At 45.8% G+C, this 576,716-nt stretch overlaps 2 protein-coding genes and 1 pseudogene across 4 annotated transcripts; all 3 read left to right on the top strand.

Annotated features, from left to right (window-relative positions):
* Positions 1-141,623: 141,623 nt before the first annotated feature.
* LOC125131651 (fatty acid-binding protein, heart-like) lies at positions 141,624-142,436 on the top strand (annotated as a pseudogene).
* Positions 142,437-192,801: 50,365 nt separating this feature from the next.
* ABTB3 (ankyrin repeat and BTB domain containing 3) lies at positions 192,802-508,908 on the top strand. Of its 3 annotated transcripts, XM_047786461.1 has the most exons (17): positions 192,802-194,491; positions 385,296-385,445; positions 399,893-400,097; positions 438,893-439,045; positions 462,853-463,018; positions 465,440-465,529; positions 467,446-467,547; positions 469,411-469,504; positions 469,615-469,750; positions 470,475-470,695; positions 472,152-472,330; positions 484,424-484,529; positions 488,832-488,934; positions 491,574-491,655; positions 498,639-498,707; positions 499,964-500,077; positions 506,714-508,908. In XM_047786461.1, the coding sequence occupies exons 1-17, from the start codon at positions 193,345-193,347 to the stop codon at positions 506,921-506,923; spliced, it is 3,327 nt and encodes a 1,108-aa protein (XP_047642417.1). In that variant the 5' UTR covers positions 192,802-193,344; the 3' UTR covers positions 506,924-508,908. The 3 variants fall into 3 exon arrangements, with proteins under 3 accessions (XP_047642417.1, XP_047642419.1, XP_047642418.1); XM_047786463.1 differs by lacking the exons at positions 499,964-500,077; positions 506,714-508,908 and adding an exon at positions 492,093-492,152 and having other exon boundaries at positions 498,639-498,702; XM_047786462.1 differs by lacking the exons at positions 469,615-469,750; positions 470,475-470,695.
* A 24,218-nt stretch (positions 508,909-533,126) lies between these two features.
* PWP1 (PWP1 homolog, endonuclein) lies at positions 533,127-560,928 on the top strand. The gene is made up of 15 exons (XM_047786460.1): positions 533,127-533,370; positions 537,348-537,406; positions 537,536-537,720; positions 539,236-539,321; positions 539,420-539,516; positions 543,075-543,185; positions 544,787-544,917; positions 545,545-545,606; positions 553,663-553,759; positions 554,615-554,676; positions 555,864-555,975; positions 557,775-557,865; positions 557,956-558,077; positions 559,453-559,558; positions 560,581-560,928. Exons 1-15 carry the CDS (start codon positions 533,299-533,301, stop codon positions 560,688-560,690), a joined length of 1,503 nt encoding a protein of 500 aa, XP_047642416.1. The 5' UTR covers positions 533,127-533,298; the 3' UTR covers positions 560,691-560,928.
* The last annotated feature ends 15,788 nt before the right edge of the window (positions 560,929-576,716 follow it).

Genomic DNA, 576,716 nt, shown 5'->3' with positions numbered 1-576,716 from the left:
AGACGTGGAGAGAACAAGGCAGGAAATGGTAGAAAAAACGGCTAGGAGTATGACAAGATAATAAAGCAGGCCAGCAAAGGCCACATTTAAAGAATGAATTTTCTGATGGAAAAGTGTTATCATTGATTATCAGTGGCTCTCAGGTATGCCTGCAAAGAAGTGCTAGGGAACAAAAAAATCTACATCCAGGGTTTCCCCTTGGGATATCAGGATGCCAGAAATAATCATCCCATGAAGTACTGAGATGAGACCCTGCCAATTCCTCCACTACCACCGTCACCTCATGGGGGGTGGAGGTAGGACAGAGATAATAGCAAAGGGAGGACACACTTTGGAAATGGGGAGGTCAGGAGTTACTGCATAGAAGCCTCGGACACAGGCCCTTGTTACTGTGATGCCTCTCTTCCCAAGGATGCATTTCTGGATATCCAGCCAGCTCCTTTCTGTCCCATCACACACACATGGCCACGATCTTCCCTTCCTAGCCAGGCTCTCTCCCTTTCCCCATTCCTGCTTTAACCAGAATGCAGTCTCAAAGTGTTCCTAGGACTTATTCCTTCTTTGAAGCAAATCTATGTCATTGTTACCAAACTCTGGTTTGGCTATTCACTGCTCAAACGCCAATAATCAAGGGGCGAGCATTGATAGGAAAGGTGCTTTATTCAGAAAAGCCTGCAATCTCAGGAGAAGATGGACTCATGTCCACAGACCAACTGTAAAGATTTGCTCGGCCGTGACAATTTGCAAAGGAAAAAAGGAGAAAAAAAAAAATCTCAGTTAATCATTAAGGTAGGAGGTCAGACACCTTGTCATTTTTCTATTACAAGCAGACCTACAGAATTCTCTGGGTCTTCCTTTGGATGTTGTCTTGCCCACGTGGTCTGCTTACAGATTTGCTAAGGAGAAGCTGGGTTAGACAGTCATTCTTAAATTACTTCGTTCTTCATTCTTACTCTTTTTAATTCAGGAAAAGAATCAACAGGTTAGGCAAGGCATTGCATACATTCAGGAAAGCAGAAATCAGGAGTTAGGTTAAATGTTGCCCAATGATCTCATCTTTATGATGAAGGTCTGAGGCAAAAAAGAGAGGAACAAATAGAAAAGAGGCAAAAGTGCAAATTACATCATCCGTAAGACTTAGAGAATGAACAGATAGTAGATGCAATTTGAAAATAATGCTCAGTTCAATCAAGCGCTGAAAAGACTAGTTACAGCATGAAGAATGGGGTGGGTTCCCCACTCAAAGAATTAGATAATGGTGTAATTTACACTCAGAAGGCGGGTTCAGCAAAAACAACCATTTCCCTTGGAAACATTTGGACTTAAAAGTCCCCAGTTGGAATAAGTGAATAATTTTTAAAAAGGCAAGTGCCATCTATTTTCGGTACTAGGAAAATAAGCCTGGAATTCAGATCCTGCCTTGGGCCAAAAATCTCTGGCAAGAAATCAATGTAACTTGCGTGGGATAGGAACATCAACTAATTTTGAGATGCTGTGACTATTCCCTTAGTTGTAGTGTGTACATGTATTTTAGCCTTGGGAAGATTTTGAATTAAATATAGAAAAGCAAGAGACCAAATCCACAGTATTAACACTTGTGTATTAAATTTAGGAACAACGATCTGTGTATATTTGGTACTCACAGTATTTATAATGTTTGAAATAATTGGGTGTAGGAAAATAGCTGAGAGATTAGCTTTCTGATTCCAACTTGAAATGTGTAATGGGGTAATTGGCTTTAGATTTGTAATTTATTGCTGAAAGGTGTAAGAGGATTTTATGGTTTGCATGCAGTCTGGTATTGGAATGTGTAAGAGATTTGTTATATTTATAAATTTAATTTAGTCTGTAAGTATTGAGAATGTTTTGCTTGTCAGGCTAGGTGATAAATGTGCTTAAAAAAAGAAAATTGAATATGTTAAACTTATTAATGCAGTTTAAAACATTTAAGGAAAAGTTAATTAAACTAAGCTTGTAAACACCTGGTTGAAGGGAGTTTCGTTTGTTCCACTTGAGAATATTAATCAGAGCCCTCTCATTAAAATGTATTACACTTATTAACAGAATAATAAGATTTGTATTTTGAATTTAAAGGCTTGAGGAAAACTAGGCTTTAAATTTTATCATTAAAAAATTGAATGTAAGTTAAAAAATCATCTATTCTGTACATATCACCAAACTTCCACCTCTCCTCCTCCATGGACCTCAAGCTAAAAGAGCAGTCTCTTCAATTTTTTTTTTCCCTAAGAGCTTTTACTATTCAAAAGATTGATGAAAGAAAAAAAAAAAAAAAAAAAGAGGGCTGTGATGAAGTCCCAAGAGTTCAGGAGAAGAAAATTGGGAGCGTGGAGCGGAAAGGAGAGCCTCTGAGACCAAGAGGCCAATTAAGCTGGATCAGCTTTTCCTGCAGGGCTGTGTATGTATAAAAAACACATGTGTATTATAGCCTTCTATGCCCAGGGCTCCCTTCCATACGTGACAGTATTGTTTCCTATGGTTTTCAGTTCAAGTGTAATTGATTTCAATTACAATATGACTGAAATAGGCTTGGGGAACTAGCCTGGAAAGGAACTAATTGACAAAATTGTTTTGATCGAAATGGAATTTGATAACATTTTAGAACTTTTATTTATTTATTTTTTGAGCGGGGGCTGCACCTGAGGCATATGGAGTCTCCCAGGCTAGGGGTCGAATTGGATCTGTAGGCGTCAGCCTATGCCACAGCCACAGCAACATGGGATCTGAGCCATGTCTGCGACCTACACCACAGGCCCCGGCAATGCCGGATCCTTAACCCACCCAGCGAGGTCAGGAATTGAACCCGCATCCTCATGGATGCTAGTTGGTTTCTTTTAACTACTGAGCCATGACGGGAACTCCCATTTTTGAACTTTTAAAACAAGAAACATTTGTAAGTTTGGTGTCAAATGTTGACTCTCACAAATGAGAGAAAAATGCAAGACTATCCAGGGGGAGTATTGTGAATTAGCTGCAAATGACTCCCTGAAAGTTAATGATGTATCCTCTTGTATATGGCCCACTTTAGAGTCTGTGAGAGTGAGTGGATGTTAGCATTGCTGCTCTCATTAGAGTTTTTAAAGGAGTATAACTAATTTAAGGCTTATTAACGAGTGTGGTGAGATAATATTGGGAAGTATTAACTAAAGTGTTCTCCTCAACTCCTACAGAAAAAAAAAAATCCTTTGAATTTCTTCATATTTACCATGAGTTTCAGCCTCTTCACATACCCTGGACCACTTCAGTTGCCCCAAAGAGAAGGAGGCCTAGCAGGACTAATGGAACATAGCTTTCAAATACTTGGGGTTTAGGTAAAGCAAAACAAAAAAGTAGACAAAAACCGAACAAACCAAAAACCCAAACAGGGTTTCAGATAGAAGGTTAATCAATTTGAATAATTTTTGCTAAGCCTTTTGTGACACTTGCTCCCACCCCTAATTATGCAAAGATCCCATGGGCAGAAGGGGAGAGGGTACATGTGGAAGGGAAAGTTGCATAAGAAACTAGAGTTATTAACCTCTGCTAGGATTTCTGAGATCAGCTAAAAACATGCTGGGGGAGGTAGAGTTGAGCCTCTACCTCCCCCAGCTGGACTGTCTAATACAGTAATCACTACTACTTGGAGCTCTTGAGCCCTGAAAACTTGCTTAATCGAAACTGTGTGTAGAAAGAGTTCCCTTTGTGGCTCATCAGGTTAAGAACCTGACTAGTATTCATGAGGATGCAGGTTCGATCCCTGGCCTCATTCAGTGGGTTAAGCAGCTGGCATTGCGGTGAGCTGTGGTGAAGGTCCCAGACTCAGCTTGGATCCAGCGTTGCCTTGGCTGTGGTGTGGACCGGCAGGTGTAGCGCCAATTTGACCCCTAGCCTGGGAACTTCCATATGCCATGGGTGTGGCCCTAAAAAAAGCCAAAAAAAAAAAAGACAAAGAAAGAAAGAAACTTTGTGTGTAAGCATAAAACACACCACATTTTGATGTTTTAGTACAAAAAGGAATGTAAAATATCTCACTAATCACTTTTATATTGATTGCATGTTGAAATGATAATATCAGATATATCAAATGAAATACAGTATATTACTAGGTTTAATTTCACCTTCAGTCAGGTGATCAAGGTCAACCTCAATGGTCGTAAACTACGTTGAGCATATGTACCTTTGATATGATGGAAATGGCACTTTGCCTCTGTGATCTTCCTCACAAATACCCATGGCCCCAATTTAATCACGAGAAAACATGAGACAAATTCCAGTGGAAGGACATCCTATAATATACCTGACAAATAATCCTCAAAGCTTTCAAGGTCATCAAACACAAGAAAAATCTGTGAAACTATCACAGCTAACAGGAGCTCAAGAAGACATGGCAACTAAATGCAAAGTTATAACCTGGATTGAATTCTGAAACAATAAAAGGACGTTAGGCAAAAACGAAGGAAATCTCGACAAATTTTGGACTTAGTTGACAATCATGTATCATCATTGATTCATTAACTGTAATGAATATGCTCACTTAGTGTAAGGTGCTAATAATAGGGGAAACTGGGTGTGTTTGTGGAGGCACATGAGAACTATTTTCCATCTGCTCATTTTTTTTCTATAAATCTAAAACTGTTCTAAAAATATCTATAAGTTGGAGTTTCCATTATGGGCTCATTGTGACAACAACCCGACATTGTCTTGTGAGGATGTGGGTTCCATCCGTGGCCTGACTCTGTGGGTTAAGGATCCAGCGTAGCCACAAGCTGCAGCATAGGTCACAGATGCAGCTTGGATCCAACGTTGCCATGGTTGGGGCGAGGATAGCAGCTGAAGGTCCAATTTGATCCTTAGCCCAGGAATTTCCATACGCTACAGGTGCAGCCCTAAAAAGAAAAAAATGCATATATACCTGTGTGTTAAAAAAACATTCCAGGAAATTCCTGTCGTAGCTCAGTGGAAACGAATCTGACTAGTATCCATGAGGATGTGAGTTCGATCCCTGGCTTTGCTCAGTGGGTTAATGATCTGGTGTTTCCGAGAGCTGTGGTGTTGGTCGCAGAATTCCGCACTGTGGTGGCAAAGGCTGGCAGCTGTAGCTCCAATTCGACCCCTACCCTGGGAACTTCCATATGCCATGGGTGTGGCCCTAAAAAGCAGGGGGGGAGGGGATTGTCAGGAGGCTGGTAATACATAGAAGGCAGGATTGGGTTGAAATTAGGCCAGGACACATGAAGAGACTTGAGGTGGGCACTAAAGTCCTATTTCTTAATCTCGTCAGTCATTACACAGATGCCCACCTTATTAAGCTATACATTTGTTCTGAGGTTTTCAGTATCTATGGCCTCACTTTTTCTTACAGTATAAAAGCCCAAACCAAATAAACTAACAGTGAATTTCACCTGTTCCTTTTTACCTGTTTTTAAAAATATGGCTACTAAAAATTTTTTAAATTACATGAGACAGGAGGGAAGGAGGCTGGGTTCAACCTTTTAGAAGTATGACATAGCCATTGAGGATAGGACATTAAACTGGGTGGAACCAACTAGATCCAAGATGGTGGAAGGATCAACTTCCAAGGGACCTTGGGCTTCATTCTAATACCTTATCATGCTAAGTGACACACCCACAGGGGCCAAGACATTTCCCAGGCTGACCATAAAAGCCAAAAAGTTGGCAGTGGCCCCATTCCTGGAGATCTCCCCCCTTGTCCAAAATAGAACAATCCTCCCACGTCTTAGCCTATGAAAACTAACCACTCCCACACCTACAGAGTGTGTATCTCTCTAAACACACCTGCTTTCACTTTACTATGACTCGCTCTTGGCTCTTGAATTCTTTCCTGCGTGAAGTCAAGGACTCCCATTTGATGGCATATTCCAGGGACTCACTTGAGAGACTTGGAACATGACCATCCCCTCATGCCCCATTTCTCCTGCGACACGTGTGGCTCACATTATATTTTTATTGGAGAGCTCTCCCTTCAAAGTTTCCAGTGTCAGAATATTTTTGCATTTTTGCCTTTGTCTGGCCCTTTCGTGCAAGATGCTTGCCAGGCTCTAAAAAGGCTGAGAGAAGGAACCTCACTGAAATTACTGTGAGTAGTCATGTGATGTGTTGTGTGTGTGTGTGCCTGCTTGCTAATGCATATCGTTTCTGTTAATCCAAACCTGGACTTGCCTCTTGGTGGGTGTCCTTGAGCCAAAAGACACAACCAAGCCAAATTGTGGGGGAAGGAAGGATTTATTACTTGATGCAAGTAAGGAGAACACCAGGCATCTTTCCCAAAGCTGTGTCTCCCCAAACAGCAAAACGGAGGCGGTTTTAAGCTAGAGTATATGCATATTCATGAAGGGGTTCCTGCAGAGGCTTGTGCATGGAATTGGGACAAAGATCAACAGAGTCCTAGCTTTGGTTGATTGAAGTCTGGAAGGAGGACATCACCATTCATTCCTCCACCTGGGTGGGGGCATTAATTTCTGCAGAACTCAAAGATCAGATTGTTATGTATATTCTTTGAGGAGGAACTAGGATTCTGTTGTATTGCTGAACTACTGTTTCTTGACTGCTTTTCCTTTGTTCCCACATTCTTTCAATTCCCTCAAGATTACCTAATTACTGAGACCTGTTCAAGGGCAGAATTAGTGGCCAGTTGTTTTTTTTTTTTTTTTTAGATTTTTTTTGTTGTTGTTTTGGGGGCCCCCACCTGCAGCATAAGGAAGTTCCCAGGCTAGCGGTTGAATCTGAGCTACAACTGCTGACCTACACCACAGCCACAGCAACGCTGGATCGGAGCCGCGTCTGCGACCTACACAACAGCTCATGGCAAAGCCGGATCCTTAACCCACTAAGCGAGGCCAGGGATCGAACCCACAGCCTCATGGTTGCTAGGTGGGTTCATTGACTACTGAGCCACAGCAGGAACTCCAGTGGCCAGGTTTATATCACAAAATGTCTTAGGCCAAAAATGGCTTCTCTTATGTCAAGAAAGTCATGCCTGTTTCTCTTTCTCTGGGGACCCCCTGTTTAGTGGTAAGGGTACAATTTTTTGAGGCAACTCCACACAAACGAAAGCTCTATGCACTATCTGAAGATGCTTTCTGTTTTCTGAAGCAGATGTAGAATTATTGCTGTCATTTCCTTATTTTGTTCCTTTTTTATTTTGGTCACACCTGCAGCTTGTGGAAGTTGCTGGGTGAGATATCAAACCCATTTCACAGCATCTCAGCAGTGACAACATCAGGTCCTTAACCCATCTGAGTCACAGAGGAACTCCTCCATATTTTATTCTTAATATTTCTGCACATACTTGCTGCTTTACACCATCACTTGAGAAAACAAAATTGTTCTTAAGTCTTGGGTCCAGAAATGTAGCAATGGACCAAATTAATAGACTTCCAAGGTAACACAATCCCCTGCATTTCCATCTGCAATTTGGCTCTTGTGTCATGCACACACATTTTAGCATCTTCCCTGACTTACTTAAAAATAAGAAACACTTGGGAGTTCCCATCATGGTTCAGTGGAAACAAATCTGACCAGCATCCAAGAGGACACAGATTTGATCCCTGGCCTTGCTCAGTGGGTTAAGGATCTGGCGTTGTCATGAGCTGTGGTATAGGTTACAGATGTGGCTCAGATCTGGCATTGCTGTGGCTGTGGTGTAGGCTGATAGCTACAGCTCCGATTCGACCCCTAGCCTGGGAACCTCCATATGGCTCAGGTGCGGCCCTAAAAAGACAAAAAAACAAAAACAAAAACAAAAACAAAAAAAACAAAAAAACAAAAACAAAAACCCCACGATTTTTTAAGGAACATTGCTTTGGCAATTTCTTTGGCAGTTTCTGGCATGTGAACCACTTTCTCTGCAGGCAACGATTGGTGGTTTGTAAGCCCTGCTATATTGGTATTTTAATCAGCAAAGCACTGCATTAAAGACTTTCTTTGGTTCAAGCAGCCTTTTAAGAATGTAATAGCTGCTATTTCATCTCGTTTGAACATCTTGCCTTGTATAAGACAAGGCAGTTCCGAAATCCTTTGTCTGCCTTGTGGTTTGTCTTTGCTTGAAGAAAAATGATGAAAGTGGCCTGTTATCTTTCTGTTTACAGTCAGTAATTCTGCTTCATTAAGCTGCATGCTAATTACTTTCAGAAAACTCAACTGAAAATTCATGGCCTAAATGGACTTAGTTAAAAAACTAAGAGCCAAATGCAGTTTTAGAGATAATTTGATTGAACGTTATAAATCTTAGAACACTAAACAGTTCTACAAAGATCAGAATCTTGATATAAATGAATCTCTATTATTCTGCTTTGTTTTATTCAAATTTTTATAAGGTTTGTTGATTCAAAAATGAGGACAGTCTTTCTAAAATTTCCCAGTTAATGCTGTCTATGTTAAATGTTTCTTAATTTTTTTTGTACAACACAAAAAGCTTTCACAATCCTCCTTAATTTTACCAACATTTTACTCTTGCAAACTAAACATAGATATTTAGACTTCAAACCTGAATGGTAGAAATTAAAAATCCAAAGCACGCAATTTTCTTTTCTCTGAGTTACATTAAATGCTTACCTGTATTTGAAAGTACTTATTTGGATATTAATAATGATTCTGGGTGATATGTCTATTCTATTATTGACACTGTTAATCTTAGTAGGTTTAATGGTAACTCTGCTGCCGTCACTTGCAAATTCATATGCAAGTTCAGGAAGGCCAGAAATGATATTAAAGTTGGCATTCTGAGTAGCAGAAGGCTTTTGACCTCCCAAAGATCAAAGCCAATGCCAAAAACAGTTTTCACCGAATAATGTGGCTGAAGTCAAGCTTTGCTACAACCCTTATTCCTAGGAAACAGTGATTGAAAAGATGTAAAGGAATTTAGGCAGGAAGCAAAGTGTAGCTATCATAGGCAGCTACAGTAGATAAAAATAATTTTTTGCTTAAATTAACAGGGAATATAGGGAGTTCCTGCTGTGGCGCAGGTGGTTAAGAATCTGACTATAGTGGTTCAGGTCACTGAAGAGATGCAGATTCAATCCCTGGCCTTGCTCTGTGGGTTAAGGATCCAGCATTGCTGCAGCTGCAGCATAGGTCACATCTGTGGCTCAGATTCAATCCCTGGCCCAGGAACTTCCATATACCATGCATACAGCCATAAAATACAATATAAAATGAACAGGGAGTATTGAATTAGGCCAGGAATAGAATCTGACGATCAGGGCTAGAAGACATTCTTGTCAATTAAGGGGAATCTTAGATTAGACCTGCCCTTTAAGAAAAGTCCGCTAAATATCACACCTGTGGTCCATTGTTTCCAGATGCAGTTCAGATGTCTACTGGATTGATGGGCCCTGCTGGTTAGAAGTTATCCTACAACTTGCCCCCACACCATCAGTGATCTCAGTTATTTCCAGAAGATGCCTAAATGTGGGACTCACATCTTCCTTCTTAGTATCTTGTGTCTGTGGACATTGTTGAAGCAACTGCTTGGGAGAAGAGCCACCACTCAGCCTGGGAGTGCCCAGGACTCTGCCAAGAGCATGGCTTCTGCATATGCTCAGATTCTAATCCCTAGGATGCCTGAACAGTGTTTGCCAACGGTTTGGGCAGTAGTAGTCGTGGTTTTGTTGCCAAAACTCAGCCTCTGTCCACTGCTGCTGAATAGAAATGTGAAGACCAAAAGGAAAAAAAGAAAAAAGAAAAAGAAAAAGAAATGTGGAGACAGAGTTTTGGGTGAAGGAGAAAAAGAGAGCTTCATTGCTTTGCCAGGCAAAGAGGGCCATAGCAGGCTAATGCCTCAAAGACTGTGCTCTCCTGGGAAGGGATTAGGAGGTGGTTTTATAGTTTGGGGAATGGAAAATAGGGCTGCAGATAAGGATCTGAGTACAGGCAAGCTTGCTTAGTCTTTCAAAGCCAGTGTTTAGTGGCCCCAGGACTGATTCTGGTGGCCCTCCTTCCTGGAATGAAGAATGCTTCATCAAGTAGTTCTTCCATATGTTGGGGGTTTTAGTTTTGCAGAAAGGCTCAAAGATACTGTTATGCGTGTTACTTGAGGAGGAACCAGGACCCAGCTCCAAAGCTTCAGTATTGTCTCTTGACTGCTCTTCCCTGGTATCTCCATCCCCTCCCTTCCCTGATGAGCAGCTGCCCTTTGGAACTTAGGGAAGGTCATGGAGGCTGAGGCTCATTTCCTAAAAACAAGAAACGGAGGACACAGAAAGGCTTGTGTGCCCAGGAGCCCCACAGGGCACTAGCTTGGTTACAAGTTTCTTCCTTTCTTTCTTCCTTCCTTCCTTCTTTCTTTTCTTTTCTTAGAGCCATATTTGTAGCATTTAGAGGTTCCCATGCCCAGTGTCAAACTGGAGCTGCAGCTGCCGGCCTACACCATAGCCACAGCAATGCCAGATCTGAGCCATGTCTGTGACCTACACCATAGCTCACCGCAACACTAGATCCTTAACCCACTGAGTGAGGCCAGGGACCGAACCCACATCCTCATGGATACTAGTCTGATTCATTTCTGCTCAGCCACAGTGGGAACTCCAGTTACAGTTTCTTCCAAAAGTAGTTTTCCTTATGCTGAAAGCCCCTCAAATTCCCCTTGAATAGCCCCATCTGTCTGTAAATTTTAAACTTTCAGTCTCCTTAGAGTAGTCACTATTCTATGATCTTTCATTTCCCTGTTTCTTTCCCGTTACTCAGCTCTACTCATAAAAACATCCCTCCATCTTCTTCCAGTTCAAACTTTAAAAAACACCTTCAAATGTGGACAGAGATAAATCAATGCTGGTGTGTATGGAGGTTAGGGGAGTGAGAATAGGATATTGTTTCTAGCCATTCCTAAATTTGGAGGTTGTTCTGGTTTTCTATGGCTGCATCACAAGTTGCCACAAGTTGAGTGGTTTAAAACAACCCCCATATTATTATCTCACAGTTCTGTAAGTCAGAAGTCCAGGTGGGCTCCACTGGTCTCTCTCCCTTAGGGTTTCATACATTTTCTCTTCTGTTTCTAGCTGGAGAACACTTTGTGTGTTGAGATGAGAGCTACCCATTAATCCCTTTTGGGGAAATGATATCCCATCATAATCACAGGTTTCATCCCTACTCAAAAGGGATGAGATGATGTAAGAGTGAAGGTCATGGGGGGGCATTCTTGGAAGGGTGCCTGCCACATAGGTACATCTGATTTATCATTTTGATCAGAATCAAATTAACAGATTCTTAGCCATCCCTCCCCTTCTCTGAGATTCTGGTTTAGCAGAGATGAGCAGAACTTAGGAATCTGTATGTTTCCCAGGTTCCTGAAGTGATTCTGAGGCAGTTTTTTGGGGGGAGGCGGGGGGAGATGTTGGGATATCAGTAGGTAGCCCAAAAAGGTCTGCTACAACTATACCATCCTTTATCCTTACAATAGCTCTTTCAGATAAGTCTTATTTGCCTTCCATTTTAGAGGAGAGGAAACTGAGATACAAAAAGTCTCAGTAGGGAGTTCCTGTTGTGGTGCAGTGGTTAATAAATCCGACTAGGAACCGTGAGGTTTCAGGTTCCATGCCTGGCCTTGCTCAGTGGGTTAAGGATCCGGCATTGCTGTGAGCTGTGGTGTAGGTCACAGATGTGGCTCGGATCCCATGTTGTTGTGGCTCTGGCATAGGCTGGTGGCTACAGCTCCGATTAGACCCCTAGCCTGGGAACCTTCATATGCCACAGGAGCGGCCCTAGACAAAGGCAAAAAAACAAAACAAAACAAAAAGAGTCTCAGTAACTTGCCCAGGATCTCAGAGTAAGGGAAGAGTTTGGGAAGTATGGATTACAAAACTGCATAGTTCATCATTCTTTTAGAGATGGATCAATACCTATAGTCTTTTTGTTTGTCTTAAATGTGTTTATCTTTTTATTAAATAATAATTATTTATAATTATTAGTCTTTAATGAAAATATACATGATAAGGAAAGTTTTCATTTTTCACACTAGCCAATCATGATTTTGAAAGAGTATTCTCTCAAATCTTGGAATTTGAGATGATTACAACAGTTAATTAGAATGTAAGTAGGTCCACTAAGAAGTAGGATTAAGACACCAAGGAGAATAAACCGCCAGTTATACAAGGTGAATGGAAATGACTGAGATTAATGTTACTTTGAAGTAGACCATAGCTCCTGAGAAAGTTAAAGGCACTGAAAGTCTAGATAATACACATTTACAAAAAGAAATACTGATTGGGACTCACATGTAAGCAGAAAAACGCACAGTGATGTTTGTGTTAAACTCTTTTAACTTCTTTTTTTGTCTTTTCTAGGGACGCTCCTGCGGCACATGGAGGCTCCCAGGCTAGGGGTCCAATGGGAGCAGTAGCCGCTGGCCTACTCCAGAGCCACAGCAACACGGGATCCGAGCCGTGTCTGCAGCCTACACCACAGCTCACGGCAATGCTGGATCCTTAACCCACTGAGCAAGGGCAGGAATTGAACCCGCAACCTCATGGTTCCTAGTTGGATTCGTTAACCACTGCGCCACGACGGGAACTCCTAAACTCTTAACTTTTAAGCAAAGTGAAACAAGGTTTGGACAAATGTCAACCAGAAGTGATATCCAATATTGATTACTAGTATTTTAAATAAAAGTTGAATAGATGCTATAACTAATGAAGTTGTATGCTTTTTATCAGAAAATAGATAGAGCACCTGAATGAATCTATCCCAGAATATGTTTTAGGAGATTTTATTTACCAAGAGCATCACACAGGACATGCACTACCTTATCTTCTTGTTGTAGATCAAAGCAGGCTACTTATGTGAGAGACATCTGCATTGTGAAAATTCTTAGTATTTTTTTTTTGTCTTGTCTTTTTGCCTTTTCTAGGGCTACTCCTGCGGCATATGGAGGTTCCCAGGCTAGGGGTCTAATCAGAGCTATAGCTGCTGGCCTGCGCCAGAGCCACAGCAATACCAGATCCGAGCCGTGTCTGTGACCTACATCACAGCTCACAGCAATGCCGGATCCTTAACCCATTGAGCAAGGCCAGGGATCGAACCTGAAACCTCATGGTTCCTAGTTGGATTCGTTAACCACTGAGCCACGTTGGGAACTCCGAAAATTCTTAGCCTTTTATCTTCATCTGACTTTACTTGAATGTACTTGAGAAAGGCATTTTTTTTTTCAAAGCACTGTCTGTCATAACATCTCTTTGTCACCCTGATCTTTATAAAGCAAATACTATGTAAGGCAAGAAAACTGTGATACCTGAATGATTATCTTAGAGATAGAAGCATGAATAACTGAAAACTATGTTAGCTGCCAGGGATATAGAGTGTCTTAGTTCATTCAGGCTGCTGTAACAAAACACTATAAACTATGTGGCTTAAACAACAAATACTTGTTTCTCATAGGTCCACAGGCTGGGGAAGTCTATGATCAAGGACCAGGCAGTTTAGATGTCTGCTAAAATTGGGTGAGTTTAACCATTTTTTTCTTTTAGCTAATATTCATTGAGCTCTTGGTATCAGGTGTTATGTTGTTTACGTAATTATCACATTTAATTCTCTTAGCAACCCTGTGAGGCCGATACTCTTGTCATCTTCTTTTCTCAGAGAGGAAACTGAGGCACACAGGAGTTAGGACCTTAGCCTAGGGTCAGATCAGCACACACACACTCTTGTCTCTCCAGTTCGGCAAGAGGCAGAGCACCATTCCTTCTCTGCATTCAACCAATTCATACACACCACCTTCTGAATGCTTAATAGTGACTGGGCCTCTCAAATACCAAGCAGGACCCAGAGCCAAGGGCTGCGAAAGGATGGACTTCAGGAACTGCAGCCATGGGAACATAGAAGACGGGTGGGGAGTCAGGTGGATGTGGTGGAGGAGAGAACTAGAGGACCTGAGGTCTAAGGGGAAATCTTGGGGACACACAAACACACACAAAAAGGAAAAATCAATTACTTCTCCAAACAAACTGGGGCGTTTAAAAATAGTGGGAGTTCCTGTTGTGGCTCAGTGGGTTATGAACCTGACGAGTATCCATAAGGATGAGGGTTGGATCCCTGGCCTTGGTCAGTGGGTTAAGGATCTGGCATTGCCGCAATCTGTGATATAGGTCGCAGATGTGGCTCAGATGCTTGCATTGCTATGGTTGTGGTTGTGGCACCAGCCTGCCGCTGCTGCTCCAATTCTACCCCTAGCCGGGGAACATCCACAGGTTGCAGATGCAGCCCTAAAAAGAAAAAAATATATATATCAATTAGTCCAAGTTCTCTTTTGGCACCAGTGGTTTAAGAATCCTGCATTGGCTTGGGTCGCTGTTGTGGCATGGGTTTGATCCCTGGCCAGGAACTTCCAAATGCTGAGAGCACAGTCAAAAAAAAAAAAAAAAAAATTGTGATTTAAGAATGAATCACAATATTCTAGAACTAAAAATGACCTAATGTAATCTAGACACCCCCAACACTTTTACAAGAGAGAACAAGCCCAAAGATGTTAAAGAATATACATACACCACACACCCTGGGCTCCTTGGCAGGAAGCTCCCATTCTCCCAGCCCAATCCTCTGGTCACTGCCCCATGGGTAAATGCCAGGAGATGTTCCTTTTACCACCCCGAACTGCCAGGGATCTTGGCAGTGGATCTTGTCCTTAACCACAGTAACCAAATTATTCCCATCCCTTGATAACGTCTGTTAGTCTCCCGTAGAATTTTTTTTTCCCTGGTGGTTTGCAATGAGTATGCTTTATTTGGCTTTTAGTTAATAGCTCCAGATATTTTTAGAAAGTACTACCATAAATGATAGTAATTGTCTTTAATGAGTGCATAGAGGATTTATAAATTAGTCCTACATGTTTAGAATCTGGAAAGTATATTCCTGTGTAAATCACGTTAAACGTGGTAATTCATTTCTACCATCAAAGTCCTTAACCCATAATGTAGCTGAAATTCACTGACAAGCCCCCCCTTGCCTTTTTATGTTTGCTTCAGAAATCCTTTTCTTTTTCAAGGTGTTCAACACCATATTTGTTTTCTAAAAGTTTTATGGTTTTACTTTCTACATGTAAGCCTTTTTTTCCATCTGGAATTTGTTTTTGTGTATGGTATGAGATAGGGTCCAATTACTTTTTATCCATATGGATAGCCTCCATTTCTCACTGCCTTGTAATTCCAGCTGTGTTAGATAATCTCTAGAGATGGCTATGATCAGTTCTTTCCCCCCCTGGTATGTATACCTTTCTGTCCATCAAGAGGCAAGGTAAATTTTCCTTTTCCTTAAATCTGGACTGATCTAGCTACTGGCTTTAACAAATAGCGAGAGGTTATCTCGAAGAGAACTGAACCCCAGTACCACGGCCCCAGCCATATGAGAACAGTCTTTTTGGACTTTCCAGCCCAGCATAGCCACCAGCCTGAATGAAGTTGCAAGGGTGTATGGGGGTGAGACCAACATAAGAACTGGCCAAATCAATCCTTAGAACTGTAGGAAATTATAAGATGATTGCTGTTTTAAGACATGAAGTTTTGGGGTAGTTGGTGACACAGCAATAGATGATTGCTCTATAACAAATCCAGTTTCCATACACACTTGAGTCTTTCAGTATTGTTTATTCTTGGCTCATCTTTACTATCTTTACTCTGAATTCTTTTTCAGGTAGACTGCCTACATCCATTTCACTTAGTTGTTCTTCTGGTGTTTTAATCTTGTTCCTTTGTCTGGAACACATTTCTCTGCTGTCTCATTTTGTCTAACTTTCTGTATTTGTGGTCTCCAGTCTGAAGGCTGTAGGATTGTAGTTCCTCTTGCTTCTAGTGACTGTCCCATGGTGGGTGAGGATGGTCCAATGGCTTCTTCAGGCTTTCTGGTGGGAGGGACGGTTGCCTGCTCACTGGTGGCTGGACCTGCGTCTTGTCCTGCTGGTGAGCAGAGCTGTGTCAAGGGGTGTGCATAGGCTGTGGGCTCAGGATGACCTCAGGCAACCTGTCTGCTGATGGGTTGGGCTGTATTCTCAGTCTGTTGGTTTTTTGGCTTGAGGCATCCCAACACTGGAACGAGCCTGCAGGCTGTTGGATGGGAGGTCTCGGTGCCAAAATGGTGACCTCTGGGAGAGCTCACACTGGTGAATATTCCCTAGGGCCTCTGCCACCAGTGTCCTTGCCCCCACAGAGAGTCACAGCCAGCCCCTGCCTCCCCAGGAAACCCTCCAGGACCCACAGGTAGGCCTGGCTCAGGTATTTATGGAGTCACTGCTTTGTCCTGGGTCCCAGTGCACATGAAAACTTGTGTGTGCCCTCCAAGAGTAGAGTCTCTGTTTCCCCCAGGCCTGTAGAGTTTCTGCTGGCCTTCAAAGCCAAATGCTCTGGGGGCTCCTCCTTCTGATGACAGACCCCCAGGCTGGGGAGCCTGATATGGGGCTCAGGACTCCCCTCTGCAATATAATTATTTTCCAGTTTGTAAGTTGCCCACCCAACAGGTATGGAATTTGATTGTACGGAGAAAGCGCTCCCCCTACTGTGGCTTCTTCTTCTTTGTCTTTGGATATATAATATCTTTTTTGGTAGCTTCCAGTCTTTGTTGATGGTTGTCCAGTGGTTAGTTGTGATTTTGCTGTTTTTGTGAGAGGATGTGAGCTCTAGTCCTTCTACTCCGCTGTCTCATCTCCTCCCCCCACTCCAGCCTTCTTTATTCTGCTTCATGGGTCAGTTGGTCTCAGTTACTATATAACAGGACAAGTATTTCTACTTTGTTCTTCTTTGTCACATTTTCTATAATAGAATTAGTTTATTCATTTTCATACACACACACACTCTTATCTATTACATAATTTTCTCCACTTATGCGGTCTTAGTAAAAGGTTAACTGAGGCATATTAAAATTTTCAAGGATTTATTTGAGCAAAGATCCATTTGAAGGGAGCAGCATTAAACCAGAAGTAGTGAGAAGCACTCTGTTAACAGGAGCTAGGGAAAATACTTTTATAGAAAAGAGGTGGAAGCAAAGCAAGCCAATTATTTAATTGGCTGTAGCTTAAGTGGTTGCATTATGGCAGAAATCCTAGTAGGCTGTTTGTGATTGGTTGTCCTTAAGTTTCAATTTCCTAATCTTGAGGCATTACAGGTTTAGGTTTTGCTTTGCTTACATAGGCTACTAAGGCATTAAAGTCACTTTTGTCTAATGTGCCCCTTGTTTACATCTTCCTTAATTTAATATTTCATGTTAGAGTTATATTTTCTTCATAGAGGTTTTACATGTCTTTTATTAGAATTTATTTCTAAGTAATTTTGTTGTTACTGTTATATGTCCTCTTTGTTACTGATGCATATAAATGCAATTTGCTATGGTATACGGATTTTGTAACCAGAGACTTTGCTAACTCTCTTATTAATTTTTAAACTTTATGTTTGAATTCTTTGGAGTTTTGCAGCAATTCTATTAGCCAGAAGCAAGAATAGTTTTGTTTCTTTTTTTTAAACCCTTATCTATTTTATTTCTTATTCTTATCTTACTTCAGTAGTTAGGACCTCTACTAAAATGGTAAATAGGGGTCTGCTTCCTGATCTTAAAATAATATTTTTATTTTTACATTTCACCATTAAGCATGACCTTTGCTATAGCTTTTTTTTTTTTTTTTTTTATTGCCACACCCGTGGCATATGGAAGTTCCTAGCTCAGGGATGATTGAATCTGAGCAATGACAGACTTACACCACAGTCATGGCAACGCCAGATCCTTAACCCACTGCACTACAGCGAGAACTCCTTGCTGCAGTTTTTCTAGATAAATTTTGACAGATTAAAAAAATTTTATTCTATTCCTTCTCTTTTGTTGCAAAGAATTTTTTCCAAAACAAGATTTAATGTTTAGTTCTATTAAATTATTTTTCTGCAGCTGTGGAGGTGATCATATGGTTTTTCTCCCTTAATTTGTTGCTGTCATATATTAAAACATTTTCAAAAGGTGAACCAATCTTGAATTTCTGGAATAAAATCCAGGTTTGTGAAGTTATTTTTTTATCTATTGTTATTACATTTTGTCTATTGTTAGAATCAGTTTGCTGAATGTTGTTTAGGATTTTTGCATTTGTGATTATTACTGGAATTGACCTATAATTTTTTCCGTCTTATGTTGCTCTTGTCTGTCTTTGATTTATGTTCTGCTTATTGACATTGAACATTATAAAATGATTGGAATTTTTTTTCTCTTTTTCTATATCCTAGAAGAATTTTTTTAAGACTGGATTTACTTGTTCCTTAAATAGTCGTTAAGATCTCCCCATGAAGGCGTTCCCATTGTGGTGCAGCAGAAATGAATCTGCGTAGGAACCATGAGGTTGCGGGTTCCATCCCTGGCCTCACTCAGTGGGTTAAGGATTCAGCGTTGTTGTGGCATAGGCTTGCAGCAATAGCTCCGATGAGACCCCTAGCCTGGGAACCTCCATGTGCCACGAGTGTGGTCCTAAAAAAGACATTAAAAAAAAACAAAACTTCCCATGAAACTATTTGGGCTTGGTATATTTTGTGAAAACATTTTTGATTAATTATTCAACTTTAAAGGTATTGTTAAGGTTTTTAATTTCATATGGAGTCAGTTTTGTTATGTTATATATTTATAGCTACTTAGCATTTAAGTTTTTCATGATATCTTCCTATCTCTTTAACAGTTAATTATATCCCTTTTATGACTGTAATAGTATTTATTTGTGCTTTCCCTTTTTTTCTTAATTGAGCTTTCCAAGGATTTGTCTATTTTATTATTCCTTAAAAAAATACTTTTAGTTTTGTTGATCCTCTCTGTTTTGTGTTTATTAATTTCTGATTTCATATATATATATATATTTCTTTCTACTTTCTTTGGGCTTATTTTTTCTTTTTCTAACTTCTAAAGTTGGATGTTTATCTAATTACTTTTGGCCTTTATTCTTTTAAAGTACGTATTTAGGGTACTATAAATGTTCAGTTTTCACTATGATTTCTTTGTTCCATGAGCTATTTATGTTTTTTAGTTTCCAAATATGGGATTTTTTTATTTAAACAAATCTATACCTAAATTAATTCTATTATAGTCAGAAAATATGGATCCTAGTTCTTTTGAATTTGTTGAGACTATTTCATGATTAGTACTCAAGTCATTTTCATAAATTATTTTACGGGGCTTGTAAAGAATGCATACTTTCCTGTTCTTGGGTTCAATATGCTACATATAGAGATTACATTAAGCTTATTCACGGTTATTCAAATCATCTCTCTCTTCACTGGTTTCCTTGTCTGCTTGATGGTAGACTTCTTTATATGTTTATGTTTAATTTCTTGTCTGCTCCTGGAAGTTGTACCTATTCTATGTTTGCCTTTGTTTGAAACCCACTGGGTGCCTGAAACTTGGTGATTTCGTCTGCTCTTGCTAGGTTATACAAAATAAGCACCAACTCTCAGTGGTTTACAACTACAAAGGTTTACTTCTTATTTGTCTTACTGATTATTTGCTGGTCAGCTCTGCCACATCTTCATTCTGGGACCTAGGTTGGAGGAGGAGGCCATTCCTGGGACATGCTACTTTGTATCACAGGGAAAGAGTGAGTAACTACTGGAAAGCTCTTATTAAAGCCTCTGCTTGGAGGATGCATACAACACTTTCAAGCACATTGCATTAGGCAAACAAGCCATGTGGCTTTATATGAGGGGGGGGGGGGTGGAGAAATATAATCATATCACAGGAAGAGAGGAGGCAATGATGGGGAACAATAATATAATGCACACCATTTGCCTTTTTGTTCTCTTTGAATGGTCTCTGCATAGAATTTCTAAACAAGATCTTTTGGTAACTCATTCAAAGCTGCCCCTGCCTGGCCCCAATTATATGTTACATCCAGTTCAAAATAGTTAAGCTGGATGACTTGTTTATGCTTTGGTTATACATGCTCTTATACTCTCTGCACGTAGTTTTGTCTCACCTGAACTATTATACAGAAAATGTTTAAGAACCTGCTGAAAACAATGAAAAATGCACATTAAATACATATATCCAGCTTGCTTACCATTTAAGGGATTAAAAAAAAAAAATCCCTGAATTTCATGCATGGGCTAAACTATCCCTGCTAATTTTGCAGGTGCCTGTTAACATATCTATATTTTCCACCAGACTATACCGTGAGGTCAGGAAGCATCTGTTTTGTTCGCTATTGTGTCCCAGTGACTAACACTACATTTGGCATATAACAGACTTCAAAAAAAAAAAAAAGTGTGACTGTGATATATGTATGATTGGCCAACAGGAACTTGCTGATAGCATAGGGAACTCTACCCAATATTCTGTGATGGTCTGTATAGGAAAAGAATCTGAAAAAGAATGGATTATGTGTATATGTATAACTGAATCACTTTGTTGTACAGCAGAAATGATCACAGCATTGTAAATCAACTCTACTTCTGTAAAACTTTGAAAAATGAAAAAAAAATGTGTGAAATGAACAAACAAACTAAACTGGAATTAGCATACCAGGCTAGGGTCCCAAATCAAATGAACAAGGTCAAGTCAGTGAAGATAAGCTGTAGTCATCAGAAGCCTATGATAAAGTAGAGATAATCTTTATATAAATCAGCAAAGTCTTTGAAGATTGTTTGCTTCTTTTGTGTAAAGCTAATTGAATAACAAAAAGCCTGAACAGATTAGAACTAGCTTCTAGGTTGTACAAGTGAACTGGTTTTTATTTTTGGTTTTGCGTTTTTGCCCTCTTTCTTTCAAGGGGTCACAGGCAGAACTTGTTAGGCTGGTAATGATGATTTTTTGGTTTTTGTTTGTTTGTTTGTTTGTTTTTTTTGCCTGAACCCATGGCATGTGGAAGTTTCCAGGCTAGGGATCAAACCCAAGTCATAGCAGTAACCTGAGCCACAGCAGTGACAACATTGAGTCCTCAACTGCTAAGGCCAGGGAAGGCCTATTTTTTTTTTTTTTTTGTCTTTTTTGGGTCATACCCTCAGCATATTGAGGTTCCCAGGCTGGGGGTTGAATCAGAGCTGCAGCTGCCGGCCTACGCCACAACCATGGCAACTTGGGATCTGAGCCATGTCTGTGACCTACACCACAGCTCAAGGCAACACCAGATCCTTAATCCACTGAGCAAGGCCAGGGATTGAACCCGCATCCTCACTAGTCAGGTTCATTAACCACTGAGCCACAACAGGAACTCCTTTTTTTCTCTCTCTCTTTCTTTCTTTTCTTTTCTTTTTTTTTTTTTAATGATTGTTTCTATTTCATGTCATACCCCTTGGAGAATAGCCCCAGGTGAGAGTCTCATAAAGGTAGACAGTCTGGATGAATGAATGAGTGCTAGCAGCAGGAGAGAGTAGGCCATGTCAAGAGCTTTTTAAGGACCAGCCTCCCCCATATACCCCAAACCACCAGCAAAGATCATGCCTGATCTCTGTGGTGACCGTGCTGTCTGCTTTTAGTTAGTTTTCATAGCACAGTGTTTTTCCATATATGGCATGTTTCTTATATGTAAGGTACGTTTTCTCTATTATCGCCCATGATCAAGGACAGCTATGATGTACTTATTTATTTATTCATGTAATAAAGACTGTACCTCCATACTGTTTCCATGTGGTTGCACCTGAAACTGACAGCACTAACAGCCTAAACCCAACCTAAACCCAGATTGGGACTTGAACCCACGGTTTTAAATTAGAATCACTCATCCTGTGTCTGGACTCACTGAGGTTCAGGTTCTTCATGTCTCCTTGCAGAAGGAATTCAGCAAGAGACAAAGGGATAGGCAAGAGATAGATTTATTAAGATAGGACACTTGTGAGAGATACAAGAGGGCAGGCATGGAAGCAGTTTTATCATCCAAGGGGAGTGGGGGTCGTAAAAGACCACCCCTTCCTTCCTGGAGTAGTAGCTCTCCTTGGTATCTGGTAAGGTGTGTATTCAAATCAGCAGAAGGGTGGTCCTCAAGCTCCTGCCCTTGGTCTGAGTATGAAGGCAGGCCTCATCCCACCCCCCACCCAACGACCTGAGGCAATTCTCTCATCTCCACTAGCCAAGCAAGTCTGCCTTATTCTTTTTTTTTTCCTTTTTAAAAAATTACTCAGTGAATTTTATTACATTTATAGTTGTGCAACAATCATCACAACCAAATTGTATCACATTTCCATCCCAAACCCTTAGGGCATCCCCCCACCCTCCAACCTGTCTCCTTTGAAACCATGGTATTTCAAAGTCCATGATTCAGTAACTGTTCTGCAAAGAAGTTCATTGTGTCCTTTTTTGAGATTCCACATGTAAATGATATAGCATTTGATGTTGGTGTCTCATTGACGGACTTCACTTAGCATGATAATTTCTAGATCCATCCATATTGCTGCAAATGCCATTATTTCTTTCCTTTCAATGGCTGACTAATGTTCTGTCATATATACGTACCACATCTTCTTGATCCAGTCCTCTGTCAATGGACATTTAGGTTGTTTCCATGTCTTGGCTATTGCATATAGTGCTGCAATGAACACTGGAGTACATGTATCTTCTCAAGTCATGGTTTTTCCTGGATAGATGCCCATAAGTGGGATTGCTGGATCAAAAGATAATTCTATTTTTAGTTTTCTAAGGAATCTCCATACTGTTTCCATGTGGTTGCACCAATTTACATTCCCACTAACAGTGTACTAGGGTTCCTTTTTCTCCACACCCTCTTCAGCCCTTATTGTTTGTAGACTTTTGGATGATGGCCATTCTGGCTGGTGTAAGGTGGTACCTCATAGTGGTTTTGATTTGCATTTCTCTAATAATTAGTGATGTTGAACATCTTTTCATGCATTTTTTTGGGACATCCATATGCCTTCTTTGGAGAATTGTCTGTTTAGATCTTGCGCCCATTTTTTGATGGGGTTGTTCATTTTTTTTTTGATATTGAGCTGCAGAAGGTGTTTATAAATTTTGGAGATTAATCCCTTGTCAGTTGCTTCACATACAAATCTTTTATCCCACTCTGTGGGTTGTCTTTTCATTTTGTTTAGGGTTTTCTTTGCTGTGCAGAAATTTTTAAGTTTAATTAAGTCCCATTTGTTTATTTTTGTTCTTATTGTCATAACTCTAAGAGGTGGATCTGAGAAGATGTTGCTGTTCTTTATGTCGGAGAGTGTTTGGCCTATGTTTCCCTCTAAGAGTTTTATAGTGTCTGGTCTTATATCTAGGTCTTTGATCCATTTTGAGTTTACTTTTGTGTATGGTGTTAGGAAGTGATCTAATTTCATTCTTTTCCATGTGGCTGTCCAGTTTTCCTAGCACCGCTTATTGAACAGGCTGTCTTTTCTCCATTGAATATTCTTGCCTCCTTTGTCAGATTAGTTGGCTGTAGGTGTGTGGGTTTAATTCTGGGCTTTATATCCTGTTCCACTGATCTATATTTCTATCTTTGTGCCAGTACCATATGGTTTCGATAACTGTAGCTTTATAGCATAGTCTGAAGCCAGGGAGCCTGATTCCTCCAGCTCCATTTTTATTTTTCAGGATGTCTTTGGCTATTCTGGGTCTTTTGTGCTTCCAAATAAACTTTAAAAAATTTTGTTCCAGTTCGGTGAAAAATGTCCTTGGTAATTTGAGAGGGATTGCAATGAATCTGTAGATTGCCTAGGGTAGTATAGTCATATTGATAACATTGACTCTTCCAATCCAAGAGCATGGTATGTCTTTCCATCTGTGTCATCTTTGATTTCTTTCATCAGCATCTTACTGTTTTCAGAGTACAGGTCTTTTGTCTCTTTAGGTATGTTTATTCCTAAGCATTTTATTCTTTTCGATGCGATAGTAAATGGGATTGTTTCCCTAATTTCTCTTTCTGATCTTTCATTGTTAGTATATAGGACAGCAGTCGATTTCTGTGTATTAATTTTGTATCCTGCAACTTTGCCAAACTCGATGAACTCTAAGAGTTTTCTGGTAGAGTCTTTAGGATTCTCTAGGTATAGTATCATGTCATCTGCAGATAATGATAGTTTTACTTCTTCCTTTCCAGTTTGGATTCCTTTTATCTCTTTTACTTCTCTGATTGCTGTGGCTAAGACTTCCAAAACCATGCTGAATAATAGTGGTGAGTGTGGACATCCTTGTTTTGTTCCTGATCTCAGTGGGAATTCTTTCAGCCTTTCACCATTGAGAATGATGTTAGCTGTGGATTTGTCATAAATGGCCTTTATTATGTTGAGGTAAGTTCCCTCTATGCCCACTTTCTGAAGAGTTTTTATCAGAAATGGGTGTTGGATTTTGTCAAAGGCTTTCTCTGCATCTATTGAGAGGATCATATGTATTTTATTATTCAGTTTCTTAATGTGGTGTATCACAGATTTGTGGATATTGAAGAATCCTTGCATCCCTGGGATAAATCCCACTTGATCATGATGTACATCCTTTTAATGTATTGTTGGATGCGGTTTGCTAGTATTTTGTTGAGGATTTTTGCATCTATGTTGATCAGTGAAACTGGCCTGTAGTTTTCTTTTTTTGTGGTATCTTTGTCTGGTTTTGGTATCAGGGTGATGGTGGCCTCATAGAATGAGTTTGGGAGTATCCCTTCCTCTGCAATTTTTTGAAATAGTTTCAGAAGTATAGGTGTTAGCTCTTCTCTAAATGTTTGATAGAATTCACCGTGAAGCTGTCTGGTCCTGGACTTTTGTTTGTTGGAAGTTTTTAAATCACAGTTTCAATGTCAGTATTTGTGATTGGTCCCTTCATCTTTTCTATTTCATCTTGGTTTAGTCTTGGAAGATTGTACTTTTCTAAGAATTTGTCCATTTCTTCTAGGTTTTCCATTTTATTGGTGTACAGTTGCATATAATAATCTCTTATGATCCTTTGTATTTCTGTGATGTCCGTTGTAACTTCTCCTTTTTCATTTCTAATTTTATTGATTTGGGTCTTCTCTCTTTTTTGCTTGAGAAGTCTGGCTAAGGGTTTATCAGTTTTGTTGATCTTTTCAAAGAACCAACTTTTCGTTTCATTGATCTTTTCTATGATTTTCTTGGTTTCTATATCATTGATTTCTGCTCTGATCTTTATGATTTCTTTCCTCCTACTAACTTTAGGTTTTGTTTGTTCTTCTCTCTCTAGCTACTTTAGATGTAAAGTTAGGTTGTTTACTTGATCTTTTTCTTGTTTCCTGAGGTGTGCTTGTATTGCTATAAACTTTCCTCTTAGAACGACTTTTGCTGCATCCCATAGGTTTTGGTTGTCCTATCTTTGCTGTCATTTGCTTCAAGGTATTTTTTAATTTCCTCTTTGATTTCTTCAGTGATCCATTGGTTGTTTAGCAGCATGTTGTTTAGTCTCCAGTGTTTGTGTTTTTTCAGTTTTTTTCTTGTTGATTTCTAGTCGTATAATGTCGGACAAGATGCTTGATGTGATTTCAATTTTCTTAAAATTACTGAGGTTGGATTTGTAGCTCAGGATGTGATCAATCTTAGAGAATATTCTGTGTGTACTTGTGAAGAATGTGTATTCTGTTGCTTTTGGATGGAATGTCCTGTAAATATCTATTAAGTCCATCTGGTACCATGCTTCATTCAGGGCCTGTGTTTCCTTATAGATTTTTCTGTCTGGATGATCTGTCCATTGTTGAAAATGGGGTGTTAAAGTCTCCCACTATTATTGTCTTATTGTCAGTTTCTCCTTTTAAGGCTGTTAGCAGTTGCCTTATATATTGTGGTGAACCTATTTTGGGTGCATAGATATTTAAATTTGTTATATCTTCTTCTTCTTGGATTGATCCTTTGATCATTATGTAGTGTCCTTCCTTGTCTCTTAAAATATTCTTCATTTTAATGTCTATTGTGTATGATATGAGTTTTGCTACTCCAGCTTTCTTTTGATTCTGGTTTGCATGGAATATTTTTTCCCATCCTCTCACTTTTAATTTGTTTGTGTCCCTAGAAGTGAAGTGGGTCTCTTGAAGATACATATATATGGGTCTTTTTTTTGTATCCATTCAGCCAGTCTATGTCTTTTGGTTGGGACATTTAGTCCATTAACATTTAAGGTAATTATTATTATTTTTTAAACTTTTAATTTATTTTTCTTTCTTTTTTTTTTGTCTTTTTGCCATTTCTTGGGCTGCTCCCGCAGCATATGGAGGTTCCCAGGCTAGGGGTCAAATCGGAGCTGTAGCCGCCAGCCTACACCAGAGCCACAGCAACACGGGATCTGAGCCACATCTGCGACCTACACCACAGCTCATGGCAATGCCAGATCATTAACCCACTGAGCAAGGGCAGGGCTCAAACCCGCAACCTCATGGTTCCTAGTCGGATTCGTTAACTACTGCACCACGACGGGAACTCCCTTAATTTATTTTTCATTTCAGCCTCCTTTGCTTCTGAGTATACTTCTCAGTGTTTTCTTTTTTCTTTTTTTGTCTTTTTTTAGGGCTTCACCCATGGCATATGGAGGTACCCAGGCTAGGGGTTGAATCAGACCTGTTGCTGCCAGCCTATACCACAGCCACAGCAACATGGGATCTGAGCCGTGTCTGCAACCTACACCACAGCTCACAGCAATGCCAGATCCTTAACCCACTGAGCAAGGCCAGGGATTGAACCCACAACCTCATGGTTCCTAGTCGGATCTGTTTCTGCTGCGCCACGACGGGAACTCCATTTAAGGTAATTATTGATATGTATGTTCTTATTACCATTTTATTGACTGTTTTGGATTTGTTTTTGTTGCTCTTTTTTCTTCCCTTCTTCTCTTGTTCTTTCCTCTTGTCGTTTGAAGACTATCATTAGTGTTTTATTTGAGTTGATTTTTCTTATTTGTGTGAGTATCGATTGTAGATTTTTGGTTTGCATTTGCCCTGAAGTTTTATATAGGTCTCTCCTTTCTCTCTCTCTCACACACACACATAAGATTGTTTTAAGTTGTTGGTCTCTTAATTGCTAGTGCATCTCCAGTATCCTGCATTTGTACCCTCCTCATCTCATGACTTCTGATTTTGGTAGCTTAATTGGGCATGGATGATTTCGTATCTTTATATATGCTTTTACTGGGGAGCCTTGTCATTTGCAGTATTTTTGTTTCTGGCTGTGGCCTTTTCTTTTCTGCCTAGAGAAATTCTTTAAGGATTTATTGCGAAATTCTCTTAGCTTTTGCTTATCTGTAAAGCTTTTGATTTCTCCTTCGAATCTGAATGAGAGCCTTGCTGGGTAAAGTAATCTTGGTTGGAGGTTTTGTCCTTTCGTCATGTTAAGTATATCATGCCACTCCCTTCTGGCCTGCAGGGTTTCTGCTGAAAAATCTGCCGATAACCTTATTGGGGTTCCATTGTATGTTATTTGTTTCTCTTCCCTAGCTGCTTTCAATATTCTCTCTTTGTTTTTAATTTTGGCCAGTTTGATTAATATCTGTTTTGGGGTGTTCCTCCTTGGATTTATTTTATATGGTATTTGTTGTGCTTCCTGGATTTAAGTGAGTGGTTCCCTTCCCATGTTAAGGAAGTTTTCAGCTATTATCTCTTCAAATATTTTTTTTCTGTCACTTTTTCTCTCTCTCTCTCTTCTCCTTCTGGCACCCCTATAATGCAGATGTTGGTGTATTTAATGTCCCAGAGTTCTCTGAGACTCTTTTCATTTCTTTTCAATCTTTTTTTCTCTTTTCTGTTCTGCATCAGTGATTTCCACTAATATGTCCTCCACCTCACTTATTCATTCTTCTGCCTCCTGTATTCTACTATTGGTTGCTTCTAATGAATTTTTTATTTCATTTATTGTATTTTGCATCTCTGCTTGCTTAAGTTTTAAATCTTGTATTTCTTTGCTCAGTGTTTCCTGTAAATTATCCATCTTTGCCTCCAGTTTATTTCCAATGTCTTGCATCATCTTCAGCATCAATAGTCTAAAGTAGTTTTCCTGGAGGCTGATAATCTCCAGATCACTTAGCTGATTTTCTGGGGTCTTTTCTTTCTCCCTTATCTTTGTTATAGTTCTCTCTCTTTTCCTTTTTTTTTTTTTTTTTTTTTTTTTTAAGGGCTGCACCTACGGCATGGCATATGAAGATTCCCGGGCTAGGGGGTCTTATCAGAGCTACAGCTGCTGGCCTATGCCACAGCCACAGCAATGCCAGATCTGAGCTGTGTCTGTGACCTACACCACCGCTCATGTCAATGCTGGATCCTTAACCCACTGAGCGAGGCCAGGGATCAAACTTGCAACCTCATGGTTCCTAGTCGGATTTGTTTCTGCTGTGCCATGATGGGAACTCCTGTCTTTTCATTTTTATAGGTTTTTGGTGTGGTGTCCTTTTCATAGACAATAGAGTGTAGCCTCTCTTACTTCTGGTGTCTGACCCCTTTGTGGCTAAAGTTGCTGCAGGGCCTTGCTGTAGGCTTTCTGATGGGAGGGACTGGTGCCTGCCCACTGGTAGGTGGGTTGGTTCCTATCCCTCTGGTGGGTGGGGCTTTGTCTCTGGGTGAGATTAGAGGTGGCTGTATTCCTGTGGGGTCTTTAGGCAGCCTGTTTACTGATGGGTGGGGCTCTGATTCCACCTGGATTATTGTTTGGTCTGGGGCTTCTCTGGGCTGATGTGTGGGGCCAGATTTTCCCAAAATGGCCACCTCCAGAGAATTGCACACTGATGAATATTCCCAAGAGCTTTGCCTCGAATATCGCTTCCCCATAAGGAGCCACAGTCATCCCCTGTTTTCCCAGGAGCTCCTCCAAGAACTGCAGTCAGGTCCAACCCAGATTCCTATGGAGCATTGCTTTGCCCTGGGACCCAGTGCCCGTGAAAGTCTGTGGTCCCTTTCAAGGATGGGGTCTCCATTTCCCCCAGTCCCGTGGAGCTCCTGCACACAAGCCTCACTGGCCTTCAATGCCAGATGCTCTAGAGGCTCTTTCTCCAAATGCCAATTCCCAGGTGTGGGAAATTTACCTGGGGCTCAGAACTCTGATTCTTGTAGGTGAGTCTCTGTGATACAGTTATTTCCCATTCTGTGGGCTTCCCACCCGGGAGGTATGGGGTTGCTTATATCATGTAATCACCCCTCCTACCTCTTGTTGTGGCCTCCTCTTTGTCTCCTGGAGTAGGATATCTTTTTGAAAGTTTCTAGTCCATTTGGTTGAAGGTCGTTCAGCATTTGTTGTAGTTTTGTTGTTTTTATGAGAGAAGTTGAGCTCCAGTCCTTCTATTCCTCCATCTTAATCCTGTCCATGCCTGCCTTTTTCTGCTGGCTTTTTTGAGCAATTTAATAATTTGTAGTGATCTCCCAAAGTCCCCTAGATTTCCCTATCTATGACTCTTTATTGGGACTTCTATAACTATCTATGCCTACTCCATCCCTATCATACCTACTCGTGCCCTGTCCTGAGACTATAGTGGTAAGTAAAACAGACATAGTCCCTGCCCTCCTGAAGAATTCTCCTGGGGAGGACAGTTGATTTAATGTGTGCATTTCAAAAGCTATGATTTGAGTTGTGCTGGTTGAAGTACATGTTACTAGGAGGATGAGTTTAAGAAAATGGTCCCAAAGTAGCCCAAAGAACAAGGGAAATTCTTCCAGGAAAGCAAGGTTTCTAGTGAGTTCTGAAAGATATCTGAGCTAAGTAGACCAAGATCTGTAGAGAGAGCCTGTAATTTATCTTAAGTTTTTGTTCTTGTAATGAGAAGAGAAAAGAGAGAAGGTCTTGTTCAACTAATGGACTCTGGGCTATGCTCAGGAAAGTAACAGTTTTTAATTCATGGAGCTATTATCGGGATTAAATGGGTTAACTCATGTAAGTGTCTGGCATAAAGTAAGCATTCAATGTATGTCAGCCCTTGTTATTTATTGGAATATTTAGCAATATCCATTGCACCTCAATTATTTTTCAGATGTAAAAAGTCTCTGTAAATCAGAACTCTGTGTATCAACTAACCCAATGGACTTCAATCTAATTTTTTTTTACAATTAGTTTTTTAAAAATTTTCATTTTATTTTTTGCTTTTTAGGGCTGCACTCATGGAATATGGAGGTTCCCAGGCTAGAGATCAAATCGGAACTGTAGCTGCCAGCCTATGCCACAACCACAGCAATGCAGGATCCGAGCTGTGTCTGTGACATACACCATAGCTTACAGCAATGCTGGATCCTTAACCCACTGAGCAAGGCCAGGGATTGAACCTGTGTCCTCATGGATGCTAGTCAGGTTTGTTGACCACTGAGCCACATTGGGAACTCCCAATCTGCTAAAGTTTGTTTCTGAAGCACAGCCGCTTTGTGGCTTTTATTGTTGTTTATGTGTCTTGTGTAGACAGCACCGGAAAACCTGGTTCAATTTCACATGATGGTGTGAGATGTACAACTCCAAGCCATGTAATGTACTTATAAGTTGTAGAATGTAATTTTCTCTAATCTCATGAGAAATTCCGTAGATAACATGACTGCATTGATAGAAATAGCGTCTTTGAATCTTAAGATAGCAAATCATAGACATTTCAAAGTTATTGATTCAGAACTCTTTGTAGTGTCCTATAGTCAATCAGTTGTAATTGCTTTTCATCTCACTTGACAATATAATCCCATCAGTCTCAGAGCTGCACAGCATCTTAAGTCACATAATTTTCCTTGATTTTTTTTTTTTTTAGGACTTCACCCTCAGCATATGAAAGTTCCCAGTCTAGGGGTTGAAATGGAGCTGTAGCTGCCAGCCTACATCACAGCCACAGCAGTGCCAGATCTGAGCCATGTCTTTGACCTATACCACAGCTCATGACAGTGCCGAATCCTAAACCCATCGAGCAAGGCCAGGGATCAAACCTGGGTCCTCATGGACACTAGTCAGGTTTGTTTCTGCTGAGCTGCGATGGGAACTCCTCCTTGACTGATGAGGATCTTTGTGGCTAAATTTTGGAGAGTGCTTTGACGTCTCTTTCCAATAAAGAGATGCTAAAAAGATATTCAGGGCATAACTGAATGGTCTAAAAACAAACAAACAAAAAAACCTCTGAGAAGAAGTAGGCACCTCTTATTTTTTATTTATTTTAAAATTTTTTTTTCTTTTTAGGTCCGCATCCGAGGCATGTGGAAGTTCCCAGGCTAGGGGTCTAATCGGAGCTACAGCTGCCGGCCTACGCCACAGGCACAGCAACACCGGATCCTTAATCCACTGAGCAAGGCCAGGGATTGAACCCAAAACCTCATGATTCCTAGTCAGATTCATTTCTGCTGTGCCATGACGGGAACTCCCTTTTATTTTCTTAATTTTTTTTTTTTTTTTGAAAAGAAGTGGACACCTTTTAAATTACCAATTGTCTCTTTTTTGAAATTATACTCTACTCCAGAAAATCGGTCAAATGCCCTCCTGGATTTTGAGTTTTAGTTTTCTAACTTGAGCACTACCCAATTCTTGTCAATCTTTTTGATTTTCAAAGTATGTCAGAACTTTTTTTTTTGGCCAGAACTTTCTTTATATCTGTTAGAAAATAAAGTCATAGATTTTATACCATTTTTATTTACATCTACATACAGACATAATAGAAACTTTTTTTCCTCTTTCTAATGTTAGTTTTGTAATGAAAACATATGATGTTGGTTTTCTAAGTGGACCTAGATAATAGTTCTCAGTCCTAAGCAATTCCATTTGAACATAATTCACTTATTTTAAAACACAACAAAGCTAATCAAAAAATTTGCCTGGTAAAATAAATATTAGATTTTATTGGAAAATTCCCCAGTTCCAGTATGCTTTGCTGGTCAAAGGCTAGTATGTGATATCTACAACTTGCCTTTATATGCTTCTTAAGGGTCTTAGCCTTGGATTGATTTATTGTTGAGACCAAGTTAAATTTTCTGGAAAAGAGAATTCCACTGCTCAGCAGGCTGGCTGCTTTCAGACTGGCTGCATTAACTCTACCTATCCCCAGCCTAGCCAAAGAATCAATAAAAGCTGGTGGAATAAGACAGCTCATAAATTTGATTTCTATAATCAAAATCACTTCCATTCTGGGCTGACCTCACATTGGCAGTCTGGTTTGATTACAAGGTCATTTTCCCATGTGTTGTACTCAGCCATTTGAAAGGTACAATGTGTTGGTTCAAATCTGATCCTGGGGGAATATTTGCTCATTTTACAAGCAGCTCCTCTATTTGACATAATTCAATCCAATGGGCAATTGCCCCTCAGGGAACCTGACCCGCTAAACCTGGGGATTGTCCCCGGTCTCCGCCAGGTCTCCAGGTGCCCAGAGGAAGGCTCTGCTCATTCAGACCAGTGGAGCTCAGGCTCTGCTCCATCCTCCCCCCTCCTCATTTCTACTCAAACCTTCAAGAACAATCAACAAGGAGGTCTTTGTGCTCCAAAATGTTCTCATATATATGATAGCTCTTATGTGGGGAAAAAGGCTCAACCTCAAGATTTGATTAAACCATTTCTTCTTAGCCTCAGAATAGTCATTTTTATAATAATAACATTATTTCCATTACTCAGAACCTTAAAAGCACTTTAACAGCAACAGATCTCATTGATTTTAATTTCAGAGCTGAAAAAGACCAGGTGCACTAGCAATTTTATCTCATAAAAATCTCAAAGAGAACCAACAGGACTGGCCCTGAGTCAAATGAGTGGTTCTTATTGGAGCTGAGATGAAAACCCGATTTCCAACCCAATTCCCTTCCCACTGCCTCATTCTGCCTTTCTAGTCCGTTGTCAGTACTGGCTAAGGGATCATTATTAACACTAATGATCACTACCAGTTATGGAGTCCTTTTCAGTTGCCTGATGGTGGGTATCACACTCAGTCTTGACATCAGCCTGATGACTATTAGGTCCTCTAATTTTTCCATTTTATCGCTGAGAAAATTGGGTCTCAGAGAGGCTAAGTAACACAGCATTTTATTCTTTCTTTCTTTTTTGGGCCTCACCCACAGCTTGTGAAAGTTCCCAGGCAGGGATTGAACCTGAACCACAGAATCAACTCTAGCCGCTGCAGTGACAACTATGGATCCTTAACCTGCTGCACCACAAAAGAACTCCTTTCCCAGCATTTTAAATGACAGTGAGTGAGTAAAGGACAGGAGATTTAATGAGTTCTTTCTGATCTGAGAACCCAAGCTTTGAATTACTTAGCACTATGGCTGGAGTTCTCAGAACCTTCTTTTCTTAGGAAAAGATCTAAAACTGTCTTTTAAAAGCTCTTGGCTGCAAACGCTTAAGTTATCTCACCTGATATGAACAGCATTATGATCAGGCCCCAGCCTAGGAACTCATTGTAATGCTCTCTCCCTTCCCAGCCCACAAGTCAGAATATAGTCCTTTTAAAATAGGTTCACTTTGTTGGAAGGTCACTAACCGCCTTAAGTCTATCTTACACTAAATTCTGTTCCTTGGAGGATGGGCTGGTAACAAAACCACAACAGACTCCACGTAATGATTTCAAGCACCCTAGAGTTGTAGTTGCTAAAGACAACATTTAAAAAGCCAGGGATGGCTGGGCAGAGGCTTCTTGCCTGGGAAAGACAAGAGTGTGAGACCCATCTGGGCCGCCCACCAGATCCAGGCAAGCATAGCACGTCATAAATAACCTCTTACACATGCCTCGCTGCCAGCTCAAAATGGGTCTTGAATGTATTTGGTTTGTTTTTCAAGAAAGTGTGAGCTAAAGGCTGTCATTTAAAATTGCCGGAACTACGTCACAAGAACAGGTGGGCCCAGATTGAAAACAAAATAAATGAGAGGCTGAATTTACCAAAGCAAACATTATGGAGTGATTATTTTGCTATAGAACCAGATTACCCCTGGGACTCTTTAAAGCAGGGATCTCCCTTACTGCAATTAAAATGAAAATTTCTCTATTCAAATTCGGTTAACTCCTGACCTTCCAAAAAAATGCTTGTTTTATTAAGCAAAAGATCTCTTGTACAGAAGAGTACATTAAGTTTTGACTCTTTCTTAGAAATATGAAAAAGGTCTGCGAAAGGAAAGGTCATTTTCCCTTCTAAATATTAAAACTGTTATATAAGCCCCCATACTAGAGAACTTTTGTAAATATTACTTGAAATTCTTTCCTGAAACGTATTTATTAAAGCCCAAGATTAGAAAAAGAAAAACCTTTTTTGAGATATTTTATTGGCTGCTGAAAAATCTCTTAATCAGTAGGTGGCGCTCTAAGAATGAGATTGCTGTATTGTGGGGCCAATGAATTCAGCCTAGAAAGCAAAATTCCACCCTTTCTGGGGCACCTTTCTGATGGAGACAGCTTTGTCCTGCCCCCCTGAGGTGGCCCCTCTTCCCGGGTTCTCCAGCTCTGCACCTGCTCTTTTTCACAAAAGGACTCCCACAGTGTACCCTTCTTAGAACCATACACTATGAAGGCTAGAAAGGACCTCTTATGCAATGGCTTAGCTTGCAGCCTTTTGGTCCTGGGATCACAGGATTTGTAAAATTTGGAGGAACCTTAGAAATCATCTTCAACCCTCTCATTTTTTGATGAGACCTGAAATGAAGGACTGATCATCCAAGGTCACCTAGCCAGTTCTTAGATGAGCTAGGACAAGAGTCCTAGTGGGCTTGCGTATGTCCAGTGCTTATCAGTGAACATTATTGGGACAGGATGGAGAATGAAAAGATACCAGCCTCTACTCTACATTCATGACGGCCATTCTAGCCAGACCTATTGCAGATGTCTAGTACTGAGTCTTCAAGTTAATTTTCTCAGGTATCTTATTTCTGCTAACCAAACCACAATTTCCCTATCACCCAGAATCCAAACCCTAGGGTCCCTATTGACTAGTCCCTTTAGCATGGATTCAACTTGGGCTTGGAAACATTCTGAGCTCAGGGTATAGATGTGAACAAAACAGACAAAATCCCTGCTCTCATGAAAGAAACAGAAAATAAAGAGAATAAATTCATCAATTATGTATTGCTTTTATGTATTATATATTATATATCTGCATGTAGTGATGAGTGCTAAAGAAGAGGAGAAAAAAGCAGGAAAGAAGGATCTAAGGTGTTAGAAAGAGAATGGGAGTTGGTTCAGGGGAAGCCTCACTGAGGAAGTCACTTTTGAGCTAAGAGTGAAGAAAAGGATGGAGTTAGTTGTAAAGCTGTGTAAAGGAAGAGCATTCTAGACAAAGGGAACAGAGGGTGGGAAGGGTCCAAGTCAAGAGCAGCATTAGAATTTTAGAAAGAGTAGAAACCAATAGATTATACATTTTTACCAAGTATAGATTTTTTTTGTCAATGTAACTCACTCCCTCATTAATTCCTATTGTTATCTCTTTCAGCTAGGTTCCTAAGCCTGAATTCTTGCCATTTTTATCTAATTGGTCTCTTTGCCCTGAGTCTCTTTCTCAGGCTGCCAGGTCTTTATCTAAATGTGCTGTGGCATACTGGATTAGTTCCTAGAAAAGATACAGGACCTTAATGAAAAAAACTGAAATCCAAATAATACCTGGAGTTTTGTTACTAGTAATATTGCAATGTTTGTTTCTTAGTTGTAGCAAATGTAAAATGTTAACAACAGGGAGAACTGAGTGAAGGGGTATAGAAAGACTTTGTACTATCTTTGTAATTTTTCTTTCTTTTTTTTGTCTTTTTGCTATTTCTTAGGCGGCTCCCGTGGCATATGGAAGTTCCCAGGCTAGGGGTCTAATTGGAGCTGTAGCCGCTGGCCTATGCCAGAGCCACAGCAACGCGGGATCCGAGCCGCGTCTGCAACCTACACCACAGCTTACACCTTTGCAATTTTTCTATAGATTTATTTAAAGTTATTCCAGCATAAGCTTATTTTTAAAATTTATTTTATTTTATTTTTTGCAGCAGTATCTGTGGCTTATGAATGTTCTAGGGATGGGGGTTGAACTGGAGCTGCAGCTGCAACCTATGCCATAGCCGTGGCAACACCACTGGATCAGAGCCACATCTGCTGCCTACTCTGTGGCTTACAGCAATGTCAGATCCTTAACCTACTGAGCAATAGGGATTGAACCTGCATCCTCACAGAGACAATGTTGGGTGTGTAACCTGCAGAGCCGCAATAGGAACTCCAACATAAGCTTATTTTAAGAAGTTAAGATATTTGCTGCATACCCCTAGACAAACATATTCATAACAAAATAAGGGAGGAATACTCATGAAAATTATAGTCCTTGTTTCTATAACTGATCATGTGGTCATAGCTGTGTTTATAACAACCTCATCCCACTACCTATTCTGTATTCCTTTTGCTTTTAGCAAGCACCTCAGCTGGTCATGATTCTTTAACTGAGGGAGGGGCTCAAACCTTCATTTCTGAAGGATCTGGCCCATTACTAGTTCTACCTGGATTTTGTTGTAGTTTTCTATTGACCTTAGTCACAAGGTGTGGTATTACTAAGTGACACCATCAGGGGCTCCCTGTATTCCAGATATATTCTTTCTCCCCTCCATTGTGGAGTAGCAGCCCAAGTCCCCTTGATCATCAAGATCCATCACCCCAGCCAGCACAGTAACTCCCTTCCTTGTCTGTTGATTGAGAGGCGTGAAGAGTCAGAAGTGGCCAGGCAGCCCTTTTAACTTCCAGTTCAGTGGGATCATTGTATCTCCTGATGCAAGCATTCCTCCCTCTGCAACTAAAAAACTCTAGGCTAGCTGAGCATAAAATTGTGAGAGCAGAAAGAAAAAATTTTGCTAGTGTGTCACTAGGAGGTCACAGTTCAGAGGTAACTCCTTGATGCCTGTACCTGTGAATCCTGGCTATAGAAGCATCAGTATCATATACTGGACTTTGATCCAGAGTATATACAGACTTCTGGAGAACCTTGCCCCATCCCTGCATGGTATTGCCACCTAGCTCATGCTCTGTGTGTTCAAACACTCTATCCAACCAACACTCTATCAAACCAGTTGCTTTAATGGTGGGGAACATGGTAAGACCAGAAGATTCCATGAGCCTGGACTCACTGCCATGCTTCTTTTGCTGTGAAGTGAGTTCCATGACAGTGGGTAAATAACTCTGTAAGCCCACAAATGATAGTTTTGGCAGAAGCACTGCATGCACAGAAGGCAAATTCATATCCAGAGCTAAGTGTCTATTCCAGTAAGAACAAAACTCTGTCCCTTCCATGATGGTGTAGAGTGTGATCTGTCTGCCACCAGGTAGCTGGCTGATCATCCTGAGGAATGGTGACACATTGAGGACTTAGTGTTGGTCTCTGCTGCTGGCATATGGGTACCCCACCAGGTTAGTTTTGCTGAGTGGAAGTCCATGTTGCTGAGCCCATGCATAACTTCCATCCCCCAAATCATGGCCACTTTGTTCATTAGCCATTGGTCAATGATGGGGTAGCTGGGGAAAGACACTGGTATCCACACAGTGGGTCATCCTATCCTTTTGATTATTAAAATTATCACCTGGGCACAAATATCTTCATGCTTTTTACCCATTCAGAGAGATCTATTCACATACCTTTTCCCTAAATTTCTTTGTCACCAATTTTCTAATCATGTTCCTTCCAAGTTCCTCCCAAATCATTGGTTATATAATCACACCCCTGGAAATTTCTTCTTCCAAGCAAAGTGAACAACGAATACCCACTGAATGGATTTCCGTTTACCACTGTCCTTCAGGAATGTCCCAGAAAGGAGCTGCAGTGCTACAGCTGTCTACTTTTGGAGTACCTGTGTATCATGTAGAGCCATCTGTAAACCAGGCCTGAGCCCTCGCTTCTCTGTCAACTGATTGTAGGGAACTCCCCATGGGACTGTAGGTTCAGGCTGGGTGAGAGAAGAGAGTGGTATAGCCAGTGTGAGGACCAGGAGCATTTGACCTCTTCATGTTACTTAATTGTGCCTTCTGGGCCTGCTTGGGGCTCATCAGGTATTTATCACCTCCATCTATGATGGAGTGCTGCTGTGAATGTGCAACTTTATGGCTTGTTGGGTCAGATAACACCTAGTTCATGATGGACAGTTCAGGTCATGTGACAACTTGGTGGACCATGGTGAAGCATCCAGTCTCTACTAAGGCCAGCAAAGAGCTGTTTCTCAAAAGGAGAGTAGGTTTCTACAGATGGTGGCAGGGCTTTGCTCCAAAATCCTGAGTCTGTACTATACTTCACCTATAGGGGCTGCCAAAGGCTCCTAAAAGCATCTCTCTCTGCTACTGATGCTGCAAGTACCATCAGATCTGTATGAACCAAGTGGTAGAGTCTTTTCTGCAAGACCTTCTCTTGTTCTGTGCTCTGCTCAAAACTAGCAGCTTTTGCTCTATGGTGTCTTACTAAGGCATTTCTTTCCTCTTTAAAAATGTTTTCTTTCCCTCTCTCTTTTTCCACGTGAGCTTTAGAGGTTTGGAGAAGTTAGTTTAAATTTGAATGAATGAATGAATAGTGAGTTTCCTTAGAAGGAACTTGGAACTAGTCCATTCAGCTCCAAAATCTATACCCTAGATCGAGATACAGTATACACATTGGTAAACTGCCCCTCCCCACTTAGTATATATGATGAGCATTTTCCTCATAAGTATTGTTTCCCGTAACATTAAAAACCTAAAAGCATATGCTTCTCATAACACAAAACTTCCTCTGAAACCTATTTTTTGTGACTGTCAGTTCTATGACCTTTTGGTTATTAAAGACAGCATATAGTTTAACATCTTTCTGCATGTATTCTTATTTGGCTTTCTAATTGTTTACTTAGAATATTCGTGGAATTAAACTGCTAAGTTAATGGTATGAACATTTCTAAAGCTCTTTATCTTCTATGCCAGATTTCATTCCATAGTGTTCTTAAATTCTTTTGTCTTAGACACCTGTTGCCATAGAGATTATATGATCTTTAAGGTCAGACATCATTTCTAAATTCCTAAGTCCTTTTGCAGCACAGGGCATAGCTCTGCATATATATGAAGAATGTAGTAACTAGTTGATTTGATTGGAATGGTTGGAATTGAGTAACTTGGAAGAGATTATCTTGTGTGGAGAAATTGAGACCCAGGTGGATAGTAGTTGGATGGGAAATGGGAACTTTTTACTTCAACCAGCTTTATCTGTGTAATTAAGGGGAAAATGGGCAGAAACACAGATATGTGTCAAAATGAAAAGACTGAATGGGAGAAATATTTGCAAATGGTGTGACCAATAAGGGGTTAATATCCAAAATATATAAACAGCTCCTACAGCTTAACATCATAAAAACAAGCAACTTGATTAAAATATGGGCAGAACACCTGAGCAGACATTTTTCCTAAGAGGGACATGTAGATGGTTAACAGGCACTTGAAAAGATGCTCAACATTGCTCATCATTAGGGAAATGAAAATCAAAACCACAGTAAGATTTCACCTCACACCTGTCAGAATGGCTGGCATCAAAAAGGACACAAATAGCAAATGTTGGCAAGGATGTGGAGAAAAGAGAACCCTCTTAACTGTTGGTTTGAATGTAAATTGGTGCCACCACTATGGAGAACAGTAGGGAGGGTTCTCAAAAAAACTAAAAATAGAACTGTTATATGACCCAGCAATTCTACTCCAGGGTACATATCTGAAAAAAACCAAAAACACTAATTTGAAAAGAAACATACATCTCAATATTCAAAGCAGTGTTATTTATGATTGTCAAAATATGGAAGCAACTTAAATATCCATCGACAAATAATGGATAAAGAAGATGTGGTGTACACACACACACACACACACAATGGAATGCTACTCAGCCACAAAAAGAATGAAATTTTGCTATCGCAACAACATGGGTGAACTTGGAGGGCATTTATTACACTAAGTGGAATAAGTCAGACAGAGAAAGACGAATACCATTCCATATAACTTACATGTGCAATGTGAAAAATTCAGCAAGCGAGTGAATATATCAAAAAAGAAGCAGATATAGAGAACAAACTAGTGGTTATCAATGGGGAGAGGGAAGGTGGGAGGGGCATTAAGAAGTAGGGGCAGAGGATTAAGAAGTGCCAACTATGATGTATAAATTAAGCTACAAGGATGTATTGTATAACATAGGGAATAGACCCAGTATTTTATAATAACTGTACATGGAATACAACCTTTAAAAATTGTGACTCACGGAGTTCCCGTCGTGGCTCAGTGGTTAACGAATCCGACCAGGAACCACGAGGTTGCGGGTTCGATCCCTGGCCTTGCTCAGTGGGTTAAGGATCCAGCATTGCCGCAAGCTGTAGTGTAGGTCGCAGACGCGGCTTGGATCCTGTGTTGCTGTGGCTGTGGCGTAGGCCAGAGGCTATAGCTCTGATTCGACCCCTAGCCTGGGAACCTCCATATGCCACAGGAGTGGCCCTAGAAAAGGTAAAAAGACAAAAAAAAAATTGTGACTCACTATTGTACACCTGTTAACATATGATATTGTAAATCAACTATAATTTTAAAAAATTATAAAAATCTAAACAGATGTATGTCAACTGTTAACAACAATTGTCTGGAAGCCATGACAGACACTATTGTATTGGCTGCCCGTAGTTCCGCCCCCAACTCCCATTCATGATCCTTGACCCATCTCCGACCCTGTACTCCACCACCTTCCAGGCAGGTGTGGCCACATGGCACAGATCTGTCCAATGAGACAAAAGCAAAGTCTGTAGGGCAGGACTCTTAGAGAAGATTTTGTGTTCTTGAATTTAAAAGGGCCAGATTTAGCCGGCATGCCATTTCAATTTCTTTCCCCTTCTTCCTGTCCGGAACACTTCATGACATCTGAGGATGCAGCAGCTTTCTTGAGGTCATGAGAGGCCAAGTATGAGGACAAACTCCAGCTACTTAAGCCTGGCAGGGCATGAGTATTAACAACTGTAATAACACATATTGCTTACTTCACCATGCCAGCAGTTTGCATGTATTAAACTATTAATCCTTTCAATAGGCCTGGGAGGCGAAGGCTATTATTGTTTTGGAAAGGCAATTTTTTAAGAGAAGTTTTAAGTTAACAGCAAAATTGGGGGGGAAGTTACAAAGATTCCCCCACCTGTCCCTACGTATGCATAGCCTCCCTCATTATCAACATACCCCACCAAAGTGGTACATTTGTTACACTTGATGAATCTACCTTGACACATCATAATCACCCCAAATCTATAGTTTACATTAGGGTTCACTCTTGTGTTGTACCTTCTATGAGTTTGGGCAAATGTATAATGACATGTATCCATCACTATAGTGTCATACAGAGTAATTGCACTGCCCTAAACATCCTCTCTGCTCTTAATCATCCCTCCCTTTAGCCCCTGGCAACCACTGATCTTTTCACTATCTCCAGAGTCTTGCCTTATCCAGAATGTCCTATAGTTGGAATCATACAGTGTGTAGCCTTCTCAGATTGGCTTCTTCCATTTAGTGATACACATCCCAGATTCCCTCATGTGTTTTCATGGTTTTATAACTCATTTCTTTTTAGCAATGAAAACTATTCCATTGTCTGGATGTACCACATCTAGTCACTTGTGATGAAACACGATGGAGGATAATGTGAGAAAAAGAATATATGTGTGTGTGTGTACACACACACACACACACACACACACACATTGGGTCACTTTGCTGTACAGCAGAAATTGACAGAACATTCTAAATCAACTATAATAAAAAAAATGAAGCCCTTAAAAAATAGAAGTATCAGAGTTTATTAATCCATTCATCTATGGAAAAACGTCTTGGTTGCTTCCAAGTTTTGACAATTATGAATAAAGCTGCTACGAACATCTATGTGCAGATTTTTGTGTGGACATAAACCTTCACCTCCTTTGGGAAGATACCAAAGAGCATGATTGGTGGATTATATGGTAAGAATATGTTTACTTTTGTCAGCGACTGCCACAATGTCTTCCCAAGTGTCTTTACCATTTTGCATTCCCAATGGAATAAAGGAAAGTTCTTGTCATTCGACTGCTTTGTCAGCCTTTGATATTGTCAGTATTCTGGATTTGGGCCATTCTAAAAGCGTGAAGTGGTGCCTTCTGGTTTTGGTTCGTATTTCCCTGATGGTGTATGATGTGGTGCATCTTTTAATATGCTTATTTTCAATCCGTATATCTTCTTTGGAAAGTTGTCTGTTAAGGTCTTTGGTCTGGTTTTTTTGTTTTTTATTGGGTTGTATGTGTTCTCATTGTTGTGTTTTGAGAGTTCTTTGTATATTTTGAATAATGGTTCTTTATCAGATGCATCTATTGCAAATATTTTCTCCCAGTTTGTGGCTTGTTTTCCCATTCCTTTGGCATTGCTTTTTGTAGAGCTGAGGTGTTTAATTTTAATGAAGTCCAGTTTATCAGTTATTTCTTCTATGGATGCTGTCTTTCATATTGTATATAAAAGCCATCTTCATATCCAAGGTCACTAGGTTTTCTCCTGTGTTATTTTCTAGGAATTTTATAGTTTTGCATCTTACACTTTGGTCTGAGGTCCATTTGAGTTAATTTTTGTGACGGGTATAATGTCTGTATGTAGATTCACTTTTTCACATGTGGATGTCCAGTTGTTCCAGCATCATTTGCTAAGAAGATTATTTTTGCTCCACTGTATTGCCTTTGCTCCTTTGTCAAAGATCAGTTGACTATATTTATGGGGGGGGAGGGGCTATTATTTGTCATCACCACTTTATAGACAAGAAATACAGAAAAACTAGAAACAGAGTAACTTTGCCAATGTTACACAGCTAATAAGTAGCAGAGCAAGGGTTTAATAATGAGTTAATAAGAGCTAATAAGTAACAGTCTGATGCCAGGATCCATGTTCTTTTTTTTTTTTGTCTTTTTGTCTTTTTGCCATTTCTTGGGCTGCTCCCGCCGCATATGGTGGTTCCCAGGCTAGGGGTCGAATCGGAGTTGTAGATGCCGGCCTACACCGCAGCCATAGCAACGCAGGATCCAAGCCGCGTCTGCAACCTACACCACAGCTCACGGCACCGCCGGCTCCTTAACCCACTGAGCAAGGCCAGGGATTGAACTTGCAACCTCATGGTTCCTAGTTGGATTCATTAACCACTGAGCCACGACGGGAACTCCAGGATCCTTGTTCTTAACCACTGTGCCACATTCCCTGTCTAGATAAACAGACCCAGTTTGGGCCCTCGTGTCATGTTTGAGCATTTGCCCCTTCTTTGGATATTTCTATTTCTATGTATGAAAAAGAAATGGCTCTTTACTTGTGTTTATCATGTGTGAAAAATCAATCTTGATTAGTTTAAGCCTCTATTACTTAGGGTTTCTGTTGTATGTAGCAGAATACAGTCCTGCTATCCCAGCCATCAGTAGCTAATAACCTATGTGACTTGACAGTACATCATCCCCCCCTCCCCCCGACAGCCCAATCCCTAGTTAGAATGTCAGCACAATGAGAGCAGGTACCACAGCAATTGTGTGTATGATTGTGCTTTAGTACGGTGCCTGGTACATATTAGATGCTCAACAAATATGTCTGAGTAATAAAATAAGTCAATAAATGATTGAGGGCTAAAACTGCAGTAAATCGAATCTTCTATGCTTGCTTTACTTAGCATCATGCTAATTTGCATTCATTGTGTATAGGCTAGCCAAGAGAGAAGGTGATACTTCTATACCTCATGGTTATGTCAGTTTAAAGTGGCATTAAAAAAATACTATGAATAAATCATCAAGTCCATGACCTATTGAGAGGTAAGTGTATTTTTTTTTTTGGTGTCTGGTTCCCTGGCAGTTTTTCTGTTCCCTTTTCAGCTTCATCTTTAGCCATCAGTTTCTTACTTCCTTTTAATTCCATATTACCTCTAGCATCAATGTATCCTTTTGATTTGTGTATCTCATATGTGCTCTTTTCTTCTTCCTTGTCTCTCCTTATTTCCCTGGACAGGCTGCACAGTTCCTCTCCATCTCTGATAGAGTGATTTCTCTAAGGCATAGAGAACTGTTTGCTACCCTCTAATGTACCCTGCTTGTGCCATCCTCACCACTCAATATTTCCTGGTGTGATTTATCCAGCTATCAGACCATTGCCCAAAATTGGCTTTGCGGAAAGGCTTAATACGTTTGTCTCACCCCTTCAGGGACTGTTCCTGATTATCTTCCAGAGAAGCTCAGGTCTCCATTTTGCTGATTATTCACTTGAGCCAGATCGGCCATAAGAGCCATTTTGTTTAATATCAAATTGCGCTATTAATTCCCAGAGTAACGTGCAATATGTGGAAGGAGTCAGAATGCCTCTGTCGGCAGGAAGGGATTCTGCTTCTCCCTTGCAACAGCTCGCTTTTTCTCCCTGTGATGCAGTGGAGGGAGCTTTGGAAGACAGGTGAGCTGGAGCTGAGGCTCATCTCATGCAGATGTTGGTCTTGAGTAAGTCGGTGATCCTCTCGAAGCCTCAGTTTCCTCCCAAGTCTCTAAGCTATCTTCCAGCCCTGTGATTTATGATTTTATAGATAAGAAATGGCAAAATAACATTAAGAAACCCATATTACAAAGGGCAGCCTTAATTAAATGGTGGGGGGGGAGCTCAGAATTTCCCCATAACATTTATTATAAAATTAAGCATGTTATGCCTCACAGGTGGCATTCAGAAAAATAGACCATAAGATTCAAATAACAGGTAACATCAGAGTCCAGGATACAAGGTTAGATTCATGGCAGGAATCAAGAACAAAGGGGTCAGGTCCAACCCAGTGACTCCTGTGAGACACAAGAAAGAGCTTCAAAAAGTGAAATGTGTTTTGTCTTTCCTAATTTTGCTGTTAATGTTCTTTATTTCCTGACCCCTACTATCCATTCTCCTTTCTCTCCCCACACCAAGTATGTATTTTATATTTTTTATCTTTATTATGTTTGTTATGTAAAAAAATTTTTTTTGTAGGAAATTTATGAAATAAGAAAGCATGTATTGTTTCCTTGTTCATCCACAGTGATCCTATTCAGGTATGTTCAGCCTGCTGCATTACAGCAATCTAATCCTTGGCTGGCTAAAATTGATGGAGTCCTAGGTCAACAGGTGAATGAACTCCTGACACTCCCCACCTCAAGGTTGCTTCCAGGCAGTGATGCCAATGGGTGGAGCAGGTGCAACATGACTAATATGCAACCGCACCATTTATTATCTACATGGACCCCATCTGAGTCAGTGGGAGAACTGATATCGTTCAGAACCCAGACACTCTATAAGTACACTGGTTCAATTTAAGACGTTTATGCATAACTCACACATGTTCCCTCTACTGTGCAAACCTCTCCCAGAGCCCTTCCCTTCCCTTTTCCCAAGGTGGAGTCAGTTACACCAAGTGTTGGCTTTTTGACTTCACTTGCATGGAGTTGCCTCATTATGAAATAAAAATCCTGTGATTGTAGTGAGGCTGTTGTGATAGCTAATTTTATGTCTCAAAAATATTATTATGTTTTAAAATGTGCCCAGATATTTAGTCAAATATCATTCTGGTTTTTTTTTTTTGGATTGGATTTAACATTTAAATCGGTGAACTTTGAGTAAAGCAGATACCCCTCCATAATGTGGGTGGGCCTCATCCAATCAGTTGCAGGCCTCAATGGAACAAAGACTGACCTCCCTCTTTCAGCCACCACATGGCCTTCAGTCTTGAACTGCAACTCTTCCCTGAGTCTCTAGCCTGCTGGCCTGCCCCATCAGATTTTGGACTTACCAAGTCTCCATAATCATGTTAGTCAATTTCTTAATATCAATCTCCCTCTATATGTACACATCCTGTTGATTCTGTTTCTCTGGAGAACTCTGACTAATGCAGATTTCCATAGCTAGTCCTGCATGTAGAAAGCCCTTAGGCAGACAGAAACAAAAACTCCTGTCCTAGAAGTGCAGGTGCAGATAATGGGAGATTACCCCAGTGCGGAATTTCAAGTTTTGGAGCCAGGACCTTAAGCTTAGATGACCTGACTGGCTGAGAAGCAGAGTTATTGCCTTATATGATAATATTAGTTGTTTCTGGCCACTGCCATGGGGTGTAGAAATCATTGAGCCTGTGATTCTGTGCTCCTCTCACCTGGTGTGGGTAAGTTTAGGTGTACTTCTCCGACATAAGAGAGAAAGGGGACCAAGTTCACTCTCTTGCACCTTTGTCCTGTTTATACAATTCGTGCTACTTCAGGAGTAATTCTGAAAAGGAATTTCGAACTGAGTCTCAGGTGTCATTCTATGTCTAGAACACAGACCAAATATTATGGTGCAAGTACATGCAGTCATGCTAAATCCTGCAACTGTTAGTCTAACTGGACCTGCTGCTCCTTTTGGTCAAACTCCAGGTGCTCTTGACTGCCTTACCTTCTAGTTCATATGAATGGAAAATTTCTGCCGTTTCCAGTTTCCACCTCCTTATTTTACCTATTTTTCCATCAGGTCTCTGCATTTTATACCAATTGCCTTAAGTTCAGGGTCCCTTTGTACACTTTATTCTTGAATCCTTTCCCTTCTCTAATATGATTGGTTCTTCCTCTGACCAATGCTGCTTATTCAATAAAGAAAAACAGAAAAATCACCTGTAATTCTGATATCTAGGGATAGCTCCTATTAATATATAGGCCTGGATAACAAGGTGCATGGTAGTGCCCATTTACTTATATTGGAAGATTGTTGGAAGAGCAAGTTTCAGAGACGGATGTCAGGGTATAGGGGAAATTAAGAATCCAGTTTTGGACACGTTTGAGATGGCTATTAGATATCTGATTGCAGAAGGTAGGATAAGTGGTTTGATATAGGCATCTGGAGTTCAAGGGCAAAACTCAAGTTGGAGCTAGAATTGGAAAGCTATCAGTACATAGATGAAAAGTAAAGCCATAGGCAGGAGAGGTCACCAAGGAAGTAGAAAAATAAAAGAGTAGAGATTTGAGGATTGAGTTCTGGGGCTCTGCAATGTGGGGAAGTGGGGAGAAGGGTGAGGAACAAGCAAAAAAGACTGCCTTACCTTCACAAAGAGTGAACAGGAAGGTATGAGAACAAGAAAAAGTCAAGTTTCAAAAGCCATTGAGGGAGTTCCTGTTGTGGCTCGGCAGTAACGAACCCGACTAGTATCCGTGGGGATGTGGGTTCGATCCCTGGCCTCCTTCAGTGGGTTAAGGATACGGCATTGCAGTGGCTGTGGTGTAGGCTGGCAGCTGGCAGCTCCGATTCGACCCCTAGCTTGGGAACTTCCATGTGCCCTAAAAAAAAAAATAAGAAAGAAAGAAAAAAAGCAGAAAAAAAAGATTCTCAGCAAGCTTGAATCCAGGTGAAAATTAGCATCGACCACCATGTGCTCTAATAGTCCACTGAAGGCTTTTGAACATGGCCGAAGTGAATGATGCCACCCCCGCCCTGCAGCTCTGTCCCCTCCCAGCAGTGCTGCATCGGAATGTTTCCATACCCAGCCTCAGAGATCTGTCTCCTCTGACAAACCTCCAGCTTGAATTGTTGGAGAGCCCAGGCAGGGCAACTTCAATCCATCCACCTCAGCGTCTCAGCAAAGAAACCAAGCAGATGCTTGGGGAGCTCATCTCAATGCACCAGAAAGTAAACTCTAGCCTCTGCTTGGGATTTCTTTTGTGTCCTTCATTCACCTCACTGACTTTTCCTGTCAGCCAAGAGAACATGCTGGAGGCCGTGGAAAAGCAGCAGCTGATGGTGGCAAGAGTGCAGGTCATCTCAGCTCAGCCCCTTCTCCTTCTGAGGGGCTTGTTTGGATGTCAGTATGATCCATGGGGCCTGATTCCATTCCAGGCACCTCTAGCCCAGCAGCCCCTGATCCCCTAACCAGTGAACATTGTTCCCAGGCTATCCACTGCAGTGAGTGAATCCCTTAGGAGTGAAAAATGGGCCTTTATTCCACAAAGGGGAGAGGAGGAGGAGAAATAAAATTTCATCTTTAAAATTTCCTCTTCAAGTCTGATGTCTGTGAGACCTTTACAAGCTGAGAATAATGCAGAGACTGCCATCCTTCCTCTCACCTCTAAACTGCCAGAACTTGGGTTCTATGGCTTCCCTCCAGAGTGTATTTTGATTCCTTTATTATTAATGACTCTCCTGGCTGTCGTTAATACCTCCGTGAGTAGATTTATATAGTGTTTGCTTCTAATAGCAAAGAGAGCATTGGACAACTAAGATGCACTGCATGTTGTCATTTATTTTCTAGCTTTTTTAAGATTAAAAACTAATAAACTCCTCAATATTAATTAGTCCTGGAGTGAGACAAATTTGGGTTCAAATTCCAGGTCTCCCACTTTCTAACCGCATAGATCAGAGGTGAATTCCTTGATCTCTCTTGGCCTCAGTGTCCTCATTTACAAAGGGGAGGCATGAGTTGTATTCACCATATGAGGCTGTTAAAAGTTAATACACCTAAAGTGCTTGGCACATGATAAATAGTGCCAAGTATGTACTGGTGGCGAAAGACTATAACGAAATAAATAACATTCGGTCAGGTGGTGTCATGTTCCATAAACAAAATTAAAGGGACTCAAAGAGTATTGGAGGGAGGTTGCTATTTCAGATAGGGTGGTTAAAGAAGGCCCCTTTAATGAACTGACTTTTGAGCAGAGACCTGAAAATAATGAGAGGTGGGGAGGCATAGGGATATGTAGGGAAATGACATGTCAGGGAGGTTGGAGTGATTGCAAAGTCTTTGGAACAAGAGCATACTGGCAAGAGCCACAAAGAGGCCTGTATGGAAGTAGAAGAGTGAGCAAGGGGAACAGTGGCTGAAGATGAGTTTGAAGAAGTAGAAGGGAAACTAGATCTTTTAGGATCTTCTAAGGCCATGGGAAGGATTTGGACTAATTCAGGTAAAATGGGAAGTCATTGGCGAGACTCAAGATAAAAAAGAACAAAATATGATGACGTTTTGAAAGGACTTCTCCAATGCAGTGTGTGGTATCCACACCATAGTGGGTGAGCAGGGAGGCAAAGATGCTGTATGGAGGACCATGGAGTAATCCAGGCAATAGATAATGGTGGCTTGGACAGGATGGTTGCCATGGGGATGGTGAGAAGTGGTCAGATTCTGGGTATAATCGCAAAGTAGAGCTAATAGTGTGTTAGAACATGACAAGGTAATACAAGAAAAAAAATGTATATATATGTATGACTGAGTCAGTGTGCAGGAGAAATTGACAGAACATTGTAAATCAACTGTAATAAAAAAAATTTAAAAGTAGAGCTAACAGGATTTGCTGAGAAACTGGATGTGGGAGAGGAAGAGAGGCATGACTCCAAATTTGCAGTGTATCAGTCAAATGGAAGTAATATAGCACGACTAAAACCATAATTATGAAGACTGGAAATATGAACAAATATTATGATACAATGTTAAGTGAAAAGAGTAGAATTCGAAATAGTTTGTTTTGGGGCGGTCCCATTGTGACTCAGCAGTATTGAATCTGACTAGTGTCCATGAGGACGCAGGTTCGATCCCTGAGTTTGCTCACTCAGTAGCTTAAGTATCTGGTGTTGCTGTGAGCTGTGGTGTAGGTCACTGATGTGGCTCGGATCCTGCATTGCTGTGGTTGTGGCATAGGCCAGCAGTTCTAGCTCTGGTTCCACCCCTAGCCTGGGAACTTGCATATGTCTCAGGTGCAGCCCTGAAAAGACAAAACAAACAAACAAAAACAGTATGTTTTTGATGATTCCAAGTCGGTACCTTGCCAGTGAGTGGTCATATGCCAAAATAATAATACGTCTATGATTAAGAAATTTTCAAAACTTATAAGCCCTAAATCCAAAGGCAAAAGGTTAGTGTGCCCTTTTCAGGATTTGACCATCATGTAACTTCACAATTAGCTCTTTTGATTTCATTGCATAAGAAATGGAATCACAGAATTTAGACATGGACAGGGCTTTAAAGATCACCTGGTACATCTATCTCCTCTTACAGAACTAAAGGCCCTAAATGTTAAAAGGGTCACATCGCTAATTATGAGCAGAGCCCAACCTAAAGCACAGCCTACTAATTCCTCACCCCCTAGTCCATGTAAATCCCTGCACCCAATTTTATTTTCTGCTTTGAAAATTATTCTGGAAATATGTTTCTTATAGTTCACTCAAACCTTTTCTCTTGGTGATTTACTCAAAATCGCTATACTCACATAGACTTGTTTGCATGCAAAGTACACCCTATTTTCAAAGTCGGGAAGATGTGAAATGTCTCTTTCTCTGCAAAGCTTTGCACAACATGTGAATCCTAATATTAGACCTTCAAATGTGGGAACTTGGTAAATCCCACATGTGCATAACAAACGCTTACTCCACATTTTCCCAGGGTCTCTGCTTTATTCAGCAGGGCAAGTTATTAAGAACTCTGTAGTGTTGGGTGAGAGAGAGTTACCTGTCATCATAAATTTGAGTCTGGAAGTAAGTCAAGTCAAAAACTGGGAAAACCCCACAAAACCCATTGAGATTTTACATTTATTACATTCCCATCAATGTCACCTTCCTGGTTCTAAGGTTTGGGGGTGAATATTACAGAGGAATTAGAAAGAAAACCACCAATAATAAGACGGGTTACATATCTTTTAGAGGGATTCGGATAGTGCAGAGAGAACATCATGATTCCTGAAAGGAAGGCAGAGCCAAATACTCATATCACTAGATTGGTGATATTGAGGTAGTACTAGGTAGTAGAAAGAGCTCGGGGTTGGAACTCAGCATACCTAAGCTCCCGCCCCTGTTCTCTCACTAGGATGAACTAGCTTACCCCTTCAACCTTGAGTGTCTAGTGCTGACATTCAATCTGCAAGTATTTATTGTTTCAACTGTGTCACAGACTGCAGCAGACACTGTGAGTAGCCGACTCAATATTCATCCCTCCTTCTTACTTGATCATAGAACCCTGGTTTAGGGAGTGGTGGTGGTGGTAACATGCTCGGTTAATCTCTTTCCCAACCTCCCTTGTAGGTAGGGGGTGATCGTGTGACACAGTTTTGGCCAATGACATAGAAGCAGAAGATGGCTCAAGATGCGCACGGAGGTCAGGGGTTCCTGGGAGGCAGAAAAGACTTGGTTGCTTCCTACAAGGAGTTCGGAATCTTGTTCTGTTTATTACCAAGTTCTATGACAGAGGAAGGCTACCTCACTCAGCTTGCGAGGGAGAGGAGAAAACTGAGAAAACTTATTGGAGGAAGTGATACTTAAACTGGGTCAGGAAATATCTCTGGGCTTCTATTTTCTCATTTATAAAACAAGAGGAATGAACTAGATCCACTCTGTCTTGAGTTTTAAAAAAAATACAGTGATTTAAAAAAACCCTGCTTATAAACAGAGAGGAAATTTAAAACAATAAAAAGCCATATTCTATTGGGAATAATAGACAGGGCATTTTGGATATATTTGGGGGAGGGAGGGTGCAGATGAGAAATTCAACAATTTCAATGTGAAACTACAGCCCAGGGCAAAGAATGAGCTTTATTATGAACCATGGCCCAAAGATGTACAAAAGTTATTTCTATTAATTTGTTTTTGGACTCATTTTTTAAAATCATTCTTCCTTGGGCAAAACTCCAATTGCAAAAATTCCAAACAGTGAAAAGAACGACTTTCCTGTTCACAGAAGCAAGGGAGAGGGGGAGGAAGTGAACCTGACCCCTTGAGAAAAAAGGAGGGGAGAATTAACTTGACAGCATCAGGATCAGAGACAATGAACTTTAAAGGCAATTGCAACTTGACTCCCTGTTATTGGAGATGAGAACTAATTTTGTTTCCAGCTTTCCTGTGAACAAAATGTTTCCATACCCCTTATCTTATTTGATCCTCATAAGAACCTGACAGTGAGGCATTGTTAATATCCTTGTTTGACAGAGAAGAGAGCTGCTGGGATCTACCCAAGGTCAGGCAGCATAAGGAAGTGGTAGAACTTGGACTCAGACACTCCCGACACTGTCTTCTTTGTGTGATTCTAGACCTGCATCAAAAAGAAATCATTTGGATGTCCTTTAGCAGGGAAAAAAAAAATCAGTGCATATATTTCCTACACCAAATGGTCAAACAGAAAAATCTTCGTGAGGCAGTAAATAGACAATTTTCTACTTCAGTCTCATAATCCAGCTATTACAATTTGAAGCCAAGCATGGGGAATTTGAAAGTGGGATTACAGGAGGTAACTACAGAGTAAAGTGCCTTAGAGGCTGAGTGCTATATGAAAGAACCAACCACTCTTACCAAAATAAAACTTTACCTGTCACTTTCCAAATGTGGATATTCCTAGTCACATGACTCGCCTGAATGATTTTCACGTAAGTGGTGACTTAGGGATTAAGGTTTTTTCCTCTTGTGAGACCACATCTTTGCACAGGATCTCCAATGTCACTGTGTGAAGGGGAGTCAGCCCAAGGCCACACCACATACCTAACAGTCTTGGCCATGCAGCAACACACATCACCTCTGCTTTCATTTCATTGGCCAGAACTAGTCACTTGACTGCCATCTAGAAGAACATGAGGCTGGATCATGTAGCTCCTGTCTGGGTGGCTGCTCCCCAGTCCCAAGGCTGCATAAATGGAAGGAAAACATGGATCTTTGCTGTCAGATATCTCCGCTGTAGGGTTCAAGATAATCCAGCATGTGGTTCTTCTCACCCTAATAAAACCTAGAGAGGCCCCAAAACATTGTTCCATTGCAGCAATCTAGAAAGAAGACATTTTGTACCAGGAATATTGGCTGAATTAGAGGAGGGTTGTACCATCCACATTGGCTCAGATAAAGCAGCTAAGCAAAGCAAAAGTAGCTAGAGCCAGAGAAATGCTGAGAAGACTCTGTGCTTTAAAGATGAGTTGGTGGCTACTATTTGGTACCCGCTTCATGTAGCAGTTTTAGAAGCACAGTGTCATTGAGACCGCGGGCCAACTTCCTCCTATGGCTCTCCTAGATTCACTTGTATCATTTTTTGCTCTGTTCTCTGCCCGAGGAGCTCCCCTGTATGTTCTACATTAAAGGGTTCCATTGCCCTCCAGATCCTAGATGGATTTGACCAATGGAAGTCCTTGCAAGGGACTGAGGGGAGAGAGGGTAAAGGGCAGGGACTTATGCCCTCCCCTCCCCCTTCATTCCTGCAAGGTCCCTGTACTAAAGGTTATAGTCCTCTCTCAAGGCTCCTTGCTCTACACTCTCTTTTATTCCAGGTTCTGGTCGTCTCTCTCTCTTTCCTCAGGTCCTTTCAGTCTTGGAGGTGGTAAAAACTCTGTTGCTAGCCTAGGATTTCTGCAGCCTATCTTGTGGCTCCCCCTGGATCCCACTCACGTTTTCGTTCCTTGTTCCTTTGTAAACATATTATTCCAATTTTATTTTACCATTTGTTTTCATTTGTTGTTGTATCTTTTTTAAAATTTGTTAACATTGTGGCTTCAGCCCCAAACAGTAGGTCTATTCTCTCTTTACACTACAAGAATCCTTTTGTTGTTGTTCTTCTTCTTAGCATTTTAAAATAAGGGATTAGAGATTCGGGGCTTTAGCCTCCCAGACCTTGTTCTTAGCGGGCTTTGCTAGTTTTGTACATTCAGCCTTGATTCTGTGTCCCTCGTTCCTCTTCTAGTACATGCCCTTTGAAAATCTGAGCTCATCAGCACGCTCTTCACCCAATCACATGTCCCTCGTCATTGCTCCCTGGATCTTCTAAAAGAAGAAATTGCTAACAAGGCAAGTGGAAGATTCATCAAATAACTTTGCTTTTTGCAGAATGAGAGTTCTATCAGATATCAGAAAAGCTGAATTAGGACAAACCCAGTATGGGAGGTAAAAATTTGTTTTGAGATTTCCTGTGTTACTAGAGAAATCCAGAAACACTAGATACTGGATTTCATCTGTTCTTTGCCCAATTCTTTGTCTCCCTGTACATTGGATTATTCCCCCCAGTTTTACCTGTTTCTATCCCAGCTCCAAGCTGAGTCATCTCCCTCCCCCAATTCGCCCAAATCTCCAAGGAAGATTTTGTTTGATTTCCAGTTCCTACATCTAGCCTATGCTTCTTTGATCCTGCCTAGCTGAGAAGCAACTTTATTTTAGCCTTGACTGTTATTGAACCCACTTGTCCTTTTCATTTTTCTCTTCCTTGTATTTTCATAAGTGAGTGGCAGTATAGTATAGTGGTAAACAACAGGATTTTTCAGTCAGAAGTTAAGCTTGAGTCCTGGTTCTGCTGCTTTCTGAGTGACCTTGGGGAGGTTACTTAACCCAATTCTCAGTTTCCTCATTTATAACATGGAGATAATAAAGATTCCTAGTTTAGAGAACTATCAAGAGGATTAAATGAGAAAAGGAATGTATAATGTATGGTACATAGCAAGCATTCAATAAATCTTGGTCTTTTTTTTTTTCATTATAACACTCTGTATGTCACTCAAATACAGGGTTGTAAATTTGATCTGTTGTTCAAAGTGGGACCTGAAGTCTTTATATCCCTTCCAGAAGCCCCCAGAAGTGTTCTTGTTCATTGCCTACCAATGTCCACCAATTAGTTCTGGTTATTGCTCTAAATTGAGAATAGTTATTTCATATATATTATACAAAATCATATTCAACCAACATATATGGATTACTTTATAAATATCAGATATTTTGCTCATAAATTTTCTACCAAAAAGGTTAATGGCACTACAGAGTCAGAGACAAGCAATGAGGAGCTTTTTTCTATGTGGTACTATAGATAATCTTCAACCTTTTATTCCTTATTCTAGTCTGACACTAAACTCATTTCTAACCATCTGATCCACAGACAATCTTTTCTGAAAATATGGTATTTTAAAAGTCAACCATAGGAGTTTCCATCGTGGTGCAACAGAAACAAATTCGACTAAGAACCATGAGGTTGCAGGTTTGATCCCCAGCCTCGCCCAGGGGGTTAAGGATCCAGCATTGCTGTGAGTTGTGGTGTAGGTCATAGACATGGCTCAGATCTGGCATTGCTGTAGCTGTGGTGTAGGCTGGCAACTGTAGTTCCGATTAGACCCCTAGCCTGGGAACTTCCATATGCCACGGATGCAGCCCTAAAAAAACAAAAGACACAGACACGAAATCAACCACAGACACATGAAATTTAGCTGGGGAGGGATAATTTTAAAGTCACTTGTTTTTAGAACTCTTTTACTTATCAAAAGACAGCACTTTGGTTGAATATAATTCAGAATTCTTTTTTAATGGTCATTTGTTTCTTGATAAAGCTCTGCATTTGTTTCAGATTATATTTACCCTCGCATTCTGTACCTGCAGACTTGTACCAGCTCTTTTCCCATCTCCATATACTGAAGTTTACCCGCCTTTCCCCTTTTAAACTTCACCCATCGCTTCATATATTCCAAGACAGTTGCCTTCCCTGCCTCCTCTTTTGAAATATTGTTTAATAATCTGATGATTTTTGACCTGGAAAGACCTCTGGAAGTTACCTACTTTGTTGGGGATGTTCTTGGCTACAAGTAACAAGATATGCAAATAAGGTGGTTCAAACTATAAGGGTGTACATTTTTCAAGTAACACTTTGAAAGATACTTCCCAGATTGGAAATAGGTCATCCCAGGGTTGTTTCAAAGGCTCAAAAATGTCACTGGGGAGCCTAGATCCTCTGATCTTTCTGTGCTGGATCTTCAGTGTGCATGCAGTCTCTCCTTTCAAGGTCCTGGGCAAGTCGCAGAAGTTCCAAGTATCACAGTCTCACAGCTCAGCATCCCAAGAAGAGGGGAATGGAATGGGGCCAAAAAATCCTTCTCATGCAGCCTTATCTTTTATCAGGGAGGACTCTTCTTGAAGATCTCTAGCAGATTTTACTTTAATCACATTGGCCATACCTGATTCGCTAGCTTCCCTTTAGACTAATTAGTGCCATTGTTGGCTTTAACAATCACAATTAATCCCCTGAGGATGGGAAGATTGACATCAACAAACAACTGCAGTTCTTTCCTTCAAGTAGGAGGTAAACTGATGGATAGGCCTGTATCTCCTCCCACCACTATTTATAGATGAGGACTCTGAGGCTCACTAAGGTGAAGGGCTTTGCTAACAACCACATACCTAGAAAATGTCAAAGCCAAACCAAACCCTAGGTTTTTATGTTCTGGAATTAACGTCTCCATCCTATGCTCTTGAAAGTAACCCCTTAACTGTAAAAAGTTCTGGGGAAGAAATGGAAGTCAGTGAGGAAAAAAGTCAAGGGGAATTTCTGTTTGTATTCTAAGTCTGAGACTTACAGGGTGATAGATAAACTTGCCATGTCCAAGTGTGGGAGGTTATTTCATTCATTCGCTCAACAAGTATTTACTGCCCTCCTATACTTACGTTAGGAACGGCGTTAGGTGCTGGGAATACAGTTCATTTGGTTCATTTTCATAATTGCCTCCTCAAACAGTAAATGGAAATATAGGGGTAAAATAGTAGAAATCAATGTAATTGAGGACAGAGATGACCTATGCATTTCTCCAGCCTGATTATTTCCTCTTCCTAGTCACATAGGAAGACTACATTTCCCAGCATCCCTTGCAACTAGGTTGGACCATATGACTGGCATGTGACCAATGGGATGTGAGCAGAAGTAGTGTGTGCCATTTCCAGGCTTGGCTGTAAAACCCACTCTACTCTTGACAGGGGTCTCAAGGTTAAACCAAGGCCATCTCTGCTAGTCATTTCACCAGTAGTTTGGATCGTCAAATAATATCTTCTCCTTTTCTTCCCTTCTTCATATGGTTTAGAAAACTAGTAGGTTTAGGGGTGGTCTTGAACTTTCATAGCTTTTTAATTTAACTTTTTTCCATGGATTCCTTTTAACTAATACCTTTGTCTTGTTTTACTTCAGCTTCCTTAAAATGAGGAAAGGTTTTCCTTTTCTAAATATCTGAAACAGGAGTTCCTGTCATGGCTCAGGGGAATCCAAACTGACTAGTATCGATGAGGATGCAGGTTTGATCCCTGGCCTCACTCAGTAGGTAAAGGATCCAGCATTGCCATGAGCTGTGGTATAGGTCTCAGATGTGGCTTGGATCTGGCATTGCTGTGGCTGTGGCTGTGGCATGGGCTGGCGGCTACAGCTCCAATTCAAACCCTAGCCTGGGAACCTCCATCTGCCAAGGTGCAGCTCTAAAGAAAAAAAAGACACCCCCCCCAAAAAAAAATCTGAAACAGAACTAAACTTCCATCCAGAGAGTTAGGCCAAGGAGTAATGACCTTCTTATTGGAAATTCAAGCCAGTCAAAGATAGTGGAGAATGGGGTTGAGGCTTGTATTAGGGATTAGACCTTAGTTTTTGCTTAAATCCCTTCTAGTCTTGAGATTCAATGTTTTCGAACATTCACCCTGTTTCTCTCTCCTAACATCAAAAATCCAATGTGGGAGGGGAAGAATGCAGTAACAGGTAACAAGATAAATCTAAGCTTTTTAAAGTTCTAAGAGCCTCACATTTAAAATGGCAGTAGCAAACCCAACTTCATTGAGATGTTGGAAAGATTAATGAGATAAAAGATAAGATGGTCTTACAATAGAGCCTAGCATATAATAAGAGCTTAAAAATGATGTTATTTAGGGGGAGTTCCTGTCGTGGTGCAGTGGTTAATGAATCCGACTAGGAACCAGGAGGTTGTAGGTTCAATCCCTGGCCTTGCTCAGTGGGTTAAGGATCCAGCATTGCTGTGAGCTGTGGTGTAATCTGCAGACATGGCTCAGATCTGGCATTTTGCTGTGGCTCTGGTGTAGGCTGGCAGCTACAGCTCCGATTAGACCCCTGGCCTGGGAACCTCCATATGCCACAGAAAGCACCCCTAGAAAAGGCAAAAAGACAAAAAAAATGATGTTATTTAAATTATTATGTTGTTGAAAGACACCAGAACACAGAGGTTAAGAACCTGGACTTGTCTGTATTCCAGTCCCTTCTTAGTCATTTCCTTTTTGTGTCACTGTGTGTTGCACGTGGCCCCAGTCTCATATAGCACATTGTTCCCATCTGCAAAATGATAATAATAATATAATCTGTTCCACAAAGTTGTGGTGAGGATTGCGTGAAGCACCCCAAAACGTTAAGTTTTAAGTTCTTTTTGCCAATTACATCTCTTTCTTAAATGAGACAGCATGGCACCAATAACCGTAATGACTCTATATAGGCCAAGCAATATTGGCCCTTTCAAGTTCTCTCTGTTTGAAAATGGGAGGATCTCTTTTCTGGTTTTGTACATGAAGTTTATTCTTGCTATATCTTATAAGTCTCTTCTCAGTTCTGGTATTAACAGTAGGTTCATAATCAATTCTGTATTAAAGCTATATGCCTACCCTTCTTGATTACATATACATACACATCTTTTCTCATTTGTTAATATGAAATGTTTGGTATTGTGACTATTTCATAAGTTCTAGTATCTAAAAGTGTTAAATCACTTCTAAAATCCATCTAATACTTGTGTGAATAAAAATCACATTCTCATAATCATTGAGGAAGATGTAAATTGTCAGCCTTTCAAAACAGGGTACCATGAAGTGCTTTGAGTTTTCGCTTCAACTGAAGTTTTAACTTCTGAGTTAATGATTCAGTGGTAGCTATTGGCTACATATAAGCAAGCCCTGGAGATCGAATAACAGCCTTAATCAATACGTCATTAAAATGCATGAGAACATTGAAAGTAACCAATGATAACCAGTGACCTATGTAGTGTATGGAAAGGTTATCTGACTTCTAAGCCATTTATAGCTGATTTGAACATAAAAAGAAGATAACCTACAATAGCTTTTGAATCTTCTGAATAGACAATAGAAATCAATTCCATAGGTCTTTGTAATCTGTTCTAGTAACCCACAATGTCACATGTTCAAGATAGCCTGCCATATGTTTCATTAAAGGTAATCTATATCTGGAGGAGATTAAAACCAGGGACAGAGAAAAGCAATAGTTTAACTCTCACTCTACTTCCTCAGTTTAACAGGGAGCCAAGTTCAAGAGGACACATGAACAACAAAGTCAATGAAGGAACCCATTGGAAGTCAGTTATTTGTGAGCCCTTGTGTTGTTCTTATCTACCCAATTCAGGAGGATGGGAGACCAGTATTGATTGTTGTAGCACAAGGAGTTATGGTACCCTGGAGAATTGTACAGGGTTGTGGCTTTGACATCAAACTAGATCTGGATTTGAGTCTCGGCTTCATTATTTCCCAGTCGTATGGCTTTGGGCTCATTGCTTCACCTTTAGAGTGTCACGTTTTCCTCATCTGTAAAATGTGGATAACAGAGGAAGTATGAGAATTATAGAGCACTTTGCAATGTATCTGACGCATAGTGCAAGATAAATATATCTGTCATCATCATTATGTTTAATTTTTCATTAGCTAAGTTACTTTGGCTCCCTGGGTCTCAGTTAATCTCATAAGTCAAAAAGGGTATGACTGTTTGTACTCATCTGAGGGAATAAGGTTGTGTTAGATGACCTCTAAGGCCATGTCCTGTGATTCTTGGAAGAATCTATATATTCGTCTCTATCTATCTGTCTCTATCTAGCTACCTACCTATCTATCTATCTAATCTATCTGTCTGCCCGTCTCTATCTATCCATCCATCCATCCATCCATCCATGCATCTACTTGTCTTGAGAAGAGCTAAGGATTAAGGCTGACTACATAATGAATCAGGAAATGAGCAAAGGCAGCCCTATGATAGAGTCATTTTGACACCTCTCTTTTTTCTCACACCTCATGGTCAATGTATTATTCATTAAACAAATACATAAAAATATGTATTGAGTACCAGTTGTATGGCAGGCACTATTTTAGGAAACGGGCGATAAAGTGACGAAAAGTCAGACAAAACAAAAACTCAAAGTTTGGAAGTCATTTCCTACTGCCAGAAATGGACAAGAAACAAACAAGTAAGTGAATGCCATGGCATCAAGGCCTGGGGGCTGTGTCTTCAAAATGTATCTTAAACCTGACTCTGCTGACTGCCTTTTCTGATACCACTGTACAGACCACCATCATTTCTGGCCTGGGTTACTGAACCAGCCTCCTCACAGGCTGCTCTGAGTCCGCTCCAGCTTCCCTAACGTCAAGTCCCCACCCAGCAACATATGTGGATATGACATGTCATCACTTCTTTACTGAAAATCCGCAAATGGCTTCCTAGCCCACTTGAAACAAAAGCCAAAGTCTTTCTATGACAGCCATTGGCAGTCTCTTCAATGTCTTCTGACTGCTCACCTGCTTCTCTCCACTCCAACCACACTGTTCTTTCTTGAACCTGCCAAGCCTGCTGCTGACTTGGGACCTTTCTGCTTCCTGCCTCCTCTGCTGGGCTTCACTCTCTGTATCTTTCTCCTTCACCTCACATGGGTCTCAGCTCTTCAGAGGTCTTCTTGACTACTCTATTGAAAACAAATTCTCCAGTCCATCTCCCTTTAGCCCCTTATCCTGCTCTGTTTATCTTTATGGCACTCATGATCTCACAGCATTCTCTCGTTACTGGTTTGCTTGCTAACTGATGTTTCCCTGCAGTGGAATGTAAGCTCCAAGGTCAGGACTTTGGTTCACTGCTGCACCTCTAGCCTCCCAGCACTGTTTCTGGTTCACTGTGGGCCACAAGCCCAAGCAAAGAGTGCAGGTTCTGGAGCTGGATGGCCCAATTTGAAACTCAGCTCCCTCAGTCATGATATCTTAGGCAAGTCCCTCAACTGCTCCTCGTCCATACAGTGGAGATAATAATACCCATGTAGATATAAGATTATTATCATGAGGCTTAAATTGGTTAACATTTGTAAAGGGCTTGGGGTTCCCGTCATGGCACAGTGGTTAACGAATCCGACTAGGAACCCTGAGGTTGCAGGTTCGATCCCTGGCCTTGCTCAGTGGGTTAAGGATCCAGCATTGCCATGAGCTATGGTGTAGTTCACAGATACGGCTCAGATCTGGCGTTGCGTGTGTGTGTGTGTGTGTGTGTGTGTGTGTGTGTGTGTGTACACTGTCTCTAGAAAGTTCTTCCTTAAGATGGTTCTTTTGGTACTGGAAGGCTTTTTAAAATTTCCTTTTAATCTTATCTATCTATTTAAGAGTATTTATTCTGAGAGGTCTGTTTATCCCATAATGATGAGCCTTTAAGCTTATTCATTTTTGCATTTCCACCAGCTAGCAGAGCCTGGCAGGTAATAAGCATTCAGTAAACATCTACTGAACTGACCTCTATTAAAATATGAATAATCCTGGGAAGGGTTTTCTAGGCAGAGTACAGCCTCAGCTATTCCTGCCCCTCCCCTGTCTCTCAATCCGCCTCCCTCATGCCTCATCAATGCCACACTGTTCAAGAGTTTTCCAGGATGTGGATTTTTAAAACTAAAGATTATAAATAATAGTCACGGAAAATCGGCTCTGCTCTATGAAGTCCTATGAAAGGACTTTAGATCAGCGGGTGGGTGGCCAAACCAGAAGCAGGCTCTTATTTATAAGTTAGGTGAACTGTTAAGTACGTACACACGGTGTGTACACACAGTGTATATACACACATACCTTTTTATATACGGAGAGAAACAAAGCGAAAGATTTTTTTCGCATTTCTCCTGCCTTAACCACAGAATGTTGTTTCCGTTTGCTGGAGTGCGTGATTATCCACTCTGTAGAAAATTGCTATTTTGGTTTTTGCTAAAGAGCGGTTTGTTCTACAGTAGAAAAGTACAAAAAGACTAAATTTCCAAAAGGAGTATTTTTGTCATATAGCAGAGCACCAGGATGTGGAAGAGGGAGTGCTGGCTTGGGGGTCAGGAATTCTGCATGTACACCCACCTCTGCCTGGACAGACTTGCGTTGAGGGCAAGTCCCGTTTCTGAGTTTCAGAGTCTTGCCTGGGAGTACCGCTCATCTCTAAAAGAAATGTCAGGGAAATAACCCTTACCTTCCATTCTCTACTCTGTAATCCGACCTATGGTAATGCTCGGGAGTTGAGTGTAGGTTTGAAATCAGAGCTAAGACTCAGTCTGACTGCTTCATGCTGAAGATTCAGCCTCTGTGAGCCCCTGTGTCCTCCTCCATGAAACTGGTAATAACCTCACCCACTTTCACTTTTTTTTTTTTTGGTCTTTCTAGGGCCGCACCCGTGGCACATGGAGGGTCCCAGGCTAGGGGTCTCATCGGAGCTGTTGCCACCGGCCTACGCCAGAGCCACAGCAACTTGGGATCCGAGCCATGTCTGCAACCTACACCACAGTTCATGGCAACGCCGGATCCTTAACCCACTGAGCGAGGCCAGGGATGGAACCCACAACTTCATGGTTCCTAGTCAGATTTGTTTCCACTGCGCCACGATGGGAACTCCCTGCACCCACTCTCTAATGTTGCTGTGAGTATCAATACGGGCTGCGTGAGAACACTTGGCTCAGTGTTTGACACATGGTGTTATATCCCTGACCAGCATTAACTCTAGGAATAGCAGCAATAACAATAATTATCGAAAGAACAAACTATCAAAAACTATCCGAATAGCAGAATAATCATCGAAAGAGCAATAATTATCAAAACTATGTGCCAGAAAAGAGATGGGAAGCACAAAGCAGAAGACACAGTCCCTGACCTTGAGGAGACAAGATGTATAAAACATGAAAACAATAAAAGCTAATGTGAACTGAGCACCAGGAAGAGGTAGAGAGAGGGGATATCAGGATTCAGAGGAGGTGAGAGTCCCTCGGACTCACAGGGTCCACAGAAGCTCCCCAGAGGTGGTGGGAGAGGAGCTGGGTCTTATCATATCTAGGTTCCCGGAAGGAAGATGGTGAGATTTCCAGGAGAGGCTTTCAGAGGTCCGGACACAAACTATTTTGACAGAGCAGAGGGTTTTTAATAAAATATAAGTGGGTCAAAGGCCTGTCTGTTTTTGTTTTTGTTTTTTTTTCTCTCCCCCAAGGGAATGCAAATAAATAGTCATTGTTTTCTTTCTACTCAAGATTTTAAACCTGAAATTTACTTCGGTAGAAGGCTGGCTGTGTGCTGGGGATTGTGTCTGTGCGGTTTGAGCGCTGAGATGTCTGTAGTCTCCCAGGGCATGTGTGTAACTTAAGGACAGAGCCTGGACAAATGGGGCAGGGGCCAGGGGACAATGAATGCGCACACAAGAGCCATGCCTGTTATCCAGCTGGGCAGAGCCTCCAGGTACACAGAGGATTTGGCTGGAATGAGAAGGGGAGTCCTGCTACGTCACTTTTATGGGCTTGCACTGCTTTCTGTGGTTTGGATTCCCTGTGGTGGCCACCCAGGAGTCCATATATCCAGAATGATTCTGTTGAAGAGGCCATGAGTTTGTGTGTTGAGCCTCACAGTTGACTGAGATTTGGAAACAGTGTAAGTTGTTAAACACAGGCACACAAGACCAGCTAGTTAGCTCTCACTGTAGTCTAAAGATTAGTTGTTGAGTAGGCTCGTCACTTGAGAGCAGAGACTGCCCAGGATCCAGGCCAGGTGACAAGTGTATAGTGTTTATACTCACCAGGTCCAGACGCATCCGAATCTCAGAGGATCACATTATAATTGCAGAATTTACAAGGCACATTTCCAAGGACAACGCTGAATGGTGATCCTTGACTCCCTCAGCAAGATTAAGGATATAAAAAAGGGCCAGCGTGTGGGAGGGAAGGTTTGATGAGAAGGCTCCTTGGGGACATACTGAGCAAGTCCTCTCTACCTCCCCAGGAAGGGAAGGGAAGGGAGTTCAAACTGCTTCATCCCAAGTTTAGTGCAATCATGGCCATAATCAATTTTTACAACTTTTTCATCACCCCCCAAAAAACCCCCTACCCACTGGCAGTCACTCCCCAAGCACCTCAATCCTAGGCAACTGCTAATTACCTTTCTCTTTCTATAGATTTGCTTATTCTGGGCATTTCATATGCATGGAATCCTATGTTACATGATATTTTATGACTGGCTTCTTCACATAGCATAATGGTTTCAAATTCATCCATGCTGTATCACAAATCAGTACTTCATTGCTTTTTCTTGCCCACCCAATAATATTCCATCATGTGACTGAACCACATTTTGTTTATGCATTTATCAGGTGATGGACATTTGGGTGGTTTCCACTTTCCAGCTATTATGAATCATGCTGCTGTGAACATTGGTATATGAGTTTGTGTTTGGACATAAGTTTTCTTGGGTGGATATGGTCTCTTGGCTGTATATATATATCTAGGAGAGAAATTGCTGGATCATAGGATAACTCTATGCTTTAACCTTTGGAGGAACTACCAGATGGGACACAGGTATAAAACTGTGTTTTTGTTATGCCACAAGTGGTGCTTGTTCAACATACTGACTGCAGATGAATTCATCCCCCACCTCACTTCAGCCACCTTCTGTGGTCAGGACAAGAATAGTGAGAGAGAGAGAAAGAGAGAAACAGACAGGCAGACAGACAGACACACACACACATACATAGAGGGAAATAGGCAAACAGGAGGTTAAAGACAAGGCATAGAGACACCAGATAAGACCACAGGAGTGGTCAGAACTGGGTAAGAAGTAGCTTGGATCTAGAGGTCTGTGAAGCAATTGAGCTAAGAATGTGTTCTTGCAATGGACTTATTTGGCATTTAAGGTGCGTGTGCCTTCTATGTAGCTATTTGGACCAGGGGCTATCTTCAGGTGAGGCTATGATTGGGCACATACTGTTTTACCTAATCATCACAACCATGTGCCATGGCTGTCATTGTCCCTTTTTACAAATGAGAAAACTCAGGCTCGGGTAAATAACTTGGTGGGAGTCCTACAATTGTAAGTGGCAATCTGAGATCAGAATCCAGTCTGCCCAACTCTGGCCAATGTTCGTAACCACTACATGCCTCTCAGTTAGCCTGCACTTCTTAGGCTTACCTTGTCAGCTCCTGAATGACTCGTTGTCCATGCCTCCAAAAACCCTTCTATGTAGTGGGGTGCACTGGTAAAACGGCTGTCAAAAAAATAGTAGTATGGCGCCAATTTCCATGGTGTAAATATACCCATCACAGCAGATTTCAGGCTACCATCACACTTTAGCAACTAGCACACAAAATTCCTGAATATTTAACGATTAGCTTTCATGAACCAGTTTTAGCAACAGTTCTGTTTCTTTTTCTGTAGAGTTGTATGGACCTTTGCTCTTAGTCTTTTGAGTCTGATAACCAAAGTTCTAGGATGATATGCACCCTTGAGTGTTCTGGTTAATTGAAGGGTTTAACCTGTAATACCAACACAACGAACCATTTTTTGGGGGAAGACATGTTTGCAGAACCTGATGTTTCATGACTCAGAAATAGAAGCAAAGTCATATTAAAGAAATGTACTAAATTTGTATGCATCTTCCTGTTTTACCTCTAAGTGATAGTTAACATACTTTTAGGCTTATTCCAGAAATGTCAGTTATAAGCCAGTGACCATATGATAGAAACTAAAATTGAGAAAACCCAGACTTTCTTTGACACGATATTTCTCTAACTGGCATCTACGTGTTCTACCAGAATTTAAAAACATAGTACATATTAAAAAAAAAACTTTGTCATTTATAAAGACAAAGGTAAAATTTCTCTTTGTGCCTAATTCACAGCCATTTAGCAAAAAGGCTTTAGTTTTTTATGGGAACAAATTCCTTGGTGGGGAAGGGGATAACATTTTTTTTTTCATTTAAGATGGGTGTGTAGAATCTGATCATCTTAAAAAAAAAAAAACCTCCATATTGTTTCCAGATTTTTTTTTTACAGACTCTTTTCAGATTTATTCAGCTTCTTTTGTTTTCACACAAACAAGCAACTGGTGACAACCCTCAGCTCTCACGTTATGCAGCAGATCAGAGAGATCAGGATAAATTGGCAATCAGTAATCTTCCAACAAATTTCACGTGGTTCACCAGAGCAAGAGCTGCAGGAATAGTATTTCCTAGCTGCTAATGACCAACTTCATTATCACACTGCCCCAAGCTAACATTTCGCCTTTGGCTTATAATGGGAGTCATTAGATTCTAGAAAATTCCCTGTTTGTCCTGTTTCTAAATTTGATTTCCCCAGAATCAGAGAGAATACAAGTTCTTCTGAGCTTTGTGTATAACAAGCGAACGTGTGGATGAAACAAGAACCTGCATCACCTCGGAGCTGCCAGAGCTCGGCCCCTGATCCAGGTGGAAGAGCCAAGCTCCAGATGGACACTGCAGCTCAGACTCTCTAGTGTAGCACACGTGGAGTTTTTCATAGGAAATTCACTAAATAACTCTCACGTTGCTTCTCTTCTCTCCTTTCCACTGTTCACTTCCCCCTGTAATGAAAGAGCTTAAGCTCAGCACTTTGCTCTTGGGGGGGGGGGGCAAAAGTGTTTGACAATTTCATTCTCTTGTGACCCTTTGATCAAAAAGAAAAGTCTCTTCTCTCCTTCACTTGCTTAGTCCAAAGAGTGCTTCTCATCAAGGCTATTGTATTTCACTGAAGACGCAGCTTTCCAAAAACAAGATGCCCTGAAATGGTAGTTCAAAGATGCATTCTTTAAAATAAAAAGGCAAAAGTGGCACTTTAAAGAGAACCCAGTCATGTTGTAAGTGGATCTGGTCGTGTATTCAACAAAATGACTGTGGCACAGTCAAACAGCAGATAGCTAATGCCGTAGACATAAAATCATCCAATGAATCAAAATGAGGGGCAAGTCTTCCCCAAGTAGTCATTCTTTTGTTTAATGTGTATGCTCCTTCTTCCTAATTAACCCAGTCGTGGAAGGTTTAAGTGGAAATGTTCAGTAGCAATTTAAAAATATTGATGGAATGCCTTGTAAGTACAAAGCAGTTACTATCCACTTTGGAGACACAATTCAGCCTGCTCACAATCTACAATACACAGAACTCTGTGATAGGCGATAAGGGGTGTATGTAGGTACTCCCTGTCCTCAGAGAGTTTGTGATTTAGAGTAGAAGAGGAGTAAGTGTAGAAATAACCAGAATACAAACAATTACCCATGCCGTGTATGTTCCCTGAAATCCTCTGATGGGCCAGGCACCTTGCTAAGATGGTTGAGACACAGCGGTGAGCCGAGGAGAACTGGTACCTCTCTCTTCAGGGAAAATGCAAGTGTTAAAAATTCCTTCCTTTCTTCAACAAATGTTTATGAGCATGTACTATATGCAAGCTACTCTTCTCAGAGCTGAAGATATAGCCATGAACAAAACAACCTGAACCTGAACCTGAACCTGAACCTCCCACTCCCAGAAAAGTGACAGAAGGTGCTATGTTACATAGGGTGATTGGGGAAATCCTCTCTGGGAAGACCTTTGAGCAGGGACATGGTCGCATTAGAGTAGAAGCCCGAGCAGATCTCTTGGGTAGAAGGAATCACAGGTGTAAGGACCTTGAAGTGAGAAGGAGTTTTGTGTGCTGGCGGAAGAAAAAAGAAGCCAGTGTGCCTGGAGGAGGTAGAGCCAGGAGGGAGCGGGGCGGGGGGCGGGGTTGAAGAGATAGCTGAGGTCAGATTGTGTGAGGCCTTGAAGGACTTTAGAGGTTGTTCTGAGGGTGATGGGAAGCCAGTGGAGGGTCTTGAGTGGGGGAATGCTCTAATATGGTTATTATTTTTGAATCATTCTAGCTATTATGTAGGGACTAGATGCTGTGCATGGGAAGGCAAGGGAAGAGGGCAGGAGGGAACCATCCCTCCTGCATGTAAGACAGAATTCCTCCCACCTGACTGCCTTCAAACTGGGTCTTAAGCTTTTCCTACCTTGGGACTTGAAGTATTGGCTCTTCCTGGGTCTTTAAGCCAGCCGGCCTTGGGACTAGAACTGTGTCATGGACTCTCCTGAGCCACCAGCTTGCAGACTCCTGCAGATCCTGGCACCTGTCAGCTTCCATCCCATGAGCCTTTTTGTTCTACTCGAGAACATCTAATGGGATGAAACCTACCCACATCCTGGAAGACAATCTGCTGTACACAGTCTATCCATTTAAATGTTGAACTCATCCTAAAATACCCTACAGAGTATGTGTAAATGCCAGCTCCATTCCTTCCCCCTCCCCCAAGCTAAGCAGGACCAAGGATGCCTCAGCCTCCCCAGGTCCTCAGCTCCTTCAGCCCCTTGCTCAGCCTCTGTCCTCCCCCAACCCCGCCCCAACTTCCACAGTGGAATCATTTAAGCATCAACCCATTAGAGTAATGTTTGACCAACTATCTGGATACTTCATGGCCCAGTCAAGTGACACATAAAATTAACCATCACACTGTCATTGGGGTATACCCCACCTCTTTTTCCGCCCCATCAGTCACTTTCTATACACTCTGCACCGAATGTATGCCCAGGAGTGGGATTGCTGGATCATATGGTAACTCTACTTTTAGTTTTTTAAGGAACCGCTATACTTTTTAATTTATTTTTATTTTTTTTATTACTCAAATGAATTTATCACATCTGTAGTTGCGCCATACTTTTTTCTATAGAGAGTGCACCACTTTTCCAGAAGTTACTTTTTTGTGTGTGTCTGGCTTCTTTAGTTCAAGTTATTTTCATGTAATTCATTTATTGAGTATAAAATTATTTTACCCATTCTCATTGCTGAGTAGATTTCTACCATATGAATATGTCATAATTTACCCATTCTACTGTTAATGAACCTTTCTGGTTTGGGGCTGTTCTAAACAATGCTACTATAAATGTGCTAATACATACCTTTTGATGCTCACACACTTGCATTTCTGGTGGGTAAATACTAAGAAATTAAATTACTGGGACTTAGGGAATGCATATATTTAGTTTTTTGTTGTTGTTGTTGTTGTTGCTATTTCTTGGGCCGCTCCCGCGGCATGTGGAGGTTCCCAGGCTAGGGGTCTAATCAGAGCTGTAGCCACCGGCCTACGCCAGAGCCACAGCAACGCGGGATCCGAGCCGCGTCTGCAACCTACACCACAGCTCACGGCAACGCCGGATCGTTAACCCACTGAGCAAGGGCAGGGACCGAACCCTCAATCTCATGGTTCCTAGTTGGATTCGTTGACCACTGCGCCACGACGGGAACTCCATATATTTAGTTTTAATAGTAAAATGGTGTACGAATTTACACTCCCACAGAGAGTGTATGAGTGTACCCATTTCCCTGTAGTAGTGTCTCTATATCATTTCCAGCACTTGGGGTTGAAAAACTATTTTTTAAGGTGGTACCTGTGGTTGAATCGGAGCTACACCTGAGGGCTTACTGCTGAGTGAATGCGAACTCTGAAAACCTTAGCCATTATGTTGCGTGTGGTACGATGATCAGCTTTTAATAGCACTGCAATGGGGCAGTGGAAAGCAATTGCCCGAACGGGTCTGGTCCATTACCTTTGAGTTCCTCAAAATGTGATGTGCTTCCCCACGAAGGCATAAAACAAGAGGTGAGAAGAGGGAAGAGAACTTCTATTTATACTTATTAAAAAAAAACAGCTTTATTATGAGCTATAATTCACATATAATTCATTCATTTAATGTACACAATTTAGTGGTCTTTAGTATATTCACAGATATGTGTAACCTTCATCATAGTCAATTATAGAAGATTTCATCACCTCAAAAAAGAAATCCCATACCCTTTAGCTATCACCTGGTGTCCCAACCAGCCCTAAGCAACTGCTAACCTACCTTCTGTCTCTATAAATTTTCCTAATCTGAACATTTCTATGAATGAAATCAGATCCTCTTTGGTCTTTTGTGACTGGCTTCTTTCACTTAGCATAATGTTTTCAAGGTTCATTCATGTCACGACATGCACCAGTAGTTCCTTCCTTTTTATGACTGAATAATATTCCATTGTATGAACACACCACATTTCATATATCCATTCATTCATTGATGGACTATCCATATTTTAATCATTTAAAATGTTGTTTTCTGTGTGTTATAATATGACACAGTATACTAGTATATAATTTAAAATTTTTTAAACTTTTTACTTTTTTAAACATATTTTATTTTTTGGCCACACCCATGGCATGTGGAATTTCTCAGGCCAGGGAGTAAACCTGCGACAGCAACCCAAGGTGATGCAGTGACAATGCTAGATCCTTATCCCCCTGTGCCACAGAGGAACTTTGTATATAATTTAATATATTTATGAATGAGTAAATGTACACACACATTCAAACACTGGGGAGACAACCTCAAAGAGGCTTTACTGATAGGGATTCACAATCAATAGTGTTTTAAGATCATTGCTTTAGAATCAATGTCCTCTTTCGCTTGGGGTTAAAAGTAGGCATCTCCTCTCCTCCAAGAGTTTGTTGGTTTGTTTCAGATAATCATGGTGGAAAAGGGAACAACCTGGAGTGGTCCAGCTAAATTTAAACTTAGAAAAATAAAAGAGATATAACCACATTTCTACCTCCAATGTTAAGAAGAAGTTGCTTCTAAAATTATTCTCTCTTTAGTAGCCTCTAACAGTAGAGGCTGTGCTTCTCTCAATTCCACATCTTCTCTAAGAGTCTGCCATTCAAGTCCAGCCTGGCTCTTGTGTCTGGAACATTCTTTCTGCTGTTGATGGCAATGCTGCATCTGGTAAAGCTCAAGGAGAGCACCACCTCCTACAGCAAGGATCTCAGTCAGAGCTCTTTGGTTGCAAATAACAGAACCTCACTCATCCTGGCACAGGGGTTCTCCAGGGAGGTGCACTTTTGCCACTCCTCCCAGCCCCTAGGGACTTTTGACATTGCCCAGAGACATTTCTGATCATTGTAACTAGAGAGTACTATTGATATCTGGTGGCTAGAGGCCAAGAATGCTGCTAAACATCCTACAGAGCACATGGTAATCCCCAACAGCCAAGAATTATCCAGCCCCAAATACCAATGGTGCCAGTCTCTTGTGCAATATTGCCATCATCCCTTCCTACTCCCACTCCCACCCCCCATCTTTAACATAGCTATCCAGGTAGTAGCCTGTCTTTGTATCTCTCTGGCAGTGAGTTTTATTCTCCTCTGTTTACAGTCTGGCAGTCTGTTTATCTAAGTTCCAGGGCTAGGGGTTGAATCGGGGTACAGCTGCCAGCCTATGCCACAGCCACAGCAACACCAGATCCAAGCTGCACCTGCGACCTTCACCACAGCTCAAGGCAACACCGGATCCTTAACCCACTGAGCAAGGCCAGGGATGGAACACACATCCTCACAGAAACTATGTTGGGTTCTTAACCCACTGGCCACAACGGGAGCTCCCACCCACAGATCTTAAATGCTCAATTCCCAAGTTTTTGTTTGTTTGTTTTTTTGCTAGGTCTGTGGCATGTGGGAGTTCCTGGGCCAGGGAGTTAACCTATACCACAGCTGTAACTAGAGCCACAGCAGTGACAACTCTGGATCCTTAACCCACTGAGCCATGAGGGAACTCCCTACATCCCCAAGTTCTTAGTTCAGAACTAAGACTAACAAGCATCAGTAAAGCCTAAGGAGCATCTCTGAGCCACAATTCCAAAGGGAAGAGACCACATTCACCCAGTTTAGGAGAGTTGTCCATCTCTCATCCCATCTGTTATGACGGGATGGCAGGATGGCTGTGCCACACCTTTACGGGGTCCAATTGCTGTGGATCAGAAAGGGCAATTCTCAGAGAAATGAGAGCCTTGGTTGAAGGTACCATGGTAACCATATAGTAACACCTGTCACACTTTTTGGAAATCTTTTCCTATGCTCTTCTGCCTCCTCTACTAGATGATAAGCCCCCAGGGCACATTTATAGCTCCAGTGCTAAGCACACCACCTGGCACCCTCTGGGCACCCAGGAAAGGCTCCTTGAATGAAGGGGCATTCGCTCATTTGCCTTCATACACAAATGATCATGGAAGCCCCTGTTTAAAAACCTCTCAAAACACTGCAAAATAAAGCTCAGTAAGTAAAACAACAACAACACTGAGGGTCTTGAGGCATATCCTTTGAAAAGAGAGAAAAACAAACCTGAAAAGTGCTTGCCTAGAAACTTACTGAGCATGGAATAATTTTTCTTCTAAGGCAATCACTGTCAGTCATGGGCAGGACAACTGTTACATATAAATACTGGTGTCAAACCTCATTATGGCAGATGATTTAAAACTTCACTCAGTATTTCCTTCCACATTTCTAAAACCAGAACTTCTCTACATAAAAAAACAAAAACAAAAAACCCACAGACCCTGCAGCCTCAGAGACAGCCTCTGTGACAGCTCTCCCCCCCCCACCCCCCCCCGCCCGCCCCCGCCCCAACCAAACTTCTCAGCTCAGGTTTTACTCTCTGAAACCTGCTTGTGCAAAAGTCCCATATGGTGAGGTCAGAGTGATCATTGACATTAAACAATGAAACAATATTAAGTATTAAGTCTCTGTTATGGGCTGACTTATGTGGCCCCCAAATTCATAGAGTGGAGCCCAAAATTTCAGCACCTCAGAATGTGACTGCCTTTGAAGATAAGATCCTCAAAGGAGGTGATTAAGTTAAAGTAAGGCTGTTAGGATGCGGCTTAATCCCATCTGGCCAGTGTCCTTAGAAGAAGAGGAGATTAGGACGCATGGTGACACGAGGGATGCATGTACCAAAGGAAGACCGTGTGGTCACAGAGGGAAGGTGGTCACTGCAAACCAAGAAGAACCTCAGAAGATACCAACCCTGTCAGCCCCTTGATCTTTGACCTCCAGTCTCCAGAACTCTGTGTAAATACATTTCTACTGTTTAAGCCACCCTGTTCTATGGGGTTTTGTTATGGCAGCCCTAGCAAGCTAATTCAATCTCTCTCTCTAATGGCTCCTCATCCTTTCAAGCATGAGGCCTTTTTATTTCATTATTTGCTTATTATATAAATTTACTTCATTGAACCGGCAAAGAAAAAGCACAGAAAATTTAACTCCATAAAAAATTTATCAGACATACCCAGAAAGAAAGCCTGAACACACCAGCCTAATCCAGGATGACCTCATCCTAACTTGGTTATAGGTACAAGGACCTTATGTCCAAATAAGGTCTTACTCACAGGTACCAGGGGGTGAGGATTCAAACATATTTTTTTTTTGCGGGGGGGGACCCAGTTCTACCCACAATAAATGGTTAAGCTTGAGGGGAATTGACTAGTAAATGCAAGAAGCACAAGTGCCACCATAACATTGTAAATCAACTATACTTTGATAAAACTTTAAAAAATTGAAAACAAAACAAAAAGACAGTTATAGAAAGAAAGAAAGGAAAGAGAAAGAAAAGGAAGAAAGAGAGAAAGGAAAGAAGCATGTGTGCTGATGATGTTCTTTTTCTTGATCCAAGTGCTGGTTATACTGTGGTTTCAGTTGATGAAAATTCATTCAGCTATTTTTCTATGATATGTGCCCTTTTCTCTACGGCTGTTATGCTTCCATAAAAAATTTTCAAGTCACTTTTGTTTAGAATTCACACTTGTTTATGCTTTCGATTTATGTTTCTCTGAAATAGTAGGGAAAAGCAAATCTATCAGTGTCTTGAAATAAAGCAAAAGAAGACTGTAATTGGATATATCACCTTGGGCTTGGATTCCTCCCCTGTGTCAAGAGAATATGTCAGTAAAAGCCACAATGTGGTCAATATTTTAAAACTGATATTTTCATTCTCTGCAGTAGCATCTATACATACTTGAAAAATCTTTGTACATAAATGTCTCAGGTATTCTTATGTCTGTGTACAGATTAGGCTTGCCTGCCAAATGGATTCATAGGCATTTTGTATGGAGTTCATGGCAACTCTGCAGTCACAGGTTGGGGATCACTTGTCGAAAGCCCTGCAGAAACTAGTGTACAGCAGTGAAGAGCATGACTTTAGAGCCAGACTGTCTGGGTTAGAATCTCAGATTGTTATTTTTTTGGTATATGAAATTGGTGTGTGCCTCATTTTTTCCACATGTAAAATGGAGTGATAATAAGGGTCTAACTCATAAGATTGTTGTCTGACGTTGAGTTAATACATGTTAATACACAGAAATTGGATCAGATTATATATGGGTCTCAGCTATTATTATTATCAAGGTTTGCAAGGCAGAGTGAGGGTCCAAGGCTGGTAGCTGCCCTGCTCCTGATTGGAGTAGATATTAGGGGTACAGATTACTTTGGGGGAGTCTTATCTTTTGGCTATTGTGAATAATGCTTCCGTGAACATGAGTGTACAAATATCTGCTCCAGTCCCTGCTTTCATTTCTTTTGGGTATATACCCAGAAGTGGAATTGCTAATCAAATGGTAATTCTATTTTTAATGTTTTGATTATTTGATTTGTATTGATTTTTGAACTATCATACTATTTTCCACAACACCTGCGCTATTCTATATTCCTACCAGCAATGCCCTAAGGCTCTAATTTCTCATCCTTGCTAACACTCGTTTTCTGTTTTATTTGTTTGTTTGTTTTTCTTTTTTGGGGTCACACTTGCGGCATATGGAAGTTCTCAGGCTGGGGATCGAATCAGAGCTGCCGGCCTACACCACAGCCACGGCAATGCAGGATCCGAGTCACATCTGCAAACTACACCACAGCTCATGGCAACACCAGATCCTTAACCCACTGAGCAAGGCCAGCGATCAAACCCGCATCCTCATGGATCCTAGTCAGGTTCATTACCACTGAGCCATGACAAGAACTCCTTGTTTTGTTTTTGATAATAGCTATGATGGTTAATTTTATGTGTTAACCCACTGGGCCACAGTGCCCAGAAGGTTGGTCAAACTTTATTCTGGGTGTTTCTGTGGGGATGCTTTTAGATGAGATTAATGTTTAAACTTGTGGACTTTTTTTTTTTAATTGTTATTTCCCCAGTACAATTTTTTTTCCTACTGTACAGGGTGGTGACCCAGTTACACATACATGTACACATTCTATTTTCCCACATTATCCTGCTCCATCATAAGTGACTAGACATAGTTCCCAGGGCTACACAGCAGGATCTCATTGCTAATCCATTCCAAAGGCAACAGTCTGCATCTATTAACCCCAAGCTCCCAATCTATCCCACTCCCTCCCCCTCCCCCTTGGCAACCACAAGTCTATTCACCAAGTCCATGATTTTCTTTTCTGTGGAAAAGTTCATTTGTGCCATATGTTAGATTCCAGATATAAGTGATATCATATGGTATTTGTCTTTCTCTTTCTGACTTATTTCACTCAGTATGAGAGTCTCTAGTTCCATCCATGTTGCTGCAAATGGCATTATTTTGTTCTTTTTTATGGCTGAGTAGTATTCCACTGTGTATACATACCACATCTTCCTAATTCAATCATCTGTCGATGGACATTTGACTTTTTTTTAACATTATTTTTATTTTTTTAATTTATTTTTTAAATTTTTTATTTTTGTCTTTTTGCCATTTCTTGGGCCGCTTCCGTGGCATATGGAGGTTCCCAGGCTAGGGGTTGAATTGGGGCTACTGCTGCTGGCCTATGCCAGAGCCACAGCAACAACAGATCCGAGCTGCATCTGCAACCTACACCACAACTCACGGAAACGCCGGATCCTTAACCCACTGAGCAAGGCCAGGGATCGAACCTGCAACCTCATGGCTCCTAGTTGGATTCGTTAACCACTGAGCCATGACGGGAACTCCTACATTTTTTTTATTATCTTTATCTTAAATCAACCTATTGGAATACAGCATTTCACATTCTGTACAGACCCAAAGTTTATTTACTGAATACATGAAATCTCTAAAACAATAATTTGACTGTTATTCAGAAGCTGAATATTTTTTTCCTATTTTAGAGCAAAATATAACCTCAATTGTTTCAGTAGTATAAAATAATAAAATCATTGATGTATCTCTCTTTAATGAAGCATTTATATGTTTCACAATATTCTGAATGTTTTGACTTTAAAAATTTAGTAGTTTAGAAATTACTATGAGGGAGTTCCCTTCATGGGAGTTAATGAACCTGACTAGGATCCATGAGGATGAAGGTTCGATCCCTGGCTTTGCTCAGTGGCTTAAGGATCGGGCATTGCCATGAGCTGTGGTGTGGGTTGCAGATGCAGCTCGGACCTGGCATCACTGTGGCTGTGGCATAGGCCAGCAGCAGTAGCCCCAATTCAACCTCTAGCCTGGGCATTTCCATAGGCTGTGGGTGCAGCCTTAAAAAAAAAAAAAGCAAAAAAATAATTTTAGAAGGTCGATGGACTTTGAATAAAGCAGACTCCCCTTCATAATGTAACTGAGCTTCACCCAATCAGTTGAAGGCTAGATTGGAACAAAAAGACCTACAAGCAGTAGGGATTCTCCAGCAGCTGGCTTTTGGACTGGAACAGGAACACTGGCTCTTCACAGACTTTGAACTGGAATCATCAGCATCAGCTCTCCTGGTACTCCAGCCTCTCGGCCCACCCGGCAGATTTTGAATTTAGCAGCCCTTTAATCATGTGACTCAATTCCCTACCGGAGGATAGGATATACATATTTATACTATCCTATAGGTTCTGTTTTTCTGGAGAAGCCTAACACAATAGGCATCTTAATGGGTGTGAAGGTCTCATTAGTATTTGAATATGTATTGTAAGTAGATGCATAGTACATACACACTGTATGTAAAACTTTTCTTGAGACTTCCCATGAGCCAAGCACTGCCCTCAGCACTTTACATATCTTAACTTATGTGATGTGCGCAACAGCCCTCTGAAGTAGGCATTGTTACGACCTCTAATCTATAGGTGAAAGAAGGCAGGCACATGGAGATTAAATAACACTGGTCTAAGGTCATGCAGCTGGTATGTGGTTGAACTCAGCAGTCTAGTTCCAGAATCCATACATTTGCCAAATGATGCTCAGACACCTTCTGTTCTAGTAGCTACAGTTAATTCTAATCACCCCTGTGACTTCTTGTGCACTGGCTTTCTCTTTCCATCCCCTGTCCCTCTATCTAAAAATCCTTCTGTACTTCTGCTTCTCCAGATTAGTCAAGGCTGGGTACTGCAATATTCCCTATTGTGGTTTGTGGTGTTAAGGGGAAGAATGATGGTTTCTGGTCCCGACAAAACCCTGAAAATATGCCCTTGCAAAAAAAAAAAAAAAAAAGAGGAACTGCTAAATCTTTTACATTGGAAGGGGAAAAATTAAGTCATTTAAAAAGGTAAATCATTCCCATAATGTATTTCAGCCCAATAATTAAAGTGTACTCACGTATTAATTATACTTCAAGACTCTCCTTGCCCTGCTTTTCGGGGCTCTCCTTTTCCTGGGGTTAAGTGAGGACAAGCTTTTTGAGTTAGCACTGAATTCCATTTCAAGAAAAGCCTCACAGGGCTGGTTAGGCGAAGATTCCCATCCAAAAGAATTGCCCAGCCAAGCAATTAAGTCACTTTCAGAAGTTGCTAACTTCCAGCTGACCTTTGTGGAAGCTTGAGCCACAGCTATAACTCACAGGTTTGATTTTTTTTTTTTTTAAGATCAAACTCCTCCTCCAGGAAAAAAAATATATGCATCCAACACTTGAAACTTGGAAACAGTACTAAGCCAGATCCCTCTCTTTAGAATTGCTGCAAATGTTTTCACATCCAGTTGACCTTACAGTGTCCCATCTTTCAAAAACCAAAGCCTGAATAATTTCATCAAAGCTGTTTGCTTTGACCTTGGTGGGATTCCCAGGATAATTGTCTTCTGCAGTGTGTCTTGGAAATGTGGACTCTCTAAGGCTGCAAAGCTTTAGCTACTGCTAGAAAGAGGCTTAGCAGGGCATGTCATACCTCAAACGGTAGCAGAGACTTTTTCGTTCTTTTTGTGGCTGCACCTGCAGCACGCAAAAGTTCCAGAGCCAGGGACTGAAACCCATGCCACAGCAGTGACCTGAGCCATGGTGGTAGCAATGCCAGGTCCTCAGCCCACTGAACCACCAGGGAACTCCAATCAGAGTTTTTTAAATCAGAGATGGATCCAAAGATGATCAAATCATACTTGTTAAGTTTATAGATGAGGAAATGGAAGCTCAGAAGGATCATGAGAAGACACCAAAGGATTTTAAACCTGGAGGACCAAGAGGGCTCTTCTGTTGAACTCATAAACTCTGTGGGTGAGACAAAGGAAAGAATCAGAGATACTCCTGTAGGTTGGAACAATGGGACTATACTAGCATGGTAAAATACAATAAACAGTAATAATGAAGCTCTGCTTCCAGCTGCAGAACCAGCAAGTTTTTCTAATAATTCAAGGATGTGGGACAGGCAGGGTTTGGCTGACTGCAATTTCTGTATGAGTCTGCAGAGACAGTGACCAGCCAGATGTTTAAACACTTAATTAAATTCTAATAATGGCACAATTATGTTGTGGTAGTATATGAATAAATCCTAGAAGGACACATAAAATTGTTCATGGTAGTTATCTTTGGGCGGTAGAACCAGGAAGAAGAGAGGGCTGTAGTTTTACTTTAGACATATTGTGTTACTTGAGTTATTTTATGAACATTTTATTAATTTTGTAGTAAGTGAATCTTAAACATTTTTTAAAAATAGGGATTAACAAATAACTGAAGCGGAGTTCCCGTCGTGGCTCAGTGGTTAACGAATCCGACTAGGAACCATGAGGTTGTGGGTTTGATCCCTGACCTTGCTCAGTGGGTTAAGGATCCGGCGTTGCCGTGAGCTGTGGTGTAGGTTGCAGACACAGCTTGGATCCCGAGTTGCTGTGGCTCTGGCGTAGGTCGGCATCTATAGCTCCGATTAGACCCCTAGCCTGGGAACCTCCATATGCCGCAGGAAGCGGCCCTAGAAAAGGCAAAAAGACAAAAAAAAATACTGAAGCAGAAGGAGAGTGTCCAGACAAAGGGCAGGGATGTGCTAGATAGATTGTATGGGATGGCTAGACTTGGACATCGAAGGGACATCAATAAGTTAAAATACTATATTCAGGAGGAATGAGGTCACAGTGGTAGAGGCAGCTGTGAATCAGGTCCCAAAGGGAATTATTGAGCAAATTTAGCTGACTTCAAATTTTCCAAAACTCAGCATGTAAAACAGAGACTTACTGTCTACCTCACTTTGAAGCGCTAGTACATTTGTTCAATCATTCATAAAATAACATAAACAAGGTGTGTCTTCCTTAAAAAGGCAATTCTCCAAGCAAAGAATTAGATTGCTTTAAGAACAATGAGCTGCTTATTCCGAAACATATTCAAGGAATCCTTGGCTGATCAATTCTCAGAGACACCTGCATTTTAAGAACGAAGGATTAGGAAAAGTCTAATGATTTTTATCAATTTATGCTGGTACCATGCTTAAAAATACTGCAAAGATGGAATTCCCATTGTGGCTCAGCAGGAACAAACCCTACTAGTATCTATGAGGGTGCAGATTTGATCCCTGGCCTCGCTCAGTGGGTTAAGGATGTGGCATCGCCATGCGCTCTGTGTTACTGTGGCTTTGGGGTAGGCTGTCAGCTGTAGCTCTGATTAGATGCCTAGCCTAGGAACTTCCATATGCTGCGGGTGTGGGCCTGACAAAGAAAATACTGCAAAGGCTCCACCGCAATGTAAAGGAAGGACAAATTTCTCCCTGTGATGTGCAAGGCCCTTCAGGATGCTGCCCTGACCACTGTTTTCAGTGCCACCTCCATTAGGCACCTACTTCCCAGCCTCCCTGGTCCATTTGTCAAAGTACCTTCTCACCTCTGTCTTTTCTTTTCTAGAATGCCCTTTCTGCTTCCTCGACTTAATGAAAGGCAACTCGTTTTTCAATTTGGGTCACCAAATACCACCTTGCTTCGAAATCTTCCCTCTCTCGTACGTATTACTTTTGGGGCGGCGGGGGGGCTCTGCCACCCACAGGCATACGGAGGTTCCCAGGCTAGGGGTCGAATCCAAGCTGTAGCTGCTGGCCTATGCCACAGTCATAGCAACATGGGATCCGAGCTGGCTCTGCGACATACACCACAGCTCAGGGCGACACCAGATCCTTAAGCCACTGAGGGAGGCCAGGGATGGATCCCACGTCCTCATGGATGCTAGTCAGGCTGGTTAACTGCTAAGCCACGATGGGAACCCCCTAGGTTTCAAAGCCGACGGTCACTGGTGGGAATTCGTAGTCATTCCCAGTAATTTACAGTCAGGGTCCTCTTTACTTGGTCAGTGCCCACACGATATCAGAGGTTAAAAATGTAAAAACATGACCCTACTGTCATGGTAATACTTCTAATATTGTGTTACGGTTAATTTTCTAGGCTCCTGTATCTCTGTTAGATCATGAGCTCCTTGAGGTTAAGATCATATTCAGTCAAATCCAGATCCTCGAGGCTTAATAGAAGGCCTGCTGCTTCCCAGCTATCTGGAAATCTGAGTTGAATGGATTAGTGGATTTTATATATCTCTGGTTGTAATGCTCACCGGCCAGTTAAAATTTGCAACTTCCAAAAGCAGTTACCCCCTTCATGCTTAAAGACTTTAGGGGAAATTGGTATGCTATACAAAGACAGTATTTCTCACTACTTCAGAGGTCTTTGGGAACGTTCTGAGAATACACCTAGCTGATGTAGTTAAACCTTCAAACAGGCAGACATACCAGTGATTACCATTCTTAGAAGGGGTAGAATGAGCCCTACAATGGAGTTCCCACTGTGGCTCAGCAGAAACGAATTTGACTAGTATCCATGAGGATGCAGGTTCGATCCCTGTCCTCAATCAGTGAGTTTAGGATCTGGCGTTGCTGTGAGCTGTGGTGTAGGTCACAGATGCAGCTTGGATCCTACGTTGCTGTGGTTGTGGTGTAGGCCAGTGGCTACAGCTCTGATTCAACCCCTAGCCTGGGAACCTCCAAGTGCAATGGATGTGGCCCTAAAAAGACCAAAAAAAAAAAAGGGGGGGGGGAAATGAGCCCTCCAATGAAATGTACTGTAAAGGATAATCCAAATTGAGTGCAACAGATCAGACTTTGAATTATGTTAAGTGCTAGCCATGCAAGGTTGAGTAAGTTATTCCTGTATCTAAGCCTCAGTTTCCTCATCTATAAGAAGAGGATAAAGATGGTTGTTAGAAGGAGGATTTCATAGGATCCTGCATACAAAGCACTAAACTCAGTGTTGGCATTAAAAGTACATACCTTTTACAGAGTGCCCTGGTTTGGCAGCTATAGAAACAACCTTGGATTCACAAACAGAAGCTACCTGTTATAACTTCCTCTGGCTTCATATAATACATATTTCTAGTGCCTGGTTCCCAAAAGGCATGGTAAGATGTTGAATACACTCAAACATGGATTTCAGTGTTTGTGGCATTTGGATTCCAAAAGGAATATGCTTTCATATTTGCTATGTTTTAAAGTTACACTTTTTGCCTTAAATTCAGCAGCAAATGGGCTTGACCCATTTGTATTAAGGCCCTTACAGGAGCAGAGCATTGTGGCTTGCACTTAAATCCAAATTAAGATCTAAATCTGAAGAAAATCACCTTTTAAAAGAACCAAACTCCATGAGGAGAGAAAGTAGGCCAAACACCTATTGGACAAACTGTTAGAAGGGATCCACCATTTCTTTTAACTTTTGCGACTTGTCACTGGCACTAAAATAAATGCCACATGTGCCAATACCTATTATTTCCCCACTTCCAAAAAAGGTCAGCATTCAAACAATACAGAAGATCCTGAACTCATAATAATGATCCTTCTCAAGGAAAGTTTAAGTTCTGGTTCTGCATATTTCTGGCTATGTGATTTTGTCATGTCAACACTTCGGAAGCTCATTTCCTGTTTTCCAACCTCTAAAATGAGGATAATAACGTAGCTTTGCCAGTCCCTTAACCTGTGACTCAGTTTTCTTTCCAACCTATACAACAGGGCTAATAATACCTACCTCAAGGTTTGTTGTGAAGACTAAATGAAATATATATATGTAAATAAATATACATGTATAATATTTATGCTATATACCATATTATATACTTAGTAATTAATATACATTTATGCTATACATAGCATAAATATACACTAGTGTTTATAATATGCACTGGAATATTGGATTATAGCTATCCTTGTGGATGTGAAGTGGTATCTCACTGTAGGTTTTTATTTTATTTTTTGTTTTTTTGCCATTTCTTGGGCCGATCCCGCAGCATATGGAGGTTCCCAGGCTAGGGGTCAAATCGGAGCTGTAGCCGCCGGCCTATGCCAGAGCCACAGCAACGCGGGATCCAAGCCGCGTCTGTGACCTGCGCCACAGCTCACAGCAACGCTGGATCCTTAACCCCCTGAACAAGGCCAGGAATCGAACCCACAACCTCATGGTTCCTAGTCGGATTCGTTAACCACTGAGCCACGATGGGAACTCCATCACTATAGGTTTTTTTTTTTTTTTTTTGTCTTTTGCCTTTTTTGTTATTGTTGTTGTTGTTGTTGTTGCTATTTCTTGGGCTGCTCCCGTGGCATATGGAGGTTCCCAGGCTAGGGGTTGAATCGAAGCTGTAGCCACCGGCCTACGCCAGAGCCACAGCAACGCGGGATCCGAGCCGCGTCTGCAACCTACACCACAGCTCAGGGCAACGCCAGATCGTTAACCCACTGAGCAAGGGCAGGGACCGAACCCACCACCTCATGGTTCCTAGTCGGATTCGTTAACCACTGTGCCACGATGGGAACTCCTGGTTTTTCTTTTTTAGGTCTGTACACAGGAGTAGAATTGCTGGGTCATATAGCAGTTCTATTTTTAGTTTTTTTGAGAACTCTCCATACTGTTTTCCACAGTGGCTGCACCAACTTACATTCCCACCAACAGTGTAGGAGGGTTCCTTTTTCTCCATATCCCCGTCAACATTTGCTGTTTGTGTTCTTTTTGATGATCGCCATTCTGACAGGTGTGAGGTGAAATCTCACTGTGATTTTTTTTTCACAGCATATTATGTTTTATTATTAGATTTCTTCTAGTCTTTCCAAAGAAAGTTTTTTATTATAGCTGATTTCCAATGTTCTGCTAATTTCTGCTGTACACCAAAGTGACCCAGTTATATATATACATGCATTATTTTTTTCACACTAGCCTCCATCCTGTTCCATCACAAGTGATTGGATATAGTTGTGGTTTTGATTTGTGTTTCCCTGATGATTGGAGATGTTGAGCCTCGTTTCCTGTGTATCTTGGCCATCTGCTTTTCTTTGTAGAAATGTTAGCCATCTGCATCTCTTTGGAGAAATGTCTATTCAGGTCTTCTGCCCGTTTTTTGATCGGGTTGTTTGTTTTGATGTTGAGTTATAGGAGCCGTTTATGTATTTTTGGATATTAACCCCTTGTTGGTTGTGTCATTGGCAAATATTTTCTCCCATTTCATAAGTTGTCTTTTTGTTTTGTTGATGGTTTCCTTTGCTGTGCAAAAGTTTTTAAGTTTGATTAGGTCCCATTTGTTTATTTTTGCTTTTGCCTTGGGAGACTGATTTTTAAAAGTTTGCTATGATTTGTGTCAGAGAATGTTTTGCCCATATTCTTTTGGTATCATCTTGTATTTAGGGCTTTAAATGATTTTGAGTTCATTTTGTTTATGGTGTGAGGGAGTGTTCTGATTATCATTGATTTACATGCAGCTGTCCAGCCTTCTCAATACCACTTGTTGAAAAGAGTGTCTTTTGTCCAATTTATATTCTTACCTCCTTTGTTGCAGATTAATTAAGCATAGCTGAGTGAGTTTATTTCTGTACTCTCTATTCTTTTCCATTGATATGTATGTTTCTGTGCTAGTACTTCATATAGTTTTAATTTGTATTTTAATAATCTTTTGATGTGCACATTAACCATTTGTATGTCTCCTTTGGTGAAATGCCTATTCAAATAGTTGGCTAATTTTCAAATTGGAGTTTTGTTGTTTTAGAGTTGTAAGAGTATTTTATATATTCTGAATATAAGTCCTTTAACAGATAAGCAATTTGTAAATATTTTATGTCAGCCTATAGCTTACCTTTTTGCTGTCTTAGGTGTTTTGCTCTTGTTGAGGCCCCTGTGAATTGAGTTGTTTTCTTAATTCCATTTTCAAGTTGCTTGCTGCCAGCATAAAGACATGCAATTGATTTTTTTTTTTTGTATATTGATCTTATTTCTTGTGATCTTGCTAAAAATCATGCATTATTTCTAGCAGGATTACTTTTTAAAAAGTTTAAATATTCCTTAGGATTTTCTATGTATAGGACCTTACTTTTTTTTTTTTTTTAAATTGGGGTGAAGTTCTCATAACATAAAAATTAACCGTTTAGAAGTTTACAGTTTGGCTGCATTTAGTGCATTCACATTGTAAGGTAGTCGCTACCCCTCTGTACGTTCAAAACATGATGCCCTCAAAGAAAACTCGAGACCCATTAAGCAGTCACTCCCCATTTCATCCTCCAACCGTCAGGCCCTGGCAACCATCTGCTTTCTGTCTCTATGGATTTGCCTATTCTGGATAGTTCACATAAACGGAATCATGCAGTATGGGATTCTTTGTGTCTGAGTTTTTTCAACTCAGGGTATTTTCTAAGTTGAGCTGCACTGTAGTATGACTCAGTACCTCATTGCTTTTGAAGGCTGCATAATAGACCACTGCATGTATGTATCACATTTTGTTTATCCATTCATCCGTTTGCCGGCCTGAGGGGATCCCCATCATTGGGCAATTGCCAATAGTCCTGCGATGAGCATTTGTGACAAGCATCTCTTTGAGTCTCTGTTTTCATTTATTTTGGGTCTACACCTAAGAGTGGAATTGATGTATTACGTGGTAATTCTATGTTTAACTTCTTGAGGAACTGCTTTCCACAGCATGTGCACTATATTACATCCTCACTAGCCATGTACGGGGCTCCAAAGTTCCACATCCTCACTAAAACTGGTTATTTTCCTTTCTTTTAAAATGATAACCATCCTCATGGGTGTAAACCAGTACCTCATTGTGGTTCCGATTTGTATTTCCCTAATGAAATCATGTTTTGTCACTCTATATTTTTAGTTGGTTTCTTAGTGATTGCTTTAGGAATTATGTGTCTTAATGTATCCCATTTTACTTGAAGTTAGGCCTGACTTTATTTGAGTAAAATGTAACAAATTTGCTCCAACATATCCCCCTTTTATGCTATTATTGTCATAGACATTACATCTATATGTATTGTAAACCAGATACTGCAATGTTATGATTACTGCTTTACGCAGTTTATGCCTTTTAAAGACATTAAGGGAAGATAAGAGACAAAATATGTTTATGCCATTTTTACATTTACCCATATATTTACCATTCGCCTCTTTCTGTCCATTCAGATTATCATCTGGTGTCATTTTCTTTTAGTCTGATGGATTTCCTTTAGCATTTAGTTTAAGGCAAGTCTCCTAGCCACATACTTCCTCAAACTTTGTTTCTCTGCTAATATTATTTTGCCTTCATCTTTGAAGACTGCTCTGTTGGATATAGAATTCTTTTTTGACAGCTTGTTCTTTCAGCATTTTGAATGTGCTATTTCATCCCTCATTGCCCTCTGTTGTTTCTGATGAGAAGTCAGCTAATAGTCATGCTACTCTTTTCCTGTATGTTATTTTCCTCTTGTTGCTTTTAAGATTTTTATCTGTTTTTTGGCCTTTAGTAGTTTGACTATTAGGCGTCTAGGTGAGGGTCTCTTTGTGCTTATCCTACTCAGGGTTTTACAACTTCGCAGATCTATAGATTAATGCACAAAGGCGCTGAATTAGCCAGAGATGTGTGGCAATTTTTTTTTTTTTTTGTCTTTTTAGGGCCGCACCTGCAGCATATGGATGGTCTCAAGCTAGGGTGGAATCAGAGCTGCGGCTGCCAGCCGACACCAGAGCCACAGCAATGCAGGATCCAAGCTGCATCTGTGACCTACAACGCAGCTCACAGCAATGCTGGATGCTTAACCCACTGAACAAGGCCAGGGATAGAACCTGCATCCTCATGGATACTAGTTGGGTTTGTTTCTGCTGAGCCACAGCAGCAACTCCCACTGTGCGGAGAACTTATCTAGCTCTTGTGACTCATTTCCAGGATTTCCCTGTTAAATTTCTGGTTGCCCATTCTGCCACTCACCCCAACCAGCAATTCAACTTCAAACTAACACAACCATGAGCTTTCCCTATTTGTTACCTACCAAGTTTGTTACTTTTCCTGACAATGTGCTGGGCACAGTTTTCTCTTCCTCTACTCCAAATCAAGCCCCCTCCAGCAGTAAAGCTACTGATATTTATAGACTAACCTGCTCTGGTAGCACTACCGTGCTGGGAGCTAGGTGGAAGGATTGGAGCAATTCCAGGCAAGAATGCCATAGACTTCTTCTGTCTTACCTGAAATTCAGCAGTTTTTCAGGAATAAATAATTTTCTATTTCCTTTGGTCAGTTTCCAGAGGTTTGAGATGATACTTTTTGAAGAATTTTGTTCAGTTTTATTTTTTTATTTTCATTTTTGCAGGGGGGAGGAGAATTTACTTTTTTCTCTCTGTCCTAGCCAGAAGTTCTGCCTGCACATACATTTTTAATGCTTTCGATGCAGAAAGATAAATTGCCCTCTAGAAAGATTATACCAATTTGTGCTTCTATCAGTAGTATATGAGAATGCCAATTTTCTCATAATTTTTCCAGGATTGGATAATAGCTTTAAATAAATCTACCATAATTTATAGGTGAAATCTTACCACTATGAGTTTGATTTAAATTCCTCTAATTGATATTACTTCAAGGAGCTTCACAATAAGAAAAGCTGATATTATGCATGTCAAGATTCTCTGGATGTAAAAATTTTCTATAGAAATGCAAGGCATATATTACTATCTTGCAATACTTAATGTCTGACCACAAAACAAAATAGTTCTTACAAATCCCAGAACACAAAGATTTCTGGGATAAGCCCAGAAAGATCCCTGCTATATATATGGAGAACTCAGGGTTTAATGCATATATCATACTCATCCTTGGAGAACATTAGTGGTGATGTTCCAGAAAACCAAGTTAGAATAATTTCTTAGTAAATGCAGGAACTGGGGGAAGTAGAACAAACCACAATTCCACCTGACAGCTTGGTGCTTGCAGACCAGTTCAGATGTGGGTTTAACATTTGAGACTGTCAAGACGATGGTTCTATGACAGTGCCTTACAACTTTTCAGGAATGGCGTATGAAATACTGGAAGAATTTCCTCTGAAGAGAACACGGGAATAAAGAAAATCCACAGAAAGTCAATAAAACCTAGGGGATGAGGGCATGAGCTTCTTTTTCTCTTTATAACATAACACATATTCATTGTAGAAAACAGAAAATTCAGCTACAGAAAAGAACACAACTTCTACTCATTGTCCCATCACCCAACAAAAACCACTGTTGTAAATTTGTGTATATCTTTGGGTTTTTTGTTTGTTTGTTTTCATCTTTTTGCCATTTCTTGGGCCGCTCCCCCGGCATATGGAGGTTCCCAGGCTAGGGGTCGAATCGGAGCTGGAGCCGCCAGCCTTCGCCAGAGCCACAGCAATGTGGGATCCGAGCCGCGTCTTCGACCTACACCACAGCTCATGGCAATGCCAGATCCTTAACCCACTGAGCAGGGCCAGGGATTGAACCCACAACCTCATGGTTCCTAGTCGGATTCGTTAACCACTGTGCCATGACAGGAACTCCTATCCTTGGTTTTACATATGGAAAAGAGAAAGAAGAGGTATTTTGTAATCCATGGGAGCTTTTTAAAACTCTGCACTTCTCCTTAGCCCTTCAGTTGAGAAAGGAGGCTGCCAAGAAGTCAGAACAATGGAAGCTAAGCAAAGATACAGAATCAATTTCTGAAGACCACGAGGGAAGAAGCTGATGAAGACTCTATGTATAGTTAGATAATGGGACGTTTCATCCCTGGAAAGATAATATTAATAACTGCTGGAGGAGGGGAGAACTGTGGAGCAAAGAATCTTGAGGGTGAGCAGTGCTGCTCAAACCACCTGTGGCAATAGATCAGTTTTAAATTTCCAATCCAGGAGTTCCCGTCGTGGCGCAGTGGTTAACGAATCCGACTAGGAACCATGAGGTTGCGGGTTCTGTCCCTGGCCCTGCTCAGTGGGTTAACGATCCGGCGTTGCCGTGAGCTGTGGTGTAGGTTGCAGACGTGGCTCGGATCCCGCGTTGCTGTGGCTCTGGTGTAGACCGGTGGCTACAGATCCGATTAGACCCCTGGCCTGGGAACCTCCATATGCCACGGGAATGGCCCAAAGAAATAGCAAAAAGACAAAAAATAAAATAAAAAAAATAAATTTCCAATCCATCCTAGGGTGCTGCTTTCATGAATTATTAAAAAAAGGGTTATGCATTGAGATGTCACAACAATTTCAAATTGCTATAAGTTACTCTACATATCTGCAGTTATTGCATTCTAATAATAAACAGTTTGAAGGCCAGCACAGGTCTATAGATGCCACACTGGGGAGGACTGAGTAGAGAGATCACTTGGAGCTAATGTGGGTTCACTGAGAATAATTCCATTTGGCTCCTATACCCTTGCTTCCCTCCTGTTGCCTTTTTTCTTATTAAAAATATTACCTCCTCTTGCTATGAATATTAGTAATACTTCCTAAATGGAATCTGATATCAATTCTCTGTAAGCCACAGTATTCTAATAGTAAAGCTGGAATGGAAGGTGGTAAGCTTCTAATCACTGCAAAATCACAATCAGATAGTTGGACTGACCAACTGTTAAGATATTGAAGAGGAAACAACCTTATCGAAGTACATGTCTTAGATTCTTATAATCTCAAATTCTTTTCACTCATTCACTTATTTATCCATCCATCCATCCATCCATCCAGTCTTTCTTTGGTCCAAGAAAAACATTAAGAATCTTATAGGAATTCACAAAATACCAAAAAAGCATAAATTAGAAGAGGTGTATAAGAGGCAAAAAAAAAAAAAAAAAAAAAGCCCGGTTAGAGATATTAAATGAAGTCAGAGGCTAGGCAAATATAAAAGCGATGTCTTAACAGCCTTTTTGTTGTTAGATGTAAACCCACACATCTGGCTCCCAGTTTCCAGCTGTCAAGGCCAAGAGGGAGATTTGATTGGCTATTCAATTTGCAGTGCCATTAAGTGCATTTTTTTCTGACCCTAGGACCAGAAAGAAATGTCTCCTGATCCCAGCCCCACAAAAGTCCCCTCCTTTCTATTACGGTATTTCCTTTTCCAGTTCCCAGTTCCCTTATGGGCTTTTAATCACTTTGCTAACTGCCTACTCGCTCATACTGGGCAGCACTTGGGACTACTCATAGCTCAGAAGCGGAGAGCTATTGCCCCACAAATGAAAATAATAAAAACGCCTTTCCTCCTAAGAGATCCAACACCTGAGTCCTCCTTGAATTGGCCCTTATAGTGATGTCTTTTGAGTGATAACCATAACTACCATTTATTGAGCACCCAGACACTTGACTGTCTTGACTTTTAGTCTTCACGATAATCCCAAAGAAGAGCATTTTCCTGTTTATAGATGGAGAAACAGACTTGGGGGAAAAGTATCATTTCAAGGTCACAGAGCTGGTAAGCCACAGAGCCAGGGTTCAAATCCAGTCCTGTTGACTCCATAGGCTGCCTTCATTCAATACAATCCCACTACTGTTTCTTTTTCCTGATGATAGTTTTAATTGCTTCCTAACTTCTTAGAGCTTTACTTAAGGAACTTCTTGTTGGCTAGGCTAAAGTTAATCTCCCATAACAGAGACCTCAATTGAAGATAACACCAAAACAACATAGGAGTGTTTTTTTCCTCTCTGAAGTATAGACTTGAGTGGTCCACGCCATTAGGAAAGCTCTGACACTGATCACGTGGCTTCCCAGGGTGCTCTAGTCATCACCATCGATCAGCCAGTGGGAAAGGGGAGAAAGAGTCAATTGAGGACAAGCAAATTTAAGGAAATGATGTAGAAACTGCACATGACACTGCTGCTTGTATAACACTGCTGAATGGACCATTAGTTCATATTCTTCAAGAGCCACATGGACTCTGAAAAATTTTGGTTCTGGCTGGCTGGTCTACTGCCCGGCTAAAATGTGATGTATTTATTTGGATAGGCGTGGGGTCCTATAGCCTAAAAGAAAGAGGCGGGGTGGGGGGGAGTTCCCACTATGGCTCAGCAGTAACAAACCTGACTAGTATCCATGAGGACATGGGTTCCATCCCCGCCCTCACTCAGTGAGTTAAATATCTGGCATTGCCATGAGCTGCACCATAGGTCACAGATGTGGCTCGGATCCCACATTGCTGTGGCTGTGGCATAGGCTGGCAGCTGCAGCTCCAGTTTGACCCCTAGCCTGGAAACTTCCATATGCCACAGGTTTGGCCCTAAAAAGAAAAATAAAGAAAGAGAGGGAAACTGCCTCCAGGGAATGGTTACCAGCTCCATCACAGTCCCCCTAGGAACAGTTTTTGTCTTTCTGATTCTGAGTTTTCCTGTGAAGCAATATTCACCCACCACCACCCGAAAGCCTTTTGCTCTTTGCTTTATATCTGGCTGAGAAAGAGATGTTGTCTTTTGTTTTTGTTTTTTGTTTGTTATTTTTTGATAACTAAACTGATGTATTAGTTAATGAAATAATACATAATGTCTCTTTTTTTTGTTTTTTGTTTTTTTACAAGTTTTCTTCCTTTTTATTCTTTCTCTCTGCCCCCTAAAGCAAAGCCATTATTCACATAGAAATTTGGAGCTAGGAAAGATTTTCTGATTTTCTAGATGGAGAAACTGGAATTCAAAGTGGGTGACTTGTTTAAGGTCACTCAGATTGTTAGTAACAGAGGTGGAACTTGAACCTATTTTGATTCCATCCCACCACATGAATATAGTCCTTCTCCACCTAAGTCTCTCTCTTTGCCCTTTTTCTTTTTTTTTTTTTTTTTTTTTGGTGGAGGACAAGGGCAAGAAAATTAATGATATATCTGGACCATTTGAGGTTTTCCTTAGAAAATCATTAAAATCGAGGCTCATCAGAACACAGACAAATCCTTCCATTTAGATAAAGCACTGTCGTGCTCATTGGAAAATTGGTAGAAGCACTCCAAAATAACTCCTAGGCATTTCCCAGCTTCCTAACAAATCCTCCTGACACCCCTGAAGATATCCCTCCGATCCAGGCTTGCAGTCTTGTCTCTGTTAGTTGACCTGCAAAAGGTTACTTGAAGCATCAGAAATTCCTACTCCTGTTAGCACTCTGAGGATCCAATATCACATTGCTTTTTCTCCTTTTCTTTCTACTCTTCTTGGCTCAAATTCAAAGCCACTTGAAGGGCTGGAGGAATTCCATGGGGTCTAGGATCTGGACGAACTAGTCCCTCAACAGCATTGCAATCAGATGGGCAACCATCAAGAGGGACACTCAGCCTGGTTTTCAGAGCCTGAGTGAGAGGCTTGCAGAATGTGATAGACACTCCCTTCTAGGAGTGTGTGCATGTGTGAGCACGTGGTATGCGTGTGTGAGAAGATGTGGGTGTGGGGTATACAAGAGGTGTGGGTGAAGCTGTGACATGAGTTTGTGTGTTATATGGAGGAGAGAAAGAGAGGAGGAAAAGTAAAAAAAAGGTATTGTTCACAACAGCCAAGACATGGAGACAATCTAAATGTCCATTGACAGATGAATGGATCAAGAAGATGGGGTATGTATATACAATGGAATACTACTCCATCATAAAAAAGAATGAAATAATGCCATTTGCAGCAACAAGGATGCAACTAAAGATTCTCCTACTAAGTGAAGTAAGTCAGAAAGATAAATACCATATTATATCACTTATATGTGGAATCTAAAATATGGCACAAAGGAACCTGTCTACAAAACAGAAACAGACTCACGGACATGGAGAACAGACTTGTGATTGCCAAGGGGGTGGGGGAGGGAGTGGGATGACTGGGAGTTTGGGAGTAGATGCAAACTATTACATTTAGAATGGTTAAGCAATGAGGTCCTATTGTATAGCACAGGGAGCTGTATCCAATCTCTTGTGATAGAACATGATGGAAGATAGTATGAGAAAAAGAATGCGGAGTTCCTGTCGTGGCGCAGTGGTTAACGAATCTGACTAGGAACCATGACGTTTCAGGTTCCATCCCTGGCCTTGCTCAGTGGGTTAAGGATCCAGCATTGCCGTGAGCTGTGGTGTAGGTCACAGACGCGGCTTGGATCCCGCATTGCTGTGGCTCTGGCGAAGGCTGGCTGCTCCAGCTCCGATTAGATCCCTAGCCTGGGAACCTCCATACACCATGGGAGCGGCCCTAGAAAAGGCAAAAAGACAAAAAAAAAAAGAATGTATTTATATATATGTATGACTGAGTCACTATGCTGTACAGCAGGAATTGACTCAACACTGTAACTCAACTTAATAAAAAAAATTTTTTTTAAAGGGAAGAAAAAAGAGGAAGAATTCTAGAATGTGTGTCAGTAGAAGTAGAACTTAGTGGAGTTCTTGTTGTGGCTCAGTGCTAATGAACCTGACTAGTATCCATGAGGATGCAGGTTCAATCCCTGGCCTCACTCAGTGGGTTAAATGTCCAGCATTGCTGTGAGCTGTGGTGTAGGTTGTAGATGCTGCTCGGATCCCACGTTGCTCTGGCTGTGGTGTAAGTGGGAGACTGCTGCTCTGACTTGACCCCCAGCCTGGGAACCTCCATATGCCACGGGTGCAGCCCTAAAAAGACCCAAAAAAAAGGAAAAGGGTGAAAACAGGGGAAGTGAGAGAGAGAGAGCAGGTTAAATGTGTGAGGGAGGAGGAGGAATAAAACACAGGTGGAAGCGCTCTTGATGGGGAGAGGCTCAGTTTAAGAGCAAATACTCTTTGGTGAGGTGGCTGCCAGCCTGTCTGTCCATGTATCAGTCAGTTGCTGGCAGTGTTGGATAGGCTGTAGGAATTTCAGATGTCCAGGGTCGTGGTCTGACCAATGAGGAACCTATAAGGAGCTGGGGAGCTACAGAAAAAGACCCAAGAGCCCCAACCTAAGGGGTAAGTGAGAAACAGTAACAGCCGGCAGGGAGGATTTTATTATGTTAGTCTTCTGGTGAGGGTGAGGGGTGGGGAGGGAAGAGGACTCTAGTCCACTGAGTTCAATAAGAGGGGACTGTTGAATAAATTATAATCATCTGCCATATAACGTACCACCAGGAATAATGATGCAGGTGTATATTGATCACTGTAGCAGGAGATGCATGATTTATTTCTGATGTAGAGAAAAATTAGCAGGTTGTGAAACAGTACATACAATGTGATGCAATTTTATTTAAAATTACATATTTAGATATGTGAAAAAATATCTGGAAAGATATACGTAGAATCGTTAACAGTGGTTAGTTTTGGTTGGAGGGATCTTGATTTCCTTAGTTCATTTCTTTTATTTTTTTTCCCAGTAAACAATCAGGAAAACAGGGAAGAGAGAATATGTATAAGAAAGAATGAGGCTGTGGATGGGATAAGAGCAAGTACACATTTTTCAGTTCTGTCTTGGAGGGTGCAAAAGGCCCCACTAACCAGGACCACCCATGGCTGACTAGTGGCCAACCAGTGACTACACTGTTGTGGCTGCCATCTCCTTCCTCCTTTGCTTCTGCCCCCGCCGCCCACCTACCACGCCCCTCACCCCCGAGTCTGCTTCTCCTCCTTCCCCATCAGCTTAGGGCATTGTGGGACGGTGTGGCTAATCTTTGGGAAGGTGTCTTCCCAACCCTATGCTGAATTGGACAAAACTGGGCCGTGCCCTGGACCCCAGGGGGAGGAGAACGGAGGAGCAATGGAGGCTCCCTGCAGGGCTTCCCCCCAAAAAATAGCTTTTTTTTTTTCAGTCTTTTTAGGGCCGCACCCAAGGCATATGGAAGTTCCCAGACTAGAGGTCAAATCGGAGCTGCAGCTGCCGGCCTAAGCCAGAGCCACAGCAATGCCAGATCTAAGCTGCATCTGCGACCTACACCGCAGCTCACTGGCAATGCTGTGATCCTTAACCACTGAGCTGGGCCAGGGATCAAACCCAAAACCTCATGGTTCCTAGTCGGATTGGTTTCCGCTGCTCCAAGACAGGAATTCCAAAGATAGCTTTTCTTGCTTTGTCAGGTAAAGGAGGCCACAGGGGGCTAATGCTTTAAAGACGGTGCCTTCCTTTGGGGAAGAATTGCAGGGAGTTTTTCAGCCTAAAAGCAGAAAAACAGTTTCAGATATTGATCAGGATTGGGGCAAACGTATATTCTTTCCCACGTTGCTCTGGCTGTGGTGTAAGTGGGAGACTGCTGCTCTGACTTGACCCCCAGCCTGGGAACCTCCATATGCCACGGGTGCAGCCCTAAAAAGACCCAAAAAAAAGGAAAAGGGTGAAAACAGGGGAAGTGAGAGAGAGAGAGCAGGTTAAATGTGTGAGGGAGGAGGAGGAATAAAACACAGGTGGAAGCGCTCTTGATGGGGAGAGGCTCAGTTTAAGAGCAAATACTCTTTGGTGAGGTGGCTGCCAGCCTGTCTGTCCATGTATCAGTCAGTTGCTGGCAGTGTTGGATAGGCTGTAGGAATTTCAGATGTCCAGGGTCGTGGTCTGACCAATGAGGAACCTATAAGGAGCTGGGGAGCTACAGAAAAAGACCCAAGAGCCCCAACCTAAGGGGTAAGTGAGAAACAGTAACAGCTGGGGGAATCAGTCCTCGAAGCTGGTGTCAGGAGATCGCAATGTGATCCTGACGGTGCTCTTTTGGGTTATTGCCTAGAATAATAGTACTTACGAAAAGGACATATTGATCAGAGATTAGAACAAGCTAAGAAAATTCCTGAAAAATATCATGTGGTAATAATCTTTAACCCACAGGCAACTGTGCTCAGGTTGCCTAATCTTCAGTGTACAGGTGATTGTGTTCAGGGTTCAATGAAATGAGGGAGAAGCACAAGAAATGGCTCTAAGCAGTTCAATTTTATTTATTTATTTATTTTTATTTTATTTTATTTTATTTTTGTCTCTTTGTCTTTTAGGGCTGCACAGGCGGCCTATGGAGGTTCCCAGGCTAGGGATCGAATCAGAGCTGTAGCCACCAGCCTACGCCACAGCCACAGCAACTTGGGATCCAGGCCACATCTGCAACCTACTCCACAGTTCATGGCAACACCAGATCCTCAACCCACTGAGGGAGGGCGGGGATTGAACCTGTGTCCTCAGGGATGCTAGTCGGGTTTACTAACCGCTGAGCCATGATGGGAACTCCAAGCTGTTCAATTTTAAAACATTCATTTCTAAAAGAAGCATAAGGAATATAACTTTTTTCTTAGGTGTATAAGATGCTTATGTCATTATGTGCATCCTTTGAGAGGGAACCGGACCCTGCCCCAAAGCGGGACTATTGTTTCTTGACTGTTCCTCCCTTGTCTCTGCATCCCCTTTCTTCCCTGATCAGCAACTTGGAACTCAGGGAAGGCCATGGAGGCCCTGAAAACCAAAAATGGGGCACGCAGGCTTTTGTGCCAGGAGAGCTCTGCTTGGTTACAATGAAACACCTAAGTTGTAAGATCTTGCAGAGAAAAACTAGGGAGCATATTCTTGACAGCTGACTAGCTTGAATAATTCTTTTAAAGTTTGGGTCTGGGGTTGACACCTACTGCTGAGACCATCTGACAGGTGGGCAGAGGTACCTCAAAAATTATTGGTTAGGGGGGAGTGGAATAGATTGGGAATTTGGGGTTAATAGATGCAAACTATTGCCTTTGGAATGGATAAGCAATGAGATCCTGCTGTATAGCCCTGGGAACTATATCCAGTCACTTATGATGGAGCACGATGGAGGATAATGTGAGAAAAAGAATGTATACATGTATGTGTGACTGGGTCACTTTGCTGTATAGTAGAAAATTGACGGAACACTGTAAACTGGCTATAATGGAAAAAATAAAAATCATTACAAAATAAAAAACAATAAAAATACGTTCTGGCTGACCAGAACCCACTGAAGGTAAAAAAAAAATTATCAATTAGGGGACCAGCTGGGGGCAAAAATGGAGACCGTGATAATCCCCTTTGGGGCTAAACAATCTCAGAAGGTGGACTTAATATGGACTGTTCACGTTCGTCTTGTTCAAGCACATCACTGGTCTTGTTTCTCCTTGCAAGTGAGTTTTCAAAACTATGCCTATCGAACAGAAAAACAAACCCTACTTAAAACACAATTGCAGACAGCTGCTTTTGCTCACTAGAAGTGATATATTTTCTCTCTAGAGGAGGTGATTTTTTTTTTTTTTTAGCAAAATCCAATTTAATAAGGAGCTCAAGCAAGCACCCCTCCCGGTGTCCCCTCCTGCCCCAACTAGGGATTGTTGAGAAAGTGACAAGAAAGCAGAGAGAGCTAAACTGTCCCATAGGAAATGAATAGAAACTTTGGGGCATGGAGGGCGTTTAAAAGTAAGTGAATTGGTGGTAGGTAGAAGCTATGGAGAAACGTGTCTAGAAAGGTCCCAGTGTCTAAGGTGGCTTAAGGACAACTAAAACGAGGTAGGATTTTTAAAATATCCGGTAGTTTTGGTTTTGAATCAGTTCTAAGATTCTGAGCCCCCTCAGTCACCCTGTTATAAAGATCCTTGCTCAGGCGACAGAGGGAAAAACCAATGGTTTAGAAACTGGGCTCTGGGTCAGGCTGCCCAGTTTGAGACCCAGCTATGCCTCTTGGTGGCTCTGTAACTTTGAATAAATTCCCTGACTTCGAGAAGCCTCTGTTTCTTCACCTGGAAAATGAAAGTAATGGTATTTGTGAGGATTCAATGAGATCAGCTGTATAAAGCTTTTAGAACAACACTGGGCCCATAGGAAATGCTTCATAAATGTCATCGACAGTGATGGTGACGGTGACAATGATGAAGACAATGATAACACAGTAGCTGCAGCTTGTTATGCAGTCTCATTGGCAAGTATTTAATATCAGCTGGAGACCCCATAGAAGACCTAGATGAACACTGGACTTCACATGAATTAGTGAAGTGGTTTTCAAAATGTCGTGCCTGGACTAGCGGCATCAGCTTCCCCTAGGAACTGGTTAGAAATGCAGGTTCTAAGCCCTCCCTCTGATCTATTGAATCAGAATCTCTGAGTGTGGGTCTAGTAATCAATATTTGAACAAGTCTTCCAGATGATTCCGGTGCGTGCTTTGAATTTGAGAACTGTTGAATTTGCGAACGCTGCTTGAAAGGAAGCACGTTGCTGGTAGGTTACATTTTTTTTCACACTTGTTCAAACATGGGTAGTGTGTAAGCATGGTAATTTCATGGCGTGTGATATACATAAATATTTGGAGTCCAAATTTACCCAGGTGTAAAAACTAGTACTTTGGTTTTTCTAAAACTGCTCTCCTCTTGCTCTGGAGTCCCCATTCTTCTGGGGAAAGGCTTTTTCAGTTTCGCTCATCAATTCACTCCATCATTTCCAAGTTCAAACTCCTGTTGGGGATGTTTTCTCCCCTCCCATCCCCCCTTCCTAGGATGGCATCTAGGGCAAGAGGATGCTGAGGAAGCCTTAGGGCAGCAGGGAGTGGTCCTTGGGTGTCCTCCCACGTGGGTGTTGCTCATCCCTCTGGACTCATGGATGTGGCTTTGCTTGAGGGCTCTGGGCTCTGACTGTTCCCCCCTGATCTTTTGGTGCCTCATGCGGGTACCTGCTGCTGAAAGCTGTGATTCCCTGTCACAGCTTCCCCTACTGCAGCCTTCTCATCCCAATGCTACTGCCTAGACCTCCTTGGATCCTGGCGACCTGGACAGCAGACAAAAGAACCCAGACTGCTTCAAATGAGGGAGGAGGGGGAGTTCCTTTGTGGTGCAGCAGAAACAAATCTGACTAGTATTCATGAGCATGCAGGTTCGATCTCTGGCCTCACTCAATGGGTCAGGGATCCGGCATTATCGTGAGCTGTGGTGTAGTTTGCAGAGGAGGCTTGGATCTGGCGTTGCTGTTGCTGTGGCATAGGCCAGCAGCTATAGCTCCGATTTGACCACTAGCTTGGGAACTTCCATATGTGAGGATGCAGCCCTTAAAAAAAACAAAACAAAACAAAAAACCAAAAACAAACAAAAAACCCAGGGAGGAGGCAAAGGGAGAAATGGAGAAATGCTGTCATTAAGAAAGAACAAAAGACCCATTTATCCCATAGCCATTCACCCTCCCTCCCATCCTCTTTCTTCTTTCTTTCTTCCAAAAAAATTATATATATATATATTTTTTTTATTGAAGTATAGTTGATTTGCAATGCTGTGTTAGTGATTCAGTCATATGTGTGTATGTGAGTGTGTGTATTCTTTTTCAGATGCTTTAATGAAAAGCCAAAAGATATCTATTTTGGAAAATGAGATTTAATAAAAGCAGATAACATTCGGGGAGGCCCTGGTTGCTATAATTGCTTAAATATTCAATTCAAGATTCTCCCCAAGAACTCAAGGTCTAGGTTATATGACAAGACACATCAGGAATTAAATTTTCTTTTTGCTTTAAATGAAACAAAAATTAAAGTCTTGGTAAATTTGGGTTTAATATAAAACCAGACCTTTTCAAATTATTGTAGGACACTCTCTCTTCTCTGCCTTTTAGAATATATACTGTAGTAAAATTTTCATTTATTTAGCACTTCTAATAAGCAGTGAAGACATTTAATATTTCATTTTTCTTAAGTCTTGCTTCTGTTCTACATGAACTGTAAGCTGCTCAAGGACAATGAATGTAATAATGAGCTGTTAATAATTTGAGAGGTTACTCTTTGCCAGGTATGTTAGGCGGGGTGGACTAGGTTATGCTGCAAAACAAAGGACCTCAAATTTCAGTGGCTTAATACAACCAAGGTTCTCGCTCATTGTGCATGTCCAGTGGGGTTACCAGGCAGCTTCTGCTCCACATAGACTCTCTGGATCCAGGCTGACAAAGAGATCAGTGCTCCTACTGTCTTCCCTGCAGAGCAAACGGAATGTGAGAGATTATGCTACTGCATGTCTTAAAACTTCTGCCCAGGAGTTCCTGTTGTGGTTCAGTGGAAATGAATCTGACTAGTATCCGTGAGGATGCAGGTTCAATCCCTGTCCTTATTCAGTGGGTTGAGGATCTGGCATTCCTGTGAGCTGCGGTGTAGGTCGCAGACGTGGCTCAGATCTGGCTTTGCTATGGCTGTAGTGTAGGCCAGCTGCTATAGTGCCAATTTGACCCCTAGCCTGGGAACCTCCATATACTGCGGGTGTGGCCTTAAAAAGACAAAAAACAAAAACAAAAAACAAACAAACAAAAAACCCCAAAAAGGCAAAAAACTTCTGCCCAGAGGTGACAAATCAGTTTTGCTCACACTCCATTGGCCAAAGCAAGTCACACAGTCACACCTAACTTTAAATTGGGATGTTGCAAATCTACCATGTGCCTGGAAGGAGGAAAGAGAAAAATATTTGGGAAAATGCCCTAATGATTATACCAGACATTGTGTTAAACTTTTGACTCATGTCTCCATCTTTATAACTCCATGATGGAGGAACCATATTAGTCCCATATTTTTTTTTCACTTTATGGTAAATAACTTTTATTATAATATATTTGAATATTATGCAGGATTTATATTTTAATTGTGGATTTAATTTGCATTTATAAACATAAAATCTTAATTATTTTAAAAGTTTCATTGAAGTATAGTTAATTTACAAGGTTGTGACAATTTCTGCTGTACAACAAAGTGACCCAGTCATATATACACACATATCCATTCTCTCAGATTCTTAAAGAGCTTAATTATGATAACTAAACTAAATTTGTTTTTTCATTTTTATTTATTTTTTAAAGTATAGTTGATTTATAGTGTCGTGCCAATTTCTGCTGTATAGCATAGCGATCCAGTCATACACATATATATACATTCTTTTTCTTATACTTTCTTCCATCATGTTCTGTCCCAAGAGACTGTGTATAGTTCCATGTGCTATAAAGTAGGTCCTCATACCTTGTTCATTCTAAATGTAATAGTTTGCATCTACCAACTCCAAACTTCCCATCCATCCCACTCCCTCCCCCTTGGCAATCACAAGTCTGTTCTCTGTGACTCTGAGTCTGTTTCTGTTTTGTAGGCAGGTTCATTTATGCCATATTTTAGATTGCACATGTAAGTGATATCATGTGGTATTTGTCCTTTTCTTTCTGACTTCACTTTGTATGAGAATCTCTAGTTGCATCCATGTTGCTGCAAATGGCGTTCTTTCTTTCTTTTTTAGGGCTGAGTTGTATTCCATTGTATATAGATACTCCATCTTCTCAATCCATTCTTCTGTTGATGGACATTTAGGTTGTCTCCATGTCTTGGCTATTGTGAATAGTGCTGCAGTGAACACAGGGGTGCATATATCTTTTTGGATTATAGTTTTGTCTGGATATATGCCCAGGGGTGGGGTTGCTGGATCATATGGTAGTTCTGTATTTAGTTTTCTAAGGAACCTCTATACTTAAATTTGACTTTTTAAATTGAAGTATAGTTAATTTACAATGTTTCAGGTATACAGCCAAATGATCCAGTTATACATACATACATATACATATACATATTTTTTTCAGTCCAGTATAGGTAGTTCCATTTTTTATAGGATGAGACACCAAGCTTTCATTATTTATAAATGATGGAATGGGATTTGAGACAGGAACTGTTGGCTTCCAATATTTGTGTGTATAACCAAAATGCTATTCTGCTTCTTCAAGAATAGAGGGGTTCCTGTCCTGGCTCAGTGGAAATGAATATGACTAGCATACATGAGGACATGGGTTTGATCCCTGGCCTCACTCAGTGGATTACGTCTCCAGCATTGCCGTGAACTGTGGTGTAGGTTGCAGACGCAGCTTGGATCCCGAGTTGCTGTGGCTGTGGCCTACAGCTCTGATTCAACCCCTAGCCTGAGAACTTCCATATGCTGTGGGTGTGGCCCTATAAAAGACAAAAAAAAAAAAAAAAGAGGTAACTTTTACTGAGATCAAAGATAATGGAGGCACAAAGGCTAAGCATTTTCTACACTTTATCTCATTTAATCCTCACAACACCTTGTGAAGTGCATTCCATCATTGGTCTTTGCTAAGGGAAACCAAAGCTGAGAGAAGTTAAGATCTCCCAAGGAACTCTCACCCTCGTCTAACTCCAAAGACTATTCCCTTAATCAACACGACACTGTAATGTTTCTCAGGGTGAATGTTCTTCATTAGAAACACGAGGGCGCATATTCCAGTGCTGACTCCGGGACCCCATACTGACCTACTGTGTCAACCTTCTGGGGAGGGGTTTGGGAAAGACAGCTCTGATGCTAACGAGAGAGTCTGGTGTCTACAGTCCTCTTGTCACTCTCATGCATGGTTGTCCCACTGCCCTGGCACAGTGCTCTGCTTCTGGTGGCAGCTAAGCATGTCAAAAACAAACAACACCCCCATCCCACCACCAGACCCAAAAGAGAGGATTATCCTTGGCCACCTTGTCAGCACTTACAGAAGGTGAAGAAATAAATGCATTCAGCACCCGTTTCCTAAGCAAAATCCCTGCCATCAACACTTTTTAAGACTTAAGGCAATAAAGGGGGGGGGGGGGAGAAAAGTATTTCTCATTGAAATTAACTCTGCAGTTGAAGTCATAATTACAGAACTCATTACTGACCTAAAGCAAAATCCAAAGACATTAAGATTCTGTGAGTGTAGATGGTGGGTCCTTTTCTCCCTCCATATCCCATGTGAGCAGCTAGATTCTGATGCTCTGAACACAGAAAGGGCAGGTCCACTGTATACAGCAGTGCAGGCTGGGCACTGTGCAACCAGGATGCCATTCATGTAGCCTGTGATGGATCTGCTGGGAGGAGCGGTCACAGACATGGTCAAGGGACCTGATTTCTGAGCCAGCCTCAGGCTTACACCTCTTTAGCTGGTGTGGTTTGAGCACAACTCAGTTCTTCTGGATCTCTAGAATGTCATGATTTTGTGAGATGCGTTACATGGTGATTTTACTGATTATCACATTTATCGAGTACTTTATATGCTCCAAGCCCTATGCCAGTACTTTAAGTCATGTAAATTTCAAAATAACCCTATGAAGTAGGTACTACTCTTATCTCCTTTTCACTGATGAGGAAATAGGCACAGAGAGGTTAAATGATTTGTGTAAGGCCATCCAGCTGCCACACCATAGGGACAGGATTCAAATACAGGCAGTCTCCCGGAGTTCCATTTGTGGCTCAGTGGTTAATGAACCCAACTAGCATCCATGAAAATGCGGGTTCGATCCCTGGCCTCCTTCAGTGGATTAAGGATCCGGCATTGCCGTTAGCTGTGGTGTAGGCTCAGATCCTGCGTTGCTGTGGCTGTGGGGTAGACCGGCAGCTGTAGCTCTGATTTGACCCTCAGCCTGGGAACCTCCATGTGCCTCGGGTGCAGCCCTGAAAAGCTAAAAACAAAAAAACAAAAAAACAAATACAGGCAGTCTGGCTCCCTAGCTGAATTCTGGATAATGCTTCTATGCTATCAACTCTATTGTAGGGTACCTGAAGGCAGCAGAATAAAACTGGACATCAAGAATGAACTGATCCAGGAGTTCCTGTCGTGGCATAGTGGTTAACGAATCCGACTAGGAACCATGAGGTTGCGGGTTCGATCTCTGACCTTGCTCAGTGGGTTAAGGATCCGGCGTTGCCATGAGCTGTGGTGTAGGTTGCAGACGCAGCTTGGATCCCGCATTGCTGTGGCTCTGGTGTAGGCTGGTGGCTACAGCTCCGATTGGACCCCTAGCCTGGGAACTTCCATATGCCGCAGGAGCGGCCCTAGAAAAAAAGCAAAAAGACAAAAAAAAAAAGAATGAACCGATCCAATGTACTCAGGCTGGCCAGACCACAGGCAGTGGTAGAGCTCAGCTCTGGTGATTTACTTTCAAAGAGGCCTCGACTGATGGGAGGCATTTCAGAGAATGCTGGTTAGTATAGTGAGGGAGCTGGAGTTCTGTCATCAGTGATAAACTCACCATTACTCTGTATGAAATGCTTTCCCTGGATGGTTTTATTTAAGCCTTTATAACATCCCTATAGAGTATGTCCTAAAATTATCTCCATTTGATAGGAAGAGAAACTGAGGCACAGAGAGGTTAAATAATCTGCTCCTATGCAGCTACTGAGTACTGGGGCCAGAGCACACACTATGGCAGTAATTTAAATCAGTGCTATGCATCAGTCGGGGGGAGGGGGCGGGATCCTGTTAAAATGCAGATTCTGAGTCAGTAGATCTGGAGTGAGTCCAAGCTTCTGAATTTCCCACAGTTCCCTGGTGCCGCTGCTGCTCACCAGACAACATTTCACGGAGCAAGGCTTTCAACCACTTGGCTTGAATGCCCCTTCCCCCACCCTGAGTGAGAGGAAGTGTGAGCAATCGAGAGCGTTTAGCCTTCGGGCAGCTCAGTGGGTAGAGTTGAATGTCATGGCTGTCCTTGAGTATTTAAAGGACCTCTGTGTGAAAAGCAAATCAGACTTGGCTCCGTCCCCAAGGGACAGAATGACACTGAGACGTGCCTGACCTTGCCCCTGAGCTTCAGACTTCCAAAATCTAACTGCCTTCAGGACCAGCCTCCCGGGTGTTCTTCAGGCAACTCAAACGTCCAGGTACCCCCAGTGACTTTTTCCTAATTCTCCACCTCAGTCACCCACACCAGTCACTTGAACCCCTTGGACTACACGCAGTCACCCCAACATCCAATCAGCCATCCAGACTGGCCCATTTTACCTTCTATGTCTACTTTTTTAATTTGAAGATGTGAAATTTAATTGACATCTAACACTCTATTCCTTTTCCGTGGACAACAGAAGGACTGCATAGATGAGTGTATCACAAAATAATTACCACAGCTTTAGTGAACATCACTATATAGCTATACATTTTTTTTTCTCATGATGAATATTTTTAAGAATCTACTCTCTTAGCAACTTTTAAATCTAAGGTAAAGCATTGTTAACTACTATCACCATCCTGGACATGGCCTCCTAGGACTTATTTGTCTTAAAATTGGATGTTTGCACCTTTGACCCCCTTCGCCTATTTTGCCCACCCCCCCCCCCCAGCCCTGCCTCTGGAAGCTACCAGTCTGTGCTGTGTATCTGTGAGCTCGAGGTTTTCTAAAATTCCGCATATACAAGATACCATGCAGTGTGTGTCTTTCTCTGACTTATTCACTTAGCACAATGCCCTCAAATTTTCCTATCTTCCATTGCTTTAAACATCCTCCCTCGGTGTCTTTGCTTCTATCGACTGTGTTATTTCAGTCTCTTAGCCTTTTTTTTAAAACCTGGACTACTGTTACAGCTGCCACACTAGCCTCCTGGCCTCCAGGCTGATCTCCTTTCTCTACACTTTGCCAGAATAATCTCTCTGCGGTCCACACCTCACCACAGATCTTGGTTTAACATCCCCCCACGGCCCCTCACTGTCCTTAGGATAAAACCCCAGCTCCTTAGGATGGCCTGGCTTCATCGCTGCAGACTCTTCTGCACGTATTTCCTTCCATGTCTTATCTCATACAGGCACCTCTAGTAATACCCAGGGCTTCGTATTTTCCTCAACACCCCCCCCCCAACTTTCCAGCTTCCAGACCTCAGCCCTGCTAGTCCCACCACCTGGAAAGACCTTCACCTGGCAACCCTTACCAATCCAAGCCTCACATTGTAATTCTCCCTTAGAAAGTCCTTCCTGCCTCTTTCCCGGGGTCCCAAGGATATTCATTTGAACCTTTAGTCTAACTACAGTATTTTTATTATTATTATTTTTTTAACCTTTTAAAGGTTAAACAGAAAAAAATTCACTTGTTTTCTATGGGGTCTTTAATGTAGTAGGCCCTAATGTATAAAACAATCTGGGAATATATCTGTCTCTCTCTCCCTTTCTGGGGAATACATAAACCAACCTTATTGTATACTTAAGTATACATCATACACAAATATTTGTTGACATAAGGTTGCTTGTATAAAAAGACCTGGATTTATCTCTGACTCTCCATTCACCCACCTCGAACCCAAGTCCTGTTGGTTCCACCTTTAAAACACATGCAGAATCCCACCCCTTCTAACCCATTTGCTGCCTGGACGACTCGAGCAACCTGCACGATGGTCTCCCCTCCCTCTGTCTCCCTCGCTCTTCTGTTCTCCCCATCAAAGGGAGGATGCTTTGAAAACATCAGTCAGCTCATGCCACTCCTCTGCCCAAACGGCTCTGGAGGATGCCCATGACTTAGAATGAAATCCGCAGTTCGCAGCCCCGCCCCAGAGGTCTCCATGCTCTGCCTTCATGGTCTCCTCTGACCTCTTTCTCCTGCCCTTCTCCCCCATGTTCACTGCGGTCCAGGCCTTCCTGCCGTGACTCAGATATGTCCAGCGGACTTCTGCTTCAGAACCCACCCTTGCTGCCCCTCCATCTGGAATGTTCTTCCCTCAGGTGTTTCTAAGGTGCCCTCTCTCACTTCAGTCAGGCCTCCAAGGTCACCTCCCCAGGTGCACGCCTTTCGCAAATTTGTACTTTCCTCATTCTCAATAGTACTATCTGTCTCTCTCTCTTTCTCTTTCTCGCTCTTTTCTCTATGTAAAAATATATATATATATATAACAGTATATATACATTGCACCAAATTTTGGTGTGCTTTCTCATGCACCAATAGATAGCTAATATATAAGTACACAAAACAGGAGTTCCCATTGTGGCACAGCGGAAATGAATCCAACTAGTATCCATGAGGATGTGGGTTTGATCCCTCACCTCGCTCAGTGGGTTAAGGATCTGGCATGGCCGTGAGATGTGGTGCAGGTTGCAGACACGGCTCGGATCCCATGTTGCTGTGGCTCTGGTGTAGGCCAGCAGCTGCAGCTCTGATTTGACCCCCAAGCCTGGGAACATCCATATGCCACAGGTGTGGCCCTAAAAAGACAAAAATAATAAACGTAAGTATACAAAACATGTAACTATATATAAAATAACAGCTTAAAACAGTTTTTTTAAAAAACAAGAAAAAGGAGTTCCTGGTGGCTCAGTGGGTTAAAAGATCTGGTGTTCTCACTGCTGTGGCTCAGGTTCAATCCCAGGCCCCAGAACTTCTGCATACCGTGGAATGCAGCAGAAAATATTTTAAAAGGTTTATAACTTGAGGGAAGTCTTATGTAATAATAATTTTATATGCATTATAACTATATCTATAGCCAATTGCACATCTCTCCCACTGCAATCTAATCTCTTTGGACATAAGGACTTTGTCTTGGTCTCTGTTGTAATCTCATGACCTAGAAAAATATGTGGCACAGAGCAGGTCCTCGACAAAGACTTAAGGAATATTTATTTCACAAGTAAGACCAATGAGTGGAAGTTCTAGGGAGAATGTTTCAGTCCATTAGATGGGAAGACTTTGTGTCATCAGAGCCTAAAGGTGGGAAGGACTGGGTCTAGATGGAATAAAGCCCCTGTCCTGGAGACATTTAATTCACAGAAAAGCTGGCTAACAGCTGTCTCATGGTCATGCGTGCAGAAGATTTACAGCAGTGTAGGGCTGAATGAGACAGCCTCCAGTACTCCTCAGGGCTTAGGTTGTTTTTGGTTTCATGCACCTGCAAGTGATCTTCAGGAAAGCCTGGTGGGAACCCTCGAACTTGACTGAAGGAGTCTGGAAGCCAAAACCAACCAACCAACCAACCAAACCAAACAAAAATAAAACCCAACCAGTTAAGTGTTTTTCAAAATAAAATTTATTTTTTCAGTTTTTCAAGGAAACGGGTGATCATTCAATAAATTTAGAAAGAAAGGGAAGAGGAGTTCCCATTGTGGCGCAGCAGAAACGAATCTGACTAGTATCCATGAGGATGCAGGTTCGATCCCTGGCCTCACTCATTGGGTTGAGGATCCAGTGTTACCGTGAGCTGTGGTGTAGGTGGAAGATGCAGTTTGGATTCCATGTTGCTGTGGCTGTGGTATAGGCTGGCAGCTGAAGCTCCAATTCCGCCCCTAGTCTGGGAACCTCCATATGCCACAGGTGTGGCCCTAAAAAGCAAAAAAAAGAAAAAAAGGGAAGGAAGAAAACATACACATAATCCCACTGAGATGATAACTGTTATTATTTTGGGGTATCTTTTTTCTGGCCTTGCCCATGGCATGCGGAAGCTCCTGGGCCAGGTATTGAAGCTGTACCACAGCAGTTACTTGAGCCACAGCAGCAACAACTCTAGATCATTAATCCACTTCTTTTTCTTGGTTTGTGTGTGTGTGTATATGTGTGTGTTTAGGGCCACACCTGTAGCATATGGAGGTTCTCAAGCTAGGGGTGGAATCGGAGCTGCAGCCACTGTCCTACACCACGGGCACAGCAACATGGGATCCGAGCCACATCTAAGACCTACACCACAGCTGACAGCAACACCGGATCGTTGAGCAAGGCCAGGGATTGAACCTACATCCTTGTGGATTCTAGTCAGATTCGTTTCTGCTGAGCCACAATGGGAACGCTTTGTTTTTTTTAACTGTTTTTTTTTTTTTTCAGCTGTTCCTTTCTATAGAGTTGTATATTTTGTATACTTACATATTTATTATCTATTGCTGTGTAAGGAATCACATCAAAACTTGGTGCCATAAAACAGCTATGATCATTTATTATCTGTGGGTCAGGAATTCAGGAGCAGCTCAGCTGGGACTTCTGGCTGGAGTCATTCATGTGGTTGCAGTTGATCTGGAGTTGGGCAAGGCTTTGGTCAGTGGCTTCTCTACTCATGAATCCAGTGCCTGGACTGGAGGACTCAAGCAGCTGGGATTCCTCAGGCACCTTCCTCTCTCTCTTTGTGGTCTGACCACATAATCTTTCCCGCGTGGACATCAGGGACAAGGAGGACAGCTATATGGCAGCTCAGGGTTCCAAAGCCACTTGTCTCAGGAGAGAGAACCAGGCGGGAGTCTTTAATGAGCTAGCTTTGGAAATCAACAGCAGCATTTCTGTCCCTTGGTAGAGGCAGTTACAAAGCCCCACCAGGGGAGGACGGATAATGTTACATTGTGAGAAAAGTATCATCTTTTCATCCATCCATCATCATCTATCTATCCACTCATTCTCTCTCTCCCTCTCTCTCTTTCCTTTCCCTAGCTTTGGAAAATCCAATGCCTATAAGTTCCAATCGTAAAATGTTTCCTATATTTTAAAAAATGTATTATAAGTCTCCCCTCAGTTTATGAACTTTTTAAACATTTTAATTGCCAATAATATTTTGCTTTAATTAATTTTGTCTGGCTTTGGACTTATGTTTGGTTTCTAGTTTTTCCCAACTATAAATAATGGTGTAATAATCATTTATTAATGATAAAGCTTTTCCTTCTTTATCTCAACAACTGGGGATATGGAACTGTTCTATAAAATTCCTGGTTTAAAGAGTATGAACATAAAAAAAAATGTTCCCCTCTTCTAAATAGAATAGAAATGTTTCTTTTAATAGTCTCACTGCATACCACCAAATTGTTTTCCAAAAGTGTTGTACCTATCAATTTATATTCATGCCACAATGCATACAAGTGTCTGTTTCACCTAACCTTAGAAATTGCCATTAAAATAAAATTGTTGCTAATTCAATAGGCCAAAAGGTATGTTTGTTTGCATTTCTTGAATTATTACTAGGAAGATTGAACGTGTTTGTCTCTGTTTGATAGCCTGCAACATTCAAACATTCTCTTAAAAAAAAGACATTTTATAATTGGAAACATAAAGCATTCAGAGAAGCAGAGAGAATAGTGTAATAAACCTCCATGTACCCGTCATCCAGCTTTATGACATTCAACCCATGGATGGGTGGATTTCATCTATAACCTGCTTACTCTGCCTCCCACATGAGATTATTTTTAAGGAAGTCCCAGGAATCATATTATTTTCCTTATAAATATTTCAGAATGTATCTCTCAAAGGTAAACATTCTTACAAAAATGTAACCAGAAAACCTTATGACACCTAAAGTATTTTTAATGTGACATATCAAAATATTCTTTAATATTAAATATCCAGTTAATGTTTTGAGTTTTGCTGCTTGTCTCATAATGGAATTATGGACATCATGGAATAATGGAATGGCTTTTTAAAAATGGAATTTGCTTGATCTGTAGCATAAGCCTCTTTTAAATTTATAGATTTCTCCCCCTCCCTTTTTTTTTCATTTTTGCAATTTATTTTTTTAGGAAGATAGGTCACTTGTCCTACAGAATTTCTCATACCCTGGATTTTGCTAATTGCATCGCTCTGCTGTTCAACATGTTCCTCGGTCCCATGTTCTTTCTGTGAATGGGTAGTTAGATTGAGAGAACTGGATTGGTTTAGGTTTGAGTTTTGGCAAAGAGTAATTTACTGATGACATTGCACGTGTTCCTTAGGAGCCATGATATCTGGTTCTCTCTTGTGATGGTAGCTGCTGTTGACGGCCAGTGCCTAGAACCACTGTTTCCTAAAGGGCTTTGCAAAATAGTTATTTTTAAACAAATTCTTTCATCCTTTCTTGACTAAATGGAATGCATCCATAAGGAGGAACTTTTCCTCATCAACTATTTGGTTACCCTGAGATATGTAGGAAAGGTAGGTTTTTTTTTTTTTTTTAAGATTTAAAAAAAATATATTATAGTTGATTTACAATGTCCTGTCAACTTCTGCTGTACAGCAAAGTGACCCAGTTTGCATATATGTACATTCTTTTTCTCACATTATCCTCTATCATGTTCCATCACAAGTGATTGGATATAGTTCCCCGTGTTATACAGCAGGACCTCATTGCTTATCCACTCCAAATGCAACAGTTTACATCTACTAACTCCAAACTCCCCATCCATCCCATGCCCCCCACCCCCCGTCCGCTCCCCCTTGGCAAGCACAAGTCTGTTCTCCATGTCCATGAGTTTGTTTCTGGAAAGGCAGTTTAAATGTGTGATTCTTTCCCCTTTAGTTACCAAATTTCAGAATGACGAGTTGGTGTATTAGTTCGCTAGGGCTACCACAATAAGTACCACAGACTGGGTGATTTAAAAAACAGGAAATAAACTTTCTCACACTTCAGGAGGCTGGAACTCTGAGATCAGGGTGTTGGCAGGATTGGTTTCTTCGAAGCCTCTCTCTTTGGCTTGTAGGTGGCTGTCTTCTTGTATCTTCATGTGGTCATCCCTCTGTGTGTCTAGTCCTAATCTCTTCTTCTTATAAAGTCATGAGTCATTACTGGATCAAGATTCACTTTCGATAACCTTATTTAACCTTAATTACCTCTTTAAATGACCTGTCTCCAAATACCATCATATTCTGAGATACTGGGGGCTAGGACTTCACCTTAAAGGACACAATTTAGCCCATAACATTTGATTCCCTATCATTCTCCAAAGGTGACCAATGAGAGTCACCCCCTCCCCCTTGGTATCATTATGAATTCATGGATTTTAGCATGTTTGATATGTTTTAATTCATTGTAGGGATTGTTCTAATTGGCACTTAAATTGTCTCTTTGACCAGTGAAAGACACTTAAAGTTGACTCCTGAGTCTTTCAGACATAGCACACAAAAAACCTATCTTTTATTTATTTATTTATTTATTTATTTATTTATTTATTTATTTATTTATTTATTTATGTCTTTTTGCCTTTTCTAGGGCCGCTCCCGAGGCATATGGAGATTCCCAGGCTAGGGGTCTAATCAGAACCGTAGCCACTGGCCTACACCAGAGCCACAGCAACACCAGATCTTAACCCACAGAGCAAGGCCAGTGATCAAACCTGCAACCTCATGGTTTCTAGTTGGATTCATTAACCACTGCACCATGACAGGAACTCCACAACTATCATCTTTTTATAGCTCTTTTTTTCTTTTTATGGCTGCACCTGTGGCACTGGGAAGTTTCTGGGCCAGGGGTCAAATCAGAGCTGTAGCTGCAGGCCTACACCACAGCTGCAGCAACACCAGAGCCAAACAACATCTATGACCTAAGGTGCAGCTTGCAGCAACATAGGATCCTTAACCCACTGAACAAGGCCAGGGATCAAACCCTCATCCTCATGGACAACTATGTCATGTTCTTAACCCACTAAGCCACAAGGGGAATTCTGCACAACTGTCCATGATAGATTTCTTATTTTTTGGCATAACAAAATGTTCCAGGCTCATCTATATATTTCTTACTTCAGACATAGAATCAGCTGTTTGTCCAAGTAGCCTTGATCCTTTTCATAGGAAATGGCAATCAGGGCTCACAACCGAGGTGTAAGCGATGCTCAATACTACTGGGTGGGTTGTGCAATATTCATGTTTTTAAAGTAAAAGCCAAAAGAGTGATGGAAAGGGATGAGATTATGCAGTAACCACAAAACACAAACTTCTAGCAGGATGGGAGACAGTCCTTTCCTTACAGCCGATCTGCTTCTCCAATTCATACTTGCATTGCTGCAAGGTCATTTAGCTTGACAGTGACCTTGATCCCTAAGGGCAGGACACCTGCCATGTGTTGGAGACGGGAAGGTGAATAAGGCATGGTTCCTCCTTCTGTTTTCAATCTGGTGGATGCACCCACATGCCATTATTTTCTCTGGGTTGCTTCAATAAGATTCAATTACTTCCATAATAGGTCTAACATCGATTGGGCACTTCAAAACCTGGTTCTGTGAGTTGCTAACAGGTTTCAATGAATTAATCCATAAAAAACACTCAGCCCAATGCCCGGCTTATGGTAAGAGCTCAATAATGTCAGCATTTGCTGGTTAACTGCCTGTTTGTGCTGAGCTTACCCTCTGCCCCTCTCTTGCTCTGCTCTGCTCTGTATTTCAAGGAATGACATTTTCTGGGTTCTTTGACCCTTGGGCTCCCAGAGAGGTTCAGCCATGGGAGGCTTTGTGAAAAATTGGAAGACAGGATTTGGGGAGAGGTCAAAGTATTTCTCCCCCTTCTTTTTGTATCCTATGGCATCATCTCCATGGTTCCAGCTCAGACTCTGCTGTGACTTCAGCCCCTGCGGGACAGCCTCTGACTATCCCCAGCCCTAACAGTGTCCCACTATTTCTCATCTCTGAGTTGCTTTATGGACATCTGTTTGGTGTCTCTGCTCTATTGTCTCCTGTATCACTTACTTCCTGTGTTAAATGCCTGCTGATTGAAAGACCTAGAATGGTTTGTATTTCCTGGCTGGAAGAGTTAGCATCTCATGGTAATACTGGTATCTCATTTAACTGTACAATCCCTCTATGAGGTGAATGCTGTTAGTTTTCTCAGGGTATTGGTGAGGAAACTGAGGCAGAGGAAGGTTAAGTCACTCGTCTCTGATCACATACTCAGTAAGTGGTGGAGCCAATATATGAACCCAGGAGACTCTGTCTCCAGTCCATTTTTTTTAAATTGCTCAAATGAATTGATCACATCTGTAGTTGTATAATGAGCATAACAATCCAATTTCCACAGGATTTCCATCCCACAGCCCAAGCACATCTCCCCACCCCCCAAACTGTCTCCTCCAGAGACCATAAGTTTTTCAATGTCTGTGAGTTAGCATCTGTTCTGCACAGAAGTTCAGTCTGTCCTTTTTTTCAGATTCCACATGTCAGTGAAAGCATTTGATGTTGGTGTCTCATTGTATGGCTGGCTTCACTTAGCATGATAATTTCTAGGTCAATCCATGTTGCTAAAAATGCCATTATTCCTAGTTTCTTTTAATGGCTGAGTCATATTCCACTGTGTATATGTACCACATCTTCTTGATCTACTCCTCTGTTGATGGGCATTTAGGTTGTTGCCATGTCTTGTCTATTGCAAATAGTGCTGTAATGAACATCGGAGTACATGTGTCTTTCCGAGTCATGGTTTTCTCTGGATAGATGCCCCTGAGTGGGATTGCTGGATCAAATGATAGTTCTATTTTTAGTTTTCTGAGGCATCTCCATACTGTTTTCCATGGTGGTGGCACCAATTTACAATCCCACCAACGGTGTACTAGTGTTCCTTTTTCTCCACACCCTCTCCAGCCCTTATTGTTTGTAGACTTTTGGATGATGGCCATTCTGGCTGGTGTAAGGTGGTACCTCAGAGTGGTTTTGATGTGCATTTCTCTAATAATGAGTGATGTTGAATATCTTTTCATGTGTTTTCAGTCCAGTTCTTAATGTGCATGATTAGGTAAGACCACCATCTATTCCCTCACTGTGCCTTAGGAAACCTTATATTTTATGGCCAGTTCCTAAGCTGAGGAGGGGCAAGTCTTGATATCTTGGGGTTATTTCTCTTCTGAGAGTTTTTCCAGGCCATTTGTTCATGTAGCTCTTCTCCCTGGGAACTCACAAATGAATAAAATGTGATTCATTTTCTGCATTATTCTGGTTTAGTGATTTATTGATAATTGAGAAGGCTTTGCTGTCTAATGTAATGGACAGTTGATTAAGCACAGGGCTCATGGTCATGTCTATAAAACCTGGAGCATCAGCCCTTGCAAGAAATTTAACTCCACGTGATAGGTGATTCCCTCGTGTGCCTAAAATCAACCAACAATATCTTTTTCTAAAAAGCCATCTGTAATAGTCCCAGGAATGCCCGTGTTATACCAGAGACACTCAAAATTTAGAACAGCTGCCTTTGAATGGGATAAAAAGTGAGAGAAAGCTTTACAAAGTGGAAAATTACTATTGTTCCCTAGAGCCCAGTATGAGAAATGGACCATCAGATTAATCTCACATGCGAAATAAAAAGTATTAAAAATCCCTATCATCCCAGAAAGGCATTAAACGTGGACATTGATGAAAGATTACTTTGGTTCAGAGAACCAAGGTTTTTTCCTTGCAACTGATATCATTGTTATTCCTAAGAAGCTATTTTACCACTTTAATCATGAGTTCACTCTCAGATTTTGCCAGTTAGGCGGGGACTAACTTTGAGGCAAGCTGATCACTCAGGACTTTTGCCTGTGTCACCTTGGCGAGTCTGGTTGAGCCAGTTATGGAACAGGGTTTCTGGGTTTGTGGATTCTGCCTTCCTAGGCTCCAGCCATGAAAATCATTTCTATCCAGCATCTTGGATGATTCAAGGATTGGTGACATCCTCCCCAGTTTGATGTTCCACTGTAAACAATACTGGATGAGGTTCTTTAATGAGGACTTTTGAAACAGGATCCAGTTTCGACAGGATGCTTCAGAGGGTCAGAAGGAAGATACCACACCCCCTACATCACACACCCCTGCTCCCACCCCACGAAACTAGTGAATCCTTTCTTTCCAGTCTTTTTCCATTTCTCAATTCAAAGCATCTTCCATCCACAATCACACAGAAGCTGATAGGGCTCAAGGCCACATCTAGATAGTGAGTTTACAGAAACTCTTCTTCGGTTTTCATTTCTTAGCATGTTTTTCCTGTCTGTGATTCATGATGGCAAGACTGTGGCCAATTAATTTTCACTTTATCCAGAGAGAACTCACCTGATATGTCTGTCAGTTCCTTTTCTGCGGTAATTCCAAAGGACTCAGGGAAAACCAGTTCAAGCCCAAGATGAGTCTCCTTAAATCCCAAACTCACCCAACTAGAATCATGGGGCTGGGCGTGGTGAGCAAGCCCCTGCTTGAATGTGGTCTTAGAGGCAGGCTTACTGTGCTGACCTTTCAGATTCTTTGCCACCTTATCAATAATGCAAACAGCAGCCCTCACGGCTTAGAGCAGGCACCGAGCAGATAACTCCTAAGGATCAGGATACATCCCAACTGCTGATCCAGAGGATAAATATGGAGAAGGGGGTGGCCGGCACGTATCCAAAGAGCAGGCTGCAGCCAGCACCTTGACCAAGGGCCTAGGCCACCCCGACAGTAGCTAATTAGTGAAGAACAGGAAGAAGTTATCAGCTTATTTGCACATGTCACGGAATGCAACAAGATCAATTTTTAGGCAGAAAACTTCCCCAAATTGGGATCATCACACTCAGAAGAAAAGTCTCCAGGCTTCCCTCTTCCAGTCCCATCACCCCCAGTGAGCAGAGTTCTTGAAGCCATTATGGGGTTAAGACTTTGTTGTAATAGTCAGTGATTGCTAATAACTGGAAGTCTCTTCCTTTCGTGAGATTGAATCAGAATGAACTAGAATCTTCTAGTCCTAATCCCAAACACCCAGGAGGTGGATTCGGACTGGCTCAGTGTGAGTCATGTATTCATGGTTGGTCCGATCCACTTTGGGTAGGGTAACAGAGGCCTCAGGGAACACACACAGCTGCCTGGGGCCCATCTCTGTTAGGCGAGGTGGCAAACTAGGATCCCTGTGAGCTCAGCAGAACGTGTAAATAATCTATACTGCAGTTGTCTTGCAAAGAAAGGCCTGGGTAGCAATTCCTCTTCTTAGGCTAGAACGCCACTGCTCTAACACTATACCGTCCTATTTTAAATAAATTCTCTGCTTCTGATTTAATCGTACCTTCAGAATTCAGGACAGCTACGTGTAGATAGACACAGTGCTAAGGATCCCAGATCCCAGTTTTTGAATTTTGCAACATGGCTGCCCATTTTTCTAGGCTCAACAGTCGCCAGATCTAGCCACATGAGAGCTACATTAGATGAACTGCCAAACAGTAAGGCTCAGGTACCAAAATACGCCAGGCATTTTCAATCTCTCATCCTTTGTTCTCACTGTCTTCTCAGCCTGGAAGAGACTTAAATAACCCAGCTGTTAAAATCCTATTCATTATCCCTTAAGGCACAATTCAAATGCCAATGCCTCTCTGAAGTCTCCCTTGATCCTTCCAAGTTTAGAGTTGCCAGATTTAGCAAATAAAAAGACTCGGTGAAATTTGAGTTTCAGATCCACAACGAATAATATACAATAAAGTATTTCTCAAATTTTGCACAGGACGTACCGACGCTAAACTTTCATTTCAAAAGAAATTTATCTGAAAGTCAAATTGAACTGAGGATCCTATATTTTTATCTGGTAACATCATTTCCAGTTGGATTTTGGTACACTCTCTTCTCACTCCCAACATTTAGCCTATACTCTTTCTTCACATTTATTTTATTCTGCTTTGGGTTACATGGGTTGTTCTTGTTTCCCTCTTTCTCACTAAATTGTAAGATATTTGATAGTCTTCCTTGTTTTTAAAGACTTTTTTAAAAGAGCAATTTTAGGAGTCCTCTGGTGGCTCAGCGGATTAAGGATCTGGCATCGTCACTGCTGTAGCTCTCTGGGGACAGCTGTGTTGTGTGTTCATTCACTAGCCTGGGAACTTCCACATGCCTCGGGTGTGGCCAAACAAGAAAATAAATAAGGAAATAAATAAATAAAGACACAAAGCTAACATAAAAAATAAAAAGAGCAATTTTAGGTTTGCAATAAGGAGTTCTCATTGTGGCTCCTCAGGTAAAGAACACGACTAGCATCCATGAGGATGCAGGTTCGACCCCTGGCCTTGCTCAGTGGGTTACCCTGTGGTGTAGGTCGAAGGTGCAGCTCAGATCTGGTCTTGCTGTGGCTGTGGTGTAGGCCGGCGGGCTACAGATCCAATTCGACCCCTAGCCTGGGAAATTCCATATGCCACAAGTGTAGCCTTAAAAAAAAAAAAAGAAGATTTACAATAAAATCAAGAGGAAGGTACAGAGATTTCCCCCTATGCCCTTATTTCCCCCTCTCCCCTCATCCCCTCATGCATAATTTCTGCAGTATCATCACTCACCAGAATGGTACTTTTTTTTTTTTTAAACCAAGATGAACCCGCATTGACACATCATAAACACCCAAAGTCCATAGTTTTCCTTAGGGTTCACTATTGGTGTTGTACATCCTATGACTTGGGACAAAAGTATGGTAACAATTATCCATCATCGTAACATCATACGGAGTGTTTTCAGTGATGTTATAATTACTGATGCTATATTTATTTGCAAAATCAATGATCACTCTCTTGGGGAGCAGGACATGAAGCATTTCCTCATCTTTTGGCCCTAGAAGTCAGGATTAATTATTGCAGCTGATGGAACCACTGGACTGCAGAAATTTCTAGACACAAAGCGTATGTGGCAGATGGCAATCTTAGTGCACACCTAAGCTATTTCATACTAAAACTGTGTCAACTGCCCTCCTAATGCGAGAGTTTCAACTTCAGGTACCAGTAGGGCTTCCTCTCCCCCACAGGGGCCCATAGGTCACCAAAGAATCTAAGGGAAGGGCCAGGCCATTCATTCATAGTGATACCATGATATCCTTGAATTCTTCTGCTACCTAGTAATATAACAAGACAGCATCCTCAGATTCTCGTCTGCTGTTTAGGGCACTGCTCAATGGACTCAAGGCTATTTGTTGTGGCAACAATGAACCCCAGAAACTAACTTTTTTCTTGTTTGTGCTACATGCTGATTTCAGGGCAGCTTGTCCTAAAAATCCTCTGTGCTATGCATATTTATCACCATCCTCCCAGAACTACTGATCATTTTTATTGTTTCCATAGTTTCACCTTCTCTAGAATGTCATATAGTTGGAATCACGTGGTATGTGGCCTTCTCTGACTGACTCTTTTACTTAGTTGTTAGTATGCATTTAAATTTCTTCCATGTCTTTTCATGGCTTAATAGATGATTTTTTAGTGCTGAGTAATAGTTCATTGTCTGGGAATACCATGGTTTATTTATCCATTTACACACTGAAGGGCATTTGGGTTGCTCCCAAGTTTTGGCCACATCTTCTGCAAGGGAAGCTGGGAGGGGGGTGTAGTGTTTAGATGGATGTCCACATATCAGCTAAAGCTCAAGGGTGTTTTACTGGAGGGAAGAAATGGAGAATGGATTTGGGGCACATCCAACAGTCTCTGTAATAATCATCAGAGTAAAGGAGGCAGAGTAGTTATTAGAGCATGAAAATATGAATTCAGAAAGATGAGAATATAAAGAAAGCCACAGGTAAATGGCTTAGTCAAAGGCTGTGCTGGGTTTTTACATCACCCTGACCTCCCTGGGATCTACTGTGGAGGTGGGTGTAGTAGACATTTGCCATTCTTTATGGCCACCCAATCCCTTGAACATTCGTCCTAAGCTTGAGAAATTCTCTCCTTAATGAATCACCCACTTCCCATCCTGGATAGATGCCAGAAACTTGCCTTTCCAGCCTCCTTAGTAGCCAGGGTACAGTCAAATGGGATGCATCTGCTCTAAATAGTAAACTGGAAACTAGTGAAGGAGAAAAGCAATTTCTGGGTAGGACCCATTCTGATGAAGCTGCTGGCAAACACCTCCATTTACAGGTGGCAATAGGGGCAGAGGTTCCAGGAGTAGCACCTAGTACCCAGCATTGGTGGTGTAAACTGAAGGGGCTGTGCCATGGGTGGCAAAAGTGGGAGTTTGGTAGACTGACTAGCTGTCTCCGCTTTTCATTGTCTCCCTATAGTTGAATCTGTGCCTTTGGACATGGGACTTGAAGTGCCTCCCGTGTCAATAGACAAAGTCTGCATTCCAGACCCATTCACCTAAAGCTTGGCTGTATGACTTACTTTGAGCCATGGGAAGCAGATGGGAGGGACAGTGTCCATTCATGGCTGAGGGTTTCAGAAGCATGATGCGTTTCCATTAGGCCACTGGAGCCTCCACCCTCAAAACAAAGCATGCTCCATGTAGCCATTGTCCCTTCAGCCTGGATCTTAGAAAGAAGATACCTGATACAGACTTCAATCTGATCCCAAATCTGGACCCAAACCCCAACTAAGCTTGGCTCAGTCAGTCAAGATGAACCAAACTATGATTGACCCATGAAGATAAAATAAAATGCTTGTTGTTGCGATGGGAGAAGAATGTGTTCTATGGTATTATCACAGAAGAAAAATGACTGCTACAGTATTCCTACTGGAGTGCCCCCAAGGTCTATTTGGACAAGGCTATTTTTCAGCAATTATATTCCAGAAAAGCTCTAGAGGTTATTTGCCATGTTCTACTATTCTGACTAGTTGGAGCCTATGTCAGACAATTGTCAAATATTTGACAACCATCCCTAAATTTGGCTGTCCCTGGCTATGTGGTTACTGAGCCTGGTTCTTCAACCTTTCTGGAGATTCTGTGATGTACTGAATATCCTTGAATAGATTAACTTTTCTGTATAATAAAAGGAATATGTATGTTTTGATTTGCCACTTAAAACCTTGATTAAAAGAGATGAGAGTGCCAAGGTCAAAGCCGTTGAGAAGGCCTCTCACCTCCTTCAGTGACCTCAACACCTCTTCAAATACGCTTCATGAAAGCATTTCAGCACTTTCTACCTTTGGATTTGGGCTAAACATGTCAACAACCTAAGAACTCTGATTCCACATTTTACAAATTTGGCATCAGTACTTAAGGCTCTTCTCTTTGGGGCCTCTGGGGAAGACTTCTTTTTCAGTCCAGTGGAAAAAAAGACTTGGCCATGACCCAAGAGACCCAGCTCCAATCCCAGTTGTGCCAGCAATCTGTGTGACCTTGAGAAAGTGACTTTACTTCTTTGGGTTTTAGTTTCCTGGATGCAGAATCCCAGGACACCAACATCTGCTTTCCTTTTTCTGATGGTAGCCAGGGAAAAAGTAGATGATGGGAACATGTCATGGAAAGTCACAAGATCTAAATATATGCAACGTGTATAGCATCCATCTCTGTCTAATATGTAATCTGGCATTAGTTATGCACCAATATATATATATATAAGCCTACATAAATAACAGTCTGGAAGAAAATGTGCATATACGCTAGCTGTGGTTTTCTTGGGGCTCTGAGATTATGAGTAATTTAAATATTCTTTTTAAAATGCTCTTGAGTTTTCCACATATTCTCTAATGAGCATTTATTACTTTTGTAATGAGGAGGTCAGTTTTTAAAAGAAAAGGAAGGCACTCATATGCTATGTAATGTTGGGCATTTATTATACGTTCTCTAGAAAACGTTTTGGCTCAAAGTGGCTTCTTTTCAAGTAGAAGTAAACATAAAGAGAGGCAGGGGATGTGGAAAGAGGGAACAAGAAATGGTAGCCAGGACTTCCCCCACTGCAGTCAGGGGGGCTGGCCCCTTGCAGGAAGGGGGACCAGGAAGGGAATAAGGATCCCCCTTGTAAGCCCAGGGCCTCCCATCCCCCTGTAATGTGGCAGTTCCAGTCATGGGATCACCAGTTAAGCCATGACCACTAAATGCACAGGAAGTGGAGGAGAAACCTGAGCCCCTAGCATTAGGCTATAGGTGACTGTGGTTCCTCTCCCCCAGCCCAGAGCGATAAAGGATCTGGTTACACACATCCTCAGGAAATCCTCAGGAAATAATCTGGGCACATGACCCTGCTGAAGAGGGGCCAGAAACTTTCTTTGAGTCCTAAGTTTTCTGAGATGCCTGCAGCAACCATCTCCCCAAAAAGTCTCCCGTTGTAAATGCCATGGAAATGAAGGGAGTTGAGGCCACAGCCAGAGTGGGCAGAGGCTGCTGAGTTTGGTTGCTACTCTCCCCTTACATTTTCATTCCAATAATTCTGTCCTACAGGAAAAAAGTGAGAGAAGAAAAATCAGTTATGATCGCACTGCCTCTAAGGCCTGCAGACGGCATTCTCTCCTCTCCTTCAACTCATGTTTCCTGAAAAGTAGCCAGATTCATTCCACAAACTTTTACGGAGCACGTCGTGTATCCCAGGCACAGGACAAACCTAGGGGTACAGGTGTGTGCTAAGATTACAGTGTAGTGAGGAAGATAAACAAACACATAGGTTTCAATACCGACTGGTGGGTTCTCTAAGAAAGATAGTTAATGATGTTAATTGCTAATATTTGTTGAGGGTTCACTATATACCAGGGATGTCCTAGGTACTTTACATGGGTCATCTTATTTAAGCTTCACAAAGATACACACAGTAGGTACTATCTTTTTTTTTTCTTTTTCTTTTTTTGCTTTTTAGGGCCGCACTTGTGGCATATGGAAGTTCCCAGGTTAGGGGTTGAATCCGAGCTGCCGCTGCTGGCCCTAGCCACAGCCAGAGCAATGCGGGATCTGAGCAGCATCTGCAACCCAAAGTACAGCTTGTGGCAACGCCAGATCCTTAACCTACTGAGCAGGGCTAGGGATCGAACCCATGTCCTCATGGATACTAGTCAATTTTGTTAATGCTGAGCCACAACGGGCAAAGGCACTATCTTTGACCCCACTTGACAAATGGAAAAATCACAGTTTAAGTAACTTGTTGAGGTCACACAGCTTACTGGCAGAGGAACAAATGTGTGACTCTAACTCATCTGACCCCAAGGCCACCTACTTAATTCCTCTGCTCCACAGCACAGAGAGGGGAAACAGAGGAAGAGCAATCCTGTTGACCTGAGGAAGATCAGAGAAAGCTTCATGGAGGAGGTGGCTCTTGGGCTGTGTCTTGAAAGGTGGACAGGAGTTTTCTTGAGGACAAGGAGGCAAGAAGGGCAAGCCAGGCAGGGGAGCAGAATATTGAGGCAAGAGTAGAGAGGCAACTTGACTTCTTCTGGAAATACCAAATATTCTGGTACAGCTGGAAGGTAGGGGGCCAGCAAAGGTAGACACTGAACCACGAGAAGCCTGTTGAGACCCTTGGCTCAGCACCTCCCCACGCCAGGGGGCTTCTCCTTAGAATCACCACCAACATGTGGAGATGCCAGCAGGCAGGGTGTGAGGCAGCAGTGGCCTCATAGGGCCTGGCGCTCCCAGCCCAGTTGGGGCTCCTTTCCAAGGAGCTAAGTTGAGTGCGTTCCCTGATGGACCTGAAGGCAGCATGTCTGAGTGCCAGATACACAGTGTATTGGAAGGAGAGAGGGAAAGTTCTGGCAAGGAAAGGCAGGAGAAGTCTTTGGTCTGACTGTAGGCTTTGCCTATAGAGTGGTGGATCTGAAGCCCAGCTTCTCCATTTACTTACTCCGTGACCTTGAGCATGTCCCTTAGCTACTCTGCCCCTCATGTGGGCACCATCATACTGAATTCTTAGGCTATTTATGAAGGTTAAATGAAGCATTTCACATCAGGTACTTAGCATAATGCCTTGCACAGAGTAAACCTTCAGTTTATGGTGGTCTTTATTAGAAGCAGTCATGGCTACTCATTCAACATGCACTCAGCAAAGATTTATTGAGTGTTTTCTCATGCCTGCTCTAGAATATGGCCATGAACAAGGAATACAAAGTCCTTGTCTTACGGGAGCTTCTATTTTAGGGAGGGAGACAGACGATGAGCAATTAATATATATAATAACTTCGGATAGCGATGAGTGCTGTGCAAATAGTAAAAGGGTAAAGAGTGAAACGTGGGTGGGTGCATGTGTGAGTGTTAGATAAGATAATCATCTAAGGTCTCCTTGAGGAGGTGACATTTGAGCAAAGACCTGAATCAGAGGAGCTTATCTCATGAAAATGTAGAGCAAAAATGATTCAGGCAGAGGCCACAGCAAATGCCAAGTCCAAGAGGCAGGAAAGAACATATTCAAGGAATTACAAGAAAGCCAGTGGCCCAGAAGGAGGGAGAGTGATAGGAAAAGAAAGGGAAATTGTAATAGGAATAATAACAGTAACAACACTAATAATTTGTGTGGAATATTTGCTCGGGGTTTGGTGATTCATACTTACCTTTACAACAGCTCTGTGAGGAAGGGGCTATTAGGGTTCCCATTTTTAAATTGAGAAATGAAGCCTCAGCAGAGCAAAAGCAACTTGCCCAAGGTCACACAGCCCACCCAGGACTGCAGAGCCAGGATTTGAGCCCAGCAGAGGGCTCCATAATCTGTTCACAATCACTGCCCTATTCCACCTCTACTGGGAAGGCGCTCACCTGCGTATCCAGCTCTATGTGTGGCAGAGGGATGTACAAGCGTGTGTGTGTGTGTGTTCACATGGGAGTGTGTGTGTGCATGCATGTGGGCTCAGAGGAGGGCAGTGAGAATTACAGGTGTATCTGAGCTCTTAGTTGTGGAGGCAAGATTAAAACACAAGCAAGCATAACAATGAATTCAAGATCATATCCTATTTGGTGACACATTGACCCTGCTGCCTTAGGAACTCCCTAGAGAAGAGAGAATTGACGAAGGGGGCAGAGGGAAGCAGTACAGTGTAGTGATAAAAAGAAAGGACTCCAGACTAGATGGATAGGGCTGAAATCTCAACTCCTCCAACTCCAGCTTAACTTCTCTGTGCCAGTTTCCTCGTCTGTCAGTTGGGAACAAGAACAATACTTACCTCACAGAGTGGTTCTGAGGATTCGATGAGTTAAGCTACATAAACTACTTTGAATAAATAGTGCCAAGCAGAGAGTGTTTGCCATTAAGTTCTATTGTTTTTGCAATTTGGTTCTAGATTTTTTTTTTAATGATGTCACCAATAAAAATACATTTTCATTAATAGCCTCTTTATAATTTATTTCTACTCCCTCTCTGTTGCAGTTTCAGTATAGATGATCCATCCCCCCTCCCCACCATCGGACACCTTTGGTGTTTTAGTTCCTTGAACTTCTTTCTTCCAACAACCTGCCCCTCCACCCTCTCTCAGTCACTCTCTCTCATAGGTGTCTCCTATAACTGCACTCCATCCCTCATCTTGATTTCTGTATCAACCCTCTAATCACCAGGGTCTTTCTCTAAAGTACCCTAACTCCAACAATCCTTTGTCCCCACTGGGACCTCGGTTAATTGATTCTACCATGTCACTCTCCATGGCCAACCATTGTAATACTATAGAATACCATGTAGTATACATATTACACGATATGTGCCACATGTTACCTACTATTACAAGTACTACAACCCTTGGAGTATATAGTACACACTGTGTGTAGAATACTATCAACCCTTTGTTTCCTTTAGCTATGTCATCTTTTCCTGGCAACAGAATCCCTGGTTCAATCCAGCACCACTGACTCCATGTCCAAATCCGTGTGGCTAAATGCGGCTGGAGAAAAATCACACAGACTTTCTCGCTGGTTTCACTTTAGATTCATGACCGCAAACGTCACGTGATATTTCTCTAGGGAATTCACCCTCTCACTGTGTAGATGAACTTTGGCTCCTGTTTAAAGCCAGTCGCTCTCCTGTCCACAAGATCGCATCCCCTCTAACAAAGGGCATCACCTCCACAGTTCTCTCCTCTCTCTCCTGGATTTTTCCTTCTACAAGATGATTTGCAGCAGCGTACAAACCCATTTACTTTCTCTCTTCTTAATAAACCTTTATCTAGCCTCACTATATCAGTTACCTATTGCTACTTAGCAGATGATACCCCAAACTTAGAAGCTCAAGTGAACACTTATAATCTCACAGTTCTTTGGGGTCAGGAATCCAGGCACGGCTTAGAGGAGGTCTCTGGCTCAACGTCTCCCTCAAGGCTGCACTGTCCACAGGGGCTAGAGTCATCTCAAGGCTTGAGAGGGGATGATCTGCTTCCAAAAGCACACATGTGGCTGTTGGCAGCCTTGGGTGCTTCTTGGCTGTTGGCTGGATACCTTAGTTCCTTGCTGTGTGGGGCTCTCCACAGGGTAGCTTACAACATGGCAGTTTGCTTCCCTCAGAGTCAGCAGATTCAAGGAGTGCCCAGGACAAGCCTTTTATAACCTAACATTGGAGCTAACATCCTGTTACTTCTGCCTTATTCTGCAAGTCAATAAGGCAGCCTAGGAAAAACTACCCACTGGGAATAAAAAATGGTGCAGCCATTGTGGAAAACAGAATGGTGGTTCTTCAAAAAATCAAAAGTAGAATTATCATGCGATCCAGCAAGTCTCCTTCTGGGTATATACACAAAAGAATTGAAAGCAGGGACTCAAACACATATCTATAACCCATGTTCAGGTAGCATTATTTACAATAGCCAAAAGGTATGAACAACCCAAATGTCCATCAATGAATGAATGGATAAACAAAATGTGTTATATAGATATAACATATATATATATAAATTATGAATAATATGAATGTTATTCAGCTTTAAAAAGGAATGAAATTCTGATACATGTTACAACATGGATGAACCTTGAGGACATTATGCCAAGTAAAATAAGCCAGTTACAAAAGGACAAATATTGTGTGATTCCATTTAGAATCATACAGAGAGTATGTATATTATGTACCAGGAATTATGTATATTAGTATGTATGTATATAAGTACCAGGAAGAGTCATAAGGACAGCAAGAAAGTAGAGCAGTGGTAACCAGGGGCTGGAGAAGAGGCAGGGGATGGGGAGTTAGTGTTTAATGGGTACAGTTTCAGTGGGGGATGATGAGAACATTCTGAAGATGGATCGTGTGATGCTTGCACAACAAGGTGAATGTATTTAATGCCACTCAACTGAACACTTAAAAAGGAGGAAGGGGGAAGGACTGGGAGTTTAGGGCTGGTAAATGCAAACTATCACATTTAGAGTAGATAAGCAATAAAGTCCTATCGTACAGCACAGGGAACAATATCCAATCTCTTGGGATAGAACATGATGGAAGATAGTATGAGAAAAGGAGTGTGTGTGTGTGTGTGTGTGTGTCTGTGACTGAGTCACTATGGTGCACAGCAGAAATTGATATAATACTGTAAATCAACTATACTTTAATAGAAAATAAGTGGACATATGGAAAAATGGTTAAAATGGTCAGTTTTATGTTATTTTACCACATTTTTTAACTGATAGGGAAAAAGTCAGCCCACACTCAAGAGAAGGCATAAACATATGAACACGAGGTCATGAATATCAGACAACAGCTCTAACTAATGTTAATGTGAATGTTAGGTTTACATTCTCAGTGTGGACAGTATGCCCCCAACCGGGTGAAAGTGGATTCTTGGTGAGAGGAAAAAAAATCTTACTAATTTTTAAATGTATAAAGCACAGATACACACACAACAAATAAGCAAATAGACAGTCTATCTGTATTATCAACATTGCATGGAAAATCTATTAGGAAAAAATGTTCCCAAATGCTCCTTTAGGGAGGGCCGTAATAACACTGGGTTAAGGCATAAAGCTGGCCTCTTCTGGTCACAACTTTGTGAGGTGGGGTTGAGGGAAACCAAAATCAATGATGAAAATCCCTTGTATTGATCTTACTCCATAGAATTTACCAAGGGCTCTTGTGTATGGCAGGTGTTCTTAGCTCTAGATCTGAGGACTTTTAAGTGACAGTGGATGGGCTTTGGGTGGATGAATCTGTGATTTTCCTGAATTGTAGGCACAATCAAGGCACCCCTGTATGATGAGCAGTGAAGCATTGTCATTAAATCACTGAGTTGGTGTCAGATGACCTGGGTTCAGATTCTGGCTTGCTGCTTACAGTGTGATTTGGACAAGTTACTTAACCCTCTCTGAGTTAGTAACAAATCATAGGTTTGCTACGATTTTTTTTTTTTTCTTTTTAGGGCCGCACCCGAGGCATATGGAGGTTCCCAGGCTAGGAGTAGAATCAGAGCTATAGCTGCTGGCCTATATCACAGCCACAGCAATGCAGGGATCCAAGCTACGTCTGTGACCTACACCACAGCTCACGGCAACACCAGATCCTCAACCCACTGAGTGAGGCCAGGGATGGAACCCGAAACCTCATAGTTCCTAGTCGGATTCATTTCCGCTGCACCACAACAGGAACTCCTACGATGGCTAAATAAATAAAGCTTCTAAAACATGGCTAGAATATAGTGTTTAAGTATTTAGCAAATGTTAGCTATTATTACTGTGCGTGCTAGTATTTCTGAGAGGAGATTTCAGAAATTCTGAGAGGGAGGGAATCTTGGAAATGCAAGAGCTATTCTCATCAGAAACCCATGGGCTAATGTACAACCCTCACCCTGCTTGTCCACATCCAAAAAACTACCGTGTTCTGTCCATTCAGTTACTATAGCTACTATTTCAGCCCAGTCACTCACTGTTTCACTCCTGGACAATTTCAACAGCCTTCCCACCCCACAGTGTTCCACTCCTCCCACCTTGCCTTCTTTCCATCATCTGGAATAATTTTTATTTTATTTTATTTTATTTTATTATTATTTTATTTATTTATTTATTTATTTAAAAAACCTTTAACGTCCTAACCAATCTCTTCCCTATTGAGAATTCTTCAGTGGCTCATCACAACTTTTAGAATAAAGACCAAACTCCTTTGCATGACAGTCATGACCCAGCTCCACCCAAATCTCCTGGCTTATGGCGGGCCACTCCTGGCTTCATATACTACACTGGAGCCACTCTGCACCCACTCCTCTCCAGCCAGCGTGCCTTTGCAGATGCTCTTCTCTGTCTAGAATCCCCTGTCTCTCTAGCAGCAGGTCTCAAGCTCAAAGCATTGCCTGATATCGTCTTCCAGACAGACGTATGTGCTTTCTCAATACTTCCCTCGAATTCTCTCTCTTTTTTTTTTTCTTTTTGTCTTTTTAGGGCAACACTCATGGCATATGGAGGTTCCCAGGCCAGGGATGGAATCAGAGCTGAAGCTGCCGGCCCATGCCACAGCCACAGCACCTCGGGATCCGAGCCACCTCTGCGACCTACACCACAGCTCACAGCAATGCCAGATCCTTAACCCACTGAGGGAGGCCAGGGATCAAACCCACATCTTCATGGATACTAGTCGGGTTTGTTAACCTCTGAGCCATGATGGGAATGCCTCCCCTTGAATTTTAAAACAATCTTTTCATTATTTTTGTGGTCTTTTTTGTTTGTCTCCCAAGAAGACTGTGAGCACCTTAAAGACAGGTATCAAGTAGCTTCATTTCATCCTCGGTATCAAGTTCAGTGCTAGCACTTAGTATATGCTCAATAAATATGTGTCCTATAGTGAATGAGTGAATAAATGAAAGAATGGATAAAGTTTAATTATTTGCCCAAACTTACCTATAAGAAAGTGGAACAGCTGAATCCAGAATTCAGTGAATTCAGATTCTTTTGGATCATAACGCACAACAAAACCTTGAGTCAGCAAAGTTTTATCAGAAAGAAGAGTAGGCCCCAAACCTGAAAGTCCAAGGGGTAGAGTTCAGCCCAGGTACAGCTGGGCCCAGGGGCTCAATGACAGCAGCAGCATTCTGTCCCTCTCTCTCCACTCTCAGTTCTATTTCCTTCCAAGCTCTTCAGTCTTCCACATGCTTGTCCACTACAAATGGTCTCTATCAGCCACAGGCTTAGTTTATCCTCAAAACTCCATGATTCTTGGAAAAACAAAATAATTCTCCTCACCACCACGGATTGAATTACAGATCTTTCTTGACATATGATGGAGTTACGTCCTGATAAACCTGCTGTAAGTTGAAAATATTGTAAGCCGAAATGCATTTACTACAGCTACCCGACTGAATATCATAGTTTAGCCTAGCCTGCCGTAAACATGCTCAAAACACTTCCCATTCAGCTGGGCAAAAATCATTGTACACAAAACCTATTTGATAATGAAGCGTTGACTATCTCATTTAATCCACTGAATACATGAAAAACAGAATAATTGTCTAGGTACAGGATGGTTGTAAGTATATCTGGTTGTTTACCATCCTGATTGTGTGCTGAGTGGGAGCTTTAGTTCGATGCTGCTGCCCAGCATCACCAGAGAGTACTGGCCCACATATCACTAGCCCAGGAAAAGGTCAAATTTAAAAAGCTGGAGAATGGTTTCTACTGAGTTTGTATCACTTTAGCACATCATATGGTTGGAAAGTCATCCTAAGCCCTAAGCCTATAAGTCGGGGAGCATCTATACTTGGAAGGGCTCTGCTTGGGTCTTGTGTCTCCCTACTCCCACCCCAGGAGTAAGGAGATGGGGTGTCATGGTTGGCCAAGCCTGAATCACTAGTCTACCCTTGTGGCCTCTGTCTGATGAGATGCTCTATGTGTACATGATGTGGGTGGTTTTCTAGGGGTGATACTGAGCCTCATCCTGATCCCTGCTGCCCTGCCATCCCTGACCCTCTTATCTCCTATCAATAGCCCCTCATCTTGGGGGAATATCCCTTCTCTTGGCACCTTGGACAGTTCATATCTCCTCCCCCTTCCTCTCACCCTGCTGCCTGCCGGGGAAACCTGGGGATCTCTCACTTCCTCTTTGACACTCTCAGATGGCTGCAGGGAACTGGGCTGGGGTAGAGAATGCCTACTTTTCTTCCAGTACTCATCATCCATGGCCCCTTCTCTCTCTACCATCACAGGCTACTCCAGCAAGCTTCTACACTTCAGAAATCTCCAGGCAAGAAGCCCTTCGGTGCATGCATGCTCCCAATACAGAGCTGCCACTAAGTACACACTGTGCCTTATGCAGACCATAAAAGGGGACCCCATCTGAGCAGACAAATAACCAAAGTTTCCCTTTCCCATTTCTCCTCAGCCCCTTCAGCTAGGCATCCTAATCTGGGGAAAATTCTCTGTTCTGTATTGCAGCTCTCCCAAATTCCGGGAGACACATACCCAGTTCTCCCAAAAGTCCCCTGACCCTTTGGCAACTCAGGATTTGCCTACTGCCTGCAGTTCCTCAAGCTTCCAGAGAGGGAGCCAGTCTCCACTTTTGCATGAACCTCCCCCAGCCCCCCACTCAGTGATTTTCATGGTGCTTCACTTTCCCTCAATTTGCTAGGACAGTGGTTCTCACAGTGTGGTCTGTGGACTCCTGGGTGGTCTTCAAGGTGCTTTCAGGGGATCCACAAGGTCAGAATTGTTCTAATTCTAAAATGTTGTTTGCCTTTTCACTGTGTTGCCCTAATAGTACAAAAATAAGTGGTGTGTAAAACTGCTGACCCATTAGCATGAATAAGGTAGACTAGCATCCAACTGAATGTTCTATTTGTCATCGGATTTCTCACCACCAAGTCTCAGCAGTAGAGAAAAATTCCAGTTTCACTTGTGCTTTTTTTTTTTTTTTAAGAAAACATTGGATTTATTCTATTTTATTTTATTTTATTTTTCTGGCTAACTGCTTAGAGCACAGCAGTGCCTTGTCAGAATCATTCTTTTTTTTTTTTTTTTTTCCCACTGTACAGCAAGGGGGTCAGGTTATCCTTACATGTATACATTACAATTACATTTTTCCCCCAGCCTTTCTTCTGTTGCAACATGAGTATCTAGACAAAGTTCTCAATGCTATTCAGCGGGATCTCCTTGTAAATCTATCACTTAAGTGTCTTGATGAAGCAGTAAAAGTGGTTAAATTTAATCTCAGTCCCTGAGTATATGTCTTTATAATAATATTCTGTGTGGCAAACTTGCAGGTACATACAAAGCACTTCTACCACATGCTGAATGTGATGGTTGAGTTAGCCTATATGGTTGAGTTAGCCAAATATGATTGCAACTGAGTTATAGGCTAAACTGGCCTCTTCTTTCATGGAACACACTTTTTTTTACTTGAAAGAAATACTGATATAAAAACTACTGCTCTCCTGACTTAGGCACTTGGCAACTATTCTCCTGAAAATGTACAAAGACAGCCTGTCAATAACTGACAATATTTGTTGCCAGTGATAAAATTTGAGTTTTCAAGCATAAAGTGGAATTTTGTGGGAGTTCTTGTTGTGACTCAGCAGAAACAAACCTGACTAGTATCCATGAGGATGCAGGTTCGATCCCTGCCTGGCCTTGCTCAGTGGGTTAAGGATCTGGTGTTGTTGTGGCTGAGGTGTAGGCCGGTGGCTGTAGGTCAGATTTGACCCCTAGCGTGAGAATTTCCATAGGCCGCAAATGCAGCCCTAAAAAGCAAAAAAAATAAAATAAAATTCAAAACTTGCATCTGAAACCATGAACCTAGTTAATAGCTTCTTGTACTTAAAGAAATTTCTGATGTCACTGTGGGTGATGATAACATATGTGATTTTTAACTAGTATAATGTAACATTTTAATTTGCGAGGTCTACATAACTCAGTGAACAAATATTTCCAAATGACCAATTAATGAATGATGTTACCAAACAATGGGTAAAAGATCCATTCCAAGTACCACATAGACCAATGGACTAAAAATTTTTAGTTGAAATGTAATGTCATATAACATATTTCTTTCAGCCGTACAGCATAACGATTTGATCTATGTATATGTTATGAAATGGTCATCACAATATGTCTAGTTACCATCCATCGCCACACTTAGTTTCAAAATTATTTTCCTTGTGAAGACATCTACTCTCTTAGCGACTTTGGAATATGTGTATTTACTAAGTGATTACCACAGTGTTTAGTTAACATTCAGTACCACACACAGTTAATTTTTTTCTTGTGATGAGAACTGTTAAGATCTATTCCCTTAGCAACTTTCCAATATACAATGCATTATTGTTAACTACGCTGTCACATTTATATCCCAAGGACTTATTTGTCTTAAAAAGAGAAGTTTGTGTCTTTTGACCATTTTTACCCATTTCACTCCGTGTTTTTTTTTTTTTTTTCCCCATTATAGCAGGTTTACAGTGTCTGTTAATTTTCTACTATACCCGGTCACACATACATGTATACATTCTTTTTCTCACATTATCCTCCATCGTGCTCCATCATAAGTGACTAGATATAGTTCCCTGTGCTATACAGCAGGATCCCATTGCTTATCCATTCCAAAGGCAATAGTTTGTCTCTATTAATCCCAGATTCCCAGTTCATCCCACTCCCTCCCCCTCCCCCTTGGCAACCCCAAGTCTGTACTCCAAGTCCATGAGTTTCTTTTCTGTAGAAAGGTTCATTTGTCCCATATATTAGATTCCAGATATATGTGATATCATATGGTATTTGTCTTTCTCTTTCTGACTTACTTCACTTAGTATGAGAGTCTCCAGTTCCATCCATGTTGCTGCAAATGGCATCATTTTGTTCTTTTTATGGCTGAGTAGTATTCCCTTATGTGTATATACGACATCTTCTTTATCCATTCATTTGCTGATGGACATTTAGTTTGTTTCCATGTCTTGGCTATTGTGAATAGTGCTTTAATACTTAGTGGTTTTTAACATAACGAAGTACAAAAAAGATTGATGTGGTTCCAGATTCCACTTAAGAAATGACCACTTGTTGAGTTTTGGTATAATATCAAAGAAGAATATCCACTGTCATATAAAAAGCTATGAAATATTACTTTTTTCCAGCTAATACCTGTGAGAGGCCAGATTTCCTTCACATTCCTTAATCAAAGAAACACAGTTCAGGAGCTCCCATGGTGGTGCAACTGGATTGGCAGCATCATGGGTGCACTGGACTTGGGCTTGAGCCCAGGCCCAGCACAGTGGGTTAAGAATCCAGTGTTGCTGCAGTTACAGCTCAGTTCATGGCATAGCTTGGATCTGATCCCTGGCCCAGGACCTCCATATGCCACAGTGGTGGTGGGGGGGGAGGGGGCAAAAAAAAAAAAAAAGACACATAGCAACAGATTCAATGCAGAAGCACATATATGAACCCAGGGGTTTTTTTTTGTAAGATTATTTTTTCTATTATAGTTGATTTATAATATTCTGTCAGTTTCTGCTGTACAGCAAAATGACCTAGTCACACACGCAGACACACACACACACACACACACACATATTCTTTTTCTTATATTATCTTCCATCATGTTCCATCATAAGTGACTAGATACAGTTCCCTGTGCTATACAGCAGGATCTCATCACTTATCCACTCCAAATGCAATAGTTTGTCTCTATTAATCCCAGATTCCCAGTTCATCCCACTCCCTCCCCCTCCCCCTTGGCAACCACAAGTCTGTACTCCAAGTCCATGAGTTTCTCTTTTGTAGAAAGGTCCATTTATGCCATATATTAGATTCCAGATATAAGTGATATCACATGGTATTTGTCTTTCTCTTTCTGACTTACTTCACTTAGTATGAGAGTCTCTAGTTCCATCCATGTTGCTGCAAATGGCATCATTTTGTTCTTTTTTATGACTGAGTATTCCATTATGTGTATATACCACATCTTCTTAATCCATTCATCTGTTGATGGACATTTAGGTTGTTTCCATGTCTTGGCTATTGCAAATAGTGCTGCAATGAATATATGGGTGCATGTATATTTTTCAGTGAAATTTTTGTCTGGGTATATGCCCAAGAGTGGGATTGCTGGGTCATATGGTAGTTCTATGTTTAGTTTTCTGAGGCACCTCCATGCTATTTTCCAAAGTAGTTGTACCAACTGCCAACAGTGCAAGAGGGTTCACTTTTTTCCACACCCTCTCCGGCATTTGTTATTTATTGACTTGTTAATGATGGCCATACTGACTGGTGTGAGGTGGTACCTCATTATAGCTTTGATTTGCATTTCTCTAGTAATTAGTGATGTTGAGCATTTTTTCATGTGCCCATTGGCCATCTGTATATCTTCTTTGGAGAAATGTCTATTCAGTTCTCCTGCCCATTTTTCAATTTTTTTTCAACTTTTTTTTTTGACTGTTGAGTTGTATAAGTTTGTTGTATATTTTAGAGATTAAGCCCTTGTCAGTTGCATCATTTGAAACTATTTTCTCCCATTCTGTAGGTTGTCTTTTTGTTGTTGTTGTTTTTTCATGGTTTTCTTTGCTGTGCAAAAGTTTGTACATTTAATTAGGTCCTGTTTTTTTTATTTTTGTTTTTAAGCTTGTATTTTGTTTTATTTTTGTGTTTGTTTATTTTGCCCCAGTTGTTTTCTATTAAACTAAATATTAAAGGGATTTTCAAAAATCTGAGACAATGCTACTCTTCTCATTGATTTTTTTGTAAAATAGTTATTTTTCAATCATGTTATTTGTTAACTGTTATTTTTTAAGTGAATAAGTATATAATTTTAAATTTCCTAGTTTTAATTGCTACTACTATGAAGAGTCATAGAATTTACATAAAGAAAACTCCTTAAGGTCATCAATAATTTTTAAGGGCATAAAGGAGCCTTGAGTCTAAAAAAACTGATAACCTCTGTGCTAGGAGATGAGGAACCACTCCTCCTATCCACTATGGAAGAAAAATTCTCTGACACCGAATGCAATAGGACCCTCTAGGCCTGTGACTAACTAACTGACTGGCCGTCTCACAACTCCTCTCTTCTTGATACAGAACCAGTCCTTCTGCAGCTCCTATGAAGTCCTGGGTGGATAACTGGCCCAGTTATTTGTGGCTCTATTTAGAAGATTGGGTATGTAGAACCTTTGTTCAGTCTTAGCTCTCAATTCCAGAAACTAAGAAGCTTCCCCCTTAATATCCTACTAAATAATCTTTAATAGTTGGACAGTATATATTGTTGTTGTTCCTTTGTGGGAGAATAATTATTCTGCTGTAGTGTAGATTCGCTCTCATTTTAAAATACTCATTACCCTTTTGGCATGACAATAAAGAGAAGTCAGAAGATAGGGTGGTGTCTTGAAAGGAGTATGGGCTTTAATTTAGAATCCTAACCTCACCATTCACAAAGTAACTGTGGCAAATTACTTAACCTCTCTAACTTTATTTTCTCATTTGTAAAATTAGGATAAAAATACCTGCCTTTCAGGTTGCTTAGAGAGAATGTACATAAATCATCTGACACATAATAGCCAATCAAAGGAACTGTCATTATCATCATTATTATCCCAGTACAAGAGTTGAGAAAGAAGGTCTGTTGGAATCCCCCGAGACAAGCAGCATAAATCCTTTTTGGTGCCTTTGCTAAGTTCTTAGTGGCCTCTTATTTACTTTCTCACCAGAAAATCAGTTTCTCTCTGAACCCTGGGGAGGCGCAGATCGATTGAATAAGATGAATATCTGTCATCCTCTTCCACATTGTATCTTGACAAAAAAAAGTATTGTTTCACCCTGATTGAAAGGTCATTCTCCCTAAGTGCCTTCTTCTTACCTCTAATTCCCCCCAAAGGCAGACACCTTTCTCTGGGCTTCTCCCAAATTCTAGGCCTCCATGTAGGCTGGAATGAACCCCCAAACCACCCCTGGATACAATTTTGAGCCAAAACAGTGGAGTGAATGAACAGCTGGGTGAATTTTATGGGGTAAGATTTGCTAAAGAAAGAGTTACGTGAAGCTGCAGAGAATGTTCCCTTGAGTATTTTTTGGTTTTCTTAGATAAGGGCTCCGGGAGGGAATTTTTATGGAATGATGCGTGGAAATGGCATGCTTCCTCATGCTCTAAAATGGAAGCCTTGGGTCCCTTTCAGAGCTGAGGGAGGCAGATTAATGAGTTGAGGGAAGAGGCTGCTGCCTCCTGGCAGCTGGTTCAATTACCTCTCCCGCTCACGCTGTGCTCTGGGCCTTGGAACACAAGCTTGATGGAATTCTGACCTTGCTGGAGGACTTTGTTCCTTCACGGAGGCTGCCTACTTCTACCCTTGACCATGTCCTTTACTTCTCACAGATGGGTTTGCTGGAACCATGGGTGTGAGGGAATTGTCCAATGAGTTTCTTTTTAAAAACAAGGGAAGTGAATGAGATCCTGAGGCTGTTACCGCATGAGATGCTCCAGGAAGAAAAATTATATCCATTTGGGGAAAGGATCTTAGTGACATTTTATTCTAATGAAGCATTTCAGTGGGAGCCGTGGCTTGTCCAAAGAGCTTGGTCAGAAATCATTTGATTGCAAGTGACAGAAACCCACTCAGATTAACTCAAGTAAAACGTGGCTTTAAGGGAAGGCATTAGGTACACCTCATGAAATCCAAAGACAGAAAGAAGAACTGAGAATCAAGAAGTTTATAGTTCTATAGCTAAGTGTAGGTTTATTTATTTATTTGTTTTTTTAGGGCCATACCCATGGCATATGGAGGTTCCTAAGCTAGTGGTAGAATCGGAGCTGTAGCTCGACAAAAAAAGGATTGTTTCACCCTGATTGAAAGGTCATTCTCCCTAAGTGCCTTCTTCTTGACTCTAATTCCCCCCAAAGGCAGACACCTTTGGGATGTGGGATCTGAGCCGCATCTGCTACCTTACACCACAGATCACAGCAACACCGGATCCTTCACCTACTGACAGAGGCCAGGGACAGAACCTGTGTCCTCACGGATGCTGGTCAGATTTGTTTCCCCTGAGCCACAATGGGAACTACCTAAGTGTAGTTTTCTAACTTAAGTTGCCTGGCTTATCTCTCTTATCATCCGTTCTCTTCTCTGTAAAGCGGGGGAAATAAAAGTACTTACATTTTAGAGTTGTGGTGAGGTTTAAATGGGTAGATACCCATGAATCATGTGGAGCAATAACTGACACATATTAAGCTCTTAATATATGTTAGGTATTGAGGAGTTCCATAAAAGTTATCTTGTTCCGGACAAGCTCTCCCAACAAAGACAATGGGAAAAGCTGGATGAAAATTTCAAAAATCATTCCATAGATATTGGAAAACTACCACGGATGAGAGGCCCTTAAGAGCCTAAGATCTCAGAAGGAAGGGAAACAAAGAATAAGGAGGCTGACATTCTGTGCTGCTTTTCCTCCGGGGCATTTGCTAGTTGTCAAGCATTACCTAAGATACTGAGAAGCTACACAGGAAAGACTGACAGGTGAAAAGCTGAGCATCACTTCTGGCAATTTTATGGGGGGGAGAGAAGACAAAAGTGGAGTTTAGGGCCTACCAAGGTGGAGGAATCATTGTGTTTACTCTACTCACTCCGCTAGAGCTCCCCAGGGTTCTAATCCAGAAAAGGATGAGCTATAAATACATCAACCCTTGTAAAGGCCGAAGCCTGGTTCTGAATCTGTTCAATCACCAATTTAATTAACGTGGGCCAAGCTGGCTTTACTTAGCGTCTTGCCAGAAACAAAAATCATCCTCTTTAGAGGAAGATAACACCATCCAGAGCCTTACATATCTCGTATTCAATCCAAAATTACCAGACTTACCTGGAGGCAAGACAAAATGTCCAAAAACCATGAAGAAAAGAAACTCAGACATTATAAAGAAACCAACAGGAAATAAAAATACTGGAGTTAATATAGACACTAAAACTGCTATAAATGATGTATTCAAGAAATTAAACAATGACATAGAGCTTAACAAGCACCCTTCTTACCAGCCCCAATCCCAATTCTTGACTATTTACATGGCTTTGTGGGGTTTGCCTATGTAAGCCTACCTCATTTAGTAGTCTGGCCGAACACAATTCAAGTGCTTCTTGAATGTGTGTCTCCTGGTTATAGTCCTCAGTTTGATTTGAATAAAACTCTCTGCCGTTCTTGTTATAGCTTTTTATTGATTATTGCATTGGCAAGAGTACAGAAAAAAACAAGAATGCTGCTCAGCTTTTTTGTTACCAAAAGAGAAAAGTTACACAGTTCATTTCCCTCGTACTTATAGATCTAAAAAATCCTGAGCTAGATATCACATCCAAATGAGATTTACTCCAGGAATGCAAGGCGGATTTAACATTATAATCAATGTAATTCACAGTATTCACAGAATAAAGGGGAAAAAAATCATATGAGCATCAAATAATTAGAGAGGAAGTCTTTGCTAAAACATCCAGGAGCACACGGTTTCTAATATATTAATAAAAAAATGACACAAAATGATCAGCAAAATACTAAAGGCACAGAAGTGAAAGTTTATTTGGTGTGAGAAGAGAAATCCCAACAAATTACAAATTGTAAAAAACTGACAAATCCCATAAGCATTATAAAGCCTGAAAAAATAAAAAATTACTTTATGACTTAATTATCTGACATAACTCTATAATATTTTTCCTTACATTTTTTGGCTGAATAAACTTTTGGTCACTCTTTTTCATAATTATTTTTGCCATACTTTCTATGGAGAGAATAAAAAGATAATCTGATTTTTTTCTAGAATGATTTATTTTTAAAATGTTACTTATTTAGAAAAATAGATTTAATCTTTACAACTTATTATTGCCAATGAAATGTAAATGTTTAGGATTTTTGTCAATTTGGCAGAAAAACGATCAAATTTCTTCCATATGTGAGCTCTAAAATTTCAGGGCATATAAATTTTTCTTGTGTAGTGGATATTTTTAAGTACTCTTTGAATTGATGACATTTATTAATCAATGGGGGTATTCTTGGAAGTCATTCCTACAGTAGGAGAGCAAGCAATAACTTAACTATTCACAGACATGACTGAAAACCACATAAACCCATCCCATTAAACACAAACTAAGTGTAGTCCAAACTCAGTTTCTCTCTTCCCTACATCTCCCCAAAGGCTCATGGCCACTTCAATGCTACCTGACATAAAGGGAAGTATAATGGGAGTAAGTAAGCTCAGATGGGAAAACACAGTGATCTTAGCTGATGGTTACATCTTTTTCACAGTGAGCATAACACATCTTCATGGAAACACATCACAAGGGGCTCTCCTAGAGCCTCGAAGAGAGCCCTTGGAAGGGAGGTACCCTGAAGCTGAAGCTACATTAGCTTTCCTATAGTCTGTCTCTGTACAGCCATTCACGTTAAAAATTCATAGCAGGGAGTTCCCGTCGTGCCGCAGTGGTTAACGAATCTGACTAGGAACCATGAGGTTGCGGGTTTGATCCCTGCCCTTGCTCAGTGGGTTAAGGATCTGGCGTTGCCGTGAGCTGTGGTGTAGGTTGCAGACGCGGCTCGGATCCCGCGTTGCTGTGGCTCTGGCGTAGGCCGGTGGCTACAGCTCTGATTCAACCCCTAGCCTGGGAACCTCCATATGCCGCAGGAGCGGCCCAAAGAAATAGCAAAAAAAAGACAAAAAAAAATTAAAAAAAAATTCATAGCAGGAGTTCCCATCGTGGCACAGTAGAAACGAATCTGACTAGGAACCATGAGGTTGCAGGTTCGATTCCTGGCCTGACTCAGTGGGTTCAGGGTCCGGCGTTGCTGTGAGCTGTGGTGCAGGTTGCAGAGGCGGCTCGGATCCTGCATTGCTGTGGCTCTGGTGTAGGCTGGCGGCTGCAGCTCCGATTCAACCCCTCCATGTGCCATGGGTGCGGCCCTAAAAAGCCATAGATAAATAAATAAATAAATAAATATTCATGGCAAATCAAGGATAGAAGATGAATTAGCCAACTATTGCTAAATAGTGAGCAACCACAAAATAGTAGAGACGTAAAACAATAAGCACTTACTTCTCGCGCATATATTGGAGGGTTGACTGGGGCAGCTGTGATCCAACTTGCGGGTCCATGGGTTGACTGCATTGTCTCGGCGCCTCTTGTCACATTTGGTGGCCCAGGCTCCCCAAGGGTATGTTCCTGTGGTGATGGAAGAGTACGGGAGGACTGCACGAGCACATCTCAGGTGTCTGTGACACAGTCACGAATATCCCACGTGTCAAGGCTCCCACATGGCTAATCCCAAATTCAAAAAGTGGGAACCCACTCTGCCCTCTTTGAGGCAATGGCAATAGTATGGAGGTACCATCCTACCATAGGAAGTAGACAATTGGGACCAGGTGTCACGAAAGTCAACATCCTTAACTGAAAAAAGTACCTGCCCCAAACTCTCTGCCAACATCCTACTTAAGGTCGAAATATTCGAAGTTTTCTCCTTGAGATCAGGAAGTGAAACAAGGACGTTGTTGACCACCACTCCTGTTCAACACACACAGTAAGTCTAGTGAAAAAGAAAAAAAAAATCTAAGAATTGGGAATAAAATGGTTATGATACACAAATGACAAAATTATGAACACAGACAATCTGAAAGAATCTACAGAAACCTCTTAGAATTAACAAATGAATTAGCAAGTTCTGTGAATGTAATACATGTAATATAATGACTATAATATATATAATATAATGTAAATTGTACTTCTGTGTACTATTGTAAAAAAATTTTTAATTGCCTTTTACCAGTTCCCCTTGTGGCTCAGCAGGTTAAGAACCGGACACGGACACAGTGTCCATGAGGATGCAGTTTGATCCCTAGCCTTGCTCGGTGGGTTAAGGATCTGGTGTTGCTGCACGCTGTGGTGCAGGTTGCAGACGCGGCTCACATCCTGTGAGCCTGTAGCTGTAGCCTTGATTTGATCCCTAGCCCAGAAACTTGCATACGCCACAGGAGCAGCTATAAAAAGGAAAAAAAAATTACTTTTTCAAATTCTACTTACAATGGAACTGAAATATATTAAATACTGGAGGATAAATAAAATGAAAGAGGTGTAAGACTTCTACACTGTAAAATACAAATTATTATTGAAAGAAAGTAAAGAATGCCCCAATAGAGGGATATTCTCTTTTCGTGAATTGGAAAACTCATTATTACAAAAATGTCAGTCCTCCGAAAATTGGTCTATAGGGCCGATGCAATTCCAATTAAAATCTCAGCAAGGTTTTTTTTTTTTTATTTAGTCATTTTTATTTTTTCCATTACAGTTGGTTTCAGCAGGGTGGTTTGTTTGTTTGTTTTTTTAATCTTCTGGAATTTGACAAGCTGATTCTAAAATTTATGTGGGAATGGGAGTTCCCATTGTGGCTCAGCAGTAATGAACCCGACTAGTATCCATGAGGACGTGGGTTTGATCCCTGGCATCACTCAATGGGTTGAGGATCTGGCATTGCAGTGAGCTGGGGTGTAGGTCACAGATGTGGCTTGGATCCCACGTTGCTGTGGCTGTGGTGTAGGTCGGCAGCTGCAGTTCTGATTCGACCCCTAGCCTGGGAACTTTCATATGCCAAAGATGTGGCCCTAAAATGCAATAAATTAATTAATTAATTAATTAAAATTTATGTGGGCATGTAAAGTGCTCAGCATAGCGAGCACCTAGCATGGCCAAGATAATCTTGAAGAACAACAAAACTGATATCCAGACTTGTAATAAACCTGCAGTTGTTAAAACAGTATGGTAGTTGGCACAAAGACAGATAAATGAAGTACTAAAAGAAAAAAAAATGGTTCAAAAGAAGATCCACACTTGTGTGAGCACATGATTGATGATAAAGATGGCACTGCAGAGCCGTGGGGAAAGGAAGGCCTTTTTGATAAATGGTCAAGCTGTGTCAAGTATTTATGCATATAAAATGTCATGGCTTCCACCTCACACAAAAATCAATTACAGGTTGAGTGTAGATCTAAATAGAAAAGATTTAAAAATAAAGCTTTTAGGAGAAAACACAGGAGAATATCTTCATGGCCTCCTGACCTTCACTGTCTTCATGGACAAAGATTTTTGTAAACAGGGCACAAAAAGCACTAACCACGTGGGAAAAGATTAATAAATTGGACTATATGGAAATAAAAAAAAATTGTGTTCATCTAAAAACACCATTAAGAGACTGAAATGCAAGCCAAAGAGTAGGAGACACTTGTATTAGATGTAATCAGCAGCAGATTTGTATCTGGGATACCTAAAGAACGACAGATCAAAAAGAAAAAGAGCATATATATATATTTTTTGTCTTTTTGCTATTTCTTGGGCCGCTCCCGCGGCATATGGAGGTTCCCTGGCTAGGGGTCTAATCAGAGCTGTATCCACTGGCCTACACCAGAGCCACAGCAACGCCAGATCCGAGCCGCGTCTGCAACCTACACCACAGCTCACGGTAAAGCCAGATCCTTAACCTACTGAGCAAGGCCAGGGATCGAACGAACCCGCAACCTCATGGTTCCTAGTTGGATTCATTTCCACTGCGCCATGACGGGAACTCCAAAAGCATAATTTTTTAAACCGAAGCTTTACAAAAGAGGAAGATATCCAAATGGCTACTGGGTCCGCAAGAACATTATAATAACATTTATTAATAATCACTAACATTATTATTCAATAAAATGTCAATAAAAACCACAAAAAGGTATCCATAGACACCCACTAAAATCCCCAAAACAAGACAGAACAAAAAAACCCTGACTATATCAAGTAGTTGTTCAGGATACAGAGCAACCAGAACACTCACACATTGCTAGTAGGGATGGAAATTGGTCCAACCTCTTGAGGAAACTTCCCGCAGTATCTAGTAAAGCTGAATGCGTGCGTCCAGGAACTAAGACAGCCATCACTAACCCCCACCCCTAGGAGCATATACTCAGCGTAAATGAGTTTATGTGGACATCAAAGGACACAAACAAGAATGGTCATAGCAGGTCCCAGAATTTCTGCACACCTGCTCTGTCGTCTCTTTCTAAGCCTAGCCCAGCCTCACCATGGCAGATACCTTCGTGGGCACTTGGTAGCTAGTAGACAGTAAGAATTTCGATGATGGAGTTCCTGTCATGGCTCAGTAGTTAACAAATCCGACTAGGAACCATGACGATGCAGGTTCAATCCCTGGCCTTGCTCAGTGGGTTAAGGATCCGGCATTGCCATGACCTGTGGTGTAGTTCACAGACGCGGCTCGGATCCCGTGTTGCTGTGGCTGTGGCTTAGGCTAGTGGCTACAGCTCCAATTAGACCCCTAGCCTGGGCACTTCCACATGCCGCGGGTACAGCCCTAGAAAAGTAGAAAGACAAAAAAAAAAGAAAAAGAATTTTGATGACTACATGAAGTCAATTGGTGTGGGTTTTGCCACCAGGCAGGTGGCCAACATGACCAAGCCTACCACAATCATCGAGTGAATGGAGACACAATCACCATAAAAACACAAAGCACCTTCAAGAGCACAGATATCAGCTTCAAGCTGGGAGTGGAGATTGATGAGACAACGGCTGATGACAGGAAGGTCCAGTCCACTGTGACACCGGATGGAGACAAACTTGTCCACGTGCAGAAGTGGAATGGACAAGAGACAATGCTTGTTCGGGAACTAGTTGATGGGAAACTCATCCTGACACTCACCCACGGCAGTGCAGTTTGCACTCGCACTTACAAGAAAGAGGCATGACCTGCCCATTCCTTCATCGATTGTTCCTGCCAATTGGCTACTCCTGGACTCAGCACCAGATTGCCTCATTTTTTCCTCTGGCATTTTGTAAAAATCCACTTTGGGGATATTCTCCTGGGGTCAGGTGGCACCAGCCTGCCTATAGTTCCAGTTCTTGTTGTGTATGTTTGTTTTTTTTTTTTTAACGGCATCCAAAGGGTGCTCTGAAGTCAATAAAATAGCTAAGACCACTCAAAAAAAAAAAAAATGGTTATAGCGGCATCGCTCTTAGTAGCACCAGGTGAAAACAATCCAAATGTCCATCAGTGATAGAAGAGTAAATGAGAGGTGGGATCTTCAGTCGATGGGACCCTAGAGAAGTGAAAGTGAGTCAGTTAGTTCTACACAGAGTGCCATGGATGAACATCATAAAGATAAATCGAGGGGAGTGCCAAATATTAAAGAATACATATGGTAGGATACCATTTATATACAGCTCACTAATGGGCAAAAGAGGGGTTGCCTTGTGGCGCAGCGGGTTAAGGATCGGGTATTGTCACTGCTGCGGCTCGTGTCACTGCTGTGGTGTGGGTTTGATCTCTGGCCCAGGAACTTCCACATGCAGCAGGCTTGGCACCCCTGCCCCCTCCAAAATATGGACAAAATAAAGACAGTATGATGGCCACCTTTGGGCAGAATGGAGGGAGAGGTCATAGGGGACACAGATGCTAGTAATGCCCCATGTCTTGATTTAGTTGCTTGTTACATGGATGTGTTTATGATTGTGTACTTTTATGCATCTTATACTTCAACATGTATGCGTGTTTCATTACAATAAAAATTTTATTTGTGAAATGACTATAATAAGGGGCTGGAGGAGAAAAGCAGCTTAGGGTTAATTCATACTCTATGTGTTCACTCAGACCCTCCTCTAACATTTAAGGGTCCTAGAATAAGGATACATATGAAGGCCCCAAAACCATTTCTATAAATATTTAAAAGTTATAAACCAAGAGTTCCCTGGTGGCACAGCAGATTAAGGATCTTAAAGATCCAGTATTATCACTGCTATGACTTGGGTCGCTGCTGTGGCATGGGTTCAATCCCTGGCCCCCAAAATTCTGCATGCTGTGGGTGCAGCCAAAAAAAAAAAAATCAGGTTGAGACTGTTCACTAAAATATGCTCTATCTTCTTACTTTGAGATATATGTCTTTATACAACTGCCCTGGAAGGCTGGGTTAGAATTTAGAATTCTCAGTTCCCATCAATTTCAGAGATGTCAAGTAACAGCCCAGCCTCCCAGCCCCCAGCCCACTCTGCCTCTCTTCCCATCTCTGACTCTCTGCAAGCAGCCTGCACACACAAGCTCCTTCCACACTCCCCTCAAACAACTGCCCCTTGCAGGTCCAGGGATACATAAACCGGCACCATGGCCCAGCTTTGGGAGATCAGATCCAGAGAAGAAACTATAAGGCCCTGGGGACTCAGAGACATGGTGGCAGAGGATTCAAGGTCAAGGGTACCAAGAGCATGGTGTAGGAGGATGGCATGCAGCCTCAGAGTGCATGTTATATCTTTGGCATCCAGGACTCCTCTCTCTGTGTCTCAGGTCATGGACAGGGGAAGGTCAAAACAGGACCCTCCAAAGTCTGGACCAAGGTTAGAATCTCTCGCCAGTTGTAAGGGAAATATTACATTGTCTTATAAAAAACCAACCATGGATTCCCTGCCGTGGTGCAGAAGGTTAAGGATCTGACCATGATGGCTTAGGTCACTGTGCAGGTGCAGATTCAGTCCCTACCTGGCAAAGAGGGTTAAAGGATCCAGGTTGCCAAGGCTGTGGCATAGGTCACAGCTGTGGCTCAGATTCAGTCCCTGGCCCAGGAACTTCCATATGCCGTGGGTGTGGCCATTAAAAAAAAAAAAGCCACCCATGTATTTTTTGACCATCAAAGCAATAGACAGGCAGACAGAGGGATATGGAGACACACACACACATGGAGACAGAAGCAGAAACAATTTCAAGTAGAATGGGAAGTTCTACTCAAAGAGCATATGCCCTGGTACAAATCCCCCTTCAGAACATAAACACCATGAATGTGGGGATTTTTGTTTTGTTTTGCTCACTACTATATACCCAGAGCCTGTGCCTGGTAGGACCCAATAAATATTTGACCAAAAACTGGAACTTCAGTTCCCTCAATCGTTATCAGATGCTGCATGCTTCTCCTGGTGTGAGCATCTTGGTGATGCTAGTGTTTAAAGATACAGCACAAGTATTTTTGAACGGCAGTGAAAAGGGAGTGAAGTCTGCTGGCTCCAGATGGAAGAGTTTGGGATTAAGAACCTAAAAGCTGAAAAGGGTCTTAATGGTCCTTTAGGCCAGCATCTCACGGGATCCAAGCACTGAAGCTGGACGCTAAGATGTGTGTGAGAATGTTCATTTTTCTGGGAGATGTCCAGAGCGTTCATGATGATTGCATGATAATTTCAGAGGTGTCTGTGACTCCCACAAAAGCAGAGTTCTCACTGAAAGCTCTTGTTTCACAGATGATAGGTGTGTGGCACAGGGAGGTGAAATCACTCAAGCCACTCAGAACTCTACTTAAATATACTGATTCCTGAAGCTTCTTTCTATTGCCTTATAGCAGAACTCATGTTCTCAAGTGGTATAGGGTAGGAGGAATTATTAAGCTCTCCTTTACAAAGGCTCTCAAATTTAGCCGCAAATCAGAACCACAGGGATTTCAGGTGAGGAAAATGGTTCCACTGTGCAGCCAGGGTTGAGAACTACCGGGTGAGAATATTTCACTAAGAGTGTTGTGGGGGGTGGAAGGGTGGGATTTTAGTGTCAAACCCTGCTCCATATTCTCCTAGCTCCAGAGTTCTAACTGTGAGAATCTAGTTTAGATAACAAGGAAAAAGACCTACGAGGAAAGACCCACAAGAAAAATACCTAACAAGGAAAAATAAAGTTCCAGGGGAAGAGGGGGGCGGGCGTGGGGTGGACTGGGAGTTTGAGGTTAATAGATGCAAACTATTACATTTAGAATGGATAAGCAATGGGGTCCTACTGTATAGCACAGGGAAATTTATCCCATCTCCTGTGATAGAACATGGTGGAAGATACTATAAGAAAGGAAATGTGTGTGTGTGTATATATATATATATATATATATATATATATGACTGAGTCACTTTGCTGTACAGCAGAAATTGGCAGAACATTGTAAATCAACTATAATTAAAAATAAATTAAAAAGATAAAAGTTCCACTCTATTAATGGATGAGCAAGTATCATGAAAATTAGGGCTTCTCTGGGAAACAGAGCCCAACGGCTGGACTTAAGCTGGAAAACCCAAGTAGGGCTTGCTTCCTATTTCTTTCCTGAAAAGATAGCACAGCCTATGGAGCGCACCCCATCCAGCTGATATACATGGCACAAGCAGAAATCCTGGCACAGAGATGGGGCAATGGCTGGACTAGCAGGGTAGGGCTGGTCTCCATCACACACAGGGATGCATATTCTCTTACTTTACCAACTCTACGGAAAAAGAGGTGGAAGAAAAAGAAAGTTAACCACATTACCTCCCTCCCAGGCCCTGTGTGGGTGGCAAGCGAAGGCTTGGAGGGTCCTGACCCTCTCCAAAAGGGATGGAGTGGTCCTGACCATGGTATCCTCACTCACTAAGCAAATGTGGCCTAATCATATCTCTGGTGCATCTAATTAAGCAATTACTTCCCCATGGGGGTGGGGGGATGGGGAAGTGGGAATTAGAAAAACAATGGCCTGGCCTGAGAGGGAGAACCTCTCACTTCAATAGCAGAGAGTGATAAGAGTGAATATCAGGGCTTACTGGACCCTGGAGGAAAGAGCTCCCGAGATGTATGAAGCAGAGTTAAAGGCCAAGGGCAGCTTTGTGGAGGTGGCGCCTCTTTACCTGAATTCTGAAGGAAGAATGCAAGTTTTCCAGATGGACAGGCGGAGGGGAAGTGAATTTTCACACATATTATGGCATAGAGGGTGAGTAATGTAGCATTTGAGAGGACTGTAAGAGTTGAGTCTGACTAGAATGCAGATTGAATAGAGAAGGTATATTTTAATGCCAATGGGTTATTAAAATATAAGAATTAGGCATGGCAACCATTCAATGAATATTGCTTAGGATGAATGAATTACTCACCTGACCCCCGCCCCCCCCCCAAGTTAAAGAAATTCTTATAGTCTTCTTTTTTTGGAAATTTCCACTAATTTTGATCAGCTTCTCTTTGTTTCAAAAGACTCTGGATGCCTCTCTAAGGACAAGACTGCTTTGAGTTTGACTCAGTAAGAGTCACAAATAACAATGCTTGACTTTTCATATATTCTGAATTAGTGTGTTTTAAATGTTTTCTAGACCTGAACCTGTATAGCAGAATCTCAGAATTACTGAAAGCAATTGAAGTGGCCCATGTATAAATAAAGCTCCCTCCCCAGAGTGGGAAATGTCTTGTGCAGGTTGCAGAGAAAATGTTCTTGTGACCAGTTTTTGATTCCAACACTGACAAGGTCTCCCATGGGGGTGTGTGGTGAAGTGGGAAGGTCTTTGGGGCCAGACAGGCCTAAGTTTGAATCCCTGATCAATCACTTACTGGCTAAGAGCGTAAGCAGGTCATGTTGCCCCTCCAAGCCTTGGTTTCCACATTTGTAATAAGAAATAATACCTATCTCATTGAATTGATGTGAGGATTAATTGGGGAAAATGTTTGTGAACCGACTGTCCTAGCCAAGGCTCTTTTTGTTGTAAGGAATAGGAAACCATTTAAATCAAGGGACAGAAAAAAAAAATGGTCCTTGGGGAGGAACCAAGAACTGCACGGTTGGCATCCAGGTACATGCTCCATCTCCCAGGAGCCTCAGAGTCTCTCTTATGGGGGTTTCCATCTTTTCCTCTTTGTGCATCCTCCTCTCTTTTCTCTCCACAGACAGGTAGGCTCAGCTTTCCTCAGCTCCCTTCCACCTCTCACTATTTCTTCCCTCTCTAGACCTTTCTACACCAAAGCCGTTCCACAGAAAGTCGTATTCCAATTTCTGGTGTCCAGTGCCACATTTCAGGGAGAAGAACTGGATCAACTGAATTTAGGTCCACTGTCCACCCTTGGTCCAATGACCTGTGACCTGGAGGTGAAACTGTCATATGGTATAAACATGGCCCTCGATAGCCTACCCCTCCCTTCAGCTCTGAATGGGGATGATTCCTAGAGAGAGGGCCTGCAAGAGTACAGACCAAAACTTCTCAGCAGCAAGCATCTCACACAACAAATATTAGCCTCCACCTCTTCCCCCCTCCTTCCTCCAGCAGAGCAGTTTTCCATAATGAGTCCCACATAAATTCATGATTATCTTTAGGTCTTTTACTTTGGCTTGGTCTATACCTCTTACTAAGGATATCCTACTCCATCCATCCCTACATCCCTCTATCCATCCTTCCATCCCTTCATCCATCCCTCCATCTCTAGCTTCCTCTTACTTTCTATGTCCTCCAGGAAATCTTCCCTTGTATCTTTTTTTAAAGTGCTTAATGAATTTTGTTACATTTATATGGTGTACAACAGTCATTACAACCAAATTTTATAGCATTTCCATCCCAAACCCTCAGTGCATCCCCCCACCCTCCAACCTGCGAGTCAGTATCTGTTCTGCAAAGAAGTTCATTGTGTCCTTTTTTTTTTTTTTGTCTTTTCTAGTGCTGCACCCGCAGCATAAGGAGGTTCCCTGGCTAGGGGTCTAATCAGAGCTGTAGCCGCTGGCCTGTGCCACAGCCACAGCAATGCCAGATCCAAGTTGCGTCTGAGACCTATACCACAGCTCACAGCAACACCGGATCCTTAACCCACTGAGCGCAACACCAGATCCTTAACCCACTGAGCAAGGCCAGGGATCGAACCTGCAACCTCATGGTTCCTAGTCGGATTCGCTAACCACTGAGCCATGATGAGAACTCTGTGTCCTTTTTTTAGATTCCATATGTAAGTGATAGCATTTGATGTTGGTGTCTCATTGTCTGACTGACTTCACTTAGCATGATAATTTCTAGGTCAATCCATGTTGCTAAAAATGCCTTTATTCCTAGTTCCTTTTAATGGCTGAGTCATATTCCACTGTATATATGACCACATCTTCTTGATCCACTCCTCTGTTGATGGACATTTAGGTTGTTTCTATGTCTTGGCTATTGCATATAGTGCTGCAATGAACATTGGAGTACATGTGTCTTTTTGAGTCATGGTTTTCTCTGGATAGATGCCCAGGAGTGGGATTGCTGGATCAAATGGTAATTCTATTTTTAGATTTCTAAGGCATATCCATACTGTTTTCCAAAGTGGTTACACCAATATACATTCCTACCAGCAGTGTACTAGGGTTCCTTTTTCTCCACACCCTCTCCAGCCCTTATTGTTTGTAGACATTTTGATGATGGCCATTCTGGCCAGTGTAAGATGGTACCTCATAGTAGTTTTGATTTGCATTTCTCTAGTAATGAGTGATGTTGAACATCTTTTCATGTGTTTTTTGGCCATCTGTATGTCTTTGGAGAATGGTCTGTTTAGATTTTCTGCCCATTTTTTGATGGGTTGTTTGTTTTTTTGACATTGAGCTATAGGAGGTGTTTATAAATTTTGAAGATTAATCCCTTGTCACTCGATTCATTTGCACATATTTTCTCCCATTCTGTGGACTGTCTTTTCGTTTTGTTTAGGGCTTTATTTGCTGTGCAAAAACTTTCAAGTTTAATTAAGTCACATTTGTTTATTTTTGTTTTTATTGTCATAACTGTAAGAGGTGGATCTGAGAAGATGTTGCTGTCGTTTATGTCGGAGAGTGTTTGGTTTGGCCTATGTTTTCCTCTAAGAGTTTTACAGTATCTGGTCTTATATCTAGGTCTTTAATTCATTTTGAGTTTATTTTTTGTATATGGTGTTCAGAGTAATCTAATTTCATTCTTTTATGTGTGGCTGTCCGGTTTTCCCAGCACCACTTATTGAAGGGGCTGTGGTTTCTCCATTGTATATTCTTGCCTCCTTCGTCATAGATTAGTTGACTGTTCCCTGGTATCTTTAGTTCCTCTTGATCCTCTTCATTTTTGACAATTCCTTATAGTCTGCAGCATACAGTTTAGCACAAAGTTATATAATGGCTTTAATTTTTTCTCTCAATCACTTTTAAGGTGTTAGTCTTATTGTTTCAACTAGATTATAAATTCATTCAGAAGAGAGCACGCCCGGGTGCCAACCAGAGAGAGGAACAAAGAAAAATGTTCAATAAATGGATAAAATTGTAGCACAGTAAAAATTCTGTTGCTGGAAGGGATCTCAAAAATAATTTAGCCTAATTTCCTTGATTTCTGAAGAACCGAGATCAAAATAGAGGAAGTACTTTGGGTTGATTGACTATAAAGAATGAAATGGAGACTAAATATTATATATATGGTAGAAGAACCCTCTTCAATCATACTGTGGAATAGCATCTGAAGAATCACAATATGTTTGGCCTGGATGGGAACTTAGAAGTGATCTAGGATGCATTGTTCAGGTTTACAGATGAGGAAAGTCTTTCCCAGGAAAAGGAGGTGATTGCTCCAAGCTCATTCATGCATTCAGTAGCAGAACTGGGACCAGGCTCTGCATCTCCTGCTCACTCCTATGATTTTCCTTGCTCTCCACTGTCACCACATCTTTGCCTGAAGACTTAGGTATTCTCATCCCCTCCCTAAACCTTGTGCCTGCCACCTCGAACAAGGTGAGCGCCAGACTCATTTGCCCTTCAGAGTCTTAATTCTATATTACCTGCCCTGATCCATTCCTTGCACTACATTCCTTTTTGGCTTCCTCTTCCCTTCTGTCTGTTTTCCTCTCTGTTCTCTTTGTCATTTTTTTGTCTTACCTTGCCGTTTGGACTAAATGCTTGATCCTGTCTCCTTGGCTCTAACTTTGACTCTACTCCTGACCTCTGGCTGGTGTAAATACCCTTCCCAATTCAGCCTGGCCTCAGGAATGGGTATCGCCCACTCTTGGCTAATTTGTGCATCAGTATAATACAAAGGTACTGTGCATGTCCTCCTTGAAAGGTTCTGATTTCTGAGGGATTCAGAGGTGAAGAGCATTTAGTCTCTACATCAGGTGATGAGAGGTAGATATTTAAAACAACCTTGCATGTGTATTCATTTTAGAGCTTTAGTCATATGGGAGCCTCAATGTGAGCTTGTAGTGGTGAGAAGGTGACAGGCAGGGAGGACTTCCTGGATGAGGCATTAAGGACAGAGAAGGATAAGGGCTAGCAAATCAGGTAGTTAGGGTAGGGGAGAGTGGATATGGAGGCAGAAGGAAAAACATAAGTAAAGGCATAAAAGCATGCAATAGCAAGGGGTGTGAAAGAAATTACACGCACCCTGATGTTCTTGGAGGATAAAAGGAGGGCAGTGGGCAGTGTAAGATGAAGCTTGTGGGTAGGTAAACCAAATTGGAGGGCCTATCGGCAAGATAATTTTACTGTTGGGGTTTAGGGTGCTAATAAATGATACCCCTGTTCCTTTCCCTTATTCCTAATTAACTGAGGAAAACCCCAAGGAGTCATCCAGATGGAGATAAAAATGTCAGTTTTTATTGCTGATAAAACAATATGCATAGCTTGAATCTGGCCTATTTGGCTTGCTAACACTTCCCAGTACTGAATTGAATTCCCAAAATACAAGCCTCTCCCAGAGGGACAGATCTGCTTAGAATTGATGAGCATCTGCCCCCCCCCACCCTAAAAAAGAGAGGGATGAAGCTGGAGCATGCTTACCTCTTTGTTAAAGTCATTACTCAAACAAGGTACTTCTCCTCTGGGGGAACATGGAAGACGTGTTATTCTAATGGTGGTCCTTCCACTTGGAAACACGAAACAAGGGGAAAGGAGGTTCCCACCTAATATGTATCCACCATTTACTGAGCACCTACTCTGCAGTCATGCAGAATGCTCTGGCTCTACAAACTGAAACTGGACAGAATCAGATTTAGGTTGGGAAGATTCTCTAACAGAATGACCAAAGGGACATGGAACTGTCCACTCTAGAAGGTCAAGATTGAAAGAAACCCTAAAATTCGTTGAATCTGGTTCTCCATCAGTGCTTGAAAATCTCTGTAGCATTTTATCCGTGCAAAATGGCCATTCGCCCTCTGCTTAGATGTGTCTTTAGGAAACTCCCTGTCTCCCACAGCACAGACACAGCTGAGAAGATGGCTTGTGCTAACCGAGATGGGGCAAGTCTCTCTAGAAAATGATGTTCATAGTCTTCGTTTTTATTTTCTACTTTGCTGAAATTTGTGCAATTTTATATTACTGTGGAACAAATAGAATCCCGCTTTATATTTTCCATTTTTGCTTTCATGTACTTTTTTAAAATGTATTGTGGTACAGTTGATTTACAATGTTGTATTAGTTTCAGGTTTACAGTAAGGTGAATCAGTTATACAAATACACATATCCATTATTTTTCCCATATAGATTATTACAGAACATTGAGTAGACCTCCCTGTGCTATATAGTAGGTCCTTGTCAGTTTTATCTATTTGATACATGGGTGTGTATGTTAATCTCATCCTCCCAATTTATCCCTCCTCCCAAGGTTTCCCCTATGGTTCAGTTAGTATGATAATCTCTAGGTCCATCCATGTTGCTATAAATGGCCTTATTTTGTTCTTTTTTATGGCTGAGTGCTTTCATGTATTTTTGACAGGTCTATGGAATATCCAGTTCTTACCATTTTTTTTACTTCTAAGATATCCAGACGTTATTTCAGGTTGTTGTAGGAAAGACAACCCTCACCCACCCCTTCAAACCTCCTGACGCTGGGTTTATGTGGATCTGCAACAGTCCATTCCATCAACAAACTGTCTGACTTTTCTTTCTTTTTCTTTTTCTTTCTTTTTTTTTTTTTTAGGGCCACACCAGCGGCATATGGAAATTTCCAGGCTAGAGGTCAAATCGGAGCCACAGCTGCCAACCTACACCATAGCTCAGGGCAACCCCAGATCCTCAACCCACTGAGCGAGACCAGGGATTGAACCCAAATCCTCATGGATACTAGTCAGGTTGGTGACCCACTGAGCCACAATGGGAACTCCCCTGTCTGACTTTAAGAAAGTTCTTCCTAACAGTGAATCTCCATGGTCTTTTTGTAGCCCTCACTTTGGTCTTAGTTGCAGAGCTTAAAGCATGGTGGACTGGTTCAGGCATTGCTCTCCCCTCTTCCAGCAGACCAAGCTGGTCTTTGACATTCATCAGATACTGAGAAATACAATATAGGAGTTCATCTTCTGAGCCCAGCCTGACTGTCCAGATATAATTCCATAGAGATGCACATGGAGACCAGACTAGATATGGATGGCACAGGCCTCTATGTTCAGACAGTGTTGCAGTACGTTCTATGACCTTGCCTTAGAAGCTTCCTCAGAGACCACAGTCCATTCATCAATATCCTTTGGACACAGTCATTTAGCCAGTTATGTGTCCATTTAATCCAACTACCATCCAGACCATGCATCTCTGTCTAACATCTAATATTCAAGGATATATCCAAAGACCCTGACAAACCCTTGTCTTAACTGTTGATACACCACAACTACAGGAGACTTGGAATCAAATAATCCAGGTTTGGATCCTAATACCAACATTTACTTTCTGTTGTGCTTTCTTTCTTTTTCTTTAATTGATATATATAGATATCTATATATATCTATATATATATATATCTCACATTTGCTCTCTTCATTTGCCTGTTGATGGGCAATTAGTTTGCTTCCAGGTCTTGGTTATTATAAATAGTGCTGCTATGAACATTGGGGTGCATGTATCTCTTCAAATTAGGGTTTTATCAGATATATGCTTAGGCATGGGATTTCTGGTTATATGATAATTCTACTTTTAGTTTTTTTAAGGAACTTCCATATTGTTCTCCCTAGCAGCTGCACCATTTTACATTCCCACCAACAGTGTAGGAGGGCTCCCTTTTCTCCAAACCCTCTCTAGCATTTATTATTTGTAGACTTTTTTATTATGGCCATTCTGACTGATCTGAGGTGATACCTCACTGTAGTTTTGATATGCTTTTATCTAATAATTAGTGATGTTGAGCATCTTTTCATGCACCTGTTGACCATCTGTATGTCTTCTTTGGAGAAATGTCTATTTAGATCTTCTGCTCATTTTTTGATGGGGTTGTTGGCTTTTTTTATATTGATCTTTATGAGCTATTTGTATTTTTTGGAGATTATCCTCTTGTCAGTTGCATTACTTGCAAATATTTTCTCCCATTCCATAGGTTGTCTTTTCATTTTGTTTATAGTTTACTTTGCCTTGCAAAAGCCTTTAAGTTTGATTAGGCCCCACTTGTTTATTTATGCTTTTCTTTCTTTTTTTCATTTTCTTTCTTTCTTTCTTTCTTTCTTTCTTTCTTTCTTTCTTTCTTTCTTTCTTTCTTTCTTTTTCTTTCTTTTCTTTTCTTTTCTTTTCTTTTCTTTTCTTTTCTTTTCTTTTCTTTTCTTTTCTTTTCTTTCTTTTCTTTTCTTTTTGTTGCTTTTTAGGGCTGCACTCATGGCATATGGAATTTCCCTGACTACAGGTCAAATCAGAGCTACAGTTGCTGGCCTATACCACAGCCACAGCAACACAGGAGCCAAGCCATGTCAGCAACCTATACCACAGCTCATGGCAACACCGAATCCTTAACCTGAGTGAGGCCAGGGATCAAACCCGCATCCTCATGGATACTAGTCAGGCTCATTTCCACTGAGCCACAATGGGAACTTCCTATTTTGGTTTTATTTCTTTTGCCTTGGGAGATAGACCTAAGAAATCTTTCTTATTATTTCTATCAGAGAATGTTTCGCCTATGTTCTCTTCTAGGAATTTGATGGTGTCATGTCTTATATTTAATTTTTAAGCCACTTAGAGTTTATTTTTGTATATACTATGAGGGAGTGTTCTAACTTCGTTGATTTTCATGCAGCTGTCCAGCTTTCCCAACACCACTTGCTAAGAGACTCTCTTTTCTCCATTGTGTATTCTTGCCTTCTTTGTTGAAGATTAATTGACTGTAGATGTGTGGATTGAATTTTATCAAATGCTTTTTCTACATCTGTTGAGATGATCATGTGGTTTTTGTCTTTTCTTTTGTCCATGTGTTGTATCACATTGATTGATTTGCATATGTTGAACCATTCTTACAACCCTGGGATGAATCCAGCTTATCATGGTGTATGATCCTTTTTATGTGTTGTTTGATTCAGTTTGCTACTCTTTTATTGCAGATTTTTCATTTGTATTCATCAAAGATATTGGCCTATAATTTTTTTTTCTTTCTTTCTTTCTTTTTTTTTTTGTGTGTATGTTTTTGCCATTTCTTGGGCTGCTCCCACAGCATATGGAGGTGCCCAGGCTAGGGGTCGAATCGGAGCTGTAGCCACCAGCCTACGCCAGAGCCACAGCAACATGGGATCTGAGCCATGTCTGCGACCCACACCATAGCTCACAGCAATGCCGGATCCTTAACCCACTGAGCAAGGCCAGGGATCGAACCTGCAACCTCATGGTTCCTAGTCGGATTCATTAACCGCTAAGCCACGACGGGAACTCCTATAATTTTCTTTTTTGGTAGGACCTTTGTCTGGTTTTGGTTTCAGGATGATGGTGGCTTCATAGAATGACTTTCAGAGTATTCCCCCCTCTTCAATCTTTCAGAAGAGTTTGAAAAGGATCAAGTTTTTTCTTTGTGTGTTTGGTAGAAACCCCCAGTGAAGCCATCCTATCCTTGACTTTTGTTTGCAGGGATAGAAATCCTTTTTGTTCCTGCTGTTATATCTTGGTGAGATAGCTCTTTTGTGGTGATATCTAGTACAGCAACTACCTAGTAGTAGTTGCTGAATAATAATAACAGCATCCAATGTTTAATGTGTATCACCCAAGATCCTGGCATTGTTCTAATACCTTATATGAGATTCTATCATTTAAGCCTTGCTGCAGCCTTATAAGATAGATAATATTAATTGTCTAATATCATTAGAAATTAAATCATATAAAACCTTTAATTTCCTCAGAGTCATATAGCTAGTAACTGAAAAAGTTAGGAAACAAACCTAGGGAGCTTCATGGCAGATCCATGTTCTTAAGCACTTTAGTATTCTGCCTCAATCATGTTTGTGTTGTTATGGGCTAATTCAGCAAGAAGAGTACTGGAATGGTGTGGTTTACTCAAGGATGGGGTCAGAGTGATATCAGGCAGCATGGATTTTTTTTCCAAATTGACAAGAGAAGAAAATTTGTTCTTTGATTTTCCTACAGATTCAGTGTAAGTTGCCATAGAAGGGCAGAAGATGGGAGTACAGAAGAGAATTCTATTTGAGTGGTATAGAGTGTAAAATTGGAGCTTCCTTCTCTCCTTTCTATCATGGGCATGTCCAATCAACTCTCCCTCTGCAGTGTTACCCAAAGCCTTCACCTCTTTAGTTTCCAGACACTGCTCTAGATCAGGCTTTTATTATTTCTCACTTGGACTTTTAGTTTCATCTCCTAAATGTAGTTCTTGCCTCCTATCTTTGCATCTTCTTATCCATCCTCTACTTAGCTACATATAAAACCTTGAATGTCTCCCAATTGCCTACAAGACAAGGCCAAATTCTTGGCAAGAAATTCAGCTCCTTCCAGAACCTAAATATTCTGGCCCAGAATATTTACCTTTTCAGATTCCTCTTTAGACATAACTTGCATCTCCCTTATAATCTGAAACCCAACTACAACATCTTACTCTTTGTGCCACTAATACATCATACTTCTAGATTTTGCCTAACTCCCTCCTTCTTCTTTGAATGCCCTTTATCTTTCTTCTCTGCCTAGCAAGGTCCTACATTAGCAGAGATGATTAGCACGTCATCAGAAATGGTGTGACCCTTCCCTATTGCAGAGTTGTTGCCCATGGGTGTGAGCCCATGCAACCAACACCAGTAGAATAGAAGCAGAAATGTGTGGCACTTGCAGACTAAAGTGATCTGTTTTGGATTCATAATCCTCTGCACATTCTGCTTTCACTCAGTAGCCACTGGATTGAGAGTACCTGGAGAGGACTCTGAGGCCCCAAGAGACAGTGGAGCCACTAGATGGAAGACCCCACATCTGAGTCACCCCTGGGTGACAAGGTACCCAGGAGATCCTCCTGACCAGTTATGTCTGCATTCACCTTCACATGAGTATAAAAGAAACTTTTATTGTGCTAATCCCCTAAGACTTGGAGGTTTACTTATTACCACAACATAGCACAACCTATCCTGACTTACACTTACTCCCTTTCTGAAGTGCAAGCCAAAGGTCACCTCCTCTGGGAAGCTTCCCCTGACTCACCTGTGCAGGTAGCTGCCATTCTCTAGACCATGCTCCTATTGCTCCAGGAACCTACAGTTAATACCCCAGCCATCAGATTTATATTGTAACAGTTTGCTTCTGTCTATCTTCTTCATTAACCTGCAAGGTCCTTCTGTGCAGAAATCATCCCTTAGTATTTCTAGAATCTCACATTGCTTAGCCCAGTACCCAGCAATTTGCTGAGTGGGTAAATGAATGAATAAACAACTTAATTGATTAATTAATTAATTGTCTTTAACTAAGAGTTTGATAGGAAATATAAGGTGAGGTCCTTTGGGGTTTAGGCAAACCTAACTGCCTAGTGAAGCTTAGGAGCATAGCAAACACTGTTAGTTTCCTGTATAATATTCATTCTCTGTCTTCCTTACTAAAGAACCCTGTTTTTTATTCAGTGTAGCAACACACCCAGATAAAGACAGTTACATTCCTAGACTTCCTGCAGCAGTATTTGGACACAGAATTTATAACCTCTGATTGGGAAAGCTCTTATATTTTTAATGTAGATAACCTCTTCTGCTTCCCCCTGCTTCTCCCTGGATGGGATACAGAAGTGATGCCTAGAGTTATAGCAGCCATCCTGTGTCCATGAGAATAAAAGCTAATCATCCATGGACAGCAGAGCAAACAGGAAGATCCAGGATCTCTGACGGCATCTCAGAGTCCCCACACAGCAGAATGGCCTTCTTGCAACATTCAGTTGTTTGAGAAAAATAAACTTCATGTACTTAAGTTGCCACAACTTGGAATTTTGTTGCCTAAGCAGATGCAAACCAATCAATATTAGAAGGTGAATCCTGAAGCACTGATAACCCTACCCTCTACTTGGCTAAGTTTAATGACAACCCCTTCAAAGTAATGAACGGTGAACTAGACCTTAGTTCTTTAATGATAAATTTGATAAATCTGAGTAAAGTAAGGATATATTGAGCCCTTAGATAGCTGGGTAACCTTGAAAAATCTTGTGTCTATGGTGCATAGTATATACTCTTAGAACTGTCATTTTGTTAGCACTCAGAATATACTAGACTCAGTGTTAAACATGTTACAATAGGTTAAATTGCACAACAACCTGACAATTATGGATATTTTAAACATCTATTTAAAATATGAGGAAATTAGGGCTCAGCAAGTTTACTTACCAAATGCCACAGAGAGGTGAAACCAGGATTTGAATCCTGAGTTCTGACTCATAAATTTTACCCTTAATTACTATTATTCATGCTAGAACTAGTACGCACTTGATAGATATTCATTTAATGATCACATGATCAAGTGAACACAGCTATCCCTTTCTGTTCTAATACCTGATATTGCTATAAATATGGAGTCAAGCTAATTAACCTGTTAGTCAGGAAACTCTTCCTGCAAGCAACAGAAACTCAATTAAAACTAGTTTGAATGGCAACAAGTTTGACAATCTGGAAGAAATGGACAATTTTCTAGAATCTTACAGCCTGCCAAAACTGAATCAAGTAGAAACAGACCAACTGAACAGACCGATCACTAGAAATGAAATTGAAGAGGTCATAAAATCACTCCCTACAAATAAAAGTCCAGGACCAGATGGCTTCACAGGTGAATTTTATCAAACATATAAAGAGGAATTGGTGCCCATCCTCCTGAAACTCTTTCAAAAGGTTGAAGAAGGAATACTCCCAAAGACATTCTATGATGCCACCATCACCCTCATTCCAAAACCAGACAGAGATACCACCAAAAAAGAAAACTATCGCCCAATATCTTTGATGAATATAGATGCAAAAATTCTCAACAAAATCTTAGCCAACCGAATCCAACAACATATCAAAAAAATTATACACAATGACCAGGTTGGGTTCATCCCAGGTTCACAAGGATGGTTCAACATATGCAAATCAATCAGCATCATACACCACATTAACAAAAAAAAGTCAGAAATCATATGATCATCTCAATAGACGCAGAAGAAAAGCATTTGACAAAGTCCAACATCCATTCATGATCAAGACCCTCGCCAAAGTGGGTATAGAGGGAACATTCCTGAATATAATCAAAGCCATTTATGATAAACCCACAGCAAATATAATACTCAATGGGGAAAAACTGAAAGCTTTCTCACTCAAATCTGGAACAAGATAGGGATGCCCACTCTCACCTCTGCTCTTCAACATAGTTTTGGAAGTCCTAGCCACAGCAATTAGACAAACCAAAGAAATAAAAGGCATCCATATAGGAAGAGAAGAGATCAAACTGTCACTGTATGCAGATGACATGATACTATACATAGAAAACCCTAAGGACTCAACCCCAAAACTCCTTGAACTGATTCATAAATTCAGCAAAGTAGCAGGATATAAGATTAACATTCAGAAGTCAGTTGCATTTCTGTATACCAGCAATGAAATATTAGAAAAGGAATACAAAAATATGATACCTTTTAAAATTGCACCTCACAAAATCAAATACCTCGGAATACCCCTGACCAAGGAGTTAAAGGACCTATATGCCGAGAACTATAAAACTTTAATCAAAGAAATCAAAGAAGATGTAAAGAAATGGAAAGATATTCCATGTTCCTGGATTGGGAAAATCAATATTGTAAAAACGGCCATACTACCCAAAGCAATCTACAGATTCAATGCAATCCCTATCAAATTACCCAGGACATTTTTCACAGAACTAGAACAAACAATCCAAACATTTATATGGAACAACAAAAGACCCAGAATCGCCAAAGCAATCCTGAGAAACAAAAACCAAGCAGGAGGCATCACTCTCCCAGACTTCAAGAAATACTACAAAGCCACAGTCATCAAAACAGTGTGGTACTGGTATCAAAACAGACAGACAGACCAATGGAACAGAATAGAGAATCCGGAAATAAACCCTATGACACCTATGGTCAATTAATCTTTGACAAGGGAGGCAAGAACATCAAATGGGAAAAAGAAAGTCTATTCAGCAAGCATTGCTGGGAAACCTGGACAGCTGCATGCAAAGCAATGAAACTAGAACACACCCTCACACCATGCATAAAAATAAACTCCAAATGGCTGAAAGACTTAAATATACGACAGGACACCATCAAACTCCTAGAAGACAACATAGGCAAAACACTCTCTGACATCAACATCATGAATATTTTCTCAGGTCAGTCTCCCAAAGCAATCGAAATTAGAGCAAAAATAAACCCATGGGACCTCATCAAACTGAAAAGCTTTTGCACAGCAAAGGAAACCAAAAAGAAAACAAAAAGACAACTTACAGAATGGGAGAAAATAGTTTCAAATGATGCAACGGACAATGGCTTAATCTCTAGAATATATAAACAACTTATACAACCCAACAGCAAAAAAGCCAATCAATCAATGGAAAAATGGGCAAAAGACATGAATAGACATTTCTCCAAAGAAGATATACAGATGGCCAACAAACACATGAAAAAATGCTCAACATCGCTGGTTATAAGAGAAATGCAAATCAAAACTACCATGAGATATCACCTCACACCAGTCAGAATGGCCATCATTAATAAATCCACAAATAACAAGTGCTGGGGGGGGGGTGTGGAGAAAAGGGAACCCTCCTACACTGTTGGTGGGAATGTAAACTGGTACAGCCACTATGGAGAACAGTTTGGAGATACCTTAGAAATCTATACATAGAACTTCCATATGACCCCGCAATCCCACTCTTGGGCATCTATCCGGACAAAACTCTACTTAAAAGAGACACGTGCACCCACATGTTCATTGCAGCACTATTCACAATAGCCAGGACATGGAAACAACCCAAATGTCCATCGACAGAGGATTGGATTCGGGAGAGGTGGTCTATATACACAATGGAATACTACTCAGCCATAAAAAAAGAATGACATAATGTCATTTGCAGCAACATGGATGGAGCTAGAGAATCTCATCCTGAGTGAAATGAGCCAGAAAGACAAAGACAAATACCATATGATATCACTTATAACTGGAATCTAATATCCAGCACAAATGAACATCTCCTTAGAAAAGAAAATCATTGGAGTTCCCGTCGTGGCGCAGTGGTTAACGAATCTGACTAGGAACCATGAGGTTACGGGTTCGGTCCCTGCCCTTGCTCAGTGGGTTAACGTTCCGGCGTTGCCGTGAGCTGTGGTGTAGGTTGCAGACGCGGCTCGGATCCTGCGTTGCTGTGGCTCTGGCGTAGGCTGGCGGCCACAGCTCTGATTAGACCCCTAGCCTGGGAACCTCCATATGCCACAGGAGCGGCCCAAGAAATAGCAAAAAGACAAAAAAAAAAAAGAAAAGAAAAAAAAGAAAAGAAAATCATGGACTTGGAGAAGAGACTTGTGGCTGCCTGATGGGAGGGGGAGGGAGTGGGAGGGATCGGGAGCTTGGGCTTATCAGACACAACTTAGAATAGATATACAAGGAGATCCTGCTGAATAGCATTGAGAACTTTGTCTAGATACTCATGTTGCAACAGAAGAAAGGCTGGGGGAAAAATGTAATTGTAATGTATACATGTAAGGATAACCTGACCCCCTTGCTGTATAGTGGGAAAATTAAAAAAAAAAAAAAGTTTTAAGAAAAAAAAAAAAACTAGTTTGAGAATTTTTTTAAAAGCACAGGGTGGGGGAGGGATATAAAATTTTTGGCCCTGAATAATCAAGGAAATGCATGGTCTGGCCTCCAGGACATCTGCCCCCAGGGGTCTCAAATGCTGTCATGTCTCTCTGCTTCTTGTTCTGCCATCTATCTTATGTGGGCTTTTTTCTCCTCTGGTGGGGTAGCAGGCCACCAGCAACTCCACTTTCATCCAAATCTATGACCAGAATAAATGAAGATGAATGCTGATTGGTTCAGCTGAAGCCACATGTTCATCATTGAACTAATCGCTATGACCAGAGGAAACTGGCCTTTGTATTGGCCTTGTGTGTGTGGTAACCCAAGACCAGAATATGGAACATGAGTAGTAGCCCCCATCAAGGGGTAGTCCTTCAAAAGATGAGAGGAACAGTTATCAGATGCAAGAAGGGAGCTGTGGAGACCTCCAAACCCCTATTAAATGCCAAGTGTGGAACACAGCCTCCAGTGTCTCAGTGTCTTTGCTCTCAGGCATCCCTTCCAATTCTAAGAACTCCTTCCTGTCATAAAGGTAATGGTTCAAAAAAGAAAAAGCCAGTGGGAGGCTATTCTTTGCAGGAACAGAAGTTGACACAATGCATATTAATATAGACTCAGGAAATGTATGCCAGAACCTGATATAAAGTGTCCAAAACTGGGTGGAGAATTCTGAAGGAATTCTGAATAGCTGGGTCAGCCTTGAAAAAGCCCAAGGAAAATGCCAGAAGGGAAGACGATGAACCTGGTTTTTTTTGGGGAAGACTTGGCAGAGGTGATTTTGCTTTTATTCACAAAAACCCATCAAGTATCAGTAAATAATCAGCTCGTGAGCAGGTTAAAGGGTAGTGGAAGTAGTCTCTAGGTTTGTACCTGTGCAGGTTTTCAAGGTGTGCAAGTCTTGCTGGAATCATGAATCCTCCCTCCAAAAAGTCATTAAGTATTTATTAATGCCCAATTTCCACCCTATCCCAAGCAGAAGCCCAAGGATCTTGAACATTTAACTCAAGACCACATAGAATGTGCCTTTGTCTTTCAGCAAATCACTCAAATATTTTTGGCTAAAACAGTAGCTCTTAACCTGGGGAATTTGCTCCCTAGGAGACATTTGTCAGGAGAGATTTTTGGTTGTTATAACTGTGGAGATGGGCTTTATTGGCCTTTAGAGAACAGTTATGCTACTAAACTTTCTACAATGCACAGGACAGCCCCCACAACAACAAAATCAAAAATGTCAAGGGTGTCAAGGCTAAAACAACTGGACCCAAGGAAAACCTCTTGATAGGATCAGGAGTTAGTAAGATAGGCATACAATGTGCAAACTGGGAGGGGCTTCAGAGAATAGGCTACCCCTCTCATTTAACAGGAATTGAGGTCCTGGGTAGCGAAGGATTTGACCTTGATCACACAGCAAGTTAGAAGTCAAGCCAGGGTGACATCTGGGCTTCACAATGATTAATCCTGTCCCTGGTGCATCAACTTACAATCAAAATAACTTCTTTAAAACCTACCATGTGCCATCCTGTGGTGGCTTCCACGGTTCTTAGGATACAATGCAAATTCTTGACCATGGTGTAGAGGTGTGTAGTAAAAAATTTGACCTTGCCCAGATTGAGGTCTGGCCTCTGCCCTTGGTTCCTGGGAGGTAATTTATGTCATACCTCATAGGAGTATCTTTCTTTAGCAGGAGAGCTGTTTTGTTTTTGTTTGTGTGTTTGTTTTTTGCTTTTTAGGACCATATCCACATCTTGTGGAGGTTCCCAGGCTAGGGGTCTAATCAGAGCTACAGCTGCTGGCCCATGCCACAGCCACAGCAATGCCAGATCCAAGCTGCGTTTGAACCTACACCACAGCTCATGGCAATGCAGGGTCCTTAACCTACTGAGCGAAGCCAGGGATCAAAACCACAACCTTATGGTTCCTAGTCAGATTTGTTTCCACTGCACCATGATGGGAACTCCATGAAAGCTGATCTTTCCACATGAAAAAGTCCAACAGCGTGTATTAGGGTGGTGTGTTGGAGGTGGAGGTATTTGGGTTGTGTGATACTGATCAACCTAGAGGCTGAGAAAAATTATCAATCAGTGAATCAGCAATGGATATAGAATGGAGCCCCAGTAAAAACTCTGGACATTGAAGTTCAGGTGAGATTTTTCTGGATGGCAATACTTGATGTGTATTGTCATAGATCAATGCTGGAAGGGTAATACCTCCTAACTCCACAGGAAGAGACAGCAGATACTTCATGTTTAGAACCTGAACAAAGTCATGGACTTTGCCTGCTACATCCCTTCCTTTGGCTGATTTTAATCTGTGTCCTTCCCTGCAATAAGCCATAACCATGAGTATAACAGCCTTTAGAGAGTTCTATGAGGTCTAGCAAATTAGTAAACCCAAGGGTGGTTTTGAGAATCCCCTGAACTTGCAGTTGGTGTCAAAAGTGACAGGTGTGGAGGACTGTGTCCAGAGACGTTGCAGTTGGCTACCTCCAAGCAGGAGGGCGATGTCATATGTTGCTCAGGCCCCGCCTTCAGTGATGGACCTTTGCGCAGATACTAAGAATGCTGTCATTAGATAGTCTTCAGCTGTCAGCCCCTTCAGGACTTATCTCAGTCTCCTTCCCCAGGTAGCCATATGCAATGATAGATCTATGAGGGATGGGGGTACACAGTTCCAGTTGTCTTGACCTATCTTGATACAGCTATGAAGGCTCTTCTATAACCAGAACTCCCCCGGAGGTCAACAGAAGCTGCTATTGGGCATGCCTCACAGCTTAACTTGTCCCTCTGCCCAATCCTGCTTCTTTTCCCTCCCTTCCTCTCACACTCCTTAATAAATATCCATACAGGAATTCCTGTTGTGGCTCAGTGGTAATAAAACCAACTAGCATCCATGAGGACAAGGGTTAGATCCCTGACCTTGCTCAGTGGGTTAAGGACCCAGAGTTGCTGTGAGCTCTGGTGTGGGTCACAGACATGGCTTAGATCCCATGCGGCTGTGGCTGTGGCTGTGGTATAGGCAGGCAGCTATAGCTCTCATTCGACCCCTAGCCTGAGAACTTCCATATGCTGCGGGTGCGGCCCTAAAAACCAAAAAATAAAATAAAGTAAATAAATAAACATCCTTACATTCAACACTCCTGGGCTTCTGCTTTCTAGGAATCCAACCTGCCTCATCTTGTCTATAAAGCCATGATCCAGCACCTACCCCCTCTCTGATGTCGTATATCACGGATCTCCCTCTTGCTGCATCCACTTCAGCCACTTGGACCTTTTTTTGATGCCTAAAGAGTCTTCTCACTTACTGGCCCCTTAGTCTGTAAAGGTGTCTCCCATTCTTCCTTTAGAACCAGCTTAAATGGCACCGATTTAGGGATGCTTTTCCTAGACTGCCTTGACCTCTGTTCAAATAAAAATGAAATACCCCTTCTGATCCCCTTTGGTGGTGAAAGTTCAATCCCTTTCACTATCCTTTGCTTTCCGTTCATGGTGCTTAGACAAGTCTGGGTGTCTTGAAACAGAACATCAGGATGTTCTTAGAAGAGTTAGGATGCAGTGAAGAAAACACCCACCTAAAAGTAACTTAAATAACAGAGGTTTATGAGTCTCATGTAATAAGAGGGTTACAGGCAATATTAGGGTTGGTGCAGTAGCTTAGCTCTGTGGTTGGGAAGAGGGAGAGATGTGCTGTGCACCTTCCTGAAGCTTCATTCCATGTGAAGGAAGCTCAATCACTGTAACTCCTGCTCTCTTTCTTCCCCTTCATTCTCTCTGTCCCTGGAGGGGAAGAGAAGCTTATCTGCTTAGCCAATTTGGTCAGGATCCTCTTGGGACTGAACTCGCCACAAGCAGCACTTGGTCTCTGCTGCTCTGGGTGTGATCTCTAACTAGGTGCCAAGATCTCTGCCGAACTTGGGGGCTCAGGCCCAACTTGTTTTTCCATTAAGTTATATCCTCATACTGAGCATCATCAGCAACCAAGGTGACAATTTTTCCCTTTATCTCCCTCTCCATCATCCAGTTTCTCAATTTGTTCAGAACTCAGAATGGGGAGAAAGGAACTATGCATTGTGCTTCTTTACAGACTCCAACAGATGCCATCAGGTGCCTAGGTATGTTCAATCTGCCTGCCCCACCATCATCAGTGTCAACATGTGTCCCCTTAGTGTCACAACATGACTGCCACAGCTACAAATATCACATTATCACATCCCAAGCAGGAAGCATGGGAAAAGGGACAAAAGGGGTTTTCCTGTGAAAATATTTCCTAGAAGCCCCCAGTAGACTCTCCCTTGCAGCCTATTGGTCCAAACTGGGTCACATGTCTGCTCCAGATCAATGACTGACAGAGGGAAATGGCAGCATCATGACAGTTCAGTCCAATTCAACTAGATTATATTGAGTTGTTCAGAAGTGGGAATATGGCCTCCCAAACAAAAGCAGGGTTCTGTTGCAAAAGAAGGAAGGAGGCGATGGTCTCAATAGGCAGTTACTAATGTTTGTTGCATTACTGTTCATAATGCTGGGTTGCATAGTTATTGATCTGATGATTCATTAATGATCTGACTATCCTTTCCAGCTTAAGTCCCGGGAGACAGGATGGGTCGCTGTGTTGTTCAGTGCTGTGCCCTCAGCACCTGCTATAGAGCCTTCCTCAAAGTAGGGGCTCAATAAATATTCATGGGAATGTATGAATAATTACACGCTCAGAATTGCTGGGCCCTGTAGTGAATACCAAGAGAAATGTCAGACACACTCCTTGTTTTAAAAGACCAATTGGTGCAGATTAAATAAGACTAACATATTTAAATCTCCTTTTCTATTGACATGAGACAAGGGGTCTCTCTTCCTTCTTTCTTCCAAGTAACACTTATCCAGTATCTACAGACACAATGGTAGATGCTAGCGATGTAAGCATGACATGGACCTTGTCCCTGATGGTGAAGGGTTAGTGATGGAGATGAAGGAGGAAAGCACCATGATATTGACAATCAGGGAGGCTGGGGAAGCACAAAAGAGGAAGTTCTGTGTTTCTTCTTTGCCTCAAATCCACAGAATCCAGCCCAGGGCCTGGTACCTTGTAAGCACTCAAATAATAGTGCCTGTTGATTGTTGAATGGAACAAAATACACACACACACACACACACACACACACACACACATCAAACATTTGGGGCAGGTGTGTCGGTCCACTTTGTAAATCAGGAAATTGAGACCCTAAATGACCTTCCACACTGATTCTGTTGATGGCTTGCTCCTTGTTTCTGCTCCTCTCTGCCTGCCTGGTGAGGTGACCAGCTGACATCAGATTCTTAGTCTCAGGAGTTGCTCTGTGTCTGGCGTCCTTGTATGACCCGTGACAATCTAGATCCATCTTCTCACACGCAGTGCGGAAACCAACATTCATTTGCCTCCTGTCATTCAGCTAGCAGCCCAGCATCAGCAAGTAGAAACAGCCAGCGCTAGGAGACCAAAGTTTAAACATGTAAGATTTATTTTTCTCCTATCCTTTCAATGGTGGTAGTCTTTGTATTTAAGCACTAATTATAATTAGTCACTTCCTAGAAAGTGTGCAAACATCACAGCTCAGCTGGGAACCTGCATAATTTAAACATGATTGCTCATTTAACTTCACAATCCAGGATTGTGTGGGGTTTTACAAAAGAGCCCTCCAACCCTTGAAGGTGGGGAGGGAAGTCCTTTATTTTATTATCAGCATCTCTTTCCTGGAGCTCTGCACAGGCATTTGTATGGATTTATAAGATTTCACATGAAAAGGCTAACAATCAAAATATTAAAATACCATTATTGCATTAAGCTTTCACAGGGCCTTGGTTTGCCAGTTTCCAGCTATAATTTCCATACTTTAATGGGTATGAATATGTGTTCTCTAACTCAGTTGTAGGAAATAACAATTTCTTTATTTCCTTTAAGTCACCTCCCAACACTAGACTCTCATCCCCCTGGGATGTGGAAAATTGAATCTCAAACCTTATTGAAATGTCTTCATACTCCAAGGTTTTCACAGGATCTGGGAGGCTGAAGCAGTCAAGCATCCTTACTGTTCAAGCCCAAGGGGAACTTTCATGTCCAGAAATCCCTGCTTCTGGGCTGGTCACAAGGTTTGGGGATCTTTCCTGATGGCACAAGGGCCTCCATGTCTTGGGCACATGGAAAAGCTTTCTTCTCTGAAGCATCTATATTGGGCCATGGAGCAGTGTGTGGGGCTCTGTGCATGAAGAAGCCATGCCAGTGCTCCCTCCCTGGCTATACAAATAAGCCTCTCACCAAAGTCTCTCTATCCCCCCTTCTCTTTGTCGGGGAGAGTGACATTTTCTCTTCAAATGGCTGAGGCTTCAGCAAAAGATGGTGAAAGCTCTCAGCTCCAGGTTTCTTCAGCATTTCCATCCTGTAAATAGGCTTGCAAAGTCCACCCGGCTCTCTGCTATAACTGCAGGGAGGGAAAGATTTAGGAAGAACAAACACAAATTAATCTCTTAATATATTATCCTGCCACATTACATAATCCTCACCAACCAGTGGGTTTTTTTTCCAACTTAGATAAATTTACTAAGACTACCCCATATATTTATTCAAACAATATTTATTTAGCACATCTCTGGTGTGCTGGCTACTGCAGGCACAGCCATGTAATGCTTTGCACAGTTGCTCCCAATTCTTGACCCATCCCTCTACCTGCACCCTATGCTGTGTGACTTTGCAACTGCCCCTACTAGAGGCAGAGTTTGTTTTCCCACATTATTGAGGTCAGGCTTGGCCATGTGGCTTACTTTAGCACAGGAGGTGTGGATAGAAGTGGCTATGTGCCAGTTCCAAGACTAGGACTTAAGAGACTTTGTTTGCTTTCATTTCCTCTTGTGCTTCTGTCATGGCCATGAGAAAAACATGTCAGTGATCTAAAGAATATAAAGCACTGCCAGCTTGGAGTTAAGTTCATTGGAGACCAGCTGAGACAAATTACATCCTAGATGGCCCATGGATATATAAATGAAAGTGAATTACAGCTGTAAGTTACCAAGTTTGGGCATTGTTTATCATGCAGCATTAGCTGACTGATACAAGTGGTGAATGAAAAAGACATGATCTCTGCCCCCATTGAATTTACAGTCCAGAGGGAGAGGCAGGCATTAAACCAACTATTTCACAAACAATTTCTAAAATTAAAATTGCAATGAGCATCATGAAAGAAGTATGTGAGGAACAGTCTATAACAAGAACACCCAACAAAGTCCCCCCCCACCAACCCCGGGGAGAAGATAGTTCTGAAAAGAGTAATGCTAAGGTTTTCTATCTGTAGCTAACTAATTATACTCTCAAACTCCCTCAGATAGTTAACATTGTTGCATTTATATGGACCTTGTAAGCCGCTTTAACCCTAAGAAATTCAACAACCAGAATACACAATAGACACTGATGATGGCAGGGCTCTGGAGCATTCAGGTAGTATGAAATTGGATATTCTCTCTAGCTCCAGGGGTGGGGGGGGACAACATACAAACTCACCAACAATATTGAAGTGGCACATCATTAGTCTCAGAATGTCCCAGGTAAACCTTGATGGATGAGTGAGGTGCACATCCCTTGTGGCCAGCTTCTTTCCTTTCCCCTTTTTTTTTTTTTTTTAATTTTTGTAAAAATTTTTACGATGTTTATTTTTTCCATTACAGTTGATTTACAGTGTTCTGTCAATTTCTACTATACAGCAAAGTGACCCAGTCATACATATACATATTCTTTTTTTCACATTATCCTCCATCCTATTCCATCACAAGTGACTAGATATAGTTCCCTGTGCTATACAGCAGGATCTCATTGCTTATCCACTCCAAATGCAATAGTTTGCATCAATTAACCAGACTCTCAGTCCATCCCACTCCCTCCCCCTCCTCCTTGGCAACCACAAGTCTGTTCTCCAAGTCCATGAGTTTGTTTCTTTTCTGTGGAAAGGTCCATTTGTGCCATATATTAGATTCCAGATATAAGTGATGTCATATGGTATTTGTCTTTCTCTTTCTGACTTACTTCACCTAATATGAGAGTCTCTAGTTCCATCCATGTTGCTGTAAATGGCATTATCTTGTTCTTTTTTATGGCTGAGTAGTATTCCATTGTGTATGTACCACATCTTCTTAATCCATTCATCTGTCAATGGACATTTAGGTTGTTTCCATGTCTTGGTCATTGTGAATAGTGCTGCAATGAAAATGTGGGTGCATGTATCTTTTTTCAGTGAAAGTTTTGTCCAGATATATGCCCAGGAGTGGGATTGCTGGGTCACATGGTAGTTAATATATTTAGTTTTATGAGGTAGCTCCATACTGTTTTCCATAGTGGTTGTAGCAATTTACATTCCCACCAACAGTGTGGCATGATGTGTACCCAAAGATTTAAAAGTTGAGAACCTCTTTAGGCAAAATCTCTTGGGGATCTGCCATTTTTTAGATGGAAGTGATCTTATGGGAGTGATATGTCAAATTCATTAATGTTCACAGTACAAAGTGGAAGAGGAGATGCAAAAGGAACCAAGGGGAGCAGTGAAGAAAAGGCAGTGTCAGTGCCAGACCAGCCTAGGTTTGAGGCCCAGCTGTGCCACTTGGTGTTATGTGATCTTAGGAATGGGATGTATCTTCTCTGAGTCTCATTTTCCTCATCTGAGAAATGGAGATAACCACTCTGGCAGAGGCTACTACAACTTACCAATATCTGCTTCTGCTCTTCTTCCTGGACACCCAGCCTGACTATACTTGTAATTATGTCTGGCCACATGATCAAGTTCTGGTCCTTAAAATATAAGCAGAGATGATGCGAGCCCTTCTAGGACTGGATGATAAAACTCCACCATGTGAGTCCTCATTCTCTTTCCACATCTTTCAGCTAAATGGAAAGAATCCTGATACCCCAGAGGAGGGTCCAGTCACAAGGGGAAGCATCCTAGGTTCCCACATGACTGCAGAGAGAAGAGCTCCCCCCCCCCTTTTTTTTTTTTGTCTTTTTAGGGCCGCACTAGCAGCATATGGAGGTTCCCAGGCTAGGAGTTGAATCAGAGCTATAGCTGCCAGCCACAGCCACAGCCACAGCAACACAAGATCCTCAACCCACTGAGTGAGGCCAGGGATCGAACCCACATCCTCATGGATGCTAGTTGGGTTCGTTAACCACTGAGCCATGACAGGAACTCTGAGCTCCCCCTCTTAACCAAAGTCACCTAACCCTTTTGAGGTGAGCAAGACATAAACTTTCATTGTGTTCAACCACTGGAATTTGGGGGTTGTCTTGGTACCACCAATAACTTATCCTGATTAATCCAAGTATCTACTTTGCAGGATTGTTAAGAGAAAATCTGTGAAATGCCTAGCTTATATGCTCAATACATGGTCCCCCTGTTACTTTTAAGATTATTAATAATTCCCATAAAATTATACAAAGTTTAAGAAGCTAGGAGACGTGGCCTTGGAGTTTTCTGTTACCTGCCCAGAGGCCAGCAGAGTGATTGCTCAGTGCAGGAGACAGAGGAAATGAGAACAGCCTTGGATACAGATGTAGCTGCAACAAAAGCAATGCCATTTTCTCCAAAATACGGACAAGCAGAGGGTTCCCACTCCCAGAAAGCTTTCAAAGTCCTTTCAAAGTAAGTCATATGTCCTGCCCAGATTCTAGGTGAATTAAAAATTGTTTTTATTAAAGTATGGTCGATTGACAATGTGTCAATTTCTGCTATACAGCAAAGTCACACACACACATATATAATATACATATATGTATAATGTATATGATTGGGTCACTTTACACACACGCATTCTTTTTCTCATATTATCTTCCAACACGTTCTATCACAAGAGATTATATATAGTTTTCTGTGCTTTATAGTAGTACCTCATTGCTTATTCATTCTAAATGTAATATTTTAGGGTTAGCAGATGCAGGTTATTATGTTTAGGTGAATCTTTATTGAGAGGAATTGGAAAGTCCCATGACAAAGCACATGAATACAGAGAGGGATGAAGAATGAGAGTTATTAAGGTAATCAGCCTACCATGAGATGAATGTCTGCATCAAGAATTTCTCATTTCTACAGGTTTACTGTACCACCAAAATACAGCAGAAAGACATCCTCTTGCAGAGCAGTAAGTTAAAGACCTGGCATTATTACTGGAGTGGCTTAGGTCGCTGCTGTGGCACAGGTTCGATCCCTGATCCAGGCACTGCCATGTGCTAAGGGCACAGCCAAAAAAAAAAAAAAATACAGCCAGAAAGCAATGCATTTCAAATTCAGTGGCTTCCTGTCGCTCTCAGAGTAAAACCCAAGCTTATTCCGATGACTGCAAGGCCCTACATTGGCTGACTCCAACAACTTCTCCAAACTCAGCCCCATCCACTCTCTCCATCTATCAGGTGGCTCCAGCCACCCTGGTCTCCTTAGTTTTTCAAATGGGCCCAACTTTCCAGGGCTTGGCACATACCGTCCCCTTCACATGGAAAGCTTCCCCACCCCAACTCCTCACCCTTTTGGCTACTTCCTCCACATCCTTTACATCTAGGCTTAAATATCACATCCTTGGCACTTCCTGACCCCAAGTCTTAGCCTCGACCTCGGCTTCCTATTTGGACTCCTGCCCTCATCACCCTCCGCAGTAATATTTGTAATTTGTTTGCTCATCTTTTTGCGTGTCTTTCCACTGGAGTAACAAGGTCTAGGAGAACGGGAACCACCTCTACCATGTTTATCACAGTATCTTTGTGCCCTGAACATCACATGACACACAGGGGATTCACAATACACATTGGACAGAAGGAATGAATGAGTGAAGATCTGAGATAGAGTGTTTTCTTCCCAATGCACTTCTAAAAATAGAGACCTAGCTCTTTAGACTCAGAATTTAAGGTCCTGTCTCCTTAGCCATCCCACGACCATAAATGGAATTTCTCTATGCTTGGCTTATCAGGGAGAGCAACATTATATACAGAATGTATTTCCTCTTGTGTGGTAAGGGCTGGGGGATAAGGTAGAGCAGGACCTGGGGAGCCATCCCAAACCCTTGGCCATGAGTAGGTGGGAGAGCCATGCAATCTGTGAAGGGGAGGGGTAAGTGCTACAGAGCACCAGGGAAGGATTCAGGGAAATGGGGCTCTAGCCCTGCTCTGCCACTGTCCTGCCAGGTGTCCTTGGACAAGTCCCTTGGAACCTGTGTGTCACGGTTTCCTCATCTGTGACAGGGGAATAAGAATCTTCAGCTTGTAAGATAGGTGTGAGGGTGAAATGCGCATGGCACAGGCACTTCTTTACAAGGTTCAGTTTCAGGGCCAGTGCACTAAGGGTGGGATCTCCCTTGTTTCCTCTGTCCCATATGGGTTCCAAGTGTTTCCCTTGCTCCTCATCCCTCCTCTGGAGCACTCATCACCCTGGACCTCACAGCACAGGGTTGCCAGACACTCTCATGTCAGACCAGGGGGCGGGGTCTACTGCAGACCACTGAGTTGTTTCTGAACAAGTGTAGGATGTCACTCAGCATCATCCCTAAGCCCCTGGACAGACTGGGGACATGGTGTGAAAGTTGGCAAACACTGGCTAACAATACCCTCAAAGTTGCCCTGGTTATAATTCCATATTTGACAAGCTGGTTTAGGGAAGAAAGTTTTGGGGTTTTTTTTTTGTGTGTGTGTGTGTGTCTTTTTAGGGCTGTACCCATGGCATACGGAGGTTCCCAGGCTAGGGGTTGAATCAGAGCTAGGTTGAATCAGAGCTGTAGCTGCTGGCCTACGCCTCAACCACAGCAACGTGGGATACGAGCCGCATCTGTGACCTACACCACACCTCATGGCAACCCCGGATTCCTAGCCCACAGAACAAGGCCAGGGATCGAACCTGCATCCTCATGGATGCCAGTCAGATTTGTTTCTGCTGAGCTATGGTGGGAATTCCAGGGAAGAAAGTTAAATGTACTGAACATCCACCAGGGGCCCGACCCGCTACAGGATGCTTTCAAGCACCTTTCCTAGTAGAAGTCTCACAATAATCACATTAGTATCATCCCCATTTTACAGACCAAGAAACTGAGGCTTGGGGATATTTGGTGTCTTTAGTCAGTCCCCAACTTTTATACAAATGAGCAAATGTGTAAGTTAAATGTTATAAGAGATGAAAGAGGGAAGGCTGCTTCCCAGTTGCAAAAGCACAGTGGAATTTCTGTTCACACATCATCTTTGAGGCTATGGCTCCCATACCTTGTCTGTGTTCTTTCATCTTGTTCTTTCCCTTCACTAGTTGGCCAGCCTACATCCATAAGTCTTAACACGAGGCTGCAAAGCCACTGATTTGTCTGCCCCATGTTCTCCCTCTTGGTTCTTCAAGTTGTATTCCATTTCTGAGAGCTATGTTTCATGGTACTAATATCGACGTTATCAGTTTTCTATTTTCCACTCATTTTTATAGAACAGTGAAGGCAAAATGAAATAAAATAGCTAACATTCATTAAGTGCCTTACTGTTTTGTGCAATGCCCATAAGAAAACGTGTAATGCATTCATAATCACATATGCTGCATGACCAAGTATTTTCCTGAAAGGAGAGAAATCCTGGCTTGATTAGGCATGGATGAGAACCTGGTGCTCCACTTGAAAACTGACATGTCTGATGTTTAAAGGAATTTCCCGGGCAGAACTGGGTTCTGCCTGCCTCCATTTCAAGCCTTGTTTCTTCTTGCCACCCACTCCCTTTCGGTGCCAGGCACTGTGTCATCTTTAGCCCTGCACCGTCAGAGTACAAGGATAGTGAAGTGCCACGGTAGGGGTGGGTCATAGGAGGGCTCTGGAGGCCATTCCCACCCTAGGTGGCCCAATAACCTAACCATATACCTGTCTGACTTTGAACTGCAAAAATATCCCTGGGAATCAAATTAAACGGTTCCCAAAAATGCCCATGGCCATTTCCATGCCTCCTGCATGACAGAAAGTTGGAGGCAGGAAAAAAAGTTTTTCTTCCCTTCTAAGAACAAAGAAAAGCTTCCTGGCAGTTCCCCATCCCCATCTCAAACTTCCCTTTGTATCTCACTGGTGAAAATTGTATCATATGACCATGCTTTGTTACTTGGTGTATTCATCCAGGTTCTCTAAGAAGCAGATGCTGAGATAGGATTAAACAAGCTAGACATTTCTTGGGGGGAAAATGCCTGGGATAGAAAATGGGGAAGGAGCCAAAGAGACTGAGGGAGCCATCAGACAGCAATGTAGGTCTGACCCTGAGGAAGAGGAGAGAGAAGGAAGGAAGGTTGGATGGAAGCATCTCATTCTGCAGTGCAGCCTCAAGAAAGTTTGGCAGAGCCTTTGGGGAACACTCAAGGCAGTGACCTGTCGGAGAGTCTTGTGTCTCCCAGGAACAAGCCAGGTTTCGTAATCCTGCCACACAGTGTCCTGGGCTGGGAGCAGCCCCTGTGAAGCATGAGTCATAACCCAATCAGTGATGGATTTTTGAGTATAGCAAACGGGCTGATGTCCAATTACACACCCTAAAGTAGGTGAGCTAAGAGGTATATTCTCATGGCCACCATATTTGCCAAGGAGAACAAGAACCCACAGCTGGCATAGACCAATCAAGCTTCATCCCCTGAGCAGGGAAGGGCCTGGTCTGCACAGGGTCTTGGCCACTCAGAGCACGGAGAACAAAGAGAAACTTCCTCTTAGTGGAAGGAGAGGAGGAATGGGGATGGGGAGGCAACAAGAGTGTCTGCCAACTTCCCCCCCAACCCCTGCCCCACACTCCACCCCTCAACAAACCTCTTGTACCAATAGATGGCCATTGAGCTTGTCCATCTCATCCAGACCCAATCAGATCTGGCTGCTCTTTATCAGGAGCCTTACCTCACCCCAAACCAGCTTAAAGTGTGCAGTAGAAGGGAGGAAAATAGCTTTCCATTCTTGTTATCCAAATCTCAATATTTGTGATGGACCCCTTCTATTTTGAAGTCCACAGAAAGCCCTGGTCCCACATCTTCTTTGCTGATCACCTGAGTCTGGGGCTCGGCTGCTTTTGTTTGTGATTTTTGTAGGGGGTGTGAGCCTTGGTGTCCTGTGTTTATTCTAATTTGGCTAATTGCATGTTGCCTATTTAAAATCTCCCCCACTGTTTCAATTAGATAAAGACTTCTTCGTGTTCTGCTCAGCAAGTCAGTTTGCAGAGCACTTAGGGTCCTTCCCTTTGGAGGGGACGAGGGTTTCATTCATTATGCATGAGGTGTGGTGGGTTGCATTAAATCATGAGTAACACTGTCATAGTCATGCTAATGATTTGGAAACCAACAAGATATTTCGTGTGTCTCGAGCCTCAATTATTGCAGTGGTTTCCTAAGGGGGCTTCTGGTTTTCACTTTTGCTCTCTGTTTTCTATTCTTGATTCAACACCTAGGGGGCGATCCCGTTAAGATGCAAATCAGACCAAGGTTCTAAGGGTAGGGAAGAAAGGAGAAATGGATATTGGAGGTGACTTATAGCATCTGCCAGGTCGGCCTTTTGATTTTTTTCTCAGCTGGGAGTGTAGAGGCTGGGACTTGGGAAAACGTCCAGGACTTTGGAAAAAAGGTAAAGGGCAGAATTGCTGATTTTTAGAAGATTTCAGTCCAAATTTTTCCTGTTGTGTAAGGAATGTGGGGGAGGGCATTTGTTAATCAATCGGAAGGCCATGTCACGACAGACTCCTTCCCCACCTTTTTTGATTAGAATGTGTATTGCTGATCAGTTAAGCCTGCATCTTCTGGGATAAAGCATTCTCAAAGGGGCTCAGCTCTTCAGGGGGGCAGTGCTAGGTTCTTGAAACTTTTGTTTTTTAAAAAAGAATAAATTTTAAAAGGAATTGTCTTATATAGTCTTATGCCTTAGGACCTAGCACTCAATACATACTAGTTTTGCATATTTCCTGAAGTGTTTTTCTAAATTGAAAGCTATTACTTAAAAAAAAAAAAATGAGGCCAAATAAGTATGGAAAATGCTGGATTCTTTCTGTCATTCTTTGCGGTAGGCAGCCCCTAAACTGGACAGTGACCCCATCTCCCAAGAATCACACTCTTGTGTGAGCCCCTCCCTCTCAGTGTAGGTTGGATTTATTGACTCAGATCTAACAGAATATGACAGGCATGATGGGTGTCAATTCTGATGTTAGGTTATAAAAAGACTACAGCTTCCATCTTAGGTATTTTTTCTTGATCTCTGGCTCAGAGAGAAGCCAGCTGTCATGTCGTGAGCTGCTCCCGTGCAAAGAACTGAAACCTCCAGCCAATAACCAAGGAAGACCTGCATACTTTTGAGGGCTATAACTAATCTTGAAAGTGGGTTCTCCCGGAGTTCCCGTCGTGGCGCAGTGGTTAACGAATCCGACTAGGAACCATGAGGTTGCGGGTTCCGTCCCTGGCCTTGCTCAGTGGGTTAACGATCCGGCGTTGCCGTGAGCTGTGGTGTAGGTTGCAGACGCGGCTCGGATCCCGTGTTGCTGTGGCTCTGGCGTAGGCCGGTGGCTACAGCTCCGATTCAACCCCTAGCCTGGGAACCTCCATATGTCTCGGGAGCGGCCCAAGAAATAGCAACAACAACAAAAGACAAAAGACAAAAAAAAAAAAAAAAACAGAAAGTGGGTTCTCCCCAAATCAGGCTTGAGATGATGGAAGCCTGGGAGACCCTGAGCTGAGGACCCATCTAAATTGTGCCTGGATTCCGGACCCACAGCTGTGAGATGATAACTGTGTGTTGTTTTAAGCCACTAAGTTTCAGAGATAATTCTTTATCAGCAATAAAGAATTCACTATGTGAAGCTCTTGGGACATATTAATAAGCACAACAGACCTGACTTCTGCCCCTCTAGAGGTTAAATTAATTTCAACGTGTTTTTATGCTGCAGAAATAGACGGAAACTTTAATATGCAAATATGTATAATGAATCTTTAAGAGGAGGAGAATGGGTCTCTAACTTTTAAAACTATTTTTTTGGCTCTGCAATTCATAGGGCTAATGTTTTATGGATCACACATTGGAAAATTCTCCATTACCTAAATGAGTAAATGAATTAAAGTTGTAATTTTAAAGGCTTAAGCTCCCCTGCAAAAATTTCAGAGTATGTCCCATTTTGTTCATTACAGACTTAATAGCTATTCTTTTTTTGTTGTTTTTTGTTTTTTTCCTGGACCCCATGCACACTTCCACTAATTTACTTAGCGAACACTGACTGATTATCTACTGTGTTGCAAGGCACAGCAAACACCGAATTGTTACTTGGTCGATGGGGCTGCTGTATTTCTCCTGAAGTATATTTGAAAATTCACTAATTGTATCATTTTGTGAGTAATGGTTTCAGCCACAATATTTGGACAAAGAGCAAAGAAGAGGAAGAATGGGATTGGCTGATGTTAAAATCAAAGCTTTGCTGAAAACAGTAATGTGTATTGAAGCAAAGCATTGTCCTCAAGGAGAGGAGACATAATCGGTATGGAAACAGTGCCTGAAACTCTTCATCGGGCTGTATTTAAAGTGTTTAAAGAACTCCTGGAACAAATAAAGCCCTGAAAAGGTCTTTCAAATTGAAATGAATTCTTGGCGTGCTTTCCCCTCAACTACGACAGCTCTCTGCACAATAGCCTGCTTCAGAGAAGCCAGTAAAAGCAGGGCTTTTGTCTTAATTGTCTAACACGTGTCAAGGGTTTCATATTTTAGGTGAAAAGCAGGAAGGAAAAAAGTTATCTCATTTATGAAACAGACTGAAATGACAATCCTCTTTTGTCTTTGGTGCACTGCTCTTTGGGGCTGCATATGACAATTCCAGATTTAAGGAAGGCGGAGGTGTCCCAGGACCAAGCTCTCAGCAAACGATGTCCCATTCCGATCCCTGGTAGGCATTTGGGGTCTGGTTTAGAAATAAGCCAGTGCTGGCAAAGGCACAGAGAACTGGGCTGGACTGAAGATTTACAAATAAAACGTGGAGTTCCCTGGTGGCATAACAGGTTAAGGATTTGGCATTGTCACTGCTGTGGCACCCATTCGATCCCTGGCCCAGAAACTTCCACGTGCTGCAGACGTGGCCAAAAAAAAAAAAAAAAAAAATTTAAGTATATTGTGAAGATATAAGATAAAATATAGGATAACATTTTTCCTCTAGAAAGGAGAGCAGACTTTTCCAACTTACCAATATTAAATATAAGAACTGACAATATGAACTATGAGAAAATTAAAATCTTATGCTAAACACGCATACAAATACATTTATAGGGAAAAATGGCAAGACATGGAGAACTACCTGCAGTGTACATGACAGAGAAAGAGCATTTTTGTTCTACACATAGTTCTTAAAAATCATCAGGAAAAAGACAAACATCTTAGGGTGCTCCTACCCTCTCCAAAAAAGGAAATGACATGAACAGGGGATTCTTACAAGCAAAGATGTAAAAGACAAATGATGGAGTTCCTATCATGGCTCAGTGGTAAGCGAATCCAACTAGGAACCATGAGGTTTTGGGTTCGATCCTTGGCCTTGCTCGGTGGGTTAAGGATCTAGCATTGCCGTGAGCTGTGGTGTAGGTTGCAGACTTGGCTCAGATCTGGTGTTGCTGTGGTTCTGGCGTAGGCTGGCAGCTACAGCTCCGATTAGACCCCTAGCCTGGGAACCTCCATGTGCCGCAGGTGCGGCCCTAAAAAGACAAAAAAAAAAGAGTGAAAAAAATTCAACTTCTGGGGTGATTAAATAAAAAGGAGGTCACAGCAGAAAGTAAGCAATGGCCCAGTCTCTGGATTCAGGCTGCCTGATTTTCCGCCACAATTTCTTCATCTCTAAAATGAAGTTAAGGAGTGCCCGTCATGGCTCAGTGGGAATGAATCTGACTAGCATCCATGAGGAAGAAGGTTTGATCTCTGGCCTCGCTCAGTGGGTTAAGGATCCGGCATTGCCGTGAGCTGTGTTGTAGGTCACAGACGTGGCTCAGATCTCACGTTGCTGTGGCTATGTCGTAGGCCGGTGGCTACAGCTCTGATTAGACCCCTAGCCTGGCAACCTCCCTAAGCTGAGGGTGTGGCCCTAAAAAGACAAAAAAAAATAAAGAATAAAAAAGTAAAGGAAGGTTACAGGGTTATTGTAAGGGGGAGGAGGTAAGTCCATATCCTACAGTTGGAATAGTGCTTAGCACATTGGGAATGGTATATAAATGTTAGTTGTTGTTATTTCTCTATTGTTAAATTGATAGATATAAAAATGATAATAGCAAGTGGTGTCCAAGTTGTGGAGATGGACACGCTTGTGCAGTGCTGGGGGGTGTAAATTGGTACAATCTTCCCGAAGGGCAATTTAGCATCGTGCATTAGGCTCGAAGAACGCTGCAGTGCTTAGGGCCAAATTCCATTGTAGGAATTTTCCCCGAGGAAATTAGAATTCAAATATATAAAGAAAAAGCTGTAAAGTTTTTTTTCAGAGCTGTGTATAATTATGCAAGACTGGAAAGAACCTAAATGTCCAACAATAGATTCATCGAGCAAGTTACTGGACATGCATTTAGTAGAATTCTACATAGTCATCAAATGCCGTAAAGAACCACTACAAAGGACATTTGGGGACCAAGTGAAATATGACATAGATAGTGTTATTATATTAATGCTATTTCTTGGTTGTGATAATGGGCCTACAGCTCTTTGTGGGAAAATGTAGGGTAGGATACATGCTGAAGTGCCAGCTGACTTTCAAATGGTTCAGGAAAAAAAGAACATCACACACACACACACACACACACACACACACACACGCACACACACATTGTATATATCCATAAATATCTCACACAGAGAGAAAGTAAATGTTAACCATGGTGAATCTGGGTGAAGGATAGATGGGATGTTTATTTTATCTATCAACCTTTCTGTCTGTATGAAATTTTTCAAAGTAAAAAGTTGGAAAAAGAAAACATCTAAGGACAGGAAAAAATGATATATTTTAAGGAAAAAAAGTAGTTTACAAATTGGCATATACAATATGACCTATTTTTTTTTTATTAAAAGATTAGGCCTAGATGGAAGTGACTGGTATTTATTGGAGATTTTCTGTGTACCAGGCACTGTGTTGTGTGCACTGTGTCATGTCGCTAAAATCCTATCCAGTTATGAGGCATTTATGGGTTTCCCCTCAAAAAATTAATAGGCAGAAATTTAGTGATTAGAAACTTACTAAAATCACACTGCTAGCCACTTGTACTCTAACATAGGTCTTTATGACCTCAAGTCCACATTCTTTTTTTATTACTATTATTGAATGAAAGATTCTTTAAATTCTTCTTCTTCTTTTTTTTTTTTTTTTTGCTTTTTAGGGCCTCACCTGTGGCGTATGGAAGTTCCCAGGCTAGGGGGTTGAATGGAGTTACAGCTACCTACACCACAGCCACAGCATCGCGGGATCCAAACAGAGTGTGACCTACACCACAGCTCAGGGCAACGCCGGATCCCCAACCCACTGAGTGAGGCCAGGGATTGAACCCACATCCTCATGGATCCTAGTTGGGCTCGTTAACTTCTGAGCCACGAAGGGAACGCCCTTGATTCTTTAAATTCTATAGTGCTTTACAATGTTCAGAATTTTCATGCACACAATTTCATATAATCCCATAATAACCCTTTTTCCCCTACTCCTATATTACCCTCCCCCCCCCCCCCCGTTGGTAACCACTTGTTTGTTCTCTATATCTGACTCTACTTCTATTTTATTTTATTCTTGAGTTTGTTGTATTTTTCAGATTCCACATAGAGATGATATATGGTATTTGTCTTTCTCTGTCTGGTTTATTTCACTCAAGTCCCCACTCAACCAACACTCCATTGCACCAAGAAACGAGCAGGAGACAGCTGCAGCTGCTGACAGTGATGTTGATTATAACTAATAATTATTGATAGGTGCTGTAATGAAGGTACATGCCCAATGCTTTAAAGAAGCAAAGGGAGAGCCTAATTCTACAGGGCAGGAGGATAAGAGGAATGTAGCAGTTCTTACCAAAGTGGTATCATTTGAGATGGGCTTTGAAGGATCCATAGGAGTTCCTTGGGGTGGGAGAGGAAGAACATTCACTATAAAGGGTACAGCATAAGTCAAGACAGTGTATTTAAGAAACTATAATTAGTTTGTAGGGGGTGTGGGCACTGGTAACGAGAGCAAATGTCAACTAATAAGATTGGACAGAGAGGAGTTCCCATTGTGGCTCAGCCAGCTAAGAACCCGACTAGTATCCATGAGGATGCAGGTTTGATCCTTGGCCTCTCTCAGTGGGTTAAGGATCTGGCTATGGTGTAGGTCCCAGCAGTGGCTCAGATCTGACATTGCTGTGGCTGTGGTGTAGGTTGGTAGCTGCAGCTCTAATTCAACCCCTAGCCTGGGAACCTCCATATGCCATGGGTGTGGCCCTAAAAAGAAAGAAAGAAGAAAAAAAAAGATTGGACAGAGACCGGAATCACTTTTTTTTAATGGCCATGGGACCCAGGCAGCAGAGTGGCCTGGATGGGAAAATGAGGCTGTCACTGGGGAAGATGCAGTGAGAGAGAGACTTTTGGGAAGAGTCCCAACAGGAAGTGATGAACAATTTTATCAGAGTAAGAACAGTGGCGATGAAGCGGGGGACAGAATCGGAGCTTCCTCCTCTGAAAGTTTGCAGTACTCCTAAGAGACATGCCATGATAGATATGCGTCTTGAAATAGTCTTCCTGAGCTGGCTCTGTGCTTGTTTGTGCTCATACCCATCCCTGCTCTGCTTTGTCTACTTCGTACCACAGGAACTACCTTTCCCAGATTCCCCTGCCCTCTCCCTTCTTGGTGGGTTTGGCCAATAGGAGGCACTGGCCGAAGATGGGAAACAAAAGGAGGGGAGAGCCCAGGGTTCTTCTGTCCCTCTGTCTGCTACAGGCGGTGTTCCTGGCAGTAGTTGTGTCTCATCCATGAGCCCAGATTCTGCTGGGTAACCCCTCCCAAAGTGGAGCCACCTCTCCTGCTCGGCTCCACTGTGGCTCTAGATCCTGTCAGAGGGCTTGTCTCTGGGCTCTGGTAACACCATCTTCTCCCTGTCCCTCCAGCCCTGGGAAGGACAGAGGATTCTTCCTGATGCTGCTTGGTCCGTGGTCTCCTTTCTGTCCCATGCAGCTCCTCAGCTCTCCTGTCCCCTCTGGAACTGATTCTTTGCATTCGGTTCCTTCAGATTGAAACACCTAGAGTATTTCTGTTTCCTGGCCAGACTACCCACCTAGAGAAGAACCTCCCAATGGACAGTGACTGTATCTCTTCATTTTTAGAATTCCACAGGAGGGGAATAAAAGTATCAGATTGATTCCTGGCTTTGGATCCCAACAGTAATCCTCATTGGCTTGCCTGTGTGAGGTCTGAAAAGAGAAGACACAAAAGAAAGGGGAAGGGGTTCTAATTCCTTTCCAGGTTCTTCTCTGGGATTATGGTATAGTTTCCACCCACTTATTGATCCCTTCATTCATTCAATCAACAAACTTGTATGAAATGCCTAGTAAGTACCAGGCACTTTTCTAGGTGCTGGAGAAATAGCAGTGATGCTTTCCTTGTAGAGTTTACATTTCGGGAGAGGACTCTGATGCACCAATAAGCCACTGGGGAGAAGGGACTGGATCATTTTTTTTTCTAGAAGCACCGCCTGGAGAAATAACCTAGTTAGGAGATGGAGACTTTCAGGTGGAAAATAATAAAAACAGTTGTATCATATGGGGCGGAGGCAGATTCTGCACTAAGATATCTATCCATCCAATCCAACAAGCATTTCTTGAGTAGCCACTCTGTGCTAGGTGATGGGGTTTACAGAAGTGAGCCAGACAAATAGGTCTACACCACCTCAGATCATATAGTCTTGTTGGGATGAAAGACATTAAGCAAATAGTCTAATGAATATATAATTAAAAATTAGGGCACATGAGCTGAAGGAAAGGAAATGTGCAATGGGAGCTGATAATAGGGGAACTTGACCCATCCTAGGGGTGCTGGTGGCCATCAAAGTATCCCCAAGGAAGTGGAGTTTTGGCTAAGCCTTGAGAGACCAGTGGGCTGGGTGTTAGAAAGTGTTCTGGAGCAGTTTTCATTTGCCATTTCATTTACCCCTCACGCCAGAGAGTCTGGACCCGCAAGAAACAATCTTCCTGTTCTCTTGACATCAACATTCTCAGATTTTAACAGAACCAGACTACTTGCAAATAATGAACTTTGAAAGATCAGCACCTCCTCCAGAGCCTGTCAATTAAATAAACTGTCCTGTGGAATAACACTCCTGGTAGAGCAGAAGCTGCATTTGTGGTAGCCAGTATGATTATTCAGAAACATTCCCGTTCCCTTTCTGGCTTCATGTGAGATTAAGCTTTCAAGCGCCTTTGACGTTAAGATATAGTCACAGGAATGGCGTTAGCTAATGAAACATGGGCATAAGTGATGTGTACATGTGCCTTCCGGGTGAAAACTTTAAAAGTCAGAGTGTTATTCTTATGTCGTCACCCCTTTTCCTGCCTCATCAATTTTGGAAGCATGTATTGGGATGGTGCTTCCAACAGCCTGGGACCCTAAGTACTACTATTGACCCACAATGCACATTAGCACCTGAGCAAGAAAGAAATCTTTGCTATTTTAGGCTGCTGAGATTTGGGGATTGTTTGTTATTGAAGCATAATCTAGTACCTCCTGACTGATACAGGATTGTTTGCATATTTTCCTCTCCTCTTTTCAGTGGTGAGTGAGATCAGTTGCTTTCTCGCAGACAAGCCAGGCACATTACAGAGCTTATGCTAATGAACTCTCCTAATCCTGACAATTTGAGATACAATTATTTCCAGTTTTGCAGCTGGAAGGCAAGAGCAATCACAGAGAGGGCTGCCCCTGGGCTTTGTACACAGGACAGACTAACTCCAATGTGCATACTTTGCCCACTCATGCTACAGTGTTGCCTGGGTCCTGAGAAAGAAGAGGTTTATGGAGCTGGGAAAGGGAAAACCTTTGGCTCGGGTAATGCCATGTACAGGTGTGCATAAAATCTCCAGGCTCTGCTGGCGGGAGGGGGAGCCTATTCTGAGTGACTGTAGCCCTGCCTTGCTTCTCATAGTTAACCTTGCAGATCTACTAACTTGGGGATTTCAGGGATGTAGGGCATATTGGTCAACTGTGGTCTTAAATTGTTTTCAGGATTAAGTCCAAACTTCTTAAAAAGTCCCCAGGGCCTTCTTGTGGCCTGTACCTTCCTCCTCAGCCTCATTTTTCAAACCCCTTCCTCTGCCTCTGAGCTCAGCAACACCAACCTTCTGCCAGTTCCTCCCAGTGCCTGAGTTCTCTTTTGCCCTGATACTGTTATTTGTGCTAGTACTGCTTTTTCGGGAATATTTTCCACACTGGGTGAGTTCCTACTCCACCTTAAAGTCTGACCATCACGTCACTTCTTCCAGAAAGCCATCTTTGACTGACCCACTTTGGGTTAGGGTCCCCTCCTTAGAAGTCCCCAGCACAAAAAATGCCCCCAACATAGCCTCATGGTACCGATTAAGGAAGTAGAATTGGCAGTTGGAATGTGTGGGTTAAAATTCTACATCTACACTGCATAGCTCTTTGACTTCGTGTAAATCTCTCAGCTTCTTTGCACCCCAGCTTTCTCGTCTATAAAGTGGGTGTGCTGGGGGGTAGGTATGTGAAAAGTGCTTAATACAGCTGTCTTTCATAAAGTACATTCTCAGTAAGTGTTAGGGGTTATAATGATTATCATGTTAATGGACAATCAAGACACTTACAGGTGGACTCTCAGGGTCATTAAGCCCTAGATATTGTATATCAATTGTATACAAATGATATTTATGCACATGTGTGCAGCTATACCAGTTTGTCAAAGGAAGCACAATACCAAGACATGAAGAATCACTGCTGTGAGGGCCATGCTTACACTGGGATCTGCTCTCAGAGCTGCCTTATATTAAAAGATGCAATTACACCCTTTGTCTAAAAGTTACCTCTTAGGAGTTCCCACTGTGGTTCAGCGTGTTAGGAACCTGACATAGTATCCATGAGGATGAGGGTTCGATCCTTAGCCTCACTCAGTGGGTTAAGGATCCGGCATTACCGTAAGCTGTGCCATAGATTGCAGGTGTGTCTCAGATCTGATGTTGCCATGGCTGTGGCCTAGGCTTCAGCTGCAGCTGCGAATCGACCCCTAGCCCAGGAATTTCCATATGCCGCAGGTGCAGCCATGAAAAGAAAGAAAGAAAGAAAAAAAAGCTGCCCCTTAAAGCTCTTTGAGTTGTGTGACTTAAACAAGCAATTGTGTTGTCTCTGCAATTCTTTCTTCCAGGAGGAAGTTCAGATGAAGTAGTCACATAGGTCCCTTTCTGATGTGAAGCATATTGAAACTGACATGGACTCATCAATTGTCTTCTACCTACTAATAGAGTCTTCCACTCACAAAGACACTCATGTGGCCAAGGGATGTGGCTGAGCTTTACACACACTGACAATGCATCCAGGAAATAGCTGATATGTGCCACAGGCTTGCTCTGAGATGGTGCAGAGAAACATACATAATATGTTAATTCATGTGTGTAATCCTTGAACTTCCCTGTTCCTGAAACTCATTGCACTCACGGCTCGTAGTAACATCTATCTTTCAACTAATGTGCAATAAGGGCAGGGCCCAGAAAGGAAGCTGTGTCCTCCTTGACCCCCAACAACCAGCGCTGTGCCTGACTCATCACAGAAGTAACCAGCACTAGTAGAGCATATACAGAGCTGACCAGATACTGTTCCAATGATCTCATTTAATCCTTGCAGCCAACCTACTGATGCATGTGGTGTTATGATTTCCAATTAAAGACCAAGAATGGAGGCATGGCGAGGTACAGAGAGGCTGAGGAACCGGCTCAAGGATACACAGCTAGAAGGTACTGAAGCCAGGCTTCAAATCCAAGTGGCCCTGTTTGCTCCCGCACGGTAGATGCCTAGAAAGCCGTGATGAAAGCGCTCAACACGTGTGGCCCCAGCTGAATGAGGCTGATTCACGTCATGGTTGTTGGGTTGGTTGCTATGCTTGCTGCTTGGTTTCTAGAATGTTGAAGGATGAAAGATTATATCAGCACTTTGATGGACAGGTAGACTTCAGAATAATGGGCGGAAAATTCTTTAATTTTCTTTGGAAAATAGCTCTCTGGCTCTGGTAAAAATGATACCTGTTTATCGTAAAAAAAATTCAGAAATACAAAGAAGAAAGTTTTAAAATCATCAGTAAACAAAAGAAAAAGAAGAAAACATCAGGGATAGAACAGAATAAATAAAACTCCTGTAAAAAAAAAAATACACCGGAAATTGAATAGACTAGTTATAGCTATTGTTTCCATCCTTTCAGGCAAGTTGACAGATTTATACACATAGTTAGCTTTACACAAAGCCTTCTACATAAATGGGATCGTGTTCCATGTGAATTCCAAAACCTATTTTCAAAAAGGTCTTCACTCACTAATATCTTGTGCATATTAGATCACCATCATTTTCTCTGCAGCTGCTAAATATTTCCTTGTATGCATGAATATTGCTGATTTCATCAGGCCATATTGAAAGGCATTTAGGCTGTTTTCCCAAAGTCCTGTGTTAACACAACATTACAAAGAACACCCTGTAGAGTTTGGAAAAATTCTACAAGGATCATCTTGGCTAATGTCGGAAGATGGGATTTCTGGGAAGTCACAGGAAGGCACGCTGACAATTTGATACATATTGGCAAACTGCCCTCCCCAAATTGCTCCAGTTTATGTCCCATCATGGTGACACATATTAATCATGACCGACTTTATAAATCTTTGAGAATATGTTAGGCAAAATCGTCTCAGTAATTTGTTTTTTTGTTTTGTTTTTTGTGTTTTTTGCGGGTTTTTTGTTTTTTGTTTTTTGTTTTTTGTTTTTGGGCCACAGGTGCGGCATATGGAATTTCCCAGGCTAGGGGTCAAATTGGAGCTACAGCTGCCAGCCACAGCCACAGCCACAGCAACGCCAGATCTGAGCCATGTCTGTGATGTACACCACAGCTCATGGCAATACCAGATCTTTAATCTACTGATTGAGGTCAAGGATCCAACCCGAATCCTCATGGATACTAGTCAGGTTCATTTCTGCTGGGCCACAATGGGAACTCCAGTCATTTCTGTTTTTAAAATATCTTTCCTGTATGCTTATCATCAATCAGCATTTCTCCAATGATAACATAGATAGAACTTCTAGTTTTGAAGAGGAGAGTTATTTACGTACAAAGCAGTTCATCCCAGCACGAACAGAAACAACCAAATGGGCAGTGAACACACCAGTTGAGGTCTAAACATATGTTGGAATATTTTGTAGTCATGAAAAAAATATTTTGGGTGAATATGGAATAGCATGGGGGAAATGATTGTACTATAAAGTTGGAGAAAGTTTCTTAAGGAAAAATCAAAATGCAAAGTGATTTACAGAATAGTTCCAACTCTGTTAAAGTTTATTTATTTATTTATTGTCTTTTTAGGGCTGCACCCTCAGCATATGGAAGTTCCTAGGCTAGGATCAAATCAGAGCTGTAGCTGCAGGACTGCACCACAGCTACAGTAATAGCAGCACGGGATCTGAGCCACGTCTGCAACCTACACCACAGCTCACAGCTATGTTGCGTCCAGAACCCACTGACCAAGGCCAGAGATTGAACCCGCATCCTCAATGGATACTAGTTGGGTTCCTTACTGTTGGGCCATGACAGGAATGCTCTCCAACTCTGTTACCGTTTACGTGCTTAGAAGAAAAAGATGGGAAAATTATAAAGACGTGAAGGAAACACATTCGTATTATCTCTGTGAGATGGAATTTGGTATTACCTGAGTTTTCTTCTAAAAGTCTGGGGCTAATATTTAACACTTGGTTACTGTGTTTATTATTCTCAGGGCTTGGGGTCACTTGCCCTGAGTCTTTTAACATGATCATTAATGATCTATTTATGCAAACTAAACAGACATATGCTTCGCTTTATCCATGATACTAAGGAGCATGCTTGTTAGTACTGGAACTGTATTAGAGGACAAGAGACTGCTTTTCAAGGAGTCCACCTTCTGGAAAGTGAGAGGAGGCCTGTGTACATCTTTGGCATTGAGGGAAGAGTGTGTCTACAAAGATATGGCAAAGCCTACTAGGCAAAGTGGCATTTCTGGCCATTCTTGAAGGATCATTTGAATTTTATATGTAACATTTGTCATTTTTCCCCTGACTCTGTAAGAAATGTGTTTATTGCAGAAAACAGAAAATGTCTCAGATCATAGTAGATATATATGGGATTACTATCATGTGTGGAGCACTAAATACCATAGATGGAAAAAATCTCATTGAGCAACCCCAAAACATGGGTGTGATTATTTGTGCCTTTCAAAGGCAAGGAAAGGGAGTATAAAAGAGATTAAATGAGGAGTTCCCCGTCTTGCGCAGGAGAAACAAATCTGACTAGTATCTATGAGGATGTGGGTCTGATCCCTGGCCTCGCTCAGTGGGTTAACAATTGGTGTTGTTGTAAGCTGTGGTGTAGGTCACAGACCGGCTCGGATGCCCAGTTTCTGTGGCTGTAGTGTAGGTGGCAGCTGTAGCTCCTATCCAACCCCTAGCCTGGGAACTTCCATATGTTGCAGGTGTGGCCCTATAAAGCCAAAAAAAAAAAAAAAGAGAGAGCGAGAGAGAGAGAGAGACAGATTGAATTAGTGAACTTGGGATACTTGATTGGAAAGTGGGCAGAGGAAATAATGGAACCCTGGTTGATCTGGTGCCCTAGAACAAAAGAAATCAATGTTAAGTCCATTACTTTTAGTCTTCTTTCTTCCTGTGCAGAGGCTCTCCTTGGAGTGCTCTACCTGAGCTCTGGTCATCACTCAAGCATCATCTGCCCATAGGGGGTAACTGAAGGCATACTGGTGAGTGAGATCACCAGGGAAATGCAGAGGAGAAGAGAAAAGGCTCTGGGAACAAAGCCCAAACGAAAGAGATAGAGACACCTTCCCAGGTCTGGGCTGAGTGGGCAGGAGGCAGTGTCAAGGACAACTTCACCTTGGTGGTAATCTTAGAGCTGGATCTTAGAGGCTGAGTTTTTCCTGGTTTAGAAGAGGAAGACAAGTGTCCTTGAGCAATGTGAGCAAAGGGAAGAGCATCTGCAAAGATGGATCAGATGCAAGGGACAACACGTTAACTTGGAAAGCCAGCAAGTGATTGCAGCAGTATGGCTAGAACATAGGGGTGTGTGTGTATGTCTACGTGTTCATGTGTGTGCAGGTCTGCGTAGGTGTGTGAGCGCATCTGTGTGTTTATGTGTGAATATGTGTTTAGGATGCTAGTTTGATGACAGAGAGCCTAGAGAGGGAAGTATTGTACAGATCATTAAGGACTGTGTATCCCTATATTCATTGGTATATGAAAAAATATATAGAAAGAGATTTATTAGGAATTGGCTCATGTCCTTATGGAGAATAAGAAGTCCCATGATCTGATGTCAGCAAGCTGGAGGCCCAGGAAAGCTGCTGGTATCATACAGTTTAAGTCCAAAGACCCGAGACCCAGGGGAGCAGGTGATGTAAATTCTAGTCTGAGGGCTGGAGAAGATGAGATGTCCCAGCTTAATCAGTGAGGAGGCAGGAAGGAGGGGGGAGTAACGAATTCTTCCTTCTTCCACCTTTTGTTTTATTCAGTCCCTCAACAGACTGCATGATGCTCAACCTCAGTGGGGAGGGCAATTTATTGAGTCCATCAATTCAAATGCTAATCCCATCTGGAAACATCTTCACAGACATACCCAGAAAGTGTTTAATCTGGGCACCTGTGGCCAACTCAAGTTGACGCATAAAATTAACCATCACAATCTCTTATAAAAGGTTTGGAATGTTATGGAAAGAGTCTGGAAACAAAATGAGAAGATCCCTGAATTTTATCTGGAAGGCAAATGGGAGCCTTTGAATTTTTTTTCAAGACAGTAATGACAGGAACTGGGCTTTTGGAAGATTCTTGGACTGGATGGTTTGGAGAAGAAAGAGGCAGAAAAGGAGACCAGTTGGTAGAATATTAGAGCCACTAATAGAAGAAGGTGATGAACATATATATGCATTGGGATGGTAGTGACAAGGTGATGGTGGTTTATTAGGGTGAAGGAATGGGGATGGCTTTTAATTTCAAACTCCAGTCCATTTTTTTGTTTTGCTTTTGTCTTTTATAGGGCCACACCCGAGGCATATGGAAGTTCCCAGGCTAGGGGTAGAATTGGAGTTGTGGCTACTGGCCTACACCACAGCCACAGCAACACCAGATCCTGAACCCACTAAGTGAGGCCAGGGATCGAGCTCACATCCTCATGGACACTAGTGGGTTCATTACTTCTGAGCCATGATGGGAACTCCTCAAACTCCAGTTAGTTGATTGATTGTGGTGAAGTGCAGGGTGATGGTGGATTTGGGTTGACAAAGATGACAATCTAGGAAAATCCAGATTTCGGGTTATCTAGGAAAGTCCATTGCTGAACATTCAAACTGACAGCTCACAAGTATGTCCTTCCTTCATTCACCCATTTACAAAAAATACTTACTGATTGCTTATTCTGTGTCTGCCCTTTGCATGGGGAACCCTTATTATTATTATTATTTTTATTTTTTGCCTTTTCTAGGGCCGCTCCCACGGCATATGGAGGTTCCCAGGCTAGGGGTCGAATTGGAGCTGTAGCCTCCAGCCTACATCAGGGCCACAGCAACACAGGGTCCGAGCTGCGTCTGCAACCTACACCACAGCTCATGGCAATGCCAGATCTTTAACCCCCTGAGCAAGGCCAGGGATGGAACCCGCAACCTCATGGTTCCTAGTCGGATTTGTTAACCACTGAGCCAGGGATGGAACCCGCAACCTCATGGTTCCTAGTCGGATTTGTTAACCACTGAGCCACGATGGGAACTCCAGAACCCTGATTTCAATGTGGAATCTATAAGTAACCAGACTGTAGCAACCTAGTGTTACAAGGTACCAGAAATCAACAAGCCTCAGAGGTGGGGGAAGCAATTGAAATACCTAACACAGTACTGAGTGTTAATAAGACACACTAGGCACAAATGGAATCACTAACACTAATCTCCACTTCACCAAACTGAGTCTTAATTACAGTTGTGGCTTCCCCAGAAAGGGAATCTTAAAGGGGTCAATCAGGAATTGTCTGATCAGCAATAGTTAGGTAATCTGCCTTATAGACAGACCCCTGCCATCCCCTAGAGGTAAGTAACCCTGCAATAACCAATCTGTTTCTTTCGTCTAGTGTAACCTCCTTGTACCCACTCCATTCTGTCTATGAAAGTCTTTCACTTTGCACACCTCCTCCAAGCTCCTTTCTATCTGCTAGGCGGGATCCTTAAATAAAGCCAATCAATCTTTCAAATTTACCCAGTTGAATTTTGTTTTTTTAACGTGAAGGATCTGATCTACTTTCCCTAGAAGGGAAGGACATTTAGATTAAGCAGGAGGAGGAGATTCTCCTATCCTCCTCTCTCAGGCAGAGACAGTGGGAGCTGGTGATTCCCCAGGTGAATGAGATGTACTTTCTGCCCCGGTGGATGGAGACAGATAAACAAGACAATGCCATTGGACATAAACGCAACTAAGTCATGCATATATCCTTCTTTAGTCAAAAAGGAAAACTCTCTACCCTGCAAACTTACCTTTTTTAAAGCTGAGCTCTCTGGAACCACACCCACCAAAATAGCAAAATGGGTCATAAGCCTTTCCTCCAGTGCACTCCCAGGAAGCTGGAGGATGGGCTCAGAGACCTCCGGGCTACTGAAGGAATGTAGTTAATAGGTCCGGACTGCAGACAGCTAATGTCCAGAGACTGGGCCTTCTAGTGATATCCATTGCCCCGATCCCTCTGCTCATTTGGTTTCTTATTTCCCTCCATACTGGGGCTGAAAGAGGGACGAATTAGTGCATTTGGGAACCCGAAGGTGGGGAAGGCTTGAGAGGGAGAAAAAACATGCTTTGTGTGTTAGAGAAGGAAAAAGGAAACTGAAATCCGAAACGCAGGGGCAAAAAACGACCCCAGGCAGACACTGTGAACCATTGGGGGAACGCAACACGGTGGGTGGATGGGTCACCTGCTCAACCTAACCATTTTCCTGGTCTGAGAGCCGAAGCCTGAAGGGCAGTGACAGCACCAGGGGGTGGGGGTAAGGGTGGGGGCGGGGGCGGGGGCGGGCAGCATCTTCGTCTCTACGCTCCCACAGCCCCAGCCCCCAATTCTCAGGCCCCCGCTCGCCGCTTCCTGCAGCCTCAGTCACCGGCTGCGGGCCTGTGTTGAGGGGCGGGGCTGCGTGGAGCTGAGGATATGTAAAAAAGGAACTAATTAGCATCCTCCAATCCCATTGGCTCTCCGCCCACCCTGCTTTACATACGCCCGCCCAGCTGGCAGCCTGGACTTGCGGGGCTCGGTTGGGTTTGCAGCCACTGCCGCCGCTGCTGCGCTTCAGTGCAGGGCGAGGGAGCGGCGAGCGAACCCCGGGCCAGGAGCCTGGAGCGGGGGGAGCCGGGAGCTGGGGAGCCGAGAGTCGAGAGCCAGCTGCCGGCAGAGCTGCTGCCGCAGAGGTATCAGGGTCTATTTCCGTCCTACAAACACCGAGGCCAGCGCCCGGTGGCTTCTGCGCCCAGCCCGGTCCAGAGGGGAGCAGGTCAGACACTTTTATTTCGCAAGCAAGGCGCGAGCCCAGCTTGAGCTTCTCTCCTGGCCTGGCTTGCTCTTCAGCGCGTCCCAGCTCTGGCCCGGGCTCTGGAAGATGACACTCTGGTCTGCCCAGTGTATTCCAGCGGCGACGGCCCGGGGAGGTAGCCAAAAGTAGTAACACTTGGTAGTAGCAGCTGGTGGAAAAGTGAGCCGAGGCGTCACGGACTCGGCTCTTCCCGCGCCCAGCGCCGGCTGCTCTTCGCTGTTCCTCCCCCTCCGCTCGCCGGCGGCCGCAGCATGAAGTGGCGCAGCGATGGCCAGGAGAGGTAAGAAGCCGGTGGTGCGGACGCTGGAGGATCTGACGCTGGACTCGGGTTATGGTGGCGCGGCGGACTCTGTGCGCTCCTCCAACTTGTCCCTGTGCTGTTCCGATTCTCACCCGGCGTCCCCGTATGGCGGGAGCTGCTGGCCGCCTCTAGCTGACTCCATGCACAGCCGGCACAACAGCTTTGACACTGTCAACACTGCCCTGGTGGAAGACTCCGAAGGGCTGGACTGCGCCGGCCAGCACTGCTCACGGCTGCTGCCGGACCTCGACGAGGTTCCCTGGACCCTCCAAGAGCTGGAGGCGCTGCTCCTGCGCTCACGGGATCCCCGGGCAGGCCCAGTGGCCCCCGGCGGCCTGCCCAAAGACGCGCTGGCCAAGCTGTCGACGCTGGTGAGCCGGGCGCTGGTACGCATCGCCAAAGAGGCACAGCGCTTGAGCCTGCGCTTCGCCAAGTGCACCAAGTACGAGATCCAGAGTGCCATGGAGATCGTGCTGTCCTGGGGCCTGGCGGCACACTGCACAGCGGCCGCACTGGCTGCGCTGTCCCTCTACAACATGAGCAGTGCGGGTGGCGACCGCCTGGGCCGCGGCAAATCCGCGCGCTGCGGCCTCACCTTCTCCGTGGGCCGCGTGTATCGCTGGATGGTGGACAGCCGCGTGGCGCTGCGCATCCACGAGCACGCAGCCATCTACCTGACGGCCTGCATGGAGAGCCTCTTCCGGGACATTTACGCGCGGGTGGTGGCCTCTGGGCTGCCCAGGAGCTGCAGCGGCCCGGGCCCAGGCTCCAGTTCAGGCCCAGGCCCGGGCTCGGGCCCCGGAGCTGCCCCGGCGGCGGATAAAGAGCGGGAGACGCCTGGAGGGGGAGCGGCGAGCGGCGGCGCCTGCAGCGCAGCCAGCAGCGCCAGCGGGGGCAGCAGCTGTTGCGCCCCGCCAGCCGCCGCTGCCTCTGCCGCCTCAGCAGCCCCACCGGTCGCCGCCTCAGCCAACCACCACCACCACCACCACCACGCGCTCCACGAGACGCCCAAGTTCACCGTGGAGACGCTGGAGCACACCGTCAACAACGATTCCGAGATCTGGGGGCTCCTGCAGCCCTACCAGCACCTCATCTGCGGGAAGAACGCCAGCGGTAAGTGGCCGCGCGGGTCCTGCACCCATCCCCCCCCAACCCGGCCAACTCTCGTCCTAAGTTTCCCTCCCGCCCCTCTCCGTGTCCTTCCGGCCGCCCGCTGCTGTCCCAAGTCTCAGAGGGGACAGCCAAGCTGGAGGAGGTCGGAACTGCCTACCCCACCCCTCCAGCTTTCGGGATCTGAGTACTTTACGCTGCGGCTGGGTTCCCAAGTTGGAGAGCTCGAGGTTCCGCCCCCGCTTCGGGGCGGGGCGGCGGCTGCCTCCTGCAGGCGGTGGGAAGAACCCGTCACCACGTTGGGGGGATCACCAGGTTTGCGATCGTTTGCGCCTAATACATATTTCTGCCAGAGCTCTGCGGGTTTTGTTTGTGTGTTTGCTTTTTTGTTTTTTGACCTTGAAGATGCCAAATACTCCGGCGCGTGAGTTGGGCTCCGTGGAACTGGGAGGAGGCATTCCTCCCTCCGCCGCCCAGTTCGTGCACTTCCCAGCACCCTCGGATACACTATCCGTGTGAGGGTGATGGAAAGGCCCCACGGCGGTACAGGCAGGATATTTGAGAGCTCGCTCGGCCTAGAAACAGTCGTGGAGAGGTGTGTGTGGTGAGAGGGTGGAGCAGTCAGACTTACAGGTCACAAGTTTTTCCGACGCAGTTTTTGAGGGCCAGAGCGCACAGCTGGTGCTGTGCAATGGACAGCCCCTAAATTCCGACCTCCCAGCTCTTGCCGCTGTCAGTTGGCAGGGAGCTGCAGCTGTCACCCCTTGGCTTAAGGGGCGCCACTAGGGACCGGGTCAAGACGGGAATGGGGTGGGGCTCCGAAGGGATTGTCAGTTTAGGACGTTTCCAGCAGGTTCTGTCTTTCCTTCTCACACCCCCTGTTTTGAAGGCCGGAGATGGGTGGGTTTGAACCTACAGTTTCTGGCGGCCGAGGGGGTGGGGCCAGGAGCGCTTGTTTTCAAGAGCTCAAGCTGGCGGGCCTGCCCGTCTGCGAAAGCCGAAGCTAGACACTTCAAAGCTTCAATTTTCCACAGGAAATGGTAGAAGCGTAACTGGAGACTCCAAAAGCGAAATAAAACTTTGTTACATATTCGGCGGTTTGGCTGGAGGTTGCGCGGTTGGAGCTGAAATGCAGCCTTTCTGGGCAGATTTCATTCATGTTGCTGCCTGTCAGTTTCCCCCCTGGCTGAAGCAGAAATGCAGCGGGCGCTGCCCGGCCTCTGGGGGTGCCAAGTGTGTGCATGGGAATGTGTGCGTATATGTGAGAATCTGTGTGCGCGAGTACGTGCGGGTGTATGTAAGTGTGCCCGTGAGTGTGCGCAGAAGCGAGCAGTTCCATCAGAATCTCTTTGAAACAAACCTCCAGCGGTCGGGCCCCTCACCTGGCTGTGATCACCATTGGGGGAGGGGAAGGAAGATGCAAAGCGTGTGTGTGTGTGTGTGTGTGTGTGTGTGTGTGTGTGTGCGCGCGCCCTCGCGCGTGCTTGTGAGGTGGGGACAGAATGGCGATTTCCACGTCGATCGGCAAGGCTCCTCTGGTCTCTCTGCCAGAGCCCTTCCCCCTCTGCTGCCAGTTGGGGGCGCAGCCTCGAAAGGGAGAGTACCCGTGAGGCTCCCCATGCCTGCCTGCCCACCTCCACCTGTGAAATCCTGATGAGATGGGAACATCCGGGAAAAGGCACTGGTCTTTGTGTCCACTTCTTCCAGAGGAGGAGGATTCACCTGCAAAACCCAGGGGCTTTGGGCCTGATAGTTCTTTGTTTAAAACCCTACCCCCATAAAATGCAGAGAGGCTTAATTTTCTTCCCATTGCCCTGCGCCCACCACCCCATTCTTCCCTCTCCCATTACAGTCTACTGGCCCCACAAACCCTTCCCTGCTGTCCGGACTGAAACCTCCTCCTACTCCTACATGTTTCCTTCCACAAGAAGGAATATTCCCCTTGCAGCTCCAGTTTGGGAATGCTGTAAACTGGAGCACTGCTCCACCTCCATCTTTGTCATTCTCTTAATGTTATGACTTTGGGTCATAACTCACCTTCCTTCTCTGGCCTTCAGTCTCCTCATCTGTAAAATAAAAACCTAGATCTGTTATAAACCCCAGCTCCTCTTGTAGCTCCTTGTGAGCAGCCTCTAGATTTTTTTCCAATTGGTTTTACTTTTATGATCTTTAACATCTTTTAAAGACAGTTCTTGTGTTTATCCTTTTTGGAGTCAGTATCATTTGAGGAAGGAGGAGACCGCAGAGCTGGTTTTGGGCAGGGCGAGTGTGTGGCGGTTGGGGTTTGCTGCCATCACAGCATTTCCCACACCACAGAGCTTAGCTCCTAGGTTTCAGGGCCCCTTCACCATCCCTTAGTATGAGCTACACTGTAATTTCAATGTGATCTATTTTCCTTGGGGTTGTTAAAAATGGCAGAAGAGGTAAGGAATGAGTAATTAATGTCCCAGGTATCTGAAACATACATTAAACATCAAACCTATTTCTTCAACTATTTTGCATGACAGTCTTTCTGATCTGCCAGCCTTATTAAGGAGCCTGTGCCTTACACGATCTGCCCCCACCTCCCGCCCCTCACTTAACTCAGTGGCATCGCTTGGTCCTTCATTTGTGAATTCATCTGTGCATCAGCATTTATTGAGCAGTTACTAAATCTAGGGACTGAGCAAGTCCTGAGCTACAGCGCTAACAGCTAACACACATCCAACACTACTTTGTATTGTTGACCCATTTAATCTTCCACATGCCTTTGAAAAGCTACTATTATCCCTGTTATACAGAGGAGGAAACATAGGGACAAGGAACTTAAGCATCTTGCTCTGTAGTGATGGATGAGTTCCCTGCCTTCCGGCCATCCTCCCTGCCCTTCATTACCTATACACCTGAACCGAGGCCCTGCATGGTCTGGCAGTCTTTCTCTCCTAATACCTTTTGTTCATATCAAGCTGAACTGAGCAGTACTGGATTTTATGTTTTTATACCCTCTTTCAAGTCTAAGAGAGGGCCTGGTACACAGTTGGAGCTTATTAGATGTCTGTCGAGTTGAGCAAGCTCTTGGGAAACTATTGAATTCCGAGTTCCTTGAATCATCTTTTCAAGCCTTTCTACTTTGGTGGCTCCTTCTTACTGCCGTCTCTGCACTTGCCCACCTTCCTAATTTGTTGCTGCTAAGGCCCAAGGACTCATGAGACAGATCACACGGGACTCAGAAAACAGAAGAAAATTGGCTCTAAGTGAGAACGCGGTGGCTCTCAAGAATCACAAGGTGTGGGCTTGGGCCATGAACTCTGTGATGACTGTTTTATTCAGAGCTGGTTTGTTTTCTTACGTTGATTTTCAGCTGTTTTGAAGAGCTGGGGTAACAGCTGAGCGACCTCAGTGACTATTGCCTGTCTGGGGGGTTTTTAAAAATTTGGCTTAATTTTGCCAAAGCTAAATAAGAAGCAGACAGAAGTGTTTCACCACATCATTGTCTGTGTCAGTCACTTTACCTTAACCCCACTCAGAGCTGGACAGTTGCCCCCCATCCTTGAAGACTTGGCTCAAGAGTCATCTTCCTGGCATCTCTATGAGGCCTTCCTTGATGCAGCTCCTCTCCTCCTCCCCAAACCTAGGCCTTCCACACCCTTTCCACATCCACTGGGAGTCCTGACCCCAACCTTGTTTTAAGTGACTCCCCATCACACTGAGGCATCTCCAGTGAGGTTATATCTTCATCATCTTTGTATCTCCCCCCATATCACTCAGCACAGCACCTAGCTCCTAGAAGATGCGGAGTAGTGTTTGTTGAATGAATATAATTGGCCCATTCAATCTTTGAGATATAAAATTTACCTCTCAACCTCTGTAATCAACATCTGTCAAGGCCTCTGAAATCAGACCCTGGATTTCAATTTCAAGGCTGCCATTTTTCTCGCTGTGTGTTCTTAGGTATGTTACCTAACTTCTCTGAGCCTCAATTTCCTCAGCTATAAAGCAGAGGTAACAATTATGAGGATGAAATGAGATTATAAGTATTACAGTCTGGTGCCTGACACACTTTAGGAGCCAAAATGGTGATGGTAGTCATGATAATTTAGATACAACATAATCCCTTATCTGTCTCTCATCTCAATTAACTCATCCACATGTGTTCAATGTGGATGGAGCCAACATGCTGCAGAATTTTAAATGGATATCCCTTCCTGATATTCCCAACATCAAATAATTCAGTGCACCCACTACAGAGACTGACCCCACGGGCACAGCCTCAGTGCTAAAGTCATGAATAGGTTGTAGGTTGTTTGGTCAAAGGAAATTAGCTCATTTTATTGCCTGCTTTTTTTTGTTGTTGTTGTTGTTTTTTTAAATGCATCCTTGGAGTTCTCTTGTGGCACAACAGGTGGAGGACTGGCATTTTCACTGCAGCAGTTTGGGTTGCTGCTTTGGCGCAGGTTTGATCCCTGGCCCAGGAACTTCCATATGCCTTGGGCATGGCCAAAAAAATAAAATGAAATAAAAAAGCATCCTTAGTGAAGTGTTACTAGGGAACTTTCTGGCATGATAGATTTGTCCCTTATATTGATAGGGGTGTAGGTGGTTCGGAGGTATGTGCACTTGTCACACATATAAACTTAAGTGCTTCACTATATTGCAAAATACGCTTCAGTTAAAAAAAAGAAGACATTAAAAAAAGCTATAAACATCACTGAATGAAATTTTGTTTTAAATGCAGAAAGCATTTGAAGGGCACACTGCAAGAGGCAGTATGGTGTGATGAGAAGGAGAGGACTTTACACTTAGAAAGATATAGCCTCGGAGTTCCCGTCGTGGCTCAGTGGTTAACAAATCCGACTAGGAACCATGAGCTGGCGGGTTCGGTCCCTGACCTTGCTCAGTGGGTTAAGGTTCCGGCGTTGCCGTGAGCTGTGGTGTAGGTTGCAGACACAGCTTGGATCCCGAGTTGCTGTGGCTCTGGCGTAGGTCGGCATCTACAGCTCCAATTAGACCCCTAGCCTGGGATCCTCCATATGCTGTGGGAGCGGCCCTAGAAAATGGCCAAAAACAAAAAAAAAAAAAGGAAAGATCTAGCCTCGAAGTTTCGGCTCTGCCACTTTCTAGCTTAATTTTGCTGAATTTGTTTTTTCTTATCAGCACAGTGAGGGTTACAAAAGAATAAAAAGACATAAAAAAGGAAGAAAACCTACCACATAGGGTGATTAAAAGGATTAAATCAGATCAGGTGTGTGACAACAACTGCCGTATAGTAGGCACTCGATAAAAATGGCTTCCTTAAAAAACCGATTATTCAGGCTGGTGAGAATAATAATATGCTGGGGATTTGGAATTGTCTCTTTCATTTCTGGGATCCCCAATCACTTTATAAACATTAATTAACATGAGCCCTTGCCTCACTGGCACTGGTTTGGTGAGTTGTTGTTCAGGTCTTTGGCTTTTCTATTGCTCCATAAACCACATGCTTACTCAGCAGTTTTCCATCGTTCTCCTCCCTACCCTCCAGCTCCATCCCCCAAGATGGTTCTTCTTCATGGTACAGCCTTGCTGTGCTGGACAAAAACATCACAGAAGAAAACCAGCTTTTTACAAAAAACAGCAAAAGCTATCTCGACAGCCAGCCGTGCAATGTCTATGCTCACAGAGCACGTTTTTAATTAACTATCTCAAAGTAAATTAAAACTTGGAATTTGGGTCAGTGGAGGGTTATTTGGTTTTCTATTCAAGATTTGCTGGTTCAGTGCTGGGGCGTTTGTAAATAGAGTGTTTCCTGAAACACGACATGAAAATGACAACCAAAGAAAACAATGGGGGGCCAACCCATAGATCTGGGGTTGGGGTGGGGTTGCTAATGGCCTTTGAATAGAAGAAAGGCCTCTAATTCTAGGTCTGCTATTATTTGTGACCTTGAGCCAGCCACCGAACTTACCTATAAAATGGGTCTGATTATCATCTACTGAGAGGTGAATATGAAATAGTAATTGACTTTGGAGTCAGACACACCCACAACTTGCAGTTTCCCTATCTGTAAGATGTATTATAATAATAATAATGGCTACACTTGTATAGTGCTTATTATGTGCCAGGCACTGTTTGAAGAGTGCTATATATTATAATTGTTACAATTACATTAGCTATTATAAAAGACAATCCCCAAATCTTAGGAGCTAATGCAGTAGAAGGTCATTTCTTACTCACTAAAGTCTGATTGGGAGAGGAGTGTGGTGGGAAGGGGCAGAGGGTCATTTAAGTATCAAGACTGATGGAGAGTGTACTTACTTTATCCTCAACATGTGGCCTTTAGGGCCTTCCTTGGACATTTATCCACCCAGTAGATGGAGGAAGGAGAGGGTGGAGGATCTTAAGAAAAGTATTATGGGCTAAGCCTGAAAAGTCTCTTCATCACTCCGTCCACATATCAATGGCCAAGATATGTCACTGGCCCCCTTGGCCACCAAATACCTGTATGCATCCTTCTTCTTACGCACAAAACATGGTTCGCTTTCCTTAAGGGAGGATGTTCATGTTCTATCCAATCACTGCTTTCAACTTAAAGTTCAAGGTCTTTGAGTGAATTATCCTGTCCATGGGGTTGAATGTGGCTCCTCATAGTTCAGGGACCCCTGAACCAAAGGAGACTCATTATCTTCCACTCTGTGCCCATCTACCATATTGGAGGATAACTCATTAGGAAAAGGCAACAGTGGAAGACATACAGAAGTTACTGGCCCTGGTAGTTGCCATTAACTTGCCAAGCAGACATTGTGTGATCATGCCCTAGAAATCTTGCCAAGCAGACCTTGTGTGATTGAGCCCTAGAAGTGGGTAAGTTTCCTCGCTTAAGCCCTGATTCTGCTCTCTAGGAGCAGTTTCCTGGTTCATTGTTTTCCATGAATGTGGCTCTGCCCTGTGGGAAGAGTTTCTTTGTCCACTCTTCTTCTTGGCCCCACCTGTAATGGGTCTTGAGGAATATGACCTCCTTGAGACTCTAAATCCTTTGTAACCGAGTTCCTGCCCTTGAATTTTAAGGGGCCCAAGAATTGTTTTAATGCTTTAACAGTAAGAGATTTTTAAAATCCAGGCTTATAGATTTTGCCAATGCAATTCCTTCAACAATTTAGGAGGATGCTCATCTGTGATCTCTAGCTTGCCAAGAGCCAAAGTTATTTCCTAGACCTGATTCTCAAGCCTGGACTACTTGGCTTTCTTAACTCCATACCTCTATCTCTCTCTTAATGACAGCCACCTTGAGGTCATCAGGCTTAGGTGGGAAGTTTATATGCTTCGTCTGATATTTATTTCAGTCTCTTCAGTCTTTTATTTTTTTTTTTGGCATCTAGGAATAGCTGTCTTCTTTGTATCTTCACTATTCCTTTCCAGTTTTACTTGCAAACTGATTAACTTATGCCTGAGCTCCTCTCTTCCCCTAATTAATACCTTGCTAAACTCAGCCAGAAACAGTCAGCAAACTCTCTTACCCATTATTTTTCAATCTTTTTCTCTAGAGCTTACAGGCTCTCCTGCATTCTGCCTTCTAAGTTATCATAGGTGACAGTTTAACCAAACATTTTACTATTGTATAACATGGGCCTCCAGGTTTTCCAGACTTTAACGTCATAACCCACTACCAGACTTCTAAGCCAACGCTACATATGTAAACCCCCCACTTCAGTGTCCGTTTCTTCATTTGTTAGGGTAATACAAGCTGTTGCATCAGATAAACCCTAATATCTCAGTGTTTGAACACAATGAAAGTTGGTTTCTCATTCATGGGAGTCCGGTTGAAGGTAGGAGAAGGAGGCACTCTGCTCCCTGGACTCTGATGGAGGGTCTGCCCTCTGGAACACCTGACTCTCAGGAACTTCCTTGACTGGGGGCAACAGGAGTGTGGAGGATTGGAAGGTTTTTCCAGGGTCGTCTTGGATGTGGGTATATTAATTCTTTCCACATTCCAAACACCAGCGTCTAGTCACGTGGCCTCCACCAGATCATAAGGGGCTGGGACCTTTGGCCCCTGGCAGGGCACCCAGGCCCGGGCACAGTTCCACATTGTTGGAGGGGCATCAATTTTTGGTAGAATGCTAGACATCTTTACCATCGTAGAGTAACCATTTTATTTTTCATTTTCTTTATTTTATTTTATTTTATTTTTTTGGCCATGTCTGTAGCAGGCAGAAGTTTCCGGGCCAGGGATCAAACCTGCACCACAGCAGTAACCAAAGTCAAAGCAGTGACAATGCCAGATCCTTATCCTGCTGAGCCACCAGGAAAATCCTATATTAACCATTTTAATCTTCACCACAAGGTTATGAAACGGGTGCTATTATTATTACTCCCATTTTATAGATTAGGACCTCAAGAACAGGAAGGTAAAGAATTTGCCTAAGGTGACATAGCTAGTAAGTGTTGGGGTCAGATGTGAGTCAAGGCAGTCTGGCTTTGGACTGTCTTATAGAATGTTTATGAAAGTCCAAGTTATATGAAAGTGCAAAGCGTTTTTCCCAATGTCTCATACAGAGTACATACTTAACAACTGGTATCCTTTTTAAAAAATTACTGTAAAAAGACTAAAAAAAAAAAAATTACTGTTAGGATCATCCTATTCTAGAAGTGGGTGCTCTATGGATTACCAGTGAGTTGGTGTGAAGCTCTCAGGTATGGGTAAAAAATGAATCCAAAAGAATGGCTGCTCAAGGCAAGTTGTATTTCGTGCCTCTCTTCCCCCCCTCTGCTCTCGCCTTTCGTTTTATCTACCAGGGAGCTAACAGGTGCTGAGCCCGGTGCTGTGCTAGGCCCTCGCACGCATCACCTCATTTCATCTTCACACTGTTCTTGTGAAGAGGGTGCTTCTTACCTCCATTGTACTGGGGAGGAGGCTGAGGCTTGGACAGGTTCAGTGACTGGATCCAGATGCCACAGCTACTATGGGGTAGAGTTGGAATTTGGTCTCCAGAGCAGGTGGTCATATGCAATCCAGTGCCTGGGAGCCTCCGAGAGGCTCCCAGAGGGACTCCAGGGCAGCCTGAGGAGTGTGTGGAGCAGAGGCGGGGCTCGCCCTGGTGCTGGTGGTCGTGGTTGATGACCATCCTTTCCGCCCCCACTGCCTTGCTCTTCCCCGGCTGCCCCGTGAGTCACTGCTCAGTTGCTAGGGAGCCTTCTCAGCCAAGGCCCTGGAGCAGCCGGTAGCTTTGTGGTCTCCAGGGAAAGAGCTGGGTCCATCCTCTGTCTAGCTGGCTAGGCTCAGGGCCAGAAGGAACACGGGTCTCTCACCAGAACTGAATGCAAGATCTGAGGCATGGTGGGGGACTGTGTCCTCGCTGAGAACCACGGACTGGGTTTTCCCAGACTCTGGGATTAGGTGGACAAACTCCCTACTACCTGTAAGCCAGGCGACATGGGCAAGCCAGTTCATCTTCCTGAGCCTCAGTTTCCTCATCCGTTAAGTGAGGATAGTGGTGGTACTCCCTCTCAAAGGGTCATGGGAAGGATGAATTGATTTATGTAAAACCCTCTGAATATTATTGAACACATGATAATACTATCTATCAGCAGTTACCACTGCTAAGTGCTTAAGAAGTGCCGGCCTCCTTGCTTAGAGATCTGTTCCCTGTACCTCGCTTCATTTATTGAGTGAAAGGCTTTAAATAGTTTGCCAGGAACCTCACTTATGTGATTTGACCACTAATTAGCTGTGTGATGTTGGGCAAGTGACCTAACCTTTCTGTTACTCAGTCTTCCCTTTTGTGAAATGAGAAAAATAAGAAAACCTAATTCTTAGGGCTGTCGGGAGGTGCTTGGCATGTAGAAATTTCTTATGAAATGTTGGCATTTATTTGGATTTTGTTATGCTCATTAAGACTTTTTCTACAGGCACTGTGTTAGACGTTAAGCAGCATAGTTCCCTCCCACATGGAGATGGCAGGCCCGTAGTGGACTTAGTTTTGTCATCAGATCATCATGCAGATGTAAATTTACAACTGTGACACTTGCTGCAAGGGAGCGATACATAGGGCTGAAGGAGTCTTTTTTGAGGTTTTTGATATAGTCAGGAGAAAAGAAGTGAGACTTGAGTGAGTTGAAGCATGGTGTATTTGGTTGAGAAGGTAGAAGAGTGTATTCCATGAATGCAAACAGAAGGTGCAAAGGGCCTGTGGCAGAAGGGAGTGTGATGAGGAGAGCAGCCATTGCGGCTGGAATGAGAGGACCAAGTGAGGGGAGCTGGTCAGAGGTTAGACTAAGCATCTTCCAGATTCAGGAGTCTGTCTTTTTCCAACGATAGTGGAGAGCCTTTGAAAGGTTTTAAGGAGGGAGACACCATGATTAGATTTATGTTCTAAAAAGCTCATGTTGGCTGCGGTAAGGAGAGCAGACAGGAAGGGTAGGACGAACATGAGAAGGGGACCCAGTCAGAGTATTGCTATCACCCCATTTATTTAAGAAGAATCTGAGGCTGTGAAACGTTTACTTTCCCAGAGTTGCTAAGGCAATAGCAGAGTGGGGATTTGAACTTGAGCCTGAGGGACATCACGTTCCAGCTTCCTCCTACCTACACCCAGAAAGGAGCATCTGGTTCAAGTCTCACATCTTACAGATGGGGGAATGGGGCCTGGAGCGAGATACCGCCTTGCCCAAGGTCACAAGGCAGAGCAGGACCAGCATCCCAGGTTTCTGGATTCTTAGCCCATCTCCCCTCCACTGTGATGCATTGTCTCTGCATCCTCCAGAAGGGAGGCAAAGGGGGGCACCTTATCCACAGGCAGCAGTTTTGGAGATTAATTTACGACCTGGGTGTAGTATCTCAGGTCTGACTCTACAGACGTCTCACAGCAGAGGATTTCTGATCTGGAAGCTTGCAGAGATCTTCCTTAGCTTGTGGCTGGGAAGATCAGGTGTGCCGGAGGCAGAATAAATTGAGTTTCCTGAGTGCATTAACATCTGAAAGCAAACCCGGAGAGGCAGCTCTGCTGGGTGACTGGGGCCTTATGGAGGTTGAGGTTGCTTGGATTCAGTGGGGGTTTTTTGGGGGGAGGAGGGATGGTGTGTGTGTTTGTTCAGTACTGGGGAGCGTGCATGGTTTTTCCCCCCCTCCGATGGGCTGACTTGGAGGGTTCTGGCCTGCGTGCACCCTGGTGTGCAAATCTACACGTGTCCCCTGCCCTCCAGCAGCTGGCAGGCCTGAGGCAGGTTTAGTTGATTCACAGATAACCACCCAGGGGTAAAACTGCAGCCCCAGGGATGGGAACCACTTAGGAGAAACCACGTCGTCACAGGGCCGGCTGAGGACAAAGCTCCTCAGGTGTTAGGTGAGGTCCAGCTGCCTCCCTTGTGCCTCCAGGCGTGGCTGTGGCCAGCCCCGCCCTGGACACCAGACCTTCAGGGCCTGGTGTGGGATTTGGGTTAAGGCTGGGAATTCTCTTCCCACCCTGGAGTGTGCCATCCGGGTGGGCAGGGGAGATGTGCCAGGCACCTCCTCCTGATGCCAGGGTCTCTCAGCTCTGCATCTGTTCCTCTGTCTTCCTTACACCGCCCCCACCCCTCTGCTCTCCATTCTGCAGCTGCCATTCTCTGGGCCAGTTGATGAGTCTCTGGATGCTTCTTCTTCAGATCATGGGCAGGCTGGGGCAGGTGAGAGGCCAAAGGCTCCGTTCCAGGGCCCAGTTGTGGGGTGTCCGGTTCTCTCTGCGTCTCAACCGCCTCCTCGCCTCCCCACCTGTTTCCACTGCTGTTGCGGATTCGGCTGCTGCTCCAGGTTTTCCTTTCTCACAGCATGAGAGCTGTGGATTAAGGAATAGACTGAGAACAAGCTGGCAATTGTATAGCTTCTGATGGCCCCGTCATATGGAACTGCTGGGGAGCCACTGGGAAGCCTGGGGTGGGGGCAGGATGGGGTGCAGGAGGGTGCCCGAGCCCTCCAGTGAGTACCCATGCTGTGGGGCCTTGGACAGGCCCCTGACCTTTCTGAACCTCGGTTTCTTCATATAAGAACACGAAATCATGATACCACCAGGTTCTGGTATTCATAGAAAGTCCCAAGTGTCAAAAGAGGCCACACACTGGAAAACTATTATCAACCCTTAGTAATGGTAAAAGCTACCATTGGGAGTTCCCCTTGTGGCTCAGTGGGTTACAAACCCAGCTGTATCCATGAGGATGTGGGTTCCACCCCTGGCCTCACTCAGGGGGTTAAGGATCTGGTGTTGCTGTGGCTTTGATGTAGACCAAAAGCTGCAGCTCTGATTTGACCCCTAGCCTGGGGACTTTCATATGCTGCAGGTGTGGCCGTAAAAACTAAAAAAAAAAAAAAAAAAAAAGCTGCTACTGATTGAGAATATTAGAGTTCTTGAGAGAAACAGAATGCAGTTTATTCTAGGAACTGGCTCACATGGTTACAAAGGCCAAGAAATCCCATAGCTTGCCGTCTGTGAGTGGTTGAACCAGGGAGCCGCTAGTGTTAAATCTTGGAGTCCAAAGACCTGAGAAGCAGGGTTTGCTGCTCTCGAGCTTCCCAGTAGCCTGAGCAAAAAGGAACTATCATGAGCAGATACACAATTCATGGTGTGATGGGTGAGACAAATAACACTAGCTATGGAGCTGTTCCTGTGGCTCAGGCCTGAAAGAAATTTCTCAGCAGGAGACTAGAAGCTGTTATTAAGTTGCAATTAGTGTGAGAGTCTCTATAATATCAGTTATATCTGGAATCTAATGTAGGGCACAAATGAACCTTTCTATAGAAAAGAAACAAACTTGTGGACATGCAGAACAGACTTTTGGTTTCCAGGGGTGGGGGAGTGGGATGGACTGGGAGTTTGGGGTTAGTAGATGCAAACTATAGTATTTGGAGTGGATAAGCCATGAGATCCTGCTGTATATAGCACAGGAAACTGTATCTAGTCACTTGTGATAGAACACGATGGAGGATAATGTGAGAAAAACAATGTGTGTATATATATATAACTGGGTCACTTCACTGTATAGCAGAAATTGACAAAACATTATAAATCAACTATAATAAAATTTTTTTTTTAACAGTTGCGATTAGTAACTTCAATTTCAGCCCGTGGTTGTTAAGAAAGAACAAGAAGGGCCTCTTCTAGATTTGCACAGTGCCTCTCTCCCTCCCTGCTGTCTGCCTGTACCTCCTCCCTCATTCCTAATGGAATGTCCAATTGTGATATGTGTGTTCACAGAGGGCCGGGGCGGGCGGCCTGTCAGTGTCCTTTCTGTATTCTGGAGGAGGGCCTTGGGTCAGAAACTGGCCCGGAAGCTTATGTGTATGTCAGCTGGTCCCTAGAAGCCAGATATATGAGTTCATTTGAGTGAAAGCGTACAAACACTCCTTTGGGAAAAAATCAGCAGCCTGTGCACGGAACCAGCAAGTAAGGATATGAGTCTGGGGAGGCAGGTGAGAGCTGGGTGGGTTCTGAGCCTTGGAGACATTGGCACCATTGTGGTCAAGTCAGATGCTCTTGAGGGTTTAAAGATAGAGGAGGGTGGAGTTCCCATTGTGGTTCAGCGGGTTAAGAACATGACTAGTATCCATGAAGATGCAGGTTCGATCTCTGGTCTCCCTCAGTGGGTTAAGGATTCGGTGTTGCCGTGAGCTGTGGTGTAGGTCGCAGACGCGGCTCGGATCCTGCTTGGCTGTGGCTGTGGTGTAGGCTGGCAGCTGCAGCTCTGATTTGACCCCTAGCCTGGGAACCTCCATATGCTGCCAGTGCAGCCCTAAAAAGAACAAAAAGGAAAAAGGACAGAAGGAGGCATGAGGCCCTCTGTGGAACAAGCTGTGCAATTTCAGGCAAGTGGTTTAACCTCTCTGGATTTGTTTTCTTATTTGAAAAAACCCAGGAGAGTTTCAAGGCTCACGGGAATCATTGGATGTGAAAGTGATCTATAAACTGCAAAATAATCATGCATTCATTCAAGAAATGTTTATGGAGTGCCTACTGTGGAGGAAGCATGGTTCTGAGCATTTAGCGTACATCAGCACAGAAACAGACAGAAATCCTTGTCTTCATACAACTTGCACTCTAGTGGAAGGAGACCCTAAACAATAAACATAAGTCAGTGATAAAGGGTGTTAGAAGTTGATATCTGCTGTGGAAAAAAATCAAAGAAAGCGGAATCTGGAGGGCTGGGGATGGTGGGTTGCAATTATAAATGGTGTGCTTGGGGTGGTCTCGTTGACAATTTGATGTTGGTACAGAGAGAGGGGAAGGATTTACCCTTGTGAATATCTGTAGGGAGAGGCAACAGCCAGTGCAAAGGCCCTGAGGCAGGGATACCGGAGAAGCCCCTGTGGTGGAGAAGAGTGAGTGAGCCCAGAGAGATAAGAGGGGAAAGCAGAGAGGCCTGAGGAGCCAGGTTGGGTAGGTAGGTCCTCATAGGCTTTTATAGATTTCAGCTTTTGCTCTTAGTGGCCTGCACCACCATTGCAGGATTTGGAGTTAGGATTTAAAGGTCTGACTTAGAATTTAAAAGGATCACTGGCTGCTGGGCAAAACTAGACTCTAGAGAAGCAAGAGGAATGGTAAGGGGACCGGTGTGTGCAGGCTGTAACAGCAGTCCAGGCAGGAGATGCTGGCAGCCGCACCAGAGCGGTAGCAGTGGAGGTGCGCTAAGAGGTGGTTGGGTTTGGGCCACGATGGAAAGGAAGAGTCAGCAAGATGTCGCACTGGGTGTGGGGTGTGAGAGAACAGAGGACTCGGGGATGGCTCCAGGGTTCAGCCTGAACAATGGGAAGGATGGAGTTGCCATAAACTAGGTGGGGAGGATCTTGGAAAGAGCAGGTTTGGAGAGAGTGGAAAGATCAGGAGTCCAGATTGGGACTTGCTAAGTTTGAGGTGCCTTTTAGGCCTCTAGGCGGAGATGTCAGTGGTAGCTGGATACTCATGGCTCGTGTTCAGGAGGGAGGATGGTTTGGAAATATAAATTTCGGAGTTGGGAGCACATGGGTGGTTTTTAAAACTAGCAAAAGGACAAGGTCACATAAGGAGTGAATGGAGAAGAGACCTGAGGACCAAGACGGAGCCCTTCCTTGGCCTGGGCGGAAGAGGAGGACCTGAAAAAGGGAGTCTGAAGAGGAACCGCCCTTAAGAAGGAGCCAGGGGGAGCCAGAGAGTTCCTGTTGTGCTCAACAAGAACCCAACTAGTATCCATGAGGGTACGGGTTCAATCCCTGGCCTCACTCAGTGGGTTAAAGGATCCAGCATTGCCTTCAGCTGCCATGTTAAGTCGCAGGTGTGCCCCGGATCTGGCGTGGTGTAGGCTGGCAGCTGCAGCTCCCAATTCAACCCCTAGCCTGGGAACTTCCATATGCCGCAGGTATGGCCCTTAAAAAAGAAAAAAAGAAAAAAAAAGAGCCAGAAATATGCTCAAAGTCAACAGAGGACTGTCTAGGAAGAGGAAGTGATCAGTTGGGTCGTGTGACATGGGAAGTGTTCCCGCCCACCGCATCCTGAGCTGTGGGGGTATTTCTGCCTGCAACCCCCGGGGATTGTTTCAGGCCCAGTGAACAAGCATTACTGATGTGCCTGATGGGAACTGCACTAACCACAGTAATGTTTTCTCAAGGGAATGGAGGCAAAAAGGCCTTGGTCTGCCATCTGCAAACTGAGGGAACTGGGCCAAATCAGTGACTTCAGTCTGGGCTCTCATGAGCCTTGGGTCCTATAAAAGGCCTTAGGGACCCTGGCAAAGATCAAGAGGGGAGGTTTCCCACCCCCAAGCCCCACACTTCTTCAGAGTTGTTAACCTTTCATCTGGTTTTATGTTGGACTTCCACATTAAATGCATTTAGAAAGGGAATTCTCTTGCCAGATAGAGTTGGAAAAGCACTGGCCTGGAGGATTAGCAAGTTCTTTCTGCTCTGACATCCTGGGAGGCTCAGCCTCCAGGATCCAAAAGGAGCAGAAGTGGTAGAATGCAGGGTCCAACAACCAGATGCTTCAGAGGTGAACACGGCTCCCCCCCACCCCCTGCACCATGATTTGCAATTTTGCTCACTGCCAGATGCAAAGCTCTTCCTTTTGTTCCTCCTCCACAGCTGCATTCTCATCTCCCAGGTGGCATTTCTGATACAGGGGAGCAGAAGTAGAACTTATCAAAGCTGTCTCTGAATCCAAAGTAACCCTGTCCAGCCTGGCACATCCCAACCTTCCTTCGTATGCCCACCTGTGGCTTTCAAGGGTCTGGCGTTCAAAACTTGCTCGCCTCTGGATTAAAGAAATATGTTTATTTTTTTCCTAAGGAGTTTTGTGACTAAAGCAATTGTGCATAAACAGAAAGGAGCAGTCCCGATGGTGACTTTGAGATATTGGGACTCATGGGGTATTAAGTTATTTTTAATTTTTTAATTTTTTTTTTTTTTTTTTTTTTTGCTTTTTAGGGCCACACCTGTGGCATATGGAAGTTCCCAGGCTAGGGGTCAAATCAGAGCTACAGCTGCCTGCCTAGGCCACAGCCATAGCAATGCCAGATCTGAGCCATGTCTGCAGGCCACACCATAGCTCACAGCAACGCTGGGTCCTTAACCCACTGAGCAGGGCCAGGGGGCCAGGGATTGAACCCACATCCTCATGGATACTAGTTGGGTTTGTAACCTGCTGAGCCACAAGGGGAGCTCCTGGTGTTATCTACTCGCCAAGATGTCTAATGGTTAATGCAATGGAGAGCAGTCAACATAATATATTTTTTTTCAATATAATATATTATGTTATGTAACCAAGGGTCAGAAGCCTGAGTTCCAATCCCAGCATCATCCCTTACTGGCTGTGCCTCCTTGGGGAAGGTTTTCTTTCTCAGCCTCAGTTTCCTCCCCTGTAAGAATGCCCACCTCATAGGATTATTTTGGGGATAAAATGAAATGACATGACATTTACATGCACTTAGCTTGGGGTGGTGAAGGATTCATGCACATCAGCTATCATTGTCGGGATTCTCACTGCCGCATCATCTGAAACCTCTATTATATAGTCCTCGTCCGGTTATATGAATAGTTCACTCACCTATTAGTCCATGCAAGTCAGACTGTGTCTTCTTCATCTCATGTTTCTCATACCATACCTTGCACATAGTAGGTGCTTAACTGTATTTGTTTAGGGGGTTAAGGAGGCCATAGAATGTAAGGTCCATTCAAGTAGGGGTACTTGTCTGATCTATTCACCTCAATCACCCATAGTGGGCATGGAATAAATATTTGTGGTCTGTGAAATGAACTATGAATCAATGAATCTTCACTAACAGCAAACCAGGAGCCCGGGGCTAACCATTGACTAACTAACTAGGCTTCTTCCTCTGTTTCTGCATCTCCACCCTGGAAATCTCGCCTTTTCAAAGCTTGCTTCTCTTTGAAGAACAGAAAAGGAAGGATTGCTCATTATTCCTTTATGCCATTTCTTCCTGTGAGGTGGCACCTGGCTCTAATTCAAGGTTGAAAGCTGTGTCTGCAGAGACTCTTGGATCTTGGAGCAGGAAGGAGCCTGTCCCCCTCTCCTGGGGCAGCCCCGCTGCCTTCGGTCTGGGTATCAGGTGGATTTTGCAAACCTCAGTTTCCTCCCTTGTAAGAGTGCCCACCTCATGGAGGAGTATTTTGCGGATAAAATGAAGTGATGTGACATTGGCAAACTTAGTTTGGGGGAGTGAATGCTTGATGCACGTCAGCTCTTATTGTTGGGCGTCTCACTGCGTGATTATCTGAAACATTTATAATTATAGTCCTTGTCAGGTTATATAAATAGTTCACTCACCTGAGAACCAGGGGGATGGCTGTGTGGGGCCCCCCAGCCACAGGCAGATGAATGAGTTTTGTGAGTGAGAGAAGGTCCTGAGCTTTAGAAGTAGAAAGTCCTGACATCATGGTGGGTCCAGCCTCAGCTCCCAGAGTCCCCAGGTTGGTGTCCCGCCGTGATGCTATGCTGCCCCAGGAAAAAAGAACATGGTTTTGTTTTCTTCCCTTAGTTGTGACTGACACCAGGTCCCGTTTCTGGAGGTCTGCCACATGCCAGGATCTGTGCTGAGCAGTTTCCCAGTGTTCTTTCATTGAGCCCTCCAGCACCACCGTTGAGGTCAGTGTCAGTTGCACTGCCAGGCTATGGGCACTGACTCATAGAAGCTCAGGGACTCACTCCAGGCCACGCAGTGGAGGTGCAGGAGCCAGGCTTGCCGTCCCAGCCACTTGGTGCATTATCCTCAGGCTCTCCCATCAACTGCGTTGGCTGCCTGTAGCCAGGATGCCATGTGACTCATTGAAAATTCCTTAAATATTCTGATGACACTAAGACTGTCTAGGCTGTGCAGATAGGCAGCTGGTCAGTTCTCCGGGGGTGGGGGAAAACAATCAGTTGATTTAATCAGATTGGCATTGGTGGAGCTGTAAAGCAACCTTTGTCTAATTTCTCTTATGACTCATTTTTGGTGGTTTTGTGGGTCTCTCTCCATCTGCTGTCCAATCCTTTGTTCAGGAAATAGGTCAGTGGTTCCTAGGTGCCAGGCACTGATGGGATAGGAAAAGCTCCCACCACTACCAATACCTAGTTCAGTTTTGTGATTGGCAAAACCAGCATGACACATTGATTCAGATACTTGATCTGAGCTGATTTAACCCAATGTCCCTATGGACTGGCTGAGGTCTGCCTCTTCTTCCCCGTTCCCGAGGGAACAAACTCACCTGCCAGATGAGGGGAACTGAAGCAGGGCCCACTGGACAGCAGATGTTTATTCTTTCTCGGTCTGCACTGGCTGTAACTTTGAACCCTCCCATGCCTTGTTAATATCAATTCTTTAGACTTGCACGGTGTACAGAGTCCCATTTCTGTTCCTACTTCTGTTCATGACGGCCCTGTGTAGTAGGATGGGTAGGTGTTAAGACCCTACTTTTGCACAAGAGGAAGCTGAGGGTGGGACAGGTGAAGGGTCTTGTCCAAGGCCACCGAGTAAGTCTGACTCCTAATCCCATGCTCTTTCTGGGCTTCCCACTACCACCCTATGAGCATTGTTGGTGCTCAAGTATTTTGAGAACCTGGATGGAACATCTGCAGGGTGTGAAGAGTTCACAGGGGCCCCATCTGAAGACCCATCGGGATGTAGAAATTTCCCAGCCTTTGGCTCCCCAAGTCCTGGACATATCCTGTGATTCTTTCCCTCCCCTGCAACCTCTCAGGTCTCAATGGAAACTTGAGTCTGACCCTGGCCTCCGTCTTTCCATTTTCAGCCATGGGAGGGAACAGACTCCCCTTGGACCCACCCCCTCCCCAAGCATTTTGATTTGGGCTTCAGAGGCTGCTCCTTGAAAGTCAGGAAGCCCATGGATCATCTACTCAGAAAAGAGAAAAGTGATCATGGGCGGAGATAAACTCTGGATCATCAAGATCCTCTGTGGGCTTTGCACACTGCAGCCGGCGCCTTCACCAGCTTCCAGCTGGCGCCAAAGGCAGGGGCCTCCATCGTGGGCTCCTAGTGGGACTTCCTCGAGGAACTGGTGGCCCAGCCTGAGCACACGCCTTCTGAAGGAAAACGCAAGTGCAGAGGCTCACAAAGCCCGGGGTGCCTCAGCTCAGCTGGAAAATCCATTCTGGCCCCACCCCAAAGAGGTCGGCCTGTGTTGCACTGAGTCCCTGGAGAGATGGGCCGTGCCTGGTGGGAGGCACAGGCTCCCAGCCAGGTCTTCAGTTTGCCAGAAGTTTTCCTTTGCAACGATGGGACCAGCTAGAAATCCTTATGTATTCTGTTCACAGGGTCTCTGTTATGGATCTTAATCACTCTTCATGTTTTCCTCAAAGTAAAATGAGTTTTCTATGAGGAGAGAAGTAGGAGGTTATTGATCGTACATCACATATCAAGGAAAGCTTTAGTTTGTTTTCATTTGGACGGAGTGAGGGGAAGTACTTGTTACTGCAGCAGAACGGGGGGCAACAGGCAGCCACTATGTGTGTGTGTGTGTGTGTGTGTGTGTGCGCGCACACGCGCCTACATCAGCTCAGCAGAATTGTCAGAAATTGAACATCTGTCGGAACTCCCGAGTTTGACAGCTAAAATGTTGTAGACTGTCATGTAGGTAGTTTTAACATCTTCCAAATCTCTACCCTTTCTTTGGCGGGCCCATCCCACATCACAGCCGAACGTGCCCCATGACATTTATATTTTGGCTGGAAAAAAATTGTAATGCTTTTGCTTTGGGAACTATTTTGCTGTGTGTATATCTCACCTGTTTTATGAGGGGCCCAGGTTTCTCTCGCATGGTTGTGTGTTGTCAGGAATTCTTGCAAAATGAGGAAAATCGAACCAGCCTCCCTAAACCCCCTCCCCCCCGCAACTGTCATGAAATTGCTCTGAATATGGAAGTCAACAATTCATGATGTTGACCTCGTGGTGCAGATTGTAGCCACGGAATTACACGGTTATTAATTATGGCTTTGCCGTTTTCTTTTCATGTTTTATAGCCGATAGTTTTCCCTTAGAAGGCATCAGGTATTTTTGTAGGCCCAAGAAGAGGCCCTGGAACTGAGTTGCCTAGTGGAAAAAAGTAGTCCTGAGCTGTGACATCAAGAAACTGATTTGAAAAAAAAAGACAAAAAAAAAAATGGAGTTCCCGTGGTGGCGCAGTGGTTAACGAATCCGACTAGGAACCACGAGGTTGCGGGTTCGGTCCCTGCCCTTGCTCAGTGGGTTAACGATCCGGCGTTGCCGTGAGCTGTGGTGTAGGTTGCAGACGCGGCTTGGATCCCACGTTGCTGTGGCTCTGGCGTAGGCCGGTGGCTACTGCTCCGATTCAACCCCTAGCCTGGGAACCTCCATATGCCGCGGGAGCGGCCCAAGAAATAGCAAAAAAAAAAAAAAAAAAAAAAAAAAAAAAAAGAAACTGATTTGATTGGCTTCAGAAAGGTCATTCTGGGAGTTTTACTGTCCAGTGGAGGCAACTCCCACATTCTCTCTCCCTCTGTCTCTCTCCCTCTCTCCTTCCCTCTCTCTCTCTCTCTCTCACACACACACACATAGACCCATGCCATGTAGTTGTTGAGATCATTAGAATCTCATATAAAACCAACAGTGAGCCCTCTCCTGCATCTTCTGCTCCCTGTGGACCGTGCTGTTGTCTACAGACCTGGATAGGAATTCTGGTTCTACAGGTATTTGGGCTCGGAGATGGGGAATGAAACCACAGTTGGTACCTGCAATGTGGTCCCTCGTTTATACAGTTCACAAGTCCCTTTTTCTATAAGTACATGGAGCATTGATGCAGCCCTCGGAAGTGGCTTAAGTGGCCAACTTTCTCATGTTAGAGAGAAGAAAAGAAATGAGCACCAGGCAGAAAAACACCACTCCTTGGAGATTCACCAGAGATTTCCCAGAATGGAGAATTTTTCTAGCTCAGTCATTTTACCATCTGCACATTCCCCACTTCATTTTCAAAGACTTGCCAGATGTTTTAAAAAATCAGGAATTTGGTGAAGAGAGGCAGGAGGGCAGTGCAAGTGCCTGTTCTCAGCTAGCCTGGGTGCTGGAGAGACAACGATGGATATGATGCACTTGACAAGCTTGAATCATTGCTCGAATGTAAGATGCGGGCGAGCTGTAATGCAGGCTGGAGGCAGCGGCATGGGAAGGGCTGGAGCACAGACTCTAAGACCTGCCACACGTAGCTGGCAGCTCTGAGCAGAGTTGCTCAGGATGTCCTGTTACCACATGCCCGAGCTTGGTCACCTGCAATAACTGGGCATGGCCATGGCTTGAGTAACTGTGGCTCTACCAAGGTTACACTGAAAGTCACCTCCATCCCCTTTCAGAGTTCTGTTTAGCAGATGCTTCTGGGGTACCTACCTTGTGGTAGGTCTTGTGCCAGGAGCTGGGGGTCCAGCCGGGAATGGGAACAGCACTGACACATGCTTGTGAGGTTGTTCAGGAAAAGTAAACCATAACTGAGTCATTACAAGATTGATGGGAGTGACCAAAAAAGAAGCTCAGGATTCAGTGGGCTTCAGTAAGATGAGGGAGGGAGTTGGGGCATCAGTGGCTTTCAGACTTAGTAGTGACCCTTTGCTTTGGAAGGCAGGATACATGGGATCCTCAATGCATGAAACATGAAAAAGCAGAGTTGTGTTGGTTCCATCCACATCCCCTTTCTGTGTGGTGGACCCTCCGGCTGTACAGAACCCACTTTGAAAACTGGTGGGTGAGATGATCCCCGAGGAACCTTCCAGGAGCCCAGGCTATCCTAGAATTCTGTGATTTCTTTTTTTTAAAAAAAATTTATTAAAGTGTCATTGATTTACAATGTTCTGTCAATTTCTGCTGTATAGCAAAGTGACCAAGGCACACACACATTCTTTTTCTCCTGTTATCTTCCATCATGTTCTATCGATAGATAGAAGTGATTGGATATAGTTCCCTGTGTTGTACAGTGGGACCTCATTGCTTATCCATTACAACTGTAATAGTTGGCATCTACCAACCCCAAACTCCCCATCCATCCCACTCCCTCCCTCTCCCCCTTGGCAACCACAAGTCTATTCTCTATGTCTGTGAGTCTTTCTGTTCTGTAGATAGGTTCATTTGTGCCATATTTTAGATTACACATGTAAGTGATACCGTATGGTATTTGTCTTTCTCTTTCTGACTTACTTCACTTAGTACCATAATCTCTAGTTGTATCCATGTTGCTGCAAATGGCATGATTTCATTCTTTTTTATGGCTGAGTATTATTCCTTTCTGTATCTGTACCACATCTTCTAATCCCTTTATCTCTTGATGAACATTTAGGTTGTTTCCATGTCTTGGCTATTGTTAATATTGGTGCATATATCTTTTTCAACTGTAGTTGTATCTGGGTATGTGCCCAGGAGTGGGATTGTTCGATTCTATAGTAGTTCTGTATTTAGTTTTCTGAGCAACGTCCATATTCTTCAACCATACTGGTTGTGCGAATTTACAAATTCTGTGACTTCTGTGCGTGTGTCTTTTGTAGGGCCACACCTGCGGCATATGGAAGTTCCCAGACTAGGGGTCAAATTGGAGCTGTAGCCGCTGGCCTATGCCACAGCCATAGCAATGCCATATCTGAGCCTCGTCTGCGACCTACACCACAGCTCATAGCAACACCCGATCGTTAACCCACTGAGTGAGGCCAGGGATCGAACCTGCGTCCTCATGGATACTAGTCGGATTCATTTCTGCTGAGCCATGATGGGCACTCCAATTCTGTGACCTCTTGATGGCAGTTGAGATCTCTTACATTCTAGTCATCATGATCTTGTGTCTAGAACCCTGAACTATCTGTTGGATTGGGGCTAGCATCTTTCTTTTTGTATGGATGCCAGATTCACACTCTGTTTTTCTTTGGGGGTGGAGGAGTATGAATGTCAAAGTTCCCATCCAGGGAGCCTGCCTGCAGGGGAGGAGAAGAGGGATGATGTAGAATCAGTTTGCTCTGTCCCTCTGTCCAGAGTGACTCTTGGCTGAAGGGACAATGGTGGTACTGTTGCTCCCATCATCCCATCTGCCACCCTGGCCAGAGCCATTGAACCCCATCTCTACCCACAGGCCACAGTCAGCCTTCTTACTGGATCCTCACCTGAGTCTTGGTCTCCACCTCCTTCTCATCTCGGTCTGTTCTTCCTGACACCCCAGATCAGCCTTGCTCCAATAGCAGTTTCGTCTCAGCTGCACAGTCAAGTCCAAGCTCCTCATCCCGGCACCCCAGTCCTGCCTCATTGGGATCTCTGTCACCTCTGAGGCTACTCCCATTCTCCCCTGAACACTTTCATTCTCATTCTAAGCTTCTATTTAAGCTGTTTGTTCACTTGGAATGGCTCCTTTCCTCACCTGCACTGCCCCAAGCCAAGCCCGATATCTGTCCTGGGGCTGCCCCAACACAAGCAGCGTTTCCCTTCTTTGAAATCCCACAGCATTTGCTTACTCTCTGAAATACTTTGGCTGTGGACTGTAGAGGTCCTTATGTTGCTGAAAATCTCTTTCTGTAGCTGTCACCTGCCTTTCCCATTAGACCATAGGCTCTTTGAGGGGAGAGTCTAGATCTTCCAGTTCCTTTGTCCCTTTTCCTGCCCTGTACTCAGTGAAGCTATCACTTGATAAGCGCCCCTTGAATTGGAGCCTAAACCAATGTATTCAATTCGAGCATTCAGATTGCTAAAGGTGACCAGAGGTGAAGGTGCCATTCTTGACCAATAAGAATACTTGATTTTAATTGGCTAATCTGATGCAGCTTGTATTTGACTGCTAGTGTCAGAGGCCGAACCAATGGTGGCTTCAACAAGACAGGAAGTTGGTCTTCTCTCTTATAACAGCACAAGGCCAAGAAGCTGGTTCTACAACATCTCAGCATCATTTGTCTTTTTGCTCTGCCATTCTTAGCATGTGATTTGCATTCTAAAGGTACCTCCATGGTCCCAAGATGGCTGCCACAGCTCCAGCCATCACCTCTCACATCTTAAGCAGGATGAACAATGATGAAGGATGGGGGAAAGGGTGCCTGCCAGTGGAATCAGCCCTTCTTTTAAGGTGCTTTACTGATGCCTCACCCAATAATCCTGCTTTTATCTCTTTGGCCAACAGTTAGCTCCTCCCCCACTCCCACACCATTTCTCCAAGGGAGGCTAAGAAATTTAGTTCTTTAGCAAGACAAACTTTTCCCACCATCACTACCCATTCAGCATTCTTTTAGGAAGGAGGAAGACAGGAAGTGATACTGATTGGGTTGGCAGCCAGCAGTGCCTGTTGTAGCTGGTTAATGACACTGTTGTGTTTCAGGATGAGTAGGTGCCCACCAGAGAAGGCTACAGATTTTTCTAGTCCATACTTTGCCATTTTCTGCCAGTGAATCCAAGGACTTCAACGTCAGGTTTCTCCAAAATCTCACCCTCAGACGAGTATTTCTTGAAAGACTCATCCTAACCCCCCCAAATCACTGCACTGTAATAGGCCTCATAAAGAGGTGATGTGTTGGCTGATGCCCTGATCATGGCCAGCTCAGCCTTTAACACAGAGGAATGGTCCTCCTGTTCTGGATCACTTTAAAGATTTGCTAAAGCCAGGCCCCACCCTCTGCATTAAATTCACCTAATGACGACCATAATCTTGATTCCACACAACTTTGAGCTTCAACACAGATTTAATTTAATATTTCTATAGGTTTAATTTAACAACCTGATTAAAAAGAGTAAATTCTGATTTAAAAAAAAAAAAAAAGCAATTTGCTTTAAAAATCACTCTGGTGGGTACAGGGACTTTAAAAGAAATTAGCATTGGACCAGAGAGCATTCCCCCTCGTGATTTTATGGTCAGACCTTGTTTATTTCCAAAGAAAGACACGGTCTTCCAGCTTGGCCATTCATCCCAGCATAGTGGATAAACTTTCAGCTAGATACTACCCCTGCACTTACCATTGCTCATGAGCTTCTCTGCCTGGAAGGAGAGTCCCTTTTTACTCACCTCTGTTTCCTGTTTGCAAGGCATTAAGTGTTTAGAGATGAGAGTGAAGTATCTTGTTTGTGAATTATCATGAATTGTCTCAAGGTTGAAAAGATGAGCAGAATTGATTGTGGTGGAGGCAAGAGACTCTTTATAAGTAAGTGGACACTTTGGTGGACCTGAAAAATGTATGTACTTGTAAGAGAAGTAGATGCTTCATGCCCTGGTTTTAGAGCTCTCTAGGAAGAAAGAGTTTTATGGGATTTGTCTGACAAAGAGAATTAGAAAGAGTATTGGTTTTTGTCCTTGGATAAAAATGGCTTGGCATCTTTGGATTCTTTCAGATGCAAGTGATAAAACATCCAACCCAAACATCCATAAAAGGGAGACACTGGCTCATGTAAATGAGCGGTTCAGAGAAAGGGCTGGTTCAGGGGCGGCTGGGTTGAGGCTCTGTCATGTCCTCTGGCTTCAGCTGGTCTTGGTACTTTTCACCCGCTCCTTCCTCCCTGTGTGCCTTTTCTTCAGCTCATCTTCTCATGTGCTGGCCTGATGGCTGTCACTACCCCAGACCTGACTTCCTCATATTCTACCAGGAGGAGAGAACCACCTTTCCAGATGTCCCCATGAACAACTGGTGCACCTTGGTTCTGACAGGGTGTGGGTTGTGTCCATTCCTGACCTAGTCAGTGTGGTGGTGGTGGTGGAAGGGTTACCCATGCTAGAATGAGGTTTCCTCCAAGAGGAGGGTGTGGCCCCAGAGAGCTGAAGACTAAACAGTTCCAACATCTAGAAACTCCAGACGATGGGATTGGGATCTGGAATGGATAAGGAGGAGATTTAGGGGGGGCCCTGAGCCTGCAGCAAGAAAACTATTCTCCTAGGCTGCAGCTGATAGATTGGCGTCATGTGCTGTTTTCACCAGCATTGTGTATTCATTCATTCATTCATTCACCCTACATACAAATCCACTGGGTCCCTGCTCAGGCCAGACCCTGTGCTGGGCTCTAGAACTATGAAGATAAAACATTCCTTCCTTGACTCTGAGAACTCACAGCCAAGCGGAGGAAACACACAGGGCACTCGGGCCAGTGTGATCAGAGTCTTGAATGTGGGGATTAGGAGCAAGGACAGGGAGGGTGGGAGGTGGGGGTGGGAGGGTGAAGGAAATTCTGTATTAGACCAGTCAGGCTTTGAGAGGGAAGCGAAAGGGCTGGGGTGCGTTCTCCCCCGAAATTTGAGCCGACATTGGGCAGATGCTGGAGGAGGGCCTTGAGGGGTGGGCAAAGCGCAGAGGAAACTAAGCGGGAAGCGAATAGAGGGAGATGAAGGGAGAGCTGGCGAGGCTGCCCAGAGGTGGGGAGACGGTCACCCACGGTGGGTCATACCATCTGCTCAGTCACAACAACTCCTCTCATTTGCTACCTTCCAAGCGTTTCACAAGCAGTCTTGGAGGTAGTCCCCTCAGGTATGAGCTGTCCCTGGCCTCCCTGGACCCAGTGAGGTCATGTGACTTGTCTCAGGTTCCATCAGTTGTCAGTGGCAGAATCGGGGCTCCCACCTGGGGCTGCCAACCGAGAGGTTGTGCCCAGCATACTGGAGGGGTCCAGCAAAGGCCTGTGCCCCTGAGCAGGGATTTAACCAGGCCCTGGCATAAGTGGCCCCGAGGTCCCTTTGGGTGCTAAACTTATACTTTGGGGGAAGATAGGGAGTTCCAATTGTGGCTTAGCAGAAACAAACCCAACTAGTATCCATGAGGATGTGGGTTCGATTCCTGGCTCCACTGAGTGTGTTAAGCATCCGGTGTTGCTGTGAGCTGTGGTGTAAGTCGCAGATGTGGCTCAGAGCTGATGTGGCTGTGGCTGTGGCTGTGGCTGTGGCTGGCTGCTTGTAGCTCCGATTCAACCCCTATCCTGGGAACAAGGGCCCTAAACAAATGGAGGGAAGATGGAAAGTCTGGGTTTGAACTGAGAGGACTTTGTGGCAGCACCTCCCCCTAACTAGGGAAGTTAGGGAGGGTGTTGGGAGAGGCAACCCGGTCCAGAGAATGGGCTTCGTGATGGTCCAACAGAGGCGTCCTACAGCCAGATCTCGGAGGGGCAGGAGACATCCCATGACAGGGAGCCCTTCAAATTGAGGTCACTCCTAAATTTTAGCCAATAAAGGGCAAATGCAATTTTTATTGGAGACAGAGACCCTAGCTTGCCGTACTGTCTCCGAGGGCCCGGGAGTGAATAGCCAAGGCCATAAGGACCACATTTTCATTCTGATCCTGCACAGAATGAAGACATTTGTCAGGGCTTCCTAGGACCAGACAGAAAAAATGGTGTCTTTTTTATGCTATGTTTTTCTAGTGACTGTTATAACCAGCAATACTCCTAAAACTTACTGGGGATAATCGTGGTTTTATTTCATCCCTATAAAAGACTTTTGTTTAGAGCAGCAGATAATATTGTATAAATCTCTATATAAACTCTACCCATTTATTTTTCACATGGGCCAGGTAGTAGCATTAGCTGATCACTGGGGACAGTTTGGCTGTATTTGTTGAAAGAGTCCTCCTACCTTGGAGAAAATTTAATTCAGTCCAAGCCAATTCAGTTCAGCCAAATTTTATTGAGCTGACTACGAGCCTCACACTCTTCTAGGCTAGGAGATGTAACGTTAAATAAGATCGAATTCTTGCCTTCAGGGATGTTTCGATTAACTGCTAAGGCATAATGAACTACTCCAAAACGTATGGCTGAAGGCAGTCATTTTATTTTGCTCTTCACTTTGTGCATTAGGAAGCTGGGAAGGGCTCAGCTGGGCTGTTCATCTCTGATGCACATCCCTGGGGAGCCTGGCATTGGAGGATCCCGAGACAGCTTCCTTACTCATGCATTTGGTGCCTGGATGCTTTTCCACTCATGTCTCTTTACAGAGCATCCCATCTTTCAGAGCCTCTCCACATGGCTCAGGCTTCCTACAGCATTGGAGGTTTCAGGGTCATTGCCCTTCTTCTATGATGTCCGGCTTCCGAGAGGCAGAAAATGGAAGTTTCCAGATCAGTTCATGGATCTGCCCCAAACTGGCACAGCATCACTTTTGCTGTGGGCCAAAGCAGTCCCAAGGCACAAAGCACGACTCACTTTCAAGGGAGTGAGAAGAATCCCACCCCCTGTTGGGAGAGTGAGGAGTTCACCCCACAGAAGAGCCTGTGGGATGAGAGAGATTGTCACAGCCATCTTTAGTCAAGTACCATCTGCCACAAGGGATGATAGGATGTGCCACTGAGTAAATGCTAATATAGGCTAATAACTACAACAATGAGAGCACCAGAAGTTGAAAGAGAGGAACCCAGAGATGGAGTAACAGGCTTTTTAATGGGGTAGGGCTAGGGAGAGGGTCAGAGGAGTCTTCTAGGAGAAAGACTCATCTGAGCTGGTTAGTTTTTGTTTTTTGTTTTTGTTTTGTCTTTTTTTTTTTAGGGCCACACCTGCGGCATATGGATCTTCCCAGACTAGGGGTCTAATTGGAGCTACAGTCACTGGCCTACTCCACAGCCACAGCAATGTGGGATCTGAGCCATGTCTGCAACCTACACCACAGCTCGTGGCAATGCTGGATCCTTAACCCACGGAGCAAGACCAGGGATTGAACCTGCAACCTCATGGTTCCTAGTTGGATTCGTTTCTGCTGCACCACGATGGGAACTCCTGAGCTGGGTTTTGAAAGATGACTTGGTTTGTGCATTTCAAGGAGAGGGAATAGCCTGTGAGAAGGTGTGGTAGCGGGATGCTCAAGAAGGGTTTACCCGGAAAATCTCCCAACACTTCATTACTTTAATTTAGTGTTTTTGTTTTTAATGTGTGTATTGACATATGGGTATATAAATATATAAACCACGCATACCCATATATGTGTTATGTACATAAATATATATATTTTTTAAAACAGAGAGACCTCCGTTCAGTCTTTCGCTTAGCAAACATGTCCTGAGTGCCTAATGTATGCCAGAGAGTGTTCTAGATGCTGACAAAGTGGTGGTGAAGAAAACGAAAGCCACGAACAAGAGGCTGTTCTTGGAGCTTATATTTTATGCTGGAGACTAGCAGTCAACAAATGGATATTTCAGTATGTGATGTGATTTTAGGTAGCGCTGAGCGATAAGGTAAGAGACCTTATCTGCTGTGGACAAGCCAGCAGGAAAGCCTGTCTTGGGAGGTGACACTTAGGCAGAAGTAAGGGGTGATCTTGGACAAAGAGTTCCGGGCAGAGGGAGCAGCGAGGCAGGTGCAAATTGCTGTGGCAGGTATTGTGGTTCTCTCTGTCAACCTGCCTTGTTGCACCATAGGCTCCCTGAGGTCACAGGCGAGAGTGAGGGCGGGACCCCTGTCCAGGGCTCTGCTGCTCTGAGCCGAAGAGGAAGAGGGCAGTTGCAGGTGGGGGATGGTCAGCTTCCGGGACTCCGGCTCCAGGGTGATGGCATCCCAGGGTGGTGAGCAGCCCGTTCTGTCCAGACACCTTCTCCAACACTGTTCTGGCACCGGGAGATTTGTTTCCACTTAGGGAGAACCTGGCCTCATCCACAGCATCAGTGTTGTTCTTGAGAAGCTGGCCCTTTCCCAAGAGGAGGAAATGTGGGGCAGCGTCAGGGCAGAGAGCAATCTTGCTAATGAGGAAATGTGGCTGGGATTCCAAAGAGGGGTGATGACTCAGAGGAAGGCACTTTGCAAGTTCCCTGGCTGCTCATTTTCTGCAGGCATTCGTGCATTCATTCATTCGTTCATTCACTCATTCCCCAAACATGCATGGAGCATGTAAATGGAAGGGTAGAGGTTCAGGAGTTCCCCTCATGGCTCAGCAGGAACGAATCTGACCAGGATCCATGAGGATCAGTGGATTAATAATCCAGCGTTTCTGTGAGATGTGGCGTAGGTTGCAGATGCAGCTCGGATCCCACATTGCTGTGGCTGTGGTGTAGGCCAGTGGCTATAGCTCCGATTTGACCCCTCGCCTAGGAACCTCCATATGCTCTGGGTGCAGCCCTAAAAAAAAATTTAAAAAAAAAATAAAAAAAGAAGAAGAGGTTTGCATTCAGCTCTATCGCTTCCAGCTGTGTAATCTCATCAGGTTATTAAGCCTCTCTGAGCCTTTCTTTCTTCAACTATAAAACAGGCATAATACTTATTTTTCAAAGTTGTGGGGACTGGATGAGAAGAAGCCCTGGGGATCAGATTGTCAGACTTAGCAAATAGAAAGGACAAGGATGCCAATGTAATTCGAATGTCAGATAAACAAGGGTTTTTTTGTTTGTTTGTTTGTTTGTTTTTTAGTCTAAGTTATATTCCAAATAGTGCATGCTTATCTGACACTTAATTTTAAATGTGCATGCAGTATTTTAACCGTGCCTGCAGTATTTTAATCTACCTGAAGATAAAGATGAGGGGAAAAAATATGCCCCACTTTGAGGAACACGTGGTAGTGGTCCAACAGGCGATGCGACTCATATCAGAGGTATAGACAGTGTGCTGGGTTCCCTTTTACAGACTGGAATTAGCTGCCCAAGGCCACATGGCTAATAGGTATCCCTGGGCTTTCTGATGGCACAGCCCTTATGCTTAAGCACTGTGTTCTACTGTATTTTGCGATCAGACTTTCTCTAAAGGAGTGTCCTGTCTGCTTCTGCTCTCCATCTGCTGTGGCAGGTGGAAGAATGACCTGTCTTCGAGTGCCCCCTCCCAATGGACCACGCATGCGTGGCCAGTGGAAGAATGACCCATCTTCGAATGCCCCCTCCCAATGGACCATGCATGCGTGGCCTGAGCAAAGTCGCAGGATCTCCCTAAGGCGTCACCCTCCCTTTCAACAAAAGGATGGGTTGGGCTGGGTTAATAGGAGTCCTCTTCCGATCCCAAATCCTGTGTGTCCTGCCAATGACAAGCCATTTTGTTTCATACACTTACCTCTTCGTTAACTGATGAATCCATTCATTCAGTAAATATCTCCCTGTGCCAAGGACGTGCCCCAGATGCAGTGGTGACCAAGCAGGTGGTCCCTGGCCTTGCAGAGCCTGGAGTCTTGGGAAAGAGTATTCGGGGGGGGGGGGGGGGGGGCCAGGTGCCGTGGGGGTCTCCCGTCTAGGACTTGGTGGGATTGGGTGAGACTCTGGTGAAGGGAGGGACCCATCAGGTAAGGGCTGAAGGATGTGCAGGAGTTGGCTGGACTTAGAGGAACCCTTTGTGGCCCACTCAGGGACGTGAGAACTGTGCTGACTATCTGGGCGGAGGTGGGGTGTAGTGGGGAGGGAATAGCCAGAGCCCACAGGGGCCCCGAGGAGGTGTTTGCTGTTTGGTCTCAGGGCAGTAAGCAGACCCTGAAGGGCAGGACTGCCCTGGGTGGTTTTCAAGGTTGTGTCCTGCACAAGGGTGCCAGCTAAGGGAAGCCCCTCCACTCACCAGCCATGGGCTCCAGGGCAGGGCCTGCGTCTGCCTGGAAGAGGGCACCGTTTTCTCATTCTTATGAAGGACACATAAGAGCCACTGCTAGCCTTGATATCAGGAGAAGGATGTGATCACATTTGTCCTTTGAGCCTTTTCTCTGGTTGCAGGATTTGCTGGCTGAAGGATTGGGAGGGAGGTGGAGAATGGTCATGGGTGGGGAGAAGGGTAGGCAGAAAAGAAATGCCTGGGGAGACAGTTGGGATGGAGACAGGTGCCTGGACTTCAGATACAGAAGTCGTGGCCTGTCTGAACCACCTGGTTCTCAGAGCCTCCTGTGACTTAGGCGAGGGCATTCTTTCAGGAGCAGAAATATGAAATGGTGGAGGAGGAACTCACCCTACGGGATAGGTGTTTTGCCCCCAGGTTCCTGGGAGAGCCAGAGTTAGATGTGGTCCCCGGCAGTGCACACTCGGCTATTTGCCTGTTCCGGAAGGTGATGGCTGTAATCACGTGTGACGTAGCCTTCTGACTGTCCTTCTTCCCCAAGCATAAGGCCCTGGGGCTTCACTCACATGGTCATGGTCCTCTTTGTGGCTGCGTGGCATGACGCTGCTTGGAAGTGCCCATCTGCTCATGTGCACAGTGGAGTTAGATGGGCCGCTTGCCCAAAGACGAAGCCTCACTCCTTGCAGGGCCTTGTCTGGTTTCAGAGGCCTTTTCTGAGCCTCCCTGGGCTGCTGGCATTACAGGAGCCCCAGCCTGTTGCTCTTACAGGCCCTTCTGAGCTGCAGAGCTGCTGGAGGTCAGTGAGCTGGAGCCCCTTGGGTGGGAGACACACCCGGGATTAGAATTGCTGTGTCGTGGCTCTGACCTGCCATTCTTGGCCAGAGGCCTCTGTGTGGGGGCCGCAGCCCAGTGAGACAGGTGGGGCCTGGACCACCCATTGGGATGGTTGCTGCTGGGGAGCCTGGGTCTCTGCTGCCTGGCTGTCTCCCTTCTCATCAGGGAGCCCAGAAGCTCCTTGGGTTCATAAATAAAGCCATTTTCTAGCTCCCTTGTCTGGTCTCATGGCTGGCTCAGAACTTGGAGCGTTTGCCCCCTCCCCTCCCCCACCCCCCAACTACAGCAGTTTCCCAACTCGTATTATACAGGCACAGGGAGAATATGATGGCATGATAATAAAATAATAATGAATTTGCACCTACTGGGTTTATTATCTACCTCATAATCCACGAGGTAGACATAATCATTTTATGCAGGAAGAAATCAAGGTCCCAGGCGGGGAAATAACTTGTTCAAAGTCACCCCGTTGGTAAGCAGCAGGCTTGGGATTTGAACCCACCATCTGTGCTTTCATCCGCTCCCAGTGGGTCTCAAGCCTCAGTCATTTGCATACCACCTTCGTGAGTTCCTCCCGCCACCTGCGCTTTCTTTAATATTTATATTATCATCAACTTCATGTTAACAGTTTTCGTTTATCAAACACACAACCAGCGCACAATTGTGTGTTACTCAGTGGGTTTGATGAGCTAGTTGTGAAAATACGTGAACATAAACACATAACTCAAAAATGTTCGTCTGTCTATCACCTAGAACCAGCTCACGTCTGTCTACCAGTGCTTCATGGACCACCCTTTGGAGAAGGAAGAACTGTGCGATATGCATGATTTGCTTACAGGTCTGTCTTTCCCACTGGAGGGGGATTGACAAGGAGGCTGAGATGTGATTTATTCATCTCAGCATCCTCAGCATCATGCACCATAATAGACCCATTATAGGCACTTGCTGTGTGATTAATGGGTGAATGACAGAATGAATGGAGTGAGAAAGAGGAAGGGAGAGAGTGAGTACGTTTCCTCTTCCTTATGGAGAAAACCGAAGGAAGCCTTTTTTCCTGACCATTGATGAGATGGGGAGGCGGCCAGGAGCTGGGGCCTTAGCACCAGGGGGACAGGAGTGCTCGGAAGCCCTGATGGCTGTGGCCAGCACGGTGATGTTGAGGGACTGGCATCCTCTGGGTGAAGTCCTTCGAACCCTCGCAAACTCTTGGTGTGTCAGACCGTGGACACTGCCACCGTCCTACAGTCCATCCAACCACTTGGGTCCCTGGGTGGAACAATCAGCCTGCATCGGGCGGTTTCTCTCGCCAGAAGAGTTCCCACCGTGTGTGCCTCTTGCCACTTTCCTTCCTCTTCCAGCCTCATCACAAAGTCCTGCAGGTCTCTAGGCAGATTCCGCACCACCCCTCTGGAGGAAGATGCGACAGCAACAACCTCAGGAGCCACTGAGACCCAGAACCCTATTTAGTATTTGAATGAGTCTGTTCAGTGGACTCACCAGCCAACATTGATTGAGGCCCTACTATGTGCCAAGCACTGGGCTGAGTGTCCCTGAATTCCTGCCTACTTCATGTCTTTTTTTTTTTTTTTTTTGTCTTTTTAGGGCCATGCCCACAGCATAGGGAGGTTCCCAGGAGAGGGGTCTAATTGTAGCTACAGCTGCCAGCCACAGCCACAGCAACGCCAGATTTGAGCTGCGTCTGCGACCTGCACCACAGCTCACGGCCACTGAGCTGTGGTGTAGGCCAGATCCTTAACCCACTGAGTGAGGCCAGGGATTGAACCCACAACCTCATGGTTCCTAGCCTGATTCGTTTCCGCTGTGCCACAACGGGAACTCCTCCTTTCTACTTTAGAATCAGACCATTTAAGCTCAAACTTGATTTGAGTTGGAAAGGAAAAATTAGCTCAACAAATACATATTGAGACCCAACTGTGGGGGGAGGGGAACTGAAAGGTGATGAGCTCCTTCCCTCTGGGAGCTCAGAGGACCCTGAGGAATCTTGTTGAATTACAGCTTGGGAAGCTGCATGTGCATTGGGCAGTGTCTTGAAATGTCACTCTGTGTGTGCCCTTAGATGGCCAGCATATTATGGGCACATTCAACAGGCAAATGCCCTTCAGGAATTCAAACGACATATATGGGGCATCTTCTGCAAGGATGGCGAATGCGTGGTACATGGGTGCTCCATTCCCACCAGCTACCCATGGTGGGTATCCTGGAGGTGAACTTGGCTTCCCAGTGCTCCAGGCTTTCTGAGTTGGTATTTGAAGTGAACGCTACAGCCTGTTCTCTGATACTTGAAAAGCACTGGGGCTAAATGGGCCTTTCTTTCACGAAACCGAGGGTGCGCAGAGCACTGCGTGGCATCACGTGGGCTGTGTATCGTCCAACTCAGGCTGCCGTGTGCTCAGCGGCCTCTGGTCCACCTTGTGGGGCCCTGAAGGGATAGGCGATGGTAGTCGATGTTAAAGAACTTACTCAGCAAAATAAAGTCAGCACCCACGTTGGCGATGGACCACTGTGACAAGAATATTACCTGTCTGTGACATTCCTTTCTTCCTTCTGTGCTTCCTTCCTCCCTCCCCACACTTCCCCCCTCCTTCCCTTTCTCCCTTGGCCCTTCTCTCTCTTACTTCCTCAAATGCTTGATTACCTACAATATACCAGATAGAGGTCTGGGATACAGCAGTAAACAGACAAATCCACCTGCCCTCATGGGGCCCACGCTCTGATGGGGAGGCAGAAGTAAATAAGATTAATGAAAAAATATGTTACATTTTAAAGTAAAAATGTTTTTAAACTAAAAAAATCAATGAATAAAATATATCGTATGTTATGTAGGGATAAGCGCTCTAGAGAAAAATAAAGCAGGGAATGGGAATAGGAAATGTTGGGAGATTGTGATTTTAGATAGGGTGATGGGAAAGCCTTATTGAGAGAATGACTTTTTTTTGGGGGGGGGGGCATACCCATGGCATGCAGCAGTTCCCAGGCCAGGGATTGAACCTGTGCCTCAATTGCATCCTGTGCCACACCTGCAGCAACGCCGGATCCTTAACCTGCTACGTCACCCGGGAACTTCCAAGAGGGTGATATGTTAGTAAAGATCTTCAAAGAGGTTAAGGAATGAACTGTACGGACAACAGAGGAAGGGCCCTCCAGGCAGCGAAACAGCGTGTGCAAAGGCCCTGAGGCAGGAACATGCCTGGCATGTGTGAAGAATTGTGAGTGGAACAAGGGAAAGTATAGGCTAGGAGTTCAAGCAAGTAAGGGGCCAAAGGGGTGGGAATTCTCTCCAGAACACAGGTTCTCAAAGTGCAGTTTCTGCCCCACCCCTGATCCACTGCGTCAGAAACTCTGGGGGTAGAGCCCACAGTCTTTGTTTAGGCAATCCCTCCTGGGGGATTCTGATGCTCATGAAAATGTGAGAGCCCCTGTATCTAGACTCCAGACCAGCAGGGTCTGCTGTTTCCTCCAGTGTGTGGTAGAAAACAGAAGGGGTCATCCTCATTGACCTGCCCCTGTCCTCCGCACCACAGGAAATGCCATCATCTTTGTGTCTGGGTGATGACATTCAGTCTAATTAAAAAAAGTCAGATGCTGTGCCTGTGCTCAAGCTGAGGTCAGGCGACTTCGAGGGACAGAAGCTAGGAGGCTGGGATGCGTGGGCCAGCGCCTCGGTGCTGGGATCCTTGACTGTGGGGTGGAGAGTCGGTCCTGTCCCCAGATTTGTCAGAAAAGACCAGGACCTAGAAGGGGGATGTGACTGCCAGATGGGTGCATATGGGGTTCCTGTGGGTCCTCTGGATGGACTGCTGGGCACCTGCTGCCTTTCACATTGTCCCCATAGGCTCTGAGCTTTTTAGCACCAAGGGAACAGTGCTGCTGGATCGATGTCCAGGATACAGGCAGTGTGGGTGGATGTAGGGAGCGTTAGGGGGTGTAGGTGGGTGTAGGGCATGTTGGTGGTGCAGGAGTGCTTCAGAAAGAGGTGGAGGATGATGAGGAGAAACACCTCATTAGGGGCTCAGAGGGACTAGGGGCTGGACCACTTGAGGAGTGGCAAGAATTTTGTGTTTGGAGCTGAGTCAGTGGGGTCCAGATCCAAAGGCCTCACATGCCATGCTACGTTGGGATGTTCACCTTGGCAGTGAAGACCCCAGAGTCCCAGGTGCCCAGTTCCTGATAGTTGTTTCCAGGCAGTTCTAAGCTCCTTGCTGGGGTCACCGTCTAGCCAGTCCCTTCTCCTAGCCACGGGGCTCCTGCAGAACCCTGCCCCCACTGCTTTCAGAACAGAGTCAGACCAACCAGATCCTCAACACAAAAGGGAAGACCCTGGACGATCTGAGTACAGTCCTGTTTGCCTGATGGCTCTGTTTCAGAGGCGAAGAAGTACAGGCTGAGTTCTCTCGGTCAGCCACTGTGCACGTGGCTTTTTGAAAAACGAAAAATACCTTCTTTTCTTAATTTGAAGGAAATACATGTACCTTGGGGGGCAATTGAGCATTTACATAAGCGATAAAAGAAAAAATTTAAATGACCCCCCATCTCACCATCGAGAGGTAAAAAGCATTAACAGCCTGTTGTATATCCTTTCCAAATGTTTTTACACATTTCATGTTTTCCTGAAAAAATGGCATCATAATGCATATGTTGTTCTGTACTTTGTCCACTTATCGCATTATGAACATCTTACTGTAGTAATTACATACCCTTTTTTTTTTTTTTAAAAAAGAAGTGTTACTGGAGTATAGGTGACTTAGAAAGTTGTGTTAATTTCATGTGTACAGCAAAGCATCTGTTATACATATACACATATCTGATCCTTTTCAGATTCTTTTCCCATATAGGTAATTACATAGTATCGAGTAAATTACCCTGTGCTCTACAGTAGGTCCTTATTTACTGATCTGTTGTATATACAGCAGTGTTACATACCCTCTGACAGCTTCGCTTTGAATGGTTGTATGACGTTCTATCTTATGGTCGATTCCCCAATGTTGGACATTTAGGTTGTTTCTCATTTTTTGATGCTGTAATCAGTTCTGTCATGATTTGCTCCTGTAGTATAACTTTTCATATGTGATTGATTATATCCTAGGGTTAAATTCCTAAATGTGGGTGCCGGGTTTGACCAGCCAGCTCATCAAAGGCCTTGAATGCCCAACAGAAAGATTGCAGTGACAGTTGTTGAGGTGGGAAGGAATCCGGCAAATAGCGCCTCCTTCTGTACACTGGTTCTAATGTAGCCGAGGTGGACAATAGGCTATGGTGGGGAGATGGAGAAGAAAATACTGCTATTTTTACGGTTCAAGACTAGTTAGGAGGAGTTCCCATTGTGGCCGACTAGTATCCATGAGGATGCAGGTTCAATCCCTGGCCTCGCTCAGTAGGTTAAGGATCCAGCATTGCTGTGGCTGTGGCGTAGGCTGTTGGCTACAGCTCTGATTTGACCCCTAGCCTAGGAACCTCCATATGCCACAAGTGCGGCCCTAAAAAGCAGGAAAAAAAAAAAAAAGACTCGTTAGAGAACATGACTTAGATGTGCAGCTACAAAGGACTTCCTACTGTTGGTCCCTGCAATTAATCATGGGTAAGCACCTCTTGTGACTCCCGGGCTGTACTAGAAGATCGCAGATCTCGCCCTGGGAAACTGTGGCAGAGCAGGAGTTCAGCAGAGGCTCTCTTCCTGTGGGCAGCTGGCTTCCTGGGCAAAGGTGGGAGGAGGAGCTGAACTCTGCCTGCCCAGCTCCTCCTCCCAAACTCACTAACCAGATGAGTCATTCTACCTCCCCAGAGAGGGAGTAAGTAAGAGAGTAAAGAAAAGCCAAGAGTGTTATACAAATGATGTCCCTCCACCTGCCAGGGAACAACAAGAGAGGGTTGTAAGCATTCTCTGGTATAATTATAAAAATGATAGCTAATTTGTATGGAGTCTTACACTAGGCTTTTTGCATGCATCTTCTCCTTTGATCCTTCTAACAATGAAAATATTCTGGCCATGTCTATCTCGTAAATGAGGAAACAGGCTTAGAGAATTAAGCGCTATGTCCCAGATATCTCCTAGCTGGTATGCAGAGGAGCTGGGATTTGAACCCAGGCAGCCTGTCCGTCATTATCAGTCACTATGAATCTTTCTTCCACCATCAGTGTCATCTGACCTTTGAAAGGTCGACAATCCCTCAACTTAAAGGGAGAGTCAGCTGAGAGCCAGACCTGCCAGCTTGTGAGTGTTCCCAGGTTGAAATGGCATGCCCCTCCCTGGCAGACCTTCTGACCGGCCCTGTTCCCATGAAATTCACTAATTGCTTTGGAAAGAACCACTTTAACCAAGCGTCCTGGATTATGAGGAGCAGCGATTATGATGGACTGCACACGGGGACCTTGACAAGTGTCCTTGCTTCACAGAGGACTCAGAGACACATGCAAGTTCACAACGTGAGGTTTCTGATGATTCCGTTTTATCTTAAGATCTCTGCAACTCATTAAGGATTTGCTTTGATTTAGGCAGGAAATAATGAACCTGTTAAAGAAAATTATTTTCAATTAGAAAGAAAACATGTAATTCGTGGGGATGGGGTGAGAACACTAATTATACTTTTAATTGTGTCTATTGCCCTTTGGGGTAAACTCTAAGGAATTGGGTAAAGAAAGAGAAACTGAATTTTCCTTTAAGTGGTTTTCCACTGTTCCAGGCAATTCTCCAAAGAACAGTCACCTCCATGGTAACCCATGTTCAGTTTTAATTGCTTTACAAGCAGAAGCTAGGCTTTTTTGTTTTTTAAGCAAGTGGTTTTGGTGTTTCTTTAATTGTATGTGCTTATAATTCTTTTATTCTTTAAACATTGGCTGAGGTTTACCAGGAAACTTATAGACCTTGATGCTTATGCATCAGTATATCTGATTGGTAAAAATGTTAGTGAAGAAATATGAGATAATGACAAAGAACATGGGTTCTGGAGTTTCCATTCTTGAGGTTCACAGCCGACTTTACCTTTTACTCGCTGTGTGATCTTTGGCAAGGTACTTAGCCTCTCTGTGCTTTAGTTTCTTATCTATAAAATGGGCATAACACAGTACCCCCATCATAGTTGTTAGAAGGATTCAATGACTGTTAGTCAGGATGGGCTAAGTTATGCTGCAGTAACGAATCCCAAATCTCAGAAGGTTGATGCAACCAACATTTATTTCTCACTCATGCAAAGCCCTCCAAAGATCTGGATGATTCCCATTGTGGCTGGCTCAACACATTCCAGGCTGCTTCAATTTTACAGCTCCCTCATAGCATCCGGCTTCCATGCTTGGTACAGCAGAGAAGACAGATGATAGGGAATTATGTACTGGCTCTCAAAGGCTTCGACAGGCAGTGACACAAATCACTTCTGCTTGTATTTCATGGGGGAAAGCAAACTGCCTGGCGATGCATAAATTCAAGGTGGCAGAAAGGGCCCGGAAGCAGAGAAACCAGGAATATGGATGGGCAGCAGGATGTCCACCAGCATATGCATAGTGCCTGTTAGAAAGAAGCATGAAATAAGTGTAAGCTATCGTTGCTGAAGGCTGGCACTGCCAAAATGTAATTTTTTTTTTGTCTTTTTATGGCCACGCCGTGGCATATGGAGGTTCCCAAGCTAAGGGTTGAATCAGAGCTATATCTGCTGGCCTATACCATAGCCACAGCAATACGGGATCCGAGCTGTGTCTGCGACCTACACCACAGCTCTTGGCAATGCCAGATCCTTAACCCACTGAACAAGGCCAGGGATCGAACCTTTGTCCTCATGGATGCCAGTCAGATTTGTTTCCACTGAGCCACGATGGGAACTCCTAATTTTAATTTTAATTGAGGCTGTTTTTTTCTTTCTTTTGAGACTTGGCCTAAAGAATAACTTCCACATGTTCAGAAGCCCAAACAGACTTCCCTGGGAGGTAGTGGGTTTGCTTTAGTGTCCTGGCACTTAGTAGATGGCACACATTTGAAAGGTAATATTAGTAGTGTTTGAGAACATGGGCTTAGAGTCAGGTGGACTTCATCTGAATCTCAGGACCAACACCTATTGAAGGAGTGTGATGATGAGATGATTTAACCTTTCCTGGACTCTCTGACCTCTGGGGTCGTCTTTGTAATTTTGTTCTTCATTTTCCATTATGTCCTTTTCTAATACCCACCCCTATTTTTCATTATTTTATCTTTTATGGCAACATTGCCTCACAGCCAATTAGTGATGCAGCGGCATTATTTTATACTGCTTTGTTAGTAGCAAAGATATTTAGGGGAAAGTGGCTTACAGAGGTAATACGGGATAAGGATTAACAATTTCCTGAACCCTCAGCTTGCTCATCTGCAAAATGGGAATAAAAAATTAACTTTCTAGAGCTTTTCCCATCACATACACTTAATACACAGAGTAAACACCAAAACATATCTTTTTTTTGCCCTCTTCTTTCCCCCTGCTTCATAATTATGCCAGATTGTGGGAGTTCTCACTGTGGCTCAGGGGTAATGAAACAGACTAGTATCCATGAGAATGCAGGTTTGATCCCTGGCCTCGCTTAGTGGGTTAAGGATCCAGCGCTGCAGTGAGCTGTGGTGTATGTTGCAGCCATGGCTCGGATTCTGCATTGCTGTGTCTATGGTGTAGGTGGGCAGCTGCAGCTCTGATTTAATCCCTAGACTGGGAACTTCCATAAGCCACACATGAGGCCCTAAAACACAAATAATAATGATAATGATAACGATAATAATAATAATAGTAATGGTAGATTATGATCCTGACCTGGCTGTAGGAGAGCCATTTGGGATATTTTCATTTTGTTTGTTTGTTTAGGGTCACATCTGTGGCATATGGAGGTTCCCAGGGTCAAATTGGAGCTGTAGCAGATGGCCTTTGCCACAGCAACGCCAGATACAAGCCGAGTCTGTGACCTACATCACAGCTCACAGCAATGCTGGATCCTTAACACACTGAGCGAGGCCAGGGATCGAATCTGCACCCTCATGGATAGTAGTCAGATTCGATTCTGCTGAGCCACGACGGGAACTTCTCTTTGGGATGTTTTCACTTCTTTCTTGCTTCCCCAGTTTGCTAAGGGCTACGTGAACTGATATAAATATCCACCAGCGTGGGTGCCTAGCAGCTGCTCAGTAAATGCTGGTTTCCATCACCCTCCCCTGTCCTACCATGTCCTCTTAACACGGTGCTGTTCCCATGATGGGATGGAATTGCAGACATCAAGGAGGGAGCTGTCTCACAACCTTGGGTGGGTCCAGCTCAACACTGCACACATCTCAACAGACAACTGCCTGTTCCACCTGCTGCAGTGAATTGACCCACCACAAAAGAAAAGGTTAGACCTCCCTCACAAACAAGTAGCATTCATGGAATTAGACTGCCTCTGAAAGAATACTGGCAGCCAGCAACTCGCTCACACTGAGACTGACCAGGAGTTGGCTGAGGTGCCTGCTGGTACCCGTGGAAGCTGATGAAGCCTGAGTGAGGAGGATGCGTCGTGCAAACACACCACCCATCCCTGATGACATGGCTGCCACCGGCAGCTTTCCATACTCGGTCTTCTAGAAGGCTCCTGAGAACGTGCCACCTCCTCTCTGCAGCCCTCTCCTCCTCTTCCCAGCCACCAGGCCACTCCTTGCTTTGTGTCCCACTCGAACCCCCTATCAGTATCTTTAGTGAGCCTTTGAGGGGAGACCTGGATCTCATTCATCTTGGCACTCGAGACACCAGCACACAGTAGGCAGTTAACAACTGATGACTGAATGAATAATCACAGGAGGAAATCAAGGACCTTGAGAACTATTTTCCAGAGAAAACATCTTACAGAAGCTCTTTGGATATAATGAGTCTCCTAGGAAGAGAAGAGTGAATATTTTCCTTCTCCTCTAATGTCTTTTTTTAAAAAAAGAATGAAGAGGAAAGGGAAAAAGGAAAACCTTACCACCAGGAAACTCTGCAGGGTACCATTGGAAGCTGTGGAAAAGGCTTGGTGATTGATTAGTCATGCCTGCTGGGGAGAGGGCAGGGAGAGGAGGGCAGCCCTTCTGCCTGACAGCTGCCGTCTCTCTTAAACCTTTAACTAGCAACCAAATGAGTGCAAATGCAGCTTAACCAGTGAAGTATGGCCTTTTCTTCAACCTTTAATTGGTATATTTAGCAAATATGTTTTACTATTAAAATGAAAATGGGGTGGAAAATAGACTTCATTTTATAATCCATATTGAGGACATATTGGTATCCTATCAACAGAAAAGATTCTTCTAATGAATGAAAAGGAACGCAACCCCCATATACCTGAATGACTGATTATTCCCTCTGGCTAGAAAAGGACGATGATAGTCCTGCAGAGGAGGGGTGTTGCTTGTATAGCAAAGGCCTCCTATAGGGGTGAGTCTGTGTCCCGGGTAATCCTTAGACTTAAAATCAGAACATCCATGTTTTCCTCCCAACTTTCTTTTAATTGGAAAATTTCAGGACTCCCCTGGTTGCTCAGCAGGTTAAGGATCCAGCATTGTTACTGTTGTGGCTCTGGCTACTCCTGTGGTTTGGGTATGATCCCTGGCCGGCAAACTTCCACCTGGTGCAGGTGTGGCAAAACAAAACAAAACAAAACAAAACAAACAAAAAAAAAGAGAGAGAGAGAAATTTCAAACCTACAGAAAAATCAAAGACTAGTACAGTGAATACCTGTATAACCCTTTATCTTTACCTTGATTCGCCAACCGTTGGCATTTTGTCCCATTTGTATGCCCTCTTCCCCTTTCTCTCTCTTTACACGTACACACTGCACCTCCCCACACACCCTCACTTCTGTTTTGCTGAACCATTTAAAAGCAAGATTCAGTTATCATGATACTTCATCCCTAATCTTCACCCCAAATGCTTCGGCTGCCTGTCCTGACCACGTGGACGGACAGTCTTCTCTGTAATTATAGGACCATTATCACAATCAAGAGTTTTAACATTAATACAATAATATTATCATGCCTCAGCAAATTAATATTAATTCAGTAATGTCATCTGCTATTCAGTCATCATTTAACTTTCCTGAAATGGCCCGAGAATGACTTTTATAACTTTTAACAAATCTAGGAACCTACGCATTACGTTCGATGGCTAGATCTCCTAAGCCCCTTTACATCTAGAACAGCTCCCCTGCCTTTTTATGTTTTCGTGACAGACTGTTATCGAAGCAAAACAGACGGTGCGTCTTGTAGAAGCTCCCACGTTCTGGGTTTGTCTGACGGCTTCCTTGTGGTTCGCGTGAAATGACACACGTTTGGCAGGAACACCCACGGGTGTTACCTTGTGCTGGTGAATGCCTCCCTTTGGGAGCACAGAGCTTGGGGCTGTCCCGCAGTTGGAGAAATTGCCTTCGATTTCTTGTTAAGGCAGCAAGAGCTCAAGACACACTTTCACCTTGTAACTATTCATCTGTGAGGCATATTTTGAGAGCACATGGATATCCTCTTCTCCAACAATCCCCCCCCCTCCAGCCCCCGCCGGAAGTCTTAGCCGCTGTTGATGGTCCTTAACCTGGGTCCGTTATTATGCAAACTGGTGATTTTCTAGTTCTCTTGTTTCTTTTACATGGATTAGCTTGCATTCCAGAAAACTGTGGGTTGATGACTTACCTTCTTTGAGCCGTATCCTACTTATCTATGTAAAGAGCCTAATAAATGAACGTTTATATAAGGATTAACCTTGATAACGAATATGAAAGAATCTTGGATCTTATGTTTGACAATGGAAAGGAATTACTATTATTTACATTTGGGTAGGGGGGCGCAAATAAAATAAATGTATTTATCCAAGTTGGTGATTTCTAAAGGAGAAGGAATACAAGGCATATAAATAGTTCAGTTCAATTCAGCAAATGCTTATTAGCTACTGCTGTGTGCCTGACAGGATGCAAGGCATAACTCAATGCCATGAGTTAATTTGATGCCTGGGGGAGAAGAAGATGTGTAAAATAGAGATCGTTGGAAGAAAAATTCATTTGTTAATCAATTAACTAATTCACTCATTCATTATATTATTCATTCAGTAAACATTTGATGAGGTGCTGGAGATAATGAAGTCAAATAATCTTCCTGGTCCCTGCCCCAAAGAGCCAACAGTCTGCTAAAAAGATGTACAGCTTCCTGCTGGGGCACCCCCTGAATTCAGCCCCAGGTCTACCTGACTCCAAGCCCAGCCTCTTTATACTACACCAAAGAAAGGAACTGATGGCAGGGACCCTCTCTGGTGAATGGTCTGGGCTGAGCTCAGTTTGTCTCTCCAGTGTGTCTTGCACAGTCATTGCTATAACATGTCTACGTAGTGGATTTTCATGCCAGCCTACTCCTGAACTGCACGTCCTCCCAGAACCCAGTAAATTCCGGCTGAAAGCCTTGCATCATCTCCTGCAGGTGTGGACCTGAGCAGGACTTGCTAGCTTGCCCACTCAGCCATTCTGGCTAGCCATTTATTCTCAGCTGAGATCCTCTCATGAGCTGGGATCCCGTCCCACACTGGGGGACAGAGCCTATCAAAGCCACTGGTTGGTGCATTCAGTTCTTGCCTCTCTAGTCCCCTTGCTTGCTGCTCTGTCGCCTCACGCAGACACCTTTCCTTAGATCACAGCGATACAGGATGTTGGCAGTAGCTGCAGTGGCTGTAATCTTTGTACCAAGGAAGCATGGTGACCTTGTGAGATGAAACCCTTTCTGGGTCAACTGCAGCTTGGTGGGGAAAGGGAAAGTCTGTGCTTCCCCGTGTGATTGGCACAAAGACCGATTGGCATAAAATGCATCATAATGTCCACTTAAGAAAGTTATTTACACCTCTCGCCTTGTCTTTTTGGAGCTCAGATATAATGGGGAGCTAATTTCTACTCATAAGTTTATAGACGTTTCCTCATAATCGATGCAAGTTTCTGTCTTCTTTTAGTTCTTTTCTTTCCTCTTCATCTGTGATCTCCACCCCCCTATATGTACCCATCTAAGGTGTTTGGTATATGTCCTCGAAGAGTATGTGTCTATAAAAGATACAGCATTGCTTTGCGTGTGTATTAATGAATTATAGAAAGGATCTTGTGCAGGAGCTTGTTCTGTTCTTACCATTTTCACCTCTGTTCTCAGTTTGGTTTTAAGATCTGTCCATGTTGTTGTCTGTACATCTAGTTGATTGCTTCTAACAGCTGCATACTTTTATCAACCCAGATAGGATGGTATAGCAATGGCATCAAATTCTTAATGACTTAAAATGATAAAGGTTTTCTGCTTGGCCATACTGCAAGTCCATCAGGTGAGTGGGAATGTGGCTTCACATCTCACTCAGGTCGTAGGCTGATGGAACCTCCACCGTTCACCACAGCAAGGACAGGAGAAAGTGGCAAGTCACTTACTGGCTCGTAAAGGCTCTGTCCAGAAGCTGGCAAATGGCACAGGGGGCCACAGTGGCCAGAACAAGTCACATAGCCATTCTCGATTCCATGAGAGGTGAGAAGTCCAATCCTACTATGAGTCTAGAAGGAGTAAAACTGGAAATAATTGATGAAATGTGCTAATAACGACCACATTGTAGGTACCCATCCATTCTTTAGTGTTGGGCAACTAGTTGCTTCCACTTCCCCACTACCAGGCAGTGCTGTCATGAATATTTTTGCCTGTCCCCTTGCAGATCTGTGCAGGCATCTCTCTGAGTTCTATTCCCCAGCATGGGTTCGCTGGGTTGCAGGGTTTATACATACTTAATTTCAATAATCACTACCAGATGAGTCTCTAGAATGGCCATGCCAATCCAGTCTCCCACCAGCAGTGTGTGGGTGACCATTTACCCATGTCCTCTCCAACCTTTAGTATCACCCAGCATTCTGATTTTGCCAATCTTTTGGGTATAAAGAGGACATTGTTTTCTCATAATTGTTTTCATTTTCATTTCTCTCATTCCAGTGAATTGAGCCTTTTCTAGATATCTGTTGAGCATGCTAACATTCTAGTTTCCACTTTTGTGAACAGCCTATTCATATTCACAGACCATTTTTCTGTTGTGTTTCCTGTTTTTTCATGTTGATTTATTGGTGTTTCTTGGGTAGCTAGTAGCTAAATGTTAACCCAGATATAGACATTGCAAATATCTGTATCTTCTGCAGTCATGCCACTTCTCTGTTAACTTTGCCTGTAGTGCCTTTCGTTCAACAGAAGCCTTTCACTTTGATGGAATCAAATCCATCGAGGTTTTTTTTGTTTGTTTGTTGGTTTGTTTGCTTTATGGTTTGTGACATGGAGATATATTTAAGAGGCCCTTCTATACCCTAAGTTCACAGAAATAGTCTCGTATTTTCTTCTGTTAGCTTCATGGTTTTTTTTCCCTCCGCATTTATTTTTTTTATTCCTTTGGAACCTACATTTATATATGGTGTATGGGAGGGATCCAGATTCATTTAGTGAGTCAGTTTTTTTCAACCTTATTGAAGAATTAGTTCTTTCTCCATGGATATAAGAGGCAAGCTTTATCCTAAATTAAGTTCTTCTGTGCACGAGTTTGTTTCTGAGCTTTTAATTCTCTTCTGAGCTCTCTGAACCTTACCATTCGAACGAAAGCAAATGAGCCTTTTGCTTTGCACAATTTGTGTATTGTGTTCTGAGCAAGGGAGCTTTGACAATTTCCTGTACCGCTGAGAGGTGGGGAGGCATAGTGAAACAAGCAGGGGTCTTGGGGTCAGATGAACCTGCTCTCAGCCCCGGCTCCACCACTTCCCAGCCACATGAACTTAAGCAACTTCCTCAAACCCACTGAGCCTTTGTTTCTTCATCTGCAAAACAGGAATGATCATATGCACCTCCTAGGATTGTTGTAAAAATTAAATGCTATAAAATATAAAAATGCATAACACTCAATAAATGTTATTTCCCCTCTGATCATCACCATCAAGGACTTAAATTTTTTTTTTTAATTGAAGTAGAGTTGATTTACAATGTTGTGTTAGTTTTAGGTATACAGTGAGGTGATTGAGTTTTATATTTATATATAGAAAATATATTCTTTTTCAGATTCGTTTCCATTATAGATTATTATAAGATGTTGAATGTAGTTCCCTGTGCTATGCAGGAGGTCTTTGTTGTTTATCTGTTTTATATATAGACTAGTATATATCTGTTAATCCCAAACTTCTAATTTTTCTCTCACCCTCCCACACCCCCTTTCCCCTTTGGTAACCATACGTTTGTTGATTTGTTTTCTATGTCTGTGAGTCTATTTCTGGCATTTTGGTTTTGCTTTTGGTTTGGTTTTTTTTGTTTGTTTGTTTTTTTTTTTTGGTTGCACCTGTGGCATCAGAAGTTCCCAGGCCAGGGATCAAACCTATACCACAGCAGTGACAATACTGGGTCCTTAACCACTAGGCCATCAGAGAACTCTTCTTTCCGTTTTTTTTTTTGTTTGTTTGTTTTTTCTTTTTAAGGCTGCACCTGTGGCCTATGGAAGTTCCTGGGCTAGGGAGTAAATTGGAGCTGCAGTGGCAGGCCTACCCCACAGCAACATGGGATCTGAGCGTCTCTGACCTATGCCGCAGCTTGCAGCAATGCCAGACCCTTAACCCACCAAGCGAGGCCAGGGGTCGAACTGGCATCCTCATGGAGACTATGTCAGGTTCTTAACCCGCTGAGCCACAAGGGAAACTCCACTATTTCTGTTTTTTTAAATAAGCTCATTGGCATCATTTTTTTAAGATTCTACCTGTAAGTGACATCATGTGATATTTGCCTTTCTCTGACTTCCTTCACTAAGTCTGATCATCTCTAGGTGCATCCATGTTGCTGCAGACGGCATTATTGCATTCTTTTTTATGGCTCAGTGTTGTTCCATTGCATCTGTAGACCACATCTTCTTTATCCATTCATCTCAGCCACTGACTTGAACGTGCTCTGTGCTATTTCCCCAGGCCTCACCAAGGTGTGGGTATAAATGTGTTACCTCTAGTCCCTCAAATGTCAAATTTGCCACCACCTGCAAATCGATGGCTTGCATTCACTTATTTCTGGTATCCCCGTTGGTGGCCCATGTGGGCTCACGAAAGCTTCTGTTGGCCTTTTCGCCAGCACCTCTCGGGGCACAACCAAGGTCTCCATGGAGCACCTGCTCTGTCCAGCCCCTCGAGGCTCTGTGACAAGGGCCTGGTGCAGGACAGAGGCTTGGCTGGGGACGTTGAACATCAGACCGCTCATCTAGCCTGGCTGTGGGCTTCAAGCATGTGGGCTTCAAGAACATGTAGTATTCTTGTTTGACTCCCCTTCCCCTCTCAGCCCTTTCTCCTGAAATGAAAACAAAAATAGAAACAAAATGAAGCCAGGTCCCTGGGCTGCAGATTTAAGAGCAGCACAGAAGGCTTCACAGCCAGGCTCTGGGCTGGGCAGCCTAGTGGGGCTGCTCAGCCTGTGCGGCTGGAAATAGTTTGGTTTAAAGGTGGCACAAAGCTGGCTCTGTGAAGGTACTTTTTTGGCTGCCTTTCAAAACAGGACTTTTTTTTTTTTTTTTTTTTAAACTTGTGTGATTCAAGCTTTTGATGCCTCAGCTGCAGCTCTGTTCTGTCCCCTTCTTTCCTGAGCCCTGGAGGGCTGTCACTCTAGGTGAGAGGACACAGTGATTCCTCTTGACCTGGCACCCTGAGCAACAGAGGTGCCCACCTCCTGCCAGCACAGCTGCCCCCAGAGGGTGCGCCCCAGGGGGTCCCTGGCCCTTCCCCCTCCTCCGCCCCTCCCTTCCCATTGTTTGTGTTTTGAGGTGTTGCTGGCACAGCAGATCCGGAACACTCTCCCCCTGTGCTTGGCGTATTAATAAAGCAGTTCCATCTCTCTCCAGATCCTGGGACCTGCCTTTGGCTCAATCCCAGATTGACTGGCAAGAGGGAGGATCATTCTGGAGCTTTATTGTGTCAGAATCAGACAAAATCCCATCTGTGGGCTGCTTTTGCCAAGCAGAAGTTCTTCAAATAGCCTGAAAAAAGGGCCATGAACAGAATCCCAGAGAAAGTAGGGAGTTCCCATTGTGGTGCAGCGGAAATGAATCTGACTAGTATCCATGAGGACTTGGGTTTGATCCCTGGCCTTGCTCAGTGGGTCAGGGATCCAGTGTGGCCGTGAGTTGTGGTATAGGCTGGCAGCTATAGCTCCAATTCGACCCCTGGCCTGGGAACGTCCATGTGGCCCTTTAAAAAAAAAAAAAAAAAGAACCCTAGAGAAAGGAGACTTAGGAAGTTGGCCCCAAACCTGTTGCTGACCAGTCTTGTGAGGGCCCCGGGCAGGAAGGAGCAGGATGTCTTGCTCTGCCTGTCTGGCCAGGCCCTGGGGAAAGAAGGATTTGACAGGCAAATCCAGTTCTCGGAAGAGATTTCATGGCTCTCCTGCCAGGCCCTTCAAGATGGCCTCTCCTGTGGAGCTGTGCAGAGAGGAGATGGGGGGAGGTGGGCTGGGAAGGGACCCTCAGTCCAGAGCTCCGCCCCTGGATCTTAAGTGGTAACACCATGGCTGAGCCTTACTTAGAGTTCATCATTTGCAGCAAAAAATTCCTTGTTCTTTCTCTTATTTCTTAAATACTCCTAGAGTTGAAGAGATAAATATATACTCAACAGTATGAAATTGAGTTTTTTACTGCTTCTCCATTTTCACTTTAATGTGTAACATATCAATTATATTTCTATGTTAAGCATTGAAAGGAAGGTTATAATTCACTGCAAAAGCTACATTTCCCCTTATTTGATCTCCATTTAAGCTTGGATGGCAAAAATACTTGGAACACCTGCCACCTGGCTTCTTTATTAGTGGCAGACCCAAGTAATTGAGCCGAGCACTTTTTCTCACGGAGTTCATATGCGACCTCAGAATCCTTCTTAACACTGTTCTAGACAACCACCATCGATCAGAGTTGGCAGGTGAGATGAAAGTTATACACTAGCCGGCCTTATACATAGGCCTCTACTCTTCATCGTTCTTTGTTTATTCTCTTTGATTGGTACATTGTAACTTATATTACTAACTAGATATTTGTTTTAATTTTTCTGCCACCCCCATGAGTTGCTGGAGAGAAGTATCTGTGCTTGATCCTTTTGTGCAGCACCTCAGCTCCGCTGTATGCTCGTCTTTAATAACTACCTGTTGGATCCATGAATGGATATGTCTTCTCATTAGGCCTCAGAAGACAATGTAGAAACGCCATTCAGAAGCAGCTCTTGGTCTTGTGACTCAGGCCTCAGCCATACTTATCATTGTATTCTCTCTCTTGAAATGAATGACGGCCAACTAACAATGACGGAATGAAAACTGAAAGCACCTTTAAACCCATTTCCTGCCCCCAACCAGAACAAAGTGGGGACAATTTGTCTTATGCAAATTTCATAATACAGGAAACTGCCTGCCCTGAGCCAAAATATAAGTCAGCTTGGCACCGTCCTCGGCTTTGTTCCGGCAAGTATGTGGCACCAAGAGGTGGCATGTGAGGGCATGACCTGTGTCCTCAAGGAGTGCACCGTCCCTTGGGGCCGTAAGGTCCACACGACTTACTGAACCGTCCCAGTCACTTTCCGACCTCATCTCCGACCACTGGCTCTGTGCTCCCTGTGTCCCAGCTGCGGTCACTTCCTGCTTCACCTGAAGATGTGTGCGTGCCCAGCCTGGGGCCTCTGCCTTCACATCAGGGAGCTATGGGTTCAGCCCTCACGCCCCTGGCCCCCCTGGTCTCTCCTCAATGTCCCTTTCTGTCCCTAGTGACCCCATCACTCTTACCTCCTGTCCAACTGTATTTTAGTCTTTAGCTCCTTGTACCAACAGACAGCTGCACATGAACCTGACATCTGCCCACGATCTGTCTGGGATGTGAGCTCCAGGAATCCCAGTCTGTTTGCTGCAGCGCGGGATCTCCTGGGCCTGGAGAGGGTTTCTTAGCCTCAGCCCTGTTGACAGTTTGGACCAGATAACTCCCCGTGGAGGGGGCTGCCCTGTGCCTTGTGAGATGTCAGGCAGCACCCCTGGCCTCTACCCACTATATGCCAGCAGCACGGCCCCCCTTCCAAGTCGTGATAGTTAAGAACTTCTCCAGATTTTGCTGACTGTTCCCTGGGGGAGGGGCAAGGTCACCTTGGGTTGAGAACCACTGGTTGAGAACCACTGGCCGAGAAACATTTAGCATATAGTAAACATGCATATACATCGAGAGGATGAATTAACAGTGTTTATTCGGAGTTCCTGTCCTGGCTCAGGGGTTAACAAACCCTACCAGTATCCATGAGGACGAGGGTTCAATCCCTGGCCTTGGTCAACGGGTTAAGGATCCGGCGTTGCCGTGATCTGTGTTGTAGGTTGCAGACACGGGTGGGTGTGATCCCATGTTGCTGTGGCTGTGGTCTAGGCTGGCAGCTGCAGCTCCGATTCGACCCCTAGCCTGGGAACCTCCATATGCCATGGGTGCAGCTCTAAAAAGACAAAACAACAACCACAACAAACGACAACGACAAACAGTGTTTATTCACACTCCTACCATGTGCCAAGCACCATGCAAGGTCACTTCTGTTGACTGTTGCATGTGTATGCATGGAGAGCAGTTCCCACGTTGCGGGATAATGGTAAGGTTTAGGAATAATATCCATAAAGCATCTGAAACAGTTCTGGACACTTGCTAGTAGGTGCTCAATAAATGGCAATTATGATGTTATGCAGAGGCCCTGACCTGACCCCTGTTTGCCCTTACAGGCTCCCCATCCTCCATCCCCATCCCAAAGCCCCTCCATTCTAGAGAACAAGAACGGAAATGGAGACCGCTGGAGGAATTCGCCCAAGGTCACACAGCCAGGAAGGGATGGAGTGGGGACTTGGGCTTCCAGGCGCCTGAGCTGTCCGTCCTTGAGAGAGTCATGATCATGTAGCTCTCAGCATCCTTCACAGCCCCCAGCCCAGTGCCCTATTCATGCTCCATAGATATACGTGGGAGAATGGAGTGCACAACCCAGCAAATAAAAGTCAGAGAGGATAAATGCTAGAGTGGAGTCCATGCAGGGAGTGCAGGAGGCATGGGAGGGAGGCATTCGTTCTGGTGGAGAGGACTTTTCGTGGAATTATTAGTGAGTCTCGGGGGCAGCAGCCCGGTCTTGGGTCTCCATGCGTCTCCACGGTAGGAAGGGATGCTCGGCTCCTGTACCCCTCAGCCCTGTGTCCGTCACTCCTCAGCCGGCCTCCCCAGCATCCCTCTCTCTGCTTCGTGGGAGCAGCTCTTTCTTCTCCTCCCTCTGCTCCTTTTCCAAATCGGAGGCTTTGAGGCCCGCTTGGTCCTTTGCCTGTTCTGCTTCCTGTCTCCTATGGCCCCTGCCTGACTTCCCGACAGACAGGCTCCAGCTTCAGAACTGCCCTAGATGCCTAACCTACATTTCTCTCCCTGCTGCTTGCACCTGTCAGGCCCCTCCTGGAGCTGCCAGTGCTTTCTGCCTGGCCCTGTGGTGGGGGGGTAGAATCTGAGGCCTTGATCACATCCTCTCCCCGCTCCTCACCCTCTGGGGCTGGGACCCTCCCCACGTGGCACTGTGTCCCTGACATTATAGCCCCTCCCAGGCTGGGGGGATGGAAATTCTTGACTCCCCCCACCTGCAAGTGATGCTTAGTGTACAGAACGTGAACAGGAGAGCCTTTGCTTCCTGGGCCCTGGCGGGGTCAAGATGAACTTAAGCTGGCGGCTTCTGGGCTTCTGGCCCTGAATCTTCTCAGGCTTTTCCTGCAGCCATCACTCGTTTGAAACACGTAGGAGCAGAGTCCCTCTAAGGTGAATTATCGATTATTCCACACGTCGGAGACTCTCTGGTATCCAAGCTCACCTGAGAGTCAGGCTGTTTTCTCTCCTGGGTCCTGCGAGATGCTCGCAGATAGAGGAATGAGGTGGCTCTGGGGGAAGCTTGAGTCTTTCTGGCCTCCGCTGGTGTTTGGAACAGAGTCTGGGTAGAGGCCCCAGTAACCATTTAACTGGCACCTCAGCTGCCGTGAATGAGGAACCTCCCTGAAATGTTTCTTTACACAGGGACCTGTGTTAGTGTTAGGGTTTGCCTGAAAAGACACCAGAACAGCAGCAAACCCCAAGGCCCATCCGTTCCTTGGTTTGGGCTGGAGGAGCACTCCCAGAGGGGGAGCGAGGGGCCCCGGCCCCCTTCTGCCTCTCTCTGGCCGGGAACCCTCAGCAGATCTCTCGATGCCTCTGGGCTTGGCGTCCACATCCACAACCTGGTGATATTTGTCCCTGAGTTGCTGGAAGGCGAGGAGCTGGGCCAGGTGCTCTCGAGAGACTCCTGACAGCTCTGGGACCCCTCCCTTCTCCCTCTGCTGACATATACCCAGAGGGAGATTTTTATTAATGGACTTCTCTTCCTGTGTCTTGGAATCCTGTGCCACCTCAGCCGTCTTGCTCCCCTGCTAAAAACTTGCCAGGGGCATCTGTCCCATTGTCCCCCAGAGGAAGAGCCCAGCTCGAGGCTCTGGATGGTCCCGCCTGGCTGCCTCGTCATTCCCAGGGCCCTCCTCCTCGTTCACACTTTATAAGCCGGGGGCCCTTTTGCTATTTCCTGAGTGACAAGCAGCTCCCAACCACCAGGACGGCATCCCCCAGACACCCCGTGGTTCCCATCCCCACTTCCGTCTCCAGAGGTGCTTCCCTGATCATTCTGTCCAAAATAGCCCTCCCCTTCCCCTACCTCCCCACTCCCAGGCAGCCCCCTCTGTCCTCTTGCCCAGCTAAGCTATATGTTCCTTCCTCTAGGGTCTGTGTTACAAGCATGTTGGTTCTTTTGTTCCGTTCACCTCCACGAGGGCCCACCTTTCTCATGGATCCTGGGACCTCTGTGGGTCTCTGCATATAACTGTAGGCCCTGAATAAAGATCTGATGAATTCGCATGTATGCTGCAGACCCTGAGAGACTAAGAACCACAAATACGACTGCTGCGAGCTGAAGTACGCAGTGTCCACCTCTATGGTGGGTTTGGGGTTTTTTTTGTTCTTTTGTTTATTTTTTTGTTTTTTGCTTTTAGTAAGCAGTGTCCACATCTGTTATGCATTTGTTTGTTTGTTTGTTTGTTTGCTTCCTTTTTAGGTCCAACCCTACGGTGTGTGGACGTTCCCAGGCTAGGGGTTGAATCAGAGCTGTAGCTGCAGGCCTACGCCACAGCCACAGCCAGAGGAATGAGGGATCCAAGCCATGTCTGCAACGTATACCACAGCTCTTTACCACAGCTCATGGTAACACCGGATCCTTAACCCACTGAGCGAGGCCAGGGATCAAACCCACATCCTCATGGATACTAGTCAGGCTTGTAACCTGCTGAACCACAGCGGGAACTCCCTATTGTGGATTTGTAATAGTGACCATAACTGTCTTTTATTGAGTGAGTGCTGTATCCAGCTGCGTGTGTGGTTTTATTCAGTCCTACAGCAGCTGAATGTGGAGATCCTATCAGTGGCCCCAGTTTACAGGGAAGGGGCTTAGAGGTGTAAGGGGGCAGGTCCTCCTTTGGAGCCCAGCCCTGCCTGACTCCAGAGCCCAACAGCCCAACCACTGCCCTGTTCTCTGCTCTTCAATGGAGAAAAAGAGTCAGTGACTCTGGCCAGGGCTCTTAGGCACAGAGGCGTGCTGCCCAGGACTCTCCAGGACTGAAGGCCACTCCTCGCCATTGGGAGGGCTGCTGGGACAGCCCTGGGCTCGCAGCCATCTTTGGAAATTGCCTCTGCTCAAAAAGTATCCAGGCTGAAGTCATGTCCCCTCCCTAGGCAGCCCTTGCAACTACTATATATAAAGATAAATAAGGACGTGCTGTGGAGCGCAGGGAACTATATTCAATGTCTTATAATAACCTATCATGGGAGTTCCTGTCGTGGCGCAGTGGTTAACAAATCCGACTAGGAACCATGAGGTTGCGGGTTCGGTCCCTGCCCTTGCTCAGTGGGTTAACGATCCGGCGTAGTGAGCTGTGGTGTAGGTTGCAGACGCGGCTCGGATCCCGCGTTGCTGTGGCTCAGGCGTAGGCCAGTGGCTACAGCTCCGATTGGACCCCTAGCCTGGGAATCTCCACATGCCACGGGAGCGGCCCAAGAAATAGCAAAAAAAAAAGAAAAGAAAAGACAAAAAAAAATAACCTATCATGGAAAACAATCTGAAAAAGAATATATATATTTATATAGGCATAACTGAATCACTTCATTGTACAGATAACACTGACACAACATTATAAATCAACTCTACTTTCAATAACTAAAAAAAAAAAAAAAAAAGCTGATTCCCCCCACTCACCTGCTCAGCACAGCTTTGAGGGTCCTTCTGGCTTCCGCACACCCGATAGGCTGGGCTGAGGCTCTGTTGAGACTGCCCAGCTTGTCTCTCTGCGGGTCCTACTTCTCACCTTCCCGTAGGCAGGGGCCAAGCTCAAGAGCCCTCCTTTGTCTCTGTGTGTGTGAGTCCTGCGTATGCACCTCTACGTGCTCAACTCCATCTGCTCTTCCACGTCTCAAGGAACCCACCTTGCCACACGAAATCCCCCTACCTCCCCTCGGAAGTGCCTTGGGTCTTAAAGGGCCCGTGTTTGCTGCTTGAAGGCTTGGAACTGTTTATTGGCAGTGATGATCAGAGGAAGGGACCGTCACGTGTCAGACTCAGTATGGTTTCTCCTTGTGGTTCTGAGCTGTGCTGCTCCACTGCCGAGATGAGTAACTGCTGATGCACTGTGAGCCCATCCGGTGGCCTTCTTCCCATGTGCCTGTTGAGAATTGGGAATAAGAGAGACAGAGATGGGAGAGCCCTTTTAAGATTTCACACGCAGCCCACACAGAACAGGGAAGACCTTGTTTGGGGTGGGCTTTGGGATGTGGCCAAATGTAATACATAACGTACCCTCTGGTTGTCCAGTGCTTACGTCTGGTTGCTTCCTTTCCGGCCCTGTGCTGAACTCCTTTTAATACTCCCAGTTTCTGGCAGGACCATGACATACAATAGACGCTCAAGAAGTGTGGGAAGAAGATAAAGGAATCGGCAAGGAGGGAGGGAGGTAACCGGGGATTGAGCCAATGGAGAAAGTAGGGATAGAATCTCATCACGGACTCCAGGAGACCCGTTGCTTGCACATTTCTCAAATATCAGCAGAATGCCCGCTCTGCAAAGCCGATGCCCGGGGCTGGAGTGTCAGATGATTCAGCCAGGGTCCCTGCCCAGAAAACGCCGTGACCCAGCCTTGGGCATGTCACTTAATGACGGCCTTTGCCGTGGCCTTATTCAAACAAGATCTGTTAATAACCATGTGTTATTTAAAGCTTAGGGGGTGATGCGACTGCTCCCCCCTTACATCTTACCTGCTCATGTCTTTGCCTCCCCTCACTTCACACATCAGTTCGTGATTGGACCACCATAACCTGTGGAGCACTTCCCATACGCCAGCCCCTGTGCTTAAAGCAATTTATATACACTGTTTAATCATTGTAACGGCTCCATAAGGTAGGTACTCTGTTATCTCCATTTTGTAGATGAGGAGCTGAGCTCTGGGAGGTCCAGGTCCTGTAGCAAGGAAGTGATCGGTCCATGGAGCCCACTGTCTTGGTGCTTCCTCCCGTGAACCTTCTGGTTCAGCTCCACACTCCGGCCTGTCTCTCCTGCTTTTCGTTTCTCATCCGTGCCCCGCTGTGTATGCCCATGTCTACACAGACTCCTTTTGCCTTTGGGAAGGAGAGTGGAGCTTCCGTCACTTGGGCGGCTGCACACCCCACCCTGTGGAAGACATCCGGTTCCCCAGGAGGCGGGGTCACAGAAGTCACCAGGATGCTGTCTTCATGTGATGTGAAAGCCACCCCCATGCCTGCAGTGCAGGGTAGGAGAGGGTGCTGGAAAGAATTCAGGCAGGCGTGTGAGCCATCAGAGCTGACGTTCTGGATTGACCACCTACCTGCTGAGTAACCTTGGGCAAGTTTCTGAACCTCTCTGTGCCTCTGTTTGCCCTTCCTCATCTCAACAGTGGGGATTATAACAGTGCCCTCCCCAGAGGTTGTCAGAAAGAATAGGAAGGCACTGCATTTAAAGCACTGGTTGTTCCAGCTGATGGGAGGTAAGGGCTCGGTGAACAGTGGTGTTTAGCGTTGTTCCCAGCGTTGGCGGTCAGGCCCCAAATTGAATCCCCCTCTCTCATCTCCCTCTATCCCTTCCTCAATATTAGTCACCTCCTCCTACCATCAAAGCCTTGTGCTTGGAGAGTGGGAGACAGATGACCAAGACTGATCCAGCCCTGAGCTAATAGAACCTTCTTGAAGAATGAAGGTCTGTGGGTCAGGCTGCCAGGAAGCCTTGGCCTTGAGTCTTGCCTCTCCTCCTCCCTGTGTACCTCTGGGATGAGTTGATTTCTTGGAGTCCCAGATTCCTGACCAGAACAATGGGTCTGCTCACATCCACCCTCACCCCTGATAGTGTCTGGCCACAGTCCAGAGAGCCAGCAAACCCCCACCATCTGCACACTTTGCAGCAACAGAATTCCCAGGCCCCTTGCAGCCCTGGCATTGAAGATGCTGAGATTCACCTGTGACACTTCAAGGACCTGCCCTTGACCTCAGCGGGCGTGCCGAACAGCAGAACAGGTTCTCAGCGCCGGCAAGTGTGTTCTGAACTGAGCACCGGTAAACGGACCCGGGATTTATGAGTGGGTGTCACTGGCCTGCTGTTTTGCGTTTTATCACCAAAGATTATGGAAGATTGGGAGCTCTTATTTCAGCGAATGCTTTATGGTTTTCATTACTCCCTTGAATCTCTGCATAATTCGCTGGGGTTAGAGATGGAGTGCCTTTGTTTCTTTGTTTGCATTCTTTTCCTTCTGAGTAAACCAGTAAAAATCAGTAAAAGGCCAGCAAATGAAAGACCTGCCCACAGCAGAGCTTGGCTGCCTGTTGCCACAGGACTGAGCGGCCCCGCCTTCTGGGTTGGGGAACAGAGGTGTGGTTCAGGCTGAGGGTATATGAACTTGGATCTCTGGGCCAGTGTAGACTCACAGAGGCCTTTGGGGATTTAGACCACACCCTGTATTTACAGATGGGGAAACTGAGACCAAGAATTGGGAAATGACCTGTCGGAGGCTGACTTACACTAGCATCCACTGAACCCCATCCCCTGAGTCACCTGAGAGATTATTTTGGGGTGTGTGCTTTGTGGCATTAGCCGGAATCAGGGAGTGACCTTGTTACTTTGTTTCTTTGTGTTTTTCCTTTTTTGGGGGGCAGGGGGCCTATGTCTGCACCACACGGAAGTTCTTGGGCTAGGGATCGAACCCATGCCACAGCAGTGATCCAAGCTGCTGCAGCGACAACACTGGATCCTTAACCTGCTGCACCGCAAGGGAACTCCGTGTTTTTCCTTTTTATCATGAAGCTGAGCTGACATTCTGCCACAGTGGTCTCTCAATCAGGGGGCACACACAAGTGGGCAGGATGATGCACCAGGGGCAGGAGGAACGTTCCAGAACATCTCTTCCTAGTCATTTTTTCCCCCATCCTTTTGGTAGTTTTATATTTTGTGTCTATTTTGTAATGCACTGTATAATAGAGTGGTACAGCAGTGCTTAGGATAGTCTATGGTGAAATATATATTCATATACTAAGCAAGTATTCTTAAGAATTACAGGGTATATGATCATAAAAATTGGAGACCACTGGTTTAGTGAACGCACGGCCATCCCTGACTACGCTCCTCTAACTGCCCCCCATTCCTCTCTTTCCCTCTCCTTTGCTTTTGTCTCCGTCGTTCTCCCCGAGATTATATTGTATTTTTCCCCCCTGTCAGAGTCTCTTGCACGAGCAAAACATCAGCTCTGCATGGTTGGAGGTTTTGGTTTGCCCGCTGCTGTCTCTCCAGCGCCTGCAAGGCTGTCGTGCATTTCTGATGCGACAAGTGACTGGGTGGGGGGAGGCGAACACACGTGCCCACTGGAGTGGGCTGCATACAGGGTTTGGGGCCATGCAGAGCGCTAGGAAGATGCAGAAGGGGCCCTTGACCCAAGCCTTAGGAGAAGCTTGCAAAGCCGGAACTGTGAGCTGGAACCCCTGCAGGGCGAGAAAGGAGTTGGTCAAGACAGATGAGAACACCACCAGGTGGAGAAGGACAGAGGTGGAGGTGACAAAGGGCAGGGTCTTCCAGAAGGTTCCACGAGACTGGCACTTCATGGGTGCATCAGGGAATGGCCAGAATGAGGCTAGAAAGGAGATTCGATCTGCTCACCCAAGGCTTCCTCATCCTTACAAGGAGCTGAGGCTGTAGCCCGAGGGCCAGGAAGAAATCTGGACCTCCGTGTGGTGTGGAGCCAGGACCAGCTGCCAGACTGCCTGGATTCTCATCCCGGCTCTGTCATGTAGGCAAGATGTTTAACCCCTTGTGCCTTGGCTCCCGCGTCTGTTAAGATGGGGTGATAATTAGGACTATTTGCAGCGGGGTATTGGGAGGATTCAAGGCGCTAACTCCTGTTAATCACAGAGCTCGTTCCTGGCGTGGAGTAACTGCTCTGTAAATCTTACTTCTTATGATTCATTCAACAAATATTAACTGCATATCCTACTGTTCTGCAGGCTGGGGTTACATCATGACCAGATCACACACACACTACCCTCGCATGGGGCTGGCATGCTAATTAGGGGAGGAAGATAATAAATGAATAAATAAATTAATAAGAACGCTGGCAGCCAGCGAGCAGACGGAAGGGAGAATTCGAGCAGGGCTGTACAGAAGCGCGTGGGGCTTCCTCTGGTCGGGTATCCAGGAAGGACCTCCTGGAGGAGGTGCTGGATCTTCAGCGAGATTGGGTGTGTGCTGAGAACCCAGAAGAATCAGTGTGTTTGGTGAAGGGGGGAGGTAAGGGCTTTGAGGAGAAAGGTACTGGCTTGAGGAGGGTTTAGGAGGGGATGGGATTTGGCTGCTGTGGAAAAGATCCTGTGGCTGCTGCCTGCATTCATTGCATGATGGGTGGCAATCATGAGATGGGGGAAAGACATGCTTATCTGTGTCCCTCTTCTGGGCACTTTGCCTGCCATCGCTACCAGTGTCCTCATGTTGTTTCCTCTACCCGCTGTCACGCTCTGATGCGCATTCAGGCAACAGTCTCAACAGCTTACTTAGCGGCTCTTGGTTTGGGAGCAGGATCCGCCAGCAGGTGCGTGCCACATTTGGGGCACAGACACCCTCCTGAAGCTGAAGCCCTTGGGCCTTCCTCACTTCTGTGGGAAGAGCTGGCCTGAGACTGTCACTGTGTCTTCTCTCCAGAGCTCTGATTTTTGCACTTGTCCCTGGTGACCGGTTGAGTCCTGGCTTTGGGGGAGGCCCCCGGCTTGCAGGGAGTTAAGTGAGCAAGGCCCCAGGGTCAGTCTACCTGGGCCAGAGCCCCGCTTCCAGTCCTGCTGGCTGGGCGACCGTGGCAAATTCCTTAACCTCTCTAGGTCCTAGTGGCCTCTGTAAACCGAGGAGAACGATAGCAAGTACCTCACAGAGTTACATGTGAGTTCATTCATATAAAGCACTTGAAATAGGGCCCAGCACAGAATAAGTGGTAAGTATTTGCTATTAACGTCAGTATTATTTTGCCATCTATTCAAGGGGAGAGGCGCCTGTTCTCTGCCTACCTTTCCGAGATGGCTGTGGGATTAATGAGATGATGATCACCGGCTGGCGCTTTGCAGAACAAAGGCACTGCATAAATACACATGGTTATGACTGTCATTTTCATGCTTTGTGGGCAGGCCAATTGTGTGGTTGGTTGATTTATGGAAATGGCGTGTCCCTAGTTGATCTGAATTAGTGATAAGCACATTTCAGATAGTTCAGATAATAACAGTATCTTCCGTCTGCTCAAGGTCTTTCATTCTGAAACCTTCTGGAAAACTGGTAAGGAGGAACAGCAAGACAGTGCCCATCCAAGCATTGCTCCCAGCATCCAGGCATCACTCCTGTATCTGGGCATCGCTTCCAGCATCCAGGCCTCACTCCCTGCATCCAGACATCACTCCCCGCATCCAGGCATCTCATCCGGCGTCCAGGCATCACTCCTTGTATCTAGGCATCACTTTCTGCATCCAGGCCTGCGTGCATCCGTTTACCATCAATCCAGTGACTAGCATCAGGCCCAGGCTGTGCTGGGTTGGCTGGGCTGCAGACCTGCACACCTGCAGTCCCTCTAGGGGAGAGAGGACAATTGTACACCTTGTAAAACTGGCCATGGCTGAGAGCTAATGTGTTGGGGGCACTTGCAAAGTAATGGGCCATGTTCTGAAGGTTTCCTGTGTATGGGTGTGTGTGATCTTCAGTTTCCTGAAGAAAATTTAGTTTTACGAAGGAGAATGCAGAAAAGACTTGTTTAGGGTCATGTAGCCAGGAAGGGTGAAGCTAGGTTTCAAACTTACAACTCTAAAAGCCAGCTAAAAGCCAGCTATGAGAGTTCCCGTCATGACTCATGGGAAAAGAATATGATGAGCATCCATGAGGATGCAGGTTTGATCCCTGGCCTTCCTCAGCAGGTTAAGGATCCCGTGTTGCCGTGAGCTGTGGTGTATGTCACAGACCTGGTTGGATCTGGCATTGCTGTGGCTGTGGTGTAGGCCAGCAGCTACAACTCCCATTCGACCCCCAGCCTGGGAACCTCCATATGCCACAGGTGCCGCCCTAAAAAGACCAAAAAAAAAAAAAAAAAGCCAGCTATGTCTTTAACTAGCATGGGGACCATTTCTAGCCAGAAACAGAAAACCCCCATTCTCAGTGGGTAGAGGAACAGGGTGACTGGGAGCCAATGGCATTGACCAAAAATTGAGGTTCTGGTCAGGTTTCCTTGGTTTCCAGGTGCATCTTGGAAGGTGTCTTAGGTTGGGTTTCCTGGAAAGGAAATTCTCAGATTTGCCTGCAGGAGAATGGTTGAAGGAGGTGCCAGGATCAATCCAGGAAAGTTGAGATGGGTGTGTGGGGAGGTTGAGCTGCAGCTGAAGTCTATGCTAGTGCCCTAGGGAGCTCTGAAGTTAGAATGTGCCTTCAGAGCTATGGGGGCCAGGCCAGTGTACCTCCCATGGGCCAGTCATTAGACACAGCTGTCCCTGGAGAGAACATGACCTTGACCTTAAACTGAGCAGTTCCTGAAAAGGGTCTCAGCCGCTGGGAGCAGAGTGCCTTGAACCTGAAAAGGGGGCCTTGGGAGGAAGCCCTCCAGGCTCTACTGCATGAAACCTCACTGACTCTGACCAATCTTATAGCTTTTATTCACCACAGAGTCACTGTGGGATCAGGAGTTATACCCGGAAAGCAAGCAAGCTTGGACTTTGTGTCTTCCTCCGCCCTGCAGGGCATCACCAGATCACACTGCTTTTTCTCAGGCATCTCTCGCTTTGCTTCCACTTCTCCCTGTTGCCGTCCTGGGGCTGGGTTCCGCACTTCTCCCTGCATTGGATTTAGGCTCTGAGTGAAGCTTCTATGCTGAGCAAAAGCCCAGCCTTTTAGGGAGGTGATGGAAGCTAGTGGGATAATGTACAAAACAGTGAGAGGGCAGGTCCGACGGGTTGTCTTCATGGCATTTACCTTCCTCTGGGCTGGCAGACAGCAGACAGCAGAACCCATGGGATCATTTCCAGCAGTGATGAGCGTTGTGACAAATATAAAACAAGGAGTTGGGATAGCGACTGGAGCGCCCCTCGGTGACAGAGACAAATTGGTGGCCCCGCTCATCTCTGCATTCCTGACTCCCTCATGCAGCCTCCCCCTGCATGACAAGTATGAGTTATCTGAGTGTCACGGAATGACAGACTGGCCTAACTGTCATCATCAAGGTTGGGAAGCCTGTCTTTCCTTCCTGCTGGCCAGGGTGGGGTTCCGCGAAGCGGGCTCCAGGGGTGCGGTGCCTTCTGACTCAGCAGGCCTCTGCCCGGCAGGGCTGAGATGTTCCTTGGAAAACCTCCCACCTTGGTCCTGGCCCAGCTACCCTGGAAGTGAGGCTCAGAGCAGCTCTGCCATGAGGACAGCTCATGGGGCGATGGCTGTAGACATCCTCCCTATGGCCCACCCTCTCCAGGCCCAGACTCAAGTTGGGCAAGCTTGTGAGAATGGGCATTCTCTGCCGTTTCCTGCTCACTTCTGGCCTGCTTCCTGTCCCCACCCTCCTGCCACCCCCACCAGCACGTCCAGCCCAGCCTGACCCTAGACCACGGCAGGCCCAGGAAAGGGGACCCGGGAACTTTGAAGATTCCATGGAGTTTCACAAAACCAGGTTTTGAGTCAGAAGGTTGAGTTCTGATCCTGATTCTGCTGTGTGGTTCTCTGGGTTTTAGCCTCTCATCTATAAAATGAGGAAAAGGTGAATTTGGCCTTGCCAGCCTCTCAAGGTCGTTTTCTCCTGCCTCAGGGCCTTTGCACAGGCTCTTCCCTCTGCTAAAATGCTCCCCCCCCGCCTTTCCTTTTTACCTAATGGACTCCATGCCTCTTTCAGGTCTCAGTCCATCACCACACCTGCTAACCAGGTAGATTCCCCATTATCCACTCTCATAGGCCTACACAGAGCTGCATTCCTCCCTTTGGCCGCTGATCAGTTGTCAGCTGGCCTTTGTTTGTGGGATCCTTGGGCCAGCGACATCCTCATTTGCCCTCATGAAGATGGGCACTTTGCTATCTTCTCTGTGGCTCTCTCCCCAGCCTGCAGCAGAGTGCTTGGCCTATATTTTTGTCGCCGAATGACTGTTCAAATAAGATAATGTAGGTGAAGACCTTTGTGTGTGAAAAACACTAAAAAGGGGTTTCCGTCATGGTGCAGTGGAAACGAATCCGACTAGGAACCATGAGGTTGCAGGTTCGATCCCTGGCCTCGCTCAGTGGATTAGGATCTGATGTTGCTGTGGCTGTGGTGTAGCCGGTAGCTGTAGCTCTGATTGGACCCCTAGCCTGGGAACCTCCATATGCTGCAGGTGCAGCCCTAAAAAGAAAAGATTGAAAAAAAAATCCACTAAACAAAAGGGAGGGGTGTTATTATCCACAGGGTCATAGCATCAGCCTGGGGGAAGCATCTCGGTATCTTCAGGGATTTGGATGATCTTTCTAGAACCTAAAAGAACACAACTCTGTCCTGTATCAGCCTGTGCCCAGGGAGCTAACAATACTCTCTGATCTTTCCTCGGCCTTTGTTGCAGACCAGGCTGGGGGCGGGGGGGGGGGGGGCGGCGGGGGTGGAGGGAGAGAGTGTATCCCCGGGGCCCTGGGAGATTGGTTTGCTCAGCCTCTCCCTGCTGCATCCTTTGACTGCAGCTGCCACACACAGCATTCTAATTGTGTCATGTCACAGCGATATCCTTGATATGTCACAGTGGCCTGGGCCTCCCTGGGTGAGAGACTGAGAAGTCGAAGGAAATGGAAAGTGTGTGTGTGTGTGTGTGTGTGTGTGTGTGTGTGGCGGGGGGAATGGTGTGGATAAGACAGGCAGCTGCGTTCCAAACCCATGTGAAACCTTCCCATCCTCACAAGCCCGCTCCCGCAGACAAGGCTCTTGTGCCCTCTTGATGTGAGCCAGTCTCTGTCCCTAAGGCAGGGGCTCTCTGCTGAGCAGCTGCTGTGTGTCAGGTGCCTGACTAGGTGTGGAGGACTCCGTGGTGACAATACAGGCAGAGTCCTTGCCAGCTTGTGGGGGGCTGTTCAGGGGGAAGGCATACCAGCTGTAGTGATGATTCAGTATCACATGTTCCAGGTGCTGCAAAGAAAGGGGACAGGGTGGGTACCCTGTGTTTAAGTAGGTCCATTCATTTGTTCAACAGGATCTTGAAGCACCCATTCTGCCAGAAAGAAGGCTAGATTAATAAACGCATTTCCTCTCTGGAACCTTCCTAGACCCACCAGACGGGAGTAATGACTCCCTTTCTTCTGAACAGCCTGTACCACCTGCACCTCTCATGTGAGACTCGGGAACTTCTGACTAATGCCAGTTAGTATTAATTTTGCACTGATGTGAGTATGTGTATGTATTGAGAACAGTCAACACATCAGGCTCTCGGTTCTAGGAGATGAAGATGTGTAAGAGCCTTTCCTGTTCTCCAGCATCTTTTACAAGAGCCTCGTTCCTTTTTGGGTTTGGTTTTAATTCCACTGAAGACTTTGAGGATTCCTTCTTCCTTCTCCTCCTCTTCCCCACCACCCCCGCTTCTCCCCCCCCGCACCCCACTTCCCCCTCCTCCCTCCTGCTGGAGGCCTGGCCAGCTGGGGGCTGGATGAGTGTCATCTGTGTACCACCAAAGGGTCTCCTTTGCTGGGTGTTCCTTATGTCCCCAACCTCATTTCCCAGATGGCCCTCAGGAAGGTGCTTTGCACAGCATCTGGCACAGAATCAGTGCCAAAACCAGGGGACGGTCATGATCATATTGGTGACTATGGTGACGGTCGTTAGAAACCAAAGCGTCGTCTTCAGTTCTTCTGTGGATACGTTCATTTAACAAAGATCAAACAGGCTTGCTCAGGTCTTGTGTTCCTTGGAGGCGAAGCATTCAGAGCGTGTGTTTTCCATATTGGAGTGAATCAGCACTGACCATCAGAGCTCAACTTTTCTGATGTCCTGGTTTGAAGCAATGGATGTGGGCTGCAGGTAAGTATCAACCTATGGTAATTAGAATTACACCTCTGCACCTTGGACGTGACGAGCCAGCTTTGTTTGGATGCTTGAGGTTAGAAATGGAGCCAGAGGCTAATGGGATTAATCTCCATAAATACGCAACAATATTTAAGAAAAATGTTTAATTAAAGACTTTTTAAAGAAACTGTGTCACTCAAGCTATACCTCCCTACCTCCTCCAGTCTTTCCCCCATAACGGGTAAAAATTTTAAATTCTTATGTACCAGGCATTTTGCATCTTTTATCTCAATTACACTTCCAACAGCCCTATTTTTCCATTTACAGATAGAAAAACTGAGACGTGAGCAGGAATACTCTGCAAGGGTCACATCGTTTATAGATGATGGAGTCTGGACTCACTCCCATGCAGTCTGACACCTGAGCCCACACACGTTCCCCACCCCCCGCCCCTCCATCAAGAACCTATGGAGACTGTAGATTCTGAAACTGGCATGGCAACTCAAACTCCTGGGTTGAGTCTTCTCCCAATAGTCCTGTCCAGAGTGACTATTTTGGTTATCAGTTGCTACATAACAAGCCACCCAAACGATTGTGACTTAACAAGCATCTTATCTCCAGGAGTTCTGCATGTTGACAGAGCTCAACCAGGTGGTTCTTCTGCTCCAGTGAAGCTGTGCAGTGAGGGGCTCTGTTGGACAGGCCCCCTAGGACAGCTCACTGACATGTCCAGTATCTTAAGTCTGAGGTCAGTAGGGATGCCAGGACACCTGGTAGGTAGGTGTCTGTTCCCTTCCCCTCGTAGAGGGCTCTTCCCATGGCCTTTCCATGTGGTCTCTTGACATGGTCTCTCCAGCACAATAATTGACCTTCTTACATGATGTGTTAGGGCGCCCAAAAGCTCAAAAGCAGAAGCTGCCAAGCCTTAGTCTATGGCCAAAGCCCTGTCTAATTCAGTGTGGGAGGAGACTACACCAGGGCATGGCATTGAGAAGGATGGTCTGTTGGGGCCCCCTTTGGAGCCCAGCCACCACAGTCAGACTGGTTAGTGCTGACATGGTACTTCCAAGGATGGAGAGAATCCATGGACTGATGACCTTAGGTGGTGCTTCTTGGAGGAAGCAGGACTTACATTGGACTTTAACAAGTGATTGGGGAGTTGCGTTGTGGCTCACCAGGTTAAGAACCCGACATAGTCTCCTGGACGTTGCAGCTTCTATCTCTGGCCTCGCTCAATGGGTTAAGGATCTGCCATTACGTCAAGCTGCAGTGTAGGTCACAGATGTGGCTCAGATCTCATGTTGCCATGGCTGTGCTGTGGCCAGCAGCTGCAGCTCCAATTCAACTCCTAGCCCAGGAACTTCCATATGCTATAGGAGTGGCCGTAAAGAGAACAAAAAACAAAACAAAAACCAGTGATTAGGATTTGGGAAAAGAGGTCTGAGTTTGGGGTGACTTGACTCATTGAACTTACATAACATGTGCTGTATATAGGGCACAGGTAGCTTTAGATGAGTTAATTCATTTAACGCTCAAACAACCCAAAGAGCTGAGTGTCATCCTTATTGCAGCCTTGCAGATGAGAAAACTGGGCACACGGAAGTTAAGAAACATGCCCAGGTTCACATAGCTCAGAAAGTCACGGAGCTGGATTCAAACTCAGACAGTGTGGCACCCAAATCAGGATCCTGATCATCAAGCTTTACCACCTCTCACAAGGAGGGGGTGTCTCCGAGGGGTTGGAGGGTAAACCAGCTTGGCCCAAACAGTGAGTACTTGTAGGGAGGACTGAGCATGACCATGGTCAGTACTGCATAGTGCCCGATTAACTCCCCATGAACCCCTGTCTCCCCTGTAAGACTGCATGCTCCATGCAGGCAGGAACCACATCTGCTGATGAGCCAAGCCCAGCATCAGGTACGTGGTACACGTCACACACGTGTTAAGACGTGTTTACTAGAGTGAACGGAAGTGAAAAGTGCAGGTTGCGTTCATAGAGAAAAGGTAGATCCTCTTTTCTGGTATCCATTTCTCTGACGTGGGGGCGTCCTACCTCCCTGTAGAAGCCCCATCACAGACTCACGGTGGACCGATCACCAAAAGGCCTGAGGTCATCGGCGGATAGATGGGAAACTGTGAGACGGTTTGGCTCTTTCCAGATATGGTCTTCAGAACGAGGTTCGTTGGTCAGGCAAAGGGGATGGCAGGTGTGCAGGACGCGTCCATCCCGGGCCTCTGTTGGCACCTCTGCAGCAGCCGTTGAGGACGCTGGTGATTGGCATGTAGGTGACTCAGGAAAGGCTTCCTTGAGGGGCCCTGGGGGCGATCAGGCAGCCCCGGGAGCTCCTACTCTGCAAAATGCAGTCATCACGCCTCATCTTAAAAATAAATCTGTGGTTTTCTAATGAGGTCACAGGAAGAATGCTCTGCTTTCCAGGGGGAAGGACGAGCAGGGCAGGGAATTCTCTCAGCCTGACTTCACATCTCAGGCAGAGGCACACTGGGATGCAGGCATGCCAGGGAGAGCCAGGGAGGTGGAACTCCTTCAACTCTTGTGCTAAGGAGCAGTGGAGGCAGGAACAAAGAGCTCTGGGCCATGATGGAAACCCTGGGCTCTAGCATTTACCGTGGCTTCCCCAGTGGCCCCGACTATGGCCATTCATGGTGCGGTGCCCTCCACGGAGGTGATGTCGTTTAATCTTCAGCACAGTCCACCCCACTTTAAAGACTCACCCCTGTCCTGATACCTGTCCTAACAGGTGCTTAATAAATGCAAATGAATGAATGATAAAACCAGGGTGCAGAGGCGTTCCCCCTATGGCTCAGTGGGTTAAGAGTCCAAATTCAGCTGTGGCATAGATTGTGGCTGCACTTGGGATTCAGTCCCTGGCCTGGGAACTTCCATATGTCACAAGTGTGGCCATTTAAAGAAAAAAATGAACAAGGTGCAGAGAGGTGACGTCACTTCCTCAAGGTTGCACGGCTAGCAGGGTCCAGATTTCCACACAGGGCTGCCTGCCTCCAAAGCCAAGGGTTTTTAACCATTGCTCCATCAAGCCCTTTTGCAAAGAACTGGCACTACTGCTTCTTGAAGATCCACAAATAACACCCCCCCCCCCCAACTCAGATTTCTCCAGGTGATTCGTGTGTCACCTTACATAATTCTTCCGTAGTTGGACAGGGCCCACGTGGGCTCATTTTTTTCAGCGTGGAGAACTAAGGCTTAGAGAGGATAGTCCTCTTACTGAGGCCACAGAGTAAGAGGTGATGAGAGTTCGAGTCCAACCGAGAGTTACGAAGACATTTCATTAGGGGAGTTTGCATCCTGTTAGCTTAGTCCTTCCTCCTGGAGCCAAATTTCTGTCTGTTCTGACCCCAGCCAGCCTGGTAGTGGTGGGTACAGCATCACTGCGTCAAGACCACTTGAGGCTCAAATGAAGAAAGGAATACAGATGGGCTTCTGTCAACACTCAAGTGCTGTTTAAATGTGAGCTGGTTTTTATAGCCTGACTGTTAGGAATTGGGCTTTAGAGCTAAATCATGGGGTTCACGTCCCAACTCTGACTATTACCGGCAGTGTTACTTCATCTCTTTGTGCCTCAGTTTCTTCCTCTGCAAGATAAGAATACATAATAATACTTTCCTCCTGGGGTGGTTGTGCTGTTGAGGTAAGTTAATGCACATGAAGCATTTAGAACAGTGCCCGGCACAGAGCGAGCTCCCAGTCAGTGGTGGCTCTTGTCATCTTCGCCATCATTATAATGTTTTCATTATAACTGAAAACATTATTATTTCTCCTGCTAGAGGTGGGCTAGGGCTTCCCTTGGGTTAGGGTTATGGTTCCATAGGTCACAAGTGTGGCCATTTAAAAAAAAAAAGCAAACAAGGTGCAGAGAGGTGATGTCACTTCCTCAAGGTTGCACAGCTAGCAGGGTCCAGATTTCTACACAGGGCCTCCAAAGCCAGAGGTTTTAACAATTGCTCCATCAAGCCCTTTTGCAAAGAACTTGCACTGTTGGCTCTTCTTATGTTGCCCAGCAGAGCCAACACAGCCCTGGAGGCTGCTTTGTGCAAAGTCCAAGAGGCTTCATTCTTTTCTTTTTCTTTTTTTGTCTTTTTTTAGGGCCAAACCCACGGCGTATGAAAGTTCCCAGGCTCGGGGTCCAATCAGAGCTGTAGCCTCTGGCCTACACCACAGCCACAGCAACACGAGATCCGAGCCGCATCTGCGACCTACACCACAGCTCATGGCATCACTGGATCCCTAACCCACTGAGGGAGGTTAGGGATCAAACCCAAGTGCACATGAATGCTAGTCAGGTTCGTTAACCGCTGAGCCATGACAGGAACTCCAGGACCCTCATTCTCACCGTTAGGTTTTACTCAGCCTTCCTGGGGAGCACTGAGCACTGCCCACCAGCACACCTGGCCCAGCCCAGTCTCTGATCCGGGTGTTTGTCTTTGCAGACCCCCCACATCTGCCCCCATCAGCACGTGGCATCTGGAAGTATGTCCTCACCTGTCAGCACCCTGGACACCCAGCTGCATACACACTAAACTTTGGTCTCTGCCACACTGGTTTACCTATTTCTTATGCTGGGGCTTCTGTCTCCGATTCCTGGTTTGGGCTTTAGGTCCCCTGCTCACACTTTCTAGAGGTCTAGGTTATTTGCCTGTGGCCTTGACACTTCCTCCCTCCAACACACACACACACACACACACACACACACACACATCCTGGGCATTTACCTGGACTGCTTGCACCCCTAGCCAGAAGCTCCAAACTGCTTTTCTTTCTTTCTTTCTTTCTTTTTTCTCATTCTTTCTTTCAGGACCACTTTTGAGGCATATGGAAGTTCCTGAGCTAGGGGTCAAGTTGGAGCTGCAGCTGTCAGCCTTACACCCCAGCCACAGCAACACCAGATCCAAGCCACATCTGTGACTTAGGCCATAGCTTGCTGCAACACCAGATCGTTAACCCACTGAGTGAGGCCATGGATCGAACCCACTTCCTCATGGATACCAATTGGGTTCTTAACCCGCTGAGCCACAACAGGAACTTCTCCCACCCCCAACTCCAAACTGGTTTTAAGTGTATTTATTGAGCAACTACTCTGTGCACTGTTTGAGGCCACAGTCTGTGCTGTGTCTGAGCATTTCCCTAATTGCATCCCCCACCCCCATCTGGTGGGTGTTGCCACCTTCCCATCAGAGGGTCTTGCTGTATATGTCTATGGCCTCCCAAGTTGGCCACACTCCCAGGTCCTGTTGGACAGCCGCCCACCCCAGCAGGGGCCAGCCCTGGTCACTTCCCTCACTCCAGATCTGTCCGTTCCCAGCTACCTGCCCTCTTGTACCTGTTGTCCTTCCAGTTCCCATTTTTTTTCCCAGAGAAGGGAGCCAAGGCACAGAGAGCATAAGTAATTCACAGAAGGCAGCATGGAAACCATATGTGGGGCAGTGGATTGTGACCAGAGACACTCAGAGCATGGTAGAATGTGCCCCAGAAGGTTGGCCCTGGATGGATGCTGGGAGAGAAAGGACAGGACCTGGGTGTGTCCCACAGTGGACCATTTGCCGTGAAGGTGCAGACGTGGCTAGGGCAAGCACATGCTTCCTGTTAGCTCCCAAGTCCAGCAGGACCTCCTCCTGACACCGCCCCTTCAATTCCTGGAGGTCCTGGATCAAATGTGCCCAGCCTTTGCATTTCAGACCATTTACAACCCAGCCCACCCCCTGCCTCTCCTCGGTGTCCTCTGCATGTTTCCTCATAGGGCTCTGGTCTTGTTTTAATAAGTTACTGCATAGGAAGAATTTGGAACAATGCCTGCAGCTCATGTGCTCTGCGCCACCTTCTCCCCAACCTCCTGCTTCTCATGCAACATGTCTCCTCTGAACTTTGCCTGCTCATGCAGAGTTAGACTCCAGTTCCAAATCTGCTAGCCTTGTGAGCTTAGTTACCTTCCTAAACCACAGCTTTCTCCTCCGTACAGTTGAAGGGCTTCTAACACTCTTGCAAGGACTGAATGAAGGAATGCCTTAAAAACTTCCATTCATTGAGCTTTACACCCTGCTCAGCTCTGCATTTGTAGCAAAATACAAGGTCCCAAGCTCCGCCCTCCTGGGAGGTGGACCTGAAATAAATAGTGACATGGGTGATATTTTTTCCACATAATGAATTTTAATTTCCTTTGGAATTAATGTTCCTTTCAATAATTAGAAATGGGGAGTAGTGTGTATAGATGTAAGACTGGGTCACTTTGCTGTACAGCAGAAATTGCCAGAACATTGTAAATCAACTATAATAGAAAAAACAAAATCTTAAAAAAAAACCACACAGAAAAACGGGGAGTATATAAAACCACTCAGTAGAATTAACGATGGTGAGTAATTTCTCACATCTGCATGATTTTCTCAGATAAAAGAAGAAACAGACTTTAGTCAAGCCACAGTCCCTCTTGTTAGCCACACTCCTGGTCCTTTCCCCCCTTGCCAAGAGGCAACTATGATCTTGAATTTGGAGCAAGTCTTCCAATCTGTCTTTATATTTTTCTCTCTCTGTTCATAAATCATGGATGGTCTGTTCCATTTACATATGTAACATCAAACTGGAGGTGATGTGCAGTGCAACTCAATGTTTTCACCCAGTCTTGTTTTTCAGATACATTTGTGTTGAAACATTGAGTTCACGCACTCATTCGGTTGCTGCAAGCTATTCAGTCAGTTTCCCCCCTTTGCTCTCTCTCAGGGCTTCAGTGATCAGCCTGGTGTGCCTGCCTTCCCGCTCCTGTGGGAGTTTTTCCTAGAGGTAGAATTGCTGAATCAGAGGGCGTGTGCGTGTGCAGCTTGGCTGACCAGTGCCAACTTGTTTTCCCGAGTGTTTGTATTAGTTTACTGTAGCAACCTCTGAGAGTCCTTGTTTCTCTGCATTCTCACCAATGCTTGGTATTATTAGACTTTTTAATTTGTACCAATCTGATTGGATGTGGAATGGCATCTCAGCCTTGTCCTCATCTGCATATCTCTGATCACTAGTGAGTGGAACATGATTTCAAGCTTTCTGAACATTCAAGTCTCCTAATTAACAAAATACCTGTTCCTATTCTTTACCTACGTGTTTTCTGTGGGATTCTCAATACACCTTGGGGATTAATTCTTCATCCTGTCCTGTTTGTGGCAAGTGCCTTTTTCCAGAGTAGTGCTTATCACTGAGGCTTGTCCTTTAGGCTTTTTGTCATGCAGAAGGTTTTAATTTTATTACAGTCAAATTGATCAAGCTTCTTTCCTTCCTTTCTTTTTTGTCTTTGTAGGGCTACTTGTGAGGCATATGGAAGTTCCCAGGCTAGAGGTTGAATCGGAGCCACCTCTGTGACCCACACCACAACTCATGGCCATGCCTGGTACTTAACCCACTGAGTGGGGCCAGGGATCAAACCCACATCCTCATGGATACTAGTCAGGTTCGTTACCACTGAGCCATGACGGCAACTCCTCATTATAACTTTCTTAAGACCTATGATTGGAAAGTTACTCTCCTATGTTTCCTTCTTATAATTTTGAAGTTTGTTGTTCCAGTTTCACTTGTGGGTGGTTAAGCCGTTTGGAACTTATTTTTGTATGTGGTGTGAGGTAGGGATCTCATTTCATTTTTCACCCCTGAGGAGAGCCATTTGTCCCAATGCCATGGCATGACCAGTCCCTCTTTTCCACACTGTTCTGTAATGCTACCTCTGTTCTAGACTCAGTTGACATGTTTATGTGATCCTTCCCTAGGCTTACTATTTAATTCCGTATATCTAGATATAAAGTATTGCTTAATCATAATTGCGACAAATGCCGTCAGAGAAAATCTCAGGATGCTGAGAACATACTGCAGGGGGATGGGCGGGCCCTTCATTCCTTTGCTCTTTCTGCTGCTTTCTTAGCTTTTATATGAGTTACAGACCTTTTCATTGCACAGCCTAGCCATCTTATGTAAACCATCTGCCCTGGCATTGGGGTGGGGCTGGGGTGGGCGCCCACTAGGAGAAGAAAGCCTGACCCATCGGGCAGTGACAGATGCCATGGCTTCCTGGGTGGCCATGTGCAGGCAAGACCCAGATTTGTTTGCAGAAGCTAGTGTTTATGCATGCCTGTCCTCACTGGGAAAGAGTCATTTTTCAAAGCAATTTAACCATGGCCATGGGCTTGTCCCCGCAGAGATTAGGTAACGCAGTTGCACGACAGCACAAGTTGGATCCCAGAGGAAAATTTAAAGACTGTGAGCTCATTGGCAGGACAAGTGGGCATCTTTCAACTGACAGAGAAGGCCAGAGGTGAATTCCTAGGTAAATTCTCCAATTGGTTCCCAGAAGCAAAGCACAATGAAAAAGCAAGCACACTAGCTTCTGGGGCCACTCAGAGGCTGCATTTCCTGTTGCCACGTCCCTCCCTCTTCATTTCCCACTTCTGGTTCTTGCCTCAGGGCGCTGCATGGGCACGGGTTCTCACGGTGCTCGGTCTCACTTTACCATCCAGTGCACGTAACTTAGGAGACCATTATCTTGGGGCTGAGGGGGACTTGGAGGGGGCAGGGCAAGGTGAGTGTGTCCCTTTTACACAGAGAGTATAAACTGACGCAGCACAGGACTTACTCAGCAGGGAGTTTCAGGGAGCTCTGTGCAATTCACAAGGCACCATCTGACCAGGAAAACATTAGGAGTCTGGACTCGAGCGCAGACTGGGGTTGCGTTCTGTATGACCCTAAATGAGCGGCAGTGCAATCCCATCTTTTGTGTGGCGGGGGCAGGGGGGTTAAGTCTAACATCAGTGCATTCCGTGGGCATTTACATTGCACTGGAAAAATCCCTGACACTGTCCACAAAGTGTGATGTATCCGTTCTCAAAGCAGATCCACTGCAGCTAGGTTTTCCTCTGTTGTTGGTGCAGATGATATGGTGGCTAGTGTGTTAGGAGATGCATTTAAAAACCAGTTATCTTTATTTAAAAATTTTTTTTACTAAAGTATAGTTGATTTACAACGTTATGTCAATTTCTGCTGTACAGCAAAGCGACCCAGTCATATATATATATATACACACACACATATATACACATATATATAGATGCACATTCTTGTATTATCTTCCATCATGTTCTATCACAAGGGATTGGATAGAGTTCCCTGTGCTGTACAGTAGGACCCCATTGCTTATCCATTCTAAATGGAATAGTTTGCATCTACTCACCCCAAATTCCCAGTCCATCCCACTGCCCCCACCCCGGCAACCACAAGTCTGTTTTCTATGTCTGAGTCTGTTTCTGTCCTATAATTTCATCTGTGCCACATTTTAGATTCCATGTAAAAGTGATATCATATCTTTAAACAGAAGCACAGCTGGCTGGGGAGGACGAGTGTATAGGGGCCACCAAGCACATTTTCTGAGAGTGACTGCTTTCTGACAATATTTAAGTAACATGGTGACATGATGGTTAAGACCATCAAGAAGGGAGTCTTGTGGGACTTCCCTGGTGGCTCAGTGAGTTAAGGATCCAGAGTCGTCCCTGCTGTGGCACGGGTTTGATGCCTGGCCCCCTGGGAACTTCTGCTTGCGGGTGTGGCCAGAAAAAAAAAAAAAAAAAGGAGCAACATGGAAACAAGCCCCCAAGAAGCTTCCCCATCAGGGGCACAGCTCCCCACCCTCAGCTCATTCCCTGTAGTGTTAAAACCTGACCCCATCGCTGTCTTTGAACACTGGGCTCACGCTTGGGGCCAGGAGGGGAGCCCACTGAGGGGGTCGGGAGCCCTGGAGGAAGCAGGAAGACTCAGGAGCCCCACCTCCTCTGCCTTTTGGCCCTGAGCTCATTTTTTGGAAGACTGAGTGGGATCACCTGCCCTCCAAATGGTAATAAAATCATACCACTAATATTACAGCAGCTAACGTTGTGTGTCCAGCAAGTTCTTAATGCTCTCTGTATTACTTGATTAAACGTGTGTGATAAACACTGCTGTGTGCTCCGTGATGCAATCGCCTGGGGCGCTCATTAACCAGACCAGTGGCCAGGCCTCTCTGCTGGAATTTCTGATCGAAGAGATCTGGGTCAGGGCCCAGGCATCTGTTTTTAGGTGGTTTTTCGGTTTTGTTTTTTTTTTCTTTTGTCTTTTTAGGGCCGCACCGTGGCATATGGAGGTTCCCAGGCTAGGGGTCAAATCAGAGCTACAGCTGCCAGCCTACGCCACAGCCACAGCAACGCCAGGTCCGAGCCGTGTCTGCGACCTACACCACAGCTTATGGCAACACTGGATCCTTAACCCACTGAGCCAGGCCAGGGATCGAACCTGCAACCTCATGGTTCCCAGTCGGATTCATTTCCGCTGTGCCATGACGGAAACTCCAGGAATCTGTGGTTTTAACAAATGCTCCAGGCCACGCTTATGCATGAGCTGGTTTCGGAAATGCAGAATCGTTACCCTCTGCCCTTCTTTGTTGGCTAAGCTGGTGCGCTGAAGTTTGTATCTGATTCCACGCGTGTGGCTGTTCCCCTGAACCGAGCCTTTCTGAGCCTGAGGATCCTCTTCTGCGATGTGGGAGTGGTAATAGGATCTACTGCCCAGGGTGCAGAAGGATTCCCTGAGATGAAGCATTCAAAGCGTGGTATCTACTACCTGGAAAGTGGCCAGCGCTACCCTCGTTTTTACTATTTAGAGACGCACAGAGCCCGCAAAGAGACTCACACCCCTGCACCAGAATTACTGGGGTGGAGTGACCTTTACCCAGTTTATTGCCAGGATAGGCCCAAACAAATCTCCTTTTGCCAGTTCTCACGTGTAGATCCGGCGCCTGGAGGAAAATGGATTGGCAGGGAATAGATGACTTCCTGCCTCAGCAGCCCTGTTTCAAAAAGCCCTGGTCAAATTAAAATGCATTAACTGAGTTTGTCAAGGAGCCACCAGCCGTCGGGGACGGCCCAGGCCCTGTGTCCTGCCCAGCCTGTGCCAGGCTGCCTACCCTCCACATTCACATGCAGGACCACGCAGCTCCAGGACTTTTCTTGTGGCTGCATCCCGGCTCCCATGGAAACCTGGGGTTTGGTTCTGAGCCTGGGAGGGAGACAAATGAGGTGGCTGTCTGTACCCTGCTCCCAAATGGGTTCTCTTTCATGTCCAATCTTTTCCCTGCCTATTGTAGAGGCTCAGCCTCAGAAAGCAGAAGCACAAAAAAGGCCAAACAGGGAAATAGACCAACGGAAAGGGAGCCAAGGGGAGGTGATTACATAACCCGGCAGCCAGGCTGTCTGCAAGCCCTATGACTTATTTAGCTGTCTGTCTTTGTGGGATGTCAGATTCTATCCTTCCTAGCTGGCTCTCTGCTTCGGTGATTACATTAACACCCAGCAAGGATGGGAAAGAGACCACCTCAGCAGTCACCGGTATTCCCACATGGTGGGATGGGGGAGATGCAATACCCGGAACGGCCGATCGATGGTCTGCACACGGGTCCCTACCCAAGGTCTCCACCGTCTGTGGCAAACTGCGACAGCAGTAGGAGCAGAGCAGTGTGTTTCCCCCTGAGAACTGCAAAATATATACAGTTGAAAGACTGGAGCTTGATCTTGAGTTGATGTTCAAATGTCCTTTAAGAAATCCAAAGTGAGGAGTTCTCTTGTGGCACGGTGGGTTAAGGATCCGGTGTGGTTGCTGCAGTGGCTTGGGTTGCCCCTGTGGCACAGGTTCCGTCCCTGACCTGGGAACTTCCACATGCCGTGGGCGTGGTCAGGGAAAAAAAAAAAAAAAAAAGGAATCCAAAATGTTAGTGATCTAATTAGCGGTTGCCTCTGTCATTTTGATATGACACAAACTTGGTCCCTAATATCAGTTTCCACTTTGGGTAGAAATTCCTCATCTATGAAATCCTCTAGTTGAGAATCGCCAGCTTATATATAAAGGAAGAGCAGAATGAACCAAATTAAATAATAAGGTCTAAAAGGAACCTCTCTCTTTTTTTAACCCCCATGCTGGCATTTTTAACCTTGACCTCTGCCCTTTACACAGTAGGTAACAACCGCTTAGGGATGGATGTCTTGCTGGCTCCTCCTGCCTTGCCTTTACCCTACCTGAGGCCTTGGAGACAGAATTTCTTGCTAATGACATCCTTGCCCCTCTGCTAATCCCCGAGGTCCTCCTTTTCCTGGGTGTACGTCTCTGTGGCTGGCCCAGTGGATTGGAAACCCATGGGGCCAACAATTTCCTTGAGAGTAATAGCACTTGGGTTTGTCCCCTTCCCCAGCTATGCTGTTGGGAGGTGGGGAGAGGTGGCCCCCAGCCTCAGCTGGCCTTAGGCACTGATCTGAGCTCCTTCTTCTCCCATTCGCTCGTGTTGCCGAGAGGGCTCCCACAGGCCCTGGGTCCAAGTCAGGCATCTGTTGCGTGGGTATCCTTTACCACGGCACCTGTGATGTCCCCGGCATGGTCTGTAGGTGACACATGTCATGACTCCTCCTCACTGCTTGTGATCCATTTTACAGATGAGCACACCGAGGCCTGACGAGGGCAGAGAGGTGTGCATATTGCCCATAGCCCGTTAGTGACTGATCTGCACTTGTACAGTCTTGATTCTGAACCTCCTTGTGCCTCATGTGACACAGGCCAGACGTGCAGTTGGTGTTTAACCAGGCTCCCTCAATTTCTAGAATCCATAAGAAAGCTCGGGGGTGGGTGGTGCTAGCTCCCTACCTGCTCCATCTGCCCAGGGTGTGCCTTCACCCCTCCACCGAGCCTTGGTTTTCTCATCCCTTAAATGGGCCTATAGATGCCTAATAATACCTCCTGGGGCTACGGGAAAAATAAAATGAGATCATGTCTGTCAAATGTTCACCAAGAGTACACACTTAATAAGTGTTATTCTCCTTATTCTTTTTTTTTTTTTTGTCTTTTATTTAGGGCCGTACCTGCAGCATATGGAAGTTCCTAGGCCAGGGATCGAATTGGAGCTGCAGCGACTGGCCTACACCATAGTCATAGCAATGCCAGATCTGAGCCTCATCTTCGACCTACACCACGGATCATGGCAACGCTGGATCCTTAACCCTCTGAGTGAGGCCAGGGATCTAACCTGCATCCTCATGGATGCTAGTCAGATTCGTTTCCGCTGCGCCACAATGATAAGATCCTCCACCCATTCAGCATACAATCCTCATTTAAAAAAAAAAAAATACAGGAGTTCCCATTGTGACTCACTAGGTTAAGAACCTTACATAGTGTCTGTGAGGATGCAGGTTCAAAATCTGGCCTCGCTCAGTAAGTTAAGGATCTGGCGTAGGTCACAGGTGCAGCTCGGATCTGGCATTGCTATGGCTGTGGTGTAGGCCGGCAGCTGCAGCTCTGATTCAATCTCTAACCTGGGAACGTCCATATGCTACAGGTGCAGCCCTAAAAAGAAAAAAAAAAATAACACAGCTCTCTGAGGGCACGGGTGGGATGGTCAGGGGCCCTTTCCAATCACAGATCCTAGAGGGCAAAGGAAATGCCAGGCAAGGAATATATCTCTGCAAAGGGCTGCCGTTTACTCGGAACACTGAGGATGCCAGTGAGACCCTCCTTTCCCGGGCTCCTCCCCAGATCAGAAGAGCACAGACAGAGGGACCGCTGAAATGCCTGCAAGTCTTTGGAATTTATAGAGAAACCAAAATCAATGGCACCCGGATTTTATTCTAATGATCCGCGTCCCATTTGTTGGGGAGAACTTGTTTTCACAGCAAAATCATTCTCTGCACTCTTGAGCAGGATGAGAGGAGCCAGTGAAATCGCACGCTGGGAAATGGGCTCTGTGAAGACGTGGTCTCTGCTCGGGACAGGCAGTGCGGCGGCCAGGCCGTCTCCCCATTGCCGCTAGTGAGCTTTTCCTCATCACGGCCTCCTGCCTCTTTAAAGAGCATTATAGAGGAGTCCCCGTTGTGGCTCAATGGGTTAAGAATCCGACTATTAACCATGAGGATGCAGGTTCAGTCCTTGGCCCTGATCAGTGGGTTAAGGATCAAGTGTTGCACAAGCTGTAGCATAGGTCACAGGTATGGCTTGGATCCGGCGTGGCTGTGGCTGTGGCTGGTGACTATGGCTCCAACTGGAGCCTGGGAACCCCTAAAAAGCACCCCCCCAAAAGCATAATAGAGACAGATCTGCTCTCAAGATTGCCTTTTAAAGTGGCTCCGGCATCTCACGTAGCACCCCGAAAGATGGAGTATTTTGTGAATGACCTGCTGGATTTGGCTCTCCTGGGACTTCTCTGGCTTCTAGGAATAATGCATACCCAGTTTTCTTACCAGCTTGGGGAGCGCTGATTAATGGTGCAGCGATGCTCATCGGAGGCAGGTGCTTTTTCACTGCCACGGCGGGCCCTGATGGATGGCACACCCTCTTCCCTGGCTGGGGCGGCCTCCACTGTGGCTCCCTCTCCCCACTCCAAGCCTATTCATCACAGTAGCTACTGTGTCCCAGATGCTGGCTGCATTTGAGGCACCACTCATGTGTCTGTATGCCTGTAAGTTTCGTAATCACCACAGGGAAAGCACTATTACTATTGTCTATTTTGTAGTTGAGGATAATAAGGTCTGGTGAGGTTCAGGAACTCCCCCAGGCCTTGCACCACCAGTATGAGGTGGCAAATTCAGGTTGGTACAGTCTCAGTACCATGCTATTTTGCTGTAGCAGTCTGCTTTGGTGAGCAGATCTTTGGAGTGATGTAGACAAAGTGCTGGTTTGATTGGCACCTTAGCAGGCACCTCTGTCTGGGCCATGGTGTACAGTTGGCTGGGTTGTGCACTGCACAACCCCAGAGGATACCAATCACAGTGTACTTCTGGGTGAATGACATGCTCTAGAATTGTGCAGTGCACAAGCTGAAAATCCAGAATGGCAGCCCTGGGATTCTAATTGTTTTCAGCTGTTTACTCATGGCTTGGGAGACCTTTGAAGCTGTGTTCATGACCATTGCCTGGCCATGGCTACCTCTGTGAAATGAGTGAATCCACTTAATGAAACATGCTGCTTTCCTCTTCCCATAGAACTCATGCCTTACTAGCCTGGCCCCAGACAATCTCACATGGGGCTGCTCCTCCACCCTGTTGGTCCTGGGCCACCCTAGCCAGCATCCTGGACCTCTCAGGCCACAGCCACCTAAAGCCCAACATTCAGACTTCAGTATCCTAAGGACTGCTGTGAGGTGGAACAAACCAAGTGTCTGTCCCAGCCAGGAGCACCAGCGTCTTCACTTTTACACCCTTGGCATATGAAGGTTTCCAGGCCAGGGGTCGAATCAGAGCTCAGTTGCTGGCCTACACCACAGCCATAGCAACACAGGAACCAAGCTGTGTCTGCGACCTGCACCACAGCTCACGGCAACGCTAGATCCTTAACCCACTGAGCAAGGCCAGGGATCGAACTTTCATCTTCATGGATACTAGTTGGGTTCGTTACTGCTGAGCCGTGATGGGAACTCCTTGCTTATCAGGTTTCTGAGGGAGATTTTGATTAAAAGCTTCTGGGTTACAAATAAGTAAGTAGGAGTTCCCATTGTGGGGCAGTGGAAATGAGTATCCATGAGGATGTAGGTTCGATCCCTGGCCTTGCTCAGTGGCACTGCCTTGAGCTGTGGTGTAGGTCTCATATGTGACTCGGATCCCGCATTGCTCTGGCTGTGGCATAGGCCAGCAGCTGCAGCTCCAATTAGACCCACAGCCTGGCAACTTCCATATGCCGCAAGGGTGGCCCTAAAAAGCAAAACGAACAAACAAACATTGAAAAACCTCCAAACTAGATACTAAGGAATCTCTCGGCTTTGACTACCTAAGATTCAGAGGTGCAGCCCTGAACTCCCCACCAGCAAGTTCCAGAGGAGACTGAACCTGTGTGCTGGGCTGTCCTGTACTGAGGAGCTGCCTTGGTGTGGGGGTGGGGTGTCCCCCAAGAGGCCAGCCCTGAATGGGCTGGAACAGGACAGATGGTAGAATGACCATGAGGCGTAGTATTACCTGAGCGGCCACAGTGAACCAGGGCAGTGCTTTCCAAACTCCAGTTATTTGCGCACCATGATTTTGCTGCATTGGTGGTACAAGAGGCAGTATAGCCTGACAGTTAGGTATCAGGGTCTGGGGTGGTCAGTTTACGGTCTGCTGCTTTGGGTGAGGTGCTTAATCTCTCTGAGCCTCAGTTTCCTTCTCTATACAATGTGGATGATGGTAGGGCCTGTCCATAGGGTTGTCATGATTCAGTACCTGCCAGGCACAGTACCCAGGCCACCGTAAGAGCTGATGATTACCAAGCGGTGTGACCTTCGCCCTTGACTTCAGTTTCTACATCTATTAAATGGGGATAATGAGGCAGGCAATCTCTCAGGTTATTGTCTGCATTGAATAGGATATAATCATTAAATAGTCAAATGGTCACTGTTTTTGTTTACTTGTATTTTTCTAGAAATTATGCACATCTGTTCCTTTGTTTAGCCTCATCTTTTTCTTTTCTGCTCTTTTTTTAGAGCCACACCTGCAGCATATGGAGATTCCCAGGCTAGGGGTCGAATTGGAGCTGCAGCTGCTGGCCTATGCCACAGCCACAGCAATGCCGGATCCTTAACCCACTGAGGGAGGCTAGGGATCAAACCTGCATCCTCATGGATACTAGTCAGGTTCTTAACCTGCTGAGCCACAACAGCAACTCCGAGTCTCATCCTTTCTTGAGGGCAGCCACCGTCTGAGCAGTGGGGGTGGGTGAATGGTCAGTGCTGACACGGCTGCCCAGATTTGTCCTGCCCAGCACCCAAAGGAACAGCAGACTCAGAAATCCTTGAGGGAGTTTGGGCCACAGCCACAGCAGCCTTCTGATGACGCACCAGCTCATGCTGGGAGGGGAAGCCAGTCCCTGGGCTGGGGTGGGGAGGCTGCACTGTACAGACATAGGCCTGGCCTTGACCCCAGCCCAGGAGCCCCTCCCCACCTGGAGCTGGTGGCCTTGGCTTCCTCTGTTTCCCTGCCCTCCCAGAGCCCATCATCCATGTGTCCCACGACAAGGGGATTGAGCTGGGCCATTGGAAAGCCAGGGCTGGTCCCTGCTCTCTCCTGACCGGCCTCCTGACTTGGGCATGATGCTCCCACACCGTCCCCAGTTTCCCACCTGTGATCGGGGCATGGTCCAGTGGACCTTGAAAACTCTCTTCTTTGCCTGCTCCTTGTTGGAGGGGCAGCATAGGGTAGCAGTTAAGTGAAGTGCAGTCATATGGACTCCAGGGTTGTCATTCTGACCTTGCCACTTCTTAGTTGGCACACAGTGTCTCCATCACTCTGGGTATCTCTGTCCTCATCTGTAAAATAGGTTGCAATAGTGCCTGTCCCAGAGCGTTGTGTATGATGGGTTCCCATACGCAGGGTGCCCAGAATGATGCCTGGTGCCTGAATGATGCCACAGATGAGCCAGTTACTTACCAGGCTGCTCCCAAAAGATGCCCTGGTTTCCCTACTTGAAGAATTAGTCCCACTGCCCCAGGCCTCAGAGTCTAGTTGCTGCTGTGACCAGGAGTCACCAGCCGTAAGCCAGATCAGCTTTATGGTCCCTGTCATCCATGGCCCCTGTTCACCAGGGCTTCCTTCCATCACGCGTTTCAGGGCTGCTTAGGAGTGTTTGGGATGTGCCAGGCCCTGTGCTAGGCACTGAAGATATGTTTGTGACCAAAATGGGCAGAAATCCCTGTCTTCATGGAGCTTCCATTCTAATGGGGGACAGCAGACACCTAGCACATAAGCAGCGTGCTTGTTCTGATTCCCCCACCCCATCCCCGGTTGAGACTCAGTGATCTAGAAGACCCAGCTGTTTTCCTCTGGGAGCTCTGAGCCAGTCTCCTCCAAACTAGGCCCTCACTCCACGGTGGCCCCTGAGCTTGGGCCCCAGAGTCAGAGGGCCTGGCCTCCAAGTTCTGGTTCTGCTGCTCCATGGCTGCTTGACCTTGGGGAAGTCACTTGACCTTCCCATTCCTAGTTCCTTATCTTTAAAATAACCTTGCACACATCCTAGGACGGTCAGGAGGATTCATGGAGTTAATACATGTAAAGCATTTAGAACAGAGCTTGCCCCTGCAGGATCTTGGTCAAGTAATTCTTTGAGCCTCTGTTTACTCATCTCTAAAATGGGTATCTGATATTAAATACCTAAGCATGGAAGGCCTAGATGTGACAATGGGTATAAAACCCTTGGCTCAGCACAGAGTAGTTTACTCCTTCTCCTCTCCTGCGTTGATTAATTATTGCTGCAGACCAGATCACTCTGAAACTGGGTGGCTTACAGTGATAGCTATGTAGCATCACTCCCATATCTCTGGGGGAGATAAGGCAGCTGAAATGTTCTAGGCTTGACTAGGCTGGGCTGCTGTGCTTGGGGCACAGATCCATTGGGACATGCTGAGGTTTGGGCTCAGATCTCCTCCACCTGTGGTCCATCTTGGGGCTTGTCTCGGGGAACAGTACGACCCCGGTGGGGGGTGGGGGAGTACGCTTCTCATGGCGATGTGGAAGTGCAAGAGGTAAGGCCTCTGAAGGCTCAGGCTGGGACAGGAATGTCCCTTCCACCGCCTTCTGTTGGTAAAAGCAATCACATGGTCAAACCCAGGGTCAAGGGGGAGAGAAAGCATGTCCTGTGCTTCAGTGAAAGGCACTGCCATCACATGGCGGGGGCATGAGCTAAAGCAGGAATGAAGACTCTCGGGGACATTTATGGGATCTGCTGAGCCTTGCAAGAACCCCCCAGGCAAGAACCAGTGTAAGAAGTGCCGGTGAGGGGCCATGATCTGGGAAGTCCTCTATATGTCCAGCTGGACCATGGGGACGCAAGCCCTGAAACACTCACTGGATCGCTGCTCCAGAGGATTTATGCCCAGATCGCCTGGGGTTGTAGCCTGGGATTTTCTTCCCGGGGATGTTGTGCCGAGGTGGAGGATGGGTGCAGGGAGGCTGGACTGCAAAGCCCTGGAGTGCCTTCCCCCACCCCGACCCCCCTCCCCATCAAACCTGTCTTTGCCGTGAAATAAATAAAACTGTCAGCTGGAACAATGAGGGGCCAGCCAACCAAATATGATAAACTGTCTCTTGCTGTGTATTGTCCTCTCCACAATAAAACCCCAAGCGGATGCTAAAAATGTCTGCAGCTTTGTGAGGTAAACGAGCGTGCTCTGTGTGGCCGAGATTTTCTGAGAAAGGTAATTGAACTGCAAGGTGCATAAAGGAGAGGAATGCGAAGAGCGGTCATTTGGAAATCATGCATCAGGTGCTTTGTAAAAAAATTGATATCATTGGTCCTTTTTTTGTTTGTTAAGACCCAGAGCCCTGAAGACCGCTATCCCATCCTTATCTAGCTCATTCGAGGCACATGTTGACGTTTCTAATTTGCACAGGTAAAGGCTGTCAGGAAACGGTTTAAATACTCAGCAGCCTTGAGGAGCTTGGTTGGGGAAGACTGCTGATGAGAAGGACGCATGTCTCAGAATACAGGACCAGGCAGAGGAGGAGAGCTGGGCTGGATTTAGGGAATAGCTAACACTTACTAGCACTTAGTGTCAGACACTGCTCCAAGGGTTCTACCCGTATATTTTACATTTAATCTGTGATTTCCATCTGCGGATGAGGGCGGTGAGGCACAGGAAGGTTAAGTAACATGCCCGAGGTCACACAGCATCTCAGTGGCAGAGCTGGTATGGGAGCCAGGCGCTTCATTCATTTCACTGGCTGAGCCTTAGTTTTCTCCTCGGGGTGGGACATCAGTACCTACCTTGCAGGTGTCTTACTTGCATTCAATGCCATGCTATGTGCAAGGCACCCAGTACAGAGCCTGACCATCCCTGAATGTTGCCTGAGTGCCTGTGGGCTCTTCACTGGGTAGGCACTCAATAAAGGTTAGCACCCCCTTCTTTCTTCCTTTCCTTCAGAGACTCCAAACAGCCAGCTGTGATGCCTGGCTGAGTCTTGTTACCCCTCTGGTCCTCAGGTTTCCCATCCATGGGAGGACTCTCAGCCTCTGAGCCACCATCTCTGATCCTGTGTCCCATCAGCTCAAGGGGCCTGGGGAACCACACAGGGTTATGCCAGGGGCTTCCCCTCGCCTCGTCCCTCAGCCCTGCAGGACTGACCAGTCCTGCTCAGTGGGGTTGCATTTTAAGTCCCCTGGTGAGTGGATGGCGTGGTTTAGGACCTGAGCTGCGTCTAGCCCTGTTCAACTGGTTCAACTGGTGCCGGGGCCTGAGAACCAGTCCCCTTGTGGCCTGGAGCCCTGGGAGCCCAAGGTCAAGGATGCAGTGCCCCAGCACACCCTGACTCATCCAGAGAGACCAGCAGCTTCAGTGTCCTTCAAGAGTGTGGGCCTTCTTACCACAATCGACAGTGTTTACGGGGGGCGGGGGGCTCTGTTCCTCCCATTCACCGCCTCCATCAGCAGCAGACACTGACCGAGCTCTTCATGGAGGCCAGACACTCTGCTTGCGCTCTGTTTACAACCCCTCATTGTATTCCTGCAACAGCCTGTGCGGGGGTGTGATAAACTTCTCTCCGTTTTGTAGATGAGGAAGCTGAGGATTAGCAAATTAAAGGTAACACGCTCCAGGCCACACAGCACATAGACTGAGTCGGGCTTGGATGCCTGAGCCCATACGCTTCCTGTTGGATATTACTCATCCCAGCAGGACACGTGAGTCTTGCAAGGTTGAGAGAGGCCGTGAAGAGAGCCCTTTGTGTTTAGCATCTTCTGAGGGGCGATGCAGTCGTGAAAGGGCATTAACAGAGGAACACGGAGATGTAGGAGGTTGGATAGGGCCTCAGAGATTCTTCCGCTATTTCGCAAATGAGAAAACCGAGGCGCAGGTCGATGGAGGGGGCTGTAAGGTGATGCACAGATTAATGAAGATGCCTCTATCCCTGACCACGCAGTCAGACTCAGAGCCTGGTCCTCTGCTCAGTCAGGGTGCTTTTGCTGGGGGCGGCAGCATGGGATTGAGGTGGGAGGCAGGTCAGAAGTCACATGGTAGAGAAGCTCTGAGTTGAAGGACTTGACCTTCACTCGGTGGCCTCCAGCCTCCAGCCCACCTGTCTGGTGCCTGCATTACCTGGATGGATGGCCCCCAAGCCCCCAGGATCATCAGCATCACCTGGGGGACCTGTTGGAAGTGCAGATTCCCAGGCCACAACCCCAGAGCTCCAAGTGCCATAGGTCTGGGGTGGCAACAGAGATGTGGAACTTCTTTCGAGTCCCTGCTGATTCTAATATGCAGTCACATTTGGAAACTGCTGCCTTAGTCCAGCATTCCCCGAAATGTATTCCGTAGAACACCAGCTCAGTTCCATGGGGAACTGAACAGGTGTATATAAAAAACCAACCAACCAACCAACCAACCTTCCGGCAAGGAAGTTTAGAAACTGTCGAGTTAGAGGAGTGATTCCCAATTACGGCTGCACAATTGCTTTGCCATCTCCTGCTGTCCAGGCTGCACCCATGAGCCCCTAGTGAGAGGCAGGACTCAGGCCTGAGGATTTTAGAAAGCTCCCCAAGTAAATCAGTCTATGGCCCCAGGTTGAAATCCACTAAGTTAGGCAAAGTTAAATAGGCTTTCTTTTTCTTTTTTTTTTAAACTGCAGAACTTCTCAGTGCCTTTAATACCCAGTGTACACTATGGATCTCCAAAAAGAGAAATAAGCAGATTATTTTCTGATCTACTTGATCAGGAGCACAAGAAAGAAAAGAACGCATGGCTGGGAAAGGAAGGATCCTTTTATTATTATTTTATTATTATTATTATTATTTTTTTTTTTGCCTTTTCTAGGCCCACTCCTGTGGCATATGGAAGTTCCCAGGCTAGGGGTCTAATCGGAGCTGTAGCTGTCGGCCTACGCCAGAGCCACAGCAACGCCAGATCCGAGCCGCGTCTGCAACCTACACCACATCTTACGGCCCCGCCAGATCCTTAACCCACTGAGTGAGGCCAGAGATCGAACCCGCAACTTCATGGTTCCTAGTCGGATTTGTTAACCACTGAGCCACGATGGGAACTCCGGAACGGCCCTTTTAAATATGGAGGGAGTGTGTGTTGATAAGAGGAGGGGATGGTGGACCAGGTGAAAATTAAGAGGCCAGTAGAATTTTTGAGCATGAATTTTTTTCATTAGACTGTTTTGTGTAATGAAGATAATTTGATAATTGGTAATAGTTCTAATACCTTTTAGACTCTGCAGACAGCTTTGCTGTAAGCAGTAGGCATGGTGTTACCTGCATCATCTTGCTGGGGGTTGCAGACACTGTGTGGGTCATGTGGGTCATGTGAACCAGGAGAATTTGCTCCGTTCTATAAGGAGTGATGCTTAAAAACCAGCTCCTATCATTCCCCTATTTAAAACTCTTGGCAGGCTCACCATCCCACCCCTCACTCTTATTTACAAAGCCCCACAATGGTGATGTCTACACTATTTTTACGTACCCTCACCCCCAAATTTGAGCATGCACCTTCATTATAGGCATATCACTGAGAAATCAAATACATGTGTTACCATCAATAATATAGTGAAATTGTTTAATTTCCTTCTTGGACTTTTTTTTTTTTTTTTTTTTTACATAACATAGGGAAGTTCTGGGTCGGGGATTGAATCCAATCCAAGCTGCAGTGGCAACCTACACTGCAACTGTAGGATCTTTAACCCACTGCACCAGGGCAGGGATTGAACTTGCACCTCTGTAGTGACCCAAGCCACTGCAGTTGGGGTCGGTTCCATGGCTGTAACTCCCCTTGTTGGATTTTGAGATTCAAAACTCAGTGTAGACAGAGGTTCTCATTTCCTCTGGCACCTTGGTCAATCAGAGCTTGCATCCTAGTTTGAAGCACCTCCCCACCCCCCACGACCTAGTCCCTACATTTCTCCAGCATCATCTTTCACCATTTTATTCCTCACCCACTATACTCCAGCCCCAAGGCTTCTGTCTGAATTTCCAAGTGTGGCTCAGCCTTTGGGGCTTTGCACTGGCTGTCCCTCCTTCTAGGAATGCTTCTCCTCTTGGTTTTTGTGTAGCTGGCTGCTTCTTGTCCCTCGGATCTTATTTTCAACGTCACCTCCTCCAAGGGGCCCTTCGTGGCCACACCGTCTAAAGCTACAATTCAGCTACTTTCTCTGCTACTGCTCATTTTAATTCTCTGAGTAGCCCATATCACTCTCTGGTATTTTTCTTGTTTGTTTATGGCCTGCCTCCTTCAGCCGAGAGGAGCCACGAAGCCACAGGGTGAGAACTCAGGAACTATTAAATGAGTTTCTGAGATTGGAACACGGGCCTAGGCCACAGCAGCAGTACATGGTGGACCAAGGGTTTGAACGTCAACCTGTGTGACCCCCAAGTTCAAGGTTCTTTGCATCACACCAAGCGGCCTCTTGGCCTTCAGAGGCTGGCTGAGAGGTGTTTGAGCCCAGATTCTGACAGTTTGAGTCTGAAATCTGTTACGATGTCAGATGACTATGGGATATGAAAGAAGAAGGAGAAGGAAAAAAAGAAAACAAAAGACTGGCACGTTACGCTCTGTTTCACAGCCAGCCAGTAATGGGAGTTTGGAAAAAGTTCCAGCGTCTAAAATAATTCAGGCAGGCCCAGCCGCAAATTGGAAAAGTCTGTGGTCAGGAACCGCAGCCTGAACGAGTGCTTGGCCCCCCCGAAGCATAACGAAGCCCAGAGCGGGAGGGAAGGCGCCAGGGGGTCGAGGTGTTGGTGGCGATGGGAAGAAAGTCACTCCGTCTTCCCCTCTGCTTCTCGGGCGGTGTTGAAGCGTGACCTCAAGAATTGACACCTAGATAAAGAGGTATTGACCATCTACTTCCTTTTCTTTCTTTTTTTCTTTCACGTTTTAAAGTTTCATTGACGTCTGGTTGATGGACCCTCGTGAGAATTTTGGCTGCACGACAAAGTGATTCAGTTACACGTGTACACACATCCATCCTTTCTCAGATTCTTTTCCCATAGAGGCCATCACAGGATATTGGGTAGTGTTCCCTGTGCTATCCAGCAGGTTAGGGGCCTGTTAGCCAGTCATTCCATAGACACAGAGTGTATATGCCCCGCTTCCTTTTCTTGAGCACCTGCAGCTTGGGAGCCTGGACGCAGGTTCTAGAAATCAGGCCGGCGGGCGCTTCCTCTGCCTCGAAGGTACCGCACCCCTCCCTTAGGCCTGGGGGAAGGAGATCAGATGGTAGGGAGACAGGAGAAGAGAGGATGAATGTCTGAGGCCCTTGACCTTTGGAAGAAGGAACACTTCATCAGGAGGTCTCGTTGCAGATGCTTGTTAAGAAACCTGTCACGGAGTTCCCGTCGTGGCGCAGTGGTTAACGAATCCCACTAGGAACCATGAGGTTGCGGGTTCGATCCCCGCCCTTGCTCAGTGGGTTAAGGATCTGGCGTTGCCATGAGCTGTGGTGGAGGTCGAAGACGTGGCTCGGATCCCGCGTTGCTGTGGCTCTGGCGTAGGCCGGTGGCTACAGCTCCGATTCGACCCCTAGCCTGGGAACCTCCATATGCCGCGGGAGCAGCCCAAGAAATGGCAAAAAAAAGACAAGAAATAAAAAAAAGAAAGAAACCTGTCACTTCTCTGCATACCTCTTGCTCTCCTTCCAGGAGTGACCTACTCACATTCGGGTTGAAAAGCAGTTTGCTCAGGCCAGTGTCCCTCTTACTTCCGTTCCCATTTCCCCTTTCTGTTGAGCGCAGGAGCCCTAACGATAAGTGAACAGGCAGAATTAAGAGTGTCAAATGTAATATCTGAAGGCAAAGAAATGCAATTGATTTTTTTGTTTTGTTTTTTTTGGCCTGGATCTCCCTCCTCTGCATCTTGTCATTGAAACCATATTGATCTTCTGTTGTAATGAGGTTTCCTCATTTATTCGTTAGCCCAAGTGTGGATCCATTCATTCACCTTAAAAAGCATGTCACTTGGGGTCAAACGGACCCTCCCTCTGCCACCCACTGGACTTGTGACCTGCACTTAGTGTCCGAAGGCTGCTGTGACAGATTGCCACAAGCTTGGTGACTTAAAATACAGAAATTTATTCTCCCAGTTCTGGAGGCTAGACACCCCACATCAAGGTCTTGTCCCTCTGAAGGCTCCGGGAGAGAATCTTTCCTTGTTTCCTCCAGCTTCTGGCAGCTCCAAGCATTCCTTGGCTTGTAGCTGCATCTTTTCAATCTCTCTCTCCACCTTCTCATCTTCTGTCTCTGAAGAGGATGCTTGTCATTGGATTTCACGCCTGCCAGAAAATCCAGAATGAGCTCAACTAGGATCCTTAATTATATCTGCAAAAACCCTTTTTCCAAATGCCACATTCAAGGATCCTATCATTCAACCCACTGTTCATCCTTAGGCAGGTTATTCAGCCTCTCTAAGCCTCAGTATCTTCAGCTGCAAAATGGGGGTGCCCCTGCTATTTGCCTCATAGGGATAGTCTGTGCAAAGCTTTTTCAGTGCCCATTCATAGCTCATTCTCCATCAGTGGCATTACTGTTACTTATGGAGAGTCTGTCATGGGCTAAGATATTGTGCTGGGCTCACACGGAATTCCCTGATATGCCAAGTCCCACACCCCTTTTTGATACAGCCTGAAGAACCTGTGTTTATTTTTTATTTATTTTTAATTTTAAAAATTTTATTAGAGTTGATTTACAATGTTCTGTCAATTTTGGCTATACAGCAAAGTGACCCAGTTATACATTTATATACATTCTTTTTCCCACATTATCCTCCATCATGTTCCATCACAAGTGATCAGATGTAGTTCCCTGTGCTGCGCAGCAGGATCTCATTGCTTATCCACTCCAGATGCAATAGTTTGCATCTACTAAGCCCTAACTCCCCGTCCCTCCCACTCCCTTCCCCTCCCTCTTGGCAACCACAAGTCTGTTCTCCAAGTCCATGAGTTTGTTTCTTTTCTATAGATAGGTTCCTTTGTGTTGTATATTAGATTCCAGGCATCAGTGATTTCCTGTGATATTTGTCTTTCTCTTTCTGACTTACCTGAAGAATCTGTGTTTAATTCCTATGTGCGTCCTGGGCTAACCCAGTTATGTGAGTGCCCCAGAGTTCTGCCAAATTCAGTTTTTCTGTGTGCACATGGAATGATCCACAGCCCCACCTGTAGGGACAATTCTAGAAGGTTCCTCAGCTGATCCTAGGATGGTTTTCTGGGGATTGCCAGCACAGTGGAAACCAGTGCCTGGCTGTTGTACGTCACTCCAGCCCTGCATCCTGTCCCCCCACCCCAGCCCACGCGCTGTAGCTCCCAGGGACTTTTCACAGTGTTTAGAACTGGGGAGAACATTTTTCACCCGCCACATGGTAGGTATTGCACAGAGGACAGGGCTGTGAACGCTCTGAGAGAAACTGGACAGCTGAGAAGGGAGTCAGCCTGAGGGAGAGCTGATGGGAGTGTTCATCTCTGCTCTGCAATTTCCTGTATGACCTTGGGCAAGATCCTGAACTTCCACAAGGCCCCGGCGTTCAGCTAGAGGTCAGTGGGGCTGCTTTAGAGCAGTAGTTCTCCTGCTTTTAAAAAAAAAGCAGTCGGGGTTCCCTTCGTAGCTCACTGGATTTCGAAGCCAACCAGTATCCAGGAGGACGCAGGTTCTACCTCTGGCCTTGCTCAGTGGGTTAAGGATCCGGGGTTGCCGTGAGCTGTGGTGTAAGTCACAGACACAGCTGGGATCTGGCATGGCTGTGGCTGTGGTGTAGGCTGGCTGCTGCAGCTCCGATTGGACCCCTAGCCTGGGAACTTCCGTATGCCGAAGGCGTGGCCCGAAAAAGCAAAGCAAAGCACAGCACACAGCACAGCAAATAAAATAAAATAAAATAGAAGCAGTAAAGCTGCTTTAAAAGCTTTCCCAGAATCCCATTTTGCATAACCGGAATCCACCCAGGGCTCCCTGACTTCAGTCCTACCCCTGTGAGAGGAGAGTCCACTGGCTTGCCCGTGATTTTTATCAAGTGTCCACACTTGCTTCTTTATTTGCAAGTCCCTTGTTGTCAGAATACAGAACTCATCCCCTTTCCTCTCTTGAAAGACCTCCCGTCCCTCCAGGAGTTTCTGTGGACTTTATCGAAGGTATCAGTGGGCCGAGGGAAGGGGCCACATCCTGGCCCCAGCTGGATTGGCACCCCCCACCGGCCTCACCCTTACCCCTTTCCTCTCTCCATTCCTGTCTTAATGCCCCACCATCACCCTCTGTCTCAACACCCCCTCCCCATCCCCACTCCCAACACCCACCACCTCTACCAAGGGAACCACCTCACTCCTTCCGTGTCTCCAGCAGGGCAGCTGCACCCATGCCACCAGCTCCACCAACAGGCCCTGAGCAGACATGACTAATCCATGTCAGCACTTTCCCCCACAGAGCCTGAGTGTGATCACAACCCTCCAGGTGGCCCTGGAGCTGGCCCTTCAGATGAAACCTCCCTGCCCTCCCATTCACAGCTGGGAGTGTGGGCACTGGTATGGGGGGGACACCCTGCTGGGCTATAGGTTGGCCTCTACAGCCTGTCAGAAGCAGGATTTCTGCTTGCCATGAGCCACGACCCCCAAGTTATGGATCTTGGGGTTTCTTGTGCTTCATTGCCTTTCTTCTTGTTTTTTCCTTCACACCCTTTGCACTATCACCACGAGAGCTCTCTTTCTCAAGTACAGATCTGATCAGCTCACTTCCCTACCTTACCAGCCTTCAAAATCTCCTGGCACTCCCTATTTCCCAAGTTTCAGACATGGCATCAAAGACATATTCCCAAGTTTCAGACATGGCATCAAAGGCCTGGGGCTCCTGGCCCCAAATACTTTTCAGTGTCACCTCCAGCAAATCTGTGCATATACTCTGTGGCCAAACCCTTCTTTGTTTGCTAAACCCAACTGTGCCTTTTAGGTCTCCGTGCCTCTGTGTGTGCTGTTCTTCCTGCCTGGACATACCCTTCCCTGTGATATTAGTTTCCTATTGTTGCTGTAACAAATCACTACAAACTCAGTGGCTTAAAAATAGATTTATTGCCAAGGGTGAGGGAAGAAGGGGGTGTGATGGACTGGGAGTTTAGGATTGGTAGATGCAAACTCTTATATTTAGAATGCATAAGCAATGAGGTCCTACTGTGCAGCACAGGGAACTGTATCCAGTCTCTTGGGATAGAACATGATGAAAGATAATATGAGAAAAAGAATGTATATATATGTGTGTGTGTAACTGGATCACTTTGCTGTACAGCAGAAACTGGCACAACATTGCAAATCAACTATAATTCAAAAAAAGAAAGGTGTCATAAAGAATTATAAAAGTACAGGCAAATTACATGCAAATGTGTGAAATAGTAAATGCAATATTTAGTGTTTGTGAAAACAGTCTCCCTCCTGTAACTGGAATTCCCTGTTAGCTTCTGTCTGTTCTCTGTAACAAACTAAATCTTTGGAACTGGATGATTCCAAATAAAAGGCTAGAAAAACATTTTTTTAAAAAGCAGGTTTATTATGTTATAGTTCTGAAGGTCAGAAGTCCAAGATGGGTCTTATAGGACTAAAATGAAGGTATTATCAAGGCTGTATTCCTTCTTGAAGGCTCCCAGGTATACTCTAGTTCTTGTCTTTTCCAGCTTTAAGAGGCTTTTGCATTCCTTGGCTGTTGGCCCCTTCCACCATCTTCAAAGCCAGTAAGGGCCCAGTTAGTCATTCTCATGTGACGTCACTCGGATTTCTGTTTCCATCATCGCATCTCTTTCTTTGACTCAGACCTTCCTCTTATTTTTTCAAGTTTATTATTAAAGTATACAATGTTTCATCAAGTTCTGTTGAACGACAAAGTGACCCAATCACACACATTTCCTTGTGCTGTACAGTAGGATCCCAGTGCCCATCCCTTCCAAATATAACTGTTTACATCCCCAAAGCCCCCAAAATGCCCATCCATCACACTCCCTCCCTTTTCCCCCTTGGGAACCCTAAGTCTGCGCTTCTTGGCCATGATCTGTTTCTGTTTTTTTGTTGGTTGGTTGGTTGGTTGGTTTTTATTTTTAGATACGATCATCTATTCCATATTTTAGATTCCACAAATAAATGATATCATATGGTACTTGTCTTTTTCTTTCTGGCTTACTTCACTTAGCATGAGAGTCTCTAGAGCCATCCATGTTGCTACAAATGGCATTTTTTTTCCTTTTTTGTGGCTGGGTAATATTCCATTGTATATATGTACCACATCTTGTTAATCTATTCATCTGTTGGTGGACATTTAGGTTGTTTCCATGTCTCGGCTATTGTGAACGGTGCTGCTATGATCATAGGGGTGCATGTATCTTCTTCAGTGAAAGTTTTGTCTGGATATATGCCCAGCAGTGGAATTGCTGAATCACATGGTAGCTCTATATTTAGTTTCCTGAGGTACCTCCATACTGTTTTCTATAGTGGTTGTACCAATTTACATTCCCACTAACAGTGGAGAAGGGTACCTTTTTCTCCACACCCTCTCCTCTCTTCTAATAAGTCAACCCTGTTATTTGTTGACTTATTAATGATGGCCATTCTGACTGGAGTGAGGTTGTACCTCATTGTAGTTTTGATTTGCATTTCTCTAATAATTAGTGATACTGAGCATTTTTTCATATGCCTGTTGGCCATCTTGACCTTCCACTTGTAAGGATGCTTAGCATTACATTGAATTCACCCAGATATTCCAGGAGGCTCTCCCCATCTCAAGATCCTTGATTTAATCACATCTGCAGAGTCCCTTTTGCCTTTTAAGGGAACAGAGCCCCAGGTCCCAAGGCTCAGGCATGGACATCTTTAGAGGGCCATTTTTCTACTACCACACCCTTTTTCTGTCTGTTGAATTTGTCTTTGAGGAACATTTCAAATGTGCTCCCTGTCTATAGCATCCCCTTTGTTTTCTTGACAGAATTGCCTTTTCGTCTTTTTTTTCAATCTGTGGCATTTGGGCATCACTTTGTTACAGCAGGTACTGCCTGCTATTATGATTTTTTGTATATGGTCTTGCTCCCTTGGCAGAAGGTGAGCCCATTGGAGGCAGAATCCTGAGCCCATCTGCTTTGGGACTCAGTGTCTTCCATAGTCAAATATTTGAGGAATTCATTGCATTTTTCTTTCCTTCAAGAGGCATCTCATGTGCCACCTCCCCCACTATGCTCTTCCATCTCCTTTAACATGGACTTTCCCTTCTTATGAATCTTAGCACTGACCTCATCTTGGTGCACAGTCAGAGCCCAATGGACACGGAAGAGCTGACAACCCCTTCCAGCCTCTGATCTGCACAGTGGAGCAGCCCCTCACCCAGCCACTGGGTTTGAAAATGGTTTCACAGTCAAAATTACCCTTGATGTGGCAGAATCACACCCAAGACCTAAGATGCTCCCCTTCCGCTGAGCCCTCAGGAAATCCAGTTCTTGTCTCCCATCTTGGCCATATTCCCTGACTTCTGCACATTGACTGGCATTGTGGGTAAACCCGCCCACACTGCCTGGATTGTCTTTTCTCTCCCTCACTGCCTTTCTGGGTGAGAGAGGTTGGATTGGCATTAGGAGAGTGCCTGTAGGAGGAACAACGTGGAGCCCCTCTTGGGTGTTCCTCTTTCCCCAATTCGGGCTGCTTCCCTACTCCCATGTTCCCGGGTAGCAGGTGGTCTGATGATCATTTAGTGCCATTAATGGGAGTGGGTCACTGGAACTCAATTAAAAATCAAAAACACTTCAAGAATGCCTGCTCTGAGAGACAAATGTGAGGATAGGGCAAGCGTGTCACTGGGCTGCCCAGCTCCAGGGGCCCCATTCATAGCAGAGCCCGGGTGGATAGCCCTCCATAGAGTGATGTGGAATGTGGCCTGCACGGCTGTGTGCAGTAGCCTGCAAGGGAGGGAGAGTGGTTTGTTCTGAGAACTTCTCCTCCCCCATCCCACTTCTCAGGGCATTGACCTGCTTGGGCTCCTCATGAGCCAACATGGTGCTGAGAATAAAATCCAGCTTCTTTTTAACAGCTCAGAAAGTCCTCTATGTCTGGCCTCTGCCTCACTTCCAGACCCTCCAAGTACCAGTCTCCCTTTGCTCATGACGCTTCTGTTTTTCCAACATGTAGATGGTTCCTGTCACAGGACCTTTGCACCTGCTCTTCCCTCTGCCTGGATTGTTTTTCTCTGTATATCCCCAGGACCACCCCCACCCTCCTCATTTAGATCTCAGCTGAAATGCTACCTCCTTTGAGAGAACTGCATGGAGAACTTTATTTTTGCTGCTGCCCATGTTAGTTTAGGCTGCCCTAACAGTAATACAGTAGACTGTGTGGCTTAAACAGCAGAAATGCATTTTCTCATAGTTGTAGGAGGCCAGAAGTCTAAGACCAAGTTTGGGGCCAATCAGTTTCTGGTGGCAGCTCTCTTCCTGGCTTGAACATGGCTGCCTTCTTGCTGGGTTCTCACATGGCAGGAGGGAGAAAGAAGAGAGAGAGAGGATGGAGGTGACACACACTTAATGTTATCTCTTATTATAAGGACACTAATCCTATCAGGTCAGGGCCCCATCCTTATAACCTTATTTAACCTTAATTACCTCATTATAGGCCTATCTCCAAATATAGTCACATTAGAATTAGGGTTTCAACATATGAATTTAGAGGGTACACACATATTTAGTTCCTAACACCCCCCATCACCACCCCATCATTCTCTATCCTGTTACCCTCAGCTACTTAACTTCCCTATGTCTTGGCTTCTTAGCTGTGAAAGAGTGGCACCTTACCAGCCAGGATGGTCATGAGGATTGAATGAGTTACTATACAGTGAACACAGACTAGAGTCAGGCACAGAGAGGGCATTCAGTAAGTGTTAATTTCATTGTCACTGTCATCATCGTTTTCGGTCCAGACTTGCCAACCCTGACTTATGGCCTTAAAAAATGCTTTTTTGCACACATGCTGCAAGAACCAGAGTATTAATGAAGGTACAGGAGTAGGAGAGGAGTTGAGGGAAGGGCATGCCTGGTAGAGGGAACAGCATGGGCAAGCCAAGACACAGCATCCTGAGTCAAGCGAGCCCAGTCAGGTGGTATTAAGAAAGTGCAGTGTTTCAGGAGGGAGGAGGGAGACGAGGGTAGGGGAGTCACAGAAGCCCAATAGGTCAAGTTGGGAGGTTGGCTATGGCAAGCAGTGAAGCATTTGCAGCAGGGGAAGTTGTGGCTGGATTTGCATGTGGGATGATGGCCCTGCTCCCTTGTCCCCACACAAGGATGAAATCCAAAATAAGGGTCCCCAATTACTTGACTGCTCCCTTAGGGACCCCAGTTTGCTAATCCAGTGGTGAATTTTCAGTGATATCCTTCTTGATCTTTCTGCTGCACTTGAGAGTTGACCACACCATCCCTCCTGAGTCTCCCACATCCTTGGCATCCCTGACCTGTTTCCTGGGCTTCCTGGGAGGTAGTGCAGTGCATTGGAGAGAACCTTGAACTTGGTCCTGAGTTGGAATCACAGCTCCATTCTGTCTCTGTTGTAGGACTCAGGCAAACCCTCTTCTCTCCTCCAGAAGCTCCTTGGTGAATGACATGAAGTAAACAAAAGCCATTCCCTGGCCACCCTTTTCTTCTATCTCCCGCCTTCCTTTCTCCTGCCCCCAAATGTAGGTATTCTCCAAGAGAGCTGCCTGGATCAATACCGTTCCAATTACATAAGCCTTGGTTCTCAATTTTTGTCTCCTCTGCCAATTTTTTAAGCTATTGTAAAAGAGAGGTGAGATCTCAGAGCCCCTTTCTTAGGGGAAGGCCCCTGCAGGGTCATTGTCTGAGGTTCACTCCGAGCCCTTTTTATAATCTCGTGCATCTCTCAATATGCTGAGTCTATAGAGGAAAATTCTGCCTCCAAGAGAAGGTGCAAGAAGAGGCAAGAAGCACAGTCCTACCGAGAGGCTTTTTAATTAGCCTCATGCGTGGATCGATTTTTCTCTTCCTGTTTAAACTTAACATCTCTGTAGTTTTAGAGAAATTTGCCAAGTTCTCTAAATTGCAGGCAGTAAAAGAAAAAGGAGAGATTTGTTGCCACGTGAGGAGGGAAGGGGTTTCCTTTAAACACACAAAGTATGGGGACCTCTCTGCTGGGACCTCCCATGGCAGAGGGGTTTGGTTGGCAAATACCCACCAGATAATACATTTGCATGAGAAGCCAGTAACCCCTCTGTGCTTCTTTAATGACGAGAAAGAGTATCTGCTTAGGCTTTCTTTGAATTTAAGGCAAAGACAAAAAGCCTGCCAAGCTCTTCCGCTAAGAGAACATGTTAAAAGTGCTGGAATGACTTAGAGAAATGAGAACTCACTGTGGACTTGCAGGTCCAGCCCGGAAGTCATCCAGACCATCTCAGCCACCTCACAACAGCAGTACACTTTTGTTTCTTCTGTGGAATCCAATATATAGAAATAAAAATTGAGCTGCTCCATTGAAACAGAGAAGTGGCCCCTGAGCGCCCTTAGCCTGAAGGTGAACTGTACTTTGAAACCATCTCATCTAATCTCTCTCTTCACACAGGGAAAAATTGATAGACCAGAGAGGCTGCTAATTGCCCGAGGTCATTCAGCACATGCTCAGCCCTTCCTCAGCCTCCTGACAAAGATTTATTGAGCATCTGCCAAGGGCCAGGCACTGTTCTGGGCCCCAGGCCACAGCAGTGGGCAGTTCAGGCTGTTTCCCTGTCCTTATGTGCTCTGGCGGGGAAGACAAGCGATATACATGTGGAAAAGTATATAACATCCAGTAGCAGAAAGTGCGACAGAATAAAGTAAGGCGAGGGAGTGCGAGTGAGGGGGGCTAATTTGAACGAGATGGTTAAGAACGGCCTCAAGGAGGTGAAGTTTGTGCAGAGAGAGGGAGGCAGGATGATTCTGGGAGAAGAGGGTTGCAGACAGGGAGGAGCTGGTGCAAAGTCCTAAGATGAACACGGATGTGACACAGACAAGGACCAGCAAGGGGGTCAGCCTGGGCAGGGCCCAGAGATCGAGGAGGAGGGTGGGTGATGGGAGACGGGTCAGCAAGGGAGCTGGGGGGCTGGCCCTGCCTCATTCTTAGGTCATGATAAAGTCCTATAGCTGGCGGACACCTTTGGATTTTATCCAGAGTGAGATGGGAGCCATTGAATGGTTCTGAGCAGAAGAATGAGGCAGTCTGAGTTAGATTTTAAAGGGATCTTTCTACCTGCTGACAAAGTGGAGGACAGTCTAGAGAGAGATAAGAAGGGAAGCTGTGAGACCCAGTGGGAGACTGTCATAGTACTTTTAGGTGGGAGCTATTGGTGGCTTAGACCTTGATGGCAGAAGCATAGGCGATGAGAAGTGATAAGATTTGGGGTAGATTTTGAAGACAGATTCAGCATGATTTGCTAATAGGTTGAATGAAGAGACAACTTCTTTAACACCTTCTCTTTGCAAAGCACTATAGTAAGTTATATGGGTCAGGACTCTTTGTAAGAGCAGAAACCCAGCTCTAACTGGCTCCCATCACTGAACAATCCAGCTTCAGGTATGGCTGGTTCCAGGAGAACAAATGATGTCTTCAGGAATTAGTCAATTCTGTCGTTTCATATCTTAGTTTGGCTTCATTTCTGTCATGGTGCCCCCCCCACCGCCCCCAGGAGCTCCAAGCTTACACGAACCTTACAGATAACAATATCCATGGGAAGAGGGTATTTCTCATTTAAATGGTTTCAATAAAATTGACAATTCACTCACTTTAAGACATCTGCACATCACTCTGTCCAAGGAAATAAAATACACTGATTGGCACCCCCTGTCCTGTGCACAACCTAGAGTCAGGTGTTGTGGCAGAGGAGAAGAATACGTGCCTTTCCCCCAGAAATAATTATGCATTACTAGGAGAAGGAAAAGTGGATGCTGTGCGGGCAAAAACAGCCAATTTACACTACCTAGGCATAATAAGATTTTTTTTTAAATAAATGAGAATTCTGCCTTCTCGTTTTTCTTGTCACAAAATATGCTTTCCCAGAGACACAAAAAGTATTTGTAGCAATGAGAACTACAATATGCTGGATACCAGTTTTCAAAGAGCTTCCGCACGCATTATCCAACTGCAGAGCATGATAGCTCCATGCCAGGAAAAGGAGCCTGAGCCTGAAAAGCTGACGGTCACATGTTCTCTAGCCACCTGATGAACCCAACGAGAGCAGAAAGAAACAGTATTTCCTGCATTCAGGAGGGATAAAACACTGCACTGTGTGGGGAGAGTGGAGAATCACAATAGCAATGGGTGGGGCAGGGGTGGGGCAGGCGAGGATTTGAATCTGACTGCAGTGGGGACCATGGCACAGAGGTCCAGATTTCTAGCCTGTGATGCCTACTGATGCCTGGACATCAGGTTTTCTGTTTAAATAAAAGGATGGCTGAGTCACTTTGAATTATTCAAATGCAAGTTCAGCGACCACCTGATGCCATTCCAAGCCTGGTCCTCAGCAGCCTGGGCTGTTCGGCCTTGAGAATGCGAGCTGGACTCATTTAGAGAAACATTCCAAGAAGATGCTGGTTTTGTTTCATTAAAATGATGGTTCCTCCATCGCCCGTCTTGCTTTGAATGATGCCTGATCTCACCCCCGAGTTGGCTTCTTTGGGTAGTTTTGCTCTTACGGCAGGTTTTGTTTGCCTCTGGGGCTGCTTTATTCGTGCCAGTTAAGGAGCTCCCCAAAGCCCCAGATTTGCCCATGAAATTGTTAACTTGCCTCTGCCTCCCCACCATGGTACCATAAGCTGAGCCACATGATGGAGGAGGGATCCGCTAATACCATTACCTTGAGAGGCCAGAGCAGGCACTTAAGTGGCGTAAAAAACATACACGGTTCTGACTCTGCACCCCAGGGACGTCTCCCTGGTTACCTTATCTGAGGCTGCTTCGTCCTCTTGACGCCGGGGTCTAATTCCCATTCAGCAGCATCTCCAGTGCCTGCCTGGGGAATTTTAAGTGTTTACTGGGAAAACATCCTCGTCCTCCCCTGTTTCTTCCTTCTCCACTCCCCACCCCCTGCACTTGAACATCGAGATGGCAGAATCGCTGCTCTGTGCTATGGTTGGACTCTTATTCTGTCTCCCATAGATGTGCTGAGTGGATTCAGAGTTGGGGGAGACGAGTGGGAGCTGCAGGGAAAGGATTAAAAAGCAACTTGGCTTCACAAAAAGTTCGGGGGCTTTGGAATCAGCCAAATACAGATTCACACTGCAGCTCTGCTATGTGAAAAAAGCCAGACTCCGCTTATTACCTCTAAGGCCTTGGGTATGTGGCTTAATCTCTTTGAGTCTCCATTTTCCCATCTGTAGAATAGGAATTGCATCCATTCTGTGGTCCAGGCTGCAGCCGGGACTTCTTTTCTCAAATGCAGCACTGCATTTGTCAAAAAGTCCTTTCTGGAGTTCCCGTCGTGGCGCAGTGATTAACGAATCCAACTAGGAACCGTGAGGTTGCGGGTTCGGTCCCTGGCCTTGCTCAGTGGGTCAATGATCCAGTGTTACCGTGAGCTGTGGTGTAGGCTGCAGATGTGGCTCGGATCCTGCATTGCTGTGGCTCTGGTGTAGGCTGGTGGCTACAGCTCCGATTAGACCCCTAGCCTGGGAACCTCCATATGCCTCGGGAGCGGCCCAAGAAATGGCAAAAAGACAAAAAAAAAAAAGTCCTTTCTATAAATCTTCCTGAAGAGGAAACATTTTTGCAAAGGCACCAGAGTAAAACCATAACTGTCTATAAGGACAAAAGACTTAAGAAGGCATGCTTCCAATCAGATTACGTTGCAATTGACCAAAAAACAAACAAACAAAAAAAAAAAAACCTTGATTGCTCCTGTGTCACACAACACTTGAGTTATGACAGATAATATTTTATTAGTACATACCAGATTTTTAGGAATTCCATATAATTTTGAGGATATAGAAACACCTACTATATTGTTGAACCAGTGCAGACGCCATACCTTCACAGGGGTGAGCAGTTTGCACCTGAATGCAGTGAGCAAACTCTTCTTGAGGCTGGTGAAGCAGAGAACTGACCTCAGCAGCATGGGCAGGACGAGCCACCTGGCTACTTAAAATCTCATTGAAGTCAGTGTCCTTTTTGAGCATTTACATGGCACACTTTACCTACTAAATACATTCCCTATGCCTCTACACCCGATATTTTTTTTCACCAGTTCTCTAGTTTTGTTTTCCTGAGTCATACATAGAGTCTTTGGCTAGACCATCAAGCCTACTCCATGACTCAAACATGGTCCATGTCTCTGGGCATCTCTGTATCTGGGCAAAGGGGAAAACCAGTTTGTTTGTTTTTAGTTCTGTCCAACGAGTAGATTTCACCTTGCCACACCCCTTCTTATTAATGGAATGCTGGTCTTACAGCATTCCATGTCTTGCTGGTGGCCAATGCCAGGCATTCTAAATAATCACCATGGTCATGTCACAGCCTGGTTTGCCTTCCGTGGCCCCCATTACCTAAGCAGAGAGCCTTCCTTGGTCCGTGGGTATCTTGCCCACCTTCCAAGCATGAGTGTTTGTTGCTGCTCCCCCTGCCATCCATCCTGACCTCCGTGCGGTTCCAGAGGAGACCCTGCTGTCTCATGCCTCCTGCCTTTGCCCCATCCCCTCCTCTGCCATGAACACCATCCCCCCCCTTGGTCTCCCTGGCTTGCTGGCACCTACTAATTTTTCAAGATCAGCTCAAGAATCAGAATCACCTCCTCTGTTGTTCGGCGATGAAAAGGAGTGAAGCACCAGTACATTTTACAACATGGATAAACCTTGAAAACATTACACGGGGTAGAAAAAGCCAGACACAAAAGGCTACCTCTTGCCCAATTGCATTTGGATAAATGACCGGAAAAGGTAGATCCATAGAGACAGAAAGCAGACAAGTGGCTGCCAGGGGTCGGGGTTGGGGTGGGGGCGTGGATGGGAACTGCCACCTGGGTACAGGCTAACGTTTGGGGGTGATGCAGATGTTCTGGAGCTACATCAAGGTCGTGGTTGCACAGCATTATGAATGTACTAAATGCCATAGAATCATTCACTTTAAAATCATTCATTTTACGGTATGTGAATTTCACCTCAAGTAAACCAAAAGAATCTCCTATTCTCTAAAGACTGACCCACCCAGGGGCACAGACTCCTCTTTCCAGGATGGTCCCTATGCCCACCATATGCCATCTAGGTTTGTATCAGACCCTCCCCAGGGTCTTCACTGCCCTCATGTATTTCCCTGTCTGTGCCCCCAGCAGCCTGGGAGCTCCTTGCAGTGCCATCCAGCCTGCATCGTCAGCTCCAACACCAGGGGATGCTCAGATGTTGACCCTCCCTCCCTGCCTTGTCTTCCTGGGAGGTGGTAGCCTTTTAAGTCCTCTAGTTCTGGAGAGGGGAGGAGCCCTCTGCCCTCTGGGGTCTGACCATCCATCACAGCCTTATGAGACGCCTGGAGTTCAGCCTTCCGAGGATCTCTTCTGCACTGAGAAGCCATTTGCATTTCCCGCACAGGCTTCCCGCTCCCCCCACCACGCTCCCCCACCACCCCCCCGCCTCCCTCTCCCTCTCCTTGAGGGGGACTCACAGAACTCTGGCCTAGTTGCATAAATGCTGGCATCTCCTTTTCGGTTCCTCTCCTGGGTATTTCCTTTTTATTTACTATTCTCTCAATTTTGTGCCATCAGCACTTCACAGGAGAGCTACCTCCCTCTTTTTTGGAGCGGTTTAGACTCATCAAAGACAGAACTAGGGCCAAATAGTGGCCCGCTGGCCCCATTGTGTCTGGGCAGGCTGAGGGTGGATGGATGGGGACAGGGGACTGGGGGAGGGATGGTGACTCCACGCCTGCAGTGATGGCTGTGAGCTTGCTGCAAGTCAGCGCACATCCACTGGGCCACCTTCCCCAGCCCTGATGGGACATAGCCTGCAAATCGGCATGTGGACTGATTTTAGCTACAGGCCTGGGGTGGGCTCCCTGCCTACTATGGCAGGGTCGGTTCCAAAGCTCGGATCTTGGGGGCTGCTGCTCACCTCTCTTCCTGCGTTCCCACCCTGAATCCTCACCCTCTCCTTCCCTGGCTATCCAGGCAACATCCAGGTGTGGTTCCTGCAGCCTCCCTCCGGGGTGACTTGGGCTGACTTGGGCTGACTTGCATGTCTTGACCAGGCTGGCTCTCTGGATTAGCTCACTGGCACACAGTAGCCTTGCTGAAGGTTAGTGCTGCAAGAAAGGTGGCCATTATGGAGAGGGAGGGTCTGCACTGCCTTGACCCCATGGGGTGACAGGGCGACAGGGCTGGACCTTGGCTTCCTCCATGCCTTCCCTACCCCCCGCCCCCAGTCTCTGCTCATTTCAATCAGAAACCCGGGCGTGATTTTGCCTACCCTCCCACCTCTGCCAAGCCCTGGGGGTCCGGTCCCCATAACTCCTCTCCAGTCATCCACTCCCCATGCCCGCCATGGCTTGATCCTTAGGTCACCATGAGACCTGGCAGTGGTCCCCTTACTCCTGCTCTTTTCTCAATTGCATCCATTTCCCCTCCTGCCCCCAGAGCTTTTGTATCCATTTTCTTGTTGCTGTTGCAATGAATTACCACAAACTCTAGGGCTTAAAGCAACACAGATGTCTTCTCTTACAGTGATGGAGATCAGAAGTCTAAAGAGAGTCTGAGAGCCCAAAGTCAAGGTGTTAGCAGTACTGCTTCCTCGTGCACGTTCCCCAGGGGAGAGTCCGTCCCTAACCTCTTCCACTTCTAATGGCCATCAACATTCCCTGGCTCCATCCTCTGCTTCCATCATCACATTGCCTTCTCCTCTCTGACCTCTGACCCTCCTGCATCCCTCTTATAAGGACCCCTGTGATGACATTGTGCCCACCTAGGTAATCCAGGATAATCTCTCCATTTCAGGATTCTGAATTTAATCACATCTGCAAAGTGCCTTTTTGCTGTGCAAGGTAACATATTCACAGGTTCCAGAGATTAGGAGGTGGGAGACCTTGGAGGCTGGCGGTAGGGGGTCATTTTTCAGCCCATCGCAGCCATCTTCCCCAGATACTCACCATTCTCTCATTAGAAATCTGTGGTGGCCCTCAGTTGCTTACAATCAAAGTCTCATTCTGACAGCCAGAATGGATGGAGCGTTCACCATGAGCCTGGTTGTGTCCCCAGCACTTTAGCTTCTTCTCACAATAGTTAGAATCCTCTAGGGCAGCCTTAGCCCACGTGCCCTCCTTGTCTTCATCCCACTGTTTCATGTGTCCTCTGTCCAGCCAGGCTAAACCACTTGGCCCCCTCTTCCACACCGTGGGTACTTCTCCTCCCAGATTTTTCTGTGCTGGTCCCTCTGCGTGGATTGTTCTTCTCTGCCTTTCAAAACCCACCTCCTTCATTTTTGATCCATTTGATGTGTCTGGCATCCAGCAGTCAGTAGTGCTCACTAGGTGCTTGGCGAATGGGTTGATGAGGTATGGAAGAACTGAACTAATGTATGAATGAAATAAGGAAGACCAGCTGACCTGCTCATAGGTTTCGGCACAGACCACATCCAGGGATTGCATTGGCCAGCACCATCTCTCCCCCACAACGGATGCCATCAGTGCCCCACCTGTGTCTTTTGTCCCCCTTAGGCACTCCTGTGTGTCTGCCCTCTGTGTCCTCTGGCCACTGGGATGGGTTCAGCCTGCACCCCAGCTGGAAGTGTGGGGTGTTGACACCCCAGGAGGGACCCTCCACCAATGAAGGATGGGAATTTGTGGATAACCCCCCAGCATCCTCACCCCCCCTTGGTGGCACAGTTCTGGGTACATTCACAGCATCTCAGAGGGTCCCCATCAAGGCTGAGCCCCAATTGCCTATAATGTAACCTTCTCATTAGAGTAACCTTGGGCTTTTCTCCCCACTCCCTCACATCCTAGAATCACCTCCTGAATCAATGACTCACACAAAACTCTCTGCCTCAGGGTCTGCTTTGGAGACACTCCAAATCAAAATACCATACAGTGTGCAGAGGCAGCATTGGGTTAAAATAATAACGTCTTGGAGTTCTCTTGTGGCACAGTGGGTTAAGAATCTGGTGGTATCACTGCAGTGGTTTGGGTTGCTGCTGTGGCATGGGTTTGATCTCTGGCCCAGGAACTTCCATATGCTGTGGGTGTGGCCAAAAAATAAGTAGAATAGAATAGGATGTGATAGGAGGCAACAAAAAAGTCTAATAACATTAGGTGCCAAGGACTGTGATAAGCCACCAGCACTCATACCGTTGATCCTCAGAGCAACTCTGCGAGGTGGATGCTGTTGTCTGTCTTCTTTTATAGATGAGAAAACAGGCTGAGAGAGGTGATGAGACGTGTTCAAAGTCACGTCGCTGCTGTATTGCTTCACCAAGTCTCTAGTCTCAGCATCCAGGGCAGGAAGGTCCAGGAAAAAAGCTCAGGGAAGGGGTCAGTGGTTACTGTTTTTCAAGCAGGACTTCTTGTCAGGGAGGAGGGTGGAAGGGGATATGGGGTTGTTTCTCTGGTTTAAAACACAGAAAGTGCTGGTTTTCCTTTACCATCAGCTGGCGGGTCTCCACTCTCCCATCTCTGCTCTGCTTCTGAGTCAGCCTGCCCCAGCCTGGGTGGCATCTGTGGAAGAGAAGGGGATGGGACCAACTGATCCTTGGTTGCACCCTTCCCAAGGCTCCCACTCCCCTGCCCCTCTTCAGCCTCAAAGGCTCAGGTCGGTAGCCCTCTGGGTCTCCTCCTTCCTTTGGGTTCAACATGGATAACTGGTCAACCACACTTCTCAGAACACACCATTTGCAAATGTTCAGTCTCTTGTCTGGTCTGCCCTCTTCACTGGGAGATAGAGAAGTGACGAGTGCAGTGAATCACAGCTGTCTCATCCTCTCACCTGGGCTAAATGGTTCCTCGGCCAGCCGGCTGGGCTCTTGGAAGCTCTGACATTTGCACTCACCTGCTAGGTTCAAATTGCAAGGTCAGCTCCACAGAAACTGCTGATTTATTGGAACTCCACACGCTGCCACTAAGTGAGTGGTGGTTTATGAGCGATTTGGTCATTGGGTTAGGTTTTCTTCAGGGCTCAGCGCACCAGACAGTCTGTATTATGGTTGTGTAGATTTGGTTTTCCTTCTCAGATACACAGGGTCCAAGTCAGCCATAATGCAGAAAAGGCTGTTAGCCAGTCACTGGCCATGGACAAGCATTGGGTTTCCATTGCGGGTGTAACCTTATGAGTTACAGGCATGTCTTTACCAAGCATGGCAGACAGTACTTATTTCTTAAATAAGCATGTTTTGTTTTCTAATTATTTACCAATAAATACAAAGAAAAGGTAACAAAATCACCAAGAGAATCACTTTTCACATTTGTGGGGAGTCTTTCTTGTCTGTTTGCTATGTTTATAGCTGTAATTTACAAAATCGGATTATCCTAAGACTACTTTTTATATCATACCTTTTTCATTTAGTGGTATATCATGGCCTCTTTCTCACAATACATATTTCTCACCTAAAATACAATTTTAAAGTACCATTATATATTCCGTCCTTCTAGGGAAATCATATCTATTTATTCAGTCACCTTTTGCTGGGCATTTGGATTGTTTCTGCTTTTGTGTTTTTATACATAGCATAATGTTGAACATCTTTAAACATAAATATACCCATGCATCTCAGGTTTTTTTTTTTCCCTGAAGAAAAATTTCTAAAAAAGTATGAAAAAGGCTTTTGCTTTTGATGTTTGTTGTTTCAGTGTCCATTTGAGAATTATACACAATTTATACTCCAATAATCAGTGCTCAAGAGTACCCATTTCCCCACACTTTTGGCTTTCTGTGTCAACAGTCACCACATGGAGTTCCCATCGTGGCTCAGAGGAAATGAACCTGACTAGCATCCATGAAGATGCAGGTTCAATCCCTGGCCTCGCTCAGTGGGTTGGGGATCCGGCGTTGCCATGAGCCATGGTGTAGGTCGAAGACACAGCTCAGATCTGGCGTGGTTGTGGCTGTGGTATAGGCTGGCAGCTACAGGTCCAATTCGACCCCTAGCCTGGAAACCTCCATATGCTGCAGGTGTGGCCCTAAAAAGACAAAAGACAAAAAAAAAGTCACCACACCTGCAAATAGTCACGACTTGAGCCCTTACTTTCTAGCACTTGTCTCCTTTCCATCTATCCATCCATCCATCCTTCCCTCAATGTATTGGCTGTAACTTCTAAAATAATGTTAAAAAGTAATGATGAAGGATCGATTATTCTTGTTTCTGAATTTAGGGGGAATCCTAATGTTTCACCATTAAGTAGGATATTGATTATTAGTCACAGAGACATTCCCCATAACTGTCAAAAAATGTCCTGCACTCCCAGTTTTTCATAAAGCGGATTATGAAGTACGTTTTATCATCTGCAGAGAAAAATCGTTTGTTTATCTCTTCGGATCAATCAGTGTGATCGAACCATATTATTTCCCTAACATTAAACCACATTTTATTATCGGGATGAACTCATCTTAGTCAAGACTCATTATTACAATTTTTATAGCATACTACAGTATATGGTTTTAAGGTGACGTTAAATTAACTTTGTAAAATAAATGGAAAAGCTTCCTGGATGTGCATTCTCAGAAATACTCACCAGACGCATGTGAACATGGACGTACTTGTGCTTCTTCCAGATATTTCCAGGAAATGAATCAGGGTTTACATGACCTGGAGGGGTGGAAGGTAAAGTCTGGCAGACCCTGGTGTGGGAGCTATGGTTCTCGGCTGAAAAAATTACTCACTGGATTTGATTTCTGTTCCTGTGTGTGGCTGACTAGTGGGTGACAGCACAGAAAGGATTGCACAGACACTCATTCTGTCCCATAAGGAGGCTTGGCTTAGTCACGTCTGCTAAGACACATAGTCACCTAAGTCTGCTAAGTTCTGGCACATAGTAGGTGCTTTGAAATAAGTCAACCCAAAGAACTGTAAATGGTAGCTTTTTTCCTGGGCAGCAAGTAGGTCAATCACCCTGTGTCCAGACACATCCATTGTGTGGATTCCAACCTGATTCTCTCTCCCTTGTGTAGCCAGACATGGTCCTGAGGATGGAAAGCTCTAGAAGGCAAAAGTTACTCGGAGGCTTGAGGGGACTGAGGGGGATTGGGAGAGAAGGAAATAGCCCTATTCTGTTTATGAGAGAAGGATACCATGTGTGAAAAAAGTGGGTTATGAACTGATTTTGTGTATAAGAACCTCTAGTACATTTTAATCTCTTGGACTCACCGTAAAACTACTGAATCCTCAGTGAGGCAGGCCCCCAAACTCCCTCCTTGATGCTGGGAAGGCCCTGGCAGTCCTTGAGTCTTCACTGAGGACCTACTGTGTGTTGAAAGCTGGTTCCTGATGTGTTAAAAGTGGCAGATATGGATCCTGTTCTCATTTGACAAATATTACAGTAGTCCCAGTGCCCAGCGTCAGGGCTGGGACAGAAGAGGTGACCAACAAGAGTTGTTAGATGGATGGATAGATGGGAGTTTACTCTGATCCAGATGCTGGGCCAGTGACCTCTAGTGCCAAGAAAGAACAAAGGGGCCATGTTTCTTCAAGTGTGTCTTGTGGCGGGGGTGGGGGGTGTCCCCTGCTTAAGAATCCCTTTGGGAAGTTGCTAAAATGCAAATTCCTGGGTTCCATCCAGATGTTCTGTATCAAAATCTCTACAAGAAGAGCCCAGGAACATGCACTTTCACTAAGCTCCTTCGGGAGAGTCTGACACACCCTTCAATTTGTGTGATCCCCCTTAATGAGATTATGTTCCGAAAAGCTTCCCTGTTCAGGCCCCCTCGTTAACAAGCACACCTCTTTGCCTGCCTCTTTTTCACAGTCGAGTGTGGGTAACACATTCAAGACAAGATGAGCAATGGAGGTTTGTCAGAGGTGTCTCTAATGGATTTATCCAAATCATAAAGATAAGTTATAATTAGAATCTATAATTACCCAGCAGCTGCTTCGGAAATAGTAGAGCATGACATAGGCAGCCCGGGAAGGCTTTGAAGCGCTCAGTAGGCAAGATGGTGCTGGGAACAGATAGAATGGAGCGGGGAGTGGTCCCTACAGAAGGGAAGTCCACATTGCTGAGTGCCTACCATGTGCCACTCTGGGTGTGTGTGATGTCTGTTCTCTCCTCTGAATCCTCATAACAACATTACATAGGGTAGGTTTCCACCTTAACCTTGTCTTAGGTTGAGTTTCCCCAGAAGCATACCTTCAGCAAGGACTTGAGTGGTAAAGATTTATGTGGGAGGTTAAAGCAGAGGAATCGAGACTGAGCTGAGGAAGAGAAGGCCACTGCTAAAGGGTCTGTTAGCAAGCCGGCTACCACAGTGGGTGACAGGGGGTTATTCCCACCAGGGAAACTGGCAGCCAGTGTAAGAACATATATCTTAGGATTATCCTACCTGTGGGGCAGGACAGCTGGGGGGTATTTATACATTAGCTCCTGTCAGTCTCAGATCCTTCATCCAGATAGTTAAAGCAGACCCAGGGAACACATGCTAACTCTAACTCAGTGTCCAAGAACCCAGCCTGCATTAGGAATAAAGGCTGGTGGGAACATGGAAGAGAAAATAATTCATTATGCTCAGGACAGGTAGCCTAGAAAAGGCACATTGGCTCCGGAGTGTGACCAGCAGCCACCCCCCCAAGATGGCCAGCTTGTGCCCCATGAATGCATCCCTGTGGTCCTCATTTTGGGGCCCTGCAGACTTTAGCAGAAGTGTCTTTTAAGCTCTGAACTTCAGCAGCATTACAAAAACACAGGCCAAAACCATGCTTGCCGAGTGTTAATTACATGAAAGCGCCTTTGAATTCTCTTCCTGTGTTGTTGCTCCGTGCACACGTCTTCCTATGGGGAATTTCGTTGGGCCACACCAGCCACTTCTCCTGCTGCTTACACGTGACCCTGTGTGCACACACTCCCAGGCCCTGACTGCAATCCACGTTCTCCCACAGAAGCCACTGCATCTTCAGAGGGTGAGGGAAGTAATACACATGAGAATCCTTGGTACGTTGCCCCCACCCCCACCCCCCAGCTCCCGTCACTCTCTGTGGCTTCTGGCTTTTTATTTCTTTGGTGTACTTCGCACGTTATAAGAATCTTCTTGATTCATTCGTTGGCTGGTTTGTCATCTGGCTCTCCCGCTCTATCAGATCTCTGACTTGTGTGGCATTTAGCACCAAACGTGCATTTGACACGGGGTCTGGCACAGTGTAGGTCCTCACTGAATGTGCGTTGGTGTCCTGGCAGTTAAGGATTTGGCGTTGTCACTGCTGTGACTTGGGTTTGATCTCTGGCCTGAGAACTTCCGCAGGCCATGGGTGTGGCCAAAAATTAATGAAGAGGGAGTTCCCGTCATGGCTCAGGGGTTAACGAATCCGACTAGGAACCATGAGGTTGTGGGTTCGATCCCTGGCCTTGCTCAGTGGGTGAAGGATCCGGCATTGCCGTGAGCTGTGGTGTAGGTCACAGATGCGGCTCGGATCCCGCATTGCTGTGGCTGTGGTGTAGGCCGGCAGCTATAGCTCTGATTAGACCCCTAGCCTGGGAATCTCCAAGCTCCGAGGGAGCAGCCCTAAAAAAGACCAAAAAAAAATTTAATGAAGGGAAGGAAGGAGGGAGGGAGGAAGAAAGAAAGGCAGGAGGGAGGGAGAAAAATATTTGTTGGACGAGTGAACAAATACAGATGTGAAGGGATTGTTATTTCTTCCTTCATGTTAATAAGTTTGCTTAGCCAGTGTCCTCTGTGGAAGCATTTGGGAGTTTCCAACGTTACCTTGTTTTAAACAATGACTCCATCTGCACAGGATACTTTGTTCTTCCTTTATCGTCCCCCTGCCCCCCACCCCCAGGATGTAATTCCAAGTGGAATTATGGGGCCAGAGGGTGTAGTCCTGTGCTAATAGAACGTTCTGCACCCATGCAAATGTTCTGCAGCCTCACTGTCCAATTGCCTTTAGCCACGTGTGGCTCTTAAGTACTTCAAGTATGGAGGGTGCGACGGAGAACGTGAATTGTCATCTTTTTACAATTTTAACTATCTGGCTCATGTGGCTAGCGGGTGCCACGCGGGACAGTGCAAGCGTAGACTGCTTTCAGTTCTTTCTCTGACTTTCCAGGGCATCCTCCTCAAACACACAACCAACTCCTCATGCCGTCAGCCCAGGGCATATGCACCTGTACTCCCACATCTGTCCACTCAGAGTTTTTATGGTTCTTCCTAAGCCAGGGCGGAAGGAAGGCCGTTCTTGGGCTCATTTCCTCATTCAGGAAATACCTACTGAACGCTCTCTGAGGTGCCGGAGGGATGCCAGGCAAAGAGAATTCAAGCCCCCCTCAAGGAGCTTATCTATGGGTAACTGTCTCCCGTTAGGAAGAATGAGACAGACACCCAAAGAGGCCCAAGGAAAGGCCGGTGGGAGTATTGAGGAAGGCGGGGATCGGAGCGTGGTCCACGGTTGGCTCTGGGATGGTGGTTTTCACCCCACAAGTTGGGTCACACAGCCTGAACAAGGACTGGGGGCCATGCCTGGGTGAGACAGGCAGTAGGGTCACCATGCTGGAATTTCTCTAGAGCCTTGGGAGGGTGCGAAGGCTTTACATGGTAACATATGCAAGCCTGTGACTGACTCGGAGCTTCCGGGATGTTAATTCTGCCTGCCACACTCTTCCAGATGCAGTGAGCAGTCAAGGCCTAAAGGAATCGGGGCAGAAAATCCAGATGTTGGACTCTCTGTGTCTGTATTTTCCCAGAGTGTGGTGGGAAATCTCCCAGCTCTGCTTATTTAGCACACAGCTGCACACCTGGCCCACTCGATGCTTCATAAAATCCTTGCAGGATGATTTCTAGACTAAGAGAGCGAATAAATGATGAGCTGTGTGACCCTGCACGGCCCTGGGCCTTCATGGAGATCTGTGGTGTTTGGTGCTTTGGGGCGTCCTGGTCCAATTTGCGAATCTGATGAAAACCGCACACTTTCCCCTGAAAAATGTGCAACTACTCAGTCACACAGAATTTGTACATGAGCTCGGAGGCAGAAAGCCACCCCTGAGCACCTAAGGGTCCACGGGCCCTTCTTGGAAGAGCTTGGGCTATAGATGGTGCTAAGCTCCTTTGGGTAACGGCCTGTGATGACGGGTGTTAGTTTCCTGCAGCTGCTATAACATGTTACCACAAACTGAGTGGCTTAAAACAAGAGAAACGAGGCCTCTCTTGGTTCTGGAGGCTAGAAGTTCAAAATCAGGGGGTCAGCAGAGCAGCACTCACTTGGGGCTCTGGGGAAGACTCAGTTCTTTGCTTCTTCCAGCTTCTTCTCTTTTGTGGTCGCATGGCTCCAATTTCTGCTTCCCTGGTCACGTTGCCTCCTCCTCTTCTGTCTGTCTCCAACCTCCCTCTGCTCTCCTCTTGTCAGGACACTTGTCACTGGATTTAGGGCCCGCCTGGATAATCCAAGCTGATTCCTCATCTCAAGATCCTTAACTTAATTACATCTGCAAAGAACCTTTTCCCGAAGAAGGTCACATTCACAGGGTCTGAGAGATAGGGTGTGGACACATCTGTTTGGGAGGGCCACCGTTCAACCTGCTACAGTGAGTACCGGGGCTTGCTTGTGATTTCTTACCATTGTCCCAGTGCTACCTCCAAACAGCCTTGACCTTGATTGGAGCTGTTCAGTTAGAACCACAGGGACTAGTTTGCACTTCACCTGTTTCCTCTGGTCCCCTCCAGTCTCTCCTGAGGATGTTCTCTAAGGCAGAGGCCCCTCAGAGGTGATGCAGAGACCCTGAACTGGGCTCAGCTCGGTTCTGAGGTGATACAGCCAGGCCCAAGGCCCTGAGTCACTCCTGTATCCCCGACTCTGCTCTCAGTTACAGTCACTTCAAACTCTCCACGTGTTGTTATTTTCTGGAAACATGAAGGGGGACTGAGTTTGGGGGACTCACATGGTACCCCTTTTTCATGCATTGGCAAGTGTGGATGCGCTGGTCTAGAAGCCATTCTCCTGAGCATGGGGAGTCATCATGTCCTGCCCTTCCAGGCCACAGACACAAGATTGCTGAGTTCCCATTGTGGCTCAGTGGGTTAAGACCTCTACTAGTATTTATGAGGATGCAGGTTTGATCCCTGGCCTCGTTCAGTGAGTTAAGGATCTGGTGTTGCTGCAAGCTGCAGCATGGTCAAAGATGCAGCTTGGATCTGGCATTGCTGTGGTGTAGGCAGGCAGCTGCAGCTCTGATTTAACCCCTTACACGGAAACTTCCATATGCCACAGGGATGGCTGTAAAGATTAAAAACAAACAACTACCATATGGCCTAGCAATATGCCCACTCTTGGGCATATATCTAGACAAAACTCTCCTTGAAAAAGACACATGCACCCACACGTTCATTGTAGCACTATTCACAATAGCCAACACATAGAAATAACTTAAATGTCCATTGACAGATGATTGGATTAGGAAGATGTGGTATATACACACAATGGAATACTACTCAGCCATAAAAAAGAACAAAATAATGCCATTTGCAGCAACATGGATGGAATTGGAGACTCTCATACTAAGTGAAGTAAGTCAGAAAGAGAAAGACAATTACCATATGATATCACTTATACCTGGAATCTAATATATGGTACAAATGAACCTTTCCACAGAAAAGAAAATCATGGACTTGGAGAATAGGCTCATGGTCGCCAAAGGGGAGGGGAGGGAGCAGGATGGATTGGAAACTGGGGTTTAATAGATGCAAACTATTGCCTTTGGAATATGAGATCCTGCTGTATAGCCCTGGGAACTATGTCTAGTCACTTATGATGGAACATGATAATGTGAGAAAAAAGAATCTATACATGTATGTGTAACTGGGTCACCATGCTGTACAGTAGAAAATTGACAGATCACTGTGAACAAGCTACAATGAAAAATAAAAATAAAAAATCATTACATAAACAAAGAAAAAGATTGCCTTTAAAAAATTGTCTTATATCAGCTCAGCAGAACTTTGCAATGGATTCCTTTAGGTAGGGGTGTGGCACTGAACTCTAGTGGGGCTGCGTGAATAAATGAACTCTCAGATGGAGCCTGCCCTTCTCCTGCTTCCCTGTTCTCTTAGCCTGTCAGAAACTCGAGTGCTGCAGCCTTGAGAGATGTTAGAATATTCTTTACATGCTCAATGCTTTGTCCTCAGGAAATGCAAATATCTCAACTTTCTGAAAACACATCTTACAGCAGATAAAAGGCACCAGCCCTGGGCGAACTTCTCCCGCTTTCTCTTTTTATTTTTTTAAACCAATAAATTGCTATTATCGCCACCACTTCCCCCATGAGTTCTTGGGAGCCATTCCATTTAGTGACCCCTAAGTTGTTACCAAGGAAGGGACAAAATGACATATTAGCACCAGGTCCTTTGAAGTGATTATCTCGATCCAAAAATATATTCTTGCACCAGAAGGCTACAGCTGCTTGCCTCTCAGAAAGCACTTGCTCTGGGTGAAAGAACTTTGAATGCCAAGCAATGGCACCAACTTTCCAAAAATTTCTTATTTAGGAGTTCCTGTCATGGCGCAGCCAAAACAAATCCGAGGAGGAACCATGAGGTTGTGGGTTTGATCCCTGGCCTCACTCAGTGGGTTAAGGATTTGGCGTGGCTGTGAGCTGTGGTGTGGGTTCAGATGCGGCTCCGATCCCGTGTTACTGTGGCTGTGGTGAAGGCCAGCGGCTACAGCTCTGATTAGATTTCTAGCCTGGGAATCTCCATATACCATGGGTGCAGCCCTAAAAAGACAAAAAAAAAAAAAAACCCCTAAAAAACTTCTTATTTAATATCTGTTTAGCTGAAGAAATCACCCCCGCCTGTGTCAGAATTAGGCAATTAGTAAAGGGGAATGTGCTTTACAAACATAAGGCATCCCTTGCTTTATTTTATTCTTGTGGTTGTTAAAAGCCCTGGAAGTGTGGCTAACATTTGTCTCTTGAAGAACAAACAGTTTGTTTGTGGCTTATAAGCATAAAAGACCGGCACCCATGCATGTGCGGTGCTAATAATTGCTCATCTTTAATGGTGCTGTAATTTGTAGATCACAGCACTTCAGATGTCTATGTTTTCACTTCTTCCAGGATTTAACCTTAGCCAGACATGCTTGGCTTAATAATAAGGTTGGCTGTCTCATTTTGACACGAGCTGGGTCTGAACTTTGGCTCGGGAAATGTTCAGAATGAGTAAAGAAGCATTTGGATCAATTAGCCTCTCACTTCTCACCTTCGGTCTCTCACTCCTGGGGAGGCATCGGCAGGTCAGAAATCTCACCTCTACCTGTCTGTCTGCTTGCTGGCTGGGATGGTCAGGTCAGACATTCCCCTCTGATGAGCCCCTGTGGATGCCTGGGAGCCCATCAGTGCGGCGGGGGGGTCGGGTGGGGGGAGCTCCAGTGCACCTTGGGTACCACACAGGCGGGGGCTGAGACCCCCCACCAGCCCCGCCTCTTCTCCTCCACTGCCCTTTCCCCCATCTCTCCCGAATCAGCACAGAGGCCTTCTCCCACCTCCTCTCCCACCCTGACCCCCGCCCTTCCTCCATACATAGCAAACACCGTGGGTTTTTAAAAATGTCCTCCTGCTGACATCATTCCCCTGTTTCTCTGCCCATTGGTGGCCTCCTGGTGTGTCTAAACTGAAACCTATATGCCTTTACATAACTTATTTGATGGCCTGATATGGAGTTCGTGTTCATTGCTAAGGCGATACCGATTATTAGAAGTCTTGTCCGGCTCCTTACCTGAGAAACCCTTCCACCTCCCACAGCTTTGCATAATCCCTCCGTGAATGGTTAACACTTGGCATCTTTGGCGTCTCCAGGCCCCGCTTCAGCACCGGGGTCAGCATCCTTTCTGATACTGGGTAAATATTCTGCCCATCACACGGCTTGTAAAGCTCTCCACCTGACCTCAGCTCCCCTGTCACACCTCTGCTTCCTCCATCCAGCCACACTGACCTCTCTCAGCTCCCCAGCGCCCCAAGCTCATGCCTGCTTTCCAGAGCATTCGCCCATGCTCTTTCCTCTGCCTGGAAGGTTCTAATCTCCAAGCCCTTCTCCTCCTTCCAGGCTTTGTTTGGGTGCTGCCTCTTCAAAGAGGTTTGCCTGCTTCCCTCCCTCCCTCCCTCCCTCCCTATCCCCTTCCTTCCTTCCTTCCTTTCTTCCTAGGGTCCCTCCCTCACCCTGTCACTGTGCCGCCCTGGTTTCATTTGTAGGAGTTAGCCCAGCCTTGATTTCTCTGTCTGTTCACGTGTTGTTATAAACTCTTCCCCATGAGAATGTATGTCCCCCTGGGCTTGGAACTGTGACGGTGATGACACTCTTGAACTCCTTCACTGCCTAAAACAGCTCCAGGAACCTGTGAGTCCCAGGCTGAGTCTCTCTAAATGGAAGAAGGAAAGAAAGGGGACAGAGAAAAGGAGGAGGAGGAGGACAAAGAGACAGTGGAAGTGAGTGGAGGGGGCAAGACCCCACCAGACGGAAGATAAGAAGGTGATGGCCGCATGGAGTCAATGCGTGCTCCATGCTGGATCCTGAACCTAGGGCACAGACCCTTTCAATTCTCACAATGACCTTGGCAAGTCTTTAGTATTTCTCCAATGTTATGAACGGGGAGAATGAGGTTCCAAATTAGAAGTGGTTTGCATAAATCTAGGGCTGGGCAGTGCTGAGGTTAGGATTCAGTCTGAAGCCAGCTTACCACTTGCACCCTGAGCCGGCAGCCAGAGTAAGAAATAGAGCCAGTCTCTGCTTCTGCGGGGACAGCAGGCCTGTGGTTCTCAAACATTAAGGTACCTAAGTGCTTAAGAATCACCCATAGTGCTCACTTAAAATGCAGAATTTCGATTTCACCCTAGAAGTTCTGATTGTAGTGGGTCTGGGAGGGGGGCCCTGGAATCACATTTTTTTAACATCCTTGGTGTACAGCCTTTTGTTTTCTTACCCTTGAGGACAGTTTGGGCTCATCCTGCCTTTGCGTCTCCTGGGTCCAGCATGGGGTGTGTAGCCAGTGATCAGTAAGCATTAGCTCAACAGATGGATGAGTGAACAAATGAATGAGTGAATGTTTTTATTTTGGATTCTTTTTTTCTTTTCTTTTTTTTCCAATTAAGCCAGAAATTTTGAAAATAATTTGGGTCCTGTTGGAATTTAATAGGGTATTAAATCTAATCACTTTCCTCCTCTCTGGGCTCTAACCTAATTTGTGTTTGAAAAGTAGTGAAGACTAGAGATTGCATTTCCTTTTTTGCCCATTGGAAGCCAAACGTTTTTTGTTGTTGTTGCTGTTTAATTGTGTCCTGTTAATAGTGGAGGAATGACTTTGAAAGCTTATTTGATATTTATTTGGCTAAATATCCTAAGATCTGCTAGCTTTTCTTCGTGAGGCTCTAAAACTTTAAGAACTAGAGTAGCAAATAAGAAGGTCTCTGGGTTTTTCTTTCCCCAATTTTTCCTTTCTTTCTTTTCCTCCCAGTTAGTCATGCTTCCAGGATAGGTGATAAGGGACCCATGAAAAGATAGGAGTTCCCATTGTGGCACAAGGGAAACGAATCTGACTAGAATCCATGAGGATGTGGGTTCGATCTCTGATCTCACTCAGTGGGTTGGGGATCCAGTGTTGCCATGACCTGTGGTGTAGGTCACAGATGCGGCTCGGATCTGGCATGGCTGTGGCTGTGGTGTAGGCGGGCAGGTGTAGCTCTGATTTGACCCCTAGCCTGGGAACTTCCATATGCTGCAGGTGCAGCCCTAAAAAGAAAAATAAATAAATAAATAAATAAATTAAATATAAAATAACATAAATGGATTATTTTACAGTCCTGAATGTCAGCAGGCCTGAAGTCAAAGTGTCAGTAGAGCTGTGTGACTTCTGGTGGCCTTAGCAAGAATCTCCTTTCTTGCCTTTTCCAGTTTCTAGAGACCACCTGCATTCCTTGGCTTGCGGCCCCTTCCTCCATCTCGAAGACCAATAGCATAGCATCTTCAAAACTCTCTCTCTCTGACCTCTGCCTCTGTCATCTCATCTCCTTCTGTCTGACTCTCCTGCCTCCCTGTCACAAGGATGCTTTGTAATCACATTGGACTCATCCAGATAATCCAGGATAATCTCCCCATCTCCAGGTCCTTTATATAATCACATCTGCAAAGTCCCATTTGCCATGCAAAGGAATATATTTGCAGGTTCTGGCCCCATCTCTGGGGGCTATAACTCTGCCAGGGAGGGGATTTCAGGCAGGAGAAAGTGCTTAAACAGAGGCATGGTAAACATAGTGCCAAGTGCTGTGTGAGTGCACAGGAAGAGAAGTTAGAGCCTTTGGGGACCTCCTCCTAGGCGAGAAGTGGTTTCTGGTTCTGAGTTCCTAGATAGGAGGGGCTGGGGGTCAGTCTGGGTAGAACCGTGGGCCAGGAAATGTATTCTGAAGGATAGTGCTGTCTTTACTTAAATGGTATGTGGATTTGGGGTGGCTCGTGTGGGGAGGGACAGTTTGGAGCCTAGGAAGAACCTCCTTCCATGCAGACGGGGAGCGGGAATGGGCACATCCATGGCCAGGTTTTGATAAACTATAGAGACTGGAAATCCAGTGTGTGCTAGAGCATGGACCCAGTACATGAGACAGTCCTGCAGCCAGGGTCATTTCCACCCTGTGTCCCCCACTACATGGGCAGGAAGGCAAACTCCAGGTGACCATGAGGTGGCCAGGTCCCTCTGGGGTCAGCAAACCAGCAGCCTGGGTTCCAGCTGCCCTTGTGTCTGTCCCCAGAGTGAGCACTGATGCCAACAAAGTCTTTAATCCCAGAGAAGAGAATAGCGTCCATCAAATGGAGCGTCCAGTAGACCCAGGGCCCTAGGAAGAGGCTGGACCCAAATTCTGAAGATTTGTGCATATCCCACCCATCTTGCTGGCAAACTGTGAAGGCCTGAGCAAGTTATTTAACCTCTCAGGATCTCAATTCCCTCATCTAAAAAAGTGTGGATAGAACTTCTGCTCCAGGGGAAGTTGGGAAGATTCCATGACATAATGCTATGGAAGGTGCCTTCCAAATAAGAGTGCTCTGCTTTTTGGGAGCATAGCGTTTTTGGAAGAAGATCCTAACTTGGAAGGTGCTCACCCTCCCAGGATCCCATAGCCCCTCTCAGCTAACCAGAACACTCTGTTTTCCAGAACAGTCTATCCCAGAACCTTATGGGGGAACAGAATGCCTGGTCCCAGGCATTCTGTGCCCTGGCAAAGAAGAGGAGGTGGAGGCCTTTTAAACCCTCTCTCCCCCTCCCTGAGCCCTGCCTGTTGGTAGTTACGGGAGAATCCAAGTCCCCCACACCTGCACCCCAAGCCATTGGGGTTGGGGGGGTTACGGGTAGTGAGGCAGTGAAAGGTCCCCTCGCCTGCATGCAGGGATGTTTCCAGCAGCTCTGCCGCATTTGAAATTCAAATAGCTGCAGCGCTTCCTGCACTGTATTAACTTTCACGATTACCAGGGAGAAAGGCTCACAACGGAACTCGCAGGTCAACCATGTAATGGTTTTGTCCCCGTGAATTATGGAGCCCGTCCCCCAGTCTCCTCCACTGAGAGAGGGGGAGATGTGAGGCGCCAGGCACAGCCTCTTTGTGAAAGCCTCCTGCAAGCTAAAAATGTGATTTTTGAACGTGCTTATTAAAGCTAAGAGAGAACTTGAGCCTCGACCTCTGACCCACGTCCAGGTGGCCCCAGCGTGGTTGGTCAGGGCAGGTCCCAGGGTCCCCTCCTCCCAAATATTTTTTATGTTGATGGGCTAAGCATGGGCTAAGGACCTCTCTGTAATGGTCTTCCATGCACTTCAGAGCAACCCTCTGAAAGCAAGTTCTGTAATCCCCATTTCAGAGATTGGCATAACGAGGCCCAGATGGAAATGGAATCAGCTGACCCGGGTTAGAAATCCACCTCCCAAACCAGGCTCCATCCCTGAAGATAAGCCTGTGCCTTGCACCAAATAAGAATCTTCTCAGCTCTGGTTAATTCACCTCCCAAAGTGGGGATCATTTACTGACTTGAGGGGGTTGCTGTGGTGAATAAATGAATGAAGGTGTGTAATTACAGGGGGAACTCCATGAGCAGCAGCTCTGTGATTCTTTTGCCTAAATCCTTGGCTTCCTGGGAACCACGTCTTTGACCGCCAGTTCCCTGCTCTGCCCCCAGGGGTCGCCATTCAGAGTCTGCGCCCTGACACCCACTCCCGTCTCTCTGTAAATGGCTTCCAGAAAGAAAGAAGGGCAGTCTTCAAAGAAATTAGAAGAGCCTGGAACAAAAATCATTTAAACTTAAAGCAAAACTCCAAGCTGAGCCCAGAGCAAGGCCTTTAAGCACCTGCCGCCATCAGCTACATCTGCAAGGAGCGCTGGGGCGGGGACAGTGCCTGCAGTTTGTTTATTGTGGGGCTTTAGGACTTCGGTGTGAGTTCTCGAATGAAAGAATGAACAAACCCAAGCAGTAGCTGGAGAAGCATGAGGAAACCCGGGACTAAGAGGTAAAAGGCTTGAGGAAGGAGGCCTTGACCGGAGCCAGGGGGCCTGGGGCCACCCTGGGGCTGCCACCTGCCAGTTGTGTGACCTCAGGTGAGGCATTCGTGTGCCTGGGCCCTTCTATTTCCCGCTGGTGGAACTGCAGGTGGCGCCAGTCTAGACTCCAGCGCTTTTGGACCCAGGATCTCCGGGAAGCCCTGACAGCGCTGTAGGGAGAATCTCTGCAGTGCGATTTCTCTTTGTCCCATGTGGGTCTGATTCACAGAGCAGGGACCAGCCGCACCGCTCTGATGAAGCAGAACTCTTGAGATTTAAATTGCCCATCTCAGCATCTTGTCTCCAGATGGCATGCGAGACCCCCAGCAAATGGACATCCCAACACATGGAAAGGTCAGGCTGCAAGGAAACTCTCCCCCTTCTCGTTTCTTTGCCTGTATCTTCCTTCCCAACCTAGGAGGCGCTGAGCTTCTGGAGGGAGGGGCTCCGCCGTCCCAAGCAGCGCGGTGGAGCCTAAGCACATCCGCAGTCCTATTCCCTCCGCGAACCTCAGCCACATCACTGCATTTTTCAGATCTCTGTTTTTGCGTCTGAAAATGAGGGCAATAAGATACCCATTTCTAAAGGAAAGATGTGAGGTTTAACTTCAGTGATGAATTTAGCACAGTGGCTGGTATGCAATAAGTGCTCAATAAATGTCACTGTTCTTCTCCCCTTAATAGTAAAGCTTTGCTGTCCGAATGATGAATGTGTGGTTGCTGGAATTCTGAATCATGAATTGCCCATGGGGGTGGGTTGGAAATGATTTGAAGGATTTCTTGGGGCTACTTGTCTCTGTCTTATTCTTATGGATTCTTTCTCCCTATTTCTCTATTTCTCTCTCTCTCCCTCCCATCCTCCCTCTCTCTCTTTCTCCCCACGTTCTCTCTCGCTTTCTCTTTCTTTTCCCTCCCTTCCTTCTTTCCTTCTTTCTTTCCTTTTCTGTTCTCTCTTTTCTTTCAGTGTTTTCTCTTCCCATAATGGAGTTGAAGAAAATTCTCATTCCTCCCTCTGGATTATGATATGTATTTTTTTAAATGGGCATGTGAAATAATTCTGGTATCTCAGGCCAAAGAATTCAGCTTTGGAAATGGTGCCCTTGCACCAAGCAGACGAACCCCATATAGCAGCCCCAGGACATTATGCGACACCACGAACGGCCCGTTCTGCTTTGATAGGTTTGGAAGAAATGACATTAAAGAGAGAAAACTATGGCACCGTAGAGGACGAATTTTCTTTCTCTTGCTCACTATGTAATCTGAGATGAGATTGGTGCGCTTCGATAGCTCTTTGCACTCTCAACCTTGCCGTGTGCGAGGTGGAGCCCTCATTTCTTTCCCAGCTGGAGGCTTCGAAGGTGAGCCTTTTGAGATCAGGTTGAAGGCAGGGTTGTCTGCAATGCCGGCCACCCTCCTGCTGCCTCCCGGCACCTCCTGTGGTCCTGAACACTTGGAAGGGGTTGGGGAAATGGATGGATGTGCTCCTTGGAGCTCATAAATAACCTTCTTGACCTGGCCCCTTCTAATTCATCCTCCACACAATCGCCCCATCACACTGTTAAACACAGATCATGTCTTGCTTTAAATTCTCCGTGAGTTTCCCACTGCCTCCAAAGTCTGGGCCCCTTAGTATGGATGACAAGGCTTTTGGAATCTGACTCCTGCCTGTGTCCTGTCCACCCAGACAACCAGACACATGTGCTCTTTCCTGCCTCCCTGCTCTCCACTCATTCTTTCATTCAGCAAAGATGTATTGGCCAACTATGTGCCAGTCATTGTATTTGGTATTGGGGTTAAGAATGACTCAGGGAGTCTCCATTGCGTTTTGGTGGTAACAAACCTGACTAGTATCTGCGAAGATGCAGGTTCAATCCCTGGCCTCACTCAGTGGGTTAAGGATCTGGCATTGCCATGAGCTGTGGTGTAGGTCGCAGATGCGGCTCAGATCTGCATTGCTGTGGCTGTGTTGAAGGCTGGCAGCGGCAGCTCCAATGCCACCCCTAGCCTGGGAACTTCCATTTGCCACAGGTGCAGCCCTTAAAAAAAAAAAGAGAATGACTCAGATCACAAGGTCTCTGCCCTCATGAAGCTTACAGTCTCCAGGGGTGGACCATAGAGGAGAGATTCTTAAAAATTTAGAGAAACCTATCGATAAAATAATCACTAATTGTGACGTGATGAATTTAATAATAATTTTTAAAAAACAGATGTGATATGGAATAATGGGGCAGGGCTGAAACACCTTTAGACAGAGTGGTGAGGGAAGGTTTCTCTGAGGCTGTGACATTTCTGTTCAAAAAGGACCATCTCATATGGAACAGCAGGGTACAAGTGATCCAGGTCTAGGGCACAACGTATGCAAAGACCATGAGATGGGGGAAGAGTTTGCTGTGCTCAGAGACCTGAAAGGAGGCGGGGTTGTCTGCGTAGTCATGACCAAGGGGGAGAGTAACGTAGGGTGAGATTGGAAGACTAGATCCTGAGGCTTGAGGCCAAGGTTAAGAGCTGAGAGTTCCTGCTAAAGGGAAGAGGAAGCCATTGGAGGGTTTTAAACAAGGGAGTGATACCTTATTTACATTTTAATTCCTCTGTTAAGAAAGAATGAATGGGCTCGGGCAAGAATGAAAGTGGGAAAACCAGCTAAAAGGCTGTTGGTACCTCCATGCTATTTTCCACAAATATAGAACTACCATATGATCCAGCTGTCCCACTCCTGGCATATATCTGGACAAAACTTTAATTCAAAAAGATACATGCACTCCTATGTTCATGGCAGCACTATTCACAATAGCCAAGACATGGAAACAAACTAAGTGGTCCCCCACAGATGAATGGATTAAGAGGATGTGGTACATATGTTCAATGGAATACTACTCAGCCATAAAAAAGGACAAAATAATGCCATTTGCAGCAACATGGATGCAACTAGAGATTCTCATACTAAGTGAAGTAAGTCAGAAAGAGAAAGACAAATATCGTATATCACTTATATATAGAATCTAAACTATGGCACAGAAAGTTCCCTTTGTGACTCAGCAGGTTATGAACCCGACTGGTATCCATGAGGATGTGGGTTAGATCCCTGGCCTCACTCAGTCGCTCAGGGATCTGGCGTTGCCATGAGCTGTGGTGTAGGCTGAAGATATGGCTCGGATCTCGTGTTGCTGTGGCTGTGATGTAGGTCAGCAGCTGCAGCTCTGACTCGACCTGTAGCCTGGGAACTTCCATGTGCCACAGGTGTGGTCCTAAAGAACAAAAATAAACAAACAAAAAATATGGCACAAATGAGCCTATCTGCAGAACAGAAACAGACTCATGGACATAGCGATCAGACTTGTGGTTGCCAAGGGGGAGAGGGAGAGAGTGGACAGGGTGTTTGGGGTTGGTAGATGCAAACTATTGCATTTAGAATGGATAAACAATGAGATCCTACCATACAGTACAGGGAACTCTATCCAATCGCTTGGGCTAGAACATGATGGAAGATTGTATGAGAAAAAGAATGTATATCTATGTATGACTGGGTCACTCTGCTGTACAGCAGAAATTGGCACACCACCATAAATCAACTATACTTTAATAAAAAACAAAACAAAGCAAAAAGGCAGAAGTTCCCGTTGTGGCACAGTGGGAAGGAATTTGACTAGTAACCATGAGATTTGATCCCTGGCCTCACTCAGTATGTTAAGGATCTGGCGTTGCCATGAGCTGGCATTGCCATGAGCTGTGGTGTAGGTCTCAGACACAGCTCAGATCTGGCATTGCTGTGGCTGTGGTGTAGGCAGGCAGCTACAGCTCCGATTCGACTCCTAGCCTGGGAACCTCCACATGCCGAGGGTGTGGCCCTACAAAAGCAAAAAAACGGGGGGGAGGCACTGTTGGAGCCCCCAGACAAGAAGGGATGGTGGCCTGGAGGAGCAGTAGCAGTGGGGATAGAGAGAAATGCAGATTGGAGCTAAATTTGGAAGGTAAAACCCACAGGACTTTCTACTCTTATGCACAAAATGGTGATGGGGGGTGGAATCCAGAAGACTCTTGGGTTTCCAACCGGAGAGACTGAAACAATGGTGGCACCCCTTACTGACTGGGAGAGCTTAGGGGGCAGGAAGAAGGGAACAGGTTTAAGGGAAGCCACGAGTGTACTTGGGGTGTGCAAAATTCTGGAAACACAAAATTCTTTATACATACTCCAGCTCTTAGTCCTGTACCCAGCACACAGTAGGTGCTAATAAATGCTCATTCAATTAATATGTACTCAAATCTATCTAACCAGTAGGTCTTCAGTTTTGGTCCCTGCTGATGCAGCTCTGGGGTTGGGGGTACACCCAGAGAATCCACACTTGAATAGGCCCCAGGAAGATAGTCTGCCTGGTTCCCAGGACCCAATGCCACATGAGAAGGCAGACCCCTTGTTCACAGTTGTTAAGAAATTCAAGATGGTAACAGGAGAGCATTAAACGAAGCACAAGGTCACAGACCCATGAAGCTGGCCTTGCTCCCAGATAGCAAACTGAACTCTTGAGGACAAATGTGGGTTCATCCAGGGTTTCTGAGATAGAGACTGACGCAGAACTCTCCTAGAAGTGGCAGAAGGAGCCCAGAGGTTTAAGGAACCCCATGGGGACAGACCGTGTGCAGCCTGCAAGTCTCAGGACTGTGTGCAGCCTGCAAGTTTTGGGAAGTGATTCAGCTGTGCATGTCTCCTTGATGATGCATCTGCCCTGCCTCTTGGGGCAGCCCTGGTGCAGCAGGCAGCAGCCACGTTGGAGGTGGGAAGGCAGATCCTCGTGTGGATGTGGCTGGTGCCCTTCTTGGGGCAGGAGGAGGTGGCCGCCCCTGCTTTCTGGACTCCAGGCCCCAAAGGCCATGCTGGGCAGGGAGAAAAACGTCTTCACTCCTTTACTTTACTCTCTCCTTTTCCTATAACGTTTGTATCTCTGTTAGATCAGATTGCTTTAAATTATAATAAATAATAATAATAACAAATGCCTGCTAAATATTCAGCTCTTGGTTTGTCACCTTATCTGCAGGCGGGTCATATTTAGCCTGAGGTCATGCAGCTAGTGAGGGGCAAACAAAACAAAAACTAGTGAGGGATTTGAACCCCTGTGTCTCTGATTTCAAAGCTGGAGTACGGTGCCACACTGCTGGGAGATGGTCTGTACCACCTCTTAACTCCATGGTTTTAAGAAAATCTCCTAATCTCTGAAAAATCTTACCATCTAAGCTATTGAGATGGTTATGTGACCCCATCTAAAGAGAGCTCGTGTGTTGACACAAAGAAGGTTGTTCGGTACTTGTTTCTCCTCCCTGTTCCTTTGCTGTCGAGGTATGGGATGCTCAGATCCCCTGCTCACTGGAGAATGGCAGTGGTGGGAGACAGATACTTCTGTGCCTCTGTGCCTTTGCTCATGCTGGTCTGCCTGGAAAGCCCCTTCTCCTTCTTGGGAAGGATCCTTCAAGGCCCAATTGTAAAGTGATTATTGTTTTTTGGTGTTGTTTCCCTGTCTAGTCACCAAACCTCTGAAGGTATAAACAGTATCTCATTCACCACTGTTTCCTCTTTGCCTACTGCAGCTCTCAGTATGTAGTTGGTCCCGTAACAGATAGGTAGTGCTGCGTAAGAAACCATCCCCATTGAAAAAGACACATGAACTCGCATGTTCATTGCAGCACTATTCACCTAGCCAAGACATGGAAACAACCATGATTGGATTAAGAAGATGTGGTATATATACACAGTGGAATACTACTCAGCCATAAAAAGAACAAAATAATGCCATTTGCAGCAACATGGATGGAACTACAGACTCTCATACTAAGTGAAGTAAGTCAGAAAGAGAAAGACAAATACCGTATTATACCTGGAGTCTAATATATGGGACAAATGAACCTTTCCACAGAAAAGAAAATCATGGACTTGGAGAACAGACTTGTGGTTGCCAAGGAGGAGGGGGAGGGAGCGGGGTGGATCGGGAGTTTGGGGTTAATAGATGCAGAATATTGCGTTTGGAATGGATAAGCAATGACATCCTGCTGTATAGCCCTGGGAACTATATCTAGTCACTTATGATGGAGCATGATAATGTGAGAAAAAGAAAATATACTTGTATGTGTGACTGGGTCACCTTGCTGTACAGTAGAAAATTGACAGAACACTGTAAACCAGTTATAATGGAAAACATAAAAATCATTATTTAAAAAAATCCCAAACTCCAAATGACTTAAATAATAATCATTTATTAATGACCATAAGTCTGGGGACAGCTGGATAGTTCTTCTGGTCTCGTGCATCTTCAGAGTCAGCTGTTGGTTAGGACATCAGCTCTGCTACTTCCTGGGCTGGGCTTTCGCACAGGTTTGGGAGATGACTGGCCACAGGCAGGTCTAAGATGACCTGCGATGGAACATCTGATGGCCCAGAGCCTCATCTGGGCCTTCCGCACAGTTACTCATCCTGCAGCAGGCTAGCTGAGGTTCATTCGCAGGGCTACATTAGAGCGACAAAAGAGGGAGTGGAGCTGAACAGAATTTCTCTAGATCTAGCTCAGAACTGGAGCACTAGCACGTCTGTTGCATTCTCGTGGCTGAATGAAGTCACGAGGTCCAGCTTAGACCCTGCAAGGAAGGGCCTTTCCAGAGCGTATCGATCAGAGAGACATGAACGATTAGAGACACAGTGCACTATACATGTTTATTAAATAAATAGATGTACATGTCACATGATGGGGACCATTCTAAGCTTTTCCAGTGCTATGCATTGAATGATCGTGTCCCCACTAAAATTTATATGTTGAAGCCTAAACGCCCAATGTGATGATGTTTGGAGGTGGGGCCTTTGGGAGGTGCTTAGGTCATAAGGGTGTGGAGAGCCTTTATAAATGGGGTTAGTGCCCTTATAAACGAGACCCAAGAAAGCTGCCCTACGCCTTCCACCATGTGAAGCTATGGCAAAAAGATGGTCACCTATGAATCAGGAAGCAAGTCCTTGCCAGATACGGAAGCCTCCAGTTTCTTGATCTTCCAGCCTCCAGAATTATGATATTTAAATTTCTGATTATATGCCCCCCAGTCTGTGGCATTTTGTTTTAGCAGCCCAAATGGATTAAGACATCCATACTAATGCATCTGATTCTGACAACTCCCTGAAATAGCTACAAAGTTTTATTCCTACTTCATAGATGAAGAAACTGAAACACAGAGAGGTTATGTAATTGGCCCAAGATCACATAGCCAGGAGGTGGTAGAACCTGGATTTGAACCTGGACATTTAGTTGGCTCCAGGGACCATGTATGTGGCCACTAAGGTAGTCTTAATACCCCTCTGCGATCCTGGGCAGCCCTTAATACTGCTGGCAACCTCCTACATTAGCCTGGAATAATTGTTTGACAAGCTCGTTTTGGATGGCGGTAGTTGTTTTTAATCCGAGGGTGTGGAAATTTGAGATATGGCATTTGAGGATCATTTAAATACAAACTGCTTCAAAAGCTGTCCCAAATTTTACTGCCTGGCTGCAGAGCCAGCCTGCCAAAAGATAGACTCCCAAGTTTTATTGACTGTCACCATGGCAATTTCAAAGACATTGGTTATGCCGAAGGATTTCCTGACACTTCTTATTCATAATGGCTCTGGCAGGTCCCAGGCAGACTGATCTATGGCTTTTAATCAACTAATGGACAGGGTCTCCAGGTACAGATTCACAGCATTCAATCTTGTTAGCGCAGAAAGAATTCTGTAAGCTCAGAGCCATCCCAGCTCCCAACCCAGAGCCAGAGTCCTTCTGGGCAGACAGCAGTAACTTGGCCCTCTTTAGCCTGATAAAAAGCAGCAGTGTCACCCACAGCGCCAGAGGCACGGCTGCAGCTGCCTGCTGTGTGCCAGCCCTAATGCCCTGTCCCTCCTTCAGTATCTCCTGCTTAGCTAAGGGGACCAAGAGAAGCAGTGGCTCAAGGGTTCACCCCATGAGAGTCAATCAGAATGTGACAGTAAGAACAGAGGCTGTGGCGACAGGAAGAAATGGCTTTGTGTTCCTTCTGTGTCCATTAGTGGCTTGCTTGACCTTGCCCAGCCTCAGTTTCTTCCTCTGTGAAATGGAATGACACTGCTGTGAAGATGGAAATGCACGATGCATTTAACGTTGCAAGAGGTTTCCTGCCGCTCTCTTCATCCTCTTCCTCCTTGTCGTCACCATGGCTGAGGCTGTCTCTTCCTCCCAGGCTGGACGAGAAGGACGTCATGTCTCCTGTGTCCCAGGCACTGTTGCCAGTGCTTTATGCTGGCTCTTTTATTTCACTGTCACCCTTCCTTGTGGGATAAAGGGGTTTTACTGTGATTTGACAGGTGAAGGGAATGGGGTCAGTGACTTTGGGAAGGTCGCTCAGCAAGCCCGAGCCGAGCTGGGACTGAAGGCTAGTGTGTGGGCCAAGACCGAGGTCCACAGCCTCTGGGCAGCTGGCAGTGGGATGGGACATCAGCCCCATCAATACTTGTTGAATGAGTCTCGTGGCACGGGCCCCCTCCTGAAAGTCTTCACGGGGGAAACTCAGCACGGCTGGGCTGATGGATTCTACCAGGGACCCATGAATGTCACAGCTAGAAGGGGGCTTACTCCCTCATGCTGCCGATGGCGAAACTGAGACTCAGTGTGCTCAAGTGACCGGGTCCAGAGTCATGCAGCCAGCTGGGGGCAGAGCCATGACTTAACCCCACATGTCCCGGGGAGCATCTGTGGTCAGGAGGGCCCTGTAGGGCGAGAGAATGGACGGCCAGCCTCTGGACACACCCTTCCCAACACCCCTCATTCCTAAGTTATCTGCTTCCCCCCATGAGTGAGGCCCCAAAAGAAGGAACCTCCCCTGCCAGGTGCCCTGAACATGAGGCTTTTATGTTTCTTTACCTGCCACCTTCTGCATGCCCACTCATGCCAGGCACTGGGATAGAGGCTGGTAGCTTGGTGGGTGCCTTGAAGCTCTAAGGCCCCTGAGGATGGGGGCGTGTCTCCCCTTCCTCGTGCTCTCCTGGATAATCAAAATCTAGTAGTAGGAATGCGCCAGTGACCTAGCGGTTAAGGATTTGGCATTGTCACTGCTGTGGCTCAGGTCATTGCTGTGGTGTGGGTTCAATCCCTGGCCTGGAAACTTCTGTGTGCTGTGGTTCAGCCAAAGAAAAATCCATTAGATAAAAAAAAAATAGCTGATATAAAAGATAAAAAATAAATAAATTTAAAAGAGTTCCCATTGTGGCTCAGTGGTTAATGAACCTGAGTAGTAATAATGAGGTTGTGGGTTCGATCCCTGGCCTCGCTCAGTGGGTTAAGGATCTGGCGTGGCCATGAGCTGTGGTGTAGGTCACAGACATGGCTCAGATCTGGCATTGCTGTGGCTGTGGTGTAGACCGGCGGCTACAGCTCCAATTCAACCCCTAGCCTGGGAATCTCCATATGCCATGGGTGCAGCCCTAAAAAAGACAAAAAAAAAAAATAGCTGATGTACATGGGGAGGGGGGTTGACAGTGCACCAGGCACTTCAGATTCATCTCGATTCTCTTTACGACCCTATGAGGTTGCACTGAATTATCCCCTTTTACAGATGAGGAGACTGAGGCCCAGAACCATTAAGTGATTTGCCCAAAGTCCCCTACTAGGCAAGTCTAGAGAATCTGAATCCAGAGCCTCATTTTGCCCTACTGCATCCCGTCGCAAGTGCATCCATCTGTGTATTGACTTATGTAACAAATATTTATTGCATCCTGAGAAATGTGGCTGACACTAGAGATTCAACAGTGAGTAAAACGGACAAAAATCCCTGCTCTTGTGGACCTGACAATCTGGAGGGATAGCCCATAAGCAAGATTTGGTACTAAAATACATAGGATGTTGGAGGAGAGCTAGGGGAGTGCTGGGGCTGCAATTTTAAGGAGGCCGGTCAGAGATGGCCTCAGAGATGACATGATTTTCAGAAAAGCCTTGAAGCAAATGAGGAAACACCTATATGCCTCTCTGGGGGAAGAATATTCTGGGCAGAGGGAGTAGCAGATGCAGCAAAGCACAAGGCAAATGGGAGCAAAGGGGCCAGTTATCAAACTCCAGCTTATTAGCCCCTCATGAAACGGACAGGATTGTGCCTGCCCTTTCTTCAGAGGGAAACCCGGGCTTGCTGGCTGGCACGCATGGCCCCTTGTGGTCCGCCCTGTGCGATGCAATGTTGACAGGTTGCGCCCGGCCCCTAGAGCACCCCCTGCAGGCTGGCCCATCGCCGCATCTTCCAGGGGTACATTGGCTCCTCACCTTCACCTCTCAGCAGATTTTACAGCGGCACTGGGGGGTGAAAAGGAATGAGCCTAGTGAACCTGCAGCAGCATTTTGAGGTGCTAGTCTCGGGGAAGACCGGGAAAGGGGACCCAGCAACCTCTGGCTTCTCTTTTTAAGGGAAAACAAGATTTTCTTTTTAAGGGAAAACAAGCTGGCTCCCTCTACCCTGCCGGTGCTCGGCTACTGTGTTCCAGAAAGTGGCTAGTGTCACAGGAGGCAATTTCTCCCCCAAATCCCAACAGGTTTCCAAGCTACCTGTTTTCTGCTTCAAACTCACCATCCTGTTCTTGCCTTCAGAAGAAAACGGGAAGAGAAAAAGAGCCTTAGACTAGGGGGAGAAAGCCTGGGTTCTGGGCCCAGCTCTCCACTTAGCAGCTGTGTGACCTTAGGCAAGTGGTTAGCCTCTCTGAGCTGTTTTCTCACTGGATGACGAGGAAGCCCATTCTCTCTCATGGTCATTCAGAGTTTACAGTGATGGACTCACTGAGGAAATGGTTTGAAAACACAAGTTCTCCCTCCCTCAGAGGGGCCACAGTCATGGTGTTGCTTCTGTTGCTAATGTGACATCTCCCTTTCTATCCGACAGCAGGAGGCTGGAGGCTGTGCATGGCACTCGGAGAGGGTCCTTGTGGGCAGAGTTAATTTCTTTAAATTCTTGCCCCCTCTACTGGGTTGAGTCGTGTCTCTGCAAAACTCATGTCTCCCCAGAACCTCAGACCATAACCTCATGTGGAAATAGGAGCTTTGCAGGTGTCCTGAGTTTAGATGAGGTCGAACTAGACTAAGGTGGGCCTCTGATCCAATAGGATTAGTGTCCCCGTAAGAAGAGAGGACACACAGAGGACAGACGCAGATGGGAGAAGCCCACACGAGAACAGAAGCAGAGATGGGAGGGAGGCAGCTACTGGCCACGGAATCAACGCCAGGGCTAACTGGGAGCCACCAGCAGCTGGGAGAGGCTGGGACGCACTGTGCCTTCAAGCCTCCACAAGGAGCCAACTCTGGTGACACCTTGATTTAGGGCTCTTGGCCTCCAGGCTAGGAGAGAAGAGACTTCGGTTATTTAAACCACCCAGTTGGTAGGAATTCGTGACGGCAGCCGTGGGAAACAGAGACAGCCCAGCTTTCCTCGTCTTTCCAATCCTTGATTTGAAAGTGGCTTCTGAATAATCAGCTTTCTACTTGAGACTCCTCTTGCACATTTGCCTGGAAAAAGAAAGACAGTTTTGCGGGTGGGGAAGTTGAGGGAGATAAAGGATGCGGATTAGCCTGGAGTCAGAAACCCAAACTTCAGAGATTTCACAGCAGCCCCGAAGCCTCCAGAGAAAGAAAATAAACTGGGTGGGAGCTGGGAATCTTGAGTGTGGTGCTCCTGGCATAATCCAGTGTTCCCCTTGGGCGAGATTCAACGTTGGCTAGACCTAAAGGGTGCTGATGAATAAATAAGGAGCTCCAACTGGAGCCAGGGTTTCTCTGGAGAGTTCCCTTGATTTTGCATCATGGGTGGGGGCAAAGAAGAGGGTGTCCCAGGACAAGATCGTCTGCATGGGTCCGGGGGGGGGGGGGGGGGGGAGGAGTCCGAGCCCTTCCTAAATGACTGCGTTTCCCTTTGGGCCCCTGGAGAGAATCCTGAGCTTGCAATCAACTTCAGTCTCAAAATCCCTTTAGTAGAGGACAGAGCTGGCCTCTGCAGCCCTGAGAACCTTTGTAATTTTTGCACTGGCTTTTTATTTGTGGAAACTTATTTTTCTAATTTTTATTAATGCCTCTAGACAGAGGTGAGATTTGAATGTGCAATGAATAAAATGACCTTTCTTGAGTGCATTTTTCAGCCCTCCCATGATTTCTCATGTATTTGGAACAATTTTGGGTGTTTTAGGTTTTGTTGTTGTTTTTGAGAGGTGAGAGATCCTCTAAGCAAGTATTTTGGGAGGAACAAAATCTTCCCTGGGGACCACTGGGTGGGGAGGTGAAAGTCAGTCAACAGGCAGATTTGTGGGACCCTTCTGAGGGCCTGGTAACTGAGCTGGACTTTGTGGCAAGTTGTAGTGATGAGAACGGTGATAGTGATGGGGATGATGCTGATGGTGATAAGGGTGATGGGATGATGATGATAGTGATAAAGGTGATGGGGATGATGCTGATGGTGATAAGGGTGATAAGGGTGAAGGGGATGATGATGGGGATGATGGTGATAAGGGTGATGGGGATGATGATGATAGTGATAAAGGTGATGGGATGATGATGGGGATGATGGTGATGATGGTGATGGGATGATGATGATAGTGACAATGACAATGATGGTTGTGGTTGTGACGATAGTGACAATGACAATGATGGTTGTGGTTGTGATGATGGTGATTATCACAACCTTTAAAGACTGGCCGTGTCCCGGCCACCCTGCCAAGCCCTTTGCACCCATGATCTCGTTTTATCCTTAAAAGCTTCCTATGAGGTAGGTTCTGTGATTACCCCCATTTTATGCACAAGATGACTGAGACACAGAGGGGTTAAGAAACTTGTGCAGAATCACACAGCCAGCAGTGAACAGAGCTGGGATTAGAACCAAGACACGGAGACGCCAAAGCCTGGACCTAAATCACATAAACTCCTCGTGGGACAAGTACTTGCGACAGTGATGATGACACCAGCCGTAAGCTCCTACTTTGTACCAGGCATGTGCTGGGTGCTTTCTAAGCATTCCCATTTCATCTCCTCAATGAGCCCACAATGGGCTTCTGCCCTCATTTTGCAGATAATGGGCTTCCTCTGATGCTGTGTTACAGGGCCTCAACCAGCCTCACTTTCAATTTTGCGTCTAGAGAAGGCTCTTCCTTCCTGGGATCAGAGAAGATGAGGATTCTGGTCCCTCGATTGCCACCAACTCTCTGTAGAACTGTGGGAAGATCTGCCCCCTCTCTGAAAACAAGGGGAAGACACAGCGTCTCCATGGCCTGCCTGAGTCAGTCCAGGGCTGATGGAGCCACATTCGGGGGCAGCTGCAGCCTGGCTTTGTGCCTCGCCTTGCAATGGGCCTGCCAAGTTCAGGCCAGCTCTAATGGACCATGCAGATGTGGATGAGCTGCAGAGAGGAAGGGTGAAAAGGAGCTTGAGAGCCATGAAACATGTATGTCCTGTGTATGTGTGTGTGTGTGTTTCATGTTGCAGTGGTCAGAGGCCCCTTTCAGGGGGTGATGACATTTGAGCAGAGGGACTGAGCTAACCTGGTTGTCTAGGAGAAGAGCATCCCAGGTAGAGGGAACAGCAGGTGCTAAGACCCTGGGGCTGGAGTAAGCTTATTCATTTGAGAAACAGCAGGGAGATCAGTGTGTCATGATAAGTGATTCTTAACCCAAGTGCTTTTTTCCTGCCCAGGGGATGTTTGGCAAATATCTGGAAACATTTTGGATGACACAACTTGCGGGGGTAGAGGGTTGGGGAGGGAGAAAGGGGGGAGGTAGGAGGTGTGTTTCCTTTTTTTTTTTTTTTTTTGGTCTTTTTGTCTTTTTAGGGCCACACCCATGGCATATGGAGCTTCCCAGGCTAGGGGTCTAATCAGAGCTGTATCTGCCAGCCACAGCCACAGCCACAGCAACACAGGATCCAAGCCACATCTGCGACCGACACCACAGCTCACGGCAACGCCGGATCGTTAACCCATTGAGTGAGGCCAGCGATCGAAGCCGCAGCCTCATGATTCCTCGTCAGATTCGTTAACCACTGAGCCAGGACGGGAACTCCAAGGAGGTGTGTTTCTAACGCTTATGGCGTCTAGAGGCCAAGGATGCTACTAAACATTCTGCAGTGCACAAGACAGCGCCCCCATCCCGTGTACACACCCCTCCCCCCAAGTTCGTCTCTAGTCCAAAATGTCAGTTATGTTCAAGTTGAGAAAGCCTGGTCTAGGGAGAGTGTTAAGAGCTGAGGTTAAAGAGGGGCTAGATCACGCGGGCCTCAGGTGCCATGGCAAGAACTGCCATAGCATGTGTCACCGTGTCATGGTAATTACTATCATCATGCCTTGCGTATATCAAACTCATGCAGAACATGCTGCAAACCATCCGGTCTTCTGAAGACTTGATACAGATTCACTTGTTTGAAACTCCCAGCTGCCCAGTGAAATAGGCACCATTACCAGGCACATGTTAGGAAGGAAGGACCTGAGGCACAGAGGTCAATGGACTTTTGCCAGGTCATGTGTTCAGGTGGTGGAGCTCAGTGCTGACTGAAAAAAATGCACAACTTGAAAATGGAGGCGTTCCTGTTGTGGCACAGTGGTTAACGAATCTGACGAGGAACCATGAGGTTGCAGGTTCGATCCCTGGCCTTGCTCAGTGGGTTAAGGATCCGGCGTTGCCATGAGCTGTGGTGTAGGTCGCAGACACGGCTGGGATCCCGCGTTGCTGTGGCTCTGGTGTAGGCCAGTGGTGACAGCTCTGATTCAACCCCTAGCCTGGGAATCGCCATATGCCATGGGAAGCGGCCCTAGAAAAGGCAAAAAGACAAAAGAAAATTGAAAATTCGGTTTTATTCGGAGGGCTTGCTGAGGCGTGAAGCCTGGGATACAACCTCTCGAGTGGCTTTGAGGGACTGTTTTGAAGAGGTTAGGGAAGAGCCAGGGAGTTCTGGACAAAAACGAAAACAAATGAAACCCAGGTAATTGGAACAGCGAAAGATTACTGCTAGTTAAAGAAAACCAGACCTTTAAAGAAAGTCACCCTTTTCTATGTGTGGGAAGATGCAGGAGTCTGGGCTCACTGAAACCATTCCTTTGATATTCACCTCAGCTCTCTAGGGCCAGCACCCTGGGGTTCTCCATTCTGAATACTGTCAGGGTGCATCATCAGGAGCAGCAGCATCAGGAGCTGATAGCTTGATGGCCACAACATCCTTTGTTTCCTGAAACGACAGGCACCGTTCTTTTTCCACGCCGGCATCTTACTAGGGAGCATGGCTCTAGAGCACAAATTCATGGTCCCCAGGCTGCACGCTCTGAGTTAGGATTATCTGTGTGTCTCTGTACCCCTGACCCCCAACTATGATCCCCTTGATACCTTTGTCCCCAGTACAGCATGGGGGCGCATGCAGCCCTTAAATTTAAAAGCAAAGGCAGAGTCCTATCATTCTGCAAAGTACAGGCGTCCTTCTTAGGGGAAGGGGGTTTTGGAGGATAGACCTCACCCCCTGATGCTCCGTCCTCATCTACATACCAGAGGGGACAATGTCACAACTAGGACCACTTCCCCCCAAGGTCAGGCTCACCACTGGTGTCCCTGGATCCCTAAGCTACCTTCTTTGGCTCAAACCTCAGATGCTAGGCTTGCCCACCTGACTTCAAGGGCCTGCCTTGTCTCACCTTTTCCTAACTTACATATTTCCAGGCCTGACAGCATGACTCCCACTCCCAGAACACACAGACACACAGACACACAGACACACACACACACACATTGTCTGTTTATGTCTTTCGTGGTCTTGCATGAAATAAATCTTTCTGCCTTTCGTTCTGCCTCTCAGAGCTATTCTTCACTTATCATTCATTTATTCATTTCATAATCACTTATTGAAGCCCTACTCTGTGCCCAGCATTTGCTAGAGACTAAGGTCACTGAGCTGAGCAAAACAGAGCAGTGCGAAGGAGACAGACAAGTAAACAACTGTAATAAGGTGAACTGTATTTGTAATTTTAGCTGCTGCCTTCAGTATCCCCTGGGCAGATGCTGCTTGCTTTGAGGAAAAGCCTTGATGAGCTGCTTGTGATAGAAGGTGGAGCCTGTGGCCCTAGGGATGGGATGGGAGGGCATTAGGAGGGCTGAGCAGGGGAAAAGCTGGTTAGTTTCCTCCTCAGGGAGGAAACAGGAGTTGGGTCTGCTCCTAAGAAGATGGAGCAGAGGGCAGGGGAAGGACCAGTGAGAGGAGAAAGCTTGGGAGATGTGGGGGAGGCAGGCATCAGGAAATTGTCCTGAGGAGACATTTAAGAATGAAACCCGGAGTTCTCATAGTGGCTCAGTGAAGAAAAATCTGACTAGGAACCATGAGGTTGCGGGTTTGATCCCTGGCCTCACTCAATGGGTTAAGGATCTGGTGTTGCTGGGAGCTGTGGTGTAGGTCACAGACGTGGCTCGGATCCTGCATTCCTGTAGCTGTGGTGTAGGCTGGCCGCTGCAGCTCCAATTTGCCCCTAGCCTGGGAACTTCCATATACCACAGGTGTGGCCCTATAAAGCAAAAAAAAGAAAAAAAAAAGAACAAAACCTTCTGGGAGTTCCCATTGTGGCTCAGCAGGGTTAAGAACCCAACATAGTCTCCATGATGATGGGAGTTCGATCCCACGCCTCCCTCCGTGGATTAAGGATCCAGCATTGCTGCAAGCCGCAGCATAGATTGCAAATGTGGCGCAATCCAGTGTTGCCATAGCCATGGTGTAGACCTGTATCTGTAGCTCTGATTCAACTCCCAGCCCAGGAGCTTCCATATCCTGTAGGTGGAGCCCTAAAAAGAAGATGATAGTTAGATAGATAGATAGATAGATAGATAGATAGATAGATAGATAGCAAGACCCCGCATTCGGTTTGGGGTGGGTTGTATTCCCACGGTGTGAACATCCCCTCTGCTCCCGCACCCCCAGGGCGCATGTCCGGCAAAGCTACTCTTCTCACATTTGCTTTGTGGAGTGGATTCGTGGTGGGCTTCATGGAAGGGTCATCCTGTGAGTGAGACCACTCAGAGGAAGAGGAGCTGGAGGCTGCAGTGACCACCAATGAGACTCAGCAAACAACTTGATGGAGTGTCTTTGGACTTCCAAGGGGTGTGGGCTTGGGCGTTGATGCCTGGCTTGTCCAGATTCCAAAGAGCATCCAGTTCATGCTCAGCAGAAGGTGTTTCTGGCGCGTTAACAAGGAGCCATGTGTGCAGCTCTGAGCAGGGTCAGGAAGGATCCAGCAATTCCTTCTGGGCCAACTAGGGTCAGCATGTAAAGGCACATACCAAGGAAGGGCAGGTGAGTGGCTTTTAAAGGATGGATAGGAGTTGGCCAAACAGTGAGAGAAGTTGGGAACATTCAAAGCAGTAGGAAGAGTATTTGCAAAGGCAAAAAGGAGTGAAAGAGCCTGGTGTGTTCAGAAACCCGTGTGATTGGCTCCTGGGGTAGGAGCAGAAGTGTGTGAAAAGCAGAGGGTCTGGGAAGGCACCCTGGGAGCGGCGCCTGCAGACCTGTGCATCCCCGAAGATACTCTTGAGAAGCTCTCCGCGAAGTGTGTGGAGCTGAGAGCCGGGTCCAGAGCCAGGCTGCCTGGATGGGCAGCCTGCTTCTACATTCACCAGCTCCACCTCTCATGGTTTGTTCTCCCCTGCAAACCGGGCTTCATACTCCATTATCTGCAATTCCAAAACCCCTGGAGCTGTGCACACCAGAGGTTTTTTTTTTGTCTTTTTGTCTTTTTGTTATTGTTGTTGTTGTTGTTGCTATTTCTTGGGCCGCTCCCGCGGCATATGGAGGTTCCCAGGCTAGGGGTTGAATCGGAGCTGTAGCCACCGGCCTAAGCCAGAGCCACAGCAATGCGGGATCCGAGCCACGTCTGCAGCCTACACCACAGCTCACCGGATCGTTAACCCACTGAGCAAGGGCAGGGACCGAACCCGCATCCTCATGGTTCCTAGTCGGACTCATTAACCACTGCACCACGACAGGAACTCCTGTTTTCTTTTTTAACCCTGAACTTGGCATGAATTCATTTGGCAGTGGAACCTAGCCTGGGGGACCCAAGGCTGTATGGGGTTGGATTATTCTAAGGGAGGCTAGTCCTGCAGGAGCGTTCAGGGGACCGCCCCTCTGAGCATTGATAATCTACAGCATATCCGCCGTATCACTTTCTGAAATTCAAAAGTTCTTAACTCTGAAACATCTGGGCCCCAGGGAGATGGAAGAGGGATTGTGTGTCTGTGGCATCTGTCTCACGGGGTTGCCGAGGGGGATAAAAATCAGTTTATTCAAGTGAAGCACTGAGAACAGTGCCAGACAGCACGTGGGTGACAGAAGGCGGGAGCCGCCTGTGTTGTTAGTGGGATGAGCCACTGAACTCTAACAGCTTTGGAGCCGTGTCTGCAGAGGTGGGGCGCAGTGAACAGCCGAGGAGGGTAGGGGAGCCAGCCGCACAGACGGACGGCCTCAGCCTCTTGAGGACCACGTGGATGCCAGCCTTTTTGTTGTGCTGTTTCGGAGACCAGCAGGCATCCCCACTTCTGGCCGGCGCTCCCTGTGGGCATCTTATACCCATAGCCAAGCTTGCCTGGAATGTGGCAGACAGCCTACAAGCTCCTGGCAGCCCTGGGCTGTCTTGTCACCCTCTTGTCCTCAGCACCAGCTGGGACACTCGATGATTGTTCACTGAACTGAGTCCATCTATTGACTCTAGAAGCAGCTAAACTTGAGACCTTCTTGAGAGGCCACATTATTCCCCAGCCCAAGATGCGTGCGCACGCACACACACACACACACACACACACACACACACTCACACAAACACAGAGGCGTGCACACATGCCAAGACCCAAGCTATAATTTGACCCACTCAGGGCTCCTGAGTAAACCAGTTTCTTGAAGCAACACTCCTTTTTCTCCCGCTTTTCTCTCAGAGGCTTTAGGGCCATGACCAGGAGAACATGCTTGGTTTTACAAAAAACGTCCTTTCCTCTTTTGTTTAGGCTGTTTCCACGCACACTTTCCCTTTCTGCAGCCACTTCGCTGCCTGCTGCCCACCAGCGCACAAAGAGCAGAGGCATGGCTGGCTGCAGAGGCTCCAGATGTGGCCACCAACCATCCCTCCAGATGTGATCTGCCTGACCAGGCCCGAAAGTGGCACCCTCCCACCCCTGCCGCCCCCATGTCCTGCTGCGTGAGAGAAGCAAAGGGAGGCGCCTGCAGAGACACCCCTCCCCCTTGTCTTTGCTTTGACTGGAAAGATTCTAGGGCTTTGCAAAAACTCATCCAGGTTTTTTACAGCCAGGACAGGCCAAATCCATCCTGCGCCCCTGGCCTTCTGCAGCCGAGCCCTTCCTGCAGCAGCTGAGGTCGGATGAACTAAAGTAAAAGCGCGCCCCTCAGAAGGCTGAGCAGCAGGAAATTGGCATTGTATGAAGCACGCAAAAAAGGGGGAAATCTGAAGACCAAGCGCTCTCTGGCAGCCTCGAAGGGGGAGCTGGAGCCAGCCAGCATGTGTGTTTATTTTTCACTTCCTTGGGCCTGGCAGGAGAAAGGCTCTCTCTCTCCCGCTTTGCTGAGAGAGGGGGATGCTGGCCAGAGAGTGACCTCGCGAGTGGGTAGGGTCGAAGGGGGCTCTGGCTTCTGGCAGGGGACCACCAGGGCCACAGGGATGGCAGACAAGCCAGGAAGCTGCGTGTGAGCAGCCCTCTGCAGGGAGGGCTGCAGGCTGGGGCAGGGTGACCTTGAAAACAAACAGACCCACGTGGACCAGGCTGGGTGGGAAAAGATGATCTGTAAGATGAGCTGCTTCTGGGAGGATTTCCGCTCGGGGAAAGAAAGACAGTGGTTGTTTATGAAGATGCAACGAGTATTTATTGAGCATCTGCTCTGTGCGGGGCACTGTGTTTAGGCAAGTGGGGTAGAGAGATGATGGAAGGGGCCCTGCTTCGTGGGGCTTACATTGGGTGGGAGGAAAATAGTAAGTAAAGAAAGAAATCCATAAATACTCTATGTGCCATGGGAAAAATAGAGGAGGCCATGGGAGTGGAGGGAGGGGTGGGTTTCTTCCTGCTTCTGTCTCTCTGACGTTTAACATTAATTGACTGTTTGTATCCACCCGTTTTCTAGGAGCCTTAAAACCATGTGTACCATTTAACCTTCACAGCCCCTGTGTGATGCGGAGGTGGTTTTTCCTGTGTCCTCTTAGGGGACCTGGACCCCTCTGCTTACCCCTCCCACCCTCCCTCACCCCATCCCCGGTGCTCTGGTGACTGAACAGCAGGTATGAGAAGTGGAGGCACAGGAACCTGCCTGGACGTGGCCCTTCGCAGACCTGGATGCTCCCAATTTATCACTCGGAGCCAAGCAGGCCCCCATCTGTGGGGTGACCCCCGGGCCTCGTCACTTAGCGCGTCTGCTAATTAAAGGCAGGATTAACCGACCCTGGTCTGGTGGCACCTCTCCCAGTGCCTGGCTCTGGCTGGCTGGGCCCCCAGCTGGCTACTTGGAATAGTGGCCAGAGAGGAGGAAACCCACCCAGAACAGGGGACTCGGGGGAGGAAGCATGGAGCCATCTGGAAAGCTGCGGTGAGCCTGACGCCTCACTGGCCACCTGGGTGAAATGAGAGCTTGGCCTAAAACAGGGGTGACAGGGGAGGAAGGCTGGCATGGGGGCATCTTATTCCCCTCTGCATCCCTGGCACCTTAGAACAGTTGTTGGGAATTGCTGCTGTCAGAGAGAATAGATGTGGAGTGCCAAGTGTGCCATGCACAGAGGAGGCATTTAATAAGTAATAAATTGTTTGTTTGTTGTCTTTTTAGGGCTGCACCCATGGCCTATGGAGGTTTCCAGGCTAGGGATCGAATTGGAGCTATAGCCGCTGCTCTACACCACAGCTACAGCAATGCCAGATCCGAGCCTCTTCTGCAACCTATACCACAGCTCACGGCAATGCTGGATCCTTAACCCACTGAGCAAGGCCGGGGATCAAACCTGCGTCCTCATGGATGCTCATCAGATTTGTTTCTGCTGAGCCACAACGGGAACTCCAAATAATAGATGGTAGACTGGTCTGATGCATGGCTAGTGGGGCTGTAAGCATGCAGCTGGTGCTCCACAGGTCCTTTTGGTGCAATTAATTATAATAGCAAACCCTTCTATGGTGCTTTGAGCCAAGGGTTAATCTAAACATTTATTTATTCATTGACAACTATTGTTAGAGGAATCTCGTGAGAATTCAATGGAAGATATCACCCCATTGGACAGATGAGGAGACTAAGGCACAGAGAAGCTAAGTAACCAGCATCAAGTCGTACAAATAAGAAGTATTAGGGCTAAGAGAGGGATCATGAGATTTGGGGATCTAGAAGGATCATCTGGGTGAGATTTTGATCTTCTTCCAGGAGCTGCTTTTCATTTCCCTGGAATCTGAGGATTGGGAATAGAAGTAGGGACTCCCCCTGTAGCTCCAGGGGAGAAAAGACAGGGTGCAGAGGAGAGGAAGTAGCTGTAGTAAGAATAATACCTGTGTACTGAGCTCTGTAACTGAGCCCTTGACCTGGCTCATTGTATTGAATCCTTAGAGCAGCAACACTTTGAGTTGGTGTGAGTTTTGTCCCCAGTGTGTAGTGCCCCATTTTACAAATGGGACACATGGCAAATGGCCCTGGAAACCCTCAAAAGGCAATTCAGCAGCAGCAGCATCTTCCTCCGCCAACCAGCAGGTCAGGCTTTGAGATGGACCCGTGGGGCTCCCTGGGCTCATCCATCCTGACACCCACGGTGGGTGGGCTCTCCAGGCCTCAGCATCCTCTTCTGTGAAATGGGACTAAGGATGCCCCCTCATAAAACTGTGAGTCTCAATGGCATAGCAGGCGCCAACTCCCCACTGGTGCCTGGAGTTCTGAAGGGTTGGTTCCCTGGCCTTAAAGCTTTCTGTACAATTGCAAATTGACCCCAGCCTTTGAGGCTCCTGGACCTTCCTCTTGGGCCTGGTGGTAACTTCGCTCTCCACAGCAGACAGAGCAGACATAATCTCCCCACTTTTCAGATGCAGAAACTGAGACTCAGGGTGGTGAACGAGAACCCTGGGCTCCTCATCACCTTGTGAACCTAAAGACAAAATAGCTGGCCAACCAGGAGGGCTGTTGCAACCAAAGAGAAAACGCTGAGGGGCCGTTGAACATGTCTCATGTGACGGAGCCTAGAACACAGCCTTTCTATCCACCCCTGTTATTTCTGCAGCAGAGACAGGGCAAGATAGTTACACAAGAAAGGGTGCTGAGCAACTGCCATGGATGTAGACAGCTGCTCCTTCAAGGCCTCCTCAGTCTAGGGGGATACAGACCAAGAGGAAAAATGATGGAGGCCTATGCAAGGTGGAAGGGAAAGTGGAGTGGAACAAACAGGACAGTAGAGGCCCTGGCCTCACCAGAAGTCAACCAGCTTTAGGGAGAGGGTAAAGCACATGGACTGTGCAGCCAGGCTCTCTCAGTTTGAAACCCATCCTAGCTGTGTGACCTTAGGCAGTTCAGTCAACCTCTCTGTTCTTTAGTTTAGAAATGCAAAATGGGCTGGTAGCTTAAACCTCCCTGGAAAGGGCTTAGAACAATGCCTGGCACAAACGTAGTAAGCATTGTGTGAGCTTTGAACACCAGCGGTTCCGTTCAGCAGAAGTTTATCTGATCCCATTTCTGGGGCTGGGCCCTCACGGTGTGAAGCTGAATGGTCCTCGGAGGGAGTCACAGGCTGGTGGGACACGTCGTAGTGACAAAGTTGAGCATGGAGGGTCCCATATATTTGGCTGATTCCGGGAGTGTTCAGCGAAGTCAGAGACCAAGAGAGGCAGGTGGGTGTGTCCCTGGCCTTTTAACACCCCTTAGCGCCATCAGCAGGGATGGTCCCTGCCAGACCACAGAGGTCAGCCCGTTCCAGTGCCTCCGCTGACACTCGGGCCCCAGGAGGCCTAGGGACCAAGGTGAGGTCACAGCAAGCCTGTAGCCAAGGGAGCAACAGAGGGATGCCAAGTGGAAGTGTTTTGGATCCTTTGTACCTTTTTTTTTTTTTTCAATTCATAAACATCTCTGGGCTGAGATTTCTTTTTTTCCCTTGAAGCGTAATAGACATACAGAAAATGCACCCATCAACATGTAGAGCTTGGTGCATTTTCACCACCAGAGCAGACTGAGTGGTGCTGTCTTGACGCCTCCAGCAGCGAAATTCCCCAAAGCAGAATCACACAGGATGTCCTCTTTTGTGCCTGGTTTCTTTGGTTCAGTATTGAGTTCGTCCGATTCACCTTGTTGTGTGTGTAGCTCTATTTGATGGCATGGAGATGGGATGAAGAAACCACACTTTGACTTGTCCATTCTCCTCTCGATGGACATTAGGTTGTTTCGGATGTGGGCTTCCCCATGGGGGTGCTGCTGTGAATGTTCTAGAACATGTTCCTGGTGCCAGTTTGCCTGCTCTCTTGCTGGGTGTATTCCTAGGAGTGGGGTGGCTGAGCCCTCTGTACTTGACCTCCAGCACCAGGCTCAAGAGGAGCCCCCTCAGCCCACACGTATTGGACATGAATTCTAAGCTGGGTCCTGTGCAGGGCTCCCAGGCAGCCACTGCAGCTGAGAGCCACTGCAGCTCAGCTCACTGTTTCTCTAATGAGGGTGTGACCCTGAGTCGGACCTTTGGGACGGAGCAGCATGGAAGATTTATAACGGAGACATCGACACTTTTAAGAGAGAACTGCTCCAAACAGCAGGCTCCTTCTGAATGATTAAAAGGCATAGGAAGCAGAGATGCTGGAGCAAAGATTAAGAAATCAGAGCCCGTTTTCTGAAGTGGCTTAGCCCCAGGGCATACAGGCTGGGACCACGGACCTGTAGCTGGACCAGTGATGTTGGGAAGGGGAGGGGTCAGCCACAGAAGGGAGGCAGAGCATTTGAGAGAAATCCAGAAAGGTTAAAGGTTAGGATGCCCTTGGCCCTGGAGGGTCAGGTAAGGAGGGGATGGCCACACATGCAGTGAATTAGAGAGACGGATATGGTGAACCTCCACTTGTCGCCATCATATTACCAACCTTTCATGTGGTGCTTGATTCCCAGCCTCCTAGGGCAACCGAAGTCCCCCCTTGTCCCCTAGAATTGAAGTTAACAGAGACATCTGGTCCACTACCTCCCACTGAAATATCTTCTCCCAGGCTGGAGCCAGAGGAGCAGTGTTTTTGTACAAATCCCAAGAGCGATGCTGATTCTAGGTCTGGAAACTAGTGTTGTAAGGGACTGGTCTCTTTGGCTCACACCTTGACTCCATCACAAAGGGACTCAGCTTTTCCCACTTACACTCACAACCTTAGCCTGCTTCCTGACTTGCCCAGCTCTCCTAACACCGAGTTTACCCTTCGTTCGCAGGATGACTTTTCACTCTGCATCCTGACTACAGCTTTAGTTCAACTCTGCTGTGAAACTCCATCCCAGCTTAGCTTCTTGAAACTGCTCCCCCCCCCACCTTGCCCCAAATTGTAACAAAAACTCATTCTTGTTTTATTGTTGAGTAATATGTCATTGTCTGATTATACCACCATTTTTATTGAAGTACAGTTGGTATATAATATAATGTTTCAGGTGTACGGCGTAGAAATGCACAATTTTAAAAGGTTATATTCCTTTTAGAGTTAGTACAAAATATTGACTGTATTTCATGCGCTGTACAATATAGCCTTGTAACTTAATTATTTTATCATAGTAGTTTGTACCTCTTAATCCCCTACCACTGTGTCGCCCCTACGCCCCTGTCTACTCCCCATTGGCAACCACTAGTTTGTTTTCTATATCTAGGAGTCTTTTTTGTTATAGCCACTGGTCGTTGTATTTTTTAAGATTCTACATATAAGTGATATCAGACAGTATTTGTCTTTCTTTGTCTGACTTACTTCCCTTAGCGTGATACCCTCAAAGTCCATCCGTGTTATTGCAAACAGCAAAATCTCATTTTTTAATGGCTAATTAGTATCACACTGTATGTATCTACATATATCTATAGATAGATAAAGATATGTACATGTATATACACCATGTTTTCTTTATCCATTCATCTGCTGATGGACACTCAGGTTGTTTCTGTATCTTGGCAATTGCAAAATAATGCTGCTGTGAACCTTGGGGTGCAGCCATCTTTTCAAATTCGTGTTTTGGGGAAGGTTTTCACATAAATACCCAGGAGGGCAATTGCTGGGTCGTGTGGGGGGTCTATTGGTAGTTTTTTGAGGACCTTGCATGCCGTTTTCCACAGCGGCTGCACTTTGAAGTCGCAGCACCCGTTCATGTTGACCTCCCCCTGGTACCTTTTAAGGGACAGCATCTCCCAAAGCTCAGGAAAACAGTCTCTGTGTGCAGTTGGGTTCAGCACGGAAGTATGACTCGACCTTGATCTTCCTCGGCCCCAGGTTCCTCACTTATGGACTGGGAGTAATGAGACCTCGATCCACACGTGGTCATGATTTCCGCATTCACAGTGGAAATCACTTGCAGAGCGTGGTTAACCTGACCAGTTAGGCTCTCAGAGCAGCCAGGAGCAGACAGAACCCAAGGGGGAGTGGAAGCCATTTCCTGTCTCACCAGTCTGCTGCCTGGCAGTGCCGTGTCCAGCCTTGTCCCCTCTGGTCCTTCGCCACACAGCTCCCAGGGGATCCTGGTAGAACCCGGATCTGACCAGGGCCCTTCCTGCTCTGCAGCCCCTCAGGAGCATGGGAGCCGGGGGTGAATCCTACAGCGCCTCTATTCCAGACCCCATGGGGAATGGACTTTGGGAGCCGGGGTGAATCCTACAGCGCCTCTATTCCAGACCCCACGGGGAAGGGACTTTGGGAGCCGGGGTGAATCCTACAGCGCCTCTATTCCAGACCCCGTGGGGAAGGGACTTTGCCTGGGTTATTGTCTTTCCTCTTCACCACAAAACCTCTTAAGACAGTATTATTGTTCTCTTCATTTTTAAAAACGAGGAAACTGAGGCACAAAGAGGTCAGCGATAAAGCTAGGCCTCACACCCAAGGCTTCTGACACCAAAGCCCATATCCTTTCCTTTGTGCCGACGGGTTCTCTGCCCCCCCTCCCCAGATACCCAGGCCACAGTGAGTGAATGCTGGCAGCAGAGCATGCCACACTAGCTGAAAGTTGCAAAATGCCTCAGGATAGGACCTCCTGGCCTGGCCAGAGAACATTCTTACAGCTCCCAGGCCCCTGGAGCCCACCGTGTTGGCATTTGGATATTGGTTCTAGGTGGGATTAAAGCAATAGATAGCAGAGTTCCCGTTGCAGCTTAGCAGTAATGAACCTGACTAGTATCCATGAGGATGCAGGTTCATTCCCTGGCCTCGTTCGGTGGGTTAAGGATCTGGCGTTGCCATGAGCTGTGGTATAAGTCACGGACACGGCTCAGATTTGGCATCACTGTGGCTGTGGTTGGCAGTTGTAGTTCTGATTCAGCCCCTAGCCTGGGACCTTCCATATGCTGTGAGTGTGGCCCTAAAAAGACCAAAAAAAAAAAAAAAACAATAGATGACATTTCTGCAGGAGGGGGCAAGATGCAAACATTCTCCCAGCAGCCTCAGCCCTGATTTGCTTGTTTTGCGGTGTCAAGCCACCACTTCCTTCAGGAGGCTGGGGAGAGAGACAAACAAAGGAGGGGACCCGGCCAGGGCAGAGGGACTGGCTGGCCAGCAGGGGGACCCCTGGCTGGCCAGGCCCAGCTGACGATGCTCAGGGCTGATCTGGGCTGCTCAGCCCCTTGCCTGCCCCTCCCAGATGAGGCACCCCAGGGCACAGAGAGATGTCAGATGTGACCAGGGAGCCACCCAGCTGGGTCTCCACCACCCCGCAGCCTCCTAAATTGTGACCTGGTGATGTTGGTTTTCTGAAAAGTCACAGAACCTAACGTTTCGGCCAAAGCCAAAACCACCTTGGAAATCACTGAATCATTGAATCCTCATTGTAACCTTTGAGTGTCAGGGGGCCTGGATTCAGTCCCAGCTCCTCATTTGCCTGGAGGCGAAGCCTGGACATGTCAGACCATCACACAGAGTCTCAGTTTTACTGTCTGCAAAATGGAGATAGTGAAAGTTCCCAGTTTGTAAGGCTCTTGTAGATAAGAGTTTAATAGGATATGCCTTTGGAATGGATAAGCAATGAGATCCTGCTGTATAGCCCTGGGAACTATATCTAGTCACTTAGGATGGAGCATGATAATGTGAGAAAAAGAATGTATGTGTGTGTGACTGGGTCTCTTTGCTGTACTGTAGCAAATTGACAGAACACTGGAAACCAGCTATAAAGGAAAAAGTGAAAATCATTTAAAAGAAAAAGAAATGATTTAATAGGGTAATATGTGTAAAGTATTTAACACCAGTCCTGACTCCCAGCAACTGCTCAAAAATGATAATTGTGGTACTGTTACTGCAGAAAACAAACACCCTTCTCTCACGTACTCCTCATTCACTCCTTCAGGCTGCAGATATGAAGCATAACACGGGTCAGGTGTATGGCCCCTGACATCAGTTATGTACTGTCACCAGAAATGTCACCAGACCCATGAGACACCAGACCTGCCTGGGGGGTGGGGGAGACACGGCGGAGGGCTCAGAATGGGCTTCCCTGCGGCGGTGCGGCTTCAGCTGCATTCTAGAGCCTCTGTTGAAATGAGTGGACTGTTGACAGCCAGGATTGCAGGCAGATGTCTGTCTCCCTGTCTCTCACCGGCAGGTGAGATCCCCGAAGACAGGGGAACATACAGGAACGAGGGATTGCACAAAGGTGTGCGTGCGTGCCTGGGTCTACTCACTAACTTGCTTATTTGCACACGAACACGCACCCTTACGCCTTCTTCATGGCATGGCCATATACTTGTGCCTAATAGGATGGTCACAGGTAGGTGCTCAAGACATATGTGTTGAATTGAGCTAAAAGAAAAAAACAAATCAGCTGCTGCTGCTTCTTCTTCTTCTTTTTTTTTTTTTTTTTTCTCCAGTTGGGGGACAAGGTTTTGGAGGAAATCCACGTCAGCTGTGCCCACAGGACCACTGGTGCTTGGCACTGGCAACTCAGGGACGTGTAAATGAAACGGTGCCCTGTGTCTGACTATGCTGGGCCTTTGTACTTAAAACCTGAGGTGCTGATGCTCGTGCCCTGAAGGGTTGTGGAAGGCCACTGGCACCTCTCACTTCTGACCTGAGTACCGTCAAGGGGGCCTGTGGCTTCTCTCTGGCTGTCCCATCTAGCGTGCGTCTGTGATACGGAGTTCAGTGGGCGGGTCAAGAGACATCGCTGTGAAAAACAAAGGAGCAGAAAGCTGACGGCCTCTTAATGCTTGCTGGTGGGAAAAGAGTGATGGGCGCTATTTTTTCTTGGGCTGGGAAGGTCACGCGGGTTAGCAGACACGTTGGCACTAAAACTCACTCCTGCCAAGTACCTCAGTTGAGATGGGCAGATTAACTGATCAGTATTGACGGACCTTTGGAAAGGAGATGCGAGAGTGTTCTCTTTGTATTTTAGTGTGAATACCAGGGGTCTGCATCTTGGCATAGGGGTAGACTTGGAATTTTTCAAAAAATTCAAACTCCAAACTGTTATTTTATTCTATTTCATCCATTCTGCTTTATGCCATTTTACCCACTATCATGTTCCCAAAAGGACCGAAGTTGGCTGTCAAGGTTATGTAATATAGGGCAAGATAGAAAAATGTGAACTTAATGGCAGACATAAAAGGGAAACAAGGGTGAAGACCCAGAAAGGGTCCAGGAATGAGATGGATTTTATAATGAAAATTCTACCACTCTTTATCTACACTTGCTTTGCCGAGCTCTAAACAGGGCTTTGAGCTTCCAGGAGGGCATTGTGAAAAGGGAAACCCCGTCCCAGGGGTCATCCAACAAACCTGTTGATCAGGATAAGCAAAACTCTGGCTGATGCTGAAACCTGAGGGGATTTCCTGTGAGCCCTTTGCGGAGAAGACCCAGGGTGGTGAAGAACGGCCCCCGAGAAAAATCCTCCCCGAGAGCCTCACATTGCATTTAATGGCGCTGTCTACAGTGGTAATGCTCAGCCTTGCCTCTCCTCAAAGCACAGTTCAGAGGGGTGTGTTATAGCCCAGGGGCCAGCTCTGCCACTCCTGCTAAGTGACTTGGGCTGGTTTAACACAGGGATTCTAGTCCCAGAGCTGAAACTATTGGTGCTTGGTGATCTGTCACACATTTTTTTTTTAAGATGACATGCTCTTGTTTGAACTTCAGAAGTTATGGCTTCTGACTGGAGAGGAGTTCGCAGGGGGTACTGGGCTGGGAGCCCATGAAACCCGGCCACGTGGTCAGGTCCATGGAGGTCAGGGCCACGTGGCTCCAGTGCATTGCTGTGCCTCCCGTGTGTGGTCTGGCAGGTGGCACACAGTAGGTGTTCATAGTTAGTGTTTGAATGAATGAGTGGGGACGGGGCTTGAATAAACAACTCTTCAAAGCAAGGAATTAATTAATCCAGGTGCATTAAGACAGTCAGAGTGAACATGGGCTGAACCTTCTTCCTTTTCCGTCATTTGAAGGATCTGAATAAAGGGACAGTGACTTAAATTTAGGAAGGATTGTATCTCAGATAAGAAACTAGTCTCATCTCTCCCCTCATTTTTATATATTATATAACTTATGTATTTGGGGTAACGTCTCATCTCCACCCACTCTGGTTTCATCATCATCTAAGCATCCAAGAGTAGTTTCCTGACTTGGTGGTCCTGGTTACCCCCTTCTCAGCCTCTGACCCCTCAGAATGGCCTAGGGCTCAGCCCGCTTTTCACTTTGCCCTAAGACAGCCTAAATCAGGAGCAACCTCTGACTTTCCTGATCCTCCAGAACTTTGAAACTAACCAGGGAAATGGGATTTGAGTTTCTTCCCAGAGCTGTTCTTTCTAGCCCTGCTCCCTGCCCTCCTTCTCCATCCTTCCTACAAAGAATTTAAATGCTCTGAGAACCAACAAGATTGGACCATCTTACATACATTTACTTGGCCCTGGGAAGAAGGAGCACATCTGGGCTCCAGATGTTTCCCAGCCCTGGAGAGTGGTAGCGGGTCCCGGGCGGTTGTGACGGAGCTCAGGCTAAACAGCGCTTAGCCCTGCATAAAGGCTCCCTTCACATTCCTCCATGGCCTTTTCCAAGATCTTTTCTGGATCTAGGACGCCTCTTGAGGAGCCACCCAAGGTCTCCGTCCCCAGAGACATCACAAACGCAACGCTGTTAGGACCCAAGTGTAGGGGGGCTCAAGAGCCCTGTGGCCTGGGATTGACCAGCTCAGCTCTGTGATCTCTGATGAGTTACTTGCCCTCTCTGTGTTTTAGTATTCACATCTCTAAAAGGGAGCTGATGGCCTCCACCTTATAGAGTGAGAACCATAGAGTAAACACATACAAAATGATTAGGACAGTGCCTGGCACATACTCAGCACAAAGTAGGTGTTTCTTGTTGTTATTTCTAATTTCCTCCCTCTCTGAAGGCCACTGAAGAATTAGAAGTTGGTCCACGTCCTTTAATTGGTCATTATCATTTCACCTTAGCCCTGCAGAACAGTCTTTTTCCCTAATCTCTCCTCAGGGCATGATAATGACGGCTGTGATAGTACTGAAATTTATTGAGTACTTCCTCTGTGCCAGGCATCGTGATATAAGCATCTTGTTTAGACTTGACCTATATAGTTTATGTGAGAGCCTATGGCTTGGCTCAGTGCCTGACACAGAGTTTAATGTATACAATATTTCTTTGACACTTTTATTAGTTCAAGTTCTCAGCTGAGGAAGAGAAGGTTGGTTGAAGAAGTGAGGAAGCCAGTGGCATCCAGGACTTGATCTAAGACAGTCAATCCCAGACCCCGTGTTCTCAACATTTATGCAGAGGGTGGTCCTTAGGTAAGAGGCTACTGGTGCAGGACACAGGCCGAGCATGTGATGCCAAATGCTATAGGAACCTGGGGTAGGAACAGGCTGTGTCTAGCTCCAGAGGAGGTAGCCTTAAAGGCTGGATGGAAATAAGAATTCCAGGTGGAAGAAGCAGCATGGACAAAGATATAAAGGTAAAAACCCCAGGAAATGTTGAAGCAGAAATAGTAAGCTAGAGTTTAGGCAGGTGGAAAGCTACAACAGGACCTGATTGTGAGGCGCATCCGGTGACAAAAAAGTATTAGCCTCTAAGAAATAGGAAGCCATGGAGTGAGTGCTTTTCAGCAGAGGAGAGCATGCCCAGAGCTGTGCTCTAGGACGATAAACCTGGAAGAGGAATGTCAGGTGGAATGAAAGGTGGAGAGAACAGACACTGAGAGACCACTGCCACGGCATATGGAGGTTCTCAAGCTAGGGGTCAAATCAGAGCTATAGCTCCTGGCCTACACCACAGCCACAGCAACGCAGGATCCAAGCCACGTCTGCAACCTACACCCCAGCCCACGGCAACACTGGATCCTTAACCCACTGAGTGAGGCCAGGGATCAAACCTGCATCCTCATAGATGCAAGTCAGATTCGTTTTCGCTGAGCCGTGACAGGAACTCCGATCATTGGATTTGACGATGCCTGTATTTCCTTGCAGCCTTAAAGCAATGAGGCATCCCTAGTTCTCTAGAACTGGAGGTCAGATGACTTGTCCAAAGTCACACATCTAATTAACTAGTAGAGCCCCAAATCCAGCCAGGTCTTTGGACTCTAAATTCTGTGTTTATTCTGTTGTATCAGACAAAGTCATGGCTGCGCCTGTTAGAAGGTCTGAAAGGGTTAAGTCCCATGAACTGTGAAGGGTCATGGCTCTTGCTATAAGGGGTCTGAGGACTATCTGACATCATAAACAGAATGATATGTGTGTTGGGAGGGGGGTGTCCTGGGAATGTGCACACAGGTGGCATTTGACTTGGGATATGGTCCCCTGCATCACTTTCCTAGAGGAATCCATGACCACAAAAACAGTGATGAACCACTGGGATGCAGCAGGGACCACACCCAAAGACAAAGCCCAGGATGCTGCATGATCCATTCCTGGAATCCAAAGGCAAGGATAAAGAGAAGAGAGTAGGACGGATGGATAGATGGATAGGTTTTAAAGGGAAGAAGGAAGGTTAGAGGTTTGGGTACCAAGAGGTGTCCTCTGGGTTATCAGCATCCTTTAGGTGGTGATTTTCTAGGGGCAACTTTGCCTCCCAGGGGACACGTGGCAATGTCTGAAGACGTTTTGGGCTGTCACCAACAGGGGAGTTTGGGCTATTGGTATGTCACGTTTAGAGACCTGAGATGATGTTGAACATCCTAAAATGCACAGAACAGCTCCCAATAACAAAGAATTATCCAACCCATGTCAGTAGTGCTGGGGATGAGAATCCCTGCTTTAGAGAAAAAGGAAGCCTTGCCTTATAACTATTCACAAGGGCTCAGCAGGACCCTGAGTTCACACCTTCTGCTATTAGCTTCCAGAAAAGGCTGAGGACTCCTTGACCGCCTATGGCGTGACTGACTTATGTAAGATGCAGGTACCTGGAAGGCTCTGTGATGTCCATTAACCCCATAAAAACGGGACCATGCAGGACCCAGGCCTGACCCTGCCCAGTGCCCCCATGGCCTGGTTCCCTCTGGACACCAGGTCACATCTCCCCCAGTCATTAGGAATTCGGGACTTGAGGCAATGGTGGCGGCCCTCTGCACAGATGCACAGTGCAGAGCTGGAGGAGAGCTGGGAGGTCATCAGGTTCCCCCCACCACACCCCAATCTTGAGAGGAGAAGGCACTGAATCCCAGGGAGGTGAACTGACTTGCTCTAGCCTGTGGCTGTGCATCCACGTGGAGTCTTCTGGCCAAAGGAATCCTGCTTAGACCAGATAAATTCAAATGTCTTTATTCAATAACCAACAAAACACCCAGGGTTCCAGCTTCAGGCACAGCTGGATCCAGGAACCCTGACAGTGTCCCTGGGTCCCGCCTCTGGCCACTTCTTGAACTTGCCTTCCTGTTTTCAGCTCTGCTTTCTCCCAGAGCATTCCAAATCTCACTCTTCCCGGAGGCAAGAGAGCCTCTGGGTTTCCAGGCTATTCCATCACAGCTCCGAGTAAGCCAAATGAAGAGAAAATAAAGTGCCTCTCTCTCAGTGGTCCCTGTGCACCTTTTGGCTCTGAATGGGGGACCACATCCATCCCTGACCCAACCCCTGGGGGGAATGGATGCTCTGAATGAGCAGCTAGAGCAGACAGAAGTGGCCACAACGCCTGCAAAGGGAGTGGGAGAGGAGTGGTCCTCCAGAGGAAGTTTGGGCTGCCGCTGCAAAAGCAAGGAAAGTGGACACTGATGGACCAGAATGACACAGGGTCACCACCCCCAGACAGTAAGCAGCCAAGTAGGCCCTCAGCCCCATGTCCTGTTATCTCCCCTGGTCTTTCATCTCTGCCACAGCCTCCAAGGCAGAGCTGCTGCCTCCCCAGGTTCCCCCCACGGTGTTGACACAAAGGGTAGCAGAGGTGGAGGAGCTGGGGAGAGGGCGGTCTGAGGCTGGGTGCTCAGCCTGGTGGGGTCTGTCTTGCCCTGCTCTCCTCAAGGCTCGGATTTGTCTGAGAGGGTGTGGGCAGGTGGCTGTGATGGGGTGGTGACTCGAGGAGACAAAAGACAAGAAGCTCCCAGGTCCAGGACTTGGGAAATGACTTCACAGCCATTTACTGCCTTCCGTCCAGTAAATGCGACTTGAGCGCATACCACCTGCTCCTTTATCTTCCCCTCCAGGCTGAGGATCTGGTGTAGGATATCGCCTCCTCTTCCCGGGCCCCTCCAGAGCTCACTTTGATGCTGGCTTTAATCCACTTTCATGTGCAGGGCATGTCGGGGTGGACAGCTCCCACCTGCCGTTTCCTTGGCCCCTGCTCTTCCCCGGACCTGTAGGGGGTCAGACCCTCTGGCGTTGCAGACACTCCCTGCCTGTTGCCGGGCCCCCTGCCAGGTGCCCGTCCCCAACCTCTCTCCTGCAGCCTCCTCCCCTTCCCAGCAAGCCCCTGGCAGCTCCCCGACTGCCATCAGCTAGAAGCAGAACGAACTTGGTCTCTCAGCTTCCGCAGTGCCTGCCTGGAGCTCTTTGCTGGTACAGAGGTGATGGCATTGGTGAGATGGGTCCAGGTCGTTTGCTTATCATCCAGGACAAACCAGAAAGAGCACGTGTGCTTCTGCCTCATAAAGAAACATCCAGAGGGAGTTCCTGGGGTAGCTCAGTGGGTTAATGAACCCAACTAGCATCCATGAGGACTTGGTTTCCATTCCTAGCCTTGCTCAGTGAGTTAAGGGTCCAGGGTGGCCGTGAGCTGTAGTGTACGTCACAGATGCGACTTAGATCCTGTGTTGCTGTGGCTGTGGTGTAGGCCGGCAGCTGTAGCTCCTATTTGACCCCTATCCTGGGACTCTCCATATGCCACAGGTGTGGCCCTAAAAAAAAAAGAAAGAAAGAAAAGAAGAAACATCTGTAAATCCTTCCATGGGGATCCACTGCGTCTTTACTCTGTGCCATACACTATTTACTCTAGGCACTGGGGATGGTGCCAGAAACACAAGAAACACCCCCCACCCCACCCCCCACCCCACCACCCTCGCTGAGCTTCCTGTGAACACATGAGATGTCACGGAGCTCGTATGTCTGATCAGAAAGGCTCAGTGGAGAAAAACAAAGTGGGTTGAGGAGCAAAGATAAAGAGATGGAAGCTGCAACTTCAGACCGGAGCCTCTGAGAAGGTGACATGTGCTCTGAGAAGGTGACACAGGAAGGCGGGGAAGGAGAGGGCCGCGTGATGTTGAAGGAGAGGTTCCAGTCCTCGTCACAGCCCGAGGGCGAGTTAGGGAGGTGGTGCAGGGACCCCATTCCCGAATCTTAAGGATTTCAGCCTTTACCCCAGGCCAGTGGCAGCCATGGGGTCTGACTGATATTTTTGTCGGAATCACGCTTGCTGCTGTGTTGAGAAGAGACCTGAGGGAGGGTGGGGACAAGGAGGGAAACAGGGAGACCAGTCCTGATGGGACAGCCATCATCCCAGTCAGAGATGGACGGCAGGCCTCAGGGACAGCAGTGACGGCACTGAGAAGCAAACAAGATTCTGAGCCTATTCTGAAGGAAGCGGCCACAGGATGCGCTGATGGACTAGATGTGGTGTGTGCGAGGGTGAAGGAGTCAAGGCTGACTCCTAGGGTCTTGTGCCGAGCATCGAGGGATGGAGAGAGGTTGTTTACTGAGATGGGGAAGATGGTGGCGGAGTGGGGTGGGGGATGGGCATTGATCAGCGGTCAGTGTGGGACGTGTTATGCGTGAGATGCCCTTTGGCATCGAGGGGTATCGTCTGGTAGATGGAGGAGGCTGCAGGAGGCTCTGGGCTTTACCAAAAGGCTTTTATACACGTTCTTTCCTTTAATGCTGATGAGAACCATGGGCTGGTAGGTCATATTGTACCCATTTTAGAGATGAGGAAACTGAGGATCATAGGGGTAAATAACCAGTCCAAGGTCACAAGATGCCTATGAGGCAAAACAACACAAACCCCTCTGATTTCAAATCCATTTCCTCTTTCCTTTCTGTCATACTGCTCCTTCCAGGTTCCCAGGAGATTTTTTTTTTTTTAATTGGTGGGGAAAAGCATAACCAGTGATGTTATCATCATCTCCAGCTACGAGAGCAGAGCCCCTGGCTACCCCCTCTCAAGACCCCAGTCCTCCCTTGCTGCTGCCCTGTGGTCTGGGGCAGTCTGGGTTGTGGGTGACAAGAGCACAGGTCCCCCTCCCAAGATCAGAGTAATGGAGCCATTCGCTGTGTGGGGATGCTCATCCTTTAATGCCTCTTTTTTTGTGTCTCTCTGCCACCTGCTTCTTGATAGGGGAGCTCTTTGGGGGGACTCTGACTAGGTCTGTTTGTGTCTCTTTATCTGTTCTTGCCCTTTGTAGGTTGCAGCAGTGAAAAGAGCAGAATGCTTGAACTTGGGAGAAGAATAACCCAACCTTGCAAATAAATCAGCCATTCTGCCAGCCCAAGAGGGATTACACCTGTAGGGCAAGAAATGAGATCGCTGTTTTCTTCTTCTTCTTTCTTTGGTTTGTTTTTTTTTTTTTTTTTTTTTTGCATATTCTCTTGGCATACAATATAACTTTTTCTGGAAAGCAATGTTTCCAGGACTGAAACATGAAAGAAAATATATTGTCTCTATGGTTAATCTGAAGAAATGACTTCATGTATCTATCTTACTGTCTTAAATGTTTCTCTGAAGCATGCAGAGGCAGCAGGGATTTTTCTGATTCCAAGCTTCTAACAGAATACCTGAGCCGTAAAGGGTAGGTACCTGAGTCTGGAGCAGAAAGATAACCTGATCCTCGGATTCTCAGTAATGTGTTTGACATTGTTCCTTGGTTATCCATGACCTCAGTCAGGTCTCCTAACAACCCATTTCACAGGTAAGAAACGGAGGCTCAGAGAAGAGCCCCAGGTCACTCACTCACCTGGGAAATGGCAGAGCTGGCGTGTGAATCTGGCCCCAAAGCCTGTACTTTTTCTGCTACACTGCATTTGTAAATCCTATGCAGCCTCCATAGATGATGTCTGAAAATTCTGCCCAGGTGTAGGGTCAGCGGACGCTCTGAGTGGCCCTGACACTAGCAAACCTGTGCATTAACCCCCAGGTCCAGCCTTTCCTCATCGCACCTCTAGAGGGTCCCACGACCGACTGAGCCCTGAGGGGTTGTCTTAGCAGAGGCTTCTGAGCACCAGCATCCTGCCCCCTCCTCGAGGGGGGTGTGTATTGAGGACTTTGGAAGAGGTGGCCTTTGTGCCATCCAGAGCTACTACTTTGAAACTCCATGGCTCCCAGGAATGGTGTGAATCAGGAAGGAAGGACGTTGGGATGTTTTCCTCTGTCTCTCTTCTCCCTCCCTTCTCTTCACACACACACACACACAGCACATGGATGATTATCTGAGCATTGATTTTGCCACTAGTTGGTTTGAAGAATTTTAAAGGAAATATTTACAAGTCAACTGTGGAAAAGAGCCATGCCTGAGGATCAGTTCTGCAAAAAACACCATTCATCTCAGTGGGCATGACCAGGCCTAGTACCGCCGTAAATCTGGGTTTGTGTCCCCTTAGTCCCCTAATTCAGGGACCAGCAAACTATGGCCTGAGGGCCTCTTTTTGCAAAGCATGTTTTATTGGAGCACAGCCGCTTTTATTCAACAGCAGAATTGAGTAGTTACCACCGAGATTATCTGAACCACAAAGCTGAAAGTATTTACTGTCTGGCCTTTTATAGAAAAGTTGGATCACCCCTGTTCTAACACACCACACACACATACACACATACACACACACAGGTTCTATCTAGTCAACTCTTTTGCATCCTACATGGCCCAACTTAAGTATTCCCTTCAGTGAGAAACTTCTGTAGCCACTCAAGCCCAAAACAAAGCAACCCCATCCTCCTTGGGCCTCCCAAGGGACTTAACTAGCAAATAAGCACTGATGTTCATAGAACACCAAGCATCAGACACTATTCTCAGCATGTCACATGGACTAATTTAACCTTCATAGCAACTCTAGGAAGTTAGATACTGGAGTTCCCGTCGTGGCTCAGTGGTTAACGAATCCGACTAGGAACCATGAGGTTGTGGGTTTGATCCCTGGCCTCGGTTAAGGATCCGGCATTGCCATGAGCTGTGGTGTAAGTCACAGATGCAGCTCGGATCTGGCAGAGCCATAGGCCAGAGACTACAGCTCCGACTCAACCCCTAGCCTGAGAACCTCTATATGCCACAGGTGCAGCCCCAAAAAGACAAAAAAAGACCAAAAAAAAAAAAGTTAGCTGCCTTTATTATCACCACTTTACAGATAAGGCAATCAAGGCACAGAGAGGTTAAGTAACTTTCACGTAGTCACACAGCTGTTAAAAAAAATAATACAGAGTTCCCGTCGTGGCACAGTGGTTAACAAATCTGACTAGGAACCATGAGGTTGTGGGTTCGATCCCTGGCCTTGCTCAGTGGGTTGGAGATCTGGCGTTGCCGTGAGCTGTGGTGTAGGATGCAGATGTGGCTCGGATCCTGCGTTGCTGTGGCTCTGGCGTAGGCCAGTGGCTACAGCTCCGATTCGACCCCTAGCCTGGGAACCTCCATATGCCATGAGAGCAGCCCAATAAATGGGAAAAAAAGACAAAAAATAATAATAATAAGTAATAGGCAAACTGGAGTATGAACCCAGGAAGTCCATCTCCAGAGGCCAGTTTGTTCACTGTTTTGTCATAGGTACTGTTATTATCCCCATTTTTTAGGTAGAAACAAGGACTGCTACCTAGCACACCTTCCTTTGCATTATAAGAAAGTGCATCTCGAAGTTCCTGTCATGGTTCAATGGTTAGCGAACCCTGCTAGTATCCATAAGGGTGTGGGTTCGATCCCTGGCCTCACTCAGTGGGTTAAGGATCCGGTGTTGCCGTGAGCTGTGGTGTAGGTCATAGACACGGCTCGGATTGGTGTTGCTGTGGCTGTGGGGGAGGCCGGCAGCTGCAGCTCCGATTGGACCCCTAGCCTGAGAACCTCCATATGCCCTAAAAAAAAAAAAAAAAAAACCCAAAAAGACAAAAAAAGAAAATGCATCCACATCTTTCTTTTCCCAGCTTTTCCTCAAGGGCAGAAACCCTCGGGCCTGGCGCACAGCAGAGGTTCAGTGGCTAAAGGCTTAGGTGGGGGTCATTTTCTGGACTGTGAGGCCCTCAGAGCCAGGGAGGTCATGCCATTTATCACCGTATCCCCCATGCCCAGCGCTGTGCCTGCCTCTGGGCTCAGCAAATGGACAAGAAGGGAAGGAGTTTTTCAGGGACTCTGCCTTTCATTTGTTCCTTTCAACTCATCATTTCTACACAGGGTTGGCCGCCCAGACCTGAGGCCTCTACCCTCCAGAGCGACAGTTGTTAGGAAAAGGTCAGCCACACCTCTGTGCCAGGCTTTGTTAACTTGGCTGCGAGCATCCTTGGGAAAGGAAAGGATGTTACCTGCCACGTTCACTGGTGTCTCATGTGACCTGGCTGCCTTCTCGCTGATTGCACTTAAGGAGTAAGTCCGCATAAATTCTGTGGCACCGGGAAAATGTTGCAGCAAAAGTTTCTTCTAATTGTACCCCCCTTCATTCCAGTGAAGTTAATCTTTGATGAAACCTATTGACTGACAAAGACCCCAGCTACATTTTTGCAGTCCCACAAAACCACAGGCATTGCCAGAAAGACCATCAGGAATCATCTGGTCCATGAGAGGGAAAGGTCAGATTTTTAAAAATCACTGCAATACACAGACAGCATTTATTTGAGCAGCGAGCAGGGGGGTGACAGGGATAACAAGGCATCCAGGGGAGCGGTGACCTGTCCTTGTGTGGCTGGGTCAGGGCAGATGGACTTCCTAGCAGAGAAAGATTAAAGCCAAGTTCCTATGGAGGAGTGGGACTCGGTCAAGCAGGAGAGGAGCCCCATTCCAGGGTGGGAAAGATGCAGAGGGGCCGGTGCAAGGTATGGCTCAGGGACAAGGAGCTGGCTGCAGGGGGACACATCCTATCTGAGAAGGTGCAGCTGGAAGGTGGTGGGAGATTTGAGGGGACAGAGCAGCCAAGAGTTTGGTTCGGAATCGGACCTGGGTTCAATTCTCAACCAGTTCCTTTGCATTTTTGCCAGCTGTTTTCCCTTAGCTGGCAGCCTCGGTCCTTGAACTTGCGGGATGATGGAAATGGACAGTGACTGGACCGGGGTCCTAGTTGTCTAGGTTGTACATTTGTCGAAATTCATCAAGCTGTACACTTAAAATGGACGCTGCTGTGCTGTATGTGAATGACACCACGAGTAAGTTAAGTTTAAAAGGGGAAAAAAAAAAAAAAGAAATCTGTGCCCTGATTTCTTCATCTGAACATGGGAATAGCAATAATATCTACCTCATCAGAACGGGGTGAGGGGGAACCAAGATGATGCTTATAAATTGCTCCACTCGGCACTGGCTCGTGTGAGTCATGATGACGCTTGCTACATTACGATCGCAGAGAATCTGAAAAGCCTGGACTGGACTCTGAACTCTGTCTGGTTGGTACAGGGAGCCATTGAAGATTTCTGGGCAGGGAAGCCATCCAAAGGTTTTTAAATTGCGGTAAAAAGAGACACAACATCTGACCATTTGACCATTTTGGCCATTTTTAAAGTGTGAGATTAGTACATTCACGTGGCGATGCAACCATCGCCACCATCCAAACGTTGCTTTTAGGACATTTTAGAAAGGAATTTGGCAGGAGAACCCAGAGGAGAGAGGGACTCAAGGGAGACCCTTGGCTACGAGGTCATTAGAGCAATGTGAGCGGTTGATGTTTACGGCCTGACCTAGGGGTCAACTTACAGGAATGGAAACATACACGAGAGAACTCAGGAAAGAGGAAACTGTAAGATTTGGGAAATGATTGAAAGTTGGGTTTTAAAAAGAAAGAGGAGGAGTTCCCGTCGTGGCTCAGTGGTTAACGAATCTGACTAGAAACCATGAGGTTGTGGGTTCGATCCCTGGCCTCACGGTTAAGGATCCGGCGTTGCCGTGAGCTGTGGTGTGGGTGGCGGTGCTGTGGCTCTGGCATAGGCCGGTGGCTACAGCTCCGATTGGACCCCTAGCCTGGGAACCTCCATGGGCCATGGGCCTAGAAAAAGGCAAAAAGACGTAGAAAAAAAAAAGAAAGAAAGAAAGAGGAATCAGAAGTGACAATGATTTCCAAGAAGAAAGAAAAAGACACCTCAAGCTCTCTTTCTGATGCCTCTATTGACAACATATTACTTGGCTGTGATCCTGCCAATTCTAATAAGCGTTAACGCTGGGGAAGAGGTGGTAAAATTGGCACCAAGGTACATGACTTGGGGCACAACCTTTAGACAACTACTTTGGCAGCACTTGTCAAAGGCCATTTAAGAAATGGTTCTGGCTCTGATCCAGTGCTTTGACTTCTGTGGAATCACCCTCAGAATAACACAGGTTTCACAGGACTGTGTGTATGTGTTGATATCCGTGAACTTCCCTTGTTGTTGTTGTTGTTATTTTGTAATAGCTCCCAAGGGGAAGCAACCTGAGTGTCCCCATTTAATGGACTAGTTCCAAAAAACATGGCATTGCATCATTTAAAACAAATTAAGGTGTGTGGCAGGTTACAGGGCTCTGTCTCATAGGGCGATGCCCTGAGACATTTAAAATATCGTTTGATAAAAATTATATTTATACACAATAGTTAGCGAATATAGACTCCTTGCAAAAGTGAGAGCCACTCATAGGTGGATTTGTCAACTCTTTAAACACACCTTGCTCCAGGCGCCCTGACATGACAGGAGAGTCGGCCCCAGATTCCAGTGAAGACAGGGCACTTGTCCTTTAGCTGCGGTCCACTTTCTCAGGTGTATCGCTGGACCACAGGTTTGCTTAAGGAGACTGTGGGTTTCCACTGAGGGTGCCTGTTCCCAGTCTCCAAGGCCACTCAGGGCTCCCGGGAGGGGAGTAAGCCCAGCAAGTATCCTGGGCAACAGTCTGACCATCGTCACTGAGGGGGAATAGCCCCCGACACGATGCGCAGTTACTGGGTGCTGTGGCTTGGGGAGGGCATCTTCTATCCATGTTGATAGGAATATTATTCCATCCGGACTGGGGGAGTCAGCACAGATGGTGGCCTCTGGACTCCTTGGGATCTAGGAACAGAAATGATAACGCCCAGGAGAGAGGGAGGTGCATATCTGCCACCCAGCATGCTCTCTCCCCGTGCGCTTAGGAATCAAATTGGAACACATGCCCGTGGGAGTCAACTGCAAAATAAAAACACCCCTTTTGGTGCATTTATGTTTACAAAGCACTTTCATTTTCTTCATCTCATTTCAACAGCCCTATGAGGGAAGCTGGGCAGATACCATGGACCCCACTTTACAGAAGGGGAAACTGAGGCATTGTGGGGCAAAGCCTCCTACAACGAGGAGCAGGGGAGAAAGGCTGCTGCTGTGTGCTGGCCACATGCAGCGTTTCTGGCACTAGGCTGGGAACTTTGAACTAATGGCCTCACTAATTCTGTCTTCACAACCTCCCTGAGCTATCCATAGCCCCTGGTGTAGGTGAGGAAAGAGCTCAGAGAGGCTGACTCACTGGACGAGACCACACAGCTCGTGAGAGGCAGAGTCAGAGTTAGAACCCAGCTCTGCCTGACTCCATAGCCCGCTGGCCCACACCTTTACAGGTGTCATTGTCACGTGATAGTAACGGTACCTCTGAGCGGGTGGGGCCTCTGTAGCCAAGGAGTCAGCCTGCCTCCAAGACCAAAGGTAAGGAGAGGACCAGCTGTACACTCCATTCATTCATTCATGCATTCATTCATCGCCCAGGTGAATAGCTCCTCAGCCGCACCACCCCTCGGCATCTCGGCTGCCCTGCTGATGTGGGCAGGTCCACACGCCTTGTCATCACGCTCCGTTCTTCAAGTCTGCTCACAGCATTACTCAGCAGGAGGGAACCTGGTACCAGAAGTGTGCAATTTCCTTTTAAATGCATGCATTCTTTCACCATTCTTTCATTTATTCACTCAACAAACACCAGCCAGACATTCTTTTTGTACCTGACCTTGGGCCAAGAGCTGGCACTGCCAGGCGGATGGAACCCAGTCAGTCCCTTCCCCACTGAGCACAGTTCAGTGAGTGGGACGGAGGAGGTCACAGGGATAAACCTTTCGTTCAAGACCTGGGTTGAGCCATGGGGTCCAGGGGCTTTGGGGAGCAGGTTATAAAACGCAGCAATTCTCGGAGGAGCCTGTATCAAATTATGTTTCTGAAGCCCTTGGATGAGAATTTAGATGTTGCGAGTGGCAAGAAGCCCTCCCACTCACCCCTTTCCTGTTATGCTTTGTTCTCACCTCCACGGACAGAAACCTCCTAGTAATTTATTACCCGTTTTCCCACCCGAACAATGGGGTGATGCTGCCTATCCAGGGATTTGCCCCATCCCTGCGTGGTGTGTGCCGTCCTCTCTCCATCTTCAGGCGGGGAGGCTGCGGATCAGAGTCCCGGGAGTGCCTTGCCCGGGGTGCCCCACGGGAGGCAGAGAAAGGATGTGCATTTGGCGTTTCCCAGCTCCAAATCTGGACCCTGTCCCAGCACAGCCCAGCACCCCTGTAAGGCCAGCAGCAAGGGGGCCACTGTCCAAGTAACCCCTCTCCCACTTTGACGTCCTATGCCCCAGGCCTCCAGACTGTCCTCTGCCTCCCCAATGTTCTCTCTCACTCTCTCTCTCTCTTTTTTTTTTAATTTTTTTTATTTTCCCACTGTACAGCAAGGGGGTCAGGTTATCCTTACATGTATACATTACAATTACATTTTTCCCCCACCCTTTGTTCTGTTGCAACATGAGTATCTAGACAAAGTTCTCAATGCTACTCAGCAGGATCTCCTTGTAAATCTATTCTAAGTTGTGTCTGATAAGCCCAAGCTCCCGCTCCCTCCCACTCCCTTCCCCTCCCATCAGGCAGCCACAAGTCTTTTCTCCAAGTCTATGATTTTCTTTTCTGAGTCTCTTTTTTTTTTTAGGGCTGTGCAGCATGTGGAAGTTCCCAGGCCAGGGGTCAACTCAGAGCTGTAGCCGCTGGCCTACACCATAGCCACAGCAACACCAGATCCCAGCCATGTCTGCGACCTCCACCACAGTTCACGGCAACGCCAGATCCTTAACCCACTGAGCAAGGCCAGGGATCAAACCCACATCATCATGGATACTAGTCAGGTTCTTAACCTGCTAAGCCACGACAGGAACTCCCCTGCTATCTTCTCTTCATCCTCCCTCTACTGTAGGCATTTCCCCACCCCCAGTTCTTCTGGAGCAGGCCCACCCACCACACTCAACACAACCAGAAACCAAGGTCAAAGTTCAAGCCAGCGCATATGATGCTGTTTCCCAAGGAAGAACCTGTGCCGACTTCTCGGCTTATTTTATTAGCTTCATGCCCTTAGGCAGCCGCTCGCCCTCCCAGAGATAAGCCAGTAGGCAGCTGCCCTATGGACCAAGCTGAGGGCCTGGAAGGAATTCTGCTAATAAGTGCCACCCGGCATCAGTGTTTAATGGGTGTTGTTCTCACTAGTGCTGCTGTTAGGATCAGAATGACATTAGACAAACAGGGAGCATGGTCACCCCTGGGGCTGGAGAGATGAGCTAAGCTTCCCCAGGCCAAGCCACAGAGAGAAGAATGCTCTTCATGATTGAAAAGGCCAGGAGTTCCCCTTCGGGCTCAGTGGTTAAACCCAACAAGTATCCGTGATGATGTGGGTTTGATCTCTGGGCTCGTTCAGTGGGTTGAGAATCTGGTGCTGCCGTGAACTGTGGTGTAGGTGGCAGACTCAGCTTGTATCCAGTGTTGCTGTGGCTGTGGGGTAGGCCAGCAGCTGTGGCTCTGATTCAGCCCCTAGCCTGGGAACTTCCATATGCCTTAGGTGCAGCCCTAAGAAAGAAAGAAAAGAAAAGACCAAGCTCCAGCCCAGAGGAGTCACCTGGCAACCGAGGTGGCTCTGGGGACCTCCCAACTCAGGGTCCCTGTGGGAAAGGATGGGCAAGAAAGATGCAGCATGGGTTGGCCTCTTCTTGCCAAGCCTGGCCCTCTCCCTACACTGTCACAGGCAGGAGCCATCATGCACAAGGTGGCCTCAGTGTGGGACAGAGAGGTGCTCTCCGGGGCAGGATGGCCTGACGGGAGAGTCGAGCGGAAGCGTGAAGGGGGACCGCTGATGGCACTTGCAGGTGGCAACAAGCAGAACCTGCATCCATCAACAAAGCAGCCCCAGGGGCATGCAACCTTGTCTCAGCCCCTGAGGCCAACTCCTCTTTCATGGGGAAAGGAAAGGGCCTGGCATTTTTGGAGACTCCATCCTGTGCTTGGTATCGTCCCATGTGTGTTATGGTTTGAATCGTGTTTGTGGCGATGTGATTAAAGATGAGGTCATACTGGGCTAGGATGGACCCCTAATTCAGTATGACTCATGGCCTTATGAAAAAGGGAAATCTGGACACAGACAGCACACTCAGAGAGAGAACACCACGTGAAGACGAAAGCACAGATCAGGGTGAAGCTGCTTCATGCCAAGGATTGCCAGCAAACCACCAGAACGAGGGAGAGGCATGGAACAGCTTCTCTGTCGTAGCCCTTAGAAGGAACTGGCCCTGCCCACGCTTGGATCTCAGACATCCAGCCTCGAGAACTATGAGATAAGAAGAAATGTCTTTAGTTTAAGCTCCTGAGTTTTTGGTCCTGTGTTAATGACAGCCCAAGCAAACTAAAACAGTCTGTTACCTTCTTAGACCTCACAACACCTGCAAAGGGAGATATTAGTATCTGTGTTTCACGAGCCTAAGGATTGAGGCTCAGAGGGGTCAGGGGATTGGTCCAAGGCCACACAATAAGTAAGGAAAGAAGACAGGTGTGAGCCCAGCTCTGTTCAGCTCCAAGTACACAGGCAGTGTGGGACGCATTTGAACCTTGAATCCTGGGTCTCGGTTGGAAGCAGAGGAGATCTGAGAGTATCACACAATTCCTAGGGTCTCACTTGGCAGCCTAGGATCCGGCCTACAAAAATGAGTGCTGTGGAGGCCTCTACCCTCCCATGAAAGGGGCCCTGGGACAGAAATGCCAGGATGGGCCCAGAGGGTATTGAGCTGAGTCACTGGTGAGCAGTCTGGGAAAGGCAGGGACAAGGAGTTGACCAGAAAGCAGAGGAAGTCCCCTCAGCCAGCTGACAGAAGGCCACCCCGCCAGCCCAGGCCACCTGTGGCCAGGGAGCCAAGTGGCCCCAGCTCTCAGGCTTGGCAGGGCCCAGGAGCTGAGAGGTTCTCAGGTGCCCTAAGTAAATCTGCCTCTCACTATCTGGGGTTCCTGTTGTGGCTCAGCAGGTTACGAACCCAACTAGTATCCATGAGGATACAGGTTCGATCCCTGGGCTTGCTCAGTGGATTAAGGATCTGGCGTTGCCGTGAGCTGCAGTGTAGGTCTCAGATGCAGCTCAGATCTGGCATTGCTGTGGCTGTGGCGTTGGCTGGCAGCTGTAGCTCCGATTCGACCCCTCGTCTGGGAACTACCATTTGCCGCAGGTCTCACCCTAAAAAAATTAAAATAAATATAAATATAAATAAATAAATAAACACTTCTCCTGCAGGCTTTCAAAGCCTGGGCTTCTCCCACTGCGCCAGAACACCAAGTTATTCCCAAAGGCCTCCCTCTTCCCAGTACTGCCTCCCTCTTGCTTGAGCAGCTGTCCCCAAGCAGCAACCCCCTTGCCTGCTGAGGGCCTTGGCACACTCCCTTTCCTGTCTGCCACCATCAGGACAGCTCATCCTCTCCTCCAGCAAGGCCCCAGGATCCTTCTTAATCAAAGCACAGAAAGTCCCCCTGGAGTCTGCAAAACAGGCCTTTTAAGCTTTGTCTCCTACCAGGGGACCATCGGGGACACAGGGGAGCTGTCACTAACAGAGCCAGGGAATGCAGAGAGAGGGTACAGGTTGACCATCGCTTCTCAGGACCCAGGGGAAGCTGGGGGGGTGGGGGATGGCCAGGGCCGCCAATTGCATGAGGGTTCCCTCTCAGGGACATTTGCAGACCGAGGCTGTCTGGACCTCCAGCTGTCCTCGGGAGCCCCGCCCCCCTCCCTTGGTGACTGGGAAGGGGGATGTGTCATGTTTCGAAGGCAGCAGGGCCAAAGTGCACTTGGGGGAATTACATTTTACCTTAGCCCAGGTGTCCTGCTGGACCACTTGGCCAGCAGCCAGCCTGGGTTGGGGGCAGGGCGAAGCCAGGCTGCTTATACTGGCTCAGCCACTCTGTGCCTTTCCCCTCTTCATGGGCTCTGCAGGAAGCAGGGGGACTCAGAGACCCAGCCCCACCCCCAGCCCTCTCGGGAAATGGCCAGGCAGGCACCGCCCCCCCCACCCCCCTGTCCCATGGGGGGCTTGCAGAGGGGGCTCCTGAGTGGGACTAGCATGGGCACAGCCACCCCAGGACCCTGTCTCTGACAGGGGGCAGAGGGCACGAGAGAGGCTGGGACTGGCTGCCCCCCTCCATCACAACCTCCAAGGCTCAGCCATGACCCCACCATCACCTCCTAGGGGCTCCCCTCCAGGAGAGCTCCTTGAACTTGAGGGAAGCGCTTCCTCTCTTCAGCTGCTTCTGCTGAAGATACCAGTGCCTCTTAAGCTATTGCTTCCAAATGTCCCTTTCTCTTTGGGTCAGCCAGCACAGGTCCTCTCTGGGACTAACGTACTCTTTTACAAGCATCCAGGTCCTGAATCTCCAAGTTCCAATTGCAGCTTTGCCCCCGTCACATAACTCTATCCTGCCTCTGTTTGCTCATCTGTAAAATGGAGATAATAATAGCAGCTACCTCCCATGGTTACTGTGAAGATTAAATGAGATGAGACTCTATAAAGTATTTAGAATGCCACATTGAAAGTGTCTTGGTCTGTGCGTGCAGGTCAGAAAGAACTTTCCAGAAGGTGAAGAAACGATAAGCTTTTCAAGGTGAGAGACTTTAACATAGCAGGCCAACTTCCTGATAATCAGGGAGAGCTGACCCTGGGTGGGTCTGTTTTTATAACCCGGGGAGAGGAGGGGTCTCAGGATAGACCTGCCGACCTGCTGATTGGCTGGGAAAAGAGGGGTCTTATGACACGCTTGCTCATTGGTTGGAGGTGTACAAGGGCCCGATAGGGGCAGGGTGAGGATTGGGCCACATACCTTTCCTAGGAGGAGGCAGGGAAGAGTAGGACACATTGCTCAAGGTCGGGGAAGGGGCCCTACAGTGAGACAGGTGGGGCGATGATAAGGGTCTGGTAATTCATGCCTTGGCCAGAGGCTTTGAGTTCAATCTTCTCGAAGGAGCCTTGACGTCCAAGAGTAAGTACTAAATAAAAGTAACTGTGAGTAGTATTCCATTGTGTATATATATACACAATGGAATACTACTCAGCCATAAAAAAGAATGACATAATGCCATTTGCAGCAACATGGATGGAACTAGAGAATCTCATACTGAGCGAAATGAGCCAGAAAGACAAAGACAAATACCATATGATATCACTTATAACTGGAATCTAATATCCAGCACAAATGAACATCTCCACAGAAAAGAAAATCATGGACTTGGAAAACAGACTTGTGGCTGCCCAACGGGAGAGGGAGGGAGTGGGAGGGATTGGGAGCTTGGGCTTATCAGACACAACTTAGAATAGATTTACAAGGAGATCCTGCTGAGTAGCATTGAGGACTTTGTCTAGATACTCATATTGCAACAGAACAAAGGGTGGGGGAAAAAAATTGTAATGTATACATGTAAGGATAACTTGATCCCCTTGCTGTACAGTGGGAAAATAAAATAAAATAAAGTAACTGTGAGAAAGATGCTGCTGCTGCTGATGGTGATGGTGGTGCCTGGGTTTCTACAGTGCTGCTGTTACTCCTAGTACTATTACTACTGCTGTGACTATTAATGCCATTATTACTCCAATTACCATTTGTTCTGCTCCTAATGCCATCACCAGGATAAACACCGCCCTCCCTCCAGGATGTACATAACAATTAGGGGTTTATAAAGCTTTGGAAACTTTAATGGCTCCCTCTGGCCCTGTAAACTGTTAAGGCAGTGATCTGGGTAGTCAGGGGTTTTCACCCTGTAGTTCTGCCTCCAGATGCCTGGGTTTCTGCCTTATCCCCAGGCACAGCCTGCTGCCCACCATTTCCCCAGGAATCACCTCTCTCCCCTACATTCCTCTGCTAGCTCCCTCTTCCCTTTTTTTCTGTTTTTTAGTGCTGCACTTGAAGCATATGGAAGTTCCCAGGCTAGGGGTCCAATCAGAGCTGCAGCTGTCGGCCTACACCTCAGCCACAGCAAGGTCAGATCTGAGCTGCATCTTCGACCCTAACCACAGCTCATGGCAATGCCAGATCCCCTATGCACTGAGTGAGGCCAGGGATCAAACCCACATCCTCGTGGGTACTAGTTGGGCTCGTTATTGCTGAGCCGCCATGGGAACTTCCTCCTTCTTCCTTTTTTAATTAACTTTCTCTCTTTTTAAAATTACACATTCCTAAAGACTCAGCTCCAACGTCATCTATTTTTTGACGTCTTCCTCGACTCGGAAGAGATAAAGATGCAGAAGAAGAAATCTGGTGCGGGGATGTTATTGTTCAGAATGGCAGCAAGGATGGAGGCAGCCAAGACTCCTAATTCAATGCCGAGAACTGGTGTAGCACAGAAGCCAGCTTAGGAACCTGAAGCAACCAAATAGGCCTTTGAGTGGCTTAGATGAATTCCGCTGATTACCTTATGATAACGAGAGACCGTTATTAAGCATCTACTGTGTACCAGATACTGTTCAGTATGGAGACATACAAAACAGCCCTACAAGGTAAATGCTGTTCTGATCACCCCCACTTTACAAATGAGGAAACAGGCATAGAGAGGTTCATGAATTGGACCAGAGAGTTAAAAGAAAACAGAGCTGAATTTAAACCCAGACCGTCTGGCTCCAGAGCCCATGTGCCTAACCACGGCTCTGTCTCTTTTGGTCACAATGATTGTTCCTCTTTCTATGTCACCTGGCCCGTCTTCCCTCCCCTCTATTCTACCACTTGGTACCCTTACTCGTGAGCTTAGGGTGGTAAAGACCAAGTCATTCTGTATTTGGTAATTCAGCGTACACTTCACGCCCACAACCTAAAGATATAAAAGGTGTGAGGTTTGTCAGAAGCACTTGGAACAGTGCCTGGCACATAGTGGGGGTTAGCTCCTGTCATCAGCATCATCGCCGTCAGCAGCAGCAGCAGCAGCAGCAGCAGCAGCATCTCCATCATCATCACCCAGCACCATCATTACCGTCAATACCATCTTCAACACAACCCTTGGCACTAAGAAGGTCTTCGGTGAATATTTGTTAGATGCCAGATGACGAAGCATTTCTCATAGACACTCACATTCCCAGAAGGGACAGCTTTTCAGTGTCAGAAAAATCAATGCTTTTATTCTCTGAGATCCCAGAGGAGCCCTTTGCCACACTCCCCCCACCCCCCCCCCCCCTCCAGCTCCCTCCCTTGAGCGGGTGGATGCATGCGTCCTTCTCCCAGACGTGGCTTGGTCCCACCTCAACTCTCTGACGCTCGTGGGCAGAAGTGATTCCCCCTTCTCCAGCCAGAACACAGAGCCCGGCCTCGCTCGGTGAGCCCCTCTCCCCTCTCTCCACATCAAGGGGATCTTGAATTATAAGCACATCTCCAGAGCAGACCACAGTCTCCGAGCAGAAACTGAAAAATGAAAGTAGTCTGGGGACCATGGGGAGAGCAGCACTGGCCCTCAAGGTCACGACTTCAATGGGCTGCAAGGAATGAACGCCAAGAGCATTTCTGAAAATAAAATGCCAGAGACGATGATCTAAAAGCAGTGAGAGAAGTGTCTGGAAGAACCAAGGAAGAAAGCTATGAAAAATGGCATTCTTTGGTCATCTCTGCTTCTGCATTAAACACTGGAATTTACCCAGAGGAGAAAAAAAGCAAAGGCTGAGACAGTGTCCAGACTGAGAACAGATCGTTTTAAAGTATTAAAGTGAAATTAGATGCCTGGACTTCTAGAAAGATAGGTGATGTTCATTTAGAATGATTCTGCCAGGCCCCCAGCACCCTAAGGAGTTTTATAAGGCTCAGTGTAATTATAGGGAGCATTAGTCCTTTTGTCTGCTGTGACAAATGTGACCACAAGCTGAATGGCCCAAAACAACATAAATTTATGCTCGTACACTTTTGGAGGTCAGAGTCCAAAATGCGTCTCACTGGGCCAAAACGAAGATGTCCACAGGGCTGTGTTCCTTTTGGAGGCTCTAGGAGAAAACCCCTTGCCTCGGGGTTTTTCAGCTTCTAGGGCTGCCCACACTCCTTGGCTTATGGCCTCCTTGCATCTTCAAAACCAGCTATGGCTGGTCTAAACTGCATCCCACTGCATCACTCTGACATGGACTCCTCTGCCTCCCTCTTCTCCCTTTGAAGGACCCCACCCAGATAGTCTGGAATAGTGCCCTCATCTTAAAATCCCTTCATTAGCAACCTTAATTCTATCTGCTACCTGAATTCCTTCCTCTCTTGCTGTGTAACTTGATTTATTCACAGGTTCGAGGGATTAGGAAGTCGACATCCTTGGGGACCATTATCTTACCTACCACATGGTATTATGAATGTAGGATTATAGGATGAGTCTTTCAAAATTGGTAATTCACTTGGAATATTACTCAGCCATAAAAAAGAGTGAAGTCATACTGTTTGCAGCAGCGCGGATGGACCTAGAGATTATCGTACTAAGTGAAATAAATGACAGAAAAGGACAAATATCATATGATGTCACTTATATGTGAAATCTAAAACAAAGGATACAAGTGATATTTACAAAACAGAAATAGACTCTCAGATGTAAAGAATGATCTTATGGGCGTTCTCTGGTGGCCTAGCAGTTAAAGATCTGGCATTGTCACTGCTGTGGCACAAGTTCAATCCCTAACCCAGGAATTTCCACATGTGCAGGCCCAGCCAAAAGAAAAACAAAAACAAATTTATGATCACCAAAGAGGAAAGGGAGCAGCAAGGGATACATTAGAAGTTTGAGATTAACAGATGCACACTACTGTATATAAAACAGGTCATCAACAAGGACCCACTGTGTAGCGTGGGGAACTATATTCAATATCTTAGAATAATCTATAATGGAAAAGGACCTGGAAATTTTAAAGCTGAATCATTTTGCTATATACCTGAAACTAATACAACATTATAAATTAATTATACTGATTTAAAAAATTTTTTTAATTGGTAATTCACCTCTGGAACTGGAAGTGGCTTTTCATTATCCAGAAATGGAATTAAACCAAGTTAGTGTGACTTCAAGAGAGTTACTTAACCTCTCTGGTTAAACCTTTGTTTTCTTATCTCTGAAATAAAGAGTTTAGCAATAAGCTCTCGTGGGGAGCGGCTCTGGCTTCAGAATCTCATGCCCGGGGCCAGGCACATAGAAGACACTCAGAAATCATCTGAGCGGCGCGGGAGCTGGATTTAGTGGCATCAAGGCTTTCCAGCTTTCAAGGTCTGTCGTTTCATAACTATGAAATAATAGTTACAAGTAATAGAACAGAACACAAATTTTCAAAATGGGTATTCACATCTGTCAAGAAACTCCTCCCGGGCAGAAGGCATGTCATTTTTCTCTGGCACAAATCTTTGTACCAGAAGGCACTCGATCATGCACATAGACACACACACACACACACACACACACACACACAGAGTAGGATGGACAGCTGAATTGTGTATGTGTTGTATGTATATATACATGTGTACTTGCATACACACACACACACAGACGGGGAGGGGGTGTGTGTGCATGCACACACACTTCAGTTTTGTCTTCTGTGAACAAATAACAATAATCGTACCAACTGCAGAGGGGTGTTGTAGGATTAAAATAATTGATACATGTAAAACACTTAGTGCCTGGCTGGTAGCAATTGTCACATAAAATCTTAACTATTGCATCTCATCAATATCATGATTCTCCAGCCACAGCACTCAATGCATGTGGAAGTTCTGTGAACTTCCTGCTGCGGGCCGAGGAGGGGGTTCTGGCCACCTGGGGACATCTGGGGCAACTCCTGAAGGAGGTGGCATTTACATGGTGCCTTGAAGAAAGGGGGGATCACTCCCTTTAGAAAGCAGAGGAAGGGCCTTCTGGATGGGAGCAGCCGTGGGAGCAGAGGCATGGAGATGCGGGGCGGGGGGGCGGGGGAGTCATAGCAAGAAAGGGGGTCCCTCTGCCACTTTGGGAGTGGTGTGAATTCGATGGGGCAGCTAGTTTCTGGAAAGGCCACAGAGGTGTCTAAATGTTTGCTTAAGAAGTTTCCATCTTATCGTCTAGGCAGTAGGGAGCCATGGAAAGCTGCTGGAGTGGAGAGAGTGGTCATGACCTTAAGACTTCGCTCCAGGCAGTACGAGACCTTTAAAATCACAGAGAAATCAGTTCGTTCTAAGGCTGCTGTAACAATTTGCCACAAACTGGGTGGTTTAAAACAACTATGAGGGAAATGTATTCTTTCAAAGTTCTGGAGGCCAGAAATTCAACATCAGAGTGTTGCAGGGTTTTTTCCTGCTGGAGGCTCTGCGGGCAGATCTGGGCCGTGCCTCTGTCCCAGCTTGCTGTGCTGCTGGCCATCCTTGGTCTTCCCCAGCCTGTAGACACACCACTTCAGTCTCCATCTTTGTCTTTGCACGGCCTCGCTCCCATGTCTCTGGGTCCTGAATGGCCTCTGCCTTTGTCTTATAAGGACGCGTCATTGGATTTAGGGCCCAGTCTAAAGCCAGGATGATCTTATCCTGAGATCCTGAATTACCTCTGCTGGACCCTCTAAACAAATAAAACATGTCCCAGGATTAGGACTCAGATATAGCTCCTAAGGGCCACCATTCACCCAACTACAGATGATTAGAGCAATTGTCCAGCACACATCTACACATACATACCAAATTCCTGCATCCAATGGGGAAGAGCTCTCAGAAGTGCCATGAAGCCCTGAGTCGTTTTTTTTAAGTTGTATTGATATCTAGTTGATTTACAGCATTGTGATAATTTCTGCTGTTCAACAAAGGAATTCAGATATATATACGCACACATCCATTCTTTTTCAGATTCTTTTCCCATATAGATTATCACAGAATATTGAGTAGAGTTCCCTGTGCTATACAGCAGGTCCTCATTGGCCAACCATTCCTCGGTGTTCACATGCCAATCCCAAACCCCCAATCCATGCCTCTCCCACCTTGTCCCCTTTGGTAACCATAAGTTTGTTTTCAAAGTCACTGAGTCTGTTTCTATTCTTCAAACAAGCTCATTTGTATCATTTTTTTTTAAGAGTCCACATGTAAGTGATGTCATATGATGTTTGCCTTTCACTGTATATCCCTTAGTACGATAATCTTTAGGTCCGTCCATGTTGCTACAAATGGTGTTATTTCATTCCTTTTTCATGGCTGAGTAATACTCCAGTGTATAAATGGCCACTTCTTCTTCTTTATCCGTTCTTCAGTTGACAAATATATTTTTCCCTGTGGTTCCCCTTATCTTGATGTGTGAGGGCAGGCCTGGGGAGGAGCGTGGTGAGGCAGCAACTGTGATTTGGGTTAACTCGGAAGTTCTCGATGTGGATGCACAAGAGGACACTGGGGGAGAATGCTGAGAAGATACTAGTGCTTGAGCTCTGCCCCCAAAGACACTGATTTCGTTGGTCTGGGGTGGGGCCTGGATGTCAGTACTTTTTAAAACGCTCCAAGTTATTCTCATAGGCAGTGTGGTTTGGCTCACTGTGGGTTTTCGATGACAGCAGTATAAAGCCAAGGGAGTGAAAACTGGTTCTTGGGGGCAGAAAACCCTTAGGGATAGAATGGTTTATGACCCTCCAAAGGGCCCCAATACTAAACAGCTACATAGTGTATCTGTCTATCCTATGAAAATTCCATGGGGTGGGATGTCTTACAATAGGGTATATTCATAGAAAATCTGAGGTATGGTGAGGCGACAGATCAGGGACAGCTGCCACTGAAAACATAGTCTGCTACCCTCTATTCCCAAGAGGAGGGGGCGTGACACACCTGGGAGGGGGTGGGGAGGACACAAGGAAGCACCTGGGTGGGTCAGAAGGCAGAGAAAGAGTGGGAAATGCAGAGTTCCCCTTGTGGCTCAGCGGTAATGAGCCCAGCTAGTGTCCATGAGGATGTAGTTTGATCCCTGGCCTCGCTTGGTGGGTTGGGGATCCGGTGCTGCTGTGAGCTGTGGTGTAGGTCACAGACACTACTCGTATCCCGCATTGCTGTGGCTGTGGTGTGTGGGTCAGCAGTTGCAGCTCCAATTTGACCCCTAGCCTGGGGACTTCCATGTGCCATGGTTGCGGGCCTTAAAAATAAAAAAAAATAAATCATGGGAAATGTGGGCAAAGCCCTTTATTTCAGTTTCCAAGCAAAGTTACTGGGAGGCAGGGGAAACAGATTTCGGATTGGCTACTTTCAGTGGGCTCTGGGGCATGGCTGTCCCCAGGTGTCAGGTACCTGGCCCAGGTGTGGCTATGGCAGATGAGTAGTAGTCTGGAGTGCCAGCCTGACTAAGGAGGGGATTGTGAGTGTGGGCTCTGGAATGGTTGGTTTGCATTTGCAAAGCACATTCCCTGGCAAGTTGTTTGCTCTCTCCAGGAACACTAAGCCAGGGAGGGGCGGACCCTCCAAGGGGCAGCAAGGCCCCTGGGGTCAAAGCATCAGAAGTACAGAAATAAGAGACATGTTGAAGGAGTTCCCATTGTGGCTCAGTGGTTAACGAATCTGACTAGCATCCATGAGGACGCAGGTTCAATCCCTGGCCTTGCTCAGTGGGTTAAAGTCCAGGCGTTGCCGTGAGCTGTGATGTAGGTTGCAGATGTGGCTTGGACCCCAAATTGCCTTGGCTGTGGCATAGGCCTCCAGCTGCAGCTGCAATTCCACCCCTAGCCTGGGAACCTCCATATGCCATGGGTGCAACCCTTAAAAGCAAAAAAAAAAAAAAAAGATATGGTGAATATAGTGGAGGTGGGGGATGGAGAGGGAAGAAAATGTCTAAAATAGACTTCCTGTAGGGAGGGAGCCATAATTTTTTAAAAATTTTAAATTAAAGTATAGTTGATTTATAATGTTCTGTCAATTTCTGCTATATAGCAAAGTGATCCAGTCATACATATATATACATTCTTTTTCTCATATTATCTTCTATCATGTTCTATCACAAGTGATCGCGTAAAGTTCCCTGTGCTATACAGCAAGACCTTACTGCTTATCCGTTCTAAACATAATAGTTTACATCTTCTAAACCCAATCTCCCCGTCCATCCCTGACTCCCCCTCTCCCCTCTGGGGGAGATATAATTTTTAAAAATTGACAAACATTCTGTTGTACCTGGGCTACATCATATATTTCTTGATAGAACTCCCAGAACAGGTGCTAGGAGGAAGCATCTCCCCAGAAGCATCCTTATCCAGATGTGTAGCTGGATAGGGCCCCTCTTTGCCAGCAAGGACCATGAGCTTTCTTCTCCAGGGGCCCATGGCCTTGCTGAAAGTGTGGTACCTTTTAACAGCAGCAACAAATGAGAATTTGGAGTCCTCAAGAGGTTTATTTTGCTCTGTAATCAGCTGCTGAAGTTGGGCCTAATGGGATTCTAATGTTTTTAAAAGGCAATTTAGTAATCTTCGTATTTTCGATGGATTGTGAAAGCCCTGTTAGTTATTTATATCACCATACACATGCATGGCTGCAAATGGCAGATTTATGCCTTTATATGCCATTAGCATCTACACTTTGTTAACAGCAGCATTTAGCCAGCTCTCAAAATCTTGGCTTAATCTCCTCTATGTCTGTAGACACACACACACACACACACACACACACACACACACACACACACACACACACACACACACACACTCATACCTCTATCATTCTGTGTGGTCAGCCATAGGGCATTTCAACTTATTAAAGATTCCAGTGAATAGTTCCTCACCATATCGTATCAAATAAGTGATAAGTCTGTAGTCACCAGGCTATTTAATTAAAGATAATCAGTCTTTGAAGAGTTAGAATACAATTAAATATACTTAACACTAAAGCTTGGTTGAACATGATTTAATCTTTCTTGGATGACTCAGGATCTTACCAGGCCTTGGGGGCCTTTATTATGACTATAGATGATCTTTGTGCTCTTACTCTGTGGAAGTTCCATTGGAAAGAGATTTCCATTTGGAATCCTGCCAAATACACAGACTTCCACTGTAGAAGGTATGCTCACAATTACCTGGAAATACTTTCTAGACATTCCAGGGATGACAAATCTGTGAATATTTGTCCTTGGCATAAACTGTTCTGACAGCTGGTATGAAATCCGTTTTCTACCCCCTTTCTTTCTCTAACAGGGAGAAATTCTCAGTGGGGTGCTAATATATCATTAACACCTTCTTTAAAACTTGTCTTTCTTTTCCATCAGGAACTTTATCCAGGACTCGTTCATTAATTCAACTTGTGTTTACTATGGAAGTCTCACAATAGCACTGGGAAGTTGGCAACAGGGAAGGATACAGTTAAATTTATTCCAGGGCACATACTATATATTCAAATGATGAATCTAGGAAGTCTCTTAAATGGGTATAGACCTCCTTATCACTGCTATTGTCCATCATTTCCTTCCTTCTTTTTCTAGTGTGACCACCTTAACTAGTTGAACTGTATTCACATACTTAATGGTTCAGAATTAAAATTAACCTGGGAAAGAAACAGCTAAAAATAACCCCAACATTACCTTGTAAAAATAAAAGGCAAAAACTGATAGAACTGCAAGGAGAAATTGACACATCCATTCTGACTACTGGAGACTATAACACCCTCCTCTCAGAAATGGACAGATCCAGCAAGTAGGAAATCAGTAAGGACATACTTGAACTCAGCACCATAATCAACTGTATACAGTGGACATCTATAGACTACTTCATCCAACAACAACAGAATACATGTTCTTCTCAAGCTCACATAGAGAACATTCTGGGACAGGAAACACCCCTTAACAACTTTAAAAGAATAGAAATCATACTAGGTCTGTTCTCAGACCACAGTGGAATTAAACTGGAAATCAGTAATAGACAGATAGCTGGCAAATCCCAAATACTTGGAAGTTAAAATACTTCTGGGTATTTTGACCCAAAATAACACAGGGGTCAAAGAAAAAAAAATCTCAAGAGAAGCTTTAAAAATACTCTGAACTAAGCGAAAATATGACATAAAAAAATTGTGGGATGCAGCAAAAGCAGTGCTTAGAGGAAAATTTATAGCAGTAAATTCATGTATTAAAAAAGAAGAAAGATCTAAGAATCTTAGATTTTGCATTAGCAAATTAGATAAAGAAGAACAAACTAAATCAAAAGTAAGAAAAAGAAAAGAGATAATAAGAATTAGAGCAGAAGTCAATTAAAAACAGGAAATCTATAGGGAAAATCAATGAAACTAAAGCAGATTCTTTGAAAGGATTGATAAAATTGATGAGCCTCTAGCCAGCCTAAGAAAAAAAGAAATTACTAATATCATAAATGAGAGAGGGGACATCACTTAGATCCCATTGAAAAATAATACACAAATACTATGAACAACTCTGTGCTCACAAATTTCATAACTTAGGTGAATGTACCAATTCCTTGAGAAACCCAATCTACTAAGACTCACACAAAAGAAATAGATAATTTGAATAGAAATTGAATCAACAATTCATAACCTTCTAAAACGTGAATCATCATGCCCAAATAGTGAATTCTGCCAAATAATTTAAGGAAGAAATTATACCAATTCTCTACCTCTTTCAAGAGATAAAAGAAGAGGGAGTATTTCCTAACTCTGTGAGTCTAGAATTACCATAATACCCAAAACAGACAACAGTATTACAAGAAAATTACAGAGGAACATCTCTTGTGAACATAGATGCAAAAATCCTGAACAAAATATTAGCAAACCAAATCAAATAATGTATAAAAAGAGCTTATTACAGTCCCTTCTTGCCTCTGTGCCTTGGTTTGTGCAGGTCCTTCTGGTTTGCCCTTTCCCATACCCTTCTCTTCCCCACCCTCCACCCAATTCAGCTCTTGAACACCAGCTCATCTTTTAGTACTGATCCTCGGATGGTTAATCTCTGAATCCTTTCTTGACACACCACTCAGGTGAAATATCCAAATTCTATTTGTACCAGCATGTACGGGCTTCTCTTAACAGCACCTGTGACACTCATGAGCATGTGTACTTAGCCCACTAGGTTATGAATTTATTAACAACAGGATCTGTGTCTTACTTTTCATTATAGCTCCAGTCTGGCACATTATATTGGGTGGAGGGATGGAGGGAGGAAGGATGGAAAGGAGGGAGGGAGGGAGAGAGGAAGGGTAGATGGATGGATGACTAGATAGATGAATAGAAGCTCCATGAGAGCAGCTACTTTGTTTCATTTCCTGCTGTATCTCTATTGCTTAGCACAATGTAAAGCACATCGTAGATGCTCAAAATCAATTACCCTTCAATTAACTAAAGAATGATCCACTATAACATGGAAGTTTGAATGGGTAGATGCATAAATGAATGATTGAGTGGATGGATTGATGAACGCATTTGAATTATAAGCATTCAAGAGAAAGCTGCAAAGCCACCTTGATGTAGAAGAAGAAAGTACCCATTGTCCAAAAAGCTGCCTCCTCACTATTTCACTCTGGCCTGTGGCCACATATTAATTGAAATGTCAAAGACTAGTTTTTACATCAAAACACCCTAACACACAGCTTCCCTGTCAGTCGCACCCAGGGCTGAGTTTTATCACCACTGTATGACACTGTGCCCATGTGAGTCACTGCTATGTAAGGGAACAAGAGAGACAGATGCTTTTCAGAAAACTTCCAAGTGGCCACAGTCCATAGTCCAGGAGCCAAATGATCTCCAAAATCCAACCAACCTTTGCCATTTCCACAGCTACCCAAGACCTAGCTGGAGGTCTAAAATACCTCTCAGAAGAGTCAGGAACTTGAAGCAGATGCTCACAGCCCTCCAGGGCCCCAGGTGCACTTCAGGAGAGGAGAAAATTAGAGAAATGAGTCTCTCTCTCCTCTTAAGCCTCTACGAGATGGATGTAGCTCTGGACTCTATGAGGGGAGTTACAAAGATGGTGCAATAAAGGGAGAACCCTGGGAGAAAAGGGACAGAAAAGAAAGTAACCAACAATCTTGTAAGGATGTCTAACTACACTCACTAGAGACAGCGAGGAGGAAAGAAGGATTGGGGGGAGCACAGACCACAGTGGGGCTTACATGATGAGGCATTACTGCCGGGAAGGGAAGCCCGCTCAGCATCTCCACCTGAGTGTCCAGGGCATGTCTCAAGTTGAACGTGACCAGAACTGAACTCCTGATCTTTTCCCCAAACTTGACTTTCCTGCAGAGTCCCCCATTTCAGCAAACAGTAAACCCAACCTTTCAGTCCTAGAGGTCAAAAACCTTGGACATGCTCTAGCTTCTTCTCTTGTCTCCACACCCTACACCCCATTAGCCACTCCATCAGCTTTTCCTTCATTTTGTTCTGAGAATCGCTTTTGTACTGTCTCCACCGTAACTGCTCTGGTTTTGCCCTGGCTGCTCTCTACAGTCTGTTCTCCACCCACCAGCTGGAGTGACCCCCCCCCCCAGAAAAAAAGGTCAGATCACATCCCTCCTCTACTCCAAACCCTCCAGGGGCTCCCATCATACTCAAAGTGAAAGCTAATGTCCAGAGTCACCCACGAGACTCCACCCAGTCCACCCTCACCATTTCTCTGGCCTCCTCGCCTACTACTTTCCCGTCACTTTCTCTGCTCCTTCCTCCAACAAGCCATCCCCATCCCCTCGGGCCTTTTCCTTACCATCCTCCTCGCTGGCCTTCTCTTCCCCCAGGATATCAGCTTGGTCACGTGCTCACTTCCTTCAAGTCTCTCTTTGAATGTCCATATGACCTGCTACCCCACCCAACACCCCCGCATCCTACTCTGTTTTCCTCCATGGTACCTGCAACCCAACTGGCTAAATGTTCTAATAATGTGTTTGAAACACGTATATGGAGATGGCAAGGATTCCAGTCATTTGCTACTGGATCCTCAGTACCTAGAACTGCACCTCAGCTAATGCTCACTGAATGAATGAATGAATGAATGAACAGAGTATTTTTCCCTTGTTTTTCTGCTATCAGTGTTAGAGCCACAGCATCACCACGCAGTCTCTGTGCACCGCATACCATGTACGATGTCTTAATAACAGCATGGCCGCCTCTGTACTCTGCTCGCAAAGCTGACGCCCTGACCCAGACTTTAATTAACCCCCTTCATTCCTGGGCTGACTGCAAGGGAAAGCTGGCTGCATCTGGGTCATGTGGGGCAGGTCACTGTGGAATCACCTTGGGCCACTTCCTCCTTTGTGACCCCACACAGCTTTGTCCCCGCCTCTCTCTGCCTCAGCACCCACCAGCTAGAGCACGGGTATAGCGTTTTCTTCTTGTCTCAGGATCTTCCTCTCTGGATTGGAAGCTTCTAAGAACTGAGGTCTTAAAAGTGACATGTGAGTTGGGCCTTGAAGGGTGAATATGAACTTGCTGGGCATCCATCAGAAACAGAACTAATGGGTAGAGTGATGATGAGGGAGAGGAAGAAATGGACATGGTGGGTGTCTAGTACTCTTTCTAGAATTTCAGCTGAGAAAAGGCAAGAGAGCAAGAAACACAGTAGCTGGAAGGTAAAGGTTGAGTTTTTAAGTCCAAACATTTTTTTGGCCCAGTGTCCTCCATGGTCCACCCCTACCTCCTGGTCCAGCTCCTTCTCCCACCTTCTGCACCCTTCATTCCCATCTTGCACCCTCTGCTCCAGCCTCTTTTTTTTTTTTTAAGCATTTTGTTGTTGTTGTTGTTGTTTGTCTTTTTGCCATTTCTTAGGCCGATCCTGCGGCATATGGAGGTTTCCAGGCTAGGGGTCAAATTGGAGCTGTAGCCACCAGCCTACGCCAGAGCCACAGCAATGCGGGATCCAAGCCTCGTCTGCAAACTACACACAGCTCATGGCAATGCCGGATCCTTAACCCACTGAGCGAGGCCAGGGATGGAACCTGCAACCTCATGGTTCCTAGTCAGATTCGTTAACCACTGAGCCACAACAGGAACTTCTGCTCCAGCCTCTTATATGCAGAGCACATAAGAGGCTTTTGCTCTTCCTTGGAATGTCCTTCTCTAATCATCAGCATCACATTTATTGAGGTATTTATAGGGGCCAGGATTTACATGTATTAACTCTTCCATTGGCCTTATGAAGATTATACTATGACCCTTCCCATATTATTCCCAAGGAAACAGAAGTACAGGGAGGCTAAGTACCATCTTTAATGACATTGCGGGGGACCAGCACGGGTGCAATTCAACCCAAGCATTCATTCAGGCTCCAGAATCCACTCTTTCACCTCTGCTGTAAAGTGTCTTCTTCCCCAGGCCCTAGCTCTAACACTAAGCTTTCCTGGAAAGCTGCCCTGAAACTCCCAGTCAAGTCAGGCTCACCCACTGTGCTCCATGGGGACCCCAGGCACACCTCTGCACTGGTGTTTCTCCCATAGTCTTTCAGCTGGTGGCAGGGTGGGGTTGTCTATCTCCCCTGCCCAGTGGGATGAGAGCAGGAACATGTCCTGCTGTTTGAGGTGCTCAGTGTTGGTGGTTGAATGAATGAATGATCCGTTAGATTATCTTCATATTCTTTTAAGGTCTGCATGCTTATTCCTCCTGTGGCCCTCAGCCTCCAAGGAGAGCCATGTTATTGAACCCATTTCTGAAAATTCTTCATCTTTGTGTTTTCCATCTCTTATTTCTTTTGATGGTTTGGCTTCAGACTTCTTGAGAACGTTTCCTTTGGATGTAACTCATTATGGGAGAGAAAAAAAAAAAAAATGAACTGTGGTCAGAGTTTACCCTAATTGGAGTGCAGCGTGCCTCTCACAGACGAACGGGCTCGCCAAGCCAGCCCTGAATTTGTTTCCCACTGCCAAGTCTCTTAAAACACAAAGGAGCTTCCCAGCCGATTGTGCAAACATTTTTTAAAAATCTGATAACTTCCTATCTTGTTTCCTAATAAATTGAACAGTGAAAGAAAGCCTTCTGGCATCGTGTTATTGAATTCCTAAATCTTTAGCTTCGAAGAACTTTGCTTGTTTTATTAGCAGACATTTATCGACCTCCTTTTCTGTGCCAACTTGTCCATGTAGATTATCCTATTACAGCCGCCCAGCCACGCTAGGGGGTAGATAGTATCAAACATTTTACAGAGGGAGAAACAGAGGCCCAGAGGAGCCATGTGCGAGCCCCCGGCCACACAGCTGGGAGACGGCAAGGCAGGAATCTGAACCCAGCCGGGTCTGTCTGGTGTCTGTTCGGGGGCTGGTCTGCTGCACCCCACCTGCTTCCTCCCCATTTCTTAGAGCTGGGATGGATGCCAGGACCCTCCACTTTAAATTCTGAGGATAATGTAGCAGAAAACAAGGCCGGGCTTGGCAGGCAGGACTTAAGAGAGTCTGTTCTCTTCTCACAGCCAGAGACAGACAAGGCTGAACCCAAGCCTGGGTCCAGGATGCCAAAACCTATGTAGCTCCTCCTCCATCACCATCATCAGCCTCAAGGGGAGAATGGATGAGTGCTGATGGCTGTCTTGCTGGTTTTCTCTTGGTGGGTAAATAGCATCCTGATCCAGTGATAGAATGGAGACAGACAGATGCTGAGAGGAGGGGAAGGATGGCAGGGTTGTATTTGCCAGCCGGCCATCCTATCCACATAGGAAGGTGGGCATCCAGGAATTGCCCCGATTGCCCCCATTGGAGACAGAATGCCAGCTGTGGTTGGTCCAGGGGCCCACCCTGGTGGGCAGTTCTCATATTTTCTGTTCTAAATGACCTAACCCAAAAGTTGTCTGTCTCCAATTGCACAAGATTTTGGAAAGATGATCTGCAAGACTGTTTGAATCCAGACATTAAATAAACAAAACTAGATATTTGTGGGACCAGGCCATTTAGTAGGCGTTTATATTTATTTTGTTTAATCGCCACAGTAAATTGATGAAGTGGATCTTTTCACCCCTCTTTGCAGACATGGAAGCTGACTGGGGATCTGGGAAGTGCTTTGCCCAGGGGACTGGGCAGTATTGATTGGAGCCAGCCTCTATCAAGGGCCCCTGATCATGCCCAGCCCCTCTATCCCACCTGTGACCCATCAGTCCCAGATGGGTTCTGGCTGGACATTTTGACCTTCAAAGGCATTACTTCATCCTCTTTTAGCACCTGCCAATCCTTTTGAGAATGTGAATGGATCTCCCCTTCGACAAATGTACAACCCACTCCAAAGAAATAGAATTTCAGGAAGACCATGACCCCTTCAACACTGTAGACCCTCTCCTACGGTCACCTGCTCTCCAAGGAAATTATTTGGTTCAGGTCCAATCAAAGTCATATTTGAACCATAGGGTCCCCTTGTCTTTAAACCTGAGTCTTAATCACCAGGCTGTGACTGTCCTTCACAATGGAAATTGATGAGCTGTCCAAAAACTCAGGCCTGAGTCTGACACTAAAAAAAAATGATGCTGGGACCTTCTTAATGACCTCGTTAATTTTTATACAAAAGAAATGATAACTCTAGTTTATGTGTATACCCCATATAGAATCCTCAAAACAAAAGAAAAAAAGGAAAAGCCTGGTATATAATCTTTACATAATAGATCAATTATAGATGTCCCACATCCCAGTAATCTAGCTTTAAAAGCTTCTTTGAATAATTATATTTTCACATTTAAATTTCATAGCTCTCTCAAGGAAGGAAGAATAATTCCAAGGGAAGTTATTTATTCTTATGAAAAAGCATAAAGTAGTCCAAAGCTGGGCTTATACACATTAACTGATTTTCATCTCACTTAACACATGTCAAGTACCTACTTGTGCTCAGCACATGCAAGATACCTTGGTACATATTGTCTCATTTCCTCCCCTACCCCCAGCAGTAGCATGAGGGAGATAAGGCCATTTTATCACCCCCATTTCCCAGAAGAAGAAACTGAGGTCTCGAGAGGCTCTATGCCTTTAGCTTAGCTTATGCCTAAGGCTAGGTGTAGATGGGAAGTGGCAAAGCCAGGACTGAAGCTCTCAGTTCCAGACTCTAAGTCCCATTGCCTGTGCCTCAGCCAACCTGCGAAGCAGGGTTTCCGATGCAGGTCTGAGATAAGAATTGGCTACACATGATGCAAATACCAAGCAAGCGATCCTGTGAGTACGTGTCAAGGCCAAGGGTACTGTTAATTGGAGAACGTCCTCCTCCCCGACATTCAGGTTCCACTCGCAGGTCTCCTTTACTGCGAAGCCCCCTGACCACCACCCCTCCCCTCGGCAGAGGACCTCATCTCTTGAACCTTGGGTCACTCATCACACTGGGTCATGGTCATCTGGCGTCGTTTGTCATGAGAGCTTTTAAAGGTAGTACATCTCGGAATCAGAGTCAGGAACATCAGGGATGTCAAATGAGGGGGCTGACCCAAGCTCCGTTGCCATGGCAACCGCTATTTGACTTGGCCTCTGACCACATGTCTGGGCAGGTGAGCAAACAAGAAGAAGCAAGGATGACTCAGGGCGTCCCTGCCTGGGGGGACCGGGGGATGACCCAGCTGGTTAAAGGAAAGGACAGGCAGAAAGCTGGCCTCAGATGATAGGCATTTCTGTGAAGGGCTGGTCTTTCCTGAAAAGCTCAGGCATCTTCAAGTGCAGAGATTGCCTCTCTGTCATCTCTGCCTCCCTGTGGAGCCCAGCAGGGCACTAAGTAGTGTCCAGGAAATCGCCAGTCTGTATTGTCCAATTAATGCCAAGTTGTGAAGTGGCCCAGTCCACAGTGTTTCTCAAACTGCCAGTCACGACCCACCAGTGGATCATGAAGTCACTTTTTGTATTGCAGACAGCATCTTTATTGATAAGATAGAAGTAAAAAGGAAAAAATTGAGAGTGCCTCATACATAGTAAGGATCATTATTATTTTCCTTGAATTTTTTTCATGGAAACCATGAAAAATATGTGTGGTGGTGGGGTGTGTGTGTGTGTGTGTGTGTGTGATTTTTAAGGCCACACCTACAGCATATGGAAGTTCCCAGGCTAGGGGTCCAATCAGAGCCACAGCTGCCGGCCTACACCACAGTCACAGCAATGCCAGATCTGAGCCATGTCTGCGACCTACACCATAGCTCATGGCAACGCTGGATCCTTAACCCACTGAGTAAGGCCGGGGATCAAAGCCATGTCCTCATGGATCCTAGTCGGGTTCGTTAACTGCAGAGCCACCATGGGAACTCCACATTCTTATTTTTGAGTCCAAAATATTTGAAAAAGAATGTTTCGAGGACAATCTCAGAAACTTATTTGAGCACTTTCCTGATGATGGGAACATTAAAATCTAGTGGTCGTTAGCATTGTTCATTCATTTATTCATTATTCCTGAGAAAAACATCAACCATGGATGCTTTCCCACCGTGTCAACCTGTTAGGTGAGAAGGTAAAACCTTCAGGAGCAAGTGACTGGTTCAGTGTGACTGGAGCCTAATAAGGCTGCAAGGGCCAGAGGCATGTGACAGGTGCCACCTCACACCTGCCCACCTTCAAAGGAGGAGCCTTTGTTTGCTGATCTTTTGTAGTTCGAACAGGGTGAGGAGTGGACTTGACTGCACACCTTTTCATTCTGTCTGTCCCCTCACCCAGACAGACAGCACCTGTATATTGATACTGTTTTCTTGTGTCCCAGTTGTTTTGTCATTGGCAGTCTTGTCTCTCCAATGACTGTGTATACTACTTGAATATATCTTCTGCTTCTTTTGCATCTCTAGGATGCCTAGCAGGGTTGGGAATACAGTAGGCACTCAATAAGTGTTTCTTATTGACAACGACTCTTTGTTCGGGTCTCTGCTAAGATATCTATTTATTCCTCACCTTCTACCGTACAGCATGTATCATAGGGCTTGTAGTTATGTGTGTAATGGTCAGTCTCCTTCGTTTAGACCATGAGCCCAATGAGGACAGGGGGTATGTGTATTCTGTTCTTCACTGTATTCTCTGACACAGCACAATGCCTGCCTACCTTATTCACTGTCTCCCCAGTGACTGATGCTTGGTAGGTGTATCTGTTAGTTATCGCCATAATAAGGTTGAGTAACAAACAACCCCAGTATCTCAGTGACATATTAAATTAGCATTTGCTATTGTGGGACAGCTCTAAGCTATAACTTGCTAGTGGATCTTCTCTGAGTATCTCTCACCCTGCTTAGACCAGCAGGCTAACCGGGACTTTTTTTTTTTTTTTTTTTTCCTGTGATGATGGCAAAAGCACAAAAGAGCAAGTTCAGCTGCATAGGTGCTTTTCAGGCCTTCGGTTCCATCAGGTCTCTAACATACCTTTGGCCAAAGTTAGCCAAGCCCAAGGTCAAGGAGCAAAGAAGCACCCTGTGCCTGTGGAGGTTGGGGAGGTGAAGGGAACAGTGACTATTTGAATAATCAACCACAGTAAGCTCTCAGGTTCTGGATAAATGTTCATGGAATGGAAAGGACAGGGTGGAAATAATTGGATTCCAGAGATTTCCCCTGCATTCACCATACAAGTTATAAAGGTCCGTGGGCACTCTTTATCTGCTGACATCTATAGATCTTTGGAGAAGCCAGAGTCTTGTCTAACAGATAACAGCCCAACCACCCAGAGTTAAATGAGCTGAGCAAGTACAGCAAGCCCTCAGGAGACTGCCAGCAGGGACTTCCTCCAGGTGCCCAGGGCCAGCAGCTGCTTCTGGGATGGAGAATGGGACAGTGACCATTGGGTTCTCAAGGGGTATCTCTGAGCAGATAGAACCCCTGCCAGACATGAGTAAAGGGTTCTCTTTGTGTCCTTTGGAAACGTGCATATAGGTGAACACCAGGAGGTCAGGACATAGAGGAGACCTTTTAAAAGAGCCGACATCATTTCTAAGAGGATGCAGTGCCTTGGTTCCCACGTTGACTTTGCGGTACCAGCTCTGGTGCGGTTTGAGGCTGTGTGAGCTGCTGCACCCCCTCCTTCGGTTAACTGAAAAATAACAGTCTGTTCCCCTTTTGTTCCCTCTCCCCACCAACTGCAGGAGTGCTCTGCCTGCCAGACAGCCTGAACCTTCACAGAGACCCGCAGAGGACCAGCAAGCCGGGAGAGCTAGCCATGTTCAGCCAGTCCGAGTTGAGGACCATCGAGCAATCCTTGCTGGCCACCCGTGTGGGCAGCATTGCAGAACTGAGTAAGTGGATACTGGTTCTCCTGTGCTCTCTGTGCCCAGGGGGCCAGCTGCCCTGGGGTAACCAGCACGGTGACTCCTCTCATTGATCACCCGCCGTAGGGAAGGTGAGGGCTTTGGAATTAGGCAGGCTGGTAAAATTCCTGGCCCTGCCTCTGATGGAGGTCAAGTTCCTACCCTTTTCTGAGCCTCAGTTTCCTTTTCTTTAAAAGAGAGAAAATGATAATACTTCACTTAGAGCGTAGCTGTGGAGATTGGGCAAGCTAATGCCCATTAAGGTGTTCGCCATGGTGCCTGGTACACAGTAAATGCTGTAAAGACTGTTGATCACCACAGTGGGATCACATCTCTCTTCTGCTCAGAAACCTTCACTGGCTTCCCATCTGATCCATAGGAAAAGCCAAAGTTCTCAGAATTGTGTCCAGCCTCTCCCACCTGTATCCCTCAGACATCCTTTTCCCCTCTCTCTCGAAGACCTCTGAACTCCAGGCACGCTGGCCCCAGCTGTTGCTTGAACATGGCAGGTGTACCTAAGGGCCTGTGCACTTACTCTTCCCTCTTCCTGAACCACTCTCTTCCTCCAGATATCCATATAGCTTTCTCCCTCCTTACCTTCAATCCTAACCCAAATGTTACTCCTAACGAGGCTCTCCCTGACCACCCTATTTAAAATGATAACAAATGTAGAACTACCATGTGACCCAGCAATCCCACTCCTGGGCATATATCCAGACAGAATTTTGATTACAAAAGATACTTGCACCCCCGTGTTCACTGCAGCACTATTCACAATAGCCAAGGCATGGAAATAGCCTAAATGTCCACAAGAGATGCATGGATCATGATGTGGTACATATACATGATGGAATACTACTCAGCCATAAAAAATAACAAAAGAATATCATTTGCAGCAACATGGATGGAACCAGAGACTCTTATACTAAGTGAAGTAAGTCAGAAAGAGAAAGACAGGAGTTCCCGTCGTGGCACAGTGGTTAACGAATCCGACTAGGAACCATGAGGTTGCGGGTTCGGTCCCTGCCCTTGCTCAGTGGGTTAACGATCCGGCATTGCCGTGAGCTGTGGTATGGGTTGCAGACGCGGCTCGGATCCCACGTTGCTGTGGCTCTGGCATAGGCCAGTGGCTACAGCTCCAATTCGACCCCTAGCCTGAGAACCTCCATATGCCGCGGGAGCGGCCCAAAGAAATAGCAAAAAAAAGAAAAAAAAAAGAAAAAGAAAGAGAAAGACAAATACCATGTGATATCACTTATATCTGGACTCTAACATATGGCACAAATGAATCTATTTACAGAAAAGAAACAAACTCATGGACCTGTGGTTGCCAAGGAGGAGAGGGAGAGAGTAGGATGGACTGGGAGGTTGGGGTTAGTAGATGCAAACTATTACCTTTGGCGTGGATAAGCAATGAGATCCTGCTGTATAGCACAGGGAACTATATCTAGCACTAGTGACTACATCTAGTCACTTGTGATATAACATGATAGAGGGGAATGTGAGAAAAAGAATACATATATATGCATGCATGTACATATGACTGGAACACTTTGCCATACAACAGAAATTGACAGAATATTGTAAATCAACTATAATTAAAAAAATGAAAAAAAGTAATGCCCCGAGAACTCTAATCCCTCTTCACTGATTTACCTTTCTCCCCCACTGGTATCCTATGACATACTCTCTATTTTTGTTTGTCAAAAACAGCTCCATTGAGATGTAATTTATGTACAGTTTACCTGCTTAAAGTGTATCATCATTCAGTGGCTTTCAGTATATTTACAAGTTAGGCAGCCATAACCACCATCAATTTTAGAACCTTTTCATCTCCCCAGCAAGAAGCCCGATGACCATGAGCCATGAGTCCCCTCCCTGCTTGCCCCAGTCACACTCCATCGTTTATTCATTTTGTTTGATTGCCTAGTTCTCGCTACTAAAATATATGCTCATGGAAGGTAGAGATTTTTTTGCTGTTGTTCATTGATGTAAGCCCAACACCAAGAACACTGCCAGGCACATAACTGGCCCTCAGGAAATAGGAAGGTAGAGAGAGAGAAGGGGACAGAAAGATGGAAAAATGTTGAGGAGTCCCAAGTTTGAGCCATGGTAGCCAGGTTTACACATCCCCTAATACAGGGCCGTGCTCTCTGCATCTGACCAACCAGAAGAAAATAAAATGGTATTTGAGTTCCCATCATGGCTCAGTGGAAATGAATCTGACTGGCATCCATGAGGATGCAAGTTCCACCCCTGGCCTCAATCAGTGGGTTAAGGATCTGGCATTGCTGTGAGCTGTGGTGTAGGTGGTAGACGCGTCTCAGATCCCACGTTGCTGTGGCTGTAGCTCCGATTAGACCGCTAGCCTGGGAACCTTCATATGCTGTGGGTACGGCCCTAAAAAGACAAAGAAGAAAAAAACTGTATTTACCTACGATCCAATTAATTGTCAAATGTAGCTGTGTATTAGTTCTGAATGGAACTGGAGCATTGATCTCAGAAATGCCAGAGTATGTTAAAGTATAAGTTGGTGTGAAATTCTAGAAAATTCTGAACTAGAAAAGGATTCAAGACCCCAAGGCAATTTGTGCCTCTTCCCAAGAATTCCCTGTGCCCCCAGGACAGGCATCCCTCCCTCCCTTGAATATAGGACATGCAACTCTGAAAAAGGAAGCAGTAGCTGATTCAAGCTCAGGGGTCCTTGCAGTCACCAGGGTTGCTTTCCTGGTACCCGAATTTGGAAATTGTGCTTCCATTCTCATCAAACCCCCTAAGGCATGAGATGCCTCCAGTTACAGGGTCTCCCAGCTCCTGGTTGGTTGTATGATTGTTCTTAAACTTTTGAATGCTGTGGACCCCTTTGGCAGTTTGAAGCCTATGGATCCTGACTCAGAATAATTTTTTTTTTTTTTTTGCCTGTTCTAGGGCCACTTCCCACGGCATATGGAGGTTCCCAGGCTAGGGGTCTAATTGGAGCTGCAGCAGCCAGCCTACACCACAGCTCACGGCAACACCAGATCCTTAAGCCACTGAGCAAGGCGAGGGATCGAACCCGCAACCTCATGGTTCCTAGTTGGATTCACTAACCACTGCACCACGACGGGAACTCCAAGAATAATATTTTTAAATGCAAAAAATAAAGCACATATGTTTATAAAGGAAGCTATATTATATGAAAATACATTATCAACATATTTTTACCTAAATCATGGTATGGTAATTCTATGCTTAGAATATGATAAAACAAGATCTAGCAGCAGCTCGGATGACCCGTTACTTTGAGGTAGTGATGTGTGAGGGATATTTTGAGATCTCTGCAACAGTTGGAATTGGGTAAGGAAAGAGCTGCATGTTAACAGCCCCCCAGGCAATCAGACGTAGCCATCGGAGAAACTCCTTTGAAAAAACATCTCAGGGGAGAAAAAAGCCATATTGTTTGGGACTCTGCAAATTTCCAAGGCATGCCCATGACCTTGGAAAGGCTGAATCTGGCTATAGGGTTGGTTCACATCTATGTGGGTGCAACCCTGGAAGAGGCCCCCTCACATTCTTTGCTGGAGTCCTCGAAGTTTGTCCTGGCATATTTAAGGGCCCCTCCTAGCACAGGGCTGGGGCCCTGTTCCACTCCGGGGCTCTCCGGGAGGAGAGGATTTGCTAAACAAATCTGCACTTCACCTATGCAGGCAGCCTGCAGGAGCCGCTTGCCATGTACATTGTTTTTAAAGACAATTTGCTCTGTAAATTAAATGCTGCCATTCTTGTTGAATGTTGACTTTTGCATGTGAATTGTTGGCACACAGATGGATGCTGCTAATTACAAATGGGTTCCTTCGGTTCATGAAGTCAGCTCCTTAGAAAGTGTGCATGGAAGCGCATTGATAAGCCATGTTGTTGGCAGCGGAAGGTAATAAAATTGCCTTCATTTCTGATCTGACTGTAATTTAGACTGGCTTGCTCTGTGGTCTAAATCAATACAGCCGTGCTCTCTCTGTGTACATAGGGAGCTGTTTCTTCATATTCAAAGGTTACTCTGCCAGTGCAGATTCCAGACACCGCAATTTTTCTAGCAAAGACAAGATGGAGAGAGTTTGTTCCCAGCCATCCCTGCTCTTCTTGAATCGGGCTGTTCAGGGTTTGAGAGCAGAGCCCCTGGCCATGGGCCAACAATAATAATAGCCAATGATAATAATAGCAGCAACTGATGCTGTTAAGCTAGGAAACTATGAAAAAAATCTACATTAGTTAGTTCCAATGTCACTGTCATTATCCCCAAAGACATGGGAACAGAGGCACAAAGGGGACAAACAACTTATCAAGAGCAACCTCACCTGTGAGCTGACGGCTTGAAATTGAATCCAGTTTTCGAGGCAGAGCTTTCACCACTAGACCTGACTCCCTGTCTTGGGGCATGGGGGAGCCCAGGTGTTTCTACCTGATGCAGGTGGCATGAGCGCCCGCCCTCTGTAAGGTCAGGATGTTGGTCAGGTCTGAGGCTCTGCCATTTGCTCTGTAGGATGCATTGCAGATGCTCTTCTCAAAGCGAAATGGAAGACGTGAAAATTCACAAAGGTCACCAGGTATTTCACCAGCCCCTAGACAGCAGACTGCCCCTGCCCGTTGAGCCCTCTCCCTGTATCCGCCCTTGCGTCCATCCTCAGGGCATCATATTAAAACCCATCAGTGGTGATGTCCAGAGCACGTTTTTCTGTCCAGCCTGTTATGACTTGGGATGAAAATACATCCACTATTTCCAGACCAACTACTATGTGCCACATGCTGTAAATACATGAAAGGTATTATTATTCCCATTTTACAGAAAAGAAAACTAAGACTTGGCAGTATAAATGTTTTGCCCCAGACCACACAGCTCATACGTGACAGAGTCACAATTCAAACCCAGTTTTTCTTTTTCTTTTTTCCTTTTTACAGCCGCTCCTGCAGCATATGGACAGTCCCAGGCTAGGGGTTGAATCAGAGCTGTAGCTGCAACCTCCGCCACAGCCACAGCCACAGCAACACTGGATCCCTAACCCACTGAGTCAGACCAGGGATCAAACCCACATCCTCACTGAGACTATGTCAGATTCTTAACCTGCTGAGCCACAACCAGAACTCATCTTTTGCTACTTTACTGTGCGGTGTCCCATTCAGCTTTGCATTCTAAGCACTTAACACATTGCTCATAGCTTGGGAAATATCTACTGGATGTCATATGAATAAATGAGTGACCCACAGTTGAACTAGTCTGTGAAACAAAAGCTGAAGAAAATGCTACCAGTAAGGGGAAGTTGTAATAAAACTCTTGTCAAATATTAAATTCTCTATTGCACTGAATTTTGAACTCCGAAAACTATTACTGAGCCTCTGTATGTCAAATTATTTGAATGTGAAGCTGAACAGAAGACCATAGAGGTCCCCAAACTGACACGGGCTGGTGATTCTTAACTGTGGGTGCTAGGAAATTTGCAAGGTGATGCGCTGAACTTAGAGTCTGGCGGGCAGACCAGGTCTCATTACCTGACCCAGGTCAGGGGTAGGTCTGCGGGAAGCAGGTCCACCTGCCTCCAGCATTGAGGCCGTGGGGAAAGCAGAGGCCCTGACTCTTCTCACTTTTGAACCAACTTGATTCTTATTTGGTCCCATCAATCCCATCTTTGTGTCCTCTGAGATCATGATGCAGCTCTTCTGCCCAATGTCCCAGCCTTGCCCCCAAGCTCCCAATTAAACCGGCATTAAACAGTCATTAATTAGAGTAATTGCCTTCTGTTGTTTAATAGGAAAAAAAGTGAGGGCTTTGTAGAAAAATGCCTTCCGTTTTTCTTTTCACACTAAACTGGGAACTTAGTGTTCTCAGTAAGTCCATCAAAACGGGGCCACTAATTTGCAAGTGTGCATAAAATGTGTGTTTGGACTGTCTCTCTTCTATGTCACCAGAAAGAAAAACAGCCCCAAACAGAATTCCTGTTGTGGCTCAGCGGCGATGAACCCGACTAGCATCCCTGAGGATGCAGGTTCGATCCCTGGCCTCGTTCAGTGGGTTAAGGACCCGGTGTTGCTGTCAGCTGTGGCGTAGGTCACAGATGCGGCTTGGATCTGGTATTGCTTTGGCTGTGGTGTAAGCTGGCAGCTGCAGCTCCCCTTCAGCCTCTAGCCCAGAACCTCCAAATGCCACAGGTGCAGCCCTAAAAAGAGAAATAATAATAATAATAATATAATAATGTAGCAGATGTTTATTTTAAAAAGAAAAGGAAAGAAAAGCAGCCCTTATTGCTTGGATAAGTATGGGGGGGGTGTCTATTGAATGCAAATGGACTCATTTCAGAAGGTCCTGCTGCCTCCAGAATGCACCTGTGACCCTTTCAGGTGGTAAAGTGGCCATCAACCTCTTGGCATTTCTTAAACCCTCCACTTCGCCAAAGGGCCTTTGCACGTCCTGTTCCTTCTGCCTGGAAAGCTTTTCCCTTGATATTTACAGAGCTCTTCCCTGACTTCATTTAGGCCTCTGCTCAAATGTCACCTCCTCAGAGAGGTCCTCCTGTGACAGCCCCACTCACTTAACCCTCCCCCCACCACTCCTCACTATACGCACTTCCTGCTTTAATTTTTTCATGGCACTTCACACCACCTGACATACTCTTTGTTTATTGTCTGTCCACCCCACCAAGATTGTAAACGTCACAAGAGCCACCACTTTTTTTAAAACATCACCACTTGAAGCCCCCATACCTGGAACAATGTCCAACACACAGTAGGATTCAGTACATATTTGATGCATGAATGGTAACTTCCCTGCTGGACCCAGAGCTCAGTCTTCTGTTCTCCATCCCTGTTCCTCCAGCTCTGCCTCTCCTCCAAAACAAATCTCCTCTCATTACTTGATACCAATGACCTGGGTTATATGTGGCCTTTTCTTTCTTTCTTGTTCTAGGGGGAGAGGTTCAGTGAGGCGAGTTCAACCACAGTTTATGATGCTGGAGAGGGCCTTAATTTCCCCATCTGTGCTGTGTGGCCTAGAGCAAGTGCCTTGATCACTCTGATCCCCAGTTTTACCATCTGTGAAAAGAGGGTGATGATACCTCGTGCCCCCGGGGTTATGGGAAGTTTTGAAAAGATACTGTCGTGGTAGCGGACCATAGATGAAATGAAGAACGAGGAAAGAACTGAAGGTGCTGTCACAGCACAGGTTTCTGCAAAAGGAGCCTCTCATTGGAATGTGTGGCCCTTTATCCCAGGGGGATCACATGGGCGTGCAGGAAGTCAGCTTAGCGGAAGCTGCCCTGATAGCCAGGGTCAGGAAGGTTAGGGCAGCGTTTCCCAAAGGGGAAGCATGGAAGATGATGGGAAGCGATACACAAACACTGTCTATTTTTAATTGCTCTGAATGTTTATGGATCCTATAAAAAATAATGGCTTTCCTTTCATGGCATTGTTATGAAGTTTCCTTTTCAAATGAATTTATTGTGTGAAAGAATGAGCCAATTTAACACACACACAAAAAAAATGTTAAGGAAGTAAATTATACCTGCCACACACAGATAGGTGAAAATTCATGATGGTGACTCTCAAATGGCTGCCATTTGGGAAAGCTGGTTATCATTAAGTCGATTCTTGAGTAGGTTCCCAAAACCAAACTCCAGCCACCCAAACTCAGGGCAGCTGGTGACAGTGGCTTTGTGGTTTGGGGTCCATGAAGCTGACAGGTGAATCATCAGATGGCACATGCATAGCGCAGGATTAGAAGTGGAGCTAGGAATGGCAGACTCCCTGTGCCTGTGCCAGTTCCATCTCCTATGGTCAGCCCTCATCCGAAGCCTCCCTCAGGCTTCCGATCTGGAGACTGGGATCGAACCCATGATGATAGTGGTGATGACAGTGAAGATAGAAAGGACGGTGATGAAAACAGCGACAGTGGTCATGATGACGGCAAGACGACGATGATGGTGGCGGTCGTGATGGTGGAATTGCTGGTGATGATGGAATTGCTGGTGATGGTGGAATTGCTGGTGATGATGGAATTGCTGGTGATGATGGAATTGCTGGTGATGGTGGAATTGCTGGTGATGGTGGAATTGCTGGTGATGGTGGAATTGCTGGTGATGATGGAATTGCTGGTGATGGTGGAATTGCTGGTGATGATGGAATTGCTGGTGATGATGGAATTGCTGGTGATGGTGGAATTGCTGGTGATGGTGGAATTGCTGGTGATGGTGGAATTGCTGGTGATGGTGGAATTGCTGGTGATGGTGGAATTGCTGGTGATGGTGGAATTGCTGGTGATGGTGGAATTGCTGGTGATGATGGAATTGCTGGTGATGGTGGAATTGCTGGTGATGGTGGAATTGCTGGTGATGGTGGAATTGCTGGTGATGGTGGAATTGCTGGTGATGGTGGAATTGCTGGTGATGGTGGAATTGCTGGTGATGGTGGAATTGCTGGTGATGGTGGAATTGCTGGTGATGATGGAATTGCTGGTGATGGTGGAATTGCTGGTGATGATGGAATTGCTGGTGATGACCACACACATGATGCTGGTAGAGATGACAGTGGTGGTCACGGTGATGAAACAGACGAGGACAATGAAGTTGATCCAAAGAAAAAGAAAGAGGGCGGAATATTTATTAAACACTCACAATGGGTCAGACCCTATTCCAAATGTTTTAAGTGATTTATAGGATTGTTTCATTTACTACGGAATTCAGTGCTATTATTACATTTTTTCAAACGAAGAAACCAGTGCTAATTACTTTACTTATTTATTTATTTTTGCCATTTCTAGGGCCGCACACGTGCCATATGGAGGTTCCCAGGCTAGGGGTCGAATTGGAGTTGTAGCCACAGCAACGCCAGATCCGAGCCAACTCTGTGACCTACACCACAGCTCATGGCAACGCCGGATCCTTAACCCACTGAGCGAGGCCAGGGATCAAACCTGCAACCTCATGGTTCCTAGCTGGATTCGATAACCACTGAACCACGATGGGAACTCCGTCCAATGCTAATTACTTTATACGTGTTATCAATTTAATCCACACAACAAAATTCACAAAGGTCATAGTCATTCCCGTATACAGAGGAGAAGCAAACACACCCAAGGTCATGCAGCTAGTCGGTGGCAGGCTGAAGAATCAGACTCAGCCAGTCTGACTCCAGGGAGCTTGTCCCTAACCACTATACTACACTGCTCCTCGAGGAACAGGACAATGAATGAGTCGTGGTCTCTGCCTGTGAACTTCAGTGGGGGAAGCAGATGTGTGACATTTTAAAACATGTCTGAGTTAAACAAGTGTCGTGTTAGACTTTACTAGCAGGTATTGTAGGTGTACAGAAAGGGAGATTGATTCTGACTAGGGGCATCTTGGAGGGCTCCATGGAAGAAGTGGCATTTGATCACAGCCTTGAAGGTCTTCAGGAGGTGAGAGGATGAAGGGGAGGGCACCATCAGGTGCTAAAACAACAAAAACAAAAGCAGGGAACCTGGAATTACAGGGTGAGCTGAAGGATACTCTGAAGAGATGGTTGGCTCAACCAAGACCAAAGCCTTCCCAAGATCTCGGGGAATTGGAGGGGTGGTACAGGAGCCCAAAACGTGGACCCTCTGCTCTTTTCCACTCTCTTCTGATTTTTACCTTGAGCTTTCTTATGAGTGCTTTCAAGAAAGACCGATGGAAAGATGAGTGTACCCTAACCTGACCCTAGATGGAAGGTACAAGAAAATAAAGCCCACCTCGGTAAGCTTATTATTCTGATAATACCACGTAGCACATGCCGTAATCCAAAATTCGGAAACGACAGAAAACTTGGACGGGAATGTTACCCACAATCCCACTAGACAGAGAAATCCTTGGTCAACATTTTGCTTTTTTTTTTTTTTTTTTGGTATTTACTCCGCGCATCTTTTTTTAATAACATAATCCTAATCACATTGTATGCAGTTTTGAATTTCACTTTCTTTTCCACTTACCCTTTTAACACAAAGAGTTTTTTCATTTATTGCAGCTCTGGGTAAACATTTTTAGTAACTGCCCAAATTTATTCTTTTAGCACATACCAGAGTTTATTTAACCATGCTCTGATTTTCAGATGTTGTGTCTTTGTCACATTTTGGCTCCTGTAAATGAGGTTTGAGTGAAAATCCTTGTGCGTGAAGATTTTGCTGTACTTTGGATTCTGTATTAGGACAGAGTCCCAGAAATGGAATTACCGAATCAAGGGTAAGGACTGTTCCCAAACACCTTGGCCACATGATGCTAAATTGCCCCATCGTGGATCTGAAGCTGGCCACAGCTACAGCAGTCTGTCTCTGAAAGAAGGACTCAGGTCAGGGTAGGGTGACAAGCACAGGCATTAGAGTCCAACAGGCCAGGTTGAGAATCTTGCCTCTGCCTTGTGACCTTAAGCCTTGGTTTCCTTTTCTGTAAAACAGAATTTCTCAACCTGGGCATTATTGACGTTTGGGCTAAATTGTTTATTGTGGGGGCTGCTCTATACATTGTAGGATGTTTTGCAGCATCTCTAACCATTAGATGCAGTAGCAGCCCCCCAGATGTGACACCAGAAATGTTCCCAGATATTGCCCCTGGGAGGTAAAAGTCACCCTGGTTGCAGATCTGCTGTGAAGCTGAAAAAATATAAGGCAAACACTATAGAGCCTTGTGAAGATTAGAAGCAGTGCACGGGAGGTGCTTTTTCACAGTGCCTGGTACAAAGTAGGTGCTCGGTGAATGGCAGCTGGGACTGCTATTCACACGGAACCGTGGTTCTTCACGTTCTCCATCTGCAGGTGGTCTTGGGATCTTCTCTGCCCACCTACCTCTAAAAGAGAATTTCCTTCTTTGATTCTTTTTTGAGTTTCTCGCATATATTTTCCTGCTGTGGGAAATGGGGAGAAGGAGGATCAGGCTCAAGGTGAGACTTGGTAAGAGGCAGAGGGGTGTCAGGAAGCAATACCCCCTCCCCTGCTATCTGTTAAACCTCTGCATTGCTGTCCAGATATTAAGCTTAATGGGTTGTAATCTGGTCAGGTCATCTTGATGAGGTCTTAGGACTCTGGCAACATGAAAGTTTCCTTTCCTCAGACAACCCCGAACAGAAATAGTGGCCACCTGGAATCCTGTTTCAAGAAGGATTTTAAGGCTGTATCTATGCTCTGCTCAGTGGATAAGAGCTCTGTGATTGATTAAGCATGTCTGCTGTGGACGTGGAAGGAAAAGGGTAATATTTGCCATTTCTGCCTTCAGCTGAAACCTCATCTCTATAGTCTGACTCCCACAAGTGGAGTGAATAGTCCTCTTGCCAATCTTCTTTTGAGGAAGTGGCCCATCCCTCAGACAGGAAATAAGAACCTAAAAGGCAGGCTTTGGGCCTTCGGAGGAGAAGCTCCTGCCTCTTACTGAGCTTTACTTTCTTGGATTTGGATTTTAGGTACAGTGTCCTGTTAAAATGTACGGCTGGATGGCAGAGAACTGGCTCTGCAGGCCTAGTTTCATCTGGGCAATGAGGGATTGGGAATGGGGGAGACAGTCCCCTTCCCCGCCAGGGCTAGAATGGGGGGTTAAATTCCAGTAGCAGTTGATGTTTCAGTCAGAAGTCTGAAGGCAGAATTCCTTCCTCTTTGGGGTCCTCTATCTTTTCTCCTCAGGCCTTCCTTCAACTGATTGGATGAGGCCCACCCACATTATGGAGGGTAATCTGCTTTACTCAAAATCGACTGATTTTTGTTTATTTTGTTTTGCTTTGTTTTTTGCTTTTTAGGGCCACACCCACAGCATATGGAAGTTCCCAGGCTAGGGGTTGAATTGGAGCTACAGCCACTGGCCTATACCACAGCCACAGCAACACCAGATCTGAGCTGTATCTGTGACCTACACCACAGCTCGTGGCAATGCTGGATCCTTAACCCACTGAGCGAGACCAGGGATCAGACCCGCATCCTCATGGTTACTAGTTGGATTCGTTTCCACTGTGCTACAACGGGAACTCCAAAATCTACTGATTTAAATGTTAATCACGTCTATAAAAGAGCTTCACAGCACCGTCTAGACTAGCATTTGACCAGCCAGCTGGGCACTAAAGCTTAGCCCAGTTAATGTATAAAATTAACCATCACAGATGCCTTAGATAAGTGTCTCCCCAGGTGTGCAACATCTCCCCTGTGCATGAGATGATTTCAAGTGGGACGGGGCAGAGTCTTAAATAGCATTGGTCATGGAGTGATTCTTTTAAATTCCGGTTTAATGTTAATTGCTTAAAGAAGGAAGGCTCCACTTGATATGAGCCCCTAACAATTCTCTCACTTGTTATTTATAACAAAAGAAAGCCGGACCAAAATTCAGCCATAAATTAATTACACCATTTTTTTTCATCTAATTAACTTTTACGATGACCTTTTGTTTATGGCAAATGATACTGATTTTCCATTTATGGAATGGAAAATAATGTTTCCTTTTTATTTTATTTATTTATTTTTTGTCTTTTTGCCTTTTCTAGGGCTGCTCCGAGGCATATGGAGGTTCCCAGGCTAGGGGTCTAATCGGAGCTGTAGCCACCACCCTATACCACAGCCACGGCAACACCAGATCCAAGCCACATCTGTGACCTACACCACAACTCCCAGCAACGCTGGATCCTTAACCCACTGAGCGAGGCCAGGGATCGAACCTGCAACCTCATGGTTCCTAGTCAGATTCGTTAACCACTGCGTCACGACGGGAACTCCCAATGTTTCCTTTTTAGATACATGGACTTTAAAAAACAGAGTGAGTCCATTGAAAATTAAGTGAATAATAGTACAGGTGGTGCTTGGGACGGAGCCACACTCATGAAGGTTCACTTACAAACAACCCAAGTTTGGGAAACACCATCTTAGCCAAGAAAAGACTGGGCTTTGGGTCCACCCAGCCTCGCAGAGAAAGAGCTTCCCTCCAAGGCCACCTAGGAGCACACAGGTTTTGTGATTAAGGAGAAGGCTGCTTTCTCTGTGAGAAAACACAAGACCGGAGTGTTCTCAGGGTTTGCCAATGCTGAGTAAAACATGCCTCTCAAGGAGCATGTTTGTTTATATTTTTTTTAATTTTTATTTTATTTATTTTTTTTAAATTACTCAGTGACTTCTCTTACATTTATTGTTGTACAACAATCATCACAACCAAATTTTATAGCATTTCCTCAAGGAGCATGTTTAAGTGCAAGGATTCTGTATATACACACTCCTGTATAAAATAAATGATTAATGAGAACCTACCGTATGGCACAGGAAAATCTACTCAATAGCTGGTAATAACCTATATGGGAAAAAATAACAGATGCATTTATATGTATGACAGATTCCCTTTGCTGTACACCTGAAACGAATCCAACATTGTTGGTCAACTATACTCCAATAAAAATTTAATGAAAAAACAGAAAATAAAGCTGCCATAAATAAGTAAAATCTGAACACCAGAACAATTTACCCAATAACAAAATACGATCAACTCAATATCCTCCTGATTATATGATTGTGTTCAATAAACGTTTTTGAATGAAAAACGACTGAATAAATGAACAAAAAGTTTTTTTTTAAAAAGGTATGGATTCTCGATCCAGAGTGCCTGGGTTCAAAACCTGGCTCTGCCACTCATGGCTCTGCAGCCTTGACAAATTACTTAATCTCTTTGGCCTTCTTTTTCCTCATCTATAAAATGGGTTTATAAAGTTGCCTACTTCATAGGGTGTTGTGAAAATTAAATGAATTAAAGTACTTGGAAATGTGCTATTGCATCGTAAGTGTCACTTGGGACTGGGTTGCTGTTGCTGGGAACAATTGACAAAGAAGAAGAATATGTGACACCATGCACCAAATGCCGTAACAAAGGAAGTACAGTGTGATATTAGACACAGAGGAGTCGGGGAGAGACTCCAGGATGGTTTTGTGGAGACATTAATGTATAAGCTGATACCTGGAGGATCTGTAGGAATTAGCCTGGAGAAGAGGAGAGAGAGAGAATGTTCTGGAGAGAGGGAACGGTATATGCACAGGCTCAGAGTCAAGAGATTATAAAGTCTGTTCTTGTGGCCACAAGGAAGACAGTACTGGTTACAGCAGAGGATGTGATAGAGGGTGTGTCCCAAGGTGAGGGAGGCTGGAAGCCAGGGGCTTTCTGTGCCTCGTTGGGAACAATGGGTTCCAGAAGAGCGGGACTGGAATTATCTCAGTAGCCCCCTCGGTGGTTGAAGCAGCACCCCAAACCTGGTAAGGCCTTGACCGTTGGGTGATGAATGAACAGATGCTTTCCTCTCTGCTCGAGGTGTGGGCCTGGAGGTCCCATGGGAGCACTCCATTGAGTGAGAGAGAATGAGAGAATCCCAGAGTCAGAATCTCTGCAGAGATCTCCGGGCACATCTCTGCGAGTCTTGGCTGCCTGAAGGATCTGAAATCTTACTTCTGTCCACAGGTGACCTGGTGTCCCGAGCAATGCATCACCTGCAGCCCCTCAACGCCAAGCACCATGGCAACGGCACCCCCCTACACCACAAGCAGGGGGCGCTCTACTGGGAGCCGGAGGCCCTGTACACCCTCTGCTATTTCATGCACTGCCCACAGATGGAATGGGAAAATCCCAACGTGGAGCCCTCCAAAGTCAACCTCCAGGTGGAAAGGTAAGTCTCGTCTTGGCATTGGTTGGCCAAAGAGAGAAGCTCCCTTCTGGCCAATACCACCTTGTGATGAGTGGGTACCACCTCCAGGGTGGTGCCGGAGTTGGGGAGGGGAGGGATGCTGGAGGTCAGAACTGCCCAGTTTCCAGAACCTCACAGGAGGTGTCTAGATAGGAATCATGTGCCCTGCGGGGGCGTATCTGAGACCTGGATGAGATATTTGAAATGGATTTTCATAGGGCTTATCCAGTGGGGGGTAAAGCAGCCTGGCTCAGAAGGGTGGGTCTGCACATTCGGAGGGAGAAGGGTCTCTGCCACGCGGGGGTCTTCCTTGCAAAGGCAGCTTTGGCGGATGCCAGCTCTTTGGGTGGGAGATGTCTTATCTTCATTTCATCCTGGCTGCCCTGGGGACTCCAGGCGGAAACCAGCACACCTGCTCAGCAAGAAATGGGCCTCTCGGGTCTCGGGTGGGCGGGAGACAGCACAGCTGTTCCAGTGAAGCAGAATCCTCCCGGCAGGGAAGGAAAGGAGGGTTTCCAGGAAGAGGAAACTCCCTCTGACCCCAGCTTGTGCTGCTCCTCTGTCCACCTCCCTGAGCCTCAGCCTCCTCATCTGTCAGCCAGCAGCTGCACTAAGTGGTTGCCAGGCTCCCCTCCTACCTGGAAAACCCCAAGATTCCCAGTGTGTCACCATTCAGGCCCTTCCTCCCATATAACTACTGCAGAAGTGACCCTGTTTATCAAGAGCAGTTAAAAGAGCAGGCTCTGTGATCCAGACTGCTGGGTTCAAATCCAGGCTCTTCCAGTTGAAAGCCAGGGTGTCTTGGGAAAGTGCCTTTAACCTCTCTGGGCCTCAGTTTCTTCAACCACAAAACAGGGCTACTAAGAATACATCCTTCATTAGGGCTGTTTGAAGATCGAACACATTGAACCGTGTCCTGCATGCAGTAAGTGCTCAATAAGTGTCCCCTCGTGTTACTGTTGTTGTAGATCTTATCCACACACAGCTGAACAACTCCCAGTTTGGGCTCAGTGCCCTTTCCTTTTCTCTGTTCAATGGTTCCAAGTGGTTTTGAAATGCTCATTCGAGGCCATGTTTCTGCCAGGATGGATTGAGCTTAATTGGGCTCCGAAACCATGTCTCTTGGCTTTCAGTTAAGAGGATGGAGCGTGGGTGAGACAAAAGTTGCCTCTTTTTTTTTCCCCCCCAAGAATCCCAAGTGAGCATCAATATTTCATTCCAGTCTGGAACTAACTTAATCAGAAGATTACATCATCTGCTCTCCAGGCCAAATCTGCGGGTACCCTGTGCCTATATTTTCATGTGCCAGACATGCCCAAAGTGGAGAGGTGGCAACATGCCCATGGTCCCTGGGCAGAAAACCACCTCAGTGAGACACACTAAAACTTTGCTTTCTGTGCATAAGAATCGTAATGGCTGACAGGACGGAAACCATTGGCCTGGCCCTTTAAAGATACCTAGTTCTTCAGCCCCCACCCCATCCCCATAGCCTGTACAACAGGGCAGTTTCTCTGACTCACGTTCTTCATATACTCTTCAATGCCTGCCTCTACATAGCTGATCCCCTCTCCATCACACACACACACACACACACACACACACGTCTATCTATTGCCTGTGAGCTTTGTGAAGGCACAGAACACATCTCTTTGGTTATCACTTCACACCTAATGCCATGCTCAACATCTGGTCTTTATCACAAAGGCAATAAATATTTGTAAAATGAGGCGTTCCCACTGCGGCACCGCGGGTTAAGGGTCTAGCATTGCCACAGCTGTGGTATAGTTCACAGCTGCAGCTCAGATTTGATCCCTGGCCCAGGACTTTCATATGCCAGGGGTGCAGCAAAGTAAAAAAAAAAAAGTGTAGAATGAAAGCGTGGACAGATCCATTGATCCAGCTGCCTATGGACCCTTTCCATCGGGAGTGCTCACAACCACCTCGAAACGAAAGCCGGCATCTTTCTCCCCAAATCGGCAGTTCCTCCTTTCTCTCCAGTCTCCACGAATGGCATCGCCATCAACCCAGAAAACTGGGACTCCCCCCACACTCCTTCTTCTCCCTCCCTCTTTCCTGCAGCCAGCTGCTCAGTCAGCAGATCTCACTGATTCTCCGTCTGTGCATCCCCCATTTCTCTATGCTTTCCTCCCCAGATCACTGCCTCTGCATGGTTCAAGCCCTCACTCCCTCTTACTGCCATTACTGCATTTGATTCCTAAATGGCCTCCTTAGATGTAAGGCTTAATATTCTCTGAGCAGCTCCATCCTCATGGCCACTAGACTGAAACGTCTAAAATATAAATCTCATCCTATGACACACTCCCTGACCCCCACTCAACACAGTTGCATGCTTCCCATTACATTTTCTGCTATGCAGTTTCCATCTTCCCTCCTGGAATCGATTTCAGAATTCAGAGTGTCATTGAAGTGGCTGTAAGTCTAAGGAGACCATCTAAGGATTCCAAACCTTCTGAGATAAGTTTTAAAGAGGCATGAGCCACAAAGGAGAAGAGAGTAAAAGAACGTGTCCCAGAATTTGTCAGGAGTCCATTATCTCAGTCTTTTCATGCCTTCTTGATTGAATTTTCAGGAGACAACACAAAACAGAAAGAACTTGGCTTTTTTTTTTTTTTTTTGAATTCTGATCATTTTGGTCCTCTGGAAAGAGTACAGATTTGGGAGTCAGATCAAACTTTAGGCTGTATCCCAGCTCTGCTGTTTCTGGTTCTGAGACCTTGAACAAGTCATTTCACCCGTTGAAACTCTTCTCTTCAACTGTAAAATGAAAACAAGACCAGCCACCTGGGATTGGGTGTAAGCAATTGTAGACATCCAGTGCCATAGCTGGCACAAAGGGAGCTCCCCTTATCTCCCAAAAAGTAGCTGCTTCTTTTTCTTTTTCTTTGTTTGCATCTAAAATGCTATTATCTTTGTCCCTGAAGCTTGCGAGTGTGATTCCTTCTAGATGAAAAGCTCTTTCTTTCCCCTTCTGTGATAGAACAGGTGTTGGTGATTATTAGCATCTGAAAGCACACAAAAGGGCTTCAGAGGAGCCAGGGCTCTGTTTTCAGTCAAGTGTTTACACCAGCTTGGAACCCAAATTTACAAACAAAACATTTCCGGTGGGAGGTAGGATTTTAATTTGGACCTGTTTTCTCTCTCTCTGTCTGTCCCCTTTTCTCCCCTAAATCAAACAGCATTTCCTCCACTCTGTATCTCTGTGCTGGCAAAGTCAAGCAAGGCCGAGGTACTTAGGAGGTTTTCCATAGACTGCAAGTTCTTCGGGAACAGGCGCTCAGGATTATGTACTTTTGTCCAAGCCAAGCAAAAAGCCTGGGACATATTTGTTGACTGAAACACGGGTTGTTTTGTACCTCAAACCATCCCTGCTTGTCAGAAGAGCCTTTCTTGGCTGGAGTATTTGGAACGAGGCCTCCGTAGAACCATTTTACTCTTTCATGTGGGCACAGCTTTCCAGCTGCTACATTTGTTTTGGATAGCTTCATTTTTCATTGTGGGGTTTTTGAAGAAGCTCAGTGCCAGTATGAAATTTCTGTAGTTTTAAGTTGTTCCAGAACTTTGGCTACTAATTTTTGAGCTTCTGAAATCTTTCAGGTCCCCCAGATACTAAAAAAAAAAAAAAAAAAAAAAAGCCACCTCTGATAAATTTTGTAAGATTATGATTAGGCTCTATTTATTTCCCAAATAGTAATGATAAATGTAAAGCCTTCATTTTAAGAGCAGGGGCCACGTAAGGCTATTGCTTTTTAATAGAATTATCTTAAATCTATGACAAGATTTTCCTGCCCTATGTCATTACTAGAAATATTGGTGATTTTTCCTAGATGTGTTTGGCTGTGAATGATTTCAGTATTTGTTAGCACAACATTTTCAAAGAGTAGGATAAATAGGACTATTTTGTTGCCTGGAGTCACTGGTAGTGCCTGAGAGAAACAGTAATCAGATTCACCTAGAAGACTAGACCATTAGGTAGTTCTGTCCTTCCCGAGTCTCATGGAAAACAAGCCAGAATTTACACCTGGGCAGTGGCAGCTTTCATCCCTTTCGTAAGCAGAGCTGTGCAAATAGAGGCGGCCAAGTGCCTACCAGGGAAATCTCAGCTACAGACATGAGTATACAATCCCCAATCCCCAACAAGATGAGGACAACTAAATTCGAGAAACAGAACAGTCTTAACAAACAGAAGAATTTACACTTGAGGAAATAGAGTTAATGAAGCAACTATAACAGACGTTAGAAGCTAATGGTCCCCAAATACAGCTTCCCCAAAAAAACCCTACCAAATCTCACCCCAGCCCATCAATACGTGACAAGTGATATCCAAATATTAACACACTCCAACGGACATACCCAGAGTTAATGCGAAATTTCTAGCATTCTAGTTATAACTCTTCCCTATTCTTTCCTGTGAAGGAATGTATATCAGAGCCCAAATGAGCAGAGGGATCCTTGATACCTACAGCACTACTAGGAGGAATGGTTAGTTGCAAAATTTGAGCTCGCTTAAAGCAGAAAGAAAGCCTCTGGCAGGCCCCATATAGGCAGAGGGTTAACAAATCCTTCTCCCCACTACATGAGAATTTGACCTTGGGTTAATTCTCTGGCTCTGTTCCCCTGGAAACCTGATAAAAATTGCAACATCAACTGTGTTACTAAGCAACATTGCTTATGGTCAAAATGACCCCATATTGGTAAATTAGATCTGGCCTTGTAATAGTGTAAACACTGGGTAAATATCCAGAGCTTTGGGCTTCCTTGAACTCATTGGCAGTATCCCTTGCAGAGAACCTGTTTCTATGGCGTTTTTACAAGAGACATTGGGGTTTATAAAGCAGGGCAGTCCCCATAACCACCCAAATGAACCTCATCTCCTTGCACCTGAGTTGGGCAGAAGATAACTCCAGGACAACTGGGTGCCACCAAAAGAAGCATCTGATGTTGTCCTGCAGGGCAAGTGTAGCCTAGGAGAGTCCCATGTGTCTAAATGTTTAGTAGCACTTAAGATTTCCCGCAGATATTGAAGCTAGAGAAACAGGCTTCAAAGCCATACAACGTAGCACAGTGCCCAGGTTGCATCCCAGGGCTGCTCTGGCCAAGACCTCACAGCCACAGACACTGGAACTCACACTACTAATGCTGGGCACTGAACACTCCCAGCAGGACCTCTGTCACCATTATTCCTTAAAGCAGAATGTATCTGCCACCACCCCTGTCATGGTCCACTTATGTCACACCACTTGCTTCCAAATCAGTGGAGGCTGGATCATATGCCTGCACCCTAGTTGCAAGGGTGTCTGGGAAGGTGAATTTCTACACCTTGTTGAACCATGGGCTAATAACATAGGAAATTCTCCACAGAGGTCATCACACTAGGGTCATCAGTGGCTATGAGCACCCAAAAAAAGTTAAGTTGACCAATGCCTACTATACTCGCCTACTCGACTTTTCTTGTTTCGTTTTGTTTGTTTGTTTTTTGTAAAGAACATGCAAGTGAATCATTTGCACAGCTCAGCACTTTTGACCAATATGAGCCACACAGCTCATAACTGATTGGCATCCACGCCACAGTTAATACTCCCCAACATGAGGACTCCTTGGGTTGACACACTAGGAACCTCAACAACAAGAAGGAGGAGACAGGAGGGCTGTTTGTTCCTAGCATCCTAAGCTGGGATGAATGCCTTTTCCCCCAGAAAGAATTGCTACTTTCTCCTCTTCCTAAGGGTGGTGGTCACATCGGGCACAAAAGTCCCCTCAAATGTCCATCCAGTGCTAGTGGGTCCCAGAGAAATTCGGAGTCAGTGGATGAATGGGGACATGTGAGAGTGGGAGAACCACACATTAGACCTGTTTTCTGCAGGGCCATGTGGGCTTTTGTGGGCTAGCCTGGAATTCCAACCATTATATACATGGTTCTAATGAAAAAAAAAATGCATCTTGAAGTCTAAATAATTAACTTAAGAAACAAAATTTTAAAGCATGATCTATTTGTGACATGAGCATTGCTACAATTTATTTCATCTGGCCAGGATGAAAGCAACTCTAATCCCAGTATTTTTCAAACTGTAGGTTATAGCCCATTAATGGGCCATTAAATCAAAGCAATGTAGAGATTGGCCAACTATACCCATAGGCCAAGCCTGGCCCACTGCCTGTTTTGATAAAGTTATATTGGAACGCAGCATACCCACTTGTTTACATATTATTTATGGCTGCTTTTGCACTTGTGGTTAGTTGTTATAGAAACCAAATGGTCCACAAGGCCGAAAATACTATTTAGCCCTTTTCTTGAAAAAGTAGCTAACTCTAGATGCTATGGGATGTAACCTGCATTTTTAAAAAATTAAGTAAAATTGAATAAAAAAATATCAGTGTAGGGAGTACCCATTGTGGCTCAGTGGAAACTAACCTGACTGGTATCTGTGAGGACACGGGTTTGATCCCTGGCCCCACTCAGTGGGTTAAGTGTTGCCGTGAGCTGTGGTATAGGTCACAGATGCAGCTCTGATCTGGCATTGCTGTGGCTGTGGCATAGGCAGCAGCTGCAGGTCCAATTCAACCCCTGGCCTGGGAACCCCCATATGCTATACATGCAGCCTGTCCTTATTTCATTGTGGATAGGCTATGGTTTAAAGAAGTAATAATATTGGAAAACCTCATCCCTAACCTCTAGAATCGTTTTATAATCTACATGAATGTTTACAGGATATAAAACTAATACACTTATTAAATAAAATATGGTAAGTACTCGAAAACGATAAACTTTTAATCACCCATAGTCTCCATATCCAGGAATAAGACCATATGGTCTTGAGACCATATGGGATATTTCCTTCCAATCTTAGTTTTCTGTGTATATTCAAAAGTTTTTTGGTTGCTTCACAAAATAAGGACCCTATAGTGCATGCAGTTTTGCTGATTTATTTCATCGAATGGCCTTCAGAAGCATGATTGTTCTATGGACTGTTCCATCAGTAGTCACAGGATTTAAAGTCAAGAGAGGGAGTTCCCTGGTGGTCTAATGGTCAGGACTTGGTGATTTCACTCCTGCAGCCTGGCTTCAATCCCTGGTCTGGGAACTGAGATTCTGCATCATGCCATGTGCAGCAGTGGCAAAAAAAATTAAACCTTTCAATTTTTTTAAAAAAAGGCAAGGGAGAGCTGGGAACAGGCCTGTCAAACATGCTTCATGTTGAAGGTGATAAAACTGAGACCTGGAGGGATGAATAGACTTGACTGGAGTCATAAGCACATTTTCAGTAGATTTACAAGGCAGTGCCTCAGTGCCTTGGCACATGCTTTGCCCTCTTCCTGGACCACCGCCTCCCCTCTGCTTCAGCATCTCATGACGCCCATCAGTTCATCCCTCGAGACTCATTTTAGGCATCACATCCTCCAAGAACCCTTCCCTACCACCTCAATCAGCACTGACCGTCCAGAGCCTTGCTCGATGGCTAGTATATAGTAAGTGCTCAATAAATGTTTGCAGAACTGATTCCGAAACCTATGTGTTCTGGCTCCAAAGAGCCGTGTTGCCAGTGTCAACTCCAGCAGCCCCCAGATTGGCACTGGCTCTTCTGCCCACATGTTCCAGGCCTCAGTTTCCTTAGCTGTACACAAAAAATAATTATTCCTACTTCGTGGAGCTCTTTTGATGACTAATGAACTAACTTACCTAAGTGCCACACATAGTCACTGCCAGCAGGTGATCCATGAATGGCAGGGATTATTATTTTCTTCCTTAAGCCAGTTTGACCTCTTCTTCGCTATTATAAGAGATTTGGATCCACACTTAGCATGTGGCAGGTCCCACTCTACATACTTTATGTGTATTGACTGATTCAGTATTCACAGTAACCCATGAGGCAGGAGCTGGCCTCCCCTCTCCCCATTTCACAGATAAAGAAACCAAGGTACAGTAAGGTTGAGCAAGCTGCACATTTGGGCAGGTCTGGGAGTATCAAAAACATCAAATAAATGCTGGCTGGCTCGAGGGAAGGAAGCTAGACGCTAAGGGAACAGAGTGCATACCGTGGGGGCAGGAAGATGAGAGATCAGAAAGAAAGACCTTGTTCTGAAGAGGTTTTGGATGCAGCAACAAATTAGACAGGGAAGACAGTGGCGAGACCTGCCAGAGTGTCAGGGCTTTCGCTACAAGCAGTGAGGAGCTAGAAGTGATTCTGAGAAGGGAGGTGAGGAGACCAGAACTGTGTCTGACACCTCAGGAGCCCTCCCCTGACAGAGGCATAACGATGCCTAAAGGACGGTAATGAACGCTGGATAAGCACCTGCTATGTGCCATGCGCCATGTCCGCTACTTTACCTAGGGTTGAATTTAACCCTTCTACTCAGCCTGTGAGGCAGAAATGCTTTCACCTACAGATGAGACGATTAAGTCTAGTTGCTGCTAGTGGGAAAATTGCTATTTGGAAGTTTTTTAGGTCATGCTAAGGACCTTCATGGCACATTAGTTATATCTCTGGATATGTTTATTCTGAGGCCAGAATGCCTGAGTTAATATCCTGGTTCTAACACGTATGAGCTCTGTGACCTTGAAGAAGTTCCTTAACCACTCTGAGCCTCAGTTTTCTTATCTGAAAAATGGGAGCTGTCCTAGAAGCTGCTTCAGAGGGCTGTTGTGAAGCTAGTATCTGTTAATAGGTAGGAGGCACTTAAAATGCAGCACCCATCAGGCTCCTTATAGATACTGGCCATTATTAATCTCATTGTCATGGTGCTTATAACCTAGATGCATACTACAGCAGGGCTTCTCAAGTGTTAAAGTGCATTTGAATCCCCTGGGATCTCATTAAAATGCAGATCCTATTCCTTTGGTCTGGGGTGGGGCCTGAAATGCTTCATTTCTAACAAGCTCCCAGGTGGTGCTGAAGCGGCCGGTCCACGGAGCCCACTGTGAATAACAAGATGTTGTCGTTTGGGGGTGTTTGTCATTCATTTCCCCAACCCCCATTTTAATTTACCTAAGGGCGAGAAACAAGCCTTTTTGGTGATGTTTGTCTCTCTGGGAGACCTTAAGCACATGACAGGCGCCTAATACATGTTTCCGAGGCTTTGGGGTCTGAGTCGAGCCTTGCAGGGATCTCCATGCCCTTACCCCGTAAGATGCTGGAGCCCTCCGCAATCTGCCGAAATGAAGAGATTCCAGAGGTCAGTTGCGGGCAGCCTGCAGAACTCTCAGGCTTTGCAGCCGCGGCAAAGGGGAGGCGCTGAGCATCCAAAGATAATGATCATCTTCCACCTAACAAGGTGGCCAGCGCCTCTAAAGAGGCTCAGGGTTAGCAAATTAGCCACAAGCATGCAGGAGAAAGGTGAGGCAAGATTTGACAGGTGTGCTCCCTAGGGAGAGGCATCAGGGCAGGTCCTAAACCACACCAGCGCCAGGGCTGCTAAACACCTCCAGCCCCATGGGCTTGTCAAACAACTAACGCTCGGTTGCCGGGAGGTCCCCCCCCACCCCCCACCCCCCGCCACCCCAGCACCCAGCCAAGGGGGGAGCAGTTGCTCCCAACCACATGTAACAAGCTCAGGGGCTCAAGTTTGAAAAGCAACCCCCTCTCCCAACATGCAAGGTTCATGTGATTACATGCGTGCACTACACCTGTTCATTTCAACATCCGGGTGTTTTCTGAATCCCCCTTACCTGGCTGTCACAGCAGTCTGGTCTTGTCTGACACCAACTTCTCTTTATTTTATGGGAAAAGAAAGGAAAACCTTTCCTCCGTGACACAAAGACAAAGGAACTAGCTTGGCCTGGTCCAGTACAGGAACCACCAGCCACGGGAAGCTGTTGAACTTTAAATGAATTTAAATGAAATGAAGCCAGAACTTCAGTTCCTGAGTACAGCTGGCGCCTTTGCAAATGCTCCATGGCTAAGATGCAGCTAGTGGTTCCTCTGTTGGATACTGTAGGGTGAGCAATTTTCTAACATCAGGGCAACTTCTGTCGGATGTCACTGGACAGAGACGCGATGCAGGTGGTGTCTCCTTCTTAGGAAGAAGAGCCCACGGTAATCAGCACTCCTGAAGCAGTAAGGTACGAAGTGTGGAGACGGGGGACCAGATCACCTGCTGAAGCATTTTTCCTTTTTCTTGTTTTGATTCTCTTAGAGCTGAGTTCTGCGTTTTTAAAGTAGCCATCGTCATCATTATCACCACCACCAAATAGTACCAAGTATTTATGACACGCCAGGTCTTAATAAGTGCATTAGCCACTGGGTCCTCAGAAGAATCCTACGAGTGTAGTAGCACCATCTTATACTATTGCTATCTCTCTCTTCTTCTGAGGCTCTTCAGGCTCAGAGAGGTTGTGTGACTTGCCTGGGTCACACAGCTAGTGGGGGGCAGAGCTGGGATGCAAAGATAGGAGGCTCGGTCCAGCGTTTACTCTGTCAACCGGGTGCCGTGCCACGGGGATGAGAAAGCTGTTGGCCGTAAGAGGGTGGGCACAGGAGACCCTGCAAAGGATAAAAGCCTGGAAATCCCTCAGGAGGGACATTCCTGTTTTAATGGGGTTCCTCCACCTCTTCCCTTTTCCTTCTAGTATTTTCCCTGGACTAGGTCTTAATAAGTATCATGAATGTAAATAGTATCATGAAAATCAAATCACTTCATCTGATGAGATAACTGTTTAAAACCTTCAGAAACATGTTTACCTCCTGAAATTGCTGCTTATGTAGATATAGAACCTACCTCTTAAATCTTTTTTCTTTTTTTAAGTCTTTTTAGGGCCGCACCCGAGGCACATGGAGGTTCCCAGGCTAGGGGTTGAATTGGAGCTGTAGCTACAGGCCTACACCACAGCCACAGCAATGCCAGATCTGAGCCGCATCTGAGACCTATTATACCACAGCTCATGGCTACGCCAGATCCCCAACCCACCGAGCAAGGATCGAACCTGCATCCCCATGGATGCTAGTCAGAATCGTTTCCACTGAGCCGATGGGAACTCCCTACCTCTTAAATCATTATCAGTGGAGTTCCCATTGTGGCTCAGCAAGTTAAGAGCTCAAGATAGTACCCGTGAGAATGCGGGTTTGATCCCTCGTCTCAAACTCAGGGCTAAGGATCCAGCGTTATTGCAAACGGGTGTAGATTGTGGATGCAGCTCGGATTGCTGTGGCTGTGGCGTAGGCCTGCAGCTGCAGCTCCGATTGGACCCCTAGGCTGGGAACTTCCATATGTTGCAGGTGCTATTATTAAAAAAAAAAAATTACTTCAGTGCTACTTGAGCTTTTCAGTTTTTATTGTACTTCTTGATATTGTTAATTACTTGTTTTATTTACTCTTGGACTTTTTATGCAGTTGTTCATGCTTCATTTGTTCTTTGCACAAGCCTCAAGGGCCTGTTCTAAGCATAATAACGATAAGAGCTCCTGTTCATCAGATCCTTATGTGGGCCGGGCACCAGTAAATTCACTTTACATGAATTAACTCATGTATGCCTCATAGTGACACTGAGAGGGAGGTATGGTTACTGTCACCCCCAGGTTATAGATGGGGAAAGTGAGGCAGAGGATCAACAACCCGCCCAAGTTCACAGGGCTCAGCAGTGGCCCCTTGCTGGAGGGCTGGGGGGATGGGGACCTCTCAGGACTCCTGCCCTGAGCAGCTTATTTATCATCAAAGAAAGAAAGTGCCAGAAGTCAGAAGGGAGGTACAGATAAATTGCTGAGGGGGCTTAGGGAAGGCAGAGTTTGAGTCAGACTTTGAGGGATGGATGAGGTCTTGGAGTTCCCTGGTGGCCTAGCAGTTCAGGATCCAGCAATGCTACTGCTGTGGCATGGGTTCGATCCCTGGCCCAGAACTTCCACATGCCATGGGCTTGGCCAAAAAAAAAAAAAAAGATGGCTAAGGTCAAGTGTTCTAGGTAGGAGAAGCTGCAGGCAAAGGCTCTGAGGGAAGCAGGTACCGTAGACCAGCTGTGTTAGATGAGCTGCCAGGCTGAGCTTCAGCTGGTTTGCAGAAGTGCAGATGTTTCGCCAGTTGTTACACTGCTGAAATACTTCTCCATGGGTTGGTTAAAAGCTGCTGCCCCACATGTCCACCCTACCCCTCTGGCCGCCGTGTCCTGCCATCCAGCAGCAGCCGCTGGGCGGCTGGCCCCGCAGAGGGTCCTGTCTGCCTCAAGCCCCTAGGAGGTAGGTGGTGCTGGGCCTCCCCCACAGTCAAGGATTTAGAAAATGCTCTCTGAGTTGAAAATCTATGGGAGAAAACTACCTCCTGCAGGTGGTGACGGGCCTGTGTTCCTTCAACAGTGGGATTAGGGTAGAGGTTTGGACAAAGCGAGAAGCGTGAGCAAAATGCAAATGCCTCCGAGACTCAGCTGGATCCTCACTTCTGTGGAAGCTTTTCACCCCCTGCCTGCAGCCCCCGTGAAGGCCTCTGTGAATAAGGAGAACAACCCTTGAGTGCCAGCGTGAGCCAGCCCCTGTGATGAGCTGTGCAGGTTACCCCGCTTAAATGTCCCAGTCACCCTCTGAGATACTGTTCTCTGCCCATTTTACATATGAGGAGAATGAGGCTTAGAGAAGTCCAAGGACTGAGCCAAGGTCACACAGCTAAGCTAGTCCGTGGCTGGGCCAGAGGCTGAGCCCAAGCACTGTGATTCCAGAGCCTGTGTCCTCTTGACCCATCCTGTGTGGCCCTGATCATCGCTCTGGCATCATTTGCTTCCAGATGTCTGTGTTCGCTGCCAGGCTCTGAGCTCCTCGCTGGCAGGCCTTGGGCTTTGATCATCTCTTGGTCTCTCTGGCAGCTAGCCAGGCCTGGCACAGAGTGCCCAGGGATCTAAAGATCAATCTGAGGGCATGGCAGCAGGAGGACGGAGCAGGGGTGACGTAGGGACCAGTTGGCAGGTTCCTGCAAAGGTCCCAAGAGAGGTGACAAGTGCCTGGCTTGACAGAGTGCCCCCTCTTTGTCCCCCGGGGAGAGACGGCAGCAGTGGCCTCCTTTCATTGCTAGATGGTCCTGAAAGCTACATTAGCCTCCTTGGATTTTTTGGTTCTTTCTCATCTGCTTAGAACTGGCAGGCCTTTGCCTGCCCTGTGTCAGGGGCCTCCAGCTCTGCATGTGAATGTCCTGAACGGGAAAAACATGTTTAAAGAATATTGGCAAAAAATTAGCCCTTGAAGCTGCCTAGTGCAAACTGAAAGCTGGCCCTGGATGACAAGGGCTGGGGGTGGCCCGAGTGCTGAGAGCCAAAAGTCCTGCGGAGGGAGAGAGAGAAAGAAAGGCAGACAGAGAGAGAGAGAGAGAGAGAGAGGAAGAACATTCTCTGGGTCCAGCCCGCTTTCACACCATCTGCCCCTGTGTCAGATTTGTCCTCTTTTCTTAGCCTTTCAGAAATAGTGATATTGACAGCTGCCAGCACATAGCTGGCGTTCACAAGTTATGGAAAATAACCCAGGCAATAAATCTGGTCATTTGCCCTGAGCCACACAGCATCGGGGCTGCCTTTTCATTCCTCAAAGTCTGACTTCCCAGACGAAGCCTGCACCTGTCTCTGTGTGTCCCAGTCCACAGTTCCCCAGTTTCATTGATTTAATCACATTCTTCCCTTCATCCATTTTGCTGTCCTCATGGACTGCATATGTTCACAACTACAAACAGGTGCCATAACTACACATTTTTATGTGATCATATCTTTTTACTGAAAAGGTATATACACTCATACTGGGGGGGCCGCACCTGCAGCATGTGGAAGTTCCTGGGCCAGGGATCGAACCCATGTCTCACTTGTGACCTGCGCCACAGCTGCAGTGATGCCAGATCCTTAACCCACGACACCACACAGGAACTTCCTATGCTCATTTTTTTTTTTTTAATTTTAGAAAATACAGAAAAATGTAAGAAAGAAAATTAAAATTATCTACAATTCCACTACCCAGAGGTAGCCAACATGATTATTCAGTATATTTTCTTCTCTTTCTTTTTAAAGACAAATTGGGCTTTTTAAAATAGTTGTCCTGTGTATATATATCTTTTTTTATTTCGCTTACTGGAGTGCCATAAGCATTATCCTGGCATGACTGCACAACATTCATAAACATCATTTTTAATGACTGCAAAATATTCCATCTTGTGAAGGCGCCATAATTTGCCTAATGGTTCCCAGTTTGCTGGTCATTTGGGTTGTTTCCAGGGTGTGAATTGCTGTTCTTTTAAAACTGCCCACAGTGGCATGACTAAAACACCAAAGCAGAGGAAACGGATAATCAAAAGAGTAGTCTGTCTGGAGCAGAGCAACAGAGGGGTTAATTGATGAGGCCTCTGATGGCCCATGTGAGGAAGAAATTGCAAAAGAAGGAGAGCCTTGGGGCCTGGGCTTCCCCAGCCCAATCCTGAGCTGCTGCTTTTTCTAGGACGTAAGGCCTTGTGGGAAACGTCAGGAGTGGCACCACCCAGCCTGCAGGGTTTTCTGCCACAATCAGGATCAGAATCTCCTGGAGTGAGCGCTTCACAGTTTCCTGGGGACACGTGCAGTCTCCCTGGATTCTGGAAGTAGGAAGACCAGTCAGGGTTGCTTTTTACAACTTAAGAGACTGACTTGAGAAAAGCTGTGAGATTTGCCCCAAGCTGTGCAGTGAGGGGTCAAATTGAAAGACTGCTCTTGGAGTTCCCGACGTGGCTCAGCGGTTAAGGAATCGGACTGGCATCCATGAGGACGCAGGTGTGATCCCTGGCCTTGCTCAGCAGGTTAAGGATCTGGCGTGGCTATGGCTGTGGCGTAGGCCGGTGGCTACAGCTCTGATTTGACCCCTAGCCTGGGAAACTCCATATGCTGCGGGTGTGGCCCTAAAAAGCAAAAAAAAAAGAAAAAAAGAGAAAGGCTGCTCTAGGGATCCCTGGAAATCCCCTTCCCCCCTCCTTCCCGCATTGCTTCTAGAATAGAGAAGACTCTCCTGGCATCCTCAGAAAGCAAGTTTTGAGCTGGTACTGCGTACCAAGTTCATTGCAAGAGCTGAGGAAGTCACGATTCCAGGAATCGTTTGTTTGAAGGTCGTATTTGTTTATAATTCTGGATTTGAAGGGTTTGCTCTGTTTTTAGGTTTTCCCTGTGGATAAGAGACATTGCCCAGGAAAGCTTTCTCAGTTTTTCCAAATTGGCATGAGGAATTCTGTCAAGATGTAGCAGATCAGGTTCAGGCTTGCCCAGATTTAGGCAGGGGTGTGCTGGCAAAAGAAGGTGCATCTTTTCCCAGGCATTGTTCTCACTGGAAAGTTCAAACGCCAAGGTTGAATCTAGCCCTGCTGGTGGCCCTTTGTCACACTGCTCTCTACAAGTTCCTTACACAGAACCCCACCCCTCAGAGGCTGTTCCTCAGTCCCTTATGGCAAGAGGGTATGGAAGGAACATTTTGGGGGGCTGGGAGAAAGAAACCCTAAATAGGCAAAACCAAGGACCACCGACTCTTACTGAGTGCAGATTCCACTGCTTCCAGAATCCTCCCCTGGAGGCCCTGTCCCTCTTCAGACCCCAGAGCCCTTTACAAAAACATCCCACAAGGCACTTCCCGTGGTCAGCCTTGCATCGTGGCTGTCCGCCCTGCCTTCCGTCACGTCCACCTCATGCTCCAATCCACCAATCAGAAGTCACGATCTAACTAGTTTGCAAGGATAATTAAGGACAAACAGACATGGCAGTCTGCCCTGGGAAATTGGGGATGTGTGGCCCGAACTCCCTTGCCGGGTTGAACACCAGGGTCCAGGTTTTAAATCCTTGCACCTTCCACAAAACTCAGCATGGACCCTTGCTCCAAAGAGATAGCCGGTAAATAGGGAACCAGTTAAGGGATGGGCTGGCCTGCCCCATGAATGGCCCTGCCTTGCATGGGCAATGGGAAATGATGCATTTCTCATCTCCCAGGTTCACCTGCACAGTGGCTCCCATCCGCTTATCCCTTTAGCTCCTCCAATCCCCACAGAGTCCCGAGCTTGCTCTGCATTTCCTTGTCGGATTTCTCTGCCTGGATTCTTCTTCTGAGCCCTTCTCTCTCCGCCTTCCAGGCTCAGGGTGGCATATCTTAACATACGGTTACCCCCTTCAGCTCCAGATGATTCTGAGGCATCCTTCCATAAGACTGTGTACCTTCCTTTATCGGAAGGCTTTTCAGATAAGCTCCTTTTCTCATGTTTTTCACATTAGCTCATGAATTTATAGAGGGCTGGGATCCCTGCAGTATCACCAAGCGTAGAAGCTGGTACATAGCAGGTGCTCATTGTATTTATTCATCCATTCAATAGATTTACAGCACGCCTGTTCTATGCCAGGCAAAATACCTGTCTTCATGGAGCTTAAATTCAGTGTGTGTAGGGGGAAACAGATGAGGAACAAATGCATAAATATTCAACTATCAGCACAGGTAAGTGACATAAAGAGAAATAAAGCTGGGTATTTGAACCAGGTGCAAGTGATGAGAGATGCTATGTTAGCTAGAATGGTCAGGGGAGGTTTCTCTAAGGAAATAGAGTTTGAACAGAGAAATAAAGGAAGTGAGGCAGTAAGCCATGTGGGTTACTCAGTGGGTTAAGGATCCGGCGTTGCCGTGAGCTGTGGTGTAGGTGGCAGATGCGGCTCGGATCCCACGTTTCTGTGGTTGTGATGTAGGCCGGCAGCTACAGCTCTGATTCGACCCTTAGCCTGGGAATTTCCACGTGCCGTGGGTGTGGCCCTAAAAAGACCCCCCCACCCCAAAAAAAAAAGAATTGGGTCTCATTTTGCTGTATAGACTGCATACAATTGTTGAAACATGCAAAATCTCCCATCTGCCCTCATTATCTACAAATGGAAAAGCCCTATGAATAGTCTCATTCAGCAGCTTTAAAACCCGTTAGTGTGGGAGTTCACCGGTTCTGGAACTGGCGCACCCTTGGGAATTGTTGGAAAAGTCTCAACACTTGGCCAGCCCCTCCCGCATGCAGTAGTTTCATCGTGGTGGCGGATCGGGTACAGGGGACATCTAAACTCAAGAGGAATGTGGTCCTAATGCGAGACCGTCATTTATGTGTCCTTTCTGGCTTTTCTGGAATCTGAAGTCTTTGAGGGTCACTGGGATTTATTTGGGGCACTTGGCCAAGGCTCTGGACCTCACTTTTAACATAGTTTTTCCTCAAGTCTGGTTCACATTAACTCTTAGGTGGAGTCTTACCCTTAACACAACTGAAAATAAACTGCATTCAACTATTTGTATCATTTTACTTAGTCTTTAAAAAACCTTCCAGTGACCCATCACCCGTAGTAAAGTGAGAAACCAGAATCTGAGCTAAGCAAATTCACGGGATTCATTTGTACATTCATTGAAAGGATGAAAGTGAAAAACTAGGATTAAAAAATTATTATGAGTTCCCATCGTGGCACAATGTTGCCATGAGCTGTGGCATAAGCCGGTGGCTAGAGCTCCCATTAGACCCCTAGCCTGGGAACCTCCATATGCCTCGGGAAGTAGCCCTAGAAAGGGCAAAAAAAAAAAAAATATTATGAAATAGGAGTACCCATCGTGGCACAGTGGAAATGAATCCAACTAGGAACCATGAGGTTGCAGTTTCGATCCCTGGCCTCGCTCAGTGGGTTAAGGATCCAGCGTTGCTGTGAGCTGTGGTGTAGGTCACAGATGCGGCTCGCATCTGGCATTACTGTGGCTGTGGCTTAGGCCGGCAGCTGTAGCTCAGATTCAACCCCTATCCTGGAAAGCTCCATATGCCGTGGGTGCAGCCCAAAAAAGAAAAAAGAAATTATTATGAAAATAATGCACTGGTCCAATCCTTGACTCTCATATCAGTGGCCAATCAGTTAAATGCATAGTGTTGGGGAGGGACTCCAAAAAGCCATCTAGCCCAACTGCCTAGGTGACATTTTTCATCTCCTTCTAATGCTTTTCCCAAGGGACTGTCCAACCAAGCCACCAGCCCTTGAGGCTTCCTTCCCATCCCAGCTCCAAGAGCTGAGACCCCTCTGGAGCTGATCTCAGCTCCCTGAATTACTGATTTGTAAGTTACTGTGATTTATGGAGGGCGGCTCCCTGGACCTACCACCACCACTCCTTCTTTAGTTCCTTGGGGCTTCTAGAACCAACCAGTACAATTTCGAATTCAGATGCAACGTTCACTGTGCAAAAGCAGTTGTAATTTACTGAGCACCTTCTTGTGCCAGGCAAGCCTGAAGGGCACCTGTTCCCCACTTCCAGGTTGGACCCTGGAGCTCACTGGCCATGGGACCTGTTGAGATTTGGCCAATGACCCAGCTGACTGGCAGCACCAGGATTAAAACTCAAAGCTGCCTGACACCAGAACCTGCACTCTTGGAAATAGCTACCGGTTTAACTTGACAAACATTTATTTAGCACCTACTCCTTTGAACTCCTTGTACTGGTATCACAGAGGCGGAAACTTGCGATGAATATGCCAGCGATCCCCATTCTAGTGACTTGGACCATGGTGTCAACACCCAAGCATTGTGATGATGTGTCCATGACTTGGGCCTGCCCCCTGGCTATTCCCGAAGAAGAGTGATTCATGTCTGACTCATTGCATGGCCCTGGTTCCTGCTGGCAGCACTGAGGCAAGCGCAATGCAGGAGCTGTGCCTGGGAAAGATGATCTCTATCCTGAGAGGATGCAGAAGGGCAATGGAGCCAGAAGGTTGGAAGGTGTAAGACCATGTGTATAATCAGATGTGTATAAAGTAAAGCTTCAGCTGGGAGTGCCCCCAGGGATGAGCAAAGAAGAAGGCAGCAAGACTGAGAAGCTGGAAAGCTGGAAGCAGAATGAGAACAGGCGTAAGGAGCTGATAGGAGAAGACGGGGCAGGGAGTTCCTGTTGTGGCTCAGTGGTAACAAACCTGACTAATATCTAAGAGGATGCAGGTGCGATCCCTGGCCTCGCTCAGTGGGTTAAGGATCCAGCGTTGCCTTGAGCTGTGGTGTAGGACGCAGACATGGCCAGGATCCTGTATTGCTGTTGCTGTAATGTAGGCCGGCAGCTGTAGCTCTGATTCAACCCCTAGCCTGGGAACCTCCATATGCTGTGGGTGCAGCCCTGAAAAAAAAGAGCCCTGAGAACCCAGCATGTGTGCCAAGCATATGTGCAGGAGCGCCCCCTGAAGGCAAATTGTGGCATTGCTACAGTTGTGGCTCGAAGACCCTGAGGAGATGAGATCTGGGTTAGTGGGACGACCTTTCTCATTTTCTTAATCCGACGTTTAAGTTGGTAGCAACTTAGACTAGATGTATTAGATGCCTGGTATGCATGAAGATGCCTGAATGTAAATCATATAATTGTACTTCCGTACCTGTTACTTCATCTTCTCAGTAGCCCTGTGAAGAAGGACCAGTGGACGTGCTCTCAGTCTGTAGGTGAGAGAGGGATCTAAGGGTTAGGTGGCATCTTTGCCTTATCCACTTACCATGCACCCAGCTTCTACTCAGAGCGGATGCCCACACCCCAGACACATCTGGACACACACACACACACACACACACACCCCTGACCCCACTTGCCAGCCCGTATCCCTCCATCTCAGAGAAGTGCTGCTCCTGACCCTGCTGTGATTCCCTTCCCTGACCTGGGCTCCTCCCTGGATGAGATTTGCTTTGGTTCCTCTGGTTGGTAATTACTCTGCCTATCCTGGGGCTGGCCCCCCATCCTCAGCCCCTCCACTAGCTGATTTGGAGAGAGAAGCTGCAAGAATTTTTTGAGAGGAGTGGACAGGTCCTGGTAAGGCGGTGGGGGACCCACCCAGACTCCTCTCCATACCGTCAGATCATCAGCCCTGAATATTTTGCTTGTGTGGACAGAGAGGGTGGCTCTGGAGTATTAACCTAGACAAGGAATCCTTTCCTTGATGGCACCAAAGTCCGGCTTCACAAACAGCCCTCTGGGCTTTCCTTTCGGTAAAATCACAAGCTTCTTTCCTTATTTCTGTTATCTCTCACATCCAGAGTCAGCAGAATGTAAAGTTGGTAGCATTTAGTTTGAGGAGTAAATTGCACGTGTGTTTTCTTCTCACACACGTGGAGATTCCATAAATCTGCTAAATGGCCAAATGGTTGTTTTGCGTAGCCACCACAACTGCCTCTCGTCCTCCTCTAGCCTCTTCCTTGATTTGTAAGGCTCTCTGGGGATCTCTGTTTTCTTTCCTTCCTTTCTCCATCTTCCTTTTTACAGAGGAATTCTATCCCATTTCCATTCCCTACAATTCCAGGACCCTGTCCCCCATTCTACATAGTGACATTCTCTCACTTTTTTTTGTTTGCTTTTTTAAGACCGCGCCTGCAGCATAAGGAGGATCCCATGCTAGGGGTTTAAATCAGAGCTGCATGCCAGCCTGCACCACAGCCACAGCAACACAGGTTCCAAGCTGCGTCTGTGACCTACACCACAGCTCACAGCAACGCCAGACCCTTAATCCATTAAGCGAAGCCAGGGATCAAACCCACATCTTCATGGATCCTAGTCGGGTTTGTTAACCGCTGAGCCACAGAGGGAACTCCAACATTCTCTTTTTTGCTGTTATTATCCCAGTTAATCTAGGGGCTTTGGCACAGTCTGGAACAGATGATGTTTATCTGCTCATCACTTATAACTAATCTAACTCTGGAAAAGATTTGAGCTAGATTCGCAGTATGGGTTAGATGTGACAGAACCGCAAAACAAGGGTAACAATACAAAAATATGTATATATCATTAAGACTAAGGAAGACCATTATACCAGAAAAATCTCTCCTGAGGTTTATTATAGCAATTGAGCACAAAATTTAGCTTTGAGTTTCCTGGCCTTGGAGGCAAAAAGAGAAACATGCATTATAAAGCTCTTGTCATCTGGGAGTTCCTGTCGTGGCTCAGCAATAAAGAACCCAACTAGTATCCATGGCCTCGCTCAATGAGTTAAGGATCCAGCATTGCCGTGAGCTGTGGTGTAGGTTGCAGACTCTGGCTCGGATCCTGTGTTGCTGTGGTTGCGCAGCTGCAGCTCCCATTCAACGCCTGGCCTGGGAACTTCCATGTGTTGCAGGTACAGCCCTAAAAAGACAAAAATTAATTAATTAAGTAAATAAATAAATAAAGCTCTCATTGTCTACTTTTAAAAGGACCTTTTCTGACTTTAGCAAGTTCAGTCCAGGGCTGATACTCTTAGATCATTCTGGTGATCCGGATTGCCTAGGGCGGCTCTTAAGAACAACATGTAACCGGGAGTTCTCGTGGTGGCTCAGTAGCTAACGAATCTGACTAGGAACCATGAGGTTGCGGGTTTGATCCCTGGCCGTGCTCACTGGGTTAAGGATCCGGCGTTGCCGTGAACTGTGGTGTAGGTCGCAGACGTGGCTCAGATCCCTCGTTGCTGTGGCTCTGGTGTAGGCCAGTGGCTACAGCTCCGATTAGACCCCTAGCCTGGGAACCTCCATATCCCCTGAGAGCGGCCTAAGAAATGGCAAAAAGACAAAACAAAAACAAAGAAACAAACAAAAACCTGTAACCAAGTCTAGGGTTCTATCAAGGGAAATCATTGAACTGTGCTCAGAGCAGTCAGGTACTTTTGGAGTCACATGGTCACATGGTCATATGTGTAAACAGTAGCATTCCTTATATAAAAGTGGCCACCGGGGTGGGGGTGGGGTGGGGTATAGGAATCATGACCCTTTCCTGCTTAAGTGGATCTTAGAGTTTGTATAGCCCAGTCTCCTCCTCCACAGATGAGGAGCTGAAGCTTGTCAATGACTCGGTCAGTGCCACACTGGTCCTTGGAGAAGCCATCTAAGAATGGCTAAGCACCAGGACTTTGGATCCTGGTAGACCTGGGACCAGATCCCAGCTCTGCCCCAGTACCTGCGGTATGGTATATGTTACTGAGTCTTGAAAAGCCTCAGTTTGCTCATCTGCAAGTACAGGTGATAAAAATAATTACCTTCTGGGAGTTCCCTGGTGGCCTAAGCAGTTAAGGGTCTGGCATTGTCACTGCCATGTCACGAGTTTGATCCCTGGCCCGAAGAACTTCCACATGCCGCAGATGCAGCCAAAAATAAAAAATGATTACCTTCCAGAGTTTCCATCATGGCTCATGATGGTAACAAAGCCACCTAGTACCCATAAGGACGTGGGTTCGATCTCCGGCCTTGCTCAGTGTGTTAAGGATCCGGCATTCTCATGAGCTGTGGTGTAGGTCACCAACATGGCTCAGATCCCACGTTGCTGTGGCTGTGGCTGTGGCGTAGGCTGGCTCCGATTTGACCCCTGCCCCAGGAACCTCCATATGCCACGGGTACAGCCCTAAAAAGACAAAAAAAAATTACCTTCCAAGTTTGTTATTATAATTAAATGAAGTAGTATATGTTTAAGCTCTTTGCACAGAGCCTGGAACATTGTAACCACTCAAGACATGGTGGATGCTATCAAATCCTAATAATGAAGATGATGTTGTAGATGATGATAAGAGAAAGAAAAAAATGGGTCAAAAATTAGGTTGCCCGGTATCTACCATAGCCCTTTTCCACTACCCCATCCACCAGGACTGCTGTCTGGAATGACGCTGAGGGCCATCCCTTGTGGCCATCCCTTTGTGGTGAGAACACTTTAAAATCTACTCCAACCAACCTGCTCCAAAACATGCTTCTGGCTCAATGCCTGAGTCATTCTGTAGAGGCCCAGGGAATCAGCTGTCTTAAGTCTGTGTTTTGAAAAGCACCAACCACATGTGGCCATTGACAGGAAAATTAATTAACACTGAATAAAGTTAGAATTTAACTCCTCAGTCGCACAAGCCACATGTCAAGTGTTCAGTCGCCCTGGTGGCTCGTGGCTGTTGCATCAGACAGCACACATTCAGACCCTTTCCATCAGAGCAGAAAGTTCTAGTGGAGGCTTCCTTTGTGGCTTTGTTCTCCCAACTTCCTTGCAGTAGGTCTGTTCTTTCTTTATTTCAAAATATGATACTATTATCCTAAGCTAGAAGTATGCGTCTCTGGTCTCTTAGCTCTACCAGCGAGTACACTTGAAGCCCACAAAGCCTCAAAGGTACACGAGTCACAAGGCTAGTTATGGCAGCGCCTGCTCCAAAACATGCTTCTGACTCAATGCCTGAGTCATTCTGTAGAGGCCCAGGGAATCAGCTGTCTTAAGTCTGTGTTTTGAAAAGCAGGGATCTGATTGATCAGGGCTGGAGTATGAATTTAATCCATCCTGTCAGACTGCCAGACACGGGGTCATGTGAGTTCAAGGGGTTTATTACAAGGGAACTAGAATATCATTTTCTCGAAGCCACAGCCCAGGGGCAAAGACACCAAGGACACATGGGGGAACCTGTGGACCATGCCCAGCCTCACCTTTATGCCCTCTTCTTTTGGATGAAAGAGGAGATTCCATGTGGTGTTTTGAAATTGACCTGTTAATGGAATATTATTCAGCCAAGAGAAAAAGAAAGAAAATCCTGCCATTTGCAACAATATGGATAGATCTTGAGGCCTTATGCTAATCAAAGACAAATCCTGTATGCGCTCGCTTGAGTGGAATCTAAAGAGCATGGAATGCTGGTTGCCAGGAGCTGGGCTTGGGGCGATTGGGCAGCTGTTGGTTGAAAGGTAAAAACTTTCAGTTATAAGAAGGATAAATTCTGAGAATCTAAAGATAGCATGGGGACTATGTACTCGAAAGTTGCTAAGAGAGTAGATTTTAAAGTGTTCTCACCACAAAAGAGAGATGGTGGAGTTCCTGTTGTGGATCAGCAGAAACAAATCTGACTGGTATCCACAAGGATGCAGGTTCGATCCTTGGCCATGCTCAGTGGGTCAGGGATCCAACATTGCCGTGAGCTCTGGCGTAGGTTGCAGACGTGGTTCGGATCCTGCATTGCTGTGGCTGTGGCATGGGCCAGGAGCTATAGCTCTGATTTGACCCCTAGCCTGGCAACTCCTGTATGCCATAGGCACAGCCCTAAAAAAAAAAAAAAAAAAAAAGACAGAAAGAAAAGAAAAGCAGTGGTAATTATGTGAGGTGTGGGAGGTATTAACTAACCCTGCTGTAGTGATCATATCATATGAACATATCAAAGCATCTCACTGTACCCCTTATACCTTCACATCAACTCTGTCTCATTAAGTTGGGGGAGAGTAACTGAAATAAGCTGAAATTTCTTACAAAAGAACTCTTGCAATGATAAAGGCTTTGACATATGTTTCTGTTTCCGAGAGTATCTGTACTGTGATTTGGGGAATTAATTATGATGAGCCCAAAACCGTTGTCAGTAAAACTTCCAGGGTTAATGAACAAACTTAATTTCCCATGACGTAGTTTACACCTTTAAGTAAACAAACAATTCACTGTAGCAAATATTTTAATAAATGTAGTTTCCAGGAACAAATAGAGTCTCAAGGTTAGAAATTCAATCTTTAGAAGATAACTTTTTTTTTCTTTTTCAGCCACACCCATGGCATATAGAGGTTCCTGGGTCAGGGATCAAATCTGAGCCGCAGCTGTAACATACACCACAGCTACAGCAACGCCAGATCCTTAATCCACTGTGCCATAGCAGGAACTCCAGAGATAACTATTAAAAAGAAATATTTTGTCTTTTTGTTAAACAGACAGAAACTCAAATCTGTGGTCATACAATAAAGGAAAAATAAGATTTAATGTTATGGCAACTGGTATGAGTGACATTGAGAATTAGATTTGGCTCTCAGTGACAGAAAACTCAAAAGCAGGTGTTTAAACAAGAGAGAAGTTTATTTCTCATATAAACCAAGTCTGGAATTAAGAATCCAGGACAGGGGAGTTCCCACTGTGGCTCAGTGGTTTAAGAACCTGACATAGTGTCCGTGAGGATGTGGGTTAGATTCCTGGCCTCGCTCAGTGGGTTAAGGATCCAGCATTACCTCAAGCTGCAGCATAGGTCACAGATGTGGCTTGGATCTGGCATTACTGTGGCTGTGATGTAGGCCGGCAGCTGCAGCTCTGATTTAACCCCTCGCCCAGGAATTTCCATATACTGCAGGTGTGGCCTTTAAAAAAAGGAAAGGAGGGAGGGAGGAAGGGAGGAAGGATTCCAAGCAGGTAAGGCCACTTAAGCAATTGTCCTTCTTGTGTCTTTTTCTCTGCCCTCATCAATATATGGCTTCCACCTCATGGTCCAGTTTGGCTGCTTGTGCACCAGCCATTATGTCTACATTCCTGTCAGCAGAAAGGAAAAGACCAGAGAAAACTGGGCCTCCTCTATTTAGGGACTTTCTAGAAGTCTCACAAAAAACTTCTGCTTGTGTCGTTGTGAAGAAGCAGTCTCCTAGCTGCAAGGGAGGCTGGAAAATGTTATCTCGGTGGTCCTGAGCCCAGCTGAAGATTGGGAGTTTGGTTATGGAGGAAGACGAGGACACTTTTAGAGAGACACCCAGTAGTCTTAGCCAGAGTATAAAAAATTCTACATTAACTTTCTAAACAAACAGTTATGTTAACCCACTGTTTTGCATTCTCAGAGGTATTTTTGTCAAACCATTTTTGACATTTCTTTTCCAATACTGTTCTGACTTTCTGTTTGTCAGCTACAGTTCTCAGGGAGAATTAAAGTATTAGGAGTTTACAGTTTTATTCCCAGAGTTCTTCCCTATGTGATTCTTCCCTGTTACCTCCTGCCCATCCACCTCTTCCGCCACCCGCTCCTCGGTCTCAGCTCCAGCCGCACCAAGCTGAGTTCCCCCAAAGCACTAGGCCCCTACCTGCATGTGCCTGCATGTGCCGTAGCCTCTGCCTGGAAATGACAGAATCCATGGTTGCTAGCCCTGACTCCAGGCCCATGTATCTGCATGTGTATTCCAGTTCTGCTGCTTATAGCTGTGTACCCTTAGGCAAGCTACATTACCTCTCTGTGCCTCCACTCATCATCTGTAGGATGAAGATCATCACTGTACTTTCTTTGTGGTTCTCATCCTTATCAAATGAGCCAAAGAAAGAAAAACACGCAGAACCATGGCTGACATCTATAGACCCCTCAATAACAGCTCCCTTTGTTAAGCATTTACTAGGTGCTGAGCACCTTAGAGAGATGCTCTCACTTAACCTGCACGACAATCCTGCGGGGTGGCCCTACTCTTTCTCCCATTGTATGTGTGAGGAAACTGAGGCACAGAGACGTTCAGGTTCAGTAACCTGGCCAAGGTCCCACAGCAAATGAGGGAGCCTGGGGTCACATGGAGGGCCTCGTGTCTTCAGGCTGTATGTTCTTTCCTCCTTGCCAGCATCAGATTCAAAGCTGCAGTGGGTTTCTTTGTAAGACCATGTGCTGCCTTTTGAAGACTTTTATAATAATCCCTTTGGAGGCAGGGGCAGGCCCAGGTGACCCCAGGAGCTCATCTCTGGCCTTGCCTCTTGGCCTTGACGAGAACAGGCCCTTCCCTTTTAGGCTTCTTGAGCCACTGCTGCCAGGATGCAAAGTTGTGCAGCCTCTGCTGCTCCTGGATGTTTATCTTTTGTGCCCAAGGCTTCGAGGAAGCTTCTGCAGCAGCCTCGGAGAGAGCCTGTGGCTTCCCCACCTCTGAAGCCATGGCTCCCCTCCCGGGGCCATTTTTATCCTAGGCCCCATCATCATTCCACCCACCTGAGGTCAGGTTCCCGCCACAGAGGTCTCTGCAGCCCTCGGCCAGGCTCAGCTGTGCTGTAGCCAATGGTGTAGAGATGAGCAGTGCAGGCGGATCTCTGATCCCCACAAGGTGTGTGAGGAAGGCCCTTGGGCTTGCCAAGCACCCGCAGCTCAGAGCTGGCATCTCTAGACCTTAGGGCCTTGGCCTCAGGTAGTCATTGGAAACCCCAGCAGAGAATAGGCTGGATGCAGATGTCAAGTATAGTAGCCTGAATAATGGCCCCCAAAGATAACTGGTCCCCTGAAATCAATAAATGTTGTTTTATAAAGAAAGGTCAGAGTTCCCATTGCAGCTCAGTAGGTTAAGAACCTGACTAGTATCCATGAGGATGCAGGTTCAATCCCTGGCCTAAATTGGTGGGTTAAGGATCTGGCATTGCCACAAGCTACAGTGTAGGTTGCAGAAATGGCTCGGATCCAGCATTGCTGTGGCTGTGGTGTTGGCTGGCAGCTGCAGCTCTAGTTCGACCCTGGCCTGGGAACTTCCATATGCTGCAGGTGTGGCCCTAAAAAGAAAAAGAAGAAGGGTCTTTGCAGCTGTGTTTCAGTTAAGGGTCTTGATATGGCGAGATTATCCTGCATTATCTGGGTGGACCCTAAATCCAATCACAAGTGTCCTTATAAGACAAGGGAGATTGATACACACGGATGAGTAAAAGGTGATGTGAACACAGAGGCAGAGATGAGAGTGATGTAGTCACAAGCGAAGGGATGCCAGCAGCCACCAAAAGCTGGAAGAGGCACAGAATGGGCTCTCCCCCAGGTTCCCTGAAGGGAGCACAACCCTGGGGACACCTTGATTTTGGACTTCTGGCCCCCAGCACCTGGAGAGAATAAGTTTCTCACTTTTAAGCCACCAAGTTTATGGTCGTTTGTTATAGCAGCCACAGGAAACTAATACATCCAGTGAACGGCAGGAACTCAGGAGTTATGCACTTTAACCAGTTACCTAGGTGATTTTGAACTCCTTGGGCCAAGGATGGAAAACTAGATAGAGTTCTCCGATTGAAATTCCAGGACTGTGAACTCTTACTCTTCATCATTTTTGCTTCTCTCCCATTGAAATTGTGAGAGACGGGAGCATGGTGAGTGCATCAGTGCTGATGGAGAAGTACAGAGAGGAGGTGAAGGAGGTTGAGTTACAGAACCTCAGGGAGAGAAGCGATGGGGCCACATCCCCAAGGAAGCAGAGGGCGGGGGTGGAGGAGGAAGCCTCCCTCCCCAGGATGGGAGGGAAGATGAAGGCTGGGGGAGGGGCAGCTGTCTGTCTACAGCCAGGAAATTGTTAAGATTTGTGTCTCATTTTTGCTGGGCCAGAACCTGCTTGCACCTCAGCACGCCATCACCTTCTTGAGAATGTGTGACAGGAAAGCCAGAGAAGGTAGGGGGATCCATAGCACGTGCCGGCTGGCGCCATTAGCAGAAATCACCTCCTGTCCCAACCTCTTGGCACTTGTCCCACTTCAGGAGATTTGTATAATCACCCATTAGTGGAGGGGACGTTCCCATAGCAAGGGACTTGTCCTTTTGGCACAGAATGGCTTACTCTTCCCTAAAAGCATTGGTCCTCTCCTGCCCCCGACACCTTTGTTTCAGTTCCCGGGTGGTGTGTGCACACACTCGGGATGCTGGGAAGTGGTGCTCTGTGTGATTCAGCTCCTGGGCTTCCTCCCTGCCCTGGCCAGTTGTGCAGGATGCTGAGGTGGTGGGATCAGCATAGAAAGAGAAGGCTGCCTCTCTGCACACCATTGAGTCCCATGGCACCTGTTGCAGGTGTGTATTAGTCAGGGTTTTCCAAAGAAAAACAACCAATAGGATGTGCATATGACCCACCCGGGGAAGAGCCAGTATTACAGCTCAGATCTGAAGGCAATGAGGGAATTCCCATTGTGGCTCTGCGGTTAGCAAACCCGACTAGCATCCATGAGGATGCGGGTTCGATCCCTGGCCTTGCTCAGTGGGTTAAGGATCTGGCATTGTCATGAGCTGTGGTGTAGGCTGCAGACGTGGCTCAGATGCCCTGTTGCTGTGGCTGTGGCATAGGCTGGCAGCTTCAGCTCTAATTGGACCCCTGGCCTGGGAACTTCCATATGCTGCAGGTGCGGCCCTAAAAAGACAAAAGATGGGGGCGGGGGGGGGGAATGAAAGCAATGAGCTTGCAGGCTCCCTGCTCTTCCAAGAAGACCAGTCTTTTTTCTCTTCATGTCTCCACTGATTAGATGAGGCCTACCCACCTTATGGAGGATAAACTGCTTTCCTCGATGTCTGCCAATTTAATTGTCCATCTTATCTAAAAAATGCTTTCAACATCTGGCAACATCCAGACTACATACCTGGGCAATATGTGTTTGACCATAGCCAAGTTGACACTTAAAATTTACCATCACAAAGTATATTTTTTAAGGCTTTATTTTTCCAGGGTGATGCCAAATACTATCCTGAATACAAAACACCTGTCAGACAGTGGGATGGGCCCTTGGTTTCAGTATGGACTCCCCAAGTCTGAAAGATTGTGTTTCTTTCTCTTTTTATTAATGTATAGTTGATTTATGGAGTTCCTGTCATGGCGCAGTGGTTAACGAATCCGATTAGGAACCATGAGGTTGCGGGTTCAATCCCTGCCTTTGCTCAGTGGGTTAACGATCCGGCGTTGCCATGAGCTGTGGTGTGGGTCGCAGACGTGACTCAGATCTTGGGTTGCTGTGGCTCTGGCATAGGCCGGTGGCTATAATTCCGATTAGACCCCTAGCCTGGGAACCTCCATATGCCATGGGAGCAGCTCAAGAAAAGGCAAAAAGACAAAAATTTTTTAAATTTTTTTTTAAAAATAAATAAATATAGTTGATTTACAATGTCATGTTAATTTCTGCTGGACAGCAAAGTGATGCAGTCATACATATATACAGATACTCATTTCTTTTCCATATTGCTTTATCACAGGATATTGAATATAGTTCCCTGTGCTATACAGTAGGACCTTGTTGTTTTATCTTTTTATATGTGGTAGTTTGTATCTGCTAATCCCAAACTCCTACTAATTTATCTTTCCATCCTCCTTTCCTCTTTGGTAAACATAGTTTATTTTATGTCTATGAGTCTGTTTCTGCTTCATAGATAAGTTCATTTGTGTCATATTTTCTATTCCACATATACGTGATATCCTGTGGTCTTTGTCTTTCTCTTTCTGACTTACCTCACTTAGTATGAAAATCTCTATGCTGCCAATGGCATTATTTCAATCCCTGGCCCTGCTCATTGGGTTAAGGATCCGGCATTGTCATGAGCTGTGGTGTAGGTTGCAGACAGAGTAGTATTTTTATGGCTGAGTAGTATTTCATTGTGTATACGTACCATATTTTCTTAATCCATTCGTCTGTTGATGGACATTTAGGTTGTTTCCATGTCTTGGCTATTGTAAATAACGCTGCAGCAAACTCAGGGGTGCATGAATCTTTTTGAATTGTAGATATATGCCCAGGAGTGGGATTGCTGGATCCCATGGTAGTTCTATTTTTTGTTTTTTGAGGAACCCCCATACTGTTTTCCATAGGGGCTGACCAATCTACATTCCTACCCACAGAGTAGGAGGGTTCCCTTTTCTCCACACCCTGTGCAGCATTTATTATTTGTAGACTTGTAGTGATGGCCATTCTGACCAGTGTGAGGTAGTACCTCATTGTAGCTTTGATTTGCATTTCTCTAAGGTTGTGTTTCTTCAGATTGTTGGAAAACTAAAGGAGAATTCTGGTGGGAGCAGAACCCAGCTCCCCCAGTAAAAACTGGAATCACCAAACATTTGCTCTTTCAGCTTCCCTACAGCTTGGTGCAGGTTTGGGATCTAGGTTCAGCCAATCCAACAGCCCCAGCTTTAATCAAGAGATCCAGGTACAGGAGTTCCCATCGTGGCACAGTGGTTAACGAATCCGACTAGGAACCATGAGGTTGCGGGTTCGATCCCTGCCCTTGCTCAGTGGGTTGAGGATCTGCTGTTGCCGTGAGCTGTGGTGTAGGTCGCAGACGTGGCTCGGATCCCGCGCTGCTGTGGCTCTGGCATAGGCCAGTGGCTACAGCTCCGATTCGACCCCTAGCCTGGGAACCTCCATATGCCGCGGGAGCGGCCCAAAAGAAATAGCAAAAACACACACACAAAAAAAAAGAAAGAAAGAAAGAAATCCAAGTACAAACAAGCTCTGTCTTCCTTTCCGTCTCCTGGGCCTCTTGCCACTCTTATAGCTCTGTCTCCCCTGGCCTCACCTTCTCCCCCTAAAAACACAGTAACAGAATTCACCATCCCTGGTTTCTGGCTTGTGTCATAACACTCCCTGGGGCCTGGTTATTTAAACGTGGTCGATAAATTGGCAGCGGCATCATTGCCAGGGAACATGTTAGAAATACAGAAGCTCAGGTCCTGCCCCAGATCCACTGAATTAGAATCTGCATTTTAAAAAGATGCCAGACTATTCATATGCTCATTAATATTTGAGAAGCACTGACCTAGCCCTCACCCTTGCCTCCTCCCATTCTGGGCTGTCTGCAGGAAGCACCCTTTCCGGCAAGCCCATCATACTTTGCACAGTAGGGCTGTCACTATAGTAACAAGCCATGGCCCCCTCTGACCTCTGCCATCTCCCTAGCTTTGGTCCCACAAATGCAGTGACTATTGCTATAGAAACCAGCACTGGATACTGTCTACTCTCCATTCTGCTGCTTGTTCTTCACTCCCTGTGTGTCTCTGAAATCATGAGCTTCCCAAACCACAGTCAAACATCTAAATTCCTCTCCAGACTAAGAAAGACTCAACAAATAACAAACGTGAAAAGTCAGGGCCACAAAACTGCAGAGGTTTGCTTCAATCGGCAAAGAGAAGATGGGAGCATCATTCTGTGCAGCAAGGCCTTTTCCTCCACCTGGCAAAGAGAAGATTGAGTGATGCTAAAAGCAAGGTTAGCAATGATGAGGATGACAGCTGCCAGTAACAAGCACTTTCTTGGTACTGGGCATCAGGCTATGGGTACCTCATCCCATTCAGTTCTTACTATAACCCTCTATTCATTTCCTGTGGCTGATGTTAAAAATTGCCACAAACATGGAGGCTTAAAACAACACAAATTGATTATCTTTCAGTCTGAGGTCAGCAGTGTGACATCAGTCTCACTAGGCTAACAATAAGCTGTCAGCAGAGCGGGTTCTTTCTAGAGGCTCCAGGGGAGAATCTATTTGCTTGTCTTTTCCAGTGTCAGGAGGTCGCCTGTGTTCCTTGGCTCATGGCCCCTTCCTTGCATTGGTCCAGCTTCTTGCTCCTCTTGTCGCATCTCCTCCCTCCTTTGACCTTCTTGCCTCCCTCTTCATTTCGGGCCCACCTGGATAACGCCTTAATGTCATCCATGCGCAAAGTCCATTTCATCAAATAATATTGACCAGTTTGGAGTTCCCGCTGTGGCTCAATACGTTAAGAATCTGACTGCAGTAGCTCAGGTCGCTGCAGAGGAGCAGGTTCAATCCCCAGCCGGGTGCAGTGGGTCTAAGGATCTGGCATTGCTACAGCTGTGGTGTAGGTTGCAGCTTCACCTCAGATTCAACCCCTGGCCTAGAACTTCCATATGCTGAGGGCAAGGCCATTAAAAAAATAAATAAAAAAAACAAAAAACATTAACAGGTTCTGGGGCTTAGGATGTGGACATTTGGGGGGGCGTGATTCAACCAACCAGACCCTCTGCAGTAAGTACTGTTATTATCCTCATTTTCCTGGTGAGAACGGAGGCACCGGCATTGAAATGCAGTCAGTCTTCCATGGTTGGTTGAATCTGCAGATGCAGAACCCACAAGTACAGAGGGGCAACTGTACAGAGACCTTTTCCGTCAGGGACCTGAGCATTTTGGAACCCATGGGAGTCCTAGAAAAAATTCCCTGTGGATACCTAAGGACAACTGTACTTTATTCAAGGTCATACAGCTTGAAGGTAGAACTGGAATCCAGCTCTTAGCCTGTCTCCAAAGCCCAAACTTCTAACCTCCGCATGGCACAGCTTCCAGATGGCTTTGAAATCATCCACTATGGTCACTCGGTTGAAGGAAATGAGGCGAAAACCATCAGCTCTCTAAAGAGTGTGAGCTTCCAGTGGAAGCTCCTCTACCACAGGCCAGAACCTCAAGGGCAGGGCAAAATATAAGTCAAACCATAGGCATCTTAGCCTGCTTGGGCCTCCATAGCAAATTAACCCAGATTAGGTGGCTTGAGCAAATGGACTTTATTTATTTATTTATTTATTTATTTATTTATTTATTTATTGTCTTTTTGCCATTTCTCGGGCTGCTCCCACGGCATATGGAGGTTCCCAGGCTAGGGGTCTAATCGGAGCTGTAGCTGCCAGCTTACACCAGAGCCACAGCAGCGCGGGATCCGAGCCTCATTTGCAACCTACACCACAGCTCTCGGCAACACCGGGTCCTTAACCCACTGAGCAAGGCCAGGGACCGAACCCACAACCTCATGGTTCCTAGTCAGGTTCGTCAACCACTGCGCCACGACGGGAACTCCCAAATGAACTTTATTTTCTCACAGTGCTGGAGGCTGGATCTCCAAGATCCAAGTGTCTGCAGGTTTGATTTTTCCCTAGGGCTCTCTCCTTGGCTTGCAGACAGCTGCTCTCTTGCCGCATTTTGGGTGTCCCTCGGTGTCTCTCTGTGTGTTCCAGTCTCCTCTTATTATCAGGACACCAGTCACAGTGAATTAGGGCCCACCCTAATGGCCTCATTTTAATACAGTTACATTCTGAGGTTCTAGGGGTTTGGGCTTCAACATAGGAATTTGGAGGCAGACACAGTTCGGCCCAGATCAACAAGTATTGTCTTGGGCCTCAGGGGCCAGGCAGTTTAGGTGTCTGAGATCATTCCAGAGCCCCGTGGATGCCCTTGCTCCAGTTTTAATACTTGACTCACAGTCTCCACCACTATGTCCCCAATCTAACCTGCAGTGACCCCATCAATACCCTGGCTTAGTCTCCTGTGGCTGCCGTGACAGATTGTCACAAACTTGGTAAGAGACAACAACACACATTTATTCTCTTGTAGTTCTAGAAGTCGGTAGTCCAAAATCATTTTTACTGGGTCAAAATCAAGATGTCAGTAAGGCTGTTTTCTTCTGGCTCCTCCAGAGTCTTCCTCCCCATTTCCAGCTCCCAAAGCTGTATTCCTTGGCTTGTGGCCCCTTCCTTCATCTTCTTCCTGGTCACCCCATCTGTCCTGGAAGATCAAAGACAGGATGCATGTGAAAGCCCTTGGTGAGCTGTAAAGGTCTTTTCTGCCACAGGGCCTTTGCATAGCCTATTACTGCTGCCTAGACCATCCATGTCTTACACACACATGCACATCTGGCCAATTCCTTCACATATCAGAGGCTTGTCCCCTCCTCAGAGAGGCCTTCCCACCACACCACCTCAACCCTGATTATTCTTTATCGCAGCACGCTGGCACTGATCAGTTTGTAATTGCTTTACTTCTTGTTGGCTTATGGGTTTCTTGTCTGTCTCTGTTAGAAGGTTACCCCTATGAGGAGGTAGCTGTGTCCCATTCTCCACTCTATGTCCAGACCCTGGAAGCAGGCCTGCAATATGGGTGCTCCCTAAAGGATTGTTGGATGTATAGATGACATTAATAGATAGCATTTCAGCCATTACACACCCATGGCCCGGTTGGGGTTTTATCCTTGAAGGTACTTCTGAGTACACCTGTAGCTCCGTGTGCCCCCAACCCAACCCCAACCTTTTTGTGGGACAGCCCTATTTTCTGGTCTCCCCAAAGCTCTCCGTGCCCACCGTCAGGACCTTCAAGTGCTTCCTGCCATCTTCCCTGATCCATACCCTGGACTCACCCTAAGCCCCCAGGCAGCTGACTGCTTCGATAGAATCAAAGAATTTTAGAGTAGGGAGGAATCAAACAGACCCAGAGGTGGCCGGCTGTAACCCACCATCTAATTTCATGAATCAAGTTTTCCTGGCACATAGCTGATTCTATCATTATGTCTCTGGCCGCTTTCTCACCGCAAGAGCGAAGTTGCGTGGTTGCAGCCGAACCTGCATGGCCCATAAAGCCTATTTACGAGCTGGCCCTTTACAGAAAAGGTTTGCCAACCCCTGAAAAGACCCTCTGATCTAAGCCCACCCACTTCACAGATGGAGACACAGGGGCCCAGATGTCCAAGACCAGAACCAGGGGCCTGCTGTGAGCTCTGGGCAGATTCGGGACTGGACATGAGTTCTGCAGACTCCTGAACAAACCAGGCCTCTCCCACACACCTCCCCCTCCCGCTTTGCACCCACCCCGCCCCAGGGAGACTCCTTTCCATGCTGGACTGTCACGCTCGTCACCACCTCTCTTCTTTACCACTTCAGAGAGGCCCCACCCATCTGTGTCCTCCTTGAGTCTGGGCTCAACAACCTTCCTAAGCTGACGTGCTCTCCTGACCCTGTAAGAACCCATCACGGCTTTCTCTTCCCTTCTAGAACCTCTGGGCCCACCCTCACAAACCTTTTCTTCAAACGTGGTAGCAATGATTTTGGAGCCCCCAGTCCTGTTTGAATCGACTGTGCCCCCCCACCCCCACCCTGCCCCTGCTCTGGTCACCTCAAGCCACTTCATGGGGGGTTATTAAATCTGGCTTGCTCCAGAATTCCCAAAGGAGCTTATTTAGAATGCAGATGCCCAGGCCCCCGGGACCTGTTGAACCAAAACTCTGGGGGTAAAATCGGGGCCTTGGCAAGTCTCACACGCTCTCCCCACCCCACCCTCACGATTCCAAGATTGAATCCACTTCCCGAAGCCATGAGCTCCTCGGGCCTCCTCTAGGTTTTGGTCCCTATAGACAACTTCAGAACAAAGTCGGTAGCCTGTAGAACATGGTTTTCTTAAAAACCGTATCAGGAGAAGGAGGCTTTTTCCCTCAGCATTCTCCACCCTCTTCTTACCTCAAGGCCCTAGGATTCTTTCCCATCTCCAACTCCTCCAAAAAACACCACAAATAATACGATTTTTTTTCTTTCCCTCTGAGGAGACAAGATAAGGAGATTTTTAAATGAGTTGCTGCCAAAGAACTCATGAGCTTAAAAACCACTGAGGTCAGAGTGACAGAAAGAAGAAAATGTTGAAAGGCGAGAACAAGTACACAGAAAATTCCAGAGGAGGCTGGAATCCTGGGGTTCAAGGTTTCTCATGCTGGTGCTCGCCGGCTGTCTTGGGAAAGGTGTGATTTTGAAGGCGGTCGAGGCTCTTTTTCTTGTCTTCAGCATTCATCAGAAGCTGGCTGTGTGCCCCGGGCCTCAGCATCTAACAGGAAAAGCAGCCGCTGAAGGGCAGTCTGTGCCAGAGACGCAGCCCCTCGGGGATTGGAGTTGCAGGCTCTGCTTCGGGGGCGCTGAGCAAAGGAGAGGCTTGGCCATGGCGTAGGGGTGCTGCCTCTGAAATGACAACCCCGAGGGGTGTTCTCTGAGCACCCGGAGCCGGTTTCAGTGGTGATGGAGACATGGTGACAAAAATAAGTCCTGCTCACCTGAGACTGTAGAGTCCAATTCAATTTCAAGTCCGTGTGTGTTTATTGAGTGCCTGATTCAGTTTAGGTGATGGAGGGAATGAGAAAATGAGCACGACAACCTAAGCAGCAGGCGGATCTGGGCAGAAATTCCCTGGGACCTGCCCCACAGGTCCCTGCATCCAGAAACTTGATTTTCTCTCTTTCTCCCAGTGAGGAATTGATAAAGCTTAGTCCTTTTCATGAACACTTTATTTATTAAGTGCCCACAGCCTGCCAGGCTCTGTTCTGGGACTGGGGCTGGGGTTGGATCAGTGAACCCAGCAGCCCCAGGTCCCTGCCCTGTGGAGTTAACACTCTAATGGGGCATCTGCAAGGCCAGGGAATAAGGCCACTGGGGTGGGGGCTTCCATGGGTGGGGTCCGAGCTAGGAGGAGTCCTCAGGAGAAATGTTTAGGGAGAGGGGGGATGTGAACTGTGCTTGAAGGCTGAGTGAGGTGTGGATTTTTAAAGGGCTGGAGACAGTATTACAGAGGGGGGATTGAGCAGGAATGAAAATGGCATGCCATCAAAAAGTCCATGACCAGCCTGGCTCACCTGGGGTAGCAAGTGCATGCTGGGAAATTGGACAAGAGACCATTGGTGTCACATGGGGTTACAGCTCCTGGGTTCTGTAGTCACATGTCTTGGATCTAACTCCCAGCTCGGTTCTCCTTGCTAACCTTGTGATCCAGGGCGTGTTACTTAACCTCGATAAACTTCATTCTTCTGATCTATGAAGTGGGCATAATCACCTCTAGCTTATAGGTTGGTCCTAAGCATTTAGATGAGATCACGGATGGGATTAATGACATGAATGTAAAAGCTGTTGAATATTAACATTAGGTAAATAGGTTTTGCTTTCTGGGAAAACTGAAACCTGTCACCAAAAACATGGTGGGAAGCTCATGACATCTACCTACTCTGAAGGGCTGCTGCCCGGGGTAGATGAACCCTTTATTTACCACCCTCTTTTTTTTCTCCTGTCCCCTGGGGCAGCTCTGCTGGGCTGAATGGCAGCGTCAGGGCCAGGGGAAGGCAGGAGAGCTGCTAGAACACATTGGCATGATCTGGCCTTTTTTAAATTGTGCACGCTAGAGATCCCATGTGCCTCACCCTGCTCATAGCCATACTGAATGGTAGGGAATCTTTTCGATCGATACTGTGCATTTCTCAATGTGTGGCCCTTGATCTACCTAAATCAATATCGGGGGGGCTGCTTATTGAAATGATATTCATGGACCCCACTCAACCAGCATCACTGAAGATAAGGGAATCTTCATTCTCTCTCTCTCTCTCTCTCACACACACACACACACACACACACACACACACACACACGCAAAACCAGGTGATTCCCAGGCCCCTTACAGTACATTAAAGTTCTTTTGAGTGTGCCCCCAGCCAGCAGCATCAGCGTTGCCCCTGAACTCATTTGAAATGCAAATTCTTGGCCATCTCCCCGGATCTACTGACTCAGACTCTCTGGGGGTGAGGGCCAGCAATCTGCATTTAACAAGCCATCCAGATAATTCTGGATTATATTAAGTTCACATGGGTTTTAAAAATGTCTATCCAGGTTCTTGATGAATTAAACCAGAATCCCTGGGATAGGACTCAAATGTTAGTATTTTCCGAAAGCTCCCTAATGTGAGGATGGAGTTTATAATAATCACTGGAAGAAATCGGAAGATGGCACGAGTGTATTACACTTGGAAAATTATAGTTCAGCCATAGGCATTATCTCAGTTAATTTTTTCCATTTCCTTAGAATTTAGTTGATTGACAATGTTGTGCCTATTTCGGCTGTAGAGCAAAGCGATCCAGTCACACATATACATACATTCCCTTTCTTATGTTATGCATCTCAGCCAATTCTTGCTGCAAGCTGGACCCCCTGCTGTGATCCCTTTAGCAGGTGGGGAACCTGAGGTTCACGGAGCCTCAGGGGTGTGGCCAAGGCCCCAAAGCGCCGCCCCCTCCTCCCTGCACTTTGCTGGCTGTTCCGGGCTGCCGGGCCAGGCTCTCCCGGAAGGCTGCTGGTTTCCAGATGCTAAAGCCTGCCGGCAGCCTGGTGCTTGCGGAGCTGAGGCCTGGGCGAGCTCCAGAAGGATGATAGGGAGCAGCTAGGGGTTTGGGAAGGGAGAGTTGGAGGACGCTCCAAAACAGGACCCCAGCGTGGGGAGCCCCAAGTCCTGATAACCCCAGGAGTTTATTGGATTTTCTGCTAGCACCCGACCCTGTGCTTTTGCTTTGTGTGAGTCATCTCCTTTATATGATCGCCGAGGGAGAGTCCACTCACTGAAGACCCATCGTATCCTTTCAGGCACTTTATCCCCGTTTTGCAGATGAGGAAACTGAGGCCCAAAGACTCGGGAGAGCCTGCCCCGAGCTCACCGGTGCGGTCCGGATGTCTGCAAAGGTTCTCGCACTTAGAATGCAGAGGCAGGGTCTCCGGGGAAAAGGGGGTTGGGGGAGGGAGGGAGGCGAGGGGAGGGGCTGAGCCGGCAGCCCCCGCCGCGGCCGCCCTAACGCGTCTCCGGTCCCTCCTCCGCCGCAGGCCCTTCCTCGTGCTGCCGCCGCTGATGGAGTGGATCCGGGTGGCCGTGGCGCACGCCGGCCACCGCCGCAGCTTCTCCATGGACAGCGACGACGTCCGCCAGGCCGCCCGGCTGCTGCTGCCCGGCGTGGACTGCGAGCCGCGCCAGCTCAGGTAGGGCGGCGGGCGGGGAACCCGGGGGCTGCGGGGGGCGCAGGGAGGGCGCCCGTCCCGCACACCACGCCCGCGTCCCGGTGCGGGGAGCGCCGCCCGCGGCACTCGCGGCTGGTCGTGCCTGGCCCTCCCAGCCAAGGCCCGCAGGGCGGTGTGCGCGGGCACACGTTGCCATCGCTGAGATCGAGGCTCCGCCGGTTTAAAGGACAGACGTGGGCTTCACAATAAGCAGGTCCTTCAGGGTGCAGGGATGGAGGAGGACGAGGAGCAAAGCTACCTGAGGATGCTCCTGATTCTTGGATTACAAAATACCGGTGGCCTAGAGCCTGTCCATATTCCTTCTGTTTTCTCCCACTCTTTCTCTCTCTCCTTTCTCCCCCGTCCTCCCTCCTTCCTTCCCACCCTGCAACCCTGCCACCCTCTTCTCTCCCTCTCTCCACTAGGAGTAAATTTTGCTGTCGCTGTAGTTTTCTAACAAACGCAGAGTAGAATTCCTGGCTGGGTGAGAGAAGTGCGCCTGTGGTTTTTTCACACGACACGCATGGGGACACCCTCTCCCTCCATTTGTCACACCTGCACCCAGGTCTCTCCCGCATCGGGGTGGGAATTAGTCATGGGCCTCTCAGGGACCCCATGCATGGGTGCTCATTTTTATCCAAAGTGGAAGAAATGAAACCGTTTACTCAGCGGAGTCAAACCCTGGCTCTAAAAGCAGAAAGCCTAGAAACTCAAGAGGTAGGTGTGTGCGCACGTGTGTGTGTGCCTTCCTGACTTTCTGTGCTATTGCCCAGATGGTCTTTGGCACCATTTTCAAGTCCCTGCAGCCCACCTGATGAGAAGTGCCCTCTCCTCTAAAGTTCATCTAGTCCATGATGCGGCCAGGCGGCAGATTTCCACCCTTCCAGGATCTGACTGGGGGCCTGCCGGGAAATGGAGGGTTTGGGTATAAAGCATAGCCCACTGCAGCCCGAGAACATGCAGGGGCCTGATGGAAGTCATCAGGCATTTACTGAATGCTTACCACATGCGGGGCACTGTTCTAAGTGCTTTACACGGATTAATTCATGTCTCATGTTCCCCAAGCCCTATGAAGTGGGCATTATTATTATGCCAACTCTACAGATAAGGAAACTGAGGCACAGACAGGTTATGTAACATGCCCCAGATCATAGGACTTGTAAGTGGTGGAGCTGGGATATGAATTCAGGCAGCCCAGACCCCCACCCCCGGCAGCCAGTTCTAACCACTGAGTTGTACTCTGGTCAGGTTTCTGTCTGGGCAGAAGCTGGCTGTGCCACCATCCCTTACACTCACCTTGTCACCTAGAATAACAGCAGGTCACAGGGAGAGAAACTAGGGCCCAGCCATTTATTGAGCACCTACTATGCGCTACTTGTTAATTGTACCAAGAGACTTGCATTCATTACTTGTCTCCTTTCGTTCCTGAAGCAGTCTCCTGGGGTTAGTATAAGCTTCCCATTTGACAGATTGGGAAGCTGTTGGTGAGACAGCTTGTAGGTGGAGGTGCCAAAGATGAGATCCTTGTGGCTCGTAGGAAACTCTCTGATCATAGGTTCCCCACCCATAACATGCACGTAATAATAGCAGCCCCCTCAGAGACTGGCGTGAGCACCAAGCGGGGTGGTGAATATGAGGGACCCGCCCAGTTCCCTAAAAGGATGTAAGCGCTCATGACATGGTCATTATGAGTGAGCATTGTCTCAAGTCTCTACTATCCCTGCACAAATAATGGAGGCACCTACCTAGGTATTGCTTTATCTTAACCCTGTCTCATCTAAGCCTCAAACCAAATACTCTTGTTATCTGGGAAAGTAGTGCTTTCCCATTTCACAGAAGAAGAAACCAAGGTCCAGCAAGATTAGGTTAACTCTTCCAGCATTACACAGATATGAAGACAGAGTTAGGAACCAGAAATCAAACCCAGATACCCAGCAATATCACCAACTTTTCTGGTCCCTGCGCTAGACCTAGACTCAGCTGTCTTGGGGGATGCTGACTGATAGCCTTCTTCCAGACGCTTCTATGTCTTATCCTAAGTCCATAGCCTGACCATGAGCTCCAAGGGCCTCTGTCCATCTCGGTGCCCCTCCTGCAGCACAGAGCATTTACTGCATGGTCCAGTGACCACGTGTGTGCTGTTCTGACGGTCACACCAGGGATTTCAGTCTCAGTGTCTGTCCAGTTTGATGCCTCAGCCCTGCCATTCAGGGCGTGATTATGGTCACCTGCCAGGATGTACGAAGAGCAAGGAAACAAAGGAAGTCAGTTCCACTTGCGTCTCTAGGCTATTTTTAGTCGCTTGTCTCTCACTTCTTGACTCATTTGTCTCCAGGATGATGATTTGTGCGTAGAAACTATTCTAATGGAGTGTTCCAGCTAAATTTTCATCATTTTGAAATCATCTTCAAAGAGTAAGCTAAAATATAGTATTCCATTGGACATGTCTCCTAAATAGTCAACATGAGTTCCATTAACTAAAGTCGGTACATGATAGGATGAGGCAGGTTTGTTTTGTTTTGTTTTGTTTTTAAGCAAACCTATTTTTCAGACTAGGCAACATACATATATTTTCCAGCCACATCCAGTGCACTGTGAAGCAGGAATTCTTGTCTCCAGTTTTCAGGGATGGCATCAAAGAAGTCTCGTTTGATCAGATATCCAAGAACCAGGCATCGGGCACTGACCCTACGCCTCGCACCCGTCTTCATGGTGTACCATTCCCAGCAACTCCACAAGGCAGACTTTGCCATCCCGTTTTACAGACAGGAAGGCTGAAGCTAGTTGCAGTTATGAAACTTGTCCACGGCCACCCAGCTTCTGGGAGGCAGATGAGGTGTAGGACAGAGGACTGGGCAAATGGACTTGTCTCTCTGCCCTCCTCCACATCTTCGAAGTGGCTGGGCAGGCTTCTCGCTCTGCGTCAGGCAGAGCTGAGCACCCCCGCCTCCACCAAATAATCCGCCTTAGGAAAGTGTGGGTAGTTTGGCGTTCTCACAGAAGCAAGGACCTGGGTCGTGGTGTGGGCGGCTGCGGTGTCCGTGACTATTAGCACATACAGTTACCTCCCAGCTGGCCATGGCTTCCTGGCGGGAGGCAGCCTGGACATAGCAGCTGGGACAGAGCAAGCAGAGTCAAGGATGCCCAGGTCTGACACTAGGGCTGCGTGGGTTTTCACAGTGACCTTGGCCAGGCCTGCCGGAGCTCTGCTTTTGTTTTTATTCTGCTACAGTGAAGCCTCATCAAGGCGATCGGGTTTATACACAAGGAAGACCATTTGATGTGGCTGCAGATTGTACGCTGACAGGGGTGACCCATTTATTCTCCCTTCATTCAAGTATCAGATACTCTAAACCTGGGAAACTTAGCCCTTTCTCTTCTTTTTCCTGCTCTTTGGAAAGTAGGAAAGAGGGACGTTAGAATAAAGGAAAGTGCGAATAATACCTCCTGGAGTTTGTACATTTTCTTATTAGGGTTTGTACGTTTTCTTATTAACAGTTGGTTTTGAAACATTTCAGAAATACAAAGCATAGAAAATATTGTTTTCCCCATATTTGAAGGAGGCAGATTTTCTGCTCCAGAGCGAGGCTGTGTTAAAATGATGATAGGGAAGGGTGTTCTCAAATCCTGTCTTGGCTGATAAACAGCACCTGCCAACAGCAATTGAGAGTTGTTAGGACAATGGGCTCACTCCAGAAAATGGTTCATCTTTTTGGAAGTGTTTCTTAAATACAAACCAGATTTTGAGCTGTCCAGAATGGGTAAGTGTGAAGATGGCAGGATGCTAAGAGTATCAGGATGGAACTCAGGGAACCTGGATCATTATGTTCTTCCCTTTGCTCTTTTGTTACTTTTCACACTAGATGCTCTCATCTGGGTCTGCTGCGTTCTAACAAGTCACCTTGACCATCTCACAGGGCCAGGTTCATCCCCTGTAAAAGTCGGGGTGACACCTGCTTCATGGCCTGGGGACCCTGGGCGGGGGGGGTCACATACGCATTTAATAAATGGCACCACTGCTTGCTCTGCCCCTCTTAACCCTTCCCAGGTCTCCTGAGCACCTCGTGAGGTGAACAGGTTTTGCTGTTTTTCTGATTTGGGCCAAATTAGGTTCTGAGGCAAAGGTTATGCCGCTAAAGCACGTAAACTGAAATTCTGGAGCCTCTTACACAGCCCTCTGATGACAGCTGCAAGTTCAAGTTCATGTACCAAGCATACGTGGGGTGCTGATGGCCCATCAGACCCCGTGTGGGACCCGGGGATACCAGGTCAGGGGAAACCCAGCTGTTGCCCATCATGTAGGAAACAGGCCTGGTGCTGCTGGAGCAGCTGGTCCTTGTCCCTTTCCGCGCCTGTGGCCCTTTCAGGAGAGGATCACGCGGACGAGGGGAACTCCAGCTCCTGGTGGCCAAAGGCGTCCCTTCCCCCTCTTTGCGGAGCCAGGTCTGTTCTGAACTAGAGATGGAGGCCCCCAAGCTGACCCACTGCTGGGGAGACGCCGACAAGAAACCACAGCAAACAGATGAGCAAGATGATCTCGCCAAGTCTGAGTACTGTTACAAAGAAAGCGGACCAGAGAGTGGGGTGGAGAGGAACGGAGGAGGGAGGGCCAGAGCATCTTGGGACCTTGGAGAGGAAGGGGCAGTGTCACGCTTCTGCTGTAAAGGAAAACTCGCTGTCCTGGCCAGGGGCTTCTGGAGAAGATGGGAGGGTGGGAGATCCGGAGCCGCATCCACGCCGTATCCCTCGGTCAAGTCCGCACTGACATCTGAATTCAGACCTAGGCCTCCCTGTTCTTTCGCTGGGAAGGTCACCTGCAGAGGCCAAGCCCCTGGGCCCTGCGCCTGGCTCCGTGGGGCCCTGGAAGGCTCCCCGGCCTCTCCCAGAGTCAGACCCACTCTCTCCTTTCCCCTTGAGCACCCTTGTCCTCACAGCTCCCCCGGCCTCTCCGGCTGGGCCGGCAGGAAGGTGCAGCCACGAGATGCCAGCTCCTTCACCTCCAGTGGACATTAAACCCGTGCTGTGCACCCCGAGGTGACCCTCCTGGAGCCCCTGCCGCCCCTGCATTGACATCAGTGCATTAGCGCCTCCTGGAAGGCGGGAAAACGCCCTCTCCCTGATCCCAGGAGGGTCCCTTTGGGGCTCAACTGTCCTCTCCCATAAGGGTGTCAGGGACAGGCCATGGAGCCAGGGACAGGCCATGGAGCCGGGTCCAGGAGCCAAGTGAGCTGTGGAAGCCGCCCTGCACTCAGGACACACAGACCGAGCACCCACTGCGTGGCTGGCCTAGACTGGGGTGTGGGGGCAGGCAGGCAGAGAGGTCAAAGGAATTACAGAAAAAGCTGGTCAATGCTCTAATGTAAGGCAGTTAAAGCTCTAGGTCTGGGAGAGTTAGAGATGCAAGAGGTACCATTAGAGTTGAATCCTGCAGAATAATCAGATTTATCAGACAGAGGAAGTGAAGAGAGGAGAGAAAGGGGGAAAGGCCATTAGAAAAGCAAGTCCACACCAAGAGAGCCACATATGCAAAGGCCAAGGTCGGAATGTGTGTTGGAGGAAACATAAGGAATTCAAACCCAAACGGAGAGCACAGGGTTCAACCAACACTGCTCTGAGCGCATCCTCTGGACCAGGCTGGATGCAGGACAGAAAGCTTGGCTAAATTCAGCCCAGGGACCATCTTTTACGCCATGCCAAAGACTTGCCTGTATCATGCAGAAGGTGGGAGCTGTCACAGATGCTTAAGTATGGGAGTGACATCAAAGGTGTATTTTAGGAGTTCCCGTCGTGGCGCAGTGGTTAACGAATCCGACTAGGAACCATGAGGTTGCAGGTTCAATCCCTGGCCCCGCTCAGTGGGTTAAGGATCCAGTGTTGCTGTGAGCTGTGGTGTGGGTCATAGACGCGGCTCAGATCCCGCGTTGCTGTGGCTGTGGTGTAGGCCAGTGGCTACAGCTCCGATTCGACCCCTAGCCTGGGAACCTCCACATGCTGCAGGTGTGGCCCTAGAAAAAAGACCAAAAAAAAAAAAAAAGGTGTATTTTAGAAAGAGGGGCTGGTGGTGGCATGGGGGATGGACTGAGGCAGGCAGGAGCGTGGAGTCAAAAAGCTCTTGCAGGGATCTAGGTAAGGGATGCTGACAGCGGACTGATGCAGGAGCAGTGGGGATTGAGCAATGGGGAAGGATGCTAGAGAAACAGAGACGATAGATGCCCCAGGACTTGGGGACACATGTAGGGGTGAGCAGTGTTACGGATGGCCCTGGTGGGCTGGGGGGTGGGGGTATAAGGAGTTCGTGTTTTATGGGTACCAAGTTCCAGTTTGGGAAGATGGAAGAGTTCTGCAGATGGATGGTGGTGCTGGTTGCATGACAATGTGCTTGTACTTAATGCCACAGAACTGTGCACTTAAGAGTGGTAAAACAGGAGTTCCCATCGTGGCTCAGCAGAAACAAATCTGACCAGCAACCATGAGGTTGTGGGTTCCATCTCTGGCCTCACTTAATGGGTTAAGGATCCAGTGTTGCCATGAGCTGTGGTGTAGGTCACAGACGCAGCTTGGATCTGGCATTGCTGTGGCTCTGGCATAAGCCAGCAGCTACAGTTCCAATTAGACCCCTAGCCTGGGAATCTCCATATGCCATGGGTGTGACCCTCAAAAGACCAAAAAAAAAAAAAGGTAAAATAGTGAAGTTCCTATTGTGGCTCAGTGGGTTAAGAACCAGACTAGTATCCATGAGGATGTGGGCTCGATCTCTGGCTTCACTCAGTGGGTTAAGGATCCGGCATTGCTGCAAGCTGCAGCATAGGTCCCAGATGCAGCTTGGATCCAGTGTTGCTGTGGCTGTGGCATAAACTGGTTCGAATTCAACCCTGAGCCTGGGAACTTCTATATGCCATGGGTGCGCCCCTGAAAAAGGAAAAAAGAAAAGAATTGTAAAATGATAAATGTTATGTTAGATATACTTTACCACAGTGTTTAAAATTAGTCCTGGTGTGTTTATAAGTGAAAAGGGCCATAAAGAATAGCACATGAGGTGCCACCCTTGTGTGAAGTATATACATGAGTATTTGCTACCTGCACTTCAAATGTCTCTGGACAGATAGATATGAAACCCATATCCAGACTTGTAGATAAAGAGGGCAATTAGAAAACTGAGTAGACTGGTTTTCTAGGGCTGCTGTAGTAAAGTACCACAGCCTAAGTGGCTTAAAACAATAGACGTTTATTGTCTCATGGTTCTGAAGGCTAGAGTCCAAAGTCAAGGTTGGCAGGGCTGTGCTCCCTCTCAAGTGTCTGGAGGGGGAGACTTCCTTTTCCCTCCCAGCTTCTGGGAGCCGCTGGCACTCTTTGGCTTTTGTGACAGCATCCTTCCAATCTCTGCCTCCTTCCTCATGTGGCTGTCTTCCCTCTGCTCCTCTGTCCAAATGTCCATCTTCCTGTCAAGGACACCAGTCATACTGGATGAGAGCCCACCGTAACCACCTCATCTTAACTTGGTCGCATCTGCAAAGACTATTTCCAAATAAAGCTACATTGACTTCACCAGGTGCAAGATAGGGTGGTTAGAACTTCCATTGTGAGGGGGACACAATCCAGCCCATCGCACAGCAGGGCAGAGACGGGAGGGCAACTTACTTGACTTTGGACTTGGTAGCATGTACGTCCACCTCCCAGTCCTCTCATCAAACTTTTATGTTAACAGTTGATGCTGAGGTTTCTGTCTTGGGGGAGTGTGTAATTAGGGATGCTTCTAACAAATCCGGGACAAGGACAATGTCGGAGAAGTAATCATGGGTTCAGTTTTGAAAATGAGTGCCCGATGCTGCCCGCCTGGTTGTCCATGGAGATGAGAGAGTCCATGTCAGCCTCTGCCAGCAGAGGAAGGATGCCAGGAATTAAGTGCTCACGTTATCATCTCATTAGGGAAGAAGCAGACCGAAGGCCCTGCAGCCTGAAAGCCTGGGTTCAAACTCTGGCTCAGCTCCTTACTCTTTCTGTATACGTTGCTCACTCTCTGGCCCACTTTCTGTATCTGTAGAATAGGGACACTAATACGCCCACCTCGTGAGGTTATAGGAAGTATTATGTACAATAATATATATATAAACCATTGAACAGTGTATAGTATGGAAACCATGTCGCATACTTGTGTTCTAGTAAATGCACATTCAATATTTGTAGTTAGCCTTACTCCCCAAGTGTGTGCCAAGAAGGTCAGCTCCTTCAGATCACCAAAAACAGTAGCCTCAACTTCCCCTCAGAGAGAGGAGAAATAAAGACCTTGAAGAGATGTGCTCATCTGCTCTCGGGGATATGGTTTGTAGCCCAGGCTGAAGTCAGGTGTGTCTTGGCCCCTCTGTCACTGATGGTGGCTAAGTCCCTTCTGGGTGCAGGAAAAGAGTCAGCCAGGGCTGACTGGCTGGTGTGGGGTAGGGGGGCTCACCATCAGAGTTCCCCTGGATGACTTAGGTTTTATAGTTCCTCTAAAGGGTGAGATGTGAAGGCCATCCTTGGCTGGAGTCCTGAATCTCGCCCACAGCAGTTGGGTGTCCATCACCAGCTGCCTTTGCAACCTTCGATGGGGTCACAGCAGGAAGAGAAGATAACAGAAGAGAAGGAGGACATGGGCAGCAGCACACATGGCCCCTCATTGGTGGGGTCTTATCCAAGTGAGCAGAGGTTTGGGGAGATATTCTAGAAGAAAGAGTCACAGCTTGGACTTTATCTGAGACAGTGGCTTCCTTCTCTCTTTAGCGTTGGGCCAGAAATCAATTTCCTTGATCGTGCAGCCTAACACAGAGCCTGGCACATAACTGAGGCCCAGTAAATGCTTGGTGAATGAGTGAATGGTACAAAGGGCTGTTACAAGTATGTTGTGATCCTAGAAGTGATGGGCTCAGACGTTTCCTGGACTGATTCAGATGCAAAAAGGTGTCAACATGGAGACAGAGGTAGGCAGGTGAGATTCAGATGTGGAGCAACTCAGAAGAGAGGTCTTTGCTAAAGAGGCTTTTGGGGAAGACCCTGGCAAACGGGTGGCCATTGAAGTCATGTGTGGGGATGAAGCCTAGGAAAGGGACCCATCAAGTGTCATCATGAGACAAAGAGGACTCCCAGGTCTGAGAAAAGCCTGCAGAATGTGCGGTAGCCAACTCAGGAAGCTAGGATAGGGAGGGGTCATCAGAATTCAAGGCTGACCCGTGGGCAGAAGATGCAGACCAAAAGGAGGCCACCGGGCTTGGCAGTGCGGGAGCCACCAGTGCCCTTCACAAAGTCTCAGCAGCCTGGTGTGGGCGGAAACCAGATTGAGGCAGCCAACAGTTTGCCAACACTTGGAATTTGTTCTGAGCTTCCAAAGCGTTAAAAGCAAAACAAACACATTTGGTGCTTAGAGCAACCTAGAGAACTACATCTGAAATGGCATTGGAGGCTCACTTCCAAACTGGGGCGTCACATTCAGGCTGGCGGTTTTGCAGAGCATGTAGTTTGCCATATGGGATTTGATTTCCTGGGAACGGGGATTTTGCAAAAGCCCCCCTCCCCCCGCTTTGAGTCTGTTAAATTTGTACTCAAGATGCTTATTTACTCATCTGGGAACAAAGCTCCCAAACGCTAGGTTAAAATATTTGTGACACGGGAAACATTGTCTTCCCTTAGCAATTAGCCAGGCAACCGAGTATGTACTACAAAGCCATGTCCTGAGTACAAAGTTCTTGGTGTAAGGCCATGACAAAGGTGCTTTGGATAACCATGAAGGAGCAGGTCCCATCCTTCAGAAAGCTGTAGTCATCAAAACCTTGACTACAAATTTGGACCATATGTGCCCTTTTTCCAAAGTGAACTTGCCTTTCATCACCCTATGAAAAGTTAAAAGCCACCAGCCTAGGTGATCTCCAGGTCCTTTCTAGCTTGAAGATTACTTACTTTCGTGGTCTGACATTCTGCATGTGAATGGTAGCGACACCTTCCCCCGTGCAGGAAAATGAGGGGTGCAGGGGGGTAGGAAGGAAGTGGAGCGTCAGCTCACATCCTCTTCGGTATCTCACAGGAGGACAGAGGGAACTGATGACCCCAGGTCCTGGGTCGGACACTGGCCATCCTGGGTGCTTCTTGTGCTGTGTTCAGTTCCCCCCAACTGCATGGGAGACTTCACACCGGAGGACACTGGGCCTCCTGGAGGATGGGAAACCTGCCGGGGATCCCATGCAGAAGGTGCCCAACCTTGAATTTGCACCAGGTCTGACTCCAAAGCCCAGGTTCTCCTCACTAAAAAAGTAACTTCAGGAGTTCCTGTTGTGGCTCAGTGGGTTAAGAAATGGACTAGTATCCATGAGGATGCTGATTCGATCCCTGGCTTACTTAGTGGGTTAACGAGCCAGTGTGGCCACAAGCTGCAGCTTAGGTCGTAGATGCAGCTCAGATCTAGCATTGCCATGGCTGTGGCATAGGCTGGCAGCTGCAGCTTAGATTCCACCCTTAACCTGGGAACTGCTATGTGCCATGGGCGTGGCCCTAAAAAGACAAAAAAAAAAAAAAGTAACTTCAAAGAATCAGCATTGGGAAATGAGAAAGTAACTTTTGACTGAGGCCCACTGGTTCACCTTGAAGGAACCAGCCCCCAGCCTTAGTTCCCCTTAGAAATTCAGATGCCCATCAGTTTCTTGGGTTAGTGTCCATTGTCAGCATCATCAATGCCACAGATCCCTGTGAAGAATGAATATAGAAAAAAAATTGTTTTTAATTAAAAAAAAAAAAGAATGAGCATAGAAATAGTTCAAGAAATGTATAGAAAGGGATCACCCTCACCAGTAGTCCTGGAAATGCGATTCCAAAATCACATCTGGTATGCATTTCATACCCACTAGATTGGCAAAAAAGGTTAGTCTGACAGTATCAGATTTGAGCAAAGATGTGGAATAGGGAGAACTCTTAACCACCACCCGAGGGGTCCACTTTCAAGTAAACTTGAAAACACATAATTCTACTGTTAGGTCTATACCCTAGAGAAACTCTCCCATATGGTGATGTGCTTCAGAGAAGCAGTGTTTGTAATAGCAGAATAAAGAAAAAAGAACAAGCTTTCTACAGGAAAACATGAATAAATACTAGTGGGTTCATTCAGTGGAATAGCAAATAGCAATGAAACTAAATGACCTAGAGCCACTGGTTATTTCGTAACTAAATCCCAGATACATAGTATTGTGCAAAAAAAAAAAAAAAAAAAGAGGCAGGATTTGTGTGCCATGCTAGAATTACATTTACCAATGTGCAAAACAGTCTATATATTATTAGGAGTTTGTAAAAGCAGTAGAAAATACAAAGCATGACAGCAATGTGTCAAGTTGAGGGGGTGGGGCGGTGGTAACCTCAGGAAGGCAGAGGAGAGGATGGAATCAGGAGGGGCCTGCAGAGGCCTTTGTACTTGTAATGCTTTATTTTTTCAGCTGGGTTGGGGGGGCTGGTGAGCATGTGGGTGGTCATTGTTCTACTCTGTATTTTAGGTGTGCCTAGAATTACCCATTAACAATAAAAGTTACTTTGCCGCTGTGTGCAACAGCACATTCAGAAAGCCAGTTCTGGGATATGAATAACCATTACTTAATTAAGTGGTTCCATAAATTTGGGAAACATGGCTTAAATAAAATGAAACAGACCTTTTAAAAAAAATTCTCTGGGCTTTTAACACCCTGCATTTCTTGTAAATCCCAAAGAGAAGGTTGTCCTATTCTTTTACCGTAGAGCAAGAGTCAGCAAACTATAGCTGCCTACCACCTATTTCTGTAAAACACCTTGTATGGGGAATCAGCCATGACTGTTTGCTTAGCAGTGTTTATGATTGTTTTCCCTACAGCGGCAGAGTTGAGTAGTTATGGCAGAGACGGCATGGTCCACAAAGCCTAAAATATTTATTATTTGGCCCTTGACAGAAAAAAAATGTGCAAACCTGTCATAGAGCGCTTTATGGGACTGGTGCGACTGCAGTGAACTTTGGGGTTGCAACACTAGAACTTTGCCCTAACACCTCAAGAATTGATATATTTACTTGTGAAAAGTATTATAAAGACTCTCCATTCTTTTTAGAATTCCTTGGAAGATGATGTTTCATCTTTGAATCTCCAGCACCTAGTGCAGTAGTCAGCATATATTTAGTGCTTCCTGTGTGCTCCACTGAATTGATTTAATTTTTTTTCTTTTTGGAGCCATACCACAGCCACAGCAATGTGGCATCCAAGCTGCATCTGCAACCTACACTGCACCTTGCGCCAACACCAGATCCTTAACCCACTGAGCGAGGCCAGGGATCAAATCTGCATCCTCATGTAGCCATGAGGATGGATGGATACATGGTGAATGGATACCTTAAATCCTCCTGAATTGATTTAAATTTAAAAACTGCAGTAGGCATTTTGGCTCAGCAGGTTAAGAACCAGACATAGTGTCCATGAGGATGCAGGTTTGATCCCTGGCCTTACTCAGTGGGTTAAAGATCTGGCGTTGCCACAAGCTGCAGCATGGGTCACAGATGGAGCTCAGATCCCATGCTGCTGTGGCTGAGAAGTAGGCCTGCAACTGCAGCTCCAATTTGACCCCTAGCCTGGAAACTTCCATATGCTGCAGGTGCAGCCATAAAAAGAAAAAAAATTAAGAGCAATTTGTGGAATGGATTAATCAGGATATTAATTCATTAGTTGTAACAGACATGCAAAGTACCTGTGGCTTGGATAAGATAGGAGCTGAAAATTCTCATCTGACCATCCAAGCATAGGCAGTCTGGGCTATTTCAGCAACTGCAGGTCGGGGACCCAGGCACCTTCCCTCTTGTGGCTCTGTGGCCCCGTAGATGATACCTTTCCCTGCATGGCCTGATAGGGCTGGGCGCTCTGTCTAGTGGGAAGAAGGAAAGTAGAGGGGTAGGGCATGCCCCAGGGATTACACACATCACTTCCCCTCACTCCCTATTGGTCAGCACTTAGTCATGTCTAACTGCAAGGGAACCTGGGAAATGTAGTCTTTATCAGGGCAGCCATGTGCCCAGCTAAAAATTCAGGTCCTCCAATACCTAAAGGAGGTAAACGATTCTGGAGGACAAAAATGAGTCTATGCCAAAAGGGGATATATCAAGGGCTTGCCAAAATCAAGGGTGACTCCGTTCTGTAGGAATAGGCCTCATATTCGACATTTTTGAAACAAACCATGATGCCAAAGTAAGAAATGGTGACTCTGCCTCATTACTTTCTACTCAAAGTGACATGACCACACATTCAGATGTGAACACACTAGTTTCATTCTCCTGAGTATCTGTAGCCCTTGCATTTGAGATAAGTCTTTTTTCACATATTTGAACAGACCCAGAATTTCTATTTTGGCTGGGAAGTAAACACACCGGGTTTTGCCACTAACTGAGCATGTGTTTCTAAGGAGGAAAAAGCTTTCCAGGCCCCTTGCTGTATCTCACAAGGCAGAAAAGATTGGCTGGGGGGAGGATGTGGAATCACATTTTTGTTACATTATTGGAGGCAGGTTTAATGAGCTGGCTCTTTTCTGTACTTTAGTGGCAGCATTAAACAGCAAGTGGGCACGAGTTTTGGACAAAGATTTCTCCCAGGAACTCTGCAAGCATTACATGTTCCATTTGCTGCAATCATATAATTTTTTTTCTTAGAAAGGTGCACGGAGATCTCAGTGTGACTGACTTCAGCACAAAACAGTCTCGATTTGTTCGTCTTTTTGCTACCCAAAAGGAAAAACTCATCAAAGGGAGGACTTGAAGCCTCTGAAAGAGAACTTGGCTTCCTTGGGGGATTGCATTGAGGAGGGGGAATGGGGGGCTCTCTCCCTCCGAGGGAGGTCTAGCTATAGTCCTCTGATTTGCCATTTCACGATTCATTTCTGAAGGCACCGTTTTATTGTCACGCTTACAGGATCTTGTAATGGAAACTGCCCGATCTATAAGAGATGATGCAAAAAAATTGTATTTCCCTCCACCAGGATTTCTCAGCCTCAGCACTATTGACATCGTGGGCTGGATCCTTCTTTGTTATGGGGGCCGTCCTCTATGTTGTAGGATGTTTAGCAGTATCCTCCGCCTCTGCCTCCTGGATGCCAGTAGTACCTGCCTGGTCATGACAGCCAGAAATGTCTCCAGACATTGCCAAATGTCCTCTCGGTGACAAAATCACCCCTGGTTGGAAATCACAGTCCCGCAAAACCTAAAGCTATCCATAGAGAGGCTTGCTCAGTGACCCTAGGAGAGGACATAGGAGTTCCTGGTATGGCTCATGGGTAACAAAGTATCCATTAGGACACGGGTTTGATCCCTGGCCTCACTCAGTGGGTTAAGGATTGGGTGTTGCTGTGACTGCAGTGTAGGTGGCAGATGTGGCGTGGATCCCGCGTTGCCATGGCTGTGACATAGGCCAGCAGCTGCAGCTCCGATTCGACCCCTAGGCTGGAAACCTCCAAAAAAAAAAAGAGAAGAAGATGACATGGATTCTGCTCCTAAGTACATCTGTGAGCACTAGAAATTAATTAACCCTTCTCAGGCTGCCAGCCTCCTGATCCTAGGAAGGTAAAGCGTTGAGCTGAGTGCTCTCCTTCAGCACCGACCTTCTGGGATTCTGCAGGTCAGAAGCTGTGATCTGGGACTTGGCTGTAGAACACAATTTGAAGGAAAGCAGGATTCAGGGGCGAGGATTTGCAGTGAGGGGCGCACCATGCAGGTAGGCAAGAAAGCCGCAGGGAAATGTGTGTGTGGTGTGGGAAGAGGTCTTGTGGCTGGAAGAGTGAGAAAGAAGAAATGGTTGAGAGAGAGGGAACTTTCTAGAAGAGCACCTGCAAGAGAGCCTTGAATTTGAAGCCTATGGTTGGGAATCTGTGTTTCTTTGGCACCCAGCCCAGGACCTGGCATCTAGTAGTTACCCAGGTGGCATTTGAATAGAATCTAATTGAACATCGAAGGACTTCAGAGCACAGAGAGGCAGGGAATGGGGTGGTAAGAACAGCCTACCTGGTTCAAATCTCACTTCTACTTACTTCTTCCAGGCTCTGTGACCTGGGGCAAGTTACTTAGCCTCTCTGTGCTGCAGTTTCTTCTTCCGAGAAATGAAGATAAATTTTCTAGGGTTAGAGTGAGGATTAGATAAGATTATATATGTAACTAGTATATCTGTGTGTGTGTGTGTGTATACATATACTTATTCACAGATATGTATATGTTTATATGTGTGTATATGTATATTTAGAGTAATTCCTGGTACATATAAATAAATGTGTGTTTGCCATTATTATTTTTATTATTATTACTGTGGAAATTATTATTATGGAAACCAATAAAGTATTTAGAGCAAGGACACAATTAGAGTGCCTTGCACAATGTTTGACATACAGTAGGTAATCAGAATGAATGAATCAAGAGTTCTTAAAATACTGGCTCCTTAAGACCCATCTATGATACTAGAACTTAACCTATGTCACCCTTCACTAGTCCAGGGTCCATACTCAGATGTCCCAGAGCCAGACCAGAAACACCAGTGAGTGGACCAGCTGGAAGTCAGACAGGAAGAATTAGGCATGTATATGCTCCATATCAAAGTTTTCCAGCAGTTTTCAAACCCTGTGCCAGCCAACAGCATGGGTGTTAGGACTGCTCTGGCCTAGAGTTTGCCCCTCTGCACCCAGGCCAGCACCTTTTCCCGGCAGACTCCTGTGCTTCACGGCAGGAACAGAGTGTGGCTTTCTTTGTGGCTCTTTGAGAACCTCTGGAACAGCTTTGAAGCAAAAATGTGAACTGGTAAGTGCTTGGCCTTGTTTCTGCGCAGGCTGACCTCCTCCAGGTACTCAGTAAACTGGAAAACTAGAGCTGGGCAAGCAGGACCCCACCCCCACCCCTGCACCCCTGCCCCCACAGACAGCCTGGTCTGTGTAACCTCAGGCACACTCAGGGGCATTGTCTTGCTTTTGTCCTGCGGGTCAGCAGCCCCAGAAGCCTACTCTCCTATATGCTCTGTGCCTGCCGTGGACCTACAGACTAGAGCATCATCTAGAGCTCCAGAAACTAGAAAACAGGGAAAAGCAGCCAGATCTGGCCCTTTAAATTCCAGGAAAGGAATAGCATTGAGAACTTCGTCTAGATACTCATGTTGCAACAGAAGAAAGGCTGGGGGAAAAATGTAATTGTAATGTATATATGTAAGGATAACCTGACCCCCTTGCTGTACAGTGGGAAAAAAATAATAATAAATAATTAAAAAAAAAAATTCCAGGAAAGGCACCTTCCTTCGTGACCTCTCAGGAGGGTAGTCCTAAGGGGCAATTCCTTTCTCAGCTCCCGTATGAGGTAGATGACAAGAGAGTGACTGCAGAGTACCGAGGTTTAACTGAGGTAGATGTTTATTTCCGCCTCGTGTAATAGATCAGTCTGAGGGGGCAACATGGTTCCTCTTGGAGACCCACGATCTTTCCATCTTGTTGCTCTGCAGTTCCTTTACAGCAAAGGTCAGCAAACTATGGCCTACTAGTCACTCTCTTATTTTTTCAAATAAAGTCTTACTGGAACATTGCTACCCCTGTTTTGTTTTGTTTTGGTTTGATTTTGGCTCTTTAGGGCCACACCCACAGCATATGGAGGTTCCCAGGCTAGGGGTCAAATCGGAGCTATAGCCACTGGCCTACACCACAGCCACAGCACTGTGAGATCCAACCTGTGTCTGTGACCTACACCACAGCTCACAGCAACACCGGATCCTTAACCCACTGAGGCCAGGGATTGAACCCTCATCCTCATGGATGCCTAGTCGGATTTGTTTCCGCTGAGCCATGACGAGAATGCCATAGCTACCCCTATTTGTTGACATATTGTCTGTGGCTATTCTCAAACTCCAGCAGCCAACCTGAGCTGTCACAACAGAGACCATCAAGGATTACAAGCCTAACACAGTGACTGTCTCACCCATTAAGAAAAAGGTTGCTGGCCCTGCCCTGAAGCATTGGGCTCACCTGCTTGGTCAGAGCTAGGACATTGTCACATCTGCTTTATCAGCTGGGGAATGGGACACAGGGGGAGCCCAGGCCTAGGAGCTTCCTTTTAAGCAAGTGACATAGATAGTGGTGTGCTGGTAAATGTTTAACAACCGCCATCCCAGGAGGGCAGTGGGGCCAGTGGTTTGTAGCATTTGCCAATTTCCATGGTGTAAATACTTCCACTGTGGCTGATTTCAGGCTAGCCCTGCAATGTCACTGAACACAGAGCAGGGGCCGTGCACATGGTTGACTTGCACCAACCAGTACCAGCTGGCTCTTGTGCACCTCAGGACACGGAAGTTTCCTGCCACACTTCTGTACGTGATTTGTCAGTGGGAATTTAACCACCGGAGGGAATGATACCTAGCTGGATGGCCAAGTGCGCAGCCAGAATCCGAGAGGGCAGAGTCTGTACGTCTCTAAGGAAGGAGTGGAGAGTGGATGCTGGGGGACAGTGAGCACTCCTTGCTGTACAGAGTAACTTTAGCGCACGTTACGTAACTCCTCTTGGTGTCTGTTTCCTCATCTATAAAATGGGAATGCTGAACCCTGTTGAGGGGGTTTCATGGTTTCAGCAAGATATAAGCATGGGTTCAGGAATCAGACTGCCTGGGTTGAAGCAAGCCCCACCTATAAGCTGTGTGACCTTGGACAGGTGACATAACCTCCCTGCCTAGGTTTTTATCTATACAATAAAGAAAACAGTGCCTAGGACACAGGGTTGTTTTGAGGTCATGTTGGGCTCTTACATGTGAAATGCTTAGCACGTGGAAAGCTCTCTATAAATGTCTGTAGTTGCTATTATTATTATTACCTTACATCTGGTGTGTGAGGGAAACTGTAAATATTTACTATTTCTCTGATTATTGCTAACACCTTTACCAAGGCAACTAATCTGACCGCTGGCCTTGGAGAGCCAAACTGTAAACCAAATCATGGCTCGTGGGGCTTCATCCTCTCACAGTCACCCCCGGCTGCAGCCAGACACCACCGTCTGAGTCCTGCGCAGGGCACAGCGGCTCCTCCCCTCACACGGGCCCCAGGCTAACCCCAGGCTGCTGCCTCTGAGAGGGGCCTTGGGAGTTGCTCAGGTTGCCAGCCTCCTGGCAAGACCCAGATGAACAAGAACAGAAGCACAAAGAGAGGGAATTGAGGAGCCACAGGAGCAACCGCAGAGCTATTGCACAAGGCCCAGCCAAGGAGAGGCTGCAGCCAGGCCTGGGCTCCGAGGGACCAGGCTCTAGAACAGCTGGAAACAGCCTCAGGAGCAAAGAAGGACCTGCCCTGGAGGATCACATGGCTGGAGGATGGGATGGGGGGCTTCCAGGTGGCCTGATGAAATCCCCAGAAAGAGGACCTGCAATTACCCAATAATAGCATTGTAATAAGTATGCATCCTGGAGTTTCCCTCATGGCTCAGTGTAAACGAACCTGACTAGTATCCACGAGGACACAGGTTTGACCCCTGGCCCCACTCAGTGGGTCAAGGATCCGGTGTTGCTGTGAGCCACCGACGCAGCTCCAATCTGGCATTGCTGTGGTGTAGGTCAGCAGCTACAGCTCCGATTCGACCCCTAGCCTGGGAACTTCATGTCCCGTGGGTTCGGCCCTAAAAAGAAAAAAAAAAAAGAATGCTCTTACTAAAATACTCTTTAGTCTCCATGTCTCTGCATTCGCTTCTTTGAAACAGAGTGTATTTTCTCCCATTTGCACCTTGCTCTGTGATTTGCAATAATCATTATAAGAGCTCCCACATTTCATGAGAGCTGTGTGCTAAGCTCTGTTCTCTTCCACACACTGCTCATGGCTTATCTCTTTGAATCCACACCCAAAATCCTTCGAGGAAGGTATTATTACTGAAAGCTCATTTTACAGGTGAGAAAACCAAACGACAAAGAGGTTAAGTAATTTGCCCCAGGATCCCATAGCTGCTAAATAGTAGTGCTGGGAGAACCAGAGTTCATGCTCATCATTTCCATGCTAGCTTTAAAAAATAATAAATGAATAAAATATGTCTGGGGCATCCTCACCTTGCATTTGTCACTTGGAGAGCGTCAGGAGATCAGTAGAACATGTCAGCTCTTGCCTCAGTGCCACCTCCTTCCGATGGAGGAAAGAGGCAGAGCCGTCCCTGGCTGTCCTCAAGCCCGCAGGCCTCCTGGGAAACAGCTTTCTGAAGTCATGTTCCCGAAGCGGTGGGAAATATTGAATCAGTCTCTTGGGGCCCGGGCCCCTGAGAAATTGACCACCTTGGTAGCTGACCTCTTATTTACATTGATCCAATTTTTTTAGGACATCATCAAAAGCCACTCAGAAGGAAACCACCACATCATCACCTTCTCATGATGCCCCAGGTGACTGGCTTCATAGATTCCTATATAAATAAGTCCTCCACTTAGGCAGGCACAGGGGGACCTACTGGTCTTCCAAGGCAGATCCTTCAGAGACTTTCCAGAAAGAGTCAGTGGTGCTCTGAGTCGTGTTTACAGGGATGCTGGAGGAATTAAGACGTTGCAGAGGTAAAGTTTCTCACCAACCCAGGTGGACAGAAAGCCATGTCTTCACCGACCTTTATGGAAAATGTTTCTTACCTGTTTTTGTTTGCCTGCCTGCCATTGGCTGGCAAAATTCAGGAACCAGAACCATCACTTACTGTGTATGATTGAGGGATTCTTGATAAGCAGGTGTTCCGCGGGGTCTGCTCCCAACAATGAGCAGTGAGTCATGCGCGGCCCTCCCATCAGTTAATACCCTTATGCTTCAAGCACTGTTAGGGATACAATGGACAACAAGATAGATGTGCTCCTGCCCCCAAGAGGCTGGCATTCTCAGTGTGACAGTCTCAGAGACATCCAAGAGATCTGGTCCAGCGGGCAGTTGTATGTGTGGACACGCCAGCACCATGGAGAAGTGCCAGGTCCTGTTGAGGGGTCAGGCTGTGGGGGCGTCCGATCAGCCGGGTCAAATCCTGGCGCCGTCACTTACTAGCTCTGTGACTTGGGCAGCTTCCTCATCTCTGGACCAGGGCTCCTAACAGCCCTACATTGTGGGCTTGTTGTTATGGTTGTATGAGTGAATACATGGAAAGGGCTTAGACTGCAACAGTATTCCATAAATATTAGCTTTCTATAATAATAATTATCGTCGTTATCATCTTAGCTACCGTAATTTTCTTGCCATTTCTCTCTAATTAAAATCAAGGACCTCTGGAGCTGGTAAACACTTCTCCTGACGTTCCCAGAATTATCACTTTACCGGTCGGGAGCTTGGTGAACACGGGCTGGGATCTGTGTTTTCTGCTCCATGAGCTTGCACGCCCAGGAGGTGCTTCAGTAACATTCCTGCAGTCACGTGGAATGTAGCGTGACTCTGGGAAAAGATGCTCATTTGAGAGCATCAATCAGGCATTGCGGATGACAGAAGGGACTTGGACACAGACAGGAGAGGAAATTGCAAATTCAGTGACAGGGACAATTCACAGCATCTTTGCTCCCCAAGAAGGAGAGAGCACAGAGCCACCTCTTCCAGAATTAGACAGTGGTCTGTTGGAAGAAAGATTTTCCGTAGAGTTAGTCCAATCGGATACCTCCTAGAGATCTGCACACACTGGGGCTCCAGATGCTCTAGTACAACACCTGCAAGCCCCCACCCCTCCGTCTCCAAAAACCCCCGGGGCGTGTGCCCCAGGAACTCACCCTGCTGTTCTCACCCTCTTCCCTCTGTCCTTTTCATTCTGCCGAAACTTTCTTCCCTAATCATTTTCTATGGAACACAGGTCCCCTGGATGCAGACCACTGCCTTACCAAGGGTCTCGCCTCTTCCCCTGGAGATGGGTGCTGTCTATACTTCAGTGGGGTCCATGGTCTCTCCTCATGGGCCTCTCAGATCATGGCAAGTGGCTCTGCCCTCTCCCAGATTTAAAAGAGGAAACACATCTCCTTGGTGGCCCAGCGATGCTGGATACAATGCCATCACCGCTGTCGCTCAGGTCGCTGCCGTGGCGTGGGTTTGATCCCTGACCCAGGAAGCATGCCACGGGCACAGCCAAAAAAAAAGAGAGAGAGAGAGAGAAAAACAGATTTCCATTTCGGATAAACAGTGAACAAAATGGTAGAATAAGTCTGTCCCACCAAGTAGTTGCTGAAGTATTTTTTTATTTGCTAAACCTGGCAACCGTAGCTATGAGAGTTCCAAGTCCAAATTCCCATGAACTGGACCAAGACGTCCTGGGGCACAGCCCCGCCTGCCCCAGTTCTGTGCCTTCGAAGTTCACATCTTGGGACTCATGCATGGTCTAGAGCCAGGCCCAAGTCCTTAAGCAGCCCCTCAACCTGGGGAGCTCTCCAGCCTCCCTGGAGAATCTTCCACCTGGGCTGGTCTTGGCTCCCTCACCTGCCATGAAAAGGTCTTAACCTCGGAGTCCCGGGTCCAGGTCCCTCAGTAAGTTCTCACTTCATCCCTGGGCTCTCATACACATAGGCCCTGGGAGGTCTGGCCTGATAGCCGGTTCCTGAGGAGTGTGTGTAGATGAGATCCCAGATCAAGACCCCGCGTCCTCTTTCTCTGGTTCCATCTTCACTGCATCAGCTCCCTCTGGTGGCCATAAGCAAACCCCTCGTGTCCTTGTAAGAGCCTCACCACATGTGACGGCTGCCTGTTTGGGGACAGCCTTCTGCCATGACTCCTCTGCCAGCAGGGATGGATGACAGATCAGGAACCTCGTGAAGAGTCAAGGGCACACCCGTCCTGAAGCTCTCTCTGTCCCCCCTCAGGTCCTCTTCCCCAGATCCTGGCTCTACGGCCACAAACTTTAGGCATCATAGCCCTCTCATTTCCTCCAAGGATAAAAAAGATGGTAGTTCCATCACAAACACAAAGCCACAAAGCGGCTTAGTTAGAGGCAGGAATTCCAGAGTTCCTTGCTCAGAATTAGCAAGGGGCAGGAGTAAGGAGGGGTCCAGGATGGGGCTGACTCCCACTGTCGCGAGGGCATGTGGCACAAGGGTTCCCAGTAGGGTTTGTGCCAGTCATCTGAGAAATGGCACTTGCACATAGAGAAACACAGTCCCCAACCCCTGCTGCACCCCAGCACCCGCCGCCTTCTCTCAGCCCCTTGTCACTTCATGCTCGGGCGTGGTTTCTGTCCATTCAGTGAGTTTAACACTAACACATCTCTCCTTTCCTAGGGTCAGCTCCCCTCCAAGCCATCCTCCGCTCTCTCCCAGAGTTACCATCCCACCACTCCCCTGCCTGCTTGGAAACCATCTGCGGCTCTTACGGATAAAGTCTGGAGCCTTAGGATTAAATAAAGCCCCTCCCTTCCCAGCTCTTGGCACTCTGCCTGGAAGTTTATGCCCCAGAAATACTAAAATCACTATAGTGCCCTCTCAGAGCCCTTCATACCTTTGTTCATACCAGCCCTGCTCCAAGCTCTCCTACCCTCTATCCTTCTAGCTCCTCATTGAAGATACAGCTCAGGGGGGTTCCCGTCGTGGCTCAGTGGTTAACGAATCCAACTAGGAACCATGAGGTTGTGGGTTCCATCCCTAGCCTTGCTTAGTGGGTTAATGGTCCGATGTTGCCGTGAGCTGTGGTGTAGGTCACAGACGCAGCTCGGAGCCCAAGTTGCTGTGGCTGTGGCATAGGCCTGTTGCTACAGCTCCGATTAGACCCCTAGCCTGGGAACCTCCATATGCTGCAGGTGCAGCCCTAGAAAGACAAAAGACAAAAATAAATAAATAAATAAAAAGATACAGCTCAGGCCAGGAAGCCTTGCTGGACCCCCTAGGCTCTGTTTGGTGCATGTCTCTGGTCACCCCGATGACTGCATATGCCACACGGCATTATTGTGACCAGTACCTGTGCCCCCTCCCCTTCCGGGTATCATTACAACAGGTGCTCGGTAAATGCTTGATGATTGGCTTTGATGAGTCACCATGAGAATAAAGTACGTTTACAAACAGAATTTGTATCCCCTTCTTGAATCTGTCCATTCTCCTCCCCACTCTTCCCAAACCTCAGTTGCTGCGCCCGGCTGGCTTGGTCGGTCTCTGATGCACCTCATCCCTGGTGCTCATGTCATCTCCAGGTCTCCACCCTGCTTCCACTTTGCGAGTCGGGACTCCAGCCATTCTGTGTTCATTCAGCTCACGTTGTTAACACCTCCGCGGGCTGTGTGCTGTCTGGCACTGAGATGCAGAGACTCACTGCACAAGGTCCTGTCCCCAGCCTGGAAGGGATGTCAGGCAAGGAAAGAGGCATAGTAGGTGCTGTGATGAGGGGACAGGGTGACCCAGTAGGTACCCAGGCCACCTCTCCACAACTGCCTTGGCATCCCAGTTCCACGGCTTGTTGGCTGCATGGCCTTGGGCATGTCCCTTATCTGTGCCTATTTCCCATGGTTAAGAGAAGGGTTAGTAATGATGGTATGTACCTCCTGGGGTTGTGTGGAGAGTAAATGAATTAACTCATGTAAAGAGTTTAGCAGAGACCCCAGCCCATAGTAAACCTTTGAAATAATAATATTAGTCATTGTTGTTCTTAGCTCGGGATGCTATGGGAGCACAGAGGAGAGAGGAAACAGATGACCCACAGTTATAAAGAACAAAGGATCAAGAGATACGCATATTCTACTAGAGCCTAGAAACAGGCGTTGACATGAAAAGCACGTGGAAAAATCTCCGTGGTGCTTCCCAACGCTTGTGGCCCTTAAGGACCAGTCCCTGGAGAAGCCACCTCGTCCCACTGACCATCTCTCCCTTCCTCAGGGCCGACGACTGCTTTTGTGCTTCTCGGAAGCTGGACGCAGTGGCCATCGAAGCCAAGTTTAAGCAGGACCTGGGTTTCCGGATGCTGAACTGCGGGCGGACAGACCTGGTGAAGCAGGCGGTGTCTCTCCTGGGGCCGGATGGGATCAACACCATGAGCGAACAGGTACGGGGTCCTCCGAGTGCCTGAACAGGCACCACCCCCTCCCACCCCCGCCTCCACCATAAGCACCACCCAACCCCTGGGCAAGATGGAAAGAGCAGGCACCGGACAAAAGCTCCCCCTACTGGTGACTTAGGGCGGATTTTTTTTTTTTCCTTAGGTTTTTTTGTTTTTAAAATATCTTATAAAAATACCCTTGTTCATCTTTATAGACGTTGCACGTGATCATTGCAGCTGAAATGGAAAAATAGAGGAAAATAGGCCTATTCCAGAAAGGAAATAATGCCATCATCCAGATAACCATCGTTTATATTTAGCATGTGTCCTTTAAGTCCTTTTTCCGGCATAGTTAAAATTAGTTCTCTGCTGGCCTGTCTGTTACTGCATCACAGAACAAGTCCAGGCAGATTTTCAGCAAACTTTCAGGGTACATTTAAGATGCACAAAAGGCATCCTGGGGGACCCTAGGAGGCATGTCAGAGATAGCTAGCCATCCCCCAGAGCCCTGAAATGGAGGTGCAGTGAGGGGCTTGTGTGCCTATCGGGGAGACACCCCACGTGGGTGAGGATGACACAGAGGAAGCAAACAGCAGCTTCCAGTGTGAGCCGCAGATGGAAAGTCTCAGGGACAGAGAGAGCTTCGCATGTGGGCAGCTCATGCGCTGAGTTCCAGTTCCAGGGACAGGGTAACAGCTGTTAATTTTCTCCAGCAACACCAAGGAGCCCTAAAACACACACGCACACACGTGTTATTTTTTAAAAACAGAGATTTGTTATCTCTTGCTTTTTTTCACTATTTTGTATTAAAGATACTTTGCAATATCATTAAGTATTTTTCTTATCACTTTTAATGGCTACATTAAAAGGCCTCGTCATTTATTAGTTAACCATACCTCACTTGTTGGATAGATTGTTTTTAATTACTTACATCAGTAATGCTGAGCTAAATATACTTACGCAAGTCTTTGTTAAAATCTCTGACTATTAGGGAACTTTTTTTCAAGTGGAAATGGTGGCTCAAGCACATCAACTTATCTTAAGGTTTTTGACCCCAAATTACTTTTCCAGAGACTGTTTCCTTATACACTATGTATGTGTACCCTGTTAATTTTTACTCCAAATATGTATGTGTACGTTATTAATTTTTACTTATCTTTTGCCTATTTTTCATTGGAGCTTAACTATTTTTTCTTCTTTATTTTGAAGAGCTCTTTACATATTAGGCATATAACCCTTCGTTAGAATGTGACAAATGTCTCTCTCTTTTTTTTTTGGCCACACCATGGCATACAGAAGTTCCTAGGCCAAGGATTGAACCTGCACTACAGGAGCAACCCAAGCCACAGCAATGACAACACCAGGTCCCCAACCTCTGTGCCACCAGGGAGCTCCTTTTTTTCCCTCCAGTATATCTCAATGTATTGTTTACCTCTTAATTTTGTTTATGTTTTCAATTTCATGTTCTCCACACTGTAATGATTTTCTTTTTTAAAACTTTTATTAGAGTATCATTGACTTACAATGTTGTCTTAGTTTCAGGCCTACAGCAGAGTGAATCAGTCATACATATAAACATATCCATTCTTTTTTCCCAAATAATGATTTTCTTTTGTGATTTCTCCCATTACTTTTACGCCTAGAAATGGATACAGTTAAATGTCTTTTATGGTTTTAATTTTTCTCCATGTCTCTAATCCAACTGGAAATGATTTTAGTGTATGGTTTGAAATCAGGCTCTAACTTGAACATTTTCCAAAATAGCCGCCTTCACAATAGTGTTTATTGGAAAATCTGCCCCTTACTTCTGTCGCTTTTGGTACTTTGTCACAGGCAGGAATCATGGGCAAATATGGAATTCCTGAAAGCCATTCCTCACACTTGCCTTTTGCTTGACGATAATAATGTCAAAGCAGATGCCAGTGAAGGGAGGTACTCGGAGGCATCCAGTTGCCCTTCACATTGACCAGCAGCTTCTATAGAGCAAAGGTGACACTTGCTACATTGTGAAAGAGAAAATGTCAAGGAAACAGTGTTTACCCATTAGATGGCTTAGGGCTGATACTGCAGAATCTGGAAAGTTCCTAAGAAGGTTCAGTTGAAACCAGCCACTTGTTTTGTTAGCAAACATGCTTAGATTGGTTGCATCTTAAGACAGACAAATGAAACGCCTCCAACTTAAGCAAAGATAAATGCAAAAAAAAAAAAAAAAGGCAATATGTTCCCTTCTTGGCTCCATTTTGGTTTTTGACATGTGGCGGATCATGACCTTCCCCATCAGAAAGCTGTACCTTTCCTTTAAAATGCTGGATTTTGAATACAAGCATAGCCTCCTTCATGCAAGTAAGATTTCCATTTGTTATTGTCGAGCGACACAGCCACCTTTTTGTAAACCTTCTCCATTCTCTGGTTTCTAACCCACCGCAGGGCATGACCCCCCTGATGTATGCCTGCGTCCGTGGGGACGAGGCGATGGTTCAGATGCTGCTGGATGCCGGAGCTGACCTGAATGTGGAGGTGAGGGTGCAGAGGGCTGCAGAGCCCCTGGGCCTGGCAGTCCCCGGGGAAGGCAAGCAAAGAGAGGGGGGCTTTTTTTTTTTTCTCCCACAAGCCACTCCTGGGGGTGCTCAGCCCAGCAAATAGATCAGACCATGTTGGATCCCCTCCATCCTGAGGCCCCAGCCCAACCAAACTTCCAGGAGCTGCCCACAAGCAGGTTTCATTTTAAAACAGCCAACGATGCTGCAAGGAGCACCAGCTTCTCCCTCTGCTCAGCTGTACTCAGTCTCTGATTCTCCCTTCTGAGATCAGGCAGAGAGCTCTCCTGAGCCCTCAGCCCTTTCCTCTGCCTAATACAAAGCCGGCCCGACTCCCCTGAGCTAAGGTGGAGCGCCCCCAGATCTTCTGCTCTCCCCTACCAAACCCTGATTGCCTTACCTGGTCGGCCGATTGAAGCCGTAGGTCTTAAAGCTACTTGCAAAGCTTCCTTGAGGCAGTGTGGTCTAGGGGACAGCATACCCCCACAGGCTTTAGAATTTGACGCATTGGTTCAAATTCTAAAACGGCTGCATCTTAGTAACTTGCTTTCTGCTTAGGCAAGCAGTTTAACCTTCCTGAGCCTCAATGTTCCCCTTTACAAAATGGGAGAATAATCTCACCCATCTCAGAGAGGTGTTGGAAGAAATAAATAACAGCGAGTAGCATCAGCTTGAGATTCAGTTAATATTGGTCTCCCCCTACCACTAAGGCTTCTAATAGCTGAAATCATACTTTTTCACCATGTCCTATGCCGTCTTAAGACCACAGCCTCCAGCAGCCTAATATGAGCAGTCTCAGAGGCTGGGAAGACTAATTGACATGCTACAGTCCCAACTCAGCAATCCCAGGAATCTTTTTAGTTCAGAATTAGTTGCTCCTGCAGTCTTAGTAGTGTGCTGCTTTTTTTTTTTTTTAAATTAGTGAGCTTTCTATTCATCTGAGGAAAGCAGGTAACAGACACAGTTTTGGCTCCAGAACCATTTGGGATCTTGAATGTTTCAGTATGAGGGGAATTTGTGTCCCCTGCTGTGAATCCCCAACCACCACGCAGATCCCTACAAGGGTTCTTCAACTTTAGGTCCTGGTGGGGTTCTCTGGTCCTCTAGCCCATCCCATAGGTCCCAACGCAAGGTCTTCCCCCAGCTGGTAACGAGTGAACTCCATTGCTCTGAATGAAGCAGGAATCACCCCAAGACTGTCTGGAAGAAAAGCCACGTGTGGGTGGCAGTCGTGCAGGACGTCAGCTGTCCTGCAGCTTCTCGCTTGGCCCGGGGTGTTGTGAGGCTCTCCTATGGGAAGACCAATATCTGATTGCTTGTTCGTGGTGTGTCCAGGGAAGGTTTGCAGCTAGGTTTCCAGGAGCATGAGGGTTCTTGTCAACCAGGAAGCCAGCAGAAGTGTGAAATGAGCACAGTGGGAGGTGAGCTGTGACCAGATGTTCTTTCTCCATCAGACGGATGGTGGTCCTGCTTGGCTTGAAAGCTCAAAGCAGACCTCCCCCTGCCTGGGGTTTGCCACCACCGAGAATGTCCCGTGAGATGTGCATGTAATGATGTGGCGTAGCCTGCAGCTCTCAGACGCACCACCTTCCCTTAAGCAGGAAGAGACAGACAGGGGTACCGACCCATGGTCGCCACCATTCACAGCGTCTCCACGGCACCTTAGAGACAGTCAGAAGCCATCCACTGAACTCTTTCAGATGAAAAGCAAAGGAGTCCTCATGGTGCACGGAGGACGTAAAGTAACTACCCCCGCATGGCCAGCATTTCCCAAGGTACCTTCCAGGAGGTCCTGTATACATCTCTAGCCCATGTACCCAGCCACGGATAGGTCAGATTTGCTAGTCTGAGTATTGCGAAGGTCACATTTTGAAAATAACTTCACTTTGTTTATAGGTTGTCAGTACTCCTCATAAATATCCATCCGTCCACCCCGAGACCCGCCATTGGACGGCTCTGACTTTTGCTGTGTTGCATGGACATATTCCTGTAGTTCAGGTATTAACGTATTTCCCTCCCCACATTTGCCCTTTAACGTCACCTCTTCACCTCTTGCACAAATCTGTTCCTCTCCCAGCATGCATATTCCCTAAGAGATTCATATTGGTTAATTGCGGTTAAATATAGTCCATTCATATCATATGACTAAAGATATTATATGTAATGATCTATATGGCTCGGCTTTAACCAATATGAACTTATCACATACCCCCATGCAGCCTCACACACAGAGTGCCAAACCCACCAAGTCGTTCCCAGTTGCTCGGGGGTGGGGCCTGAGCTGTGATTTTGTGGATTTGTTCGTTTTCCTTGTCGTAACATGAACATAAGACTTGGCTGGTGTCACCCTTAGGTGTGACCCCAGTGTTTGCATAGAGTCTAGTGGTTTCTAGCCCATGGAAAGAAGCATCTGAGGCATCAAGGAAGCAGTTTCTAAAGACACTGGCTTGGATCCCACTTATGGAGAACCCCATCCAAGAGGTGCGGGAATAGGGTCTTCATATGTCTTCTCAAATAGTTCCCTGAGGATGGAGAGACGTCCACATAAGTGTGTTTTGCTTACACCCTTTCTGGCTGTTACAGAGTTGGTGCTCAGTGAATGAATAGCCGTCCAGTATACTCTAGATCTTACACTTGGTCTTCGTGTCACTGGAAAAAAAGGGACCAGCCTTCAGGTTCCTGGCCACACCTGGCCCCTCAGTGAGTGCTGGGCTTCGGGTATATCAGGAACACGCCCCCTTTTATGTGGTCCAAGCCTCTTAGAATTAGAGCAGGAAATAGTGTGCCAGGGACCACCAGGCAATGATGGAATTGCACAGGGCTCCTTTGCTGTTTCCTAGGTCATGAGCATCCTTAAGATAGATCCACAGGCATGTTTTGGGAGGTTGAGCATGGGACATGTCACACGGAGAGCTGGCTGCTGCCTTTAGAACATCATGATCAGCCTACTCCTAGTGGAGGAATCTAAGACAGAAGGGGTCGGAGGGTGGCTTTGTAGACGCAGATGCTACCCCAGTGGCATCCCCAGCCTTTAAATGAGAAATAGGAGCCTTGGGCAGCCAAGCAAAGCCAAACAAAAGTCGGGTCACTTTTCCACTGCAGGTGCACACATCATAAAATGCCAAGTAGGCAGCCCCTTCCTGTGGCCCTGGACAGGTAGCAGAGAAGCAGATGTTGCCCCTCATTTCATATCCATGGTGCTGACAGCATGTTCACTGTGAGTGAGCTCGGCACGGACAGAACCTTCATTTTTAAGAAGCTCGTTCTGCCCCTTTATTCACTGATCTTGCTAGCTGGGAAACTTCGCACTTGCTGAGCTATCCTCAGAGCCACCTGGGGTGTTCTAGAAGGGATTCTTGTCCTGGTTGGTCCAGGTGGTCCCCATAATCGTCCGGAACTCTTGAGATGCTGTGGTTCTGACCTCCCACTAATCCTCTCCGAGGCTTTGTGTGACCGACCCCAAAAGGAAGTTCTCCGGCCCTCTATTGCCATGAACTTCTAGCTCAGTGCTTCTAGAAACTTGAATGTGCATATACATCACCAGGAGAACTTGTTGAAATGCAGATTCTCATTCATTCAGTCTCGCGTGGAGCCTGAGAGCCGGCATTTCAAACAAGCCTCCCGGGGATGCTGGTGCGATGGTCCGGGGACCACACTTTGAGTGGTCTGAGGCCCTAGAAGATTCGAGAGGCTCTCGGTTTTCCTCCGAAGTGCAGTTGCCCTCACCCTGTGCCGCATGGTCACAGACCCAGAGTGGGGGCAGGAACTCTGGCATCACACTGATTTACCCCAGTTTTTCCTGATGTCGTCACCTCACGTGCGTGTCCTTTAAACATCTCAATGGCCACCCTTCCTCTGCAGCTCCTCCTGGATGCCGGGGCCAAGGTGGAGGGCTCTGTGGAGCATGGCGAGGAAAACTACTCAGAAACGCCCCTCCAGCTTGCAGCCGCCGTAGGTAAGAGTTGCCGATGCTCATCCAGCCCAGGGGCTCCACCACCCTTGATGCGTCTGTGACTGTGTATTTGCTTTATTCTCTTGTAAAACCCCCCCTCTCTGGGCTTGCAGGAAATTTTGAGCTGGTTAGTTTGCTGTTGGAGCGTGGCGCAGACCCCCTGATAGGAACCATGTACAGGAATGGGATTTCTACGACCCCTCAGGGTGATATGAACTCTTTCAGCCAGGCCGCAGCCCACGGACACAGGTAGGCTAGGATGGGCCAAAGCCACAAGGTCCCCAGTGGTGCTTGTTAAAAATGCAGATTCCCAGGCCTATCCCAGACCCTACACTACATCTCTGGATGTGGGGCCCAGATGCAGTCCAGGCCCCAGGCCCCAGGCCCCAGGCCCGGCCAGAGTGGCCTTGACTGCCAGCCTCCTGGTGAGAGCCACCTCCATGCAGTGCACGTCCAAGCCAACTGGCTTGCTTGGTCCTTTCCCAGCTGGCATTCACCTCCCAGAGACGTCACACGTTGCCAGTGTTGGTCAGAGCATGTCACATCGCCTGTCGCCAAGTGAGAAGGATCTGTTTAACAAAATAATAAACCCCCTCATGTTGGGTGACTTCCTATCCACGATTTCTTCAGAATTTACCCCCCTGGGAGTTTATTACACATAACCCCACCTGAAGTAAATTCACTGTGGGGGGAGGGCAGGCAGAGGGTTCAAAGGGCAGAGTTCTAGAACCTTCCAGATATTGACAGCAAGCCCCAAGTTGTCCTCGAGGAAGCCCAGCCAGTCATGGCCCACCATCTCCTCCATCCACAAAACGTAGCACCCGTGGTCAGGCCTCCAAAGCCACCGCCCCGGCACTGGTCCCTTCCTTCCCTCATCCCAAGCCAGCGGTCGCCCCGCTTCCCTGCTCCATCCCGCCCCCGCCACCACCCTTCCTTCTCTGAGTGTCTTCCTCTCTGGGTTTATGATTGACAGGAATGTGTTCCGCAAACTGCTCGCTCAGCCAGAGAAGGAGAAGAGCGATATCCTGTCCCTGGAGGAGATTCTGGCCGAGGGGACTGACCTGGCGGAGACAGCCCCGCCCCCCCTGTGTGCCAGCCGCAACAGCAAGGCCAAACTCAGAGCCCTGAGGGAGGCCATGTACCACAGCGCTGAGCATGGCTACGTGGATGTCACAATTGATATCAGGAGCATAGGTCAGTCTGGGGACCCTCCATGGCTGGGCACGGTGCCTCCGCCTGGCTCCACATCACACACATGTCCATGTACACACACGCACACGCACACACACGCACACACACGCACACACATGCACCCACCCTACTCGGCCCAGGGAGCTTCTCATTTGCTGGTTGGAGCACTTCCAGGCTCAGTCCCCTCACTGTCCCCTTAGACCCCAGCATCCTACCAGCCCCAGAGCCCCATCCTCAGGTCACCCGTCTATGATTCCCAAACCGTGGACCCTGAGTTGGGAATTTGAATCACCTGGGGAGTTTGTCTGAATGCAGATTGCCAGGCCCTACACCCAGAGGCTCTGCTGTCGAGGGTCTGGATGGATAAAGGCTGGAAATCTTTATATTTAACAATCATCCCAGGTGGTTCCCAGTGGTTGGGGAATCGCTGCATAGGGCACCCAAATCCACGAAGCGGCCACGGGCATCAGCTAGGATGAGGGCAGACCTTCCCACGGAGCTCCACCCACTGAGCATCTCGGCCAGAGCCATCCTCAGGAAAGGGCTAGGGGTGGCTGTTTATGGAGTGAGCTAGCCCAGGGACACCTCATCTGTGTGTCTGGGGGACAGGCTAGGACATCCTTCCCATCTAATGGCCCAGGAACAGCGAATGGAGCAGGGTGTGGCAGGTCACAGTGGGCTGAGGCCTGAAAGGGGGCCCCCAGTGCTGTTCTAGAAACAGGTCTCTCTCAGAGGTTGGCTGTTTAGTATGAGGGGCGTTTATGCCATTGCCTTAGGAGCCTGTTCAGCACGATTATGCAGCTCGAGACCCTGCATGGTGCGCTCGTTATAAACAGTAGCGAGTGCCTCAGCCTCCCCAAGAGAGACAAGAAGCAAATCGCAGCAATCAGCTGCTGGAGAGGTTTCTATTAAGGGAGGAAGACCTGATGAAGTGCCTGCAGATGGTAATGTTTTGCACACGGGAGCAGCAGCCGTCTCCTCCTGTGTCTTCACATTCAAATGGAAGTATCTGCCCTGGCCAGAGCGGCAGATGGTGAGGTCTGCCCGCGTGTTTCCCCAGCTCCGAGCCCCGAGCACGGATGGAGAGGCCACGGAGACGAAGGAAGTCAGAAGGATGCATGTGCATCAAGGGCCTGCATTATTACTCCGCCCTTCTAGGCAATGATTATATCTTGTGAAACGCAGCCCTTAATAACACACGAAGCATGCAGAGCTGGACACCGTAGTTAAGGAAATCGAGTTATGACCTTTAATTTCAACTTCTGCAAGTCTTTGGGGGCAAAAAAACCAACCGTACCTCTATGCATTGGAAGTCGGCCTCTAAATCTCATAATTTGGTGATGTCCCCGGGGAGAGGCCAGCTTCCAGATAAACACATGCCTTCTCCTCTGGTTGTTTTCTGCCCTCCTCTCCCCTCCCCTCCCCTCCCCCCCCCCTCCCCTGCCCGCCCCCTTTCCAGGTGTCCCGTGGACACTGCACACGTGGCTGGAGTCTTTGCGGATCGCCTTCCAGCAGCACCGCAGGCCTCTCATTCAGTGTCTGCTGAAGGAGTTTAAGACCATTCAGGAGGAAGAGTACACGGAGGAGCTTATCACCCAGGGCCTGCCCCTGATGTTCGAGATCTTGAAAGCCAGCAAGGTACGAGGGGCTTGAGGCCACCGTGGTTGCAGGCAGAGAGCGAGGCTGGAGGTTCCCATCTTAGTGCCACCCAAGCCTGGCCCTGCACTTGGGTTGCACTCTGTAGTCACGGCACTGTGCATGTGGCTGCAGACCCCCTAGGTTGAGGAGATGCAGACCCTGCCAGGGTCCCTGGAAAGCCAGGCCCTGGGAAGGTTTTTCAGGTCAGGCGATTGGACGAACCTAGCATTTGAGGCGCACCCCTTCCTCGCAGGCCTCCGAATTCCTGCTGACCTATATTCTCAGCAACAGGGCAACACTGCAGCCCCTTCAAACGTGAGGCCATCCCTCAGGCTCTTAGGAGATCAACCCTGGAAAAATTCTCTTTGTGGTCATGTGTTTGGCCATACCACATGGACCTCCAGTCCATGCTGGGGCCCTGTGGCCTTGCTGTGTGTAGGTGGTAAACTTTGAGAATGGACCTTGCACCGTGGCCATCCCCCAGCCAGACAGTGGGGGCTGGGGGTGGAGAGAAAGTGACAAATGACCTGCCTCGGCAGCCATGGCATCACCAGGGGACCAGTCTGCCTAAGAGGCCCTGAGGAGTTCGTGGACCACTGTCACATATCCCAGGGCTTCTCAGTGGGGCACAGGGGACAGTGCAGCGCAAGAGTTGAGAGCATGGGCTCTGGAGCCAAACTTTGGCAGTTCAAACCTAGCTCTGCCACTTACTAGCCTGGTGACCCACTCAAGTTACCTAACGTCCCTCTGCCTCAGTGTCCCCACCTGGAAGTGGGAGCAGTATTTAACTCTTTGGCTAGTTGTGAAGGTAATACGAGTCAGACTGGGAGTTCCTGCTGTGGCGCAGTGGGCTAATGATCCCTTTGTCTCTGTGGAGACACCAGTTCTATCCCTGGCCCAGCACAGTGGGTTAAGGATCTGATGTTGCTGCAGCTGTGACATAGGTCACAGCTCTGGCTCGGATTTGATCCCTGGCCCAGGAACTTCCATATGCCTCGGGGGCAGCCAAAAAAGTGGGGGAAGAAAAAAAAGAGTCAAATTGTCCCTGCCATTTAGTGACTGACTTCCATCATAAAGATGCCCTCACCAGGGGGCGTGGCACCTTCCGTATTTCCCAAAGACTGTTCTGTTAAAAACCATCCCCTCAGCAAGGAGGATGTCAAAATATTTTTAATTGAGCTATAGTTGACTTACAGTGTTGTGTCAATTTCTGCTGTACAGCATAGTGAGCCAGGCATATATGTATAAATACATTCTTTTCCTCACACCGTCTTTCATCATGTTCCATCCCAAGAGATTGGACATAGTTCCCTCTGCTGTGTAGTAGGACCTCATTGCGTATCCATTCCAAATGTAGTAGTTTGCCTCTACTAACCCCAGACTCCCCATCCATCCCACTCCCTCCTCCTCGGCAACCACAAGTCTGTTCTGCCTGTCCGTGGTCTTTTTCTGTTTTGTAAATAGGATCATTTGGGCTCTATTTTAGACTCCACATATAAGTGATGTCATATGGTATTTGTCTTTCTCTTTCTGACTCATTTCACTCAGTATGAGAATCTCTGGTTGCGTGCATGTTGTTGCAAGTGGCATCATTTTGTCCTTTTTCGGGTTGAGTAGTATTCCATTGAGTATATTTACCACATTTTTTTAATCCTTTCATCTATCGGTGACCACTTAGTTTGTTTCCGTGTCTTGGCACTTTCACTATTGTGAAAGTGCTGCAATGAACATGGGGATGAATGTACCTTTTTGAAAGAAAGTTTTGTCTGGATAGATGCCCAGGAGTGGGATTGCTAGATCATATGGTAGTTCTATATTTGGTTTCCTGAGGAACCTCTGTACTGTTTTCCATAGTGGCTGTACCAATTTACATTCCCACCAACAGTGCAAGAGGGTTCCCTTTTCTGCACACCCTCTCCAGCACTTGTTATTTATTGACTTGCTAATGATGGCCATTCTGACTGGTGTGAGGCGGTACCTCACTGTAGTTTTATTTGCATTTCTCTAATAATTGGTGATGTTGAGCATTTTTTTCATGTGCCTGTTGGCCATCTGTATATCTTCTTTGAAGAAATGTCTATTCAGGTCTTTTGCCTATTTTTTTAATTGGGTTGTTTGTTTTGTTGTTGAGTTGTAGGAGCTATTTGTATATTTTGAGATTAGGCTCTTGTCTGTTGCATCGTTTGCAAAGGATATCAAAATATTTAATGTCCCACTGCAGCCCAGGTACCAACCAGCCATGAAAAGTGACCTGTGAACAGGCCAAATATTGGCCCCTCCCTTCAGGATAACATTGTGATACCCCAGTGTCTCTACCACAGCCTTGAAGATCCTAATTCACAAAGATAATCGTGTTTCCCAAACTCATCTGCCCTCAGAACCCTTTTGTAATGAATAGTTTCAAGACACAAATGAGAATTTTTTAAAACTAAAATGTATTTTTTGACCACGCCCATGGCTTGTGGAAGTTCCCAGGCCAAGGACCAAACCTGTGCTACAGCAGTGACCCAGGGCCACTGCAGTGACAATGCCAAATACTTAACCTGCTGAGCCACCAGGGAATTCCTTAAAATATATATTTTGTATTTACTATATGTCTGGAACTACTCTAAGCACATTGTAAGGATTCACTCATTTAATCCTCACAGGTAAGGGTTCCCACCATGACACAGTGGGTTAAAGGATCCACCGGCATTCCTGCAGCTGTGGCTCCTGTGGCTCAGTTCAATCCCCGGGCTGGGACCCTTCCATATGCCATGGGTGTGATCATAAAAAAAATAAAATAAAAGAAATTTAAATCCTTAAAGGCAACCTTTGAAGGAAGTACTGTTCTTATTTTCATTTAACAGATGGGGAGACCAAGGCACAGAGAGGGTGACTAATTTGCCCAAAGTCACATAGCTGGTAAGTGGCCGAGCTAGGATTGAACCCAGGCAGTCTGGCTCCAGCACCAGCCTCATCCCTTTGCCTCAGAACAGCCTTTGTAGAATTCTAGGGTTCCCCTAAGACAGTGGAGCCTGTGAAGTCGGGGGGAGATAGGCCTCTGAACCAAAAGGGCAGCTTGGGTTTCCCTGCCAGGCTCAGCCAACGAGTAGAGAGGGGCAGTGTGGAGAAGCCTTCTCTGGATAGCAGGAATGGCCCCGCAGCAACACACCCAGCTCTTCCTGAGCCTCGGAGCCCCTGGCCTGGGGTCCAGAGTGGGTCCCATTAGGTATTCTCATGAGCACCACAGTCTCAGGGCTCCTGGGGGCAGGATTTGTGCTTGATGTCAAGCCCCACTGAGACCCAAAATGGGCGTAGGTGTGCTGGCCCTCTGTTAATGAGCCTCTGCGATTTCACAAAGAGCAAAACCTGCTGAAAGCATTTCAAAACCCCTCACTCCCCGCCCCACCCCACCCCCACACGCTTGAAAAGAAGGAAGTAAGGCCTGAAATTACCTAAGAAACCACCTTAGTGAAAAACATTGCTAGGTCTGTTTCCAGGGTCTGGGTTTTTGTTTTTGTTCTTTCCTTCTACAGGCTATAGTGGGGATTATCGAAATTATCAAGGCCATCCTTTGATTAAGGAAACCTAACCTATGGGTTTTTAAAGTAAACTTTATTTTGAAGTATGACACACACCACAAAAGTGCCCAGATCGTAACTGTTAGAGCCTAATGAATTTTCACAAAGTAAACTTACCTATGTCATCAGCACCCAGACCAAGAAAAAGAATTTTGCTAGTACCCCAGCTGACCCCCTAGGCCCCACTCAGCCCCTGCCCCACAAAGGGCAGCCAGCAGCTCAGACAGCAGTGGCTGGAGGCCTGGAAGAAAGTGGGGGTGGGGGTGGGGAGATGTGGCCTAGAGCCTGCTTCCTGTCAGCTGTACTGATTATGGAGGGTGGGGGGAGCCAGGAATGAGGCTTTGACAGCTCCTTATCCAGAGGGGGCAGTCTGGGAAAGAGGAACATTCAAGAATTGGGTTTGCCCTTATTGGGGAGCATCCATGGCGATCCCTACCGGTGAGATGTGGTATTACACACCATGTACGCAGACCACAGGAGGATAAAAAGAGGTGATAAATTTCCTGTAGCTGCAGTGTGACGTCAGACATTCCCCAAGCATGGTGATATCCCTGTGTGGAGAGAGATGGTAGCAGAGAAATTCAGAGAATTGAGAAAGTGCTGCAAAGCTCTGCTCTCAGAAAGTGTCCTTTGGGGGAACACGCGTAGCCATGCATCCATCACACAGCTGGCCAGCACTGTTTCTTCTCCCTCCGCTAACACAGGCCTGTTCAAATTTTGTCTGCTCTTCTGTCTGAACAAATACTTGATTTTATCAGAGTAATGGATAAGAATATAGAATTCCCACAAATAAATCCACTTTATGGTCAAATCACAGAAATACAACCATCCTGTAAAGTGAAGCGGTTGCTTTCTGCCCTTCCTCGACTTGTGCTCAGTCATGCATTACTTAAAATCTAGTTGCCAGTGTGCCTTCTTGCCCGCGACTAAATTTTATCTTTAAAAGAATGCAGTGTCTCTAGATTTCCCCAGGAGTAGAACGATACCGTCATTTTTTTAAAAACGCATCTGTTTAAAGAGAGCTCCTGGCCCGTTTCCAGCCACACCTAGTTCCTCTGGGCATTTATTCATTCCGCAGTCAGGAGTGCCCACTTGGCTACAGGGGTGACGTGATGTTCTTTATCCTCCTACGCCTTATTGTGTCTAGGGGTGGGGCAGACATACAGTAAGCAGGGCAATACATCAGCGAAAGAAGGTGAGAGCATGATAAATGCCATGGGGAAAAAAATGAAGTTGGACAATGGGGGGCGGGGGGGGCGGGGGAGGCAAGGTCTAATTTAGACAGGATGTTAAGAAAAGTCTCCCAGAGGAGGTAGCATTTGAACAACCACTAAGTAAGGGAAGGCTTCCAGCCAGGCAGAGGTCTGGGGCAAAAGCAGTCTAAGCTGAGGGAACTGCAGGAGGGGAGGCTCTTGGTGGGAGTGTGTTTGATGTGCTGGGGCAGCAGGAAGCAGTGGGATACGGGAGAAAGCGTAGGAGATGAAATCAGATCACACAGGACCTTTCTTTATGGTGAACATTGGGGTTTTCCTCCGTGTAGACTGAGTGGAACTCCACTGGAGGCTTTAGACAAGGGTGAGGCATGAGCTGTGTGGTTTTTGTTTTTTGGTTTTTGCCTAGTGGTTTGTATACTTGTTTAGGGTTTTTCCTACTTTTTAAAAATCAAGGGAGTTCCCGTCATGGCGCAGCAGAAATGAATCCGACTAGGAACCATGAGGTTGCGGGTTCGATCCCTGGCCTTGCTCAGTGGGTTAAGGATCCGGCATTGCCGTGAGCTGTGGTGTAGGTCGCAGACAGGCTCGGATCCCGCATTGCTGTGGCTCTGGTGTAGACCGGTGGCTACAGCTCCGATTAGACCCCTAGCCTGGGAACTCCATATGCTGTGAGAGCGGCCCTAGAAAAAGGTAAAAAGACAAAAAAAAAAAATCACAACCAAGATGTTGATGTTAAACCGTCAACATGCAGAAAATTTCCATCACCGTAAGGATCCCTCATGTTGCCCATTTATAGCCATACCCATATCCCTTCTGCCCTTACTCCTTCCTTATGCCCTGATAACCACTAATCTGATCTCCACTTCTCTAATGTCATTTCAAGAATGTGGTTAGATGGAATCATACAGTATATGACGTGTAACTTTTTTAGCATTAGAATTTCTCACTCAACATAATTCTGTAAAGATTCCTCTAGGTCAGTTGCATATGTTCATAATTTGTTTCTTTCCATCACTGAGCAGTACTTTATGGCATAGACAAATCACAGTTTATTAATCATTGAAGAACATCTGAGTTGATTCCAGTTCCAAGCTATTACAAATAAAGCTGTTATAAATATTCCTGCACAGATTTTTGAGGTGAATTTTAAGTCTTCACTTCTCTGGGATAAATGCTCAGGAGTGCAATTGCTGGCCTGTATGGTGGTTGTATGTTTAGTTTTTAAAGAAACCGCTAAACTGCTTTTGAGAGTGGCTGCACCATTTTACATTCCTACCAGCCAAGTACAAGTAATGCAGTTTCCCCACTGTTTGATGCTATTGCTATTTTTCTTTTTATTTTTTAATTTTACTGGAATATGGTCGACTTACAAGGTTGTGTTTCAGGTGTCTAGCAAAGTGAATCGGTTATGCATATACATATATCTATTCCTTTTCAGATTCTTTTTTCATATAGGTTATTACACAGTATTGAGTAGATTTCCCTGTGCTACACAGGAGGTCCTTGTTACTTATGTATTTTATATATAGTAGTGTATATATATTTAATCTCACCCACCTGGTTTATCCTTCCCCACAGTGTTTCTCCTTTGGTAACTGTAACATTGGTTTCAAAATCTTTGAGTCTGTTTCTGTTTCATGAATAAGTTCTTTTGCATCATTCTTATTAGATTCCACAGATTAGTGATCTCATATGATATTTGTCTTTGATTTACTTCACATAGTATGATCATTTTAGGTCCACCCATGTTGCTATTTTTCACATTAGTTCCTCTGATGGTGTGTAAGTGGTATGTCATTGTGATTTTAATTTGCATTTCCTTAAATGGCTAATGATGTTGCTCATATTTTCATGTGCTTATTTGCCATCGGTATATCCTCTTCAGTGAAATGTCTCTTTGTGTCTTTTGCCCGTGATCTAACTAAAGTGTTTGGTTTTGCACTGCTGAATGTTGAGAGTTCTTTGTATATTCTAGATTCTAGTCTTGTCAGCTACATGGTTTACACATACTTCCTCCTACTCTGTCACTTGTCTTTTCATCCTCTTAACAGGGTCTTTCACAGAATTTTTCATTTTAAAGATATCCAATTGATTGATTAGTTTTTCCATTTAGGAAGGTTATGCTTTGGGTGTCAAGCATTAAAACGCTTTGCCTAGCCCCAAAGCATGAAGATTTTCTCTTGGATTTTTTTTCTGAAAGCTTTATAGTTGTATGTTTTATATTTAAGTCTGTGATTCATTTTCATTTTGAGTGGATTTTCGTATGAGGTGTGGGATTTAGATCCAAGTTGTATTTTATTTTTGTTTTGCCAGTGGATAGTCAGTTGCTCCAGCATCATTTGTTGAAAAGACTCTCCTTCATCAAATTGCTTTTGCACCTTTGTCAAGGTAGTTGAACGTATTTGTGTGAGTCTCTTTCTGAGATTTCCATTCTGTTCCATCGAGCTAAGTCCTTCCACCATTACTGCACAGTCTTGATTGCTCTAACTATAAAATAAATCTTGAAACTGAGTAAATTGGTTCCTCTCATTTTATTCTTATTTTACAAAATTAATTTAGTTATGTTCCTTGCTTCTCCATATAAATTTTAGGATAGATTCGCCATGTTGATAATAATAATCATAGCCTTGCTGAGATTTGGATAGGAATTGTGTTAAACCTCTGTATCAATTTAGGGAGAATTGGAGTTCCCATCATGGCTCAGCGGTTAACACATCCAACTGGGAACTATGAGGTTGCGGGTTCAATCCCTGGCCTGGCTCAATGGGTTGAGGATCCTTTGTTGCCGTGAGCTGTGGTGAAGGTTGCAGACGCGGCTTGGATCCCACGTTGCTGTGGCTGTGGCGTAGGCCTGTGGCTACAGCTCCAATTAGACCCCTAGCCTAGGAACCATATGCTGCAGGTGCGGCCCCAGCAAAGACAAAAAGACTAAAAAAAAAAATCTCCACCTGTAATTATGGATTCGTCTATTTCTTCTATGAGTTTTCGATTCATGTTTTGCAGATCTGTTGTTTTGTGCATATACATATAGGACTGCACTCTCTCCTTGGTAAATTAACCCTTTTATCATTATATAATGCCCTTCTCTGCTTCTGCTAATTTTCTTTTCTCTGAAGTCTAATTTATCTAATATTAATATATACACTCCTGCTTTCTTTTGATTAATATTCATACGATATATTTTTCCATCCTTTAAACCTGCCTATTTTTATATTTGAAGCGACTTTCTTGTAAAAAGCACATACTTGGTCTTTTCACTCACTTTGCTGATTTCTGTCTTTTAATGGGTATGTTTGAGACCATGTCTATTTTATTTAATTATTGATACTTTAAGGCTTTAAGTCTGCCATCTTGTTGTTGGTCTTCTGTTTGGTCTATCTTTGGTTTTTATCTTTTTCTGCTTTTCTGTGGACTACTTGAACATTTTTAAAATTCCATTTATTTGTAGTATTTTTGAATGTGTCTCCTTGTATAGTTTTTTTAGTGGTTGCTTGCAGTATTATTTAACACACACACACACACACACACACACACATATAATCACAATCTACTGGTGTCATAATGTTACCAGTTCAAGTGAAGGAGAGAGACTTCACTTTAAAATCCCTTTACCCTCCCCTATTTATGACATCGTTGTCTTTCAATATTTCATCTACATACATTTAGAACCACATCAGACACTTATAACTTCTGTATCAACCCATCAAGATATGGATGTGCACTCTAATCCTTAGCCTGTCCTCTTTCCCTTTCTCTTCTGAACATCTAGTGCTTTCATCGTCATTATGCCACTTCCCTATTGGGTAGATGTTTTTAATAGTAGACTTCATTTGGGGGAACGGTTTTGGAATTACAGAAAAATTGAGAACACAGTACAGAAAGTCCCCACGTCACCCCTCACCTGCTTCCCCCCATTATTGACATCTTACGTCAGTGTGGCATGTTTGGTGTGATTAGTGAACCAGCATGGGTGCATCAGCTAAATCCCAAACTTTGTTCCTGTTTCCTCCGTTTCCCTCTAGTGTTTTTTCTGCTCCAGGATCCCATCCAGGACATGCTACATTTCATTGTTATGCCTCTTTAGGCTCCTCCTGGCTCGGACTTGTTTTTTGGCGACCTTGACATTTTTTGAGAAGGACTAGTCACGTATTTTATAGGATGCCCTTCGAATGGAACATGCCATGTTTGTCTCGTGATTTAGACTCAGGTCGTGATACCACAGAGGTGAAGGGCCGTTCTCGTCACATCAAGGGTACACCCTCTCAATAGGACCCATCACTGGTGATACTGACCTTGATCGCCTGGCTGGTTGGTCACGTCTCTCCACTGCCACCTTACTACCCCCACCCTCACTTTCTAGGCTCTATGCTAGAATCATGTAGGAGGAGGGGGGTAAGCTCCTCCAAGGCAGTTTCTCTAATATTTGAGGATTGCCCATTTGGAATGGACATGGCCAGCCTTCACTTTCTCAGGAGATACAACCCATGTTGAAGCTAGGAAGCAAGGCCAAACTTCCTAGAGTCCCTGGAAAGGCGGAATCTTGCTCTGCCCACCTTTGTTGCCCTTAGTACAGCTCCTTTCAAAGGGTGGGTCACCTCCTAAGATGCTGAAGAAGTACCTATTGAATTGAATTAAACAACCTCCACCAAAACAAACAAACAAAAAGCCTCCATAGACGAGACCACTGGTTGCTCAGGCCTCTTTTAGGGGGTCACCAAGTTCAGGAAATCGATCTTCAGTCCTTCCCCAGAGTTGACGAGACAGGGGCCGACTCATCGACAAGGCTCCCAAGACAAACCTGGGTGCAGGTAGTGAGACCAGAGCCGTTTGTCACACAGTCTGCACAGAGCATTTTGCAGGTCGTAGGTCTCATCTTTCTTGGGATCTGCAAGTACTCTTTGAGCATCCGTGGTGTGTCTGGCACTCTGGGGTCATCAAAGGTTGACAAAATAGGGTCCACCTGAGGCAGACTCTAGTCAAGCTGTGTTAGTATCTATTGCTGCAGTAACAAATGATAACTATTTAGAGGCTGAAGACAATACCCGTTTACTATCTCATGGTTTCCTTGGGTCAGAAGTCCAGGCACGGTGTCTCCGCTGGGCTCTCTGCTTAGGATCTCCCAGGACCAAAATCTCAGAGTGAAGGCAAGGCTGGGTTCCTTTCTGGAGACTCTGGAAGAATCCAGTTGCAAGCTCATTCAGGTTTGGATAGAATTTAGTTCCTGTGGTTGTAGGACTGAGGTCCCATTTCCTTACTGGGGGTCAGCTGGGGGGTCATTTCATTCCTAGTGTCAGGGGCCTGCATTCCCTCTCGAGCTCACAATGTGGCCCCCAGTGTTTTCAAGTCCTTCTCAGGCTTCATCTTCATCTTCTCCCCTATCCCTTCTGAATTCCTCTCCTGCCTCTAATTTTAAAGGCTCATGTGATTACACTGGGCCCACACAGATAATCCAAAGTACTCGCCCCCTTTTAAGGTCATTTAGTTAGTGACCTCAATGACTCCTGCAAGTCCCTTTTGCCCTGAAAGATACTCACAGTGTGGCATCTCAGGACATTCACAGCTCCAGGTATTCGGACATGTAGTCTTCTAGGGGCCACAATTCTACCTGCCACCCAGGGCTTCTCCAGCATTAGTGTGCCTGGGAGTCACCTGCAGAGTGGGTTAACGCGGATGCTGACTCAGTGGGCCTAGGGAGAGAGTCTGCATTTCTCTCAAGCTTCCAGGCAACATGGCTGTTGCGGGATGATGGAACTCATTTGTGTGGCCAAGCTTCAGACGAGAGGAAACAAATTTACAGTCCCCAGCCCAGGTCACACTCAAGGTAGCATTTCAGTACATGAAACTTGGGCTTCTCAAACCCAGGAGAGCATCAGAAAACCTGTTAAACTATGGATTGCTGGGTCCCATCCCCAGCGTTTCTGAGTCAGAAGTCTGGGATGGGACCTGAGGATGTGGCTTCCTAACAAGCTCCCAGGTGATGCTGATGCTGCTGATCTAAGGACCACACTTTGAGAACCACTGCTGGAGCCATGAGACGGCCACACTGTGAGTGTGAAGTGAGAGAAACAAGTAACACCTTTTGGTGATAAGGCGTCATCTTTGAAAGCAGAATTCCCTCTTCTGTCCTATTAATATGACTGGTCCTCCGTGACACCTGTCTGAGGTGACACGGTGGCTTTTAGGATCTCATCCACTTGCATCAAAGGGTCAGATGTTGTCCTGTACATTGAGCTGTAATCCCTCGCTTTCAGGACCACGGTAGATTCAAGAGTAGCGTGAACACTGGCGTCGTTAGTAGTCTCAAACCTATGTTTTAAAATCAGAGATAACTTTTATTATTTTCATTACCAAAGCAACACTTGTTTGTTATAGAAAATATAGATAAAAAGCAAAAACATCATAACCAAACCCAAAGGTAGCTACTCTATTCTTCTAGACCTTTTTCTATATATACCTGTCAACGCAAATATATAGGTAGGATTTTATTTCCAAAAATACATGGTACAAACTGTGTTGTAACCTACTTTCCCTAACATATGGTAAATGTCTATTAAACACTGTTTTTAGCCCCTAGTTTCAACCCCCCTCCACCCAATGAAAAGCATCCAAATGCTGTGATTCCTGGCTTCGCTCCCGCACACCTGCAGGTAGAGGGAGATTAATGAATAGCATGGGACCCTTTGGGAAAGGAGGAAAAACGAGAAGGATGGAGGCTGATCCCAAACAGGCTCCCTGAGCAACTGGGGCAGCTGAAGTTTTTGCATCGCAGAACTATGTCCCCACACATGCACTTTTTCTTTTTGGAGAAAGTGATTCAGCGGAGCACTCCTGGCTCCGGAAATGCCTCAGCACCAGAATCAAATAAAGAAAAAAGCCAAATCAGGGGCATTTGTGTCTCACTAATGGAGAGCACAGGCACAGGACCAAAAGGGCTTCCTGCTGCTAGTTGCAGGATAATTAGCTGCTGCCGGAATTTTGGAGTATTAATAAAGGTGTGGGGGGGTGGAAACTTTTTTTCCATTCTGTGAGTTACAAAACTTGCTTTCCATTGGAGAGTAAAGAGATGACCGGAGCGAAAAAGGATTTAATTACAAATTAAACTTCCACCAGTGAACCTGCCATTAATGACAGTGGACACACAGAGCAAGCAAGTCCAGGGCCTGTTGGGCAAAGTGAATGTGTGATGTCCAGGAATGTCCCTTGGAACCTGCAGTAGTTCTGTGGGCTCCTCTCTCCTGGGAGGGGCAGGGGACCCGATCTTGCACAGCGGCTTCGATGAAGCCCTCGCAATGTCAGCCAGTCTTTCTTTTCCACAGAACGAAGTGATCAGCCAGCAACTGTGTGTCATCTTCACTCACTGCTACGGGCCCTACCCCATCCCCAAGCTCACGGAGATCAAACGGAAACAGACCTCACGCCTGGGTGAGTCCACCCTTCCCGGGTCCTGCGCTCGCGCGGCACTGTGGCTTTGTGATTTAAGGACAGGAGGGAGGTGGGAGAGTTCCTGTTGTGGCTCAGCGGTCATGAACCTGACTGGTGTCCATGAGGATGCGGTTTTGATCCCAGACCTCGCTCAGTGGATTAAGGATCCGCCCTTGTGGTGAGCTGTGGTGTAGGTCGCAGAGGCAGCTTGGATCCCACGTTGCTGTGGCTGTATCTGCAGCTCCAATTCGACCCCTAGCCTGGGAACTTCCATATGCCACAGATGTGGGCCTAAAAAGACGAAAACAAAAAGAAGAAAACAAGGCAGGCGTTTCGGAGGACAGACAAGATGGATACAGGAGTGAGGCAGGTGGAGATCAGGATTCCACCTTTATTATGTGATTACACCGTTTGGAGAGCAAATGGTCTTGGGGATGTGGACAAGGGGACTTGCCAGTAGCTCGTCCCTCCAACTGAGTGCCTTTCTCCTGCAGTCATAGGCAGTGACAGGCGGCCCAAGGCCTCCCAAGCTCATGCACTGGCTGCCCTCCCATAGCCTCCCCTCTAGGGAGTCCCTCCGCCCTGAGATGGAAAAAGCAGGGGACAGGCCAGCAGGGTCCCCCTAATGGAAGTCCTGCACGGAACTGGAAGGAGAGTCAAGCAACAGTCGCTTCCTTCCTGTGCTTCATACACACGCACGCATGCGCATGTGCGGGGGAAACAGACCTGCGCTGAGGCGTCCCGACGCCCTGAAATCCCATCAGGGTAGCTGCAGTCACTGCTTTATCCTCTTGAACACTTGCACTGAGCCGGCCCCACCGAGCCGCTGACCTAGCCCCTCTCAAACAGTCCTCTGGCCACCAGGAGGCAAGCAGTGTCACCCATGTCACACACAGCGAAAAAAGGTAGGCTCTGTAGAGCCTCCAGCATCAGGTCAGGTGGAGCTGGAGCTTGAAGCCAGGTTCCCCCCCCCCCCCAAAGCCATAATCCCATCATTCTGCAGTCCTAGATTCTGGGATTTTCCAGAAGAAACCTCTCCATCAGGCACTGGTTTCATTCGGAGGATCCCAGGTCAACTTGCAACCTGGTTGATCAGCCTGGAAAAAAAGGCAAGTACCCAGCTGCCTTGAAGCCAGAAACATGAGCATTCTGTTGCAAGAGCCTGTCTCTCTGCTGCCTGGGGTGATATAAAATATTAAAGATAAAGGATTCCCTTCCCCATGAAGGTTGGGGACTTTCTTACTTCCTATGTCCTTTTCCTGTAAAACTGGGAACCATCGGAGAAGTGGAAGTATCTGAAAAATTCTACCTTTTAGCAAAACTCCTCTTGCTTTATTATTTTATGGTCACACCCATGGCATATGGAAGTCCCCAGGCCACGAACTGAATCCAAGCCTCAGCTGTGACCTATACTGCAGCTGCGGCAACGCCAGATCCTTAACCTACTGTGCCTGGCCAGGGATTAAACCCGCACCTCTGCAGCAACCTGAATCATTGCAGTAGGATTCTTAACCTACTGTGCCACAGTGGGAACTCCTAAAACCCCTACTTCTGGAACAGATTAGCTAGTTTAAATTAGTGAAAAGGCTGAATTCATGGAACTGTCTTAAAGCATGTTTGTTCCTGTCATGAATAACCTGTTAAGATAAATGATACAACTTTGGTGCTAAAATGAAAAACTTAAGCAGTTCACTTGTCTGGTTTTCTTTATGCCAATTCACATGGACAAACTAGAATATACCAGAACTGCAAGTAGTTCTACCTGGTAGAAAACAGGTGTTAATTAAAATATTATCAGGGCAACAAATTATAAGGATCAATCAAATTAGCAGACTTGAGACTGAAGTTACATGTCCAGGACAGAGCAATAATCTGACATCTGGCACCTTACAAGGTGCCCTTGTTAAAGCAAACATTTGCAAGGTCTGTTTCAATGACACAGCATAAAATCTACTTTGCTGTAGCTGTAGAATAGAAGGGAACATTTTTTTTCCCTTCTGGATTTCGTGCACCAGCAATTAAAAGGGCCTGGTTTTCAGGCCACACTTGGAATTCTTCTGTTAACACCAAGACAAGAAAGGCAGGCTGCAGAGGCTCCATGCTTATAATATGAAAGAAAAGGGGCATGATATCATTATTAATAAGTGGAAAATGGAGCATATTGTATTTTGTAGCTTCAGTGTAGCACTTCAAGCTATCATAACTAAAGGTGGCCAAATAGAAGCTCCTTAGGGACTTTAAAGGAAAGATAAGAGTGAATAGAGACAAAGATCCCAAACTAGCATCTCTTTTGGGCCAGGCAGGTCATATAAATGAATGAAATGGGTTTGGTGTAAGACAATAGAGAGAGGTGAGGACTATGGCAAATTGAAGAGCACGTACCTGACTTTTTGAAAGTACATTGTCCTCTTCCCTCACAATGAACTCTGGGAGAGGATGGTAAGAAGAGCTGAAGGCCAGAGATATTAGCAGTTTGGGGAGTGGGAGTGGGGGCTAGTTGGGCATGGACAGTGAGAGTGAGAAAGATAGGGCAAGAGGGAGGCAGGTTGCTGAGAAGAGGGAGCAGGTCACTCCACACGGGTAATAGCTTCAAAGCAAGTGGAAAAGAGAGAGTTAGTCAACTCTGGGGCCTTCCCCTGAGCCTCTGGTCCCTTTACCTGGATAGTTTCAGAAGCTTGCTTTTTGTTGGATTTTTTTTTTTTTTTTTTAATCATTTTAGGGCCACACCTGCAGCATAGGGAGGTTTCCAGGCTAGGGGTTGAGTCAGAGCTGTAGCTGCTGGCTTACACCACAGCCACAGCAACACAGGATCCAAGCTGTATTTGCAACCTACACCACAGCTCATGGCAATGCCAGATCCTTAACCCACTGAGCGAGGCCAAGGATTCAACCTGCATCCTCGTGGATGCTAGTCAGATTCATTTCCACAGTACACATAAGCCACAACAGGAACTCCTTTGTTGGATTTCTTTAATGAAAAATTTTAACAATTGTGGGGTTCCGGATGATTGACTTTTTATGCTTTTTCGATGTGTTTTAAATTAAAACTTGTTCTAATGGGACATGATGAAGTGGCTTATGTGTACTGACAGAGAAATATGAGGCGAAGCCCCCAGGACCACCTCGGGTGGCACAGGGGCTGAGTGAGGAGAACCAGCCAGGAAGGCAAATTCTCAGTCCAAGATACAGCAGAGTCTAGACCAGGGGCCAGGCCAGGAGCCTGACTTAAAAACTGAATGGGGTGGAGCCAGGTGGGGGTAGGAGTCCATAGGAGTGTTGGTGGATTTTCCGAGCGACATGGAAAGGTCTAGAGGAGGACAAAGTGACACCTTCCTTAGCCCCAGGAAAAATGGCTAAAATGACAGACAAATGGGAGGATCCCAGGGCTTAGCAACACAAGTGCCCTCAAGTCAGAATGTCTGAGTTCACATCCTGGCTTCTCCACTTGCCACTCGCTGCACCAAGTCACTGTAACTTCTGGACCTCAGTGTCCCCCATCACACACCTCACAGGGGTCCCCCTCTCCCAGGAATGAATGAGGTGTAAGTGCCAGCTTACATGGTGCCTGGCACATCCTGCATGCTCTGTAAGTACTAGAGTACCAGTTATACAACTTCTTTATTCTTCGAGATGAGGGCAGGGAACTGGCTCTTTTGCCTCTACCCTGAGCGAAGGGCTTGGATCTCGAATCACCTGGAACACAGCAGCCGGAGGCAGCTCTTCAGAACCACTGCCATGAGGCAGGCTCTGGGCTGGGGAAGGAGTGAAGTGGGTGGGTAGCCTTCTTTGAGGCCAGGTAGGTGGATAGTCAGTCACCTTCCATATCTGACAGTCATCTGATCTGGGCTGGAGGCGAGTCTTCTAATGGGACATGCTACTTTTAATCACAAATAAGCTATGAAGATTTCCTGTGAAAAATCAAATTTCTGGAGTTCCCATTGTGGCTCAGTGGGTTAAGAACCCAGCATGGTGTCGGTAAGGATGAGGGTTCAATCTCTGACCTCGCTCAGTGTGTTAAGGATCTGGCATTGCCACAAGCTGCAGCGTAGGTGGCAGATACAGCTCAGATCTAGTGTCGCTGGGGCTGTGGTGGAGGCTGGCAGCTGCAGCTCTGATTCAACCCTAGCCTCGGAACTCCCATGTGCCACAGGTGCAGGCATAAAAAGAAAGGTCATTTGGTTACTGTCTCTCCAATGAGTATTTTATCACCACAGCCTCTCTTGTTGACACTTTCCAAAAGAGGAATCCAAACCTCACCCTTCTCTCCACTAAAGCCACCCTCCTCTCCTTCTCCTGTTTCAGATCCTCATTTCCTTAACAATAAAGAAATGTCAGATGTTACCTTTCTGGTGGAAGGAAGACCGTTCTATGCTCACAAGGTGCTGTTATTTACAGCCTCTCCAAGGTATGTGTCATCAGTTTCGAAAGCACTGAATTATGAGGGTTATTGCCATAACTGTTCTGGGAAATTCAATTTGGGTGGTATTGTCATCGAACTGGCAGGTTCTCTTCTCAAAACTAAGCATCCAAGGGTCCGGGGCATTTATGCACCTGCATTCAGGCAGCATGATTCCCAAAGACAACATGTGGAAACCGCTCAGAAGTCCCTCAGTGGAGGGATGGATGGAAGATGGTAGTGTCTACATACATTTTCAGCCTTAGAAAGGAAGGCAGTTCCGACACATGCTACAGCACGAATGGACTTGAGGATGTTATACGAAGTGAAATACACCTGTCACAAAAAGACAAATACTGTATGATTCCCTTTATATGGACTTGAACCTAGGCCGGTTGACTTCATAAAGACAGCAAGTAGAAGGGTGGGGCTGGGACTGGGGCTGGGGGAGGAGAATGGGGAGCTGTTTAATGAGAACAGGCTAAGTCCTGAAGACGGATCGCATGACGATGCGAAAATACTTCACATGAGCATTACTGTTTTAACATTACTTAAAAGTGATTAAGACAGTACGTTTTGTTTTTTTGTTTTGTTTTGGTTTTTGAGGGTTTTTTTTGTCTGGGGGGGCGGTTGCTTTTTAGAGCTGCACCTGCAGCCTATGGAAGTTCCCAGGCTAGGGGTCCAATCGGAGCTGCAGCTGCCCGCCTCTGCCACAACCACAGCAACAGGATCCCAAGCCACATCTGCAACCTACACCATAGCTCGCAGCAACGCCAGATCCTTAACCCATTGAGCGAGGCCAGGGATCGAACCCGCATCCTTATGGTTCCTAGTCGGATTCATTTCTGCTGCACCTCAACGGGAACTTCCATGTTATATGTTTTTTAATCACAATTTGGAAAAAGAGTACAGGGCAGCCACTAGCGTAGTCAGCAGCCTTTGTGTGGCTTAGACAAGATGTGAGTCCTCAGGGCAGACGGTGCATGTACCAGGCGCAGAGCTTCATGAGCAGAGCGTGGATTGGAGGGTAGCTCCCTCATCCAGGAGCCCACGTGCCATGAACAACCTGAAAGCTCACATGCTGCAGCCTTGAAAGGCCTGCGCTCCAGATATCAGGGAACTTTGGCAAAGCCGCCTGAAATACACAGGTTTTCCCGAACTCTGGAGGTGACGACTGTGTAACACCATTCCTGCCGGTGCTGCTGTGGCCCCTCCTCCTCCTTTCAAATTGACTTGAGATGGAGTTGACTGTTTAGAACCACATTATACCAGGATGTGAACAGGGATCAGTGAGGCTGGGCAGAGGAGAGAATGATGCTGCAAGGAGAAGGAAACAGGCGGCCAGTGGGGAGGGGGGAGCAAAGGGCAAGGACACCAGGATCCAGAAACAGAACCACTTCCAGTTTGCTAATGAATGTGTGCATCCAGTGGGCCCTGGTTTCCTAAAAGCTTCCTGACACCTCCCGTGTCACCCCTAAACCAAATACAAACTCCAGATGTCTGCTTTGCCACCGCAAGAAAAATATGCTGTCCCTGACGTGGTGTTCAGTTATGACACCACAGAAAAACCAGACCAATAGTGTGCCAATGTTAATGTCTTCGTTTGGACAAAGGTGCCATGACGTTAACAGTGGGGGGAAGCTGGATGAAGGGCATCCTGGAACTCTCTTTACTATCTTCACAACTCTTCTGAAAATCTAAAAGTATTTCAAATTTAGAGTTTCTTTTTTTTTTTCTTTTTAGGGCCTCACTTGCGGCATATGGAGGTTCCCAGGCTAGGGGTCTAATCAGAGCTACAGCTGCCGGCCTACACCACAGCCACAGCAATGCCAGATCCGAACCACGTCTGCAACCCACACTGAAGCTCACAGCAATGCTGGATCCTTAACCCACTGAGTGAGGCCAGGGATTGAACCTGCAACCTCATGGTTCCTAGTTGGATTTGTTTCCATTGTGCCATCCTGGGAACTCCTAGAGTTTCATTTTTAAAAAGAGGCACATCTTAGCTTATTCCTAAATGTATTGAGTATCATTGTGTTCCATTGACTGTGTCTCTGCCCACAAGGAGCTTAATTTAGTCTGTGGTGAGGGAACAGACTTAAAACCCCAGACAGAAGGTCGTGCTTAGGGAGGTCGTTAGGTGGTCAGCAGGTGTTGATTACATACCCATGATGCATCAGCTCCAGCCTGGCACTGAGGATGCAGCCCAGACAGAAAGGGCAGAAGTCCCTGCCTTCTTGGAGCAGAGTTTGTGTGGGAGGAGGGAGGCGGAGAGCTCCGTGGGCCCTAGAGGAGCATCACACCTGAGCTCAGGAAGGGTTCCATGAGAGAGGCAGCCTTTGTGATGGGCCCTGCAAAGTCAACAGGGTTTCAGAATGCATTTGTTCTTTTCCAGCCACCTGTTTGAGACATCATTTACCAGTTCCAAACATTGGTTTTAACTATAGAAGTTTAACTTCAGATTGGATTATGGTATCATATGAGAAGGGGGGCGTTAAATTAAGAAACCTACGGACAGGTCATTGTATTTCAGAGCAGGGGGTGGGGAAACAAGACGTTCCTGTTCCTGTCATCAGAGAGCCGAGTTTCTTGCAAGCTGTGGATGTGTTTGTGGGCCTTCTCATCTCCCTTTGTGGGTTCTCATTCAGGTTCAAAGCGCTCCTCTCCAGCAAACCAACGAACGACAGCACCTGCATAGAGATCGGATACGTGAAGTACCCCATCTTTCAGGTGAGCCCCCACCGTGGCCTGGAACCCTGCTGGTGGGTGCCTGGCAACAACAGGTCCCCCAACCCTCCACCTGTGTACCCTGTACTGAATCAGCTCAGTCTCCTGTACACTTGGCCCCCATCCTCAACTGCCCCGCCCATTTACCATCCATTCAGCATTAATCAAGCACCTACTATGTGCTGGATACTGTTCTGGGACCTGGGGACTCAAAGTCCAGCAGGGGCAACTCTGAGCGATTGGTCAATTGCCCTCGCACTAAAGTGCTAAAGCCCACCCAGGTGCCTGTCCTTCCACCATTAGAGATGCATTCCTTTGGGTATGTTGAAACCTCAAAATAAAGAATCCTTCCAGAATAACCATGAGCAAAACACTCTGTTCTCTGAGCCTCATATTCCCCATTTTTAACAAGTTAATCATCATCACCTTTATGTCTTGAGTTCTTGGAGAGATGAGCAACTAGGACAACATGAGGAAATGTTCAACTTGGCAAAATTTAAGTGAGTTGTTATTTTTCTAATCCGTAACTGATAAACTATCTCCCTGCTAAGCACAAAGCCGTGCATAATATATTACTTTGAACTGTGCATTACGGAAAGGCAGAAAGGGGTTTCCAAGGACAAGGCCAGCCTGGTGCCATCCAGCCAGGGTTCCATCCCACTGGGGTGAGGGAGCAGAGAGGAGGCGGGCCAGGGAGTCAGCGCGCTCTCAGACATCCAAGTGCCTGTTTCCCTGACTGCATTTTCTACTGAGAGCAAAGTGCCCACTGACCTTTCCAGAATGGTAGCAGCCATTGGTCTGAAAGTTTCCATGAAACTTGTATATACAATGTTTTTCATATTCTTTTTCCATTATGGTTTATCACAGGATATTGAATATAGTTCCTTGTGCTGTACAGTAGGACCTTGTCGTTTATCCATTCTATATATAATAGTTTGCATCTGCTAATCCCACACTCCCAATCCATCCCTCCCTCACCCTCTTCCCTCTTGGCAACCACAAATCCGTTCTATCTGTGAGTCTGTTTCTTTTCTGTAAATAAGTTCATGTGTATCCTTTTTTTTAGATTCCACTTATAAGTGATGTCATATGATGTTTGTCTTTTTCTGATTTACTTTGCTTAGTATGATAATCTCTAGGTCCATCCATGTTGCTGCAAATGGCATTATTTAATTCTTTTTTATGGCTGAGTAATATTCCACTGTATATATGTACCACATCTTCTTTAGACAGTCCTCCGTTGATTGACATTTAGGTTGCTTCTTGGTCTTGGATATTATGTATAGGACTGCGTATGTCTTTTTGAATTATAATTTTGTCTGGATGTATGCCCAGGAGTGGGATTGCTAAATCATAAGGTAACTCTATGTTTAGTATTTTAAGGAACCAGAGTTCTCATTTTTGCAGTAAAAGAACCCAACTACTATAAAGAAGAACCCAACCACTATACCTGAGGATATGGGTGCAAGGATTTGGCGTTGCCGTGAACTGTGGTATAGGTCACAGACACAGCTCAGATCTGGTGTTGCTGTGGCTGTGGCGTAGGCCGGCAGCTACAGCTCCCATTCCACCTCTAGCCTGGGAACTTCCATATGCCAAGAGTGCAGCCCTAAAAAGACCAAAAAAAGAGCTTTTTAAGGAACCTCCATCTTGTTTTCCATAGTGGCTGCATCAATTTACATTCCCACCCACAGTGAAGGAGGGTTCCCTTTTCTCCACACCCCCTGCTGCATTTGTTATTTGTAGACTTTTTAATGATGGCCATTCTGACAGGTGTGAGGTGGTACCTTATGGTAGTTTTGACTTTCATTTCCCTGATAATTAGAGATGATGAGCATCTTTTCATGAGCACACTGACCATCTGTATGTTGTTTGTGGAGAAATGTCTGTTTGAGTCTTCTGCCCACTTTTTGATCAGGTTGTATTTTTTTAGTTATTGAGTTGTATGAGCTATTTGTATATTTTAGAAATGAAGTTCTTGATGGTCTCATCACTTCCAAATATTTTCTCCCAGTCTGTAGGTTGTCTTCTCATTTTGTTTATGGGTTCCTTTGCTGTGCAAAAGCTTAGAAGTGTGATTAGGTCCCATTTGTTTATTTTTGCTTTTTTTTCTATGGCCTTGGGAGGTTAACCTAAGAACACATGGGTACGGTCGATGTCAGAGAAATTTTGCCTTTGTTCTCTTTTGGGAGTTTTATGGTATCATGTCTTACATTTAAGGCTATAAGCCATTTTGAGTTTATGTTTGTGTAAGGTGTGAAAGTGTGATCTAACTTCCTTGATTTACACGTGGCTGTCCAGCTTTCCACACCACCACTTGGCTGACGAGTCTGTCTTTCCCCCATTGTACATTCGTGCCTCCTTTGTCAAAGATTGATTGACTGTAGGTGTGTGGGTTTCAGACCTGATCTCTTAAGCACCTCCCTGCTGTGGGGCCTTGGACCCTACCTGAAAATCATGCAGCCCCAAGGAAAGGCCTGTTAGAGTTTGGAGCAGGAGCTAGACGCTGGGAACTGTGCCCAGCCGCCCAGGCTCTCCAAGTGCTCAGGGAGGGGGCACATATGCCATCGAGCCGGGGACTAATTGGGGGGGTTCCTGTCACCAGAGCCTGGCTTGCAGTAGGCACTCAATAAATGTTTGCCGTGAAGAGTGGTGGAATAAGACACCTACGGGGGAAGGCAGGGCCCAGAGGAACCAGAGGCCAGTAATTGCTTTGGACTGGGGAAGGTTCCCCGGCCACACTTGCCTCGAGTGACGGTAACGGCCAGGGCAGATTAAGCAGACCTCGGGGACTTTCCTGTGGGCCTGCCCCTGCCCCATAAAAGAAGAAAAGCCTCATTTGTGGCTTGAAAGGGGCCAGTAGGGCTGACGCTGATCCAGAAGGAGGCTCCCAGGGGTCTGTTCACTTCACTTCGGTGCTGACAGGAGAATTTTGGTAAATGAGACGGCGTGGGGTTTCCTTTCCACAAGACTGCGCTTAACGTCACATGCGGGCAAGAGCCCCATGCGGCTGAGGCTGCGGCCGCCGCTCACACCCCGCTTCATTGCAGGTTGACAGCTGCCAAGAAAAACAACTCCATCAACAGGCGCTTTGACCTAACAAGGGTCCATTTCTCTCTCTCACACATGCACACGCGCACAGACACACACACGTAGGAAAGGCTTGTGCTGGCTGAGTCTGAGGGTGGCGCAGCACAGCCCAATTTAAATTCCATTAGCCCCAGGATCTCCATCTATGAAAAAAGCAGCATTTCCAGTCAACAGCCCAACCTTGAAATGAGACGACGTGATGGAGAGGTGATTTGTAACTGGAGAGGCCCTGTGTTCGGGGCAGTTACTATTACGGTTCTTACCGCTATTATTATTGGTTTGGCCTTTATAAAAGAGAGGTGCTCGGGGAATACATGGATTTTAATAAAGCCAAGGTCCCAACATCTAAAATACCAACATGGTATTTTAGATGCTCATGACCCCTGAGGGTGAGAGAGAGGAGGGTAAACAATGCTACGTTACCACTTCACCAAGCCTCAGCCACCACCGCTCAGCAGGCGGCCAGTGGTCAAACAAACAAGGGAGGGGAGGAATCGTGTTTCTGATTAACGTGTGCTGCCCGCCGCAGGCACTGGGGAGGTAGAGATGGAAAAGGCATGGCACGTGCCCTCAGACTCCAGCAAGAAATAACACTGCCGTTGGGGGCGATGCGCTCTCCAGTGCGTTATGGGGGACAGCGAAGAGATCTAATAAGCACATCAGAAAAGGCGGCCTGAGGTGACCCCTAAGCTGGATCCCAAAAGAGGGGCCAGCATTCAACAGCTGGAGAAGAGAGGAAGGGCATCGAGCAGAGGGAACAGCATGGGCAAAAGCAGAGGCCTGAAAGAGACAGTGGTAGGTTCCGATCAAGGCAAATGGTTGGGAGCAATCAGAGTATAAAAGGCAGATGCTGTCAAGATGAGGAGGAGAAAAGGGCAGACTGGCAGATGAGATCTGAAAAAGTAAATCGATCCATGGCAGCAGTACTCATAACCTCGAAAAAGTGGAAATAACCCAGACACCCATCGGCGGATGAATGGATACACAAAATGTGGTACATCCACACAATGGGATATTGTTCAGCAGTATAAAAGCCGTGAAGGAGGGACATCTGTGACAACAGGGTGAACCTCGAAAATCTCACACCAAGTGAAAGTGTGAGACACGAAAGAGAATGTGTTGTATGATTCCACTTATATGAAATGTCCAGTATAGCGGTTGTCAGGTCTGGCACAAGGAGGAAACAGACTGCTAATGGGCACAGGGTTTCTCTTGGGTGTGTTGAGAATGTTCTAAAATTAGATTAAGGTGATGGTTGCACAACAATGTCAATATACTAAAAACCACTGAACTGTGTACGTTAAATCAAAGCATTTTTTGTTATATGAACTTTATCTCAAGAAAACTGTACATGATTTGTATATGTACATTTTTATAATGATCCTTTTTATTGAAGCGTGGTTGATTTACAGTCTTGGGTTAATTTCTGCTGTATAGCAAAGTGACTCGGTTTTAGATACATATTCTTTTTCATATTCTTTTCTGTCATAGTTTGTCACGGGTTATTGAATATAGTTCCCTGTGCAGTACAATAGGACCTTGGTGTTTGTTTATCATTTTACATATAGCAATTTATATCTGCTAATGCCAAACTCCTAATTTATCCCTTCCCCCATCTGTCCTCTTTGGCAACCATAAATTTGTTCAAGTCTGAGAGTCTTTCTGTTTTGTAGATAAGTTCATTTGTGTCATTTTTTAGATTCCACATATAAGTGACATCATTTGATTTGTTTTTCTGTCTGACTTACTTAGGATGATAATCTCTAGGTCCATCCCTGTTGCTGTAAATGGAATTATTGTATTCTTTTTCATGGCTGAGTAGTATTCCATTGAATATATATACCACATCTTTATGAATTCATCTGTCAATGGACATTTAGGTTGCTTCCATGTCTTGGCTATTGTAAATAGTGCTGCTGTGAACATAGGGGTGCAGGTATCTTTTCAAACTATAGTTTTTTCTGGATCTATGCCCAGGAGCAGGATTGCTGGATCATATGGCAACTCTGTTTTTAGTTTTTCTGAGGAATCTCCATACTGTTTTCCATAGTGGCTGCACCAATTTACATTCCCACCAATACTATAGGAGCATTCCCTTTTCTCCACACCCTCTCCAGCATTTGTTATTTGTAGACTTTTTATTAATAGCCCTCTGACCAGTGTTGTGGGGTGGTACCTCATTGTTTTGATTGTCATTTCTCTAGTAATTAGCCATGTTGAGCATCTTTCCATGTGCCTATTGGCCATCTATATATCTTCTTTTGAAAAATGTTTACTTAGGTCTTCTAATCAACTTTTGATTGGCTGGTTTGTTCTTTTGTATTGAGTTGTATGAGCTGAAAAACGATTGCTGTAAACACACATGCAATACTCGATTGAGATCAGTCACAAAAGAAGTTGAATGGCCCAAGTAATAAAGTGGCAGCACATAGCAGAAGCACTACTGGAAAAAAATTTTCCAACCACAGAGGAAATTGAAAAGCTAACATTTATAGAGTTCTTGCCATGTACCTGCTAGGCCCCTGCTACACCTGTTACATATGTTAACTCATTCAATCCTCATCACAACCCCATGGGGTAGGTAATGTTATCCCCACTTTACAGATGATGAAACTGAGGCACAGAGAGTCTAACTTAATTCAGATCACCCATCTTTTTTTTTTTTTTTTTTAATGGCCGTACCCATTGTATGAAAGTTCCTGGGCCAGGGATTGAATCCGAGCCACAGTTGCAACCTATGCCACAGCTGTGGCAACACCGGATCCTTTAACCCATTGCACCAGGCCTGGGATCGAGCCCACGCCTCTGCAGCGATTCTTAGCCCACTGTGCCACAGCGGGAACTCCCAGGTCACCCAGCTTTCAAGCAACAGAGCCAGATCTGAGAAACTGAGGCAGACCTCAGAAACAGAGGCAGCCCAACTCCAAAATCCTTGCTCTTAACCACTGCCCTGTATTGGTCACAGATTACCAGAGTCTGAAGGGATCATAGAGGGCATCCCAGTCCAAACAGCTCAGTTTATAAATACCCAAAGATAGGATGTAAACAGTCTACAGATTTTTCCAACACAGGTGCCTTAGGGCCAGGCAGGTAGAATCAGTGTCTCATACAGGCAGGCAGTAGACATCAGAGAGTGGTGGAGACTGTGGCCAACTGGAAAGGATACACACGCACCATATAAGAAATGAACACTTAGTCTCATGGGAGGTAGTGATAGTCCATTCTAACACATCCGCGGGCTTCATTCCACTTAAGGGACACCAGTTTGCAAAGCTCTGGGACTTTCCACACCCTCTGGGGATCCTGACTCACATGTACAAAGGCTGGCTTGGACAGTTCACACCATCAATGAACCATTAAGATCATGGACCCCCAATGGCTTCATCTTGGATCTGGCTGAGTTGTAATAAGGAACAGGTGGTCCTTTGGTGGCCCCGAGTCACCTGCTGGAACGTGAACAAGAGGTCTCTAGTCAAACTGGGCCATGATCCAAGGGGGAACAGGGTCATTAAGCCACACCATGTGTCCCGCAGTTCTGGGCAGCCTGATGGGGTGAGAGGTGGGAGAACAGCCCATAATTATCCACTGTAAATGGGAAAAACCCGTCCTAGGGAACAGAGCTTAGAATTGTTTAATTTGACTCTGGGAGAGAACCATGGGGAGACAGATCGCAGCATGCTGTAAGGAAAAATACCCAGCCTATAAAACTTTTAAATGGAGCTTCTCTGCAAAGGCAGTGATCAAGTGGGAGTGCCCCACCCCCACCCCAGGAGGGGTCCTCAGGCAGGGAGGCATGGATGCAGAGTGTCACGTAGCCTGAGGCTTCGACTGGGTGGCTTTATGATGATTGTGTCTGTGTGCCATTGACCCTTTGCTCACTGTCTCCTTTCTTCCAGCTGGTCATGCAGTATCTCTACTATGGTGGCCCAGAGTCACTGCTCATCAAAAACAATGAGATAATGGAGGTAAGGAGTCCTCTGTGTCCTTGAGTGGGTGGCACACGTGGGCTTTTCATTTAGATGCAGGCTTTGGGGTCCTGCCTGCCTCCTTTCTCCCAAGGGCTTCTCATCAGAGCCCCTCCCTAGAAGGCTGAGTGCACTAGTCTGATCCATTTCAAGAGCAGCTGAGTGCTACCCCATTTTAACTGGCTTTAGGTGGGGGTGGAGTAAAGGAAATTTACTGAAGAGTCTGAGGCACAGCTGGGACTCAAGGAGCATCATCGGGAAGTATCCTTGACCATTTCTCCCTTGTCATTTGTCAGAGAACTGTATCATCTAAAAGCATTCTTCAAACCTCAGCATGTCCGTTGAGGCAGAAGCTGAGAGCCAGTTACAGAGGCTTCCCGACTCCTGTCTCCCTCTCAGAACTCAGCCTGCTCTTCCCCACCCAGCTCCCCTGGCCTCGCTTGTGTTCCTGTCTGTCACTGGGGGTACATGGGTTCAGTGTTTCATTGATGGCATGAAATGTCCAAGCCAGGCTTTGTACATGTGACTCAGAATGCCAGATGTGTGCAAAGTCCCAGACTTTGTCTCTTAAGTAGAACGAAGCCCTCGGATACATTAGAATGGGCTATAATTTATATAAAGCCCCACACCCGGCCATCCCCACCCTGGCCCCACGTCCTTTTCCCAAAAGCAGTCCCTTAGAACTCTTGCCTCAGCCCTTTCTTCCCCTCCCCAGAGCCTCTGTTCAGCCTCTCCTGTGGCCAGGTGTGTGCTCAGCGCCGGACACAGCGGTGATGCAAAGGGACAGAGGTCCCTGCCTTCCCAGACTCTGGGGAGGGCGGCAGGCATGACTTCATGTCTGGTGTGAGAAGGGGGCCAGATGCTGGTGGAGGGAGGAGACGGGAGGTGACATCTGTGTGGGGAGACCTGGATGAGTGGAGGGAGGGAGCCACATGGATAATAACCCATCTTGTTAATAAATAAGAGCGTTCACCCTGATTTCTGGACAGAACAATTCTAGGCAGTTTTGCTTGACCTCCTGCTGTAATAGATGCAGAATTGATTCACTTAGACCCCCCCCCCTGCCCTCCGCCATCTCCCACACGGTCTCAGGGTCTTCGTCCTCTAGTGTAACCTCCGTGCTGTAGCATGACAACCGACACTTTATTCCCAGTGTCGTCACCTTGGGTACCACTGTGGGAGATGAGGGTTTTTTTCTCGTTGCTTTCCTACTGTCTCCCTCTAATAGGCTCTTTTTTTTTTTTATGGTTTTTTAGCTTCTGTCTGCCGCTAAATTTTTCCAGCTGGAGGCTTTGCAGCGACACTGTGAGATTATCTGCGCAAAGAGCATCAATACTGACAACTGTGTGGATATTTACAACCACGCAAAGGTAATCCATCGCACTCTTGCTGCCTGAGCTTACCCTGTGCACTGAGCTGGGAGAGGCTGTCTTTGCAGACGCTCTGAGCGGGTGGCCAGCACGGATGCTGGGCCTTTGCATCCAGGACCCATCCTCCCAAGGTCTGCTTCCTGCTCTAGAGGAGGGGTCATTCGTTCCCTTCGTTCACCCCTCCAGAACACAAAGAAAGCAGGAACCCAGAAGGAGTGGCTCTCCAACACCAGCGTGCCTGTGAATCACATCACAGACTCTGATTCAGCAGGCCGGGGGTGGCCCCTGGTTCTGCATGCCTGACAAGCTCCCAGGTCAAGCCTCTGCGGCTGGCCCAGGTCTCAGCTTGAGCAGCAAGGTTCTGGAACAGTGGTTCTCCCAAGTCTGGGCTCCCATCCAGCAGCATCAGCACATCTGGGAACTTGTCAGACATGTATATTCTAGGAGTTCCCACTGTGGAGCAGTGGCTTAAGAACCTGACTACAGTGGCTCAAGTCGCTGGCAGGTGCGGGTTCAATCCCCAGCCTGGCACAGTGGGTTAAAGTATCCGGTATTGCTGCAGCTGCGGCTCTGATTTAATCCCTGGCCTGGGAACCTCCATATGCCATGGGTGCAGCCATAAAAAATAATAATAATAATAAAATTTTTTAAAAATTAAAAAATAAATCTATATTCTAGGCTCCAGCCAGACCAACTGAATCAGAAACTTGGGAGGTGAGGCCTGGCCGTCTGTGGCTTTGCATGCCCTCCAGGCGATTCTGGTATTGTTCATGGGCGAGAACCATTATTCTAGAACTTAGGTTCCCAGTACTGTCTGCACGGTAGAATCACCTGGGCGTTCAAACGCCCTATGCCTGGGACCCATCACAGATCAATTCGTCAACCTCTGAGGGTGGAGCCTGGGGAAAAAGGTAGCCTTCACAACTTCCCAGGTGATACTCGGATGTGCCAAGTTTGAGAAAGGCTGTCAAGAGACACTAGCGAGAGCCAAGGAGCCCTAGCCCTGTGGACCCAAGACCCGATGGCTAATCAGAGTCACCTGGGGAGAGTTTGGAATCTCTGCCCGCCCCCCCCCCCCCCGCCCCCGCCCCGATCCCCAGTGATCTATGCAGCAGAGCCCAGGAGTCTGTATTTTTAAAGGCTCCCAGGACAATCGCTGTGATTTCAGCCCCCAGGCCAGTCTTCACTCCAGGTTTTCACTCATTTCACAAGTGGGGCTTCTGGGAACAAGACAATGAAGGTAATGTGTCCAGGTACCACTTCATTTTGTTTCATGTGCTCAGGACAGGGATTAGCATGTGCTGGGGAGAAACAGTGAAAGGAATTAAGATCAGGAGTTAATTTAAAACAAACCAAGCGCTCTTCTTTTGTGTAACTGATGCTCAGCACACACGCCTCCCACATCCACGGTCTCCAGAGGGCCAGCTGGTGAGAGTAATGCTCTCTCTGCTCATTGTGAAAAAACAAGTTGCATTTGAGATGTGATTTTCTGTCTTGAGCCAACATTCCCCAAGCCCGTTCCACTTGCAGGTCCCTGTACTTAAACTCTTGCTGCCTTACCTTTTTTTAATCCTCACCACCACCCTTTCATTAGCGCCGTGTTATAATAAGGAAACAGAGGGACAGAGAGGGGAAGTAATTTGCTTAAGGTCACACAGCTATCACTGAGGTTTTTTTCATTGTGGTAAAACATGCATCATGTGCAAGTTACGGTTTTAACCGTTTCTAAGGGTACATTTCAGTGGCGTGAGTATATTCACATTGTTGTGCCCCTGTCACCATCACCCAACGCCAGAACTTTCCATCTTCCCAAACTGAAACTGTGCCCATGAAACACTCTCTCTGCATTCCCCCCTCCTCCCCAGCCCCTGGCAAACATCATTCAACTTTCTGTCTCTGAATTTGATGGCTCTGGGTACCTCAGACAAATGGAATCCTACAATATTTGTCTGGCTTATTTTTGTGGCTGACCTATTTCACTTAGTACAGGGTCCCTAAAGTTCACCCACGGTGTGGCATGTGTCCGAATTTTATTTCTTTTTTAAGGCTGAATACTATTCCATGGTGTGTTTGTACCATGCCATGTTTATCCATTCACCCATCCGTGGCTCTCTGAGTTGCATCCCCCTTGTGGCTGTTGTGAATAAGGCTTCTGTGAGCAGAGGTGTGTCAGTATCTGTTCCAGCCCCTGCTTCCTGTTCTTTGGGGTCCGTGCCCAGAAGGGTAAACCCAGGTCGGGCTCACTCCAAAGCACAGGTGCATCTTTGTGTTTACCATCTGGCCTAATAAATGTTTGAAATATTTGCAGTCATCCTTGGTGTTCCAAAAAGATTTTCTGATTGGTCATCAGTAAAATCAGGCTGCTTCCTACCCACAAATACCAAGTGTTTTAGTTAAGTGAGGGTTTTTAACCAAAATCTGGTTTCTTAGGACACAGCATTTTTTTTTTTTAATCTTAAATTACTTTGCAAAAAAAGCATCCAGCGAATCTCTCTACCTGGGAAGAAAGCCTGATTCATCTAAGCACCCTCTCCCCCATCCCCTGGCCTCTTTCACTCAAAGTGCCCGGTGAACCCCACATTGGGGTTGGCAGCAAGGCCTACCTTCCACGGTCCTATCTGAATCATTTCAGCCTCCTGGGCAGGCAGCGTCTTCAGCTCTCTTGTTATTTAATAACGCAGCCCAATGCAACGTGAGCCCAGGCTGGGAATGTTTGTGCTGCAGGCTCAGAACACGTATGGCAGAGAAATGCCTCCTTCATTTGTGTGCCTCTGCAGCCATAGTGTGGTCTTTATCAGACACCAGCCTCTGCCTCCCTCCCAGGCCACACCCCGGAACGTTTCCAAGGACAGCGCCTGCCCTTCCCGATACTTGCATGGAGCACAGGGCCCTGCCAGCGCCCTTCGCCCTTTCTGCGCTGCCTCCCCTGTGCTGTGGATACTGCAGCGCCCACTAGTGATCACCTGCCATGTGGATTCTCTTATTGGCAGATTGTGCTGCAGATAGAGGCTAGTCTAGTGAGAGACGAGAAAGAAACCAACTGGGTTTGGAACTCCTAAAAATGCAGGCAATTAGATACTAACAACCATGTTTCAAATGTCAGCGAATTCTTGGCAACGTTACCTCTGGTTTATCAGATTGAATCTAAGCTAATGCAGTAAGCTCAGTGAGGCACCATGTTGGGAAGAACATGGGTTTAAAAACCAGGGGATGCATTCACTGGTGTTTGTTTACCACTATTTACCAGGAGCTGTATATACATCAGAATAAGAAATGAGTAAGATGTGGTCTCTGCACATGACAAAATCATTGTGTAGAACAGGGGTTGGCAAATTTCTTCAGTCAAGAATGTTTTCACAGAGGCCATTCACTTTGAACTTACTCAGCTCTGCCTTGGAGTGCAAAAGCCACCAGAGACAATGCGTAAGTGAATGGGCATGGCCATGTCCCAATAAAACTTTATTGACAAAAGCAAGTGGTGGGCCACATTTAGCCCACAGACCTTTAGTTTGTCAGCCATTGGTCTAGGAGATGAGCGCTCCAGTCCAGGTCCGTCGGTAATTGGCTGATGTAAAGTCACCATTCAGTAAATATCACCAAATATAAATGTAAGTACTTATTGTGCTTATTATTCTCCAGTTACGCTAACTTGTGATGAGACAGACTCCTGCACAAAGCAGGCAACTGGGAGTGGTCAGGAGAGAGAGGCAGCCTGTGTCCACAGAGTCAGAGATGGGGAACTCTGAGCCTCCCTTTCCCCACGGGTACAGGGAGGCCTTCCCTCTGTGACTCCAAAAGGAGGGTTCATGTTGAAAGAAGGAGAGCATTCCTAAGAGCTCTTCCAGTTCCAGGATGCTATGCATCTATGTGAACATTTGGGTGATGACAAGCCCGCACACCTGATAAACCTCACCAGGCCCTCCAAGCCCCTCGGAGACCACAGAATTACCTGGTATGTCCCAATGCCCTGCAGAGCATGGTGCTCCCTCCTCCACACACACCCCCCCTTTTTTTTTGTCTTTTAAGGCCACACCTGCAGCATATGGAGGTTCCCAGGCTAGGGGTCGAATCAGAGTTACAGCTGCCAGCCACAGCCTCAGCCACAGCAACTCGAGATCCTGGCCACATCTGCAATCTACACCACAGCTCACAGCAATGCTGGATCTTTAACCCACTGAGCAAGGCCAGGGATCAAACCTGCATCCTCATGGATACTCGTCGGGTTTGTTAACCACTGAACCATGACAGGAACTCCCACACCCCCTCATTTTGTAGCTTGGGAAATTGAGGCCCAGAGAAGTCATTGGACTTGGCCCAAAGTTGCACATGGTTTTTATGAAGACAGGCCTTTGGCTCGGCGAATTAGCCCCTGGTGTCAGCAAGTTCAAGGTTACAGGCTTGGTCCTTCTGTGGGCCAGTTAGCTGAACTAGGTTCTGTAGATACAGCCAACTCCCCTTATCCCAGCCTAGCCACCTACTTTGTCTGCCTGGATATCAATTAGCGAGATGAAAGTAAATAGTGTAAATTGTTTGCATGGATCATGACAGCTAACATCGAGTGAGTGCCGACTGCAGTCAGCCTTTGTTCTGAATATGCCATGTTTATCTCATTTAATGCCAGCAATAGCATATTAGGTAGGTATTATTATCTTCCCCCATTTTATGGACAGCAATAAGTGGGCACAGAGATTAAATAACGTGCCCAACAGCAGGCAGCTAGAAGTGGCAAAGTCTGGAATAAAAACTCAGGCAGATTCCAGGACCCCTCCCCCTTAGCCCCTTCCTCACCTGCCTCCCCAAGTGTGGCAGATGACTGAGTCCTGCTATAATTTACGTCCCACCAATCCCCCTGTCCACAAGTCTATGCTGCAAGTGACATAGTTCCCATTTGGAAAATGAGGAACTTAAAGCCAGAGGCCAAGTAACCCAGCCCTGGTCACATATTCAGAAAAGTGGGGGAGCCCCAACTTGAGGCCGGGTCTTCCACTCAGTCGCCCGTCACCCTATTGGCACTGCCTCACCCCAGTTTCACCCACATTCCACATCAACCAGCTTAAAGCGCCTCTCTGACCAAAGGACAGACTCTTAGGTTCAGAACACTGAATTCCACCTTTAGATAATTCAGCCTCTAAACAAAGCAGTGGGCTCTCATTTCAGGGAACACGTCACTAACTTCTGAGCATCCGGCTCCTTGCCATAGAGACTTTCAAGCTTTGAAAACTAGAAGAGATCTAAGTCCAGACAGCCAACCCTCACGTCCGCATTTGCTTTTGCATCTCAAACATGAACTCCTCCACTAAGCACGCTTCCAAGCTTCCTTGCCTCCTCCGTGCACGGTAGCAGGGTGGAGGCAGTGCATCCTAAGGGTTAGACAACACTCAAGCCTTCAGGACCTGAGTGGCCAGCGTTGAGCTGCTGGTGCTGCCCTCCACTCATGTGAATGTTTGCAAGCCACTCTTGTCTTCGTTTCCTCACCTGTAAATGGGAGGTGCTAATCGTACCTGCCTCAAGGAAATTTGAGGATTAAAGGTGGGGATGCTTGTAAAGTGCCTTGCACAGTGCCCGGCACCTCATGTGCTGTCTGTAAGTGTTTGCTGCTGGTATGGGCTCTCCGGGAGTTAACTGTTCATTCATACATTCAGCAGATCCACATTCAGTCTGCTCCCTGCCAGGCCTTCTGCCTGGGCTTTTAAAGTGAGGCAGGTCAACGTCATCCTTCCCATATTGCTTTAGTCTCAGGAACCGTGTCTCTCCATCAGTTTCTCATCCTTGGCACTGTTGATAAACGTGAGCTGCATGATTCTCTGCCGAGAGGTCTGCCCTCTGTGTTGTGGGATGTTTACCAGCGTCCCTGGCTTCTGCCCAAAGGATGCCAGTGGTGCCCATACCACCCCCACCCCCAAGCCGTGACAACCAAACATGTATTCAGACCTCCGGCTGTCCCTGGAGAGGCAAAATCACCCCAGGTTGAGAACCTCGGCCCTAAATGCAGGGGGCAGGTGGTAGGCAGCACCCACTCGGAGGATTGTTGTGAGAACTGAGTTAACGGATAGTTGTAAAGAGATTAGAACTCTGGTCTCAGCTCCATCCGTGCACCAGTTATCAGTAGTGGCACAAAGAGACACAAGACCCAGGGTTAAAACAGTGGGTGCTTATTTAGCACGAGTCAGCGGCATGGCTGGGCTCTTCTGGTCTCAGCCAGCCTTGCTTCCGAGGTCAGCTGGCTGGTCGGCTGCGGCTGGCTTTGCTGATCTTGGCTGGCTGCTGTCGCCGTCGGGATTCAGTTTCACGTGGTTGCTCGCGCTGCAGGCAGACTGGCTGGGGCTTGTTTTTGAGGCAGAGGCAGGGTTCTGCAAGAGAGCACAGAAGCACACACGGCCACTTGAAGCCAGCTCAGGACTGGCAAATCTCACGTCTGCCACGTTCTCTTGGCCTGAGCAACTCACAAGGCCAAGCTGTGGAAAACTGGATTCAGCCCTTCAATGGGAGGAGCTGCAGGGTCCCATCCCCATGGGTGTGCATACAGCAAAGGATGCAGAATCAGGGCCAGTGTCACCATCAGTCGCCCTTATCATATATGAAAACAGGTGCTTTCAGCAATATAACCATCTCCTGCTTCCTCTCCACTCTCCACAGTTTCTTGGGGTCACAGAGCTCTCGGCGTATTGTGAAGGCTACTTTCTCAAAAACATGATGGTCCTCATTGAAAACGAAGCATTCAAGCAGCTCCTATATGACAAAAATGGCGAAGGGACGGGCCAGGATGTGCTCCAGGACTTACAGAGGACGTTGGCCATCAGGATTCAGTCGATCCACTTGTCATCTTCCAAAGGTTCTGTCGTATGAAGCGTCCCGTCCAGGGAATGTTCCCCAGGGACGTGCCAGTTCACCTGTCGCATTGGCTTCACACGAACATAGAAATCTCACCTGGCATCTGTTTTTGGCTGAGCCAAGGAGCTGCCTCTACTGCCTCAGCGTCTCTTGAATAAGCAAATGCAGCTCCCGGGGCCTCCTCTTGAGAGACAAAGGACATGCCACTGGCCTGCAGATCAGATCGCAGCTGAGTCCGGAGCTAGAAGGTCAACGTGGCGCAGCCAAGCTGACCTCATCAGAAAGCACCCCTGGGGCAGCTGAACACCCATGGCCAGGGACCATTGTCCAATGGATGGACTGAGAACGAAAAGCCCTTCAGGTTCCAGGAGCACGTCCCTGTCCTGACCCTGATAAGCATTATATTTATGCCATATTAAGGACTTGAGTAGCTGTACTTCAGCAAGAATCAATCATGGTGGCAAATTGGTGAGACTGACACGAATAACGAAGACATCATTTGGCAAAATTTTTAGGGGTGGGAACTTTTTAAAATGTTCATTTAAAAAAAACAAAAACAAAAACAAAAACAGGGCAGCCTTGTAGTTTCCAATCTATTTCTAAAAGCTTAACCGTTCATTTTCAATTGAATTGTGTTTAGGGAATCTGTGTTTTGAGATTTCTTTTCCTTTTTTTTTAAACAGTAAGTCGCAGGTCTGCACTGTATCAACATGCATCTGACAAGACATTGCTGATCTTCTACACAAGGTGAAATAATAACCTTGCCTTAGTGATCATGGTTACATGGAAGAGGTGCACTGCCAATAATTATCTCTAACTCAATAGCTGAAGAAACCCTGCATGCTGATCGTGGTTTCGGGGTGAGAATAAATCCCCCCCATAAAAAAAAAAAAAAAAAAAAAAACATGCATTTGCATGGGCCCGAACCTGTGAGATAGTATGTTTGTGCTTCATTTTTGCCAAGGTAAAAATGTCCCATCACGTCTTGCTAAAAGTCCATTTAGTGAAACTAACACATCCATGTCCTTTCCTAGTTAATGAATGATTCGGGGATGCTTTTGCAGAAATGCGTTCGCAGAGGATGCTGAATTGAGAATGGGGAGCGGGGCACGTCAGAGGATTTACTATGAATCCCAGAGTTTTCTCTGTATTCTCCGAAGATGTCAATAGTTTGTTACTAGCCAGAGAATATGACTATGTTAGATTATTTTTAAAGATGAAATATGTATGATAGGATGGATTCTTTCTGTATTCTGAGAGTGTACAGTATAGGGTTATCTATAATGAGAGTTTATATCGACAGGGTTCCGTTTGCTCTGCCATATATTATAAGCAAAAGAAATTAGTGAAGTGCCACAATATTCCAAATAATTTTTGAGTTGCCACCTTTTTTTTTTTCCTCTTGTCCTTCCATTTGAAACCTACATAACACGCAGTAAAAACTAAGAGAGTGACTTTTACCGTTTGGGATGGCGAAGTTTCATTGAGCCACCTGTTTCCTAGCATGCCTTTGGGAACTTGTGCACAAACCCTAGATTCTAAAGGAGCTGGTATTCATCTGTTGTAGTAGCTCCCTGAGCCATTGTTCGGAGGACCAGAGCCAAGTCTTGTTGCATGGGTATGACCCGTGCAGTACCTGGGCCACATCTGTCTGCAGCACTGGCTCTTCTGTGATGCTGATACACAAAGCCTCTCTTCCACTTGGTCATTTGCAAACCTCCCCAGCCCCTGCCATCCATTGAGGAAGGAAAAAAAAAAAACTGCCTGCAGAGGAGTCCAAGTTAACAGATACCCAGCGCATCCTGAGTCATCGCTGCCTCCCACCTCCTGTCCTTAGAGATGCTGCGAGGACATTCCCTTAACCGCGAAGGACTTCCCTGTGAATGTCTGATGCTAGTTCAGGGCCTCTGGGCATTGATTTGTACGGTGGCAACTCCTGACGGGCTTCTGTTCTAGTTTGGTGTGCTTTCTCTGTCATTAAAAGAAAATGATTTTCCCAACCCACGCCTTATTTGTATGGTATCAGTCAGCTCCTTACCCCACAGCAGGAGCCGGAGAACTTCATTCAGTGAAGAGATTGGGGAAATGCAACCCCCAGCAAAAACCAAGGGACGTGAAGGAGTTCCTGTTGTGGCGCAGTGGTTAACGAATCCCACTAGGAACCATGAGGTGGCGAGTTCGATCCCTGGCCTTGCTCAGTGGGTTAAGGATCCAGCGTTGCTGTGAGCTGTGGTGTAGGTCGCAGACGTGGCTCGGATCCCGTGTTGCTGTGGCTGTGGTGGAGGCCGGTGGCTACAGCTCCAATTAGACCCCTAGCCTGGGAATCTCAATATGCCACGGGAGTGGGAGTGGCTCAAGAGAAGGCAAAAAAACAAACAAACAAGCAAAACAAGGGACGTGAAGACGCTGCATATGAGATAAGTGCTCGTGTCATTGACCGCCCTCCACTCTGCCAACTGGAACCTGGCTAAACCCAGCGCCAGTCCCCTGGGTCTGCACGCACCGCGGGGTGCCGCCCAGGGGCTTCCCATCAGGCAGAGGTCATAGACGCATTGCCTGTAAGGGCCTCTTGCCTCCTGCAGCCAATTCACCTGCAGAGGCTGGAGTTCCTGCTGTCATTTGAGTGTCTAGATGAAGCTTTGGGGGGGTTGCAGAAACGCAGGGCATGGCCCCAGCAGAGGCCAGCCTGAAGTGATGTTCGTGGCTGGTGGCAGCATTCTGGGACTGGGGGGAGGGACGAGAGCCATGGAGGGACATGGAGCTTTCCCCTTGGGTGCCATCATCACTAAGGTCAAACCAAGTCCCCAGCTGGTGTCCTCTGGCTCCTCGCCTAGCCTGGGTCCAACTCAGGTCTGGTGGAGGTGAATACTCTGGTCCATCCGCAGGTCTGTTTCTTCTTTAGGAAGCAGCCGAAGCACCTGAGTGCCGGGGCTAGAACTCTGGGTCGGGCCAGGAGAACAGAAGGTCACTTTATTTTTGACAGCGCATCACCCTCTGTGAGCAAGTGAGCAAGGCATTTGATGTGTTCCTTTTGCGGCATTTGTCTTTTGCTTGTCCAACCCAGGGCTCTGTCTTCCAGTCCTGAGCGACTGTGCCAAAGCCCTTAGCATCTGGGGGAGGCAGGGGAGCCAGCCTGCCTGACACAGGGCTCCCCTGAGCCCCTTCTTTTGCAGTGAGAAACCAGAAGTACATGCCTGCAGACATGGGAATAAACACGAAGGTCTGGACTCGGCTTCTGCTGCCCCCTCCCCGCAATGTGTGATTGGCCTCATACATACCATGCTCGAGTGCCATCCGTTCTCCCCCAAAGAAGGATTCTTCACCCCAAAACAGAGATCAAAGTGTGAGCTTCCAGCACAAAAGGGGCCCAGGCAGAAGCTAGAAGAAAGTGCAGTCAGTTAGAACTGGATGGAGGGCCCCATGAGCTTCTCCCCGCCACCACCACCCCAAGATTCTGTAGTTCTGTGATTCCTTGTGGCTCACGTGGTTTTTTTCCCCTGTGAAGCCCCAGGCAAAAAGTTTTACTCCAGCTGGGTAATGTTTCACCTGGTGTCGCCTCCTCAAGGTTGTGTTATCTAGCCTTTACTAACCTCAGGCCTGGGCTCTCCGTGTGGAGAATGGGTGAGAGCCCTAGGCAATTCTTTGAGAAAAATCTCCTTTCCCCATCCTGGGCTCTCTGCCTTTTTCAGAATCCAGCGCTCCCCCGCCTCCACCCCCTGCCCTGCGTACGCCAGCTTGAGTCACAGATGTGCAGAGGCGGAAATATATCCTGCCACTTCTAACTCCCTTTCCCACCCACCCCCGCCCCATGGACACCCCCCACAGAAAGCAAACCACCTCCTGGCATGTCCGTTTCAAGGTTCAAGTCAGGGAGAAATTCACCCAGAACCTTCTGATGCAGGCCTGAAACCCTGGCTTTCCCAGCCCATTCAGCACCCCCCCACCCCCGACCCCAACTCACTTTGACACAGTGGACAAGTTACTATGCTGTCTAGTTCTCATTTTCTGCTTTTGAGAAATCAGGTTTAAATAGGACTAGTTAATAGGTTGGTGGGAAGCTTAGAGGAGATAGTTTGTGTCGGGTCCTGCACTTGTAGCAGCAGAGCAAGTGTGTTGCGAACCCCTAGACTGAGCAGAGAGGAGAAAATGATGACTCACCCAAGGAAAGGAAGGTTAATGATTTTGCCATTCATTTTGGGAACTTTCTTCTGCAGTGATTCCCATGGTGGTTTATGATTCTTTAGGATTTCGCTGCTATTCCAGGGGGTGTGGGGAGATCCCCCCAAAACAGTTCAGTGGCAAACCTCATCCCTAGTAGAGTGCCTTGCACAAAGTCGGTGATGGAGAAATGTTTAACTTGGGAGTTCCCTGGTGGCCGAACGGTTAAGGATCTGGCGTCGCTGCTGTGGCACAAGTTCGATCCCTTGCCCAGGAAATTGTGCATACCACAGGCACGGCCAAAAAAGAAAAAAAATGTCTAACTTAATGGAAGCCAAGTTCAACTAGACTTGCTTTCACAAAAGACTATTTCGTAAGTACTAGATTTGCAGTGGTTAATTCTCCCAAACTCCTCATCTACTCAAGAAGGTGAGATCACGTTTGGGACTCATGGGACATAAGGCCTCATACATGACTCAGCAGGGAGCAGACCCACCGGGGCCAACTCTCAGTCCAGGGCTGAGGGCCAAGACTCTTTGGGGAGGACGAGGGAGTCATCAATTCCCAAATGAAACAACCTGCTAGATGTCAACGCCAGAAAAATCCAGGATCACTGTCCTCCTCAAGTCAGCAGCTAAGCCCATGTCCTTTGCTGCCACTTAAGTGTGTAGACACTGACTCCCCATCCCTCTACCAGGAAATCTCCCTGGTGAGGACTTCAGGTCGCCCCTGTTCCTCTCAGCTGGCCAATGCCTTGAATAAAGCAACACGTGCCTTTAGATGGAACTGTGACAGAAGCTGGTAGGATGCCTATTTTTGCACCCTCTTTAAAAATAACCCAGCACATTTTAAACTTCCTGCTTCATAGGAAAAAAAAAAAATAGAACTGGAACTCAGCAATCACATTGCACATTAGTTCCCATTCCTGATGAGGCAGTCAGATAACGAGCGCCCCGCAAAAGGACACATCTCCCAGTTTAGCTCTGAATATGAAAAGACAATCTGTCTGCGTGAATGGACAATTAAAAGAGATGCCCTGATGTCGCTGATGTGTTCTGGGGATGTTGCTCTTCCGAGTTAACCTTTGGATGAGTTCTGAATTCTAACACCATCTCAAACTGCTGAGACTAAGCTGAAAGGAGGGGAGGCAGGTGGTATAACAGAGGGGCTCTGGGCTGGGCACCAAATCTCCCCTCTGGGCCCATGGCCACCATCAGCTACTTGGGTGACCTTGGCTGGGCTATTGTGACCCTGTTTCCTCAACTCCAAAGGAGAGCAGTTCTGAGCTGATGTTCTAGCACGTAGTCTGGGACATGTCACACACACTCCTCTTACTGCATTTATACATCATAAATTTCTACATATTAGAATGGTGGTGACACCATTTAGTGTAATATCACATTCTGGATTGCCCCCAGGAGGGCTTGGGAAAAGGGACTTCTGTGTATGACGAGGTCGTGGGTAAAAGAGGAAACCAAATTAAAGCCTTGCAGTGAGGCTCCAAGGGTATTTTATCATGAGGGTGCATCTCACCAGATTGTGGCCTCATGACTGCCATCTCCTTTCGTTTTGTTTTTTATACTTTTTGTTCTTAAATCATCATAGATTCACAGGAAGTTGTGAAGATAGTACAGAGAGGGAGTTCTCATTGTGGCTCAGGAGAAACAAATCTGACTAGTATCCATGAAGATGCGGGTTCGATCCCTGGCCTCCCTTAGTGGGTCAAGGATCCAGCATTGCCGTGAGTTGTGATACAGGTCACAGATGTGGCTCCAATCCCATGTTTCTGTGGCTATGGTATAGGCTAAAGGCTACAGCTCTGATTCAACCCCTAGCCTGGGAACTTCCATATGCCATGGGTGTGGCCCTAAAAAAAAAAAAAAGTGGTACAGAGAGGTCCTATGTACTCTTCACCCAGTTTCTCCCAATGGTACCCAAATCTCAAGTACCTCTAGTATAAAACCAAACCAGGAAGTGGACATTGGCGAAACGCGAGTGTATAGCTCTCTGCCATTTTTTGACGTGTATAGATTTGCGTAACCACCAGCATGATCTCTGTCCCATCACCACAAAGATGACCCTGGTGCTACCCCTTTGTAGTCCCTCCTACTCCCTTCCTGCACACACATCATCCCTAACCCCTGGCAACCACTGATCTGTTCTCCATCTCAATAGCTTTGTCGTTCTGAGAATGGTGTATAAATAGAGCCATCGGTAGGTGGCTTTCTTCACTCAGTGCAATGCCCTTGAGGTCCATCCAAGGATGTGGCAGGTACCAAGAATCTGTTCTTTTCACTGCTGAAGAGTGTCCCCCAGTGTCCCATCTCCTCTTTCCCAAAGGCACAAGCAGAGTAGGAAGATGGCAGTAAGACAGCTTGGTTCTGGCAGCTGCCTCTCTGGTCAGAGCTCCCAGAAAGCAATTACATCTCCAGAGAGCTGGACACGACCCTTCATCCCTCAGCATTCCTGCCCCATGACATTCGTCCAAAAGTCAGTGCTGGCGATGGATCACTGAGGTCCACTGCTCTCACTGGGGCTAACTGGTCTTTCCACTGTGAAGTGAGTTCCTTCTCTGAGGGACTGACTTTTCCAAACATCTCACAGTGTTTGGAAATACTTCTCATACTCGCTCTGTACACACATTTCTGGGGATCTCACTGAAATGCAGGTGCTGACTCCGGGGGACTGGGTTGAGCTTATATGTGAACAAGCGCCCAGGGGATGCCAGTGCTTCTGGTCCAGGCACCACACCGCGAGGAGCAAAAATGTAAAGTCTGGAGGTCAGAGATTCATCTCAAACCCTTTCTGCTGCCCGGTCAACCTGTGCCATTTGTCCTGCCCCCTGGGCTTTCGGGAATTGCAACCTTATGGATTACGATGAATCTTTCTTTCTGACCCCGACCGTGAAGACATTTCAGCAATACACCTGGGGAAATGACTTCAGATTTTCTGGGTGGTTCTGAATTATGCCTAAGGCATTATCCACACAGAACTCTATACTACCCTCACTTTTTCCTGCTCTGCTTTTGGTCTAAATGAAATATATCTATTTCGCAGTGTGTTTACCGATGGCTTAAGAGGCAGAAGGGACCCACCTCTCCGCCGGGGCGTTAAGTACCCAGCCTTTCCCACTTGTCTTTTCCCCTTTTCCTTCAGGGCTGGCAGTCGAAGGAAGAGAGAGGATTCTTGTTTATTTGAAGACTTTTATGAGGCTTCTTTCTGAACTCACAGAGAACTCCCGGGAGCCGTAGGGACCCACGAGGATCAAGAGGGAACAATCAAAGGCAGCCGTCCTTCTGCGTTCACTTGAAGACACTTTGATAGTGGAGAGGAGTGAATGAAGCATCCAGTTCAAATGGCTGCTGGGTGACCTTGAGACTTGTCAGCGTATGTGCTGTGGGGGAGGGAGAGGGCCAGGATTTCATCCATAATTATGCCTTCTTTCCCTGTCAAGGGAATGACTACACTTCCAACCCTTCAAAGGAATCACTCTCATCCATTAATATGGTGGTAGGGGCGGGAAAAGAGCGCAGACACCGTTTTCTGTTGAACAAGCAATAGGAAAATACATTAAGTCTGTTTTCCTAGAAATTCCTTGGACCAGGGAATGAATCCCGGCCCCAGAAGTGTGAGGGTTTCAGTTGACCATTAAGTGTAACGGAGGTCAGGCGTGTGACGTGGTCACTTAGGAGAGTTAATTTAGCTACAGTCTATGCCAGTAGAAGCAGGATGGCTGGAATGAGGCTGTGACAGTTCTCTCTGCTCTGTAAAGGTCCCCGCTGGAGCTATGCTTTCAACTCAGGGCCTGGACGAACCAGGGTTCCCAACAGCACCAACTCTGGCTAATTTGAGAAGAAAGGGGATTTAATAAAAGCTATTTGATGACTCAGAGAGGGCTAGAGAAATCATTTTAATGGTAGAGTTTTAAGAATATCTTAACCTTGGGAGTTCCCATCATGGCTCAGTGGTAACAAACCCGACTAGTATCCATGAGGACGCAGGTTCAATCCCTGGCCTCGATTAATGGGTTAAGGATCCGGTGCTGCTGTGAACTGTGGTGTAGGTCGCAGATGCAGCTTAGATCCTGTGTTGCTGTGGCTGTGGCATAGGCTGGCTTGCCCCTAGCCTGGGAACTTCCATATGCCATGGGGATGGCCCTAAAAAGACAAAAATAATAATAATAATGATAATAACTTACCATGGAGTTCCTATCATGGCTCAGTGGTAACAAACCCGACTAGTATCCATGAGGATGCGGGTTTGATCCCTGGCCTCGCTCAGTGGGTTAAGGATCCAGCGTTGCCGTGAGCTATGGTGTAGGTTGCAGATGTGGCTCAGATTTGGTGTTGCTGTGGCTGAGGTATAGGCCGGCAGCTGTAGCTCCAATTCGACCCGTAGCCTGGGAACCTCCATATGCCAGAGGTGCGGCCCTAACAAGACAAAAAAAAAAAAAAAGGAATAACTTACCATGACACAGAAAAGACCTGATGAGGTCATTGCTGTCACTGCCACCACCAGATGTTACTGTGATGGCAGGAATTAATGATGGCAGTTCTGCAGTTTCCAGGAGCTTGATTTCCGTGACTGCTGCAGCAGCGAACACCAATACGATTCCTGCACCAGGGGCTCGGCCTGCCTGGAAAAGCTCAACACTTCTGCCTCCAGCTGCAAGAACCGAGTTTCACTCCAGTGCATCCCGTTGGCAGAACCAGGGTCACGTGACTGTGTCTTAGCCAAGGGAGCCTAGGAATTGCCGCCCTTCCTGCTAATGAGGGATTCAGGACCTACACCTCGGGATTTCCACAAACATAGAAAGATGACAGGGTAGCCATTGAACATGACCAATGCCCCCTCCTCTTAATGACGGTGACAGAGAAACTACAGCCTCCTCAGAAGGCAAGAACCAGAAAGTGAAAGCACAGCTGAAGAAACAGATGTTTGGCCCAGAGAAGAGAAGACCTTGGGTGGCTATGATGGTTGTCTTCAAACAGAGGGAGAGATGTCACAGATAAGAATTAGCCTCGTTCGGTGTGGCCACAGGGATTAGGGCTATTCCAACAATGGTCTCTTCAAAGATTCAGATTTCACCTAAGTATAAATAAGAACTTTTTTTTTTTCTTTTTTTGGCCACCCCACGGCACATGGAGTTCCTGGGCCGGGGATCAGATCCAAGCTATAGTTGTGACCTACACCAGTCCTTTAGCCCATCGCGCCAAGCTGGGGATCAAACTTGCGTCCTGGCACGGCAGCGATACCACCTGGCACAGCAGCGATACCACCGATCCTGTTGTGCCACAGTGGGAACTCCTGAATAAGGACGTTTAAAATCCAGAACAAAATCTTCCGAAGATGGAATGAGTTCTCTTCAAGGGTAGTGAGTTCCCCATCACGGGAAGTATTCAAGAGAATGCTGGTCAACTGCTGGATAGAAGTGTTTATTCAAGCAATAAAGAGGAGTCGAATTTAAAGGTCTCTTACAACTCAAGGATTTTGTCTTGTCACTTCTCCCCTTCTGATACTAATCATCCATTTGGCCTCTGAAAAGAAATCAATCCTGATAGATCTTCCATAGGATTTATAAAGACCTCCTGGCCTTGACTTTTTGCCAGTGCTGCATTTTATTAAAGCCTGCCACCCTATTTATCCTCATTCAGTTCGTGAGGCAGCAGATCTAGTCATTATTCTCACTTATCTAATACAGAAGGAAGAGAAATGCTGTACAAAACCTCACCAGCCGGGAAGAGAAGAAGTAGCTAGAAGCAATTCAGTCACTGAAAAATGGGACTTCTTTTTATAAAGGGAAAAAAATGGATCTCAGTAAAGCAACCAAGATAGGGAGGGCCATTTTAAGAGGAGAAAGAAATCCAGGTATGTGAAATTGCGTGTGTCAACACAGCATCTGCTATGCATTTTTTGTCTTTTTTTTTTTTAAGGCCACACTCACGGCTTATGGAGGTTCCCAGGCTAGGGCTCAAATCGGAGCTATAGCTGCTGGCCTACACCACAGCCACAGCAACTCAGGATTTGAGCCACATCTGTGATCTACACTGCAACTTGAAGCAACACTGGATCCCTAACCCAATGATGGTCTCTTCAAAGATTCAGATTTCACCCAAGTGTAGGTGGAATTCAGATTTCACCTAAGCGAGGCCAGGGATTGAACCGAACCTGCATCCTCATGGATACTAGTCAGGTTCTTAACCCACTGAGCCACAGCAGGGCTCCTGTTAAGCATTTTTTACTTTTCTTTCTTTTCTTTTCTTTTTTTTTTTTTGCTTTTTAGGGCCACATCTGAGGCATATGGAGCTTCCCAGGCTAGGGGTCTAATCAGAGCTACAGCTGCCTGCCACAGCCACAGCCACAGCAACACAAGATCGGAGTCGTGTCTGCAGTCTACACCACAGCTCACAGCAATGCCAGATCCTTAGCCCACTGAGCAAGGCCAGGGATCAAACCTGCAACCTCATGGTTCCTAGTCAGAATGGTTTCTGCTGAGCCACCACAGGAACTCCAAGCATTTTTTAAACCAAACAGAAAAAACATAAGCGGTGCATTCGTTTGGCCACGAGTGCCTGTTGAGTGGGTTTCCCAGCAGCTTCAGGCTTCCCACCTACAGAGTAGGAATGTCACTGCCCTGACAAAGCCGGAGGTGGGGAGGCCCTCTTGCAGCAGTGAGGAGAGGGGGGTTCTGTCAAAGTTCAGAACACTGTGTGCACCCAGGGCTGGGCAAGCAGGGAGAAGCAAGAGCTGAACCAGGGTTTATCTGTTCCCTGGAGCCAGCCACCTCCAGTCTTAGCATTGGTTGGTTAAATCCACCTCCTCCGCAGCCTCAAGTCCCCAAAGGCCAGCAATGGCTCTGTCAGCCATCCAGCCAGAGGCAGCCTGACAGCCCCCCTCTTACTACACTGTTGAGTTTGAAGAGCCACCCATTAGGCTCCAGTTCAATTCATGACACTCTTGTCAGCCTCACTCCCTGGCGCCCCCGGGGATGCCTGCTCCGAGCTCTGAGATAGGAAATCTTACTCTGTGACTGTCAGCCGTTGTCACATTTCATCCCAGAGATGATGGAAGCAAGCAGTACCCCAGAACGGTACCTCTGCGTGCGGCATCAGAGATGCTTCTGTGTGACTGAAATACCATTTGCAGTGCAGGCGAGAGTGGTGTGTATCCCATTCCTTAATATGTCACGTTCCTCTTTCGTGTCTTTGCAGAAATCGGCATGACAGAACAGGGTTGGTTTTAGAGAATGATTTCTTGGCGGATAAAGGACCACCACAGCACAATCGTATGCATTCCTACCACGGAAAGACACTGCAATGTATATAAAGATGAAAACAGGTAAAACCGAGCTTTGCTCTGACCCGGACAGTATAGCAAGATCTAGCGTTTGCTGAGCTTTTATCAAGAAGCAGCTACTGGAGTTCTCGTCGTGGTGCAGTGGTTAACGAATCCGACTAGGAACCATGAGGTTGCGGGTTCGGTCCCTGCCCTTGCTCAGTGGGTTAAGGATCCGGCGTTGCCGTGAGCTGTGGTGTAGGTTGCAGACACGGCTCGGATCCCGCGTTGCTGTGGCTCTGGCGTAGGCCTGCGGCTACAGCTCCAATTCGACCCCTAGCCTGGGAACCTCCATATGCCGCGGGAGCGGCCCAAGAAATAGCAACAACAACAACAAAAAAAAAAGACAAAAGACAGAAAAAAAAGAAAAAAAAAAGAAGCAGCTACTGTAGCAAATACGTGATACACTCTCTCCCAGTCCTCACCGTGAAGCCTGCTGATAAGGACCTGTATTTCCATTTTACTGATGAGGAAACTGAGGTGGAGGCAGCAAGGCTGAAAAGTAAGTGCAGAGCTGGTCTGAGGACCTGGGTTGGTCTGATTTCTAAGCCAGCCCTTGCTCTCTGCCACGCTTCTGTGTTTACTGCCTCCTGTAAAGAGAGGTGGGAAAATCTAATGCTTCTCTCCTCTCTGCTGCTTTAAAAAATGACCATTCAGGGAGTTCCCGTCATGGCACAGCAGAAACGAATCTGACTAGGAACCACGAGGTTGTGAGTTTGATCCCTGGCCCCGCCCAGTGGGTTAGGGATCCGGCGTTGCCGTGAGCTGTGGTGCAGTTCGCACACTCGGCTCGGATCTGGCATTGCTGTGGCTCTGGCATAGGTTGGCAGCAACAGCTTCCAATTAGAGCCCTAGCGTGGGGACCTCCATATGACGCAGGTGCAGCCCTAAAAAGACAAAAGACAAAAAAAAAAGACGACTATTCAGATCACCACTCAGAAGAGTAGGAAGAAGCCTTATGGGCTAAAACAAAGGTTAACTGTGTGTATCTATGGTGAGGTATTGGCCAAGGTCAGCTTCCTCTGGAAGTAGTTGTCGTTGCGAGTTTTGTTGGGGGAGGAAGGAGTGTTGAGTGCTGTACGGGTCGCATTCAGATCAGCCAATATTTAATGGGTACTGATTTCACTGGGAACAGAGATGAGAACAACGGGGGTCCCTCAAGGTTCTCCCTGACACACAGACACAACCTGGGCACCCAGTTGCTGTTAAGCTGACTCTTGGTGCAAAACGAAGTGGTGGGAGGTGAGCAGAGGCCCCCGAGGACTCACCCCCTTGGGGTCACCCCCACACCTCTTCGGCAGATGGGCCTGAGGTCACTCAGCAGGGCGATGGGCCGGCCCAACAGGAGACATGATTGGCCCATTATGCCTTTGAGCCCTCCCCTTTCCCAACTCAGAGTTTTGGCTTTTTTTTTTTTTTTTTTTTTTTTTTTTCTTTTAACAGCCGCACCTGCAGCATATGGAGGTTCCCAGGCTAGGGGTCGAATGGGAGCTACAGCTGCCGGCCTACACCACAGCCACAGCAACACCAGATCTGAGCCACATCTGCTATCTACACTGCAGCTTGCAGCAACACTGGATCCTTATAACCCAATGAGTGAGACCAGGGATTGAACTCGCATCTTTGTGGATACTGGTTGGATTCTTAACCCACTGAGCCACAACAGGAACTCCAGATTTTTGGCTTTTATTGGACCAAGGTCCCATTGGCCCGGGTCCTCAGCCTTGTTGATAAGTAGAGAAAACATGGGGAGAAATTTTCCTAAAGGCTAGTTTCACCCCCAAACCGTGGCTCTGTGACATCCCTTCCCCAGGGTGCACCCCTGAGAGGCATCGCCTGGCCTCCAAGACTCCTCTGTTACCTCAGAGTGTGGGGAGCAGAGTGTGGCTGTTAACAGGTAGCTGGATTTATTCCTCTTTCCAGGGTAACCGTCTGAATCTGGGAGGCTTGGTTTTTAATCTCTTGTTAAAGCTGAGAAAGACTTCAAAGGCAACTACCCCTTCAAGCTTTTTAAACAAGAAAAGGCCCACAGAGGGCGAAGACAAAGGCCCCCCTCTATTCCCTCTGAGACTGCAGAAGGGGCGTTCAGGGCCCAGTTCCTACAGCGCAGTAGCCAGGCTTCTTCTTTTGACTTCCATGTGTGGGGACAAGAGATTGGTGTGTTTGCTGCTGCCAAGACTGCCCCAAACACAAATGTTGCCCTTAGCTGCAACTTTTCAGAAACCTCCCAAGAATAAACTCCTCACCACCAGAAACTCCTCAAGCATATGTTTATTTTTTGCTTTTGCTGGGGGGCGGGGGTTGTTTGTTTTCTGTTGTTCTTTTTTTTTCATGGGCCAACTTGAGCTGAAACTCAGCTCTGTTTCTCCCATTTCATGCTGTACACACAGCATCTTCATCTTCAAAACATCTGTATTCAGGGGAACGAGAGCATACTAAGAAAGCCCAGCATGTGCTATTTTTTTTTAAGCAAAATCAGGAAGTAAGTAAATAGCTGTGATGTCCAGGCCGTGGGAAGAGAGAATGCTGAACGACTTTGGCCATACCTGTGGACTCAGGGCTGAGCTGTGTGCCAGGAGCAGTGTGTGTGCCAGCCTTGCATCACACGGACTAACCTTTGTTTCTGACCTTGCGGGGGCGGGGGGGGGGGGCACCACACCACCTGTTTAAAGTTAAGGGAAGGGAAGTGGGGTGTTCCAGTCATGGCTCAGTGGTAACGAACCCAACTAGGATCCATGAGGACCCAGATCCCTGGCCTTGCTCAGTGGGTCAAGGACCTGGCACTGCAGTGAGCCGTCGTGGTGTAGGTCACAGATGCCAGCTTGGATCCTGTGTTGCTGTGGCTGTGGCTGTGGCCAGCAGCTGCAGCTCCCATTCGACCCCTAGCCTGGGAACTTCCATATGCCTCTGGTGCGGCACTAAAAAAAAAAAAGGAAGAGGAGTGGATGGCAGACAGGGTGCAGCAGGAACTGAGGCCCTGTATCATTGGGTAAAATCCTTTACTTTTCCAGTGAGGAAGGTACCCTCCAGCTGCTGCTCCTGCTGCTGCTGCTACATGGAATGAGTAACACAGCCGAGAAGAACTGGCCCCACACTTCCTTCCCTCTGGCTGTTGCTAGCAGCTTTGGGCAAGTCAGAGGCCTCTACTGTACCCCCACTTCTCCAGCAGTACAAGCGTGTGTCCTATCTCTAAAAGAAGAGCTCTGTCCCCTCGCCTCTCCAAGGGGGCTCCACAGACAGCAGTGGCCTCACAGGGAATTTCTGGGGAATGCAGACTCTCACCTCCAACCCCAGACCTATGGCCCTGGGATCTGCATTTTATTTATTTATTTATTTATTTATTTATTTATTTATTTATTTATTTTAGGGCTGCACCTGAAGAATATGGAAGCTCCCTGGCTAGGGGTCAAATTGGAGCTACAGCTGCTGACCTACACCACAGCCACAGCAACAAAGGATCCGAGCCACATCTGCAACCTACACCACAGCTCACGGCAACGCCAGATCCCTGACCCACAGAGCCGAGGCCGGGGATCCAACCCAGGTCCCCATGGATACTAGTTGGATTCGTTTCCACTGTGCCACAGTGGGAACTCTCATTTATTTTTCATTAAAGCATGGTTGATTTACAATGTTTCTTCAATTTCTGTTGTACAGCAAGGGATCCAGTCACACACAGTTCCCTGTGCTGTGCAGTAGGAGCCCACTGCCCGTCTGTTCCAAATGTTACCGTTTGCATCCACCAACCCCCAACCCCCCGTCCATCCCACTCCCTCCCCCGGCTCCCCTGGCAACCACAGGTCTGCTCTCTTCGGTCGTGATCTGTTTCTGTTTTGGAGATAGGATCATCTGTGCCATATTTTAGGTCCCGCAAATAAGTGATGTCATATGGTATCTGTCTTTCTCTTTCTGACTTACTTCACTTACTGTGAGAATCTCTAGTTCCATCCACGTTGCTGCAAAAGGCATCATGTTGTCCTTTTTTATGGCTGAATAGTGTTCCATTGTATATGTTTACCATATCTTCTTAATCCATTCATCTCTCTGTGGACATTTAGTTTATTTCCATGTCTTGGCCATTGTGAATAGTGCTGTGATGAACATAGGGGTGCATGTATTTTTTTGAATGGATGTTTTGTCTGGATATATGCCCCAGAGTGGGATTGCTGGATCATATGGTAGTTCTATATTTAGTTTTCTGAGGAACCTCCATACTGTCCTGGAGGCTCAGGTGACGGCCAAGCCTGCTGGGTTCTGAGATGCGCCTCTCCCAGGCCACTGTGACTGCGTTAGGCATCTCACAGAGGATACCCCAAAACACACCTGAAGAGACCATCTATAGATGGTCAGGACTGTTCATAGATAGGGAGTGGACCAGGATGGCATGTGGGAGAAGGAAGACCCTTAAAATGTTTTATTTGTTCAGCCGTAATAAGGCATATTAAGTCCTCCATGTTCTCAGAGACATTTTCTGATAAGTGTTTGTGTGTCTTTTTTCCTGCCAGTCACTTCTCTCCTGATTAGAGGTGTGAGATGTTTTTCAAGCCGGCTGGGAATGTCAGGTAAATTACCTTCCCTCCGCTGGGCGGCTTCTTTCCCGCTGCCTCTCACCAGGGGTGCAGTGTGAAGAAAGCTTTGGAACCCTGGATAAGCAATCGCCCTTGCCAGCCACCTGTTTTTGCAGATGACTTTAGAAAATAGCTTCTTTATCAAGCATTAGATATAAATCTCTCCATTTTGGGGAGAGATGACACAGAAAGCTAAGGGCTTCTTATAAAACCACATAAGCACGTGTGAGGTTTGCCAAAAGCAGCTTGTGTTCTAAGTGGGATGGACCAGTCACTCAAGGGGCAGAAGCAGAGAAACAGATTAAAGGGAAAGAACTATGAATGGCTTGAAAGATACTTGGGGCTGGGAGGGTGGAGGTGGGGGGGGGGGCACGAAAGGGAGGGCGTTTCACCATTTAAAACATTTTCCATAGAAATGTCCTTTGAGAGCATAAAGGTTGTAACAGGAAACTGTGGTGTTTACAGAATGCCCCAAACTCCTAGGAGTTCAGCCTTTAGATTATGTCACTATATACCTATTAATGAAACATGTTCTTTTTGCTTTTTGCAAAATTGCTCTTTGCAAAAAAGAGCAGTTCTTTTTATCCAAAGGTGATCAGGGCCCTGCCTGCAATGCAGCATGGAGAAGGAACATTAATCAATTATCCAGATAATCCAAGGTCAGCCTCCCACCCCAGCCACCTCTATGCACAAACCATCATCATGGACTTTTCCAAAAATATCTGACCAGGGGCACTAAGCACGTGATCGGGACTTGGTTTAGCAAACCGCCCACCTTGTGGCTCCCTCCATTTACTCTATGATGGTTGTTCAGTGTGTGGGGAGGAGGCTGTGATGTTGCCCCCAGGGGCATTTGACAAAGTCTGGAGACATTTTCAGTTGTCCCAGCTGGGGTGGGGGTGCTGCTGCCCTCTAGTGGTGGAGTTGGGATGCTCCTAAACATTCTGCAATGCACAGGACAGACTCCAGGGCAGAAGGACCCAACGGGGAATGTCAGTAGGGCGGAGGTAGAGAAAGAAGCTCTGTTCTGGGGAGACGGGTCTGTGGCTCCATGTGCTCCTCAGTACTGAAGGAATCTGAGTCAGTACTTCCTCCCTATTGTTTCTTGGCTCACAGGGAAGGTCATCAGGAACAGAATAGCGATGAGCTCAGATCCCTCCCACACCCCATGGCCAGGCCGACCCCCTCAGCTATGTCATTACAGGGCCTCCCTGGAGAATAGGGCCTCCTCATTGATATTTTAGTCTCCGTAGGGATTTCTGGGGTCTAACTTCTCCCAATCTTGGTACCTTGGCATAGATCGGGGCCTCTGGGTGATCAAGAGAAATCCAAGACATGTCCATTTCAAAAATTCCAGGTATAAAAATGAAGAAAGGCAACAACGATTACAATAATACCAATTTAGGAGTTCCCATTGGGGCTCAGCAGGTTAAGAACCCAACGTAGTGTCCATGAGGATGTGAGTTTGATCCCTGGCCTCACTCTGTGGGTTAAGTGCAGACAACAGTTAGAGAAGAACAAGTAGGAAGAAAATGTTCAAGCTCCAGGTACAGTCCTGGAGTGTCCACTAGGTGGGGCCACACTTCTACATGCATGAGGTTCTCAGGTTCCAGGAGTTCAATGCCTGGCATCATCCAATGGGCTAAGGATCCATTGTTGCCACAAGTTGCAGTGTAGGTCTTGGATCCAATATTGCTGTGTGGAGGCACCTTAGAAAATTAAATATAGAACTACCATATGACCCAGCAATCCCACTCTTGGGCACATATCCGGACAAAACGTTCCTTGAGAAAGACACATGCACCCACATGTTCATTGCAGCACTCTTCACCCACCCAAGACATGAAAACAACCTAAATGTCCATCAAGAGATGAATAGATTAAGAAGATGTAGTGTATATACACAATGGAATACTACTCAGCCATAAAAAAGAACAAAATAAGGCCATTTGCAGCAACAGGGATGGAAATAGAGACTCTCATACTAAGTGAAGTAAGTCAGAAAGAGAAAGGCAAACACCATATGATATCACATATCTGGAATCCAATATACGGCACAAATGAACCTTTCCACAGAAAAGAAAATCATGGACTTGGAGAACTGGCTTGTGGTTGCCAAGCAGGAGGGGGAGGGAGTGGGATAGACTGGGATTTGGGGTTAATACATGCAAACTATTGCCTTTGGAATGGATAAGCAGTGAAATCTTGCTGTATAGCGCTGGGAACTATATCTAGTCACTTATGATGGAGCATGATAATGTGAGAAAAAGAATGTAAATATGTATGTGTGACTGGGTCACCTTGCTGTACAGTAGGAAATTGACAGAGCACTGTAAACCAGCTATGATGGAAAAAATAAAAATCATTTTTAAAAAATTAAAAAAATATATTTCTGTGGCTGTGGCATAGGCCAGCAGCTGCAGCTCCAATTCAACCCCTAGCCCGGGAACTTCCATATGCAGCAGGTGCAGCAGTAAAGAGAAAAAAAATAAAAACTATTTCCAGAGGAGAGCATGAGTCCTTAGGGAGGACTGAGGAAGCTCAGTCATTCACTCACTTACCCACCCATTCATTTATTCGGCAAATATTTAATGAGCACCTACTCTGTGCTAGGCATGAAGCTATAGCAGTGAACACTCGACTTGCGACCCTTGTAATTAGAATCTGACATCTCTGCTTCTGGAATGTCTCATAGCCAGACAATGACTACATCATTCTACCCATCCGTCCTTCACAAGGATGTCTGTGCATTTGGCATGTATTCTCCATCAAGCTCTGAGGAGCCTAAGATGGTTCAAGCACAGTCTGCTGAATGAGGCAAACATGCGTGTTCCACCTGACCTGGGTGACCACCGATGTTTATCAAAGGCTGGCCAGAGAAGCCCCGAACTTGTCTTCAGGATCCTTGAAAGTCACGTCATTTCTTCGTGGGCATCCTGAAGCAAGGAGAGCAAAACCTTTCTCTTCTTGTGAACAACTGGATCTGTTTCCCAGTCCCCATTCTCATGAAAATGAAAATAGAGTTCTGTCCCCTTAGAAATATCTGTGAATGCCACCTCAGTGGAGCTTGAGATGGCAGGGATGTGATTGACTTCTTCCATCTGGGCCTTTGGTGACAGCTTCATTCCTCCCTGCACACACATCTCTGCCTTCCCCTCCAGAAGGCACTGTGTGGGTGTGGAGGGAGCAACGCAAGACTGAAGTTGGGTGATGACTCTCTCTGACCCCCAACTTGACCCATATATGGTGTGTGGTCTTGGATCAGCCTTCTCCTTTTTGGAAATTAAATAAAGCCACCTGGAAGTTCTTGCTGTGGCTCAGCAGAGAACTGGCTTAACTCAGCTCTCAGTTAAGAACCCGACTATTATCCATGAGGATGCAGGTTCAATCCCTGGCCTTGCTCAGTGGATTAAGGATCCAGCGTTGCTGCAAGCTGTGGCTTATGTCACAGATGCCGCTCGGATCTGACATTGCTGTGGCTGTGGTGTATACCTCAGCTGCAGCTCCATTTCAACCCCTAGCCCAGGAAACTTCCGTATGCCACATGTGTGGCCATTAAAAAAAAAAGAAAGAAAGAAAAGAAAAATACAGCCACCTGTTCCTTACAGGCCCTCCCATCAGGAGGTGACTCTCTCCCCACTTCCCTCCATCCCGCAGTCAGCAGCTCTCCAGTCCATGCGGCATCATCTCTGCATAGATTAGCCATACACCAGCCCCTAATGGTTCTCCCCACGTTCACTCTGGCCCCCATCACACATTCTACACACAGGAGATGGGGTGATGTGAAAACATAAGTTAGAGATGTCATTCGTCTCTCAGATGCCCCCTAGTCACAGCCTCCAGCCTCCCTCACCATGAGCTGCAAGACTGTCACCATCTGGCTGCCCCCCACCTCTCCACCTGTCTCGTCCCTGTTCACTCTTCTCCAGCCCCATATCTAGGATTGAGACCCCAGCTGGTCATCTGGAGAGAACTCAGCAGAAAACCAAGGTAGCACTGGAGTTAGAAAGCCTATGGGGAGTTCCCGTCGTGGCGCAGTGGTTAACGAATCCGACTAGGAACCATGAGGTTGCGGGTTCGGTCCCTGCCCTTGCTCAGTGGGTTGCAGACGCAGCTCGGATCCTGCGTTGCTGTGGCTCTGGCGTAGGCCAGTGGCTGCAGCTCTGATTCGACCCCTAGCCTGGGAACCTCCATATGCCGTGGGAGCGGCCCAAAGAAATAGCAAAAAGACAAAAAAAAAAAAAAAAAGAAAGCCTATGGGATTGAAGTTTGTTCATTTTCTTGCTTGCTTTTTAGGGCCGCACCCGAGGCATATGGAGGTTCCCAGGCTAGGGGTCTGATCAGAGCTGCAGCTGCCGGCCCGTGCCATAGCCACAGCAACGTGGGATCTGAGCCTCGTCTGCAACCTACACCTCAAATCACTGCAACGCTGTGAGCGAAGCCGGGGATCAAACCCAAAACCTCATGGTTCCTAGTCAGATCCATTTCCACTGTGCCATGATGGGAACTCCATTTTTTTTTTCTTTTTTTTTCTTTTTCGGTTTTTTGTTTGCTTGCTTGCTTGCTTGCTTTTTAGGGCTGGGATTGAAGTTAGGACAAACACTGAAGTGCAACCCAGAAATATGCCTGAAACTTGGGGAAAGGAGTTTTTCTAAGAGGGGGTGATCGTGGTGGCATCAAGGAGGAAGGGTTTGGGGAAATGCAGAGAGGTTCTGGTGGATGCTAAGGGGTCAGAAACCTCAGCTGTCATTCAGCAGCTGGACGGGGAGTGAGGTGCGTCAGCCATCAGGCTGCTGCGGACACATTTGCTTGCACATCTTAGTGTTCTCTTGACTTTACCCCTCCAGTCCTCTGTTAGAGTATAAACTCCTCCTGGGGGAAGGACTATGTCATATTCCTCTTTGCAGCTCCTTTAGATGGAGCTCTGCACAAAGGTGGTGGGGAAAACTTGATGAATGTCCTGAGCAGCAGTTCTTCTTGCCATCCCACTGCTGGGACCAGCACCCCGATTCTCGTCTACAGAACTCTCCTTTCCCCGCCTCTCTCACACGCTCCACGAAAGAGCTGACTCCCTCCCTGGCTCCAGAGCCAGACGCATGGCTCAGGCCCCGCCAAGCAAGACAGCATCTTCTCCTGACTACGATGACTGGTTCAGGAATGGGCAAGTGACTCGTCCAGCACCGAGGAGACAAGAGACAGAAGGGGGGATAAAAGCATGTGCTTTTCTGCCAGGCCTGCAAGTAGTAAGGAAGCTGGAAGCTGCCGAAGGCTGAAATTAGCCCACGCACTGGCACATGAAGACAGAAGATGGAAAAGAGGTCAAATCCTGATGACATGGCTTAAGCCCCTGGATGCAGCAGAGTCTGAAGCCATTTATGTGATTGTGTTCTTCGTCCTTGGAGCACGTAAATTCCATTTCTTGCCCAAGGCAATTAGAGTTGGGTAAAGTGTCACTAGCATCCAAAAGAGTCCCTACAGAGGAATGAATGGATGAAGAATGAATGAATCCACCAGAAAATTTGAGGCATAGAGGAAAGGATTCTGTGCCAAGTCAGGACAGTGTGTTGTCATTTACTAATTATGCGACACAAATCAAGTTGCCTGACATCTCTCGACTTCAGTTTAGGACTTAGATATCATTCATTCATTCAACAAATATTTACAGCATTTATTGTGCCAGGTACCATGATAGACGTCTGTTCTACTGTCGTGACGAAACCCTCGTGGCTCTTGTTCTCATGAAAACGGAAATAAAGTTCAGTTCTAGAAAAACAAAGTTGACTTTGTCACTGCGAAATCTGTTTGTGGGAGAGGTCTCTAGGTCTTAGTAACTGGTAGCTAGTATTATTATTTCCACTCCATATCAGCTAATATTGTAGGGTTAGCAAGAAACTGAGCCTAGAGTAATGGCGGGGGGGTGCCTACACACTTCATTTCCTTCGCAGCACTCAAGGCCATGCAGAAATGATGTTTATGAGGCTAATTATACCTGGTACTGAGCTAGAGGGTGTAATGAGAGCCTTGCATTGGGCCCAGGTCCAACCCTCTGGGGCCTTTACCTCTAAGAATAGCCAACGTGCTACCAAGTACATTTTTCTGGCCTCTGGCAAAGAGATTTTTCTGCACTAGATATGCTTTCAGTGTTCCCAAGAATCAGGCTTAGAAATGGAACTACTTAAACTCCATCCCTTTCCTTCCTTGTTATAAGGAACTAATAGGGCCAACTGCAGTTGGATTTCAATTCTAAAGGGAATTCACAGCTTGGGTGGAAGTGGCAGAATACCAGATCTAAGCCCAGTGAAAAAGTGTAAGTTTAGCAAGCCCACAGTTACCAGAGCCCTGCTCTACCTACTATTATTTAATTTATTCATTCATTTAATAAATATTTACCAAGTCCCCACTCTGCACCAGGCATCGTTATGGATGGCAGCTGGCTCCTAAGAGGGCAACCCCCAGCAAGAAGAGATCAGGAGGCAAGTACTCAAATACAAGCCTAGTCCCTTGGACCAGATGTGCCCACCTAAGCCCAGCTAGGTGTTAATAAATCAGCCTTTACTAATAATTTAGCTCACGTGCTCTGTTTTAATATAGCCCAGGTTCTCGCCTGTTCCAGTTATTACTGCTGCATGTTTTTAATTTTATTTTCTTTAAGTTTTTGGCCTCCCCGCAGCACATGGAGTTTCCAGGCCAGGGATCAGATCCGAGCTGCAGTTGCCACCTACATCAAAGCTGCGGCAACACTGGCTCCTTTAACCCACCATGCCAGGCTGCAGATCCTGTTGCACCATACAGGAACTCCTTATTGCTGCATTTTAAAATGACCTCGGAGTTCCTGTCATGGCTCAGCAGTCAACAAACCGACTAGCATCCATGAGGACGTGGGTTCGATCCCTGATGTTGCTCATTGGGTTAAGGATCCAGCATTACCATGTGCTGTGGTGGAGGTCGCAGACGAGGCTTGGATCCAGCACTGGCGTGGCTGTGGCATAGGCCAGCGGCTGCAGCTCCAATTCAACCCCTAGCCTGGGACCTCCATATACGGTGGGTATGGCCCTAAAAAGACAAAAGATAAAAACAGGAGTTCCCGTCGTGGCTCAGTGGTTAACGAATCCCACTAGGAACCATGAGGTTGCAGGTTCAATCCCTGCCCTTGCTCAGTAGGTTAACGATCCGGCGTTGCCGTGAGCTGTGGTGTAGGTTGCAGACTCGGCTCAGATCCCACGTTGCTGTGGCTCTGGTGTAGGCCAGCGTCTATGGCTCCGATTAGACCCCTAGCCTGGGAACCTCCATATGCCGCGGGAGCGGCCCAAGAAATAGCAAAAAGACAAAAATAAATAAATAAATAAATAAAAATCATTAAAATCATGTTCTATTTTATGTATATTTTATCACAATAACAAATTACGGGGAGTTCCTATCCTAGTTCAGCTGTAATAAACACAACTAGGATCCATGAGGACGTGGGTTTGATTCCTGGCCTCGTTCAGTGGGTTAAGGATCCAGCATTGCTGTGAGCTGTCGTGCAGGTTGCAGACACAGCTCGGATCTTGCGTTGCTGTGGCTGTGACATGGGCTGGCAGTTGTAGCTCGGATTTGACCCCTAGCCTGGGAGCTTCCATATGCCACAGATGCGGCCCTAAAGAAAAGAAAGAAAGAGAGAATTATGGAAGGATTAAAGAAACCTTAATGGCTTGAAACAACAATTTAACTAGGATCACAGATTGAGGGGTCAGACTGAATTTGCAGCAGGGCGCAGTGGGGAGGGTTCATCTCTGCTCCAGGGTGTCTGGGCCTCAGGTGGAAACACTCAAAGGCCGAGGAGGGGGTGGTTAGTGTTGAGGTGCTGGAATCATCTGAAGCTCTTTCATTTATATGTCTGGGTTGACTCAAAAACTGGGACTGTCTACTGGAGCATCCACATGTGGCCTCTCCTTGTGGTTTGGCTTCCTCACCACATAGTGGCCTCAGGGTAGTTAAACTCTTTATATGGTAGCTCAGAGCACCAAGCATGAGTGTGGTGGGTGGCGGAAGGGAGGCAAAACCTGCATCTCACTTATGACCTAACCTTGGAACTTCTGTCATATGCCATGTTGGTCAAAGCAGTCATAAACCTATGCAAATTCAAGGTTGGGGGTGGGGAGAATTAGACTCCATGTTTTGACAGGGGAGCATCAAGATTATGTTGTGGAAAAACATGTCTGAAGGAAGATTATGGTACAGCCATTTCTGAAAAATACAACCTGTCATATCACCTTTCACTATGGACCAAAAGCAAAGAAACCGCAAAGGAATCAGTTTAGAGAAACAGAGATCTAAGAAAGACATAGTCCAACTATTCTAAGGATTAGCAGTTTACTCCTTTTTTATTTTTATTTTTTTCTTCTAGCAGTTCACTCCTGAATGGATCCTTCCTCAGGCTGGGCAAATGCCAAGGGCATCAGGCTGAGTGTAGAGAGTTGCTGGTGTCTAGTGGTAGTCCTGTCAGTCCCCAACTGTGTGTGATTTCAAAGTAGAAAGGCTTTTCATCACTGAACTTCCTTTAATAAAACAGAGGTGATTCTTGACCCTGTTTCATCAGTAAGGTTCTTGCATTGTTTTAAGAACCAAGCAAGTAGTTCCCTTCGTGGTGCAGTGGTTAACGAATCCGACTAGGAACCATGAGGTTGTGGGTTCGGTCCCTGGCCTTGCTCAGTGGGTTAAGGATCCAGTGTTGCCATGAGCTGTGGTGTAGGTTGCAGACGCAGCTCGGATCCCACGTTGCTGTGGCTGTGGCGTAGGCTGGCGGCTACAGCTCCGATTAGACCCCTAGCCTGGGAATCTCCATATGCTGCGGGAGTAGCCCTAGAAAAGGCAAAAAAAAAAAAAGAACCAAGCAAAATATCCTATGTGAGGAAAACGTGTTGCAAGTGTCCACAAACTGAGCCCACAGGTGGACAGCCCCCTTTGACAATGCAGCTGGTACAAACCACATGCTGCTCACGTACCACTTCCTCCATAGCAGACTCTGTCTTGTTGTTGTTGCCTGCCTTAGAAGTAGGAGAGACGGATGGAAGCTCAGAGAGGGCAAAAGACCTGGACAGAATCACACATTCAAGAGATCAAAACCCAGACCTTTACATGATGCTAAAACTTTCTAAAGTGTCCAGTCACTGACGTTTTCTAGTGGGTGACTCTGACCTTAGCTGAGAAGCCTAAATGCAGTTTATAGTTACCATCTGGAGTCACACTGCCTGGGTTCATATCCTAACTACTTACCAGCTATGTGACCCTAGAAAGATAATTGATGTTTCCCCATATGTAAAATGGGACTAAGACCTCCCACACAGGGTTAAGAAATAACCAAATTAACATAAGGTACTTAAAAAGTTCTCTTGAGGGAGTTCCCGTCGTGGCGCAGTGGTTAATGAATCCCACTAGGAACCCTGAAGTTGCAGGTTCGGTCCCTGCCCTTGCTCAGTGGGCTAACGATCCAGCGTTGCCTTGAGCTGTGGTGTAGGTTGCAGACGCGGCTCAGATCCAGCATTGCTGTGGCTCTGGCGTAGGCCGGTGGTTGCAGCTCCGATATGGGAACCTCCATATGCTGCGGGAGCAGCCCAAGAAATAGCAAAAAGACAAAAAAAAAAAAGTTCGCAAAAAAAAAAAAGTTCTCTTGTGGCTGCAGCAGGTTAAGGATCCAGGCATTGTCACTGCAGGGGCCTGGGCCACTGCTACAGCGCAGGTTCAATCCCTGACCTGGTGCGGCCAAAAGAACTCAAAGAATAAAAAACATAAGGTACTTAAACCGGTGCTTCACACATTAACAAGCACTTTGTGTTCGCTGCTGCTACAACCACTACTGTATAATTAGCATAAAATAGGTGTTAAACGTTTTAAGGTAACACATCCAAAAATGTAACGAAATGTAAGGGCAGAAGTATTTCCTTGAAGTGATAAATTCATTTTGGAGAACGCTATCAAAAATAAACCCAACCCCTACTATTTGTCAGCCTTAAGTTTATAGAGGCAAAATAAAGGTCAGTGGAAATTTGCCTCTGATCCCCACAATTCTCTACGCGTTGATCTTATCCGTTGTCTCTGCGCAGCCAGCACTGTTCAGCCCACGTGGATTCTTTTCGCCCTGCTTCCACCTCCAACTCTCTCCCCGCCCCGCCCCGTTTCACATTCGGCGCCTGAGAGTGACGTCAGACGCGGGCGCCGACTGCCCTGGAGCCAGTGCCCCGCGCCTGTGCTCTGCCCGGCTGTGGTGCGGCGCTTGTCTGAGGGGCGACTGCGGGACTCTACACCCGCCGGGGCCAAGTCTATCAAAAAGGTGTCGCTGCGCAGAGGACCATGAACCGCAGCCGCCAGGTGACGTGCGTGGCTTGGGTCCGCTGCGGCGTGGCCAAAGAGACGCCAGACAAGGTGAGGCCTGGTTGCTGGGAGGTAGGGGGAGCGGCCTCTTTGCAGCTTCGTGGGTCAGCGCCGCCTGGGGAGCCTGGACCCGGAGTGCACGGCCCTGGCGCGGCTCGTAGGACTGACTTGGGGTGAGGCCAACTGTGGCCTGATTGTCATCACTAGGGCTGCGGCCCTGAGGATCTGGGACTCCTGGGCCTAGGATCAGCCCACCGCACCCCGACGGTCCCTTCTCCCAAGCCCAGCCCCACCCTCTAATTTGTACACACGTGGATCCCACGGGCTGGAAGGAAGGGGGCGGGGTGCTGCTCCCAATGGGAACTGCCCCAAAGCTTTCTTGACTGTACCATGTCATCGCCCACCATCCCAGTGCGTTTTTCAGGCATAACGAGAGGAGGGGGCACGTATGTTAAACTCCATTTCCACTCTTTTGCTAGGCATTTAGAGGAATACACTGGATGAAAGCTATGGGGTAGAAAACCTGGTGTGGAGACTATGGTTTCATGAGGCTGGGAGTTGAATTGAGAATTTCTTGCAATGGTCCAAGTGAGATTGTTACAGAAAGAGGGGTCCAACTTCTCCCTGTTCTAAAGCCGATAAAGAGACAAGTTTGGGGAAAGAAAAGTTTGCTTTATTTAGGAGGCTAACAAAGGAGGGTGGATTCAAGTCAACGGCCAAGTTCCCCATCTGATAGTCAGTGGGCAAGAGCTTTAAGGGGGGAGTTTCAGGGGTGTAGAGGCCGAGGGAGGGGGCTGTATGCAGTACAGTTAACTCTGAGGGTCCTCTGGAAGTTGGTCATGCAGTGGTCTGATCAGCATCATTTAGACTGGTTTAAGTGCAGTTAGTCTTCAGTTCTTGGGTTGATTTGTTCCCATTTCTTTGAGGCTAGTTCTCGGAATTATGGCAGCTTCTGTCATGACTACAGTCTGGTCATCAGTGTAGTTAACTTCTTCCACCTGGTGGGGTTTCAGTATCTACAAAACTGCCCTCAGGATATGGTTCAGAATATTATCCATTGCCTTGAGGAGGAACTTAAAGGTCCTTAACTTTGTTTAATGACTGTTATTATTTTGTCCTGTTTGACTGCTTTCCTTTGCTTCCGTTATCTTCTCACCTCTCTGATTAAGCTTACTCTTTGCAGTTTTTCAGCAGACAGAAAGCAGGCAGCGAATGGAGGGGTGGGGAATGGGCCTGCTCTGTTTCAGGATGTTGATGTGGCAGTGGGGGTGAAAGGTAAATGTGGCCCTTTTTTTTCCCCTTCTGTTTTTGCCTTTTAGGACTGCGTGTCCAGCATATGGAAATTCCTAGGCTAGGGGTCAAATCCAAGCTGTAGCCGCTGGCCTACCTCACAGCCACAGCAACGTGGGATCCCAGCCGCATCTGTGACCTACACCACAGCTCATGGCAACACGGACACTTAACCCACTGAGCGAGGCCAGAGAGCAAACCTGCATCCTCAAGGATGCTAGTCTGATTCGTTACAGCTGAGCCACAACGGGAACTCCCTGAATGTGGCACTTTAAAGTGCTTTCCCTGTTCTAGGCATTGTTCAGGGTCCTGAAATAGGCATGAGCCTTGCCTTTAGGGAGTTGACATGTGCATGTATCAATCCTATGTCAGTGGGAATAAATGCTATGAAAGAAGCAAGGGGGGGACATGTTTGTTTTAATGTTATTGGGCCAGTTCCACCAGGGCACAAACTGTTTTATTCACCAGTTTTTTCAGTGTTTGGCTCACAGTAGGCATTCAGTGCATATGTATAAAATAGGGACAGGAGGAGATTTCATATTAAAAATTATCGAAGGAGGTAAGAGTTGTTAAAAGGAACATATAGCCTTTCAAATACTTGAAGACAGTGATTTCCAAATATGTCTACATATTGGAACTACTTGGGGAGCTTCAAAAAACACTTAGCTTTGAAAATATAGGCTCCCAAGTATTGTGATCTAATTAATGTGGGCTATAGCCTGAAATTATTAAAAGATTACCCCACGTGATTCTGATATGCAGACAAATTTGGGAACGATTGCTTGAAGAGTTGGAAGAGTAGGAAGAAGAGATTGAATTTATTCTATAAAATCCCAGGAAGGAAAACTTAAACCAATAAAAGAAATTAGAAAAATAAGTATCTTCTGATTGAACTTAAGAACTTTTAGGGAGCTCTCATTGTGGTGCTATGAGTTAGGGATCTAGTGTTGCCTCTGTAATGATGAGAGTTTGATCCCTGGCCCGGTGCAGTGGGTTAAGGATCGGCATTAACACAGCTGTGGCTCAGATTCAGTCCCTGGCCCGGGAGCTTCCATATGCCATGGATGTGGCCAAAAAAAAACAGTAAAAAGAAGGAGAGGAACTTTTAGTTCCTGGAGCTATCCAGCAATAGAAGATTTCTGTATTATTAGAGACATTTTTATGCAAACTGGGCAATCGATTGGTTCATCGTCTATCACCAAGTATCCCCTACCTGGGCAGAACACACAGTGGCAAGGAGCTTATGATTTAGTAGTGATAGGGCTGTTTTCAAAGGTACTGAAGCATGGATTGGGTGAAAGAGTGCTAATTTTTTTTTGTCTTTTTTTTGTCTTTTTACCTTTTCTAGGGCCGTTCCTGCGGCATATGGAGGTCTAATCAGAGCTGCAGCCACCAGCCTACGCCAGAGCCACAGCAATGCGGGATCCGAGCCGTGTCTGTGACCTACACCACAGCTCACGGCAACGCCGGATCCTTAACCCACTGAGCAAGGCCAGGGATCGAACCTGCAACCTCATGGTTACTAGTCAGATTTGTTAACCACTTCGCCACGGCAGGAACTCCAAGAGTGCCAATTTTTAAGTGAAGAGAGTGACTTCAGTTTTGAGCGGGATGTCCAAGTGGATCGTCATATAGGCAATTGGGAAAATGGAACTGGGAAGATATAGGGCTGGAGAAGGGAAAGTTTGGAATAATAGATTCAAAGATGGTTTTTTTTAGTCTCGAGAATGAATGAGCTTTGCAAGGAAGTGACATCATGATGAGTGAATACTTGGCAGTGATAATAGCAAAAATAGCAGAGGACGTAGGCAAGGGTGTTGTGTTTGGGAATATCCAAGGGGATTGGGGGCGGGATTGGGAGAAGGTGCCAGGGAGTCCAGGTAATTGGAAGAAAATTAGATGGGCTCTCATAGAAGTGAGTTTATACAAGTCTGTCTTTTTTGAAAAAGACTGGAGTGGGGTAGACAGAACATGATTTTTTTTTGTTGTTGTTGTTCTTTTTGCCATTTCTTGGGCTGCTCCGCAGCATATGGAGGTTCCCAGACTAGGAGTCGAATTGGAGCTGTAGCCGCCGGCCTACACCACAGCCACAGCAACGCGGGATCCTTAACCCACTGAGCAAGGCCAGGGATCGAACCCGCAACCTCATGGTTCCTGGTCAGATTTATCAACCATTGCACCATGACGGGAACTCCCAGAACATGATTTTTGAACAGTTTTAGATGAGAACAGGTCTTAATCATAAGGACCTATGAAAACTCCATTTGCATTATATTTATTTATTTATTTTTTATTAACTTATAGGGGCTTTTGTTTGTTTTTTGTCTTTTTAGGGCTGCACTCGCAGCATATGGAAGTTCCCAGGATAGCGGTCTAATCAGAGTTGTAGCTGCCGGCCTACACCACAGCCACAGCAACGCCAGATCCTAGTGGTGTCTTCGAACTACACCACAGCTCATGGCGACGCCAGAGCCTTAGCCCACTGAGCAAGGCCAGGGATCTCTTGGATACTAGTCAGGTTCATTACCACTGAGCCACCGTGAGAACTCCTAAAGTATAGTTGATTTACAATGTTGTGCAAGTTTCCGTTGTACTATTTACATTGAACATAGAGACTCTGGATTGACATTTGACTTTTGATGTCTCTTGACTGAGTTTTACATTAGTTTGCAAACTTCTTTTTAATTCAAAGACATAATGATTGCCTTACATATATCATAATGTTTGCTCTCTTGTAGGTAGAGCTTAGTAAAGAAGAAGTGAAACGTCTCATTGCTGAAGCAAAGGAAAAATTACAGTGAGTTTCGGAATGTCGACACCTATAGTAAAGTCCAGATGAAATATAAATCTTAAGTATTGATGACAAGGTGGTCTTGTTACTGAACGGTGCCTTTTGGGCAAACTTTCACTTTTTCTTTTTTCATAGAGAGGAAGGTGGCAGTGATGAGGAGGAGACAGGCGATCCTTCAGAGGATGGCATGCAGAGCGCTCGTACCCAGGCCCGACCACGGGAGCCCCTGGAGGATGGTGACCCGGAGGATGACAGGACGCTGGATGATGATGAGCTGGCCGAGTACGACCTAGATAAATATGATGAGGAAGGCGACCCAGGTTCGAATTCACTCACTCCTGCTGGTTTTTCCTCACAAACTCAGTGCATCAGATGGTGCTTCTAGTGTTCAAGGCTTGATTCTGGAATTCTCTTGTCCTTTATGTCAGTCGAATAACCTGACTCAAGCCTCAAGGCAGACAGCGTGTTTACCTCAACTAGTGTAGACCCGTTAATCTAAAATCTAAAAAGCAAACGCGAAAGTTAGTATTGTGTATTTTATTGTAAGTCGTGGTTACGATAATCTGTAATTCATTTTTCTTGCAATTATGAAAAAGGAGTTATTACCTCCCTTTTAAAAAAGAGAAAACAGGCTTACACAGATGACATAACTTCACCAGCATCACACAGCTGGTGAATAACAGGGCTGAGGTTTGAACGTTCTCGGCTCTGAAGCATTCATGCTTTTCAGTGTACTTCACTAGGTGCCCAGGATAATTCGTCCATTGGACCCTGGGTTTCTTCCATCCTGCTACGACAGAGTGCCAGGGAATACAGAGAAAGAAGAGCTTATCAGCCCGGAGAGAAGGCATTCAGAAACTTCCTTAATATTCTCCATACCCTGCATAATATTGGCCCTGCCTTTTCTCATTCAGTAGAAATTCCCATCTCGGTATTAGTTCTACCTCCTTAAAATAGCTTCCCCTGAAAAGTAAGAGTGACTTCCTTCTGCTGAGTTTTATGGTTCTTGAGGTCTACTCTGTGTCACCTTTGCCATAAGAGAAGTACAGTTTGAGGTAAATTTGGTGGAAAAGACATATTCTAGCCCCTCTTTGCAGATTCAGTAGGCAAGTTAACATATCAGCAGTTCTGAGACATGAATAAAGAAACCCATGTACTTTATGAAACCTATCGTTTTCAAATTTTATTTGACCAGGCAACCCTTATTTATTGTGTTGATACCAGTGTTTTAGAGACCTGTTTATTTCCAGGTTTGCATGACTACCTCTCTACAGCCCCCTTCTTTTTTTTTTTTTTTTTTTTTGGCTTTTAAGGCTGCACCCACGGCATATGGAGGTTCCCAGGCTAGGGGTCGAGTTGGAGCTACAGCTGCCGTCTACACCACAGCTCACAGCAACGCCAGATCTTAATTTAACACACTGAGTGAAGCCAGGGATTGAACCCGTGTCCTCGTGGTTACTAGTCAGATTCGTTTCCTCTGCGCCACGGTAGGAGCTCCTCTATAGCACTTTTGAATAACGATTACAAGGAGCAATCTAAAGGATGTGAGTAGAGTTCTCATCTTTTCCAAAAGGAGGTTTCTTGGTTTGATTTGATTCTTTTAGTGAAAGATTGCATATTCCAAGACTATCAGATGTGCGTTCCAGGGTCAAATATAAATGACTTTTAAATTCTATTTATTATTATCCACTATTTCCTTTCCCAGTTATGGATGATCCAGAGTTAGTCATGAAATAGATGGTTGGATCTAAGTCTAAAAGATGGAATACCTCAGGAAAAAATGCTTTTATCAGAATGACTATATTTTATTCGTTTTGTTTTATGAATTCTTACAGACGCTGAAACTCTAGGTGAATCTCTCTTGGGTCTCACAGTCTACGGGAGTAATGACCAAGATCCTTATGTTACTCTGAAAGATACGGTAATGTTGACATGGCTCGTCTAATTATGCTGCTTAAGTGCTTGGAAAACCTTATGAAATATCTGATTCTAGTCAGTGACGTTTTCTCCCTCCACTAGGAACAATACGAACGTGAAGATTTCTTGATTAAGCCCAGTGACAATCTCATAGTTTGTGGCAGAGCTGAACAGGACCAGTGCAATTTAGAGGTGCATGGTAAGTGGAATGATTCTCTACTGAAGTGATATTAACATAATGTAATAGTAACTGTTTTGAATTTCTAGGCACCAGATCCTGCTGTATCTCATTTAGGGTGGTTACCTAGTTAAATTCTACATGGTGTTCAGACTTCCTGGCTCTTGTGCCTGGGTGTGTGTAGTCTGATGTGTCATTTTGGTACCTGACATTAGTTACAGAAATAGGTCAGGTTCTAATAGGGGTTTTTCAATCTTTTATTTAAACATATTTGCCAGTTTTTCACTTTTTTCCCTCAGTGGAGAAAACCTAGAAGTAAAACTATTTTAAAATGCAGGAAAAAATTACAAATCATGTTAACCTGAGGTAACTTGTTACCCTTGCGTTTTTTGGGGTTTTTTGGTTTTTTTTTTTTTGTCTTTTTTGCCATTTCTTGGGCTGCTCCCACAGCATGTGGAGGTTCCCAGGCTAGGGGTCTAATTGTAGCTGTAGCCACTGGCCTATACCAGAGCCACAGCAACTCGGGACCCAAGCCGCGTCTGTGACCTACACCACTGCTCACAGCAACGCTGGATCCTTAACCCACTGAGCAAGGCCAGGGATCGAACCTGCAACCTCATGGTTCCTAGTCGGATGCGTTAACCACTGAGCCACAACAGGAACTCCCCCTTGTGTTTTTCCTGTTTGCTTTCTGGCTGCTTTTTCTTTATGTGGCAGAGATTGTATTCAATAAAATGTGTCCTGCTTTTTTCACAGAGTCATTTCAAGTAGTTCCCCACTTGCAAAACATTGTATTTTCTTCCTAAATATTCAAGGTAGAGGCCCACATTTCTCTTCTGGAACCAAAACATTTTGGTCCCTTTCTCCGTTCAGAGAATGTTTGCTCATAAGCCAGAGGGGAACACAGCTGAACCTTCAATAACACAGGGTTGAACTGCACGGATCCACTTCCACGCAGATTTTTTTAATAGTAAATACTACAGAACAACACGACACGAGCTTGGTTGGGCTATGAAGGGCAGACTAAGTTATACAGAAAGTTTCTACTGAGCAAAGGGTCAGTGCCCTAACCCCTGCGTTGTTCAAGGGTCAGTCAGCTGTGCTTTGAATCTAGAGTGGGCAGTGATTTGAATTTTTCTTTCTATATTGGAATTCTTAAGTCAGATATATCTCGATGTTGATATGAATTCATCAACCATTAGTAACTGTTGTCTTAAAATAGAACTTCAAGATGTCCAGGCATTCTGCCTCTAGATTGGCCCTTTGTTTTTCTTGGCCCTTCCTCTGCGCATGTCCTCAGGGCCATTCTTGCCCGGATGCTTTCCTTCCCCAGGGTCTTCTGTTCGTCTGTCCTAAAATTCTGAAGCTTTAAAGAGGTTATTAGGCTGATGCCTTTTATTACAGGAAGCACAGTTACACAGTTTGAAAATTAAAACCTTTAGGTTTAATGTTTATTGGCATCTTCTAGGTTACTCTGTCACTTATTCCATATATTAGCTAGGACTTCTGTACCTCTGCAGTCTTTAAGGCTGCCTGCATCAGTTAGGTCATTTTTATCCCATGACCTGTTGTACTCTCTTTATAAAATCAGGCTTTTTTTTTTTCTTTCTTTCTTTAAGGGCCGTACCCACAGCACATGGACCCTCCCAGACTAGGGGCCACATTGGAGCTGTGGCTGCTAACCTACACCACAGCCAGAGCCACACCAGATCCAGGCCACATCTGTGAACTACAGACCCACATCACAGCTCACAGCAATGCCAGATCCTTAACCCACTGGATCCTCATCCCACCAAGTGGGGCCAGGTATCAAAGCCTCGTCCTCACAGATACTAGTCAGATTCCTTACTGCTGAGCCACAACGGGAACTCCCCAGAAAGGCTTTAAATAGTAAATACTTCAATGTGAAGTTATCGTCGTAATTATCTTTGAATTTTTTACATATTTCAAATGTAAACCCTGTTGGCATTTTTAAAAGACCAATGCTAATTTCAGAAAATTAAAACTATTACAGTTTGTCGTTATTGATTTTTATACGTTCTCATGTGAGAATTTACTGTGGTCATTCCTTTGAATCTGGTGAGCATCAGATAGGAGCTGATAAGTCGAAGTGAAGCAATTGTATTCCTACTTTGTTCCAAGTTAGGTCATTAACGATGTATTTTATTTGGATTTGGTGTGAAACTCCAGGTTACCCAGTGTATCTCTGTTCAGTAGTCATTTCAGAATTGCACTCTAAATCAGATCTGACATGGCTAAAAGATTATTTTAAAGCACCATCATTTTTATTTAAAATGTGTAAGCTGGGAACATTGACCATAGTTGAGGGTCTTGCAGGACCATGAACTAATCATTAAACGCACATTCTCACTGTAAATTGATGTAGAACGTTACATGGAAGCTGCCCACCCCAACATCTCTCCCAGGTGCAGTGGTCTGAAGAATGTTTTAAACATCTTTAGCTTGGAGTTCCAGTTGTGGCTCAGCAGTAACAAACCCTATTGGTATCCATGAGGACGTGATTCAATCCTTGGCCCCACTCAGTGGGTTTAGGCTCTTATGTTACCATGAGCTGGGGTGTAGGTCAGTCACAGACGCATCTTTGATCCAGCGTTGCTGTGGCATAGGCTGGCAGTTGCACCCCCTAGCCTCCGATGCACCCCCTAGCCTGGGAATTTCCATATGCCTCACATGTGGCCCTAATAAATAAAACGTAGCTTATCTTAATAATGCTTCTTTCAGAGTTGCCATCGTGGCTCAGTGGTTAACGAATCTGACTAGGAACCATGAGGTTGCGGGTTCGGTCCCTGCCCTTGCTCAGTGGGTTAAGGATCTGGCGTTGCCGTGAGCTGTGGTGTAGGTTGCAGACGCGGCTCGGATCCCTCATTGCTGTGGCTCTGGCGTAGGCCGGGGGCTACAGCTCCCATTAGTCCCCTAGCCTGGGAACCTCCATATGCCATGAGAGCAGCCCAAGAAAATGGCAAAAAGACAAAAAAAAAAATAAGTAATAATGCTTCTTTCTAGTAAAAAGCATATTGGAATTTCTGATTACTTGGGCTCTATTTTTGTCAGTGTTCACTATATGATATTTGAAAGACTTCTTATTTTAATAATAAATAATAAAGAAGTTATTTTTGACAAGCATTTAGATTTCTCAATGAGTTATTTTTCTCCAGTGCTGATTTGTTCTTGACTTATAACCAGATGGACCTTTAAAAGATGAAAATAATAATGAAGTACTACTTACGGAGGCCTTGTGAGCATTTGTTTTCTGTAACAGCTAAACCAGAAGGTGGGGCCGTGTTAGCCAGGAAGCATGCAGCTGGTGTATTCAGGCTCATGTTAGTTCCCTGTCAGTGTTCCTGTTCCCCTTCGGGGCACACTGGGTGATGGGAATATATTAGACATGAAAAACTTTTGCCTGGCAGCACATACTTTGGAATCTCTTTAATGTCATCACATATGTCTCTCGTTAAGCATGTGCCTCCCTTAGGCTTAAAAGGGAGTATCTTTTTTTTTTGAGTATGATATGATTTATTTATTCTGATGTAATAAAGTCTCTTCCCCCTATCTTTGCAGTTTATAATCAGGAGGAAGATTCTTTTTACGTACACCATGATATCCTGTTGTCTGCGTACCCTTTGAGTGTGGAATGGCTGAATTTCGATCCCAGCCCAGATGATTCAACTGGTAATAAGAAAACTTAAGATCGTTCAGTGGTCTGTTCCTTTGTGTTTTTCCTAACCACATAAGTTACCTATTTTTTCTATGAGTATTTTCAGAACTGTTGATGTTTTATGAAATTGTTATTTTATGTAATTGTATAGTTCTCAAAACACAGTCGCTTAATTGTTTTAGGTCTCCATGTCTCCAGACATTCCACAGGCTAAAAAGGTAGCTGCTCCACTGTAGGCAGAAGGACGGGGCCTGAAAGCATTTGGGGCAGCAGATCTCTGTGAAGGTCTCATAAAAGCCCAGTCAGGGAGTTCCCGTCATGGCGCAGTGGTTAACGAATCCGACTAGGAGCCATGAGGCTGCGGGTTCAGTCCCTGCCCTTGCTCAGTGGGTTGACGATCCGGCGTTGCCGTGAGCTGTGGTGTAGGTTGCAGACGCGGCTCGGATCCTGCGTTGCTGTGGCTCTGGCGTAGGCTGGCAGCTACAGCTCCAATTGGACCCCTAGCCTGAGAACCTCCATATGCCGCAGAAGCGGCCCAAGAAGTGGCAAAAAAGACAAAAAAAAAAAAAAAAAGCCCAGTCAGTGTAAACTGGCATGATGTGTCTGATGTTACCAGCTAGAATTTAGTGCATGACGCTCTTTTTAGAAAGCAACAAGTAAAACCAAAACAGAGAGAGAATTGGGCTCTCATGTTCGTCCCTCTCGCTATAGCTGCGCCCTACTAGTTGCCCGTGTCATCCTTCTTAAGAAGAGTAAAAACTGGGAGTTCCCGTCGTGGCGCAGTGGTTAACGAATCCGTCTAGGAACCATGAGGTTGCGGGTTCAATCCCTGGCCTTGCTCAGTGGGTTAAGGATCCGGTGTTGCCGTGAGCTGTGGTGTAGGTTGCAGACGTGGCTCGGATCCCGCGTTGCTGTGGCTCTGGCGTAGGCCGGGGGCTACAGCTCCGATTCAACCCCTAGCCTGGGAATCTCCACATGCCACGGGAGCGGCCCAAGAAATAGCAAAAAGACAAAAAAAAAAAGAAGAAGAGTAAAAACTGTTTATGCTCATACTTATATCTTGTTTGCAAAGCTTGTTCATATTCATGACGTGATCACATCCTCATCCTCACAACAGCCTGTGAGGGTGGGAGGGGCATTCTCATTATACAAGTGAGGACCTTGGGTCAGGAGACTGAGCCCTTGTTACACAAATTGTGGTCTGCGGACCAGCAGCACAGCACTGTCGTCACCTGGGACCAGTTAGAAATGCGGGCCGGACCCCACCAAGACCTCTTCACACAGAATCTACATTTTAACAGCATCCAGGTGATGTGCCTGCACATGGAAGTTTGAAACTGCTCTGAGCCATGACTCAGTTACTCTGCAGTGTAATGTATTCCATTAGAAGTTATTTTTTGGAGTTCCCATTGTGGCACAGTGGGATCAGTGGCATCTCTGCAGCACCAGGAAACAGGTTCAATCCCCCACCCAGCACAGTCGGTTAAGCATCTGGCATTGCCTCAACTGTGGCTCACATCTGCTCCCTGGCCGGGGAACTCCATGTGCTGCGGGGCGGCCAGAAAAGAAAAAAAAGTTATTTTTTAAATCATAAATCCATTCTGTCCTCTGGTAGGAAATTACATTGCTGTGGGAAACATGACCCCTGTCATTGAAGTGTGGGACCTTGATATAGTGGACTCTCTAGAGCCAGTCTTCACCCTCGGAAGTAAGCTGTCGAAAAAGAAGAAAAAGAAAGGAAAGAAGGTAAACAAGCTAACAGAGACTTAAACTCTAATTACAAATGGAGATAGGCTTGTGGGGTGGGGACAGAGGAGGCGAACATAACACCTTTTTCAATAAGACACTTTTAGTGGAGTAGGACAGGCAGTTACGAAATTGCTGTCGTTTGTAGTTTCAAAAAGTCCATCCAAGGAAAAATTGATTTCTGATTACATAAAACCATCATTGGCACAGTCTTCATCCTACACAAAACCAGTTACTCTTAGATTATGATCCTCCTTTGTATGTGGTAGCTGTTCACATTAATATGCTATTTTTGAACTCTTAAAATATTTCTATTTAGACTTGAGTATGTGGAATTCTAAATATCCATAAATTCCTGTAGCTTTTAAAACTGTTTTGTTGGGGGGGGAGGGGGTGGAAATTGATTTGTAAAATTATAGCACGTAGATTAAGAACTGGCATAGTTTCTTCCCTTTAAAGAATATCACGTGTCTCTAAAGTAACAGGCAAGGTATTTCTTGCCCTAGGTTTTCAAGCAAGTTTACTTAAAATTATCTTAAGGTTTAAAGAATCTTTCTGTTAACATACCAGTTTTATTTGGGGGTGTACTTTAATACCCAAAGTAACCAAACTAAACAATTATTGCAGGATGCCTCAGCGGACGGTCACACCGATGCTATCCTTGACCTCTCCTGGAATAAGCTGGTCAGGTAAAAAGAAAGGCCACTGGAAGGGCTCTTCAAGGCTGTGGCCATTGTGACTCTACCTCGTGTCCACACTTGTCTCCCTGTGTTGTTTTGCCCCATGTCCATGCCTTCTTTTCTTTTCCTGCGGTGTACTCTGCTTGAAGGCAGGAACTCTGCTGTCTGTATCCTTGCACCCCACCCCCACCCCCACCCCCACCCCGCAGCCAGCTCTTTGCTCGGTAGATGCTCATTACGTGCTTGGGGACCAAGCGCCCCCCCACCCCCACCCCCACCCCCTGGAAACACCACTGGGAAAAAACAGTGTGTGTGTACTGCAGTGCCGGTCGTGCAGTAGAATTGTTTCTTCACGGAAGACATTTTTCTCACTTCATTTAGTTTTTACAACATCTCATCCACATATTCTTTTGAAAACAAAAAAAAAACTGGTAAAATATATGTAACATAAAATTAATCATTTTAACCACATTTAAGTCATTGGACATTTTTGCACATTGTTGTACAACGTTTACTACCATTCAACTCCAGAACGTTTTCATCTTCCAAAACTGAAACTGTGTACCCATTAAACAAAAACTCCCTATTTCCTGCTCCCCCCAGACCCTTGCAACCACGGTTCTATTTTCTGTCCTTGAGCCAACGCCTCCAGGTACCTCATATAAGTGGAATCATAGGGTGTTTGTCCTTTAGTGACTGGCTTATTGGACTCAGCACAAGGCTCATCCATAATGTAGCATGTAGCAGGATTTTTCTCTCTTTTTTTTCCTCTTTTTTGGCTTTTTAGGACCACTCTTGCCGCATATGGGAGTTCCCAGGGCTGCGGGTTGAATCAGAGCTGCAGCAACCAGCCTACACCACAGCAGCTCAGGATCCGAGCCATGTCTGCAGTCTGCACCGCAGCTCAAGGCAACACAGATCCTAGGCCACTGATCCACTTAACCCAGGGATCAAACCGACATCCTCACGGATACTAGTCGGGTTCATAACCCTCTGAGCCACAACGGAAACTCCTGATTTCCTCCCTTTTTAAGGCTGAATGATACTCCACTGTGTATATATTCCATTTACATTTATCCAGCTGTCTGTGGAAGCTGGGTTGCTTCCACCTCTTGGCTCTTGTAAACAACGCTGCTGTTATTTACATAGGTACAGATGACATGGGTTTACATATATCTGAGTCCCTACTTTCAGTTCTTTTGAAATTGCTGGAAATTTTGGATCATATAATAGTTCTGTGTTTGCCTTTTTGAGGAGCCTGCATACTGTTTTCTGCAGCAGTTGCACCATCTACTTTCCCACCAGCACTGCACAAGGGCTCCAGTGTCTCCACCTCTTCTCCAGCACTTGCCACTTTCTGCTTTTTTACTGTTATTTTAATAATAGCCATCCTAACTGCTCTGAAGTGGTATCTCATTGTAGTTTTTTTAGTTTGTTTTGTTTTTATAATTCTCATTTTTTACTGAAGTACAGTTGATTTACAATGTTGTGTTAGTTTCAGGTGTACAGCAGCAAAGTGCTTCAGTTACATATATACACACACACGTACATACATGTATCCATTCTTTTTCAGATTCTTTTTCCATATGGTTTATTACAGAGTGTTGAGTAGATTTTCCTGTGCTATACAGTAGGTCCTTGTTGATTTTTTTGTTTGTTTTTTGTGTTTTTGCCTTTTCTAGGGCTGCTCCTGCGGCACATGGAGATTTCCAGGCTAGGGGCCCAATCGGAGCTGCAGCCACCGGCCTACGCCAGAGCCACAGCAACGCGGGATCCGAGCCGCGTCTGCAACCTCCACCACAGCTCATGGCAACGCCGGATCCTTAACCCACTGAGCAAGGCCAGGGATCGAACCCGCAACCTCATGGTTTCTAGTTGGATTCGCCAACCACTGCGCCACGACGGGAACTCCTGAATCTTTTTATATAGTAGTGTGTATATGTTAATCTCAAACTCCTAATTTATACCTCCCCCTGCTGTCCCTTTGGGTAACCGTAAGTTTGCTTTCTAAGTCTGTGAGTCTGTTTCTGTTTTGTAAATAGGTTCATTTGTATCATTTTTTTAGATTCCACCTATAAGTGATATCATATTTGTCTTTGTCTGGCTTACTTCACTTAGTATCATCATCTCTAGTTCTGTCCATGTAGCTGCAAATGGCATTATTTCATTCTATTTTATAGCTGAGCAATATGCCATAAATTGTATATATGTACCACATCTTTTTTATGCATTCCTCTTTTGATGGACATTTAGGTTGCTTCCATGTCCTGCCTTGAACACTGGGGTTCATGTATCTCTCCAAATTATGGTTTTCACTGGATATATGCCCAGGAGTGGGATTGCTGGATCATATGGTATTTCTGCGTTTAGTCTTTTAAGGAACCTCCATACTGTTCTCCATAGTAGTTGTACCAATTTACATTCTCACCAGCAGCGCAGGAGGGTTCCCTTTTCTCCACACTCTCTAGCATTTATTGTTTGTAGACTTTGATGATGGCCATTCTGAACCATGTGAGTTGATACCTCATTGTAGTATTGATTTGCATTTCCCTAAAGATTAGTGATACTCATCATCTTTTCAAGTACTAAGTGGCCGTTTGTAGGTCTTCTTTGGAGAAATATCTATTCAAGTCCTTTTGTCCATTTTTTTAATCAGAATGTTGGCATTTTGTTGAGTTGCAAGAGTTCTTTATATAATATTCTGAATATTAATCTCATGAGATTTGTGATTTGAAAATATTCCCCCCATTCAATGGGTTACCTTTAGCTCTATTAAATGTCCTTTGATGCACAAAAATTTTGGAGTTCCCGTCGTGGCGCAGTGGTTAACGAATCCGACTGGGAACCATGAGGTTGCGGGTTCGGTCCCTGCCCTTGCTCAGTGGGTTAACGATCCGGCGTTGCCGTGAGCTGTGGTGTAGGTTGTAGACGCGGCTCGGATCCCGCGTTGCTGTGGCTCTGGCGTAGGCTGGTGGCTGTAGCTCTGATTCGACCCCTAGCCTGGGAACCTCCATATGCCGCGGGAGCGGCCCAAGAAATAGCAAAAAGACCAAAAAAAAATTTTTTTTCATTTTAATGTAGTACTGTTCATTTTTACTTTTGTTGCCTGTGCTTTTAGTGTTATATCCAAGAAGTTTTATAGTTTTAAGTCTTAAGTTTTGATCCATAAAGTTTCGTATACTGTGTAAGGTAAGGGTTTAACTTAATTCTTTTGCATGTCATCCACGTATTTTTTATACTTAAAACACCAATTACCCCAGAAGGCCTTTTTCTTTGTAGTTGGTTTGAGGGGCTCTTAAGGCAAGGAAGGTGCGTATTAGATTGAGGACAACTTATTTAGGGGGTAAGAACAGAGTGGATTAGCCATGACCCTTGTTTAAGCGTTTCTATTACACTGGACACTTTGTGAGCATTCTAAGGAAGATCCTGGGTGGTGAGCTTACCAGAGGGTATGCTGTCTTCTTGTTTGTGTTCAGAACTCTTCAGCATTAGAACCATTGGGGAAGTGGACCTGATAAAGTTGTTTAGGTTTAGCTTCTGTTCAGCAAATGAGAAACTTCTGGTAACCCTTTAAAGTACAGGTTCCTGGGCCCTAGTCCCCCAAGATTGAGTCAGTAGTTCCAGAGCAGAGGCCCAATAATCTGTTAGTGTCTTATTTTTGTTTTTAAAGCTTTCCTAGATCAGTCTGCCCAGGCTACAGGCAGTTGTTTGGGTTTTGCCTGAATCAGGCCTGATATTGTCTGATGGGCAGATAAGTGAGAAACCCTACAATGGAGTGTACCATGCTTTTAGAAACCCACTCTCATTTATAAATTCTTATCACGTAGCAGCTGTTATTTTGAGTAACCGCAAGTTCTTCCTAACGGAACAGCCTCTCAGCAGTATCCCAGCTGATTCATCCATTCCTTCCCCCAGCAGTTCCCCAGCTCCCTTTAGACCCTTGTGGGCACCTGTACGCCTGCCTTCCCCGTCTGCTCTCACGTCTCTCTGACTCCGTGCTACCCTGTTTCTTTGCTCCTTATTAACTCCTGCATCTTATTTTAGATCTTGGTTTTCCTTCTTTTCTTTGCTGAAAAAGTGCAGTGTTCTTTAAGCTAGGTCCTGGACTCTGACGCACAGAGCTTGGGATTATGGTGTGGAGTGACCTGATGACCATGTTGCTGGTGGGGCCCTTGGTTTCTAGTAAAATGTTCCCAGTTAAAAAACAAAACAAAACAAAACAAAAAAAAGTATGTTCTCTGCTAATTTATGCTCTTGTTGGAGTGCTCTTCTTCCAAGTATAGTTTTGAGAAGCTTTTGATTTTGGAGTTTTTAAAGCCTCAGACACTGAGAACTTTAATGTGAGAGCAATCTCAGATGTTTTTGGAATGAGTAGGATGAAGAATGTACTGTGAAATTTAAACTTCTGTTGAGAGGCATTGTATGTAAATAAATTAGTTACTAGGGATTTAAATTATACTTAATTTAGGGAATTCCCTAAATTCGAGGCTCAATGGAAACGAATCTAATTAGCATCCACGAGGACGCAAGTTTGATCCCTGACCTCGCTCAGTGGGTTAAGGATCCAGCCTTGCCATGAGCTATGGCGTAGGTTGCAGCTGCAGCTCGGATCTGGCATTACTGTGGCTGTGGCATAGGCCGGCAGCTACAGCTCTGATTCAGCCCCTAGCCTGGGAACCTCCATATGCTATGGGTACAACCCTAAAAAGACAAAAAAATAAATAAAAATAAATGCTATTTAATTTATAAAATAGCAAGGACTTAAAACATTATGACCTGGAGTTCCTGCCGTAACGCAGTGGAAACGAATCCAACTAGGAACTGTGAGGTTACGGGTTTGATCCCTGGCCTCGCTCAGTGGGTTAATGATCCAGTGTTGCCGTGAGCTGTGGTGTAGGTCGCAGACATGGCTCAGGTCCTGAGTTGCTGTGTCTGTGCCGTAGGCCGGGCAGCAATAGCTCTGATTTGACCCCTAGCCTGGGAACCTTCATATGCCTCAAATGCAGCCCTAAAAAGATGGAAAAAAAAAAAAAATGACCTGTATGTGAGACTTAATGATAGAGAAAAGCTAACATGACTTGAATATATATGATCCTCCTGAGAGACCTTGCATATGTCAGTGAAGTGTAAGTTAAAAAACTCAAAAGTCATTTGTATAATGGAAGTAACTTACTGAAGAAACATCTAAAAACAAACCCATCAACATTGGATTTCAGCAGTATTCAGCAGTATACTGTTTTTCTGAACAAAAACAGTACTATCACTAATAACCTAATTTTGTGTTGAGCCGTTTTAAAGCTGGATGTTGAAGAATGAGCTTATTTTAGGAGCATCTATATTTTTAGAAGGCGGCTAACATTTATCAAGGGCCTACTACGTGCCAGTCACTCAGCCAGGTGCTGGCAGAGCAACCCTTTGAGGTTGATTGTTTCATTCTCAGTGGCAGGCAGGTGGCAGCAGCAAGAACCTATTTTGGATTTTCTGGGATCTAAAGCCTTGTTCTGTTGTAGATCTAAAGCCTTGAGTTGTTGCATTATTAGCGCTTGATCCCTAAGAGGTAGACATGCTGGGTTTTGCTGTTAATAGCATTCAGTGCTCTTTTTTAAGGAAGAAAAAAATTGAGATGTATTTGTACTTTATGACCCAACAAGTACACATATCATAAAATACACTTTTTTTTTTTTTTTTTTCCTGTCTTTAAGGCTGTACCCACAATACATGGAAGTTCCCAGGCTTGGGGTCAAATCGGAGCTACAGCTGCCAGCCTACACCAGAGCGACTTGCGACTTGGGATCTGAGCCACATCTGTGACCTTCACCACAGCTCATGACAACGCCAGATCCATTAACCCACTGAGCAAGGCCACAGATCAAACCTGAGTCCTCATGGATACTAGTTGGGTTCCTTACCACTGAGCCACGATGGGAACTCCAAAATTTACTCTTTTAAAGTGTATAATTCGGTAGTTTTTAGTACATTCACATATGGTTTCCAACCATTACTGCTATCTAATGCCGTAACATTTTCATTGATCCAGAGAGCGTGTCTTATCCTTTAGCAGCTACTCTTAACTCTCCTGTCCCTCCAGCCCTTGGCAGCTACTAATCTGTTTTCTGTCTGTATGGATTTGCCTATTCTGGACATTGTCTAGAAACAGAATCATGTGGTTTATGGCTTTCTGTATCTAGCTTCTGTCACTTAGCATAATGTTTTCAGCTCCATCCATTTGTTACATATATAAGTATGTCATCCTTTTTTATGCTGAATAATATTCTCGTGTAGATACACCACATTTGGCCTATCCATTCACCAGTTAATGGACATTTCATTTGTTCTTGCTTTTCACCTGTTAGGAATAATGCTGCTGTAAACATTTGTGCACAGGTTTCACCTAGACATGTGTTTTCACTTTCTTGGGAACATACCTAAAAGTGTAATTGCTAGGTTACGTGGTAATGTCTCTACCATTTACGTTCCTACCGGCGATGTAGGAGGGTTCCAGTTTCCCTCCATCTTGGTAACACTTGTCTGTCTTTTTCATTATGGCCATCCTATGAGTGTGAAATAGGATCCCATTTTTTTGATTTTCATTTCCCTAATGACTAACGGTGTTGAACATCTTTTCACATCCTCATTGACCATTTGTATATCTTCTTTGGATAAATGTCCATTCAGATCCTTTGCCCATCTTCTAGTTGGGTCGTTTGTCTTTTTATTATTTAGATGAGAATTCTTTATATATTTTTATTGCATGTATGATTTACAAATATTTTTTCCCGTCCTGTGGGTTGTCTTTCACTTTCTTGGTAGTACCATTTGTAGCACAGAAGTTTTTCATGTTGAAGATATCCAATTTATTTATTTCTTGTTTATGCTTTTGATGTCATATATAAGAAACCATTGCCTGACCCACAGTGAAGATGTAATTATACCCATTCTGAGAGTTTTATAGTTTTAGCTATTGTATGTAGTAGATCTGTGGTCTATTTTGAATTGCCCTTTTTTTTTTTGCTATTTTAGTGCCGCACCCGCAGCATGTGGAGGTTCCCAGGCTGGGGTCACATTGGAGCCAAAGCTTCTGGCCTATACCACAACCACAGCAATGTGGGATCCAAGCCACATCTGTGACCAACACCACAGCTCATGGCAATGCTGGTTTCTTAACCCACTGAACAAGGCTAGGGATCAGACCCACGTCCTCATGGATCCTAGTCAAGTTCATTAACCACTGAATGATGGGAACTTGATGAATTGCTCTTTGTGTACGGTGTGAGGTAGGGGGTCTGATTTCATTCTTTCACTTGAGAATATCCAGTTGTTCCTGAATCATTTGTTGAAAACATTGTTCTTTTTCTCAATGATGAATAATTTTGGCACCCTTGTCAAAAACCTGTGGCCGTAAATTGAGGGTTTATTTCTGGACTCTTCTATTCTGTATGTCTGTCCTTATGTCAGTAGCACATCATTATGAATATACTATAGTTTTTCAGTCAGTTTTGAAATCAGGAACTGTGAGCTTTCCAACTTGGCTCTCCCTTTATCAAGATTATTTTGGTTAGTCTGGTCCCTTGCGTTTCCATATCTATTTGATTTTTATTTTTTGGCCATACCCACCATCTGGAAGTTCCTGGGTCAGGGATCAAATCCGAGCCACAGCTGCAACCTACACCGTAGCTGTGACAACACTGGATCCTTAACCTGATGCACCACAACAGGAAATCCCTTCCTATCTATTTTGAAACTAGCTTTCAGTTTTCTGCAAAAGAGTCAGCTTGGATTTTGAAAGGAATTGGTTGAATCTATAGATCCGTCTGTAGTTGGCAATATTTCTATCTTAACATTGTCTTCTAATCCATGAACATGAGATTCCTTTCCAGTTATTTATATACTCTTTAATTTTTTTCAGCAGTCTTTTATAGTTTGCAGTATATTGAAAGTCTTGCATTTCTTTTGTTAAGGTTATTCCTTGGTATTTAATTCTTTTGATGGTACTGTAGAGAGAATTCTTATATGTAATGCTCCTGATTTTTAAAAGATGGCCTGATTTGTTTCCTCCCTTTCTCAGAAATGTGCTGGCAAGTGCATCAGCTGATAACACCGTAATCCTGTGGGATATGTCTCTGGGGAAGCCAGCGGCAAGCCTTGCCGTACACACGGACAAGGTAAGATGATTAAGTGGGTAAAAGGGATGCTAAAAAATCTGAGACGTGGATTGGCTACAAATAATCCTGAACATTTAGATTGGGCTTGTTGTGAATTACAGAGTGCTTTGACATACTGTCTCCCGGGGCCCTCACGGAGCCCTTTGTGATAGTTACAGTGACCCATCTCAGAGATGGGGAAAGTGAAGTGACTGGGGACATCAGTGCTTTGCAGCATGTTTAAGAGGCTCCTAGAAAGGGATGAAGGGACGTATCTGTCACCAGATGGGGTTAAAGAATTTAACATGTTACTCCAGAACTCAAGGATCTTAGGTATGATGCACATTGTGAAACTTCTGAAACCCGTAGGGTTGCTTAGGGAGTTTGTCCACTCTGCTTTTTTTTTTTTTTTTTTTGGTTTTTAGGCCACATCTGCAGCATATGGAAGTTCCCAGGCAAGGAGTCAAATAGGAGCTGCAGCTGCTGGTCTACACCACAGCCACAGCAACACTGGTTCCTTTAACGCACTGACCAAGGCCAGGGATTGAACCCACATCCTCATGCATACTAGTCAGATTCTTAACTCCCCAAGCTACAATGGGAATTCCTTTTCTTCTAATTAACATTTGAAGGGCATATGTGTTCTGCTAAGCACACTTTGGAGAATGCTGCATTGTCTCTTTAAGTGTCAGCCTTTATTCCCAAGTATGTTTTGCCTTTTTGATTATGCAGTGCATTCATATTTCTTTAAATAGTATTGAATTTCAAGGGGAAAAACTTGTAGAAATACTGTCAAATTGGTTATTACCAGCTATTGGGCACATTTACCAAAACTGAACAAACGTTAACCTGTTCATTTATGTTCCTTTCTTTTAGGTCCAGACTCTCCAGTTTCATCCATTTGAAGCACAGACTCTGATTTCTGGATCATATGATAAGTAAGAAAGCATTTCAGGAATTATTACTGCTGTTTTTATCCTCTTGAACTAATCCAGAAAGGTATCATTTGATGCGTAGATGGAGTTTATTACTTGAGGGTCCTGTTTAAATTTCTAGTAGTACTCATTGTCCTGTCAGCTTGATCCTTTCGGTCTGTAAGAGAGTATGGTTCCGTTATGCTAAGGTAGTTTCTAACTAGCAGCTGCTTTGATTTTCAGAGGGTGTGTGTGAGTTAGCCATGGCGGTGGCAGAAGCCATTCCACAATTCAGTGACTTAAAGCAGTGAACATCTCTTTCTCATCCTCTGTGAGGGTGAGCTCATCTAGGCCAGATTCAACTGGTAGCTCTGCTAACCTTGGCTTGTTTAGGCTGGACCCGGAGACCTGGCTGCCTCCTCATGTTTCACATCCACGGGGGACCAACAGGCTGGACCATATGTGTTGTCACAGTGGGATCAGAAGTACAAGGAGAGACGCCAAGGCCTCTTAAGACCTGGGCTCATCACACAGACACACAGACACACACACACACACACACACGTCTGTCCTACTCACTTGGCCAAAACCGACCTCACATGGAGTGGGATTTGAACCCTGCCTTTAGGGTAGGAACTCCCACATCCCTGACAGAGGGCATGGTCATAGGGAGGCGAAGACGGGGACCACTGCAGTCCGGCACAGGGGCCTGGCCGGTCGCGTGTGCTCCTTTTTAAACCTGGGGCTCCAGGGGAAGAGGTAGGTGGTAGGAACAGAAAACAACTTAGTCTTCATTTGATTCCTTATCCTTTTGAAAGTATTGGCAGTTTTGAGTTGGGATGCATGCAGAATTACAAAGGTCTATCCATCACTTCCCCCAAGGTAGTAACCTGCTGAGACAGGAGTTATCTGGCTCTGAGCCCTACTGGGAAAGGGAAACTGCGCTGTTCTTTCAGGACTAGAGAGGATTCAGTCTGGAGAAGGTCACAGCCACTGTGACAGCCAGAGCTACCACTGCCTTCAAGTGACAGGACCAGAGTCCCCCAATTAGTAGAAATCCACTCATCTCTTCTTTTAGAACCTTAAAATAGGCTTTAAGTCATTGAATCTTGATTTCACAGTGTTGTTTTATTACCATTTCATTATAATAAACTTAAAACATAGAGGGGAATTGAATTCTTAAAACTCCAACTTTGCTTGAATGTGTCCAGGTCAGTGGCTTTGTATGACTGCCGAAGTCCAGATGAAAGCCATCGAATGTGGCGATTCAGTGGGCAGATTGAGAGAGTGACTTGGAATCACTTTTCCCCTTGTCATTTTTTGGTAAGAATGTGCATGTTACTGTTGGTTTATCCAGGTTATTAACAGTTAGTTCCATTATAGAGAGAATCTCTGAAGAGCTTTTCCTATATTAACAGTGTTCAATATTTGGATTTGGGGATAAAATATATATTTTTTAAACAAGAGAACAGTGGATTTGCTGCAGAAAAAACAGTAAAGTGTATGTACGTGATTTTGATTATTTGCAACCATTCCAAAGTGTGCCACATTAGTCGTAATAATTAGTTGGTAATTGTAAAATTATTTGAAATATTAAGCATGGCTAACATTCTTACTGTGTTTTTTCAGTAGTTCAGTCAGTCCAAGAAAATATTTTTATTTAAATATTACTACTTAGGAGTTCCCTGGTGGCCTAATGGTTAAGGATTTGGTATTGTCACTGCTATGGCTCAGGTTTGATCCTCACGCCATGGGCATGGCCCCCCAAAATTTAAAAACAAGTAGATATTAATACTTAAATGGAGCTCCGATGATGAGAATGCTAGCCCATTTAATTAATATAGCTCTTAATGTACCACTAGCTCCTAGATAGGAAGAAAGTGTATGCTCACTCTAAATACCCTAAATATCGGGAGGATAATGGTTTTCCATGTGGCATCCAAAGATGTCACTGACATTTCAGTCCATGGGAAAATAAACCCCAGCTTTTATCCAGAAGGGAAGATTAAAGAAATTTTTATACATCCATATATTTCCTGATTTTCCTAGAGCAAATGCATAGTGCTTTGTAACAGAGGGAAAGAATTCTTTTAAAAAAAAAAAAAGCTTTCTTAAAATAATGTGACCAGTTTTAATAAGGTTCTTGCAATTGTGATTCTGGGAACATTTAATCTCAGCTCCGCCCAAAGGTGCCTGCAGTTCCCAGCTGAGCTGCCTCAGCCAGATTCCATTTTAAAATGATCAGGAGTGAAGTCCCAGTTACATTTGAATGTTGTGTTGAACTTTGGTTCTCAGTGAGCAGGTACACGTATTTCCTAGGTTGTTTGCTAACAAGTGGTCATCATCAGCGCCAAAGTCACAGGTACTTAGGGAAATGGAAAGTGATTCAAAAAAATGGTTGACCTCCTTCGCTCCAGTCTCAGAGGATAGACCTTCCTCCTCCTGGTCCCCATCCGTAGCCCCACCTTCAAGATTGCATCAGTTTCCTTTTTTCCCCTCCCTTTTTCCTGTCCTGACTGTTGCCCTTGGCCCGTCTCCAGGCTCACGTCTCTCTCTCCCATCCCTAACTAGGTCTGTCCCTTCATTTCTTCAGCGTGTTCTCTCCCTTTCTGTAATCTGCCTTTGTTCTCATCTGATTAAATCTCTTTGTCAGAATATCGACAGCATTCTCACTCCTTTCTTCAGAACCCCTGTTTCCTTGGCTTCCTTGACATTCTTTGTTGTTCCCTCCCCTCTTCGATTCTTTCTTCTGTGAGCTTCTCCTCAGCCTCTGCCGTAAGTGGCTGTGCTCTCTGGGCCTCTGTCCTCAACACGCTGCTCTTTTAACTCTGCGATCCTGGACCATGTCCCCTCTGTTCTCACGGACGTAGCATCCACATTTCTCACCCTAGTCCATGTCACTGCTCATACATATCCAGCTGCCTCATAGATCAGCTGAACTAGTCCATGGAAGAGCCAGCTCGGCTTATCCAGAAGTAAATTCTTTATGTCCATGTTAATTTTTAATAAGCTCCTCAGGTAAGTCAGGTCCATAGCTGATTTTCACAATGATTTGTGCTGTTTACCCATTGCTAAATTTTGTCGTGTAACATTATCTTGCCCATCCTTTTGACTTTTTCCAGGCCAGTACAGATGACGGCTTTGTGTATAACTTGGATGCACGTTCAGACAAGCCAATTTTTACACTCAATGCACACAACGATGAGATCTCTGGTGAGCAGCAGTACTGTTCATTTCTGTTACCTTAGGATGAAGTAAATCTGTTTCAGAGTGAGAGTCCGCACTGATCCTATGTTCCTTTAGGTCTTGATCTAAGCAGTCAAATCAAGGGCTGTCTTGTGACCGCGTCGGCAGACAAGTACGTGAAGATCTGGGACATATTAGGAGACAGGCCAAGTCTGGTTCACTCTAGGGACATGAAAATGGTAAGAATATCCCTGGGTATTTCTGTTTCTGACCTATTGTTAGCCTTTCTCTAGGAAACATTACATGAAAGACCATGGATTAGTTGGGAAGTTAGTTTGCGGGTTAATCAAATCCTTGGGAGTTTTATAACTTTGGATGGTTTTGGGAGAATTCATTGGCTATCTGGTTCCTTTTTCAAATCATATGATTAACAGTTCGCTTGTTGAAAACAAAGATGATAAGGAAAGTAGGTGGTTTTCTAGGACACAAGTGGAATAGCCGCAACTTTTAACCCTAAAATCAGGACCATCCCAGGAAATCTTGAACCTTTAGGGCACCATAGCTGTTGAGGTCAGTTTATCACCTACCTCTTTGAATACAAACTAGTTCTTAATACATTGAAATTATTATATAGTAGCAAAAGTTCTAGAAATAACTGGAATGCATTTGTTTATCAAATATTTACTGAGTCCATACTCTATGCCAGGGACAGAATTATAAAAAATTGCAGACCTAGAATACAACACAGCTGTTTAAAGTTATAGGTATATATGTATGTATATAAATATTTGTGGAAAAGCAGGTTAAAGAGCAGTTTTCATAGTATTATCACATGCATATATTTTTACTTATGTGCTTGTATGCTTAGATAAATATCTAAAAGACCCTGTCCCAAAACATGAACAGCTGATTATCTAAGTGATTTTCATACTTTTTCTTGTTACTGTTTTCTAGGACGCATGTGTGTTACCTAGTAATAAAGTTAAAAAAATTTTTTTAGGAGTTCCCCTTGTGGCTCAGTGGAAACGAATCCAACTAGTATCCATGAGGATGCGGGTTCAATCCCTGGCTTCTCGGTGGGTTAACAATTGGCATTTCTGTGAGCTGTGGTATAAATCATGGAGGCAGCTCAGATCTGGCGTTGCTGCAGTGTAAGCCGGCAGCTATAGTTCCCATTCAAGCCCTAGCCCTAGCCCTAGCCCTGGAACTTCCATATGCCGCAGGCGCAGCTCTTTAAAAAAGAAAAAAAAAAGATGATTTAATAATGATATCTGGTATTAGCACCACTACTTGGAAGATGGAAGTTTCTGGGAGTATTTAACAGATTAATTAGGAAATCCCTAATTAATAAGTGATAAATGGCGATGAGAGACCTGAGTGGTCAGAGTATACGCAGTCCTCCCAGACCGTCCATCATGCTGAACTTGTCCAGCTTTGTATTGTAGTGATAATTCTTCCCAATGGAATTACCTTTGCAGGAAGCTCGAAAGAGATACTGGCGAGTCGGCTTTGAGTAACCATTCAAATCATAGATTCTTGCAGACAGGAGTAGGGGTAGAGGTTGGGGCTCCCTGGCAAGACTGAAGTCACTGGCTCTATGTTTCTTCTTCTCAGGGAGTTCTCTTCTGTTCTTCCTGTTGCCCTGATTTGCCATTTATTTATGCCTTTGGGGGTCAGAAGGAAGGGCTTCGGGTCTGGGATATAAGCACCGTCGCCTCAGGTAAGAATGTTAATTTTGTGTTTTTTCTGGATGAGTTCTGTAAGAGCTAACAGAATGTGCGGCTTGCGTACCTTTAGGAGATTGCAGAGGTAGAGCCAGTGTTCGTCCTGTAGTACAGACTGCTCAGGGAATAAACAGGGTCAAACTGGAATACAAATAAGTTTATCTTCACAGTTTTAAATGTAGTTCATTTAAAAAACATCTCTGAAGTTTCAGTTGTGGCTCAGCAATCAACTAGTAGCCTTGAGGATGTGGGTTTCAATCCCAGGCCTTGCTCAGTGGGTTAAGGGTGCAGTGTTGCTGCAAAGTGCAGGGAAGGTCAGATGCAGCTTGGATCCAGCATGGCTGTGGTACAGGCTGGCAGCTCCAATTTGACTCCTAGCCTAGGAACTTCCGTATGTTGTGGATTCAGCCCTAAAAAGGAAAAAAAAAAATCTTTGTGACAAAATTTGACTTTAAAAATTGAAAGATTTTATAGGAAAGTTGGAAGGATATATATATAGTATGGTCTCAAAGAATGGCCCTCCTCTTCCCAGTGTGAATAAATCTGCCTTTTCGGCTACTTCCTACAAAATCCAGCTTTCCTAAAGAGGCCAGTCTGTTCCCTTCAGAGGAGTCTTGCTGCTTGTATTTTACATTGATGTAATCAGATAGTGGGACTGATTCCTGAATCTTACCTCCCACGAAGAAAAAAAAGGTTCTGTTCTGGTCATGGTATAGAGAGAGGTGAAAGCAGGCAACGATCAGAAGTAGAATAAGGGGAAGGAGTCGCTGCTCTGAGGGACTAAACACCTGTTATCAAAGGAAATGCAAAAAAAAGCCAATTTAAAACATAATTCAGAACATTATCTTGTCCTGCTGAGTGGGTTACTTTCCCAACTTAGAAGGTAGTATATTTTCAAAACAAAACCACCACAGGGTGGAGAACCTCATTGCTCATCTCTGCATTTTAGTCTTTTTTATATTGCAATCCCTTAGTTTTCTGATACAGTTGTTTTCTTAACTATTTATTTCTGTTTTAGTAAATGAAGCATTTGGAAGACGAGAGAGGCTTGTTCTTGGCAATACAAGAAATTCATCTATTAGTGGCCCTTTTGGGAACAGGAGCTCAGAAACACCAATGGAGTCTTAATGAAGATCATACAGTTTCCTGTTTTATTTATCATAACTAAGTTTTTAAAAGCTGGCCTAAAGGTGTTCCCTGCGTTGCCGCAGCCAAGAAAATGACTGACAGAACTGCCTGACATTCCTCTCTGCAGCTACAGTGGCAGCAAAACAAGGCTGGTCTTTGTGCTTACCTTCCAAGCATGTGGTGTAGTGGGCTCCACTTGCGTTTCTGGAAAGGGATAATAAAGAATTTTTAAAAGCAATTCCTTAAGCATGCCATCTGTCACAGGTAATCTAGGCTTATAAAATACGTAGTATTTCATAGAATTTTAAAATAAGGAAATCTTTTAATCTTAAAAGATGGGTAAACCCAGGCCTGGAAAGGTGGTGATTAGGCCAAGGTTGCACAGTAGACCATGAACAGAGGCAGGTTCCCCAGGGACTGCCCTTTCCTGACTGACCTGCAAGTTAATGCTCATGATTTAGAAGTGGCATTAGTGCTGCTTTTTTACAAGGGGCATGACTTTTTTGTCCTTAGCATGACATTCAGTGTTAACAAAAGAGACGTTATGTAGTGATAAAGAGGTCAATCCAACAAGAGCCAGTTTTTTGAAAAGATAAAATCAAGAAGTCTTTGGTTTGACTTAACGGAAATCTTTCTTTTTAGGGCTGCACCTGCGGCATATGGAAGTTCCGAGGCCAGAGGTCAACTCAGACCTGCAGCTGCCAGACTGTGCCACAGCCACAGCAATGCCAGACCTGAGCCGCACCTGAGAGCTTCATCACAGCTCGAAGCAACACTGGGTCTTTAACCCATTGAGTGAGGCCGGGGATCCAACCCACCTCCTCATGGATACTAATCAGGTTCTTAACCCTCTGAGCCACAATGGTGACACCACAAAAGTTCTTGAGACAACACATTGGATAACCTAGCAAGACTGAGTCAAGAAGAAATAGAAGATCTGAACACACCTAGTAAGGATATTGAATCAGTAATCAAAAACCTCCCAGCACACCAGTGTCCGGGACCAGATGGCCTCACTGGTATAGTGTACCAAACAAAGAAAAATTAATACCAACAGCTCTCAGACATTTCCAAAAAATACAAGAGGAGGGAATACTTCCAAACTAGTTCTAGGAGGCCAGCATTACCTTGATACCAAAACCAGACAAGGACGTCATGAGAAAAGAAAATTACAGGCCCATATCCCTGATAAATACAGATGCAAACCGAATTCAACAATACATCGAAAGGATCATACGCCATGATCAAGTGAGGTTTACCCAGGGATGCAGGGACAGTTCAACACCTGCAGATCAGTTGCTGTTACACACCACATTAACAGGAAGGATAAAAGTCACAGGATCATCTGAATAGATGCCAAAAATTTTTTAACAAATCCAATACCCATTTATGATAAAAATTCAAATACAAAGTGGATACTGAGGGAATGTACCTGAACATTATTAATAAAGGCCACATACGACAAGTCCACAACTAACATCTAGTGATAAAAAGCTGAAAGCTTTTTCTCTCCATCAGGAACGAGGATGCCCACATTCACCACTGCATTCAACAGAATAGAGGAGACCCTACCTACCCAGAGCAATTAGGAAAAATAAAAAGCATCCAAATCAGGAAGCAGTGAAATTGTCACTGTTTGCAGGCAACGTAATATGTATAGAAAATCCTAGAGACTCTACTAAAAAACTTTCAGCTAATAAATTCAAAAAGTTGCAGGATACAGAACCAGTATACAGAAATCTGTTTTGTCTATACGCCAATAACAGACTATCAGAAAAGAGATGAAGAAAGCAATCCCACTTACAGTTGCATCAAAAAGAATAAACTAGGAGGTCACCTGTGGCACAGCCAGTTAAGGATCCAGTGTTGTCACTGCAGTAGCTTGGGTCACTGCTGTGGTGTGGGTTCGATCCCTGGCCTGGAAACTTCCACATACCACAGGCACACCTGGAAAAAATAACCACCTAGGAGTACATTTAACCAAGGAGGTTTTAAAAACCTCTGTTGAAAACTGTAAGACACTGATGAAAGAAACTGAAGACACAAATACATGGAAAGATATTCAGTGCCCATAAATTAGATGAATAGTGTTAAAATGCCCAAACTAACAAAAGCAATCTGCATATTCAATGCAGCCCCTATTAAAATTCCAATGGCATTTTTCCACTGAAATAGAACAATCCTAAAATTTGTAGGGAACCACAAAAGATCCCAAATAGCCAAAGGAATCTTGAGAGAACAAAGTGAAATGCATCCTGCTTCCTGATTTCAAAGCTATAGTAATCCAAAGAGTACGATATTGGCATAAAAGCAGGCACATAGATCAGTAGAATGGAATAACCCAGAAATAAACCCATACATAAAAGCAGTTTACAACAAAGGACCAAGAACACATAGTAGGGAAAGGGCAGTCTCCAATAAATGGTGTTGAGAAAATGGACCTCTGCCTAGACCATACACGTAAATTAACTCAGGATGGACTCGACCTGACCACTAGACCTCCTTGGATCATAGATCCAAGGAGAGATCATAAAACCTAGAAGAAAACTAATTTTCTTGACATTGGCCTTGGCAATCATTTTTTGGCTCTGACACAAAAAGCAAAGGAAGCCAAAGTAAAAATAGACAAGTGGAAGTATATCAAACTAAAAAGCACCTGCACAGAAAAGGAAACCAACAAAATGAAAAGGCAAAGTGAATGGGAGAAAATATTTGCAAATCATATATTTTGACCAAGAACTAGAAATTATAATTTAAAATCTGGCATAGAAAGACAATAAAAGGCGTTTCCATCGTGGCACAGCGAATCCGACTAGGAACCATGAGGTTGTGGGTTCGAGACCTGGCCTCGCTCAGTGGGTTAAGGATCTGGCACTGCCATGAGCTGTGATGTTAGGTCACAGACGCAATTTGGATCTGACGTTGCTGTTCTGTGGCTGTGGCGTAGGCTGGCAGCTGTATCTCTGATTCAACCCCTAGCCTGGGAACCTCCACATGCCGCAAGTGCAGCCCTAAAGAGACAAAAATAAAAAAAAAATGACAAACTCCATAAATGGCTTTAACAGATTAGATATGACTGAAAAGAGAATGAAGAAAAAGATACGTAATTCCCTAGAAGAGGAGAAAAAGTGAATAGGACAGAAGCAATACATGCAAAATAACTGGCTAAAAACTTTCCAAGATTAATGATAGAAAACTTTTTTTTTTTTTTTTTTGGCCACACCTGCAGCACATGGAAGTACTCAGGCCAGGGTTTGACTCTGAGCCACAGCTGTGACCTGCACCACAGCTTTGGCAACACTGGCTCCTTTAACCCACTGTACCAGGCTGAGGATTGAACCCACACTGCCACCAGAGACAGCATCGTGGTGCAGTGGATTAATGATCCGGCATTGCCTCTGCAGCAGCTCAGGTCACTGCTGAGGCCCAGGTTCGATACCTGGCCTGGCTCAGTGGGTTAAAGAATGTAGCGTTGTCACAGCTGTGGCTTGAGTTTGATCCCTGGCCTGGGAACTTCCATGTGCTGCAGGTGCAGCCAAAAAAATAATAAAATACACAAAAAATAATTCTGACAAAAACTTAATCTAAGGAGTTGAAGTGCCTAGAAAATATTGATCAACAAATATTTGCAAACTATATGTCTCATAAGGGATTAAGATCCAAAATATGTAAAGAACTCATGTAACTCAGTAGCAAAAAAACCAAAACAGTTAGAAATGGACAGGGTTCTGAATAAGACATTTTTCCAAAGAAGACACAGCCGCAGGTACATGAAATGGTATTCACCACCACTAATCAGATAAACAGAAATCCAAGCCTCAACGAGGTGTCACCTCGCTCTGGCTGGAATGGCTGTTACCAAAAAGACAAAAATAACTGTTAACAGGGTTGGCAGGAATCTGGAAAAAGGGAACGTTTGTGTCTGTTGGTACAGCCAGTATAAAAAATGGCATGGAGGGTCCTCAGAAAATTAAAAACAGCGCTAACATGATCCAGCAATTCTGCTTCTAGGTATTCATTTGGAGGAGATGAAAACACTAACTTGAAAAGATGTGCATGTATTTACTGAAGTGCTTGAATGCTTGTATTTATATCTGAAAGACCCTCTCCCAAAACATGAACAGCTGATTACCTCACTGAGTGATAGTAATAATGAAGTACACAAAAGATAAATAATTCTCTGACAAAAAAAATTTAAGGAATAAAAGTGCCTAGAAAATGTGGATCAACATTTTTTTTTCTTTTACGGCCACCCCGTGGCATATGGAGTTCCTGGGCCAGGGATCAGATCTGAGCCACAGCTGCGACCTACACCACGACTGCAGCAATGCCAAGTCATCAACCTACTGCGCCAGGGATTGAACTGGCATCCTAGTGCTTCAAAGACACACGGCCAATCCTATTGAGCCACTGCAGGAACTCCAACACTTTTTTTATGGCCACACCTGAGGCATATGGAGGTTCCTAGACCAGGGATCAATTCTAAGCCACAGCTGGAGCATGTGGCAGCTGTGGCAATGCTGGATCCTTTAACCCACTGTGCCAGTCCCAGGTGCAGACCCTTGCTGATCCAAGCCACTGCAGCTGGGTTCTTAACCCACAGTGCCACAGTGGGAACTCCTATTATAATTTTTATAATTTTTGTTATGTAGTAATCAGGGCATACAAATAGTTAAAATAAAACATAATTGAAAACTGAAAAAAAAAAAATAGACTATAGAAAGTGCTGAAAGAAAACAGCCAAATTTGAATTCTATACCTAGGAAAATGATCCTTCAAGAAGAAAAGTGAAAGCTATTTTCAAATAAAAAAACAGAGAACCTCCTGTCAGGAGACCTACCATAGAATAAAGGAAGAGGTAAATATTAAAATGCACACAAGAGGAGTTCCCACTGTGGCTCAACAGGATCAGCAGCACCTCTGCAGCACCGGGATGCAGGTTTGATCCCCAACCTGGCACAGTGGGTTAAAGGATCCATCTAAGTCCATATGCTGTGGGGCAAACAAAACAAAACAGAAATACACAAAAGATAGTCCCCACCGTGGTGTGGCTGGTTAAGTATCCAGGGTTGTCTCTGTGGTGGCTCTGGTTGCTGCTGAGGCGCAGGGTCAATCCCCAGCCCAGCACAGTGGGTTAAGGATCTAGCATTGCCACAGCTCTTACTTACAGCAGAGCTGTGCCTCTAATTCAGTCCCTAGCCTGGGAACTTCCACAAGCCATGCGTGTGGCTAATAATAGTAATATTAAATACACAAAAGATAAATAATTGTGTAACAAACCTTATCTAAAGACTAAAAGTTCCTGGAAAGTATTGATGAACATATTTTTATTATAATTTTTAATATGCAATAATTAGAGCATAAAAGTAGGTAAAGAAATAATAAAAACATAATTGAAGCGAGATCAAGACAGTGGAAGAGTGGGACATGGAGATCACCTCCCACCAAACGCTAAAAAAAAGGTAATCTAGGGAGTTCCCATTGCGGCTCAGCAGTAATGAACCAGACTAGTATCCAAGAGGACGTAGGTTCAATACCTGGCCTTGCTCCGTGTGTTGAAGGATCTGGCATTGCCATGAACTGTGGCATAGGTCTCAGATGTGGCTCGGATCTGACATTGCTGTGGTGTAGGCCAGCAGCTGCAGCTCTGATTCAACCCTAGCCTGGGAATATGCCACAAGTGCGGCCATTAAAAAAAAAAAAATCTACCTGTAGAACAATTTACACAGAATATCTACTGAACACTGACAGAAGACCCCAGACTTAGAAAAAGAACAAGCCTAACTGGGTAGAAGAAAAAGAAAAAAAAAAAGAGAGAGAGAGAGAGAGAGAGAATAGAATAAAAGTAATCAGGATGGGGAGTTCCCGTCGTGGCACAGTGGTTAACGAATCCGACTAGAGAACCATGAGGTTGCGGGTTCGGTCCCTGCCCTCGCTCAGTGGGTTAACGATCCGGCGTTGCCGTGAGCTGTGGTGTAGGTTGCAGACACGGCTCGGCTCCTGCATTGCTGTGGCTCTGGCGTAGGCCGGTGGCTACAGCTCCGATTCGACCCCTAGCCTGGGAACCTCCATATGCCGCGGGAGCAGCCCAAGAAATAGCAACAACAACAACAACAAGACAAAAAGACAAAAAAAAAAAAGAATAAAAGTAATCAGGATGGGAGCAGCACTCTCGAGAGGGAGCTGTGGAAGAGGAAAGGAATCCACGCGCTGGGAGGTCAACTAACTGATCAGCTGAGATGAAGGGGGGACCTCAAAGCCTCCAAGAAATTTCAGCAGCCGGATTGAGGAGGGCAAAGCAGAGAGCTGCACAGATGACAGATGCCACTGCCAAAGAGACCACAGCATGAAACACTCAGGTGGGGGATGGGCACTGAAACAGGCCATGGAGATGAGTTCTGGGGAGCGGACTCGGACCAGCTTTGTGGAAGCAGCCTGAGGGGGCTAGGGAGTGGTGCACACAGAGCTAGGGAGTGCAAGAGAAGGGGGGATGGGACCGCCATGGGAACTTCTTTCTCTCCACAAGCACAGGCTCTCAGGCGGCAGAGGGCCTCTTGCATGAGCTGCAGGGGCAGCTGCAAACTGACGAAGCCATCCCAGGCTCCAGAGGTGAACACAGCCCACCACCACTGAGGTCCCGGGACCAGACACACCACGTGGCCCCAGTTACCGCAGGGGTCGCCACCATTCAGGCACCTTCAACTGAGCACTGCCCGTTGCCACCACCTCCCTGGGAATGGACACGCCCCGCCACTGCTCTGGGCTCGGCCCTCACCTCGCTGATAGTCACTGCCTCTGACCAGGAGTAGCCTGCTGCCACTGCCAAGAGCTATGGGTCAATGCCACTGCCAGAGGGCTCAGGGACCAGATACCACCTACATGCATTGCCAGTTGCCCCCACCTCCCTGGAAGCACAGGGAGGTCTTCCACCTTCACACCCCCACCAAAGGAATAATGGCCCGCACTCATTGAGGAAAGAGGCACCAAGCATCCAAGTGAAAAACAGCACTCACACCAAGGGAAGAAAAGAGTTATTAGCCCTCACAAGCCACCCAGAGATGATCCCACACACACACGACCCTCCAAGGCCACAGGAGATGATTGTTTTCCCTGAGCTCAACAGAGTAAGAAAAATACAAGCAAATTGAAGATGCCTAGGAACCATTCCCAGTTAAAAGAACAAGACAGAATTCCCCTGAAGGAGAAAATAATGGAACAGACCTAGGCAGAGTAACAGACACAAAATTCAGAAAGGAGGTAATGAAAATATCGAAGGAATTAGGAGTGGATATGAATAGTCATGCAGATTAGAAAGGAACTAAAAATAGGAGGAGCCAAGAAAACATAGAAAATTCATTTGCAGAGACAAAAGTTGAGCTAAAGGCATTGAACAGCAGAATGAATAATGCAGGGGAACAAAAAAATGACTTGAAAGATAGAAGAATGGAAATCATTCAATCAGGCAGCAGACAGAAAACTAAATTTTAAAAAATGAAAGCAATACAAGATCTATGGCATAACATAAAGCAGGCCAATCTACGCATAATAGAGATTCCAAAAGAAAAAAAAATGGGTGGGATAAAAATGTATTTGAAGAAACTATGGCTGAAAAATTTCCAAATCTTGGAGTTCCCATCGTGGCTCAGTGGTTAACGAAGCTGACTAGCATCCATGACGATGTAGGTTCGATCTCTGGCCTGGCTCAGTGGGGTGTTAGTCAGACAAGGCTCAGATCCTGTGTTGCTGTGTCTGTGGTGTAGACTGGCAGCTACAACTCCAATTCAACCTCTAGCCTGAGAATCTCTATATGCCACAGGTGTGGCCCTAAAAAGCAAAAAAAAAAAAGCATTATTACTTATTTTTTTTTGTCTTTTTGCCATTTTCTTGGGCTGCTCTCATGGCATATGGAGGTTCCCAGGCTAGGGGTCGAATCGGACCCGCAGCCACTGGCCTACGCCAGAGCCACAGCAACGCAGGATCCGAGCCGCGTCTGCAACCTACACCACAGCTCACGGCAACGCCGGATCCTTAACCCACTGGGCAAGGGCAGGGACCGAACCCGCAACCTCATGGTTCCTAGTCGGATTCGTTAACCACTGCGCCACGACGGGAACTCCAGGAGAGACATTTTCTAAGAACACTTCCGGGTCTCACTATGACCCCAGACTATGCCTGAGAAGCTGAGGTGAGCCAGATGCAGAGCCAGCTTCATGAAATCAGAAGCCCAGTCATGTATAACCGAATCACTTTGCTGTACAGAGGAAATTATTAAATTATCACAACACTGTAAATCCAATTATAATCCAATAAACTTTAAAAAATGAAAAAAAAAAGCAGCCCAGTCTTGAATAAGACCAGTTCTTGACTAGATTGAGATGTTCCTGCTGTAGTTGTTTGCCAGGGGGTATGTGAATCATCTCTGGAAAAGGACAATTTCATCTACAGTTTTTCATAAACAATCTCCAGCATCCCATCAAAAATGGCAAAACACACTAGGACACAGCACCAAAAGAGAAATAGACCAAAGAGGAAATCACACAATTGACTTCTACTGGACGCAGACTTTGAAATAGCCAAGATTTTTTTTTTTTTTTAACAGCTGTACCTATAGCATATGGAAGTTCCTGGGCTAGGAGATGGATCAGAGCAGCAGCTGCTGGCCTACACCATAGCTACAGCAACACAGGATCCAAGCCACATCTGTCTTTGACCTACACCGAATCTTGCTGCAATGACAGATCTCTAACCCACTGAGCAAGCCCAGGGATTGAACCCACATCTTTGCAGATACTACATCAGATTCTTAACTCATTGAGCCATAAGGGGAACTCCTGAAATAGCCAAGATTATCATCTCTAAGAAAAGAGAAAACACAGTTGCCTATGTCACCAGAAAATTGAAATCTATACAGAATCAAATGAGAATTTTATGTATGAGATTAATGAAAAATTAGAAGGTAAGGAGGATTATTGAACTTAAGGGTAGGTCAATAGGAAATTCACAGGCTAAAATACAAAGAGAAGTCTTTTAAAAGCCTAAGACACATACTGGACACAGTACAAACAACTAAAACACATGTAATTGGAATCTGGGAAGGATGTCCAAGAATGATATTCAGGAGTTCCTGTTGTGGCTCAGCAAAAATGAACCTGACTAGTATCCATGAGGATGCAGGTTTGATCCCTGACCTCATTCAGTGGATTAAAGATTCAACCCCTAGCCTGGGAATTTCCATATGCCAAACCTGCGACCCTAAAAAAAAAAAAAATACTCAAAGAGATTATAGCTAAAAATTTTTCCCAAACCAGGGAGTTCCCGTCATGGCTCAGTGGTTAACGAATCCGACTAGGAACCATGAGGTTGCGGGTTTGATTCCCGGCCTTGTTCAGTGGGTTAAGGACCCGGTGTAGATTGCAGACGAGGCTTGAATTCCAAGTTGCTATGGCTCTGGTGCAGGCCGGTGGCTACAGCTCTGATTTGACCCCTAGCCTGGGAACCTCCATATGCCACAGGTGCGGCCCTAGAAAAGGCAAAACAAGACAAAAAACATTTTTTTTCCCCAAACTGATGAAAGGCATCAAGCCAATAAGCATTGGGGAAAAAATGTTCAATATCACTGATCTTGAGGGAAATATAAAATAAAGATACCTCTTCACGTCCACTAGAAAGGTTATATAATCAAAAATACAAGTGTTGATGATGATTTGGAGAAATTAAAACTTTCACATATAACTAGTAGAAATGTAAAGTAATGCAGCCACTTTGTAGAACAGATTGGCAGTTTCTTAAAAAGTTAAAAATTCCTAAAACTCCTACCATGTAGGAGCTTCTTTGTGGCACAGCATTATCACTGCAGTGGGTCAGGTTGCTGCTGTGGTGCAGGTTTGATCCCTGGCCTGGGAACTTTCATATGCTACAGGCACAGCCAAAAAATAAATAAATAAATAGGAGTTCCTGCAGCAGGTTAAGGATGATTACCTCAGAAGTGGCTCAGATCGCTCCTGAGGTGCAGGTTTGACCCCTGGCCCAGTGCCATAGGTTAAGGATCTGGCATTGTCACAGCTGTAGCATAGGTCAAAGCTGAGGCTCACATTCCCCTGGCCCAGGTACTTCCATATGCTGTGAGTGGGGCAAAAAAAAAATTAAATATAAATTAATTAATTTACCATGCAAACCAGCAGTTCCACTCCCAGGTATATACACAAGAGAAATAAAAACATGCCTAGGAGTTCCCGTCGTGGCTCAGTGGTTGGAACCATGAGGTTGCAGGTTTGATCCCCGGCCTTGCTCGGTGGGTTAAGGATCCGGCGTTGCCGTGAGCTGTGGTGTAGGCCAGGGGCTACAGCTCCTATTGGACCCCTAGCCTGGGAATCTCCATAGGCCAAGGGAGAGGCCCTAGAAAAGACAGAGAGACAAAAAATAAGTAAATAAAATAAAAGCATGCCTACACAAAGACTTGTACGCAAGCATTCAGCAACATTATTTGTAATAGCCAAAAAGTAGAAATAATCCAGATGTCTCTTAGCTGGTGAATGAATAGATAAGCACTGGCCCAGCATACATGGAATTCTATTCCGTGATAAACAAAAATGAACCACTGACACACTGCAACAAGAGTGGGCCTTTGTGAAGGAGGCCAGACACAAGAGACCACATATTGTATGATTTCACTTATATTATCAGAAAAGGCAAGTTTTTTTTTTTCTTTTTTTAGCTGTGACATACCGTAGCTTGATGTGGGATCTCAGTTCCCAGACCAGGGATTGAATCCAGGCTTCATCAGTGAAAGCATCAAGTCTTAACCACGAGACACTACCAGGGAATTCCCCAAAAAGGCAACTCTGTAGAGATAGTGGATGATTTCCTGGGACTTGGGATGAGCAGAGGAGTGACTGCAATGGGTGGGCACAATGGCAAAACAGATCTTTCTTGGGATGATGGAAATATTTTAGAACAGGATTAAAAGAGGCAGGAATGGTTGCACACCTCAACGTATTAGAAACCATTAAATTGTACATTTTAAAAGGATGGATTTTATGCTAAGTAAATTACCCTCAAAAAAAGCTGTTTTTTAAAAAAGATGAAGAGTTCCCATCATGGCACAGTGGTTAATGAATCTGACTAGGAACCATGAGGTTGTGGGTTTGATCCCTGGCCTCGCTCAGTGGGTTAAGGATCCAGCGTTGCCATGAGCTGTGGTGTAGGTTGCAGACGCGGCTCGGATCCCATGTTGCTGTGGCTGTGGTGTAGGCTGGCAGCTGCAGCTCTGATTCAACCCCTAGCCTGGGAACCTCCATATACCACAAGTGTGGCCCTAGAAAAAGATGAAAAGACAAAGAAAATAAAATTAAAAAAATAAATAAAAAAGATGAAATAAAGGTATTTTAAGACAGAATGTCTGAGTTCCCACTGTGGTGTATTGGGTTAAGGATCTGGCATTGCCACTGCTGTGGTGTAGGTCACAGCTGCAGTTTGGATTCCTCCCCAGAAACTTCCACAGGCTCAGCCAAAAAAGAAGAAAACATTATGAAAAAACATACAGAAACCAAAAGATGGGAGGAGGAATGAATAATAAATATTTGATTAATTCAAAAGAAGAGAGAAAAAGGAATAAAGAATGGACTAGAAAACAAATTGTTAAATGGAAGATTTAAATCCAAATACATGCATAGAATAATATATATAAGTGGTTTAAGTAATTAAAAGGCAGATTATCCAAATGTACAAAAAAACAAGGAGTTCCTTGGTAGCCTCACAATTAAGGATCCTGCATTGTCACGACTGCAGTTTGGACTTGATCTCTGGCCCGGGAACTTCCACATGCCACAGGTGTAGCCAAAAACAAACAAACCGTAACTACTTAACTGCATAACAAACCATATGCTACTTACAAGAGCCACATTTAAACATAAGGATACAGAAGGGTTGAAAGTAGGAGGATGGAAGAGTCTTCTTGTGGCGCAGTGGGTCAAGGATCCCATGTTGTCACTGCAGCGGCTCGGGTCATTGCTGTGGTGTGGGTTTGATTTCTGGCCCAGGAATTTCCACATGCTATGGGAATGGCAAAAAAAAAAAAAAAAAAAAAAAAAGAAAGAAAGAAAGAAAGTAAAAGAGTGAGAAAATAGGAGTTCCTGGCGTGGTGCAAAGGAAATGAATCCGACTAGGAATGATGAAGTTGCGGGTTTGATCCCTGGCCTCGCTCAGTGGGTTAAGGATCCTGCGTTGCCGTGAGCTGTGGTGTAGGTCACAGATGCAGCTCGGATCTGGCATTGCTGTGGCTGTGGTGTAGGGCAGCAGCAACAGCTCCGATTAGACCCCTAGCCTGGGAACCTCCATATGCCGTAGATGCGGCCCTAAAAAGACAGAAAGACAGAAAAAAAAGTGGGAAATATACATTATGCAAATATCAAATTAATGTGATACAGCTATTTTAATACCAAAATAGACTTTAAGATACCTTATAAAGATAGTATCCTTTTTATAATGATAAAAGGATCCACCCAACACAAAAGATACATTTCTACATTTTTTAAGATCCAGAAATACAGCTTCAAAATAAATGAAAAAAAAATGACAACTAAAAGAAGAAACAGAGAAATCTACAATCAGTGGGAATGTTTAATATACCTTTTTTTTTTTTTTTTGTCTTTTTAGGGCCACACCCATGGCATATGGAGATTCCCAGGCTAGGGGTCCAATCGGAGCTACAGCTGCTGGCCTGAGCCACAGCCACAGCAATGCCAGATCTGAGTTGTGTCTTTGCCCTACACCACAGCTCACAGCAACACCAGATCCTTAACCCACTGAGTGAGGCCAGGGATGGAACCTGCGTCCTCACGGTCAGCTTTGTTTCTGCTGAGACATGATGGGAACTCCTAGCCAGGCCATTAGTGAAGAATCAATAAAGCTTGGTGGGCCAAGGGGCAGACCGCCGCTTACGAGCTGGGTAACTGCCGGTGACTCAACCTTTCTTGCACCTCAGTCTCTAATTTGTACGATTCTGCAGATTAAATGTGCTATTTATGAAACATTTAGAACAATGTCTGCCACAAGTAAACACAATCATCATAATTAAAATATCAAAAAGCAGCTGTCGATGTGGTAAACTAGTCATTCTAAAATTTTTAGTCCTGTATCTCAAATGCACCGCCCCAACCTTACTCTAAAAATTTTTTTTGGCTGCACCTGCAGCATATGGAAGTTCCCAGGCCAGAAACATGGATCCAAGCCCCAGCTGCAATCTACACCACAGCTGTGACAACACCAGATCCTTAAACCCACCGTGCCGTGGTGGGAACTCCACCTCAGCCTTATTTTACTACACCCTGCATCCGGGCTTTCCCAGTTTTCTTTACTATTCTTAGTTTTCACTCCTGCTCCTAGATCTTTACACCACTTGTGCCTGCAACCTGTGCTGTGGCCTGGCTTGCCTTAGGCTTCAATGTCTGCACCTGTATCTTGCGTGGCTGACTGCTTCAGGATCAACCGGGGAGCCAGAGTCATCAGCAGGCCTGGGGCAGAGCTAGACAACGACTCTTCTCACTTCCTCAAGTGACCCAACTGTGCATCCAGATCTCTGCAAGATCTTGAGTTTCCAGAGGACAAGGGGTAAGTCCCAGCCATTTTTCTGTTCCCCTACGATGCCTTAAAAGCTGCAATATTGTGAGGAGGAAGATGGCAGAGTAGTACAATGTGAGGCTCACTTACTCCCACAAATAAATTGAAAAGACATCCACAGGAGTTCCGGTCGTGGCACAACAGAAATGAATCCAACAAGGAAACATGAGGTTGTGGGTTCAATCTCTGGCCTCGCTCAGTGGGTTAAAGATCTGGCATTGCCGTGAGCGGTGGGGTAGGTCGTAGATGCGGTTTGGATTTGGCATTGCTGTGGCTCTGGTGTAGGCATAGATTGGACCCCTGGCCTGGGAACCTCCATATGCTGTGGGTGTGGCCCTAAAAAAAAAAAAAAAAGACAAGATATCTACATGTGGGAACTCTTCACACAAAAAATTTGCTAAATACTGACAAAAGACTTCAGGATTATGATGGAACAAGAAAAACCTCAAGTAGCCAGATAGGGAGTTCCCATCGTGGCTCAGTAGTTAACAAACCTGACTAGTATCCATGAGCACTCGGGTTCAATCCCTGGCTTCACTCAGTGGGTAAAGATCTGGCGTTGCTGTGAGCTGTGGTGTAGGTCACAGACGCGGCTCAGATTGGATCCCAAGTTACTGTGGCTGTGGTGTAGGCCGGCAGCTGTAGCTCCGATTCCACCCCCAGCCTGGGAACCTCCATGTGCCATGGGTGCGGCCCTAAAAAGACAAAAAGACCAAAAAAAAAAAAAAAAAGAGAGAGAGAGAGAGACCAGATAGGACAGAAGAAAGAAGCAAAAGAAGCAAAAGGAAGCAAGATGGGGCCTGCACCCCTAGGAGAGAGCTGAAAAGAGAGAAGCTCCAGCACCCTGGACGTTCCCTACCAGCGAGGAGATTGGCCCAGATGGAGGAGGAGACTAGACAAAACCTGTGTGAGGCAGTTACAACGGCAACAACCCTCCACAAATGGGCGGTGCTGTGGGCCACCGTAGGCAGGTGCCAGCAGATATTGGGAACTAAACCTCTGGCCTGAGAGATCAGACTCAAAGAGAAAGCAGGGGCTGGCTCTGTGGAAGGAAACAGAAACAGCCTGGAGGGACTGGAATCGAGGGTGACGACAATTGAGTGTCTAAGTAGAGGCTCACAGGGTGCTTAGAGGCCAGATGCCACCGTTTGGGGGTGCTGGAAGGAAGGGGGGGTGCTGGAAGGAAGGCGGGGGATCCACCGCTACAGCCGTGTTCCCTGCACACCCTCCCAGGCTGCAGTCACTGTCTGCTTCAGCTCTGGGAGCCACTTGGCAGCAGCGGCTGCCTAGCAATGGCTGGGAAACAGCCCTGCCCTTAGGGCTACAGAGAAACTGGAACAGGCAGAATAACCACTTGGGGGAATAACATAAGCTCCCTGCTCGTGCTGGTGGCCTCCCCCCACTAGCAGTGCCTGACCTGCGCCAGAGAGCCACAAACCGCACACAGGGGCCGCCACTCCACCCTGCAGCTCTGCAGGGGCTCACGTTAGCGGCAGCGTGACTGTTTCCCCAAGGGAGCCACCAACTATCCATCCAGGAAAAGCACAAGCTCGGTGGCTTGGCCCAGTGGCTCTGCCGGCGCTTGCACTAGTGGTACCAGTTCCAAAAGAGTCAAGAGAAGGCCGCCAGCAGCCCTTCCCCGCAGGAGCTGCAAACTGTCCGTTTGGGAAAAGCACCAACTCCATGGCACTGCCCAGCTGCCCCGCAGGGGCTCACATTAGCAGCACCAAAAAGAGCCAAGAGTGCTGCCAGTGTATGTTCCCTGCCGGGGCTGCGGGCTCCCTGGATGGAGAAAAACACAAGCTGCGGGGCCCCTCCAAGTGGCCCTGCGAGGGCCATGTCAGCTGCACGCGTTCAGCCCCGAGTGAGCCATGCGAGGACCACTGGTCCACATTCCGATCCGCAGTGGCTACAGAGAGCACTCCTACCAACGGCCAGGAAGGCAAGGGACCACCAGAAGTACACGTCCTGCAGCTACAGAGACAGCCTTTTAGTAACAGTTAGGGAGAAGCCCCCCACCCTTGTGGCTTTAGAGAAAGATCCGTGGAGTCACCAAGCAAGGGTGGTGATGGCAGAATGGCGGCGCCTGCCCCGACAGCTAGAGAGCCGTCCCTAGAGCCATCCTGGCAAAGGGAGGGGCTGCAGGAGCAACTCCCAACATTTCAAGCTACAGGAAATAGTGCTGAAAGCTCCCCGGTAGCAGGAGGGGTTGCAGGAGCAACTGCTGCTCCACATGCTAAGGAAGCAATTCTCCGAACTGGGAAACACCACCACCTGCCGCACAGACACCCATCGCTGGCAGTCGCCCAGCTCCAGGAGACGTAGTGCGGTACTGCTGCTCCCAACACATGCTCTGGGCACGCCTGAACTGCTACCACCCGTGACACCTCCACGACTGGACACCTGCTG

The sequence above is a fragment of the Phacochoerus africanus genome, chromosome 7 (genome assembly GCF_016906955.1).
Source record: "Phacochoerus africanus isolate WHEZ1 chromosome 7, ROS_Pafr_v1, whole genome shotgun sequence".
In the NCBI taxonomy this organism is placed as follows: domain Eukaryota; kingdom Metazoa; phylum Chordata; class Mammalia; order Artiodactyla; family Suidae; genus Phacochoerus; species Phacochoerus africanus.
The sequence above is the reverse complement of the archived record's forward strand: the minus strand, read 5'-3'. Positions and strand labels throughout refer to the sequence as shown.

What these genes read in the sequence shown, in the direction of transcription:
- ABTB3 (XM_047786461.1), top strand. Translation starts at nt 193,345, where the DNA reads ATGGCCAGGAGAGGTAAGAAGCCGGTGGTGCGGACGCTGGAGGATCTG. An exon ending in TCAACACCATGAGCGAACAG is followed by an intron (nt 463,019 to 465,439) that starts GTACGGGGTCCT and finishes AACCCACCGCAG; the next exon opens with GGCATGACCCCCCTGATGTA. An exon ending in GAGCTGACCTGAATGTGGAG is followed by an intron (nt 465,530 to 467,445) that starts GTGAGGGTGCAG and finishes CTTTGTTTATAG; the next exon opens with GTTGTCAGTACTCCTCATAA.
- PWP1 (XM_047786460.1), top strand. Translation starts at nt 533,299, where the DNA reads ATGAACCGCAGCCGCCAGGTGACGTGCGTGGCTTGGGTCCGCTGCGGC. An exon ending in GAAGCAAAGGAAAAATTACA is followed by an intron (nt 537,407 to 537,535) that starts GTGAGTTTCGGA and finishes CTTTTTTCATAG; the next exon opens with AGAGGAAGGTGGCAGTGATG. An exon ending in TATAAGCACCGTCGCCTCAG is followed by an intron (nt 559,559 to 560,580) that starts GTAAGAATGTTA and finishes TTTCTGTTTTAG; the next exon opens with TAAATGAAGCATTTGGAAGA.